At 40.2% G+C, this 567,668-nt stretch overlaps 2 protein-coding genes and 1 non-coding gene across 5 annotated transcripts; 1 reads left to right on the top strand and 2 right to left on the bottom strand.

Annotated features, from left to right (window-relative positions):
• The first annotated feature begins 12,889 nt into the window (after positions 1–12,889).
• Positions 12,890–54,113, top strand: LOC124554901 (PHD finger protein 23B-like). Of its 3 annotated transcripts, XR_006968486.1 has the most exons (7): positions 12,890–13,043; positions 14,678–14,718; positions 21,362–21,457; positions 37,362–37,662; positions 43,542–43,592; positions 46,642–46,856; positions 53,360–53,491. XR_006968486.1 is itself a non-coding variant. In XM_047128590.1 (6 exons), exons 1-6 carry the CDS (start codon positions 13,022–13,024, stop codon positions 53,584–53,586), a joined length of 738 nt encoding a protein of 245 aa, XP_046984546.1. In that variant the 5' UTR covers positions 12,890–13,021; the 3' UTR covers positions 53,587–54,113. The 3 variants fall into 3 exon arrangements, 2 of the variants coding, with proteins under 2 accessions (XP_046984546.1, XP_046984547.1); XM_047128590.1 differs by lacking the exon at positions 46,642–46,856 and having other exon boundaries at positions 53,360–54,113; XM_047128591.1 differs by lacking the exons at positions 43,542–43,592; positions 46,642–46,856 and having other exon boundaries at positions 53,360–54,113.
• Positions 54,114–104,047: 49,934 nt separating this feature from the next.
• LOC124554920 (tyrosine-protein phosphatase 69D) lies at positions 104,048–511,370 on the bottom strand. The gene is made up of 26 exons (XM_047128610.1): positions 511,081–511,370; positions 479,304–479,454; positions 476,116–476,252; positions 463,008–463,143; positions 435,996–436,147; positions 435,807–435,916; positions 377,471–377,654; positions 369,373–369,599; positions 362,035–362,110; positions 329,475–329,596; positions 315,101–315,441; positions 284,748–284,882; positions 274,083–274,360; positions 259,157–259,403; positions 231,623–231,767; positions 223,833–224,037; positions 219,682–219,873; positions 189,566–189,761; positions 185,799–185,934; positions 180,903–181,052; positions 180,653–180,823; positions 168,663–168,779; positions 156,685–156,822; positions 126,466–126,626; positions 126,171–126,306; positions 104,048–105,703 (listed from the first exon to the last, which is right to left on the bottom strand). Exons 1-26 carry the CDS (start codon positions 511,169–511,171, stop codon positions 105,629–105,631), a joined length of 4,209 nt encoding a protein of 1,402 aa, XP_046984566.1. The 5' UTR covers positions 511,172–511,370; the 3' UTR covers positions 104,048–105,628.
• Trnat-ugu lies at positions 426,336–426,410 on the bottom strand. The gene has a single exon. It is a non-coding gene; the product is annotated as a tRNA-Thr (tRNA).
• Positions 511,371–567,668: the final 56,298 nt, after the last annotated feature.

Here is a 567,668-nt window from a genome sequence, read left to right as displayed (position 1 = left end):
AATGTTTGACACTGTTCATTTGTTAAAATGTATTAGGAACAACTGGTTGAACCAGAGGGACAGTGACAGAACATTTAAATTTCCCCACTTTGACTCATCATCCAGTGATCTGCTAATGGCAAAATTTTCAGATATTGAGAACCTATACAAAATGGAACTCAACCAGCTTTTGAAATTAGCTCCTCGGTTGACTCACAAATCAGTGTATCCCAGTAGCTTAGAAAGACAAAATGTCAATCTTGTCTGCAATATTTTTAATGACACAACACTTGCAGGCTTAAAAGCTGAATATGGTGAAAATTCAGGAACTGTACACTTTGTTGAAATCATTCTCCGTTGGTGGAATAATATTAATGTTAAGAACTGTACAAAGGGAATTCGCAAACAAAATGAATTGTGTCTGCCTTTCACTAGTGCTTCTGATGACAGGCTTGAATTTCTCGACAAATTTTTGGCTTGGTTAGAGAGATGGAGGGCTTTGGACACTACCAGTTGTCTGACCACAGACACACATCAGGCATTGTATCAGAGTACTTCTGTTATTTCAGAAGTTGTAGAATATTCTTTCATTGGTGTAGGTGTGCAGTATCTTCTGACGGGAAAACTACAAACTGATAATTTGGAATCACAGTTTAGTAGGTATCGTCAATTATCGGGTGGAAACTACAATGTTTCTGTAACCCAGGTATTTGAATTTGAAAAGAAGTTGCGTATAATGACTGTTTTGGAAATAAAGTCTGCAAAATATGGCCCAGTAAAATTTTCTCCAGAAATAATGAATGACGTAAGCATCTCAGATGTAATGTCTATGTATGTTGACGAGAATCTGTTTGTAAGTGTTTCGAGCAACATAGTCGATGAAAACGTGGATGTACACAAATCTGTGCTTCTGTATGTTTGTGGTTATTCAGCACACAAAACAACACAATTGCTCAGTTGTACAACATGCACTGACTTTGTTTTAGGCACACACACCACAGATAAATATTTTGATAACCTTGTCCAAAGTGGATTGACTGTGCCATCAGATATTGTTGGGGAACTTGGCACTTTTGTATATACAGTTGGTTAGTTGGTTGTTTTGGGGAAGGAGACCAGACAGCGAGGTCATCGGTCTCATCGGATTAGGGAAGGACGGGGAAGGAAGTCGGCCGTGCCCTTTGAAAGTAACCATCCCGGCATTTGCCTGGAGCGATTTAGGAAAATCACGGAAAACCTAAATCAGGATGGCCGGACGCGGGATTGAACCGTCGTCCTCCCGAATGCGAGTCCAGTGTCTAACCACTGCGCCACCTCGCTCGGTATATATACAGTTATGCAGCTTTTAATATCTCAAGAGAATGAAACAAAATTCCTCACTTGTCAAAATCAAAAGCAATTACTACTCAATCTGGTTGGCCAAGGAGTTGAATCACATGTTTCTCTGCAAATATTTGTAACAGATTCACGTCTCTGTGGAAGGCCACTTACTGATATCTACAAAAAGCTGGTTTTCATTATGTGTAACATATTATTAAATAATTATACCAAACTCCAAAATGATCATTTAATATGTTCCAAGAAGGAGGGAGTTAATAGAAAATTAAAAACATTACATAACTTTTGACACAAAATTATGAAACTTTTTTCATACCCATAACCTCAGTCCTTAAATGCTCTGATTAGTACTGGCAAGGAGGAGGTGGCCACTATGAAATAAACTTTAATGCACTGATAAATTTCAGTCATGCTTCTTATGAAAATCCTACAGCAGGGTCCCCAGTTCATTCTGCCTCAGAAAAATGTGTGAAAGTATTTAAATAGATTGTGTATGACCTGTGATTTAAAAAAAATCTAACATACTAATGAACAATACACAAAAAACGTTCGTTAAAAATTATTATTATTATGTCACCCTCATATATAAAGGTGTGAAAGATATGTTGCAGCTGTCAGAAACTTTTATATTAGTTTGTCATTTATATAGTAAGGAACATGATAATACATTTCAAATAACAGACTGAAATAATTGCAAGTCTGCAAATAATGTTAATAGGTACCTCACAAAATTGTTTGCTGAACTTATATCTCCAAATCTTGGGTAAGAAACGTCATAATATACTGCTGTGAAGCACATGTGAGTTATTGCAAAGTTCATCGTTGCAAGGAAACGAGAATAAAATGCGTAATTCCAACATAAAGTCGGCGTAATACTGCGAGAAATTTGCTTTTCTAGGTTACTGTGTTATTTATACGGACCAAATCTACAAAAAAAGAAAGTGATTGCGTATTTATATCTGACACGTCGTCTGCATTCGACGAAATCTAAACTTCAGTCTCGGCCTAGCTGGTCACGCTAGGCTGCCTATTGACGTCACAGGCTACGGCGTTGTCAGCTTGACGACTCCAGCCTCTAATACAGGCGGCCGCGGATATAGGCCATGCCTAGTATAATCCCACTTACTGACGGAATCAACAGGAACTACACCAATACGTGACCCCACACCCGACCCAAGCAGCTGCTCCAACTCCAAATTAACCCTGCTGACAGAAGAGTTCATATGGGGTCATCATGGCGTCACAGGATAGACACAAACTTCACACTGGTATGTCTCGATATTGATGTAATCTTTACCAGGTCACATACCATATTGTCTCCAGGATCTCTGTTAACACTATTGCCCAGCGCACCAACAATAACCATGGTGTCATTCTTGGTAAAGCCCTTACAGAATGAACCTAAATCCTCTGTCACCTGACGCAGACCAGCACTAGGTTTAACAAAATTGGTGGACTGATACTGTGATCCTTATTCATCCTTCAGAAGTTGGCCTACAGCTCTAGTATGAGAACTACCTAACAACAAAACTTTCTTTCTGTGTGCTGACTTCCCTACATTCTTACTAAATTTTCTATTGAAAGTTAGTTGTACCCTCTCTACACCTACCTCTGTCTGAGGCTCATCACTTTCTAACTGAAGCAACAAATCAAACTTATGTTTTACATTCACCACAAAACTGTCTGACAAAGTTCTAAGACTGTTCCTTCTGTTACCTGTTGCCACTTCCTGCCTCTCTTTACCCTTCCTTCAGCTCAGTGGTGGCTGCTGTATCGGAGCACAAGAACTCGTGAATGCCCTAAATTTTGACACATTGCCGATGTGTTGTTTCTTTTTCTTTGAATGCTGTTCAACATAACGTAGATGTGACAATCTGAAATACACAGGACTAAATATACTGAAACTTGGCATCAGGGTCGCAAGCACATCTTAGGCTGTGCACGTTTGAAGGGGCTTTTGCACATGCGCAACTGGCATGATGTAATAGCCTTACGGGCGAAATACATATGGAATTGATCAACAATTTGCACTGATAACAGCGCGCACAGCTAGCCCTTGCGCTCACCTACAAGTTAACGTCAATGCCACCAGATGGCAGCACACAACAGCAGACTGTTGTCCACATGGCATAAGTCTTGCCAGCCCTCAGATTTGTCAATTCACTTGCTGTATAGTAAAATTAGCACATGTGAACTTGGCTATTGAAAGTTTTTCCAAGTGAAACATAGATCGCTACTTCTGAGTTCTCAATGTGAGAAAATTGAGTCCAAATTTGTATTTCCATTGCACGTAAGGGAAAAATTTGCGATATCATAGCAACTTCTACTTTCGTTTCATATGACTTTAAATGCAGTATATGTTTTTGTTCTACTGACAGAAGGTGCAGTATGTGTGCAGCTGAAGCACCTCATAATGGCGCGCTTATTATAGGGTGTTTCATAGTCTAACTAGTCCTTGCATATTACTTCCAGAAGTCAACAACAATCTTGTCCACGAACAGCCAGCACCTTAAAAGTGTAGTCGTATGGCAACAATGCAAAGGGGGCCCATATTATCTGTGAAATACAATGTCACAAGCTTCATCACAACATGCACAGTGTTGCAGCGAGCAGTACGAAAGTGTATTGTTGATGTATCACTGGAGGCAAACTTTACGTAAAGATATGTTAGACCCTTTCAAATGGCGGTGACGGTTTTTTTTTTTGTGTGGCAACGTAGCTGATGGGAAGAAAGCATGTGGTTGCTCTCTCCATGTGGCAGTAGCAGCATGTGTGGGGCAGATGACAGTGGGCATGGAAGGGGACGTTAACTCCACCTTCAGTAATGGCTGTCAGTGTGGCATGTGATGGCTTAGTGGCACACAGTGTCTACATATTCATAAGATCACGCAAGTTCTTTAAAAAATTCCTAAATTAAAAAACACCGATAAGGTTGAAAATTACGTTGTGAAAGAAAACTGCGGAATTTACTCATGTTGAGTATGGAAACACTTTTCATGACACAGACAATCTGTTCATCAGGTCCTACAACATCTAATTATCGTGTTTGTGTAATTGTGGAAGGGATCAACCCTCCACTGTCGTTAGTAGTGTGTTATGTGTATGTAGTATGTGTAAAGGGTGTGAAAGGCGCCATTTTTACCACTGTTAAAAGGAAATAATGCGTCACTCCAATTAGAGCTCAAGGAAACGCTATTAGATGAATGACTTAAGTGTGAGATGTCTGCATATATTCGGCTTTCACTTGGCATTTCGAATACTTGTCCCCAGAAATTATGCAAGGTACAAGATTACAACAAGAAGATATGGAACTACCAGTTAAGGATGAGTTACAAAAAACGACTGCAAATATACTTTTGGAATCTAAAGCAGAAGCAAACAGCAATACTGCGTCCATTAAAGGACTAATGTGCTTAGCAGATGAACGATATAAAACACATTTCACAAGTTTTGCAGTAGGGGGGGGGGGGGTGGATAACCTCTACACGCTTTCTCCACAGATTAAAAAATATGAAATGCTAAAAATAAAGTACACAGAATAAAATATATAAAATGGTTTCAGGCTACAAGCAGGCAAGCATTTGATCAAGATACAACAAATATATTTAAAATTAGCGGTGCTTCACTAAAGCTTCAGGACTACTTTACTGGGTTCATACAGATTCTAATCACATGACTGTAGCTCATAAGGATGTCTAGACAGCAGGTGGATAGTTTCTAGGCAAATCTAATAGAGTAGGGCTAGCAAAGTGTTCCCCTGACAGGGTTTTATCCAATAAAAATGGACTATCACAAAACAATCTGATGGTTGTATTACTGCAGTGGTGGGAGAAGTGAAACGTATGACTTGATATGGCCTTCAAAAGATAGAGTGAATTTTTCTTTAGTTTTGCCTTTCTTAATTGCAGAATTTTGCAATAGCACCCAGTTAGTTGGCTGATATGGAGGCAGTATTGCTACTTTACATTTCCTCTGCACTTGCCTAGGTGTAGGCTTCACATTTTTATGTTGAACTTGACTCCAGATTGCTTTAAGCCAGTGTGCTAAAGGCCTTATTTCTTTTGGCCTGCATATGGCAGTAACTTGTCTATTTCAAAGGGGGAATTCATGGGACGCTGATAAACTAGATGAAATGAGATATGCCCTGTTGACTTGTGGATTCTGCCACAAAAAGTTGATTGTACGAAAAGAATGTATCCATCCCAATCATAAAGTGCAAGTCTGCCACGATGACAAACTTGTATGCTGCCATGGATTTGAGCAATAATACAAGTCTGGAGTGACATTGGTATCACCAATTGGCTTCCCAACCGAGTTTTGAGGTACGTTGTATCAGAATGGTCAGTGTCTTGAAAGGAGGGTATAAGATGAACATCAACAAAAGCAAAACGAGGATAATGGAATGTATTCGAATTAAGTCAGGTGATGCTGAGGGAATTAGATTAGGATATGAGACACTTAAAATAGTAAAGGAGTTTTGCTATTTGGGGAGCAAAATAACTGATGATGGTCGAAGTAGAGAGGATATAAAATGTAGACTGGCAATGGCAAGGAAAGCGTTTCTGAAGAAGAAAAATTTGTTAACATCGAGTATAGATTTAAATGTCAGGAAGTCGTTTCTGAAAGTATTTGTATGGCGTGTAGCCATGTATTGAAGTGACACGTGGACGATACATAGCTTAGACAAGAAGAGAACAGAAGCTTTCGAAATGTGGTGCTACAGAAGAATGCTGAAGATTAGATGGGTAGATCACATAACTAATGAAGAGGTATTGAATAAAATTGGGGAGAAGTATTTAGTATTGGAGGGCAGCGTGGAGGGTAAAAATCGTAGAGGGAGACCAAGAAATGAAAACACTAAGCAGATTCAGAAGGATGTAGGCTGCAGTAGGTACTGGGAGTTGAAGAAGCTTGCACAGGATAGAGCTGCATCAAACCAGTCTCAGGACTGAAGACCACAACAACAACAACATATCGTCTCCAAGCACAAAACCAGGCATTGTGGCATACTGTTGTCAGTCAACGTGTTCTTCCTGGACATCTTTTGATTCTTCATCTGCTTGCACTACTCGAACCTTTCTATCGAGGGCGTCTGCATTTTAGTGCAGTTTTTCAGGTTTATGACGTACTTCACTATCATTCTTCATTAGTTTTAAAGCCTAACGCATCAGCTGGCTATTGGGGTCCTTTAAATTTAACGGTCACAAAAACGCCAATTACCATGATAAATTTCCTCTCATATAGGTAGCATTTAAGGTAGTTAACGTCAGACATTAACGCCAACAACCCCCTTTCTGTGCTACTGTAATTGAATTTAACTTTGTTGATGTGGTGAGAAGCGCAACTAATACATTTTCCTTTACCATTGTGCTCTTGGCTCAAAATAACACCGACAGCTAAGGCCAAAGGGTAGCTCAAAAGTATAACAGTTTCACATTCTTTAAGATAATTCTCATTTGCTCTTCAGTCTGAGTTGCAAACTGAACAATAGATCAGAATTATGTTAAACAACAATATAGCTTCTGATTCTCATGAGGCATATATGTTGGCTACAGTGAGTTTCACATTCTGCAAACCATTCAAAAGTTACTCCTTTCTTTGATAACTTTTTAAGGGCTTAGACGCAGTCACATTATCCTTCACCAAAACGACAATAACAATTAATTAGCCCCAAAAACGTTTCTAATTTCTTTACATTGTATTCCATTCCATTCACTTATAGCAAATGCAGCAACAGTAGAGTAATGATTCAAATGAGTGAACAGTCTCTGTGTTAATTACGTAACTGGTTTACTAATTCCATTTTTTACGTATTTCATGCAGGCAGACTGGAACAATAAGAAATAATTTTTAAAAGAGTAAGCTGCCATTTGACTGTGTATTATTACATTTATCTTTTGTACTATCCAGATTTCGGCTTTTATGTCATTATCATTGTCTTCGAGAGTTACTTCTTAAACACATGTGTTAGCCTTGTTTACCTGCTTTGGACGAAATGGCTCTGAGCACTATGCGACTTAACTTCTGAGGTCATCAGTCGCCTCCTGCTTTGGACAGTCTTAACAAATATAACTTATTAATGGTCTAACAACCTTCAGCAAAGTTCTTGAAAATGGCATAAAAGGCGAAATCTGGATAGCACAAAAGATAAATATAATAATACACAGTCAAATGGCGGTTTACTCTTTTAAAAAGTATTACATGCCCTAGGCCCAACGCCATCGAAAACTTTTTAATAAGGAAATAATTGCAGCTCAGAGACATGAACCTAGCGAACAGTGGACCTAATATCGCTAAAAGATGAGTAGATTTAAAATACCTACTTGTTTGACCATTGAAAGCATTAAGTATGGAACCTGGTTGTCATGTAAAATGGAGGTGGAAAACAAGCTTGTCATGAACTACAAGTTAATGTGGGGTAACCCTAAAAACAGCTAAAAAAGATAAACAGGAAATGCGTTTCGCATAACGAATTACGGGAGTGAGGGTTGGGGGGACAGATAAAACATGAAAGTAATAAGAAAGAGGTATCATGTAATTAAAACTCACCCTAGCAGAAGGATGAGCCAGTGTAATGGTAGATACACATATACAAGTATCAAACTGAATAAGGAAGAACTGCAGTGGCCTTGCCAACTGTAAACATAGGATCCAGCTATTCATTAGAAAATGCAAGGCTGTATATGGAAGAGACAGAACCTATGCAATTTGATAAAATTGAAGTTCAATCCACTTCTCCTACTGAAATTAGGAAAATAACAAATTCACTCAAAAGTAAAAGCTCACATGTAATTGATGGCATTTCCCTCAGAGTACTAAAATCTTGTTCCCAACAGATAAGTATGATTCTCAGCCACATATGTAGTACCTCATTGGAATAGGGCGTTTTTCCAGATAGACTGAAATATTCCATTGTTAAACCATTGCATAAAAAAGGGTGTAGGTCTGATGCTAAAAACTAGTGCCCAAACTAACTTCTCTCAGTTTCATCCAAAGTTCTTAACGAAATAATGTATTCAAAAGTAGCTTCACATATTTGTAAAAATGAAGTACTAACAAAATGTCAGTTTTGTGTTCAGAAAGGCTTCTCATTATAAAATGCTATATATGCTTTAACTGATCAAATATTAAATGCTCTCAATAGCCGAACATCACCCATTGGGACTTTTTGTGATCTCTCAGAGACTTTTGACCATGTGACTCAGGAAATTCTGCTAGATAAACTTAAGTATTGTGGTACGAGCAGGACAGAGCACAAATGATTTAATTCATATCCAACTGGAAGAATGCAGTAGGTTACAATTAATAGTACAGATAGTCTGCAAAAATCTGCAGAGTCTTCTAACTGGGGAGGTATCAAGAACAGTGTCCCACAGGTTTCAGTCCCTTATTGTTCTTAACATATGTTTGTGACTTGTCACTCTATATTCATGAAGATGCAAAGCTAGTTCTTTTTAGTCAACATAAAAGTTTTCTCGGTATGGTACCACATCATAATGTATAAAACTACTGCTGCTGGAGAAAAACCAACGTTTCGGCTACGGTTGCAGCAGCCTTCTTAGACCCAGCAGAAGGCCACTGCAACTATGGCTGAAACGTTGGTTTTTCTCCAGCAGCAGTAGTTTTATACATTATGATGGGGTACCATACCTAGAAAACTTTTATGTAGACTAAACAGAACTAGCTTTTCATCTTTATGAATATGGAGTGAAACGTTGGTTTTTCTCCAGCAGCGGTAGTTTTATACATTATGATGCGGTACCATACCCAGAAAACTTTTATGTCGACTAAAACTGGCCACAGAAGCCTACACAATTATACTAGTGCTTTTTGCTGATGATGCAAGTATAGTAATCATACCCACAAACAAGAATTAGCTGAGGAAATTGTAAATAATGTCTTTCAGGAAACTATTAATTGGTTCTCTGCAAATGCACCCTCATTAAATTTCGAGGAAACACAGTATATACAGTTTGTACAGTAAATGTCATAACATTGTTGATAGGGACTTTGAACAGCTAAGGCAGAATATTCAAAATTTCTGGGTGTGTGAAGTGATGAGAAATTTAACTGGAAAAAACACACTGATGATCTGTTGAAAAATTTGAGTTCAGCTACTTGTGCTATTAGAGTTATTGCAAATTTTAGTGATAAACATATCAATAAATTAGCCTACTATGCCTATTTTCATTCACTGCCTTCATATGGCATTAAATTTCGGAATAATTCATCAATAAGAGAAAAAGCATTCATTGCACAAAAGCGTGTAATCAGAATAAAAGCTGGAGCCCACCCAAGATCATCTTGCAGAGATTTATTTAAGGAACTCGGGATATCCACAGTACCTTCACAATACATATATTCACTTATGAAGTATGTTATGAATAACCCATCCCAATTCAAAAATAACAGGGTTAAATCTGACATTGGCACAGAAAGGGGTGAATTAAGTTCCCACAGAAGTCTTTGGTCTTTGACCAAATAGCATTAAAGGTCTGATAGTTAGGCAACTAGCACTTAAAAATAAACTAAAAGAATTTCTAACTGACTACTGCTTCTACTCAATAGGTGAATTTTTGGATATAAAGTAGGCCTAGTAATTGTAAAAAAGGAAAAAATTATAATTATGTCATATAAGGAAACTTTATGTTAAACTGACATGTTGTAGTCATGATCTATGGAACAAATATTAATGCAATGAAAGGCTGGGTCCACACCTTGGGGCCAACATCGGTGCCAACAGTTTTTCTCCAATGTGTGGATCAATGAAATAGCATTGGAACCAACACTGAGCTCACTCTGTCTCTTGTCGGTATTTTGACCAAACATCAAAGACACAACCAATAACAACATTTTACGTATATAGACTGAAGCAGCGAGTGAGAATCTGTACCCAGGCCAGGAATCGAATCTGGGTCTCCTGCTTACTAGGCAGGTGCATTAACCACTAAACTACCTTGGCACAGCAGTTCAGACAACTGCATGGATCACTCTAGCACACATTGAGAGAGGTGGCACAGTGGTTAGCACACTGGACTCGCCTTCAGGAGGACGACGGTTCAAAACCTGTGTCCAGCCATCCTGTTTTAGGTTTTCCAAAATCGTTTCAGGCAAATGCCAGGATGATTACTTTGAAAGGGCAGGGCAGACTTCCTTCCCCATCCTTCCCTAACTCGATGGAACTGATGACCTTGCTGTTTGGTCCACTCCCCCAAATCAACCAATCAACTTTGGCATGCCTCCCTCCTCGATCCAAATTCTCACTGCCACCCCAGTCTACTTTAAATTCCCCCTTACACACGAACAGAACTACCGAGACTTTCCCTGCTCTGGAATAGCACCTCAACATCGAAAGTAAATGGGGGATCCAGCCTGAAATCCAGGTGCAGGTACTTATGCAAATGAAATGAAATAATTTCACAGACTTTACTAATCACTTACAAATATGATTTTATGTATAAAGTCTCAAGCAGTGAGTGAAAATTTGCCACTTGGCAAAGCGGTTCACATAACTGCACAAATTATTCTGGCATGCCTCCCTCCTCTATCCAAATTCTCGCCTGCACCTGGGTTTTCAGAATGGATTTCACATTTACATTCTATGCTGAGGTGCTGTTCTAGAACGTGGAGAGCCTTGGCGATTCTGTTTGCCTATAAGGGGGAATTCAAATTAGACTGGAGTGGCTGTGAGAATATGATTCGAGGAGAGAGGCATACCAGGGTAATCCATGCAGTTGCGTGTATCGCTGTGTCAAGGTGGCTTAGTAGCTAACACACCTGCCTAATAAGCAGGACACCTGGGTACAAAAGTTTCTTGCCTTGCTACAAATCTTCACTCGCCACGTCAGTCAATATACATAAAATCATATCTGTATGAGACCAGTAAAGTCTTCGAAATTGTGTCATTTCACCAATATTAAAAGTTAATTCACAGCCCCGTGAAGATCATTGGGAGTGCGAATCTCGTCACAAACAAAATGTAAACAGTGTTATTGTGAGTAAAGCAGCTAACCAAAAACTGATATTATAATAGATCTACAGAGTTTTTAAAAACTTTCTTTGCATCTTCTGTAATCTGTTCATTTCACATATTGTCGGGAACAGAAAATGATCTCTCAGTTTTGCACATACAGGATAAAGGTAAAATAGTATATACTGAAACAATTTGAGATTGAGATACATCTTGGGAAAAATGAAAATACGTCAAATGAACAGTTAGTACTTAAATCATTTGTGTGTGCCTGTCAACTGAAACTTTTGTCTAAATTCCTAAGAATGTTATCGACTCAGATTCATTTTATAACTTGATTTTTATGTATTATACTGATGCCGCTAATTTTTTTAGTGTCTAGTATTAAATCGTGTCAACACAGCCTTTGAAACGTTACGTTTCAGCCCATTTCGTTGGAATCATGCTTCAGGGTAATTGAAGGTGTTTATAACATCATCAAAAATTTCTCGAGAGTTTTCTTTTTCAGTGAGTAACGAAACATGATTGGTTGAGTACTGACATCGAGAGGTGAGTAATTTATGTGCAAGACAGATCGAATTTCTTCTTAAATTGAGCCTGAGGGACTTCTTGTGAAATTGTACTCCACTGAGATGTGCTCTACATGGTGTAAGATGTTGAGATTCTTGTTTTCCTGTTTATCAGATAAGATTTGAGTCACTTCAAAGCATTACCGTATATCTGGTGCCATATCAATCTATTTTTTAAAGCAGTATCAAGTGATTCACTGAATCTAATTTTTTATTGAGGTGGCAGGAGATACCTGTTACTTTATTGCTTTTTTTCAGTGATTCATTGAATTCGTTAACTGTGTTCATGGTGTTTTTCCCTGTATGGAATCCATATTGAAATAATGTATAAGTTGGTGAAGTACCAATACATCTGTGTTGCGAGTAAATTATAATAATATTGTAATATAACTGTAGTGCAATAATCTTTGTACGAGCTTGTCTGTCTTCGTACAGTCTTATATCGTTTATAACTTTCACTACTCTGTACGATTGCTTGAGAATATTCACTCACTACGGTACCTTCTCAGGTTCGTGAAAAGGAGGGAAAAGGTGTTTTAACACACTTTAAGAAAATACATTATGTTTCGTATCACATGCAGTGGAAGACTTATTCATTCAGGCAACACTTCGAAAGTAATTACCAATCTCAAACGTGGCGGTCAGCTAGCAATTGTATATTTTTTCGTTTCGTATATCCCGCGTCCGGCCATCCTGATTTATGTTAAATCGCTCCAGGCAAATGCCGGGATGGCTCCTTCCCCATCCTTCCATAATCCGATGAGACCGATGACCTCGCTGTTTGGTCTCTTCCCCCAAACAATCCAATTCAATCCGTTTCGTATATTGTAATGACCATGTAATTTAAAGTTTTTATCTTGCATTATAGTTAATTTGGCAATAACATTCATTTTAATTGGTATATACTAATATCTCAAAATATATATTTCTACCAGAAATTATGTCGAGTATTTCAGCAACTATATTGCATCTGTGTACGTGAATAATTGAATGACAGCGCACGAAAATGTTGTCTTTGACTTTATGAAAAGCAGCGAAGAAATGCAGTTGTATAGTGCCATTCGTAGAGGAAATTGGTGGGCAGTGAAACTTACGGGCTTTAAGTGTTATTTTTGTAGAATTATGCAGTTAGTTGAATATTTTATGTGGAATTGGTAGAGCAAGAATGACTGATATGATTTTAACTGGTATGTATTTTTTATTTATTTACTTTTTTTTACCACGTTTGTTTGTCAATATTTGGTAGTGTATATTTTTAAGTATGGTATACTACGTACAGTGAGAGCTCTTTATATTTTGCTATACACGTATTTTCATAACTTATTTGACTCTAGAGAATCAGTTTGGCGCTCGTAAATCCACTTACGTCTATTTTTTTGCGTGGTATCAAGACCACTTGGAGGAGTATTTGGAAAAGCGTAACAAATGCTTGAGCATTATTTATATGACATTGAATTAATAGCGTGGTTTTAATCATTCACTCTTTCATGCTGAATGCTTTACTTTCTCCCGAAATACATTTTACTCATCGTTGAATGCGTAATTACTTGGACCGCTTGATTGCCAATCTTAAAACCGAGTAGTTGGAATTGTGTTCGAGGAACATACCACATTATAGTAGCCTGTATGTGAACACGCCATCGTTTCTGAGATAAGATATAACATCTCTTATGACGAATTTTTTTTGTGAAGAAAGTATGGGTTGTGGTATTTCTCTTTGTGTGTTACTGATAATCATGTCGCTCCCATGTACCCATCTGCAACTATCCCAATGTGCAGTAATTTTAGTTCTTTGTTGTTCCCCCCAACCCCAATTCCTTCAATATTTCCCGGCGTGCTTCCATATTTCCCTGTACTTATTGTGTTCATGCTTGTGAATTTTCACCTGAATTTGAGCTGTGGTTTGTGTTGACTCTAACCTCGCCAGATGATTTATTCTTCAATGGTAATTATAAGCATACATCTCTTTTTGATCACAGCACAACTACTATGTTTTTTTTTGAAATAATGAAAAGTGTGAACTTATTGTATCATTATCCTCAGCTCTCATATGATAACAGGTTTAATAAATTTGATCCTCAACTGACTGCTGTTTTGACAGTATCTAGAGAAATCATTGTACTTATTATGATGATCAAATATCTTTCACCATTGTCAACACTGTTTCAAACCTATAAAGTTAAACAGCTGTTAATTATGACAGTCGTGTTTCATGATTTAAATATAATGCTTTGTAATATGTGCCTCCCTGGCAATGTGATTTACTTAAAAAGCTGAACAGAACAAAATTTAGAAGAGTGAATATTTTGAAAGGTGTATGTATAGTCTGTGCTAAGTCATGGATCATAATACTCAGTGCTAATTAGCCAGTCTGTCTTTCTATATTTTGCAATTTTTTTGAATGCGGATTTCCTTTTGTACACGATATTGTCTTTAGCAGGGTAGTTTTTTGAAGTTTATTTCTGTCACTTCATTCCATTATGAGTCTCTCTAAGGCTTACACATACATTCTATGAAAATCCCGTCCTCTTCCTACTATACTAAATGCCACACGGTTATGTCCTAAAATGTAGTAAAAACACACTTATTGTATTAGAGATTTTTCAATGTTACTTTGGAAATTTGGGCAGCTATTGCCTGAAGTTTTGTGCTTCCAGTCAAGTCATTGGCTTCCGTAAGTCTTCCTAAACAATGTGATGAACCAGAAAGTTAATTTGATTAGACAGCCCAAAAGAAAGATTATTTTCAATCTCTGTGAAACACTTAAATTTAGTAGTGTATTATTTCTAAGAAACTTTACTGAGTCTTTGATCTGTTACAGGTCCTGATGCTCGAAAGACATCTTTTAAAGATGATGATGAGGTTTGTAGATCATTAGAAGTAATTTTTATATTATGTTTATTATTGAAAGCAGAATATAAATGAGTGTGTGAAATTTCTAACACTAAATTTTGTCTCTTAATCAGTCTTAACAAAAAAAAAAGTGTTCTTGATATTTGAAAGTGTTAAGTTTTTGTATTTTTGCTTTAGTAGTATGTAGTAAGCAGTATCATTGCTCTTGCAAATTCAGATTTTTGACTGATTGTATTGTAACTCGGAATACTCATAAATTTCTTTTTTCACAGAGGTTATGTAAGAACTACAAATGCCACTTCTAACATTGCATTACTCTTGTCTACTTCTTGCTTTGCTCATGTTAAAAATTTATAGGCCTACTTATTTTATAATGGAAGTTTGCTTTTAGCAGTTCCCTTGTTCAGTTATTTGGAAATCTGAAGTTGAACACAGGGTTAAAGACATAAAAACATTGTAGGAGGCGTGTTGTCAAGATGGGCATATGACCATTATGGGATTGAAGGAGGTTTTACTGAGTCTTAGAGAACATTCCTCTAGGATCATTTCAGGTTTAACTTAGTTTATGTAACTTTTGAGATAAATTACACAAAGTCATTGTTTTCCTGGGTTAGTTGCTAGTATTGCATTGATGCAGTGCTCTTCTCCCTTCCATGTGGAATAGTGTAACAGTTTAGGAAAAACACACACACACACACACACACACACACACACACACACACACACACACATTTGTACAGCTCCATAGGTTCCAGAGAATGAACTTCAGGATACAAATCTGTTCTTTTCTCGCAGAGCATTTAAAAATGAAGTGTTAACCACAGCCACAACATTGTGTGTGTTAAACTGGACACAATTCACCTTCCATTGATTTATGTTTTAAGCCTCATTCAGAGGAGAGTGCCATTTGTGACATGTACAACTCCAAGGCATATTCCTGGACTCCAGTCTGTTCACCCAGATATGAGAAATACAGCATCCTAATGAATGTGTTCATTGACAGGTGTTAACTTAAAAACTTCTACAACCTAGCTTTAGACTACCTTGAGAATTCAAAGAAATACACTGTGGAGGACTGAGTGCAATGTGTGGAATACGAAAGCAGGTGATGCAATGATCGTGAAATGTATATTTCTGAGACACATTGTAGTGCAAATTGCCTTGTTAGGAAAAAGATATGCAATACATTATTGTGTTTAGTGTTCTTTTATCATCAATAAATTGTGTAGATATTGTAGTTGAGTGTAGGCCTACATAAAAAGATCTCTGACAGTTGCGTTGGGCTGGGTGCGTCAGCTTCACATACCTATCTTAATCCAGTCATCTAACGTAATTGTGTAAATGTCTCTGTGGCAACGCCTCAGATTGTCGGAGCTCCGTAGGCAATTACTGTTTTTGCCTGCAGCTGTTTGCGCTTCGCAGTTGAAAGCTGACAACAGTGCTACCAGCTGTCTGGGATCTTATTACACTGATTCAACTATAGAGAGTAAAGTTTCTTAGTTGTAGAATTAGAACTGTAAGGTAGTAATAACTATTTGTGCAGATGTATTAAACCCTACAAGTGTGAGTCGTCTGAAGAATGCACTATCAACTTCTAGGGGCACAGGATTGTTTTCTGAGGCTCTTGTCCACTTCAGCCGTGATATTCAGAATACTCTCATCTCTCTTACTTCCCTCTTTTATATTGTCCTCACTTCTGATTGAACATGTAGAACATTTTGTTTTTAGTGTCGGTAGTACTTTATTTCAGTAGATAAATTATAAAGTTTTTAGAAAAAGTGTGATTGCATGACCTATTACAGCACAATGAAGCAACAGGTCTGGTAAGACTGCCAATAAATTAAATGAAAAAATACAATTTTTTTACATGCAAATAAAATACACGTGTGTTGTGTGATGTACCCAAGGCAGTACAATGTTTGACACAGGATTCGTGTTTAGGAATGAGTTTTAATTCCTGTCCAGCCACTCAGATCGAGGATTTTTTTAACGATTTCTTTGACTCACAAGGGGAGGCCGCCAATTGTGAAATTCAGATTCGATTCATACTGCGCATAATAAAAGCTCATGGCCAGAGGTGTAATGTGGCAAAGCACCAAGATGCACTTCTCAGCCGTTGTCGAGAAAATCGACAGTTAAAAGAAACCGTTGCGGTGAAATACTGTCTAAGATTAATAATTTTCTACAGCGTCATAGCGCAGCGGTAAGCGCTCGGGTTTGTAATCCGAAGGTCACCGGATCGAATGTCGCGCCATGCGACTTTTTATATATATATATATATATATATATATATATATATATATATATATATATATATATATATATATATATATATATATATATATATATATAAAAAAGTCGCATGGCGCGAGATTCGATCCGGCGACCTTCGGATTACAAACCCGAGCGCTTACCGCTGCGCTATGACGCTGTAGAAAATTATTAATCGTAGACAGTATTTCACCGCAACGGTTTCTTTTAACTGTCGATTTTCTCGACAACGGCTGAGAAGTGCATATATATATATATATATATATATATTTTTTTTCGATCCGGCGACCTTCGGATTACAAACCCGAGCGCTTACCACTGCATATATATATTTTAATGAATTGCTTATGCATGTTGGTGAAGGCTGATCGCTCTCCAATTGCACCGCCTCCATTTTTCCGTTTTTTTAACAGGGTGTACCAAAGCTCCCGTCCGCACTGATTTTCGACGATGTTGTAAGTTGCGCTAGGGACCGCATCTACCTTCTTTCGAAGTTAGCAGGCAACTACGCTGTTATGCGGTGGCTCGTTTCGGCCCATTCAACATCTGTCCTTCAAGTGTAACGAGCGAGTAACGGAGTTTATATTTCATACCTGCCACAGCAAATTTGTGTTCGTGGGATCTGTATTCTAATTCGAACATTTGCCTTACGCTATACGTATTCGTTTTGGAATATCGCTTCTACGTCTTCCGTTAACTATACGTGGTTAACATTATGAAGACAATTAATAACATTTGTGAAATACAACTTTGCGGAAAACATAATGATGTTCGAAGTCGCCAGTTTTTCCACGACAAACGACTTTCAACAGCTTATTATATGCATAATTGTTGCAACTGATTGCCGGGAATTATATATATACACACACATTTGAATTACAAAAAACAAATACAAAAAAAATAAAAGGTCGCATGGCGCGGGATTCGATCCGGTGACCTTCGGATTACGAACCCGAGCGCTTACCGCTGCGCCACGACGCTGTAGAAAATTATTAATCGTAGAGAGTATTTCACCGCAACGGTTTCTTTCAACTGTCGATTTTCTCGACAACGGCTGAGAAGTGCATCTTGGTGCTTTGCCACATGACACCTCTGGCCATGAGCTTTCATTATGCGCAGTATGAATCGAATCTGAATTTCACAATTGGCGGCCTCCCCTTGTCAATTCATGTGCAGGACTCAGCTTATTTCCTTTCTCATGCTTGGCATTTTGAGATTGCACTTGGTTTCTAATAAATTCCTTGTTGATGGGACATTAAACATGTCTTTTGAGTAAATTGTTAAAATAGCATTAATAATTTTGAATCAGATTAAATAGAAACCAGTTAATTCAGTAATGTGTTCCAGCACAAAACAGTAGTAGTATCATCAAAACTGATTGTTTTATGGAATTTGAAGTGTTTAATAATATAAAGCGAAATAGTGAGTGGGATATTTGCCCTAAATAAAATGGTAGTTGAACCTATGTGGGGCAAAAATAGTTGGAAGTGATCATATTCTGTTTTTAAAGTAATTACAAAACTTTCAACTCAATTCCAGATTACTAACGATGGTGACACTCATTTTAGTTCCTGTTGTAACTGTTGTGTCTGTCGGCAAAGCTAACAGCAATTTAGGCTGAATTTTTCTTCATCCTTTCATCTCTTGAAACATTCAATCCCAACATTAGTTTTTTAGGCTGCTGTTTCTGTTTGCTGTAGCCATGCATGCTTGCAGGCAGTATAGTGTTGGTTTCCTTGTTTTCCCCCAAACCAGTGATTCAGCTGCCACTGAAGTGTTGGCGTTCTAGAAGTATTCTCTTGTAACAAACCAAGGAACTATATAAACAAAATGCTGTATCCTTTGCCAAAATATATGAAGATTTTTTAACAGTTACATTAAAACTCTGGTTTGTGTGTGGTCTGTAACAAATGCTTTCAATACAGCGTAAGATGAGACATGAACAGGCATTTGAAAGTATGGCCATACAAGCTTTGACAGAGGAACAAGAGATATGTCATTGTGATAATAGAAAGCTCTCACAAGGAAACCTCCCCATCGCACCCCCCTCAGATTTAGTTATAAGTTGGCACAGTGGATAGGCATTGAAAAAATGAATCCAGATCAATCAAGAAAACAGGAAGAAGTTGTGTGGAACTATGAAAAAATAAGCGAAATATACAAACTGAGTAGTCAATGCGCAACATAGGCAACATCAAAGACGATATGAGCTCTAGAACGCCGTGGTTAGCGTGAGCGGCTGCGGAACGAGAGGTCCTTGGTTCAAGTCGTCCATCGACTGAAAAGTTTAATTTTTTATTTTCAGACAATTATTATCTGTCCGTCCGTACGATGCGAGGTAACTGCGCTGTAGTATGGGGACGCCACACCTAAACAAACATCGAAACACACGACGTCAGTCGACTACAGTGCACGGAAGAGAGAGTATTCCTGCTAACGAGGCTCCCTGGCTGGCAGTTGACTGTTCACTACTTTGGATGAGAGTGCATTAAATACGTGAGATGTATTCCGAGGGCAATATGAATCCAGCAAATATAGCTCGCGACATCAATAACAATCGCACAGTTTTGCGGTGCGGTCGCAAAACACAAGCGCTAAACTTATTACAGTGAACAGAGACGTCAGTGAACGAACGGACAGATCATAACTTTGCGAAAATAAAGTAAGTAAAATATTCACTTGATGGAAGACTTGAACCAAGGACCTGTAGTTTCACAGCGGCTCACGCTAACCACGGGACCACAGCGCTCCTAAACTCACCCTCTCCTTGATGTTGCCTATCTTGCACATGGACTACTCAGTTTGTATATGTTGCTTCCTTTTTTCATAGTTCCACATAACTACTTCTTGTTTTCTCGATTGATCTGTGTTCAGTTTTTCAAGGCCTATCCACTGTGCCAACTTATAACTAAATCTGAGGGGGTTGTGATGGGGAGCTTCCCTTGTCAGTAAAAAGTAAGACAGCTAGGCATCACACAACTTTAAACCAAATAGATTAGCGTCTGATAAGTACATGTGCCTTATTGTGCTGTTTTGCAACTCTTTCCAAAATGCTTAATGTATAATCCTTTGTAACACATTTCAGATACTTGTAGAACATTTCTCTTGCAGTGAAAAGGAACATAAGGGTTCAGCGTGTCTGTACTCTCATCCATTAATCGTGTTTTTCTTTTGACTGAGCACCATCCACAAGGGATTAGTTGATAAGAAGACAATATTGTTTGACCAGCAAAAGCATTTGACTTAATGTTCTTAATTTTTTCCGCAGAAGTATGGGAAATGTTTTGTAAGGCATGCTAATTGAAACTGGGAATAATTGTGAAAATGGAACACAATCCACAAAAGTTTGAAAATGTTGGAAAGTCACTACTACGTTTGTGCCACGAAAACGATCAGGCTCAATTTAACCTGTTCATGCCACGTTTAAATGCAGCACTGGTACACTAGGTATCAGATTTAAATTGGTGTGGAATGGGCAAAAGTGCAGACACGTTTAAAATTGGATGTTGAATACTGTGCATTGAAATTTCATGTGTGTGCTTACAATTTTTGTAAATTTGGACTGGTTTTCTACTGTGGTAGGTTTCAAAACCTGGTAACTGTAGAGGGACAACAATTTTTGCTTTGACTACTTCTTATTGCTCTGCTGTGGCAAACAGCCCATTTTCAGACTCATCGAAAGATGTCATTGAAAATGTTGGCTGAGTAAGCAAGGACACTGTGCCCTGACTGTGTTCCACCCACCATGTCTTGATGATTCACTTGAAACAGGAGTACATAAATCCAAAATGACACATTCAATGACAGGTTGACAAAAAAAAAGTTCCAGTTTGTGAGGCCTGACTTGACTTGTACATAAGAGTATAAAATACGCAAGTCTCCATCCTGGATAATAACTAAATGAAGAAATTATCGTTTAACCTTTAAATACCATTTAACTGATGTTGAACTCTGAGCATTTGCAGAATCAATTTTTTCTCTCTAATAGTAAAAGACAGAGGTGGTGATGAAGTTCCAGAAGCCAACATGTAGAGTACACTTTAATAGGTCATTCTTTTTCTCTCAGATCCTTAATTTCTCCTCGCATCCAAAATAATTCTGTGCCATTCATATTATTAATATGTAACACATAATAAAGGATTTTTTAAAAGTGTGGACAGTTGCACTGAATATGATAAAAAATGAAATGTGTAAATGTAGGAAGAGTTGCAGTGTCGTCTTATTTCACATCATTTTCTGTGTCCTCCACCCTTACGTCTTCCAACCCTCACAGTAGTTTGATAGTGGCTACTCTTGTAAACCTGTAAATGTTGTTCATTTATTTGTGTGTAGTATGGTAACACTTTAACCAAGACACCATAATATGGACCCTTTGTTGCAGTCGTTGCCTGTAGCACCAAAACGTGCAAGAACTTCAGAGGATTTTTATTTGTTCTGCAAATTTATTTTGGAGTATGAAAACTATGAAGATTTCAGGGTAAGTTTTGCACTGATCCTTGTGAATCTTTTTCTCCCTTGCTATTTTCTGGTGACCTAACTGAAAACTTATCATTGCTAAAGCTTAAAGCCATATTGACTATTAATTGACCATTACTGTTACAGAAATATGAAAAGGGTTTTCATAGACTGCTATAAGTCACAAGATTTGGTGACACTCACATTATTTAATGAAGGAAAATGTTCTGTAGTATGTCTCATCTTCAGTCTAAAATAGCATTACAAAAACATTTAACGAAAGTATACACCAGTATTAAAGTTGATTAGTTGGTAATATCTGTGTGTACTTTGTTAAATCTCTTTGTATTGTCATTGTAGCCCAAAGATGAGCATATTGAATGGAAATGTCCATTGAGCTCATTCGAAGTACTGTTGCTTACAGAGAATATCATGTATTTTTTAGTTTTCAACACTTTTCCTTTTGTGGATGCTACTTGACAGCTTTAAATTTTGTTACTGGTTAGTGAAGTCTATAAAAAGCCTATGGTCGTATAACTGTTTTGAGCCAATGTGTCAATGTAAAGTGCTCAACTGAAACAGAAATTTGTTACAGGCTTTACACATAAATTGAAATAGCGCTTCATTGTTACAGTTCAGTGGAACTGGTTTTTTTTTTTTTTTTTAAATAAAAAGACAAAAAGAAGAGAGATTTTCATTTCTGATGAGACATCTTCACATTAATGCTATTTTATTGTCACTAAAATTTCAACTTTCGTCATCACAAAACAGATAAATAAATTTTAAAAATCCAAATGTACATATTGCAGGTACTTGTTGATTCTAGAAAAGAATAAACTTCCCTCAGAATTAGATTTTCTTTCTTCAGGGTCCTAATTGCACCATTAAAAGCTCAGTTTTTAAATTGGCAACAGTTCATCAGAAAGGATAATTTGCTATCAAAAGATGCCCTCCAGATGTCACCATTTGGGTTGGAGTATGCTACTGGCATTATATACATGTGAATGCCAACAACACAGAATTAGCTCAGAGACAACATTGCAATTGACTTGACGACCATTGATGACAATATGTTGCAGTGTGTCTGATTAAAGTCTGGCTAATGACGGATTGTTGCATAGTAGAGTAACTTCATGTTTATGTTATGTAATATTAATTTATTTAACAAGTTTCTTGTGGTGGCTATTTTCGCAGCAGATGTATACAAATTAAGTTGTTTAAAAGAAAAATGATTTTTTGCCTGCTGCACATAAAGTCCTTTATTTAATTTTTGCACTCGGATGTGTTTTGCTGTACTCGCAAGACATCTTCATTGGGTTTTAGTTTAGCATCTAATTCATTGGTTATAAGCCAAACAGCTTTTTCTCATGTGGCAAACTCATTGGAAGCTTGCAGTGTCCTTTGTGGCCACTCTGTTTACAAAATGTGTGACTGTAACTACCATTTTTTGTGTGTAGTTAACCACTTTTTGACTAAAGAGGCCAACATCAGATAATTCACATAAATGGAAGTGTTTTCTGATGAGAAATTAGAATACATAATGTTTTGTTGTGCTCTTGAAAACTTGTTCTATTCCTTTTGTTTTTGCCACAGTCATTGTTTGCCCATTATACTATTTCATGTTGTGTTGTAAAACTGCTGAAGATTTTATGACAATCCACATTTATAAGTAAATTTTGGTATGGTGTGTAAGGATGCATACATTCTTGTGAAAATGACTATTTTCCTGGTTTACTGATGTCACCTTATTCATAATGTAGATATTTTCAGTGTTTTTTGTTTATGTAATATATTAATAGGTTTTCATAGAAAATCATTAGGCTGTTGTTCACTAATGACTTATGTCTTCCTTCATAATTGCAAATAACATTTTGCTGTAAGTTTCATTGAATTATAGTCACATCCAGTCAGTATAATAAATCCAAGAAATTAGTTACTGAAATATACAAAAGTTTAAATAAGTGTTAGTATGCATGCCTGTGACAGACTTGAAGCTAAAATACTGCATCAAGGGTGAGCACATTATCATGTGAAGTCAAGCATTATTATTCTGGCTGCATCAGTATCAAAATAAAGTTTTAGGAAATGAAAAATTTTCATTTGCATAATAGCAAAACTTGGTTTCAAAATAGTCCATGATACTCATTCCAATCTATGCCCCAGTATGCTGACACTCTGATGAGGTAGACCACTTCTATATATGAAGATAGTAACTGTTCTCGAAAGAACAGGTACCATTGATGACCGTGCAGCTTCTCTAGAATAAATGGATAGAGCGTCTGCCATGTAAGCAGGAAATCCCAGGTTCGAGTTCCGGTCGTGGCACACATTTTCAGCTGTCACCATCGAGGTGTATCAACTCCAACTGTCGGCAGCTGAGGGTTTCAATTATCATTTAGACCACTTCTGATAGCAAATGCCACTCCAAGGTAATACTGTTGATTTTAATGTGAAAGTAAGGCAAGTACTTTCTATATGCACTCAGTGGTTTGCAGACTATGGCTGCACACCTTGATGGCATTGTAATAAACAATGACTGCTACGATGATGATTGTCCTGTTGCCTCTGGTATGCTTTCTTTTCTTCCAAACTTAGAACTAATTTAATGTGGACTCAATACTATGATGCAGCTTGGCTTTTTTCTAGTCAAGAAAAGTAAAAATTTAGCGTTACAGTGCATATAAACCTCAAACCTGTAGGTTTGTAGAGAAGCATTTACCAGTCAAGTCATGGTGTTATAAGAAGTTAGATTGCCTAAACATAATAGTACTTTGGCATTTGGAGCTTCCTGTAACTTGTTGGTAATATGTATGTAAATAACGAGTATGAGGTTGACAGTCTCACTTTCAAATGAAGAAAAGGCAGTAGTAGCTTCCAGTATTGCAATGAATGTACCAACTGAAGATAAAATGAACTACTGCTTTGATTCATCTGCTTGATTGGTTACCACAGTGTAAGATTATGGTAATGTGACAATAGATTAGATAGCAAAGCATCCCCATTTCTGCTGTGTCTAGGCACTTGTTAAGAAAGATGGTCCCTCATAACCTCACTTTCACCTTCTGGGTGTGCCAAAGTGCGTAGCAGACCTCTGTCGCAGCCTCTGCAGTTTTGGTGCCAACATGCAAAAATAAACAACTACTCATGACAGGCGAGACTCAATACAGAAATAAAATGTCAGGGATGCTGCAGTAACCTCACTTGACACCAGCAATAGACTGAGACCAAAAGGCACTTGTGTAAAAGGGGTTGAAGTGTGTAATTGGTTAATCTGTTGCTGACCTCTGGTTGGGCTGAAGCTTTTACTGCATAGAAAGGACAGATCAAGGCTTTATCAAGCAGTTCATCTCAAACAAAAGATGATGGAATGACAGTTACTAAAGATCTCCAAACAGTAAAGTATGCATCACCTGTATCTATTACTAATACAAAATAACTGTCGGTTGGCAGGAAAGAAGATGCAAGGAATGTTTATTTGAAGTACACATTTAAAAAGAGTTTGTAACAATAGGTTATGCTTTATAGTCTTGGCCATTAGAGCACACTTCTTCTGGTAGGTTCTTATTTCCTGTCGAAATTGAGTACTTTCCTTGACTGTAACGTGAACATTTTGAGCACAAACAAAACTATTTCTATTAATAAATTTTCAAATATCTTGAAGTAGATGTGACTGAAATCACTCTGCTTGTTTAATACAAATTTAAAATTTAAAGATAAAAAATGGCACATACTTACACCGATCGCACAGTTTGTGTGTCAACAGTAAGATACATACAGCAAAATGCTGTGGTCCTAAGAAATACAGGAGCAGTAAATAATACAATATTGAATCCATGGATAAAATAAGAGATTGGAAATGCTTACATGTGGTTCATATTGCCTGTACAAAAATGATATAGTGAAGCCAAGCATAAAGTGAAGACATGATACCAGAACTGGAGCTGATCAGCTAATGACATGCATATCTTAAAGTAGGTCTCAGGGTGGAGGTGAAAGTACAATAAAATAAAATAAAACAAAACCGTACACAACTATCATTGTCATAAGGTGTAAAAAAAAAAGTAAGTAGACTGTCAGCAGCGTAATTAGTAATATAAAAACTGAATGATAAATAAAATAAGTTAATATCAACACGTGGTGCTATGGGCGGGAAACTTGGCAACTAATATCCAAACAGCTGTAGTCAGGTCAGTAGTATGCTAGTAGGGAACCTGTGAACAAAAACAAAAGTGTAGTACATCGTGGGCCTGGAACTTATCACCTGGATTAAGTGGAGAGAGAATTTTCAATAAGTAGTGAATATTAAGTATCAGAAAGTGACTTTAGAGGAAAAGGAGTGTGGGCACAGGTATAGTGAAACAACTAGTACTGGAATAAATGCAGATCACAAAAATGTTTTGTGAAAGCACTGTATATATCTTTTTTTTAAAAAAAAATACCGGTTGTATGATACTGCAAGTTTTAGAACAAGTCGCTTATTTGGTGTAGAAGTAAATAGCAGGGCAGCAGGAAATATGCCCTGTAAACAGTGCTGAGGATGGAGAAGCACTAAACGTGATTTAAAGTTTTATTCCAGGTCACCAGTGTATGTTTCTGAAGCATCAAGCTCATATCTTGCACAAAAGTAGCCATTTCTGTCTTTTTGTCTTTAAAAATAGTAATGTCAACTTATATTTTATAGTAAATAGTATCGTGTGAATGATGATACATTCTCAGATTGTCAGTAGACTTACTGCAATTGATTTAAAAATATGAATTAATGTAACAAGTTATATTCAGTGCTATTTCTACTTCACTTTATATAGGATTACAGCTTCGTCATCATCAAATGGATATATTTTAATTAGTAGACCATTTGTATACAAGACATTTTCTGTGCACCTGTGACACTCTTTGTGGCCGTTGATTGTATTTCCAGCCATTCACTGACGGGGAGAAAAGTCCCAACACCAAAAAATAATTAATGTAACATAATGAAATTGTGGGAATACATTTGTCTAGGTAACATGTTTAAGTAATTAACATTGCAAGTTCAGAGGTTAATGTAAGCCTGAGAAAAGCTATTGCAAATGTGAAATGCTGGTACACGAATAACTGATGTAACTGCCAGAAAGTTGAATGTAAGCATGCAGACATGTGTACATTGTGTTGCAAAAGTGTCAGATGAAGCTTGATGTCTGTTGCACTTGGTTGGTCAATACAGGGACAGTTAATTCTGGTTGTTGTTGACACTGAAGTTTCACCTGGGGTGTCTCATACATGCTCAGATGGAGACAGGTCTGGTTCTTGAGCAGGCCAAGCCAACTTGTTGACACACTTTATAGCAAGTAGGGTTGCAACAGCTGTATATGGGAAAGTGTTATCCTGTTGGAAAACACATCCTGGAATGCTGTTAAAGAGCAGCAGCACGACGATTCGAATTGCCAGACTGACAAACAGACTTGCAGTCAGGGTGTGTGGGATAACCAGAAGATTGCTCCTACTGTCATAAGAAATTGTACCCCAGACTATAACTCCAAGTGAAGATCCAGTGTGTCTAGCCTTCAGACAAGGTGGTTGCAGGAGCTCACATGGCCTTCTCCAACCGGAGCTCACATGGCCTTCTCCAACCACATAGGGCTATCACTGGCACTGAGACAGAATCAGCTTTCATCAGAGATCACAACAGACGTCCAGTGATCTCTTGCTTGACACCACTGAAGTCACAAATGTCGGCTGTTTGGTGGCAGGGGAATGCATGCTTACAGGGTGTGTGACTCTGAGCTGTTCTTGATTTATAGCAGTTCATTATGTCACTGTGGTGACTCGAATTGCTGCTGCAAACTCGGTACGATGTGCCAAAGCAATATGCCGTCATCCTTCTCAGTGGCGCCACATGGCTGTCTGGAGCCCGGTCTTCTTGTTGTTGTACCTTCCCGTGACCACCGCTGCCAGCAATTAGTTATAGTGGCTACAGTCCTCCCAAGTCTTTCTCCAATATCCCAGAAAGAACATCCAGCTTTTCATAGCCCTATTACATGACCTCATTCAAACTTGGTGAGCTGTTGATTGTGGGGTCTTTGTTGTCTTACAGGTATTCTTGACAAACATCAATTCACTACATCTAGTCTCGAAGTTAACAGATGATCACAACCATTACAGTATGTATTTAAAGGAAACCTGATTTTATTTCTCATAGGGGCGCCACTACTGCCACTCTTACGCGACTGTAGCAAAATGTGAATAGACGTCATGTTTCAGATGTAGAAACATACCTGCCAACTGTTGTTTATCTAACACTATTCCTTATTGGTGTTGGGATATTTTTCCTCCCTGACACTGTATTTACATCATGTACACTTGCCACACACGACTTACACAAGACTCTTTATAAAACTGCAGTTTTGTAAAAAGTGTGTATGTGTGTTGTAAATACAGCTGGGAAAGATGTGTGTTGTAAATACAGCTGGGAAAGCACTCTGTAACCACTGAAAGAGTGACACAGGTTAGCCGGAAGTAGTTGTGCTTACAAACCATCTAGACCTAATTAATAGAAATAAATCCATGCGATGACAGTGGTATAATCCCCCAAAACACATTGTGAGTTGAATGGTAAATGTGAATATTTACAGTAATTTGTATTTCCAAGTGATATTTATCTAATAAGTTCCCTCCTCCTTTAGGGGAAGATAATGATCGGGAAACTTGGTAAAACAATGGCAGAAACAACATTGCTGTTGTGTTGGTATTTCAGAATTTCATAAACATTTCTCATTTACTGTCCTTTACAAGAAGATGAAGATACGGTAGGAAAATTTGAATTAGGAATATGAAATGAGAGAGGAAAATGACTAATTACTTTCTGTAAAGAAAATTCATTAGCAGTGGGTAACACATTATTTGAACACCACAAAATGAGACGTTACACAGGGATATCAAATTTGAATAGGGAAAGATACCAGTTGGACTACATCCTGATACAAAAAATTTGAAAATTGCCGAAGCTTATCCAGGAGTGGATACAAATTCAGACCTCAACCTAGCAGTGGGAGAAATGCAAGTGAAATTGAAAAAAGTCTGGAGAGGTAAAGCAAAAGAAAGACTAAACATAGAAAGACTCGGAGGTAGGAAAGGCATCAGATTTGGAAAACAGGTTTATGGGAAAGAGGTAGCGTTGATGAAAGTATTAGTGACAAATGGATCAAAATGAGGAAAGACTCTTGGACTCTGCCAAAGAAGTACTAGGGATTAGAGCAGGGCTTCACAACATACGTGCTCACGGAGGAAGCTGTTAGCAGCAAGGCGCAAGCACGGAGCAGCGCGAGCACGTGACCCCCACTACCGGACCAGAGCGGAGAGTGGGGAAAGTCACGTGGTGCACACAACAGCTGCCACCAGACAATGTAAATCCGCGGCTACCTGCAGGGATATCACTCACGAATAAAGGAGAATGTACACGTGCCACATAATTTTATTAGCTTAGTGTATGCCTCTACATTTGTATTAATTTGTGAACTGTTACACAATAAAAGGTGTCACTGAAGTGTGGGATTCTCTGTTATCTTGTACTTTTTGCCCTTTAAATTGCGTCTATGTTCGGAGTAATTGTTCTTGTGCATCGTAGGCGCAGCGTGCAGTTAAAATTTCGATCAGACAATGCATTTCTCAGGCGTGTCTTGTTAAATTTCACTGCAGAGAACAGTTATTCACAAACATACATGGAACCGAACATTGATATTATTGTAGCCGCCAGTTTGTGCAAATGAGGAAATCTATCCTGAGGGAAGTGTCTGTAAAATTCCAAAATTTTTTTCTTGTTCTGAAATTTGTCTCTGTATTCTGTCACACTGCAGGTCAATAATTTTTAGTTGCAGCTCAGGACGAATCTCTTCAATATTCACTGAATATGGAGAGGAGAACAGATCAGAATCACTGTCTAGTGCTGTCAGATCTTGAAAGCGTTGATCAAATTCTTCCTTAAGGGCAACTAAACTATGTGAATAACGTTCACAGTCTTTGTGAACATCTTGCATGGATGATAATTTAGGAAAATGAGCTAGATTTCCTGTTTCCAGCTGACTCACCCAAAGTGTCAATTTCATTTTAAAAGCTCGTATTCGATCTATGAAATGAGTAATTAGCAGATCTTGAGCTTGTAGTGAAATGTTCAAAGCATTCATATGGCTAGTTAAATCTGCTAAGAAAGCGAGATCACATTTCCATGAAGGCTCTTTCAATTCGGGAACACACATGTTATTTATTTCCATGAACATATTTATCTCATCTAATAGGCAAAAATTCGATTTAATAATTCGCCACGACTAAGCCAGCGGACCTCGCTGTAATAAGGCAGGCTACCATACTGGCTTTCTACATCCTCAAGAAAGCTTTTAAATTGTCTGTGTTGTAGCCCATGCTTCCTTATATAATTGGTTGTACGAACAACACCACTCATCACATTTTTTAGAGTGATACTCATTGCACATAAGTTTTCCTGGGTGGATCACATAGTGAACGCCCCTTATTTCATTCGGCACGGTCTGTTTTTGCATTTTCTCCTTCAACAGCGCAACGAAACCTAATTTTTTCCCTGTCATCGCTGGTGCACCGTCTGTAGACACTGAAACTAAAGAATTCCACGATAATCCTATATTTTCAATACTTTCTTCAACACTACTTAAAATATCACCTCCGGTTGTAGTGTTCTTCATGGCTACTACATCGAGGAGCTCCTTCCTCACCTGAAGATCTCTATTAACACCTCTAATAAATATGGAAAGCTGCGCTGTTCCAGTGATATCAACACTTTCGTCCAGAGCTAGAGAATATGCCATAAAATCTTTATATATATTTGCAAGCTGGCTCTGGACGTCGTCTGCCATGTCCTGTATGAGACGCATAATGGTCATGTCAGATAATGGCGCAATCCGAAACTGTTCAACTTGAGATGGACACAAATGTTCCGCTGCAACTACCAAACATCTTTTATTAAATCGCCATCAGTGAAGGGGTGCAGGGATTTTGCTAAAAACAAAGCAATTTTGTAGCTCGCTCTGAGAGCTGCCTCAGTTGATTTTTCTTCGTCATCCAGATCTTCTTCGGATAGCTTCCTTTTAAGTTTAATAACTTCCTGTGCATTATCTGGTCCATCACATTTTCCACTTCCGTAGTCTTTCGCGTGGTACGACATATAATGTCGCTGCAAATTAAATTTCCTAAAAGAATTCAGCGTTTTGTGACATACTAAACACTTTGCAACACCATCTTTTTCTGTAAACAGATACAATTCCTCCCAATGGGGGTTGAACTGCGAAAGCATAGTTGGGGTTACACAACGGCGACTTGACATGATTCTTAACCAGCGCAGTGACTGTTAGAGCTGATCGTAGTACTTTTAACGTTACACAGTCGGCGCGAATTCGATAGGCACGCTGCGGTCCCATTCATACGTGCGCGCGCATTTCCCCTCCCTCCCTACTCCGCGACCTTGCACCTGCTCGTGAGCACGTGCCTGAGCAGACGCGAGTACTCGCGCTCGAAACCGGCCAGTTGTTAAGCCCTGGATTAGAGTATCCCAAGGTTCCAGGAAAGAATGGCTAACAGAAAACATGTTGAAAAAGATGGAAGTACGGAGAAAGTGGAAAAATGTAGAAACTGAAGAAAGCAAAAAGAGGTACAGGAAAATGAATAATGAATTAAAAAGAGAAACAGAAGCAAGGGTAAATGGATGAAACAGAAATGCATTGAAATAGAGAAAATGGAGAAAGGGAGAAAGAATGAAATGCTGTATAGACTGGCTAGTGAGATAGTTTTTGAACGTAAAAGAAAGAGGGATAACATGGAAATAGAAAGAGCGGGTAGTACTCTAGCAGAACATCAGGAGGTATTAAACAGATGGCAAGAATATATTGAATGTATAAGGGGGATGAAAGACAAAACAAAACTAATATTGAAGAGGAGCAATATGTGCTGGAAGATGGAAAGGGATTCACCATCTTGGAAGCAGAAGTAGAACATGCGCTGAAGGAGATGAAGAATAGGAAGGCATGTGGAATTATTTGCCAGCAGAATTGTTGAAGAGTCTGGGAAACAAGGCAAAAAGAGAAATAGTCTACCTCTGTAACAAGATATATGACAAAGGGGAATGGCTCGAGGACTTCGTTACAACAGTTATGATACCAATAGAGAAAATGAGAAACGCAAAAAAATGTGGAGTATAGGACCATCAGTCTAATTTCTCATGCAGCTAAAGTGGTGCTGAGAGTGTTGAATAGAAGACTATATAGCAAACTGGATAGGCAGGGGAGCAGTTTGGATTTAGAAGAGGAAAAGGAGCAAGAGATACTATTGTCCTGTTAACAATATAGGGGAAGGATATATGGAAAAAGGTAGAGAATTCTTTGCTGTTTTTATAGATGTAGAAAAGGCTTTTGACAGAGTTCAGTGGGACAAGCTGATTGATATTTTGAAGAGGAAAGGAGTAGATTGGAAAGAGAGATGACTGATACAGAATCTATATTTGCACCATAAAGTAAGGATAAGGATTGGAAATGAAATGTCAGAAAACAGCAGCATTGGACGAGGTGTTAGACAAGGTTATTTCCTTTCCCCACTGTTGTTTAACGCAAACCTTGAAGAGATTATTGCGAAACGCTTAGATGGGTAAATAGGAGTATGTATCGGTGTAAAGAGGATAGAATGGACGAGATTTGCTGATGACATGGTATTAGTGGCAGAAAGTGAGCGGACAGTGAATAACATGCTGAGATACGAATGAAGCTTGTGTGGAATATGAGATGCAAATAAACACAGCAAAAACAGAGTATGATCATCAGTACAAGATGCACACAGTCCAGTATTAAAATAGGACAAGTTACTATTAGCCAAGTAAGTGCATTGGAAGCACAACTACTGAAGACTTGATGTCACCAGGAGGTGAAAACTCGAGTTGCCGTAGCATAGGAGGCATTCAACAGAAAGAGGAGACTTATGCAGCAAATTAGATAAATGTCTAAGGAAATGGCAAATGTTTTGTCTGGAGTGTGGCACTATATGGGGCAGCAACATGGACGCTGAGATGAGAGGATGAAAAAAGGTTAGAACCGTTTGAGATGTGGATGTGGAGGAGAATGGAGAGGATAAGCTGGATGGAAAGAGGGAGTAATGAAAGAATATTGGAAAGGATTGGTGAGAGATGTCAGCTGAAGGTTCTAAGAGAGAGAAAAAAGAACTGGTTGGGACATTCATTGAGAAGGGAATCCTTGCTAGCAGATGCTTTGGAAGGACTGGTTTGTGGAAGAAGACAGAGAGGAAGGAGGAGTTAAAAGATGATAGACAACATAAAGGGAAGAGGAAATCGTGCGAACCTGAAGAGGTTGGCAGAAGACCGGACAGCCTGGAGAACTACCATGTGAAAACCTGCCTTTTGCCAAAACACTAATGATGGTGGTGATGTCCCTTACAATTGTATTAAATGAAAATAGCTTCATCAATTTATGTTCTTTTTTATATGTACCTGTATTCATTCATCATGGAACGTTTTCAGTGTGTCACAAAAACAAAGACAAATAGTAAAATAAAGCATAAGAAGTTGTGAAATACACTATTATAAGCTTACATAAGTGAGTGCAGTGAAAAAAACTTAACTGCATGTGTTAAAGACAATGAGTCCATTCTCCCCACCGGCATAAACGTAAAAACTTCCTTCCGAAGAAACTTTGACATTCAGTTCTGTTCCATTGAAGTCCTCTGTGAATTTGTGCCATTTGAAATGCATTGTGGAATGTTTCGACTTTCTGTTCCATCGAATGTGAGTCAACCATTAAATGTATACTGCACTTGTAATCTGATATTTCCCATCAAATTTTACATGCCGTGCTGTTTGTTTGAGATCACCAATTCCATAAACACTGGCTGTGAACCTACCACCACGATGTATTAGGCTAATATTACATAAAATGTTATCACTTTAACCACACCAGGCCCATACAGTATTTAAAAAGTATTAAGAAATACAACTTGACAAATATCAAACATTACTTAAGAAATAAAAATTTTAAATTTCATTCTCTTTATGATAGTAGGATAATTAAAATGGGAATAATTTACTTTTCTGATAGCTACTTCAAACTAGTCTTTAAAGCTGTAATGGACTAGTACAAGTTATAAAAATGAATTTCAGTACTGAAGTTTGGAGTTGTTGATTATTTGCACACAATATCATTTTCAGTAGAGTTTCCTACTTATGAAGCATAGTTACATTGAAAATATTATTATTTTTGAAGTATGGACTTTTGTTTTATTGTGGTGGAGTGAGACAATAAAACAAAACTTTTGACTACATTAAAATGTATGTATATCTTACAGTGCAGAAATTAAAACGTATATATTACTAATCAAGTAATAATATATCTAAAAACAAAGATGATGTGACTTACCAAACTAAAGTGCTGGCAGGTCGATAGACACACAAACATACACACAAAATTCAAGCTTTCGCAACAAACGGTTGCTTCATCAGGAAAGAGGAAAGGAGAGGGAAAGCCGAAAGGATGTGGGTTTTAAGGGAGAGGGTAAGGAGTCATTCCAATCCTGGGAGCGGAAAGACTTACCTTAGGGGGAAAAAAAGGACAGGTATACACTCGTGTGAGCGCGCGCGCGCACACACACACACACACACACACACACACACACACACACACACACACACACACACCCATCCATCCGCATATATATCCATCCCTCTGTGTGTATGCGGATGGATAAGTGTGTGTGTGTGTGTGTGTGTGTGTGTGTGTGTGTGTGTGTGTGTGTGTGTGTGTGTGTGTGTGTGAAGTCACATCATCTTTATTTTTAGATATATTTTTCCCACATGGAATGTTTCCCTCTATTATATTCTAATCAAGTAATAATGTATTTATAAAAACACAAGCACAGAAAATCAATCACAATATACCTTTTAAAAAACTTGGCTTCTGAAACTGTTGTTCAAGAAATTGCAAGCAGATACCTAGATTTGCATCCACAATTACAAACAAATTATAGTGTCCCCATGTGTAGTTTATACAATGTAAGCAATGTTGAGCCCTGCTGAAAGTAATTTATCAAATAAAAAAACTATTAATATTTATAATTACCTAGGATACAAGGGGAACACCAAAATAAACATAATTTTATACAGTGCTACTCATTCTACAAGTATTTACTTAAAGATTTGCTTATGTAATAAAAAATAGTGTTCCAGAAGAAAAGATCTCGGAATATATTTAAAAATTCTATTGCTTCCTTGGTAACCTTGTAGATTATCAGAGAGAGAATGAAACCTATTTAAGACTGCATATCGAATGTCTTTCTGAATCACTGACGGCTTTAATAAATTTTTTCATCTGGTGCTGTAGCTATGAACAACACTTTTCTTCTGAGAGGGCTACCTTTGTGCTGTAGGTGCTTCTTTCCTAAGTGATGAGTTACTTCCATAAAATTATAAGACACTGAGTGAGTGGAAGTAAATTATATGGTGGTGTATTTGTTTCTCAAACTAGGAGCTGCACGAAGCTCCAAAGCTGCTAAAAGTTGTTTGAGAAGCTCAGTAAGCTGTTTTTCTTTCATTCAAGTTTCAATGTATAATGCTAAATTCTGGAGCATTTTACCCTGTTCACTGACTCCAGTTAATGTGCTACATTTTCAGCTTTATTCTGTTTGTTTTTTAAATAAGTGAATGTACAATGTGTTCTTAAGTACAGGACATTATATTGCTAGAGAAACTTGGAAGCCTCGTTGTGCTATCTGTCAGACGGGGGAAAGCAAATTATTATTTGTGGGGACTTCAATGTCGACTCACTGAAAGAGTGTAATAGGAAGAATGACCTGGAAGTCTTGCTTGGTTCTTTCAATTTGACATCTGTCATTAATTTCCCTACTCTGGTGGTAAAGGACAGCAGCACATTGATAGATAACACTTTTATAGACCAAGATAGGTTTAAAGACATTAAATTCTTGTCCTGTTGAGAATGGGCTTTCTGATCATGATGCTCAGCTAGTTACAGTATATGACATAGCTCCATTCAGTAATTCAAAACTACCCTCCAAAGCTGTGCATTCAATTAATGACTCAACAATTAAAAATTTCAGAGAAAATCTTCGGCAGTTAGACTGGGATGAGGTGTACAAGGAACCCAATGCTAATTTAAAATATAACTTATTTCATGATACACTTGTAAGAGAATTTGAAAACTGTTTCCCCAAGAAAGTAGTTAAATGTAATTATAAAAAACTTTCCAAAAAACCTTGGTTTACTAAAGGAATAAAAATATCTTGTAACCACAAAAGGGAACTGTATCTAACAACAAGAAAGAGTAATGACCCAGAAACAGCCAAATATTATAAAAACTACTGTGCTACATTAAGAAAGGTTATTAAGAAGTCCAGAAGCATGTGCATCATGTCTGAGATTAATAATACCTCTGATAACAAAATCAAAACAATTTGGAATATTATTACAAGGGAGACAGGGCAACCAAGAGTACAGGATGACGGCATTACCATCAAAGTGAATGGAAACTTGACAAACAACAAGCCGGAAGTTAAAAACATTTTGAATAATCATTTTTAAAATGTTGTCGAGAAAATAGGATCTAAATGTTCATTAGAAGAAGTGAGGCAGTTAATGGAAGAGGCCTTACCGTCACCATTTGATACAATTGAAATTCCACCCACCTCTCCTTCTGAAATTAGGAAGATAATAAACTCTCTCAAGAATAAAAGCTCACATGGAATTTATGGCATTTCCAGCAGGATAATAAAAGCTTGTTCCCAAGAGATAAGTGGGATTCTTAGCCACATACGTAATAGCTCTCTGAAGCGGGGTATTTTCCCAGATAGACTGAAGTATGCCATTGTTAAACCACTGCATAAAAAAGGGGATATGTCTGATGTCAACAATTGCCGCCCAATCTCTCTTCTGACTGCCTTATCCAAAATTCTTGAAAAAGTAATGTATTGTAGAGTAGCTTCACACCTTTGTAAAAATAAAGTTTTAACAAAATGTAGGTTTGGTTTCCAGAAAGGTTTTTCAATGGAAAATGCTATATATACTTTCATTAATGAAATATTAAATGCTCTGAGTAACCGGAAGTCACCCATTGGGATTTTTGTGATCTCTCAAAGGCTTTTGATTGTGTAAATTGTGGAATACTTCTAGATAAGCTCAAGTACTGTGGTATGAATGGGACTGTGCTCAAATGGTTTAAATCATACCCAACTGGAAGAGTGCAGAAAGTTGAAATAAGCAGTTCACATAATATGCAAAAAAACTGGTGATTTCTCAAACTGGGGAACAATCAAGAATGGGGTGCCGCAAGGTTCAGTCGTGGGTCCTCTGCTGTTCTTAATTTATATTAATGACTTGCCATTCTATATTCAGGAAGATGCAAAGCTGGTACATTTTGCCGGTGATACAAGTATAACTATCACACCCGACAGACAAGAATTAACTGGTGAAATTGTAAACGATGTTTTTCAGAAAATCATTAAGTGGTTCTCTGCAAATGGGCTCTCATTAAACTTTGACAAAACACAGTATATACAGTTCCACACAGTAAATGGAATGACCCTATTAATAAATATAGACATAATCGAATTAATGATCTTATCTGCAGTGTTCAGCCTTATTAAAAGAAATTGACAAGATCCCTCAGCACAGAATAAAAATTGGAGGTATCCAAATCAATGGGGATTATCTTGACTCATGGATATTATATCACTGTTTCATGTAGTTCTTTACTTAAAAAACTATTTTATGTAATTGTATCACCATATTTTTTTAATTTTTATTTCAGTATAGATGAATGAATCAGCTGATTGGTGTTATAGCTGTTGTATGTAGCTGTAGAAAAAACTTTATTGTTACTATTGATGAGTATTGGAAATGTGTTTTAAAATCATTGCAGGAAGAATCAGACCAACAGATAATAAAAAACTACACTTCATCACCACTTGGATCTGGAATTGATCAACGTAGTGGAAGGCAGAAAGTCTCTGCAACTCGGGCCAGTAGTTCTAGACATGGTGTTTCAGCGTATAGTTCAGATAAGATTAATGACTATTCAGTTACTGACTCGAGATCAAATACATCTCGGTCACCAAGTGATGAATCTGGAGCCAGCTCTGAGGATAGCCATGGACGTGAAAGGTTTCCTTCAAGATCAAGTAAATCCTCTTTGTCCACCAGTGACTCAGGTGATGAGGAGGGTAAGCTATTTCTTCTCATTTTCACCTCTTGGTCCCACTATGCCATGTTTTGATTTTTTAATTTCTAAGATGATTTTTAGGTTTCCAACCATAGGTATCAGTGCTAAATAATTAGTTGTTCACACTCTTTCTACAGTAGTGTACTTTTTAGACCTGATGTATGGGCATTAAGTTACAGTTACTAGATTTAATGCCTTATAGAATGCTTTGCTGCTATAGCCTGTTGACAGTTGTCATGCCTTCTTATGTACTGTAACAGCAGAATGACTGTAGCCCCCCCCCCCTTCCCCACCACAAAAAAAAGGATAAACATTGACTGGCTAAATCTGTTCTGAAATTGTCAGTTGTTTGGCATGAGGTGTTTAATTTTTGGAGAAGTGAAAAATTCTGTCACTGATAATTCTGGAAATAACTTGTTAGTTTCAGGACGTCAGGGTTGTTTTAGAAAATCTCTCTCTCTCTCTCTCTCTCTCTCTCTCTCTCTCTCTCTCTCTCTCTCTCTCTGTGTGTGTGTGTGTGTGTGTGTGTGTGTGTGTGTGTGTGTGTGTGTGTGTGTGTGTGTGAGAGGGAGACCCACCAATGGGGGGGGGGGGAGGAGAGGGGGGGGTGTTTGTGGATCAGTTGCTGTAAATGCAGACTCTTAGCTACATGAGGCCTCGTAGGATGGGAAGCAGCTATCTCAGTGAAAAGTGCTAAGGTTCTGGATTGGAGTTGTAATTAAATCCTGTTGTGTCACACATTAACTGCTGCTGAAAAAGTAATGCAGATAGCGTAATTTCTGTGAGAAAAAGTTGTAAAAAATTCACACCCAAAACCAGAAGATGACATTCTCTGTCAGATACTGTGTTATTTCCCAAAAACAGCCATTTTTGCATTGCAGTGTGCCCAGTGAGCTGTTACAATGCTCCCTTGTGTATTTGGCCTTACATTAATTGAAATACCCCAGTAAATTCATTGCCATTTGTGACCAGCATTTTTCATTCTTTGCAGGAGGCTAGAGTTCGTGCTTTCAGCTTACCTGTGAATGTATATATATTGATCAAAAGCTTTGAATTAGTTGCACTCCTGCACATTTTTAAATTAGAACAGAAGCAAGTACCATTAATGTTATGTTAAAGGTCATAAACCAACACGCGTCACACAGTCATTGTCTAAAGTCATCGTCTTTCTATATGTGGTTGTGGCTAGCAACATTTTGAAAATACTGGACACTTACATCTGTGAAGTATTAATTTTTGTTACTAGTTTCAGCCCATGCAGTATGCCTGTAATGTTTACTTACATCTGTGAAGTATTAATTTTTGTAACTAGTTTCAGCCCATGCAGTATGCCTGTAATGTTTAGACTGTTGTTCTGAGTCTACATCTGACTGCCTGGCCGCATGGTTTCAGAAGTGTTGTCTCTGAACTGCATCAAAAATAAACTACTTTCACAAAGATTGCCAGCTTTCCTAAAAACTTGTGAACCAAAACCAAAAGAGTTCATTGTGGCGTAGTTTCATGAAAGTAATTCTGACTCTTTGATGAATTGTGTGGTTGATAAATAGTAAACTGGCCTGGAAGTGTCCCTAAGAAAGTTTTGGTGCAAAATAGGAATAATCGAATTTGAAATGTGTTATCTAGGGGAATATATAAGTAAAACATATTGTGAGGTGTACCAGACACCAGAAGGGCACAGAAAAATGAGAAAAAATTGAATACCTTTATGTTCAGGCCATTAATTGGGTTCAATTTTTCCTTTCAATTTATATTCCTGTTACTGGGTTTCGGTGCACTTTGTTGTAAAAATAAAGACTTTCACACAGTTTTGTTCTCTCTTCTGTTTCCTGTTCATTGTGTTAGGAATTTTTTACAGCTTTGTAATGTGAGTTTATATCTGGAAGTTGGAGGGACAATTTAAAGTGGCTGGAGCTGTACAAAAGTAATAAGAGAGTGTTGACACATTGTAGGAAATGAAAATCACTATAAATACATTCCCTTTTACATTTTTCTAAGCTACATAAAACATTATGAAGTGAAAAAGAGCGGCCATGAAAACCTATAATAGGGGCTGTTGGTAAGCAGTAGATCATGCACCACGCTTAAATTCCAGGCCTGTAAATGCAGACACCACTGGGATCCCCCTTAAATGTTATATGATAATTTGGAAAGCTGAATGGGCAGCATGTCAGTCATATTGATAATGCTCACTACTGGAAATGCTGCATGCAGGAATGGCCCAAAACAAGCTGTGGGTCATATACAGCGTATTCCATTTATCTGATGACTACATGTGCGTTGCAGTAAATGCTGCGCAGTGAGTGCTCCATTGGCAGGCAATCAGATGCCGTGTCACCCATCTACTGTTACAGTACAACGTGACTACATTTAAAATATAAGCAAATTAATTTTGTACTCACCCATGTCACGCAAGGAGATGCTATAACTGCCATTATTTTCCATGCATTTCTGACATCTACTCAAGAAATTATTAATCACATGATGTAATTCTCTCTGAGATATTAAATTAATTGACTCTCAGATATTATCCTTGAGATATTATATCGTGGGAGGATTTGTTGTGTAGACTTTGTCCTACAGCGCACACTACAAATAAAAATTGCATGGAGTTAAATCAGGACTTCTGGTGGGCCAGATATTGTTACTAATCACTCTTTCTGCAAACACGTCATGAATTGTGTGCAAAGAAACATTAGTTGTATGAGCCCTTGTTTAATCTTGTTGAAAAAATGTGAAGCTTCGTTCTTTCACTCAGTTCATTAAAAAAAAGCCAGAAATTTTTTTGCACGTATCTTTCACCTACAACTCTGTCATTAAAAAAAAAAAAGGGCCTATTATTGTGTCACCACTAACTGCGCACCACACCCCCTAGTTCCTGGACATGAAGGGGTTCCTCATGAAGCACAACAGGTCTGTCTTCTCTCTAATATCTACAGTTTTGGGAATTAACATACCCATTTAAATGGAACCAAGCCTCATCTGAAAACAGAATGAGATAAAGATCCATTTGACTGTCATACACTTGTTTTAAAACCCATTCGCAGAACTTAACCCTGTGCGCAGGATCACCATGTGGAAGTTCTTGTACTACTGATACATTATAGGGTCTTAGCCCGAGCAGCTTAGCAACTCTTTGTACAAAGGTGCAAGATATTTGTGTTGCTGCGAAAGACGTCTAAGAGACTTTTTATGGAAATTTTCCGGGCAGTATCCAGTGTCATTGAGACAGGCTTCTGTGAACACTGCTTGTCATCTTTTACACCTATTATCTTGAACACTTCCCATTTCACAAAATTTATTCACTAATTTGCAAACTGCGTCATGACTCTGAACTCAAACACCGGGAAAGTTCTGCGCAAACAATCTCCGAATAGTACAAATGGACTCTGTATGCACATATGAGTCATAAACACACACTCATTTTGGAATTGAATAATTCACTGTTGCCATTGTTGCATTCGCAAACTCCACTGTTACACTTGTGCTGCCTGTTTTACTGCTCGAATGACATTGGCTGATAAGGCGTGTATATCTGTACGGCCTTCAGGCTAAATCCCACAAGAAAGAGGGGGGCGGCATTGTGCAGTTCCACGGATCCTATTCGACTGGCAGGCGTGGCTTCCGTGGAGTGCCTGCGATATCCCAGGCAGGCAGTCATCAGATGAATGGAAAACCCTGTACGTGAGGTATTATTCCCAGCATACATTGTATTAGCCTGGGGTGTCTAATTTTCTGACATACAGTAGTAGTTAGTTCCATAGCCTTTGTCATTTGGACCTTTGCTACATTTCTTATCTACCATTTTTCACCATTTGATTAAGTCTGACCTGCTGTCATTGATTTCATATACTAAAACGCATAGTGTTCATGCCCTCTTTCCAGCAATTATCAATTTGTTATTGAATTGTCTTCTCAGGATTCTTGTTCAGAAGTGCAACAGTTTTGTACAATGGAGATTCCTTCAACGATCCAGTGCTTTCTAATGACTGTCCCTTTTCCTGGATGTTTATTATTTCGGGGTGTAAAAAAAAGTGTAGTGTTTACCTTTCCTGCTTGTTGAAGGGACAGAAACCAGTAGTGTCATATCTGGAGAAGCTCCAAAAGCAAATGATTGTAGTCTTTGGCATCTGAAGTCACTGTTCATAACTGTAGCTTGTAGAAGGAACTGTGCAGTGATTAAGCATTTGCTGGAGAATACTGGATGCTAGACATAGTCTTGGCTAATATATATGAGGGTTGGAACTTTAATAGTGGCAACTATTTATTTGCAGCTTGTACAAAGTAGATACGTGTTTCAAAGTTTTCTGGCCTTCAAAGTAGTCACCAGCATTGTGTGAAACTTGTTGCCAGCGATGTGGAAGTCGTAGGATACTCTTAGCAGTGCTAGTTGCGTTGACAGTTTGAACGATGGGGTCTATTGCCCGACAAATTTGTAGCAGTTCTGAAGCGAATGCTGTGAAGTGTTTCCTTCAGTTTAGAAATCAAGTTGAACTCACGAGGGCTTAAGTCAGGGGAGTGCAATAGGTGGTATAGCACTTAGCAGCCACAACAGTCAAACAAATCAGTAACAGCTTGCACTGTACGTGCTTGAATGTTGTCTTGCCAAATGATGGTCAGGTCCTGCAGAGAGTATCGTCACTTCTCTCTCTAAGCTGGTTGTAGGTAGTGTTCCAAAACTGAACAGCATAGAGACAGAAGTGATGACACTTTCTGCAGGACCTGACCATCATTTTGCAGGACAATGCTCAAGCACGTACAGTGCAAGCTGTTACTGATTTGTTTGACTGTTGTGGCTGCTAAGTGCTATACCACCTATTGCACTCCCCTGACTTAAGCCCTCGTGAGTTCAACTTGATTTCTAAACTGAAGGAAACACTTCACAGCATTCGCTTCAGAACTGCTACAAATTTGTCGGGCAATAGACCCCATCGTTCAAACTGTCAACGCAACTAGCACTGCTAAGAGTATCCTACGACTTCCACATCGCTGGCAACAAGTTTCACACAATGCTGGTGATTACTTTGAAGGTCAGTAAAACTTTGGAACACACATCTATTTTTTACAAACTGTAAATAAATAGTTGCCACTATTAAAGCTCCAACCCTCGTACAAACAGTGGAGTATGAAAATCTTGAATATGCAAAAACATATATAATATTAATTTCTCAAACGTTCCATCATCAGGAATGCTCTGCCTTCAGCTGTGTATCAGTTTGTCTTAAAACACACGTGCCCTACATTGGCCCATTAATATGATGATATAAAACTGTGGCTTGTCACTGAAGACCTTTAAAAGAATGTAATACTTAACCAGTGTTCTACAACCATAGGGGCATTAAATGTTATCTTGTTTAAGGTTCAGGGACTCTGTACCTGTAGTACAGTACATATTTCTCGGACATCCAACATGTTTTTTTTATAATTGTTTAGTGATAACTTTCAGTGTGATTACAGAAAGTTCCAGTGGTACCTCGTAATGGCATTTGCAGCAATGTGGTGTAAGGAATTAAACCAGTTGTTTTAGTGATACTGCAGTTAGACTGAGACCATCACCTACCAGCAATGGAGTGGGAGCACATGGGACAAATTAAATCTCAAACTGTGTCAACACTCCCAGAGTTTGTTGTGGTGGCACATTACTGAAAGTGTGACATGCTTTGTCTTCCAGTCTCCCACTGTAGGGTTAGTAAGTGCTGGTCTTTGTTTCGCCATTTGACCTGTTGGCAGTCCAAATCCTGAAATTTTTATCTAAGAAGCAAATTATGTAAGCTAATGCTTCATAATTGTTAAACATACACTGAGGAATTCATTATTGCTGTTTCATATTCTTGATAATAAAAAAATGTGGGATTTATTTTTTGCTTGGCTGTCCAATTTCAGCCAGCTCTGCCTCAGCCCAAGACCGGATGCGGAAAGGAATTCATTTGTCGGGTAAGGAGTAGCATAACTTCTTACCAGCAACTCTCTCTCTCTCTCTCTCTCTCTCTCTCTCTCTCTCTCTCTCTCTCTCTCTGTCTCTCTCTTTTAGGAGTTCATTGGTTTCTCTTCAAATGGTGTTTGTTTCATTGATTCCTGTGCTCTATGCACATTTTATAGTTCAGTTAAATGCAAAGGAGAGTTATGCATTAGTGTGTTCACTGCTTTTTATAATATTTCTGTGTTGCTGTAAGTGTTCTCTCTCAGGCACAGAAAATGCTAAAATTTGTGTTACATGGCATTGTGTATTTTGAGATTTCATTTTCCTCTTCTTTGAAGTTTCATTTATTTTACTTTCTATGAAAAATGGTTTATTAATAACCAAGATGCTTATTTTCTGCAATTTTCTTGCTGTTTTAAAAAAGATCTCAATTTAAAAAAAAATAGTTTCCAGTGAAAAATCCATTGAAACTTAAGATTAACATTCACTCTTTATCCTCTGTGGGCTGTATGATGATAAGTAACCTACATAGGTGCCCTTGCTTAATCTCCATGCTGCTGTCATGTATTTGCATATCTGAGTCCCACTTTTATTGGCCATTACCCTTTCTGGACTTCTATGATCACCCTCACCCCATATCTGAGTTTATATGCTCTTCCTTCTAGGGTTCCCATGCTCTCCTGGGCCCATCCACACTCTTCTCATGCAGCATTCACTATTGGTCCAGTGCCCTACCTCCCTCTTTGCTCCTCCTTTAGGTTCCTCCATAAAAAGCCCAACTAAAAGGGTTGCTTTACACCCACTTCTGGTCACAGTGGTCTTAGCCCCATTCAAGGGCTTCTTTGGACACTCCAACAACCATATCCTTTGACTATTTGGACCACACCACTTACTCCACTGTACTTTACTAAATTGTTACAGCATACTAAGTCATTGAGAACAGTTAGATTATAGCTGTGACAGTGGTTGAACGGTGCACCATACACTGTGATCCAAAAACAAAAGTAAATTGCTTCTAGGGCCTCATATTTCCACAGAACACTCGTTTGAAATCCTGTTGGATCTACTTTTATGCGAGACTTACAGTGGAAGTTAAATTACTGTGTATCTAAACTATTATACTCTTGAATCTTTCTCACCAGAAAATTTTCATTTAATATTGTCAGTGTGATAGTACATGAAATTAAGTAGATTTGATTGCTTCGTATTTAACACTCCATTTTACAGATATCACGACAGCAGAGGTGGTGGTAGCTTTGGGCTTGCATGAGACAGTACTTTGGTATGATTTGCAGAAGGGAATTGCTACAGGAATCAGTGGAATGTATTTTTTAGTGAGATTCTTATATTAATTACAAATAGAAAATTACAGCTTTGAGTAATATGCTACTTTTGTTCTTTAAAATGAAAAGAGCTAATAATTGCTTCTTCAGCAAATAATAAAAATAATTGTTTGTATTACAAAGAAACTATTTGTTGTGGCAAATTAATGCACAGGTGTTTTCTACTTGAACCATATCCTTACCCTGTGACAAGGTTCATCATAATCAGTGTACTCAGTGGCAGTAGACGAGCAGTTTACAGAGCAATGTTCTTCCATTCCACCACAAACTACTGTTAGGTCTACTCTGAAGGAGAATACTGATTCAGATTTCTGTACTTGGCAAATATTTTGGTTAATGGTGGTAGCAGTCTTCTAAGTTGAACCCATTTGAGTCCCATAATTCAGCATTCATTCAGTCCAGTGCTAAAAACATTTCAGTGTTTGTGTTTTTCTCTGAGGGTGTGCAGGAGCTCTGCTGATCTTGACTTTTGGTGGAGTGTAGGAACATATGTCGTAAACCGACTGTTCATTCACTGTCACGGAGTTAATTTATCTTTAATGAAACTAGTCACAGGGAAGGAGGGTCGAGTGTGGTCACATTTTCTTTTACATTCAGTCTTAAATAGTTTGACACAAATTTCTATGCTTGTGATAAATAATTTGAGGTCTATGACTGCATTGTTATGAATAGTGCTGATATAGTGACAACATACTTGCACTCTGCTGCTTCGCATTTGTACACAATAACTATTAATTTGTGATTGTGGGTTGGGTGTTTTAGATATTTTCATGTGCATGGATCATATTCCCCATGTATATGATGTAGAGTGCCTTTTTATTTATGTATTGTTTTAATATGTACATTTGGAAATGTTGGTTAAATTTGTTTTTAAATTTTGTATCTCAACATGGTTTCCCTAAATTGGTGAAGGCAAATGCCAGAATAGTTTCTTTGAAAAGAATGCAACCAGCCTCCTTACACATCTGGCACTTCATATATCATGGTCTTATTAATGGATGCAACTGTAATTCTTTTCTGTATCAATATTTTCACTTGTTCAGATGTTTTAAAACAAGAGTGGGGATTGGGAGGGGGTGTTACAGCTGTTGTAAAACAAGGCGTTGTTAAAAATATCCTTAAAGAGCCCAATTCCTTTCACATGTGATTGTCAGTGCATACCTATAATATTGTATTGTGCCTTTTGATGCATAGTGGGCTTTTTACATCAAGCTTTCATTTATTTCCTGTATCAGTATAATTGTTGACATAATTTTATCGAATTCCATTTTTAGTGATAGTGGTAAATTTGTGAAGATAGTTTTATTTATTAAGTGAATCATAATGTGCCAAAGGAACAAGGTTTCATGGTAGTTGAAAACTGCATGTTTCTTACGTATATAGGTGGTGCAGTGTTTGCACTGACTAGTGGAACGTGACAACTGCTTACTCAGATGTTTAGAAAAACTTGTGCAAATTATAAATCATGTTATTTTCTAACATGTACTTGTGAATGCCTTTGTTCGTGAAGAATTTGCCACATTTCAAGAAAGATAAAGTCTAGTTCATGTCATGAGCATTTTTGATGAAATTGCTAGATGATATGAGACAGTTCATATTGGCGTGATCCCATGTAAAACTAAGTCTGAGACTTTTTTAAAACTTTATTTTTAGTTACATTTATGTCATAGTTTAACTAGTCACGAGTTTGTTCTATATTGTATGTCTGCTGTTATTACAGTAACCAGTCCTAAGATTGGTTTGCTGCAGCTCTCCGCCCTATACCCGGGCTGCTGAAACATGTCACATGAGAGCTTGCGTGTAGGTGGCTACACTGTGATTGTGAGGTCACAGAAACTGCTACCACACACGCCCACAGCTGATAGCTCTGAAGTATGTTTTACACATGTAGGCTACAATCACCGTGCATATAAGTCACGGAATAATAAAGTATATGTAAGTATAAAAAAGAACATGTTTCTGACAATGGGGGAAACAGCTACAGAGTAAAATGTTTGATAGTGTAATATGAAACCATGAAATAACCAACAACCAAGAAGTTGATCCGAATTGTTACTGTAATAGCTGTGTATAAAAGTCATACAATAATGTAAACCTAAGCGTAACAAAGAACATGCTATCCGCAATCGTAGAATGAAATAAAGAATGAGGTGCATAGCCTATTCTGTTGCAGAGAGAGAGAGAGAGAGAGAGAGAGAGAGAGAGAGAGAGAGAGAGAGAGAGAGAATTGCTTCTGGATACATTTGCACTCAATGATTTATGATGTCAGTAGCACAATTCCATCCAGGTCTCCATTACTGTCACCTGAATTGGCACCAAAACCATTGCCATAATAATAATAATAATCATCATCTGTTCATTGTCATTTATAATAGTGCTTCATTTATAATACTGCTTCTGTAATAAGTGTACCAACGTGGTCTACTTTTTCCTCCATTAGGTGGTATCTGCAATAGCAAGACCTTCACTTGACAGCTTTTCCACTTCTGTTACAGTCTTATTTATTATTATTTCAAATGTAAACCTTGAAAACATTCCAACTAATTCAGTTGGGTTAAAATAGCAGTGATGAGGCGGTAGCCTAATTACCATATGATCCTGTTCCTTTCAACTTCATCTACAACATATGTAGACATCACAGGCTTATTTTGTTTTACTATTACAAACATTGTCAGGACACTAAACTGTAGCAACAAATTTTTAAATCACCGCAGAAATTGTGGGTGGTCCATATGCTAATGATTGTCACAGGTTTTTCTTGATCGAAAAATTAAGTCCATCATGCACAAAACCATTTGAAGAACCTGTATAGGGACAGTTAAGCTGGCTCCTCTTACCATTGTCTCACGAGTGCTACTATTTGCAGTATCATCTATCCAGCATTCATCAGCTGCCCAGTATTGACCCAGGTTGTATCTGACCATGTAACTGAATGTATATCCTTTACTACAATTTTATGTAAGAAAATACTATGATCCACAACAGCATGAAAGCTTCTTTGAGCAACAGTTTTCATCGGTCTATCTTTTTAAAGCAGAAGCCCATGCTCTTTGACACAATTTTAAGTCATATTTTCCATCCCTAGAAAAGTTTACACATTCTTCTAAAGGACTTAGCAACTTAGCTAATGTGGGATATACTTTGCAGCTTCAATATCTGTAAATGTGCTGAGGACCTGCATCAGTTTGGAACAAATAAAGATCTGTAGCTAGATAATACTTTGTTGTTTTTCTTTCCAGAAATACTTAAAAATACACTTTTTTCACAGGGGCTTTTTTCCATGCGGTTTACTTCAGAATCCTGCAGGTTTTGAAGCAGCACCCTTTTCCTTGTAACAGTTCTTTGACTAAATCCTAGATTTTTTGAGGTATGCTCTAAAACTTTATCAGCAGAAATTGATGGATGCCCATGAACAGAAATAAATTATTTTTCTTTGTCATAAAACTCATGTGTTCTTTATAATTCCAAAGCCCAACTATCAACTGTACAGAGGCAGGCAGTTTCATAGAAACATACAGTGTTTACATAGAAGGTGACAACATGGTAGCCATAACCTGCTTCTGTTGCTCTGCTCACAACTGTATAGAGGCAGGCAGTCACATAGAAATGTACAGTGTTCACATAGAAGCTGGCAATGTGGTAGCCAGAACTGCCTTCTGTTGCTGTGCTGTAATTAGTGCAGAAGATGCATTGCCTCACATTCCTCATTTATCAGTCATACCGCCAACTGTAAGGTGCTTGTGAAGTGACCTTTAAGTGATATGTTTCAGCAGCCCATTTTTAGTCTTGACCTCCTCCCCCCCTCGCCCCCCCCTCGCCCCCCCCCCCCCCCCCCGCACCCCCTTGCCCCCCCACCCTCGCCCCCTCCCCCCACTGCTCCCCACATGTGAGCGCGCGCGCGCGCGCACACACACACACACACACACACACACACACACACACACACACACTCACTCTCACTCTCTCTCTCTCTCTCTCTCTCTCTCTCTCTCTCTCTGACTTAACAATTAATCTGTCCTATCAACCTATTCATTTTTTCAGTCATCTTGGGCCATAACTCTCACCAGTGATCAGTACCTCTTCACTGGTTATCTGATCTACCCATCTAATGTTTGGCATTCTTTTGTAGCACCTTGTTTCTAAAGCTTCTATTCTCTTCCAGTATGTACTGTTTATCATTCCTGTCTCACTTCCGTGTAAGGTTAACACTGCAAACGCTTACTTTCAGAAAATTCTTCCTAACCCTACAACACACCATCAATGACACTCATATCAAGTGAAATGGGCTCAGTGTGTTTAGGTTGTTTAAGATTTTTCCAAATGCTTTTTAAATCCATTTGGAGACACAATACATTTTAATATGTGCAATGTACTATTCAAATAGCACATTATTTTGAGGGTGTATAAAATGATTGAAAGGGTCTAGAAGCAACCTCTAAGTGATCTGTTGAAGGATCTGACGATACTGTGTATCAGGGAAAACATGCTTCAAATGATCATTCCTGTCATATCCCTGAATACTGATGACTCATCCTGTGACCCCTGCATACAGAACCACACTAGTCATAATGTTTTGTTATTATATGCATTCTGTTGTCTGTACCACGAGCGTGGCTAATGAGTGTGAACCTATTTGATTTTTGTTGTGTAGTGTAATAAGCAACTTAAAGACCTTATGAGACACTGTCTTCCGTTATTTAGCCTTACTTAAGCACTTTTGGGAGTGTTCTGTAAACAGTTTTTCTAGTATTTAATGAATACCTTATTGCGTTGTATACATATTTGTTAGCCTATAGATTATTTTTTCCCATTAACTGTTATAATGTATCAGCTGGTTAGGATTTGAAAGCTGTTTGTCATGCAACTTAAAAAAGAAATAGATGTTTGTACTTGACTGACAGAATGCTGAAATGAAGTAAATACCGTATTTACTCGAATCTAAGCCGCACATGAAAAACGAGACTCGAAATCAAGGGGGGGAAAAAAAATCTCGTATCTACGCCGCACCTGAAATTTGAGACTCGAAATTCAAGGGGAGAGAAAAGTTTTAGACCGCACCTCCAAATCGAAACAAAGTTGGTCCATTGTAACATGAGACACAACTTAGGTCGAACAATAGTTTGGTTTAAGTCGTAAGCTTAGCAGTTGAGCTTTACCAGGTAGCCATTGCTCTGTGTCAGGCGCTTTGTCCATATTTGTACGGGTACCCTTCCTTCTTCATGTGGTTTGAATCTATTGCTTATTTTGCTTTGATCTGATAAGTGCCATTCTCTTTGTTATGCGTGTTTACGTCACTCTAGGCTGAAAATGCTTTATTGTACTGTGTCATGCATTGTTTGTCGCATTCTGATAATGAGTGTTTACGACCTGCTGCCACCCGCGGCGAGGCTTGCTTTTGTGTGCGCTACCGCCGCTTACAATAAAAAAGGAGAGGAATTGTCTCAATAGACAAACAATGGCAAGAGACTGCTATTTGCTGTTACACTGCTGCTTTTTTTGATAATGATCAACAAGAACCAAATAATAGACTGCGTATGATAGATGATGCTCTGAACGAGAGTTTAGCGAAAATTTTTTCCATTTGAAAATCTTTGCTGATGCCTCTTTAGTACATTACATTCTGCACAGAAATTAGTCATCTTAGATTTAAAAATCAAGTCAGTTGCCATGCTTCACTTCTGACTGTATCACTCCTCTGCACAAGAATAATACGAATATAAACATGATATGATATGTATATTCTTTCGCGTTTGCTGTTCTCTCTCTCTAGTTTCATAGTTTATTAGGCGGACAGGATTTAAATGAGATAGCAGCAAACACGAAAGAATACATGGCGTAATGTTTATATTCGTATTATTCTTATGGTGAAGAGAATACTGCATGTGATTCACGATTCATAAAAGTTCGTATTAGCAACCATCTCGTGTCACAGGTAGGAAAAAATTCAGAACATAGAGTTGGCCATATTGACATACATCCCAAACAGTCGTGCCAGTCAGATTTTCGTAGCAGATTTTTAGTGATGACTTCAAATGCAGTGTGTGTTGTTGTCTTCAGTCTGTAGACTGGTTTGATGCAGCTCTCCATGCTTCTCTATCCTGTGCAATGCAGAGTAGCAACACTAATAAAGTAAGAATGAAAATAACTTAGAAATTAAATGGCGAAATTTAAAACAAAATTTTATTAGGTTTGTAATAAATCTTATACGAAATGTTTAAAATATCAGTCATGATTCTGAATCACTATAACTCGATTCTTTGTTGTTCATTTCTTCATACAGAGCATCGTCCTCCGTACCATCTAGTGCATTGGATATCGAACATTTTTTAAATGCTTGTTGCTGTGTCTGATTTGGAACACACTTCCATGCGTCATAAATCCATTGGCACACTTCAGACAAACTTGCGCTTTTTACACGTCCTGTTGGTGTCGGTTGTCTGTCGCTTTTCGAAAGCCAGTCTGTGTACATGCATTTAAGCTTGTCCTTAAATGGTTTATTCAGACTGACTTCAAGTGGTTGCAGAATTCTCTAATTTTCATTTTACCGCAGGTGTTGTATGGCCTGCATACGCATCTACTACTAACAGACTGCGTTAACCAAGCATTGTGCCAGGACGATGATTCCACACACACACCTAATCCATTCCAGCACCATGTCCTCCGAAAACCACCTAGTTTTGTTCGTTCATACAATTAGATTTTGGAAACACTTCAGATTTTGCTAAAGTCTTTCACTTGAATGGGGGTAATTTATGTCCATCTGCTATGCAAGCAAGCATGACGGACATCCGCTGTTTTTCACCCCCTGATGTAAGAACACTTATGTCTTTCTTTCCTTTGGCATCATCCGTATAATTTGACAGCATGTCAGAATTACAGGAGTTTGGTCAGCATTTCCTGTCTGACCAAGAAGGTATTGCATTTCTGTGTGCCGCCTAATTATGAAGTGCTGAAATTCCGAAAGCTTTTCTTAATAATTTTTCAGCAGCTTCTGTACATCTGAAGTTCGCCTCTGAAGTGAAAGACCCCAGTGCTTCATAAACAGATCAATCCAGCTGCGGCTAGCCTTAAAATTTTCAATTTTTTGCTCTCTAGCAATTTCATGTGCCTTAATTTTTAAAATTTCGGCTTTCACAAGCAGGAATTTCTGACGCTGTTCCTTAACAAATTCATTTAAAATCACTTCTAGTGCATGATTTCGGCCACACTTTGGCCCACTAAATGCTTTCCTGCTACTTCAACATTCAATTAGTTTGTCTCTCTGCAGTCGCCATCGCCTGACGTTGTTCTCATCAATCCCATATCGCAGACCTGCAGCACAATCAGAACTTTGTTCCACAAAAGAAATAACTCCCCTCTTGAATTTGGCACTATAATGGAAGTGCTTGATTATGGTTCACGTCACAAAATTCCACAAAGCAATTGGTGCCGCTACGTGAAATCTTAATGAGCCCCAGAGTATCAACTCGTGCATAAATCCTGAAGTCTCGTGCATTGATGATATTTTTGTGCATAGAAATTTATTTTTGTTTCAATGAATATTTGAAAGACTGCTACATTCGAAGCTGAACAATATGGAATTTCTATTTACTTCGTTGGATAATGTATGAGTATGAAAATGCAGTGATCGAAACTCATGAGAAAAAAGCTCCCCACCGCCCCCACCCCACCCCCCACTCTTCTCTCTCTCTCTCTCTCTCTCTCTCTCTCTCTCTCTCTCTCTCTCTCTCTTTTGACGCAGAGGTTTTGGTGCCAGTATTTATCTTCGTGCCTGCAAAGTATGCCTATGTAGTGCTACATATATTTGATGCCAAAAGTTAGTTGTGGCAGCACCTACCAACATTTTTCAGAACTTCCACTTACTTTGCACTCAATTCTAAGCTGCAGACGGTTTTTTGGATTACAAAAACTGGAAAAAAAGTACAGCTTAGATTCGAGTAAATACGGTAGTACTATCTCCAAAGGCAAATCAAAATGCAGAAATGAAGATTTGATTTAGATTAAACAGAACACCTAATGTTTGTAGCAGTGATGTTGAAAAATTAGCAACTGTAGGCACACTGAAATAAATTAAATTTTGATGAAACCATTTTGGGGTATCAACCAAGTAACAGCATTGTTTGTCCGATAGACTGATAACCTCAAAAGACTCAATAATTGAAATTTTCCAAGAAAGCCTTCATTCTCTTAAAACTAAATTCTTTTTTATTTGAATTGCAGAGCTGTAAGATTTGTTATGAAGCTTTGCTAGTTTTATTAATTGTTGTCTTTGTCTGTAAAATTAATTGGTTATCAATATTTTGCTCTACTGGTGATTGCCCAAGCTCAGAAGTTAGTGATTACTATACTGCCACACTTTTCATTAAAGCTTTCTGCTAGCTTCTGTGTTGGTTGCATAGTATTAAGTGTTAATAAAGAAAATACTGCTTTTGTTTCAGACAAAAGCTCCTATGGGCTGATAACATGCTTCTGTAGGAGACCTTATGCAGGCAGACCTATGATCGAGTGTTCAAAGTGCCTTACATGGATGCATCTATCTTGTGTGAAGATTAAGAAGTCAAATATTCCAGAAGAATTTTTCTGTACAAAGTGTAAGAAGAATAAGAAGAACAAGAATAGTGGTGACTCGGAGCAATCACGTACAACTTTATCAAGATATAAGTGAAAAAAAAAAAAAAAAAATAAAGAACAGGGTTATAATAAAGACTTGGAAAGCCTCGAGTTACAATTGCTCGACAGGGACTTCTTGTTTTGCAGCTGTGTGTGTGTGTGTGTGTGTGTGTGTGTGTGTGTGTGTGTGTGTGTGTGTGTGTGTGTGTGTGTGTTAGTGTTTATATGGATTGAGGTACAAATTACTTGTAGTAGTTACAAGAATTAAATGGTTTCCACAAATTTGAGGTCCCTTTCCAAGCTGGCTTGGAAACTTGTCAGCTTGGTGATTTTGTAAGCAGATGGTAAAAGTGCTGATCATAAAAGTTATTTTACGTCTAGGCCATTACCAATTAGGTCTTTCAAGTGACTGGAATGACAAGAATCATGAACACTTAATGTAGCAATAAAAGGAAACAAAAACCTTTATTTGAAATCTGGCTGTGTAACAATGTTGTCATTGTTCTTGTTATTGTTGCAGTTGTTGTTTTTGTACTATTATAAGGATCACCTTTTAGTAAAGAGATTAACATATTTATACCAGCCCTGTTGCTATCTGAATAAAAATCATGTCCTGGGATTTTAAAAAACTGCGAGACTATTTATAACAGCTGCTTACTGAAGTGATGCACCAGTTACTTTGTTTTCTGGAAGAACTGAAGTGCAAACTTTTTCTATGCTAGTAGTAGGCTATAGTAATTATAAACTTTTTTAACATTGGACCAGATCGTTTGCTCAGTGTATTGCATATGTATATGTATTTTCGGTACTGTTGTTGTATCAGGAAAGTAATGACCTGTCAGTTGCAAATGGTATTATTATTTGTTTTACAGGGTGTTAAAAGCTGTGAAAATGACATGCATTAATTTACATATGTGTATACCTGAAAATAATGGGAAAGATCAATGTGAGGAGATTGAAAAAGATACTTGAAATGGGGTCTGATAGATTTAACAGGAAATGAAGTACTGCAGTCATTATATTTGTTATTACATTACTAAAAAGTGTGCTGAAATGTTAGTAAAACCTCACAGTGGTATTTTGGCCAGTTCAGAGAGATTGGGAGCGAAACTGTCTAGTGTGTGTATAGCAAAATTAATAAGTTAGGCTCAAAATTAATAAATTATGCTGCACCTTATGTCAAAGAGAGGTTGAAATGTGCTAGGCAGGCAGGTATGTACTTTTGACAGTAATTCATTTGACATGATGTGTAAAGATGATTCACTCTACAGTTGATTGTCATATATTTGCAGCTGTAGTTACACAGAGAAACTGCAGAAGTAAAAATAGAGAACTAAATTGTCGGGAACAACTTTTTTTCTGTATGAAAAATCAAAATAATTAGTGGAGAAGGAAAAATATAAATTCTAGAAATAATCAGGTTATGACCATAGTTATATGTCTCAAAAGTATAGTTCAGTAGATTAAACTACAAAACAGGAAATATTCAGCACAACCCAGAATAATTGCAGTTCTTCAGTTAAATGGAAAACTGGCAAGTAAATATACCAAAAACTGCTGTCAACATTGGTAAAAAGTTAAAGGTGTCATCGCAGGTTTCACTCTGGTAGTTTTCTCTAAACTAAGCCATTCAAGCAATGATCTCTACCTAAACTGCAGTTTTCTGAACATTCCTGCCAAAGGTACTCATGATTTATTTCTTGCCTAACTGCAGCATGGGGGCCATGTAGTGTCAATAGAATGAAAAAAAAAAAAAAAAAAATTCTGATTCTAAACCCGTGTGGCTGTTGCAGTTTTCTGCTAGAGACAATGGCCAATCTCTGCACGATTTCAAAACTATTGTGTGCTCTAGACATTGAGTGTCTGATCAGAAAATTAGTTCTGTTGTATTTCACTTATACTTCACTCAGATGTTGTGGTCCTGAAAAAACAATGCTGTAGAAAATGCTAAATTTCCTACTATATTTGCCAGATATTTAAGTATGTGTAATTCATAGCATTGAGTGTCATAAATAGTGTAGACTCCTGTTGAATGCTGTTGAGTGTTTGCTTAGACATGCCACTGCAGATCATAAAAACTATGAATTATGCAAGTACTCTTTAAGTATAAACTGATATTAAAATGTGGAGCAACACCTACCTTGGAATTTAAATTGTATCTGATGTGATGCATTGCCTACCAGCATTTTTGTTTTCACTCTGTGTTGCTTTTAAACTTTTGCGTGCACTAGTTGTCACTTGCCCCATCCCACTACAGCCGCCTAATGCCCGAGTGCGAAGTACTGTACAGTGGAGTGACAACCAGAGAGCCCTACTAGTCATGGTATGTTGAAGATAAGGGAAGAGGAGAGGGCAGGTGGACCCAGCTGCCCAGTGTGGTTTTTTTAAAATCTTGTTCAAGAACATGTTGTTCTACATGAAAAATAGTACGTAATTTCAACCTCTTGCACATATACGCCCAATATTATTTTAACAGTATTCTTGGCTTGATATACTGTAGCTATATACACACCTCAAAATCAGAATGTATAAAGCTAAACAACTGAAGAATTATTATGAATTGAATGATATTTGTTTCACAATTTAATCATGACAATCGTATTTAAGAATAGTGCCTCTTCTGAAAATGTACTTCACTTTAACAGAACCAGGCTTAAAATCCAAAGAAAATAATGCGCAACAGTGATAGTCTATCCTGCTTCTTTAATGACACACTAATTCATTTCATTCATTTACTACTACATTTGTGAATGGCAACATAAAAATATTTGAAGCAAAGAGATCTCGGGCACCAGCTAAAGGTGAGAAACAATGCACTTCTACATGGAGAACAAGCATGTTACCAACGTCAGAACAGTATTTTACAAACCTCTGCACTGTACAGTACTTCGCGCTCGGCCATTAGGCAGTTGCAGTGGGGCAGTGCATGTGAAAGTTCAAAAGCTACACTTTTAGAAGGTCATAATTGCGTACTATAAGAATTATGGTCCGAATTTTTGGCATAGGAGCAATTCCTGGAGCTGACACCTTGCAAGTGTGCTTCTTTTCTCCCTAAAATATGAAGTAAAGTTGGGAATGTTTCCTTGTTAGTGATACATGTGGTCTATTTTGACAACAGGTATACATCTGCAAGGTGACAAATAATGGATTCCAGGAATAGTGTTGCAAATGCTTGTCAGTTTCAGACAGGATATGTACTACTACAGCAAAGATACAAAGCACACACAATATTTCTGGATCACTAAACTTTGCTACTATTTACAGTTACAAAACTGTGAGATTGTAAAATTTATACCTTATATGAAGGTTGGGGGGAGTGTCTTGTCAACTACTGTGATGTGATAGTTCCCTGCTTCTGATACTGTTACAGCCAGTTACATAAGAGTTAAAACTGGATATAAGTAAATAATCCTTGATTACAAACAAATTGAATGAAACTTTTCCCTAATTGCAAAATGATGGATGATCAGCAAACAATCTGCAGGCACTTTCTAGGTGAGGCAACTCTCACACCTTCGCACATTCACCCCTCTCTCACTTCTGCAGATTTCAGTCTCTTGGTCTTCTTGAGTCTACCGAGTGAGGTGGCGCAGTGGTTAGACACTGGACTCGCATTCGGGAGGATGACGGTTCAATCCCGTGTCCAGGTTTTCCGTGATTTCCCTAAATCGCTCCAGGCGAATGCCGGGATGGTTCCTTTCAAAGGCCACAGCCGACTTCCTTCCCCGTCCTTCCCTAATCCGATGAGACCGATGACCTCGCTGTCTGGTCTCCTTCCCCAAACAACCCAACCCAACCCTCTTCTTGAGTCTCAGATATAGTCGAGTCCATTGGCAATTGTCTTTCGTGTCTTTCCACTCTGGGCAATATTCCCAGCTTGACACACTAACCCCATCAGTCAATCCATCCAGCCAATCTGCAGGCAGGTGGAAGTTCTTCACTCTATAATACCAGTGTTGTCCGTCCAAGTTGTTTAGGTATCATGGCATCCAGGCATCCCTCAAAGACTAATTTGTTACTGAACCACTTTAGTCATAGATAATCAAATCTCCACACTGCAATTTCCCTAAAGTGATGATACTCCAGCAAGGTATTCAGGGATCTCTTTGCAGGTAGGAAGAGACAGTACTAATCAACCACAGATGTCCGCTGGTAGTAAATGCCCACTAGTTTAAGTGTTACTGTAAATTGAGGACTATTTTAAGGACATTGTCTGCCATCACACTTTTGATGGCATGCTAAACACTGAACAAAAATACTTAGTAAACAGCATAATTAAAATTAATCAGAACAGCAAATTGGAAGACTTGAGAGGCTGTTGACTTAGATATATTTATTGGTTCCACTGAATTGGAAGAAGGATGTGTAATATTGACATTGGGGGATTACTTCTGCAGGGAACTGTGAAAAAATGAAAAGAAACCACTGTGGGAAATTATCTGGGTGAAGGGAAGAGGTGTGAAATGGGAAGATGTCCAAACAAAACAAATGTGACGATTAAGCAAGCACTCTGTACTGACAGATGGTATGAGTTGGGAAATGTGTATATTTGAGTGATGAAATCTTGAGGAAAAGACTTGGTTTCATCAGATTTTTTTAAAGAGTGTTAGTGCTAAGTAGACAAATAATAAAATACTGCCATTAAATGCCGGTTATTTTTATCTAATATGAAGTGTATATCAAAATGTTTTATTAGATCTGGTGTTCTATTAAATTTCCAGTTTGAGTAAATTTTGTAGTACATAACAATTTTCATACTGACTATGAAGAGAAGAAAGCTGTCATTAGCAACCTACATCCTGCTTGTTGATGTAATTTGATTTTTATAAGAGACTTAATGATGGAAACTATTTATAGGAGATGGAAAACTGCTAAAAGTATTAGTTCAAAACAAAGGCAATAAAAGCTTAAAGAATGGAGTACAATCTTTGTAGTTTATAAAGGGGTGCACTATGATGCAAGGGCTGGTTTACCTATTAATTCATAATTTGCATAAATTCAACAGCACACTAAACATTTTAGTAGTGAAGAAAAGATTATTTATTGCAGTAGTTCTGCAAATTTTATTTTATTTGTGTGTGTGTGTGTGTGTGTGTGTGTGTGTGTGTGTGTGTGTGTGTGTGTGTGTGTGTGTGTACTATTTCCCAGCATTTTAGTGTACTCACTCATATAAATATGTATATACAAAGTGATCTCAGTTGGTTTTAAAATTCTGATCATGCTGTTTTAAATTTCATTTTATGGCTGTAAAAATAAAATTCTTAACTTCAGATGATAATTACTATTAATACAATTAGATGTGTTTTAAAATGTATTTTATTATAATTTTCCATGAATGTTATTTTATATTAATCATGAATGTCACATTGTATTCATTCTGCACTCCAGAGTGGATGATGACTGTTATCTCTGACAGTGTACATAGTTTCCACTATAAAATGCAGACTATTTTGCTGTAAAATTTTGTTAAGTTTCTTTTCCTGAACCTGGTTACTTAAACAGTAATACAGATATACAAAAACTATATGAGCATGTTTCTGGACCAGTGACAAATGTAGGTGCCATATTTGTCTTTGAATTAACTGAAAACAATTACAGTGGGACATTTGTATGAAGTTATTCCTGACTTTCATATTAAATGCATGGTCTCTCTGGTTCAATGCATTAATTGGTTCACTGGGTTGGAAGACTGTTGCAGATTATTTTGTAGACTTCTACAGTGTATTTGTAAAGTCTCTCACAAGGATTTCCATTGGATAAATTCAACTCAGCACTGCACCCTGTGTGGTGAGTAGCATTCTGTAGTTGTTATCAGCATAAAAGAAATCCTTATCTGCCAAGACAAGTGATGCAAACAGAACAGTTCTGTGACATACAAATGCATTTCAGGTGCACATGTACATTCATGATCTCTTGAGGGGAAAAACACACACACACACACACACACACACACACACACACACACACACACCTAGCAACAACATGTAGTATCTTGTTTTGTCCTGACGCCTCTGGCTATGTCTTCTGTTGTGGAGGGTTACTTGGGACGTAACAGGAGTAATTCTGATCCATGATCTCGAACACTACAGCAGCTCGTGAATATTGGTAAAAGTGATCAAACTGATGGACACTTCATAGCACATGAAGTTAGCTAGAGCTGAAATTTGAACTACTTGCGATGTTAAGTAGGAGCCAATCACATTAGGGTGTGTGTAGCACACAGGTATTGAAGAATTAGCAATTATTTGACACTCAGGATAAGAATGCTCCCTCAAGTACACAGGTATTGAAGGATTAACAATTATTTGACACTCAGGATAAGACTGCTGCCTCTGAAATCTAAAGAAAACTGCCATGCCACTTGTAGGACAACAGACATAAGAAAATCCAGTTGACATGAGGTAGAGTCAAGGGTGGAACAACAGTGACGAATACTGTGATGTTACGTTAGTATTGACAGATTTGCTCATATCACAATTTTTCTTGTTATTGCATTAATTTCATATTTTATGGAGGTTAAGTAAATTAAGAGAACAAAAAGTTAATGTTTTATTAAAACTTTTTTACCCTTAAGAGACAGCCTGTGGCTTTTCATCACTTAATGTTTTGCCCAGAGGCCTTGGATTTCAATTACATAGTGCATTCTGCAAATAAGGGAGTGTATGAGATGGATACTTTTTTCTCGCCTCCAAAGGTCATCACGGATTATTGATGCATGGTCAGGCCAGTTTTCTCTTGTGGTCATTTCGTCTGCCAATACACTTTTCTGCAAACGATTGCTGACAGTTGTGCAGGTTTCATTTGTGTCTTGCAGCCAGGCTCACCTGGTACACGTCCGCCCAGCTGGATCATAAGACTGTACAGTACAGATAAGAAAAGAGCTCAGTATACTTGGTTTAAACTCACGAGTGAGTTTTAGGGCCTCATTTACAAAATTTGCCGTCTGTGTCCACGGGGTCAAATCGCGAGTCTCTGCTGCTGCCCATTTAACAGAAAACTCGCCATTTGAGTATGTCATTGGGTAAAAGTGGATTTGTCCCATGTAGAAAGGAGAGCAAATACACAAGTTTCCAAGTGTAACTGAGAACTTGCAGCATTGTCTGCTACATATGCTACCATTGGGAATGATGAGTGTTATATGCCAATACGACGACTGATCGGTCAGCAGTGTGTGTGTGTGTGTGTGTGTGTGTGTCTATATATATATATATATATATATATATATATATATATATATATATATATATATATAAGGTGGTCAGAAACAGTCTGAAAAGCTTGCAAGAGTGTTGCAGGGTAGGTTGTGCTGAGAAATAATTGTTAAGAAAAAATTCGATACATTGCTGTTCTGTGTATAAAAATCACTGTTTAGTGTGTCTAACAATTACCTTGACACACACACACACACACACTCTAACAATTACCTTGACACACACACACACACACACACACACACCACACTCTCCCCCCCCCCCCCCCTTTGAACTGTTAAGTGTGTTTATGATGACAATTCAAGCAAACCTGATAGGAGTATGAAGTGCATTGTCTACATTCTGATTATTACACTAAATTTACAATAATCCTCAAAGTTCCAGAAATGAACCATAAGCAATACAAATCACTGTTAGTCCATAAATGCAAGTTGCCATGACCAAAATAGTGCACTTTATGGCTGCAGGGACATAGCAGTAACATTGCTCCGTGCCTAGCTTTCATTTAACAGAGTACATGTTATGTTTTCTCATGGTGGAAGTGAACGAACTAGAGTACAACCAGTTTGTTTGCACTGGCTGAAATTTGTATGTTTTTTGACTGACGTGCGGAGTATAGCATGGAACTTACTCAACACATCTCTCTTCCTCTAATGAAACACATTTGCAATTGTATGCACTGCATCACTGAATTTTCATCTTGCATCCTACAGTCTCATGAAACGCAGCTTCACTACAGGCCATCTGATCACAACAGTCGGTCATTTCACCTTGTCAGTGCTACTTTACAACAGCAAGATTGTGCACTCAGTTTCCGTACGACTAGCCTTACATTCCCACATGCTTCAGTGCAAGCATCGCCAGCCTGTCAGGTTAGTTGTACACCTGTGGCCTTTGTTGACTTTGCTTCTACGTGTGTATGAAAATCCTCTAACATATCCTCCTTTAGTATTGTTTCATTAAATAAGCAGGGGCTGCTTGGCAACAGTTTCAATGACTACTTGAATTCATTTGATACTTCCTTTAATGCCAGTTTATACATTCTTTACCCCCCCCCCCTTTTATGGTGTCTACACTGGTGTTTTTTAATGATCAGGATAGTATATATCAGAGCATTAACAAATACATAACTTCATTCTAGACAGATTCCTCACATTAATTATACTTCTTAATTTCCAAATAAACAAAATCAAGCATACATTGATGGGATTACAGACAGTGAATTGTTGTAGGGTGGAATCCCTGATAACTGCAATGTAAGAAGCTGTTGATACGTACTGGTACAAGGAATCGTATAGCATTTTCACCCAGCCAGATACAAGGTGACCTGCAGCACATGCAATAAGCTGGAAAATTTAATTTGTAGGTGGAGGGCACAGCACAGTGGGTGGGTGAGCTGACAGGCTTGCAGTCGGGCCAGCTGTACTAACCTGCTGTTTATGGTGTGGCAGGCTGCATTCGGCTCATGAGCCCAGTGGGATATTCCGTGGCCTGTATGGGACAGCACTTGACATAGAATGGACAAACTGTGCTTGGCTACTACTGGGGCCTCAGCCTTTGCAGCACCTCTTCCTTTTCTGTGCTGCATATCAATACTTCTGCTATGCTTTTTCCGCCACATTGGGGAACTTGTCTGGGATATTTCTGGGAATGTGTTATGAAGTTTTAATAGCCCGACTTCAGAACAGCCCATCATCTGTCTTTTCTTTCCTTCTTTATTCTCAATCACACCATTCACCCAGTTCAGCGTTTGAGGTTCCTCTATGCTTCTTCTTCCTCCCTGTGCGCTCCTTGAATACTGGTCTAAGAATTTGACACGTAATGTGTAATTCTCAGCCCTGGGTTGATAGGTAGGGCTCGCATGTACCCTCTGGTGTAGGCGAAACCCAGGAAGGGGTGATTGCCTTGACCTGTGAACTTCCCAAATTGCTAACTGGTTTCTCTGTCAGAAGTTCGGGAGGTGTGAACAGTCGGTTAAGGCAGGTGCGCCACACTTCGAGTTCCCCCCCCCCCCCCCCCCCCCCCCAATCAGTTCAAAGGAGTGCACCATTAGAGACACTGTCAATCATGGGGAATTTTCTCGCAATGAGCCACTCACCTTCATCTGAGTCTCCATCTACTAAACGTAAATGGAATAGGCTACAGATTCAAAGACTCTCCCAGTCGCACCTTGGTTCCTTATGGTATCGTGTGCTGAAGACGGTCAGTCCTTTTCTACAGTTAATCCGTTTCTTATTCAGAAAGGTGTTGATGCAATTGTTGGCCCTCTGAAATCTTGCTGTCATCTACATAATGGGATTTTGCTTTTGGAAACCAATAGTGGTTTTCAAGTCCAACAACTGCTTAGAGCTTCCTCTACGGCTATCCTGTTCGTGTTGAGACCCTTCGAACACTGAATTCTTCGCGTTTTGTTGTTTACATCCGGCTGCTTGATGGTCTGACTGAGGGAGAAATCCAAACTTACCTCTCCGATCAGGACATAACTGCAGTACATTGTGTAATGAAAAAAGTTGATGCTGCCTTAGTTCCTATGCATACTCTTTCTCTCACTTTTGATCGAGTAGTGCTTCCATTGAAAATCAAAGCAGGCTATGAAGTCACCACAGTCCAGCTATACATTCCAAACCTGATACGTTGCTACCAGTGTCAACATTATAACCACACACAGATGACCTGTAAAAACACTGCTAAATGTGTTACTTGTGGCAGGAATGCTCGCGAGGGTGATTGCCTGCCTCCTTCACCCTGCTGTATTAATTGTAATGGAGACCATACTGCCTCATCCAGAAAACGTCCCGTGTATCTTGATGAGTGGGCTGTCCAGGAGATCTGGGTGAAGGGAAAAGTACCTTACGCTGTTGCTCGCGCAAGTTTTTGGCTAGTCGAAAGCCCAGTGTTTTACCATGTGGCACTTAACAGCACCATACTTGCGGTGCTTCATTCCATGAAGGTCATGGCCATGCAGACTTGCGACCTCAAATTCAGCACTGCAGTTATCAAATCGACCAGTATCACAGTAGCATACTCATCTCTTCCTCTTCCAGCTGTGCACCAAACCACCAAATCTTCACCCCAGACAGTGAAATCCCATGCTTCACAACCAGCAGGCCGGAAAGGACAAAAGGAACACTCCTGCGAAGACTTCTTACATCCCTCTTGCCAAGAAACTTCTGAGTCTTCATCTGCCAATCACAAAGGCTCGTAAAAATCAAAGAAAGACAAACGGTCTTCTCCTTCTGACTCGGAGATCCTCTTCAATGGTGTCTCCACATGATACACTCACCTGGTCAACTTCCTTTTCGCCATTGCACACTGCCAACTGTTTTTCTGCCCTGGAATCTGCAGGCCAGCCCAGAGATAATGCCTATGACTCTGTAGATCACATGGAACAGGATCCTACAGCCTCTGCACCCTGTAGCAGTGAGTCTTCGAAGGTTGGCACTCTGCATTTGCCGCAGTGACAAACTTTCATTTTTTTCCCCACCTCCACTTTCCATGTCATGACTCTCCTCCAATGAGATGTTCACAGCCTTAGATCTGACAAGAAGGAATTACAACTGCTCTTGGAATTGCAGCATCTACATGTTTTCTGCCTCTAGGAAACAAAATTGTGTCGTCACGACCACTTTGACCCCTCTCATTTCTTTCTGGTTTGCTTTGATCTTCCCCCAGAGGACGACATTCCATTTCATGGGAGAGTTGTGCTGCTAATTTGGGATGACATCTGTAGTCAAACCCTCTCACTGAAGACCCAGTTACAAGCTGTTGCAGTCCACTTTTTCCTTCTTTGCTTCACCTTTTCTCCTTGTAATGTCTACATCCCTCCAGCATTTGGTGTAACCAGGGCAGACTTCCTCCAGCTTATTGGGCAACTCCCCCACTCCTTTTTGTTGCTCAGTGACTTTAATGCACACCACCCCCTGTGGGGCTCCTCCAGAACCTGTCCGAGAAGTGCCCTCTTGGCTGACCTTCTCATTCAACTTAATCTCATCTGCGTTAAAACTGGAGCACCCACATTCGTTTCGGACTCCAAGCACACCTATTCCCATTTGGACCTCTCGTTCTGCATTGCTCAGGTTGCCAGTCGTCTTGAGTGGTCTGTGGTCTGTTCTCTCTGACACACACTCGAGGGATCACTTCCCGTGTGCTATCCATTTGCTGTCTCCTACCGCACCTACATGTAAACCCAATTACAGGCTTTATTCCCCCCTGGCGACCATCGCTGAACAACATTTCCGCAGTTGTGATGCCCAGGTATGCTGCAGAACAACCCATTCCTTGCATTTCTTTTTTACCATGCCATGTCCCAGTCCCTTGGTGGGCTGAGGTGTGCTGCAATGCAATTTTTGCATGGAGATGTGCTGTCTGCAGTTTTTAACCATCATCCTACAATGGCGAACTGTATTTGTTATAAACAGATGCGTGCACAGTGTAGTCACATTCTTCAAGTTAGCTGGATTTAATTTGCTAGTTCTTTCAACTGTTCCACTCCCTCTTCCATCATGTGGGCCAACCTCTGGTGGCATTCGGGGACCAAGGCCCATTCCCTGATTTCCGGCCTGACCATAGCAGATGATTTCATTGTGGACACCATTGCTCTCTCCAACACCTTAGGCCGCTATTTTGTGGAGATTTCGAGCTCCACCCACTATTACCTAGACTCTCTCCATCACCAACGTGTGAATCATGAATGCTACAACCACTTTTACTGTGAGGGAGATAGAGCATGCTATCACTTCATCCTGATCTTCTGCCCCAGGGCTGAACAATGTTCACATTCAGATGTTGCAGCACCTTTCTCTTGTGGGCAAGCACTTTCACCTTCATATGTACAATCAGATCTGGGCAGAGGGCACGTTTACCAGATGCTGGCATGAAGCCACTGTCATACCCATACCTAAGCCCGCTAAGAACAAACACCTTTCTTTTAGTTACTGCCCCGTTTCTCTCACCAGCTGTGTTTGCAAGGTGATGGAGCATACGATTCATGCCTGGCTGGTATGGTGGCTCGAGTCTCGCAATTTACCAATCACTGCACAGAGGATTTCGAGCACGTCATTCTGTAGTTGACCATCTCGTCACTATGTCATAAACGGTTTTCTGCAGAAATACCAGACTGTGGCCATGTTTTTTGATTTGTCTGGAGGACTGGTATACTTCGTACTCTCTACACATGGGGCTTCCGAGGCCACCTATCTGTGTTTCCTTCAGAAATTTGTAAAAGGTAGAGTTTTCAAGAGATGTGTGGGTCATGCCTTGTCGGACATCTTTATCCAGGAAAACAGGATGCCTCAGGGCTCTGTCGTCAGTGTTATCCTCTTTGCTATAGCCATTATGGGGGGCTGTAACAGAAAATGTAAACATTTATTTAAAAAATAATTATGGCTGTATTTATTAATGTACAAATCTAAAATTTTGCATGTGTAAAACAAAGGAGATGTGTTTTAAGGGAAAAATATAATAAAATATGCAGGATTAGTATTTTGCCAGAAATTAAAATTTTTAATTTGTCTTTTTTTATAAAAAGCCATAGCTCAAATTCTAAGCATGCAATTAATCTGAAAATTTTGTTGTAGTGTCCTGAGAAGGTTATAAGACCACTGAACTAAAGTTACTAATTCATGGTACAAATTGTATCATTGACAGAGATTTTAATTTTGCACATCCAAAATTAACTTTTTTGCCCCTACCCCCCCTCTACATACAATCATCTAAAAATCAGAATGTAATTGCAGGATCTCATATTTTTTAGTTTCAGCGAAACAGCAACACATTGCGAACAGTTCCTGAAAATTTCATAGCATTAGCGTGTTATACTTTTTGAGGAAAGGCTTCTAATAGTGTTAAAAATGTAAAACAGAGAAAAGAGGTTCAAAGATTTTCTTCTTATACTTCTACATGTAATAAGCTTACCTTAATTTTAAAATCCTCCATACTGATACTCATCATCTTCCAGGTTTCTCTTCTCTCTTCTTCGAATCTGCCTAGCCTGTATTTACAGGTAAGACATGATCTGTTAGCTTTGTTGACCTTGCTCTCATCGATGGTGTAAAATGCTTTTGTTGTTAACACACCAGGCTGTATACCATCTCTCTTCAGCAGTTCAATTCGCCCATTATTTCCACTATTGTCACATAAAACTGCATCATAGACACCTATTTTGCGTACTTCAAGTCCACAGAATGTCCTTTTCGAGCATCTAATCCAAATTAAATTATTGAGGTTTTCATTTGTTTTTGTGTCTTTCTGTGAAGAAACTTCCTCAATAAATCAGGGTTTGCAAGAAAGCTGAATGTGGGCTTAATTGCATTCCTAAGATTCTGGTAATGAGTGTTTATGTGAATACATCTCATTTCTGTTGTTAAACTTACACCAATTGTCTTTCGGACACAGATTGCGCATTGGGGTTTGATCAGTGGATAGTTTGTGGAAAAATATTGCCCACACAGCACACCTCATCGCCTCTAAATTGTGTGTGTTTTTCCTGATAGCTCTCCCATAAAATAACTGAAGAGAACCAGTTTCTTTCAGGGTCAGCCTCCCTCTTCCTCCTAGTGGTTTTCCATCCTCATCTTTCTTCTCTTTCAGCAAGCATCGAAACTTACCACCAAGCCTCTTATGGATGTGGCTAACACATTCCAACTTTTCTGTTGTTTTATTGTATGGATTTTTATCTGTTGTAGCTTTGAACAAAGATGAGTCCCCGTCACGAAGGTATTTAGTATATCAAACACCATATTGGTCCTAAGATCTGGAGAACAGGACCGATGACCATGGCAGTCTGGTCCCTTTAATCCCCCAAACCAACCAACCAACCAACCTGGAGAACACCTCACAACTGCAGCAGCCTCCATGCTCCCACTTGAGCCACTATAATTTTTAGAGCATGCTACTGCACATTTGAGGCAGTATTTAGACATGATTTCTACTTCTAAAACTTTACCTGAGTCAATACCAATAACGGATGCAACTCCATACAGAGAAGTGTGGCCCGTTTTCATCCAGGTCCCACCTATCCACCAATTCCTCCACTGCTTTCTTCATAGAAACTTTGGCAGTATCACATACAGCATCAGACATTTCTTTATTTATTTTATCAGACCTTGCATAAGGTGGAGGCATGTTAAGAAAACCACACAATAAATTACCTCCTTCCCTGCCCTGGCCAAGGCCTATCAGAGCATATGCTAACCTAAAATTGCTTTTATAGGCACCGGTGTCAGTTTTTTCGGAAGAGGAAAATGAAAATTTGTAGTCACATGAATTACAAATTAATTTAAAATCACAAGCTATTCCCACTCTTCTTTCTTCAACAACAATCATGCATTCCATATTTTTACAGCCAACACATGAACATGAAAACTTTATAGCCTGGCCGAGAAGCTCTAAATCAATAAGTCTGAGTCCAGTGGAATCCATATCATCATCATCATCATCCACGCACCTGTACAATTCTCCTGTTCCAAGTTTTGATGCTGTAGCTGAAAGCTTATGTTCTTCATTTCGAGCTGTTTCCTCTTTTTTGTTGGTAAACCGGTTTCCCTAAAATATCCGTTTCCTAAACACAGTTTTTACCACCACCCATTATGCGTAAATCTTGATTTCCACGTAAAGGTTTGCGAATTCAACCTTCCACCGACCATTGTGTGTTAGTATTGTCAAAATGTAAATAAACTACATGCAAGAAAGTTTTCAGGCGAAGATACAGATTTCAGCAAGAGATATAGATGTCAGTCAAAGATATCGAAAGAAAATAGCTTTCACACTTATAAAACTTCCGCTGAAGCAAGCAGTTTCCCAAATGTCGGAAAAAGGTGGGAGTGGCCACCAGTGCCGAGTTAAAGACATTTCTGAAGCTGCTATCCAAATAAAATTCACACACAACATAGATTGAACTGTGTAGATGAAGAAAATAATATTTTTGGACCAAAACCCGTTACATCCTCCCTTAACCCTGTTATGGCCTGTCTCCTTCCATGCATTTCTGGCTGCCCTTTTTGTTGAGGATTTTGTTATTTATTGCAGTTCTCCACAGACTTGTCTCCTTGAGCGGCGTCTTCAGCGATGTGTCGATTATCTTTACTTATGGAGCATCGACAATGACTTTCATTTTTCCACTGACAAAACCAGTGTATGAATTTCTGGTGCCACAGTGGGTTTCCTACAACATCTTTACATCTTCAGTCTGTTGCTCTTCCGTTCACTGAAACTACGAAATTCCTGGGGCTTGTGCTTGATTGGAAACTTTCTTGGCCCTCTCACATGTCTTGCCTGCCTGCCTGCCTGCTGTACCCAGTCACTCAGTGTCCTAAGTGGTACTTTCTGGGGAGCAGATCAGACTACCCTCCTCCATTTGTACTGATCTCTTGTCTGTTTGAAGCTAAACTATGGGTGTTTTGTTTATATATCTGCATGTCCATCCAGCTTACGCCATCTGAAAACAATCCACCATCGTGGAGTCCTTTTGGCCACTGGCGCCTTTTACAGTAGCCTGGTTGAAAGTATCCATACAGAAACTGCCAAACTACCACTGTTAAACTGGCGTGAAGTTCTATTCAGCAGATACACATGCTGTTTGTCTGCCATGTCCGGCCACCCATCCTATTCCTCCTCCTTCAATGACTTCTTTGACTGCCAGTATGGGGTGCATCCCATTTCTGTTACCCCTTGGAGTTCACTTTCTGCTATTACTCCAGCAGCTTAACTTCACTCTACGTGTCACTTTCACAACGGTTGTGAACCCGTCACCTCCTTGGCTGCATGTAGCAACCTGTGTTCACTTTGGACTTCACTCACTTCCAAAGGCATCTACTCCAGATTTGATCCAATGCTGTAAGTTTCTTGACCTTTGCTCAGAACTTCCTGATAGTACCTTTGAGTACACTTATGGCTCTCAGACTGACCATGATGTCAGGTGTGCCTTCATCATTGGCACCGACAATTTTCAGTATCAGCTTCCGGAACATTGCTCAGTGTTTACAGGAGAGCTATTCACCCTCAATCAGGCCACGTAGTACATCCAGTAACACAGGCTTTTCAATTGTGTCATCTGCTCCGATCTTCTCTGTGCCATTCAGAACCTCTGTGTGCTGTACACAGCCCATCCTTTAGTGCTGTAGGTCTAAGAAAGGTCCCACTTGCTCACTCTTGAGGGAGCCACTGTGATGTTTATATGGGTCCCTGGTCACATCAGTCTGATCGGAAATGAGGCTATTGCCAAGGCTGCAGTCCTCCTACCTCAGCCCACTAGTTTTTCCATTCCTTCTGACTATCTCCGTGTTGCCTTCTGTCAGCAGGTGACGTCGCTTTGGCATCACCACTGGTCTTCCCTTCATGGGAGCAATCTCTGGGGAATTAAACCTCCCCCAATGGCTTGGCCGACCTGCTCTTGCTGCGAGGAGAGTATTTTAGCAAAGTTACATATTGGGCACTGTGGTATCAGTCATCGCCATTTGCTAAGTTGCCCCCACCACTTTGTGCTCATTGTCATCACCCTTTGATGGGTCACCATTTCTTGATCAAATGCCCTTTTCTTAACCACTTATGTTCTAATGTATGTTTGCCATCTGAGTTATCAGCTGTTTTAGCAAACAACACGTGGGCTGTTGACCGCATTTTACTTTCTATTCGTCGTAGGAATATGACAAAGGACATTTAATCTTTAGTTCGGAACCTCCATTGTCTCTACAGTGTATTTTGTGGATCTTCCTCGATGAGGAAATCCTTGTTCTTAGCGCTTTTTCCCTCCATCGATTGGGCTTAACATATAGTCGTTTTTAACTCCTTTTCGTATTAGTGTTCTAATGTTCTGACATGGGCTTGTATGACCTTAGTTGTTTTTGCGCCCTAAAACAAAACAAACAATAGACAGGACAGATTGAAACCTGCACGGTGCATGACTAGCTGTAAGATGCTTTGGAGAGTGATCCTCGTACAGATTCATCCTACAGGATATGTTTACAAACTGGAATACTATGGCTATATTGGGCGGCACCCAGTTTCCCTCTGATTGGTAGTCAGTTTTCCATACCAGTCAACCTGTAAAATGAAGTATTATGTTTCAGTTGCATCATCTTTGAAAAAATAATTAGGCTGTGATGTGTTCACCAGTTCATCCTAATTGAATGTTGTTATGCATTAAAGTCCAGTTCTAACATGCCTACAGGAGTCTCGTACATCTAGATATCATCTTATGTGTTGTCAGACAGTGCACTTCAGACTGGTACACTATTCCGCAGCCTCTGTCACCATTATTCTTATCGTCCCCAAGACTGCGCTGAGAGCTGATCATGACAGTGTTGGAGGAATCTGCGATGCATTGGTCAGGAAAAGGTGCTGCTTTCTCACCTGGCCCTGGGTTGTGAAGGTGATGGTGACTGGAAACATGCAGCTAACTTTTAGTGAAATATCTATGTTTATAATAGTCCTTTATTCATTTGATACAGACATGTTATTCCAGTAGGTGGGAGGCTGTTGCCTCTCAATGACGTAGTTGACTACAAACGGATCACGTGCTGATGTCGGCAATTGGTATTCCACGAGACAGCACATTGGGAGCAACAGGCACAAGTGTCAGTGAAGCCATCGAGGGCTAATGCAACTGTGTGATATTGTTGATGCGTGACAGAGACAGCTCCTGGCAGCCTTTCTGCCTCGTGGCTGCAGCATAGCACACCAAGAACAGTGTTTAAACTTTAGTTCGCAGCTTGGCTGAAGATGAAGCTGTATGCCCACTCTGGGTGGTTATCAGGAATGATGAGGACCAACAGATATACTGGGAAGCTCCTAGCCCATGCCCAAACATGGGACCTACAAGGGAGGTGGTCACTTGGCAGGTGATCGAGCAGTGCAAAGGCACCAAGTTGTCTGCATTTGATCCCCAGCTCAGGCGGATGCTTGCAGCTACTCGAGATGAAGTACTTGGAAGGTGACTGCATGCTTCATCTGGCACTGCAGTGTTCTACACCTCTAAGTTAATAGCTGATGAAAACAGTTCTGTTTGGCATCACATACTAACCCTGATATGGTTGTTCCCAGAGAATGTTGGTTAGCCTCTGAGAGTGAGAGTCTGATGTGGTGGGTATTTATGAGAACTTGGCCAGTACTTCTCCAACAGCAGCATTCCCAGCCCAGGAGAGAGAACAGGCTTTAGTGACCAGTTAAACAGCTCCTGCAAGAGCGTAGCCGGAGGTGTAATATTGTCCAGCTTTACCCTTCAGAGGTGCTGGCTAGCTTCTTCTGCTGCTAGCATTTTCCACTTCATCAGCTTTCTGAACAAGTGCTCTTTCTTTCTAAATATGCCTTCTTGTGAAATCTTGTCTTTACTTCAGGCTGATGCTCACTTCCCTCTGGATGACTGTTTTGCTGAGCATTGAAGGAGCAGTTTATTGGACCCAACAGAGTCATGGTGTGACAGTCCTCCTCCACTGGAAGAAATCCATTCTCTGGATTGTGACTTGTTTACATTTATGGACAACAAATATGTGACACAGAAATACAAGAGCTTCTTCTTCATCTACTTCTACATAATTACTTTGCAATTCACCCTTCAGTGCCTGGCAGGAGGTTCATCAAGCCACCTTCATACTATTTCCATTTCGCCAAGAATTCAGTCACTTTGTGAGTTGTCATTGTTCACGTTTGTGACCCTGACATTTGTGCAAACTATTTACCAAAAATACAACACACTAAAATTCAAAGATAACCACTATGAGCACTCGGATATAACAAGGAGAAATGCCTGTAGTTTTTACAGCAAACAACCAACCATCTCCATTCCAGAAGCTAATATGCCTTGAGCCCATGTCAGCTACATGTTACCAGCACTGACTGCATCCAAGGCAGCTTATTGCCTGACAAATTACACTGCTGGCACCTCACTGGTCATAAATGTCGTTCCCTTGAAATTGAGTCAAATCCACAGTCCTATTGGTTTCAAAAATCGTGCCTACAGATTCCTATGCTCACTAGATCTCACTACCGTTGCAGTACCCAAGAGTAGAAGAGGCCACAAAAATAGAAAGTTCACTCACCACTCTCATATCGTCCAACTGCAACACAGAGTTGGTGATGACATCACAGTTGAAGCATTCTCTTGACAGATGGCAGCAGTTGACATTGACAACCAGAATGTTGGCATCAGACACTTCTGACACCACAATGTTGGGGCCAAGAGCTGATCATGACACTGACAGAGTAGTCAGCCATTCATAGGTGAGGAAAAGGTGCCACTTTCTCGCCTGATAGTGGATCATGGAGGTGGTACTGACTGGAATCACTTGGCTAATCCTTAGCAAAACATCCCTGTTTACAATAATTCTTTATCATTTGATACAGACTTGAGATTGTACCAGGTGGGTGGCTGTTGTCTCTTAATGACATAGTAGACTGCAGATGTGCTGTGTGCTGATGTCAACAGTTGTTGACTCTGGAGATAGCACATGTTGACAGTGACAGGCAATCGCACCAGTGATGCCACTGAAGGTTGACGCTACCAAGTGCCAATGTTCATGTGTGACAAGCGCAGTGCCTGGCAGCTGGCGTGTCTCGTGGTTGCAGCTTACCCCACCAGGACAGTGTTTAAACCCTGATACCAATCATAGCTGAAGTTGAAACTGTATGCCTGCACTGGGCACTGATAAGCATTGATTAAGGCCATCAGGAACCAGTGTACAGGGCCAGGGAGACCAGGCAGCCACTAGCCCAGGCTTGAACATGTGACCTACCAAGGAGTTGGTCACCAGCATGAGAGAGGCACACCCAGCAGATGCCTGCAGCTACTTTAGGCAAAGTCCTTGGAAGAGGACTGGATGCTTTATACGGCACTGCAGTGGTCATCTCAGAGTTAATAGATGATGAAGGTGGTGTTGGGCATCATGTACGCACCCTGGTACTGTCGGGTACAGAGAATGTCATTGATCACCTGATAACATCTGAGAATGAAGGTCTGGCATTGGAGGTATTTATGAGAACCTGGTGGCCAGTATTCCTACAACAGCAGCATCCACACTCCAAAAGGGACAGCAAGCTGTAGCAGTTGGATGTTGCCGCTGGCTGACGACGACTTCATTTGTTCTGATTTTCTTGTTTTGTTAGCTCCTGTAGAAGCTAAAATATTGCCCAGCTTCACCCTTCAGAGGTGCTGACTAGCTTCTCCCACTGCTAGCTTCTTCCACTTAATCAGCTTCCTGAGTAAGTGCACTTTTATTCTGAATACATCTTCTTGTGTAACAGCGTCTTTACATAAGGCTATCACTCACTTCCCTCTGTATTACATCGTTTTGCTTTGTGCTGCAGTTCGTCACACCCAGTGGAACAAGATGACTGATTCGTCAGAAATAGAACTTACCTGCACAATTTACCAAAAGATAAGTTCTTACTAATTATCACCTTATTGCAGTTTAAGTGTGTTGTTGTGCTTTTTAGTTTACTGTAAAAGTAGCGCCATGTGTGACAAATGTGGATGTATTGTAGTTTAGTTAGTATGGGAGAAACGTGCCAGAACTGTGGTCTGGTATTCCAGTGATTGCAGCAGGGAAGCCCATAAAGTGTTGGGTGAGTCTCTTCCATGAAATTGTCAATTATGTAGTTGAGACAAGAAAACCGTGGAACAGGGAAGAAAGATTTGTGTCCTTCAGGCAGAATTAGAAATTGCATATTTTGAATTAGGAAAGTGGAAGGGGGGAAGAGACGGTGGAAGCTGACAAAAGTTGACAAGTAACAGGCAAAAGGAGCAAACCTCAGAAATCATGTTTCAAATTCCAGTTAGCAATCAGTTTGACTTGTTAGCTGAAATAAGAAAAGTGCCTCAACCAGTTCTTGAGCAAAGTAGGATACAGCAGACCCATAGGACTGACTTTAAGGCTAGGCTGATAGAAAAAATCTCATAGAAAGAAGAGATTCCTGCTGCTAGGTAACAGTCACAGAAGAGGTGTAGGCCAATTGCTACAGGAAACATTAGGTATAGGATACCAGGTCGCAAGCACTGTAAAGCATAGTGTCAACATTAGCCAAGTGACAGAGCACAGTGGGGTTTTGTGCAGAGATTTTGATGGAAAGAATTGGGTACATATAGTAGGAAAAGCACAAAACAGCCTAGCTAGCAACTTAGAATATAGCATTGAAATCAACCTGGAGGAAATAGCAGCAGCAATAGCTCACTCATGCAGAGTTTGTGGAGATTTTAGAGTGCTATGACCAGCCCTGAGTTAACATGGCCATCAGCCACATTAACAAAGAGCTGAGAAGACTGCTTTTGACTGAAACAATGTCTCATGTCAGTGCTGTGCCAGTTGCTGCAGTTGGGAGATAGGGTACACAAAACCATGGCCTGCACCTGAATAAGAGGGGCAAGAAAACATTGGCTGAGTATCTTTCAAAAAAATGTAGGCATACAAGACAAAATACTTGTTATTACTGGGAGCCAAAGGGAACACATTCTTTCAGGTTAGAGTCGTGTTACAGATAGAAAATATTGAAAGACATTAGATCAAAACAGGACTGTAATATTTATGTAACAGTTTCCAGAAAAATAAAATTAACTTGTTTTATCAGAACATTAGGGCACTGAAAAACAAGATAGATAAGTTTCTTGTATCCCTAGAAGATGTGGAAAATTCTGAAGTGATAGATGTCATGTGCCTCTCTGAACATCATGTAAATGCAGGGACGGAGAAGTTAAATATCAGGTATTATTCACTAGCATCGTTTTCATATAGAGTTAACATGGAAAAAAGGGGGGAGGGGTTGCAACGTATGTAAAAGTTGGATGCACAATCAAAAATATTGAAACAAATAGTTTTTGTGTACATGAGAACCTAGAAGCATGTGCTTCTGTGATGTTACTGCAGATTACGTCTGTGCTAACTGTAATAGTCCACAGAGACCCTCTATAAAATTTTCAGCTCTTTATGAGACATCTAGATGCATTATTGAGCTATTTGTCAGACAAGAAGAAACAGTAGTTTGTGGAGATATCAATGTAGATTTCTTAAAATATATGGGCAGAAAGAGAACTAGAATCATCATTCGGTTGTTTCAATCTCATTTCAATATTCAGTTTTCCAACCTCTGTGCAGCAAGATAATATGACACTGGCTGATATTTTTACAGACAGTGCTCGGGCTAAAACAATGTATGACCAATTGTTAATGAGCTATCTAATCGTGATTCTCAATTAATGGAACTAAACAATATGGCACCTTACAGTCCTGAGGCAGCTTTTTACAAAGCGGTGAGCTTATTAATAAACAGGATACAATATTTTAAGGGTAAGTTGAATGAGGTGGTATGGAATGAGGTTATATACTGTAGAAAGAGATGCTAATGTCAAATTCAATTTATTCCATAGTAAAGTTATGTCAAAATTTGAAAATTGCTTTCCTAAGACATTATCCAGAAAATCCATTAAGAAGACAAGTAACCTGTGGATAACTAAGGGAACTGAAATCTCATGTAAGAGAAAGATGGAAATCTATATAAAGGCTAGAACGAGTCAAGATCCGGCACTAATTACATACTACAAAAAGTACTGTAATATTTATAGGAAAGTCATTAAAATGTCAATTAGTATGTACATCCTGACATAAATTAGTAATGTGGACAATAAGAGTAAAACTATATGGGACAATGCCAAATAGGAGACAGGACAGTCAGATGGGTGAAGGGAGTGAAGGAATGTGTGACGAGAAGAGGAGAGAACTGGACGAAGGCGGAAGAGGGGGAATGGTGGAAAGACAGAACACGATGGAGAGGCTTGTGTTCCCGACAGACCCAGCCAGTGGCTGGAAACTGTCCAAGATGAAGAAGAAGACAGTCAGTCAGTGCACAAGATACTGTAACTATTAAACTAAATGACAATGTTATGATTGACAAGTCACAAATACTTTTAACGATCACTATCTAAAGGTTAAATGGTTCAGTTGAAGAAGCAAGAGAATATATTTTTAAAAATGTCATTCCACCATACTTTTAGCAATTAGAAGTAGCGCCAACATCCTTCACTGAAATTAATAAATTCTAAAAGGCAAAAGTTCATATGGTGTTGATGGACTTACAAACAGAATTCTGAAAAGTTGTTCCAACTTAATAAGTAATGTCCTTAGTGATATATGTACAGCACCACTGGCACAAAGAATTTTTCCAGGCAGGTTAAAATATGCAATGTTAGACCTCTTCATAAGAAAAGTGACTAGAAAGACTTAAATAATTATCACAAAACTTCCTTATTGACACTTTTTCCAAAATATTTGAAAAACTAATGTACTCAAGAGTAGCCTCACACTTAAGTAGAAACAATATATTAGTATATCACAGTTTGGGTTCCAGAAGTGTTGCTCAACTGATAATGCTATTTATACATTCTCACATGCTGAATAGTTCAAACATTGTTGGAAGGACAGAAAATTTTAGCGACGGACGAGAAATTGCAAAGGGAGTCCCACAAGGGTTCCATTGTAGATCCACTCCTGTTACTTCTACACTGATCAGCCAGAACATTATGACCACCTACCTAATAGGTATCTTTGGCACAGATAAAAGCAGCATGGAAACAATGAGGGCTTGGTAGGTTGCTGGCGGGAGTTGGCACCACATCTGCACACACACACAAGTCAGCTAATTTCCATAAATTCCAGGGAAAGGGCAATGAGCTCTGATGCCACATTCAATCTCGTTGCAGATGTGTTCAATAAGATTCAGGTCTGGCGAGATGGGTGGCCAGCACATCAATTGAGACTTCGTCACACTCCTGGCCTTGTGAATGGTGCACTGTATTCTTGAAAAATGCAACTGCAATCAGGAAACATGATCGTCATGAAAGGGTGTACGTGGTCTGCAGCCAGTGTACAATACTACTTGGTTGTCATGGTGACTTGCATGATCTCCACTGAATGTTCCCCAGAGCACAACGGAGCCACCACCAGGTTGTCTCTGTCCCACAGTACAGGTGTCAAGGAGCTATTCCCCAGGAAGACAACAGATTTGTGCCCTCCCATCAATATGATGTAGAAGATATCAGGATTCATCAGACCTTGCAACACACTGCCAATGTCCAGTGCTGATGGTCATGTGCCCATTTGAATCGTAGTTGCCAACATCGTGGTGTTAAGATTGGCACATGCATGGGTCATCGGCTGCAGAGGCCCATCATTAGGCGTGTTTGGTGCACTGTGTGTTCACACAGACTTGTACTCTGTCCAGCATTAAAGTCTGATGTTAGTTTTGCCACAGTTCGCTGCCTGTCCTGTTTTACTAGTCTGCCTAGTCTACAATGTCTGACATCTGTAATGAGAGGTGGCCACCCAAACCCATGACGTCTGGATGTGGTTTCGTAACGTGTTGAAGACATTCACCCCAGCACTCCTCAAACACCCAACAAGTCATGCAGTTTCCGAAATGCTCGTGCTGAGCCTCTGGGCCATCACAATCTCTCCTCATTCAAAATCAGATTGATTGCACACCTTCCCCTTACTACACACGGCCAGCACTCTCATCGATACTACATGTGCCGTGTGTATGTCTGACTACCAGTCATTCCTCGCTAGGTGATGCTGCTGTCACCTGGACAGATTTGCATCAATAGTAGGTCGGTGATCATAATGTTCTGGCTGATCAGTGTAGGTATGAATTACCTTCCACTAAACATTCAACAAGCAGAATTGGTACTTTTGCAGACAATAATAGTGTTAAAATAATTCCTATTAGAGAGAAAAGGACAGAAGAGATTGTAAATGGTGTTTTCCAAGGAATCACTAAGTGGTTCTCAGAAAAATGGACTCTTCTCGAATTTAGAAAAACACACTATATTCAGTTCTGTACAACAAGTTGTCATACCAACTATTGACATTGCACGTGGGGAGGAGTCAGTAAATGGAGCAGAATGCTCCAAATTTTTGGGTGTACATACTGATGAAACCTTCAACTGTAAGTTTCTCGAACAATAAAGTTCAGCTGCTTTTGCTCTTTGTATAATTGCTGATCTTCAAAACAAACTAATTAACTTCCTGACATATTTAGCATATTTCCTGTCAATGATAACTTAAGGAATAATTTTCTGCAGTAACTCGTTACTTAGAAAGAGAGTATTGATTGCACAAAAGCAAAGAGTAAGAATAATGTGTGGTGGTCACGCATGGACATTGTGTAAGTACTTGTTCATGGAGCTAGGTATTTTAACTGCACCTCACAATACATAGATTCACTAATGAAATTCATTATGAATAATCCATCACAATTCAAGAACAACAGTGAAGTCTATACCTATAACAACACAGTGAAAAAATGACCTTTATTACCCATTATTAAAGCTGTCAGTAGCACAGAAAGGAGTTCAATATGTAGCAACAAAAATTTTTGACAATTTTTCCAGTGTCATAAAATTATTCACAAGTAGCAAAGCAAGTTTTAAATCTAATCTAAAATCATTTCTTATGGACAAATCCCTGATTCCATGGATGAATTTCTCTTTAAAAACTGGCGGCCTAGATATAATTAAAAAAATGTAAGGTAGTTGCATGAATATGACTAAAAATGTGTTCATTAATCAGGTATACATGTCCTGTAAAGTGACTCATTCCTCATTTTGATAAAAGAATCATTCAAATGATTTGTAGAACTTGCAACTAACTAACTAGCTCATGAACAGTGTTAGTGCTAGGATTTTCAGGCCCTGGGTAAGCGTTCTTATGCCATCTCCCAAATTTCTTATTTTAGACTTTAGAGTTTTGGATAAAGTCAGAAAATTTTAATGCAAAAAAATTATACACCACCTTTTTTCAAGAAACTTTTTAATGCTTGCAGTTTACATAAATTTGATAGTTTACAAATTTATATTTTCTTGCTAGCATTTTTAGATGCAAATTCTTATTTTTTTATGGTGGTATAATCTAAGAGTGGGCTAATTCTCACACTATTGCCATCTCAGCCAATCCAGCAAGCCACTTTTGCCCCATTGTATTTCTCACACAATTCTTAACTCTTGCAATAATACTGAATGACCAATTTGCCTGGGCGCCAGTAACAGGCAAAGTGTAGAAAATTTGTAATGCTAGCATTATATTTGGAAATGTGTTATTACAATTGCGCTACATCCATACAATGTATATTGTTACCGGATGAATAAAGAGATAGAACTGAACTGAACTGAACTTAACTCAACTTATTAAGAGATTGAGGAGGTGCACAGGGGGGGGGGGGGGGGGGGGGGGAGTGGCTCAGTCACAAAATTAGCAGCATTAAATATCTTTAACTGCAAAATTTCTTCTTTCAAATCCTGCTTATTAATGACTACATTTTACAAAGATGCCATGCGTTCTTCACACTCTGGTAGTATAGAATGTTGTCTGGGCTTACATAGTTCCATAGGAAACCGGATGTGTCCATCATGTTGTGTATGGTGTCATACTTTACAATTAATTTCCTACAATTGTATCTAGAATAACATTAAAAATGTTTACTTTAAAACTGTCCTCTGGGCTCAGGTTTAAATCTTCTTCTGGTGTTTCATCTCTAAAGTGTTTTCTTTTGCCAATTGGTTTCTGGGCGCTGCGAATCATTACATTCGAGTCAGGTGTTATCCCAATATTGCCTGCTACCTTGAAACTTTCTGTGTAAGTAGTACCCCAATTATTTCTCAGTTAATTGAATTCGTCCACTAGGGTCTTAATATTGACACTATCTACATCTATTTTGGCTTCCATTGCGTGGAGTATTGTGTATCTTTATTGCAGCTAATACTTTGTACCACATTGAAAACATAGAGAGACACTGAAATGATTTCAACTGCTTCCGAAAGCCTTTTAGTGCAGTACATGCTTCCACACTCAAATTTAAAAGCAAATTAAACCACTCTTTGTAATTCTAGCAAATGCTTAGCAAATAAACACACATCATCTATCCACACAGACCACCTCATTCTGATAGCCCATGAAGGGACAATCTCAGGTTTTCTTTTAAAACTTTTCATGTTTGGAGACTGGAATGAAAAGATTGTGTTTCCAAATAATTTAAAAAAAGTGACTACATCCATCCAACTATCTACAGCATGGACACCACAAAGATTTAATAAATGAGCACTGAAAGGAGAAAAATTGCCAATGAATTTTCTTTTAATACCGTTATATGCACTTGAGCTCCCCAATAGGTGCCAGTCTTACAGCTCCCATTGCCATAACCATGCCCACAACAGTCTGAAAGTTGTAAACCATAACTTTTCAGCTCATCACAAATCACTTTAGTGATTGACAGACAACTCTTCTAGTCAGTCAACAAAGTTGAGAAAATATTCTCTAATTCTTTATTGATTTTTCATCAAGGACAATGTGGCACAGTATAAAAACATGTTGCTTTGTTTAGGTTTCATTGGGAGCCCCCAACCATAACAGAAAATTATTTATTACATTTTACTTCTGCTAAATAGTTTGGTGAGCAAAGTCTCCAGGTATTTCAATTAGTTCATTCTTGACATCATGCAACAGATAATGGACTGTGCATTTTCCTCCTTGTTGTGACACTTTGACTTTCCTTAAATGTTATTTCATAACTGGATCAAACTTCACCAAAAGCTCTACGATGCCCAAAAAATTTCCACTTCTATGATCTCCAGCTAAGTCAGCTACAGAATTCATCTCTCAAAGCTGACCTTTTTTCCATAAGGAAAAGAACCACTTTCATAATGCAATGCAGTACTTTGGTCCAATACCACCCTTCTCTAACAGTGTTCAGTCTACAAGTATTTCTGTGGCTGAACTACTAGTTAGCGAATTTTCTAATTTGTGCATTTCACATACGATGTTTTGTGGCCAGTACTGGTTTCATATTAACTTCTTTTATGTTTTAGCTTCTTCCAGACTCTTGGAAATTCCTGACCATAGCTTAGAACCAAATTGGATTTTCAGGCACCTGTACATCACCAAAACAATCAGCAAACAAAGCAGAACAATGCATGTGTTTTTTCTCTCAAACCAGACCAGCCCCCTTTTGAAAGTTTCCCTTTTTTTTTTTTTTTTTTTTTTTTTTTTGAAAGATGTGCTCAAACACATTCAAGGGGGCAGATTTTTTTGGACTTTGCTTAGGTCCTTGCCTAAAAGCTGCTTCTACCTCTCAGCAGCTGAAGTGCTTTTTTTCACACCACAGACTGATACTGAAATGTAAAAAGCGTATCATTCATTGTTGATCTACCTGTTAAAACAGTTTTAGTTTCAAGAATGGTTTTGTCACTGTCACTTGCTCTAATACTATCACTTTCACTTTTTTGTGTGCACTCCTCCTCAATGCAAATTCCACTTTTACTGTTGCTTCTCTCGTGATTGAGGTGGTCTTATTGCTGCACGATTATGCTACAGATGTTCCTAAACGGTATCTTTTGTCCATATTAATATCTGTAAAATTTTGAAAAAGGCACTAATTTTTGCATCACAAGGTTGCTCTTAAGTACCTACAACACAACAACTTAAATTAGTTATAAGGGGAGCTGTCAAACTAACAATTCCCTGTCACCAAGAATCCTGATCCTGCTCACTATCAATTAAGAAAGTCTCAATATCATCTCAAAGCCCATCTGGCTCCACCACACTGCTGAATTAGTGATTGACACAAAGGGTAATGACGTCTGTCTGTTTCTGTAGCATTGTTTTTTTCATTCTTACACTTTCATTTCTGATAACAAGATGCAGCAGAGTAATCATTTTTTCCACTTGGGTCATTTGTTTCCATTATAATAAAACTCTTAAAACTGTGTGATGAGACAATACAAAATCGTAACCTTCTACACAGCCACAAAATAATGAAGAGTGTGCCAAGCTATTCAGCTCAACTGAGTTTTGAGAACTGCTTAAGAGTAATGACAAGCTACAATACAAAACAAAATACAACAAAACAAATTTTTACATGTCCACACTCGCATGAATTTGGTGCTGTAATCTTGGCTTGTCAAAACTCACTTTCAGTTACTGGGCCTCTACAGCACCTCGTAGTAGAGGCCGGACGGCAGCAGCTTGGCCATTTGGCTGTCTTCTCAAGTAAACAAAAATGAAGGAGTTAACCATTTTAAAATGACTGGAACATAAACATTTTTGTCTAGAATGGAATCCTAATGCTCTCAAAGGCAAAAATCATGCTGAAATGATGAAAAGTAGAAAGTATCAAATATAGACTGAGGTGACAAAAGTCATGGCATAGCGATATGCACATATACAGACGGCAGTAGTATCACGTATACAAGGTTAGGGCAGTGCATTGGCAGAGCGGTTATTTGTACTCAGGTGATTCATGTGAAAAGATTTCCAACATGATTGTGGCTGCACGATGGGAGTTAACGGACTTTGAACGCAGACTTTGGAGCTAGAGCAATATGACTTTCCATTTTGGAAATCATTAGGGAATTCAATATTCTGAGAGTCACAGTGTCAAGTGTGTGTTGAGAGTACCAAATTTCAGGCATTATATATCACCATGGACAACACAATGGCCGACAGCTTTCACTTAATGACCGAGAGCAGCAGCATTTGCATAGAGTTGTCAGTGCTAACAGACAAGCAACACTATGAGATAACTGCAGGAATCAATGTGGGACATACAATGAATGTATACATTAAGACAGTGTGGCTAAATTTGGAGTTAATGGACTATGGCAGCAGATGACCAACGAGGGTGCCTTTGCTAACAGCATGGCATCACCTGCAGAGCCTCTCCTGAGTTAGTGACCACATCGGTTGGACCGTTAGTGACCACATCGGTTGGACCCTAGACGACTGGAAAACTGTGGTCTGGTCAGATGACTCCTGATTTCAGTTGGTAAGAGCTGATGGTAGGGTTCAAGTGTGCTGCAGACCCCATGAAGCCATAAACCCAAGTTGTCAACAAGGCACTGTGCAAACTGATGGTGGCTCCATAATAACGTGGGCTGTGTTTACTTGGAATGGACTGGGTCCTCTAGTCCACCTGAACCGATCATTGACTGGAGACCATTTGCAGCCATTCATCGACTTCATGTTCCCAAACAATGATGGAATATTTATGGATGACAATGTACCATGTCACTGGGCCACAATTGGTTTGAAGAACATTGTGGACAATTTGAACAAATGATTTGGCCACCCAGATTGCCCAACGCGAGTCCCATTGAACATTTATAGGACATAATCGAGAGGTCAGTTTGCGCACAAAATCCTACGTTTTAGGAGGTATTCCATGACTTTTGTCACCTCAGTGTAAAACTTATGGCTGTCAGTTAATTAAACTTTTTATGTATTTGATGTTTTATCTCAGGGATAAATTAAAAGCTATTCAACAAAAATTCATTTTAAGACACTTCATTCTTTTATTAATGAATATGCTTTAAATGCTTATGTTATTGCCATATGGTACTAGTCAACAAAAATTTTAAACTTGTCAAAATAAATGCCACAGCCCAATCAGTATGCAAAATCAAAACTTAGCAAGGGACGTGAATTTTAAAATTCATACATTTGTACTCATATGTGTTTTGTTAGATACATGTTTAATATGGCTATAAAAATACACTTATTTCATAATTAAAATGTTGTCCTCACTTTGATTGTAAAAAATTTCTTATATTTCCTGCTGTGCTCAGGCTTTTTGCTTTGTTTCCTTTTAGCTGAGAACTCAGGACAGCAGGGCCTCGGCTCTTGCTTATAAACCTCCACCCCCCCCCCCCCCCTCCAAAAAAAAAAAAAAAAAAAAAAAAAAAAAAAAAAACCCCGACCACCGGCCATGCTCATGAACGACAGAACTCACAAAATGAGGTGCTTCAGGTATCTGACCTTTAATTGTGTACTCCATTGGCTATTGTAGAACTAATAGTGGAACTAATAGCGTGTTTTCAGATGTAACTTACCACGTTTGGCTGTCAGTCTAGTTTGTACCACATGCAGGACAATGTCTATCACTATAAGCTATTTTTATAACAAGATTATCCAGTATGATCTACTTCTGTTAAGGTGGTCCTACAAGGAAGTGATGCAACTTAGTCTCTCTTGAATGTGTTCCGATAGACCTTCAGGTTGAAGCTGAATGTAAGAATGCAATGCACAATTTTCTCATTCGGATAATGGACAGTTACTTCAGCTGTAATAGTTTCGTATGACATTTAATTGCAAACATTTACACTTATTTATTTATTTACATAGTTTATGCCCACATTGGAGCACTAAAATAAAACATAATACAACAGAGTCTATAATTATTAAGTTAAGGTCTTAGCAGTCAGCAATTTGTTCGTATCCCAAAACTTTTTATTGTTATATAAAATTTGGCAGGAACTACCTTGAGTTTTCAGGGCACCCATAATTATTCTTACTATATTTTCCAGATATCGGAAGTGCCACATCAGTGAGCTAATTTCAGAAGATGCTAAAAGAAGCACATTATTTACAGACTATTGCTTTATATTGTGTGAAGCACATGGGCGTTGTTACCTGTGGAAAAGCGTGTGTAGAGTTTTCTAAAAATTTTTGGGCACTAGGAGTAATCATATGGAATCAAATAACACTACATAACCACCCCCATAACACTGGGAACTATTATTAAGTACTGTACCGTCTGATGAGGAATAGCTAGGCAACATGAAGCCGGTAATGGGAAAATAAAAATTATAACATCACTAAGAGTCAACTGCTTGCTGTCATTTCTGTAAACCTTTAATAAGCAATATAACTTTTGACCAAAAATGCTGCTGCCCAGTGCCAATAAATATGACTGCTGTAAGAAGTCTACTGCAGATAATTTTTATAAGCTGGCAGTAATGTAGGCTGTGGCAGTTACAGAGAAACTTCTCTATCACCTAAACAGTTATTTGCTGCCTGTGCTAGTGTTTAGTAGTAAGAGAAATGCAATAACTTCCATCCACTGTTTGAGGACACTCACCCCATAAATTTTTATTATGATTCATTTTGTGTGTATGCCAAATGCAAGTGTGTTTAAGAAACAATCTCTCCCCGACATGCCAAAGATAGAGTTCTGCCTAAAAATATTTTTTCAACATATTTCATAGCAACAACCCATCTTTAAACACCTCACACCCCAGTGACCTCGAAGGAAAAGGTCCTATTTTCCAGGCATTGGGTGCCAATCGCCACCTAGTTGTTTTCACATTGCAGACACACTTGTTGTCTATAATCTGTAAGTAAACTCATGAGTGAGCAGCACTTTTGGTGGGGAAAGTGGGCTTTCCCAGAATAGCCCCATAGTGACACCAGAAATCCATTGCCCAGAACCTGGCTAGCAGTGTAGTAAAGTATGTAGGTGTTTATGTTGATTTTGTTTATGTGATTTCATTTAGCAGCATCAGCTATTTTAGTTTGTATATTTAGTGATATTCTTAGTTATTCATAAGTGATGAAGAAGTATATTACATAGCAAGAAAATTATGTTCTGCATTAAATAGTTGACACATAAAGAACTGGTGGCGAATATTACCAGTCCCAATCCAAGCGCTGCAATTTACACAAAATAGGACACACAAGAAAGGAATGTGAAAATAAACCACATGGTTCACTGAAATCACCTAGAAAGAGCACTAAGAATTTACGGAGGAAACCCATCTTTACAAAGGACTTTACAAAATCGACAATTCGATTAACAATGGAGAGCTTTTACATAAAGCAAAACATAGTGCTGACATTACATAAATTACTTAGGTCCTATTGCTGTAAGACAAGACTTAAAATTTCCTTAGCAGAAAAATATTTTGCACGGGTCACTACGTGAAATGGGGTTTATATGGAAGAGATCTGTAAGTTAAAGAAGGATCCTGGTAAAGAGAACCAATATAATTGACTCGAAATGCAAATACCCAATGCAAGTAAGGAAATCAAGGCAGAAAGGTCTTTTATATCAACAATACCTGGGTGTACAACAATGTTAATTGAAGAAAATGTTGGGTTGACTGTATCATGGGCAATGCTACTGGAAGCAAAAGGACAATTGTGGTGAACATTGGCTCTAATGTGTTTTTGACTAATGCACAGTTAAGTTATAAACCGGCTTGTACAATAGTGGACTATCACAGCCAAATGGATTACAAAAATTTTCAAATTGGATTTCTACAAATGTAATTTTGAATCTGCCATCCAACAATGTTGCTGTTATGGACAATACTTCGTACCACAACCCTTGAATAAAAGGGAAATTATATACATCATCAGTGACTTTTCCAATTGTGATTTGGTGATCATTGATAGGCATTTCTCTTAGTTTTGCCATGATTTCATTAGCTGATGTGCTGGAGCTCCAGGGTGCTCATCATCTTCAACACCTTGGCGGCTTTCTTCAAAATGCTTATACCACTCGCACACCTTTGTTTTACTCATAGTGGACTCACCAAAAGCAGTAAGCATCTTGTGATGTTGCTGGGTAGGCAGTGTGGGTACTTGCCTGCTATATCTTGAGTTTACTGACAGACTACAGTTTCTGCTGCTGCACACCACTTAACTATTGTATGATATTTATCCATTGAGAATATCTATTGTAAGTAAGGTGAATACTGTGCAGTGAACGTTTGATAGAACTGTGAGATCTATAATGGATTCATCAAGAACTCTAGTCAACTGAATGTGAAGCAGTGAAGAGTGAGGAACATTAAAGTTTATAATTCACCATCACAATCAAAATTTATGTGAAGAATGAAATAAGTTCCATATTTATTGAGACTAGCGTATGACAATTACATATTTTATCACAAGAAAAGTAACTGCTTGATTAGGTTGTGTGAAATGTCAAAGCAGTAAGACGTAATGCACTTTTGGCCTCAAAAAACACAGCCTGCTCACAGTCTTATCACAATGACTACCACAAGGCCAATGGCAGAGAGAGCTAAGGTTCAGGCCTGATGCTTGTGTGACTGCTGGTGGCCATATACTCCACTATGTTTAGTACAGTATATATTTATATTTCTTCATTTAGTTGACACCAGTGTACAGGAAATTAGGTGCAATATCTTGTTCAATGTTTTGAACTTCACATTTTGCAACCTAACATACCGTCAGAAGATAAACTGTACTACACAGAATGGAGTGTCTGACCACTGGCAGGCACACCGTGTCAGGCATGAACCTTTGCTGCATCCAGCAGTGGTCTTGCGACAGTCACTTTTCACACTACCACAAAAATATGATGTGTGAAGAAACCCAATTAACAGATTATCCAATGTTGTGGACCAGTCAGTCGAATATTGTACTTATGTTTACAGAAACATGAACTCAAAACTGTGTAGGTTGATGCAATTATGAGGGAATGAATAATTCTGCACTTCCAGCCATGTGTACCTCCAGATCTACTCCCAAAGAAATAATACTAATTACTCTATTATTACTTCCATAATTTGCTAATTTGCACATAAGTGTACAAGTACAAAAAATAGATGAAAATGAGATTATACCACCACCTTTTTGGGAATATCAAAAATATATGTTACAAAAGGGTATGCAGTTATTTTAAATACTTTATAGTATGATTTTGAGCATTTTGGGTTAACATGTATAAGTAATACATAAAACTTTCAGGCGGAAGGCTATGGCAGACTTACACCTTATATCCATCCATTTTGTAATATGAAAGGAAGGTACATGTCTACATCTTCCCTTCTGCCAAATTCCAGGCAGCCATAGGGACATACAGTATTATTGATAGTGCATTACTAGTGGATCATAGAGATAAGGTACTTAGTGTGGTTCAAGACTCTGTCTGTGAAGTCATCGCACACATTTGCTTTTATTTTAATAAATGCTCTGTCTTATTCTTCATTATTTCAAGTGCATCAGGACTGATTATAACCAGGAATGAAAGGTCTCAGAATTTCTATATGCAGGAAGGTGATGTCACTGCTCAATGAGGAGAAACAAGCATGATCAGTCCACGAGATAAGGTTCAATGGAACATTTTTCTTTTGTCTATGTGGGGATTAGTATGTTATTGAAGCAATACTCTAACTCAGTCCCCATCAATTTCAATTGTCTTAATGTGTTTAGACACTTCTTTCTCCTCACTAGTTTCAAGTCTAGCTCCCTCATTTCCAATTACAAATGAGGAAAGTCAATGACCATGGGGAAGAATTCTTATGGAAAACTATGAACTGGATAAGTTACAAAAGAAAAACTGGGGAATCTTGTCTACAAGGAATCTTTGGAAGTGATCCAGGGCTTTAAAAGGCTGGGCATTTGGTTGTGATGCACTAAAGCCACACTACATTTTTCACGCTGTTTCTGCAATCACTAATTCTGGATGTTTTCCATTCATATTATACTACCCCAGTGTAGACAAATGCTGTCAGGAAAACTCTCCCACATGACACAATGGACAACTCAAAAGATCATGAGGCTTACTGAGCTCACTATTGTGAAATTAGCCTGCACAAAAAACTTAAAGCATCATTAAGTTTTGGTTTTTGGGTTGCTGTTCATAATATTATTAGATTTCTCAGAACCAACCAGTGCAAAAATAATGAATGAATACTTTCTTCCATGAAATAAAATAGAATGTCTATTAAGAAGACTTCATACCACAAAAATCATCCACTTGTTCCCACTAAACCTCCCAAAGTTTAAAATTGGACATTTGTTATCTTTAGGATAGGATCTATTGGTATCAAAAAGTATAGGTTTTGAGTATTGATCAAGCACATTGTAAACAACCATAGAGGAATCTCCTTACCCTGCGACAGTAGCAAAGGCCTCTTTAAATCCTTTGGACTCGCATTCACGAGAACAATTGTTCAAACCCGCAAACAGCCATCCTGATTTAGGTTCTCCACGATTTCCCTATATCGCTTAAAGCAAATGCCAGGATGATTCCTTTGAAAGGACATGACTGATTTCCTTCTCCATCCTTCCCTAATCTAAGCTTGTGCTCTGTTTCTAATTACCTTGTTGTTGATGGGGCATTAAACACTAATTTTGTCCTCTTTAAATCTCTCTTGATTTGGTTAGAAAAATAAACAGACCGCTTACCTGGAGAATAGAGGGCAAGATTTTGAAAAATAAATTTGTGCACAGAAAAAATCCTAAACCTTAAAACCAGCCTTCAAATTTGCAAAACTAAACAGACAGTAATATTTGCTACTTTCCTTGCATATAGATTGTTCAATGAAATTTCAGGTGAAACTGCTCCATGTTTGTGACTCGTTGCCATGGTATTTCAGTGCTGTCTTCAAATGTATACTGTGAAACTACACTGTGCTCCCCTATTTAGGACCCGGCCAATACGCGCATGATGTACCCAGTTGTCATGCAAATGTAATGCTTGAGTGCACGTGCTTCTGTTGCCAAGTCAGTGTGCTGCACAGAGCGCCCTCTGTCAATAAAATTTGTTTTATCGATATCAGATCAATCATCTTCACACAGTAAAATCACAGAATGATGCTGGTGGCTTCCCTGAGCCTGATGATTCTCTATAACAGGATTCCATGCAGTACCTAACTGGGAACTGGTGTCCCGATTGATAAGGCGTCAGACAGTCATATTTTCAGTGATTCATTGATGGAGTAGTTCCAAACGTTTGACATATGGGTCACAATTATTGTATCATTGCGTTTAGTTGAATGACCTCTAGAACCACTGTGTTTAGTGCTAGCAGGCTTGGAGGAGGTGGATATGCTACTGGTGTTCCACGATGTGCTGCTGAATAGTGTGTATCATTTGCCCTACATAAAATTTGCCACATTTACACAGAATCCCATAAACACCTGCTTTGCAGGGTTATAAGTTGCCTTTGACAGATCCCAGAACTGCAGTGATTTTTGATGGGCAACAAAAGATCACTCTAACTTTAAGTTTTCTTAATACTCTGTCTATTTTTGTGGAAACATTTGCAATTGAAGGACTCATTCTTTTCCTTGTTATGTCATTTGTACATCTGTAGTGCTCCCGGTACCGGCTGAGATAAATATATGTTGTTCACAAACACAGTTGGAGGTGATCCAATTCTGCTTGTAGGTTATTGCCACGTGAGATGATGTGGGCTCAGTGAATCGAGGTTATCAGAATGCCCAACGTTTGTGTCATATGGTGACAACTAGTATCCTGTAAGTACAGCTCAAGTGACTGCAGAGTGAAAACTGTCTACACCGCACAAAGATGGCCAGAAGATTCTGCACCGAAATATTGTGGCAGCAAGTTACAGACATCTAGCACTTTGCCTGAAATTTCGTGGAACTAAAAAAAAAAAGTATCATTAATAGGAAAGGGAAGGGTAAACTGGCAGGGTTGTTAGCGAAACCCGTAAGGAGGGACATGAGTACTCATGGATGTACCTCTTTTTTAGACTAATATCACTGTCTAATGAGAAGTTCAGGCAGGCAGATGCTAAAGAGGTCCAAAACTCACAAGATTCTCACAACAGGAAAGTGAATAATAATGTTACCATATTTAATCAAAATATTGGTGGATTAAAGAAAAAAGTAGATTCTCACAAAAGTAAAGTAAAAAATAATGTTACCATTTTTCACCAAAATATTCTGGGATTGAAGAATAAAGTAGATGAGCTCCTGGTTTGTTTAGATGATATTGAATCTGATATTGTAATAGATATACTATGTCTGTCTGAGCATCACATTGTGTCTGATATGCAAAAGGTAAATATCAGTGCTTATAAACTAGCTGCACATATCAGTAGAGAGAATAAGGTGAGAGGAGGAGTTGCCATATATGTCAAAAGTTATCACTGTGTAAAAAGCTTAGATACAAAAACGTTACCGAGCGAGGTGGCGCAGTGGTTAGCACACTGGACTCGCATTCGGGAGGACGACGGTTCAATCCCGCGTCCGGCCATCCTGATTTAGGTTTTCCGTGATTTCCCTAAATCGCTCCAGGCAAATGCCGGGATGGTTCCTTTCAAAGGGCACGGCCGATTTCCTTCCCCATCCGCCCCTAATCCGACGAGACCACTGACCCCGCTGTCTGGTCTCCTCCCCCAAAAACCAACCAACCAACAAAAACGTTTTGTCTAGAGCAACATACAGAAGAATGTGCTTGTCAACTTCAACTGAAGGAGGGCTCTTTTATAATTGTAGCAGTATATAGGTCCCCTTCAGGAAACATTTATTTATTCCTGGAAAACTTGGATGCCTTGTTGTGCTATCTGTCAGATAGCGGAAAGCAAATTATTATTTGTGAGGACTTCAATGTTGATTCACTGAAAGAGTGTAATAGGAAGAATGACCTGGAAGTCTTGCTTGGTTCTTTCAATTTGACATCTGTCATTAATTTTCCTACTCGGGTAGTAAAGGACAGCAGCACATTGATAGATAACACTTTTATAGACCAAGATAAATTTAAAAACATAAATTCTTGTCCTGTTGAGAATAGTCTTGCTGATCATGGTGCTCAGCTAGTTACAGTATATGACATAGCTCCATTCAGTAATTCAAAACTACCCTCCAAAGTTATGCGTTCAATTAATGACTCAACAATTAGAAATTTCAGAGAAAATCTTCAGCAGTTAGACTGGGATGAGGTGTACAAGGAACCCAATGCTAATTTAAAATATAACTTATTTCATGATACACTTGTAAAAGAATTAGAAAAATGTTTCACCAAGAAAGTAGTTAAATCTAATTATAAGAAACCATGTAAAAAACTTTGGCTTACTAAAGGAATAAAAATATCTTGTAACCACAAAAGGGAACTGTATCTAACAACAAGAAAGAGTAATGACCCAGAAACAGCCAAATATTATAAAAACTACTGTGCTACATTAAGAAAGGTTATTAAGAAGTCCAGAAGCATGTGCATCATGTCTGAGATTAATACCTCTGATAACAAAATCAAAACAATTTGGAATATTATTACAAGGGAGACAGGGCAACCAAGAGTACAGGATGACGGCATTACCATCAAAGTGAATGGAAACTTGACAAACAACAAGCCGGAAGTTGAAAACATTTTGAATAATAATTTTTAAAATGTTGTCGAGAAAATAGGATCTAAATGTTCATTAGAAGAAGTGAGGCAGTTAATGGAAGAGGCCTTACCGTCACCATTTGATACAATTGAAATTCCACCCACCTCTCCTTCTGAAATTAGGAAGATAATAAACTCTCTCAAGAATAAAAGCTCACATGGAATTTATGGCATTTCCAGCAGGATAATAAAAGCTTGTTCCCAAGAGATAAGTGGGATTCTTAGCCACATACGTAATAGCTCTCTGAAGCGGGGTATTTTCCCAGATAGACTGAAGTATGCCATTGTTAAACCACTGCATAAAAAAGGGGATATGTCTGATGTCAACAATTGCCGCCCAATCTCTCTTCTGACTGCCTTATCCAAAATTCTTGAAAAAGTAATGTATTGCAGAGTAGCTTCACACCTTTGTAAAAATAAAGTTTTAACAAAATGTTGGTTTGGTTTCCAGAAAGGTTTTTCAATGGAAAATGCTATATATACTTTCATTAATGAAATATTAAATGCTCTGAGTAACCGGAAGTCAGCCGTTGGGATTTTTTGTGATCTCTCAAAGGCTTTTGATTGTGTAAATTGTGGAATACTTCTAGATAAGCTCAAGTACTGTGGTATGAATGGGACTGTGCTCAAATGGTTTAAATCATACCCAACTGGAAGAGTGCAGAAAGTTGAAATAAGCAGTTCACATAATATGCAAAAAAACTGGTGATTTCTCAAACTGGGGAACAATCAAGAATGGGGTGCCGCAAGGTTCGGTCTTGGGTCCTCTGCTGTTCTTAATTTATATTAATGACTTGCCATTCTATATTCAAGAAGATGCAAAGCTGGTACATTTTGCCGATGATACAAGTATAACTGTCACACCCGACAGACAAGAATTAACTGGTGAAATTGTAAATGATGTTTTTCAGAAAATCATTAAGTGGTTCTCTGCAAATGGGCTCTCATTAAACCTTGACAAAACACAGTACATACAGTTCCACACAGTAAATGGAATGACACCATTAATAAATATAGACTTTGATCAGAAATTGGTAGCTAAGGTAGAATATTCAAAATTTCTACGTGTATGGATTGATGGGGGGTTGAACTGGAAAAAAACACACTGAGGACCTGCTGAAACGTTTGAGTTCAGCTACTTATGCTATTAGGGTCATTGTAAATTTTGGCAATATACATCTCAGTAAATTAGCTTACCAAGCGTATTTTCATTCTCTGCTTTCATATGGCATCATATTCTGGGGTAACTCATCATTGAGTAAAAGAGTGATCATTGCACAAAAGCGTGTAATCAGAATAATTGCTGGAGCTCATCCAATATCATCCTGTAGAAACTTATTTAAAGAGCTAGAGATCTTCACTGTAGCCTCGCAATATTTATATTCACTTATAAAATTTGTTATTAACAATCCGAATGAGTTCAAAAGCAATAGCAGTGTATATGTCTACAACACTAGGAAAAAGGATGATCTTTACTACTCAAGGTTAACTCTAACTTTGGTTCACAAGGGGGTAAATTATGCTGCCACAAAAGTCTATGGTCACTTACCTAATAAAATCAAAAGTCCGACAGATAGTCATATAGCATTTAAAAGGAAATTAAAAGAATTTCTTAATGGCAACTCCTTCTACTCATTAGATGAATTTTTGGATATAGTAAGTGGGTAATTTCCCCAACTTCAACAAAAAAATATCAAGTGTTATGTAATATTTTGTGTTGTGTAATATCTTGTATAGACACCTTTTATTAACCTGACACATTCCACATCATTACGAAGTGTCGCATTCATGATCTATGGAACAAGTACTAATCTAATCTAATCTTCCAAAAACCATAAGATGTCATGATGTACCTAATAGATATTTGCCCATCCACTCATTACTAGCACACACTACAGTGATGATTCCCATATTATATCTATTAGGTACATTACGTACGTAGATTGTGGACTGTGGGTCTCACAGGAAGCATGCAAGGGGTAAGTCCCTGCAGTCGCACTATTCATCTGTGTCCTCGGTGGCTCAGATGGACAGAGCATCTGCCATGTAGGCAGGAGATCCTGGGTTCAAGTCCCAGTCGGGGCACACATTTTCAGCTGTCCCCATAGATGTATATCAACACCACCTGTCGGCAGCTGAGGGTTTCAATTAATTGTCACAAAATGAAAATTTAAAATTTTGCGAGAATTTTATGTACCATTCAATGTCAAGACAGTGATCAGATGAGAATGGCTTATACTCACTACTCTTCAATTTAGCTCTATAAAAAGCGATTAGGAAATGACAAGATGCCTCCAATACCAAATTCACCTCTGTTTCCTAGTGTTTGCTGTTGACACTGCAATACTCCTTTAATAAAGAGGTTCAGGCCAATCTTCTATGTGAACAAGTTCAAATATTTACCTAGTCAGGCTAAACTTCCAAACTAAGAAAAAAAGGACAAAATTACAAAAACTCGCCTGTAACAGATTTAATAAAAATGTCTATCACAAAAAACAAATCTATGACATTTAACAAATTTACACTCCTGGAAATTGAAATAAGAACACCGTGAATTCATTGTCCCAGGAAGGGGAAACTTTATTGACACATTCCTGGGGTCAGATACATCACATGATCACACTGACAGAACCACAGGCACATAGACACAGGCAACAGAGCATGCACAATGTCGGCACTAGTACAGTGTATATCCACCTCTCGCAGCAATGCAGGCTGCTATTCTCCCATGGAGACGATCGTAGAGATGCTGGATGTAGTCCTGTGGAACGGCTTGCCATGCCATTTCCACCTGGCGCCTCAGTTGGACCAGCGTTCGTGCTGGACGTGCAGACCGCGTGAGACGACGCTTCATCCAGTCCCAAACATGCTCAATGGGGGACAGATCCGGAGATCTTGCTGGCCAGGGTAGTTGACTTACACCTTCTAGAGCACGTTGGGTGGCACGGGATACATGCGGACGTGCATTGTCCTGTTGGAACAGCAGGTTCCCTTGCCGGTCTAGGAATGGTAGAACAATGAGTTCGATGACGGTTTGGATGTACCGTGCACTATTCAGTGTCCCCTCGACGATCACTAGTGGTGTACGGCCAGTGTAGGAGATCGCTCCCCACACCATGATGCCGGGTGTTGGCCCTGTGTGCCTCGGTCGTATGCAGTCCTGATTGTGGCGCTCACCTGCACGGCGCCAAACACGCATACGACCATCATTGGCACCAAGGCAGAAGCGACTCTCATCGCTGAAGACGACACGTCTCCATTCGTCCCTCCATTCACGCCTGTCGCGACACCACTGGAGGCGGGCTGCACGATGTTGGGGCGTGAGCGGAAGACGGCCTAACGGTGTGCGGGACCGTAGCCCAGCTTCATGGAGACGGTTGCGAATGGTCCTCGCTGATACCCCAGGAGCAACAGTGTCCCTAATTTGCTGGGAAGTGGCGGTGCGGTCCCCTACGGCACTGCGTAGGATCCTACGGTCTTGGCGTGCATCCGTGCGTCGCTGCGGTCCGGTCCCAGGTCGACGGGCACGTGCACCTTCCGCCGACCACTGGCGACAACATCGATGTACTGTGGAGACCTCACGCCCCACGTGTTGAGCAATTCGGCGGTACGTCCACCCGGCCTCCCGCATGCCCACTATACGCCCTCGCTCAAAGTCCGTCAACTGCACATACGGTTCACGTCCACGCTGTCGCGGCATGCTACCAGTGTTAAAGACTGCGATGGAGCTCCGTATGCCACGGCAAACTGGCTGACACTGACGGCGGCGGTGCACAAATGCTGCGCAGCTAGCGCCATTCGACGGCCAACACCGCGGTTCCTGGTGTGTCCGCTGTGCCGTGCGTGTGATCATTGCTTGTACAGCCCTCTCGCAGTGTCCGGAGCAAGTATGGTGGGTCTGACACACCGGTGTCAATGTGTTCTTTTTTCCATTTCCAGGAGTGTATTAAAACAGAATTACTTTATACGTATGAAACTATGGTACTTGATGGCAAATTAAAAACAGTGACGACCCAGAAAGCAACATTCTGGGGGGGAAAAAGAACAGAAACAAAACACAAAACAAACAAGCAAATTACACAAAAAAAAAATCACAAATACAACCAGAAAAGGGCAATTGCAAATAGAATATAATAGAATATTCCTCCCCCCCCCCCCTCCCCATGACCCATGGACCTTGCCACAGCGATGTAGCTTGTGGGTCTCAATGTCAGATGTAGATGTAAATGTAACCACATCAGAGAGGTGTCTGTGGAGACGCCATATTAGCATATAATTCCTGAAGAGAGGGTTGGGGTTGGGTTGTTTGGGGAAGGTGACCAGACAGCGAGGTCATCGGTCTCATCGGATTAGTGAAGGATGGGGAAGGAAGTCAGCCATGCCCTTTCAAAGGAACCATCCCGGCATTTGCCTGGAGCGATTTAGGGAAATCACGGAAAACCTAAATCAGGATGGCTGGACGCGGGATTGAACCGTCGTCCTCTCGAATGCGAGTCCAGTGTCTAACCACTGCGCCACCTCGCTTGGTCCCTGAAGAGAGGCAGCAGCCTTTTCAGTAAATATAGGGTGCAACAGTTTGAATGTTTGATTGGTCTGGCCTCGTTATGTTAGTACTAAGAAGGGCTGAAAGCAAGGGAAAGCCACAGCCATTATATTTCACAAGGACATGAAGCTGTATGATAAATAGTACAAACAAAAAAAGAATAGAAGAGTTGGAAATGTGATGCTACAGAAGAATGGTTAAGCTAGACAGTTTCATAGTGAAGAGGTACTGAATTAAATTGGAGAGAAAAGGGTGTTATGACACAACCAAACTGAAAGGAGGATCGGTTGATAGGATACATCTGGAGACATCGAAGAATAATCAATCAGTCAATGGAGAGGGAGAGGGAGGGAGAGGGAGAGGGAGAGAGAGAGAGAGAGAGAGAGAGAGAGAGAGTTTTAAGTACTTCAGCACTAAATAAATCTGTCTTCACTTCTGGTATATGTGAGCCATTGGCAGCTGTAGTATCAGATACAACATGTCAAAATTGCGTGTCATCAATTGGTAAATTTTTGAGGTATCAAAGACATCTAAATCACTATTTCGTTTGAACAAAAAATGCTTTAATAGGCATGGTCCTATTGGAGATAGTTTGTTGTTGCCATCCTACAACCTTTGAACTGACCTACCCAGCCAGTTATGTGGACACCTGCAGTTTAACATGGGTGCTACTCTGCATTTTTTGCATTAACAGAGTTCTAAGAAGCGATAAGTAACTGATAAAAATCCTAGGACTAACCAGTGATTGAATCTGAGACCTCTGGAGCTGGAATCTGGCACTTTATCAAGCACAATTATAATGTATACAGTAATTTCATATCCACTTTAAAGAACACAGATAAGCGCTGAGGAGAAAATGAAAAAGATGCACAAGACTACAACAATTTATTTAAAAAGGTACATATTTTGTCCTGAAGTATATCATGTTATTATGATGACTTAGTACATGATACCTTACTGCCTTAGCTGTACATAATTCTGTTGCTCCTGCAAGTTGTTAAAGGTCCTCTATTGTAATGGATCTGGGAGATGTGTTATTTTCTACCAGATTTGTCAATACCAAATTGTACATGTTTTCTTATATTTTTGTCAGAATTTTTTTATTGTAATTTGCCTTATTATATGCTAATTTACTTATATTTTTGAGAGTGACAGCATATTGATTACTATTAGTAAATGTGACGAAGAATATCAAAGAGACTGATTACAAGCGGAAGCTTGTGTGTTGTGTAAAATGTCTTTGATGCTGGAGTCATCTTTGACTGTAGTCAGTCGGCAGTGAACTCTTGGTGTGTGTTGATGGTAAAACAATGTGCAGGTCGCCGTCATAATAATTTGGAAGTGAACAGGAAAAAATGAATTATGTTACTACTTTTTTTATATAAACTTTAAGAAGAAACCACATTCGAAGAAATGGTATTTGAAGCACCAAAAATGAGGCAAACGCATTGAACCAGGTCATTTCTGCAGCCGGCGAAACTGCATTGTGGAATCATACTTCCACTAGACAACTGAAGCCAAGACAAATATCGCCTTGTAAACATTTCACGGAAAAGGTACTGTCACGAAATACGCCAAATTTAAGTAAATAAATAATAGTGAGCATATTTCACTATCCACTGTCCATTAGGTCACTCTGTCAGTCCTTTCTTCTCTCTTACTGTTAGACTCCAACAACAGCTTCCTTGATCCATCTAACATCCATTTGACCTTACTGCCGTCCCATCCACATGAATTTCATTTTCATAATTACTGCCTCCCATCATAACTGTTTTTCGTACTTATGGTAAACTTCCCTTTTTGTACACTTTGGAAACTTAGTTTTGAAAAAATCTTTATTTTACGAAACACACTCAAAGGCAGTTTTACTCTTTTTTTATATATACACTTCCGGGGAAAAATATGATACACTTAGAAAGACAGCATTGATTTTGATCTGATGACGGCATGTGCCACCTGGGGGATAGTAGATGTACTGATAATGGCTTCATTGTCATCTGCCAACAAATAGTGTAGTGGCATATACACTGAAGTGATAAAAGTCATGGAATAGCAATGTGCACATACGCAGATGGTGGAAGCATCACATACACAAGGTGTAAAACGACAATGAACTGGCGGAGCTGTCATTTGTACTCAGGGCATTCATGTGAAAAAATTCCCAATGTGATTATGGCTGCATGGCGTGAATTAACAGACTTTGAATGCGGAATGGCAGTTGGAGCTAGATGCTTGGGGCATTCCATTTCGGAAACAGATAAGGATTCAATATTACGTGATTCACAGTGTCAAGAGTGTGCCGAGAACACCAGATTTCAGGCATTACTCCTCACGACGGACATCGCAGTGGCCAACAGCCTTTACGTAATGACTGAGAGCAACGGCATTTGCATGGAGTTGTCAGTGCTAAAAGTCAATCAACACTGCATGAGATAGCAGAAGAAATCAATGTGGGGTGTATGACATACATATTCATTAGGACAGTATGGCAAAATCTGACATTAATGGGTTATAGCAGCAGACGACCAATACGAATGCTTTGCTAACAGCACATTGTCACCTGCAGCACCTCTCCTGGGCCCGTGACCATATCAGTTGGACCCCAGACGACTGGCAAACTCTGCCCTGGTCACATGAGTCCTGATTTCAGTTGATAATAACTGATGGTAGGGTTCAAGGGTGACACAGGCCCACAAAGCCGTGCACCCATGTTTTAACCAAGGCACCGTGCAGGCTTGTGGCAGATCCATAGTGACGGGGGGTGTGTTTACGTGGACCTGACTGGGTCCTCTGGTCCAATTGAACTGATAATTGACTGGTCATTGTTATGTTTGCCTACTTTGGGACCATTTTTAGCCACTCAAGGAATTCATGTTCCCAAGCAATGATGACATGTCACCGGGTTGCAACTGTTCCGAGATTAGTTTGAAAAACATTCTCGCTAATCATTTGGCCACCCAGATTGCCCAAATGAAACCCATCGAACATTTATGGGACATAATCAAGGGGTCGGTTTGTGCACGAAATCCTGCATGAGCAACACTTTCACAGTTAAGGATGGCTACAGAGAGAGCAGGGCAGGGGAGTTCCAACAACTTGCTGAGTCATTGCCACATCAAGTTGCTGCACTCTGCAGAGCAAAAGGAGGTCTAACACAATATTAGGAGGTATTACATGACATTTATCACCTCAGTGTACACTGCCAGAAACAAAAATTAGTAGAGCTGAAAAGATTATATCAATTTTGATATGATGATACTATATGCCACCTTGCGGATAGTAGCTGTACTAATAATGGTTTCAACATTGTCTGCCAACAGATAGCACCGTGGCATAGCTACAAGAGTGCCAGTTGTGTCCACCATTTAACAGAGAATGCTTTCAGCCAGAAGGCTTATTGTGGTGCAAATTTCTGAAGCAAGCAGGCAACCATGCCACGGAGACACACTTGTACTTCCTACAGCCAACTAAGCGAGTCTGAAAGGGTCAAATTGTGGCCTTCTGGGTGGTGGGATGGTTCTTTCAGAGAACTGCCACACAAGTTGGATGTGCTGCATCAGCTGTGTAACAATGCTGGTATAGTGATCACGTGATCATTCTCACACCCGCAGACTAGGTTCGGGATGTGCATGCAGCACAGACACCCAATCAGGACCGTCGTATTGTAAGGGCAGCACTGGCTGACCATACAGCTACCACAGCACAGGTAAGAGGGCTTTTGAGCCCAGACGTGTCAACACGAACTGTTGTGAACCAGTTATTAGCACTGGGACTATGGGCACGTACACCTCTAGCCCGTCTTCCACTCTCGCCACAGCATTGACGTGCATGTATCGACTGGTGCCATCAGAGGATCATTTGGAACATGAAATGGTGTACCTTGGTCTTAAGCGATAAAAGCAGAGTCTGCCTGCATGCAAGTGATGGTCATTTGTGCCTACAACACAGACCTGGTGAACACTGTCTCGTAGAGTGCATTTGTTGAAGACACACAACACACACTGGTCACACCCAGGCCTTATGGTCTGGGGTACAATAATCTACAACTCTCATTCACCTTTAGCATTTCTGAAGGGGATGCTAACCAGCAATTGGTACATGCAGAATGTTGTCAGACCCATTCTTTTGCTGTTCTTGCCTCTGAAACTCAATTTGCTCTGCAAGACATGCAATAACTTCCCTGGCTCCATTTGAGCACGTGTGGAATACGATGGGACAAGAAGTGACTCGTGCAACTCATCAATGGACAATCCTTACAAAACTACATGATCAGGCGAGCAGGCATGGCATAATGTATCCCAGGACAGTATTCACCATCTGTACGATTAACTGGATACCATAGTCAGTGTCTGTATTGCCGCCTGTGGAGGCTATACCACATACTAATATGGGTGTTTCAGCATGGGCCAATAACTGGTACCTCAGAATCGCTTGTGCTATTGGTCTGTAAATGTAATCATTTCATGTGCTCCATATACACTGTTGCATCAGTAAATCTGGAGCGAATTGGAAATCTCAAAAAGGGTGCACTTCTTGTTTCCTCTCCCGGCAGTGTATTTTTCTGTCCATCCAGTTGTCGCCTTCAATAGCTTTAACTACAAAAAAAAAAAATCATCAAATGGTTCTATGAATTCATTATTAATTTGTACTACTTAGTTTTTGAGATGTTGGTCAAACATTATTTTAATTGATTTTCATGCGTACTTTAAAATGTGAGCTATTAAGCGGTTCTATTCATTAATAAAGTGTCTCTGGGAACTCCTGGCTTGATTCTTCTTTCACTTCTAAATTAGTAATTAATGCTCACTGCTATTCTACACTATTGTTCAGAATCTGCGCTGTGCTAAAATCAGTTATGAATTGAACTATTTCTTCTGCCTGATTAACAAGTTGACTGCTGTGTGGTTGCTGGTGCCCACAGCAGGTGGCTCTGCTGCACCGCTGGTGGCCTCGTTGCAGTCATTGTGTTAAACTGTAATGCATTTTCTACAAACATGGAGATAAATAGAGCGAATATCTTGTACATTTCAGAGAAGAGGTCTGTAGTTTCTTCTGCGTCTTGTCTTTCTCCGTTTTTGAGTAGTAGAATATTCACAATATTGTTCCAGTTCTGGGGTATTCTCCTCCTCCAGAGATATTCTCTAAACAAATTTAAAAGTTTATATTGAAACACTAATTTCTCCAGGCATGTTTCATTCCTGTACACATCAAATGGATTTATAGCCTCACCTGGAATTATTTGTAGAATTCTGTCCTTTTAATTATTAACTTTGGGTGTTCCTGGTTCATCTCTTGAGCTGTACAAACATTACAAGAAATCCTGAAACTCTTGAACAATTTTCTCTGTATCAACAGTTACTGTGCAGTCTACCATCTACTGATGGTCTGAGGTGTCTACCCAATGTAAGTCTGTGTTTAGTCTCAGTCATAAACTAAATGTTTTAATTTGTTTCTTTTCTTGCATTTTCAATATATTCCTGCAAATACTCTTCCAAATATTTCTGAACAGTTCTGTTTAACTGAGCATATTCTGTCATGTTCCAATTACTGTCTGCCCTCATCTCCAAGATTTGTATTCAGCTGTGCAGAATATCCTGTTAGTATGTGATTACCGTAAGGTCTACAGTGATTTAGGACTTACCTTGTGTATAGCTCCATTTTTGTTTGATAAAACATGAGCAGTTTCATTTTCAGTTAAATTTGGTACATGAAAAGTCAGTCTCTCATTTTTTTAGTGTATGTGCTGGTGTCTTCTCATACTGGTACCATGATAAAAATTAATCACTGCAGAACTGTTTCTAGTTTTATTTACCTTTAAAATCACCTCTCAAAACTGAAAACAACTAAATGCAGTTGGTATGTATTCCCAACAAAAATTAAAACTTTAATATAGTACATGGGCAAAATGACCTATCAAAGACCATATGTGTGTTGTGTGTGGCTAATTTTTCATCAAAAATAAATAAATATATAAACAACAAATGAAATGGACTGAAAGAATACTGACTTGAGATAAAAGAAGCAAACCAAATGGAATGAAAGTAACTACAATGAATGGCTTTACAAAAGAAAAAATTTATTTTTATTGGAAAAAAAAAAAAAAATGAAAGAATGTGTCAAAGATGTGTGTTAATGCAAAAAATATTTGAAGTGTTTTATTCAGTTACAAGTATCACCAAATACTGTGCAACAAACAGTAGGCCCATTTTATAAAAAATTGTTTAAAACAAAGCACAAACACTGAGTTTCAGACTTTATGTAGCACATATATATGATTTTGAATTACACATTAAACGTCTTTTTTATGAACAGGAAAACTAAACATTCACAATACAGGATCCTTACATGATTCTTTTTTCCATTTGTAAAAGAAATAAGCAGACATTCATAACAGAATAATGAAAACAGCATTTTATGCACAGAAAATCATTCTGGTAATTAGCATGACACATGCTCACCATCAACAACAATCAAAGGAACATGCTGTTTACTATGTGCAATTTATGGATGAAGGTTAATGATTTCAATTTCCAATTCAGTTTGATACAAATAAATACATTTTCAGATTACAGTTCAATTAAGAAAATAGGAAATAATTCACAGTATGAAACTTATTCCTCAGAGGCAATAAAAATCACTTACAGTAAAATTTTATTTTTTTCTGTGACACCAGTACATTGCTTTGGGTGAGGTGAAAATCTGGAAATCTCTCCAATCTTGAATAATACAAAAAAATATTTTTTCAGTCAAAGTTTATGATTTCCTGATTTCAACATATTTTCTTATAAATACACATCTTCTGTGAACAGTGCTAAGGTCATTTGTAGCTTTTAACAAATTTGCATCCCACTCTTAGATTCAAAAATTATGTTAAGCATGTCAGTTACATTCACAATCATCATACTTCTTTCATTTCTTGACTTTTTTTTTTACACAATTTTACAAAAAGAAAGCAAATGTGGCATCTACTCATGATATGGTAGTGCATTATGTCACAGACAATGCAGAGCACCACAGATTGTCTTATTTAACAAAATATATAAAAACAGCAACAGCAGTACTGCGTGCACATTTCACAATTTCAAGATGGTTTTCCATCTTTATTGCTCAACCAACAGAAATACTGTGGCTCACTCTCTTATTTGCAAATAAAAAAGTTCTATAAACCTATGACTTTATCTAGATCTTTGGCAAATATCTTAACAAAAGTATAATGTGTCATTCTTTCCTTTTATATAATGACAGTGAATTACAAAGCATTGAATACGACAGGAAAGCAAAGTACCAGAATATGCAGATGAGCTCAGACTGTTGAGAATTGTACAGCTTTTTAAATTTTAGGTTTCTCAGAGGAATATTCATTCTTACACACCACATAATGTCTAGAAATATTAGAAGCCAATATAGAGAGCAATCAATTAATTATTGTAGATATATTGCAAGTAACATTAACACTGCAGATCATTTACAAAAAGGGCAGATACTCTTCTTTAATAATGTAATTTAATATTTCTAAGAGGGAAACACATTGTATGTTTCCTTCCCCTTTCATAAATGTTCTGTAGCCACAATCTCACTATTCCAGTGTTTTCTGTTGCTTCTTTCATAAGCATCCAAACTGCTACTATATCACATGATGCAGACATTGACATCACAAGCTTTTCATTGTACATATAACTTTTCATAAAGAAGCCAATGTCCAATATCTGTACAAAATCTTCAGACTGTTCAACTTCATTGCTTAAAAGTAGTTCTTGATATATGTTTCCTCACAAAATGTGCAGTATGTGCAGGGGGGGGGGGGGGGGGGGGGGAGGAAGGGAAATGAAATAATGGCATGGCCCTTTTCCTCATAAAACAAGTTTATAACTCTCTCCCTTTTTCTTTGAAAACACACACACACACACACACACACACACACACACACACACAGAGAGAGAGAGAGAGAGAGAGAGAGAGAGAGAGAGTCACATTGCCATCAAATGCTACTGTATACCTACACAGTAAAAATTACATTGTATGCTAAGACAGTTCAATATCCGCCACAGTATTTCAACCTCATTAATTGAAACAAATTTGGCGAAGTATTGTACATATATAGAAGTATAAAATACTGATACTTCCCGTTACAGTACCATTGTTACAGTACAAAATAAATATTTTTGCAAATAAAATTATTTTTAACTGAAGAACAGTCCTTGAAACAACATAATATGTTATTTATATATATATATAAAATTTCATAAATTCATATCAAAGTCACAAGCAGTAAAATGCTAGATATTTTACAAAAGTGTTACCTCCACACCAGCAGCTTTCTTTAAATCTACACCGAGGAATAAAAAAAAAAAGCAATGGTATAAAATGGCAGCAATGGATTTTCTACACTTTTTGCAGCAGGTACAATGAGCAAATCATGCTCTGTTGACCAGTTCATGTTTCATCACTCACTAAATTGTGCAAGTCAGCATAGTTTACTATGGCACGATGGAGAAATTCATACTGAGCCTGAAATCAATTAACAGATAATCAAACAAACAAACAAAATAACACATGGCTGGTTCAAATGGCTCTGAGCACTATGGGACTCAACTGCTGAGGTCATTAGTCCCCTAGAACTTAGAACTAGTTAAACCGAACTAACCTAAGGACATCACAAACATCCATGCCCGAGGCAGGATTCGAACCTGCGACCGTAGCGGTCTTGCGGTTCCAGACTGCAGCGCCTTTAACCGCACGGCCACTTCGGCCGGCCACAAAATAACAGTGCATAGATTATAAATAGATGTACAGTTATTTAAAGCTGTAATTCTAGACAATAAATTAACTTGCTTTCAACATAGCCAGTCCAAAATATTATGTTGATTTTCTGACAGAAACCTGAGTACAGGAAAGATTCATCACATCTTTTGAAGAGAATACTATTATGTTCTCCAGCAGACACAGTAAGCACACCATTGTCTTTTGAGTACAGTAATTTATTTACTTGCTTACTCGAGTGGCCTTCAGCTGGTGCAAGCCTTTATAGTTCACACCACTTGGGTGGCTTACGCGTCAGGTGTCTTAATTGTTTTGTGTAGGTGATTGTCATGAGCATAGTACAATGTAGGGTTACATTCTTGGCATTGTTAGTTATGATAATGATTATGATGATGATGACAATGATAGAAAAGTGAAAACCAGTGCTGGCACAGCTTACTCCTCTTGAATAGCACAAAAGGGTCACCAAGTGTAAGGTATCCACCTGATGACAGTTAATGAACAGTGTTAAAAGATCTCATTCTGTGAGCCACTGCAGAGAGGTTTGGAATTTATTTTAGGACATGGACAAGTCTGGTAATCATGAATTTTATGCCACAGCCATTTCTCCCTTTGCTGGCCAAATATTGGCCTATTTTCACAATCGGAGTTTGAAAAACACAGTGGATAAATTCACACTAGGCAAATAACATATTTTCCTGTGGTATCACACGAAACTGAGGCAGCTGAATTTCCATTTACCTACTCCTGTTAAAGATATAAAACTATCCCTAAAATTTTTAAAGGTAGACTGATAAGTTTCATTCCTCTCAGAAGTCTAGATTGCTTTTAAGCGACCACATCTGCATTCTTGTTCAATAAAGGTTTTGAAGAGAAAGCATTCATTCTGTTGTTACAAAACCACAGTAACATAGACTGAAACTGTCAAGTTGTTATGTGTCATAAATAATCTTTAATCAGTGACTATCTATCTGACATTTAAATAATATAAAAAATATGTACTATCTCTTATTTTCCAGGCCATACATGACTGTAATTGAATATGCTCAATTTGATAGGTCATTTATGTTTCTCCGTGGGTTTCTTCCCTAAAAATACCAATTCCACAGCTATACTTATATTTTTGTATTTCTTTGTTTGCAACCAGTTTCAGGATTGTCACCGCATTCTCATTAAAACAAGAAAATCTGTCATGCTGCAATCTGGCATCATCACTGCTCATAGTGATGCGAAATGTTTGCAAAATGTTGAAGTCATAATAGCACACTTAACATGTGATGTATCTGCAACAGGTATTTGGTAAATGATTGCTAGTGGTGTACAATTTGAACTGCAGTGATTTTATATGTTTTAAATGAAGGAATTTCTGAAGAAGATGATATTTGCTGATTGTGATATGTGTATGGAGATCTGTGTACAGATACAATTACAGTAAGCCGGCCGTGGTAGTCTAGCGGTTCTAGGTTCGAATCCTGCCTCGGGCATGGATGTGTGTGATGTCCTTAGGGTAGTTAGGTTTAAGTAGTTCTAAGTTCTAGGGGACTGATGACCACAGATGTTAAGTCCCATAGTGCTCAGAGCCAATTACAGTAATAGAACTGGACAAAACAGTTTAACCCTTGCAGTGCTATAGGCAAACTCTTTGCATTCTGTGCTGAGTCTGCTTTTGTTATAGCTGTACTGCTCACCAAATGCTTGCACCTGTGCTGACTGATGGTGTTCCGACCAAAATGAAATACCTATCATCCAATTTTTCAGAAACTATAAAGTAAAAATATTTAATTTTTGCACATGTTAGAGCCTGATATATTCACTTGATAAAAAATGAATTTCTTTTCATTATATGTCATACTCACTGGGCTGCATCAAATCAAGTGAAACATTGCACGAAATTTTTAAAAGTTGGCAACATAAAAATTGATTGCATAAACTTTGCATATGGTTGATTGTAGCTCACACATTCCAGTGAATGAAATTTACATAAGATATCAAAATTTCATTTAAAACTGAGAGAAGAAGGATATCTCATTTTGTTCTCGAGTCATAGGGTTTTATATCCAAAGGATGGTTGCAGGCGATACGCTCATTCACATCCCTGTGCATCAGGGATCATGTGGTCATAACAGTTGTCATATCTCACAAATAATTCAAGATATTGAAACAAGGTTTTCTGGAAATGATAGCACACAATGAGGCACATATTTTGTATGATAAAGACTCGAAACTTTTTTATTCACCCAGATATGGAAGCAACTCGTCTGCAGCAGTGAGAGGCTGGAGGCTCAGGACACATTCAGATATCCATTGCACTCTACGAAAATCCAAGCAATGTGCGTATACATATCCACAACACCTGGGAAATGGTATAGTTGGATGTGTATACATGCCCACAGCAGTGAAAGGGTTAAGGATGGAATACTGCATGGTTGGTCAGCCTAAAGCAAGACTGATCACCCTCTTTTACTACAAATGAGGGCATAGAGCATATGAATGTACTGAATATGATAAAGAGGTGTATGCCTGAAAGGAAGTTGTATACGCCCTCAACATAAGATACATAGCTCCTGAAGTGCAAATCACATATTCAGAACATCAAAAGGCTCTAACAAATCATTTATGAGCTTTGTGCAGGCAAGCATATATCAAGGATAGCAAAAATGGCCATAGCATTTTATGTGTAATTTTATACACTGACCACCTTTGACTTTCTTAATAGTTATAGGATTTGAAGCTCAGAGACAGGACATTAGTTTCCTAAAGTAGTACGATGCATTTCCCATAAAACCTCAAGAAAATCACCTTTGGAGATTATATTTCCAAGTGCCATCAAATAAAAAAACACTTTGCGCTTATTAATACAGTAACTGGCATATCAATGCAGAACATACAAGTCCCATAATCATAAAGTCATCAGTTTGCATTACAACAGTAGCAACTTTTTTTACTTTTATTAAAACTCTATGTTTATTGTCAAATGGAAATGTTTGTTAACAAATACTGAATCATAATTTTTTTTTAGTATAAATACTGTCTTCTTATTTTTAATTACTAGTCACATGGGAGCGCTGGTATTCATAATAAATTAAATTTTGTACAAAAATGTGTGACATTAAATAGAAAATAAAATACTTTATTATTTCTAGAGGCTGGACATTATGACATATATTCTTCGTGTAATAATAAGGCATTTTGCAAGTCTGCCAAATTTTAATTTATTTTAAACTACCACTGGGATTTGACTGTTATTAAAAATGTAATTCTTATTTTTAATCATTATTTCAATTTGTTAACAAACAGATAATTTTAATGGAAATATGAAACGTTGTAACTGTTTGCTTTACGTGAATTTTGTGCTCACCACATCAGTGGTAGGTGTACAATGAGTGCTCCCACTGACGGAGTTGTTCACTTAAATATGCATGTGCATTCACTAACAGCCACTTCTTGAAGCCTTCAGACCACATCATCAGATACAGTGTTTGACTATTGCATATTGTATGGTTTTTCTCCTTTCATATTCACTCTGAACTTGAACTTGTATGTTTACAATGAAATTGCTGTATTTTGGACTGTGCACTAAACTAGCTCTCTACTGTGTGTTACTGAATGCTTGGAATTACCATTTGTTCAACAGGTCACTGCAGTACTGTGTTCCAAGTTATACTGAACTTTTGCTACCTATGCCTTGCTTAGTATTCCACTGGCAGACATTCCAATGTAGGTAGATGAGCTGGCATTAATAGAACTGCAGAGCAGTTCGGAAACCTGCCATGGAGGATGCATGGGTCATGTCATATGGGCAGACCCACAGATGGAAGTGTTTACTTGAAGGTAGCAGTAAGCACAGCAGGCCAGTGGTCCAGCAGAGTTGAACCACCACAGACCTAGTTTTGCACTCATGCCGAAAATTGTTGTGTGCTGTCATTAGCTGCCCACACCAGGAGTGTGCTCAGTATATCATTGTGCATGTATCTATCTGGGGCAAGATGCTCCGCTTCCCATAGTCAGTTTGAATGGTGAGCTCATTCCAGTCACGGGGTTCTGTTCCTCAACTGTTACCAAGTCATCATCGTCATGTTAAGTACCCACACTGACTGTGTTTACTAGCAGTGTTGTCATATCTTCTACAAATACTAAGCCAAGTAAGATAGTAAAGTGGCAACAAGGCCATTATTGATGCTGAAATGGAAATGAGAACATTATTTGTTGTGCAGCTATGGATGCTGAGTTTCTGAAGCCGATGCAACAGAAGATGCAACTACAACAGCAGCAACAGAACAGTGGCTTGTCCACAGGTGTGTTAAAAAAAAAAACCACCAACAACACCACATTTTCAGGTGGCGGTGCCCCACAGCTCTTATTTATTTGAGAAATGTCATATTACTGTCTTGAGCTGCTGGTAAAATACTTTATTTATACAACCAAATTCAGTCTGATCATCATCGGGTTGCTATACACTGAATAAAATAATATGTAAGTACCATTACAGGCTTAAGCTGTTATGAATTTGTTAACTGATGTAAATGTCAACAACACCACACACATAACGGAATGTTATGTACCCACATAAAATAGAGAGAAAAAGTAAAAACAGGTTTGTCACACTTCCACATCTAGGAAAGGTATCTGATAAAAATTAATACATTTTTTGTAAAACTAACATCGCAGTGGCTTTTCATACCAACAACCCTATCAGAAATAATATAGGGCACACCATTGATAAGACATGCCAGTTAGACCAGTCTGGAATGAATAGAATTGAGAGTAGTGACTGTGATAACATTTACATAGGACAAACTCTATGTAAAATACACACCATTTACAAAGAACATAGTTGCAAAAGCGAGAACAATCAGTCCACATTCTCTCAACACAACAAAAACCATTCTGTTTCTAATATAGAAGACAATTTATAATTGCACATAATCAATAAAGGTAGCCATATGGATAGTCTAGAAGAACTTGAAATTTACACAGAGTTGCAAAAAAGCCATTGTGCTGTTTTCAATTAAAAAAAAAAAATGATCCGAAAAAATAGGAATTTCATCTAAAATGTTAGAGGCATACTGCAGACAATGTAATTCTTCCCATAGATATACTAATACACCTGGCCTTAATGGTACATTAGTACCACATTACACCACTATTTTTCCACATGGTAGCTCAGTGACCTGTTTCTAAGCATAAAATATCTGTTTTTATAGCCCCAGTATTGTTTTTTATTCTTTTTATATGCCCATAAACTTAGCTGCTGTATCTTGAACATTGCGCGGCTGTGTGTGGGATTCACCATCACGTGAGTGAAGTGCACACAGCGCACATCAGATTGTTCTTTTGTTTAATTACAGCTGCCTGGAGCATATTATTTCATGTGTATATGGAATAAGGCTAAGCAGGATCATTATATGCTGATATAACTATTTGTCCACGATAATGAGCATGTTACGTCTGTTATACTGTATGTATTTAGACATTTTGGCTTGGCATACATTATATGTATCTGTATGGCCTGTCCCATAAAAGTTACTGTATGATGGAAACAGTATAAATATGAATGTGACAACATAGTTCGTTTCACACTAATGCCAATGAGTACATGTAAGGCAGTACTTGGATGCATTTTGTTTTCTGTCACTGGAATTGTGATCGTAAAATGCACAAACTGATATGACTTTCCTAGGTTCTTATCATAGCAGATGACACACAGCTTAATAATCATAAGTTTCTAGTAACTATCAATGTATGCAGACCTCTACAACCATCTTTGACTCTACCATAAACAGCGATCAGCTGCCCAGTCGTATCTGTGTGGTATGAATCTGTTCACAGTGTTACTGCATATTACAGTTTTAACATGAACGAGTACAACCCCTAGCATAGTTTTATAGATTGACAATGTAATTTATATTACAATATGATAACAAGTAACTCTGTACAAATAAGAACCATTTACATCTTTATGATACGTGGTTTTCATAATGAGTCACATTACTGTGTTATGACACAATTTTATTTTTGGTGTGTCATTGATGGTTTTATCAGCTGATGTTATAATTTTCTATTTTGCTAACATGATGGTTGTAATACATTTATGTGTGTCCGTAACATCCCATTATGTGTGTGTTTTACTGTTAACGTATACATCAGTTAACAGCTTTGTGAAAGTTTAAGCTTTTAATGTTACTTCTGTATTATTTCATTTGGGATATAGGAACCTGAAGATAGTCAGACAAATGAAACTGGTTGTATAAATGAAGCCAGCAGCTCAAGGCGGTACGATGAAATTTTTCAAACAGCAGCAGCAGCAGCAGCAGCAGCAGCAGCATCACCTATACCTCAACTATTCACTTGCTTCAATGAAACAAGGTAGAGTTGGGACATTTGCCTGTGTTGTTCTGTTCTCTATTTCAGTGGAGTCTTATACTTGGCCCTAATTGTCAGAGTGATGTTTTACTGTCTTCCAATAGCAAATTGTACAAAGTAGTTAAAAACTATAGCCAGCCACTCTCTCTTGCTGGTAGTTTGAGTTTCTCCAAAGTTTTTGGTTTGCTGCCAGATTATTATGGTCACTCATATCATAGCAGTTAGGCTGGAATTCGATCAATGTGTTAAGCAAAGCAAGCAGCTGGGACTGCGACCTTTACAGTGTTTAGCACGAAAGTGTAATTTTTCTTGTAAACTGTGAGGTGCACCTTACACTGATTCTCTAATCCATGATGTCATTATAGACATGTCACCACAAAGGTTTTAGAATTACCTGTTCCAACATTGAATGAAATGCTCAAAATTGCTAAAGCTCACAAAGTTACAGCTACAGCACAAGCTTCCTTTGACAACAGTGTTAGTGTAGAACAGAACCAACCATTGCATTCCAAACCGTATGCGAGAGGCGCATGTGCGGGCCACATTTGAGCTGAGGTTTGGCCTGTCTCAGCTTTGTTCAGTCCTTCTCTGAAGTACCCGGTACAGTGCGACATTTCATGTAGTATTGCAGTGTGTCACTATTTGGTCAGCCCAATTCTCTTCAATTCAGCAAAATCATGGTGTAACTGCTGTTTACCCTTCACTATCTGTTGGTGGTACAAAGACTGTTCATGGGTCCAGTGGGTGTTTGCACAAAAAGAGGCTGTCTAGCAACGTATTGTCACAAGCATTTAAATATGAATGGAAATGAAGGCGAGAGGGATGGGAGTTCTTAATATCTATTATGCAGTTGCATAATCGATGGGTACAGCAAATTTGCTATGCAACGACATTACAATACCATGCAGAAAGAATTTAAAAATTTAACTGACACTGAAAGAGCAAAATATTACAATGATCAATAGATGGTATTCTTGTTATGTACATTATGAAGCATTTTGTGCTAAATTTGCAGGCATGGAGCACGAGGAGAAATTTTTGGTACCAAAAGCAAAATTTCTGAAGTTACACACATTATTCCATCATCAGTTGCAAGAGTTTTTGATAGAATTGAATGAAGAGTAAGTATGTTGATTAAGTCAAGGGGCATGTACGGAATGATTTTTTGATTTAAAATTTGCTTTTGTCAAATTTATAAAGGAAAAAGCAATGCAGGAATGAAAATTTGAACATCCAAAACAGATTGCAGGCCTTACATTTTAAGTGGACTTGACTGCACACTGCCCACAATAATAAATCACAAAGTGAGAATTAAATTATTTCTGATTTGATCGGGATGCACTTAAAAAGAAAATCGCATTGTAGTAGGGACAAATTCTGACAAATACAGTGCAGTCCCTTAAGCTCACTGGTGCTAAAGAAAATGCGAGTTTTTAAGACTTTATTGTAGCCATGAAATAATTGCGAGGAAAGTTTTCTAAACTTTTGAGTCAGTCTTAAATATGTTTCCAAGGTCATTTGCTGTTTCAGTTGAAAGCGCCTGTGCATGTGCAGATGTAAGTGACTGACCTGCATGATAATTCCCATTTTAAAGACAAATGCTTTTAGGTTAAAAGTGTCCAGGACGTCTACACTGTTTTCCCCAGGTAGAATTTCCACATCCACATGAACAGTTTGCAAAAGTGCTACAGTATTTCGATCAACATATGTTTGTGTCAGACCTTTTTTCGATAATGAAACTAAATAAGTCACAATTATGTGGCAATCTGAGTACAAAAGTCTGTGAAATTGTCTATGTATGTCTGTATCCCAACAGTTTGTACCAGATAAAAATTATATTATGCCTTCAGCATGCCAATTTTTTTTTTTCGTCTATGTTGTTGAGAAATACGAAACCAAGTGAAACCCATTGCAGCTGCATTGCTATCTAAATACAGCATATTCACAGTTTTCCCCCCTCTTCCTGCTCAGAGAGCACTGTGCAGCAGGCAGCAGGCTCAGCACTATGACACGCGAGCCAAAGCACGGTTTGTGAACCAAATTTCTGGTCCACCCAGGTGTAGAATATCTTTCCAGCAGTACACATTGTGTTCTTCAATCTACAGATGACACTCAGTCAATATCATCTGATTCACAGAGCACCTGGCCATCTGGTATGGCAGGGTACAATAGTTAGTACAGCAGTTAGCAATACATTCTCCTCATTGTTGGTAGACAAGCATAGAGAAATGTGCTTCATTCGCTGTAGTTCTGTCCCAAAGGGAACAACAGCTCAAAAAAATATTTTCTGCCCATCACCTCCTGAAAAGCCAACCCAAATAAGTTATTTCCAGAATGCATCACTAAGTGCAAACAATATCACTGCTCATTCTGTGACACCAGTTACTTTGCCTGTGGCATGCACGGACACTTGATGAGTTTTGCTGTGGCCAGAAATCAACAATGCTGGCCACTGCATTCTGTAAGGCCAATATCCTTGTTGCCATGTAGCCCACTGCTGTAACTTACATTGAGGCTAAACGTCATTGGCATAGAGGTTAATTTCCAGCTGGACTCAGGAGTGGCCATGTCCTTAATAAATCTGGAGACATATCGCCTCACTGGGTCCCAGTGCCATTTGCTGTATATAAGGAAGTTAAGGTAGAATTGGACAGGTTTCAAAATTCACAAGTCATCTCACTTGTATTTGCAAGTCAATGGGCGCCATCACTCATATTCATTAAGGAGCCAAACAGAGCTATTAGATCATGATGTGATTTCAGAGTCATGGTAAACGTTGAATTACATGTGGATCTGTATCCAATTCCTAGGCCACAGGAATTGCTAGTCAAGTTGGCCTGGGGCCATTTGTTTTCAAAAATAGATCTGACTGATGCCTATTTGCAGTGTCCAATCAATGAGGAAACAAAATGGATTCAAGTCATTAACACACCTTTCAGCATGTTTAGATACACCAGATTACCACTTGGAGTCACAAGTGCTCTCAGTATTTTTCAGCAGTATCTCCAACAGTTAATTCAGTACATCCCAAATTCTTACAACATTTCTAGGCATTATTTGACAGGATGCAAGCCAATACACTGCATTTTTTATTCACCAAGTTTTTTTTTAATCTATCATTCAGTATCTCAGTCGTAACTTGAGTTTGTAAAAGCAAGCTTCCAAGCTACCAGTCCCAAGGAACCTGAGATAGTTGCAGTCATTTCTCAGGAAAGCAAATTAGCATGCCAAGTTCATTCTGCAAGCAGGGATCAAATTTGTTTGGTTAGAAGAAAACAACAAAGCATTTTTGAAATGAAAGAAATGTCTTCAAACAGCTCCCTCTTTTGATACATTTTCTCCATGCAAATATCTTATTCTGGTGATGGACACTTCAGATTTTGGAATTAGTGCTGTCCTATTGCAAACACACACTGATTGCACAGAGCTGCCAACTGTGTTTGCCTCCAAAACATTGATCGCCACTCAATATAATTAATCAAAAATTGAGAAGGATGCATTGACAGTTATTTAAAACATCAAATTTCATGGTTCCTTTTTTTTTTAAAAAAAATACGGGACGAAATTTCATCTAATCAGAAATCAATCTCCTGAAATCACTGTTTGGTCCACATTCCAAGCTCCCGGGTAAAATGGCACTGCAACTGCTCAGCTTATTAGCAATTATACATACGAGATCCACTACAGGCTTTACACGCAGCAAGCCAATTCAAACACATTCTCTCACCTACGATGGGCACTAGATGCAGACTTTGAAAGGGAAAAAAGTGGTGTGTTTTGGATTAGATGTATACATTAACACATCCTTGACAAGTTTCTGATTACAACATGGGAAGTAGCAGTGGAATGTGTTATCAACTGTACAATGAGGCTGGCTGTAAAATATTCTAAAGAACACAGACTCAGCATTATAAACATATTTTTCTTTGCAGGAAAACTTCTATGTAAAAGACAGTGTCCTCTTACTAGCTACCAATGACCGCAAATGCCGGGCTGTGATTCCATCTAAGATCCATTGTCATATTCTTAAGCTACTCTACACTCCACATTGGGGAATGTGCTGGATAAAGTCATTAGCAAGGAGTCACCATTATTGAATTGGCATCAACCCTGCCATTGAACATACAGTTCAGAACTGCCACTTCTACTCTGTATTCCTCAGCTCCTGTGTGACAATAAAATTTCTGACCTCATCCTTAGTACCCATGGCAAAGAATTCACATTTTGCTGGACCATCCCACAGATCAATGTGGTTTCTCATTGTCAACGCCCGTCTAACTTCCTTAATGTCGCACACATGGCTACTACAATAATGCTGGCTATTACCTTTGCTGCAGAGAGGGTGCCCACCACTTTTGTCTCCAACAATGGCCCTAAGTTTACGGCACCCACATTTCAGTTAAGTGCAACATCACTGAACATCTGACCACAGCTCTGTTCCGCTCAGAGTGGAGCAGAGTGTGGCTGGTCAGAACATACACAAAATTATGGCAATAGTCATTTAGGAGGAAGCATTCACTAGGTTTCTTGCCACTTATTGGCCCGCCCTCATCAAGGAATGCAGCCTGGCTGAAATGCTACACAAGTTCAGCCCGCTTGCACTATTCGAATGCATATCTTCTCAACTATAGTACTGGTGCAACTGTATGGGTCCATTATTTCAGCTAGAAGCCAGGATGAACCAAGACATCATCATCAGCAGCAGCAGCAATATGGGGAGACAGATGTGATCATGTTGTCTTGCACCAAAACCAGTTCTGATAGTCCACCTGCATCTGCATACATACTTCACAAGCCACCATATGATGCACGGCAAAGGGTACCTTGTATCACAACTAGCAATTTCCTTTCCTGTTCTACTTGCAAATGGAGCAAGGGCAAAACAATTGTGTACATGCTTTCATACGAGCTCCAATTTTTCTTATCTTGTCTTCATGATACTTATACTAGTGCTCTAAATTTTCTCAACAGTGTTTCACAAAAAGAAAATGGTCTTCCCTCCAGGGATTTCCATTTGAGTTGATAAAGCATGTACGTAATATTCACATGTTGGTCAGACTTCCATTTGAGTTCATAAAGCATGTCCATAATATTCACATGTTGATCAAACTTACCAATAACATCTCTAGCAGCACACCTCCAAATTGCTACGCTGGAATCCTTTAATCACACCTAAAGGGTTTCACTAGTGTTCTATACGCAGCCTCCTTTATAGATAAGCTACACTTTCCTAAAACTCACCAACAAACCAAAGTCAATCATTCACCTTCCCTACTAATGTCCGTATGGGCTTGTTCCATTTCATATAGGTTTGTAACATTACACCTAGAAATTTAGCTGATGTGACTGTGTCCAATGGAACACTACTAATACTATATTCGAACATTGTAGGATTGTTTTACCTATTCATCTGCTTTCACTTATATCATTCACTTACTTTTTCTACATTTAAATCCCGTCCACATCACCCTGTATCCTTCTACAGTCACTCAATGATAATACTTCTCTGTATACTACACCATTATCAGCAAACAGTCACCCACTGCTGCTCATCCTATCCTTCAGATGCATTCCCTGAGGCATTTCTGTTGGTACCTTTGTCTCTGATGAACAGTTCCCATTCAGAACAGTGTACTGGGTTGTTTTAGTAAAGGAGTCTTCAAGCCACTCACGTATCTGAGAATCTATTCTAAGGGTGTCAAGCAAGAAAGGATAAGGCAAGTTTTCCTTGAGTGTTGCCTTTTAAATCTGTGCTGATTTGCAGACAGAACCTTTTCTGTTGCAATGAAATTTATTATATTCAAACCTAGGGTGGTTTCGCAGGTCCCTTCTCATACAGGGGAGTCACCTGCACTTTTTTACAGTTGCTTGGCACTTTGCGTTTCATGAACAATTCATGTCAAATGCAAGTTACTGCTAATGTGCCAATGCCAAAGAGCACTCTCTGTGAAACCAAACTGAGATTCCATCCAAGCCTGGTGACTGACTTGATTTCAACTCCTTCAGTTGCTTCTCAACACCAGGGATGCCTTTTTCTATGACCTACGTACAGGCATGTGTGTGATAGTCAAACATCAACAACAGAACTATTCTTATCTAAGCTTCAAATTATGCTAGAAGACCTTTATTGGGAAAAAAATAAAAAAGTTGTAATAGCTGCTGGTTTTAATATTGATATCACATGTGATAGTAGTCACACTTCAAGATTCACTGACTTAGTAAACAAACATGGTTTCAAATTGAATTTCTTTGAATCTACCAGAGACAATGGGCAATCATCAACATGCATTGACAATGTTCTAACTAATTATGTATATGAAGATGTGTATAAATATTGGCTGGATCTAGGTATTTCAGATCATTGTGCATTGTTCATTGAGCTGCCACAGACAGACAGGAACATTTCACATATGAGAACCCATATGAGCAGGAACTTTAGCAAAGAAAACTTGCTAACATGTAGTGAGAAGCTAAAACATGGCCTTTTGATTATTGTAACTCAAGTGACAAAAACTTTGAGAAATTCTTAAATAGTTTTCTTGGAGACTTTAATGAAACATTTCCACCTAGACTCTGCAGCAGTAAAATAACAAATACAGTAAAGTGGATTACCCAGGGCATAAAAATTTCCAGTGTACGGTAAAGGCAACTGCACAGAGAACTAAAATATAATGAAGATATTGATTTCATTAAATATGTTAGACCCTATAAAACCATATTTAAAAGAGTTGTCAAGGCAGCAAAACAACTGGCAACTAACAGGCTAATTTAAAATCATAAAAATAAGACAAAGGCTGTGTGGTCAGTCATTAAATCTGAGTTAGATGTTAAAGCCTGTAACCAAGAAATTCCAAAAATTGACACTGAAGGAAACACTATTGTAAATCCAACTCAAATACCAGAGTACTTTAATGAATTCTTTATAAATGTAGCAAAGTCTGATGTATATGTAACAGATTATCACAACAAAGTAAATCACTTTGGCCTAGGCAAAAACTGTGAAAACTTTACAAAATTCTCAAAAGTTTCTGTGGAGGATGTAGAAAATACTATTCTAACATTAAGAAACAAAAAATCTGCAGGTTGGGATGGAAGACCCACCAAAGTTATTAAAGTGGTACACAACAGAGTTGAAAAGCCACTAGCTCAGATAATAAATCAATGTTTTGAAAAGGGCTGTACCCCAGAGGTACTGAAATATGCTGAAGTCAAACCACTCTTCAAGAAGGGATCAAGAGATATCATGGAAAATTATCGTCCTATCTCGATTCTCCCAGTTCTATCCTGTTGCACAAATACAAAACTTCATTGCAAAATATTCTGTTATTCTAAACAATCAATTTGGTTTTCAGAAAGGGAAAAATGCCATTGTTTCATTGAGAAATTAAGTACATCGTTAGACAAGAGAAACAGGGTGGCAGGAATTTTCTGCGACCTCACAAAGGCGTCTGATTCCGTAAACCATGCACTGCTTGTTTACAAACTTGAAAAGTATGGCATTAGCGGCAGTGCCCTACAATGGCTTAAATCCTACTTATCCAACAGAAAGCAAAGAGTCAGCATTTCTTCAAATGGCACATATTATTTTTCTAACTGGAAAAAAAAAAAAAATAATCTCAGGGTGTTCCACAAGGCTCCATATTAGGCCCAGTCCTAGTTCTCTTTTATGTTAATGACTTAGCATTAAGTATCAGCTCCCCATCAGTTCTGTTCGCAGATGATATTCCTGTCTTAGTTGAAGATCAGGACTCGGAAAAAATTCCCAAATCTGTGATCAATACCCTCAGTACGTTAGAAACTTGGTTTCAGCTAAATGGGTTGAATCTAAACATATCTAAGACTCACGCGATGCAGTTCAAAACCAAACAGTCAAAATGTGAGCAGATTAAGATTGTAAACAACCAAGGTATAGAAGAAGTTGACTCAGTCAAATTCTTAGGCGTAAATGTAGGTAAAAATTTGAGCTGGCAGAGGCACACATTGAATACCTGGCAAACAAACTAAGCAGCTTTGCATTTGCAATGCAAATACTATCAACTGCAACTGACGTGGACACATGACAAGTAGCATATACAAGCTACTTCGAATCCATTATTAGGTATGGTATTGTTTCTTGGGGTAACTCAGCAAACATAGTGCGGATACTAAAAATACAGAAAAAATCATACAAAATACGTGCACTGCAAATCAAAAAGAACCATGACGACCATTATTTAGAAAACTTAAAATATTAACTCTGCCATCCTTAAATATATATGAGATTATTATATTTTTGTACAACAGACATGAATTATTTGAGGGAAACCATTTTGTCCATTCACATGATACCAGAAACAAAGAAAATTTTATGCTCCCCACCCACTACCTCAGACTGTACGCCCAGGGACCTCAACACATGGGAATGAAAATTTGTAATAAAAGAAAAGGGAACAAGTTGATGCAGATGAATTTAGATTCACTTAAAAGAAAGCTATATGAGGTACTGACAATGAAGTTTTATTACTCAGTGGATGAATTCATGCGGGACAACTGGAAATTTGAGATGGGTACAATGTGTTACATGTTCCAAGAAATATCCTTGTTATTTATTATAGTGCTATTATTTATTAATTTACAACTCATTGTAACTTTTTAATTAGTTTTTGACATGTCTCCTGTACACAAACCAAATGGATTGCAAATGTACATCATGAGATGAATAAAACGCAATTCACAATTCACTACATTACATCTGTATGATCCTCCTTTGTGAAGCATTTCTTAAATCAAAAATTTAAAAATTTAAAAATTCAGCTTTCCTTATGCTGTCTTCTATTGTCTCATCAGACTGGTAAATAAGTGACTCAACAGAGTCCTTTGAGCCACTTAGTGATTTTATGCAGGGCCAGCAACCTACCTTCCTTGTAGTGATGTATGTGGGTCGACAATGACAGGAAATAATGGAGATGGAACTACTGCCACCTTAGGATGCTGTATACAACAGTAATTTGCATTCCCCACCAAGTCACAGTACCAATATGTAGCCTAAGATACTGCAGTTAGCAAGTAATAACAGTTTCTTGTGACTATGCTGACCACACATGCAGAGGGTACTGTGGATATAGACAGGAACACAACTGCTATGCAGGGGTCTCTCCAACTGTCTTTATTTTTTATATACAATACCATTGTTTTGGTGAACATATATTTTCAGGACTCATTGAAGTGTGAAACTGCAATGCAAATAATAAAAACCACAATATCGCTATATGAACAATACATCTGAAAACATTTCTGCTTGTTCCAACAGTTGCAAAACAGCTGTAAACAGACTTGTTCCTCCAATTTGAAAATGGTTGAATACATTACTAGTCCAATTAGTGCCTTCAATTCAATGACATCAACATTTTGTAGACAGGATAAGTGATCATTAGTGTACTGTGATCTAAACTTAGATATTTCCAGATTTGTCCACAGAATGATTTTGTATAGAATAGCTTGTACAGGGAACAGGTTCAATATCTCCAGAAGTGCAGGTCTCAGACTTTCTGCCATCTGTCACAGTCCAGGCAGCTGCAAGACGATACTGTGTTGGCTTGTTATGCTGTTTTCTCCATGGAGAACATCTATGCTTATCAAAGAAGTGAGTTTCTCCATCGTCACCAACTGTCACATCTGCAGCACTTTCAAGTTTCCTGCTCCAAATTATTGTCGTGCTCAATAAATATCTTGAAATCAGTATCATCATCACTGTCATCACAGTCTTATTCTGGGAACTCACTGAGTCATTCTTCAACACCCACATCTGTCACATGTAAAACATGTTACATAGAAGAAAACGGTCTATTGACACGCAGTCAACATGGGTTTAGAAAACATCATTCTTGTGAAACACAATTAGTTTTTTATTCACATGAAGTGCTGAGTGCTACTGACAAGGGATTTCAGATTGATTCCGTATTTCTGGATACCCGGAAGGCTTTTGACACTGTTCCACACAAGCGGCTCGTAGTGAAATTGCGTGCTTATGGAATATTGTTTCAGTTATGTGACTGGATTTGTGATTTCCTGTCAGAGGGATCATAGTTTACTGTAACTGATGGAAAGTCATCGAGTAAAACAGAAGTGATTTCTGGCGTTCCACAAGGTAGTGTTATAGTCCCTTTGCTGTTCCTTATCTATGTAAACAATTTGGGAGACAATCTGGCAGCCGTCTTCTGTTGTTTGCAGATGACACTGTCATTTATCGACTAATGAAGTCATCATAAAATCAAAACAATCTGCAAAACGATTTAGAAGAAATACTGAAATGGTGCGAAAAGTAGCAGCTGAACTTAAATATCAAAAAGTGAGAGGTCAGCCACTTGAGTGCTAAAAAGAACACGTTAAACTTTGGTTACACTATAAATCAGTCTAATCTAAAAGCCGTAAATTCAACTAAATACCTAGGAATCATAATTATGAACAATTTAAACTGGAAGGAACACACAGAAAATGTTGTGGGGAAGGCTAACCAAAGACTGCGTTTCATTGCCAGGACACTTAGAAAATGTAACAGACACACTAAGGAGACTGCCTACACAATGCTTGTCCATCCTCTTTTAGAATACTGTTGAGCGGTGTGGAATCCTTACCAGATAGGACTGACTGAGTACATTGAAAAAGTTCAAAGAAAGGCAGCACATTTTGTATTATCGCAAAATATGGGAGTGTCACACAACTGATACAGGATTTGGGATGGACACCATTAAAAGAAACGCGTTTTTAGTTGTGATGGAATCTTCTCACAAAATTCCAATCACCAACTTTCTCCTCCGAATGCGAAAATATTTTGTTGACACCAACTTACATAGGGAGGAACAATCACAAAGATAAAATAAGGGAAATCAGAGCTCATATGGAAAGATATAGGTGTTCATTCTTCCCGCGCGCTATACGAGATTGGAACAACAGAGAATTGTGAAGGTGGTTCGATGAACCCTCTGCCAGGCACTTAAATGTGATTTGCAGAATATCCATGTAGATGTAGATGTAGATGTAGAAGGTTCAGCTTTCCTTACCATGGAGAAACAGTAACATTAAAAAAATAAATAAATAAATAAATTGAAAAAAAAACAAAAAAAACGCAAACACAATGGTACATCTGCGAGACCTCTCAAAGCTAAAAATAAGAAACAAAGCACAATAATGCAAGAGTTCTGTCACTTGTAAAGTGCCATCCAATAGGAAAGTGAACAGAAGAGTCCACTTCAGTGGGGTGTGTGAAATATCACAGGACAAAAAATTGTAGTAGTCTGAGAGGCAGTCAGTAGGATTTAAGGGATAGCTATGTGTACACACAGTCATGTGCAGCCAGTTGTCTGTTATCTCTTGAAACCTTTGGACTGTGCCATTTGATACAATGTGTGACTATTGCTTGTTGAGACCTTGCTGTACTCTGGTTCCTAGCCAGCCGTTCACTATGTGAACTTAGTCATTACTGATCACTCATAAATACTATTTCTTCCACTGTGCCACTACATGCTGAGTGACACTGAACTTTTTGTTACCCACACTGAGTACGACAGTACAGTGGTGACAAGGCCATTACTTATAACTAACTCCAACTAACTCCATCCAAACAGGCCCCGAAAGACCCTAACGGTACTGACCAACCGCCGTGTCATCCTCAGCCTATGGGCGTTACTGGATACAGATATGGAGGGGCGTGTAGTCAGCACACTGCTCTCCCACCTGTTGTCAGTTTTCGTGGCCGGAGCCGCTACTTCTTATCAAGGAGCTCCTCAATTTGTCTCACAAGGGCTGAGTGCAGCCCGCTTGCCAACAGTGCTTGGCACACTGAACGGTCACCCATCCAAGAGCTAGCCAAGCCCGACAACGATTAACTTCGGTGATCTGACAGGAATCGGTGTTACCACTGCAGCAAGGCCATTGGCCAATTACTGACACACACACACACACACACACACACACACACACACAACGAACTGCAGACCACATTTTTCACATGACCACAGAGTGAAGTCTAACGACACTGACTAGACCTGAGACAAAACAGTGCTTTATGAATGATGATACTTACTTCCTGGGACCATCCTATTCACAGATAAAATGATTTTTTTATGTGATGGCTTTTTGGATACACCCAACATTCACACTCAGGCAACAGATGTAACTCATGTTGCAGAAAAATGGAACTATGCAGTCAATCTCTTTAACGCTCTTGCAGTAAAAGTTGCAAGAATTGTTGGAAGATACTAATTTGGCTACAAGGTGTCAACCTGGTGTAGTGCTTAAAGGCATTTCACTTACATCTGGGAAGCAATTTGAATCCTTTTGTATCTGTACTGTGCAATCCAGACTTATATTTCTTAATGTTTCCCTTAATAATATCTGGTGAAATCTGGGATTCTTGCTCTTAATAATTCTCTCCCTTCTTCATGCCCAACTGAGCTAGTGATCAGTCTCTAATTACCTTGGTGTTGATAATACATTGAACTTAGGCCTTTAATGATGGGTGTGAGGGTGCGCGAGACTGCAAGGCTCCAAAGTCACCATATGATAGTTTTTTTACATGAATACATTGAAAGTACGGTATATGGCACAGCAGACGGCTATTTATTTCAATGAAGAATACAAAAAGCATGTGCAATAGTTTGTAAAGCTCTGAAAAACCTACCAAAGGGCTACGTAGAATGAGTTCAAACAGTTCTCAAATATGTTTACATTTTCCAGGAGAGGTCTTTCTTGATAATTATGTTTATATGCATACTATGCATACTTTCATGTACTGTTATCCACAGTGACAGATGTTCTTGATTTTACAGTTCTTTTATGTAAATTACTGTGAAAAGGAGACAGTCCTTCACACATTGTGAAGCATAATTTTCATCATGAAAGGGATCCTTCATATATCCACCGACAGGAAAAAGTAACCCACAGCAGGCTACTTCCGTAAAGTATATCAATAACAAATTGTAACTAATGCTAATTTATTCATATCATAAATTATGGGAATTATTTCTAGATTACTTTATATATACAGGAGAAAAAAATCTGCTTTGAAAAACACCGCTAATCTACACCTTACACGTCTCAGCTGCTGTTTTTATTTACTATTGCATAATAAGCATTTACGCAACTTTACTGCCACGTAATGACAGTGAGCAATAAGCTAGCTTGGTGTTTGGTCCTCACATTGATGTGTTTTGGTGTTGATTACTTTTTTTTATCTTTGGACAACATAAAGTAATGAAATCTATTTGCACATTTCACAAGTGAAATTTCCACTAACATGGCATGTCCACTCTGTGTATCCCAGTACTGCTCTTTGGCCTGCTTCTTTTATTTTTCCTGTCTTTCAATAGTCTCCATTTTGATTTTCCTCTGATGATTTTTCCAACTGTAATCGATCTTTGCGATATGTATTAATTGCTGTTACTTATAAACAGTCTTGACTTTGACAGCAGATATTTATTTCAGTGCATTTTTACTTTTAAATTATTTTATGTTCTTTTATCACTCTTGATTCTGGCTCTGGAATGACTTTGCATTTTTTTATACATCCAGATCATTTTTTGCATCTGCTACTCTATCTGCTGTGCTACAACTGCTCCTGTTTCAGCAGTTAGCAAAAAGGAATTTCTCTTCACTAATGCACCACTATCATATTTCATAAATTCACAGATAAAAACATCTAAGTTCATCATTTTTAGAGAAGACACTAAAGTTATAGTGGAAAAGGAATACACCATTATGCTAATGAATTGGAAAGGGAATTCTAGTGGTAACTTGCTCTAAGATTTTACACTGTATGACAAACATCATGCTTACAAGATTAAACATATGTATCAAACTTTTTCTTTTTACTCACAAATGTCTGCAGCATTCCATGTCGCTGTGATCTAAGCTTTCGTGTTGTTGTGAAGATATCCACCCTCTTTTCAGTCCTCAGTTGCTGTACCAATATACTCAGTGCCACAAACATAGAACTTCTATCAGATCCACAACTAGTTCAGAGAGAAAAATGATGTTACTTAATGCAGTCAATATACTGTTGACAACTGCACTGCTAAACTTACAATGAAGGAGTGCAAATCAACAGACATGGCATTTAATTACAAACATAACATGCTTGTAATCAAGTCAACAAACATAGCTTAACATACCTACAATGCACAACTATGGGAGCACTGCCCCCTTGAGATTCTTGATGGTTTTGAGTTTGGTCAACCAATTCTATGAGACCACGTGTCACTTCCGGTACTTCTCCCTCAACTGTCGGCCACCCATTATATTGGAACTGTGTCACTACAACCGTTTCATCAGTCTGGAAAGAAGGAATATTGAAAATTTTAGTGCTGTATAAATCTCGGCAATATGAAGATTATTGCCACCTAATGGTAACTCTTACAGGCAGCAATGTATTATGAAACTTGACAAGACCAAAGCATTACATAATATAAAAGTCAATTCAAAACATTTTCATGAAAGTCACATAATTTTAAAATTTTATGTAAATTCAAACTGATATGAGATAATAAAACTGGCACTAAATGGTGGTTACAGAGCTTTCAATGATAGATGGAGATTTAATCTATGACATTCTCAATTTTGGATGTTGCACATCATCATTGTAACGCGAACTGACAGTCAGCAAAATAGCTTACAGTTAATGATTTTATACCCTTACTAGCTAAGTACCTGGTGTTACCTGGGTATGTATTTATTCCAATCTTCTATCAGTCCATCTCCTCCTTCCCCTGATCCCCCCCCCCCCCCCCCCACTCCCTGTTCAGCTCCTTCACCCCCACCTTCTCTATCCATCTCCTCCAACCCTCTGTCTCTCTGTCCATCTCTAACTGCCTCTCTCTCTCTCTCTCTCTCTATCCATCTGCTGTCCATCTCCCCCCCCCCCCCTCCCTCCACTTAATTCCATCTCCTCCTCTCCCTCTCTCTGTCCATGTCCATCTCCCCCTCTCCCTGTTCATCTTCTCCCCTCCTCCCACCCCTCAGGACAGTGGAGTATAAGGGTATATTACCTCCAATACGTCCATGCCTAATAATATGACACAGTGCTCCCACAGACCTTTAGATTGATGCATGTTTGATTTACTGAAGTAAGTATAAAAATTTAATTTTTATTTCAAATTCTCTGAGCCTGCTTTATAACTACCTTGTTTTATTTTGTCATATTACTATTCTCTCTCACAAACCAATTAACTATTTATTTAGTTACTGAGGCATGCCTCAGTTCTATGGCTACCGATTTGCATCAGCAATAGTTGGCTGTGGAACTAGAGGTTGCAAGGGCATGATTTTAAGGAGTGTGGCATGTGATAATGAGAGTAAGGAAGGAGTGTGGCATGTGATAATGAGAGTAAGGAAGCACAGTGAGAAGCGAATGAGTCAGTACACAACACATGACTCGCCACAGTGGAGCCAGGTTGTGGACTCCTGGGAGGGCAGAAGTGACCCAGCTGATTGAAGAGGAGAAAACAAGTCACTGTGGCTGGCGTCTAGAAAGGTTTGGCAGTGCAGAGCAAGAATTACTATACCTAGATTCATGGTACCATCATCAAGTATCGTTCCTGGAGAATTTGTCAGCTATTTATTTTAGAAAACACACATTTTTGTATGCCAAAAGGCTCAGGTTGCAGGGAATCTTGGGTTGGTTTGACTAGAAATGTAGCAATCTAGGTTATGCTCCTCAGCTGTGTCTTAGAGGGCAAATGTACAGCTTTGAGACTAAAATTAACAAGTGTTGTACATCTGGGCTACTACTGTTTTGTACCAAGTAGCCCTTTCCTATATACTTGAACTTATTGTGTGCTCAAAAAATCTAAAACACAATGGCTAATAGCCATTAAAACTGTATGTTGTGTGGCTGCAGTGGTAGTCCAGTGATGGTTATTTCTGATATTTTAGAAGTTAAATGTTTGGGACCAACATAGCCAGGTGTGCTATTTTAGCAAAGGAAATTTTGAATATGAGCTATTAGCTGATATGTGAGTGGCTAGAGCCGCCTAGTTGAAATATTCTCTACTGTTATTATTCTTATTGCCACCTTTAACATGTTCTGGCAGTGCTACCATATGCGCTGATTTAGAGTAATTTGTAGCAGTAAAATGATTTATGCCTAGCCTTCAATTACACCTCTATGTTTAAATTGTTATTGTTGATTACTTTTAAAACCATCCACCCATTATACTGAATGATATGAGGGCTTATTCACTGACAAGTCATAACCTTATGTCTGATTAAGTATCCAGATAATGCCCATATCATTTAATGTGACTGGTTGGACTTATGTGTAACGGGATGTGTTGTCAACTCTGAAGGCTCCGGTTAATATAAGTATTGTTTTCATGTGCTGTGTCAATTGAAGCCTATGTTTGAGGATGTCCTGTTAGACAATTAGCTTTTTAGTGCTTTAAATTTAAACTTTCAAGCACCTATCACTGCGCAGGAAAATTGTTAACCTGCTTACTTTAATGGTTACTAGAGCAGTGAAGTTGTTTTAGAAATTTGTTCTTGGGTATTACATGTGGCCAAGGGTCAGATTAAAAAAAAATTTGGTGTATTCCTGAAGTTAAAATGGCTAGTGCCAATTTTAATTGGTAAATTCATTCAAGACTTTGAAGATGGTTAAGCACAGAGTTAAACTTAAAATTTAATCTGCTTGGGTAAGCTACTAGTGTAGTTTGAAAATTTAAGAGCCAATTCAAAGTGATAAATTCATCTGAGAATTTAAAGTAGCTAAGTGCCAAATTAAACTTAAAATTTAATCTGTTTGTGTAAGCAGCATGTGTAGTTTGACAACAGAAATGGCTAGTGCCGATTCAAATTGATTCAATAGTGGCTGAGCACCGACTTCAACTTCAAGTTTTTTTTGCACAATCTTCGGACCAATAGTAAATTTAACTTATTTTATAGTTTATGCAGTTGGCAATTTAAATGGCTACTGCCAGTTCAACTAGGGAAGTCCGATTAAGTGTATTAAGGTGGCTACATGCTGATTAAAATTTTACTATTTTGAGTGTTGTGTATGGCTTATGTAGTTATTCGCATAGAGCAGCTAGTGTGAATTGGAAGTGAGAATCATGAATGATCCTTTTAGGTAAGCCTACTGTGAACTGTGGGGAATATTAAGGTCTTACTGTCTTGTAATTATTCAGTAACGGAAGGCCAGTTAAATCTGAATTACTTGTCAACTTGTGTCATTTGTTTTAAAGGCAGCTTGGACCAGCTGAAACTTAAGAACTCTGATTAGTCGGGTCCAGTTGAATTAAACTGAAAACTGGCATGTGTTGTTATGTACTGTGGCCAATGCCAATTGTATGTTGTTTTTATTAATAACTGTGAGCATTGCTCAACTGCTGAAGTACGATTTTGTCAGCAAAGGAAATTTCATTTTTTGTGCTTAGTACCTTTCACTCCAGAACTCTTGTATCTTTGCTACCCCTGTTCCAAAGGATATCCCCATTCCTTGTTTCCATGGCAGGACAAAGGTGGGTGGGGGGGGGGGGTGGGGGGGGGAGATTCAGTTAACACTTATTGTCTGCATGTAATTATACAGACTGGCATTAATTTCAACTACTTCTTGGCTTTAAGATTGTCCAAAGCACTCTAAACCTCCTCTTATTACCTTTGTGGCAGTACCATAATCTAATCTCCTCAAACTCATTCTGGTACGTCCTAATATTACTACTTAAGAGGGAATGAATCATGCCAGGATTCCCTTTATAGTTAGTTCATACTCAATGGACTTTGTGTTTTCTGTCTGCTCCAATATAATAACTTTGCAGAATTTTCCTACACATGATGGGTGAAAATCATCATCCTGGACATACACAACTATGGTCACCTGTCCCATGTGGAGAGCAGATAACAGCCCAGACATTTACTTTTTAGATTGCCACACATTAAGACACATCTCTCAGCCTCCAGACACCTACTCCAGAATACAGTTGTGATCTTTAAAGATTCCATTCTATGGGGAGGATATTTTAGAAGCCTGATAAGAGGTCGTATGAGAGAACATTCGCTGGAGAAGATTGTCAGAGCAAGAGAACATTCTCTGACAAAAGTTGTCATTTTATATGAATAATAAATTGGAAGCATATTCTCTGATGAGGGAGTTCTTTCTCACTGCCTCCCCTCCTCCTCCTCCTCCTCCAAAAGGTTCTCTGCGTGTATTATCTGCTGTGTCAAGCACAGAACACACACATAATCTTACATTTCATTAAACTTGTTCAATTAAGCAAACCATTCAATGTACAGACATGGAACTGGCATCAGAGTGTTCTGGAAGAATTGCCCTATGTTGCGATTTTAGTTTCATGTGTAGCAACATATTATCAAGATGATCGAAGACAATTTAAGCTGGTTGGTTGGATGCTTAAAGGGACCAAAGCACTAGGTCTCAGCCCCTTCATCCTCGAACAGACAGGTCTATACGACTGTAGATCAAAGATAGCCTACCACACAAAACCCAGGGGAAGAAATCCCCAAGGTCTACCAATGTCAGCAGAGTTGAAGTAAGGGACAAAAAGAAGGAAGGGAGGCAGAGGAAGAAATGCATGAAAGGTGCCCCATGTACGAAGCAGCCGTAAGTCCCTGAAACCAGAGCGCAATGAAGGAACATACATCCTGCAGCTATCGCCACTTACCAGAGGTACTCTACACCAAAAATTCCTTATAAAGACTAGCAACACACACAGGGCTCGAGACGTACAGAGACACAAAAGGTGAACAAGTCTAAAAGACCACACGGGATGGGGTAAGAAGAGTACAAGAGCAGGTAAGGTGAGGACCAGGCTGGACCACGAAGCCCAGACAGCTGAAGTCCAGACTGGGCAGAGGAGGCAACAGAGTTTTCTGCCAACCACTCAACGGGCCAATAAGGTTAAGCGACCCTCCCTTAAAGAGACTGTAGATCAACCCAGGGGAAGAAATCCCCAAGGTCTACCAATGTCAGCAGAGTTGATGTAAGGGACAAAAAGAAGGTAGGGAGGCAGAGTCCAGTTCACAAATAGAACGTAAAACTAACTCAGCTGCTAGGGCATCCTCTCTTAACACCAGGAGTAGTGAGTGAGGGAGAGTAAGTCTGCTGCAGGGCTGGTAGGTTGGGAAAGTCCAGCAAAACGTGGACCACCGTCAAATCGGCACCACAATGACAATGAGGCAGGTCTTTGCTACAGAGGAGATGATCACAAGTCAGCCAAGTATGGCCGATACGGAGCTGGCAAAGGATGGTAGAGTCTTTGCAAGAGGTCTGCATGGAATACCTTCACAGATTCTTAATCTCCTTTATCACACTTGGTCTGTCTGGTGTAATCAGAGTTAGCCATTTATATTTCAGGTACCTAAAACTTGACGGCATAATAGCGATCTGAGGTCTGTTTCCAAAATACTGATCTCAACAGTTGGTTTACTGGTAGCCTGTTTCTCCAAGCTATCTGCGAGTTCATTCCCTGGGGCCCCGACATGGTCCGGGGTCCAGACGGAGGTCACTGAATGTCCACACTGTTCACGGGCATATATGGAATCCTGGATAGCAATAACCGAGGGATGGTGAGGGTAGCCCTGGTCAAGAACTTGCAAACAGCTCAAGGAGTCTCTGCAGATCAGAAAGGATCCACCAGTGTAGTAACAGATATGCCCATGAGCAAGAGAGACGGCTACCAACTCTGCAGTGTAAACACTATTGCCATCCAGCAAGGTGAGCAGTTCAGTATGTCCCACATAAATGTACACAAAGCCTAGACAACTTCTAAATCCTGGTATGCACCAAGGATAGAGAAAAATTGGTGGCAGAGGGCCTCAGGATGAATCAAGTCTTTCGCACATTGTCGTAGGTCAAGACAAAGCTGTTGCTGAGGGATGCACCATGGAGTTGTATGGGAGTGGATCCAGAGGGGAGGTGGAAGAGGAAATAACTGAAGTTTAGAGAGGATAGACTGGATGTAGATTGTGATCGTAAGCCCTAATAAGGGCTGCTGTTGCAGGAGATAGATTATTATGTCTGGAAGGAGGAGACGGTAGAGTTCGGATGCTTAGGGTAGCTGCGAATGTGGGTAGCATAGTTGACAGGCTGCTGTTAGTGGCTGATCCATAATGGAGGGCTGCAGGCTCCATGAGTAAGCTATTCACAGGGCTAGTTCAAAAGGCTCCAGTCGCAAGCTGGACCCCGCAGTGGTGTATCAGATCCAGTATCCGCAATGCTGAGGGCGATGTCGAACCATATGCCTCACTTCCATAATTGATGTGGGTTTGTATCGGGGCTTTGTAAAGCTTATAACGATACAGCCTTCCCCAAGACTCTAATGAAGAGACTGATACCGCCTTTTTTTGTGTGCATCCGGGTGGCTGTCAGACGAGTCAGTGCTTCCTAGGGGCTTGTATGTGTGTCTTTATATATATCATTCTGTCCAATTTGCTAAAACACTTGATATTCATTGTGAAAGCATACAGAATGTTCTGGAAGTATGTATATTATCATGATTGTCAGGGGATTGTTATCATTAACAAAATTATGTACAGGTGCTGAGTTAGATGTTTAATCAAGAAATTGAATTGTTAAATACCTAGCAGCAAATATTAAGAGGTTGTGGAAATGTTGGCATAAGTGGCTGGTGCCTCTAATTACCTTAATTGCAGTTGATTGGTGGGTTCACACAGAGAACATCATTATCTTGAGAAACAACTTAAAAGTTGAAACTTCCTGGCAGATTAAAACTGTGTGCCCGACCGAGACTCGAACTCGGAACCTTTGCCTTTCGCGGGCAAGTGCTCTGCCAACTGAGCTACCGAAGCACGACTCACGCCCGGTACTCACAGCTTTACTTCTGCCAGTACCTCGTCTCCTACCTTCCAAACTTTACAGAAGCTCTCCTGCGAACCTTGCCATGTCTCCGCAATATCCTTTCTTTCAGGAGTGCTAGTTCTGCAAGGTTCGCAGGAGAGCTTCTGTAAAGTTTGGAAGGTAGGAGACGAGGTACTGGCAGAAGTAAAGCTGTGAGTACCGGGCGTGAGTCGTGCTTCGGTAGCTCAGTTGGCAGAGCACTTGCCCGCGAAAGGCAAAGGTTCCGAGTTCGAGTCTCGGTCGGGCACACAGTTTTAATCTGCCAGGAAGTTTCATATCAGCGCACACTCCGCTGCAGAGTGAAAATCTCATTCTGGAAACTTAAAAGTTATTACAAGCAATGTATTTTCATTTGTTATCTATTTTTATGTCTTCCTCTGAAATTAATATCCTTTGTAATTACATTTCTAATTAACTCTCCAATTGTTTACATCACACAACTTTTCAATTTTCAGAATTTGAGGCCTTATTTGTAAATTTACGTATGTAGTCAGATAAAGCATGAGATTTGTACTGTCATTGAATGTTAGTATCCAAATCCAAACTGTAAATAATTACGTAACTAAAATAATACAGCTGCACTTAATCAGGCAGAAAAGTGTGCTAAGAAGCAGTCAGCACCTCCGTTTAAGCTGACAAGGATGGGGAATCCATGTCAAATGAGGATCAAAGACCAATCCTAAAAAGCAATACGTCTCCACCACATTGAGTAGTAGGTCACCTACGCAAAGTCCTAGTTGTGGGTGAATGATACTGTGGGGTCGTGCCCACTTGTCACTTATAGGGTGCCTAAGGGATGCTGCATTCTCGGAATGCTATACAACAATTCAAGCAAATAACACTAGTAGTTTTATTTCAATAAAGCAGACTGACAATACTTAACTTTGAATTTACAATGGTGTCCCAAGCAATGGGCGACATGCAAACAATCAGAGTCCTTTGCTGTATACAAGGTCCATGTAAGCAATTAGTATGGATTACACGTCACTGCTATCGTAGTGCTGTCCTAATACTGTCCTGTGTGAATATTGTCTGGCCAAGGCTAGCAGGAGCGGCACTTCTATTCTCTTCGGCTAGAAGGTGATCCTGTCATGGTGCGGTCCTTGTCAGTGGGCTAATGGCTGATGCCTCACTGCCTTCTTTGCTCTTGCAATCTTCTTCTTTGTGCTGGCACCCGTCGATACGCCGGAACAGATACGATGTCGACAAAAGTGCAGAACGCGAGTCTTCGCAGCAGAAAATTGAAAGCCATGAGTGAGGGCCATGCTCATATGGCACCTAGCAGTCAACGTTCAGTGACACGCACACACGCACACGCGCACACACACACACACACACACACACACACACACACACACACACACACACACACACACACACTAGAGGAGGAATAGCAGAGGCAAAAGTCATCAGCATACAAGGAGGATGGTACTGAGGACCCCATAGCTGCTGCTAGACCATTGATGGCTACTAGAAAGAGAGGGTCACTCAGTACAGAGCCCTGTGATACCCCATTCTCTTGGATATGGGGGGTACCATAGGAAGCATGAACTCAAACCCAGAATGTATGGTGTAACAGGAAGTTCTGGATGAAAATAGAGAGTGGACCCCAGAGACCCCACTCCTGCAAGGTACTAAGGATGTGGTGTCATAAGCCTTTTGGACGTCAAAGAAGATTCCAGGGAAATCAGATTATCAGTAGTGCAACGGGCTTGGCAAAAACCACCCCAGGAAGGAGCCACAAGACCCTGACACTCAACGACCCAACACAGCTACTGGCTCACCGTGCATTCAAGTAACTTACAGAAAACATTGGTGACACTTACTGGCTGATAACTGTCCATCTTTAGAGGGTGCTTACCTGGTGTCAGTATTGTGACGACGACGCTTTTCACTATTGCAATGGGAACTCGCCCTCGCTCCAGATGCAGTTAAAGATGGCAAGGATATAATACTGACAATCCACCTGTAGGTCCTTGATCGTTTGGTTGCTGATGTGGTCTGGCCCTGGGGCTGTATCAGAGCAATGGGCAAGGACACTGACAAATTCCCACTAACAGAATGGAGCATTATATGGCTCCGGTTCGCGTGTAGTAAAAGGTAATGGCTTTCGCTCCAACCGCTCCTTTAGGACATGAAAAGCAGGTTGATAATTCTCAGACACTGATGCTTGAGCATAGTGCAGAGCAAAAGGTTCGACAACGGCGTCTGGGTCAGTGTAGACACTGCCATTCACGGTAATACTAGGTACACTTGCAGGTGTCTGGTATCACTTGAGACTTCCGATCTTAGCCCAAACCTGTAAAAGGGAGGTATGTGATCTGATGGTTGAAATGTACCGTTCCCAGCAATCTCACTTCCATCTTTTTATTAGGTGGGAGACCCGGGCATGGAGCCACTTAAAGGCAATGAGGTGCTCCATCGGCAGGGGGAGGGGGTTGCCACTTACAGTGTTGGAATGCCTGCCTACAATCTTCAATGGCCTCTGAGATTTCCAAGGACCACCAAGGTACTGTCTTCCATCACATTAGGCCTGAGGAACAGGGGATCACTAGATCACCTGCTGAAAGAATGGCTGTTGTTATATGCCTCATCGATATCTCCCTGCGGCGGGAAGCCAAGGTAGATAGCAGAGGCAAAAGCATCCCAGTAAGAACTGCTGAGAGCTCATCTGAGCAGGGATCCATGGGAGTGACACTGAGGGAGGGACAGGAAGATCGGAAAGCGGTCACTACCACACAGGTTATTGTGGACCCTCCAGTCAATGGATGGGAGAAGACATGGGGTTCAAATGGAAAGGTCTATGGCCGAGAACGTTCCGTGCACTACTCTGAAGTGTGTGGGGGTACCAGTACTCAAAAGTCAAGTTGAGCCACTAATTTTGAGTTCTTTACCTCAGCCGGCGACCATGGTGCCACTCTACAAAGAGTTATGTGCGTTGAAATCACTGGAGATTAGAAAAGGTGGGGGGAGCTGAGAAACCAACGCAAACAGTATGTTCTGAGACACTTCACCATCAGGAGAGAGGTAAACCCTGCAGGTGGTAACATCCTGAAATGCCATTACCTGAACAGCCAAAGCCTCCATTGGGTATGAACAGGCATTAGTTCACTATATAGAGTGTCTGGAACATATGTGCTACTCCACCTGACACCCTGTCATACACACCACAATTCTTATAATACCCCCGCTTCCACTAAGGGCTGGGGTCTGCATTGCTGGAAACCAAGCCATCTGATCAGCAATGTGGGAAGGTAGGTGATCTGCTTAAAAGATGTCATAGCTCACCCATGTGGTAGAAAAATCCACTACAATTTCACTGTAGAATAATCTTGTTGATGTACAGTGAGACCAGGAAGGGTCCAAGAGATCAGGTTATGTCTTAGGGTCACTTTCTGCCACTGGTTGAGGGGTTATGGCATCAATATACATGTGTTCTGGGATCCGCTGTGTGGTGTGAACCGGGATCTCAGGTGCTGCTGGACTCTCCGCCTTGGCCACAGGAATGGAACAGGTGGGATCTTGTGGTGTAGAGGCCACCGGAATGTTTTTCTTCTTGTTTTTGCTCTCCTTAGAGAATTTCAATAATTGCGAGGGCTCATCTGCATCAGTTTCAGGTAAACATGATGATCACAAAGCTCTGCAACCAACAGCCCGTGGCTTCTTCAGCCACTGGCTGGTGTCCAGTTGTCGGCTGGCAGAAACCTTGAAAGAAAGTGTCCTGAGGGACCTCCTTCCTGGCAAGAGAAGCCAGAGGAAAGTGGGTTGCCTCCGGCTGGGAGTTGCGGACCAATGTCCCTGGTGGGCAGGGTGCCTTTGATCCCGTGATGGCTGGGAGGTCCCCTCTTGCTGCTTTAATCACACATACTTTGGGATCAGACATGGTTGAAAAGCCCTGAGGGCCTATTGTAGGAGGCGTAATGGCCGGGAGTACAATCACAGAAGGGGGTGATGTCGTCGTAGTATAGCATATGACATTATTTTACATTCTGGGTGAAACCATTTGTACTTCTTCGTGGTGTCTAACCGAGTTTGTCCACAGTCTTGTATTCTTGAATTTTCTTTTCTCTCTGGAAAATGGTGCTATCTGGAGAGCAAGTAGAATGGTGCTTTCCATAGTCGACACAGATGCCGGGAGTATTGCTCTGCTTGCCGCTTAGTCCTACATTCCTCCTACAGCGTAGCCACAGAATTGGACATCTTAGGGTCGTATCTCTCTGCATTGAAAGAGGACTGATCTTTCATACAGACTGTTGGGGCTGTATGGCCACCAGTGGGAAATAACTTCATGCCACCATGGTGCCACCCACTCTGAACAGAGGCTTTCAGTGCGGGCACCAACAGTGCAATCCCTGTGTCGTCAGAGGCTACCACTGTGCAGGTAATTGACGACCTCGCTCACAACGGGATGGCTACCATGCTGGGTTTTGGATGTATCACTGTATTAAAGGGAAGGGTGTGCAGACAGAAAGGCACGAAGGGGGAGCACACACTGCACTGGGCAACATTCCCTACATAATCCGCACTTCTGGAGAATTTTGAAAATTGGGAGCAGGTCAAACCCAACAGTGGGGACCATGTGTTTATTTGATGAAAAGTTGTAAAATATGTCAGAAGTGGAAATTCGAGGCCCAATCATAAACCAGGTCCAAACAGGGTCAACACCAAGAACACCATCTGATGGAGAGGCAGAGGGAGAAACGGATTGTGAAAGCATAAGTACACAGCAAAGGCTGGGGCCCATTGGTAGCCAAGCACCCACTCCCAAAAGAGTTGTGAGCCCGTGGGTGGACAGACAGTTTACAAAAATGCATTTTCTGACGATGTGACTGAATATTCGACTCGTTGCAAGTTTTTTTTTTTGGTTATATGAACACATTATGTGAACAAAATCTTAAGAATATGTCAGATTTTCATCTACTCCAAACTGGAACTCACTCAGACTTTTCTCACATTAAATAATTTTTTGGTAATCCATCAATGACTGTGGGACAGCAGCCAGACATAAGTACTTGAATAATAGTAATTCAATCCAACAGCTGTATTATAATCCAACATTGTTTATTCAAAACATATCTACCAGTTTCAATGTCAAAAAGTGTTATCTTCAGGCGCCAAGTGTAATCTGTCATTAACATATGAACCACAATGACAAAGACCATCACAGTCTTTAAATGGAAACTGTACAACTTATTAACCAGCATGTGCAACCAACAAAGTTGAGTGCAGCAGGGCTAAAATCAACTGGATTTTGTATCTTCATAGCAGTGGGCTTGTTACTGCTACAAGGATATGGAATCCAGTTGTTGTTGGCCCTGTTGCACTAGACTTCATTGGTTGCACATGCTGGTGTAACAAGCTTAATATTGTACTGTTTCGATTTGAAGACTCCTTTGGTCTTTGTCACTGTGGTTCATACACTGATGACAGATTATGCTTGGGACATGAAGATGACGCTTTTTAGTGTCGAAACTGGTAGCATCTTTTGAATAAATGACGTTGGATTACGATACAGCTGTTAGTTTCAATATCATTATTCATGTATTAAAAGGTTTTAGTTAAATATGATGCATAATGGTCCACTCGCGTGTCAAGTACTTAAGTGGTCACCCGTGTGGTTTTGTTACAGAAACTGATCGCTAGGTTTGTAATAAACCAGTTATTAATTTTTCTAGTCCACCTACTTTTGAACATAACAAAATAAGAGATTTATGCTGTGAGACAACATGATAATGAACATTTGAAAATGTCAGTGAGCAAGCGAGGTGGCACAGTGGGTAGCACACTGGATTCACATTCAGGAGGACGAAAGTTCAATCCTGTGACTGGCCATCCTGATTCAGGTTTCCTGTGATTTCCCTAAATCGCCTCAGGCAAATGCCGGGATGGTTCCTTTGAAAGGGCGTGGCCGACTTCCTTCCCCATTTTTCCCAAATCCTCCCCCAAATCAATCGAACCCAACCCAAAATGTCAGTGATAACATTGTCTGGTTTATACCCAAGTCTTCTCTTCCTATCTGAAAACCTACATCTGCCAAATAGCAGAAAAATGGTTTCATGTTTGCTTTGTTTGAAAGGTTACTGTCCCTACTTTCCTGATATTCAGAAAGGACGTTCACTAGGCAAATGGTTTTATTTGAGGTTGAATAACAGGTACACTGTTTTTGTTCTACTGACCAGTACAACAAAAACAGTGTACTTGTTACACCCCCTTAAGTATGGAATTGTTCAACCAAAAAGTAATGGAAGAATTCGTAAGTATTCTCTGGGTTACATACACCTTTTTTTTGCTTTGCACGCAACATAAGCTCAAAGTATGCTACAGAGCTCATTTCAAAAAATGGAGAATGTTCTTTGTATTGAGCAAATTCCTCCAGCCTTTTACTCAAGATGAAAAGATTCTCAGGTGAAGTATATTCTCTGACTTGTTTTATTCATGTGAGCCTGAGAATGTTCTCCAAACTTCTAAGAATGAAGTACATTCTCTGTTTTATCCCTACAGCCCAAGCTCTGTCTGATTCTCAACTGGTATGTACACTCACCTTATTACAAGGTGCCCAGATTACAGAAGACCTACATTTGTGAAAATCTAACATTGTGTGAACATTTTAGCATCCAGTAAGATAAATTTCACATCAACATGATGCTCTGTAAAGAAATACATACAATAAACTGAATTTCGCTTTTAAAGATTTCGTCATCTTCATCTCCATGTCAGCCAGACATTCCCCAGAGTCTTGTGTTGGCATGTTGACACTACAACATGACAAGCCAAAAACTGCTGTACAACAGAAAGGAATTTGATCATTTTTATAAATAAGCCACAAAAAAAAAAAAAAAAAAAAAAAAAAAAAAAAAAAAAAAAAAATGGCTCTGAGCACTACGGGACTCAACTGCTGTGGTCATAAGTCCCCTAGAACTTAGAACTACTTAAACCTAACTAACCTAAGGACAGCACACAACACCCAGCCATCACGAGGCAGAGAAAATCCCTGACCCCGCCGGGAATCGAACCCGGGAACCCGGGCGTGGGAAGCGAGAACGCTACCGCACGACCACGAGATGCGGGCAATAAGCCACAAAATCAGCATTAGACCTTTCAGTTGTCCACCCGGCAAAAGCTTCTGAGTGATAGAGCTACACATTTATTAAGTTTTACTAAGTTTCACAGTCACCCCAAAAACACCACCAGTTGCAAATTTTATTAGTGTTTTGAAACATATTGTGGCTCCATTCTTGATGAGCAGACTTTGCTGAATGAGGAACTAGCTTCAGGCATGCCACAAGGATCATGACCTGGTGGGTAATGGTGGGAGTTTCATGAAGCTATTATGGGTGATATATATAGGGAAGTTACAACTCAATTTAAAGTGTAATTACCACATAAAATTCGCTGTGGGAAATGCATATGTCAGACTATTATTCACCAGAAGAACATTAAGGACATTCAACTCCACTACGTGGGGATAACTACCTTGCAAGACCATTGTTTGATCAAATGAGTATCAACAATCATTTGTCAATCTTCTTACCTGGTAGGATTAAGAAAGGGAACAGAAAAAGTTCTAAGAAGAGCTGCAGATTTCATCTCAGATTTGTTTAATTGGTATGAGAGTGCCATGGAGGTTTTCTTCCAGCTTCGGTGAAGATACTACAAGAGATATGTAGTGCCTCACAGAGTGGCTTAGTGTTAAAATTTTGAGAGCACATATTCCAAGTAGTAGACAAAGAACACATTTACTTCCTTCACTTTGTAGGGAAGCAGCCTACTCACGCTGTAGTAAATTCACATCAGTTTCCATTGAGTGTCAGCCAGTCTGCTGTAACTAGCTCTGACGTCATAAATGTTGCGCAATACCTTAAAAATCAAGCAAATGAACTAAAACTTTTCTAGCATGTCAGAAATAATACTAAATTAATATGTGTTAAATATCAGTTCGATAACTTCAGCCATTTCCGAGATTTGGACGTTTTTCTGGAAAAATCATTGGCGCAACAGAACAGAGCTAGAGACTTCAAAATTTATATTTAAATTCATCTTTCATAATGATTTAATAAAAACAGTACTTTGGATTTCACATATTAAGATTTTAGTGGAAATTCATGATTTTCTGGTTTTCGTCTCAAAACTGAAGGAAGCAAGATAGATTAAGTAGGCTAGTAAATAAGGCTAGGTTGTTTAGATTTAAATAGGTTGGAGGTCCGCTATGATTATGAAGATGTGTAAAGTTTCTTTTTAATACCTATAAAATTATAGCGATAGCGGATCTCAACAGGACCAGTTCAGAGCTCATCTAGTGCGTGCAGGGCAATTAAATTAATTCTCTCGCCTAAATTATTTAACTTAGCCACGTCAAAATTTTATTATCAATACTTACCTGCGTGCTGAATGCACGTGTAAATTAAGAGATTCTTCGGCCATCAGCCAAAGAAGCTATAAATTATTATGTAACTTGAAGTGGTGCGTTACTAGCCCAGCGGCTAGTCGAGAGAGCCGGAAAGATCAGGCGTTCCCTTCGCCGTCCGCACCGCGGCTTTATATATAAGAACACTGCGCGAGGAAGCAAGGCCCCAGTTCTCTCCAGACGCTGAATGACACGCCATCTGTGTCGGTAGTCGCGTCGCATCAGTGTATCTGCTACAAACAGCCTCGGGTGCCGTATTAAGTTACTAGAGATATGCGGAACCATGAAAACATTTCATGTGAAGTGTTAATTCTGGAATGATTTTCATTATCTAGCTTCAGTTTGCGTATTGTCGTATTTTCACGTGCCGTCGCGGGACAGACATTCTACCAAATATTTAGCGTGGCGTTGATGAAATACTCTCATCAAATTATGGCGAGCATTCTTTTTAACATTTGATTCGGACATTTATAGTTGCATCAGCGCATTAGACTCTGAACTGTTCTGTTAGTTAGATTGTAGGGATACTTGTGGTTTTTATTAGTGAATTTCAGAATATACTCAACTATTTTGGAAAACCGTTTTTGATTAGAAATCCCGGACAATCTCCTAATTCCTCAGAGCTATAAGCTGCAGCTATAAGAACATTCTCAGGTAAAGTGGGCACTAGGATATCTATTTACTGGCTCCAAGTTTTATTAAATCACTTTCTGGGGGTCACGGAGTAAATAGAGAGCCAGTGTTGAGAACGGCAAAAGACAGCAATAACAACATTCTAAAAGCTAGAAACTGATTCAACGCGCAAGCGTTTATATGCAGAAAATTATATTTTTACAAACTTATACATCCACCGCCCCACATATGGTGCATCGGCCGGGAAATCAACTAAGTGAAAGTGATTTTTAACTTTTCGGATTCGCGAGTGAAATGCGACACGCAACTGAGTATAGAACAGTGAAAGTGTTACGTGTGCATGTGGACGACGCAATTGGATTAACAACGCATCTGGATTGACGGAGCTGGCACTGAGTCTAGCGGTGCTGCCGGCATCGCGAGAAGCCAGTCTCGCCGCACCGCAGTCGTCCGCTGGAGCAGCCGACGCAGAGCCTGCAATTGCGGGCCACGCTAACACAAAACAGCCGTCGGAGAGCCGTGTGCAGTTCAACATGCCACGTCGCATCAGGAATCCTGGTACGCCGCGCCGGCAACGCCATACGTCGTGCAGAAGGAACTAAGTTAAGTGAAAAGCTGTTAAAAATTTTACTAACCTGCACTAAAAGACTGTCGGAGATGGAACCGCCAAAAGAAACTGAGTTTAAACTTAAATTAGAACCTATGTCTGTTGAGGGAACTGTAAATCCAGACAACGGTTCAAGTGTATATATACATGAAAGTAGTAATGTTAAAGTGAAAAATGAAGTATTGTCTCCTGACAGTAGTGTGCGAAGGGGCAATGATTCAATAATAGAGACCCCTGTAGTAAAGCGGAAAGTAGAAATGATAAATTTATTGGATGATAGTTTCTCTGATGAATTAAAAGTGAAACAGTCATCAGAGATGGTAGAGTTTAAGAAGGAGAAGTTAGAGATGACTAATCAATCAGAAGTTTCATTTAATTTTGATGGTTCTGGTATTGGAGCTAGTTTTTCGTCACCTGAGTGTGATAAAAAGTCAGCTCGTGAGCAACCCAAAGATGCTGGGGCTGTTGATCTAAATGTTATATTACAAGCAATAGCTGCCAGTAATGCACAAATGACAGCTGAATTAAAGTCTGAAATGGTGGCCAGTCAAACAAATTTTAATATGCGGTTTGAGGCAATGAACAATAAATTAGAATCCAATAATGCTGAAATGTCAGCCAGTAATGCTAGAATGAACGCTGAATTAAAGTCTGAAATTTTGGCCAGCCAAACAAATTTTAATAAACGATTGGAGGTAATGGACGATACCTTCAAGGCTGGTTGCAATAAGTTGAAAGAGGATCTAGACAGTTTGAATTGTAAAATTGATTGCAATCATGAGGATATTAAGAAAAAGGTTGCTCAACAATTTTCTGAAATGTATAAGACAATAAAATCCGAAGTTGCTGAGGTTCGCAAAGACTTCCAAATGGAAGACGCGAAGCTGGAGCACAAGTTAACAGAAAAGATCGAGGCGGAATCTGAACTGTGCTCAGATAGATTTAAAGATGTTAATATAAAAGTAAACATATGTCAAGCAGAAGTAGAAGCAATCAAAACTGACACTACTCATATTGTGCAAAGAATAGATAATGTTGAAATGAAAGTAGAAAATATCAGTACTAACATTGCTAACATTGAGAGTAAAGTAGCTTCAGTAACTTCTGGTAATGGTAGTATACAACAAGTTGTAGCTGCAAACGCCGCTTTTATCGGGTGTCGGCAGTTCTTGCGGTTCGATCCAGATAAAAATATCCACCCGCTAGATTTCTGGAACGATTTTGAAGATGTGATTCCACCAACTTGGTCTGAGCGAGAGAAAATCTCATTTATTAGAAGCCATTTAGCAGGTGACGCCATGCGTTGGTCAGCTGATGTTATGTTGAAATGTAAAACATTAGCGGAATTTAAAACAGCTTTTATTAATGAATATTGGTCTAGCAATAAGCAAAATGAAGTGTTGAGAGAATTTTGGAGTGGAAAACGCTTCAATGCAGGCAAGGAATCTATTAAAGAGTTTGCTAGGTCATGGATTTCACGTTTGTCACATTTGGCGGAAAAGCTAAAACCAGAAATGATTATACTAGGTCTGGAAGCCAAACTGCCATGGTACTGGCAAACTAGAATTATATCAGCCCCTAGAGACAATCTGGATCGTTTCATTGAATATTTGGAACGTGTAGAACGTGTTGCTGCCAATGAGGAGCAAGCACGTAATAACCGTAATGCCAATAATAATAATAGTAATTTTAGGAACGAGCAAAATGGCAATGTAAACATCAGAACAGTAGGTGTTCGTCATCCTAAGAGAGATAGGAATTGGGGAAATAATTATCAGAACCAACAATGGCGTCCAAGGGATAATAATTTTGTTCCAAACAGAAATATGCATGTAAACAACAGTACGGAAAGTAAGGCTATGCCAGCTAACTATAATGAAAATAAAGGAAACAGTAGTAGACCTAGGCAGGAAAACTAGTTCCCGTCTATGAGGACACTGGCGCTCACCAGGCGGTTACTTTTCCTAAGCCAGTAGTTAAGGGAATTGGTAAGACAGATCAGAATACTCAAACTGAACAGATGGATGAAATGTCGGTAGCACCTAAGGATACTACAGAAATATTAGATCACTCACAGTATTTGATAGATACCGTGTTAGAGACGCTTTCTAAGTGGGAAGAGAAAGAGAAGGCGCAGCAGTGTAACAGTAGGGATGAGCTGCAAAATACTGAATTGTCAGGTGAAGAAGCAGAAGAAATTCATGCTTATATTTACGATGAGGATGATGTGCTCTTATCTAAAGTGCCTGTGCAGGATGTTGATAATGTACTAATAGATTTAGAACAGGAGATAAGTGGGAATGTAGAGGGTAGGCAGTTTGGGGTCGATGAACCTAGTAGCTGTGACCAGTTGTCACTTGAGAAGGAAACCGACGATAATGGTGAAAGTGGTTTAGCTGTAACTAATGTTATGCCCGGTCTGGAGGCGCAGAATCGCTCAGACTACAGTAATTTGGGTCATGTTCAGCAAACTAAATGTAATGAAGTCGTGCGGTGTTTCGATTTAAAATTAATAGACCGACTGGAAAAGGCAGCTGAAAATGTAATTCAGGAAACCCCTACACACTGTGACCTAAATGTAATGAAGACAGATGTTGATCACTTTAGTTGGAGACAAATCCAAGAGGAACTATTAGATGAATTTGAGGAACCACCTGTACAACCTAGAATAAGCCACCCTATAATAATAGTGAATATGTTGGGTATCAATGTACGTTGTCTCTTAGACAGTGGAAGTGAGGTGAGTGCAATATCTCAGTCCTTCTTTGATGCATTACCTGGTAAGGACAAGCTTACAGTAATGAGGGTATCAGGACTAAGAATAATTGGTGCTACTGGCAAGGTTTCAAAAACGGTAAAGCAAGAAGCTTTACTACCCTTTAACATAAGTGGTAATTTAATTGATCATCCATGTTTAATTGTAAATAATCTCAGTATTGAGGTTTTAATTGGCATAGATTTCTTGTCAAAATATCAGAGTGTTGTTGACTTTGAAAGAAGCCAGTTAAAAATGGTCTTGCCAATAACCGGAGTAATTATAGTACCTTTTAGTGATAAACATGTAGTAACTGATCATGAAACTTGGGAGCTGCCTATACGAGTTCTGAAAAATAGGAGGTATTGGGACGAAGGTGTTAATCTTAATAACAATAAGCTGAATACAGAAGAAGAAGAAGAAGAAGAAGAAGCAATTATTTTAGACAAAATAGAAACTAAATTGCAGGAAATCGATAGGATTTCAGCCAATCAAAAGGAAGAACTGAGACAGGTTCTAAAAAGGCATCATAAAGTATTTTCAGATCGACCTGGCAGATTCATAGGTAGCCAATGAATGCTGTAGGGAGGAGGTTGTTCTGTAACCTCTACACAGTGTGGCAGCTGTGCAGTCCCAGCTGTGTGAGATCTTCTTTCCCTTTCAGGTCTCACTCACTCTTCACCTTTTCTATCCACCAAACATTTCTAACTCTTCTTTACAGCATTAAACTAATGAATGCTGTAGGGAGGAGGTTGTTCTGTAACCTCTACACAGTGTGGCAGCTGTGCAGTCCCAGCTGTGTGAGATCTTCTTTCCCATTTCAGGTCTCACTCATTCTTCATCTTTCCTATCTACAAAATTTCGACATCTTCTTACAACACACAAAAATTTCTAACTCTTCTTTACAGCATTTAAACCAATGAATGCTGTAGGGAGGAGGTTGTTCTGTAACCTCTACACAGTGTGGCAGCTGTGCAGTCCCAGCTGTGTGAGATCTTCTTTCCTTTTCAGGTCTCACTCACTCTTCATCTTTCTATCCACCTAAAATTTCTAACTCTTCTTTACAGCATTAAGCTAATGAATGCTGTAGGGAGGAGGTTGTTCTGTAACCTCTACACAGTGTGGCAGCTGTGCAGTCCCAGCTGTGTGAGATCTTCTTTCCCATTTCAGATCTCACTCACTCTTCATCTTTTCTATCCACCTAAAATTTCTAACTCTTCTTTACAGCATTAAACCAATGAATGCTGTAGGGAGGAGGTTGTTCTTTAACCTCTACACAGTGTGGCAGCTGTGCAGTCCCAGCTGTGTGAGATCTTCTTTCCCTTTCAGGTCTCACTCATTCTTCCTCTTTCCTGTCTTCAAAAATTTCGACCTTTTCTTTCCAAATACTAAAATTTTCCGTTATGACTATCAAGCCTTGAGTTATGTAACCATTCTATCTACCGATTAGTGAAAAAAAAAAATACCTAATGTGACAAACCTAATAGTGACAAACAATAGAGAAGTATGAAGTAATTAAGATAAAATATATTGGAGTAACAAGTATGTGTAGAAACCTGGTAATATAGTAAGTACAAAGTGTTGTTTTATTGGAAATGGTCCACCAACAGTAATTTAAAAAGATATATGAATTCAGGTACAAGCAGGATCTGAAATGGTAGTGAAACCTAGTGTATGCTGTAGAGCTAACTAATTAATAATAAAAGAGATTGCTTAGTGTTATGAAAAATATGCAGATAAGTTGTAAGGATAAACTCACCTGGTATAGCAAGGAAAGGCAGTGTAATGGAATTGAGCAGTGTTTGTGGTTGAGACGTGAAGGACACGTCCCTGAAGTATTTATAAGGTTGGAGCTGGCCATTATTTTAGTGTAGTGTGTGACAGGATACACCTACACGTATTGAGGTTATGAGTTGGAGGCGTGAATGCGACCATAGGTACCCTTATGTTAGATGAGACAGAGCAGCTCATGGTGTCCTATAGGTTTAAGGAATTTAGCATTACGCTCGTCCATAATTACTTGATGCACTTTAGTGGTAGGTCCGAGAGAGACTACCTGAGGTTTCAGCGTCCGATTGAGTGGAAATGGATTGCCACGTGAGCAAACTGATCAGCTGCAATACACTAAAGATATGAAATAAATATGCTATCCTATGCTTTAAATTTAAATGGAGTGAGTATTACTTAAGTTCATACACTAGCAAATGAATAAATAACATACTGACAGACGTGAAACATAATTTTAGCTCAGCATGAATACACTTCAAAGTAAGTAAGTACCTAATTGCAGATGTGGAACTGACAACAGCAGAGGACCAATAAGTGGATTTTGTAGTCAACTAAACGTAGTGTGTTTTGAACACTTACAACTGTACTATTACCAAAAGTTACTCACATGTACATGGAAGCTGAGAAAACAACCACTAATCATACTCATACTATCTCTAAGAATAAGGTAATCAAAGATGAGTCAGTTAAGTGCTTAAAATACAAATGTATCAGGAAGGTACCGAGCTTGGTTCAGTGTTCCGGCCCAGAAATAATAAATTCAGATTAAATATGATTTATGATTGTATGCCTTAGGAGCATAAATTTTCTCTAGTACATGACTAAAGGCGTTTTGAGCCACTTGTTTAACGATTTTATGACAGTTAAGTAACCGCGAGAGTAATACTGAAAAAGCTCTGTTAACTTTGTTCCAGCAAAATATTGGAAGAGAAAATGTATATATCCCCATTTCATTGTGACCCTCCCTTAGATATTAAGTGAACAGAGTCTGAGGCACTCTTTTTGTTTGTTCTACAGGACAAACCAGATAATGGCAGCCTGGTAGCTGCGTGAAAGCGTGGAGTGACTTGGACACAACTCACAGTGACCCCTCCCCTTTCCCCTATGTAATTTAGAGAGAACGTGAAGGACGCACACCATAGCAACTTCCCCTCCTCTACCCTTGTGAATGGAAGTGTAGGACGCCAGCCAAAGCGGCTACAACCACGTGTGTAAAAATTATTTGTGAACTTTTCTTTCAGGTTTAGAAAAGACTGCTAAGAGATAATCATCTGTTTATGTGTCATGTTATTTTCTTTGAATTTGTGTATGTAAAGATGTATTTAATGTATTTAATGGATCTAAGATTTTCATAATTTTTCAATTTGTATGTGTGTGTTTGTCTAAGGCAATATGTATGCCAAAATATTTCATGACTTTGCTTAAAATTTTGAGTAATGACATTGTTTAAGAGGCAGTGAACATGCCCACAATTTAAATAATTAATGTAGGTAATCAGTTTTCTTTAATGTTTCTACATGTTTATATTTAAATTTTGATTTTCATAGGGAGTTAAACTGTACTCTTGCTTCCCTTTTTGTAATTAAATTTTTTTTTCATTCATTAACATTCATAAACAAAAAATTTAAGTAGAGGGTGATGTAGGGAAGCAGCCTACTCACGCTGTAGTAAATTCACATCAGTTTCCATTGAGTGTCAGCCAGTCTGCTGTAACTAGCTCTGACGTCATAAATGTTGCGCAATACCTTAAAAATCAAGCAAATGAACTAAAACTTTTCTAGCATGTCAGAAATAATACTAAATTAATATGTGTTAAATATCAGTTCGATAACTTCAGCCATTTCCGAGATTTGGACGTTTTTCTGGAAAAATCATTGGCGCAACAGAACAGAGCTAGAGACTTCAAAATTTATATTTAAATTCATCTTTCATAATGATTTAATAAAAACAGTACTTTGGATTTCACATATTAAGATTTTAGTGGAAATTCATGATTTTCTGGTTTTCGTCTCAAAACTGAAGGAAGCAAGATAGATTAAGTAGGCTAGTAAATAAGGCTAGGTTGTTTAGATTTAAATAGGTTGGAGGTCCGCTATGATTATGAAGATGTGTAAAGTTTCTTTTTAATACCTATAAAATTATAGCGATAGCGGATCTCAACAGGGCCAGTTCAGAGCTCATCTAGTGCGTGCAGGGCAATTAAATTAATTCTCTCGCCTAAAGTATTTAACTTAGCCACGTCAAAATTTTATTATCAATACTTACCTGCGTGCTGAATGCACGTTTAAATTAAGAGATTCTTCGGCCATCAGCCAAAGAAGCTATAAATTATTATGTAACTTGAAGTGGTGCGTTACTAGCCCAGCGGCTAGTCGAGAGAGCCGGAAAGATCAGGCGTTCCCTTCGCCGTCCGCACCGCGGCTTTATATATAAGAACACTGCGCGAGGAAGCAAGGCCCCAGTTCTCTCCAGACGCTGAATGACACGCCATCTGTGTCGGTAGTCGCGTCGCATCAGTGTATCTGCTACAAACAGCCTCGGGTGCCGTATTAAGTTACTAGAGATATGCGGAACCATGAAAACATTTCATGTGAAGTGTTAATTCTGGAATGATTTTCATTATCTAGCTTCAGTTTGCGTATTGTCGTATTTTCACGTGCCGTCGCGGGACAGACATTCTACCAAATATTTAGCGTGGCGTTTGATGAAATACTCTCATCAAATTATGGCGAGCATTCTTTTTAACATTTGATTCGGACATTTATAGTTGCATCAGCGCATTAGACTCTGAACTGTTCTGTTAGTTAGATTGTAGGGATACGTGTGGTTTTTATTAGTGAATTTCAGAATATACTCAACTATTTTGGAAAACCGTTTTTGATTAGAAATCCCGGACAATCTCCTAATTCCTCAGAGCTATAAGCTGCAGCTATAAGAACATTCTCAGGTAAAGTGGGCACTAGGATATCTATTTACTGGCTCCAAGTTTTATTAAATCACTTTCTGGGGGTCACGGAGTAAATAGAGAGCCAGTGTTGAGAACGGCAAAAGACAGCAATAACAACATTCTAAAAGCTAGAAACTGATTCAACGCGCAAGCGTTTATATGCAGAAAATTATATTTTTACAAACTTATACAGGGTAATTATCAAGTTCAAATTCAAAGAGAGAGAGAGAGAGAGAGAGAGAGAGAGAGAGAGAGAGAGTGTGTGTGTGTGTGTGTGTGTGTGTGTGTGTGTGTGTGTGTGTGTGTGTGTGTCCCTAGTTGCTGAAAATGGCTGTGAACCATGCAAAAAATCCATTTTGTGTGTTAGAATTTGCCTGTTGCCAATCAGTAGTGAGTGTGCAAAGAGCTTCCCATTGCAAGTTTTACAAGACACAGCAATCGGTATACAGCTTAGAGCAGTGGTAAAGAAAATCAAGGATTATAGTTGCGTGTGTGATGCAAAATGTTTGGGCCGAGCATGCATGTCAGAATGGACAGCAGATTATTTGAGGGACATGATGTTGCAGAGTCCCACAACTTCTGCCTATTGATCTTATGCAAACTTGAACATCCCTCAGCCAACAGTGTGAATAATCCTTCATAGCGATTTAGGGTGAATCCATACAAATTAGATTCCTTGCAAGCCATGCAACAAAATGACAAATTGCATAATATGCATGCCTACACTGGCATGCAGAACCATCTCAAAAATGACAACTTCACAAGTAAATTAATTTTCACTGACAAAGACACTTTTCTTCTTTCCGGAAAGATGAATCAACACAACACACATATATAGGGGACACAGAATCCACATACAACTGTCAAACACATCTGGGATTCTTAGAAAGTTGATGTGCCCTGTGCCACGACCAACAAGACAGTCTATGGACCCTCCTTCACCGAGAGAACTGTCAATAATATCACCTATCTCAATATGCTGAAATTGTAGATTACGCTGTAACATGAAACTGACAGCAGGGATTTCATCTTTCGTGTTACTCATTATGTGCTGACAGTGGCTATTTGCAAATGTACTGGTTGTATTACATTTACATTACATTTATCATTTTCCATGGATCCCTCAGAGAGGAGTCTCTGAGGTGTGGAAAGTGTGTCACTGCTTACTATGAAGGCAATGGTTTGATAATGGACATCATCTCCGATGGTTTGATAATGGACATCATCTCCAAATCTAGTCACCACAAATGAAATATTTTTCTCACTGCAACTTCAACAGAATTACAAATAATAGTTGCATCATTTATGTCACTTATGACACACAGAGTGTGAAACCAGGCCACTTTCAGAGTAACGACAATTCTACTGTCAAAATGTTACCATAAATTGTGGACGTGTTCATATCACAGTTTCTGAATTTACTGCCCTCCTGGAAATTTCTTGCACTCAAATTATTCTCCAGACTGAGAGCTGGCCAAAACCTGAAGTAGAAAGCTCCCAGATATTCAGTGATTCATGGAACATACACTGTTCAAAAGAATTAGGGAAACATGACTTTGGGTGTCTGCCACACTCCACTGAGCAATAACTGACGCCTGCGTATGTTTACAAATCTTACTTTTACCTTTCAGAAATTGAGTACACAACAAAACATCATTACATCCTCAATCATTTACATAAAAAGCCTTAAATGTTTGACAGGTGTCAAACACAAAGAGGAAACAATCATTCTTCCCATCATCCTCCTTGCTTTTCATTGGACACTGAGAGCTTCAATAGCTCGTAAGCCCTCCGTGAGCATTTCTCACTACCTGACAGCTGCACGGCATGCTCTAAGGAGGTCACCCATTGGTATCCATTCCCATTCTTCAATGAGAGCCCCTAAAAATTCTTGGAGGGCCTGTGGTAGAACAGGACAACCATGAACACATTTGTCAAACATGTCTCATACATGTACGATTGGGTTTAGGTTCAGAATCACCGCCAGCCGCTCTATTATTTCAATGTCCAGATTTCACAAGACATTCCTGTTGACACCTGCCACTTAGGCTTAGGCATCAGAAGGAATTAAGGGCCACCATCATACGCAGCAGTCACCACATGGTCCAATAAGGTCTGTTCAATGCACAGCTCAGCAGTAAGGCGACCATGGACGTCAACAAGATCTGTATGGCTGTCAACATTGAGGCCTCACAGCAACATCACAGAACCTTGGAAATGTGTCGATTTCCTGGCCAACATTTGGCAGGTATCACACATTACAGGTTTCGGTACATGAGCATGGCTATCATCTTGTGTCAGAGGTTATCTGAACTCATCTGTGAACATGTTTTGCCACTGAAAAAATTGGCAGTTGACATGGGAACTGCAGAACTGGAGGTGAGCTGCAAGATGTTGTCAAGAGAGATACTTGAACAGAACATCTGGGTCATGTGATCCTCTCTCATAAACTGTTCATTACAGTTTGACCGGACACAGCAGCTCCTGTGGTCCTTCTGAGATCGTCTCACAGTACACTCGCAGTGTCCGTATGACACCACAATGCCGAGATGACTAGATACCGGTCTTCACGTGTAGTAGTAATGTGTTGGTGACCTTGTCCAACTTGCCTTTAGTGCTGACCTGTCTCCCTGCAGCATGTCCACAACCTATGGATGACACCTGGAGAAGCATTGGCATCTGGAGCAACACAACAAAACCCATCCTTTTCAAATAAAGAAGAGTTCCTTTGCAAATTGCACTGCATTATGATGTGGCATTGCAAGTGTTTAATGGAAGACAATATCCATAAATCATGATGACATCTGTGTACCTCACTAGAAAACCCAGGGACACTGGTACACTTCCTTCTGAGGGGTCACCTGACACTATGAGCATAACACAGCCAACAGATGACGAATGATTTTAATTAGCACAGTTTTAGAAAGCATTGCCTGTGTGAAACTTGGCTTGTCCATTTCTCACATGACATGTTGCAAACTACAGGTGAAGGGCAACCGGCAGATTCCATAATTCTAGATCTACAGAAAGCATTTGACATGGTACCTAGCTACAGACTCTTAAGAAAAACTCAAGCATAAGGAAAAAGTTCCAGATATGTGAGTGGCTCAAAGACTTCAGAAGTTATAGAATCCAGTACACTGTCATTCACAGTGAATGTTCATCAGAGACCAGGGTATCGTCAGGAGTGTCCCATGGAAGTGTGATATTATTTTCCATATACGTAAATGATCTGGCAGACAGGATGGGCAGCAATCTGAAGCTGTTTGCTGATGATGCTGTGGTGTATGGAATGGTGTCATCGTTGAGTGACTGTAGAAGGATGCAAGATGACTTCGACAAAATTTGTAGTTGGTGTTATGAATGACACCTAGCTCAAAAAAAAAAAAAAAAAAAGGAGAGAGAGTGGGAAAACAAACCCATAATGCTCAAATACAAATTATTTGCGTACTGCTTGACACAGTCGAGCGTATTAAATATCTTGGCGTAACGTTGCGAAGTGATATGAAGTGGATCGAGCACAAAATTGTGATAGGGAAGGCGAATTGTCGACTTTGCTTTATTGGGAGGATTTTTAGCAAGGTGTGGTTCAACTGTAAGGGACGCTGGATACAAGACATTTGTCTGACCCATTCTTTCGTACTGCTTCAGTCTTTGTGAGCCACACCAGGTCGGACTGGAGTAAGACATTGAAGAAATTCAGAGGCGGGCTGCTAGATTGTTACCGGTAGGTTTAAATGACATGCAATTATTATGGAGATGTTTCGGGAACTCAAATGGGAATACCTGGAGGGAAAGTGATGCTCTTTTTGAGGAACACTACTGAGAAAATTCAGAAAACCTGCATCTGAAGCTGACTGCAGGAAAATTCTACTGCTGCCAATGTACAATTCACATTAAGACAGTGTACTGGATTCTATAACTTCTGAAGTCTTTGAGCCACTCACATATCTGGAACTTTTTCCTTATGCTTGAGTCTTTCTTAACAGTCTGTAGCTAGGTACCACGTCAAATGCTTTCTATAGATCTAGAATTATGGAATCTGCCGGTTGCCCTTCACCTGTAGTTTGCAACATGTAATGTGAGACAGGAGAAATTAGAGCTTGTACAGAGGCATGTAGACAGTCATTTTTTCCTCATTCTCTTTGTGAATGGAAGAGGAAAGGAAATGATTAGTGGTGGTACAGGCCATCCTCCGTCATGCACCGTACAGTGCCTTGCGGCGTACTGATGTAGATGTAGATCTTTCTTGTAGTTTAAAATTAACGGCGCTGACACTGAATTTTATAAATTTCCTTTTTCATAGCAGTAGATTGTTCTTACCACATGCTGGAAGTATTGGCTGATGAGAGGAAGAACATTTATAATTGATGTTTATTCATGATTCTCATTATTTTTAGAGAAATGCTCCTCACACACTGAATAACAGCTCTAGAATCAACAACATCTCTGGCCACACTTCTTTCTTCTATTTTGGGTGACTGTGAAGTGTGGTTCGCTTGGCTTTTTTTAATCTGTTGCAACAACTTATAATTATGGAAGGCAGCATCCTGGTGTGTCAGCCTGTCTTTGATTCTGAGCTGTCACTGTTAAGATATTGGGGACCCTCTGCCACCCTGGTGACTAATTTATTTATGAATGATTTTGAAGATAAAGCACAATCATCTGCATACACTGCCCACAGCTTGTTTGTAAGAACATTGGCCGAGAAAAGACAGAGTTCTTCCCTTGAGTTCCTGTCCATCATACACGAAGCTCCAAGCCAGTATACACACTGCTACGTTTTGGAAACAACTCTTCATCTGAGTCCAAGCCAGTTCTCCACTACATCCTTTCTCCTAGATGTACTAGCCAAGAAATGTATGCAAGAGAGCATCTATCAAATTTGGAAAGTAGGATACAGAGGTACTGGCAGAAAGGAAGTTGTGAGGATGTGTTGTGAATCATGGTTGATTAGCTCTCTCAATGACAGATTGCCTGTGATACACAAGGTTCTAGAATCGAGTCCTGATATAGTATACAGTTTAAATCACTCCATACTAATTTATATTTGTAGACATCCAGCTACCACCATCCATTGCATACAATAACTTTCCTTTAGTTCACAGAGCTCGTGTAATGTCTGACATTGATAGTTGTATTCCATTACAGTTCTCCACTACATCCTTTCTCCTAGATGTACTAGCCAAGAAATGTATGCAAGAGAGCATCTATCAAATTTGGAAAGTAGGATACAGAGGTACTGGCAGAAAGGAAGTTGTGAGGATGTGTTGTGAATCATGGTTGATTAGCTCTCTCAATGACAGATTGCCTGTGATACACAAGGTTCTAGAATCGAGTCCTGATATAGTATACAGTTTAAATCACTCCATACTAATTTATACTTGTAGACATCCAGCTACCACCATCCATTGCATACAATAACTTTCCTTTAGTTCACAGAGCTCGTGTAATGTCTGACATTGATAGTTGTATTCCATTACAAAAGATTGTGGCCACATCAATCACAAAAGCAATGCAAACCACACCTTGAGATCACTCATGAGGGAAGGAAGAGGCAGAGATAGTGTTAGATACAGAGCCTTTATTCCATATGTTTTTCCTTAAAAATAGTGACAATCATTTTAAAAATCTAGTGAATGTGATCTTCTTCTAACCAGACAAGGCAGACCTCTTGTAATAAGCATTAACAACAATCTACCGCTACGAAAGGTGGGAATTTAAAAAAAAAAAAATGGTAGATGTTATGTAGCATGAACAAATCTGTGGTGGCTGAGCAATGTATCTGTAATGGTCCTCTATTAATAATAACAATGTTCATATAATGGTCACAATCCCATCTTTCTGTGAGCTTGCATTAAAGAAATAGTGGGTATGCAGATGACAGACAACATAATCAACCAATATAAGGGTTTAAACTCAGCCAATAGAGTAATTCAACTGATATCTACTATATGGTTTCATAGCATTTTTGTCTAGAATCTGAACCACCTAACAGTTGGAATGACCAGCCAAGCATCACAATCATTATGAGTTTCTGTCTTTAGTGAGTGTTTATATGTTTTATACACTGTTAGGTGCATGTTATCTGTAATTCCTTTTTTAAATCACAGTGGTGTGTTTATTCCTAAACAGGCACAGTACCACATTCAGAAAATATCTATGACCCTCCTAGACAATGGTCATACAATTTGTAGCCAAGATATTGGAAAATAAAGCAAGAATGTTCTGGGCACATTCATGAAAGTTGCTACCATATTAAAAATAGAGTTTTTAAAACTTACTTCATTATTTTAACAGTCTAAGATGTTTTAGCAAACATTCACATATTATTTCCTATTTGATATAGAGCTAAATAATTTACAAGAACTGAAAATTTTAACATACCTTAATGTTGCTAACACTTAGTTCCCGGCGTGTGTAATATGGGCAGCTTTCATTATCTAAATATTTCACACGAACATGATCATAAACAGCTTCATCATCTGGCCAGTATCTCAAGCATTTCTTTGGTCCATCTCCAAGCTAGAATGGACAATATGTATCAGTATTTCAGTCAAAAGATCTATGGTAACGAGAGGTGAGAGTGGAGACAGGAGAAGGATGCCTACTGGAGGTCATCATAGGCTCTTTGATCACAAATTCTCTCCGTTGGGGGTAGGGAAAGCAGCAGAATTCATAAATACCCTTTGAAGTTACGCTAAAATCAGAAAGTCGTCATACAAGGTTCCGACCCACTAATTTTACACCTTACATATTGCCATAAACAGTATTTACATCACTGGGTACGTTTTCTTGATTAACAAATATGATACAAATTTGGAACTGATGAGTGTAAATAAATTCCTGGATCTGTTACTGTCATTTGAAGAGAAAAATGCAAATTCCAGAAGAGAACTATCTGAAATATGAAACAAGTAAATTCTATAAATTCTCTCATTTGATTCAAGTTTAATTATAAATAAGTTAATCTTTTCATGACACACATGCATTTCTGAACCAGTAACCTATTTTACAAATACACGTAATAATGTCACATAGAAGAAGGTGTAAGTAGATGAATGATGAACACTAACTTCACTTAACGAAGGTTTTATTTAGCACTAGCACATACAAGGGCGCGGAGCGAACTGCCTCCGGCCAGAACACATACGATATATATACAGATACAGAACATTGCAGTATGATGATTGTTGCCATTTGTGGATACTTCTAGAATGCACTTGAACTAAATAAAGAAATTAAAATTTTACAGTTCAGGTGAGTTTTGAATTCATGACCCCCCATGCAACAGTCTAGTATCATAACTACTACAGTATGCTTCTTCTGCGACAATATAGTAATCAAGTTTACCCTCAAACAGAAATATAGCCAAGAGAGAGAGAGGGGGTGGGGGGGGGGGGGGGGGGCAGGCAATATTACATACCTTAATTATTCATGATTTTATATACCCAAGTCACACAGATACCTTTGGAATAATGCATTTTTTATCAACTAACAGCTGTAGTTCATAGTTGGCATGTAGAAACCTTTTTGAGGCTACAGTACAGTAATTTTGCATACAATTAGTCACCGCACCTTTGACAATAATGATGATGGCTATCAGGCACTGAACAACTTGATTGTAAGAAACCTTACTGAATATGAATGAATGTCGTTTGTAAATTGTACAAGTCAGTCTGGTGAAATTTTACCACAATTTGACCTGTCTCCTGGACCTGAATCAAATGATTTAGATGTGTGTATAATGAGACAAATAAACCACAATTCACAATATCTAGGGCTGGAGGCTTGCCTCAATCCTGCAAATGGCTCACTAACATACACGGATGTCCAGGCAGGTACCTAAAATATTGGCATCTCTGTTATCACAATACATAATTATTTAGTTTCATGCCTACTGAATGAAACACCAATCTGTTAAAAATGATATTGGATGAGTGAGCCTAAACACAACTGTCTTTTAAATAATGAAAATTATTTATGATTTAAATGTACCGAAACAACGTGTAACAACAGGCACGGTTGTGTGTATAACAATGCATGGTTCTGTTTGCAACCTTGGTGTTAAATAAAATTATTTTAGTCTTATCATTGAATACTACTTCATGATACTTGCAGCTTGATGACCACTAACACAGAAAATGAGAAACAGTCAGCCACTCAACATTAAGTCTGCTCCTAAACAACACAGGGAGGAGTCCTGATTTTTCACAAAATTTTAAGGCTTGTGCTGTATTGACACTTGTCAAATGTCATCTGTCAGTGCAAGACACGCAAAGTTGAGTGAGCCTTTGTATTTATTGTTGTAGATAAAAAAGGAAATGTGCAATGATGAACAGACTGAAATTCAGGAAGTTATGCTGCTCTCTTACAATGAATACTGACAGATATTTTGTTTCATGAAACACTGGGATGTTCAGAAATAGTTGCAATTATGAATGGTCATTTTCGAAATTTTTGCAGAGTCCCACAAAGCTTATGCACCCTTTCTTCCCTTGATGAAGAAGTGAACAATTTCTTAAAAATTAGTAAATTATTCTGACAGAGAATTTGCCTGTATCTCAACTGGGAATTTTGGACAGTAAACAACAAAGTTCTGTCTCAATCTCAAGAAGGGCTGACTAACCATTGTTTGGTGTCAATACAGCAAACGGAGCATTCCAATCATGGTCATATTCACTGTTGATGCAAAGTATAAGCAAGTGACTCACACATTTTCTCTAGATCTTTTGACTCAAAAGTGTGTAACAAATATTTTTGGGCTCAACCTAGTGTGCACTAACAATTTCACATTGCATATAACTTTAAGGCATGCCAGAACAGTGAAATTCTGTAGGAGATGCCGAGGCCTACTGCAGTAAAACATTCAATTACAGAAGAACTTCATCACCTACAAAGTTTGGGAAACATCAAAACTGTGACAACAAGTAACTGGGATATACCAATACTAGCAATAAATAAATCAAGTAGATCACTAAAATTGTATGGAGATTTCAAATCAACACGTAATGTTCAGTCAATTACAGATTTATATCTGATGTTAGATTGGAAAATATGATGTAAAAATTAGCTGGCTGAAAAATTTCTTGAAAATTGATTTGGCAGTTGCCACTGGATGAGGAATCACAAAATATAACAGCAATCAACATGCCCATTGGATCATACAAATATGCTTTTTGTTTTGTGTTGCAAGTGTGCCAGCAACTTTTTAGTGTTATCTTGAGTAACTTACAATATCACTCTCGTCATGTGCAAATTATATTGACAATAACAGAGACAGGTCACAGCAAACCAGGCATCTGATGAATCTGCATGCAGTATTTTCTTGCCTATGAGTAGTAGGCCTAAAATGTAATCTTGATAAATGTGGGTTTTTCAAAGAGAAAGTAGAGTACCTCAGACATGCTTAGCACAAAAGCTATCACACCCATAGAACTGCTATTGACACATTGCTGTGCCCAAGTAACTAGCAATTATTTGTTCAGCTTGTACATGGAACAGGATCCAGCATCTGATAAGTAAGAAGTTACAATAAGTTACTTGCTTCCAGCTGTATTTGGAGGTACAGCAAACAATCACAAACTTCCTAGTGACATCACAAACCATCACAGTCTTTTCACAGGTGGCCAACTGCACATGCATAGTATGGCAAGAAAACTGTCCTGCAGACATGCAGGTTCAATTCTTCTTCCTGATGCAGCATCAGTTACAACTATTAAATGGAATAATCATGTCCATTGATGATTGAGTCATCATTCCAGCAGTTTTGAGACCACAGATTCTCACCTCGATCCACTGTAGTGCCTAGAAAATGACAAGAATGTAAACCCCTCTGGTGGCAAAAGCAAAGATGAATTCCCACATATAAATGTTTATTAAGGTCCAAATGGCATCTTGTGATTGACTGCCCCACACATCTTGTGCGTTTAGTTGCAATTCGGCAACACTTCTTCGAGGTCCTAGGTTCCTGCTTCATCGTGTCCTACACATGTTCAGTTGGCAAGAGATCTGTTGATCTTGCTGGCAAGGACAGTTGTTCTACACCGTGAAGAAAATTTGTGTTGCAGCGGCCATATGGTGGATGTGCATTGTGATTCTAATAAAGGACATAACCTTCCCGTCAAAGAAATGGGAGTAGCAAGGGGATAACAGCCCATGCAATGTAGTGGGCACTGGTTATTTTACCCTGCAGAGACAGCAAATGTGACAGTGAGTTGTAATAATGACCACCGCCCCACGAAACTTGGGATGGGACTTTTGTTGTGTAGGCAAATGCACTTTGGAATAAGTAGCTCACCTGGTCTACGTCATACATGCGTATGCCCATCACTCACATGTGAACAGAGCCTACGCTCTTCACTTAAGACAACAAAGTGCCATTCTACTCTCTAGTAAACTCCTTCACAACGCCAGAGTAGCCACGCTTGGTGGTATCATGGTGATAGTGGTAGTGGCAGCCTGGCCAGAGGCACATGTGATCTTAATACTGCAGCAAGGAAATGGCTACCAATGATCCTAGGTGACACAGCAGATGCAACATGTGCCCAGATTTTTTCCTGGACGATGTTCAGTCGGCCACTGCTGCTCGTCAAATGAGTCAATCTTGACATGTCTGTTCTATTTGGACATGCAGCCTGGGATACAGGTGTGGGAATGTTCCAAAGACCACTGTTGAAAGCAGGGACACACCACCTCCTACATTGGACTCAACATATGCAGCAATCCATCAATATGTCCATTCAGCTTCCCGTAGACCCACAATGTGATCCTCTTCAAATGGCGATGACACATTGCTGTGCCCAAGTAACTAGCAATTATTTGTTCAGATTGTATATGGAACAGGATCCAGCATCTGATAAGTAAGAAGTTACAATAAGTTACTTGCTTCCAGCTGTATTTGGAGGTACAGCAAACAATCCAAACTTCCTAGTGACATCACAAACCATCACAGTCTTTTCACAGGTGGCCAAGTGCAGGAGTATGTACTCATTGGTGGGGCGTGGTTGTACCCTAGAATTAATGTTGCAAACACTGTTCATCTCGAAACTCGGCACAGTTACTGACTGCAGGGTCAAACAGAGGGTGCATAGACAGGCTTCCTGAACACCACCTGATCACCGATGTTCATAACAATTTAATCACTGAAGTATGCACATATTACACCCTGGTGCTACTGAACACTGCTATTGAGGGTGTAGCATTTTGTCCCCCTCCCCAGCAGTATAGGAGCCTCGATTCACCGCAGCACCAAGTGTGTTCAACAGCAGCAGCCTCCATGGGCACCTTCAGTGTCTTGACCCACAACCACAAATCCATGGGAGTGAATCCATATAGATTTCACCAGGCACTTCTTCAGTTTTATGTGGCTGGAGGTGGCAGTGGTGGACACAGTGCAAAATTTCCCTTATATTGTTAAAATGTCATCCACCACCACCACCCACCAGAGATACAATGTTGCTTCTATTTAAGGCTTTCTCCCTGACCATCACTTTGGATAATGGACAGAAATTTACATCAAAGTAGTTTGAGGATTTCTGCCATAGGAAAGGTATTCCACACCTGACATCAGCACCCCACAGCAATGGATAAGTGGAAAGAATAATTAGAATGCTCAAACAGCCACTGTTGAAAACTGTGGAGGAAGCATCCACAGAAGCGGCTCCATCTCTCTTTCTCAGCACTTAAGTGACAACATCAATTAACAGAAGGAGCAGCTGCACTCCAAGTTTAAACGCAGCCAAAACCTCTCAGACAAACAGAAGCTAAACGATGTCAAAGTTAGCGTAAGGAGGGCTATGCGTGAAGCATTCATTGAATTCGAAAGTAAAATTCTATGTACCGACTTGACAGAAAATCCTAGGAAGTTCTGGTCTTACGTTAAATCAGTAAGTGGCTCGAAACAGCATATCCAGACACTACGGGATGATGATGGCATTGAAACAGAGGATGACACGCGTAAAGCTGAAATACTAAACACCTTTTTCCAAAGCTGTTTCACAGAGGAAGACCGCACTGCAGTTCCTTCTCTAAATCCACGCACAAACGAAAAAATGGCTGACATCGAAATAAGTGCCCAAGGAATAGAAAAGCAACCGGAATCACTCAATAGAGGAAAGTCCACTGGACCTGACGGGATACCAATTCGATTCTACACAGAGTACGCGAAAGAACTTGCCCCCCTTCTAACAGCCGTGTACTGCAAGTCTCTAGAGGAACGGAGGGTTCCAAATGATTGGAAAAGAGCACAGATAGTCCCAGTCTTCAAGAAGGGTCGTCGAGCAGATGCGCAAAACTATAGACCTATATCTCTTACGTCGATCTCTTGTAGAATTTTAGAACATGTTTTTTGCTCGCGTATCATGTCATTTCTGGAAACCCAGAATCTACTATGTAGGAATCAACATGGATTCCGGAAACAGCGATCGTGTGAGACCCAACTCGCCTTATTTGTTCATGAGACCCAGAAAATATTAGATACAGGCTCCCAGGTAGATGCTACTTTTCTTGACTTCCGGAAGGCGTTCGATACAGTTCCGCACTGTCGCCTGATAAACAAAGTAAGAGCCTACGGAATATCAGACCAGCTGTGTGGCTGGATTGAAGAGTTTTTAGCAAACAGAACACAGCATGTTGTTATCAATGGAGAGACGTCTACAGACGTTAAAGTAACCTCTGGCGTGCCACAGGGGAGTGTTATGGGACCATTGCTTTTCACAATATATATAAATGACTTAGTAGATAGTGTCGGAAGTTCCATGCGGCTTTTCGCGGATGATGCTGTAGTATACAGAGAAGTTGCAGCATTAGAAAATTGTAGCGAAATACAGGAAGATCTGCAGCGGATAGGCACTTGGTGCAGGGAGTGGCAACTGACCCTTAACATAGACAAATGTAATGTATTGCGAATACATAGAAAGAAGGATCCTTTATTGTATGATTATATGATAGCGGAACAAACACTGGTAGCAGTTACTTCTGTAAAATATCTGGGAGTATGCGTACGGAACGATTTGAAGTGGAATGATCATATAAAACTAATTGTTGGTAAGGCGGGTACCAGGTTGAGATTCATTGGGAGAGTGCTTAGAAAATGTAGTCCATCAACAAAGGAGGTGGCTTACAAAACACTCGTTCGACCTATACTTGAGTATTGCTCATCAGTGTGAGATCCGTACCAGGTCGGGTTGACGGAGGAGATAGAGAAGATCCAAAGAAGAGCGGCGCGTTTCGTCACTGGGTTATTTGGTAACCGTGATAGCGTTACGGAGATGTTTAATAAACTCAAGTGGCAGACTCTGCAAGAGAGGCGCTCTGCATCGCGGTGTAGCTTGCTCGCCAGGTTTCGAGAGGGTGCGTTTCTGGATGAGGTATCGAATATATTGCTTCCCCCTACTTATACTTCCCGAGGAGATCACGAATGTAAAATTAGAGAGATTAGAGCGCGCACGGAGGCTTTCAGACAGTCGTTCTTCCCGCGAACCATACGCGACTGGAACAGGAAAGGGAGGTAATGACAGTGGCACGTAAAGTGCCCTCCGCCACACACCGTTGGGTGGCTTGCGGAGTATCAATGTAGATGTAGATGTAAATCTACACGGCCACCAGCAGACGGTTCTACCCTACTTCGTGAGACGAGGCACCGTAATCTTCAGACTACCACATATCCAGTTTGGCGCCCTTGTGTGGGTGTGCAGTTCCAACCAGAACACACTTTGGATGCCTGCCATGGTAATACCTTTACAGGGGCTCCCATGCATGAGACTGACAGCATGGATGGCCTGCAGAGAAAACATCAAAACCAGTTGCAGTCATAGTCACACATGCCACCACAGTCCTCACTCCCACTTAAGGAGAACCTAGAGACCATGCCACAACAGCTAGACATGGTATTCCATCCACAACACCAGCCTCTACCTGGTCCTGTTGCGAAGGTCACATCGGAGCCTCCCAGCCAGACTGTCCAGCAGCCATGCTCGGTCCAGAATGAGACACACAAGATGACGAAGTGAGTGCACGGGTACCTCACCTTCAAACACCACATATGGGAGCATGTTCCATCCAGAGGACATCCAGATGGATGGCCCCACTTCACCTCCAAGCAGTACAGGCGGTGACATTCTCTGCCCCGTGGACATTGGGATGAACAGCCCCACACGCATCACCACCACCTCCAGCATGACAGGCATCGCCAGCTCAGTCTTAGTTGACTTGCAGTAAAACATACACCCTTCTCAGTGCCCACGACAGCAAAGGGGAAAGGGAATTAGAATTTGGTAGTGCTGTCAATACACATCGGGCAGTTAATTAACGCAGCTGAAGGTGGTCTCTTGTCAGCAGCTGATGCATCTCCACATAAAAACGAGGTGATGCTATGATAGGCTATGCTCTAGAACGTAAGAGTGGCCAACTGCTACCACAGCAGTTCTAGTTCTATGCCATTTACCATTGTGATCCGCCAGACGGACTCAACAATGACACATGCAGCTATAATACTCGGTCTGATCCCACAGTCTTTATTTGGTTTTTTAGAGCACATGTTGTCGATAACTCTTGACAATAACCTGGTTTCCAAAGTGTGTAGAGTAGTGTTATACTGACGGATAAACTTTGTGTTCCATCCTGTAATTTAATGTATCTTGTGTTTGTGCAATGAAGTGAGGCTGTGAACTGAAATAAAATCGTCTATACTCTGCAAACAATCTTGTGCTTTGTTGGGAAGGATACTTTGTGTACTACTGTCACTTCTGTTCCAGTCACGAATAGTGTGTGGCATGAACAACTGTTAATAAACCTATGTGTACAGATTAAATGTCTCTAATTTTACCTTTATGATCATTTTGTAAGATATAGGCAAGAGAAGGAAATATATGGGTTGAATTTTTTAGGAATGTACACTCCCTCAATTTTTACAGTACACCACATCATGATGCACAACATCTCTCTTGTAGTCTGCCACTGGAATCGGATGAGCCTCTCTACGGACACACATGAAATATGATGTCTTCATAAATTTTACTGAACATACATACTTCTCTGTTAATTTTTGCAGTTTTATATGGGAAAGCACTGTTCCTATACGTGCATCATGATAGCTACACTCAAACTCTATGAGAACATCCTCAGAAAGACCAGGTCTGTTTATTGCCAACAAGTCTAATAAATGTCCTACAAAATTCTTTTAGGTAACTTTCAGAGAAAACAGTTTTGCAGGAATTTCATCTCATAACTCATGAATTTGTATTTTTAATACTATATTGTAGGGTGGTTTAAAGCTTCTCCAAATATTATGACATAACTTGGAAATTGTACATACTAATGAACTGTTTCCTCTGAAGTTCTGTTACTTTAAGAGAAGTCTAGATGAGAACAGAATGAGCCAAGTAAAACTTTTAAATTAAGGTTTTTGCGTACTCCTGCAAGCACACAAATAGGTCATCTCCCATTCTATGGATGTGGGAGCAGCAAGCGTAAGCAATGTGAGTACACTTCACAAGGACAGAACCAAATACCTGACAGCATTAAGCAGGACTCAACTCAGAAGTTTTCAAGTACAAAACAAATGATTTAAAGTATGGACCAAAGTTTACAGATCTTGAAAGCCACATTGATCAAAAAATATCTCCAACAATATCATGAAAAGATTATTATTCACCACTTAGAGGAGGCACTGAGTTGCAGACAGGCACAATGAAAAGACTATTAAACATTAGTGTTTTTGGTCAAAAGGCCTTCATCAAAAATGGAAAGCACGCACACATTCAAACAAGCATAACACATATGTACACGACCATTACAGAGGCCAGAGAGACTGTGTGTGTGTGTGTGTGTGTGTGTGTGTGTGTGTGTGAGTGGGTGGGTGGGTGGGGGGGGGGGTGGATGCACACGAGTGCGTGTGCACGTGTGCGCGCTTTCAGTTTGTGAAGAAGGACTTTTAGCTGAAAGCTTAAATGTTTAGTACTCTTTTTCATTGTGCCTGCCTGCGACCCAACACTCCTATGTGGTGAGTAGCTACCTATTCTCCTCATAATGTTGTTGTTATTCCATCCTGGACCTTTCAATTTTTAAAAATATCTTCAGCAACATAGGAAATTAATAAAAGCATTAATTCTTGAGGTGACAAGCTAGAACATAATGTTGTAAAGCTGAAAAAAGACTGCAACAACAAGGTTCAAGTGATAGGGACTTAACATAATGAGAACATGAGCGAGTTTGACAACAATTATATTCACATGCACATAGTAAGTGCACATTAAATCCTACCTATAACACAGGTTACTGCAGATGGAGATGCAATGTGTGACAGAGTATCAAGATCTGGAAGCCAAAAATACTGAAGGGAAGTCAGAAGTTAAGTGAAATATAGAGCATCATGTCAGTGAATTGGATTTTGGGTTACATATTGCTGCTCTTCAAGATAAATTTTCTCCCCCCAAAAGAACACTGACTCAATTATTCAAAAATTGTACTACTACAATTCTCATACCTGGTCAATTATCTGACACTTATGGATTGTGATACTTTGTGCACTTCACATTGTTACATTACACAATTTCAGAAAAATCATTTTAATCAATTCAGTTGCAGATAGGGACATATTTGCACTGAATTTACAGGGAGATGGAGTTCACTATTACGCAATGAATCATTCACTCCGTAGCTGTGTACACTGTTATGAAACTAGCTAGCAAATAAAAACAGTCCGTTAGACTGGCTCTCTCACCTGCACCCTCATTTTCTTCTGAACTGTTACTGTAAACAAGAATCTGATGGCCTTCTTGTATACTTAGACAGTTCCTCTGTCATCATCATCATCATCATCATCATCGTCATCAGGATTTCCTTCCAGCGAGCAGAGTAGGAACTTGGTGAACAATATGCCTCCATTGATTTCTGTCCTGGTATAGTTTTCCCCTCTCCACTACATTCCATGTTACTCCTCTCCTCTTGAGATCTTCCTTAACCTAGTCTGTCCATCACTTTCTAGGCCACTCAGCTGGTCTTCTTCCTGGTACCTCCATCTCTAAATACTGGTGTGGAGTTCGAGTCGGGTGCATTCGCTTCGCATGACCAAACCACTTCAATCTCAAAGCACTCATCCTCTCCTCTGTAGTCAGTGTCACCTGCAGGTCTCTCCTTACATAATCATTCCTGACTCTGTCTCTCCTAGTTTTTTGTAGAGCTGACCTAAGGAACTTCATTTCACATGCTTGTATTTGACTCTCTTCTCTCTTATTTATGGCAGAGGCGTTTAGAATATACATCATGATTGGCAAGAGGTAAGTTTTGTACATGGTCTGTTTGGCTCTTAAAGGGACTTCCTTCTCCCAGTTTAGATTTCGTACTTGGTGGAAGAAGCACATCAAATGGTACCATGATAATGTTACAGCCACTCTTCATCCCAGACATCAATCCATGTGGTGTTCTGGAGTTTCCAAGATATTTATTCATAATGGTATCAACAACTCACTTTTAACATGATATACTATCACACAGAACTATGAAGAGTTTTATAGTTTGGCTGTTTCTGAAATATACCCCCTACCCCTTTTTGGGGGAGGTAAGTATTTCCTCTTGCAGCATGAGTAAATTGCATCCCTTACCAGTGACAGGAGGGAGAGAACTGCATACAATATCTGTCAGTTCTCTATTTTACTTGTCAGAGTGTTTCTCATGCCATGTGTTGTGGGGAACATATTGCAGACCTCACATTACGTACGGTTACCAACCCACGACCTCACATTACGTATGGTTACCAACCCACAATTATAAAAGGAGGCTGCGCAAAAAGAGGACACTTTTTTTAAAAAAGGCCTGAAAATTTACTTTAGAATGAATAAATTGCTTATATTTTTACACATGGGGATAATAAACATGTTTTAAGCTCGATATGGGGGCTCGGTGACTCGGTGATAAAGTGCCAGACTACAAATCCAAAGTTCTTGGTCTCAATTCCTGGTCAATCCTAAAATTTTTATCTGTTACTTAGCTCTTCCTTCACCTTTAGCAAAGTTTGTCCATATGAAAAATGCTGAGTCACACTGTGGTTTGGAATCCATGTTAAACTGTTGGTCCTCCTATAGTTGTCTGGGTAAGTCAGTTTATTGGTAGGAGGAAGGCAACAGAATACCACACTGATACGGATTTCATCTGACACCTTTCAGTCTTGTTTATATTCCTCTCAATGACTCGGCACCTCAACTATTTAGAGAGTTGTTATTTTCACTCCTTAAATTATTTATATTCCACCAAGAACTTTTCACACTGTATGAATAGTCCTTTTCTTTGATTAAATTAGTTTTGAGGCTCCAATTTTACCTATCAGATGTGATACAAATAATAAAAGAAATAGAAATTATACTCACATCAGAAAGCATGACCAGTGTACTGACGTTCTGTTCCAGGATCATTCGCCAGAAATCAGGTATAGTTACTTCCAATGGATCTTGTGTTATGATGAAACACTCAGAGTTGTCGTAGCCCTAGAACAAGGGGTGAAAAATTGAAATTTCCATAACTGAAAATCATCATATAAATTTCTATTTACACTAAAGTGCAACAGTTTTTTCCCTTTATTTCCCGTTATACAAAAGTTACTGCAATTAATCAAATCAAATGAAATTCTAAAAAGGGAATGTGAGTAACCATAATTTTCACATAAAAGAATAGAGGAACACTCTTTCAGGCTAGATAATGGCCTATAGAGAGTGTTTACAAATCTGGAAACAGTAATAACTGTGAAATATTCAGATACTGATGAAGATTATTTCTTAGCAAAACCCTTTGTTGTCACTCCTGAGTAGCAGCAAATAAAACTGTAGGATAGATATGAAGCTGGTAATTATCTTCACATTCTCACTTTTCTATATTAGTGCCATCTCATTGTACTTGTCTGCCTGTGTAATTTTCTAATGTTGTTCATCATGGGTCTCAATGTTAATAGAACATTAAAAAGTACTCTTCCTTACTTCTTATGTGCATTCTATTTCCTTCCTTTTTAGTGCATTCAAAATGTGTAGCCTTACAGAAGTTCATCATGTACAATTCAAGTACAAAATTAAACCTTTGTTCTGAAGTAGAATTTTATAGTAATTTACACATTCTGTACTATACAGTGTGATTCTGTGATTTACAAAATTTCAGGGATGATGGAAAAGTGTAAAAGTATCAATCTGAGGTAAGGGACACTGGTCTGGAAATGAGATCTAGTCAAAAGTTCTAAGTAAAAATTGTTCTGATACTTATGACTGTGGAATGTATGTACTGGAACCGTTATTGCTAAGATTGTAGGGTAGACGACTTCCAGAGGTGATTGCATGGACCAAAACACGAAACAAAATGCCTAGTTAACTTGAGCTCTAAAATGCATGCTTTAAGAGTTATGAGCCCATGCTTATCTTCAATATCGTGAAACACGTTCCTGTATTTTTGGAGGAAGTATTATTGACCAAAACAAGAAAAAATATCCATAAACATAGGCTCTAAAATGCATACCTTAAGAGCTATGGGCACTTGTTATTTAGAAGGCTTGTTTCACTGTAGTGAAGATGAACAAGTATTCATAATTTATAAGGTATGCGTTTTAGAGCCCAAACTTACTAGACAGTTGTTGTCTTGTTTCAGTCCAGACTACCACCTGTGAAAGTTGCCTACCCTACAATCTTAGCAACAACAGTGCCTTTAAATGCATTCCACTTCCATAGGTATCATAACTTTTAACTATTGACCTGGTCATTTCCAGACCAGGATCCCCTGCCTCAAAGTGACATCCTTACACTTCTCTATCATCCCTGTATATTTGTAACATTATCACGGAATCACCCTGTATAAGGGAAATATAATGCTTCTGCTTCTGGTGCTTCCCACAGCATATGTAGGAAGCATGGCAGGATTTTATTAGACAATATGGTCAAATAAACTCAATATGATGAACATAAATATCAGACCAGATACAATATCTAATTTATTGTTACATTAAGGTTACCACATAGTTCTGAAAACTACTGCCAACAGCTATGTCCATAATAAAAATGTTACAATGTAAAAGAGATATGTCCTGGGAAAGAAGGTTATAAAAATGTAGACTGAGAATCTACTTCTGCCATTTCACAGTGAAGAAAGTTTAAGGATATAATTTAAGGAATTTGTAGATATTGTTGACATAGTTCCTCAGTTTTCACAAGTAAAGGTAAAAGATGTATTTATGTAACCTCAAATTAAATAGACTTTATAAAGATCACTGTAATTTTTTAGGCTAATCCCCACATTAAAAGATTCCTACAAAAAACTGTCATCACAAGTTTACTGGAAACATCCAAGGAAAAAGCACTGCTTCCAGTTACATGGAAATATAAAATCACATGATCAAATTTGGGATTCAACATGTATCTGAAACACCTCTCCAGAGAGGTGCAGGGATATATCGCACATGAGCTGGGAGGATCTTGCTATTACATGGGTAATGATAATGGGTGTTTACAATGTTGACTAAATACTTCAAGTATTACTCACAGTAGAAAAAGGTACTATAAAAAGTGAAATAAATCCCGTAACTTCCCCAAAAAAAGTGTTCATTCTTTCTTCTCTCCCATCCCCCAATTTGAATTCATCTGCAGATCATAATCCATACAATGTAAATTGTTTCGTGGGTTAATAAAGAAATCAAATCAAATCAATCTTTGAAATTAATTCTTTTGAATGTTGGACCAAATTTCATCTTCAAACGCTTCCTTGCATTTAGCACGTTTTCACAAAAGAACATATCTTGGAACAGGCAGAAATGAAAGAAATAGAAATTAATCTCTAACTTGGAGCTAGAGCTCCTTTTTCACCAAGAGGAGATAACAATTAAAATTCATGCTAAGTTATAGAACAGGAGACTAAAAAAGGCGCAAGAAAGAAATTTGAAATAACTTCTTCAGTTAGTGCATTTATTATTTTATTTTTCATATTCTCTACCTGTCTCTTTCTCCTACTTAAAACACCACAATGTAAGACCTTCAAGACTTATTTCTTCATTTGTGTGTTTGTCAGATTTGCTTCAGCCATTCCAAGTAATAATATCAATCCATGTAACATATAATGTCAGATTACTTTTGAATTATACAGAATGGTAGGAAATTTCAAACTGATTTGAAGACAGTAGTCTACCTGCTACAAGAATTTGATTTCTCTTTACTTATTTACTTAAAAAATAAGGCACACATGCAACATTTTTAATATTGCAACACATTATCCGATTTTCAGTGCCCTAAATCATAGCTGACCCTACTAGTTCTCTCATTACTTTTCCTGTAGCTATATCAGAACACATACATTGTCCACAACTGACTAATCATTGCAGAAGCCTATCTAATAGCACTTCAAGGTCCTGTACTTCACCATTTGTTAAGTATGAAATCTATTTATGTAGTCTACCTCTTCTTCATACTTTAACAATTGATAATGGAGTGTCACTTTCCCCTCTCAGTATTATGGAATGGAGGTGCAGTGGAAACAATTAGCACCATCCATAAGAAACCTTGCCTTGGGTTCAGCTCCAACAAATCACTATGTCAACAACATTTTTGTTATCTATACCACTGGATACGAAAACCAGCAAGTCACTTGGCAATGGCCATGTAGTACTTGTCCAAAAGCCCCTGGGAATTTAACCAATTGGTAGCTGGAAGCCTGAAAAGGTGTTACTGATTCATATCGCCACAAGACCATGCACTAATATACATTGGTGTCAAAAATTAAAGCAACAAATTGAAATTTTCCAAGGTTGCTTTTATTTTGCCACAAAACAGTATAAACAGGTGACAGTAATGTAGAAACAATGTAAAGAATACAGAACATAGACAAATGCAAAATGGTAGATAAAAAAGTTCTTCATTTTTTCCAACTTAACAGATTTGCACACAGATTCCGACGACTGGTGACTGTGCTCAGTATGAGCTGTGACCACCTCTGGCAGTAATACAGGCCTGACAATGATGCGGCAAGCTGTGAATTATTTAATCAGTCTCATATTGAGGCAATAATGCTCATTCTTCTTGCAGAGCTGCTCAAAGTCTAGAAGAGTTGTTGGTGGATGCTGACATGATGCAAACAATCTCCCTAGTGTAATTCAGACATGCTCTATGGGATTCAAATTGGGAGAGTGAGTATGCAATGCCATGCATGCAATATCTTCCATTTCCAAGAAAACATCAGCCACCTGTGCTCTATGAAGTCGAGCATTATCGTCCATCAATATGAAGTCGGGCACACAGCATAATAGCAGTCTGTTGCTTTAATTTTGGATGCCAGTGTATGATGTTTGAATATTATCTTGATGAACGAACTTTGTCTAGTATATATTTTCAAAAACATTTTGGGAAAACAGTGATCAATTTCGCAACTGTACTCAGGAGAACTGGAGGCTCCAGCAGGATGATACAGGTTCCCCACATTTATTTAACTTGGTGCTGGAATGGGTTGCCGGATATGCAGATAAGCAACAGAAGAATGGTGTAGAATTGAATGGTCACTGTAAGTAGCAAACTTACATGGGTGACAACATTGTAATAATCCAAGTTAATGACAACCTGAAACATGACAGAAGGCATTTGAATTCCATCAGATGAAATTCTAGACCTCATGAAACAATCTACAACAGGCTGATGCCAGCTACAGAGGTATATAGTAATGCACATGTTATAAAACTCTTCTTGATAATGAGAATGCTGTGTGTTTTCCCCCAATTGCACGGAATGCTCTATTGCTACAGTGACCATGATGAACAACTGCTGCAAGAGGTACAACGTAATTATGGTTCCTATACTACTTTTAACCAAATTTAGTATATTTTCAAAACAAACAAAAATTCAGGACAAATAAGTAAAAATCTGGACACAACACAATTACCATCATCATAGTTTCAATAATAATTTATTTTCACAAAATCAAAGAAAAAAATGATGAGAGGTTAACAGCAGTAGTATATATACAATTTGGATGTAAATATAAACATAAATTTCACATACTTTGCATTGAAGAAGATGGTAAAGATTCGCTGCTACTTGAGTAGTATTTCTAGTGCTGCATATTCGCTCTAGAAGTCTATTTTTGTTAAGTATCAAATCAGAGAAGCCAATACAAGAGAAGTTAACAAATGTCATTTTTATCTTTGTTAGAGCTTTTACTGTTTCTAACTTGAGTCTGTGAGTGTGTTTTTTCCATCTGTCCACAAAGCTTTAATTATTAAAAACAATCTTTTGATAGATACCTTAGAACCTGGAATAGCTAGTGAAAGTTCAACGAAGCTTTTAATATGTTTTCGACACACAGTAGTTCACTGTGAAAATGAGAGAAAATTTCCTGCCATTTTTCACTGACACTACAATCAGGTTATGATCCAGTCTAGCAGTTTACCTTCACAGTGTTTTCTTACAGAATACTGATCAAAGTAGTCCTCCATTGTCCACAGCAAATCACACTAACCCAGCTGATGCTTTTATTCTGGGCACTTCACTCTACTGGCTAAAGAGGTTCAAGAAATGGTTCACACAATTCATGAATATCTCCAATGCAGGTGCACAGAATGGTGTGATACCATTAAACTGACCTAGTGTCACTAGCCCATTTTATGGGGTCTAATTTGTTCAGCAAATCATTCATTTTGTTTGCAACTTCAAATATAGTTACATCTTCTCTTTCAGTGCACCGAATACTGTTGGAGAATATACTTAACTGGCTTGAAAGTGAGCAAATTTTCAAAAACATTCTTCAGGGTGATATGGTAGGGTCCTGAAATTGTAGTATCTGTTTTTGGATAAATCAGCAGCTATTTTGGGCAAAATTAGTATCTATTGGTGGACGCTTTTTTCTGAAATGGTCTTTGCTTTTCATATTCTTTTGGCTCCATTTAAGCTTTCAACAACTGATTGTTTCTGTTGGGAAGCAGCATTTTTGGCTCAGCCTGGTCAAAACATGCTGACCAGTTTTGTTTTCCAGTCACTGTAAGTGCAGACATTATTCATGTGACAGCCAGCTGCGACCATAATCAAATGAGAATTTTTACTACATGAGGCATGAGGAGTAGTGCAGGGCACAAATCCCATCACCCTCTCGCAGGGCAGTTGGCCTACACAAATGTTCTATGTTTCTGTGAAGGCAGAACTGACACATGATCATAGTCATTGATGATTTCTTCTGGGATTGTGCAAGTCATGCTTGAAATGAGAAAAGAAAACAATGAGTGATGCAAAACTCAAGGTGAAATAGAACACACAAAGTACTTGGTAATGGCTAATGAGCAATTGCTTGTTGATGCTGGCAAAGCCATAAATCAGGTAGTTCATGTCCAACCTCTACTAGTATCTTTCGTAACCATAGTTAAAACCATCCCTCCCTCCCCCAACTTAAAACTGTTACTTTTCCAACACACTAACAGACAGATCAGAATAACAAAATGATAGGCAGCTAATTGTTTACACGACAGCTACCATAGCAACAAGCAACCAAAGAATAAGCTGGGTTGTGGCATCTGTTTTTTCTTCATTGTCATATCATTCTGTGGATAACAATTGCAGCTGCTAATGTAACTTTTGTGATTAGTTTTCATATGTGCTTTGTTTCTTTTTGCTATTTTTTTTATAATACACAAAAGAATGTCTCCAGCTAACCGTGGAGGCAAGTAATAAAGTGGTAAGGCCATTCAATGAAAACTCGTCGCTGCAAATTCACAGAGAACACTGGAAGGCCTTTAGTACTGAAACACACAGCTGCTGCTGCCTTTGGCAAATTTGGCTTGTGGGGTAACAACAAACTGCCAACAATGTTCTTTTCTGTGTCTAGTTGTCAATCAAGTTGTTATTTTGATCCAGGTATAGGTCCAAATTCTGAGTACAGGGCACATATGTTACAAACCATTCAATGGCCCCTAACTGACATGGTGCCAGAGCATAACATCGGACCGCACTGATACGTCGTTGCATTCAGGCATAGGTATGATCTTTATTTTGCATTCTTAAGAATATTTATTTCCAAATTAGAGTTCGCCAGATGTTCTGCAATACCAATGGCCAAAAATTGGTTACCTTTTCATATTGATGTGCAGAGAATAAAAGGTATTTCAGACTATCTCTGATAAAATACTTCATCTGGATACAATTCTACATCCACTTAGATACTCCACAAGCCACCATACAATGCATAGTGGAGCAAGCCCTGTACCACTACTAGTCTCTTTTTGCCTCCGTATGAGCCCTAATTTCTTGTATCTTATCTTCGTGGTCCTTACGCACAATATACATTGGCGGCAGTAAAATTGTTTGGCAGTCGGCTTCAAATGCTCGTTCTCTAAATCTTCTCAATAGTGTTTCTCAAAAAGAACATTGCCTTCCTTTCAGGAATTCCAATTTGAGTTCCCGAAGCACCTCCGCAACACTTACACATTGTTCGAACCCAATGGTAACAAATCTAGCAGCCCGAATTGCTTCGTGTCTTCCTTTAATCCTAGGTGGTACGGATCCCAAACCCTGGAGCAGTACTCAAAAATAGGTTGCACCAATGTCCTATATGTGATCCCCTTTACAGTTAAATCACTCTTACCTTAAATTCACCCAATAAACCAAAGTCAACCGTTCACCTTCCCTACCACAGTTCTCACACGCTCATTCCATTTCATATGGCTTTGCAATGTTACGCTCAGATATTTAAACGACTTGACTATGTCAAGCATGACACTAATAATACTGTGTCCAAACGTTACTGGTTTGTTCTTTCTACTCATCCACATTACCTTAGATTTTTCTACATTTAGAGCTAGCTGCCACTCATCACGCCAACTAGAAATTTTGTCTAAGTTATCTCGTATCTACCTGCAGTAACAACTTCGACACCTTGCCATGCGCCACGGCATCATCAGCAAACAACTGCAGATTGCTGCTCACCCTGTTCACCACATCATTTATGTATATACAGAGCAGGAGCAGTCCTATCGCACTTCCATGGGGCACTCTTCACAATATCCTCGTCTCTGACGGACACTTGCTGTCGAGGACAACGTACTGGATTCTATTACTTAAGAAGTCTTCGAGTCACTCACATACCTCTGAACTTATTCCATATAGTTGCACCTTCATTAACAGCCTGCAATGGGGCACCGTGTCAAATGCTTTGCTGAAATCTATAAATATGGAATCTGCTATGAATTCCCCATGAAACAGTATTTATTACATAAATTCACGTTTTCATATTTTGAGGCACAATACACATCTATATTCAAATTCACTGCAAATGCAAATTTTTCTGGTCACTAGTGATAGTACACTTCTTAAGGGACAGGAAGCAGGATTTTAAAGCTTGGAAAACAGCAATGACTCTTTCAACAACTGGTAGAAAGATAACCATCTAGTTTTACTAAGACCTAAAATTTCTTGTATTCTACTTCAGGTAAACTCACAGAATAATTTTAGTTTTTTTTAACATGTGGTGCATAAATATGGAAATGTTGGTAAAGTTTACCAATGATGAGCTGTATGTCAATGGGTAAGCTGTCTGCATCAATTTGGTCAGCACTGTGCACAATATAAGCAGAACATTCTACACCTACCACATTATTTTCATTATTTTCTTACTACTTAAAATAAAGACTGTTTTTAATTTTCCTTTTCTTTCCTCCTCAATTGGTATTTGTGCTGTTACCGACAATGTTTACAAACTTTTTCTCAAGATAGAACTTTTCCACGCGTCTAAGGCAAATGAAGTCAAATGCTCGGAACTATTATTAACTGAAATAAACTGTACTTATTTCAGTTCCTTTGTTATTTGTTCCATAACAAAGGGTGCCATAATGTCTGTGAGCAGAACAACTTCTAATTGAATAGTACTTTAATTATGTCTGTGATGCAGTCCATGACTCAGATTGTGCCTCACTGTGTGGCAGGCAAATATAGCTTCTTGTACCTAAAGTTGCTTATTCATGCCCCACACTGCCTTCACCAATTATGAGTTATCGGTTTTCGGTCTTAGAGAATTAATCTGGTGCAAAGCTTCACGTTTGTTTGATTTCCTCAGAGTTCTTATCTTAAGAAATACAGCAATCACACCTCTTTTCATGTACTTTTATTTATGTCAATATGACTTTTGCACTTTTGTCCATCTTCCATTGATGCAATACATATTTAAATCTTCAGTTAGGAGATCATTAAAAACACTGACTGCAATTTGGATGCTGCAGCTGCCTTTCAATTCTGCTCCAATGCAAACAAACACCAGTCAGCAACATGGCCAATACAGCACTGTTTTTGGGCAACATTCAAAGCAAAAGTATTTGTGGCACGATTATGCACGCAAAAACTGCAGCAACAACATGTAGAATAGAAACGCTGCTGCAGCATCTAAATTGCAGGCTTTTTACGCTTTGCTAATTGAATATTTAAATATGTATTACATCAACTGGAAAGGGACAAAAGTGCGAAACACTAATAAAAATACATAAAAATGTGACTGGTTGCTGTATTTCTTAAAATAATATAATCCACAGGCACGATTGCTCAACAACCAGTAGAAAAGATAAATTAATGTTCATGCGAGTTACTACGTTGGTGTGTCCTCGGCATCCGATGATAAATTTTATGCTACAAACTGTATACTCAACATGCTCACTGTACTCTTTCATAAACAGTAATTCTTGCAGAATATTACTTTTTAGTTTGCACACGTGTTTTCCCATGATTAATAGACGCAACATTACGGTAAAGATTACCAAAGTTATGTTAACAGAATCTTCCGTCAGTTCTTGGTAGAACAACATTATAACAAATGAAAAGCACCAGTTTGCTTTTTGTTCTAAAATATTACTTTTATTGTGTTAACTGGTTTTTGGCTTACATGACCATCTTCAGACTGATGGCCTTGTAAGCCAAAAGCTGGTTAACACAATAAAAGTAATATTGTAGAACAAAAGCAAACTGGTGCTTTTCATTCATTACCAAAGTCACTACTGTAGGTACTAGAAACCTTAAACTACATTACAGTAATACAACACACTGAAGTTAGAAGATGTACAATTGTTTATAAGAGCACAGTACCACCGAGTTTCTGACAGAATTACAAAATTATATCAAAAATTCAAGAATAATATAATAATTCCAATCCCAAAGAAAGCAGGTGTTGACAGATGTGAAAATTACCGAACTATCAGTTTAGTAAGTCACAGCTGCAAAATACTAACGCGAATTATTCACAGACGAATGGAAAAACTGGTAGAAGCCGACCTCGGCGAAGATCAGTTTGGATTCCGCCGAAATGCTGGAACACGTGAGGCAATACTGACCCTACGACTTATCTTAGAAAATAGATTAAGGAAAGGCAAACCTACATTTCTAGCATTTGTAGACTTAGAGAAAGTTTTTGACAATGTTGACTGGAAATTCTAAAGGTGGCAGGGGTAAAATACAGGGAGTGAAAGGCTATTTACAATTTGTACAGAAACCAGATGGTAGTTATAAGAGTTGAGGGGCATGAAAGGGAAGCAGTGGTTGGGAAAGGAGTGAGACAGGGTTGTAGCCTATCCCCGATGTTATTCAATCTGTATATTGAGCAAGCGGTAAAGGAAACAAAAGAAAAATTCAGAGTAGGAATTAAAGTCCATGGAGAAGAAATAAAAACTTTGAGGTTCGTCGATGACATTGTAATTCTGTCAGAGACAGCAAAGGACTTGGAAGAGCAGTTGAATGGAATGGACAGTGTCTTGAAAGGAGGATATAAGATGAACATCAACAAAAGCAAAACAAGGATAATGGAATGTAGACGAATTAAGTCGGGTGATGCTGAGGGAATTAGATTAGGAAATGAGACACTTAAAGTAGTAAAGGAAGTTTGCCATTTGGGGAGCAAAATAACTGATGATGGTCGAAGCAGAGAGGATTTAAAATGTAGACTGGCAATGGCAAGGAAAGCGTTTCTGAAGAAGAGAAATTTGTTAACATCGAGTATAGATTTAAGTGTCAGGAAGTCGTTTCTGAAAGTATTTGTATGGAGTGTAGCCATGTATGGAAGTGAAACATGGACAATAAATAGTTTGGACAAGAAAAGAATAGAAGCTTTCAAAATGTGGTGCTACAGAAGAATGCTGAAGATTAGATGGGTAGATCACGTAACTAATGAGGAGGTGTTGAATAGAATTGGGGAGAATAGGAGTTTGTGGCACAACTTGACTAGAAGAAGGGATCGGTTGGTAGGATATGTTCTGAGGCATCGAGGGATCACAAATTTAGCATTGGAGGGCAGCGTGGAGGGTAAAAATTGTAGAGGGAGACCAAGAGATGAATACACTAAGCAGATTCAGAAGGGTGTAGGTTGCAGTAAGTACTGTGAGATGATGAAGCTTGCACAGGATAGAGTAGCATGGACAGCTGCATCAAACCAGTCTCAGGGCTGAAGACAACAACAACATCAAAATTGACAACCGATGTAGTTACGTTAGAACCACACAAGTTTCCCATCAAGTCTAGTCATTTTCCTATGCTGGTCAATATCAGTACAATTTCTATTCCATAATCACATACTTCAATACATGTCACTTCAGCATTCAGGGATTCTTCCTTGGTGAAACAACTTCACAAACCGGAACTCAGTATTTATACTTTCTTTTTTCATCGCTGTGCAATAGGGGCGGGGGGATCACTCTGATCAAAACTCTGACTTTGAATATGATCAAAATTTCTTAAGGTTTTTCTTCAGTTTTGTAGAAAGAATTTTACTTTTAGCTCCACTGAATATTTCTCTCTGGTCCCTAGGTTGGCTAATTTTGCTTTTCTTTGTATGCAAGGCATTTACACCCTTCACATTTGTTATGAGGTTCTCTCTGCTTTCATAGTAACTTTATGAGATGGATATTAACGTGGCAGATCCCTCAGAATTTTGCTTGCAACATACGTACTTCAAGTGTACTGTGTAATACTCCTGAATTTTATTCACTAATACTTCACATTTTCAGCTCGATACACAATTCGGGATGGAAGAATATATGGAAAACAATAAAAAGGCAAATGAAACCCAGACACTATATATCTCGAAGGTGTACGCAGAATGCTTTGAGCTGAAGGTGTGATGGGTGTATCGGATAAATAATATCACAATAAAGACACGAATTTTGATATGGTAAATAAATAATACGAAAGAAATTATTTTTTTTTTTTTTTTTTTGAGAATTACTTGTTTCTTGTCTTGCAGAGTCTAAGAAACTGATTACATCTACTCTTAACACTTTGAACATATGGAATAATAAGTGCGTGTGTTCCAATGAAACTTACAAGATATACGCAATGGCAAATTACAACAAAAGAAGCTACAGTAATTACAAAATAAACATAAGACTTACCTCAATAAAAGAGGCATTTATGTAGGTAGTATGTTCTCGACCTGGTATAGGTGTCAGGATCACACGATTTCTGTCATATGGAATCACCATCTCATTACGATTCTTTGCTCTATTTTCACTCCCACCACCAACAGAAAATGATTTACGGTCCTCTAGAACTCTGTTTATTTTCTGTGGGAGAATTTATACAACATAAGAAATAAGTTCATATTTTCTAGAGCTTCTATACAATAAATGTATAACAACTTACTTCAAAATCTTCTTCCATTCTACACCTATCTTTCCCATTTTCTTTCTGGCGTAATTTTTCTATTGCACTTCTGAGTTCAGAGACTTCCAGCTCTGTATCACCAAACTGTGCCACTTCCATCAGCGCCCGGTAAATGAAAATATATTGTTTCTAGAAATGATTTAGGTAATTAGTCTGTAAGTTAAGACTGATTGTAAAATTAAAACTTATGTCTATGAAGAAATGAGAAATGAACATTTTTGGATAAATCAAAAAGTCTATTTGTGGAAGTTTAGTCACACTTCCACAAACTGAACAACTACTTAAAAAATTCTTGTATATTCACAATGAACATAAGCACTTTTGTGAAATTAAACATAAATATGATGATGCCCTTCAGAGAATATGGCACACCATATACAGCAGACAGAAACTGTCAGTACCTTCCTTCAAATACAAAAAACAGACATGGAAGAAGTGTGATTCCCTTACCTAAAAATGAATTGGAAAGTTAATCTACATGATATCTGAACAGACATAATCATCAAAAATATTGTTAACGACAGTTTCCTGAATGAATCAGTGTTATATGAGTCCAGAATTTGCAGATCAAATTTTCTGTGCAAATTATAATTCAGTATATTTCTATCTTTAATGTAATATTCCAGTTTCCATACCTATTATTTCCCTTTCTCAATGCGGTTATCAGACATAGTATACTTAATTGTTCCTTACATCAAAATGTTCATTACTAGTAGAAAGCATTATCTCAAAAACTAGAATCAGGCTGACAGAACATGAATACCCCCCTAAGAACAAACATGTGGGTGCACCTATTATGGTAGCATGTAATAACATGTTTATCAAGAATAATTTCCAGTGACAGTAACTGATCTGGACATCTTTCTTTTCCTAACTAATTATTATACCAGAGCCATGTAAACTGTAAGATTATACAAACTTGTAATGAATATGCTATACCTTAGAAGTCCAGGCATAATACCTTTGTTATGTTAGAAATTTTGATAATTTACTGTTGACAACTTGTGTGTGTGTGTGTGTGTGTGTGTGTGTGTGTGTGTAGGTGTGGGGTGGGGGGAGATTGGTTGGGGACTCAGGGGAGGACAGTGCATGCGCAGTGCGACCACCAGCGCGCGCGCGGGCGTACATGCGAGCGCGTGCGCACGCACCCGCGCGTACATGCACGCGCGCGCGGACATACACAGTGCCAAAGTACCACATTTTCTTTACTGGATTCATATATTTCATAAGACATTATATCAAAAATACGTACAGGGAAACAGAAATAAACACTTATTAAAACAATGCTCTTCTTATGTACAGTGAGAGTTTGATATATTCCTGGCCTTTTTCTCATGTATGTATCAGATCTAAAACTTAATACTAACTTCGACAATTTCTCTTGCACATACAAATGCATGCATGCGTACACATATCAACAGCACAATTCTTCACTGCTCACAGGGTATATGCAGACGCTTTTACGTGGCGGTCTTAAATAGGGTGTGTTTTGATGTATGGTTGCTTAAGATACCAGTGGAGATTGGGCCTGAACTACCACGTTAGTGACACTGCCAACCTCAGCTAACAGCTGTGCTCTAGCCGTTACCAAATGATTTATGTGCTCTGCTTTGCACTGAATGGATGTAGACTGCCAGCCCAGTGAGAGGGAGGTATGGCTTGCCCCCCCCCCCCCCCCCCCTTCCCCACCCCACTCTGCTCTTCTCCACTCGATAGCCAGAACTCTTCGTTTGTTTTATGTTCTTGGCTGACTGCCAGAAAAGTGCCAACTACAACATGAGTGCCAGTACAAGAAATAATAGAGCCTGTATAAATTATTCGAACACGTAATCTGCATTTTGTGAAGCAAATTTAATCAAATTACAAACATCTGAAACTAAAAGCATTGTACACACCAAAAGCAGCAACTCCATACAGCTTCAAAATAATTAGTAGGTGCGGTATTAGAAATCCATTTGTTGATTGTCCTTGTTGGCAAATAAATCTGTCACTCTTGAATTGAAATCTTCAATTTTACACACAACTGACTTTTCACTGGACAATATCCCTAAGGCACTCAGTCATTCTTCTTTCATGGTGTTTTGTAGAGATGTTTTAATTCCCTTGAGCATTGAAAAGCACTGCTAGCTTCTGATGTAGATATAGACATTGTGATTAGCAGCTTCAAAACTTTCAGAAACTGCTCTCAACTCAAGCTTAACATAGAAGACTTCAAGCTCACCCTTCAAAATTTTTTTCCAGAAATGTATGTGTGTCTGTAATTTCAATGTATCTGTCTGGAAAATTTGTGATGTACTTGTCAAACTGATTTACATAAAATAAGCTGGCTGCAATGCGATGTTCAGTGAACTGAAAACGTAATTTAGTTTCAGAAAGGATGGCATCGCACACTTCCAAAGCATCTCTTTTTATGCTCATCATAAATCCATGGCTTCTTGACTTGCTTTGTTTCGTCATTTTCAAAACTAATCTCATTAAGGATGCAGTCAATATCATCTCCGATGTTTTGCATTACTGCTTCAAAGTTCTGGATGTCTTGTTTTGCTCTGGACAGTTCGGTTATCTTCTTCTGAAACTGATTAGGAAGCAAGTCCACATGACGCATTATCTTATAGAAAAATGATAGCCACAAAATGAATTCATTATCTCGCAGTCTTTGTTTGTATGAACCAGCTTTTTCAATAGTGGGAGATAGTTTTCTGCTCTCACTTGTTTCAATGACTGCTAAGCAACATTTTTTATTTCTGTGGCGAGTTAGAAAAGAAAGAAGCAAAAATGATGTGGGCTTTGCAATTAACAGAGGCTGCCGTAGACATAAGAAGGTTGAACTGACGTGCATAACAATGGATGTATTTTACATTTGAGTATTTGTCATTAATTAATTGCTGAACCCCATTCAACTTCCCAGTCACAACGTTTGCGCCGTCATAACTCTGAGCTATTAGTTTGCCACTCTCAGTTATAGCATGAGCATTCTGTCTTTCCGGTTTAACAAAGTTCCAAAATCTTTCAACGTATTTCCCCTAAACGACATAACACAAAACAATAACCAACTGAAATTCGCAAGATATCTGTGGTTCCATTCACGATTTTTGCAACATAATAGGCATGTTTTATTTCTTTACGAACTTCATCATGGTAGACTTCCAACATGCATTGCAGTAGTTCGTTCTGAACAGTCTTGGAAATGCCTTTGAACACTGAAGCTTGACTGAGATGAACTTTAAGATCTTTATACCGTTCTGCACTGAACTGAATTAGCTCATGAAAAACCCCCTTATTTTGAGAGGCATCAGATTCATCGTGTCCTCTGTGAGCAAGTTCCAAAGCACCACAGAACTGAATACATTTTACAATTAAATTCAATATATATCTATTCTTTTCTACATGTTTCTTGTGGCTGTCAATTGTCTGTCTATATTGTGAATCTAATTTCTGCTGAATGATGGTTTTGTCTAGAAATTAAAGACTAAGCACATTATTCATGTATCACTTTGACATTTCATTTACTTTCTTTTTAGACCATATATGCCCAATATCAGTTATTCCGGTCTTACACCAGAGAACATCTCCACAAAATAACACAGACGGAAAACAAAAAATAGCATTACTTTCTTCACAGACACAAATCCAATTGTTCTTTTGGTAAATTTCTGGATTGAACTTATGGCATCAATTTTTTGTTTGCTGAGGCAGATTCAAATTCAAGAGTGGCCTATCTAATGTTTTTGTCTGAATTTCTTCACAGACAGTCCTGTCACTAAATAGTGTTTTTAATAGCTACCTTATTTTGTTATGTTTGCTATTTTCACAGTCAACTGAATTTTCACATACAGGTAACACTGTGCACACAGCTATATAGGTCAATTACCTGACCTCACAATAACTGCAACATGTTTGTAGAGAACTGTATTACACAAACATAACAAGTATAAACAGAAATACTACAGTGATGTTTGGCAAACAGATGCTCAATAGGTGGTGAATATGTTAGTTTTTTGTTCTGTACCAACAGCCCTGCTGCTGTGAAACATACCAATATTGAAATAATGCCTCTTGCTTTCAAAATCTAAGGGCATAATTATATTCAAGTTATATACAGCTATTTATAATGATATTTAAGTGTAATATTCCTGTATTTGATTTAATTAAGCATAACTTGCATTTACAAATGCATTAGCATTAACTTGCAGAAAGATTGCAAGACTGGATTACAAGAGGTTTGTGCCCCAATGTATTCTAGCATAATCGCTATATGGCATATTGTGCTTCTACAGGTTCTGCACTTTACTGCTCTCTGGCGGAAGGAATGTAAAGCTCTGAGTCACACCAGCTGTGGCTCCATCCTCACCATAAGGAACATGTAGAAACTGACGGCCCAGCCTTTCACACAGTGCTTAGGAGGACAGACGGTGCCAATCTGCAGTTGGCTCCAAGTTTCCGAAAACTACGACAAGAGCATGTGTGGCAAAACGCCCCTCTTCAAATCAGAAAATACATACTCCAAAACAATGTTTCATGTGCAATTCACATAGATTATCCTTTCTTTCTTTTTATACAAGTGGTGTCACAGCACAGTGACACTACCCCCGAAGCCTCCCCTGTTGGATTCACCGACAACAAAAATACAATTTTTAGTTGAAGGTTACAAGATATGAGAACAACTGAAAACTTATTTTCACTCCTATTCATTTAATTTAGGATGCCCTTTACATGATCAGACTTAATGCATAGCTACATCTCAGTTCAGTACACGGACAACCATATCCCATAACACTTTACTTCCTTCTTACATTCTTTATATATAACAGATATTCACACAAAAGTAGTCAGTACATTCATTTAAGAAAAATATATAGAATCATGATTTCTTACCAGTGACTGCACCAAGAAATTACGCTGATGCCTCAAGTCACAAACAGTATTAAATATTGCAACTTGTCCTTCCTCTTGCAACTGTAACAACAGGGAATCTAGAGCTACGAGAGTACCTGTACGACCAACACCGGCACTGCAAATTAAACATGAGAAATGCATTTTAGCTGCTTGCACTGCTTGGTGTTCAAATACTGTGGCAAAAATAGTATCTTCTGCTAAGAGGGCATAAAAAGAAAACTTATGAAAACGTTAGTGCCAAAGTATTAAATGTGAGGGGTAGTCCTAACATTTTTATTTTCATCTTTGAAAAATAAAGCTACATAATTAATTACTTGCACATGACAGCAGTCTTGGTACACACTGAAGTCCCTGAGTCACAGTACCTCAGCACACCACTAAGAGGAGCCAAACAAAATAGCACAGCCCACTTCCACTTTATTACAAGGCTGTGCTATTTTGTTTTAGCTTCCCTAGTGGCATGCTGCAGTACTGTGGCATGGGGATGTCAATATGTACCATCACTGCAGACATGAACAAACCAACAAAAATTGACCACGTAACTTTATTTTTCAATGTGATTATTAAAACTTGATGACTACCTCTCACAGTAACAACAGAATTTTATTTCAACTTTGTACTTGTTGCACATAACAACGTAGTATTTGTGGAGATTCTCTTTCTCAGTTATTTATGATAAATATTACATAGTGAGCATAAAAATAGGTAATGTGGTGACAGTTAATTTTTAACAAGAGTATTCAGTTTTCGCAGATGAAGGTTATATGTAATCAAGACCAGGCTTATACCACATTATGTTGTTGTTTTTACAATAAACATCTATTACATATTCAGAAATGATTGTTCCACAAGGCAATTTTTATTTTATTTGAAAAATCCAGTAATGTTAGAGGAGTGCGATATCAATGTAACTGTAAATGTTGGTATTCATTCCTATGCTAGTAACACAAAATCAAATCTAAAACCAGCACACTGTGATGTTTATTGTATGTATTTATACAAGTTATGCTTGAACTATGTACAATTTGACACGTTCCATATCCTTGCGATTCACTCTTCCAGGATCTACGGAACATGAAATAAATAAATAAGTATCACAGTTATGTTGTGAAGGTCTCCAAGATCTGCAGATGTGTATTATGTCTGGCTTCACACTGACAGCAATTTCTCAAAATCAAAATGACTGCTATTTAAAATAGATACTATCAATAACTTGTGAAGTACATTGCAGCTAGTGCACCTGGTTCTCTAGTACCTATATTTTCTATTGATGTCACAGAAGCAGGAAAAATAAATAATAATTAACATATTCCATTTGAAAATACTTCTACTACTTACACAATAATTTGTTATGAACATATCCATCACTATATGAGGCATTAATAGGAACTTAAAATTAGTGGATATAAATTTGCTTCAAATTTTTCTTTATAAACACACCATGACTAGTTTGAAATTTGTAAAAATCCATATTTTGGCAGCTTCTGCACATTTGTATACTGAAGACCGTGGGCTTTTTGTGGTAAAAATAAAGGGTCTAATATCTAGGCAACAATGAAGTCGATGGAGACAGACTACTAGTTTGGATACAAGAAAGATGGGGAAGAAAATTACTTACACCCATTTCAAAGGAAATGTCCTGACATTCATCTTCACAGTACAAGAAAACCAATGACAACCCCAATCTGAAAGACCAATTGGGGATAGGAGCCACACTTGCCCAAATGAGAGTCCAGTGTCTGATGGCTTTGTGGTATTACTTTCATTGGAGTAATGCTGCATCCTACATACAGTCTCTTGACTTAAATACATATGTGTATTTCTTAGAGAATAACTTTATCAGTTTGAAGTGTATATATGCTCACTATGTTTAATGTAACTCTTGCCCATTTACTGCATATTCCAGCAGGTTATATCATGAACAGTAACAGTCCTATCTCACTTACTTGGGGCGCATCCAAAGTTACTTTTAAATCTGACAATTCCTGCTTGTTAATAACAACATGTTGAGTTCTATATGCTAAGAAGTCATCAATATTATCACAAAACAGGTCTTGTTTTTTTAAAGATCATATTTTGATCACTAAGTGGGGGTTTGCAATATCTTCTGGAAGGCAAGGCACACAAAATTTACCAAGGTATCATTGTCTATTACTTTCTGCATCACATGGATGAACAGAGCAAGTTGATTTTCACAGAAATGTTCCTTATGGTATCTATGTTGATTTCTACCAAGGAAATGTTCATTCTCAATAAAAAAAATTGGTAGTACGGGGGTAAAAAATGTCCTCTAAGTCTATAACAAATTGATGTCAGTGATATAGATTTTAGGTTATGTAAATTTGTCCAACAATTGATCTTCAAAATGGTGATGGTATACAAATTTTTTATGATCACTCTGAACACTTTATTGTCCTGGTGAAATAGGATACTGCTGCTACAAGGGGATCAAGTCTTTTGAATAATCTACATAGTCTTGAACTGGTATCCTGTCAGTTACACTTTATCAGTTTTAGTTGATTTTCAATATCACAATCACCTATTTCTACATCTACCAGTATGGTATCCATGTGATGATTCAAAGTACAAAATGTAGTTTGATCATCTTGACTGAAAGGGTTTCAGAAGACAGATTTTTATTCTCCAGTCCCTGCTTTCTTATTACATTTTGGTGTCGGTGTGATTAATGAAGGGAGGCACAGATGCCAGCTTAGATATACTTCCAGCAATGGGCAACATCTCATACCTTTTGGTAAGGGGTACAAGGACAGCCAAGTTACCTTATATCCACATTCCCGTTCTGCTGCTGTAAATGCCATTTTTTGTGATACTAGGTTTACTGGAGTAAAATAATGCCTGCACTTTATTAGAGAACGAAAAGAAAATCTTTTTTCGTTGCAAAGCATTGCCATGTCAGTTACAACTAGAGACAGAAGGGAGCTCAACAATGTACATAGTTTCTAGTGAAAATGTGTAAATGCCCTATGACGAGCTATGAACATGAAGCAGCAGCAAAAAGGTGACTGTGTTATTGTGATTAAATGTATCTAGCAAAATATAAAACAAGAGCCATTTGTAACAAAATTTTTGAGCAGCAACTAAAGTGCAAAGAATTGCTGATTATATATGATTGTAAAAAGGAGCTGGTGTAAAGAAAATTACTCTGTTCTTTGTTAGAGTTTCTCTAAACATGTGTGAGCTTTCTCTGCCCCCTCCCCCTCCCCTCCCTTCATCGTACCCCTAACCCACACCCTGCTTAATCCATGTCACTTTCACATTTTTCCCACCTACTACACCAGCACTCTTAAAAGAAGAGTTTTTTTCCCTGATCTGTACTGTTCAGCTCCTCATTTGTGGGCCTATCTATTGCTCAATGTTTCCTCTGTAAAATAAATGGCTGTAATTTCTGATAACACTTTGTATTTCACTTCATTTTATCTTATGTGATCATTATTATCTTTAAGTGTATTCAATGAGTTAAATTCAGATTCCTAAACTTACAAATCACAAAAAATTAGTTTACAAGATGTATTTTTGAAAAGATTTAAAATTATTTATCATAAAAACATCGACATGAAAAGGATAAGAAATAATTTTTACATGTAATGAACAAGTACACTGAAAAAAAAAAAAAAAAAAAAGAATCTTGATATCTATAAGGTCATTGAATGAAAGAGAAAATGAGAAACAAAAGAAATGTATAAGATAAAAGAAAATTTAAAATTGAGTAGCCATGTGTTTCCTACCTGCAATGGACTAAAATAGGGCCCTTCTCCAATGAATATGCTTCATTTAATCGCTTGATAAATTTCAGAATTCCTGATGGATGTTCTGGTGCCATGAAATCCTTCCATACAAGATAATGGTATTGAACTATGCTTCTTTCTTCTCTGTCCTTCCCACTACATGTTCGGTACATTCTCAGCTCACGAATAATGTAATCTAAACAAATAAGAAATACATAAGTCTTCCACTTCCCCCTGACAGACTCCAACATATCAGTAGTTGTTGACAGATGACTTAAAATACTGGGGCAAGAACAGCAGCTTTTTTTACAAGCAACTACCACTTGTACCCTGTATTCTCTGAATAAAGTATAGCAACATGAATATCTACTTCTGATATCCCACACTGCTTCTAAGTGCTTTTAGTTTACCATGGTAAGATGTGGAAAAAAATTTAATACAATTCATTAAGAAATATATAATTCCCACAAAAATGGAAATAACACCAGAAATTTCCTCAATTTAGTCCAACTATAGATTTAGCCTACTGTTCACTGAGACCATTTTGAAAGGTTGGCACATAGCTATTTGTAAGTGATATTAAAGTGTACCAGTTGAATCTGAAATTGAGTGTTTAAAGAACATTCCAACCCAGTGTCCATCTCTATAATGGGTAAGCGACTTGGAGGTAGTGGCTTACTGCACTTGCAGTCACTTAGAACGCAGATAAATACTTACTGAAAACTTAGAAAGAACTGGTTGAAAACATGTAAAGTGTTCAGTGGTATTGTCATCGCAGCAATTTTTATGGCATGCCTGTCTTGGACACACTAGTTTTCAAAGCCCCATAAATGTTAATTACATGGGCTAAAGCACAAATTTCAGAGTAAACATCTAAAGTTATACCTGAATATTCCTCTTAGTAACTGATAGATGATACAGAAGTTATTAGCAGAGTACAATGTTTTCAATGTACTATATGTAAACAATGACTAAGAGAAATAATCATGCCTCTCTCCTCAGAATTATGAGAACAATACGCCACAACAATAACTATGTCAGTTACAGAGAAGATGGCAAAACCAAGAGATCTCTTAGTACGAAATAACTTTTCCGATATACAGTATATGTAGCACATGAAACCAGCAAGGTCCTCTTATGCACAACTGGATCTGAAGATGGCCATAAGAGATTGACAAAACCAGTCATCTGAAAAACTATTTGTGATAGTGTTGGAAAATTAATTTTTGAAACTACTTTGGCAATCATGATTGTCAATAGATGATCTATCAAAATAATACTGTACTTTACACTAACTTATGTTGCTGGTGATAGCATCAAAGGTAGGGTTTGGGAGGGTATGGCACTAACTGGTGTAAGATTGGATACTTGTGAACTCTAAAGTTATCTACCAAAAGCATACAACAAATGACAATAAAATGGAAACTGCTAGAAACAAACAAGGATTGTGAAATGACGTAGAACAGGAAGGATCTATTGAATAATGTACGAAGACAGATTTTCTTCATATGGAGTTACAAAATGGTAGTTATGTGTGGACACACAGTATAAACATATGCAGTAACTACTCAAAAATTTACTTTGAATAAGCAAAGTTTTACTAGTTGAGATCAGTATCTATGGATCATGTGTTAAGGAAGGTGAGGCAGTAATAACTTAACTACAATGTAACAAAATAATTTGAACAGTGGACACAAAAATGTCAAATGTTGTGGAAGAGACACTGACATTTCATTGTTCAAAATACGATTTTTATTAAGGCCAGTGGTGGATGGTGCTCATTTTCAGTGGTGGGGTCCACATAAAAAGTTATTAACTTTTATAATGGCCTTGCTCCAAATTGTTTGTTATATAACCTTCATTTATGTCATACTGCTTAAATAAAACACTAGAATAATAGTGAAAATGATAATTATAAAATTATGAATACAGGCCTAATCCAAGAAATACTGTACCTAATAATAAAGTATATACAGAAGTGACTTTTTTGTGCGTAATATTGTAGTGGTTGATTTGAGCCTAAGCTCTTCATTTCTAACTTCTTTTTCATATTTATTAAACTAAAGTGCAATTTTAGCAAACAATCTAGTTCAATAATTTTAAAATCACTATAAGAATACCTGAGATGCAATGACAGAGCTCCAGAATATGGATCACTACTGAGAGATGGCACCACTTGCTGTTTGCACATTTTCTGTTGATGAATAGCAATAGGACAGTACAGTATGAGGAAGGAGGAGGAGGGGGATGCAGAACTCCCTGACATGACTTGAGTTATATGTCAGCAGTACACACAATTCATACAGCCACTGCCTACACAGCTATCTCATTTCAACAATGGCGTTTTTGCTGGTACACCGCTACAGTACTGTAAGATCTCTAAGGTTGGTCACCTGGTCTTGAAGCAAATACTATGCTGTTTAGCTGTAGGCTTCCTATTTTTGCCGATTTCTGCCAACTGAGGACTGGAGTGAAACTGTTTAAGTTAAACTGCTTCAAAATATTTGACACAATAACAAGTGAAACAGGAAACAAGTCTAACAAATAACAATCACTTCATCTCATCTCACTTTAATTTCCTACATAAAAACATTAAATGAGAGATCTGGATATTATTTTGAAAAATATGCAGTAAATTTTTGGTGCCAAATATAACAGAAATATTAATATACAAGAGTTAGTTAATGAAACAGTTGCTTTCAGATTCCAGTAGAAAGAGTCGATGAAGAGCACTGACACAGATTCCCATTTGGATATTATGAATTTTTTGTTTTCGACATATGGATTCAGAGATATGTATATAAACATTGAAATAGCTTTGAGGATATTTATGACAATTTCAAAGCAGTTTTAGCAAATTAAAGATGATAAAAAACTACTTATGTTTGAGTATATGCGAAGCAAACTGTCTAATTCAGCTACCTTGTCAATGGAATATGACACAGCTGCTAAATTTGACTTCAATAGCATAATCAATGAGTTTCCTGTGCCCAAAGCAAGGAAATGGGAAGGAAAATTATAACACCAACACAACTCTTGGAAAAGAATGTGTTCTCAACACTGAATTATAGACTTTTTCCTTTTACTTCCTATTAACGATTTATAAACAATTAATAATTTAACACGAGCTAATAAAATATGTTCTTTATTATACATCATCTACAAATCAATGTACAGTAGCTGTCACAAACAATAAGACATAGATTTTGTTTCACTTTTAATTCATTTAAGGAGTTTGTACAATTTACTAAGATGATACATTTAATTTGTTGTGTGCAATATTTTTCATCTATATAGCTCATTTAAGTAATATTTTTTCAATAAAGCTTCATTTTGTTAAACCTACCTTACAAATTACAAAATGTCCTATATCTGCATGGAAAAAATTGCAGAAAGATAGTTTTTCTGGGGAAGGGGAAGCTTTGGCAATTCTGTCAGGGGGTGCAGGATCACCTTTGTATGGCTCTGGCTACGGGCTCTCACAGCCTGCACATTAACGTTGTGTAGACAAGCAGACAAGTGGGCGAGGAGGGGCCAGTGACAGTAAGGTTATCTGGGCTGTGGGGAAATGGGAGTACACACGAGCTGTCCCTGCAGTATGCTACAGTGAGAGGCAAAGTGCAGAAAGAAAAACTGCTTGGTCACCTCACTTTGACTGCAGTTTTATGAGCCAGGGGTGTGGAGGGAGTATAGGTTATCTGACACTGACCTGTGGCACTGGATGAATTGGGCGGGGAAAGGTAAACAGGTTTTGAACTGTGGAAGGACATGCTGAGGGTAGGGGGGTGAGGCCTGGCTTGGCTACTGGCAGCTCAGAGTAACATAGTGTCTTCTGCAATGGAAACTGGGCCTGATTACCTCTGGCCTCTGTCACTTGTACTACATCAAGGTCATGCCATGCTCAATCTGTCTGATATAATATTGAAAAACATACAGCAAACAAGGCTGGGCCCCTTTGACCCTTAAGAACAAACCTCCCCTGATTAAGGCTCTAACAAGGGGAAGGCCTCAGACACGGCCAACCGATTTGGCTCAAATTTGGCAGGTTGCTTGTGTACAACCTAAAATGAAGGACTCTTAAGATATTTTGGGTCAACATCCCCGCAATTTTGAGAAAATCACCCCTAAAGGTTATGACGAGCAATTGACTCAAAATTGTAGGGATCGATAGATAATTGTAAATAGAGCATTTTTCATCATCAGGTATGGGGTCTGCAAACGCAAACTTTTCCAGAAATCTAGGAAAGAAACTTTTACAACTGCCGCTTCTGTACTCACATGGTAAACGCTTTCCGCCGATAGCGCCGATAGTGCAACGGCCAAGGTAACTGGCTGAGAATCAGAGAAACCGGGTTCGAATCTCGAAGAAACCTAGCGGATGTTATTCTTTTTGTTCGTATTTTTCCATATCTCAATTGATAGGGATAGGAGGGTTAATAAGGTAAGTAAATCAATAAGGAATGATAATAATAATGTAGGCAAACTAATTTCCCAAATGCCGTGAGTTAGTAAAGTATCAAATTTTTAAGCCTTGTCACATAAAAACAACTCTGATTAAGAGTGCTGCAAATTCCTCACGAGGGATCACAGATAGCCAACCATGCGATGCTTGTTTACAGTGAGGCACAAGACAGAATGCACGCAGGGAGAGTTATGTTGTCCCAGTTGCCTCTTTGTCATATCGTAGTTGTGAACCTGGAAGAGTGAAGGTGTCCAGCACGAGCCATATAAAAGTCACTCAGAAAGAGTTGTTTTCCGTGATTAGGCTGCCGCGAACCTCGTGGATACATGTAGTGATTCTTCCATCGTTAATGAACCGAATGAAATACATTTTATGAAGGAATACAGTGTTCTTCTGTAAGTAACATACCACGAGTACTTTATGTAGTTTGTAGTAATTAGCTCGTCTGTTTATGCTGTAGTAACTAGTTATTGTTTTGGGTGCATAATCTGAATAATGGAGGATGTACACCCTTCGACTAGCACTGTAATATATAGTTAGGAGCCTGTCACAGACGATGGCAAGCGGGAAGTTACTGATGCTGTGTTTTGGTTTGTAAAAGTTTTGCAAGACAGATGCATTATCAAAGCACTACCGGAAGCAGGCAGTTCTGTTTCCTGGCATTCCAGATTGATAGGAGCGGTTATCATCGAGCGATTTTTGGAGCTGACAAACATAATGACTTTTGTTGATACTGAAATACTTTACCATGAAGACAAAGCAGAAGATGATTCAGTGGAAGGTATCCCGACTAATGAATCACAAAATGGTCATAACACTTTGGAACTCTACACGTCACTGGGAATATGTGCTTCATCTGTTCCCAATGAGTATTACGAACAGGTTACTAAACGATTGAACTATGGCGCTATACCCCTTGAAGCAAAAGTAAAGATGGTAGCGCTAGCCAGGAATCATCCAAATTGGAACTTACAAACACTGCAAAAGAATGGAGCAGCAACAGCCCTGAAAAGGAAGGAGGACTTGAAATTGTGTGAAGCTGATATCGTTAATGGTGGGACAAGATACAACAAATACCAGACGATAAATAAGTGGACATACGACCGATTTGTCGAATCTCGTTGTCATAACGAGAATGTAACAATGAGAATACTTCAGGAATGGACTGCAGGTGCAGCGCTTCAATATACAGCCAACAAGGATTTTACGTTTGCTGCATCATTATCTTGGGCAAGAAATTTCATATCGGAGTATAAAATTCATCAACGACACGTCACTAAACATGTCTCTCATAAGGAGGTACAAAATATAGAAGATATACAGAAAGTGGCGGCTCTTTTCAGCATGTAAATGGCGTCACTTATGACCGGTTTTAATCATGATTACGTGATCAACACCGATCAAACAGGATGCGAGTATCAGGTGAACATTCAACGCACGTTATCGCATAAGGAAGAAAAATGAACCCTTGTCGCAGTTGGTAGTAAAAACAAACTAACACATTTGTACACGGTGCAATATGCCAACACAGCCTCTGGAAAACTGTGCCTAAGGTTTTCCTGTGTTTACAAGAAACGAATGTTACATTTGGTCCTCGGGTTAAAATAGAGGTCAATCGTTTAACCGACTCATTGAAAAATGTTTACATTACCTGCTCCAAATCCAGGGAACTGACAAATGCGATTTACAGAACATTTCTTGAGAATGTTTTAAAACCATACGTTTCTGATAACAAGTTTTGTCTAATATTGGATTCCTGGAGTGGAAAAATTAATACAACAATATATCACACAATGTTTATAGATGGCGAGGATCAGCCAACGTACACAGTAAAAGTAATACCGCCAAACTGCACATTCGTGTGCCAGTCGTGTGATATTTATTTCTATCGCCAGGTTATAAACTATTTCCAGGCTTCAGAATTGCAGTGTGCTTCTGGAAATCCAGCGGGAATTGCACAACCGCATGGATGCAATAACTATTCACAGCATAATTCATAACCAACTTTCAGCACCGATTTTTCAGGCAATGATATCATATGCGTGGTAAGCATCAAAATTAATTCCCGAAAAAGACATTTTAAAATGTAAACCAAGTTTGTTTTCCGCCGACTCTTTGGAAGGAACAGTGTAGCTGTCGAAAGATTGCATTCATTAGATGTTCTTGGTGCCGTGAGTATATCTGTTTCGAATGTTTATATGACAAGTACCATCCATCTAGTTGTTCGAAGAAAAGTGAGGACACGTAACAGTGACTGGAAGAGCCATTGTAAAGTGTCCTGGAGTAACATTTTAGTTGTTTACTATCCCAAGAGGTTTAAGAAATTTATTTGCCTACCTTATTATCATCATTCCATATTGATTTACTTACCTTATTAACCCTCCTAACCCTACGAATTGACATACGGAAAAATACAAATGAAAAGAATAACATCCGACAGGTTTCTTCGAGATTCGAGCCCGGGTTCTCCGATTCCCAGCCAGTTACCTTGGCCGTTGCACTACCGGTGCTGTCGGTGAAAAGTGTTTACCATGTGGGTACAGAAGCGGCAGTTGTAAACGTTTCTTACCTCAATTTCTGGATAAGTATGCGTTTTCAGACCCAATACCTGATGATGAAAAATGCTCTATTTACAATTATCTATCAATCCCGCCAATTTTGAGCTGATTGCTCGTCATAACCTTTAGGGGTGATTTTCTCAAAAATGCAGGGGTGTTGACCCAAAATATCTTAGATTCCTGTGTTTTAGATTGTACACAAGCGACCTGCCAAATCTGAGCCGAATCGGTTGGCCGTGTCTGAGGCCTTCCCCTTGTAAGAGATGCAAATTGGTCTTACAGTACAAATTTGTAGATGAGTAGATGATCCCACAAACCACTGTTTAGTATATGGGGCAGTACATCTAGAAACAACTTATCTGTTACTTACCTTCCTCGAAGCCAGGAAGAGGGTGTGGGGGCACACAGTTTCCCATGATCAATGTTATCTGACTGTATTGCTGGGATCACTGGATTAAATGTATGTGATAAATAATTAAATGTTTATCACAAGCATGTAGGATGAAACATACTCAAAATTTAAAATGAAAATATTCTTGCAGTGTTCTCAAATAAAATAACACATACATACTTGACACATACTCACTGACAAAATAAGACCAGCATTAAAGAAGCAAATATAATGACATGGGTCGGTACGCAAGCCAGCCTGGATGTGGGTTTTAGGTGGTTGTGGTTCCCCCACAACCCGTTAGATGTATATTGGGTTGGTACCCAAGTCCTGTCTCAGTTACATGAATCACAAACATTTAGAAAAACTTTGGCACACTACCACATTAATAACACTACATGCAAATAGGTGGGGTACACACATTACGTCTTGGTAGTAATGTGGTGGCAACATGAGGAGTATCCAGCCTCACTGTAAGCTAACCATGCCAAATCCACAAATAACCAAGCCGACCCTGTGTGGATGAAGAGCAAACTCAGAAGGAAAAGACAAAGTTGTCTGATCATGTTATCTGATGTTTTTCTGAACACGTCAAATACTGGTAACAAGCTGTTCCTGGTGTACTACTAAAAAGTGTTGCCTACTACAAAAATTGCTTCGTCTTATTGCATTTATGTTTTTGTTTTTGAATGTAATCAAACATGTAACATTTAGTAACTCAAAACAATGCTCTTTTGGATTAGCACTTTCTTCCACTGATCCTTTATATATGACAGTATCACACGAATCCCAGTTCCCAACATCAATTCTAATCACATGAGTGTCTCAGTCTACAGCTCATAAATTTAAATCACACATACCACAGCATTTTTCAGGAATTTCAGCACAGGTTTTTTCTTAAGCTTTCTTCCCCTACAGATCCTGAGGCAAGTTGCCTATAAACCCCTCCCGTTAGCACTAAGACATCAAAAGGTACATAAAAAGGAATGCAAATTTTGCTAGTTTTTGAACAAATCCTTTAAAGCCACCATTGTTTCCTTTCCTTTTTGTGTGCCTGTTGACAACTGAATGTTTCTACTACCGTATCTGGTGAGTGACTTCCTTTACTCCTAAATTATTTACATTGTGTCGTAACTTCTCTTGCTATATTTATCCAGTTACCATGTTTGACTACCTTTGACACTTACCTCCACCCAAATCATTTCACATTCAAAATCTGCACTAACCCCAATAGATGTGTGTGCTTTAGGACAATAAATATGCAATTTACATTGTGATCCAGGCGATCTTTGTGATAAAACACTTTACTGCAGCATTTGGTCTTCAGACACTATGCCTGCTAGATGGCAGCAGCAATGGTGATGGTGTAAATAAATGTTCTATAACATTTTATTTATTATAGAATTTTAGTTATCAGAATTACCATCTGGCCATTGCTACCATTTATCCCAGTCAATGAAGACCAAAACAGGTCGATTATGGCAAAAGATATGTTTCATCACAAATTTTTGCACAGTGTGGAGTGTCATGAACAACATACTAAAAACCCTGATTGGCTGTGTGTGAGCATTGAGGTGAGGGTGGATTTAAAGATTACTTTTTAATTTTTTTCTCAAATAACTCAAAAACTGTGGCATCTACCAAAAAAACCATATTGAATTTTCTACAAAAAAGGTTTTATTCATTTTTTTCTAGGACTAATAGTTTTCATGTTCAGGGGATGGAAAAATCTTAGATTAGTAAAAAATATTGTGCTAACAACATAAAATTAATGTTTATCTCTGAATGAAGTGTGTTAAAAACAAATATTAAATGTGTGTACCACATCTAAGTGCTGTAGAGGCATATTAATGGATAAATTGCGTTCTGGGATGTAATAGAGTGGATTGGGGAGATCTGTGGGGTAGAAGTGTGGGAAAAGGTAGGTTGCTGGAGTGTGATCATGCACTTCCCTTCTTCATAAGTCTGCAAACTTTAGAGGGAGCAGTTCATTCCCCATTCTATCTATCCCACTACATCACACACAATGTGCAGATATGCCCAAGGAGTGTGTATTTTGCACAAAGTGTGTTAAAACTACATGGAATGCAAATATTAGTTACCATAACACTAAAGCAGGTAATGCATACGGGCAGGATCTACGTAAATCTCTACACACTTTCTACACTGCTAAAGGAGAAATTGATTCCTATAATCCTGAGAGGCAGCTGTAGTTTTCTTCCAGGAAAGTACAGTCTGTAAACTAAAAATTGAGCAGTGCTCATGGTGGGGAAACTGCATTTCCCAGAACAACACAACAGCTGCCATACAGGGTGACTATGAATCAATTTCTTCTCTATCAGTGAAGAACAGTGTGCACAGATTTATTATGTAGATTCTGGCCATATGCATTACCTGCATTAATGTATCTGTGCAAAATGCACCCTCCACGGGTATGACTGCTCACTGAATCCCCTGTCATTCATAAGGCACACTGTAGAAGGCTCATAGAACTTCATGAAACATCCTGTAGCTGCTTCCTGTGATGTAGTGGGGTAGACAATGTGAGGAATCACCTGCTCATTTTTCACTTTGTAGACCTACAACCTGTAACACAATTTATCCCATGGGGCTCTAACATTTTCATCACCAGTACTTGGCCAGCAAAGGGAGGAGACATGTTGGTAGAGAGTTCCTGATCACCAGACTTCGCTTTAATATCCTGCTTTCAATAATAAACCTCTCCGCTGTGTCTCATGAAGTGAGAGCTTGTGACTGTCGATGGTGATCCGTCTGTTAGATGGGGTGTTAAGCTTGGTGGCCCCCTTGGTGCTTTTCCTGAGGAGTAGGCTATGTGCTGGTACCAGGTTTCACCCTCTTCCTTCTCTCATTATCACCATCATACAACATAAACATTAAACTACACACACACACACACACAGTATTACAAAAAAAGTTGTCCATGGGACATGTTGCAAACAAACAAACATTAAACATTTGTTTTTAACCCACTTCACTTAAAGATAATCATTAGCCAACGAGTTGCAAATAACTGTTAGGTACATTGACCTAGGTTTCGATGCCTACTATGAATATTTTCATCAGAATGAAATTTTGAGAAACCCTATAAAATAAAACACAGAAATTAAGTATGAAAAAAAAAACACATTAACCAATACGATAATTGTTGTGACGTACAAGGGTTACTTACATTGCAAGAAAGCAATGGTCAGAATTTAGAGCAACTACGCTCAAGTCAAAAATAAAAATAAAACACTTTCCAGCCTTGTTAAGTATGCCTAGCTAGAAACATCAGACTGATCCGTCCAGTGGCTTACATTGCTGCCACGAAAACAACCCAAGCAGCGTCGCCTATTGGGCGCAGACAGTAACATGTGCCCATTTGAACAGGACACGGGGGACGGGGATAGGGGGATTTCACGGGTTTTCCCCAGATATCCCAGTTTTAAAAAAATACTCTTTTTACTGGTGAAAATACAATTTTTCCATGTTAAGTGACAATCATAGCCCATGTTACGTAATCTCGCCAGCTGATGACAGCAGATAATTCACAGCATACTACACATGATGTAGTCAGCCAATAGCAGGATCACTGTTAAGTAGTGCGAACACACAAAGAGGAAACGTTAATGGTTTATATTAATATACATAGTGTAGCTACAAGAGAAGCTTTCACATATAGTGTTGGACTGTAAGATTACTAAGCTACAAGAGAAGTTAAGCTTTCATATGTAATATTGGTATTTTTTTGCGTGTGTTACACTTTAAGACACATCACACAAGTGTGCTAGTAAACTTTAAAGTAATGACAAATTTATGGTCTTCTGGGCTTGACATTCTTCTAAGTAACTGGTCCTCAAAGTGTTAAGTTTTGAACAAGAGTCACACGCTCTGTGATTTAATAATAAACTCATCCCACATTTTCACACACAGCATAATTCATCTTGCATAAAAGGAAATTTACTTTGAAAATCATGCTTTTCAAAGTGCCATTCACAATATTTTCCCAAGACCTGTCAGAAATAGGTTCGTTTTAGCAGTTGCCAGAGAACGCCAGAAAACAGGCATTATTGCGCGTGCGCTACTACAATGATGTAGGAAGCCCGTATGTTTGTATGTATAAAGATTAAGAGATCTTACATTATGTCATAAAAGAAACAGGAGATCCGAGGGTACTCCAAGAGCATTGGAATTTCGTAAACCATACTAAAATGCATAATTGGGCTTAAAGTGCACATTGGCTCGTCCAGGTTCACAATGAAGTAATCCCCACCTGATATCAAGTTTTTTTTATGTGGTTTTCAGGATGTAAATTTTCTTGAATTACCAGTACTGTATTATATCATGTATGGTTGTTTATTATGGCATAATGCCATACATGCCAGAAGATGAAAATGTGCACTTGAAAGTAAGTGAAGAACTGGAACTAGCCAATACTGTGAAATCAAAGACTTCATTTCAAATAAATTGACTGCCTCAGCGGAAATGATTAATAAAAGCCAAATTTCTCTAGCAAACCGACAAAAATAACTTCACTGTTCTGCAAGGCGATTAATGCTTGACTGCCAAAACCGTGCAAATAAAATAAAATCAGAAAACTGAAACTAGTAATATAGTTTTGCCTTCCATAATTATGTGAATGTATTTTAATTCGCTTGATAGCGCCTGGCCACAGAAATCTGTTTTGTTTTCATTTGACATAGGAGATGTAAGCAAAGAGGAAACAGCAAAATCAAACCTAAAGACAGATCATGTGGAGACTAGTCCCCTCGCCACTACAACTCAGACTGCTCGGCACATGCGTGAATCTGGCAGCTCAGGCGCACCAGAAAAATTTTTCCTGTTAGCATCTGGCTTAGCCAGAAGCAGGAGAACGAAATGCTCACATGCAACTGAACTGCGCATACACATGAGCCCGATGGCGTCTGTTCGAACGAACTGAATGTAAACAGTTCTGATGTCATACTAACAGAAAGCAGTTTATTGTTACGAAGTATTTCACAGTCTTCGTCCTAAGGCCTTTGACACATTTTGCTGTTGGCAGACGCTTGTGTGTGCATGTTGTTTTGTTGTTGTAAATTGCCCATTTTCTTTGCAACTCAAGTTTTATTTTCATTTTTTCTCTTGTTTATGGTTTAATGCTGCAGTTTATTCTGCAGCAGTTGGATACAGTGATATTCTTTATTAGAGTATCAGTTCTTACCACTGAAAAATACAAAAAATTAACTGAAAACTAAAACAATAAAAAATTCCCGGAATTCCGAAAAATTCCCGGGTTTTTCATGGTTTTTTCCCCCAGATGAAAAACATTTCTAGGCTTTTCCCGGTTGTCCTCGGGTGCATACACCATGTTTAAACATTGTAACAGAAATAATTAAAAAAACAACAGTTAACTATAAAAACAAATTACAAGGAGAACTTAATGTATTTTTGAAAATACACAGTAGTCAAGTAGATGAAATATAAGATCCATCTATTTCACTTTACAGAAATTACTATTACGTAATGGGCAGAATAACACACAAAATTTATACAAACAGCTGTACAATCAAAAAAATATCAACATGAAGGTAACGATAGTAGTACACATCTACGAGATTCGAAGAAATTATGTTTCAGAACTAGAGGCAGAAAAATAGAGTAAAAAATAGAGGAATCAAACTTCCACGAGTAGTGTATTAAAACCATTGAAAAAATTGTTGTTACGAATTATAACTGTTCATTGAGGGCGAGGCCATCATTCTTAGGAATATGTTTGAAAAACTCCAGCTCTAGAGTATGTCGAGTCTATGACCATTCTTTTTTCTATGTAAAATGGAAATTTCTTTAATGCTTTTTGGTTTGTGACCAGAAATTAAGAGATGATCAGCAAAAGTGGAATTATGTACATTAGTGCCTCTTTTTTCCAATAAATGTTCTTTATACCTGACACTAAAAGATCTTCCAGTTTGTCCTATATAACAACAGGGACAGTTATTTTATACACTCCTGAATTGTGTACAGGAGCAACTGTGGACTTGAGATTGTGAATAAGCTTTTTTTTGCATATTATCGTTAGTGAAAAAAGTAACTTTGCATTCATATTTTTTAATGAGAAGATGATGAATTTTATAGGAAATAGGTCCTAATTAACTGTCGGTTTTTTAATTATTTCTGTTATAATGTTTCAAATGGGCACGTCACTGTCCGCACCCAATAAATGATGTAACTTGTATAGTTTTCGTGGCAACAATGTAAGCCACTGGGCCAATCAGTCTAACGGTGTTCCTAGCTGGGCATACATGACAAGGCTGGAAAGTGTTTTATTTTTATTTTTGACTTTAACACAGCTGCTCTAAATTCTGACCATTGCTTTCTCACAACGTAATTTTACGTAAGTAGCCTTTGTACGTCACAACAATTGACATCTTGTTTAATGTGTTTTTTTGTCATACTTAATTTCTATGTATTATTTTATAGGATTTTTCAAAATTTCATTCCAATGAAGACACCCTTGGTAGGTGTCAAAAACCTAGGTCAATGCACCTAACAGTTATTTGCAACCAGTTGGCTATATAGTTCCTATGCTTGAAAATTATAAATGGTTGCTGAGAAACAGCCATGTTTAAAACTGTACAATATTTTTAAAAATCTGCAATTTTTCCATCCCCTGAATGCGAAAACTTTGTCCTACAGAAGAAAATGAATAGGACCCTTTTTTTAAGGAAACTTAATGTAGTTCAATTTTGTACTGGGACACATTTTCAGTAGAAGCCACAGTTTTTGAGTTATTCGAGAAAAGCATACAAAAGTAACCTTTAAATCCACCCCCACACTCACATCCCATTGGTTAGGATTTGTAGCATGTTATTCATCACACTCCCTCCAGGCACTGTGCAAAAATTTGCCCCTACATGATTTCCCCCTCTAATTTTCCTTTGTTGTCTGGACTAATTATCAATTAAGACTAATTATGGACCTTAGCACTGTACTGCGCCATCCAAAGGAATGAAGTATGGTCTTTAAACTACAGAAGCAGGCATATCTTTATTTGCATCTAGGTACACCCAGTGCACTCAACAGCTATCGATATAGTCTCCTTCTATATCCCAGTGAAGACCACCGGTAAACTTCCTGAGAGTACAACGGCCCTCCTTTCTGACCTAGCTATTTCCCAGAGGGAGTATGTTACCTGACTAATATTGAAGTTCCCAATAGCCTGCATGTCTATGTCCTGCCAAGATATCTAAAGATCGTCTTCGGCCCCAACAAATGAAGTGTCTCATGCTGGTTCTGATGTACTCTCAGCATGAACACTACCTTGTATCTATCCCCTAAGGTGTGAGGAGATTGTCATATGATCTGTGCCCACATAAGGCTTCTAGTCAGAGAAACACAATCATGCCACTATGCACATCCACTATTGAGTGAGGATGAGCCAGCCAGGTCAGACACACTGGGAGGTGTTTTGAAATTAAGGATTCTAGGTAACAGCTGAGGCCACCATCATGCAACAGTCATTGCAGCAGCTGCTACACCGCCACAACCAAGCGGAGCAGCCTGTAGCCTATCAAATGCGACTAAGCAGATATCTGTTTCTCCCCAGCCACTGCGTGCAACAAATACTGATCTTGTCCGACTTTTACTATTTAGAAACAAATAATAACACAAAAGAAAGCAATACTATCAGAATGAATCTTTCACTCTGCCACAACCTAGAGGCTCATTTAAAGAATGAATTTTTCACTCTGCTACAAAGCCAATTTCCCCAATGACTTTCCTTCTGGGACTGCTAATTCCTCAAGGTATGCAGGAGAACTTGCGTGAAATATGAAACTATGAGGGAGGTACCAGTGAAAGTTAACATGTGAGGGTAGCTTGTGACTCATACATAACTCAATCAGTAAGAAGCATTGCCTGTGAAAGGCAGGTTCCAGCTTCAAGTCTAAGTCCATCACACAGTTTTATTCTGCCAGTAACTTTAAAGTACTATTAACCCATATGATTGAAGATGACGTAAAAACTACATTGAGGCAGGTATACCATCAGATCAAAATACACAGCTAGTTCTGCGAATGGTGCAAAACTACGGTTTTAAAACTTTTGCTTAAGATGATTGGAAACAAGAGAAGAAAAAGCCCTGGCATCTTTTGGATCATGAATTGCACTAACTAAACAATTCTACCTATGCAAAAACACAAGATACTGGGTAACCAGTGAGCACACCTGCAGTACACACAAGCAGACAATGCCTCATTGACAGCATAAAAAGTGTTTTGGAGCTGAAATTTGAGCTACTCGCCTTATTATGCAAGAGCTAATCACATTATACAAAGTACACTATTGCTCATACTGGTAAAGAGCACTTTTAATTCTGTGTGCTATTGGAGGAATTACACACCTTCTTGAGTATCAATGTGAAGGACACATTGGTTAAAAATACCCAAGAAAACCAGAGCTAGCTGGTTTCTATGATTATAAAGGTGGGAAAAATGTTGTCTATGGTGAGGTACAGTCAATTGATTGTTGGAGCAAACAGCATACTGGCTTGGCACTTCAGTCAGTCTGTCAACACACTATAATTCAGTAGCATGATTGGAGTGTTTCATTCTGAATTGTACTTTTTGCAGTTTTTGTGTTACTGTGTTATGTTCTTTGGTGCAAGAAATACAAAACTAACAAATTCAAAAGATCACAATAGTTATTCAGAAATTCTGGACCTTCAAACAGTATGCCACTAAATGTATTATCCAAGGGTCTTGAAATTCCAGCACCAATTGAGTGTGGAAGGGTATCTATGAGGTGGGCAATAATTCAGGCAATTCATGCCACTTCCTTTTCGACAACACATCTTCAGTTCTTGGTGGGGGGTGAGGCTAGTTTTCCCATATCACCTCTTTTGTGAATGTGGTTGATGTATGCAGAATAGAAAGACAGGAGATTACGATTTAACATCCCATTAATGATGAAATTCTCGGGATATAGCATGGGCATGGATTGGAAAGCTTGGGAAACAATTCTGACAGAGTTATTTTTTGAAAGTACCTAAGCTAGAATTAAATCTAAATTATGTAGGCAGGCCACTGTGGCAGAATGAGGCTTGCAGAGAAGAGAGGAATCATTATCCTGCTGTTGACATAGATAATATCTTCAAGATATGGCAGCTGACTAGTGTGATCATTTCATTACTTGCACAACATATGGAGTGTTCAAAAAGTCTCTCTGCAGTGCTGTACGATTGTTAGCCACGTGTGCTGTATGCCGCAGTGAAGATACCAAAATGTAACTCAGTGAAATATAAGTTATTAATCGATTGAATATTCATTTTTACTTATAAATTTTCACATAATGAAATGTTGGGAGAGTCCACTTGAAGGGAAGTAACCCAGGCAGGCGAACAATCATACGGCACTGCGGAGAGACTTTTTGAACATCCAGTATAAGACGCACAGATATATTTGGGGTTGAAATGGACATCTGATATGGACAATTATTTGCCAAAGACAACACTGATTCGTTGGAAAACACTATTTTACCAGTTATGATTGACATCATTCCATGCAAATGGTAATTAGTTGGGGTGATGTTAATTCACAGAGTATTTGCTGTCAACACAACATACATTTATTGTGTGGGGGTGAGGGGAGGGGGGCGGAGGGGGAGTACAGCAACTTAACCTGGAGTCAAACATGAGAGACACTGTGCATCTCTGGATGTTGAGTATTTGGTTATAACCACCAAAGGGAAAGTCACTCCTCTCTTTTACCTGTTTAATTACTATGTGGTGCATCTACAGATAATGGATAATTATGCCATTTGCAGAAAATGCTTTTGTGTCTTCTTGTGGCAGGCGTAGAATGTTGACGCAATCCTTTTTGTATATTTGAATAACAGTACCTGTGCAAGATACATCTAGTGTAAACATAAAAAACTGCCATGTTGCATTTCATTTGCATCAGTGTTGTGTAGGGTTCTTCAATCTCACTGCAATTTTTCACGGTTAACTTTTTTACTCTTAATTGGATATGAAACATTATGGAGCATTCACCATAATGATATACAAGTTATATACATTATGCTATCACTAATGCCACACAAGACACACTTACAAAATAATTTATTCTAAAGTTGTTACACTGTCAGGATGACACCAGTCAATTCTTTACCATTATTAGAGACACTACTCTCTACTGAAGAGATTTTCCGAAGTTCTAAAAGATATCAGCAAACATTCCATTCCATTCCTCCTGCAACATGGGGAACAGTTCATGACAAATTTTGGGAGGTCTAGTCTGGTTCTCAAATAATACTGTACAGCTCAGTTTCATCAAATCACTGAGTCATGGCTTTCATTGCATAGAAGTTTACTCAAACCGAAAATTGAAACAGTCAGTTCCAAAGTGTTGCTACAGCTTGAGCAGCTGGAAATCCTCCAGTACTATCAGATTAAATGTAGCATTTATATTTTCCAATACATACACTCCTGGAAATTGAAATAAGAACACTGTGAATTCATTGTCCCAGGAAGGGGAAACTTTATTGACACATTCCTGGGGTCAGATACATCACATGATCACACTGACAGAACCACAGGCACATAGACACAGGCAACAGAGCATGCACAATGTCGGCACTAGTACAGTGTATATCCACCTTTCGCAGCAATGCAGGCTGCTATTCTCCCAAGGAGACGATCGTAGAGATGCTGGATGTAGTCCTGTGGAACGGCTTACCATGCCATTTCCACCTGGCGCCTCAGTTGGGCCAGCGTTCGTGCTGGACGTGCAGACCGCGTGAGACGACGCTTCATCCAGTCCCAAACATCCTCAATGGGGGACAGATCCGGAGATCTTGCTGGCCAGGGTAGTTGACTTACACCTTCTAGAGCACGTTGGGTGGCACGGGATACATGCGGACGTGGATTGTCCTGTTGGAACAGCAAGTTCCCTTGCCGGTCTAGGAATGGTAGAACGATGGGTTCGATGATGGTTTGGATGTACCGTGCACTATTCAGTGTCCCCTCGACGATCACCAGTGGTGTACGGCCAGTGTAGGAGATCGCTCCCCACACCATGATGCCGGGTGTTGGCCCTGTGTGCCTCGGTCGTATGCAGTCCTGATTGTGGCGCTCACCTGCACGGCGCCAAACACGCATACGACCATCATTGGCACCAAGGCAGAAGCGACTCTCATCGCTGAAGACGACACGTCTCCATTCGTCCCTCCATTCACGCCTGTCGCGGCACCACTGGAGGCGGGCTGCACGATGTTGGGGCGTGAGCGGAAGACGGCCTAACGGTGTGCGGGACCGTAGCCCAGCTTCATGGAGACGGTTGCGAATGGTCCTCGCCGATACCCCAGGAGCAACAGTGTCCCTAATTTGCTGGGAAGTGGCGGTGCGGTCCCCTACGGCACTGCGTAGGATCCTACGGTCTTGGCGTGCATCCGTGCGTCGCTGCGGTCCGGTCCCAGGTCGACGGGCACGTGCACCTTCCGCCGACCACTGGCGACAACATCGATGTACTGTGGAGACCTCACGCCCCACGTGTTGAGCAATTCAGCGGTACGTCCACCCGGCCTCCCGCATGCCCACTATACGCCCTCGCTCAAAGTCCGTCAACTGCACATACGGTTCACGTCCACGCTGTCGCCGCATGCTACCAGTGTTAAAGACTGCGATGGAGCTCCGTATGCCACGGCAAACTGGCTGACACTGATGGCGGCGGTGCACAAATGCTGCGCAGCTAGCGCCATTCGACGGCCAACACCGCGGTTCCTGGTGTGTCCGCTGTGCCGTGCGTGTGATCATTGCTTGTACAGCCCTCTCGCAGTGTCCGGAGCAAGTATGGTGGGTCTGACACACCGGTGTCAATGTGTTCTTTTTTCCATTTCCAGGAGTGTATAAAACATTCTCAGACTTCTTGCCATGTCAATTCAGGGTAAAACCTTGAGGTTTCGACGATTTCCACCGTCGCCTTAGTAAGGAGCAACTGCAGTCGATAGAAAGCTCAATATTTAACACTGAATTGACATGGAAAGAAGTCCAAGAATGTTTTATACAACAATGTCATTATGAAAGACTTTTCAGAATTTCAATATACTTCTCAGGCTAGTGGTGCTGCACTAAAGATAATACCAAAAACTTGCTTACTTTAACTGATACCTCTATCTATGTCAGCTACGAAAATTACCCAATGTCTGTTCCTGCAAATCATATTCATTACAGAGAGAAAATAAAAGATGGAAAAGAACAGCAAAACAAAATTACAGAATCAAATGTCACCTTCACCGACTGTGGATTATGGATATTATTTGAAGACCAATACATTTTAACATATTTCTTACATCACACATTCACAACATGACCTTTGCCAGTCACTATGTATGGTGCTCATTTTGCCACAGAGAAGCAGTGAAATAAATCTCTATCAATAAATTTTTGTTTTGCAGAACTCGTTTGTTGCCAATCATGGTACATGCAGGGCCCTTTAGGAATGAGACAATTTAAATATGTCTCGTGTAAACATCTTAATTTTTAATATCTTATTCCATGAAGCATATTTCATAATCAGAGGAAAAAAAACTAATTTTCTTCTGCTATAGACTGCATCAAAGTGTTTTGTTTAAACTAAAACAATGGAAAGACCAGGTTAGAACAACAACAATACGGAAAGGATAGATTGCAACTCGCAACACAGAGTAAGCATTAGAGTTGGAGACAGGCACAATGCTAAGAACACTTATTCTTTTCATTGTACTCATTTGTTTTTTTTCTTTCAAATGATCAAAATCTGTTATTTTCCTACTGACTTATCACCTATTGTCAAAGGCAATATTAGTACGAGAACTTTACAAATTAGTTAGAAATTCAGTAACACGTTAATATTTAACACAAAATCAGCTGTGTTAACTCTACTTTTTTAGTACTAGTTCCTCCTATTCCAATTTTAAGAAGAAGTGTTTATTCACTTTTCATTGTTTTTCATTGCCTGCAGGGGATTAAATAAGATTTCCAATATTTTCATTTCTCTTACTACAATTCTCATCATGAAAGATACAGTACAGTATGTCCAGCTAGTCCAGGAAAAAGTTTCCTGAACCTTTTCTTCTCACAAAACCAAAAAAGCAATCAGTACTGTGAAGTACTGTTCTTGCACCAAGAAAAGTTGCAGCAGCTTGCAGGCATGTCAGCACACTTTCCCCTCGGCACTCCTAGCTCCTCTGACAGCTGACAACTTATTGGATGACCACAGGATACAGCAACCGTGCTCTCCTTACGGTGGAGGCCTTGAGAAATTCAATCACAGTCCCAATCAAAGTTTTGATCACCTCTCATCATGCAACTGACATGAAGGACATGCCACCCAAAAACCTACCCTCATCCCCGAAAGTAATATTTTGCTACTCATGTCACTTCTGTTTACAACCTGCACCCACAAGGATATTTCCTTGTGGATGACCGAGGTATAAGTAGTAAAAAACAGCCTTGATAGAATTGAATCCCCATGAATAAAACAGTTTCAAACCTCTGATTAATTAACAAATGAGTTAATGTGTTAAACATATAGCATTAAGTATGTAAGTGAGAAAAAGTTTTGAGAAGATTCGTAATTATTCTTAAAGCTTGCTGGAAGTTGCTAAGTGCTCCGAGTCTCAAATACTGAATGAATATAATCTGGGTATTTGTGTATGGTGAGTTACGCTGCCTGAAATCTCACACACACACACACACACACACACACACACACACACACACACACACACAGATTATGTACGTAATACTTTTCTCGTGTTGAACCTCTCATCACATTGTACAGTCTATTAAACAAGACTGTAGTACAATTTATTAGTGGAAAAATGTATTTGATAACAAATTAAAATATATGCATACATCATATATAAACAAAAGAAAAATGCAATTACGGTTGGTAATACATCCACTCACACGCAGCATCATTAATTGCTTGGCAGCTCCGAGGCAAGCTTGAAACCTGGTTTTCTGCATATTCACATGGAAGACACATGGAAGTTCATTGAATTTTTGTTGACAGCTGTTTCAAAGAGAAGATCTTTTTTCCTTACAACTTCTTTTTTATGTAAGGCCATACATTTTCAGTAGGATTAGTGTCAGGTGACTGCAAGGCCCAATCCGGTACCTGCACACCTTTCCCCTTTTTCCAATCACTGCAAAGCCTGTTGCGGTGCTTCGGATCATTCTCCTCCTACAGTATACAGTCTTCATTTCTGTCAATTAAGCACCAAATATTTTTGATAAATGTAATGTTTCTGTCTCTTCTTGTGAATCTCAGTCAAGAAATCCAAGCAAGCTCATTTTTATCGACAGTGCATAAAGGACAAAAGTTCCCTCTGTTGGCTTGCGAAAGAACTAAGGCAGTATCTTTTACCATCTGTTTGTAATGTCCACCACGCTCTTACATAACAGATTGTACATCTTAATGAGTAGATTATGATGACAGTTTAGATTTTTAAAGGGTCAGGTCTCGTGCCCTGAGATAATTGTTTAGTAATATACACTCCTGGAAATTGAAATAAGAACACCGTGAATTCATTGTCCCAGGAAGGGGAAACTTTATTGACACATTCCTGGGGTCAGATACATCATATGATCACACTGACAGAACCACAGGCACATAGACACAGGCAACAGAGCTTCCACAATGTCGGCACTAGTACAGTGTATATCCACCTTTCGCAGCAATGTAGGGTGCTATTCTCCCATGGAGACGATCGTAGAGATGCTGGCTGTAGTCCTGTGGAACGGCTTGCCATGCAATTTCCACCTGGCGCCTCAGTTGGACCAGCGTTCGTGCTGGACGTGCAGACCGCGTGAGACGACGCTTCATCCAGTCCCAAACATCCTCAATGGGGGACAGATCCGGAGATCTTGCTGGCCAGGGTAGTTGACTTACACCTTCTAGAGCACGTTGGGTGGCACGGGATACATGCGGACGTGCATTGTCCTGTTGGAACAGCAAGTTCCCTTGCCGGTCTAGGAATGGTAGAACGATGGGTTCGATGACGGTTTGGATGTACCGTGCACTATTCAGTGTCCCCTCGACGATCACCAGTGGTGTACGGCCAGTGTAGGAGATCGCTCCCCACACCATGATGCCGGGTGTTGGCCCTGTGTGCCTCGGTCGTATGCAGTCCTGATTGTGGCACTCACCTGCACGGCGCCAAACACGCATACGACCATCATTGGCACCAAGGCAGAATCGACTGTCATCGCTGAAGACGACACGTCTCCATTCGTCCCTCCATTCATGCCTGTCGCGACACCACTGGAGGCGGGCTGCACGATGTTGGGGCGTGAGCGGAAGACGGCCTAACGGTGTGCGGGACCGTAGCCCAGCTTCATGGAGACGGTTGCGAATGGTCCTCGCCGATACCCCAGGAGCAACAGTGTCCCTAATTTGTTGGGAAGTGGCGGTGCGGTCCCCTACGGCACTGCGTAGGATCCTACGGTCTTGGCGTGCATCCGTGCGTCGCTGCGGTCCGGTCCCAGGTCGACGGGCACGTGCACCTTCCGCCGACCACTGGCGACAACATCGATGTACTGTGGAGACCTCACGCCCCACGTGTTGAGCAATTCAGCGGTACGTCCACCCGGCCTCCCGCATGCCCACTATACGCCCTCGCTCAAAGTCCGTCAACTGCACATACGGTTCACGTCCACGCTGTCGCCGCATGCTACCAGTGTTAAAGACTGCGATGGAGCTCCATATGCCACGGCAAACTGGCTGACACTGACGGCGGCGGTGCACAAATGCTGCGCAGCTAGCGCCATTCGACGGCCAACACCGCGGTTCCTGGTGTGTCCGCTGTGCCGTGCGTGAGATCATTGCTTGTACAGCCCTCTCGCAGTGTCCGGAGCAAGTATGGTGGGTCTGACACACCGGTGTCAATGTGTTCTTTTTTCCATTTCCAGGAGTGTAGATGACTTTTTACACACACACACACACACACACACACACACACACACACACATGTGGGTGCTATTTTATTGATCAATAGCATTCAGATACCTATTAGTGGACATTACCATGGGGTGTATCAAACTTTTGCCTTTATGATGGCTTGAACTCTGCTGCAGATGCTTTCAATGAGGTATCTGAATGTCTGCAAGGAATGGCAGCCCAATATTCCTCAAGAACTGAAATCAGCGAGGGTAGTGTTGTTTGAGATTGGAATCCAGAGTGAAGTTGCTATTCTAACTAATCACGTGCCCAGTCATCTGCCACCTGCCCCTTCTACCTGCACCCAGCTAGCACACAGATAGGTCCCGCCACTAGATGCTTCCCACCAATGCCCTCCCTGCCTCCCGCCTCTCTCCATCCCCTCATCCCCTTCCACCCCACACCCCCACCTCAACCCAGTACACTGGCCATGGGCCAGTAAAGTGCTGGCAGTTGACTGAACAATGTAGGAGACAGGTAAGGGAGTGTGTGTGTGTGTGTGTGTGTGTGTGTGTGTTTTATCTATTTTTCAAAGTAGGTCTTTTGGCCAAAAAAGTCTCCTCTACATGGTGAGTAACCGCCAACCTTTTCATTACATTATTGTTATTCGATCCTGGATTTTCCATTGTTTGAGATAATCAACCATCACCTCTGAACTGTACCTCTAATGTACACAGTATGCAAAGCTGTAGAATGTGTTTTTAACCTTCTGCATTTAGTGTTTTCTCAAATGCAATAACACCACAAGAAACACTTCCACATATAACACCACCTGCTCTGTACTTCACTGTTGGTGCTATGGATGACAGCAGGTAACTTTCTCCAGGTATTTGCCAAACCCAAACCCTTCCATTGGATTGCTACAGTATATAGCATGAGTCATCACTCCAACTAACTCATTTCCAGTCATCCACTGTCCAGTGAAGTCACTCTTCATACCACCACAAGTCTCAGCATTAACTACAGAAATGTGTAGCTTATGAGGAGCTGCCTGGTGATTGTTCTTCACTCTTCTTAACTCCCTATGCACAATCATGGTGGTATCTGGGCTGCCGGTAGCACTTTGGAACTCTTGACTGATTTCTCCTGCTGATTTCATGTGATTTTTTACAACTACACATTGCAATAGTAGATGGTCCTTGTCTGCCACTACATGAGGTCTACCTGGACCTGGCTTAGCTGGGCCTGTTCCTTCACATATCACTTCACCATCACATCACCTGTTGTCGACTTGGGCAGCTTTAGAAAAGTTTTTACTTTTACACTGGTGGGTCTGCCACTCATGACATACAGTGGTCAATTCCACATTACATTGGAGTGCCCACAGTGCGGGTTTAAGGACAAGTTGCCTGCGGCGAAAACCTGAGACCTGCACCAAATGTGCCACAACTGTGAGATTTCTGTACAGGATATGTTACAATTAGTAACAACCACTTGGGGTGACAAGATGAGAGGGATGCCAGGGGCACCCAACTCCGAAATTTGCGTACAGTACATATCAGTATTAACAGTGAAAACTGAAACGGGCGTAAGTGTACGAGGGAGAAAAGAGGGAGTGGAGGTAGAGGAGGGTGCCAAATGAAAAGTCGCTCATGTGGAAAAATGTTCTTAACTGGGTGACCGGATACTTTTGATCAGATAGTGTTTATGTCCATGCACTGCCCCCTCCTCACTCAAGTTACAGGAATTTCCTATCCCATCAAAGATAGACTTGCATATGAAACAGCTATATAATGCACAGGGTGTATAGTGGACAAGGAAAAAATAAATTCCTGGATTTTTCCCAGATTTCACAGATAAAATACACTTTCTTCCAGATGAAAATCCCCTTTTCCCTCTTAAGTACCAAGTGAGGTGGCACAGTAGCTAGCACACTGGACTCACATTCTGGAGGACGACGGTTCAATCCCGCATCCGGCCATCCTGATTTAGGTTTTCTGTGATTTCTCTAAATCGTTCCAGGCAAATGCCAGGATGATTCCTTTGAAAGGGCATGGCCGACTTCCTTCTCCGTCCTTACCTAATCTGATGGACCAATGACCTCGCTGTCTGGTCTCCTCTCCAAACAATCCAATCCAATCCAATCCCTGTTAAGCGACAGTATACTTTCCCTCAGAACTGTAAAACTTATCAATCCTTTACAGGGTTAAGGTTTTATGCACTGGCTTGAACCTCTCGGCACATTAGTTAACGACTGCGAGCAGAAAAAAAGAAAGGATATTTCATGTGCAGCAACAAGTATGCTGCATATTTTCATATTACAAAAGTATACATTCGAATTCCACCAAATACAGTACGTTAAGTTTCCAAAACTTTGAAATTGAGATTGTGATGTGTTTTTGTAAGCCAATCATAGCTCATATCACGTGATCCTGCCAGCTAGTGAAAGCAGATACTCAGAACATAAAACACATGATGTGGTCAGTCAACAGCATCGCTGTTAAGTAGTACGAACACACAAGTAGGAAAAGTTAATGGTATAAATTAATATGCAAGTGTGGCTACAAAAAAAGCTACACTTTCATGTATAATACTGGTCTCAAAGATCAATAAGTCACCAGAAAAGCTAAGTGTTCACTTATAAATTGGTCTTCTCTTATGTGTGTTACACTTTACGATACATCACACAAATAGGCAAGTAAAATTTTTAATAATGAAATAAATGTCTGGTCTTCTGGGCTCAAAATTCTTCTAAGTGGCTGATCCTCAAAGTGTTAAGTTTTAAATGAAAGTCAGACACTCTGATTTAAGAAATTCATCGCACATCCTCATACACAACATAATTAATCTTGCGTAAAAGGAAATTTATATTGAAAGTGACGCTTTTCAAACCACCATTCACAATATTTTCCCCTCAAGCTATTAGAAACAGGTTCATTTCAGCAGTTGCCATTGACCACCAAACAACAGTTGTTACTGCATGTGCGCAGCTATGACGACGTAGGAAGCCTATATGTTTGTACGTTTAAAGCATTAAGAGATCTAACATTACGTCATAAAAGAAACAGAACATCAGATGATACTCCAAGAACATCAGAATTTTGTAAACCATCTTAAAATATATAATTTGGCTTAAAGTGCACATTTGTATGTCAAGATTCACAATGAAGTAGGCCCCAACCTATTAAGAGTTTCAGTGTGGTTTTCGGGATATAATTTTTCTTGGAGTACCAGTATTGCATTATCTCGTGTTTGGTTCTTTATTGCAGCATAATGCCATACATTCAAGACGATGAAAATGTGTGCTTGAAATCTAGGAAACAGTTGAAACTAACCAATAGTGTAGAATGAAACAATTTGTTTCAAATAAATTGACTGCCTCAGCAGAAAAGATTAATAACAGCTAAATTTCTTTAGCAAACAGACGAAAATAACTTCATTGTTCTGCAAAGCGATTAATGTTTGACTGTCAAAAACCTAGAAATAAAATAAAATAAAATAAAAATACTGAAACTAATAACGCATTCTAGCCTTCCATAATTATGCGAATATATTTTAATACAATTGATGGCTCCCGGCCACATAAATCCATTTTGTTTTCATTTGACGTGAGAGCTGTAAACAAAGAGGAAACAGCAAAATCACTAAATGTAAACAACACATGCCAGAAAAGTTTTATGGGTACCATCTGGCTTATTGCTACAGCCAACAGACACACTTCAAGTAGCCAGAAGCAGGAGAATGTACTGTTCATACACGACTCAACTGCGCAGGCGCAAGAGCCCACTGACAACTGTTCTAACGAAGCTAATGTAAACAGTTGTGACGTCATACTCATCCAAGCAGTTTGTTGCTATGAAGTACTGCATAGTCTTTCGTCCTAATGCCTTCAACGCATTTTGCTGTTGGGAGACGCTTGCGTGTGCAGTGTGTTTTGTTGTAAATGGAGCATTTCCTTTGCAACTTAAGTTTTACTATATTTTTTTCTCTTGCTTATGTTCTACTGCTGCAGTCAAATTCTGCAACAGCGGGATACAGTAATATTCTTTGTTAGACATCAGTTCTTAGCAGTCAAAATTACAAAAATTTAACTGAAAAATGAAACACTGAAAAATTCCCAGAATTCTAAAAAATTCCTGTGCTTTTCCCGGTTTTCTCCCGGACGAAAAAAATTCCTGGGTTTCTCCCAGTTGTCCCGGGTCGTATACACCCTGATATACTACCCATACTGCAATAATTGTGGAGGTTTCTTTTTACGTTCAACAACTAATCGGCACTCTAGACATGTTAATGGCTACCACTAAACAGTGGCTAACCAAAACATTAATTACTTGACCGCTGCACAGGCTACACACTGTATCACCAATTACTTCAAAAGCTGCATCAAAACCCATGCCATCTGGATACCTCCAACACCAACACCCCCATCACCCCATTTGAACTGAGTAGGTAGGAATGATCCCTGTAGCACTATCCTCCATTTCTGCATCCCCACTACTCTCTTGTTCAGACACTGCACTTCTCTCCCTCCTCTCATCTCTTTCTCTTGTATCTCTCTACTCTGTTAGGTGACTTATCAGAATTGACCTGAACTCATATTTTGCCAATATGATTGAGAGATATTTCTCTTATTTCTCAACAGTTCTACATGCCCTGACCCCAGATTGCCCTGAACCCCCCCCCCCCCCCCCTCCTCCGCACACAATATTTTCTGATTTGTTAGGTGTGTGTATGTAACACAAATTCATCTGTAGGTAAATTGATGTTTTTTCTGATTGTCTTTTGTATCATGGATATCTATTACACTAATATAACCAGGGTTCCCACAAGTTTCCCCAAATGAAATTCCCTGATATTTCCCTGATTTCCAGACAAGTTTTAGCATTTTTCCCTGACAAATTTTGAGATCTCAAGCTGACAAAAAAATGTAAGGACTTCTGTATTTCTAAATGTGTGACTAAACATCTTAAGTACTAACATCAACATCTTGTGTAATAAGCTGTTTTTCGATGGAGAAAGCAAGCCAAATGGTAAATATGTTTCATTAAGACCACTGATGTTATTTTATTTCAATAAAGTGAAACACATTTGGTGACAAAAATACACATTTCACTGGAGTCGCAAGACATTTAAAATACCTTCACTGCTTTCAGAAATAACCTCAGAAAAAAGTAGGCCTCTTGAAAGAAATGTATATGATGAGGAACAATTGTGTAAACCAACAGTATAGGTGACCACCAACAAAATGTTGGTTCTACTATGTTTGTTATTGTCAGTTATTATTAACTGTGTTATGTCTATTATTCTACAGGTGTCGTGTGATTTTTCTTTTAAGAAATACATGAGTACAGAGCATATAAACTGCCAGTAACTGCCACAATATTCTTCTTCTTATCATCTGTACTTTCTAAAACCACTTTTGAAGTGCCAAGATGTACTAGAATAAATAAAATGTCTATAAAACGCCACACTGTACAATGTACTTCCTGCTAGACAGTCGCAATTCCTGAAATCCATTGCCTGTGGCCTCTGGTCTGCCAAGGAGCACTACAGTCCTGGGTCCATGGATAAATCGTGAAAATCTACTGCATTACGCCACACACACAGACAGACCCAGCCTGTGGGTAGATTGGTGAGACTAGATCTGACTGGCAGCAGCCGCACATTATTGGGAAACTATGGACTTCAGATCGGCAGGCCCAACCCATTAGAGATACCCACAGAAATGGCCTGTGCTTTTGGCCCGCCATGGAAGTCCACTCATGTGGCCAGCTATTCACATGTCACAGACATCATGTTGATGAAATCAGACCGGAGTGATCATCCACACAACAGATAACTTGCACAAATACTCTGAGAATCAATACTGATGAGGATAGGTAGCAACTCACCATAAAGATGATCACTGAGCCGAGACAGGCACGTAGAAAAGACAATCACACTCTCATAACTAAATTTTTGGCCATAGCCTTTGTCAGAAAACGAGAGTGCACACACATTCACACAATCACTCAAACTCAACTCGTGCACACATGACCATTGTCTCCGGCAGCTGCATCAACAATCTCTGAGAATCAGATCCAAACAAACCACTCCTCATGCCTCCCTGCCTCTCATCCGCAGCTGCTAGGCTAGAAGCAAGTAGTGGCAACACTAACTGCAAGCTGAGGGGATGGGTGGAAAGGGGAAAAGCAGTAAGAATCAGAGAGCAGGGAAGCACCGCACATACTCCGCTGCACCCAGCCAGTGATGAAGCATGACATCTCAGTAAACAAACAATTTTATCTACTGAGACAAAAATGAGATTTTTCCCAATTTTTTTTTCAAATTCCCCTGAGGCGTTTGAAATTCCCTGATATTTCCCTGATTTCCAGAACTTATGGCAACCCTGATAACATTTGATTGAAGTTGACTAAATCCGTTTTGAGAGAATGTAATGAACTTGAGCTGAAATTTTTCTTTGTTTAACTTTCAGGCTATGTTTCAGTTATTTTTGTACTGACAACTCACACTTCTGAAAAAATATTATCTATGGAGGAATAATGAAATTGAAGCAATGCATGATAAAACAATGATAAGATTTATTTACAAAATAAAACACACTACATTCACCATGAAATAACATGAAATTATTTTTACATTAATGACACTCCTTTGGTAACGGGGATTCCCTTGGAAATATTGGAAAAAAAGTAACTACTGCACTGTCAAATCCAAGAAGTGGACAACACACTGCAACTGCATATGGAGACAGTAAAACAAATCTGATATACTCAAAATACCAATGCTAAGTAAGAGTTTAAACTTACCAGAGTATCTCTTCTCATGAACATGTGCTACACTGATGTCACCAAAGATCTTCTCTCCATCCATTGAATCAGGCCAATATTTTGCACACTTTGTTTTACTATACTCTTCCAAATTTGTAAGCATCAAAATCAGTTCTAAATGTTGTTCCCATATCATCCGCCAAAAATCGCATACGGTGTTGTCCATTGGCCCTGAGATGTACACAAAATATAAGGATATTACTGTCTAATTTTGGTAACACTATTTAGCTACACATAAAGCACAGTGAAAAATTGATAACATCAGAGGTTCATGTGCATTTTAGAAAACTGTGAGAAAGAAAATTGCTTGCAATGCACAGTACTTCAGTTACTTTCTAAAATCTATACAAGTAAACATCTTACAAATCAATCTCTCTCATATTTCACATACTTTTCTTCATCAATATGCATCACATCTTTTTCCAGTCTCCACTGAAATAAATATTACACTAATAGCCAAAGTGGAAAATGGAAATGCTGTTTAGTAGCTTACATACACTGATCAGCAGAACATTATGATCACCTACCTAATAGCCAGTATGACGACCTTTGACACAATAACAACAATGACAAGTTGTGGCACGGAAGCAGTGAGGCCTCAGTAGGTCGCTGGATCGAGTTGGCACCATATCTGCACATGCAAATCACCTAATTCCCCTAAATTCTGGGGAGGGCACAATGAGCTCTGATGCCATGTTCAATCACATCCCAGATGTGTTTGATCGTATTCACATCTGGCGAGTTAGAGGGCCAACAGGTCAACTGGAATTCACTACTGTGCTCCCCTGAACAACTTCATCACGCTCCTGGCATTGTAACATGGTGCATTATCTTAATGTGAAATGCCACTGCCATAGGTCAACATGATCATCTTGAAAGGGTGTATGTGGTCTGCAACCAGTGTACAACATTCCTTGGCTATCATGGTGCCTTGCACCTGCTCCATTGGAACCATGGATGTCCATGTGAATGTTCCCCAGATCACAACGGAGCTGCTGCCAGTTTGTCTCCGTCCCACAGTACAGGTGTCAAGGAGCTGCTCCCTTGGAAGACGGATTCGTGCGCTCCCATTGGCATGCTGAAGAAGGCATCGGGATTCATCAGAACATGCAACACTCTGGCACTGCATCACTGTCCAGTGCCAATGATCACATGCCCATTTCAACCATAACTGCCACTGACATTGTGGTGTTAACGCTGGCACACACATGGGTCGTCACCTGCCGAGGCCCATCATTAGGAGTGTTCAGTGCACTGTGTGTTCAGACACACTTGTTCTCTGTCCAACAGTCTGACATTAGTTCCGCCACAGTTCACCACCTGTCCTGTTTTGCCAGTCTGCCCAGCCTATGACGTCCGACATCTGTAATGAGGGGTGGCTGTCCAACCCCACGACGTCTGGACGTGGTTTCACCTTGATTTCACCATGTGTTGAAGATGTTCACCACAGCATTTCTTGAACACCTGACAAGTCATGCCGTTTCTAAAGTGCTCATGCTGAGCCTCCAGGCCATCACATCTGCCCACTGTCAAACTACACTATTGGCCATCAAAACTGCTACACCAAGAAGAAATGCAGATGATAAACAAGTGTTCATTGGACAAATATATTATACTAGAATTGACATGTGATTACATTTTCATGCAATTTGGGTGCATAGATCCTGAGAAATCAGTACCCAGAACAACCACCTCTGGCCGTAATAATGGCCTTGATACGCCTGGGCATTGAGTCAAACAGAGCTTGGATGGCGTGTACAGGTACAGCTGCCCATGCAGCTTCAACACGATACCACAGTTCATCAAGAGTAGTGATTGGCGTATTGTAATGAGCCAGTTGCTCAGCCACCATTGACCAGACATTTTCAGTTGGTGATAGATCTGGAGAATGTGCTGGCCAGGGCAGCAGTCGAACATTTTCTGTATCCAGATAGGCCCGTACAGGACCTGCAACATGCGGTCGTGCATTATCCTGCTGAAATGTAGGGTTTCGCAGGGATCGAATGAAGGGTAGAGCCACGGGTCGTAACACATCTGAAATGTAACGTCCACCGTTCAAAGTGCCGTCAATGCAAACAAGAGGTGACCAAGACGTGTAACAAATGGCACCCCATATCATCACGCCGGGTGATACGCCAGTATGGCGAGGACAAATACAAACTACCAATGTGCGTTCACTGCGATGTTGCCAAACACAGATGCGACCATCATGATGCTGTAAACAGAACCTGGATTCATCCGAAAAAATGACGTTTTGCCATTCGTGCACCAAGGTTCGTCATTTAGTACACCGTCGCAAGTACTCCTGTCTGTGATGCAGTGTCAAGGGGAACCGCAGCCATGGTCTCTGAGCTGATAGTACATGCTGCTGCAAATGTCGTCAAACTGTTCGTGTAGATGGTTGTTGTCTTGCAAACGTCCCCATCTGTTGACTCAGGGATCGAGACGTGGCTGCACGATCCGTTACAGCCATGCAGATAAGATGACTGTCATCTTGACTGCTAGTGATACAAGGCCGTTGGGTTCCAACACGGCATTCCGTATTACCCCCCTGAACCCACCGATTCCATATTCTGCTAACAGTCATTGGATCTCGACCAACGCGAGCAGCAATGTCACGATGAACCGATGCAATAAACCGCAATCGCGATGAGGGGGGGACGAAGAAGAAGAAATCAAATGGCCAGAAATTTGTTGTTCCAAGGGAGGTATACCAACTTGAAGGTGGAGACAATAGATCTTTGACAGCATTGATTGCAAGCAGACATGAGAACACACGAAGCAGGTTTGAATGTTCTTTCTGCACTAGTTTTTAGTGGCATTGTGGCAGCAAACCATCAAAATGGGTTTTCAGCCACAATGTGTGGGTGCAGATTATTGGCAACTGCCTTGTGGGACCACTCATTCTTCTACTATGCCTCACACACGAGGTATATCTGCACTTCCTGGAGGTGAACCTGCCTCCCCTGCTGGAACATGTGCCTTTCATAGTACATAGGTAATGTTCTACTACATGATAGAGCTCCATGTAATTTTCACATTTCCGTGCTTAGACATCTCAACAACATCTACCCCAACCACACACTGCAGCCGAATTGGTGCCCATGTTTTGCTGCCCCCATGTTAGTACAACAGTAGTATGAACAGAACATTCCCACTTGCCTGATGTGTTCTTGTGCTTGTTTTTAATCACTTAACTATACACTGTCAAAGATCTTTTGTCTCCACCTTCAAATGGTGTACCTCCCTTGCAATGGATTTCCGACCATATGTCCACATGACCTTTTCCGCTGCTTACTCTTTCAGGGATTCCCGCAGTTTGTCTCCATTTAGCAAAAACACCCTGCAGACAACATTCAACTTGCAGTTTTCGAAATTACACATGACACACTGATGACAAACTTGTGGGACTACTTCCTAAAATCACATATTAATGATAAGTTTTTATTTGTAACTGACATACTAAGTGTGAGCACTAACGTAATAATTTTTAAATGTCTTATATCATGAACAACAAAGAAGTATATCATAAATATGTTAATGCAAAGTTTTGGTGGAATGTAAATAATTTTAAGGGTAAAGATAACATGTCACAGAATACTAGAAGCACTCAGTCACTAAAAGATACATAAACAAGACAGAGAACTTTGCTAGCTTATGGATTACCCCTATTTAGAACTACAGAATACACATACACATACGTACATACATAAACTCACACCTGTACAATTTTGCCAGTAGTTTAGCTGTGTGTGTGTGTGTGTGTGTGTGTGTGTGGGCGTGTGTGAGAGAGAGAGAGAGAGAGAGAGAGAGAGAGAGAGAGAGAGAGCGCACATGCATGCTCTACAAGTCATAAAAGGATTAGTCCACAGGCCAACAAAGTTCTCAGCCTTGCGCCTTTTGAAAACTCAACACTTCCACTACCTGGCGAGTTGTTATCCTTACTCCTTGAATTATTTGAAAAAGTAGTAGGGCAGCTTAAAAGAATTTTTTTTTTTTTGGGGGGGGGGGGGGGGAGGGGGGACAGAGTACAAAAGTTTCATAGTAGTAGTAGTTACAGAATGTCGTTAACATTCGTTAATGGACTCTATACAGTTTACATTCATTAGACAAGACTGATTTGAACTTACCCTGAGCACAGATGAATTTCTTTCTTTCTTTGTAGCCTACAACGAAATTTGCATTGATATAATCTGAACCTACTATACTATCAATCTGAGAAAGGCGAACTCTTGTCTGATCATAAGCTTTTATATCTGGATACCGATTCTTGTACATGTTCTCCCTAGCTTCTGAATTTCTTGTTGTTCTGTCAGCAAATCTATCTGGAAGAAGCTGAAATATAAAAACCAATATTTAAACTATCACTTAAATCTGTAAAGTTTCAAATTAGATCTATAACAATTTTTCCATTAAACAAGTAGGAATTTGAGGAAGCGCGCGCGCGCGCGCGCGCGCGCCCACACACACACACACACACACACACACACACACACACACACACACACAATTGTCATATAACGGTTAAAAGAAATTGCAGAGGGGGAAAGAAATGCAAAAGTTTAAACTCAAACAGGCATGTAGTCTCCTGGGGGATTTTTACACGAATTATTAGCAAAGTAACAAGGACTGAATTTTATTACATGATCAGGGATCATCAAATGGGATGCTCCATGCTTCAAAATGAGGTCTTCTACAGAGAACTTTGCAATTTCTGGAGCTTCGGCAATTGGCACAGATTTAGTGATAGCACAGCAGGTGAGGTTGTCAGTGCAAGATTGGTACTAGATGCTCCGGAGGTAACTGCAGCATGGACTTCCATCATTGAGACTCCTTACAGCGATTTACATAATGTCTTTCATTTGACTGATGAAGTCATCCATTTGTAAGGTGTATGACTATCCAGACTTGGCATGTAGCAGTTCCATGGAAATGTCTTGATCACTTACATAGCATCTAACAGATCGGTAGAGACCTGACCAGTGATACCTCCGACTAGATTTGTCACAATCCCAGGTGGCCAGATGTAGAAGTATCATGAAAATACTTCAGAATTGCCAGCCGCAGATGAGCTGGGGTGACAAGCAACCACTTCTGACTTCTACAGTTTTTAGCAACACTGGATCAACCCTCTGTTAAGAAACAATGTCATTTAATGCAGAAATGACAGATTTCATCCACACTGCTGTGTTCTGCTAAAGAATTCCTTGAAAGGCAGTCAGTGTCTTTGTGTTTGTGTCTGTTCCTGCATACTATCTTCATGATGTAATCCTGAAGTCTCAGTGCCCAATCTGCCATTCAACCTGAAGGGTTCATTCACATTAGTCAGCCAGCACAGACAATGAGATCCATCACCAACAGTGAAGAGTTTGCCAAATAATACGGGTGCATCATGCTGAGGGCCCAAACAACTGCAAGGCACACTTTCTCAGTTATAAAGTTGTTCATCTCAAACTCAGAGAATACTCTGGGAGTATAAGCTATCACCTTTCTAGTACCTTCATGAATTTGTACTAGAACTGTCCCTATCCTGAAGGGATAGTGTCAGTTCTGTCTTGGCATTCTCATCATTATTTTATTTTTATTTATCGTATGGTAATACAGACACATAAGAAAGAAACAGACAAATCACTAATATAACAAACATTAATAATTGCAAACAAACATCACTAATATAACAAAGTTTAAGGATTACAAACAAACATCAAGTCACACTGAGGGGCGGTATTTTACCCCATTTATACAGGGAGTAAGCACATCTGCCATGACGAGTTCGAATCCTATTTAGAGTGGACCCCATTTTGCGTGGTAGGTCAAAACCAGGTGGGTTTTGTGTGATGCAAGGCATGTTATGATTTTGCCATGCGTTCCATTTTTCAGACCATGCGTTTGTGATACTGAAACCTTCTTGTACACAGGTCCTTGCTGTTCTTGTTGGCGGGTTCCTAGATTGAAGCCTATTAGCGTTTGCAGCCTCAATGTCTTGGTGGATTGGTAGGTTTTGATTTACCATTGGGAGCCATTGCATTGAAGCGGGTTTAATTACTCCAGAAATCATCCTTAGAGTGTTATGCAACTGGACATCCACCTTTTTTACATTTGGGTTGTTTAGCCAAATCGTAGTACCACAGAACTTTTGAATAATGTTGTTTCTTGTCTTTAATTTTTCGGTGGTCTTTGTTAGGTGCTCTTTAAAAGATAGTGTTCTGTCCAGCGTCGTGCCCAAGTACTTCGGAGTTTTATTGTGCCTGAGAATGGTGTTTTCAAATCAAATGTCGAGTTCCTTTCCAGCGAGTTTAATGTTGAGATGGAAGCAACTAACCTCTGTTTTGGAAGCATTTGGTTGAAGTCTCCACTTACAGAAATATCCACCCATTATCTTCAGGTCTTTCATTAGGATGTCCTCAGATGCTTCGATTGTGCTACATCTTGTAGCGAGGGCCCAATCGTCAGCATACCCGAGCTTTCTTGATTGTGTTTCTGGTAGGTCTGCAATATAGAGGATAAACAGCAGTGGTGCGAGCACTGATCCTTGTGGTAAGCCATTCTTTAGTTTTTTGATGGAGCTGTTGTCAGTGCCCATACTTATTTGGAACACCCTATTATTGAGCATGCTGTCTATTAAGCGTGCTATAGATCTGCAAGGAGTTACTCCGAGAATTTTGTACATGATGCCTTCTCTCTCTATTCTCATCATACAATGCTAGAACTGGAGAAGATGTCAGTGCCTTTATATGAACAGGGAAAGATCTTATACTTTGTTCCAGGAAAATTTGGCATATCCCTGCAGAAGGTCTTGAAAGCGATGTGCCTTGGTATAAAAGTCCTTTACGAATCGCCGATAGTATGAGCACATTCTGAGAAAAAGATGATAGTGTGCATACCCGTACTTGAGAAACACTATCATATTGGAACTTAAACTTCCTGACAGATTAAAACTGTGTGCTGGACCGAGACTTGAACTCGGGACGTTTGCCTTTCATGGGAATATTGGAGTTTTGAGCCCAGTGCCCGTACTTGCAGAACAATAACAGTGAATTAAGGATGAGTCCGCCTTAATCCAAATGCAGAAATTATCATTTTGTTTTATCACCTGAACATGTTTCACTAAAGTTGGGGCATCCTCAGATTTTTTTAAAATTTCCCTGAAGTACATACATACAGGTTATATTTACGTTAAGAAATATGATACATCTGATTTTGTTGTCATTTAAATTGTATGTGCACTTAACCTTTTATTTTACATTGTGTGTGTCCTGAATGGATTAAAAAGAAGCCAATGTAGATGATTTTCTAACAACCCCTATGTTTGCAGATGACATGGTGTATTAATTTAGGCATGTGGTCAATTTTGGTCGGCAGCCACAGAATGTACTGCTTGTATTCTGGTTAATTTCCATGTACGTGACACCTTTTTTTTGCCTAATTGGGGCCATGGTGGCGTACGTTTTGAAGGACCCGGTATCTCCACCAGGGTCATGCCGAAACCACAATCAAATTCATATATGAAGGCAGGGTTGTCAATGAAGCACAACACTCTGGAGTGAAAGCACATTTATTACTGACACCAAAGTAGAGCCATAACAGAAATAACTTCCTGGACAGAGTGTTCGGCTATTTATACAAACATCGAATATTCCTTAATGCTGGTATGTACACAGACATTGACTATTCCAGAATATATAAACATAAGATACTTGAAGAACCTCCCAGAAATGATAAATACTAAGTAACAAATAATAGCTGCTGGTTGGTTCTGAACTGGCAACCCGCAGCATACTAGACAGCAATTCTAACCACTGCACTACACTACACTGCATGCACCATATCTTGTGGCAACATGTCTTAATGAGACTTATGTGGACTTGCTATACACTACCAGTCATTTCTAGAGTGGGCAGAGGCTTCTTGCATTGGTTTCCAAGCAAAAGTGAGCTGTTACTGTGACAAGGAAAAGCGAGCTATTATTGTGAATGCCAGCAGCGAAAATGGGTTTGTACCAGTTGTGCTGTTACTATTTAAGTCTATGCTTGTCATAAAGTGAATCTATTACTTGCTTTTTCTGTTTGCAATGCTGAAATAATTAAATGGCTTTCACAAAAATGTGTGTTGTTTCATGAAGTTACATAAAATCAGAATTATGCAGTATTATTTAACTCAACAAGGAAAGGTTCAAAAGATTTGAAACTAATCATATCCTCACCATAAATGAGCACTCAGTTCTTAGATTATCTCCTTACTTAAACCTTATTGAAACATAGTCTATCTGATTTGCACTACAGTAAAACAAAATGTACAAAAGAAGAATGTTCCCAGCCTCCTCATTACAGCTACATTCATAAATCTGAAGTGGACAAACTATTGACATGATCACAGAAAACTTCATTGTCAATGTACAGACCAACAACACTACGGGCAGTGAGAGTCGTAACATAAGCAGCAGTTGTATCTTTTAGGTTACCAACAGCAGCATCACTTAGTGAGTAATCTTTGTCTCATATTGCAGGTGTATGCCATTTGATGCTCCAATATTTTTAAGGCGGGTAGCAGCAGGGCATGCATCCTACCTCCCATAAGCATCCTCCCCCACCCCTCCCCCACTGCTACTTTCTTCCCCTTATGTGCAACTCGCAGCTTATGCTACACCTTGCGAACTATACCTTCACTATGACAGTTCTGTTAATTCGTTAATCAGATGACTGTTTATCCCATTATCCTAATCCTCAGACCACATTCCATGTGATCACTTCTTTTTTTTGAACATCAACATTTGTGCTTGTGACACCATTGATGACATTAAGAAAAACTTGGCACTGGCCCTGAAGGATATTCCAGAAGAGACTGAGAACTGCATGGTAAAATGGAAACTCATCCGGGCTAACAGTGTGAATAAAGGAGAGCGTATTTTGAAGGAGACCAGGACTAAACATCTGTCAGTTGAATATAAGTATTATTACAATAACAATGTCGAGTTTTCCTCCAAACACATCTCTTAAGTAGATACTATTCTCCAAATTATTCTTCTATTTGATGAAATGGTAATATTTTCACCTATAAGCTTTTAAACTGTGCAGAAAAATATTTTTGTTTTATTTCAAAATCTTTCAGAGTTCTCACATCAAAAATTTGGAGGTATTTCTTTTCAGCACATCCTCTTCATACAGTGTGAAGCATACTCCAGACCAGTTTTCTTCATTGCAATAAAATGACAGCTACAGCATATGAATATCCTACACTACCATCTCACAAATGTCTACACTACCATCTCACAAATGTACTATGTTCCAAATGTACAATTTACAAAGTATATCACAGGGTCTACAGCCTACACATTAGAATCAATGGGTAGAAGGAAGAGAGGTGGGCAGAGGGCGGTGTTTTAGGCTGAAAACAGTTAACGTTTCATATACAGGGTGTTACAAAAAGGTACGGCCAAACTTTCAGGAAACATTACTCACACACGAAGAAAGAAAATATGTTATGTGGACATGTGTTCGGAAACGCTTACTTTCCATGTTAGAGCTCATTTTATCACTTCTCTTCAAATCACATTAATCATGGATTGGAAACACACAGCAACAGAACGTACCAGCATGACTTCAAACACTTTGTTACAGGAAATATTGTCTGCCCCCGGTAGCTGAGTGGTTAGCGTGACAAACTGTCAATCCTAAGGGCCCGGGTTCGATTCCCGGCTGGGTCGGAGATTTTCTCCGCTCAGGGACAGGGGTGTTGTGTTGCCCTAACCATCATTATTTCATCCCCATAGACGCGCAGGTCGCCGAAGTGGTGTCAAATCGAAAGACCTGCAAATGGTCTACCCGACGGGAGGCCCTAGCCACATGACATTTCATTTCATTTCATTTCACAGGAAATGTTCAAAATGTCCTCCGTTATTGAGGATACATGCATGTACCCTCCATCGCATGGAATCCCTGATGCGCTGATGCAGCCCTGGAGAATGGCGTATTGTATCACAGCCGTCCACAATATGAGCACGAAGAGTCTCTACATTTGGTACCGGGGCTGCGTGGACAAGAGCTTTCAAATGCCCCCATAAATGAAAGTCAAGAGGGTTGAGGTCAGGAGAGTGTGGAGGCCATGGAATTGGTCTACCTCTACCAATCCATCGGTCAACCAATCTGTTGTTGAGAAGCGTATGAACACTTCGACTGAAATGTGCAGGAGCTCCATCGTGCATGAACCACATGTTGTGTCGTACTTGTAAAGGCACATGTTCTAGCAGTACAGGTAGAGTATCCCATATGAAATCATGATAACGTGCACCATTGAGTGTAGGTGGAAGAGCATGGGGCCCAATCAAGACATCACCAACAATTCCTACCCAAACGTTCACAGAAAATCTGTGTTGATGACGTGATTGCACAACTGCGTGCAGATTCTCGTCAGCCCACACATGTTGATTGTGACAATTCACAATTTGATCACGTTGGAATGAAGCCTCATCCGTAAAGAGAACATTTGCACTGATATGAGGATTGACACATTGTTGGATGGACCATTTGCAGAAGTGTACCCGTGGAGGCCAATCAGCTGCTGATAGTGCCTGCACACACTGTACATGGTACGGAAACAACTGGTTCTCCCGTAGCACTCTCCATACAGAGACGTGGTCAACGTTACCTTGTACAGCAGCAACTTCTCTGACGCTGACATTAGGGTTATCATCAACTGCACGAAGAATTGCCTCGTCCATTGCAGGTGTCCTCGTCGTTCTAGGTCTTCCCCAGTCGCAAGTCATAGGCTGGAATGTTCCGTGCTCCCTAAGACGCCGATCAATTGCCAATTGCCAATTGCCACGGCTATCGCCCCGTGCTAATCCATACATCAAATGGGCATCTGCCAACTCCGCATTTGTAAACATTGCACTGACTACAAAACCACGTTCGTGATGAACACTAACCTGTTGATGCAACGTACTGTTGTGCTTGATGCTAGTACTGTAGAGCAATGAGTCGCATGTCAACACAAGCACCGAAGTCAACATTACCTTCCTTCAATTGGGCCAACTGGCGGTGAATCGAGGGAGTACAGTACATACTGACGAAACTAAAATGAGCTCTAACATGGAAATTGTTTTTGGACACATGTCCACATAACATCTTTTCTTTATTTGTGTGTGAGGAATGTTTCCTGAAAGTTTGGCCATACCTTTTTGTAACACCCTGTATAATTAACACATCATGAATTATCTTTGACAAATTGGTTGGTCTGTTTATAAGTGATACTGGTTCTATGAGATATAGCACATTTATTTCAAGCAAAATATCAGTGTTATCTTGAGATAATTAAATAAAACAAACAATTCTGCACTCTGGACATCCACAGCGGTGGTAATACATCTTGCAAAAATAACAATGCATACAGCTGTGTGACAATCTTTAATGTGAGATGGTCAGTTTCATGGCCTATGGCCACATCCTCAAGTGTACATGGTGTACACTTTTTTAAAAAATTGTCTTATCTTCACAACTTTCCCCCTCCTAATCATGCATTTCTTATCCTCTTTCATTTCACCCAGTCTTCCCCCTCCCCCCCCAAGGAGAACTATTGGAACCAAATGATAATCTTCTGGTAAACATTTCCTGTTTAATATTTTTTTCACAATTAAATAGTGGATTAAAGTATTCTGTCTATAAAGCAAGAAAAAGCTTACAATGTTGCAAACAGTAAAAAAAGTTTTCCTTTTTTGCAATGAAATTAGACAGTAAATTTGCTGAAAAATTAAAGATGGCACATATTACCAAAAACAAAAATCATTCTTATAGTCAGCATAAAGCTTTCATAGAAACACCAGCTTCTTTATATATCACTGAAGCACTTCCAACAAATGTCTAATCCAGTATTAAAGACTATTTTTTAGAAAGATGTTTACTTTTTTAAAATAAGCTAATAATACCTCAAATTCATGCTGGAAGCCATAGTCTGAATCCTTATGGCGATCTATGAAGGCCTGCATGAGATCAGATTTAGCAATGGGTGCCATGTCCGGTGGACTGGCAGAAACAAGAATGTGACGACCACGAAGGCTGCGACAAAGGTGTCTGCAATGTAAGAGAAATAAGTAAAAACAGTGAGGCAATGCAATAACATATTCATCTTACATACACTCAACCACTCCCTTAGCTCTCTCTCATTCACTTTCTTCCTCCAATTTTGCCTGAGCACTTTTATTCCAAGCACTTGAACTAGACCTGCTGCTCCAGGTATGTTTCGCTCTCCCATTTTTCCCCACAATCATCCCCTACAATATTTTCATAAGGTCTCACTACTTATTCTTGCTCTTTTGAGAAAGTAGAGAATTTAATGTGTTTTATTTAACATAGTGTGTTGGAAAGCTGGTTCCAAAATCAGTTTTTTTTTAATTTTAAATTTTGTGTGTTGTGTTTGTTTTGGGGGTTTATGGGCATTCAACAGCGAGGTTATCAGCACCCTTACAAATATTAAATGAAAAGATTGTAGAGAAAATGGCTAAAATGTTGTCACACACTGAGGTGTAAACCTATAAAATGACACTCACTCACTCACTCCCTCCCACCTCACTTGTGTTGACCCACACAATCACTATCTTACACACTGTAAGACATCGGAAAAACGGTGACTGGTGCTGTACCTGAGATTAAAACATAAGTAAAACAACAGAGAAGCTAAAGTAAAACAACAGAGAAGCTAAAATAACAACACAGACAAATGTGATTGGCTGACCACTTACAAAGAGGTTGAGCCAGTCTGTAATTACCTTAAAGGTAATACAACTGAAAGTAACAGGAGAAACGGCACACAGTGATCTGTACACCACAAGCACCACACATAGGAGAGTCCTCTCGCTGGAGCAAGAAGCCATGCATCATAGGGCTGCAGTCTATGTGAAGATGGGTAAGGAGTATCTCATCCCACCTTTGTAGATGGATGTAGGTAACCCATGACCGCATTGCAGACTTTACTAGATGCCGCATATTGTCTGCCACTTTCAGCAGCTCCTATGCCCATCAACACATGACTATTTACCTCAACAACAAGGTGACAGCAAACAGAGGGATGGCTACTACATCCATTCTTTCATTCCCTGCAATACCCATGTACCCTGGCACCCAGCAGAGAGACATCTCATTCCCCAGGCTTTGTAAGTGGAGAAGGGTGTCCAGGATACAAGCATTGCAGAGGATTATGGGCACTCAGGGAGTCAGAACAGACGAGGAATTTCAGAGGCATGACACATTTCATCTGCTCCAGAACCCTCAAGATTGGAGATAATTCGGCATCAAAGACAGTGAAGCCTGGAGACAACCAAATCTTAATAACACAATCAGGGATACAACAGTGAAGCCAATGGAATCCCCCTGCTTAGACCCATCTGTGAATATTGCTACATAGTTGTGATGCTCATTTGAAATGTAAGAAAATATATTAAAAAAATAATCAGGAGTGCAATCTCTCCTGAATTGTACTACATCTAAAATTACTCTGGGCCTCTACAGTAACCAGGAATGCAGTCAGTTAAAACACAGGATTTAAACCTGTATGTGCCCCATACCAAGGGACTCTAGCACAAACTTCACACAGATACCAAATGGTCTCATTGCTCGGGGATGATTGGTAAAGAGGCATTCCACAGTTGGATGAACAATGGCATAGTATTCTGGGGAAGTGAGAACAGGGAGGAACATACATGCCTTATGCACCATGCGGAGGTGCTGCCAGATGGTAAATGGTGGTCCACCGACCTCACTATAGAGACTGAGTATGAGGCTGGTCCTGTACCCACGCGTGGCCAGGCTGATCCCATCACGGTGTGTAGTGCCAATGACTCTCAGGTAAGGAAGCCTCGCTGACCTGTACACTGTTCACCCATAGTCCAACTACAAACGCACGAAGGCTTTATAAAACTGGAGCAGACTTGCCCTGTCAATTTCTCAAGAATTGTTGCTAAGGCACTTCAAGATATTCAGTGTCTTCTGGGCCCTTGCCTTCAAGTTGTTTAGGTGTAAAATCACAACAGTTTTGAGTCAAACATGAGGCTCAGAAACCTCACAGGATCTTTAAAAGAGAATGGTATTTCACACATGCAATTCAGGGAAGTGAACCTTAGAACACTAAAGAGAAGTAAATGTAAAACTGCTACAAAACCATAATAAGGTTTACTACTTTACATTTTATTCAAGGGAAGTCATATTTATAGCTTATGCATTAGTTAATTACAATTACAAGATCTCCAATGGCATGTTACATTTCAAATAAAGTACAAAATGTCTTGTTTTATACCATACTGCAGTCGTAAATTTTATGAAGGTTCAGTAATCTAGGGTTAAAAATCCAATGAGAATTATTAAAATGAACACACATTTCTCTGCACAAAATGTAAAACCTCGTCACTGTAAGTTGCAACTGACAATTCACTGCTGTGGCATTGGAGGAAGAGCAGATGACTAGCAATAGTAGTAGTAGTAGTAGTAGTAGTAGTAACAGTAACATAGCTTTATTCATCCGTAGATCTCTTTTTACAAGCATATAGGACTTGTCAAAGTATCTACAAATTTAGATCAATTTAAAATAAGCTAATTCGTATACACATATATTTACAGACTTCTAGTTAGAGACAATCATTAGATTTACTTCTGGTATACAATACTTTTTTTACAAATAATTTATTAAATAATGTAATGCTGCACTTTTCACTCATATCTCACTATCAGTCACTCCACACACTATACACACATTGTTTCATAACACCTCACTACCTACACACACACACACACACACACACACACACACACACACACACACACACACACTGGTGATCTCTGGGCCATTTTCTGTACTGCAACTTCCCATTCCTATCCTGAAAAACTGAGTCAGCATCCCTCCATGATGAGTGAGATGTTGAGCTCAGAAAGAAGAAGAGGTGTTAGTATTGTGCTATGCATAGCTTGGGGGTAAGTATTTCTGGAAAGGAAAAAGCAAAGTGAAGGTGTTATGTGGAATGTTGGATATTTTACAATCATTATTCTAATTATTTATTTGTATAACATTTTTTATCAAACCCCTACTCTGTTTTAGCTATGTAATCCTTCAATGTATGTCATGTATTGCATAACAGGTACTTTTTAGTTGCCTTTTTAAATAAGTGTAATTTTGCAATTTCTTTAATCTCTTTTGGTAATTTGTTGTACAGTTTTATTTCTTGGTAGAAAATGCTATTTTCAGTTTTATGTTTTTCTTGGTAAATGTAAGTTGAGTCTATCTCTTGTTGAATGGTCATAGACAGAGCTATTTGTGTAATAATTACCCATGTTATTTTTGACGTGTACAACTGACTGGTATATGTATTCACATGGAGCAGTTAAAATCCCCGGTGTTTTGAACAGATGTTTACAATGAGCTCGACTAGTAATTTTGGTTATTATTCTTATGGCTCTTTTCTGGAGTTTGACAAATGTGTTCATATTTTGTGTGTTTGTTCCCCATAAAAGAATGCCATAGCTAAGAACTGAGTGTACATATGAATAATATGTAACTAAAAGACACTGCATGTTACACACTGATGATGTGATTCCAAGGGCATAACATGCTGATGATATTCTGTTTGCAAGTACCTTTGTGTGTTCACACCACTTCAACTGAGAATCAATATTCATTCTTAGAAACTTTGTATTTGTTACAGTGTCTATAGATGTGCCATCTACATTTAATTTAACATTGTCATTTTTCCTCTTCAAACCGAAATTCATGGCATTAGTTTTCTTTATGTTCAATGTCACTTTATTGCTTATTGAGCAATCATAAACTTCCTTGAGAGTTTCATTTGCTTTCTCAGCAAGGAGTTTTCTTGTTTTCTCAGTGATTGTAATATTGCTGACATCAGCGAAAAGAATTTTTTCACCATGAGTAACACTACTGGGAAAGTCATTGGTCTCAAGTAATCAAGTTTAAAAAGTTTTGCAAGAAGAAAACAGTGCTATGAAGAGTAAAATCAAGGATTCAGAAGCAAAAATACCTCATAATGAGCAAAATGCAATGAAAAACCGTAACAATGTTTCGTATGAAAACTCGCGGTCTGTTAGGCCTCAAACAACCGCAATAAAAGGAAATCAAGTTCTTGTTATAAGCGACAGTTATGGCAGAAACTGTGGGAGTATACTACAAGAAAAACTAGGCAAAAAAGTCAGTGTGCAAAGTATTATAAAACCTGTGGCGTCAATTAAGGAAGTTGTAAAAAACACAGACAAATTAACTGATAACTTCTCCGTCAACAATACTTTAATCATTATTGGTGGCACAAATGACACGGATAAACCTCTGGAAGAATTGTAGAGAAACATGAAAGATTCTTTGGCATACATACTTAAACTCAAGCAAAAAACAAATGTAATAACTCATCCAATACTGCTTAGACATTATGCACAAGGTCTAAATGGAAAAATAAAAGCTGCAAACCGCATTATGTTAGAAAAAAATCAACACTGCCACAGGCGTGTGTAGGAAGAGATTATTTGTGAATTTCAAAATAGAACGCCTGAGAAGAAATGAATATACAACTCATGGTTTACATCTAAACAAACAAGGAAAGATTCGCACTTGTAATAGGCTTGCTTCTTTCATATAAATGACGAAAACTGGAAAACCTAGTACCGATACAGGAAAAAAGCACATGCAAATGGACAATCAGATAGAAAGTGCCAGTCTCAAAGTGAAAGTGCCACCCACAAAAAAACAGACCGTTATGGACCATTTTATAACAAAAAATGAGCCCAATTAAAGTCATAACAACACAGTTACTAGGTCGAATTTCAAGCCATCAAATGCAGCAACAAGGCAGTCGTTAATGGACAGATGGGTGAAAAAGCACGGAAAAAAAGTGAAAATTGGGAATATTTTGACAGAATAAAGGCAGGAACCCACAAATGGTGAACCAGCAAGCCACATGGCAAACATCATGAATACCATCCCTGGAAAAAATAAGGATTTTTTACCACTAAGTACACTAGCCCAAATAGTGAGGTAAGTGGTCAAGCAGGAAATTATTCCCTCCCTGTCCCTAATTTTAAATTACTCCATCAATTGTTTAGTCGCTCCCGAATAAACTAAACAAAATAGAAATAATATTGAATGATCTAAATGATATTTCTGTACTATGCTTTACAGAACACTGGCTCAAACAAGGTATGTTAGAGCAAACATACCTTCCTCAGTTCAAACTTGGATGCATGTTTTCCTGGAAAATTTCGAGTCATAGGGGTACTTGTATGTATGTTAAAGAAAATATTGAATTCAATAGTGCAACTAAATACCATAAACTTTCCTGTGAAAAAGATATAGAACTCCCTATTGCTGAACTACCAAGGCAAATACAGTTATTATTCATGTATACAGGTCACCAGATGGAGACAAAAAAGTGTTTTACAATCACATGGAGGAACTCTTGGAAGAAATTCACTCTTCCAAGAAAAATATAATTATATGTGGTGACTTTAATATTGATTTCTCGAAATCCAATAAATTCAGAGTTGACATTATAAATTTACTACAATCGTTCAACATCAGTCCAATGGTAACCGAACCAACTCAAGAAACACCTACCTCTGCATATATTATTGATCAGATCTTGATAAATATGTGCGAATATGCCTATAACACACAAGTTGTAGACATAGGTTTTAGTGATCACTAAGATCAAATTCTTGCAATAAATGTTTCAGGACACCAAATTCCCAGTCAAATACAACACACTGTAAGGAATTTCAGTATAAAAAATGTGGAATATTTTTGTTCTCTCCGAGAGGGTGAAAGTTGGAAAGATGTATATGACTGTAATGAGGCCAATGAGAAATATGATAAGTTTATGGCTACATTCAAACATTTTTTTTGAAATGGCTTTTCCCAAGAAAAAAACTATGTCGAACTCTACTCAGAAAACAAACAAGTGGATTACAAAAGGGATAAGGATATCATGTGAAAATAAAAGGGGACTGTATGAGTACTACAAGCATAATACCAGTCCTGACTTTATTGCATATTTCAAAAGATACAAAAGAATACTAACACAAGTTGTTTCAAAAGCAAAAAAACTAGAAAATGACGAAATATTGTGTGCAAAAACAGACATAATGTCTTATGGGACAACCGCAATCAGTGATTTTATAATGTTACTTAAAATCCGTCTTGATTGCAAATGTTTTTTTTTTTTATTATTCATACGACCGGTTTCGGTTCATTCAGAACCATCTTCAGATCTGTAAAAATAATTATACTAATTTACTATCTCACGAAAGCAAATCTTTTTCATCCTATCTTATCAACATCAAATGTACCAGAACGTACCTGATATTTAAGTTACAGGAGTAACCCGTCCAATTCAGCAACTTTCACATGCTACGTCACATAAAATTGGTTGGCAGAGTGCACGTCATTTATATTAATTATAACACTATTACCGACAGGTGGCGTCTGGTACATTTGTTACATTCCATTTGCACATACTTTATTCAGCAGATCTTTTTTATATTAAAAATATTTAATTAAAATATGTAGATGTCAAAGCTAAGATCTGTACTTGTCAGGATTAAAAAACAGTAAAATTATCATTTTTATACGATCTAACAGGCATAGGGCGATTTATATATCTATGGTGCTGGTGTGAACTTGTTTTCTTCTACGGTCTGCTTCCGTGGTTCCCGCTACTTTGGTGTTGTGCCGCGGTCCGCTCAGTCGTCTGCTGTCCATCGCCGCGGGCAAGAGGGCCGCACAGGAGGGCCCCGTCAACGATGCCAGGCGTTGCACGCGTCTTCCGGCTTCTCCACCGCGCACCATCTCTCATCCCTCAGCCTGGATCTCCATACGCAACAGTTGTCATCTTAGTAGGTCGTCATAAATGCTAAAATAGGCGTTATGATTGAATTCGCTTTGTTCGTTGAGGATTAAATCCGGATCTTTATTTTTGTGGGTGTATATTTCGATCTCTTCTAAAATGTTAAGGAACCGTCCCTTGTGAGCTCTATGCAGGATGTCTAAGTTGTTTTCAATATTCGTGACTGAGTGCTTTGTCGCAGCCATATGCGCCCCAAAAGCTGTTTTGTTTTGAGAGTAGGTGTGCTCCCTGAATCTGGTTTCAAAGTTCCTACCAGTCTGCCCTATATATTGCTTACAGCAGTCATTACATTTGATTTTATATACACCTGAATCCTGAAATTTATTCCTACTATTACACATTCTATGCCGGAGCTTCAATTTTAACGTGTTATTTGTTCGGAACCCTATTTTAACGTCGGATTTACGAAAGCATCTTTCAATTTTGTCTGCAATTCTTCCATTGTAAGTGAGAGCTACATATTTTTTCTTGTTGTTCCTCTTAACTGCTACTTGCCTTCCTTCTGTTTGTTCCATTTGCCTCTTCTTTATCTTCCTATAAATATTCATCACCTGCTTACACGTATATCCGTTCGCTACGGCCACTTGTTTTAAAATACTTAACTCCTTTTCTACTTGGTGTTGGCTTAGTGGCAATCTTAGTAGCCTGTATACCATCGAAGTAAAATATGCCCATTTGTATCGCGGTGGGTGACAAGAGCGCTCGTTGATAACTAGATCTGTACACATAGGTTTTCTGAATATGCTAAATTCGTGCTTCCCATTTTTCTTTGTTAGTGTTAAATCTAAGTAATCTATACGGTTGTTTTCTTCAAATTCCATGGTGAATCTAATTTTCGGGTGTTGAGAGCTCATTTTTTGTGCTAAGTTTTCGATATCATTTTTATCTCCTTTGTATAATAAAATGGAGTCGTCCACATATCTCCTGTAATATACAATTTTCTCAGCGATATTAGGATTTTCATCAAAGAATTTGTTTTCTAAGTGATTTACAAAAATGTCAGCCAGCGTCCCAGCTAAACTGTTCCCCATTGCCAGCCCGTCTTTCTGTTGATAAATTTTACCACTGAAAGTAAAGTAATTGAACGACAAGACATGTTCCAACATTTCCACTAGTTCAATCACTTCCCCCAGTGCCAATCCCCTCACTCATGGTAAATTGGCACTGGGGGAAGTGATTGAACTAGTGGAAATGTTGGAACATGTCTTGTCGTTCAATTACTTTACTTTCAATGGTAAAATTTATCAACAGAAAGACGGGCTGGCAATGGGGAACAGTTTAGCTGGGACGCTGGCTGACATTTTTGTAAATCACTTAGAAAACAAATTCTTTGATGAAAATCCTAATATCGCTGAGAAAATTGTATATTACAGGAGATATGTGGACGACTCCATTTTATTATACAAAGGAGATAAAAATGATATCGAAAACTTAGCACAAAAAATGAGCTCTCAACACCCGAAAATTAGATTCACCATGGAATTTGAAGAAAACAACCGTATAGATTACTTAGATTTAACACTAATAAAGAAAAATGGGAAGCACGAATTTAGCATATTCAGAAAACCTATGTGTACAGATCTAGTTATCAACGAGCGCTCTTGTCACCCACCGCGATACAAATGGGCATATTTTACTTCGATGGTATACAGGCTACTAAGATTGCCACTAAGCCAACACCAAGTAGAAAAGGAGTTAAGTATTTTAAAACAAGTGGCCGTAGCGAACGGATATACGTGTAAGCAGGTGATGAATATTTATAGGAAGATAAAGAAGAGGCAAATGGAACAAACAGAAGGAAGGCAAGTAGCAGTTAAGAGGAACAACAAGAAAAAATATGTAGCTCTCACTTACAATGGAAGAATTGCAGACAAAATTGAAAGATGCTTTCGTAAATCCGACGTTAAAATAGGGTTCCGAACAAATAACACGTTAAAATTGAAGCTCCGGCATAGAATGTGTAATAGTAGGAATAAATTTCAGGATTCATGTGTATATAAAATCAAATGTAATGACTGCTGTAAGCAATATATAGGGCAGACTGGTAGGAACTTTGAAACCAGATTCAGGGAGCACACCTACTCTCAAAACAAAACAGCTTTTGGGGCGCATATGGCTGCGACAAAGCACTCAGTCACGAATATTGAAAACAACTTAGACATCCTGCATAGAGCTCACAAGGGACGGTTCCTTAACATTTTAGAAGAGATCGAAATATACACCCACAAAAATAAAGATCCGGATTTAATCCTCAACGAACAAAGCGAATTCAATCATAACGCCTATTTTAGCATTTATGACGACCTACTAAGATGACAACTGTTGCGTATGGAGATCCAGGCTGAGGGATGAGAGATGGTGCGCGGTGGAGAAGCCGGAAGACGCGTGCAACGCCTGGCATCGTTGACGGGGCCCTCCTGTGCGGCCCTCTTGCCCGCGGCGATGGACAGCAGACGACTGAGCGGACCGCGGCACAACACCAAAGTAGCGGGAACCACGGAAGCAGACCGTAGAAGAAAACAAGTTCACACCAGCACCATAGATATATAAATCGCCCTATGCCTGTTAGATCGTATAAAAATGATAATTTTACTGTTTTTTAATCCTGACAAGTACAGATTTTAGCTTTGACATCTACATATTTTAATTAAATATTTTTAATATAAAAAAGATCTACTGAATAAAGTATGTGCAAATGGAATGTAACAAATGTACCAGACGCCACCTGTCGGTAATAGTGTTATAACTGATATAAATGACGTGCACTCTGCCAACCAATTTTATGTGACGTAGCATGTGAAAGTTGCTGAATTGGACGGGTTACTCCTGTAACTTAAATATCAGGTACGTTCTGGTACATTTGATGTTGATAAGATAGGATGAAAAAGATTTGCTTTCATGAAATAGTAAATTAGTATAATTATTTTTACAGATCTGAAGATGGTTCTGAATGAACCGAAACCGGTCATATGAATAACAAAAAAAAAAAAAAAAATTTGCAATTAAGACGGATTTTAAGTAACATTATAAAATATTGTGTGATTCCGAGAATGAAACTAAAGCAACCTGCAAATTATAAGGAAAGAAATGGGTAACAGGCCAGTTAATCACAGTAATATAAAGCTGATTATGAATAAAAATAAACCAACTAACTCCAAACATGTTGCTAGTGCTTCCAGCAATTATTTCTCAAATGTAGCACTGCAGTTAATAAATACACACCATGACAAACAGCCAACCAGTCACTCAGATCAAAAAATTCATTCAAACACATTATTCCTGTATCCAGCAACACCTGAGGAACTGTCAAGGATCCTAAAAGAATTACCTAATAAATCTTCAGTGGGTGGTGATGAGATACCAGATGGTATTATCAAAGCTAGTGCAACATTTATTGTGGAACCACTAACATAGTAAATTCACCTTTTGAGAGTGGTGTATTTCCAAATAATCTAAAAACTGCAGAAGTAACACCTTTGCATAAGAAGGGTGCAAAAAGTGATATTGCTAATTATACACCAGTTTCACTTTTGTCAGGCTTCAGCAAAATTACGGAAAAAATGTTCCTTAGAAAATTAACAGTTTTCTTAAATAAAGAGAGGCTGATAAGTGACTCTCAATATGGGTTCAGAGCTGGAAAGTCAACTCAGTTAGCAATTTTTGCCCTATTAGATGAAGTATTAAAATCAGTGGATGATAAACAACATGTATCTGAGATATTTCCGAATCTAAGTAAAGTCTTTGATGTAACTGATCATGGCATTCTCTTGCGTAAATTAAGTAATTCTGGAATTAGAGTACAATTTGAAAAGTGGATCCAGTCGTACCTCAGTAATCGTCAGCAGATTACAGAAATAAAACACAAAGATAGTGAAACACAAAGATAGTGAAACACAAAGATAGTGAAACACAAAGATAGTGAAACACAAAGATAGTGAAACACAAAGACAGTGAAACACAAAGACAGTGAAACACAAAAAAAATCTAATTTTTACAGTGATGAGCAGAAAATCAAGTATGGAGTCCCACAAGGGTCAGTTCTAGGACCTGTCCTATCTCTGCTGTATGTAAATGACTTGGCTAGTAAAATACATGATGGAACCAGTGTGCTGTTTGCACAGGACACTAATATTCTAATTAAATTATAGAATGAGGAAAATCTGCAGGAGGCTGCAGTATCAGTCATGCGTACCTTAACACACTGGTTCAAGACCAACAGACTCATAATAAATTCTGAAAAAACTTGGGCAGTTAACTTTGATACCACACAAAACCTCCATCCTGCAAACCCTGTTTTCACTATCGAAGGAAAAAATGTGTTGAAGGTCAGACATACAAAATTTCTAGGTGTACATGTTCAGGCAGATCGGAAGTAGGAGGTACACCTAAACGATTTAAATTAGAGACTGAATTCACTAGGATATGCTGTTAGGATCCTCACTAAAAATACAAGCTGCTCATCAGTGTTGACAACGTATCATTGCAGTATACAGTCGCTACTTATATGCGGAATAATTTTTGGGGGGAATTCCACAAATACTACAAAAACATTTAAAATACAGAAAAAGATTATCAGGGTGATAAATAAAGCTAAATGTAAGGATTCCTGTAGACCCCTTTTTAAAACTCTGAAAATATTGCCACTGCCTTGTTTGTATATATACAAAACACTAATTTTTCACAAAAGGGAGCAACTTAAAAAAGGAAAATCTCTTCAAACACAACTATGATATACAGACACATAAAAATAGATAGAAGATGAACCTACACAGAAACACAGTAAACACAAACTTATGCAAAAGATGAGTGTATAATTCTGGAGCTATGTTATATAACCATATGCCTTCTTACCTAAAATGCATTTAAAATAAAGTTAAAACAGTTCTTGCTTGACCACTGCTTCTATTCTTTGTCTGAGTTTATGGAACATCATAATAAGTAAACCTCATTTACCAAAATTCACTTATTGTCAATTCATAATGTAGTTTACATTGTGCTTATCATGTCATCTCACTTAATAACTGTTATTATCACATGTGGAAGCAATGTAGTACACCAACCTACGTTATTATGCATTTTTATTATGTCAACAATGTAGTCAAAATGACTACTGTATTGTAAACTAACTAGGTTTACCACTGCCCTATATCACATGTACAAACAATGTATGAAAGTGATTCTTGGACCAATAAATAAATAAATAAATAAATAAATGTATATCAGGAACAGTATTGGTCCTAATATGCTACCCTGCGGAACCCATATATTAATGTATTTTGGTACTGATAAGTGTTTTACTAAATTTTTAGATCTATTTGAAGTATGTCTTATCTCTATTCTTTTCACCCTATCTTTTAGGTATGATCAAAACCAGTCATTAGCTACCCCTCTTATTCCTAATGCTTCTAATTTATTTAATAGAATCTTGTGGTCGACTGTATCGAACACCTTAGAAAGATCCAAAAATGTGCCTGTGACACACTCATCTTTATCACGAGCATCAAGTACAACTTATGTGAATTCTACTATGGCTGAATCCGTATTTTTGCCACTTCGAAAACCAAACTGTGATTCGCTTAAAAGATTGTATTTATTCAGGTAATTCATTAAGCTGTCTTTCATTATTGTTTCTATTACTTTTGAGAATGGCGACAGCAGGGAAATGGGCCAGTAATTTTCTGTCTTCTTCATTACATTTCTTAAGCAAAGGTACAACTCTTGCCTGTTTTAACTGCTCTGGAAATGTCCCTGATGTGAAGGATTCATTTAATATATTTGTTAAGGGGCCTTGTATAATCCCTACGCATCGTTTTAGTACACACATTGGTACTTCATCTAAGCCTGTTGACTTTTATTTTTTAGTTTTTGAACAGTTTTATTGACTTCATTCTCTGTGGTTGGAAGTGACAGTATTGTATTTAGTGCAACATTACTTACAGGAGTTATATTTGTTTGGGGGAATTTTTGCTGTAATTTCTCTGCAATACTTGAAAAATGCTCGTTTACATAATTTTCTAAGTGCTATGGATCATTTATTACCTTATCCCCCTCCCTTAGCAGTATCTTATTGTTATTGTTATTATTATTATTATTATTATTATTTGACTCTCCCCATTTCCTTTTTTATAACATCCCAGACTGCTTTGCTTTTATTCTCTGCTTTACATATTATTTTGTCATTAAATGACTTTTTTACAGCAATCAGCACCGTCCTATAGATCTTTTCGTATCTATGACAGAAATTTAAGAATACTGGATCATTGTGAATCTTTTTCATGGAACTGAGGTGTTAGTGTTTGGGAGTACTTCTTAATACCTGCTGTTATCCATCTGTTTTTGTGAGATGTTGATACAGACATGCATACTGCAAAAACATCCACAAAAAAAGGTCACTGGACAGGACTCCTTGCAGGGGACATTTACTGTTAATAGCTATGGCGAAGAGGGTGACAATTAAAACACTGCCCCAGAGGACACTATCATTCTGCATGAAACTATCTAACATTAGATCACCGACTCTGTATCTAAAAAAGTGTCCTGAGAAGAAGGACCGAATGAAAATGGGGAGGTGGTCACGAAAGCCACACTGGTGTAGCTGACCAAGAATATTGTGCCTCCAATTAGTGTCATATGCCTTACTCTGACGCCAAAAAATATCCCTAGATAATGCTTGTTATGTTGGAAAGTTTGCTGGATTTCCACTTCTAGCAGGGTCAGGTTGTTGATAGCTGATTGGCATGTCCTGAATCTACGCTGAGAGTGGATAAGGAGCTGCCTGGTTTCTAGAATACAGACCAGATGATAGTTAACCACATGCTCTAGATCTTTTCTACACAGCTTGTTAAGGCAACACATTGATAACTATTGTGACATGTTTGGTCCTTTCCTTGTTTGAGGAGAGGTATCAAAATTGCCTGTTTCTACTAGTTAGAAAATTTTCCTGTCAGCTGTATTGAATTAACACATCATAAGAGGAGTTTGTTTGACACCATTTGCAAGTGCTGCAGCATGCTGTACTGGATCTGGTCATGACTGGGTCTGTATCACAAGTATAAGACAGTGCCAAATCCAGCTCCCACATGGAGAACAGGCAGTTGTAAGACTCCAAATATGGGAGTCCAACTTTACCTTCTTCATGGGGCATGGTAACAAAGACACACTATCCTGGCTGGTAGTGGAGATAGTCACTACCCGTGTGATGTTTCCACGTGTGGTTTGGTGACACTCCTGTTTCAACACCACTGCTAAATATAAATGAATGCCCTTATTTCTTGGACAACCAAAGCCTACATCCCAAGGCATATTAGTGTATAGTATACAGAAAATAAAAGTGCAGAAAAATGTACTGAAACTTAGAAACTCAATGCTGTGGTTGGCTGAACCATAATGCATGTAATGGGTTTGTTTATAAATAAGTCTTCTGCTACCAGTCACGTTTTTTTTAATTTACTTTTCTCACGGCGTGTTTTGGGAAATGATTCCCATTTTCAAGTTGTTTTTTGTTTTTTGTATTGAGTCATTTCTATTAACGTTATCAATGTGTGAGAGTCTGCTACATTTCATTGACTTTTACTGCAATACATAAGGTAAGAAACATGTGATTTTGTTTAGTTGGTTATCAATTCTTTGGATGAAGCAAGTGGCAAAATTTAGAAGAATTTGTAGTTACAGTTTTCTAATGATTCGTTTGTGCAGAATCTCACACACACTAAACATCACACACATCTTCTTGTACATTTTAGACATCGAAAATATCTTATATAAACCAAAACAGTTACAAAGATCTTCTTACAAGTAGTCCACAGAGATAACATTATAGATCTTCCATAGATTATGATACGCTTTTGTACACAAGTTATTTATCTTAACAATTTGCCTCGTAAATTACTTAATCGATTTTACAATTGTGCTCATTTCTCTGTTTTACTATTCTTATTTAAGTATACTACTGAAACATCTGCAGAAATTCACTGATTCACTTTCAAGTTTTTCGTTTAATATATTATCTTCATATTTTCTGAAATGTGAATATATTTCCAGTTGTTCTAGCAAATCCATTTTATGTCACAAATCAACAACATCAATAGGAATGGCTTAATACACACAAAAACACACTTGAAAATGGGAATAATTTCCTGAAATGAGTCGTGCGAAAAGTAAATAAAGGAAAATCGTGACTGGTAGCAGAAGATTTATCTATAAATAAATCTATTGTTTTCACAGTTGCAGGCTTTCAAAAACCATTTACAGGGTTATTACAAATGATTGAAGCGATTTCACAGCTCTACAATAACTATTATTTGAGATATTTTCACAATGCTTTGCACACACATACAAAAACCCAAAAAGTTTTTTTAGGCATTCACAGATGTTCGATATGTACCCCTTTAGCGATTCGGCAGACATCAAGTCGATAATCAAGTTCCTCCCACACTCAGCGCAGCATGTCCCCATCAATGAATTCGAAAGCATCGTTGATGCGAGCTCGCAGTTCTGGCACGTTTCTTGGTAGAGGAGGTTTAAACACTGAATCTTCCACATAACCCCACAGAAAGAAATTGCATGGGGTTAAGTCGGGAGAGTGTGGAGGCCATGACATGAATTGCTGATCATGATCTCCACCACGACCGATCCATCGGTTTTCCAATCTCCTGTTTAAGAAATGCCGAACATCATGATGGAAGTGCGGTGGAGCACCATCCTGTTGAAGGATGAAGTCAGTGCTGTCAGTCTCCAGTTGTGGCATGAGCCAATTTTCCAGCATGTCCAGATACACGTGTCCTGTAACGTTTTTTTCACAGAAGAAAAAGGGGCCGTAAACTTTAAACCGTGAGATTGCACAAAACACGTTAACTTTTGGTGAATTGCAAATTTGCTGCACGAATGCGTGAGGATTCTCTACCGCCCAGATTCGTACATTGTGTCTGTTCACTTCACCATTAAGAAAAAATGTTGCTTCATCACTGAAAACAAGTTTCGCACTGAACGCATCCTCTTCCATGAGCTGTTGCAACCACGCCGAAAATTCAAAGTGTTTGACTTTGTCATCGGGTGTCAGGGCTTGTAGCAATTGTAAACGGTAAGGCTTCTGCTTTAGCCTTTTCCGTAAGATTTTCCAAACCGTCGGCTGTGGTACGTTTAGTTTCCTGCTTGCTTTATTTGTCGACTTCTGCGGGCTACGCGTGAAACTTGCCCGAATGCGTTCAACCGTTTCTTCGCTCACTGCAGGCCGACCCGTTGATTTCCCCTTACGGACGCATCCAGAAGCTTTAAACTGCGCATACCATCGCTGAATGGAGTTAGCAGTTGGTGGATCTTTGTTGAAATTCGTCCTGAAGTGTCGTTGCACTGTTATGACTGACTGATGTGAGTGCATTTCAAGCACGACATACGCTTTCTCGGCTCCTGTCGCCATTTTGTCTCACTGCGCTCTCGAGCGCTCTGGCGGCAGAAACCTGAAGTGTGGCTTCAGCAGAACAAAACTTTATGAGTTTTTCTACGTATCTGTAGTGTGTCGTGACCATATGTCAATGAATGGAGCTACAGTGGATTTATGAAATCGCTTCAATCATTTGTAATAGCCCTGTCTAATGTATCAAATCAGACATAATACATGTACATTTCAAATTATCTCAGACATAAAAGCATGAGGTGGGCAGTATCAAACGTTGTGCTTAACCACAAACATAGAGAGAAAAGGACTTATCATTTCAGGAATTAAACTGCAAGACCACGTGCATACTTTTTCTTTACTTAAAAATAATAATGTTGTTTGTCAATTTTATCTACATGTACTAGTGAACAAGAGTGAAAGTGACTTAGATTACATTAGATTAGTTTTTCGTTCCATAGATCCGTGTTGAGGAGATCCTCGTGGATGTGGAACATTCTTTTATTTTTTTTTTTAAAGCTGAAATAACAATACTAATAGTATGAATATAGACAATACATCATTTGTTTCTATTAAAAAATTCATCAATGGAGTAGAAGGAGTTGGCCACTAGTAAGTCTTTCAGGCTCCTTTTAAACTGATCTTTATTTGTAACTAAATTTTTTATGTTTGCTGGCAAATTATTGAAGATGAGTGTTCCTGAGTACTGGACCCCATTTTGGACTAAAGTAAGTGCTTTTAAGTCCTTGTGCAGATCATTTTTATTCCTGGTATTGTATGTATGAACTGATCTGTTTGTTGGAAAACGAGATATATTATTTAGGACAAATTTCAGTAAGGAGTAAATATACTGAGAGGCAGTAGTTAGTATACCCAGTTCTTTGAAGAGGTTTCTGCAAGACGTCCGTGAATTTACTCCACAAATAATACGTATTACACGCTTTTGGACTCTGAAAACTTTTGTTTGACTTGAAGAGTTACCCCAAAATATTATACCAGATGACATTATGGAATGAAAGTAGGCAAAGTACGCAAGCTTTTTCACTTTTATGTTGCCTATGTCTGCTAACACTCGAATTGCAAATACAGATTTGTTAAGGCGTTTCTGCAATTCTGTGGTGTGCTCCTCCCAACTGAATTTATTATCAAGTTGTAGTCCCAGGAATTTAAGACTGTCAACCTCTTCTATCTGCTCTTCTTCATACTTTATGCATATCCTGGGTGGAAACCTTTTACAGGTTCTGAATTGCATATAGTGAGTCTTTTCGAAGTTTAATGTCAGTGAGTTGGCTTTAAACCATTTATTAATATCCATGAAAATATCATTAGCAGATCTTTCTAGAACTACACTCGACATACTATTTATTGCAATACTTGTGTCATCTGCAAACAAAACGAACTCTGCTTCTGGCAGTGTAACTGATGAGAGATCATTAATGTACACAAAAAAAAAGCAATGGCCATAAGATGGATCCTTGTGGGACTCCACATGTAATTTCTTCCCATTCTGATGATGAGTGATGACTTAATTCACTAGTCCCTTGCACTGACACCCTTTGTTTCCTGTTAGCTAAGCATGACTTTTGCAGCACTACCCGTGACACCATAGAATTCCGATTTATTTAAAAGGATGTTGTGGTTTACACAATCGAATGCCTTCCATCCAAGCATGAAGCCCAGAATCTTACAATGTATGGAAGCATCATTCTGGTAATCACAAATCAAAATAAAGTGCTGTTTTTGGGCCAGAAAAGCAGTCTATGAAATAATCAGATCTGTGGTACCAGTTAGAAACCTTCTTTGAAGGAAAACGAATGACTTCAAATGGTTCAGAGGGCACCTGTGATTACAGTTAAGTCATATGGTTCTAAGTCTTTCACTAACACACAATACCCAGCACAAGACTGTTTTCTGGAAAGACACAGGGAGTTCCTTCTAGGCACTCTTTGTCTTTTCACTGGCACTTCTGTGCTGAAGACAAAGGGTGGGAGCAAGACATACAGAAGAAAAAGTCAACTGCTATTTCACACAGTCTTAAGAGTTGATTTGTGGTAAAATTAATTTCTTTCACTGAGTTAAGTAAGTTTACAATTGTATTTACAATAAAAATGGCTCCTGCAAGTGTTGTCAGTCCTGTGACTTCATTCAATTTACAATGAAGCCAGAGCATATTTGACACTTCAGTCAATGCAAGTACATCTTTGAATGTTCTTGGGCAACACCTTCTCAATGTTGATTTTGGTGCCCACACATTTGATGGGCACAACACTTTTCACATGACAAGAAGCATTTTTTTTGTATCACCCCATATGCGTGAGTGCATTAATAATAATGTAGGATAGCTGTAATTACGACAGAAGATCACTATACCATTTACACAGACAATCTTGTGTGTTTTGTGCCTGACTTGCTGTGCCACAGTAAAAGTAAAGACATACTACACATTTCAAGCTGGAATAGGTCACCAACATATCCCTTATGAAATAATCTTCACAGGTTTCCAGTTGTTCATAAATATCATACAAGTTACTATGACATTGCTCACAGATTTGTTATGTGGTGGACTAGATTGACGAATTGATTCAGAACAGTTGGATGGCAATATTTTAACAGCTGACATACCTAAAGGCCCGAATATTCAAGCCGGTCGACAATGAGAAACTGAAGTTCCAACTGTTATCATAAGATTTAATGGATGTCATCCCCTTATGCCTTCCATGGGAATAGCATGTTTAATAATGAAATTACTGTCAGAGAAGATCTCAAATACAGAAGGCTAAAAATGTTGAACATCACCATCTCACTATTTGGATTGCAAAATACATTTTCTGAAGATTGTAGAATAAAAGTGAATACTACAGAAGGAAAAAAAAGTCGGTATCAAATACCTCTGAATTGAAAGACATTACATAAAACCTCAGGAGCCAACATGACTTGCACTTCGGTTTGTGTTCACAGTATATTTATAACATACCTGTGCCATTATACTTTAATGTATTATGGTATTAATTATCCTATGACTATTGGTTTTTATGTATATCCACATCATTAGTACTGACCATTACTACCTTAATCTACATCTATTTACATTCTCCACAAGCCATGGCGGAGGGTACCATGTATGACTACTAATCATTTCCCTTCCTGTTCCACTCAAAAACAGAGCAAGGACTGTCCACATGTGTCTGTACGAGTGCTAATTTCTGTTATCTTCGTCGTCCTTACAGGAAATGTATGTTACCGACAGTAGAATCGTTCTGCAAATGCCGATTCTCTAAATTTACTCAACAGTGTTCCTCGAAAAGAATCTCGTCTTCCCCAAGGGATTCCCATTTGAGTTCCCAAACCATCTCCATAATACTTGTGCGTTGTTTGAACCTATCAATACCAAATCTAGCAGCCCATCTCTCACCTGGTTCGATGTATTCCTATAATCTGACCTGGGATGAACCCCAGACACTTGAGCAGTACTCAAGAACAGACTGCACTAGCATCTATCTGCTGTCTGCTTTTACAGATGAACCATACTTTCCTAGAATTCTCCTAAAAAACTGAAGTTAACCATTCACTTTCCCTACCACGATCCTCACATGCCTGTTCCACTTCATATTGCTTTGCAACATTACTCCCAGATATTTAAATGATGCGACTGGGTCTAGCAGCACACTACTAACGCTGTATCTGAACAATATGGGTTTGTTTTTCCGACTCATCTGCATTAACCCTAATTTTTCTACATTTTGAGCTAGCTGCCATTCAACACACCAACTAGAAATTTTGTTTAAGTCACCTTGCATCTTCCTACAGTCACTCAATGACGACACCACCCCATAGATCACAGCATCATTAGCACACAGCTACAGATTGCTGCTCACTCCGTTAACCACATCATTTATGTATATAGAAAATAAAAGTGGCTCCGTCACACTTCCCTGAGGCACTCCTTATGATGTCCTTGTCTCTGATGAACACTCGCTATTGTGTATGTTTGTTAACAGTCCACAGTCAGGCATTGTGTCAAATGCGTTTCAGAAATATAGAAATATGGAATCCAAATGTTACCTTTCACCCACCATACATAGGATATTATGTGAGAAAAGGGCAAGCGGGGTTTTGTATGACTGATATTTTGAAAAACTGTGCTGATTCATGGACAGATGCTTTTCAACTCAAGTTAATTTATTACATTCAAACTGAGAATATGTTCAAGAATTCTGCAGCAAAATGATGTTATGGATATCCATCTGTAATTCTGAAGGTCTCTTCTTTTACCCTTCTTATATGTATGAGTCACCTGTGCTTTTTTTTTTTACAGTTGCTTGGGACTTTGTGTGGTGCGAGAGTTCCAAGATAAAAGCAAGCTAAGTAAGGGGCAAATGCCTTAGAGCATTCTTTGTAAAATCAGACTGGGATTCCATCTGGAGTTGGCAACTCATTTGTTTTGAACTCTTTCAGTTGTTTCTCTATGCCAAGGATGCCTATTACTATGTCATTCATACAGGAGTCTGTGAAATGGTCAAACAAAGGTACATTTGTATGAGTCTCCTGCAGGAATGATTTCTTAAATGTGAAATTTAAAACTCTTGCTTTACATTTATTATCTTTTAATGCCACACCAGACTAGTCAAATAGTAACTGGATAGAAGCCTTAGACTGACTTAGCAATTTTATGCAGGACCAGGATTTTCTCAGATTTTTGGCCAGATCTTTTTACAGATGTACAAATCTCTACAAACCTTTTACTGTTATCATTTGCACATTTTCTTTCGAACCAAGAATGCAACAGCCTTTGCTTCTGTTGTTGATAATTCTTCCGGGTTATATGGCCGTGGTCCATGGAATTCTTCCATGGCCATATAACCCGGAAGAATTATTAACAACAGTACCATCCGGTCGTGAAAGTCTTCATTGTATAGCCTTCGCTTCCTCCGGATTTTCAAAATGTCGTTGTTAAATCATGGTGGATCTTTTCTGTCCTTAACCCACTTACTAGGCACATACTTCTCCAAAGCATGATTTACAATCCATTTAAACTTTGCCTGTAATTCCTCTATGTCCATCACACAGGAACTAAATGATATCTATTCATTGAATAAGTGAGATGTTAACAACCTATTACCTGCAGTTTCTAGCAAAAACATTCTCCTAGCATTCTTGTCTGATGTATTAACTTTAGTAACCATAGCCACTACGATGATGTCCCAACCACTAACTCTTGTCTCTTTACTGATGCCATCGATAAGGTCAGGCTTGTTGGTAACTACAAGTTCTAAAATATTTCCACTGAGTGTAGATGATTGAACTAGGTGCTCAAGACAGTTTTCGGAAAACATGATCAGAAGTACTTCGAAAAAGTGCCTGTCTGTACCCCATGCAAAGACTCCACAGACATCCCAGTCTATACTCAGTAGTTTAAAGTCGCCCATAAGTAGTATTGTATTATGTGGGTCTTTATGTGCTACAGACTGTAGAATTTCTTTGAGTGACTCTACAACTGTCATAGTAGAATCGGATGGCTGGTAAAAGCATCCAACAATTATCCTGATTTCACCTAGTCCTGTTATATGCAACTAGATAACTTCACTATCACACTCAATTTCAATCTCAATAGAGGCAATACTTTCATTAAATGCAATGAATACTCCCCTCCTATGGTATCCAATATGTTTTCCAATATACATTCCATGACTCACTCTGTATCTCAGAACCTTCTACTTCAGATTTCACCCAGCTCTCAGTCCCATGGAATAATTTTGAGCACGAGAACTTTCCTGGAGGGCAGTAAATTTGAGAACTTTATTACGAATACTTTGACAATTTATTAATAAAATTTTTACAGTCGAAGTGTCATTATATTCTACTTTCGTGTAGTGCAGCCCTGGCCTATTCCCAATTCCCCATCTGATAACACTGGTCCATCAATCTGCAACTAATACCGGCACAAAGTTGACAAAGCTTTAGTTGAGACCCTCCACCCAACTCCAAACCAAATTTGGGAAAATGCTGCAAATTTTGATTTCCACATGCACCCCATGAGTGAGGTCAGCAGCCTTCACCACTTCTGCCAGCCTCATGTATGAAATGAGGATGGCCACAGAACCCATGTAAAATGGGCACTGCTGAAGCCGATGTGAATGACAGCTTGCATAGAACTGCACTCTGCATGCTCGATAGCCACAGGTAAGGCTTCCTCCACATCTTGTATTACACAGCCTGGACAAACATTGCTTTGGTCATCCAGTATAGTGGATGCTGGTCATCATCTGACTTCTGGAAGACCAGTCCACATACTGGCGGCACAGCAGATCACTTTGCTTGTTGTGGAATATCCCTCTGGGCTGTTTATGCCAATGTGCAGCTGTTGATAGTTCATTTTGATACATTTAATGAGAATTCTAGCTAAGGAGCTTCCTCGTAATTCTTCTGTCTGAGAAATGGCTTACACCAGGCATCTCCTTGGATTCCGTTTTTCTCATGTGACTATAAACTTCTAAGGTCTGATTGTGTAACTCATTGTGGGAGTGGGGTGGGTGCATGTTTCACTCCTATTTAAAACCGATGATATCAGATACATCGGATGCTAATGGTGATAGAGAAGCTGAGTTCTCATTTCCCGAATTAAATGTATCTAATCAGGAATTTTTGATTGGAGTAATCTATAAACAACCTAAAATCAGCATGATATCATTCCAATCAGACTTTTTCATGCTCATGTCACAGTACGAGCATGTAATCATTACTGGAGATATAAACTTCCAGCTACTCTTGCCCTACAAAGAATTAAAGAAGACTACTACTTTCTCACAATATGAGTATTATCTACACTGGAATGCTACAGAACAATAATGTGATGAATATAGTGGAGCGTACTGCATGTGCAGCTCACGTGCATGCACCCAAAGGCACCGTGTTTCAGAGAACAGCTGAAAATACACACAGAAGCTAATTCAATATGCATGGTTGTAAACTCTATAAACAGACCATCAAACTGTCACAGAAACTGAATGAAATACTGTGAAAAAATATTAATATGAAATAACATTTCTATAAGAGCAGCAGATACTAGCTGAAGAAGTAACAGCCAAAAATGTCATCCAATACACTCAGCTTTTATCACTTGTAATTAATTACCAGCCTTTACTCAAATATAACTATACCAGAAGCTGTAACAGTAATCCAAAAGAACTTATGAGTATTAAGAAAATTGCATACACAGAGATTGTGGAATTCATGGAACTTCTCCAACTAACTCTACAGTTACAACTATTTTATATTTAACAGAAACATTTATAAGCAGCCAGATGGCCTTGCAGTGGGATGATGTACATCTGGTACTATAGCTAACGTGCACATAGATCATTTGGAACAAAAATTATTTAACAGCCATGAACCCTGCATAAAGAAAACTGAATTTTAGGGGACATATGTAGATGACACACTACCGCTAGTAAAAGCAGATTCTGAAGACCCAGCAGACATTCTAAATTGTTTCAATAGTCTACATGAGAAAACTACATTTAAAGTGGAACATGAATATAACAAAAGCATCAACCATCTGGAACTAAATATCACAAGACAACACCGTATGCACAATCAAAATTTATAGGAAAAAATACAATGAGTGACACCACAATCCCTGCAACCTCATGTTACCCAAACATCCACTAACAGGCAGCATACAGGTCAATGCTACATAGGGCAACTAAAATACCTTTGAACAATGAGAACATGCAACATAGTGAAACAGATAGCAGTTGCCAATGATTATACTGCTTGCATGGTCAACACCATACTGGAGAAAAAAACAAAAAAAAAACAAAAAAAAACAAAAACACAACAACAACAACAACTGTATACCTAGCACCCCTTACATTTGCAATATATCACAGAAAATTGCAAATACTTTCAAAAACTACAAAATAAAAAATTTGGTTTTCTACTTGTACATCTAATAAACTACAACAAAAAATAAAACAAAGCTAAGTGTAATTGTGACCCACACTCAAGCTCTGGAATATACAAAGTAACATGTGGGGAATGCTGCATGTTCTGCCTAGGACAAACAGGAAGAGATTTCAACACCAGGTATACACACATTAAAGCCTATACACACAACATCAACAGCAGCCCCACACATACACAATACAGGGCACAAATTTGGAGAGCTAAAGTATAATGTCAAAGTATTCCACTAACCAAATAACGGACATAAAATGGATCATTATAATAACTGGAGATATATCTGCATTACAAAAAAATATGAAGATAAAATATTCACACTCTGACTGCTACAGACATACTCTCTGCACTCAGGGTTGCTTTGTTTTAGCTGTACTGCTCACCTACTACTGCTAACTATGCTGACAGACTGCATTCTGGCCGCTGGGAAATACTTATCATCCGATTTTAAGAAAAACACTCAGAGAGTAAAATTATGCATATTACAGTGTTACATTTTCACTCAATAAAGGACTGAATTTCTTTTCGTTATTCATCACAGTTATTGGGCTGCATCAAATTAAATAAAACACTGCGTGAGTATCAAAGAGCTTGCAGAGGTAAAAACGTGTTGCCTAGACTCTGTGTATGGTTGATTTCAGCTCATACACTGCAATCCATAAAATGTAGATACGATATCAAAATTTTATTTAAAACTGAGAGCAGAGTGATGTATCTCATTTTGTTCTCAAGATATTGTTTTTTACAACTGGTGGACAATTGGGAGCTGCGAGCCCTATTCTGTCCCCGTATGTTGGGTAATCATATGGTCATAACAATCTTCATATTTCTTCAATAGTCCAGGATATCAAAACGATGTTTTTTTTGCAAATGATAGCATGCAAAGAGGTATGTTGTATGATAAATGCTTGAAATTATTTTATTCACTAAGATATGGAATTAGCTCATCCACAGCAGTGAGACAGTTGGCAGAATGGGACACACAAACACGTCAATAGCACTTAAGGGGAGTTGGAACGCCCTATCCCGACAATGTTAAATTTAGCGACTTTGGCTTCCCTGTATTTAAGGAACCATTGTAGCCATTGACATGAATCTTTTACAGGCCATTAAACTGTATGCTCTAAGTCTACTGTACTACAATAATTACATTTCAACCACTACTTTGGGAAATACAATTTTTTAACTACACGGTTAAAATTTTGTGTACTGTACTTCTTTTATACATTATCCTAAATAATTTTAATTATATGTAACATTATGTTGTTATTTTAGTTCAGTAGACTCAGGATATGTATGTTATTACTCCCTGAAAATACGAATACTCTACTCGAAGTGGTTTCCGAGATTTAGGGAAAAATACAACAGAAAATGTAAATTTTCTGGAATGGCTTCTAAAGTTTCAAAAGACTAACTCATTTAATATATACTTAATTTTTTATTTTTAGCCACTCAGAAGCACCCTGCACCGTACTGTATATCATCCTCTTGATCTTCTTCCAAGTTTTTTCTTCTTTTCTTCTTTCTGGACTCCTTAGTGGCCAACTGTGCTGCATACTTTGCTTTATCAATGCAAACCTTGTCCATCCGTTCAAGTTCTCTGATGCAGTTTGCTCCAGGATTAATTCCCATATGCACTTTCACCCTACCAATGTTGCCATCATTAAAGCAACAAGAGCATCACTGACCCCCCACTTTAGTGTCTTCATTCCAACAAAAACATTTTTTGGTAAGTGAGTCCATATATGATTATTGAACAACTCATTGGGATTTTGAGTCTGACCATGCAGACACTTCTTCAGTAATTCAGGATTTGCCAGGTCTCTGTAAATAGAAATAATTCAAAAGCCAAGATCGCTTAAATACTGTTTACTGGATAACCGGTTTTGAAGACACTAAAGGTGCTATCATCGGATCTGAATATAGGTTAACATTTATAAACCATTTGGATATAACAATACATGAGGCAGAACAGCTGATATAAAATCATTATAAAAACAAATCAAAAAACAACTGCTCTCATGGTCATTCTTTTCCATAAAATATTTAAAACCGAGGTCACAAGATAAAACTATTTGGTACATGAGCACTGCTCAACTAACAACGGTCGGCATCACACTGATGCTGGCGGAAATAAAATTGTGAGGACGGGTCATGAGTCGTGCTTGGGTAGCTCAGTTGGCAGAGCACTCATCCATCATTTCTGATAGCAGGAACCACCACAGCTATGCTCAAAGGGGTAATGGCATAATGAGCCTGATCTGGTTGACTGCTGTCTTTCAATTACACATCACCTTCTCAAAATCATTCATTCCATGCAAAAACACACGCATGTGACACACCTTTTTCGTTACACACAACAGACATTCAGGCACAAATTTAATTTCCCGACACACCTTCGGCAGTCAAAAAAAGCACTACACCTCTCTGTTCTTCCATCCTGGCCTCTGTAGTGAAGTTTGATGCACACCTCAAGCATGTCTAACAGACAAATGGCACAGCAGTGAACGTGCCTACCTGTGTTACTAACATCTGTGCCATGCTCATTATAAAGCCTGCCTCATTTTCATTTGACTGCTCTTATATTTCGCGCTCTCCACCAAACCAGTTAACTTATTTCCCAAATTGGTTCTTTTTATACTGCAGTCATATGCTACTTAATGCAGTCACTACTCACATATGAAAAAAATGAAATGCGGAAATTACAAAAATCGGTGTTAATTACAATGACTTTTTTTCAAATAACAGACATCCATTCCTATACATTATTATTATTATTATTATTATTATTGTTGTTGTTAATTTACTGCTACTGTACTACACATACTGTAAAGTTAACTTGCCAAGGAGGTCTTGTTAGATGTAGGAGATGGCCTGAGTCTCACGTATGAACATAACGAAACCCAAATTCCAATGATTTCAACACTATCTCTAAGGCACGCAAGTAATTTTTCACCTCATTATTAGCTGTAATACTTCAGAGACCAATACCGAATTCCATTAACAAGTGATTAAATGATAGAAGGAATGACAAAAACTGACTGGAATCACCACCAATTAAATTTGAGGAATGGGGCATCTTCTCACAGTGTAATGGCAATGCACAAGCATAACATATATTTATACACAATTATTCAAAATAACTCAACATGGAAAATGTAAAGATGTTAATTTCTTTGCTGGCATATGGCTCACAAAGTTGCCTGAACTGTACTTACCTAAATGAATTTGCAAGTGTCATTTCCACACCCTGTGCCTCAGCAACATGCTTTGTATATCGTTGCAGCAAACAGAGTGACAATAGAAGCACCAGCATGATCACAGTTAAAGCACAAAGTAATTGCAGCACCAGTGACAGGACATGTTGAGAGGGCTCAGCCCGAAGGGCAGCCGGGCCAGGACCTGGGCTCAAGGTTGTCAGGTACGAACTGTATGCTGGCAACAATGATCGTCCTTCTCCATACACTGAAAAAATCAGACATTTTATCTAATAACTTCACACTATGAAACCAACATTCTTTGAAACGGGAAACTGCTAATCAGAATGGGTATTAACATTTGTAAAGAACTGATTGGTCTAGGCAAACATTTACACATTTTTTTGAATGAGAGGGGGTTTGTGAGATAGGCTGGTTGATTCACTTTTAAGGCTACATCAACTGAAAGTATCATTTCTTCCTACATCTATTACCAAATTAATTTCATCCATATTTTGCAGCTTTGAACATGATTGTATTCAATACCCTGGCAGCATGAATTCATACTTCCAGTCTATTATAACAGCATCTCCATACAATATATTTCTCCAGTACTGTACTGTTTGTTATTTCACGAAATACTTGCTTATGTAAATTAATGCCTTCACCAAAATATGCAAGTTACAAATCTTATTGGGGCAATGAAGGCCATTCATTATCTATTTCTACTAATTACTGAAATTCAGTGGGTTTTCAGTTGTCCAAAAGTTTTGTTTTGTTTGTAGTGGGCATAAAGGAAGATTGGGACCAAGCTGCAAAGAGTTGTCTTCTCTTTGCTTAAAAACAAGTCTTCATATCAGTGTCAGTTGTAGAGGCTTAATTTAAAAACCTGTATAAATATTTTTTTCTCATGTATTTAAAATTAGCTGTCATTTGACAGCAAGCAGATCGGACTGCTCCAAGGAAAACTGCAGCAGTGGGAGCCTGCCTTGTTGGCTCTCACTGTGTTATGACTTCCACTGCACAAAGTTTTGTGCCTGCCAGTTCAAAAGTAAAAAATATTTCTAGCTGTGCAAATCATATTTATTTCAGGAAAGAATATAGCTCCAGCCTCAATTACAACTAAGAAAACATTTCCGACATGATCTGAAACATTAACAGAGACCTACAGCATAACAAACACAATGTGATAGAAAACTCTGGAAATAACTGTTGCCAGACAAGGCAGTTAAAAATATAAGTATGTCAACGAGTTGAATAGTTTTCAAGACATGACATGGCAACTTTGAAATTGTTTCCTGGGTGACAAAATTTTATCCATTTCAAAACAATTAACATAACCCTAGCTCAAATTAAAATTAATATCAGGTATTTGACTTCCTTAGATAAACAATAGATATACCAGATATGAATATGATTTTCTGGGAGATAGAGACTTTAAAGCAATTTTCCACTGACCTGGAGAGAAGATCGAAGAGGTGGTTGCCTGCAGATAGTACAGGGTGGTTATGACGAAACTTTCATCAATGAGCCAGTGTAGATGGGAAACAACTCACTGTATGAGTATCCAACTTTATAGGAATGACGTTCAGATTGTGCGCTGCAGGACTTACACTATGTGATCACAAGTATCCAGACAAAAATAAAAAAAAATATAATGAATTAATACGTTTTTCATATTAGGTGCATTGTGCTGCCACCTACTGCCAGGTACTCCATATCAGCGACCTCAGTAGTCATTAGACACTGTGAGAGAGCAGAATGGGGCACTCTGTAGAACTCACAGACTTCGAACATGGGCAGGTGATTGGGTGTCACTTGTGGCGTATGTTTGTACGTCCACTGTTTCCGATTTGATAGTGAAGTGGAAATGTGAAAGGACACATACAACACAAAAGCGTACAGCTTGACCTCATCTGTTGACTGACAAAGACCGCCGACAGTTGAAGAGGGTCGTAATGTATAATAGGCAGACATCTATCCAGACCATTGCACAAGAATTCCAAACTGCATCAGGATCCACTTCAAGTACTATGACAGGTAGGCGGGAAGTGAGAAAACTTGGATTTCAAGAGCGAGTGGCCTCATAGCCCACACATCAAGCTGGTAAATGCCAAATGACGCCTCGCTTGGTGTAAGGAGTGTAAACGTTGGATGATTGAACAGTGGAAACACATTGTGTGGAGTAATGAATCACAGTACACAATTTGGTGATCCAATGGCAGGGTGTGGGTATGGCGAATGCCCGGTGAATGTCATCTGCCAGCATATGTAGTGCCAACAGTAAAATACGGAGGCAGTGATGTTATGGTGTGGTGTGGTCATGGTTTTCATGGAGGGGGCTTGCACCCCTTGTTGTTTTGCATGGCACTATCACAGCACAGGCCTACATTGATATTTTAAGCACCTTCTTGCTTCCCACTGTTGAAGAGCAATCGGGAATGGGAATTGCATCTTTCAACATGATCGAGCACCTATCATAAGGCATGACAATAACATCCCTGTAATTGACTGGCCTGCACAGAGTCCTAACCTGAATCCTACAGAACACCTTTGGGATGTTTTGGAACGCTGACTTCGTGCCAGGCCTCACAGACCAACATCAATACCTCTCCTCAATGCAACACTCCATGAAGAATGGGCTACCATTCCCCAAGAAACCTTCCAGCACCTGAATGAATGTATGCCTGTGATAGTGGAAGCTGTCATTAAGGCTAAGGTTGGGCCTACACCATATTCAATTCCAGCATTACCAATGGAGGGTGCCACGAACCTGTAAGTCATTTTCAGCCAGGTGTCCAGATACGTTTGATCACATAATGTATGTTGTTAGAAGTGTTAGTGTTGTGACTTGTCATTAGGGTTTGGCACTGGTCCGGCAATGTAGGGTTGAAACACATGCATAAATGTGCATTACAGTTGCAGACAGTCAACACAGGACTAAACAAGGTGAGCACGGCTTTACTCATAGCGCTGTTTTACCAAAACGGAAGTAAAAGAGCTGCTGCTCTTTATGAATATTGATGCATTAAAGGAAGACAGGGAGGTCTTTTTCCATACCAGGTTTGAAGAAGATGAATTGGAAATTTGAATTAATTGGTGATTTGGGAACTGCTCATAGGAGAGACAACAACCAATTGTGCCACAAATTGTTGAAGAAATTACTGTTGCCATGGCTGACAAGGCTGGACGCAATGTGTGATCTCTTAGCAGTGCATGAGCTGAATATACCATGGTCCACCATTCAAAAAGTTCTGCAAACAACTGTGAAATGGTATCCGTATAAACTTCACATTACTCATCAACTTTTGTGAATATTAGAGTAGACTTTGCTCTTCCATTCCTGGCAAGGCTTGATATTGACAACATGTGGCACTGGAACATTTTGTGGAGTGATGAAGCACACTTTACATTCACTGAGGCAGTGAACACTCACAATTGTCACGTTTGGGGATTACCACCACCAACAAACATTTATGAACTTCCCCTGCATAGTGAACAACCATTTTTTCTTTCAGTAACTGTGACCCCAAGTACCAAGGACATGCAGTATGAATGGCACACAATACTGTTATCTGATTTACCAACAGAGAGAGGTACTTTAGACTCAACTGTTTGGATGCATGGTGGAGCTCCACCTCACATTGCTCATTAGGTCACTTGGTTACTCCATAAGACATTAAGAGAAAAGCTAATCATTGACTGACTGCTCCAAACTGCGTGGTCACCAAGATCACCAGATTTGAATCTGTGATATTTTTGGCTGTGGGGTTACCTGAAGAACAGGATTTATCAACGAGACACTAACATAGGTTGGAGGTTGGAGTTGAGTGTAGTAAGGGAGGTAGCCAATGCCCTACCTGCGATGTTTTGGGCAATAGTAGAACAATCTCTTGTGAGGCGCAGATGGTTGTCACAATGAGCAACACTTGTAACCTGAAGTGTAAATATGATATGCAATTAGTGTATGTTGACCTCTCATGTAGTAATTAAAATGTGTTTCTTTCAATGGTGTATTCATTATTTCTTTTCCACATGTCCTTCCAAATGTTTCCAAGAAGTTGTCCTAGGGTCACTTGTTTTTTGTGACGCACGCGCACGCACACACACACACACACACACACACACACACACACACACACACACACACACACACACACACATCAGGTAATCAAGCTACAAATAATAAAGGTTAAATTATAGTATTCCATCAAGATCAGGATCATTAGAGCTGCAGCACAAGCTCAGTTTGGACAAGCATAAAGCTGGAGAACGTACCGTGATCCTATTAACTGAACTATCCCAGTATTTGCCTTGAGTGGATTAGGGGATCCATCGAAACATACATTCAAATGGCTGGCAGGAATTTAAACCTTGCTACAACCAAATATCACACAAAATCTTAACTGCTGTAGAAATTCACTTTACAACTGCAGCACAGGTGTTACCATGTAAGATTCCACAACAAATACATAATGCTTCTTAAAAACTACATAAATGGCAATAAGAAGGTAAAAGGTATTCATATCGACTATGCTCCTATGGCATTTGGGAAACAGAGACAAATGAGAAATAGTTCCTAACTTTCAACATTTATTGTTTGCTCTATTTGCTAATCTGTAAAATGAAATTTTTTGCTAAAGAAATATAATTGCTATTTCATTATTACCAACTAGATCACGGGATAGTTTTTTTCCCCATTACATTATATTTGACACATATTATATTAATTCTGTGTGAGTTTATCAAATCTCCCTCTTAGGGCATCATCATCATCATCATCATCATCATCATCAGGTTGTCTGTCTTGCGGCAGGTTTTGACTGCATAGCCCTCCATGCTTCTCTGTCTTTTGCATTCCTCTCCATTCTTTGGTACCCTCCTTGTGGCCTGCTGATGACATCCAGCACCTGAAACCTCCTCCTGCCCCTCCCTCTCTTTCACGGAATGAAACTTTCAAATGGCCTCTACTAGAAGACAATCTCTTCTTAGATTGTGGCCTATCCAGTTTAGTTTCCTGTTCTTCACTGTCAGCAGGATCCTCTGTTTTTCTCCAACTATCCTCAGTACTTCTTCATTCCTGACTTTATCAGTCCAGCTGATCTTCTCCATTCTATCCCATATCCACATTTCACAAGCTTCAATTCTCTTCACATCCTTCTTTCTGAAAGTCCACGTTTCTGCTCCATACGAGGAAACACTCAATATGAAGCACTTAACCAGTTGCTTCCTTAATTACTTAAATAACTAGTTAGGAGTCTTCTCTGCTTTCGAAATGCCTCTTTCACCAGAGCCATACTCGCTTTAATATCTTGTTGGCAATCCACGTCTTCTTTAATCCAACTTCCTAAATACTTGAATGCTCTTACTGTTCTATGATTTCCAACTCCAACTTAATTTTCACTTTTCTTTTCTTTAGTCATTTAGCATTTGAGTCAGCATCTCTTTACTTTCTGCGAGGATCGCCATGTCATCCACAAATCTTATACATTCAATTTTCCACCCACCTATCCTGACGCCTCTTGTCCCATTCAAACAGTTTTCCAGCACTTCCTCCAGATGGATGTTAAATAAGATCGGCAAGAGACAACAACCCTGTCTAACACCTCTCCCAATCTTGCTGCCTTCAAAGATCCCATTGCCTATTCGTATGTGAACTTTCTGATTCAGGTACAGATTTGCGATTAATCTTGTCTCCTTCCACTTTATTCCCTTCTTTTTCAAGATATCTAACAGCTTATCCCACTGCGCTCTATCAAAGGCCTTTTCAAGGTCTATGAAGACAGCATACACTTCTTTACCCTTTTCTATGTATCTTTCACCAATGGTTCTTTGAAGTCCAATGGCATCTCGTGTTCCCTTTCCCCTTGTGAAACCACATTGTTCTTCACCAAGTGTTTCTTCCAGCATTCCATATAGCCTCCTATTCAGAATTCAAAGAACTACTTTTGCTGCCTGTGATATTAGGCTGATTGTCCTGTGGTCTTCACTCTTTTTGGGATCGGGACTATTATACTTCCGAGAAAGTCTTCTGGCCATTCTCCTTTGTCACACATGCACTCGCAAAGAGAGGTCAACCCATTTTTGCCTGTTTCTTTTAAACTCATTAAGATTTCTGCCAGAATGTCATCTACACCACACGCTTTGTTGTTTGTAAGTTCTGCCAATGCCTTATTTACCTCTGAACCTAGGATAAAATATGCTTTTTCATCTTCATTTACTGATCCTTCCTTCTCAATTTGCAGATCGGAAGGTCTTTGATCCACTTCATAGAGAGTTTCAATATATTCTTTCCATCTATTCTGAACAGTGCGTGAGTCACTTATAAGAGTTCCATCTCTCCCTTCTATCTCTATATTCGTTTTGTTCTTCCTTCCCTGAAATACTATTTCCTCGGCTACTTGATACATCTTTTCGTACTTGCCCTCTTTCTCCAGTGTCTCAATTTCTGAGCAGATTTCTCTCGTCCATTTTTCCCTTGACTGATCAGTTACTCTTCTCAGCTCATTGTTCAGTCTTCTGTATTGCCTTTTTTCTTAATCAGTTTGCGCGTTTTCCATTTCTCCTTTCTGCCATCTTCAATATCACATCATTGATAACCCACGGTTTCCTTCTCCGCTTGCACTTCAGCTGGTTTCCTTCTCCGCTTGCACTTCAGCAGACCAACAACATCTTTACTGGTTGCTTTCAGGGTGTCTCTGAACTGGTTCCACTGTTCATTTATGCCCTCTGTCTTTTCTCTAATTTTCCACTTGTCTCTGAACTCTTCAAGCTTTTTGGTTATTTCTTTTTCCTTTAGAGCATCCAAGTTAAATTTCTCTCTCACTTTACCTACCAACGTTCTTTTCAATCTAACCTGCACATCTACTACAACCAAGTTGTGGTCAGAGTAAATATCTTCTCCTGGATAAGCTTTGGCATTTCTCATCCATGTCCGGAATTTACTCTGTATTAGTATGAAATCGATCTGGTATCAGCTATTGTCTATATTCGATGTCCAAGTGAAATATTGGAAAACCCGTTATCTGCTCTTTTAAGCAGTGGCATTAGGTACCCTAACTTGAATTAATATCAGAGTTGTAAAGGATTTACATTGTGACACGAAGTAGGCAACAGCTTACCAGTTGCTGACACAAGGGCAATCACAAAGCAGGTATCACAGATACACAACCTACTAAATCCTGAGCTTTCAGATCTGAATAATAATTCCTTCATAAAGACACAAAGATTACAAAGGGTAGTAATGTTTTGAGGGGAGGGGGGAGGTGGGATGGAGGTGTTATCAGGAGAGAAAAATGGTCTTCAAATACCCGGTCAGGAGAGAGAAAAGCATGAAGTGAGATCCGGCAAGCAACAATGAGCACAGAGGAATCTCATTAGCGTGTTTTTGAAGGGACCACAGATTTTGAATGTCACAAGCAGGAGGTTGGATGGTTTGTTTGGGGGGGGGGGGGGGGCAGAAGGGACCGTACTAATATGGTAATAATTCGAGTTTTTCATTGGTGAAAATGCAGAATTAAGGGTACCATATTTCAAGATTTGGGGTAATATGCAATACCCTAATGCCACACTTCCAGAGATTCTATCTCAATAAATTATAGTTCAAAATGTGTCTTACTGAGAACAGATTTAGAATATTACACTCAGAAACTCCAAAAATTACACTTTAGTACAAAAGAAACAACAATATGTTAACTATGGCAACAAGCGATAAATCCAATACGTTGGGTCTGTACACTTCTGCCATCAGTCCACTGGAATACAGGAAAGTCACGTGACGCCAGAGTGTACCCTCTAGCCTCCAAAAAATGAACCTGGCATGTGATATTTTATATTTATTCAAGAAGTGGGCTGAGTTTACACTAATGTCACAAAGTATGTTTGCCTCATCAGGAAAGAGGGAAGGAGAGGGAAAGACAAAAGGATGTAGGTTTTAAGGGAGAGGGTAAGGAGTCATTCCAATCCCGGGAGCGGAAAGACTTACCTTAGGAGGAAAAAAGGACGGGTATACACTCGCGCACACACACACACACACACACACACACACACACACACACACACACACATATCCATCCACACATATACAGACATAAGCAGACATCCCCATAAGGTAAGTCTTTCCACTCCCGGGATTGGAATGACTCCTTACCCTCTCCCTTAAAACCCACATCCTTTCGTCTTTCCCTCTCCTTCCCTCTTTCCTGATGAGGCAACAGTTTGTTGCGAAAGCTTGAATTTTGTGTGTATGTTTGTGTGTCTATCGACGTGCCAGCGCTTTTGTTTGGTAAGTCACATCATATATATATATATATATATATATATATATATATATATATATATATATATATATATTTTATAGGGAAACATTCCACGTGGGAAAAATATATCTAAAAACAAAGATGATGTGACTTACCATACGAAAGCGCTGGCAGGTCGATAGAAACGCAAACACACACACACACAACACACACACACACACACACACACACACACACACACACAAAATTATAGCTTTTGCAACCAATGGTTGCTTCGTCAGGAAAGAGGGAAGGAGAGGGAAAGACGAAAGCCTAAATGTAACCCACATTAGGGAAAGACGAAAGGATGTGGGTTACATTTAGGCTTTAGGCTTTAGGCTTTCGTCTTTCCCTCTCCTTCCCTCTTTCCTGACGAAGCAACCATTGGTTGCGAAAGCTAGAATTTTGTGTGTATGTGTGTGTTTGTTTGTGTTTCTATCGACCTGCCAGCGCTTTCGTATGGTAAGTCACATCATCTTTGTTTTTAAAAAAATACACACACACAGTGTGTGTGTGTGTGTGTGTGTGTGTGTGTGACTTACCAAACGAAAGTGCTGGCAGATCCATAGACGCACAAACACAAACATACACACAAAATTCAAGCTTTCGCAACCAACAGTTGCTTTGTCAGGAAAGAGGGAAGGAGAGGGAAAGACGAAAGGATGTGGGTTTTAAGGGAGAGGGTAAGGAGTCATTCCAATCCCGCGAGCGGAAAGACTTACCTTAGGGGGAAGGAAGGACAGGTATACACTCGCGCGCACACACACACACACACACACACACACACACACACACACACACACACACACACACACACACATATCCATCCGCACATACACAGACACAAGCAGACATTTGTACAGGCAAAGAGTATTTGCCCGCTCCCCTACCTTCTACCTTCTTCCTAAAATTCACAAACCCAATCATCCCGGCCGCCCCATTGTAGCTGGTTACCAAGCCCCCACAGAACGTATCTCTGCCTACGTAGATCAACACCTTCAACCCATTACATGCAGTCTCCCATCCTTCATCAAAGACACCAACCACTTTCTCGAACGCCTGGAATCCTTACCCAATCTATTACCCCTGGAAACCATCCTTGTAACCATTGATGCCACTTCCTTATACACAAATATTCCGCACGTCCAGGGCCTCACTGCGATGGAGCACTTCCTTTCACACCGATCACCTGCCACCCTACCTGAAACCTCTTTCCTCATTACCTTAGCCAGCTTCAACCTGACCCACAATTTCTTCACTTTTGAAGGCCAGACATACCAACAATTAAAGGGAACAGCCATGGGTACCAGGATGGCCCCCTTGTACGCCAACCTATTCATGGGTCACTTAGAGGAAGCCTTCTTGGTTACCCAGGCCTGCCAACCCAAAGTTTGGTACAGATTTATTGATAACATTTTCATGATCTGGACTCACAGTGAAGAAGAACTCCAGAATTTCCTCTCCAACCTCAACTCCTTTGGTTCCATCAGATTCACCTGGTCCTACTCCAAATCCCATGCCACTTTCCTTGACGTTGACCTCCATCTGTCCAATGGCCAGCTTCACAAGTCCGTCCACATCAAACCCACCAACAAGCAACAGTACCTCCATTATGACAGCTGCCACCCATTCCACATCAAACGGTCCCCTCCCTACAGCCTAGGTCTTCGTGGCAAACGAATCTGCTCCAGTCCGGAATCCCTGAACCATTACACCAACAACCTCAAAACAGCTTTCACATCCCGCAACTACCCTCCCGACCTGGTACAGAAGCAAATAACCAGAGCCACTTCCTCATCCCCTCAAACCCAGAACCTCACACAGAAGAACCACAAAAGTGCCCCACTTGTGACAGGATACTTTCCGGGACTGGATCAGACTCTGAATGTGGCTCTCCAGCAGGGATACGACTTCCTCAAATCCTGCCCTGAAATGAGATCCATCCTTCATGAAATCCTCCCCACTCCACCAAGAGTGTCTTTCCGCCGTCCACCTAACCTTCGTAACCTCTTAGTTCATCCCTATGAAATCCCCAAACCACCTTCCTTACCCTCTGGCTCCTACCCTTGTAACTGCCCCCAGTGTAAAACCTGTCCAATGCACCCTCCCACCACCACCACCTACTCCAGTCCTGTAACCTGGAAGGTGTACACGATCAAAGGCAGAGCCACGTGTGAAAGCACCCACGTGATTTACCAACTGACCTGCCTACACTGTGAAGCTTTCTATGTGGGAATGACCAGCAACAAACCGTTCATTCGCATGAATGGACACAGGCAGACAGTGTTTGTTGGTAATGAGGAGCACCCTGTGGCTAAACATGCCTTGGTGCACGGCCAGCACATCTTGGCACAGTGTTACACCGTCCGGGTTATCTGGATACTTCCCACTAACACCAACCTGTCAGAACTCCGGAGATGGGAACTTGCCCTCCAGTATATCCTCTCTTCTCGTTATCCGCCAGGCCTCAACCTCCGCTAATTTCAAGTTGCCACTGCTCATACCTCACCTGTCTTTCAACAACACCTTTGCCTCTGTACTTCCGCCTCAACTGACATCTCTGCCCAAACTCTTTGCCTTTACAAATGTCTGCTTGTGTCTGTGTATGTGCAGATGGATATGTGTGTGTGTGCGCGAGTGTCCTTTTTTCCCCCCTAAGGTAAGTCTTTCCGCTCCCGGGATTGGAATGACTCCTTACCCTCTCCCTTAAAACCCACATAAGCTTGAATTTTGTGTGTATGTATGTGTTTGTTTGTGTATCTATCGACCTGCCAGCGCTTTCGTATGGTAAGTCACGTCATCTTTGTTTTTAAATATATTTTTCCCGCGTCGAATGTTTCCCTCTATTATATTCATATATATATAGGTATAGTGATTTCCCAGAGAGAGGAACGAGTGTCAGTTGACTGAAGGATGTGACCATTTTAAGATACTGCACTCCTTTGTATCATTTCTTATAGAGGTTTGGCAAGGCCTTTTTTGAGAATAGTTTTATAAATATTTTAAAGCTATTGTCAGTCACTATATTGGTCACTGAAATACAATTAGATACAGTACATAGTCCTGTCATTACACAGGTTTGAAAAACATATGAATAACTGAGTGTTCATTTTTTGTCCTAATTTTAATACTGTATTGTCCACCTTAGGTAATACGTTCACGACTACTCCATCCACCTGAAAACTCAATGCACAATGTTTAACTGTACCCATTGCTTCAACAGCCTTTGCTATTGCAGGAACAGGGAATGTCCTGGTTCATATTCATCTTCACTTTCTTCTTGTTTCTCTGTCATCTGTTCCAGCAAGACTTCACCAGTTATCATGGAATGCAAGACAGCAACACCTTTGTCACATTCGACATATGCATCGAAGCTAAGATAGTGTTTTTTTCTTGCCCCATTATTTGCTATCATTGTTCAGCTCCAATTCCTCCACTTCCTGACATGATGTCTTCTAGGAGTATCTGATGAAGCATTTTAAGATTGTGCTTTCTTGCGTGGAATTCCAGGCACTTTTAACTAAATGTATAGAGTCCAAGATCATTACATTTCTCACTTTTGTATGAAGACAGGTCAGCCTCTTCTTTACAGGAATCTTCCTGTATTTTTGTTTCAGGCTTTCTATAATTCCTTGGTTTGGTGGCTTGTACAGCTGGGAGGAAATATACTACATTTATAATAAGTAGATATGATGTATCCTGGGGATGTGCTGCACACTGTTCAATAAACAAGATGATTTTCCTATTTCTAAAACCCAACCTTGCATCCCAAGCATGCATGAATTGTTGGAATGCAGTTGCTGTTACTCTTGCTTTCACATTAGACGCATATTTATATGGAAATGTCTGCACAACTTTAAAGCATCTTGGACTCTTTGCCTTTCCAGTTATTAATGGCATCAACTTATCTCTTCCACTTTCATTACAATGTAATAAATAAGACAGTTAACCCCTCTTTACTAAATTTTCTGTCACAGCATTTCTCTCATCTGAACACGAGTTCTGTCATGCAGAAGGTACAAAATAAGCCTGTTTAATCTGTATTAAAAGCATCATTGGGACTATGCCTTTCTATGATTGAACAAAAAGTATTCTTCCATGACTGAACAACTGAACATTTCAATGTTTACACTTCCAGCCTAAGCTCGAACATATTTATACATTAATCTTTGTCAGTTCTTGAAGCTTTCGATCGAACCATTGGGTGCCTTGAAATCTGTTGGTCCCACCTTTTGTGCCTAATATTTTGCTTTAGCGCGAACCACAGTACCATGTATTGAAATATCTGAAACACAAGCTTATTTTATCCACTTCAATACTATATTTTCCAGTTCTGGAAACTGATCATTGTGCACTTGTTTTTGTTTGGAGAACCTCCTGCCAAACATACTGCTTAAATTATTTATTTATTTTTTGCTCACTATTGTATTTAAAGCTGATGGAAGAATGTTCATTTTTCATGCAATATCAATATGCTTAACTTTGTGGTTCTTAGACAAAACATATTTTGGCAGCAGTAGAATCATTCTGTAGTCAGCTTCAAATGGGGGTTCTCTAAATTTTCTCCATAGTGTACCTCCAAAAAGAATGTCGCCTTCCCTCTAGGGATTTCTGTTTGACTTCCTGAAGCATCTCCATAATGCTTACAAGTTGCTTGAACCTACCGGTAACAAATCTAGCACCCGCCTCTGAATTGCTTTGACGTCTTCCTTTAATCAGACCTGGTATGGATCCCAAACACTTGAGCAGTACTCAAGAATAAGTTGCACTAGAATCTTATATGAAATCACCTTTACAGGTGAACCATACTTTCCTAAAATTCTCCCAATAAACCAAAGTCAACCATTCGCCTTCCCTACCACAATCCTCACATGCTTGTTCCATTTCGTACCGCAATGCAATGTCACGCCCAGACATTTAAATGAGGTGACTGTCGAGATTGCTACGCACCCTGTCCACTAAATCATTTATGTATATATAGAATAAAAACAGTCGTATCATACTTCCCTGGGGCACTCCTGACAATACCCTTGTCTCTGATGAAGACTCGTTGTCGTGGACAACAAGAGCTCTTCGAGATATTGACAGATCTGTGAACCTATTCCATATGCTTGTATCTACGTTAACAGCTTGTAATGAGACACTGTTTCTAATGCCTTCTGGAAATTTAGAAATGTGGAATCTGCCTGTTGCCCTTCACCCATAGTTCGCAGTATTTCATGTGAGAAAAGGGCAAGCTGAGTTTTGTAATTTCTAAAACCATGCTAATTGTGGACATAAGCTTTTAACGTCTCAAGAGAATTTATTATATTAGAACTGAGAATATGTCCAAGAATTTTGCAGCAAATTGATGTTAAGGATATTGTTTTGTAAATTTGTGGGTCCATTCTTTTTGCTCTTCTTATATACAGCAGTCATCTGCACTTTTTTCCAGACACTTGGGACTCTGCGCTGGGTGAGAGATTTATGATAAATGCAACCTAGGTACGGGGCCAATGCAATCAAATGCTAAACATGAAAAAAGAACAACAACAACTGAGTTATACGGAAATAAATATTCGGTTTATTGTCTGGCCACTACAACTTCACCCTCACCTCAGATCGGTACTTCTCTGTAGACTTCTGAAGTTTTTGGAATTGATGCCAACCTAGGTGAACCCTTTCCATGCATAATTTCTACCACAGCAAACAATTTGTATGAAACACAAAGTTACTGGTAATGAACAGCACTGTCTCCCCGCATATCTCCTCACCCTGCAGCTGCAAATCTTCTACTCCCAACATTTCCCGGCACTTTCAGCGGCTAAATTTGCAGTGGCCAAATAGTACTGATACTGACAAATTTGAAAGCACTAAGCTAGGAAGGAGAACATATAAACAACTCATTTTAAGATGTGTTTAATGCAGCTAGTACCAGGACTTCTACAAATGGAAGTGCTATGCAGGAAAATGTAGAAATGAGTGACTTATTAGCCGGCCAGTGTGGCCGAACAGTTCTAGGCACTTCAGTCTGGAACCACGCGAGCACTACGGTCGTAGGTTCGAATCCTGCCTAGGGCATGGATGTGTGTAATGTTCTTAGCTTAGTCAGGTTTAAGTAGTTCTAAGTTCTAGGAGACCGATGACCTCAGATGTCATGTCCCAAAGTGCTCAGAGCTATTTGGGTAACCATATTAATGAGATTCCACAGTATAATTACTAAAATTCAAATTCCGAACAAGTGTCAGCAAGATGGAGACATCGTTTGTGTTACATAATTGATAGACATAGAAATTTATCTGTCCTCTGTCCTACAGTTCTATGCAAATGATTCCCCTCTCACTGATTTTTATGTATTTTCCCTCCACTTTCAAGTTATGCAGAAAGGGTATTCTTCCAAATCCTTCTTAATTAATTTGTATCTGTATCTTTAAAGCTATTCATTATGCTTTTTTAATAAGAAATAGTCAGACCAAAGTAATAATTCTAAGAGATAAGTTTCATTTTAGAACGCAATAATTCTGAAGTGCATGATTTAGTTATTTTTTCTATAGACTGAAGTAGTTCATGGGCTGTAAATACAACTACAGAAAAGAATAATGGTATAAAATTTTAAGAACATATCAGTTCTCTCACAACATGATTAACTGAAAGTATCTTGGAAAGCTCACCTACAACTTCAATGAATCCTGTGTAGTTGCTACCTTCATCAAGCTGACCATCATAAACAGGTGGAGGTTGTGGCAAGTCAGGTACAACCGATGGTGAACGTTTCACACGAAGTACAGTATCCACTGTAGAGGGTATGTCTCCTGCTGGTGAAGACACTGTGGGTAGCATGGTTGAAGCTGTAGGGGTTATACGCAGACCCACACATTGAAGGCACGCTGAGTAATTTGTCTGCTGAGCGTGTCCATCCCCCAAGAAAACTTCTGCACTGAGCATGTCACTGAAATTGAGACAATTTATATCCTGGTTAAAATGACAAAAATAATCACAAACATGAGTAAAAAGCTGGAGGTCTGAGGTTGACAAATAAAAAAGTATAACTGAACTCACATTTATACCAAAAGCAATCACTTCAACCATTCAGGTATCATGTCCTGAGGGAGACACAACAGAAACTGACCTTATTAAAGAAAGGTTTAGGATAGTGATGGCATCACAACAGTAGCTATCCTCTGATGTTCTCATCCAATGGAAAACTATGTACACTAATGATATTATTCTAAGCACAACAATGTGCTAGTCATACTATAAAACATCTGAATTGAAGGAGTAGGCTTTTTGGTGTCCAAATGTGTGGGCAGACACAGTCATGGGAAAGTACAATGCCTCAAAGCATTACAGGGAATTTCAACTGTACCTCCAGCAGTAATCTACATAAACTGCAACGAGGATCGAAAATCTTGTCACAGATTGGCATAAAGGTTTAACAGTTATGGCAACTGTTTTTGGGATGATAAATTTTATATAAAACCATCAGGCACATGACGCAGTCTCATATACAGTATGGTCATAATTGAACTTTCGCTGCTTGAGCTGGTGTAGACAGGAAAACTATTTACCATTTGAGTACCCAATTTTACAGGATGATGTTCAGACAGCGGACAGTGGGATCTGCGTTGTTAGTAGTGTTAGTGTCATGACTTGACATTAGGCACCGGTACTGGTACAGCAACATAGGGTCGAAACACAAGCATTAGTCTGCATAACTGTTTACTCATAAAGCTGTTTCATCGAAACAGCAGCAATTGTGCGGCTGCTCTTCGTGAGTACTGGCACACTAAAAGAATACAGAGAGGTTTCTTTCAGCACTGCAGTTGAAGAATATGTATCAGAAGTTTGAATTAACAGGTGATTTGGGAATGGCTCCTGGGGGAGGCTGATGGCCAATTACACCACAAACTGTTGAAGAAGTAGTTGTTGCCATGGCTGAGAATGCTGGGCACAATCCGTGATGCTTCATGCAGTGCACAAGCTGTGTCACAACAGCTGAACATTCCACAGTCCACCATTGTAAAAGTGCTGCGAACAACTGTGGAATGATACCTCTATGCGATTCCAGGCTGTTGAGGATGCAAATGGTCATCACATTGATCAATATTTGTAACCTGGAATGTAAACTTGTTACACAATTAACAAATGGTTCCCTGTCATGTGCAAATTAAAATGTTTCTTTCAATAGTTCATTTGTTATTTCTTCATCGAATGTTCTTAGAAATGTTTCCACAAAGTTTCATCATCTGACGACCGCTCCTTTAAACGGAGGCCCTCTCAAGTTGTGAAAGTTTAATTATAGCTACCCCATACAGCAATTGTACATGAAGGGGACAACAGTTTAGTTTTATTAACAGCCTATCAGTAACTTAAATATGGTATAGCCAAACTCTGACAAGCACATTTTACTATAACATTTTTTTTCTGAAAATCAGCTAAGATATAGTGCATGGCAAATACTGCTCAAAAATGTATTTCAGGCTGTCGATTCCAGTTTTCCACGATTTCTAATTTTGAGGCACTTCTGGGTAACAACTATATCCTCATTCTTTTGTGGTACAGTAAACAATAACTCTAGAACACAAGCTGGAACTTGTCTGTACATCTCACACACTGCCATTCTCTACACGCACGCTGTAGAACAGCATTTATCTTTCTTATAACAATAACAAATAAAATTAAATCGGGTGATGCTGAGGGGATTAGATTAGGCAATGAGACACTTAAAGTAGTAAAGGAGTTTTGCTATTTGGGGAGTAAAATAACTGATGATGGTCGAAGTAGAGAGGATATAAAATGTAGACTGGCAATGGCAAGGAAATCGTTTCTGAAGAAGAGAAATTTGTTAACATCGAGTATAGATTTAAGTGTCAGGAAGTCGTTTCTGAAAGTATTTGTATGGAGTGTAGCCATGTATGGAAGTGAAACATGGACGATAACCAGTTTGGACAAGAAGAGAATAGAAGCTTTCGAAATGTGGTGCTACAGAAGAATGCTGAAGATAAGGTGGGTAGATCACATAACTAATGAGGAGGTATTGAATAGGATTGGGGAGAAGAGAAGTTTGTGGCACAACTTGACTAGAAGAAGGGATCGGTTGGTAGGACATGTTTTGAGAGATCAAGGGATCACAAATTTAGCATTGGAGGGCAGCATGGAGGGTAAAAATCGTAGAGGGAGACCAAGAGATCAATACAGTAAGCAGATTCAGGATGTAGGTTGCAGTAGGTACTGGGAGATGAAGAAGCTTGCACAGGATAGAGTAGCATGGAGAGCTGCATCAAACCAGTCTCACGACTGAAGACCACAACAACAACAACAACAACAACAACAACAAACAATAATAAGTTGTTATCAGAGTGCAACACCAAGAAATGTAAAACACTACTACTCTCATTACAAATCCTAGAAACACCAAAGGTGTGTACCCACCTTTTGTAAATATTGTAATTTAGTCAGGTACTTCAGTAATGGGGGGCCTGGATGGAATAGTATATGAAATAAATGAAAGCCAACCCCTCACCTATAGCGGATTGATACATGGCGCACAGTAACACCTAACACACAACACCATTTACACAAGCTTTCGAGCATTGTTCTTTTCCCAGCAATAGTACACACATTCATACAAACAACCACACAGAAAGTCAAATGCACACTCCTGTGGCTACCATAGCCATGGATGTGTGTGTGTCCAGATGTCCATGTTATTGTTGTGGTGAGAGAGAGAGAGAGAGAGTACTATGGCTGTAAAAAGAACAGCACTGGAAAGCTACTGTGAATACTGTTTTCTGTTGTCTTGTTACTGTGCTCCACGCATTGATCCACTGTGAGTGAATGGTTGCCTTTCACTTCTTTTATATACTGGTCATATGCTTTACATTTTAAAATTTTGAAGAAAATATTTATTGTTTTCAATGAAGTCTTCTATTAGACTCTTCAATTATCATATAAGTATTCAATATTTTAAGGTTCTGGATCCTACTTAGATATCAGCAGCTTTTTTTAAAAAATGTATGTTGTTAATAAAAGTCAACAATTAACAAAGTTTGTGTTTTAAATTTTTTTTTTTTTTTTTGTGGGCAGAATGTCAACACATTGTTGCCCATGGCTACTTTACCATGGTATTATGTCAGTGGGACCTTACTCAATGTCAATGGCCACTGTAATCAAGAAATATCTGAACATGCCCGGCTCAGTCTGCTCTTCAAATATTCTGGATGTGGCATTTCAACATGTTCAAAGCCTTGAACACTCACATCCACAGCCATTGCAGGTGTAATAACCAAGTCGCATGTTGTCAAACAGGAGGCCTACAGACCTAACTATAGTTTTAATAAACAATGGTTTTTCTCATCTACAATGCCACACAATAAGTACAGTTAAAATTAACAAAAACATTTTTCTCAGCAGACAACCTAAAGTCAATGGTTGTAGTCCACTACCCTAGCCTTTCGATCATCAACTGTAAACAATAAGTTATCATATAAGGCAGAGAAACAAACTACAGCAAAATTGCCCAAAGAGGAAAATACAGGTATTCAAAAAAATTTTTAGTGTGGCTTTATTACTATTTGTTGCGAAAGCGAAGGCACTACACTTAAAACTGAGCTTTGCACAGAAAATCACTAATACTATACATTTAAAAATATATGAAATGGAGTGAGTACATTAAAGCGGGTAGGCAGCTGTCAAAAATCCACTGGTGTACAAGTCTCTTAATATTATGTCTCTAGGTGGCAGTGCAAGCACTTTGTACATAAAAAAATTTCATAGTGCACTTCTTGGGTAAAGATTTCTTGGTTGTAAAGCTGCACCAATATGATAACTGACCCCATATTTCTGATGGCTTCAGTCATCACGGACAAAAACCTAAATGCGTGGATGTGTTGTTTTCACTCTACATAAGTACAGCAGGGAAGCTTTTAGAATGCTGCAGAGTTGGGGTTCATAAAATTCGATATCTACAGACATCGTGGGTTGGAGAACAGTGCCACATCCATGGCTGGATTAATCAAACTAGTGTGGTGGCAACATGAGCACTGATCCCCACAGCATGGTGTTCACATCTACTGCCACTATTTACACCTAATCTAACCAACCTCTGTGTCCATTACTCATTTCCATGTTCAGCCAGAATTGGGCAACTTTGATAGCATTTGGTGCTGCAGACATGAAGTCCTTCATGCTACAGCTGGTTGGGCATGAGTTACATTTGAAGAGATGCAGTTCACCGCATTCGCACAGTGTTGTGTTAGCATTTGGCAGTTGAATGTTCCATTTAAGGAGATTGTCCCTCGATCTTGTGACTTCGGTATGTAGTCTGTTCAAGGACTTCCAGATGACCCACTTCTCTGTGTGTCCAGGTGGCAGGGATTCTTGTGGTGTCATCCAGTTTGACAGGTGTTGGCAACTTTCTTTCCACTTGGTGAGTCGGGTAGCCACAGCTGATCCTTCTAAGGGCTGTAAAGTTGTTAGGAAACTCTTCCTGGACTTCAGTCTTGGCTTGATAGGTTGATGTCCAAAGAGTGGATGTGAGGTCCCTGTATTTCATTTATGCCTCTCGATGTTAGCGGCAACCTCTCTTCTGATATCACATGGCGCAATCCCAGTGAGACATTGAACTTTGTCCATGGGGGTTGGCCTTAGGCAGCCTGTAGCAATCCTACAGCTGTCATTTAAGGCTACATCAACCTGCTTTGCATGTACTGAATTGTACCACACTGGGCTAGCATACTCTCCTGCAGAATAGCATACGGCAAGAGCTATTGTTCTTAACGTTTGTGGATGTGTACCCCAGTTAAATCCCGCCAGTTGCCAAAGAAGGCAGTTTCTGGAGGATACTTTCTGCTTCAGCTTCAGACAATGTTCCTTGTAGGTCAGTGTACAGTCGAGAGTGACACCCAAATACCTGGGGTCTCTGCCGCTCCTTTGGTTGGGATCCTACAGCCATAATTCACTGCTGTGCAGCATCTCAATGGCCCGATACGACTAGCACCTGAGAGTACAGACTTATTACCCCCCCCCTCAGCGGGACTCATCAGCAGGAGCAGCATTTTCCTGAAGATGGCGACCAGTTGGATCGCCGAAATATTGAGTCAAGTTGATTTTAGGATCCGGCAACAAACCCGAAGAGACTTTCAAGACTTATTACTCCGGCAAAGCCTACGTAATCACACAGACTTATTGTTTGCTTACTATGCAGGAGTATGCAGCTGTGTCGTATAAGCACTATGGACTGTCAGCACAGCGATGGTTGCTGTGCCTACCCTTGATGTGCCAGAAGAAAGATGCAAGCTGACAGTAGTACATCCAACACCGACACTGGATGAGGGAGTGGTAGTGCATCATATTTTCAGATGAGGCCCAATTCTGTGTACAGCATCACAATGAATGTACCCATGTGTGGAGACCCCAGGGGAATGATCACAGATGGATTGTATTCTTTATGATATTACATTTCTAACATCTGGCGTGACTGTGTGTGGTACCATTGATCACACATGATCACTTCTGGTTCACACAACCAGTAATACTTGCAGCGGGAGACTCATTTCTGATGTGTTAAACCTGGTGGTTGTGTCACATCTTCGAGGTCTCTGTAACATTAACTTCCAACAACACATGATGCCCTTGCTGTGTGGACCAAAATCACCACAGAGGATGTTCGCATGTTGCCCTGGCCAGTATGCTCTCCAGACCTCTCACCCTTTGAAAATATTTGGTCACAGGCTGAGAGAGACTGGCATACCACAATTCATCAGCCATAACCATTGATGAACTCTGCCACAAGAGTTGAAACAACAAGGAATAAAGTACCCACATCTGTCAACCAAGATGATTTTGACTTCATGCCCAGTCTGGTAAGAGACTTATTGCTGCCTTAGATGGTAGCACTGTATACTAAGGTTGGCATCCTTCGAATCCCCATATTCCTTATAAATTTAATTATGTATTTCTTTCAACTATACTGCGCACGCACAATACCGAGCATTTCATTACTTTTTCTATCTTTTCTGGTGTTACAATTATAATGGCCAGAAATATACAAACAGTAGATAAGCAGAATTTACATCACCAAGCGCAATAGTTCGGATGAACTACAGGATTGGCTACCAAGAAACTATTTTTGAACATCTCAGAATCTGCAATCTCCTGCCTGATGTCTACCAGCAGCATGTTATAGACTGTTGTGCAGGAATATTCACTATCCAGTCACATTATTGTAACCATCTGTCAAAAGCCTGAGTAACCACTCTTTGCAGCAGAGACTGCTGCGAGAGATGCAGGAAGACAGTCAATGATGTTCTGGAATGTACCACAGGGGATGTGGAGCCATGCCAACTCTAGTGCCACTGTCAGCTGCTGTGCTACGTTCTTGGTTGAAGATCCATGGCACAAACAGCCAGATCTAGGTGAGCCCACAGATTCTTCATTGGGTTTACACCTGAGGAGTTCGGTGGTCAGTGGAGTCTCATCCTGGTGCTCTTCAAATTACAGCTGTACATTGCAAGCTGTGTGACGTGTTGCATTGTCCTGCCGGTAGACATCATTGTTCTGAGGATAAACGAACTGCATCCAGGGTTGGACGTGATCCTCAAGGATATATGCGTGTGTGTGCGCTGATCCACTGTGCCTTCCATAATGACGAGATCACTCGTGGTATGTCACAAAAACATTTCCCAGTCCATAATGTTCCCTCCTCTGGCCTGGACCCTTCCAACGATTTTTGCAGGGTATTTTCTTTCAGTCTGATGGAGCACAAAACATGATTCATCTGAAAAGGCTACCTGTCGCCACTCAGTGGATGTCCAGTTGTGGTATTGGCATGCAGATTCCAGCCTTTGTCACTGATGAACAGCAGACAGAACGTGTGCACGTATTAGGCGCCTGATGCAGAAACCTGTAGGCACCAACATTTGCTGAACATTCACTGAGGAGACACTGTTTGTAGACCCTTGGTTCATCTGGGTGGTCAGTTGCTCAACAGCTGCCCGTCTGTTCGCCCGTACACATCTCTGCACCCATCGTTCGCCCATGTCATCTATGGCCCACGGTGCACCAAAGTTGCCTCAGCACCAGTTTTGGATTCACTATTTTCCCATGGATGGTATACTTTAACCACAGCAGCAAGTGAACAGTTTACAAACTTAACCGTTTCAGAAATGTGTCCACCCTTGGTCTAAAAGCAAAAGATCATACACTTCTGGACGTCAGATAAACTGGTCCTTTTCCATGTTACGACGACAATAGTACTGTTTCCCACGTTCCTCTGACATGCTTTATATACCTCCACTGCTGTTGGCACCTGCCATCTGTGAGTGGTTACTGCACACCAATGTCTAGCATGGGTGGTGGTTACATTAATGTGATTGGACAGTGAAGATCTTCTGTCTGAACTGAGACATACGGTCTATAATGAAGTAATTTGTTACTTCTAATACTCTGATTTTGAATTACACAGTTCATCCTATATACACTCTTGCTATTAACTACAAACATCATTTGGGAGTAAATGATTCGGCAGTTTCCGGGTCCCTCAGGAAGCTTGTGCAAGACATTCATTTATCAACTTGAAAATTCTTACTGCACACATTGACGAAATAAATACTTTTTGAGATATGCAACATATGCTAGCTATCCTTTCTGCAAGTCTACACAGCGAGAGAGATTTGTATATGTGAAGCAAGCAGAACCGAGTTCCTTCATTGACTTACCCATGCACTGGCACCCTCTCACAGTTTATTATCCATTTGTATGCCTAATAACTTCATATGAAACCTCAAAATAGTTCCCACTGATCATATTAGTAGTATCTGTAAACATTTCTCAATGTGTAGAAGCAAATCTTTGTAAACAAAATGGTTTGTGAATCATATTTGTTGTTGATTTGTCTGAATGTGGGAACTAACCATACAGTGCAGTTTAAAATATGAATAAATAATGTTACAAAAACATTATTCTTGAAGTACACTGACAGAAAAATAATCGCAACACCAAAAAATAATTAATGTAGAATAACAAAATTTCGGGAATACATTTGTCTAGCTAACATATGGAAGTGCTTAGCATTGCAAGATAACAGGTCAATGTAAGCGTGACATAAGCCATTGCAAATGTGAAACACTGGTACACTAATAACCAATGTAACTGCCAGAATATTGGATGCAAGTATGCAAATGCGCATGCATTGTATTGTACAGGTGCTGGGTATCAGTTTGTGGGATGGAATTACATACCTGTTACATACACTAGAGTTGTCATCCAATATGTGCTTGATTTGAGAAAGATCTCACGACTGCACAGGCCAAGTCAATGCGTCGATACTCAGTAGATTATGTTGGGTTACAACAGTGGTATGAGGCAAGCATTTTCCTGTTGGAAAACACCCCTGGAATGCTGCTCATGAATGGCAGTACAAGAAGTGGAATCACCAGATTGATGTACAAATTGGCCATCAGGGTGTATGTGATAACCACAAAATTGCTTCTGCTATCAAACAAAAATGGTATCCCAGACCATAACTCCGAGATGTAAGTCCAGTGTGTCTAGGCCAGATAGAGAGACTGGCTGCAGGTTCTCAATTGGCAACCTTCTGAGCAACACATGCCCATTACTGTCTCTGATGCAGAACCAGCTTTTATCAGAAAATACAACGGACCTCCACCCTGCCCTCCAGTGAGCTCTCGTTTGACAACACTGAAGTCATAAATGTTGGTGGTCTGGGGTCAGTGGAATGTGTGCTACTGGGCATCTGGCTTGGAGCTTTCCTCGAAATAACTGATTTATAACAGTTTATTGTGTCACTGCAGTTCCAACTGCTGCATGAATTGTTGTTGCAGATGCATCATGATGAGCCACAGCCATACGCCGAACACGATGGACTTTCTTCTCATTACTGTCCTGTGGCCATCCGCAGCCCAGTCTTCTTGCGACCGTACATTCTCGTGACCATCACTGCCAGCAGCCTTTGCAGTGGCTACATTCCTGCCCAGTCATTCTGCAATATCACAGAAGGAGCATCCAGTTTCTTGCAGCCCTATTATACATCCTCCTTCAAACTCTGTGAGGTTGTGATAATTGTGTTCTTGTCACCTTTAAGGCATTCTTAGCTAATATCAACTCCCCACGTCCAATCACAATGGTATCTAATGCTCATGACCGTTACAGCATGTATTTAAAGCAAACCTGATTTGTACCCTCATTGCGGGGCTTCTGGCACCATTCTTATGTGGGTTGTGCAAAATTTTAATTGAAATCATCTTTCAGGTGTAGGAACATGCCTACCAACTTTCGTGTATGTCGCACAATTCCTTCTTGGTGTTGAAATTTTTTGTTGTTGACAGCTTACAAAATGTGTTATAAATATAACATAATCATGCAAATACACTTCTCAGCTATGCCACCAGATAACACTGTGCAAGTCCACAATATTTCATTGAAACAACTGTTTTACATCTTCAGGTGGTGGTTGTTGCCATGTTCACTGCTGCAAGACACGACTGCAACTGTGAACACAGCAACAAGCACTGCCTGAAGACGTTAAACATTAGTTTTGATGAAATGACTGGCACAATGTTATCCGGCGACAAACTCGAGAAGAGTATTTGCGACAGATTTGCTGGGGAAAGCCTGGAATAATACAGTCATCATCTTCAACATGTATATTAAGCTTTGTCATCACATTTACTCTAGCAGTTGGACATTTTTCTGAAATAAAGATGGCTAAAGCTTAATGTCTAATCAATGCCAAAGTCATTTGACTTAAAACTGGACAAGGATGGTGATTGAAATAATTCATGGCCTCATTTACACCCCCCCAGTAGTCTCCCTCATAGATTTAGAAAAACCATAAAAATCCTAAATCAGGAGGGTTGGGTGAGGTTCATCTGCAAAACAATAATCCAGTGAGTTATTAACTGTGGCACACTATTGCATCATGTTTGTCTGAGACACTTCATTTCAATGTTCTTCACTTCATGTTCTCAGGCTGTAATATGTGGTGACACTCATTTCTCGTTACCAGTTTTGTCTGACATCAATTTCAGCACACCATCAAAATGTCAGATATTATGTCCAAAACAACAAGACAGTTTTTACAAAAGATGCTAGCACCACACACTCATCAGTGGCCTGCATTCACAGAAACTTGTTTATACAACAAATCTAGCAAGTACACATTTTAAATATACTGTGCAGCATACTACAGGTAATACACGAACATGACAGGAAATGTCTACAGTAAAAATGATCACTAGGAGCACTGCCTCAGGAAAAATCTCTCCTCACTAATGTACACTTTTCACGACTATTATGTTCACTCCTCAATTAATTACCTCTCAAACATTTCAGCAATGTAAGCACCACCTTTCTTGCTCAAATGAACTTCTTCATAAGTTGATATTGGAAATTTATCTGGAGATGGCAGCTGGCTGATGCTTTGCTGTGGCTCCAACTTAACAAGAAAAACCCTGAAACAAAAGCAAAAATAGTATTACATATAGAGTTACTTACAGCTAGAATAAAAAAAGCTTTTCTGTTGGCTACACCATTACTTTTCCAAATTTTCATAATCCTGGCTGCAAATGAGTACACCCACTGAAGTTTCTACTGTATTCTGCATAATACCATAGAAAATGAAATGGTACAATCAAATAATATAATCACTTAAATGTTCTCTCAATATCAAGTACAAAAGTAACTGAAATGTTACCAACCAAGAATGGGGAAGGTTATAGGTACAAGTACTGGACCCACACCAATCGACGAGCTGTCTCAGGTGGCGCCTGATGATAACAAGTCTACATCTACATCTACATCTACATCCACACTCCGCAAGCCACCTGAAGGTGTGTGGCGGAGGGTACCTTATCGGTTCTCCCTTCTATTCCAGTCTCGTATTGTTCGTGGAAAGAAGGAGTGTCGGTATGACTCTGTGTGGGCTCTAATCTCTCTGATTTTATCCTCATGGTCTCTTCATGAGATATACATAGGAGGGAGCAATATACTGCTTGACTCCTCGGTGAAGCTATGTTCTCTAAACTTCAACAAAAGCCCGTACCGAGCTACTGATCGGCTCTCCTGCAGAGTCTTCCACAGGAGTTTATCTATCATCTCCGTAACGCTTTCGCGATTACTAAATGATCCTGTAACGATGCGCGCTGCTCTCCCTTGGATCTTCTCTATCTCTTCTATCAACCCTATCTGGTACGGATCCCACACTGCTGAGCAGTATTCAAGCAGTGGGCGAACAAGCATCTGTAACCTACTTCCTTTGTTTTTGGATTGCATTTCCTTAGGATTCTTCCAATGAATCTCAGTCTGGCATCTGCTTTACTGATGATCAACTTAATATGATCATTCCATTTTAAATCACTCCTAATGCGTACTCCCAGATAATTTATGGAATTAACTGCTTCCAGTTGCTGACCTGCTATATTGTAGCTAAATGATAAGGGATCTTTCATTCTATGTATTTGCAGCACATTACACTTTTCTACATTGAGATTTAATTGCCATTATCTGCAGCATGCGTCAATTTTCTGCAGATCCTTCTGCATTTCACTACAATTTTCCATTGTTACAACCTCTCGATATACCACAGCATCATCCGCAAAAAGCCTCAGTGAACTTCCGATGTCATCCACAAGGTCATTTATGTATACTGTGAATAGCAACAGTCCTACGACACTCCCCTGTGGCACACCTGAAATCACTCTTACTTCGAAAGACTTCTCTCCATTGAGAATGACGTGCTGCCTTCTGTTATCTAGGAACTCCTCAATCCAATCACACAATTGGTCTGATAGTCCATATGCTCTTACTTTGTTCATTAAACGACTGTGGGGAACTGTATCTAACGCCTTGCGGAAGTCAAGAAACACAGCATCTACCTGGGAACCCGTGTCTATGGCCCTCTGAGTCTCGTGGACGAACAGCACGAGCTGGGTTTCACACGATCGGCTTTTTCGAAACCCATGCTGATTCCTACAGAGTAGATTTCTAGTCTCCAGAAAAGTCATTATACTCGAACATAATACGTGTTCCAAAATTCTACAACTGTTAGACGTTGGAGATAGAGGTCTATAGTTCTGCACACCTGTTTGACGTCCCTTCTTGAAAACGGGGATGACGTGTGCCCTTTTCCAATCCGTTGGAACGCTACACTCTTCTAGAGACCTATGGTACACCGCTGCAAGAAGGGGGGCAAGTTCCTTCGCATACTCTGTGTAAAATCAAACTGGTATCCCATCAGGTCCAGTGGCCTTTCCTCTTTTGAGTGATTTTAATTGTTTCTCTATCCCTCTGTCGTCTATTTCGATATCTACCATTTTTTCATCTGTGCGACAATCTAGAGAAGGAACTACAGTGCAGTCTTCCTCTGTGAAACAGCTCTGGAAAAAGACATTTAGTATTTCGGCCTTTAGTCTGTCATCCTCTTTTTCAGTACCATTTTGGTCACAGAGTGTCTGGACATTTTGTTTTGATCCACCTACCGCTTTGACATAAGACCAAAATTTCTTAGGATTTTCTGCCAAGTCAGTACATAGAACTTTACTTTCGAATTCACTGAACGCCTCTCGCATAGCCCTCCTCACACTACATTTCGCTTCGCGTAATTTTTGTTTGTCTGCAATGCTTTGGCTATGTTTATGTTTGCTGTGAAGTTCCCTTTGCTTCCGCAGCAGTTTTCTAACTCGGTTGTTGTACCACGGTGGCTCTTTTCCATCTCTTACGATCTTGCTTGGCACATACTCATCTAATACATATTGTACGATGGTTTTGAACTTTGTCCAGTGATCCTCAACACTATCTGTACTTGAGACAAAACTTTTGTGTTGAGCCGTCAGGTACTCTGAACTCTGCTTTTTGTCACTTTTGCTAAACAGAAAAATCTTCCTACCTTTTTTAATATTTCTATTTACGGCTGAAATCATCGATGCAGTAACCGCTTTATGATCACTGATTCCCTGTTCTGCGTTAACTGTTTCAAATAGTTCGGGTCTGTTTCTCACCAGAAGGTCTAATATGTTATTGCCACGAGTCGGTTCTCTGTTTAACTGCTCAAGATAGTTTTCAGATAAAGCACTTTAAAAAATTTCACTGGATTCTTTGTCCCTGCCACCCGTTATGAACGTTTGAGTCTCTCAGTCTATATCCGGCAAATTAAAATCTCCACCCAAAACTATAACATGGTGGGGAAATCTACTCGAAATACACTCCTGGAAATGGAAAAAAGAACACATTGACACCGGTGTGTCAGACCCACCATACTTGCTCCGGACACTGCGAGAGGGCTGTACAAGTAATGATCACACGCACGGCACAGAGGACACACCAGGAACCGCGGTGTTGGCCGTCGAATGGCGCTAGCTGCGCAGCATTTGTGCACCGCCGCCGTCAGTGTCAGCCAGTTTGCCGTGGCATACGGAGCTCCATCGCAGTCTTTAACACTGGTAGCATGCCGCGACAGCGTGGACGTGAACCGTATGTGCAATTGACGGACTTTGAGCGAGGGCGTATAGTGGGCATGCGGGAGGCCGGGTGGACGTACCGCCGAATTGCTCAACACGTGGGGCGTGAGGTCTCCACAGTACATCGATGTTGTCGCCAGTGGTCGGCGGAAGGTGCACGTGCCCGTCGACCTGGGACCGGACTGCAGCGACGCACGGTTGCACGCCAAGACCGTAGGATCCTACGCAGTGCCGTAGGGGACCGCACCGCCACTTCCCAGCAAATTAGGGACACTGTTGCTCCTGGGGTATCGGCGAGGACCATTCGCAACCGTCTCCATGAAGCTGGGCTACGGTCCCGCTCACGCCCCAACATCGTGCAGCCCGCCTCCAGTGGTGTCGCGACAGGCGTGAATGGAGGGACGAATGGAGACGTGTCGTCTTCAGCGATGAGAGTCGCTTCTGCCTTGGTGCCAATGATGGTCGTATGCGTGTTTGGCGCCGTGCAGGTGAACGCCACAATCAGGACTGCATACGACCGAGGCACACAGGGCCAACAGCCGGCATCATGGTGTGGGGAGCGATCTCCTACACTGGCCGTACACCACTGGTGATCGTCGAGGGGACACTGAATAGTGCACGGTACATCCAAACCGTCATCGAACCCATCGTTCTACCATTCCTAGACCGGCAAGGGAACTTGCTGTTCCAACAGGACAATGCACGTCCGCATGTATCCAGTGCCACCCAACGTGCTCTAGAAGGTGTAAGTCAACTACCCTGGCCAGCAAGATCTCCGGATCTGTCCCCCATTGAGCATGTTTGGGACTGGATGAAGCGTCGTCTCACGCGGTCTGCACGTCCAGCACGAACGTTGGTCCAACTGAGGCGCCAGGTGGAAATGGCATGGCAAGCCGTTCCACAGGACTACATCCAGCATCTCTACGATCGTCTCCATGGGAGAATAGCAGCCTGCATTGCTGCGAAAGGTGGATATACACTGTACTAGTGCCGACATTGTGCATGCTCTGTTGCCTGTGTCTATGTGCCTGTGGTTCTGTCAGTGTGATCATGTGATGTATCTGACCCCAGGAATGTGTCAATAAAGTTTCCCCTTCCTGGGACAATGAATTCACGGTGTTCTTATTTCAATTTCCAGGAGTGTATTTTCCAAATTATCCTTCAGGTGCTCAGCCACAACAGCTGCTGAGCCAGGGGGCCTATAGAGACATCCAATTACCATGTCTGAGCCTGCTTTTAACCGTGACCTTCACCCAAATTATTTCAGATCTCCGTCCATTTCCTTCGCTACTATTGCATTTCTTATCTCTATAAAGACGCCTCCCCCTTCACTGTCCAGCCTGTCTCTGCAGTGTAAATTCCAATCTGGGTTTAGAATTTCATTACTGTTTACATCAGGTTTCAGCCAACTTTCTGTCCCTAGTACTATGTGGGCATTGTGACCGTTTATTAATGAGAGCAGTTCTGGGACATTTCTATAGACACTCCTGCAGTTTATTATTAGTAGATTAATATTGTTATTCCCTGTTGCATTTTGCCTACTCCTACCTTGCCGCATCTCAGGAGGCGTCTTGTCGGGCCTAGGGAGGGAATTCTCTAACCTAAAAAACCCACATGTGCACTCCAAACGTACTCCGCTACCCTTGTAGCCACTTCCTGCATGTAGTGCACGCCTGACCTATTCAGGGGGACCCTACATTTCTCCACCCGACAGCGGAGGTCAAGACATTTGCACCCCAGATCTCCGCAGAATCGTCTGAGCCTCTGGTTTAAGCCTTCCACTTGGCTCCAAACCAGAGGACCGCGATCAGTTCTGGGAACGATACTACAAATAGTTAGCTCAGATTCAACCCCGTGAGCGAGGCTTTCCGCCTTCACCAACTCCGCCAACCGCCTGTATGAACTGAGGATGACCTCTGAACCCAGACGGCAGGAGTCATTGGTGCCGACATGAGCAACAATCTGCAGTCGGGTGCACTCAGTGCTCTCTATTGCCACCAGCAGGGCCTCCTCCACGTCTTGGATGAGACCCCCCGGCAAGCAGACAGAGTGAACACTGGCCTTCTTCCCAGACCTTTCCGCTATTTCCCTAAGGGGCTGCATCACCTGCCTAACGTTGGAGCTCCCAATCACTAATAAACCCCTCCCCCCGTGTGCCTGCTCGGACCTTGCTGAAGGAGCGGCCACATATCTACTCACAGGCAGAGCGGGCGATGCCACACGGCCAGCCTCCACATTGACTCTCCGCCTCCTGCGCCGCAAACGCCGCTGAACCCGCCACTCCCCTTGGAGAGAGGGTGGCCCAATGGCACACGGTATCCGCAAAGATGTCTCAACAGCAGGGACAGTGGGTGAAGCATGTAACACCTGGGGTGTACCATGCAAAAAGCACCAGACTCCCCACTGCCACTACACTCTGAGGCAGCAGCCTGAAGATGGGTGACCGCGGCTATCAACACGTTCAGCTGTTTGCGAACGGTGCCCAGCTCCTCCTGTGTCCGTACACAGCAGTCACACATCCTATCCATCCTAAGAAATCAATTTACTGTAGAGAGTTAATCAACTTTTAACTAGACTGCTAATTCACTAAAGGCGGCTGATAGTTGACTAAACTGTGGTTACTAGACACTTCTTGTAGAAAACAATGAAAATAGCACTACCTGTCTTTGGACTGTATTCAGAACAAACACTAGCACTACTGGCACTGTCACTGACTAAAGGGACTCTCTCTGACTGTATTCAAAACAAACACGAAATCTATGGAACACTATTACTAGCATTCGACAGTTAAAGCTTCCTAAAAGTAAAAACACACGAAAGAAGAAGTGACAAGTAAGAAAAATACAGTTAACATTTAAATTAACATAGCTCGCTGCACAGCAGACCTGACACAGACGGCAGTTACGACGACACACATGCTGTTGAAATATTATTAATGAATGACACTGATACCAGGCAGAATACCCAACATCTCAAGATCTCAACTAAAATATTAATGACTGGTTAGAACTGTATGCCACAATGGGACTTGAATGTGAACACTTGTTTGTCATGTCAGTCACCTGACTGTGCCTGCCGGGTGCATCTCATTTACCAACTTGAAGCCTAAACCTGACATGTATGGATGAAAAGAGATTTTGGAAATATTTGTGGTATGTTTGGTATCCTGGTCTTGCACATAGTTTTAGCCACTCAAACTCATTCTATATTATAAAGACTGCATAACAATTTTTTTAAAAAAATTATTACAGTAAAATAAAGAGGTTCTGGAAGAGAGTCTACCCTAGTCATATAACATTGATGAGGAGAGCACTGCAAAGCTTGAAACAGGAGACAGACAGTCGGATGTTGAGGTGTGCCTGGGTAACTGAATTGTAAGTTCATTGGCACTGATCTAATGGTTTTTCAAGACTATTAACACATCGGACACTCTGCTACTAGTAAGGGAATTCATAATAATTAAAGGATTTACTTTTTTTTACTTTTTAGGTCAAGGTTGCTACAAATACATAACTATAAATGAAATTGTCACTGATTAACCTCCATCACATTTGTAGGAAGAAACATTTTTTCAGTTGCAGTCAAAGCATAACACATCTCAAATGTGCAGTAAATTCAACAACAAAATATAATATTTGAAGTATTAGTAATATAAGGTGTAAAATCATTTTTCAAAACTGCAATTCATTGTTATTTCTATCAACATGACAAAGTGGGGACACAACCTAAAAAAAAAATTAAAATAAGTGACTATTTGTGGCAGGTTAAATAAAGCTATACACCTGACTGAGACTTGTCCTCGGACCTCTACCCGTGACTTGCAGCACTCTTACAATTGATTAGATTAGATTAGATTTACTTTCATTCCAATTGATCCGTAGTGAGGAGGTCCTCCAGGATGTGCAACATGTCAGAAAAACAACAATACGTGACAAATATTTACAACTAAAACAAATACGCTAATGTACCATTCCACAGGTCCCAAGTAGAATGACCGTCATTTTTTAATGAACACTATATGAAAGTCATTTTACAAATATTAATGCACTGAATTTAAAATAAAAAAGTTTTTTATTTATTTATAAGGTAATAAACATGTAATACAACTACTATAATACTTATTTACAATGAACACATTACTGCACTGAAATGGTGCAGAAGTTAGATACCAAAAAATCCTTTAGGCTTCTCTTAAACTGAATTTCATTGGTTGTTAAGCTTTTTATGGCTGCTGGCAAGTTATTGAAAATGTGTGTTCCTGAATAATGCACACCTTTTTGTACAAGACTAAGTGAATTTAAATCCTTGTGAAGATTATTCTTATTTCTAGTATTGATTCCATGAATTGAGCTGTTGGTTTGAAAAAGTTATATATTTTTAATGACAAATTTAATTAAGGAATAAATATATTGGGAAGCAGTAGTTAGTATCCCTAGTTCCCTAAACAGGCTTCTGCAGGATGTTCTTGAGCTCACACCACATATAACTCTTACTGCACGTTTTTGTGCCCGGAAAACTTTAGCTTGGCTTGATGAATAATCCCAAAAAATAATCCCATATGACATTATGGAATGAAAGTACGCATAGTATGCAAGATTTTTCATTTTTATATCCCCTATGTCTGACAAAATTCGCATTGCAAACAGAGATTTGTTAAGATGCTTCAGCAGTTCTGTGGTGTGCTCCTCCCAGTTGAATTTATTATGAAGCTGTAATCCCAAGAATTTAACACTGTCCACTTCTTGTATCTTCTTATCATCTTATGTTAGACATATACTCGTGGTACACCCCTTACAAGTTCTGAACTGCATGTAGTGTGTTTTTTCAAAGATTAGTGACAAAGAATTGGCTAGGAACCAGTGATTAATGCCCACAAATATTTTATTAGCTGATCTTTCTAAGACTATGCTTGATTTGCTATTTATTGCAATGTTTGTATCATCTGCAAACAAAACGAACTTGGCATCTGGTAATGTTACTGATGAAACGTCATTGATATACACAAGAAAAAGTAAGGGCCCCAAAATGGAACCTTGTGGGACCCCACATGTAATTAGTTCCCAGTTGGATGATTCCAGATAGCTTGATACATGTCTCTTTCCTAATAACACTCTTTGTTTCCTGCCAGAGATATACGATTTGAACCATTTTGCAGCATTTCCTGTTACACCATAATACTGTAATTTACTTAAAAGGATATTGTGATTTACACAGTCAAATGCCTTTGACAGATCACAAAATATACCAGTTGCCAGCAATTTTTTGTCTAATGAATTAAGCACATTTTCACTGTAAGTGTAGATAGCCTTCTCAATATCAGAACACTTTAGAAATCCAAACTGTGACTTTGACAGTATGTTATTTGAGATAAGATGGTTATAAAGCCGATTGTACATTACTTTTTCGAAAATTTTTGAGAAATCTGGCAACAGTGAAATTGGACGGAAATTTTATGCTATTTCTTTATCTCCCTTCTTAAACAGTGGCTTAACTTCAGCATATTTCAGCCATTCAGGAAATATTCCACTGATAAATGTCTGGTTACACAGATAGCTTAATATGTTACTTAGCTCAGAATCACGTTCTTTAATTAACTTTGTTGATATTTCATCACACCCACTAGATGTTTTTGATTTTAAAGATTTTGTGATGGACATTATTTCTGTTGGGGTAGTAAGGGTCAAATTCATATTATGGAAGTTGCTTGAAATGTCTGGTCTGAGATATTCCATAGCAGCATCTACCAAACCTGACAACCCCATCTTTTCGGTATAAGTTATAAAATGTTTATTAAAAAGTTCTGCAACACTATACACATCTGTCACCAATGTATCATTTACTCTTAATGCTATTTGTTCCTCTTTATGTCTGGTTCTACCGGTCTCCTCCTTCACTATATCCCATATTGTCTTTATTTTGTTATCTGATATGACCATCTTTTCCTTGTAATATATTTGCTTTGACATCCGTATTACAGTCTTTAATATTTTGCAGTATTTCTTGTAATGTGCTATAGCATCAACTTTGGAACTGTTTCGGATTGACAGATACAGTTTTCTTTTTGTTTTACAAGATACCCCTATGCCTCGAGTAATCCATGGCTTTTTTGTAGACTTTGCTCTAACCTTGGTAAGTTTTTGGGGAAAACAGTGTTCGAATAAGGTAAGCACTTTATTAGCAAAAGTGTTATATTTTTCATTCATGCCATGAGCACTGTAAACATGTGAATGTCTCTGAGGAGTGTCCTAAAATAATCAATTTTTGGCTTATTGATTACCCTCTTGAGCTCAGATTTAACAGATTTTATATCCTGTTCAGTATTAACATTTAACAGAAGGAACTGCATGTCATGGTCTGAGAGGCCATTGACTATTGGTTTTGTAATGTAATTTTGTTCATTGGACTTTTCTATAAAGATATTATCAATGGCTGTTTGTGAGCAAGTGGCTACCCTAGTGGGGAACTTTACAGTGGGAATTAAGTTGAGTGATAGTGTTACTAACTCAAATAAGTTCTTATTGGGAGAGTCTTTAAGAAAATCTACATTGAAATCACCAGCAACTACTATTTCTTTGTTTTTGGTTGTTAAATGGGCCAGTACAGCTTCAAGGTGGTTTACAAACAGATTAAAGTTACCTGCAGGTGCTCGATATACACTTAATATTATGAAGGATTTTTTGTGAAATTCTAATTCTGTTGCACATGCTTCCATACGCTGTTCTAGGCAAAATTTATGAATGTCTATGTTCTTAAATTTATGACAGTTCCTAATGAATGTGGCAACTCCTCCTTTCTCCATTTCTGATCTACAAAAGTGAGATGCTAACCTAAACCCTGTAACACTTAAAAGTTCTATACCAGTGGTCATATGATGTTCAGAGAGGCAGATTATGTCAACTGGGTTTGAAGACTCTAATTCATCTATGCAGATAGTTAATTCATTCATTAATTTTATTTCTCAGTCCTCAAATATTTTGATGCAATAAAGATAGCTGACATTTCACATTGACTGAGTTAAAATGTGGTAGAGTTATAATATCTGCTGACTGTTGAAAATTCTTAACCAATAGCTGTTTATGCTGATGTAATAAGCTGGCATTATGGTTTTTGATTTCTTTCTCAAACTTAAGGTTTGTCTCAGTTCTAACCTCTCTTAAAATTTGCTTTCTTTCTGTCTTCCCTACCCTAAAAAAGGGTCTTTTCTGAACCATATAACCACTGGTATTTTACCACTCATGATAGTGCCTCCCCCCTTTAACTTTCCTGCTATTTCCCCAGCCAATTTACCCTTCCCCTTCCTGTTGAGGTGAAGGCCATGCCTAGTATAATCCCACCTACTGAGAGAATGAACAGGAACTACACCAATGTGTGACCCTGCACCTGACATAAGCAGCCGTTCCAGCTCCAAATTAACTCTCTTGACAGTAGAGTTCAAATGAGGTCGGTCATGGCGCCCAAGAACAGATACAAACTCAACACTAGTATGCTTCGATGCTGATGCAATCTTCGCCAGGTCATTGAGCCACTGAGATGTGCCTTATGGACCCACACACAGCTTTAACTTGCCACTAACAAAAGGAGAAGCTAGTGGAAGCATCTGAAGTTAGATAATTACTAATGACATCTTCACACTTCCTTCTTAGCAAATGTACTGAGTCTCCATTGACAGTGGCTCTTCCCATTTTCTTTTGGTTTCAGAGTAATTTTGATAAGTTTGTGGTACTTTATAACATTACTTGCAATTTTCTTTGTAGCTTTTTATTTACTACACCAAAACTTGTTATCAATCAGTTAAAACTGTTTCCACAACCCAGAATTTTAAGGGTAATTAGTGATTTTTTTAAAAAAAAGGTGGATAAATGGGTAAAATGTTCGCAAGAACACTAATTTCATTTCCATTCAGTTAAAGCCATTTCATTGAAATAAATATTTTAGTTTACCAGTGCAGCTGTTTATTATTTTCTCAGCTGATGCTAGCAGTTACCATTTCTACTACGTGTAACATTTTTTATACATTAATGGCCTTGTATGTTTCTTACTTTTCTTTCAAAAGATTGATTGGTTTTACAAAGGGTACTCTACGACAATGGCCCCTTACCTAGCTTGTATCTATCATGAATCTCTCACCCAGCACAAAGCCCCATAAGACTAGAAAAAAGCACAGGTGACGCTTGCATATAAGAAGCGCAAAAGAATTGACCCACAAAATTGAAGACATGTATCTCTAACATCGGTTTGCTGCAGAATACTTGAACATCAGTTCAAATATTATAAATTTTCTTGAGACCAAAATGCTTATGTCTGCAAATCAGCAGCGTTTTCGAAAGCACTGATTGTACAAAACTCAGCTTGTCCTTTTCTCACACAATATACTGCCAATTATGGATGAAGGGCAAAAAGCACATTACATATTTCTAAATTTCCAGAAACCATTTGACACGGTCTCCCAATGCAGGCTGTTAATGGAAGTACAAGCATATGGGACAGGTTCACAGGTGTGCGTGTGGCTCGAAGACTTCTTAAGTAATACAACCCAGTATGTTGTCCAGTATGTATGCATTAAAGACAATGGCATTGTCAGGAACGCCCCAGGGAAGTGTGATAGGACCAGCATTTGTTGTGGTGTATGGCTACATGTTGAAGTTGTGTGACTATAGGAGGATAGAAGATGACTTAGACAAAATTTCTAAATGGTATGATGAATGGCAGCTAGCTCTAAGTGTAGAAAAATGTACGTTCATGAGGATGAGTAGGCAAAATAAACATGTAATGTTTGGATACAGCATTAGTAGTGTCCTGCTTGACACAGTCACATCATTTAAATATCTGGGCATAGCACTGAAAAGCAAAATGAAATGGAACAAGCACATGAGGACTATGGTAGGGAAGACAATTTGGGGGGGGGGGGGGGGGGGGGGGGGGGTTATTTGGGGAAGGAGACCATACAGGAAGGTCATCGGTCTCATCAGATTAAGGAAGGACAGGGAAGGAAATCGGCCGTGCCCTTTCAAAGGAACCATCCCGGCATTTGCCTGGAGTGATTTAGGGAAATTACGGAAAACCTAAATCAGGATGGCCGGACACGGGATTGAACTGTCGTCCTACTGAATACGAGTCCAGTGTGCTAGCCACTGCGCAACCCGCTTGGTCAAAGACACTTGGTTCACTCGATTAAATGGGAGAATTTTAGGAAAGTGTGATTCACTTGTAAAGGAGACCGAATATAGGAAACTAGTGTGATCTAGTCTTGAGTACTGCTCATGTTCGGGACCTGCACCAGGTTGGATTGAATGAAGATATCGAAGCAATTCGGCGGCGGGCTGCTAGATTTGTTTCCAGTAGGTTCAAACAACAAGCAAGTGCCATGGAGATGCTTTGTGGACTCAAATGGGAAGCCCTGGAGGGAAGGTGAAATTCTTTTCAAGGAACACTATTGGGAAAATTTAGAGAACTTGCAACTGAAGTTGACTGCAAAATGATTCTTTGATACATTGTTTGTAAGTACCATGAAGGTAAGATACAAGAAATTAGGGCTCATATGGAGGCATATACACAGTAATTTTTCCCTCACTCTATTTGTAAGTGGAAAAGGTTAGGAAAAGGAAAGGAAACGACTTGTAGAGGTACAGGATACCCTCTGTCAGGTATCGTATGGTGGCTTGGGACTATCTATGTAGATATAGGTGTAGATCAGTATTTGTTTTAACGGAACCATCATCTGTAGCCCATGATAAGCTACAATTCTCTGAAAGCGATAAAACAAGGATACAAAGAGGTTATTTCTTTGTTGCTTCAACATATGGTTCTACTCTTTACGAGAGCTTCTAGAAATTGATTCCTTGCACTAATCTCTTACTCCTTTTCCACCATTCTTAATATTATAGTGGGAATGTTCAAAGTCTTTATCTTCTTTTTCATAAGCATTTAAAAGTGTATGTCCAATCTCTTGCTCTGCAAAGGACATCTGATTCTGAACTAGAGTACCATTTGATATTTTTGAAAACCTGTCCATTTCCATCCAAATTACTTTGTCTTATGAACAATGTACACGTTTAGCACTAAAATTAGTCTATTTAATATTTCTCTTAAGTATCACAATAGCAGTGAGGATTCTACAAGTTCTGCTCAACAAAGGATACAATATCACAAATGTCCACTCATGAGTTACAGTGAAATGGTTTGCAGAATTAATGAAATGAAGCAAAGTGAAACTAGCTGCCATAGATTCCATGATGCCTGAAAAACTAAGCTCAGGCCTAGCGCCCTATTTTACAGCGCTGTGCTGACCAAGTTTGATGCCTGCCATCACAGAATGGAGACGGTGTCTGCACATTTCAGACAGAGACACAGAGTATATGTGACTCAGGGTCAGCCACAAGGATTGAAGACCTCTCACTCAAAATTCTCGAAGATTGCTCCTCTCAGAACCTGCTATGAGAATATACTTATTGTCCTCTCGCAGCTTAGCACAAGAACGTGTTTTGTACTTCGCATCTCAGTTTCACTTAGCCTCTCCTAAGAAAAATGTGTAGCTTGCTTTGTCCAGTTAAAACTGCACAACTACTGGTCCACCGATCAGCAAGAGAACTGCACAGTTGCTGTTCCCTTCCGCATGAAGTTTAGTGAGTGGCCAGTTAGCTTTTACCATACATGAATGGAAAGGTTTGTTGTTCACTGAACTGTGTGGTGCCAGTTTGTCACGACAATAACTATTTTGTGAACACAGAAATGTGACCACCAGTGACATATTACCACATGGCCATTGCATGGGTAGGTGTGGCTGCAGTCACGTCGGCACCATGGTGATATTCTGACGAATAGCTCAGGGAGGATAGTTTCGTAAAGAATAAGGACCTCATTTCCTACTCCTCCATTACCTTGTGGCCAAGAAAGCATCTCCCCAAAGAGGGGACAACTCTCAATTAACCACTGCTCCGATGTCGATAAGTCATGCTGGCTGTATTAAAAAAACAGCTCCTAAATTTGTGACTTGTTCCAGGCCAGATAAAATGACGTGTGTCTCACCATAGCATCTAATGTCAACACACACACACACACACACACACACACACACACACACACCAGTGATGGGTCACTGGATTACTAAATGGTCAACTCCTCCAGCCTTTGCACACGTAACGTGCCTTTTGTGAACAGATGACAAAAGGTGGCCCCGATTGTTTATGGCTGGGTTGGAAAGAAAGCATGCAAGCAATTCCACGCAGTCGGTATATGCCCATTCTAAAAGCTAAGAAGAAGGTGAGAAACTATTTACTTCATGGGCTATAATAAAACTGCTCTACCATGGTTTCATAGTGAGATGTATCCAAACTACACACAAATTGGGATGCTGTAAGGTGTTATTTATAAATCTCCTGCTACACACAAATTGGGATACTGTAAGATGTTATTTATAAATCTCCTGCAATAGTTTCTATCATTTAAGGATGGTAGAAATAAGTGAGTCATGAAACAAGTCTGCCAGACAATTATCATTCATGCTTCAAGATATACTGGTTTATGTATGCAACGAGTTACTATCTGACGTTGAAATGTACAGAAATTTGTTTAATGGCATATAATCTGCAACAATCATCATCATCAATAAAGCTGAATTATTTTTATGCTACTTCATGGCAAGCTCACAAAGCTCCAGTAAGATAAGGAATGTCTTAACATGGCAAGATGTACGAACAATTTTAACACCACTGCATATAAGAAGGGATACCCAAACCGACCTCCAAAAACTTCTCATCAGACACGATATTCAGGGTCTTGGTTCTTCCCTTCTGTGAAAAATTAGATTGGGGAGGTGATACAGCTTGAATGATGAAATGTGTTGAACTCTGACTTAATGATAAGATAGTGATACACATGCTGAAATCATTTCATATACTATGTGAAACAAAACTCTGAAGATTAAAACCAGCCATGAAGAGAGTACTATACAAAGAGCACCTGATAAATAACTGATTCTAACATGAGCTCGTACACATATGAGATGCTTTAATATGCGACACATTTTTAGATTGTACTTACAGTAATTATTTGTGATCTGTTCATTCATTACATCATTACTAACTGTCTCAGGTTTTTGGTAAAATAATATTGTGACACAAGTGTGATAAATAAGTGCGATTATTACTGAGAAAATCATTTTTCATCCTCATCAATCACATCTGCAAAATCTCTCTCTCTCTCTCTCTCTCTCTCTCACACACACACACACACACACACACACACACACACACACACACACACATGCGTCTAGGTGTGCGTGTGTGTGTGTGTGTGTGTGGGGGGGGGGGGATGTGGATGTGTGTGTGTGTGTGTGTGTGTGTGTGTGTGTGTGTGTGTGTGTGTGTGTGTACACTACCGTACTCACTAAAATCATTAAATCAGTCTGTTTCTACAACACAGGGTATAAAAGAACGAGTAAAAAAAGGTTTAAGCATTTATTAAAATGCTATGACAGAAGTATATGGTTGACTGACTAACATGCAAATAAATGATGAACCAGCCGTCTTCAAACACATGGTGATACCTGCTCAGATCACAGCAGACAGACAGCTTCATTTGAACACAATATTTCACCAAGTTTCTTACTTCTTGCCCTCACCATAAGGGAAGACACAAAGCTGCATCCAGATGTTTGTTTGATAACCAAAGAAAGCCTGCATTATCATGCATTCAAGTCTCCTCCTAACAAGTTGATGGAAACAGTGTGACAAAATGCACATGCACTAGCCTCTTGTCAATATCAGCTACAATATACAGCCAGAAGCCAGTTTAATTAAATGCTATCTGTACGCCATAAGAAAAAACAGACACTGCTTGGAATGCACTTTTCAAAAATGTGTAAACAGCACATGCTACAAATTGTTGGGTTCCCATTGTGAAGCAAGCAGCCATACATCATTATTACATTCAATACTAAATTGAGGTGCTCATATGAAGTAATCTAGAAGGTAACAAAAACTGTACAGCTCTTACTACATGGAGCAACTTAGACAAACTTATGTTTTATGGAACTGATCGCTTTACAAACAATGGGTCTGAATCCTATTTAACAAAAAGAATGCAAAAAGTTGTGCTGAATAGTTCAAACATTGTTTGCAGGAGAAAAAAAAATTTAGTGAGTGTGGAGAAATAATGAAGGGATTTCATAGGGTTTAATTTTTGGTCCACTTCTATTCCTGATATATGTGAATGACCTCCCACCTAACATTCATCAAGATGATTTTTTGAGGGTTGTACCAGTGTTGCAATAAATGCGATTGAAGAGAAAGCAACAGAACGAACTGTCAATGATGTTTCTCAAAGTGTTATTAAGTGGTTCTCTGAAAATGAACCCTTCCCGAATTTTGAGAAAACACTATATTCAGTTCTGTACAACAAAGAGAGTAATATCAACAACTGATATAGCACACAAACCAGGCATCGGTAAACAGGGTAGAATGCTCCAAATTTTTGGGTGTACACACTGACGAGAATTTGAATTGGAAAAAGCATATTACTGAGCTGCTAAAACAATTAAGTTCAACTACTTTTGCTCTTCGTACAATTGCTAGTCCTGGGAAGAAACAAATCAATCTCCTAACATATTTTACATATTTCAACTCAATAATGTCCTATGGAATAATTTTCTGGGGTAACTCATCACTTAGAAAGGAAGTATTGACTGCAAAAAAGTCCTGTTCATCCACAGTCAACACGTAGGTACCTCTTTGAGGAATTAGGCATTTTAACTGCTCTATACACATACAAACACTGTGAACATTAATAAAACAAACTGCAGGGACAGATTCCTGACTAGAAACAGAGGAAAACAGGTCCTATGAACATGTGCCAGGAAAAGCATTGTTGTCGTGATAGATGGTGCTGATGAATGTTCTTCTGACCACATGCCGTGTGTTCCTCACACGTTGCCAGCTATGTGGTTGATGCAGCATACTGTAAGTGGCAGAATGGTCCAGTATTCACATCGGGGACAAGTTGAGATGGTGTTCGTGTGTGACCAAGCAGATGAAAACTGTCAAGAGGCAGAACAGAGTCCTCCAAATCCGATGTATGCACAGTCGAGCACCTCCCTGCACGTCCGTCCGTCTGAAAGGACCCATGATCACACAAACACTCAAAAAGGGCTTGAAATGTTGTGTGATGTGGTTGACATCTATGAGGGTACTTGTTTCAGTATAGCTGTGCTGCCTCTTGACCGTTTCCATCTGCTTGGTCACACACAAACACCATTCTGCTGCTTACAGTAGGCTGCATCAATCACACAGCCTCCAACATAAAAGAAACACATGGCACATGGTCAGAGGAATTTTCATTCATCAGTGGCACCTATCATGGTAATGATGCATTTCTGGACAAATGTCATACGAACTCTTTTTGCTCCATTTGCAGTCAGGAACTCACCCCTGCAGTTCGTCGGTTTTATTAATGTTCATCCTGTGTATTCACTAATGTAATTTGCTACAAATATTCCATCACAATTTGGAAAGAATAATGATGTCCATATCTACAACACTAATGGAAAAAATTTTCTTTATTGCCCTTTATTAAAGCTGCCAGTGGCTCAGAAAGGAGTTCCAAATGCAGCAACAAAATTTGTTGATCTTTTGGCCCAATAACATAAGATGTGTGACAGGTAGCAAAGCAAGTTTTAAATCTAACCTATAATCATTTCTTCTGGACAATCCCTCCTATTCTATGGACAAATTATTATTTAAAAATTACTAGCCTGTATTTTAAAAAAAAAAAATCTTAAGTGTAGCTACATGGGTAGGGATGAAATATAACATGCGGCTGAAATATAACATGCAGCTGAAATATAATACACACATTAACATTAAAACTAATCAAGTATATGCATAAACTGACTTTCTTTTTCATAAAACAACCATTCAAATGATCTACGGAACACACCATTCGCCAACCAACTAACAACTTACCTAATTAACTAACAAATACAAGATCACAGAGCACTTGAGGCAAACATTCCAGGCACTTCACTGTGTACGAAGTAAGACTGACATAAGCATGACAACACTGAAAACTGAGCAACTGTTAGATTTTCTGAAACAATGAAGCACTGTCCAATGTTTTAGTCATAGCGCAAGGTTAGTATACAGGGCAGAATGGCATTAATTATTGAAATTAACTGAACTTTTGTAATTGTCAATGTCACTGAAATTCTCCAGCAGCTGTGTGTAACTTAAGGTGTTATTTCATGTTATTTTGAAGGCTACCAGTTTCAGCTGAAACTGGTAGCCTTCAAAATAAAATAATGTCTTTAAGTTAAACAGCTGTTGGAGAATTTCTTTGACATTGACAATTACTTAATCAGCTGATGTTCACTGTCCATGATGGACCAGCAGAGAGAACTTTTGTGATGTCACATTGTGGGCTAGGTGTGAGATGTTACTTAGGGGTCAGTGTTGGTGTTGGTAGATCAGGAAGATGGAGCATTCTCATCATCTTTGTTCCAAACAGCAGCTGCATAGAGATTCATATTATGACTGTCACATCAGTTGGGTAGCTATTGCCGATTGCATGGCACCTGCTGTAAAAATTAGGACCAATGTTGTATGACCAATGTTTTTTAGCACCATCAGATCCCACTTACATTAGCTAAGCTGTGAATGAAAGTGTTGCTTGTCAGAGCTTCCTCTCAAATTTCATTGTATCTTAGCACACAGCTAGAAGATGACTGACACACAGTTGTATTTAGAGGCCAGAGTAGAGAGTGTCTTGGCTTTAGTGACAATCTTTTGAAGGAGTAATGATTATCAGGAAAAAGTCAACTACCAGAGTTGATCTGACACAAGAGGAACTTAAACTGAGTATTTTGAGATAAGAAACCAATTGTCAGAAATGAATATTTCAGGCAGTAGGGTGTCTGAACTGAACAATGTGTCTGAAGCACATGCTTGTAAATCACTTATGTTTCAGTACAGCTGCCTGCTACAGTGATATTGTTAGTGTTGCCTTGAAAAACAATATAAAATTGTCTTTGCTACATTCAAGTTGGAGTTTACTGCTGTTATCATTTCATTACTTGTTGCTAGCATTATTTGTTGCAAAAACTTGCAGACATGTATTTCACAACAAGTGTCATCCTAATTACCAGATTTTTATCTTTGTTGAAAGAAACTTATGAGAGACTGGGTTGTTCAGCCCACAAAGAGCTGAGCAATGTTCTCAGCACATAATTGTTTGCACAGTTGAATTTGAAGTGATCGCATTGGATCATAGGGAAGAAGACCTATCAATATGCACACCATCAATTTGCCCATAAAATGCATACTTCAAAGAATACTTTCTGGAGCATACTTGTGGAGCAGCAATTACACGCCATCATAAAAAAATGTGCAAAGGTGTGCTGAAAAGTAATGTCTCAGAATTTTTTTTGTGAAAACTCCTGAAGCTTTTTAAATAAAATAATGTTATTAACATTTTACATCTTTATTCTCCACGTCTACACATTTGCAGCCCTCTGCCACTAAAAGGCTCCGAACTGTATCATGTAACATGGTGGTGTGTAATGTAACTATGTCGATGTGTGAGAGACCCTCATAAAACTGAAACCACAAATTCAAAGAGTTCAACCACACGTGGAGCACCCTCTCCTTCAGCATGACAATGCCAGACCACACACGAGTGCTGCGACATTTGCAACAATCCAACGTCTCAGGTTCACTATCATCTATTGTCCACCATATGGTCTCAGTTTGAACCATCCAATTTTCATCTGTTTCCAAAACTTAAAGAACGACTTTAGGACTACACTTTGATGGTGATGAAGTGGTGCAAGCAGAGGTGAGGTTGTGTCTCTGTAAACAAGGTCAAACATCCTAAGGTAATGGTATCAACAAACTGCTCTCTCATTGGGAGAAATGAGTTTGTTGCCGGGGTGACTTACATTGAGAAATAAATACGTACACATGAAGAATAAAGATGCAGAATGATAATAATTTTCGCTTAATTTAAAAAGTTTTAAGAGAGTTATCCTATAAATAATTCATTGGCATTACTTTTCACCAAGGCCTAATGTGTAAACAATGGAGCTTTGACTCAGAGTTCAGTTCAAGATTGATGATGTCACTCAGAACAGTTGCTTTGAATTTTTCTTTCTATGAAGTGTAATTTATTTCAGTAACAAACTAAACAGTTGGGTTAAGTGAGCCTACTGATACCAGATGTTTGCGTCATCCCATGACAAAATGATGATGTGTCGTGTGATCTCGTACAAGTGCAAACAGGAAGAGAACAGCACACGAGCAATTTTTTTTCTTTTTCTTCTGTATTATTTTTTTGCAATATAAGTCCTCAATGTGTCTGATTTACAGACTCTTCATAAATTAAATAAAATTAATGCTGGTGATGTTAAGTCACAAAACTGAAAAAACTTCAATGCCTATAATATTTTATTTTGTAGATGTCTTGGTAAATTTCCATTTCATTCTGGCATTTCAACTGCTGCTCCTATACTATCCACAGGTAATTGCAAAGAATGGTCACTCAAGCCTCAATCAATTTTAAAATCGTTTTGATGCTGACACAGATTTATAAAATGAAGTTTAATTTAATATTGGTTCGCACAGCTATTGCTGCAACAGTGGATTTTTGCAACACCTGAATACATTTCCTTGATGAAATTTATCATAGGTTTAGAGTTTTGTACACTATACAGACACTATGTTCTGTGCTTTCAGATACAAAATAAGGACATTTAACTAATTTTTCACCTGCAGTGCAAGAGTCATACGTCCAATTGTACCCTTGGCAATGAAGGTGGCATTTGTCCACTTCTGAAGCATGTCAGGTGAATACACTGCCATCTTCATTGCACCTTGTTATAGGAACTATATTTCTGTTATGTTCACACCAGTGTGTTCCTGTTTTCTGGTGGTAATGTAGTGTGCTTTTTATATAGTAAATACTTTATAATGGTTTAAAGAAAATAACTGTCAAATAGAAAAGAGGTCTAAATAAATGCAGCCTGAATACAAAAATAAATCCAGTCTGAATCTCAATAGGAAAAGCTGTCTTTATTTAATACATTTATGGCTATGAAGAAGAAGTATTCTTACGCTTTGTCACGGATAATAAAACAATATTTACACTCAAGTCAGTTGGTACTGTGGCTGTGTTTAAGTCAGATGATTCTTTAAGTGTCTTATAATATTCTGATTTAGAACTTGCAACGTAAGAGTGTGGAATAGTTTTTTCTAATTTATACGAAAGGCCCTCAACGAAGTCAGCGATGTTTGCAAGAACACTTTATCAATTGTGCTCCGTCAACTGAAATCCACTGATTAAGTTCAATGATGTAATCTTCATCACAGTTTTCAATTTTTGCTTGTAAGAAACTTATTGCATCCCCAGGGGACATCACCTTCTGTGCCAGACAGGAAGGCTCGAGTGCTTTGAGGGAGCCAGGGCTATGCCACTGGTAGTGTAACTACAAGCACAATCACCCGTGGCAGATTGGCTCCAGTGCAGGAGTCAGATGAAGTGTGGCCTACACCATAGGGTAGTGGTGAAGGGGAGGAGACCCAGTTGTCAGGGAGCTAACCTCAAACCTCAAAATTAAAGCATAGCCCTTCAGATTGGGGGTTGAGTGCATTGTTGATACCCTTGCCTTGTAAAAAGCCTACCACCGTGTACAGTTTAATACGGAATGACAGACTGTCTTAATGAAGACATACTGCACCGAGGAACAGGAATATGGATACATCGATGCTTAAATTTTAAACACGGAATATGCGTACACTACTGCAGATACAAACTATAAACAGCATCGCTGAAAGGACACTGAGATATGGAATGGGAATTATTGTATTCCAGGAACTCAGGTGGACAGGAAATGGTGACATACACGAGTAGAAATTCTCGCTGTAGCACTCGGGAAAAGATGAAAAAACAAAGGAATACCAAAGTTAAAGGCAGTAAGTACCTGTTTCTCAAGGGGAAAAATCTACAAAGGGACAGGAAAAAATGTAGCAAACCAACAGACTATATACTGGTATCGAAGAGACGGGCACACGACACGGAAATTGTGTGCACTTTCTGAGGAGATAATTCCGATTCTGACTGTTACCTAGTAGGAGCAAAAATGAGGCAGAAACTTGCTATGACTACTAAAGGAAATGGTACCCAAGTAAAGAAATGGAATAAAGAAGAACTGTAATATAGGTCTACTGTCGAAGTAGCACCATCTTTTCCTCGTACGATTGTCGGACAATGGTGCAAGGTCGGTATGTTTATTTCTGGATTTGGCACGATTAATTTAAGGGGTGACCAGATAACCTTTCTGTCACCAGCCCGTTACCACCGGGATGGAATGTGTGTATGCCAACTGTCTGTTTTGTGTGTTATTCAAGTTAAAGAGAGCAGAAATGTTATAAATATTTGCAAATAGTGTAACATATGTGGGACTTCGAAACTGGCTGGGAATTCATCTGGTGGGATGTGGAAAGCTGCCTACAAACCACATCCAGGCTGGTTGGCACACCACCCTCCTGTTAATCCTCTGGACAGATTCGATCCAGAGCTGGCACATCTCCCCATCCCAGAAGTGGCTAAGAAAGGCTAGAGCACTAGCGAAGGAATAAAAGCAGAAAAATTTACGAGAAAATTAAAGAAGGAACTTGAAAACATACTCCAAAAGTAACAGCAAGTGAGGACAAAGGGAGAAATTTGCTGACAGATAAACTAGATGTAATGCATACAGGGAGAGAATACCTCGAGGGAATTTTGGAGGACAACCCTACTGAGAGTGAGCAGCTACTCTACAGAACAGAGGATCCAACGATAGAAGAGCACACATTACAGAAAGTACAAGAGGTAGTACAATGCTTAAAAAATTACCAAGTACCAGGAACTGACAGAAAAACTGCCGAACTGTTAAAAATGTGGGAACTGGTCTCCACAAGCAAATCCACAAACTTAAGAAAATAAGTCTCATTATTCAAATTATTGACAAATTACACCACGGATTGTAACCTATAAAATTCTCTTTAGTCTTACCTACAATAGGTTAGCTTTATATGCAGAAGAGATTCTGGGTTAATATCAATGTAGATTTCGGTCTAAAAGTTAAACAACAGCTCAGATATTTGTGCCAAGCCAAATACACGAAAAGGCATACGCGCATAATACTGTATTTATCTTCATAACTTCTATGTAGACTTCAAGCGGGCCTCCGATAGTCCCGACAGGGTAGAAATGCTAAGCAATTTGTTACTGCTTAATATGCCGTCTAAGTATGTTTCACTCACTTGGGCAACACTGGCTAGCTCCAAAGCTGCAGTGAGACAGGATTTAGCATTAGTAAAGGAGTGAGACAATGAAGTGCCCTCTTCAGAATGCTGGTCAGTCAGTCGTCTGGAAGCTTCAAGTGTGTGGTCACACAAGCAACAAAGTCAATGCCGATGGTGCAGCAATTATTAGTAGAAGAAGAGTTTCATTAGAGAGAACAATATGTGAATGAAAGAAGGACACAACCTAAGGGGCTTGTTATCAAGTGAAGACTACAGGAATTTCACCAGGAAGGAAAATAATAACTTAAACTATCAGCAGCAGGCCTCAATTCTGGACATGTACATAACTTTGACTTTCTAGGAGCTAATATTAACAAAGTATTTCTTTCTCCACTTGGAATCTGCACGATGACAGCAACCTGTGAAGGAGACTGCACATCGGTTAGTGGCCTGGCAGCTCATGTAGTCATTGTGAGGACAGTTGCAGGTAACCAATAAAAGGGGAAAATTACAGGTTGCTTTAATTGCTCAAACTGAAATTTTTTGCCTTGCTCACATAGGTTAGTTTTAATTACTGTGAACAAATCTGCAGCAGATTGTTGACCACCATTTCCTGGATACACAGAACACCTTCAGATTGTGCTTAGTGAGTTTAAATTCAGGGCTACAAAATGCACCATCTACGGTAGTTTAGTTACCGATCACTTAAAATCGGTTACCAATGGAGCATCTCACGTTTCCGTCGTACTTCGTGGCAGCTGCTTCCAAAATTGCTCCGTATTACATGTAAGTAACAGCACTTGTTAAGTGATCTGCAATGTTTGTTTGTCACCACTAACCGAGCTGTAGCCCACAGCAGATGTGAAAACACTGCAGTGAAAAGTGACAAATATCAACTAGCAAGTGATTTTAATCTCACTATAAGCAGCAACATGTGCTTCCACACACCTAAGAAATTATTGGCTTCCAGGTTGCTAAACAGACAGCTGAAACTACAAGTATAGAGGGTCACGTACCAGCACGATTGGATTGACTGTGACCGACGGATGTGACATGTCAACAACGGTGAGTACTGACGAGTGGAAGCTCGAGATACTTGAATGTACGGTTCTCGGCCACATCTATGGGGAAGTTTCTGGATATCTAGAACAAATGCCAAGTCAGATCACCTCACACAGGGAGGTGACGTTGTAAGATCGATAAAAAGTAGGAGAATAGTCCGGCCCGGGCATGTCCTTAGGATGCATACTGGAAGGATGACTAAAAAGGTTTTTGAATGAAGGCCAACTGGAAGAAGACACCAGTGGATAAACAAAGTGAAAGAAGATATTAAATACCTCAAAGTCACAGGGTGGAGAACCAAACTGGAGAGAGAGAGAGAGAGAGAGAGAGAGAGAGAGAGAGAGAGAGAGAGAGAGAGCAGAATAGAGAAAGCTCGTTTAAGAGGCCAAGACCCACACACAATTTTAATGCCGTGAGGAGGAGGAGAAGGAGAAGGTGGAGATGGAGAAGTTAGGAGTAGGAGTAGAAAAAGAAAGAAAACTCATTACATTTTCTTTTGGAGAGCATTACAGTTCCGTATTATACATGTGCATGTTGAGTTTTAACAGTGTAACATATTTTGACATCTTCTAATAATTTCCGGGTATGCAGCCGGATCCCGTCGACATTCTGCCACGATATTTCGGCCCAGAGACGTCCGGCCATCATCAGATGAGTACACAACTAGTTGTGTACTCACCTGATGATGGCCGGACGTCTCTGGGCCGAAATATCGTGGCAGAATGTCGACGGGATCCGGCTGCATACCCGGAAATTATTAGAAGAAGAAATACGCCGGGAAAATTTCAGAAGTCATATTTTGACATTTTCACAGTTTTCTTCAATTGGGGCTATGTTAATTAGCAAACTTACATTCACAGGAATGGTGGAGACTCATAAACTAGCATGCAAAACTTAAGGACAAAAGTAACTTTTGCATGATGTGTCAATGCCAAGTAACATAGCACAATGAAACTTGGAACACATATGGAAAGTACTGCTAAAGTATAGCACAGAAGGTAACTGACACTTTTATTCAAAGTCAGTAATTACACTGAAGTCTTCGAGATTTATGATGACCACCTGCACATTACATAAGGTGGGACATGGTTCTTAATAGTGTATGTGATCATCAGTGACAGAATGCACGATTTGCAACATGTTCCCATGCTGGTAAGGAGTTTGGTAAGGAGTTTTCGTAGTAGGGTGTTCCAATCATCCACCAGTGCAGTTGACAACTGCTGAATGCTCATTGCTGCACATGGTCGTGCTGCACGGAATTTAAGTCACAGTAACTGGTAAGCTAGTCCATTCGCCAAATATCCTCTCATTCCAAGAGCTGCTCCGTCTATGCCGCTTGATGCAGCCATGCATTGTCATCCGACAATGAAAGAAGCACATGAGGAAGGAGTACAGTGTCACAATAACATTGACCGGTGAGTGTAGCATGTTCAAAGATTTGAAGGTCAGAACACACAAGCAACATTACGCCTCTCCATACCGTAATACTTGGACCACCAAATCAATTGTGTTTGACAAAGTTACTGGGTCCATTACATATTCTCATACGGCGAGTAGTGGGAACACGTGATGCATCCAGGAACATTATCGAACATAATCATTTTGGTGGTCCACGCATAATGTGTGGAGAGGCATAATGTTGTGTGGGTGTACTGACCTCCAAATCTTTGAACATGATACAATCATCTGTCAATGCTACTGTGACACTGTACTCCTTCCCCGTGTGCATCTTTTCAGGGGACCATCTGGCCATGATTTAATTTTTATCGATGACAATATGTGACTGCACTGAAATGCACAGGTGCAGGCATCCTCGGAACTAGATATCTGCCAAATAGGCTGGCCTGCCCAATTTAAATCCCATTGAGCACGTGTGTGACGCGTTGGAGACCTGTACTGCAGAATGCTCACATGCACGAACGATCATGAAGCAGTTGTCAACTGCACCAGAGGAGGAAAGAAATACCCTGCCACAAGAATTTCTTCCTTACCAACCTTGTGGGCTGCACAGGAGCATGTTGTTGAGCATGCATTACCACCTGTGGTGATCACACATCCTGTTAAGAACCATGTCCCACTTTCTGTATTGTCCAAGAGACCATCATAAGAAATCAGGGACAAGTAGTGTAATTATTTTTATGTTCATCTCTCAGTGCACTTATTTCAGTTACTTTCTGTACTATATTGTTTCAGTTCTTGTATGTATGGTCCAAGTTTCATTGAGCTATGATGCATGGTAGTGACACATCATGCGGAAGTTACTTTTGTTCTCAGGTTTTGCACACTAGTGTACTAAGTAGCTACCGTTAGTGCCAACTAAAATGCGTGTTTTTGGGCCGGGTTAATTAAAGGAATATACTTTACTTCAGGATATTCACTTTTAAATTAGAATAAAGTTCATGAACATTACTTAAATTAACTTTTTAGTTCATATTATCCCTGCCTCCTGCTCCTCCTTTGTGCACTCCACACCTTTATACCTGGTAAAACTCTAGACTGTTCATCACTTTGACAAAAATTTGTAACTAAGTTACTTCAAGTTTTGGCTTTGTTCCTATTTTCAGGCTGGGTTCTTCTAAGAAACACTTTTATTTAAATAAAATACTGTACTTACTGCACTGAGTAATCAGAGATTTGGAATGTATTTCAAATTTCTTGCCATGACCAGTAGAGCGAAGTAGGGATACTTTGCTAGTGAAGGTGTTTCTTCTTTATACACTCCTGGAAATTGAAATAAGAACACCGTGAATTCATTGTCCCAGGAAGGGGAAACTTTATTGACACATTCCTGGGGTCAGATACATCACATGATCACACTGACAGAACCACAGGCACATAGACACAGGCAACAGAGCATGCACAATGTCGGCACTAGTACGGTGTATATCCACCTTTCGCAGCAATGCAGGCTGCTATTCTCCCATGGAGACGATCGTAGAGATGCTGGATGTAGTCCTGTGGAACGGCTTGCCATGCCATTTCCACCTGGCGCCTCAGTTGGACCAGCGTTCGTGCTGGACGTGCAGACCGCGTGAGACGACGCTTCATCCAGTCCCAAACATGCTCAATGGGGGACAGATCCGGAGATCTTGCTGGCCAGGGTAGTTGACTTACACCTTCTAGAGCACGTTGGGTGGCACGGGATACATGCGGACGTGCATTGTCCTGTTGGAACAGCAAGTTCCCTTGCCGGTCTAGGAATGGTAGAACGATGGGTTCGATGACGGTTTGGATGTACCGTGCACTATTCAGTGTCCCCTCAACGATCACCAGTGGTGTACGGCCAGTGTAGGAGATCGCTCCCCACACCATGATGCCGGGTGTTGGCCCTGTGTGCCTCGGTCGTATGCAGTCCTGATTGTGGCGCTCACCTGCACGGCGCCAAATACGCATACGACCATCATTGGCACCAAGGCAGAAGCGACTCTCATCGCTGAAGACGACACGTCTCCATTCGTCCCTCCATTCACGCCTGTCGCGACACCACTGGAGGCGGGCTGCACGATGTTGGGGCGTGAGCGGAAGACGGCCTAACGGTGTGCGGGACCGTAGCCCAGCTTCATGGAGACGGTTGCGAATGGTCCTCGCCGATACCCCAGGAGCAACAGTGTCCCTAATTTGCTGGGAAGTGGCGGTGCGGTCCCCTACGGCACTGCGTAGGATCCTACGGTCTTGGCGTGCATCCGTGCGTCGCTGCGGTCCGGTCCCAGGTCGACGGGCACGTGCACCTTCCGCCGACCACTGGCGACAACATCGATGTACTGTGGAGACCTCACGCCCCACGTGTTGAGCAATTCGGCGGTACGTCCACCCGGCCTCCCGCATGCCCACTATACGCCCTCGCTCAAAGTCCGTCAACTGCACATACGGTTCACGTCCACGCTGTCGCTGCATGCTACCAGTGTTAAAGACTGCAATGGAGCTCCGTATGCCACGGCAAACTGGCTGACACTGACGGCGGCGGTGCACAAATGCTGCGCAGCTAGCGCCATTCGACGGCCAACACCGCGGTTCCTGGTGTGTCCGCTGTGCCGTGCGTGTGATCATTGCTTGTACAGCCCTCTCGCAGTGTCCGGAGCAAGTATGGTGGGTCTGACACACCGGTGTCAATGTGTTCTTTTTTCCATTTCCAGGAGTGTAGTTTGATGCACATTGTTCCTTTTGTTATCACCCAGTAAATCCACATTAGCAACTTTTTCTTCAACAGTATTTTCAAGTACAATATCGTTTTCTGGCACTTCAATGACTAAACCACTTTTTCCTTTTCTTTTTATATTTAGCCCTAATTTGGAAGTTTCACTTTTGCATACCCTTCTGTACAGTTATTGACATTAATAACAACATTGAAAGTATTTTAAAAATTGAAAAAAAAAGATGTTTACTGATGTTTGAACAAATACAGATTGTGTGAGAATCTCATAAAAAATACCTAAAATATGTAATGTGTGGGGAAAACTCACAAAGGAACAAAAGTTCCTCCTTTATTTTATTTTTCCTGTGATAGCCTATACTTTGAGCATTAATTTGGAAAAACAGATTCTTGGTATTGTACCTTTCCAGTTAGGTGATATTTAGTGTAATGCTGAACTACGTTTCTTAATAAATAAAACACAAAAATATAAGAATACCTTTTTTGTTAATTGCATTGGTAGGCTTATTTGATGGCTTTCGGTAAATCTGCTTACAATCCTTACACTTCAGAGTACATAACCAACAAATTTCACACAGATTGGATGATAAATGAAACAAGTTTTAATTTATTTTCAGAAAACTAGTAAGAGTAATTTTGTGCAATCACAGCGTTAAATAGGTAGAAACTTCCAACTCTCGAATGCTATTTAAAATTGGAGATTTCAAAAAATTTGGTATGGTGACTTATTTATGTATGGAGAACAAATAAGTCAAGTTTCATCCCAATATGAAAGGGTGGGTGAGAAAAAAGCTTTTTTTTTTTTTCTGGGCTGACGTGGAAAAGCCCATACTAAAATATAACATAAACTCAAATATATCTTTTTAACTAGTGGTAGAGGCAAAAGTAAAGGTGAACGTTACATTAATCAAAACATAGAACTCAAATAATTTTCAACTACATTAGCACTGCAGCTACATAGTGAAAAAGGCACGTGCCAAACAGGAAAATTCTGAGGATGTGCAGCTCATTTAAAAGAGTGTCACTAAGAAAGTCAAGTGTGACCACCTATCACTTAGACTACTGTTTGATTTTGTGGGATCCTTAGCATGCCCGTATAGATAAATCCCAAAAACATACGCATGTTTTCTCATTCAGTGTAGGAATATTAACAGATAAAGGATTCTGGTGAGAATACAACTAACATGCAATGTTTCACATGGAAAACTGCTCTTAAAATAATGAATCACTTCAGTGAATTACCAATGAATTTGTGTCTTCCTTTAAAATCTGTATTTTAATGGTTGAAATGTGGAACAGTGTGAAAAATAATGAGAGGGCTTGTAGTCACAGTCTCTCCAGAATGCCCATTCTAAGACAACTGTTGCTCTCAATTATCTTGCCTGCTCTTCACATGCAGAAGAAAGGAAAAAATGTGTGTGTATGAAATCCTCTATCTAGTCTGAATGACTATTTAATGAATAGCTGCAGTCATCTTGTACAATTATACTCACACACATATATCCTTTAGATGAATTTCACAAACAATTAAGAAGAACTGGGAAGCTTTCTTACTCATACCTTTCCTACTCCGAACCATTCACAATGCATGCATGTTGTATAACTTGAACATAACCATGTATCTCCATACTTGTGATGTCACTACCACTACCACAATTTAGAGAAAAAGTGTATGTTGCATATATTAATTCACATCTAATAATGAAATAGCTGATGCTACTGAAACAACTCACCTATAGCAACATATGGGTCCATTTCTTTCTGATATTCGGGACATTGATAGTTTGAACAACCAACGACCTTGTTCTTGCACTTTGTCCCAAACAAAATGTGCCAATTTATCTCGGTCAGGTACTGTAGGAGGTGTATGGCAATGAGCTACAGCCATTTCCCCCACAGTGCGAATGCGTGTGACAGCCGATACACGCACAGTAAAGTTTGTATTTGGGGGAACATTGTTATCAAAACGAGTAGTAAACACTTTCCCATCAACAGTACGAACACGCCGTTTCCAATCAAGTGTTTCAATAACACCATTTTCATTCTTAAACATTGCTGTGCCTTCAATGGAAACCTAAAGAACAAAAATGTCATTGTCACATATCATGAAACAGATTAATATGTCGATCCCCCAAATCACAATCAACAACTTCACAGCTACAATCAACAACAAAGATCACTCCACAGGAGTTAAATAGTTTAAGGATAAAAATAAGGTCATAATCACACTCCATTTTTTTCTCAATAGTTTGCTTCTTTTGAAAACCACATGCTTACTGATACTGTGACAGCTCAAACCATTAATACTACCTTCAATGGCAGCACTTGTTGCTCAACATGACACATCCAGTATGTGTAATTTCCATTTCATGTTAAATGCTGTAAAAAAATTATAATTTGAGAGTAGTTATAATTGGAACAAAGAACAAACCTTCTGAAGTCCATCTACGCAAAGATTTGTATACCACCTGACATCTCAACACAGTGCTACCTCAACAGAAAGTTAACAAGATTTCTTGCATTACCATCTAACTATACATTTTATTCACATGTAAATTTTGCCTCCATAGCAGAGTGGTCAGCTCAGTTGACTGCCATGCGGAGGCCCCACAGTCTGTTCCTGGTACTGCTAGGAATATTTACTTGGTGGGAGGGCTGAAGCAAAGTGCACTCAGCCTCATGAGGTCAACTGAGGAGCTACTGGACCCAGTAGTAGTGGCTCCAGGTGCTGAAAACTGACAGTGGCCAGGTGAGTTGTGTGCTGACCCCACACCACTCCACACCGCATCCAATGATGCCACTGGCAGAGGATGTCATGATGCTCAGTAAGTACCGATGGGCCTACCAGGGCCTGTGGATGGAGTTACTACTCACATGTAAGAGATTTCAATAAATATGAATTAGTATATACACTAAATCCAAAGCATATCCATTAAAAAATAGTATTAATTCCAATAAAGGCTAATGCCTTGTTCACTTTGAGTACTTTTACCTGTTTTTTAATACTGGGTGTGCTTATTTCCTTGCCAACCATTAATGACTATGTGTGGCAGTTAAGCACTAGTACAGTAGAAAGAATGCATTTTTAAATGCAGAATTTAATATTTCAGATTTCTGCCTATTGTCTTTAGTTTTAACAGCACACTGGTCTACTAGAGACTATAAGGAATGTTTCAATCAAATGATTGATGTAAGGTATGAGCACAGCTTCCTACAATTTTCTGATAAATCTTTTGTCAGAATCTGACTGGGACATTGTTGCAGGCTTCATGCATAGATCACCTTCTGGACATACAAGTTTCCAGCAAGTTTTCTGTATTTAAACTAACAACCCAATGTAGGAAGAGAGTAACAATTTCTGTTTTTGTAATGCAATATTCTTAAAATGGAACCATTAAACTAAGTTGAGCCCTATGCAATCTTTTATTACCTTCCTGGTATGTATGTATTTAAAGCAAAATTTTTTACTGTGTTTGGACTTTAACGTCACATCTTCAACCTGTAACCTGTTACGTACACTTTAGTGACTATCTTTTCTCTCAAACACAAATACTCTCCTTGCTTTCTTGATTAACTTCTTGCCTTTGCTGACCATTGTCTGTAATAGCAACATGGTTGATTGCTTATCCTCGTCTCTATGATAACTCTCTCAAAAATTTTGGGTCTATTTGTAGCCAACAGGTCCAAAATCTCTCTTGCATGTGTGTTGGACTAGTTGGTCAAAACAGTTTGATAACAACATTTTTAGTATTACTTCACCAAACTATGTTTGCATCAATGGTACATGTGCAGTTTTCCCTAGTCGATACTAGGTAAATTAAAGCCACCTCCTACTAAAGTTGTATGCAAATAACAAAGTGGATCATGGGGCAGTACACATGGTAAGCTGCAGTGTATCAAGTGATGCTCCAGCCAATAGCATGCTTTTAACATGTCTGTAGTATGCATATACAATTTTCAGCATTGATTTTCATGTTAGTTAACGTATGCTGAAGGTGTTTAGCCACTGTAGGGTTCACTATGGATGGCATAAAGCAAGCACGACAGGCATTACTTTAAGAAGAGACAGTGATAGTTTCCCAAGTGTGTAAATGTTTGCAGTGAGAATCAGAAGTAGAAATTCTGGTCCAGTGTGACACTTACCCCACGTTGCCTGTTAGCAAAGTAAGCAATGGATGAAGGTGGTAGCTTGGGACAGAGAGAGAGTGCACATTGGTGACAACACAAAGCGTTCTCCATCTCTCTCCATACAGAACTAATCATGGAGCCACCATCTTAGTTGCACACCACTACGCCACCATAAGATCAGGATATTTCTACGCTGCTGAATAGGGTGTACCTCTAAAAGTATGTCAGTATGACAACCAGTGGAAACATCCACTTATTAATTTAACTCTGTCACCACTGGTAACTATGCTGCATTAAAATTTGCAGCTGTACTAATTTTGGACCTTTTTAGATCTAATGCTTCTGCTGCCTGTTGCTATGACTTTCAATTTTCTCGGAGGTGTAATCAATCTTTTTGATACATTTTACATGTCACTGAAACTTTACCTACTGTCTAACTTTTATTTCAACATAAGCTCAGATCCTCTGATTATTATGTGAGGCTGATTGCTTTTTTGGAAAGGCACGAGTTCTGGAAATCCACGGCAAATTCTTTGGCAGTTAAAAACTGCTATTTCAATATTCTCATTTGACATATTTTTATCGAATCAGTTCCATAACCAGTGTCTCCTTCACCAGATTTTTGATACAGGTTTTGGAATTTTGCCTAACCAAAGACACATGTGAACTATCCAGAGCAATTCTATTAGTATCAGTTCTTCATTGCACGCAAGGAATCAGCAGTCAAGCTCAATGTAGAGCTGATGAGGCCTCCAGTTCAGACCTTCCACTCAGTGAGAGGTTAGACAACAGTCAATCCTCCGAATATTGCTGTAAACTGATAGTTCATGTCAAACTTAATTAGTGAGGCTTGTTGTCTTCACCATTTCCATCAGTCTCAGGAAAGAACTAAGAATTGTCTAAGGTCTCAAGATTTCAGTCATTGCTGATAGAATGAAAAAATGACGTTTTGCCATTCGTGCACCCAGGTTCGTCGATGAGTACACCATCGCAGGCGCTCCTGTCTGTGATGCATCATCAAGCGTAACCGCAGCCAGAGTCTCCGAACTGGTAGTCCATGCTGCTGCAAACGTCGTCAAACTGTTCGTGCAGATGGTTGTTGTCTTGCAAACGTCCCCACCTGTTGACTCAGGGATCGAGATGTGGCTACACGATCCGTTACAGCCATGTGGATAAGATGCCTGTCATCTTGACTGCTAGTGATACAAGGCCGTTGGGATCCAGCACGGCGTTCCGTATTACCCTCCTGAACCCACCGATTCCATAATCTGCTAACAGTTATTGGATCTCGGCCAATGCGAGCAGCAATGTCGCGATACGATAAACCGCAATCGCGATAGGTTACAATCCGACCTTTATCAAAGTCGGAAACGTGATGGTACGCTTTTCTCCTCCTTACACGAGGCATCACAACAACGTTTCACCAGGCAATGCCAGTCAACTGCTGTTTGTGTATGAGAAATCGATCGGAAACTTTCCTCATGTCAGCACGTTGTAAGTGTCGCCACTGGCGCCAATCTTTTGTGAATGCTGTGAAAAACTAATCATTTGCATATTACAGAATCTTCTTCCTGTCGGTTAAATTTCACGTCTGTAGCATGTCATCTTCGTGGTGTAGCAATTTTAATGACCAGTAGTCTATCATTAAGCACAACCAAAATGATTTTGCTGTTTAATTCAACACAGAAACATGCAACCAACTAAAGAATATGCAATGCATAAATTAAGCACTGAGGCTCTCCGAGTGAACTGCCGGTAATTAGTGCCTGCTGCTTGAGAGCTTATGAACAGTGACCATCACAAAAACTCTGGAGCTCCATGTGCCACTGATGTACATGGTGGGCGTCAAATACGATACTGTGTAACATCAAACCATTGTGCTGCTGACAAAGAGATTTTAAAAAAAGTGGGATAGAGAGATTAGTGCCTAACATAACAGCTCTGATAACCTTACTGCATATGGGGCTTTGAAGTTGATGGATTATGTCTGCATCCATTCTCACCATAGTGTATCAACAGAAATAATTTTTAATCAGCTCAACAGAACTGAAGTTGGATTACTGCTCACTGGTGACAGGAACTTTTCTATGATGAGAGACATTTTCTGCCTCATAGAACAAACAGTTGTAGCACCACTGCTGGAAAAAACACAAGAGGGTATATGCAGCATTTTGTTGGGGGAATCTTTTCATGACATTCTCTAGGAACATTAATCCCTGTGGAAAACATTCTGTAATAATTTGGTTATTAATCTAGCTTCAGAGTGCTGTCTGGACAATAAAATGTCTTATCACATGGCTAGCAGTGACTTCAAAAAGATTTTCCTGGACCCAAATTCCTTGCATCTTAATGCGAAGCTCACTTTAGATGTGAGAAGGCAGTAATTTTTTAAATCATCATCATACATAAGTGGAAAATATATCACTTAATATGTAATACATGGAGAAGACATGTGTTTCATCTTTCTGTTTCTTGTTGGTATTTACACCAAGATATCGACACATTTCTTCTCTCTTCACTAGCTGGTCATTTATTCTGATTGTGGGGTTCTTTGCTCTCGAAATGTTCCATTTCACAAACTATAAACTGTTCTGTGAACTACTATCAGTAATTTCCTTTGTGCATCAATTATTTAGTGGTTTTCTGAACTTGTCTTCTGTTCTAATTTTGCCCCAGTGTTGACAACATCTATTATTACCAGATCAAAAGCATAGGCAATCTATCCTCTAGTGCTTCTTCTATTTTGAGTCTGTTTCAGCTGTGACTCTATGACACCATACCAAAGCTCTCAGCTACATGTAAGGACCTGTACAGAGCCCTTGGTGCCTCTTAGGAGAACATGTGTTGCTTGTCTGAGTGCCTCTGCTCATTCCCTGGTGAGGGCAGTAGCCTCCATGATGCGATCAAGCAGTTCATCTCACATATTCACGTATCATATTTATATCTCAGACTTCAACTCCATATACAAAAATCTAATGGTGCAGGGGCTGTCAATCATGGCGGGGAGTTAATTGTGTTGCAAGTACCAATCCAGCGATTACGGTAAGTGTGGTTGAGCCGTTCCCTCATACGTCTGGTAAAACGTGGATGGGCTTCATCATGCTGGCAGTGCACTACAGTCCACATGGCCAAAGAAACGTTTTCAAGGTGTTGAACAAACAAACTTTTCAAATAATGCAAGTTTTTCTGTCCCATCATACGCGCTTCTAAAATGACTGGATCTATCAACACGAAACGTGTTCTTTCTTGGAAACGATTTGGAGTAGGACATATGTCCATATGAGGTGTTTTTGCTTCAAAGTATCATTCCTATAATATCCTTGAATACTGACCACTCCTCCTGGGACACCCTGTATCTACGACCTATTTGTCATCTGAGGTTTTGGCAATATGTGGTGCATGATTCAAAACATATTCAGTGAATATCCTTGTTCTGAAACTGTACTGCATGGGGCTCATGCCAACCACGTTTGTGTCCTGAGGTCGCTGCATAGGAGCTTTTCACATGTTTTGGCTTGAGAATTTAAAATAAATCATCTAGTGTCTTTGCCCCTCCCCCATTTTTTTTAGTATAAAGTTACAAACTGATCTTTAATGTATGCCTTGACTCCTGTTTTTCAACTCTTATTTTCTGTCATAGTTCTTTATATTGTTCTTTGACTGGACAGAACAGATTAAACTTTCTTCCTTGTTTTCTTTCTCCCTTCAATCTCTGGTGGTAGCATCTGATCATAAATGGACTTGTAACTCATTCCTAATCTTAGAGTACATCACACTTTGGGGCTTCCTTCTCTAGAAATTGGCGTGCTTTCTGGTGTGGCTGTAACTCTTTTTGTTTCATGTTTCACACTGGACCAATATCTTTTTTAATTTCTGCATACTGTTTACTTTCCAACAAAGGCTTTTGTTTCTTACAAAGGTAACAAGTAATTTTTTAGCTTGCTGAATTCAGCTGTTTTCTGTATTTCTTCTTGGACAGTATTCCATGTGTCATTCTCCAGTTTTCCTGTGTTGTAAATTAGGAGATTACTTACAGGTTTAGAATCCATATTCTGTTCCTCTCATTCCTCTCATTGCCCCCTTCGAAGAACACCTGGTCTTTGTATCACTAGCTACATTATTTGTTCCTTTTCGCACATTGCTTACTGTTTTTGCAATCCTCCTCTAGATTGCCTGATTCTCCAGAAGGGATGAAACTGGTCCGTATTCCTTACAAAACCTTGCAAAATGACTGTACTCCTGGCAGTTGTGCCATTTGGTGACTGCAAGATAATCCATCATAGTGATTGACTGAAACTGAATGTACATTCTTTTCCGTATAACTATCTATGGTCTCACTTTTTCATTTACTTCAAGCACAATCTACCGCCAGTCTTTCTCTCTGGACAGTTTTAAATGTGGCTTTTGTTTCTTCTAAGAATTGGTTCTTATCTGTAGTTCCCTCAAAGTTCTGTTTGTATATTGGCTACATGAGTTCACTTTCTGGCATAGTTAATGGAATATCATTTACACTAACTGATTGAAACTATATGAACACCGTATGTAATGCAGAATTGACCACTATAGTCTGTCCAAAATTACTTTAGGATTGACACTTCAGGAGGAGCACGTGGAGATATGGAACAGAGTTGCTACATCCCACATGGAACACACTGTAATCTTACATTTCATTCAACTCGCTCAAACAGGCAAACTATTCACTTTATAAATATGGAACTTTCATCAATGTGTTCTGAAAGAGTTACACTATGTTTTGATTTTAGTTTTATCTGTGGCAACAATTGATTAAGATGATACCAGGACAGTTTACAAAAGTACGTTCCCTCATGATGTTTCTGAATTTTCAAAATGCGGGGAATTCTTGTTGTTGTTGAAGTTAGATGAATACATTAAGTGAATGAAATCTTAAGAATGCATCAGACTTTCATATGTTCAAAACAAGAACACTGTCAGAGATCTCTAATGCAAAATAATTGGAGTTAAATATGACAGACAATGGTCCACTCGTGCATCAACTACTAATCAGGCGCCCATACAGTTTTGACACGGGAAACAGATCGCTATAGGTTTGCAATGAAATTGTGATTAATTTTTGAGACCCACCTACTTAATTCTAATGCAACCAAAAATAAGATTAAATGTGTTTATCACGGTGGGAAAATGTATCTTAAATAGGCCAACCTCTATTGTTTAGAAAGAACAAAAACAATACAAATAACAAGGCCCCTGTATTTCAGCAGTTATACTGTAAACAGTAATATTTATTTTGTGTGATGTGTACTGAATGCCTGAGATGAACTTCCTTTGAAATTAGTAGCTATTAAGGCCTTATTATTAAAATTTCAGATGATATAATTTTGTTATGTAGGCACTTACAGATGTAAGCTGCGCACACCAAACAGGTAGCTGTATCCACCTGTGCTCCATTCTATTGAGGATAATGGAGAAACTCCACCCATGTCGCTTTCATCTCTATGACATATTCTTGAAGTGTCACTGTCAAGTGTCACTGTCACTGTTGTGGTTTAGTGAAATTATCATCTCCTCTAATGACTTTTCCAAAAGAGCTTCATTTTGCCATGCCCTTTCCATAATGTTGTGCGTATGTTTGATGGCTCTCTTCCAGTCTTCAGCATCTCTTGTGAGTGCTTCAACTGCAGCAAGGGTAAATTTATTATTCTTCCTGGCAACTTAACCTTTAATCTGGGTCCATGTTAACTCCATTGGGTTGAAACGGCAGTGGTATGGTGATAGCCTAACAACTGTATGCCAATGTTTTTTTGCCAGTTCATCAATTTCGTATATAGGGAATTGTGTCTTATGGAGAGGTATTTGTTCCATAATCTCCACCTTTTTGAGGTCATCACTTACATCAATGTTATGATGCTGAAGCCAATCAATCATTTCCTCCTTTCAGTTTGCCATGGTAGGTGCCTTGTCAACAACAACTGAATGGTATGGAGCATTATCTAGTACAATTGCTGACTGTTTTTCAAGATTTGGTGCTAGCAAATCTTCAAACCACTTTGTAAATGTAACATGGTTCATTTCTTTGTGATAATCTCCCGCTTTCTTTGATTTAGAAAGCATGAGACTGATTGTGAGAAAACCATGGAAGGTGCCTTCCTTCTGCTGTGTCGTCTGTGCAGCCCTGCTTGACAATGTGACTACAATTGACACGTTTTGTCAAGCCACACCACTTCATCGATATTTATACTATGGATGTCCCTTAAAAATCAGCATCCCCATGCAGCTATATCCTCCCTCTCCATCACCAGTTTACGGCCACAGAAATATCCATAGTGAAATCCAAGGTTGTGTAAAACTTTGGACAAGGATGCACGACTGCTTTGAGAAAGTCCTGATTCTTCAAGTGTGACTAGTAACTTCCTGGACATCAGATGTTCCTTCCTGTGATAGTTATCATGAACATGGCAATGAATCGCATCCTCTGCAAATGAATCGACAGTGGTAATCCGCTTATACATATGACATTTTTTCCAAGGGGTTATAAGTTTTGATGGTTCTTCAGTTTCCTTTTCTTTGTCAAGCATTTCCCTCCCAATCTTCACAACAGTGTTTTTGTTCATATTCAAAGCTGCAGCAGTTCTGTCGATCACTTTGGTAATGGAGAGCAGAGGGCCATTATTAAGGTTTTAATTCTCAAAGTAGGCACGTATCGTGAAAATCATTTCTATTGATTGCCCTCGTATGCCAATTCCCTAGTCAAGAGAATGACAACGAACATTCCCACTTATAACTTTCAACGAACTTCCCGCTGACATCACTGAGTACCAACCAACAAATAACGGTAACAATGAACAATGATAACAACAAATAACAGTGAAGACTCCTACAACCATAAAAATGAACACACAAAAAGTCACAGGGCACAACAATCACACAGGACAGCAAGTTGGCTGCAACTGAAGCCCACTGCAGGCAGGAAGTGTTGTGTGGGGTACAGGTTTGGCAACTTCAGGGATTTGCTGTAGCTGAAGGTAGCGTGGTATTGGCGGAAAATGGCCTGGTCCTGCCACATGGGTTTCCCCCCTACCGCTTATGGCATTGCTGTCAATGCTACAGTAATTTTGGACAGATTATAGATGTGATAAGAGGTGGACCCGATAATGTAAAATGAGGTGGGGAATATTGTGTTGTCATTAGAGAAGCGGTAATAGAAGAGTGGGTCAGTCAGGAGAGCTTAATGACACTGAACATGAACTTGTCATTGGATATCACCTGAATAACAAAACCACCATTGATGTTTCAGCCTTCCTAAGGCTGTCCAAGTCAACTGTTGGTGATACGATTCTGATGTGGAAACATGCTAGAATATTCCCAGCTAATCCAAGGCCAGGCAGACATCGCATGCTGATTGGCAGGGACTGTCCAGCAATGCACAGGGTTGTTGCAAAAGAATCACATGAAATCAGCAGAAGAAATCACTTGAGTTCCGAAGTGCCACTAGTGGTTCAGCTAGCACAATGGCTGTGTGTACAGAGTTAGAAAGAATAGAGTACAAGGGTCGAGCAGCTCCTCATAGGCCACACACTTCTGTAGTCAGTGCTAAGTGATGACTGAGGCGATGTAAAGAGCAACAGCACTGGGCAGTGGATGACTGGAAATGTGTGACGAATCACTCTATTCCCTGTAGCAATCTGATGGAAAGGTTTGAGTTTGGGATTTGGGTTTGGGTTTGGTAAATGCCTGGAGAATGCTACCTGCCATCATGTGTAGTGCCAACAGAGAAGTAAAGAGGAGGTGTTACAGTATAGGGGTGTTTTGCATGATTAGGGTGTGGTTCTCTTGTTGCATTTAACAAAACACTAAAAGTAGAAGGATATTAACACATTTTATAGCATTGTGTCCTGCATATACACTGAAGCGCCAAAGAAACTGGTATAGGCATGCGTATTCAAATACAGAAATATGCAAACAGGCAAAATACAGTGCTGCGGTAGGCAAGGCCTATACAAGATAAGTGTCTGCTGCAGTTGTTAAATCAGTTACTGCTGCTACATTGGCAGGTTATCAAGATATAAGTGAGTTTGAACATTTGACGCACGAGCGATGGGACACATCATCTCTGAGATAGCCATGAAGTGGAGATATTCCTATCCAACCATTTCATGATTGTACCGTGGATATCAGGAAACTGGTAAAACATCAAGTCTCTGACATCGCTGCAGCCAGAAAAAGATCCTCCAAGGATGGCACCAACGATGACCGAAGAGAATTGTTCAGTGTGACAGAAGTGCAACCCTTCCACAAATTGCTGTAGATGTCAATACTGGGTCACAACAAGTGTCAGAGTGCGAACCATTCAACGAAACCTCATCAATATGGGATTTCGTATCCACAGGCATGACACGAAGCTTTATGCCTCGCTTGGGCCCATCAACACCGACCTTGGACGGTTGATGACTGGAAACATGTTGCCTGGTCAGACGAATCTTGTTTTAAATTGTATCGAGCGGACGGACGTGTATGGATGTTGAGACAATCTAATGAATCCATGGACCTTGCATGTCAGCAGGGGACTGTTCAAGCTGGTAGAGGCTCTGTAATGTTGTGGGGCATGTGCAGTTGGAATGATATGGGACCCGGGATACGTCTAGGTACAATTCTGACAGAAGACACGTGCGTAAGCATTCTTTCTGATCACCTGCATCCATTCATGTCCATTGTGCATTCCTACGGACTTGGGCAATTCCACAAGGACAATGCGACACCCCACACATCCAGAATTGCTACAGAGTGGCTCCAGAAGCACTCTTCTGAGTTTAAACACTTTCACTGGCCACCAAACTCCCCAGACATGAACATTATTGAGCATATCTGGGATGCCGTGCAACATGCTGTTCAGAAGAGATCTCCACCCCCTTTGTACTCTTACGGATTTATGGACAGCCATGCAGGATTCATGGTGTCATTTCCCTCCAGCACTACTTCAGACATTAGTGGACTCCATGCCATGGCATGTTGTGGCACTTCTGTGTGCTAATTGGGGCCCTACACAATATTAGGTAGAAGGACCAGTTTCTTTGGCTCTTCAGTGTAGTAGAGCAACAGTTTGGAGACAAGGACTGATTTTATGAGCATGACAACGCAACCTGCCATAAAGCAGCATCTGTGAGGCAATGGTTTGTGGATCAATGTTATTATCTTATCTGGTTCAAAAATGGCTTTGAGCACTATGGGACTTAACTTCTGAGGTCATCAGTCCTCTAGAACTCAGAACTACTTAAACCTAACTAACCTAAGGACATCACACACATCCATGCCCGAGGCAGGATTCGAACCTGCGACCATAGCAGTCGCGTGGTTCCAGACTGAAGTGCCTAGAACCACTTGGCCACTCCAGCCGGCTATCTTATCTGGTTTCAGCTCTTGAGGAAGAATGGGCTGCCATTCCTCCTCCAGATATTCTGATAACTCATTGAAACTATTCCCCGCAGGGTTCAAGTGCCATAAAGGTACTACCAATAGCAGCCTCAGTTTCTCATATAAAAGCATCTCTCACTAGCAGGCTATCATTCTATTATTTCAAAAGTATTAATTACAAGCAGAATAATAAACAACAGCTAAACAAAAAGGCAGACAAATCACTTTAGAGATCTTTGGATTGTGCCTGAAGCAGTTTGATAGCAATTACCCAAAAAAGCAGTACACTACTCTCTCTCTCTCTCTCTCTCTCTCTCTCTCTCTCTCTCTCTCTCTCTCCCCCCCCCCCCCCTATTTTTTTTTTTTTTGGAAAGTGTAAAAATGTAAAATAAAAAAAATGCAGTAAATGTAGCAGACAAAAAGAAATACAAATGTTTCAAAAATGAGGCAGACAGGAAGTGCCAAATGGCTAAGTAAGGATGACTAGAGGACAAATGTAAGAATGTAGAAGCATATATCACTAGGCGTAAGGTAGGTACTGCCTGCAGGAAAATTAAAGAGATCTTTGGAGAAAGGAGAACCATTTGCATGAATACAAAGAGCTCAGATTGAAATCCAGTCCTTAGCATGGAAGGGAAGATAAAAAGATGGAAGGAGTATACTGAGAGTCTATACAAGAGCGATATACTCGAGGACAATATTATGAAAATGGAAGAGGACGTAGCTGAAGATGAAATGGGAGATATGATACTGCGTGAACAATTTTACAGAGCACTGAAAGACCTAAGTCAAAACAAAGCCCCTGGAGTAGACAATATTCCATTAGAACTACTGGTAGCCTTGGGACAGCCAGCCGTGACAAAATTCTTCCAGCTGGTGGCAAGATGTGTGAGACAGGCAAAATAGCTTCAGACTTCAAAAAGAATATAATAATTCCAACCTCAAAGAAAGCAGGTGTTGACAGGTGTGAAAATTACCAAACCATCAATTTCATAAGTTATGGTTGCAAAATACTAACACGAATTCTTTTACAAACAAATGGAAAAACTGGTAGAAGCTGACCTCAGGGAAGATCAGTTTAGATTCCGCAGAAATGTTGGAACACGTGAGGCAATACTGACACCGACTTACCTTAGAAGATAGGTTAAGGACAGCAAACCTACGTTTCTAGCATTTGTTGACTTAGAGAAAGCCTTTGACAATGTTGACAGGAAGATGGCAGGTTAAAATACAGGGAGCGAAATGCTATTTACAATTTGTACAGAAAGCAGATGGCTGTCAGAGTCGAGGGGCATGAAAGGGAAGCAGTGGTTGCAAAGGGAGTGAGACAGGGTTGTAGCCTATCCCAGATGTAATTCAGCCGGTATATTGAGCAGGCAGTAAAGGAAACAAAAGAACAATTTGGAGTAGGAATCAAAATCCATGGAGAAGAAACAAAAACTGAGTTTGCCGATGACACTGTAATTCTGTCAGAGTCAGCAAAGGACCTGGAAGAGCAGCTGAATGGAATGGACAGTGTCTTGAAAGGAGGATATAAGATGAACATCAACAAAAGCAAAACTAGGATAATGGAATGTATTAGTATTAAATTAAGTGATGCTGAGGGAATTAGATTATGAAATGAGAAACTTAAAAGTAGTAAATGAGTTTTGCTAATTGGGGAGCAAAATAACTGACGATGGGCAGAATAGAGTGAATATAAAATGTAGACTGGCTATGGCGAGGAAAGTGCTTCTGAAGAAGAGAAATTTGTTAAAAATCGGGTATAGATTTAACTGTCAGGAAGTCTTTCCAGAAAGTATTTGTATGGAATGTAGCCATGTGTGGAAGTGAGTGGCGATCAGACATGGTCAACTGGAACCTAGACAAACAGGTGTGCCTGCCCCAACATTCCAAAGCAGCACAACATTGGGCCCCTGTCATATCCAAATGCCCCACAAATCTGGATATTGCAAGATTTGATCAGCTGGCCAATGTCGCCTATTTTCGAACTCTCACAGGTGCAGATATGGTTTGTGTAACTGCTTCTGTAAGCCACCGTACGGTACACTGTGTTTGAACGACATTACTGAGGCACTTGTTGAAGCTACTCTTCATCACTCAGAGTTAGTGGTAATAATAATATGACAGTGGTCTATTGCTAAGCATATCCTAGTGTTACATATGCACAACATTTCCTCTAGGGAACTTACTAGCAATTACTGAGATGACAGGCTAGAAGTTTAATTTCATGTAACTTATTTGTTGTCTCAGACAAATTTTGATTTTGCATATACTGGACAACTTATTATTTAAATAATATTTCCCATTTATGAAGCCAATACAGAGTGCATATGAACATACACCTAAAACACTGAACACCTCCCCCCCTCCCCCCCACCACCACCAACAACAAGAAGGCAAACACACACACACACACACACACACACACACACACACACACACACACACACACACACTTGCTCCTTAGAAATCTGCATAAGCTACATTCAGTGTTTTAAGAATGACATATGTATTACATTCAACTAAAATATTGATTAAGCAAACCTCTTTTAATTTAGATTTACTGAAAATATTTTCTTAAATACTTACATTATAGTAGCTTATTTTCCCATTTGGATTTTGTGGTGAAGCCCAGCTGACTGATATAACACTTCCACCCTGTATACCACTGTTTTGACATGTCACTGTCACGTTCGCTGGTGGACCAGAAACTGCATGAAGAGAAAACAATTACACTTATAGGATAAACAGTATAGTGATACTAACTGTTGGTCCATGAAAATGTAACAATGTCCATTAACAAAATATATTTGGTTGGGTGCAGCCAATTAATGAACACTGTTTAAATTCTCAATTAACATAATTTTTAAATTATGAAAGACAGCAGCACTGCTGTAATATTCTTAGCAACTGTTGTTTCATGTCACAACAATTACTTTCACACCAAGTTGATCTATTTTACATTGCTGTGCCTTGTCGACACCAAATAACTCCAGACTATTACTAAATAGCTGTACCCCCCCCCCCCCCCCCCCAATACACACACACAAAATATTAAGAAATGAGACTTGGCTGAAAGCCAAAGAAGAATGGAGGCAAATTTCTGCAACAAGTAGAATGTAAATAGATGAGACATATTAGGATTCCAATTGAAGTGGAGTGTTTACAGTTGTTGCTGTTGTTGTAGTCTTCAGCCCAGAGACTGGTTTGATGCAGCTCTCCATGCTACTCTATCCTGTGCAAGCTTCTTCATCTCTAAGTAACTACTCCAACCTACATCCTTCTGAATCTGCTTAGTGTATTCATTCTTGGCCTTCCTCTACAATTTTTACCCTCCATGTTGCCCTCTAATTCTAAACTGGTGATCCCTTGATGCCTCAGAACATATCATACCAACCGATCCCTTCTTCTAGTCAAGTTGTGCCACAAATTCCTTTACTCCCCAATTATATTCAGTACCTCCTCATTAGTTACATGATCTACCCATCTAATCTTCAGCATTCTTCTGTAGCACCACATTTCGAAAGCTTCTATTCTCTCCTTGTCCAAACTATTTATCGTCCATGTTTCACTTCCATACATGGCTACACTTCATACAAATACTTTCAGAAAAGACTTCCTGACACTTAAATCTATACTCGATGTTAACAAATTTCTCTTCTTCAGAAATGCTTTCCTTGCCATTGCCAGTCTACATTTTATATCCTCTCTACTTTGACCATCATCAGTTATTTTGCTTATCAAACAGCAAAACTCATCTACTACAGTAAGTGTCTCATTTGCTAATGTAATTCCCTCAGCATCACCTGATTTAATTCGACTACATTCCATTATCCTTGTTTTGCTTTGTTAATGCTTATCTTATATCCTCCATTCCTTTCAACTGCTCTTCCAGGTCCTTTGCTGTCTGTGACAGAATTGCCGTGTCATCAGCAAACCTCAAAGTTTTAATTTCTTCTCCATGGATTTTAATTCCTACTCCAAATTTTTCTTTTGTTTCCTTTACTGCTTGCTCAATATACTGGCTGAATAACATCTGGTACAGGCTACAACCCTGTCTCACTCCCTTCCCAACCACTGCTTCCCTTTCATGCCCCTCGACTTCTGTAATTGTCATCTGGTTTCTGTACAAATTGTAAATAGCCTTTCACTCCCTGTATTTGACACCAGCCACCTTCAGAATCTGAAAGACCGTATTCCAGTCAACATTGTCAAAATCTTTCTCTAAGTCTACAAATGCTAGAAATGTGGGTTTGCCTTTTCTTAATCTATCTCCTAAGATAAGATGTAGGGTCAGTATTGCCTCACGTGTTCCAACATTTCCATGGAATCCAAACTGATCTTCCCCGAGGTTGGCATCTACCAGTTTTCCTTTCATCTGTAAAGAATTGTATTAGTATTTTGCAGCTGTGGCTTACCAAACTGACAGTTCAGTAATTTTCACACCTGTCAACACCAGCTTTCTTTGGGATTGGAATTATTGTATTCTTCTTGAAGTCTGAGGGTATTTCGTCTGTCTGATACATCTTGCTCACCAGATGGTAGAGTTTTGCCAGGGCTGGCTCTCCTAAGGCTAATGGAATGTTGTCTACTCCCGGGGCCACGTTTCGACTTAGGTCTTTCATTTCTCTGTCACACAGTATCGTAGCTCCCATTTCATTTTCATCATTTCATCCTTTTCCATTTCCATAATATTGCCCTCAAAGCACATCGTCCTTGTATAGACCCTTCTATATACTCCTTCCACCTTTCTGCTTTCCCTTCTTTGCTTAGAACTGGTTTTCCATCTGAGCTCTTGATATTCATACAAGTGGATCTCTTTTCTCCAAAGGTCTCTTTAATTTTCCTGTGGGCAATATATATCTTACCCCTAATGATATGCGCCTCTAGCCATCCCTGCTTAGCCATTTTGCACTTCCTGTCGATCTTATTTTTGAGACGTTTGTATTCCTTTCTGCCTGCTTCATTTACTGCATTTTTATATTTTCTCCTTTCATCAATTAAATTCAATATCTCTTCTGTTACCCAAGGATTTCTACAAGTCCTCATCTTTTTACCTACTTGATCCTACAAAATGAATTCAGCAGAAAACTAGTATTATACGTTAGCACTATTAAGTCACTTTATCTGCTATACATCATCTTGGAAAATTATGCATATCTTATCAGCTGTGATGGTTGACAGTGTTGGAATGTAACACTGAACACATTGTCAGACAACTGCCGTCAACAACTAGTCTGATAGAACAAATACACTCCTGGAAATGGAAAAAAGAACACATTGGCACCGGTGTGTCAGACCCACCATTCTTGCTCCGGGCACTGCGAGAGGGCTGTACAAGCAATGATCACACGCACGGCACAGCGGACACACCAGGAACCACGGTGTTGGCCGTCGAATGGCGCTAGCTGCGCAGCATTTGTGCACCGCCGCCGTCAGTGTCAGCCAGTTTGCCGTGGCATATGGAGCTCCATCGCAGTCTTTAACACTGGTAGCATGCCGCGACAGCGTGGACGTGAACCGTATGTGCAGTTGACGGACTTTGAGCGAGGGTGTATAGTGGGCACGCGGGAGGCCGGGTGGACGTACCGCCGAATTGCTCAACACGTGGGGCATGAGGTCTCCACAGTACATCGATGTTGTCGCCAGTGGTCGGCGGAAGGTGCACGTGCCCGTCGACCTGGGACCGGACCGCAGCGACGCACGGATGCACGCCAAGACCGTAGGATCCTACGCAGTGCCGTAGGGGACCGCACCGCCACTTCCCAGCAAATTAGGGACACTGTTGCTCCTGGGGTATCGGCAAGGACCATTCGCAACCGTCTCCATGAAGCTGGGATACGGTCCCGCATACCGTTAGGCCGTCTTCCGCTCACGCCCCAACATCGTGCAGCCCGCCTCCAGTGGTGTCGTGACAGGCGTGAATGGAGGGACGAGTGGAGACGTGTCGTCTTCAGTGATGAAAGTCGCTTCTGCCTTGGTGCCAATGATGGTCGTATGCGTGTTTGGCGCCGTGCAGGTGAGCGCCACAATCAGGACTGCATACGACCGAGGCACACAGGGCCAACACCCGGCATCATGGTGTGGGGAGCGATCTCCTACACTGGCCGTACACCACTGGTGATCGTCGAGGGGACACTGAATAGTGCACGGTACATCCAAACCGTCATCGAACCCATCGTTCTACCATTCCTAGACCGGCAAGGGAACTTGCTGTTCCAACAGGACAATGCACGTCCGCATGTATCCCGTGCCACCCAACGTGCTCTAGAAGGTGTAAGTCAACTACCCTGGCCAGTAAGATCTCCGGATCTGTCCCCCATTGAGCATGTTTGGGACTGGATGAAGCGTCGTCTCACGCGGTCTGCACGTCCAGCACGAACGCTGGTCCAACTGAGGCGCCAGGTGGAAATGGCATGGCAAGCCGTTCCACAGGACTACATCCAGCATCTCTACGATCGTCTCCATGGGAGAGTAGCAGCCTGTATTGCTGCGAAAGGTGGATATACACTGTACTAGTGCCGACATTGTGCATGCTCTGTTGCCTGTCTATGTGCCTGTGGTTCTGTCAGTGTGATCATGTGATGTATCTGACCCCAGGAATGTGTCAATAAAGTTTCCCCTTCCTGGGACAATGAATTCACGGTGTTCTTATTTCAATTTCCAGGAGTGTATTTAAATAATATTTTGCACTTTCTACCTTACAAACTTCCATTTTTTCAAGTGTGTCATCAATATAGGCAATTAGCAACCATCATGCTGTAACAGGGACGATTGTCATCAAAGGCAAAAATGCTATAAAACGGTAGGGGAGTACTTGTGTTTGGTCAAATAGGTATCAAGTTAGTAATAAATTACTTAAATAATGAGTTGAGAACTTTTAGTTCAAATCCAACAAATGTAAAACCAATGGAAAATCCAGGATGTAATGCTAATACTGTGAAAAGGGTGGATTGCTACTCACCAAATAGCGGAGATGTTGAGTCACAGACATGCACAGCGAAAAGACTATTAAACAAGTAAGCTTTTGGCCAGAAGGCTTCCTCCTGAATTAGGCAACATACACACATATTCATGCAAATGCAGGTCACACACACATGACCACTGTCTCTGGCTGCCGAGGCCAGACTGTGAGCAACTCAGCAACTCTGGGTGGTGGGGGTAAGGAGGAGGCCGGGGCAGAGATAGCACGGTATATCTGGGTGACAGTGAAGTGCTGCTTGTGAGAGCAAACAGAGACAAGATGGAGAAAGGGTAGGGCAGCTAGGAGCAGTTGGGAGGTTACACAAGTAGCAGAGGGGAGGGAGAGGGGGGAGTGGGGGGGGGGGGGGAGAAGTAAAAAGACTGTGGATGCACTGGCGGAATATAGGGCTGTGTTGTGCTGGAATGGGAACAGAGACGAAGATAGGTGGGTGAAGGACAATGACTAACGAAAATTGTGGCCAGGATGATGATGATGATGATAGCTTTGTGGGGTACTCAACTGCGCGGTCATCAGCACCTGTACAAATTCCCAATCTTTGCTCAGTCCAATCTCGTCACTTTCATGAATGATGATGAAATTATAAGGACAACACAAACACCCAGTCATCTTGAGGCAGGTGAAAATCTCTGACCCCACCAGGAATTGAACCTGGGACCCCGTGTTCGGGAAGCGATAATGCGACCACGAGCTGCGGACTTGAGGCCAGGAGGGTTAAGGGAACGTAGGATATATTGCACCATGAATTCCCACCTGTGCAATTCAGAAAAGCTGGAGTTGGTAGGAAAGATCCACACAGGCTGTGAAGCAGTCATTAAAATGAAGAATGTAGTGTTGCGCAGTGTGCTCAGCAACTGGGTGGTCTAGCTGTTTCTTGGCCACAGTTTGTCGGTGGCCATTCATGTGGACAGACAGCTTGTTGACTGTCATGGCCACGTAGAATGTAGAATACTGGTTGCAGCTTCGCTTGCAAATCATATGACTGGTCTCAGAGGTAGCCCTGCCATTGATAGGAGAGATGATGTCTGTGAGCGGAGTGGAGTAGTAGTAGGTGGTGGTGGTGGTGGTGGTGGTGGTGGTGGTGGTGGGAGGATGTATGGGACGGATCGTGCAGCTATGTCTATTAGAGGGATATATGCCATGAGCAAGGGGCTGGGATCACGAGTTGTGTAGGGATGAGTGAGTATATCTGTACGTTCGGTGGGCAGCAGAATACCGCTATGGGAGAGGTGGGAAGGATAGTGGAAAGGACATTCCTCGTTCAAGGGCAAGATGAGAGGTAGTGGAAACCATGGCGGAGAATATGATTCAGTTGTTCCAGTCCTGGACGGTACTGACAAGGGAACCTCCCCATCACACCCCCCTCAGATTTAGTTATAAGTTGGCACAGTGGATAGGCCTTGATAAACTGAACACAGATCAATTGAGAAAACAGGAAGAAGTTGTGTGGAACTGTGACTGAGTAGTCCATGGGCCACATAGGCAACATCATGCACAATGTGAGCTCAGGAGCGCCGTGGTAGCGTGAGCAGCTGCAGAAAGAGAGGTCCTTGGTTCAAGTCTTCCCTGGAGTGAAAATTTTACTTTATTTATTTTTGCATAGTTATTATCTGTCCGTTCGTTCATTGACATCTCTGTTCACTGTAATAAGTTTAGTGTCTGTGTTTTGCGAGCGCATCGCAAAACTGCGATTAGTAGACGAAAGGACGTGCCTCTCCAATGGGAACCGAAAACATTTGATCGCAAGGTCATAGGTCAACCGATTCCTCCACAGGAAAACACATCTGATATATTCTATACGACACTGGTGACGGCATGTGCACCACATGACAGGAATATGTTGTCGACCCACCTAACTTGTACACTTGGCGATTCTTCTACCTTGCCCGATTTAGGTTTTCTTGTGGATGTGATAATCACTCCCAAAAAAGTGATGAAAACATAAGAGTTTGTCACATAAACTGAAAAGAGAGAGACTCTGGGGAGAGAGGTTCTGGGATGGTTGAAACGTTTAACAGAGAGGGAAAGGGACCAAACTACGAGGTCATCAGTCCCTTGTTCCTAATAAAACAATGCCACAAGTGTGAGAATAAAATAGATGAGACATATAACACAAAACGGAAAGAAAGGAACAACCACAAGAATGAAGGAAAGGCAACAAACACAGAAAGGAACAACAGAGGACAAGAGAACAACAGAGAGATGCAAGAAACAGTTACAAGAGAGTAAAACAAGTAAGCAGATTACAGTGGCTGGCCGACCACGAAAATAAAAAGGAAAAGCCAGCAACCCTGCAACATATGAAAACCTCTACCCCAAAAGCACTAGGGTGGAGGACACAGTGGGACAAAGGACATGCACTAAAACTCAGATAGAATGATAAAAACCACCCTCACGGATGAAACGCAAAACCAAATCAGCCAATGAGGTGTTGTCTGCTAAAATCAATGATAAAAAGTCTGGCAACCGAAGAAGAAGTCACAGGGCAGCCAAAGAAGGACATAGCATAAGAATATGGGCCACTGTCAACCGGGTGCTGTACCTACACTGAGGTGGATCTTCACGGCGCAGGAGGTAGCTGTGGGTCGCCCATGCATAGCCAATGCGGAGCCTGCAGAGAATCACAGAGTCCCCTCAAGACGCCCTCATCGAGGACTTCCACAAATTCATGGTCCCCTTAATGGCTCGAAGTTTGTTGTGCATACTGAGATTTTGCCATTCCATCTCCCAAAGCTGAAAAACCTTGTGGCGAAATAACGAATGCAAGTCAGTTGTGGGGATGCCCATCTCCGGAAGTGGTTTCCTTGTAGCCTGTTTGGCCAGCCTGTCAGCAATTTCATTTCCTGGCATTCCAACGTGACCAGGGGTGTAGATGAACACCACTGAACTACTGGACCGTTCCAGGGCATAGATGAACTCCTGGATGAACGCTACCAAAGGATGACCAGGGTAGCACTGGTCGATAGTTTTCAGGCTGCTCAAGGAGTCAGTACATAAAAGAAAAGACTCTCCAGGGCGTGAACGGAAATACTGAAGTGCACGAGAAATGGCCACCAGCTCTGCAGTGAATACATTGCTGCCATCGGGTTAGGAATGCTGTTCAATATGGCTGCAGTGAATGTAGGCAAAGCCAATGCGACCATCAGCCATCGAGCTATCGGTGTAAACCACTTCAGAGCCCTGGAACATGTCAAGAATCAAGAGGAAGTGACACCAGAGAGCCTCAGGGTTAATAGAGTCCTTAGAGCCATGTGCAAGGTCCAGGCGAAGCTGCGGCCGAGGCGTACACCATGGAGGCACACATGAATGGACTGCAAGTAGAGGCAGTAAAGGGAAGGACTCCAGTTTGGAGAGAAGGGACCGCACGCGAACCGCAATCGTTAGCCCTGACCTGCGCCGCCAATGCGGGAGATAGACTACCGCGGGTGGGAAAAGGAGACAGTAATTCAGATGCTCAGGGGAATTACCAATGTGTGCTGCGTAATTGGTGAGTAGCTGTGCACGACTGATCTGCAATGGAGGGACCCCAGCCTCCACTAGTATGCTGGTCACTGGACTCGACCTAAAAGCTCCTGTTGCTAGTCGAACCCCGCAGTGGTGAACAGGATCGAGTAAATGCAATGCTGAGGGCACTGCCAAACCATAAACCATGCTCCCATAGTCAATTTGGAATTGGACAAGGTATCTGTAGAGCCGCAGCAGTGTAGAGCGATCTGCACCCCAATTGGTGTTGCTCAGGCAATGGAGGGCATTGAGGTGCTGCCAACACTTCTTCTTAAGCTGACAAAGATGAGGGAGCCAAGTCAATCGAGCATCAAAAACCAGTCCTAGAAATCGATATGTCTCCACTACAGTAGGTGGATCGTCATTAAGGTAAAGTGCTGATTGCGGATGAATGGTACGAAGCCAACAGAACTGCATGACACACGACTTTGCAGCTGAAAACTGGACGCCATGGGCTAGAGCCCATGACTGCAACTTGTGGATGGCTCCTTGTAGGTGCCGCTCAGCAAAACCAGTACTGGAGCAACAGTACAAAATACAGAAGTCGTCTGCATACAGAGAAGGTGAGATGGAGGGCCCGACAGCTGCAGCTAATGTCCACTACAAATAGAGAGACACTTAAAACAAGGCCCTGCGGGACTCCATTCTCCTGGATATGGGAGGAACTAAGGGAGGAACCAACTTGGACATGAAAAGTATGGAGTGACAGGAAGTTTCAGATAAAAATCGGGAGCAGGCCCCAGAGACGCCACTCGTACAATGTGGCAAGGATATGATGTCACCAGGTCATGTCGTATGCTTTACGGAAGTCAAAAAAGACGGCAACCAGGTGTTGCCATCTGGAAAAGGCTCTTCGGATGGCAGAGTCAATGGACACAAGATTATCAGTGACAGAGCGACCCTGGCGGAAGCTGCCCTGACATGGAGCCAGCAGGCCACATGACTCCAGGACCCAATCCAACAGCCGACATACCATATGTTTCAGCAGCTTACAAAGAAAGTTGGTGAGGCTGATGGGCCAGTACTTATCCACATCAAGTGGGTTTTGACCATGTTTGAGCACCAGAATGATTGTGCTCTCCCGCCATTGCAATGGGAAGATGCCATAGCAACAGATCCAGTTGAAGATGACGAGGAGATGTCGTTTGTAGTCAGATGAGAGATGTTTAATCATCTGGCTGTGGATGCAATCAGGCCCAGGATCTGTGCAATGGCAATGTGCATGGGCACTGAGGAGCTCCCACTCTGTAAATGGGGCATTATAGGATTCACTGTAGCATGTAGTGAATGAGAGGATGTTCCCTTCCAGCTGCCGTTTGAGTGTGCGAAAGGCTGGGGGGTAATTCTCCAACACAGATGCTCGAGCAAAGTGATGGCAATCGCGTTTGTGTCAGTAGATAACATGCCATTTATGCTAACACCGGGGACACCTGCTGGGGCCTGGTACCTAATGACGTTTGATCTTTGCCCAGACTTGGAAGGTGACGTATGGCACACAATGGTCGAGACATATCTCTCCCAACACTCCTGCTTCTGTCGTTTGATAAGTTGGCGAACACGGGCACCGAGCCATTTAAAGGCTATGAGGTGCTCCAGGGAAGGGTGCCGCTTATGACGCTGTAGAGCTCACCATCACTCATTAAGTGCTTCAGCGACTTCCGGCGACCACCAAGGGACTGTCTTACGCCTCGGGCACCCTAAAGAGCGAGGGATTGCCTTTTCTGCCACAGAAACAATTGTTGTAGTCATCTGCTAAACCATCACATCAATGTTACCGTGTGGGGTAGATTCAACAGTGACAGCAGAGGTGAAAGTTTCCCAGTCCACCTTGATTAAAGCCCATCTGGGCAGGCGTCTATGGGCCTGACACTGGGGCAGTGACAGGAAGACGGGGAAGTGGTCACTACCACACAGATCATCATCTGCTCTCCAGTGGATAGATGGGAGAAGTCCTGGGCTGCAAACTGATAAATCAATGGCCGAGTAATTACCATGAGACACACGGAAATGTGTGGTGGCCACAGTGTTTAAGAGACAGAGGTCGAACTCAGACAGTAAAGTTTTGACATCTCTGCCTCGGTCAGTAAGTAAAGTGCCACCCCACAAGGGGTTACGGGCATTAAAACCTCCCAAAAGTAGGAAAGGTTTAGTGAGTTGATCAATCAGTGCAGCTAATACATTCAGGAGTACTGCACCATCTGGAGGAAGATATTCATTGCAGACAGTTATTTCCTGCGTCGTCCTTATTCTGACAGTCACAGCTTCAAGAGGGGTTTGAAGGGGACAGGTTTATTACAGACCAAGTTTAGGACATAAACGCAAACTCCACCTGACACAAAAAACTGCCGCAATTCCACTGGACAATGACATCGTGAGACTCGGAAGGCATGGAACATTCAATGAGGTAGTTTGTGCCTCAGAGTCACCTGCTGCCACCGACTTATTGCCTGAGCAGTCTATATCCATTGTGTCTGAGGGTCTGGCAAGATCTAGGTTCACAGCGGACACCAAAATCTCCACCCCATCCTCAGATGCAGAGCTTGTAGTTAGCAGTGGTGTGGGTGGCACTGAAATTTCCTTTGTCTTAGGGGTTTTCTTTTTGGATTTCTCTCACTGATCTTTGGGTTTCCCTGGCTGGGAGGACTTCACTGGCTCAGTCTCCGGGACAGAGGATGAGTGTGAAGCCCTACGACCAGCTGCTTTTTGGGCTCTTCAGCCACTGGCGGGTGTCTTTCTCACTAGCGGAAATCTAGGAAGGGAGTGACTCAAGGGAATCCTTCCTAGCGAGAGAAGCCGAAGAAGACTTACACTTCTCTGGCTTAGAAGTGGGGACGGACATCCCCAATGGTTGGGGGCGTGTTGCTCCTGACGTAGGTGGTGCAGGAGTAACAGGGAGGGAAATGCGCCCCACCATCAAGGGGGCAGGTGTAGTCTTCCGACTGTGAGAGGTGACTTGGGTTGGTGGAGCTGATGGTGCCAGAACTGCTGTAGGAGTGGCGTAAGACAATGTCATACGCACAGGATGCAGGGGTTCAAATTCTCTCTTAGCCTCAGTGTAGGTCAGTCGGTCCAGCGTCTTGTACTCCATGATTTTCCTTTCTTTCTAGAGAATCCTGCAGCGAGCAAGGCAAATGGTGCTCTCCGTAGTTGACACAGATGGGAGGTGGGGGAGATGGAGTATTGGTATGTGATGGGCGTCCACAATCTCGACATGTGATGCTGGAAGATATATGGCCAAACCTCCAGCACTTTAAGCATTGCAATGAGGGAGGGATTTAGGGCTTTACAACACAGTGGTAGACCATCACCTTGATCTTCTTGGGCAACGTATCACCCTCAAAGGCCAATATGAAGGCAACAGTGGCAACCTGATCATCCCTCAGACCCCGGTGGACACACCGGATGAAATGTACACCTTGCTCCTCTAAATTGGCGCGCAGCTCATTGTCGGACTGCAAAAGAAGGTCCCTGCGAAATATGATACCCTGGACCATATTTAAGCTCTTATGGGGTGTGATGGTTACAGAAACATCCCCCAGCTTGTCACAAGCGAGTAACGCCCGTGACAGGACAGAGGATGCTGTTTTGACCAAGACTGACCCAGATCTAATTTTGGACAAGCCCTCCACCTCCCCAAACTTGTCCTCTAAATACTCAACAAAAAACTGAGGCTTCATCATCATGAAAGAGTCCCCATCAGCTCTTGAACATACAAGGTACCGGGGCGAAGAAGATCCGCTGCCATTCTTAGCCTGGCGTTCCTCCCATGGTGTGGCCAGGGAGGGGAACGATTTGGGGGTCGTACATCTGTGCGCTGAATTGAGCTCATCATGCTTAGAGACTGCTGGTGATTCACCACCAGCAAGAGATGATGGACTACGTTTCATCACGTGTCATCCGCCCTGATGCCACCCACTCCAACCAGGGGTCCTCCTCATGGGCTCCACCCAGCTGCAGCAAGGGCCACCTGGCAGGATGGCACATCTGGGTGCAGGATCTACCACAAAAACTGAAGTTCTAGTCATGTGTAAAGTAAATGAAATGACCAAAAACCATCAACCAAATCACCTGTTGAAACTGGAGACAGCAAACAGTAAGTCAAAATATTAAATTTGGACTTCAAAAACATATTCCTGCATGAGGAGTTCAATATTTGATTGTCACACACATTCAAAAATCAGAAACTGAAATAAGCAACAAAAGTACTGACAACCATTGATCAGTGCAAACAGTTCAAGGACACAATTGAATTCCTATCATAATGTAAACTATGTACACTGTGGAATCAGCCTCTTAGTTTACTTATTTTATTAAGAATCTACTACATATTAGAAACATGTAAAGAGAAGAGTGCAACCAACTCTGGCACATATTCTAAGCTCAAAGATTATGAAGCTCCTGGAGGTAAAAGAGTCTATATCAAATAATCATCATAGGCTCAGGAAAAAACATCCGTGTGAAACACAGCTTGCTTTGTTCACATAATGACATCTTGCAAACAGTAAATGCTAGTTAAATGGTAGATTCTGTTATCTTAGATTTATGAAAGAAGTGATATGAAATGAGATGAACACACAGAATCAGTTTCAGGAAAGCTGAGTCAAAAACTTGGACTTGTTGGAAGCATTCTGAGAAAGTACAGTATACCTGCAAAAGAAGTTGTATACAAGATAATAGTCCAACCAATTCCAGAATACTGCTCCAGCAATTGGTGCCCTTATCAAATAGGCATGACAGTAGACACGGTATGAAGTTGAATAGGCACTGGTAGGCTTTAACAAGTCAGTTTAACCCACACAAAAGTGTAAGAGAGATGCTCAGCAACTTAAATGAAAATCTTCAGAAGGAAAGTGATAATGGTCTCATGATACCCTGTGGGGTAAATTTCAGTAACTTCTATTTGAGGAAGACTGTGTTAGAATTTGTAATGTATCATTCCCAGCCAAGCTGTGACGCAGTACCAAAGATGGTTATGCACACCAGAGTTGGTATCTCATCCATAATCTATTGGAAATTAACTCAAGGAAAATCCTGCAGGAAGTAGCACTTGCAGGAGTAGTGATATTAGCAGGAGCAGAAAATGACAACTGGTAGTGCAAGCACTTTGTTCCAAAGGCTGGTTGGTTGATAGGTCTGAATAGAGTTCCTTGGAGCTAACAAAATTGTGGAGCCGGCTGGCAGCACTCACAGGTGTAGGGACAAGTTGTGGGGCCCCTGGGAAGGGCAGAGCGTGTTTCAGATTTTCCAAAGTGCTAAACATTTCTGAAGTCACAAGTTAGTGATCCTTCTTGATCAATAAAGTTATTTTTTCAAATACATGAAGCCTCCAAGGATTAACAAGTGAATTCCCATGTGCAGGCACAAAACCCTGATAAGCCATTTTCTGGTTTTGTAAGCAAGTACTGGAGTTTAGTGAGCATGCAATGCTCACAGGAAGAGCCCTTGTATCAATGTGGAGCCAGTAACGAGGATATGGTATTTAATAAGAGAGACATTTGGTGAGGTTTAACTCAAATTAATAAATTACCTTTGTTACTGCGAAAACCTGAAGTGTGGGATATTTTATGACTCTTTAGTTACTGACTTTGAGCTGTTCTCTAAATGTGACTAAGCAGAGATTTTCGGCATAAGTTGTTTGGAATCAGTTGGAGGTGGCATACTGGACTGTTAGTGGTGTGTGTTTTCCAGTCCAGTGGCCTAATCTCGGAAGCTTTCTGCAGTTATATAGCTGGAGGGTATTAATTATTAGTTGTGAAGCACTACATCTACATCTACATTTATACTCCGCAAGCCACCCAACGGTGTGTGGCGGAGGGCACTTTACGTGCCACTGTCATTACCTCCCTTTCCTGTTCCAGTTGCGTATGGTTCGGGGGAAGAACGACTGTCTGAAAGCCCCCGTGCGCGCTCTAATCTCTCTAATTTTACATTCGTGATCTCCTCGGGAGGTATAAGTAGGGGGAAGCAATATATCTGATACCTCATCCAGAAACGCACCGTCTCGAAACCTAGCGATCAAGCTACACCGTGATGCAGAGCGCCTCTCTTGCAGAGTCTGCCACTTGAGTTTGTTAAACATCTCCGTAACGCTATCACGGTTACCAAATAACCCTGTGACGAAACGCGCCGCTCTTCTTTGGATCTTCTCTATCTCCTCCGTCAACCCGATCTGGTACGGATCCCACACTGATGAGCAATACTCAAGTATAGGTCGAACGAGTGTTTTGTAAGCCACCTCCTGTGTTGATGGACTACATTTTCTAAGGACTCTCCCAATGAATCTCAACCTGGTACCCGCCTTACCAACAATTAATTTTATATGATCATTCCACTTCAAATCGTTCCACACGCATACTCCCAGATATTTTACAGAAGTAACTGCTACCAGTGTTTGTTCCGCTATCATATAATCATACAATAAAGGATCCTTCTTTCAATGTATTCGCAATACATTACATTTGTCTATGTTAAGGGTCAGTTGCCACTCCCTGCACCAAGTGCCTATCCGCTGCAGATCTTCCTGCATTTTGCTACAATTTTCTAATGCTGCAACTTCTCTGTATACTACAGCATCATCCGCAAAAAGCCGCATGGAACTTCCGACACTATCTACTAGGTCATTTATATATATTGCGAAAAGCAATGGTCCCATAACACTCCCCTGTGGCACGCCAGAGGTTACTTTAACGTCTGTAGACGTCTCTCCATTGAGAACAACATGCTGTGTTCTGTTTGCTAAAAACTCTTCAATCCAGCCACACAGCTGGTCTGATATTCCGTAGGCTCTTACTTTGTTTATCAGGCGACAGTGCGGAACTGTATCGAATGCCTTCCGAAAGTCAAGAAAAATAGCATCTGCCTGGGAGCTTGTATCTAATATTTTCTGGGTCTCATGAACAAATAAAGCGAGTTGGGTCTCACACGATCGCTGTTTCTGGAATCCATGTTGATTCCTACATAATAGATTCTGGGTTTCCAAAAACGACATGATACTCGAGCAAAAACATGTTCTAAAATTCTACAACAGGTCGACGTCAGAGATATAGGTCTATAGTTTTGCGCATCTGCTCGCCGACCCTTCTTGAAGACTGGGGGACTACCTGTGCTCTTTTCCACAGGTAGTGGAAACTGGGAAGTTTAAATCCCTTTCACAGAATCAATGCAAGGCTGGCTACCCCTTAAGATTATTTTGTACATGTAGTAGTGCATTATATCCATCCATGTTTATCAATAAACCTTGCCCCAGTTAATCTTTGAAGCAATAAGTCTCACAATATGGCTCGTGCATCAAGCCCACGTGGTGTCCAGTCGCAAGAGGGCACTGCAATACGCTGTGACCTCTCCACGGACGAGATAAAGAAATTTTTCAAATTTTGCAGCCTTCATTGTATATCTTGGGTAGGGATCATAGGGATAAAGTAACACTGGTTGGTTGGTTTAAAAGGGGGAGAAGGGGAGGGGGGGAGGGACCAAACTGCTAGGTCGTCAGTCCCTCATTCCAATTAAAGTAATTCCACAAGGGTTGGATTAAAATAATCAAGACATACAAAACACAGCTGGAAGAAAGGAGAAAGAATGACACAAGGGCAACAAACACTAAAATGGACAAAATCGGACACGAAAACCACAGAGAGACGCAAGAAACATGTAGAAGAGATGAAAGCAAGAGAGCAGATTGCCATGACTGGTGGACCATCAGAATAAAAAGGAGAAGCCAGCCACTCTGCAACACATTAAAACCTCTACCCTAGAAGCACTAGGGTGGAGGACACAGAAAGACAAAGGACATGCGCAAAAAATTAGATCAAATGATAAAACCCACCCTCACAAATAAAACATAAAACTAAAGCTGCTGTCGAGGCATTGTCGTCCAACACCGAAGGTAGGGTGCTGGGAAAGCTAAAAGTCTGCCGCAGAGTGGCTAAAAGTGGGCAGTCCAGCTAGAGGTGGGCGACCGTCATTTGTGAGCCACAGCAACACCGAGGTGGGTGCTCGCAACAGAGGAGGTAACCATCCATCAGCCACGTATGGCCAATGCAGAGCCGTCAGAGGACAACTGCTTCCCTGCGAGAGGACCACATGGAAGACCTCCACACATTTGTAGTCTCCTTATTGACACACAGTTTGTTGTGTGTACTGTTATGCCATTCCATCTGAAAAACCCTGTGGCGTAAGACAGAACGCAGGACAGTTTTGGAGATGTTAATCTCCAGAAGCGGGACGGTTCCGGGGCATAAATGGACTCCTGGATGGACGCTACCAAAGGATGGCGAGGGTAGTGTAAGTAAATAGCTTGTAAGCTGCTCAATGAGTCAGTACACAGGATAAATGACTCACCAGGGCATGAGCAGATGTGCTCAAGAGCACGAGATATGGCCGCCAGCTCAGCAGAGAAAATACCGCAGCCATCTGGCAAGGAGTCCTGTTCAATATGTCCTCCATGAACATACGCAACGCCTACGTGACCATCAGCCAGCGAGCCGTCGGTGTAAACCACTTCATGGCCCCAGTACACGACGAGAATCGAGAGGAAGTGATAGTGGAGAGCCACAGGGTTAACGGAGTCCTCAGGGCCATGCAAAAGGTCCAGTAGAATCTGTGACCTAGGTGTACACCATGGAGGTGTACATGAATGGACCTCGAGGAGAAGTGGTAATGGGAAGGACTCCAGTTCAGACAGAAGGGACCGGACACGAACCGCAGTCATAAGCCCTGACCTGGGCAGCCGATGCGGGAGATGAACCGCCGTGGTTTGGAAAAGGATATGGTAATTCGGATGTGCTGGAGAACTACGAATGTGTGCAATGTAACTGGCGAGCAGTTGTGCACGCCTAATCTTCAATGGAGGGACTCTGGCCTCCAACAGGACACTGGTCACCGGACTCGTTCTACAAGCTCCCGTAACTACACGAACACCACAGTGGTGCTCTGGGTCGAGGAAATGCAACACTGAGGGTGCTGCCGAACCATAAACCACACTCCCATAGTCAAGGTGAGATCAAGAAACGGCTATTTAGAGCTGCAGCAGCGTAGAGCGATCTGCAGCCCAGTTGGTGTTGCTCAGGCAGCACAGGGTATTGAATTGCTGTCAGCACTCCCGCTTAAGCTGACAAAGGTGAGGTAGCCAAGTCAACTGGGCATCGAAAACCAGTCCTAAGCTGGTGAATGCGGGCACGGAGCCGCTTAAAGGCTATTAGGTGCTCTAGGGAAGGGTGCTGTTTATGTCGCTGTAGAGTTCGCTGACGCTCTTTAATTGCCTCAGTGACTTCCAGCGACCATAAAGGGACTGTCTTTCACCAGGGGCACCCTAGAGAACAAGGGATCGTGTTTTACACCACAGAAACGATCATTCTACTGACCTGGTCAATGACAATATCGATGGCACCATGTGGGGGAGATTCAACTGTGACAGCAGAGGTGAAGACTTCCCAGTCTGCCTTGTTTAATGCCCATCTGGGTAGGCGACCGTGGGCTTAATGACAGCAGAGTGACAGGAAGATGGGGAAGTGGTCACTACCACACAGGTCATCATGTGCTCTCCAGTGGATAGATGGGAGAAGTCCAGGATTGCAAACCAAGGGATCAATGACCGAATATTTGCCATGTGCTACAGTGAAATGTGTGGGGGCACCTGTATTTATGAGGCAGAGGTTGAATTAGGAAAGAAAATTTTCGACCTCCCTACCTCGGCCAGTAATCATGGTGCCACCCCACAAGGGGTTATGTGCGTTAAAATCTTCCAAAAGTAGGAAAGGTTTAGGGAGTTGATCAATTAGTGCAGCCAATACATTCAGGGGTACTGCACCATCTGGAGGAAGGTATACAATGCAGACAGTTATTTCCTGTGTCGTCCTTGTCCTGACAGCCACAGCTTCAAGAGGGGTTTGAAGGGGCACAGGTTCACTACTTACTGAGTTCAGGACATAGATGCAAACTGCACCTGACACACTATTATAGTCGCTACGGTTCCTGTAATATCTTTTACAGCTGCAGAGGCCAGGGGTCCACATTGCTGGAAACCAGGTCTTGTGGAGGGCAATGCAGAAAGAATGCCTAAAGCTTAACAGTTGCCGCAGCTCAGCCAGGTGGTGGAAAAACCGCCGCAATTCCACTGGAGGACTACATGATCATGAGAAACACTCAATGAGGCAGTCTATGCCTCAGGGTCACCTGCTGCCACCAGATGAGTACCTATGTGATCGACATCCATTGTGTCTAGGGACCAGCGAGATCTAGGTCTTCTGCGGATGCCAGGGTCTCCACCTCATCCTCAGACACAGAGCCTGTAGGTAGTGGTGGTGTGGGTGCCACCACAGTGCCTTGGTTCTTGGGGGTCTTTTCCTTTTTAGGTTTTTCTCACTGCTTCTTAGGTTTGTCTGGCTGGGATGGCTTCACTGATTCAGCCTCAGGCACTGAGGAGGACAACGACCAGCTACATATGGTTGCTTCAGCCACTGGCGGGTGTCAGCTTTGCCACTGGTAGGAACCTGGGAAGGGAGTGACCCAAGGGATCCCTTCCTGGCAAGATTAGCTGAAGAAGACTTATGCTTCTCCGGCTGAGAAGAGGGGACTGGTGTCCCCGATGGTTGAAGGGAGTGTTGCTCCTGAAGTAGGTTGTGCAGGAGCAACAGAGATGGAAGTGCCCCTCACCATCAATGGAGCAAGGGTCTTGTATTCCATTATTTCTCTCTATTTCTGGAGAACCCTGCAGTCTGGTGACCCGTCCACAATCCCGACAGGTGATGCTGAAGTACAGCAGGAGGACATATGGCCAAATTCCAGCACTTATAGCACCGCATCGGGTGAGGGATATATGGCTTTATGTCACAGAGGTAGACCATCACCTTGACCTTCACGGGTAACGTGTCACCCTCAAAGGCCAAGAGGAAGACACCAGTGGCAACCTGATTATCCCTCGGACCCCAGTGTACACATCGGATGAAATGGACACCTCGCCGCTATAAACTGGCACGCGGCTCATCAGACTGCAAAAGAAAGTCCCTGTGAAATATGATACCCTGGACCATATTTAAGCTCTTATGGGGTATGATGGAAACAGGAACATCCCCCAGCTTGTCACAGGTGAGTAGTGCCCATGACTGGGCAGAGGATGCTGTTTTGATCAAGACTGACCCTGACCGCAATTTGGACAAGCCCTCCACCTCCCAAACTTGTCCTCTAAATACTCCACAAAAAACTAAGGGTTTCATTGACAAGAAAGATTCCCCATCAACTCTCGTACATACGAGGTACCAGGACGAATAAGCTTCGCTGCCATCCTTAGCCTGGCGTTCCTCCCATGGTGTGGCCGGGAAGGGGGGGATGATTTGGGGTCGTATTTCTTAGCATTGAAGTTAGACCTTGACTGCTTAGAGATTGCTGGTGTTTGACCACCATCTAGAGGTGGCATACTGCACTTCATGGCGAGTCATCTGCCCTGATGCCACCCACTCCAACCAGGGGCCCACCCCATGGGCGCCACCCAGTCACAGCAAAGGCCACCTGGCAGGATGGCCACTGCCAGGAGTCCCGATGCCCCAGGGTGATGGGCATTTACTCCTTGGCATACGTGAGGAGTTAACGGCGCAGGCATCAGCAGAGTGATCCCTGTGTGGTCAGGGGGCTACAACCAACAGGGTACATGGTGGCCCCACCCCAACGGACTGACTACCGTGCTGGATATCAGGTGCAAACGATCTAAGAAGTCCATTATCATTGACAGCACAGAAAGCAATACTGCACAGAGGATGGAGGAAAATGCACCCAGAAGGGTGACCTCACCCAACAGCTGGAGAATGAATGGAAGTGCAGATCCACGTCGATTAAGGATGCAAGAGGTTTCAGTGCATGATGGACACTATGCACCACGTAAGGTGCCTTTCCCCAATTGGCTCGCTCTTCGGGAAAATTTTTAAAAATGGCGGTCAAACCCTACAGGGGACCATCACATAAAGGCCGAAACGTGTGAGACTCCTCTTATGACGGGTAGGAATACCTCAGACCTATTCTAACCCCTGGACCTGCAGGGGGGAAAGTAATAGTGATTGGGATGCACACGGAGGAGGAGGAGGAGGAGGAGGAGGAACAGTAATTTCTCTGTTACAAAATACATGAATACAATAGCACAAAAAATTGTTAATACTGGTACAAGATATCCTCTGCCAGGCACTGAACTGTGGCTTATGAAGTATATACAACCATTTAGATTATAAACAGTGTTCCAGTGGAAGACATGAGGAACATGACAATGAGGCATCTCAACAAATGAGTAATTTGTAACTGAATGGTTACCTACATAGCAATGCACAAACTACATGATGTCAGTAACTGATAACAGACTCAGAAAATTTCAGCTGTCACCGCTATCTCATTTGGAGAAAGCTAAAGCAAAGGATTCTGCCATGGTTAGAGATAGAAATCACACTAGTATTCATATGAAATGATTTAGGAAAATCTGGGAAAACACACAAAAAAGGCTAGAGGTTAATTTGAACTGAGGGCAACAGAGGAGCATAGGGCAACAGCAGTATGAATGCAGCAGGCACACATTCATCACTTACACACTACACAGTGCAATATAGTTGTCATAACTTCAGAGAGAACATTTGTACTACTCAAATGAGACTTTTGTTGTCAGTTGTACGGAGGTAAGTGAAACACCTCGACTTCTACCCTGCATACGTGACTTTTAGTGATAAATTATTTTAGGGTTAGGGGAATATGAGGAGAGGGAAGGGCCTGTCAGCATTGGGGCAACAAAGAACTTCACATATGCACTGAATATCTAAGGTCTATACATCTACGTGTCCACTCTATTCTTGAATCATTGTGCTTCCACGGGTACTATTAGGCTAGGGATGGTTTGTGTGGATGGACATCATCTTCAGATAATTATTTCTTCTTTCCTTCCTTATGTATGTTACCTGGCATCACGTTAAGTGGTGTCATCCTAATATCTCTGGAAAGTCAGGGGTTCCTCACAGTACTTCCTCAAATTACTCACTCCAAAGAAGCACACATGCGACCTATGTGTTGGTCTCTTTCAATGTGGATAAAATATCATCTCCCTTGTTGTCTCCAGGTAAGTATGGGTAAGAAGTGACAGTCTTAAACCATCTTGCACTCAGGTGTTAAATTTGTGTGCTCTTCAATGTCGGAAACACACTGCCATGCTGTGCAAGTCATGACACACCATTGGTCTTCTACCACACACAACCTTTTTGTGATGGTGTCTATGAACCATACACGTGGATTTGGACCAGCTGCAAGAGCTTCTAGCAGTTTGTTTGTCACAATGTGTATTTTTCTTGCAACAGCCACATAAATATATGAAAGAACCTCAGTCCCAAAACTAATACAATAATATGTGGAAACATGAATATTAATACAGGTGTTGAGGGTGAAATTAGTAATAACTTCCTAAAAATTCAACACTTTTGAAATATCAGAAACGTTAAACACTGCTGCTATGGTATAGCAAAGCTCAGCATCAATCTTAGACCATGTACTGACAAATACTGACATGGCAAACTGTATACTGTAAAACCTCCAAAACTGCACAGGTCTAGAAATGGATCTTCTCGGCAGGCAAATTCTAGGGCACTGGCAAAACAAATCTGGGATGAAGTGTGAGTGGAAAACAACTTAGCATCTAAGTTCTCTAAATTCTGCAAACAGTAAATTAATTTTTGAGGAGGTATTTGCAAAAGTAGCCACTTCAACAGCAGAAGCTGCGGAAAATGGGTGGATACCTTTAAGTAACAAAGTCCTCCCAGACAAATTTCTCAGTTGTTTACAATAGTGCTAAACTAATCCATTGTTCCTAAATTGCTACTACAGATGAAGAATGATATACAGGAGGCTACTGTTTACTGGGGAGAGAAAGACTGAATGACAAAATAACATATAATGCAGAAAATAAGAGCAAAGTAGTACGACAAGTCACAAACAATGAAACTGGAAAAGGTCTACTGAACAGACATACAAATTGAAGTTGAGAGCAGAGTAATTTCAAATCCTCTGCAGTTGACAAAGTTTGTAAATGACTATTTCTGTGGGATTACAGAGAAGGTAGAACAAAATCTTTGTAAGACATGTCTAGTACCCATGGTGAATTAAACTGCAAGCACAATAATATTGTTCCCTCTGACAAAACCTGACGTCAAACAATGGAAAATCCAGGACAGAATAACAACAATATTATGAAAAGGATAGATTTCTACTCACCATGTAGTGGAGACGTTGATTCGCAGACAGGCACCCCACACCTCCCAAAGTCCCATGGTCCAGTGAATTACATTCTCTGCCAGGGTTTTGAATACCTCTCATCATGCCCTGAAATGAGGAATTCCCTACTCACCGTCCTTCCCACTCCTCCCACAGAGTATTCCACCACCCACTGAACCTACACAATATCCTCGTCCATTCCTACACAACCACTGATCCCAATTCATTGCCTCGTGTCTCATATCTCTGTAATAGGCCCAGCTGCAAGAGCTGTCCAATACAGCCTCCCACCACTACCTACTCCAGTCTGGTCAGAAGCATCACCAATCCCATCAAAGGCAGGGCTATCTGTGGAACCAGTCATGTGCTCTAAAAGCTAAGCTGAAATCCTTGTGCTGCGCCCTATGTGGACATGACAACCAACGAGCACGAATGGTCGCCGACAAATTGTGGCCAAGAAACAGCTGGACCACTCACTTCCTGAGTATGCTGCCCAACACCGCATTCTTCATTTCAATGACTGCTTCACAGCCTGTGCCATCTGGATCCTTCCAACCAACACCAGGTTTTCTTAATTATGCAGGTGGAAACTCTCCCTGCAATGTATTCTATGTTCCTGTAACCCACCTGGCCTCATCCCCCCCCCCCCCCCCCCCAGCACTACACAGCCTTCTGTTCCACCAACGAACCTGTAGTCTTCTTACTTCTCTCCTTCCCCCACTGTCTGTCTAACCTCCCAACTGCACCTAGCTGCTCTAACCTCTCTCCACCTCATCCCTGTATGCTCCCACAAGCAGCGTTTTATCTTCTTCCACCCATACCCTGCTATTCCCCCCCCCCCCCCACCCGCCCCCTCCTGTCAGCCTCTCCTGTACTCCCACCACCCAAACTGCTTATCTCACCAGGCACTGTTGCAGTCTGGCCTCAGCAACCAGAGACAGTCGTGTGTGTGTGTGTGTGTGTGTGTGTGTGTGTGTGTGTGTGTGTGTGTGTGTGTGTGTGTGCGCGTGTGTGAGTTGCGTTTGCTAGAGAGAGAGAGAGAGTGAGAGAGAGAGAGAGAGAGAGAGAGAGAGAGACTGATTAATTCAAAAGTAGGCCCTTTCACAGAAAGTTTATATGTTTAGCAGTCTTTTGTTGTGCCTGCCTGTGACTCAACATCTCCACTATGTGGTGAGTAGCAGTCTATTCTTTTCATAAAACCAGGAAAACAATACAGAAATTAAAAATTAGAAGTCAGCAAGCTTAGATGAGATTTCAGTCTCTGTCCAGAAGGTGTGCATATACAGCATACCAACACCATTAACAAACATAATAAATGCATTCCATAAATATGATTTTTTCCTGAGAACCTAAAACACTTGACTTGCAGCGTTGCTAAAGAAAAGTAATGCAGAGAGTGTGAAAAACTACAGGCCACTTTCACAACTGTTGTCGTTCTTAAAAATAATTGAATTAATCATGAAAGATAGACTAAAAAGTTACAAGAATATGTCCAATATTTTTAACGAAGTACAGTCTGGTTTCCAAAGTGCAAGAAGTACAATACTTGCCATAAGAGAGCTCACAAAACTGATAGTTGAAGCTCCTGACAAGGATGACAGGCATATCCCTAGACTTGCCCACGGCTTTTGATGTTGTTGACCATGAAATACTATTAAAGAAACTAGGAGGATTAAGTGTATGAGGAATAGCAAGTAAGTGGGTGCAAAAGGTACAGATGCTGTTTGCTGAGGGTAAATTCTTGGTAAAACAACTGTCCAAGATGAAACACATACAAAAGTGTGCCTCAGGGTAGTGGATTGGGTCCAATTCTGTTCTTAATATACATAATGATTTTCTTGGCAGTATAAAATATAAAGAAAATGTATTTGCTGATGATAACCACATTGTCACTGATAACAAACCAGAACCCCTATGAGAGAAAGCAAATAAAACCATCAGGGATGTTAATGATTGGTCAGTATGTAATAAATTAACATTGAACATAAAGAAAACAAACTGTATGCACATCAGCATACAGTGAATAAACAACTTGGTCATATCAAGTATAAATGATAAATTATATATAAAAACAAAGATGAGGTGACTTACCGAACAAAAGCGCTGGCAGGTCGATAGACACACAAACAAACACAAACATACACACAAAATTCAAGCTTTCGCAACAAACTGTTGCCTCATCAGGAAAGAGGGAAGGAGAGGGGAAGACGAAAGGAAGTGGGTTTTAAAGGAGAGGGTAAGGAGTCATTCCAATTCCGGGAGCGGAAAGACTTACCTTAGGGGGAAAAAAGGACAGGTATACACTCGCACACACGCACATATCCATCCACACATACAGACACAAGCAGACATATTTAAAGACAAATGTCTTGTCTTTAAATATGTCTGCTTGTGTCTGTATGTGTGGATGGATATGTGCGTGTGTGCGAGTGTATACCTGTCCTTTTTTCCCCCTAAGGTAAGTCTTTCCGCTCCCGGGATTGGAATGACTCCTTACCCTCTCCTTTAAAACCCACTTCCTTTCGTCTTCCCCTCTCCTTCCCTCTTTCCTGATGAGGCAACAGTTTGTTGCGAAAGCTTGAATTTTGTATGTATGTTTGTGTTTGTTTGTGTGTCTATCGACCTGCCAGCGCTTTTGTTCGGTAAGTCACCTCATCTTTGTTTTTATATATAATTTTTCCCACGTGGAATGTTTCCTTCCATTATATTTATATAAATGATAAATTTATAGATTGTGTAACAAAAAAAGTTTTTAGGGATGCACGTTGATTGTTAATTGACACGTAATGTGCACGCCAAGATACTGGCAAAAAGAATGCCATCAGCATGTTACGCTCCTACAGTTGTAACAGGCTATGTTTTGTGGTGACATACTACTCCTACGTATACTAAATTCTTGGCTAGGGGATTATTTTCTGGAGATCAAAGGTGTAAAACATGGACACAGTTGTCAAACTGCAGAAAAGGGCCATAAGAACAATAGCCGTTGGGCTCGTTGTAAAGAACTATTTTTTTAAAAAACCTGCTCATCCTTACTGCACCAAGTGGATACATCTATTAATCTGTTGTGCATATCAGGGTAAACATGACTAGGTACTTCACTAATAGTTCTATACACAATTATGGAACAACAGCCACTTTTGACTTACATTTACTGAGGTGAAAACAAACAAAAAACTAAGAACAGCATTTTCTACATGGGAATAAAATTGTAGAATAAAGTGCCCAAGATGATGAATAATATTCCTAAAATACATCTATTTGAAAAGGTGGCTAATACATACTTCAAAATTAAAGTATACTACACAAAAATTACTTAGAGGACTCCAAGTAGTGGTTAGTAACAAAAGGAGAAAATTACAATATCCTGTTACATTACAGGACAATGTAATGCTTTTACAAGCACATGTTCCAAGATCTATAGTACATGATAGTAGTGTTTAGCCATTCTCCTGAATTCAACATTTAAGTTATCGGGGAAGATACTGATTCAGTTTTCCAGACAGACAGAAGGAAGAACCTGGAGACATCTACGTTCACGGCCCTGGAGTCACCAGTGGGCATTAATATTGTGTCACATGCAAAACTATGTTTTTATAATAAGATATTTAGTGCCAATTGTGTATGATCAATAGGACATTGTACAACAGAGACCACGAGAAGCTCGTAGTTACAGAACCTGAGGAAGAGCCACCCCAAAATGATAATTAAAACATTTTTCTCAGTAATGTACTACAAAATTTAAATTATCAGGATGCATTTCAAATATTTGTCACATAAATAAAGGCAGTCAATGTTTTTGGAACTTCTGATATCAAGTGATGTTTCTCAAACAAGTAGTAGATAGTCTTAACTCTGCATCTTGAAGTGCTGGTTAGCTGTATGTGGTAGGGGCTTGGGAGCATGACCTCCTGCAAGCCCAAATGGGAGAGCATGAGGGAGTCCTATTTCACATTCCACTGCTTACACCAAATGGGAATGAACAGTTGCTGAAACTTGTTATTGAACCTCTGTCTCTGAATATCCCTATTATGCTTTGAGTGTCATTAATTGACATTTAGTATTCGTATTATTTTGATAATGTTTTAGAGTTGGCTCTGGCAATTCTATCCACTGTAGGAATCAGTTTGTAAGTGTATTGCTAGTGCGCACTAGAGTGCGGTGATAAAAGTGCCACAACCTAAGTGAGAGTTTCACAAATGAGCAGAGGAAATATACGCACAAAAAATGTCCCATTACCATTATTAGCAAGTTTCTTTTTGTGAGTGTCAAGTGCCTGAGTTACAGTGAATACTATTTCACTGCAAATAACTGGGACATACCATGAGCCTCAAAGCAACACAATATGAATTGAGTGTGCAATTTGTTACACAACAATCTGGAACATGAGCTTGAAAACAAACTGTTGAATGGCCCAAATTTTAATGGAATTACCACAGACCATTTTGCAGTGCAGAAGGGGTGATGGGCTGATTTCATCTATAAACAAAAGAATGATGGTGAGCAAAACAGGGATTAATATGCAATAACAAGCAATTCCATTGTTGTAACTGCCTATTTAGCCTACAATATGACGTGCTTAAAAATGGTGGTAACATGTTTTCCCACTGACATCATATTTTCTGTCACTTTACACAACAAACTTTACTAAAAATGACTTCTCTTGGAGAAATCTTTAATATGATGACCCACTTATACTACATATTTTTGTAATACACAATTATGAATACAACAGCCAATAAATACAGTACGCTAGCTTTGCAAGCAGTTAAATCAACATGGTGGCTGCTCGAATGGGTTATTTCAGCAAACCACAACACAAGACCCATGACATCATGGAAACATCACTGTTTTGTCTCACAAATTCAAACACTGCAGAATGAACACATACAAAATATTAAAAGCCTCAATTTTAGAACTGAAAACATGAAAAACATGTTAAATATGCAGCAAAGCCAATATACACTGCATTAAAGATATCTCCGAAACGCGTCTTATAGTATGATTTGTTGTGATACAAGTGTCGGGAAATATGACGACGTCAGATACATATGCTACCTATAGATCTTATCTTGGAGTTTGTTTTTGGTGTTGAAACAGAAAGGAGATAAAGTATGTAAGCTTTTGGTTTGAGTGTGATCAACATGTATACAGCCAGACAGGAGTTTGAGTCCTACTATTGCAAAATGTACACTATCTGATCACTTTTCTATACCTGACCATGTCAACTGTTGGCAATGTGACTGTGAAGTGAAAATGACAAGGAACAACACAGCAGACCAGGCAAATCTCGTGTACTGATAGATAGGTACTGTCCAGCATTGCATATAACGATTGTAAAAAAAATAGCATTAAATCAACAGAAGGAATTACTTGTGAATTCCAAGTGCTACTACAAGTCAGGTAGCACAATGACCATGCATAGGGAGTTTAAAAGAATGGGATACAATGGTTAAGCAGCCCCTTGTAGGCCACAAATTTCTGTAGTCAATGCTAAGCAACGGTTGAGGTAGTGTACAAAGTGACACTGCTGGATAGTGGATGACTAAAAATGAGTCATTTGGAGTGATACATCATGTTAAACCATATGGTATCCAGATGGAAAGGTTTGGATTTGGACATTGTGTGTAGTGCCAACAGTGTGGTACAGAGGAGGTGATGTTAGCATATGTGGGTGTTCTTCATGTTTAGGGTGTGGTCCCCTTATTGCACTTACGAAGGACGACTGATTATATTGGCATGACGATGTATCCTGACATAAAGCAGTGTCAGTGAGGCAATGGATGGTATCATTACTGAAATGGACTAGCCTGCTCAGAGTCCTGACCCAAACCAAATGGAATACCTTTGGTACGAGTTAGAACGATTACTTCATTCTAGGCCCCAGCGTCTAGCATAGTTACTTTCTCTGGTTTCTTGAGGAAGAATGGACTATGACTCCTTCACAAACATTCAGAAACATCTTTGAATGTGTCGCCAGCAGAGTTCAAATCATCATATAGGCAAAGAGTGGGCACTAATAGGTGTCCAGATCCCTTTGAACAGATAGTGTAAGCCCAATACCAAAATTATTGTATTACTACGCTCAGTTCCTTCATGGCTGGTGTGTGTTAAAAGTGATTATTGGTATAATCTATGTAAGTTCATATTTCTCTAATATTTCTGTCACAGTCATTACGAGAAATGTACTTGGGAGGTTCCTTCTTCTGGACTGTTACATTGCGTACATCACATTTCTTGTAGTATCTGGCACTGAAGATTACTGAGCTATCCGAACAGTTCATCTCTGAATCTCCCTCCCCCCTTCCCATTAATCAGATTAAGCAAGTTAATAAGTTGGGGGGGGGGGGGGGTGTTTAAATGATCTTATTTTCATCTCTTAGAGGAACATTATTCTAAATGTAAAAATTTGCTCAGGATTGAGGATTAACCATGAATTTGCAGTGCTAAAAAGTCCACAGAGATTTAAAGACAGTTTTTTCTTCAATTGCTTGATGCACTTTTGCTCATCCATTCTGATAGTTACCATGTCGCTTTCAGAACACATCCATAGTTCAGTGTTGTGCCTGGCGGTCTAGCGATAAAGCATGTGATGGAAACTGAAAGGTTGCAGGATCAAATCCTGGTTGGAGCAAGGATTTTTCAGTCTGCCTTTAACCTAGCATTCATCTTCCAACAATATGGAGATCTGCCAGAAACGACATGTGGTTCAAATTCCACATTAGGTCCCCTTTTCCCAGTTGGGTAACTGGGGCAGATTAGGAACAAGCAAGTCATCGAAGTGCTGTACAATTGCAAGACTTGCACAAGGCCATTAAGCCACACAAAATTATTATGGCAGTTCAGTGTTTCTTCATTGCTACACGTCAATAATACCCACTGTACTACATGTATTCTTCTCTCTAACAGATAAATTAACACATTTTATTTTAGTTAAGGGTATATTTCTGGCTCAAACATCACTGGTTACTTAATGTATGTGTGCATATTATACTGCTTCATTGGGTGTGAGGGACAAAAGCCATATATTATTCAAGGTGTATCAGTATGCTACTAGTACATATAATGAACAAAATATACTGATCATTTGTGACATGGTTATCATGTGTAGTTCATTGTGAACTATGTTAAAAACTCTTTAACTTTACTTTTATTGTATGATAAGATTATTTGCTAGCTTCATGAACAATTTTTCACAAGACTAATTGTGTGTTCAATCACTAAAGGGGAACAGATTGCATATCTCTATTAAGTACACTATGTAAACAGCACATCTACTCTACGTGTTATGAAATTTGGCACTGCAATTCTTACATTTCTGTTAACTTATTGTCCTTCACAAATGGATGACATAGCTCAGTCAATGCAGTTAGTAATATTTCATAACTTAAATGTAACTTTCGAAATCAGGCACCCATAACACATCCATAGACAGTTACATGGGTTCAAGATGTGCAGATGTGTATGGACCTAAACAGTTTATGTAAATGTACAAGAATGAGATGTTTTGTGTACAAATGCATAACTAAATCTTCATTACTATGGAAATCAAGGAGTATAAATATTTTTTTTGTTTCTATATGAATAGTTGACAACAACATGAAGAATGACAGAATGCTTGAATCATTCGTTAGTCGACAGTTGTGGCCCAAAGGTGAATCATTACATGTGTGATTAAATGTACAAAAATCACTTTCTTTCCAATTAAATCTGTCACTGAACTGTGATTTCTTCCTAATCATGTCACTATCATTTTCAGAATCAGATGAACTATCAATTACATTTCTTGTTTACCGTAGCATCACATCTTCTGACGTAGAAAGCTTAAGATAGTTGCTTTCAGAATTGATGGAGGAGCTTATCACTTACAATGTCATCGAATAAATCAGCCTCACTGTTGCTCTTCATACAACAACTTCCTCAGTAGAACATCTGATAAGAAAAACAGTGTGGTGCAAATCCTGATGAACAGTGATACTTATGTACATTGAATGCAGCAAAACAAAACAACAATAAAGTACCCAAGCACAACTGAGCAGCCAAAACTGTGAAAAGATAGTGATTTATGGAGGCAGAAAATCTGATGTACGCTTAAACCTGTCAACAACACGCAGGTACCCGAGTGGTGGTATGGGTATGTTTGGTATTAATGTTCAGTGGATGGCAAGGAGACTCAAGTTAACTTTTCGGTAACACTAGAGGAAAACCCAGAGGCCACACTCTCATCAATAGCACCTTGGGGGAGCAAAGGAGCATGACACGTTAACTCGACAACAGCAGTCAAATGGTTAACAAGACCAGCTTCACTCAATAGCTCCCAAGTCCTAAAAAACCAGTGGTATTCTCAGTGACATACAATAACCAAGAGACAGAGGGAGTAGATACTCCTTAGTTCCTGTGGTTCCACCTTCACTGTGAACTATATAGGGAATAATATGTACTCCAGACTGTTGAGAGATTAAGCTTAACTGCTTGCTCATTAAAAACACTTTCTCACATTGGGGCGGAATCAGATACAAAAGCAGCCTACTGCTCTTATTTCCACTGTGTATAATTTCATGTCTAAAGGAAAAGTAGGTTCACTCTCTCTATTCAGTTGATGATATTTTAAATGCGAGTTAATCAGATAAATTAACAAGACAATAAGCATGTTTCTGAACTGTTACCGTAAGTGCTGTGTGTATAAGCTCATTAGCTTTTAAGGATTACACTGGTTTGCATATGTCATTACTGTATATATGATAAGTCAGGAAACATGGAAGCAGTTTTGGTTTCACTGTCTAAATCCTTCATCTACATTTACATGGATACTCTGCAAATTACACTTAAGTGCCTGGCAGAGAGTTCACTGAACCACCTTCACAATAATTCTTTGTTATTCCACTCTCAAACAGCATGCGAAAAAATGAGCACCTACATCCTTGTGTGTGAGCTCTGATTGGCCTTATTGTATTATGACAATCATTTCTCCCTCTTTAGATCAGCATTAACAAAATATTTTCACATTCAGAGGAGAAAGTTGGTAATGAAACTTTGTGAGAAGATCCTGCCAAAACAAGAAATGCCTTTGTTTTAACGATGTCCATGCCAAATCCTGCATCATGTCCATGATACTCTCCCCTTTTTCTCCATAATACAAAACATGCTGCTCTTCTTCGAACTTTCTTGATATATTCCATTAATGTTATCTGTTAAGGACGGGCATAGTGTAGGCAGTCTAGTAGATCTGCTGCGTCCTCTACACCAATAAAATGTGGTCTTTGGTTCATTTCCCCATAACATTTTGTGTGTGTTCCTTCCAATTTAAGTTGTTCATAACTGTAATTCCTACGTATTTAGTTGAATTTATGGCCTTTAGATTTGATTGATTTATCACGTAATTGAAGTTTAATGGATTCCTTTCGCACTTATGTGGATGACCTCACACTTTTCATTATTTAGGGTTAATTGTCAATTTTCACAGAAGACAGATATCTTATCTAAACCATTTTGAGATTGGTTTTTATCTTCTGATGCCTTCATTAGGCGATAAACGATAGCATCATCCTTATGGGTCTCGTGACCCCTGTAATGATAAAATGCAAAGAGATGTAACCATTGTCCTAGTCGAAAGAAGGACTCACATGTTCTGTTGAGGTTGACCATAATACTTTTCCTAAATTAAAAGCCATTTTCAAACATAAAACAAAACGAATTTAAGTCCATTTACTCAATAACAAAATACTGCCCAACTGCTTCAATTTTTATCTAGATATTTAAACCATACACAACTTGCTCCACTCCTTGAGAAAAAGAAAATTTACAACGCTTCAAACTAGCAACAACAACATGATGAAAGTTCTTAAACTCATGTTATCTTTAAGACGTCAAAGTTCTTGATGCCAGCTCCTTGTGACACAAACAAGTAATTCAATTAAAGAAAATCTATCTGTACATAACAATGAGGTATATGAAAATAATTGTCTCTCACGAATTCCCTCATTGCTTTAGCCCATGAGTTCATATTTAAGCCCACAATCTTCCATCAACCCATGCTTATTGAATGTCACATCTATTCTTAGATTTGGTAAAGTTTATGTGAAACTGAATCCATATGTAAACTAGACACCATCAGCTGACTGTATGGACATTTAGTGGCAATGGGCTATTGTATTCAGTGATGTATCTATGAGATAACAAATCTAATGAAAGATTTCTATGGTTTAAAAATCCTACACCATAGTAGGTAATATGAGGAAAGTATGCTTAGCAGTAAATACTGTAAAATTTTATTTACTTGCAACTGTAAACTATTTTCACTTGGTTTTTATTCCAGGTGTGATTATTAAGTCTCAAACAAGAGCATTAATGACTTTGCAATCACAGTTATATGCTACTCAAGCATCTACATAAAGTGCAAGCAAAATGTTTTGAACATTTTCTTCAGTCTGCTGTTACCTCCATCCAGTGTCTGTCCATAGACTTCATTGGACCAGTTTCCACACTGCTTTGTATATTCACTACATGCGGACATCTGCAACAATTCATGCAAATATTTATGGCGGCAACAAGGAAAAGTAATAACGAAATAGTAAAGGACACATTTATTATTGGGGAATCTTAAGACCATCATTTAGTAACATGATGGAATGGTTGTATGGTGCAGCTCAAAACTACGACCATTCCATTTTTTTTTTTTTCCTCAATGAACTGTTACTACAAAAAAAACTCTCAACTTACCGATACCATTACTCTTTTTATATTTTGCCCAGTCTGTCTGCATAATATATCACCATTAATATGCAAGTGTCACTACAACCACTGTCTCCTAAAATTTTTATCTTGTAGTGCCTTTTTCCAAACTAAAGGAGTACTTACAAGAGTCTCTGGCATTCTCATCCTACCCCTAAATTTGGTGATATATTTCACCAAGTCCTGCTGTTTACTGCTCCATTAATTTTGCCGTCCTAAGTTCTTTCCATTAATGTAATTTCAGCTTCATTTTATTTTACCAAACAAGGTAGTCCAACAGCTTGTAAGCCATGTGATGATCATTGCCTCAGTGACACAAAAAACTTTAGCAGCAATGACTGTACTAAGCTAGCTTAAGGAGAGTGATTAAAAACGAAAAAAACTCTGTATAACACCTAATAATGCAAGTGGACATAGGAGCAGCAGTAAATTTTGTTGGTTGGTTGGTTGGTTGGTTGACTGATTGATTTGGGGGAGGAGACCAAACTGTGAGGTTATCGGTCGCATTGGATTAGGGAATGATGGTGAAGGAAGTCACCCATGTCCTTTCAAAGGGATCATCCCAGCGTTTGTCTGAAGCCATTTAGGGAAATCCTGGAAAACCTAAATCAGGATGGCCAGATGCGGGTTTGAACCACTGTCTTCCCGAATGCGAGTCCAATGTGCTAACCACTATGTCACATCATTCAGTGGCAGTGACTTTAGTAAATACACAAATTTATGCGACTTGGGTTCCCCTCTCCTCACACAGATTTTACGAAAGATGGTTAGCTACAATAAACAGCAGATTCTGATCTTAGGTCAGTTCTCCTCTCCTGTCTTTTACTAATCTGTTATTCGCCCTCTCACCTTCCTTGTTGTGGATCATTCCCATACTGCAGACATGTTAGACTTTGATGCGTTTAACACTTTTGGTTTCTCCATTACCAAGAGGTAAATTTAGTATCAAATCACATTCTGTATTGGTAATTGGAGTCCCTCTGCATTGAGCTTTTGTCATTGTTTTCCTGTGGGCTCGGTTGTGCTACCAGTTTTCAGTTCCACTTTACGATTAAAGAATCCATCCACCCTCGTTTTTTTGGGGCATGGCATGTCTGTCGCACTGCGTGACTCCGCCAAAGCCGAATTAGACCATCTAATGCTACTCTATGTCATTCAGCCTATTTCTTCCAGTGAATGGGCTACACCACTGGTCGTCGTTAAGAAGTCGGTGGGTAAGCTTCGCCTCTGTGGCGACTTCAGTGTCATGATTAATGCATAATCAATGATAGATACATCCCCTTTGTCCCACCCTGACGAGTTGCTTGCAAAATTATAAGGTAGCCATTGCTTTGTCAGAAGTGTACCTTCAGCTCCCATTGGATGAGGCCATTAGGCATCTTCTCATTGCCAATATACCTTTCGGCCTGTACCAATATTGCTTGCCTTTTGGCATTGCTAGCGCACCCAAAAATTTTCAGCATTTTTTAGAACAGCTGACAGACTCTGTACTGGGCTGTATCAATTACCTCGACGATATCATTGTTTCCGGTTCTTCCACTGAAGACCAACAACCCTTGTTTTCTGTTTTGCATTCTGCAAGTCTAAAGTGCAATCCTATCAAATCTCAATTTTTTTCAGCCGTCAATTAAGTACCTAGGTTTTGAGGTTTCTTGCACAGGGGTCATGCTGTTGCATCACCATGCTGATGCAATTACGGCTTTCCCATGGTCGGTCTCTGTTAAGGAACTGCAAGCATTTCTATGTAAAGTTGCATTCTATCTTAAGTTTTTATCAGACGCATCCACTATTGCTCAGCCCCTGCGTGCACTTTTGTGTGAAACTGTGCCTTTTTTCTGGTCCCCAGTTCATGATAGAGCATTCGCTTTGCTTAAATCTGAACTTAAATCTGCCCCACATCTGGCCACTTTTCAGCCAAGTCAGTATCTAGTGTTGACTACAGATGCCTCTAAGCATGGTGTTGGTGCACAAATATGCCAACAGGTCTGAATGACCCGCTGCTTACGCTTCTAAGAGTAACTTCCACCCAGCAGCGGTATTCTCAGGCTGAAAAGGAGGCTTCAGCGACCGTGTTCATCCTCAAGAAATCTCATCTTCTTGTATGGCTCTAAGTTCCATTTAATCACAGATCACAAGCCATTGGTTGCTCTTTTTAGCCCTTCAGCTTCCATGCTGGACAAGGCAGCGCATCATTTGCAGCAGGGGGCTCTCTTGGTCTCCCATTATCATTATTAGATCCATTACCGGCCGACAGCATAACACGTCAAAGCCTAATTTCCCCTTCCAATCACACCGGACTCTGCATTAGATCGGGATGAATTGTTTTGTTTCTATTTTGATATTCAGAACCAGAATGCGATCGATGGTTGTCCCTTCACTAGTGCCACGATAGCATCAGCTGTCATCACGGACCATGTACTTAGTTGGGTTCTCTCTCTTGTGCTGCACGGTTGGCTGGAAAAACCTGCCGGGCTGTGCTTTGGCTCTCTCACGTAATTATTTTTCCCTCCAGCACTATCTTTCTGTGATTCATGGGGTTCTTTTGCTAGCTACAGAGGACGCTGCTCCCAGAGTTTGTGATTCTTGCTTCCTTACACCATAATGTACTACGGCTTACGCATGTCGGTCATTGGGGAACCTCTTGGACCAAAGCTTTGGCCCGCCAGTATCTGTATTGGCTGGGTACTACGTTCAGCAAAGGTGGGCCCTCAGGTGTCTTTTTTCCCCCTGGTCAATGCCAGGCACCCACGGGAGGATCTGCATGTTGATTTTGCTGGGTCCTTCAATCAATCAGTACTGATTCATTGTAGTGGACGACTCTTCCAAGTTTCCCTACACGGCGCATTATCCGTCGAAGTCCCGGCAGCTACTATATCCGCATGTCTAAGATTTTTGCAATTGAGGGACTTCCGTATACTGTGGTTACTGGTAATGGTCCCCAATTTGTTCCTTGAAAATTTGCATCTTTTTGTCAGGGTAGTGGTGTTAGTCATCTCACAGCTCCCCCATTTCATCCTGTCTAATGTCGAGGCTGAAAACACGGTTCAGATGTTTAAAACTCAGACACAGAAGTATGTATCTGGCAGGTCCCCTGAAGCTGCTTTAGACTGTTTTTTGAGTTTGTACAGTTTCACTCCGGTGGGAGACAAGAGCCTGGTAGAGCTGCAACATGTACACCAACCACAGACCCTCCTCCACCTGCTGCATCCGACCCCATGTCCACTGGCATCACTGACTCCACAATGTTTCCAGCTGGGTGCACCTGTTTGGGCTCGTGGTTTCGGCTCCTGGCCAGACGGGATTCCTGCCATCATCAAGCGTCATCGGGCTCTGGTGAACCGTCGAAGAAACAGTATTATTTAAGTGATTGGAAATGTGTGCTCAGCATATTATGTTACATGTATTACTGTTGTCCAGTCAGTGTGTTTAATGTTACCCACAACCTGTTCTTTTTGTATTTTACGTACTGCTCTATAAAGTACTATGATCCATAAATTGTATTTGTTCTTGCTATAGCAAACACTGTTTCTGTCCTCTTGCGCACCAGCATGTGGGGCTGTTCAGATTCTGTACGGCATTGAGTATAGCCCTCATAAACCCAAAGATACCGTACTTTGAAGAAGATCACGGAATTGTTGTTGCAAAATCATTGATTGATAAACAGCACTCACAATATACTGCAATCTTGCTGCTGTCAAAATCTGACATGCTGTTTTACACTTCCTTTCTTATACAGGGCACTCTATTGTCTTCTCATGAACCAACATTCAAATGTGATTTATAAATGAGAAAACCACTGTGTAATGTTACACGTAACTACTTTTGTTATTGTGCTGAAATGATAATCACTTGCATAGCCAAGAATTAATTTCAAATTATTGTTTGTTTCGTGCCACCTTCATGGCATCGTAATTTTGATGGCCAGCTGTGCATTTAATGATCATTTCCTTGAGGCAGCTCAGGAAACCCTTGAAGCAGCTCAGGACACTTGCATGAAAAGTTCACGGGATAAAGCAATAAAATACTTGCAAGAAGCAATCTCGCTTAAAGAATGGCAAAATCACAATTACTCCCTGTTCTGTCAAATATTTTAAGAATGTAATTACCTCCCTCAAAGCAAAAACTCTTGTGTACTTGATAACATCTCAAGTAAGGCACTAAAATCCTGTACTTCATACGCATGCCGTGTGTTCAGTCACATATGCAATACATCACTATCACATGAGATATTTTCAGATAGACTGAAATATGCTATGGGCAGACCTCCTTACATAAAAGCAGTAAGGCAGTTATTAATAATTACTGACTAGTCTTATTACTTACCTGCTTCTTGAAGGCACTGGAAAAGATCGTGTATGCACAAACCATAACACATCTTATTAAAAATATGATACTTAGTTTCAATCTGCATTACAAAGGCGTTTCACCACAGGTCATGTTATTTTATAATTCATTAATCAGCTCAAATGAAATTTAAAAGACAAAATTTTTCCAGCTGGTAGTTTCACTGACTTGTCAAAAGCATTTGATTGTGCAATTCACACTGTTACATAGAAACTCAAATATTATGGCATTTAACTAAGAAGATGCAGAACATAGCATTCAGAGGCACAGAGTGTGTACACAGCAAAACAGACTCTTCAGAATGGAGAATAATCACTACAGATATACTATAGGGATCAATGCTGAGGCCACTCTTGATCTCGTTATACCGGGTGGTTATAATTAAACTTTCCCTGCTTAACACATTATAACACGGAAACTAATTACCGTACATGTACCACACTTTGCAGCATTAATGTCACGAACATGGGGGAAGAGAAATAATGCAGAATCAATTCAACTGAAACATTTTTAATGTGCTGCTATGGTACATCATACCATTAAATACCAGTACCGTTACTGCTACAAAAGGCGCTCAATATGGTGCCCATCAGTGTCCAGGAGAGTCTGAAAGTGCTGGATTGCATTCTGCACAGCAGAACAAAGCATGTCCTTGGGTATGCTGGCTACCTCTCTTGATATGCTGTGCTTCAGATCACTACATGTGTGAATGTTTCCCCTGATAAAACCTGCCATTCAGGTAGCCCTAAAACCTGAAATCACAAGGAGTGAGATCAAGTGATCACGTTGGCCAAGCATTTGGAAATGATTGGCTGATAATTCAATCATTTCCAAATGTGTTTCAGAGGAGCTGGCGAACTTTACGAGTGATGTGCAGTGTGGCCCCACCATCTTGCTTGAAAACGGCTGACTTCAAAGTGTCTCTCACCTGTAGGGCGGGTATGCAGCCACGAAGCCAACCCATACGGTGACACATTCACCATACAGAGGACCTTCATGCACAGTAAATTAAGATCCGCACACTCAGCAATTCTGTGTGTTCACTTCACCCATCGGAGAAAAATGAGCTTTGACTGTCCATAGGATGGTCCAGAGCCAGCCCTCGTCAAATTTAATCCTTGCGAGAAAGTGGAAAGTGAAGCCATCACACCCGTTGTGCATTATGAAGTGCAAGCTGCTGCACGATATGGATCTTGTACGGATACCATTTGAGAATGGTACGAAGCACCTTCCATACAGTGGACCACGGGATGTTTAACTGTCATGACAAAGCAGGCGCACTGCCTAACGATCAGGAATTGTGCAGCATTGTCTGTCATAACAACAGCGATTTCATCAACCACCTGTGGTGCAACTGATCGTCAGCCTCTTCCCCAAGCAACATCCAGTTCTCCCGTCAATTTGAACTACTACATCGTGCTCAGCACAGCAGGTAGAGAAAGAGTACCCTTCCATAATCCTTTCAGCTGGTGATATTCTCGAAGTGCAGCTGCAGCATTACTGTTGGTTTGATAATAGAGCTTCACCAATAACACCGAGCTCGTTTTGTCCAAGCTCACGTTGACACATCCAGAAGTGCACTGTGACTGGTCAGGTGTTTGAGACTATGTACCACGATAACTGATCGCGGCACATGGTGATCATAGATGGAACTGGACGGTGGCATAGTGACCCAATGAAATCTTGCACTCCATACTCTGTAAATTAATGCTACCAAGTTTTGAACTCATACGGTAACTAGTTTCCATGTTTAACATGTTAAATAGGGAAAGTTTAATTATAACCACCTGGTATATAAATGACCTGTGATTGCAGATTTGGTTCTATCATTGACTTGGGAGATGAACAGCAGGTAAACTGTGACTATCTTTTGATTTTGATTTTCTAGTGGCTTCTCTAATATGAACTTTTTTGTCTTTCAGATTTCAGATGCTGTTTAGCCATTAGCAATGAGAGTGACTTTCCTGGAACAAGTCTACAATGAAATTACTGAAAGACTGGTTAATATAAATAACACAAAAGAAATTGTGGACAAGGACAAATTAATGATATATGGATTCCACCAATGGCAAAAACAATGGTGATGAAACTTAAATACGGGATGGCAATGGACAGTTCTTACACCAACCAATCAAACTGGGTAAAATCCAACCACTTTGGAAATGACCAATGAGGGAAATGCACTGTGATGCAAAAATATACCTACAGATTGAGGGGTGGACCAGTAGAACAATTAGTACAAGGAGATCCTCAAAAAATGCAAGGAAAACACATTAGTGAAACACCAAAAGGAAGAAATGTTAGTGGATGACAACCAATACGTCCAAGAATCACCCATCAGGTGAATTCTAAAAAATGACAGACGGAAATCCTGAATAATTTTATTGCTGTTAAGAATAGCAGCAATACATTAGCAAAGGTAACAACAGCATGCCAATGTAAGAGGCTAAAGGGGTTAGAAATAGTGAAAAAATGTTGACCTAATACATCACTCGAGATCTAAAAAGGTTTACAGATTACTAAACCTAATACCGCTGTATACACACACACACACACACACACACACACACACACACACACACACACACACACACACACACTTGAATCAGCAATTTAAATGTCGTATTAGAAAGCAGTTGTGCTATTATTTGTACAAATACACTTTCATGCCACTCACTACACATCAATAATATCACATACCTTGAAGTGATACGTTGTATCTGAAAGAAGATCTACAAACAGATAAACATTCATTTGGTCAGCTGAGCTTATTGACTCTTGCCTGTAGGTTGTTGTTCCATTATTTTGTAGAACAAGATGATAGTAATGGATGTGATCTTTTAATTCAGCTGGAGGTAAAGACCACCCAATTGTAATTGAATTTATTGTGACACCTTTAACAGATACTTCAGGCACAAAGTCTGGATCTGAAATAATACAAAGATTATACAGTGACAATCAACTAAGCAGCTCATGGCATGGAATTCCTCTCCCTTTATATGTAATTAACCCATATGACTAAAAATGCTTGCCACGGACTGACATTACATCATAAAACTTATTTTTATTAGATGTCCCACAAATGAAACCTTTACATGTACACGAGAAATTTTAATACTGATATTTTCTTTCGAGACAATTTTCCTGTACAAGTGTTAGTAGTTTTCTTCACCTTGTAAAAACAACTCCCTCATTCGCATTTCATGTGATGGACGATTATCACAATATCAGCTATCAAGAGTTAAATGTAAATGTTTAGTCACCCTAACAGACACCTACATTAACGTAGCAGGAAAATTGTAACAACGAGAAGGATATGCAAGGCTAGACTAAAGTAATACCACAGGTTACGTGTGCAGCAATATAGGAATCATTAGAATTGAAGAACTATAATTAACTCTCACTTCGGAATTCAGTGTGCTGTGAATCCCCACATCCTGCAATCAGGGCCTGTGAACATCGTAAAATAGAATCCAAGAGGCCATAGATATGTAGAAATGCATAACCGTGTGATGAAATCCATTAACAAACTTTTCTGAAGCTTCCAACTGTGTCAACTGATTAAATTTCCAAAGGCTTTTGGCCAAATTCTCTTAGGCCATTGTTTAACAATTGATAAGACAATACATTTATGAAAAATTATAAAATCACAGATGCACATCAAACAGTATTTTTTGACATAGTCATCTTGATTCTCAGTGCACTCTGTGAGCCGAGGGATGTGCCTTCTGATACCTTCATCAAAAATGTCTCCTGTACCTCTTTGCCCCCTTGTTTGACAGCACTCTGGCTCTCATTGTCCATGGAAAACCTCTTACCACTCGCAAACAACTTTAGAGAGAGAAAAAAACGAAAATTTAAAAGTTCCAGATCAAGGCTGTGAGTGGTGTGGGTGATGTCCCACGATTGAATTAATCCAAGAGTTGGTATCACTGGCTCTGTGGGGATGCGCACTATCATGCAACAAGCACATGCCCTTCATTAATGTCTCCCTCCTTTGTCCTGCATTGTCCTCCATAGATTTTCTAGGATTTCATACCACTGTCCATCATTAATTGTTTCCTATGGGGCAAAAATCCAACGAGAAGACTTCCCGTATGCTCACAAAAGACAGGAGCAATGATTTTTCTAAAGGAAACAACGGTTTTGAATTTTTTATCCAGTGGTGGGGGGTATGTCGCCACTGCATCGATTATATTTTTGCCTCAGGGATGTAATGGGTCACTCATGTTACGTTGCCAGTCACAACAGGGTCGAGGATCCGTTCATCTTTCACTTCAAAGAGCTTGAGAAATTTCCAGGAAGATGCAATTCTGTTAACTTTGTATTTATCTTTGAATTGTTTTGGTGCCCACCTGGGAAACAGTTTTCAAAAACCAAATGGTCCTGTAATGATTTCATGCAGAAGCAATCTGGAGACTTCAGGAAACATTGTTTTCACTTTTGTCAAGTCAACTGACAGTCACCATGAATAATTTTTTGATCTTGTTCTGCACCTCATCAGCCATGATTGAAGCATGTCCACGCCTTTGTTCTGCCAGCTTTAAACTTACGTCAGTTGTACGCATTAGCAGAATTCTTGAAATTACCCTCATAAACAGATTTGATTTTGTTAAAAATCTGGAACATTACATTTCCATCCGCAAGACAAAACTGGATAATGCTCCTCATCTTAAAGTTTGTGGAATTTGGAACAGAGACACTCATTTCATCATGACACTAGAACAAGAGTTTTCAGTCGACAAATGAGTGTGCATTCTACTACCAACATCTTGCCCTTGAATGCAGTGCTGCCAGCTTTGGGAAAAAAATACCCTTCAATCATCAGAGACTCAGAAGTATTCTTACCTTCTGGACATGCCGTGATTAACCATGGACTGTGATGAAGAAGTTTCCAGGCAATCTCATTCCAGATTATTTTATGAGTAATGTATCAAGCTGGACCACACAGATGAGGAAAGCAATGGTACCTGTCAGTCATCAAAGAAGGTTTATGCGATCCTCATCATATGTTAGGCCATTGTCCTGTTGAGTTATCTTTACATGAGCAGTCTCTTGGGCACTAAATCCTTCCTGATGCAGTGATTCACATTCCGACTACACTCAATATATAGGAGTCAAGACCACACTGTATCCAATAATGTTCCAAACTATCACACTTTGTGTGGATATCATTCACTTCTCAACAACACTTGCTGCCACTTTCAGTCCCACAGTAGCATTAATGCTTATGAAGCCACCACTGCAGTACAAGTTGATGCAAGAATTGTTTCAAAACATTATACTTTGCTACTCAGCATGCCAAACACTGCATTCATGTGCACATTGCAGTCATGGGCATATGTAGTTTATAGATAATCAAAGTTGCAATGGCACAGGTCTTCTATCCAGCTCACAGTAAGTAACATTAGACCACTGATGGAGAGAAGCCCATGAGCAATACACTGTTCGCAGTGAATCAACAACTGTGGACAAAGCTCTACAGTCAATTGTTGCCATATGGACAAGATGGCAAACATCCCATGCCGTGGTCACACTGCATAGACATCTATCATAATAGTATGATGTGTACAAGCTGAAAAATGATAATATGGGGTTGGGTTGGGTTGTTTAGGGAGGAGACCAGACAGCGAGGTCATCGGTCTCATCGGACCAGGGAAGGACGGGGATGGAAGTCGGCCGTGCCCTTTCAAAGGAACCATCCCGGCATTTGCCTGGAGTGATTTAGGGAAATCATGGAAAACCTAAATCAGGATGGCCAGACGCGGGATTGAACAGTCGTCCTCCTGAATGCGAGTCCAGTGTGCTAGCCACTGTGCCACCTCGCTCGGTATCATAATATGCCAGACCCATCTACAAATAGATTTGATCTCAGAGATCGTAATAATAAACAGAGCTCTGTCACCAGTAGATGCTGAAGGATGCTGGTGCTCCATCTGGGTGTGGAGAGTCAAGGAGCCCAAATATGATGCTGCAGGAAACACCAGAGGAGGGGGGGGGGGTTGCTATCTCCCCCATAGGCTGATTTATTTGCACAACTACCAGAAGTTGACATCAATGGAATGGAGGGAGTAAGTACTCGAGGTACTGCCTATGACATGGCCACAGTTGAGGCAAGATTCAATACCACTGTGCCATGATTAATCAGAGATCTTAAGTTGCTCACTTTGGCGCTCAAAGGGGGAGGCGGGTGCGGTGGGAGGCAGGTCATCTCCAAAACTGACACAGAATGGTGGCTGCTCACATGGGGTGTTCCCATGAAGTGGCCAATCACACCAGTCTAAATTAAGTTGTTCGTACAACTGAAAGACACATGCCCAAGTCATCAGCATCTAGAGCTCCGTATTGAGGGTGGGAAATATAGCTTCATATCACAACAGCAGACCACAATTTTTAACTTCCTCAGGCATTAAATCCCCCTCACAAGTAAGGATGAATACCCAACTGTCGACCTTGTGGTCTGGTAGGCCTTGGCATACATGACAATGGAGTGGACCCTCCTCTTCTCCAGATTTGTGTGTGTGTGTGTGTGGGGGGGGGGGGGGGGTGCTCCTCTGCCTGCAGTAGTAAGTCCCAATTAAAAATTAAATCTCATACAATGTTCCAACTCTTATAGGGTGTTACAATGACAAGTATGTCAACAACTTTCTTCTAAGAGAGTAATGCTCAGGACTGGATAGGAGTTGGTGTGGGTAGGAGTTGGTGTTCCAATTAAGAGGGAGGTGGTTTCTCCAAATACATTTTTGATATTATAGACAAATAATATTGGATTAGTTGTTAGAAAGGACCCTCCATCAGTTCAATTCCAAACCAGGGATTGGGGGGGAGTAAGTGTCTATAAGTTGTTTGGTTTTCTTTTCCTCCTATGGTGTGGCCAAGGAGGAAAGTTCTTGAGGTCATAATGATCTGCACTGAAACATTCAGATCTGTCCAGAGAGACTTTCAGGGCGTCACAACCAATGACTGATAACTCTTTTAGATAATCAAAGGACAATGGCTTAAAAAGACAAAACTGGTTGTGAAACAACTGAAAGATTAATTAACAATAGCTTCAGTGAGAAAAAATACCTCATTCAATCCAGGTGCTACCACCACATGAACTGACTACTATGCTGGGTATTGGGCAACTTTATGGCCTATACTTCTGTAAAAAGCTTGCAAAAGTAAAGGTCAGACCCAGATGAAGGTATCACACACGAGTTAACCAAGATGAGTGTAGTAACAATACACAAACAAATGAAGTGGAACAACCATAATCGATATCCTATAAACAACCCAGGTTGTGATAAGGAGTGTACATGGACTGCAAACAACAGTGCAACTTGGTATTTTTCACATCAGCAAATCATTGCAAAAGATGAAAGAAGCAATAAATGACAGATAGAGCCCTAACACTTTGGATACGTAATCTGGCACTGAGCCAACAAGCAACATTAAACTAAGACTGGAACACAACACAAGTTTCCATATCAGGTTAGACTCCCTGGGGACGTTTGAGTGTTCACAAAGGATGGCAATATAAACAGTTACATGGGTCTTTGATTTCATGGAGATTGTCACAGTAGTCAGCTGGTTAGGTGTGCACATTAAAAGTACAATTATATGCTTATGATGAGATGTGTCATGATTTATCTCAACACCTTAGCAAAGGCTGGAGGAATGTAATTTAACTAGTAATCTCATACTGGCCAATGTTATAACATGCCATACTGTTTCGTACCTATTCTTACTCATACATTTTAAATATGCAAAATGAATTCAAGTTAAATTTAACTAGTACCTGAAAACATTATAGTTGTCCACCATGAATTAGCTGTTGAGGGTGTCAGATCGATGGAAAACTCACTCTTGTGAAGCTGTTACTATATGGTTGCTGTAAATGGTGAGTGTGAGATCCTACACCATCAATCCCTGCACCAGCTAATTACCTTGTCAACCAAATGTTAAATCTTATCTTTGTATAAAAGCCATTTTCTTGTGTTGTCTGTCATTCTCAAGGAGAGGATGATCCACATGTGCATGAACTCTTTGCATTCGAAACTCAATTACAGTACATTGCTTCCACACACCTTCACAGTTACACTACACACCGTCACATTACACGCTACAATTCAGAGCCCTCTAGCAGAAGAGGGCTGCAAATATGTACACAAGAAGAATAAAGATATAGAATATCAACAACGCCTGTTTTATCTAAAAAGCTTTAAGAGTTTTCACATAAAAAATTCAGAAGCGTTATTTCAGCAGGCCCTCATACAGTAGTATAAAGGTATGGAAATCTGTAGGAAAATTAACATTGTTGGTTGGAATAGATGCACACAGTGTATATGCAATATGAGATCCAGGATAATGACAAATGTGGTCAAATGGTGTCGCATATAATGTCAATAGACATCAATGATTCAGGTGGTAGAAGGTGGAACTCAGTATAAAGGCAGTCAGCTCTATGCACTGTTAGTGTATGTGTATATGACTTCCCTACAGATAGGAAACAGGCACCATTAGTGACAGTGCATATTGTGTACATAAACCATGACTGCGACATAGCCACACTGAAAACAGTTGTTGCACAACGAAAAAGCAAAAATTGGTGCGTAGAAGGAAATAGGACTCTCTAATTGTCAAATCGCCAAGAAGCTAAACTGTTCAAGTACAGTGAATTATAATTTTGTTAGATTCAGTGCACGATATGGACAGGACGGAAAATATGAACAAAGTAGAAAATTATTTAAGGCATCAAAATGGTTACTTTTGCACAGAGCAAGGGCCACAGACTGTTATTCTTCTCAACTTGTTGCTGATTTGCACGTGTGGCAAATTTTGTCAAATGAAAACAACTTGCATTCAAGAAACAACTGTAGAAACCTGCTCTAACACTCGAACACAGACAGACTTGACTGGAGTTTGTTGAAAAACTTATGTCACGGAATTGAGAATGGGATAAAGTGATCTTCAGTGATGACACGTAGTTTAATTTAGATGGTCCAGATGGATTTCAGTAAGACTGGAATGAGCAGAGAATAGAGCGAAAGGTAAGAATGATCAGAAATTTTGGTGATGAAAGTGTTATGATTTGCCAGCATTTTGCACTAGCGATAAAACATGCACTGCTTTGGTGAACACTAAAACAAACTCTAATACTGTATGTACACCTGAGATGCTACAGACAGACTGGATCAAAATGTATGAGGACCTAGGGAATGAAAGTCTAATGTTTCATCAAGATAATGCATTTGTGCAGGTTTCTGCACAAAGAAAAATGGTTTGACGATAAAGATATTGATATTTTGCCCTGGCCTCCAGGTAGCCTGGATATTAATCCCATGGATAACCCTTGGGGAATACTTGCAAAGCATGTTATCACAATGAAGGCAATTTGAGGTCTTATGCGAGCTGAAAAGAGTGAAACGAGAAGAGTACATGATAATTTCATTGCAAAAACTACAAACACTAAAAAAATCAATGCTGAGAATTTTTGATGTAATTAGGAAGAATGGAGTTGGACAAAGCACTAACAATGCAATAACACAGCAGGACATGAGTACCTTTATACCCTTTTCCATCCAGGAAATGCAAATGCCGTATTTTGTTACTCATGTTATGAAAGAAACTATGCAATTCCATCATGACTGTTTATGTCTTATATGTATCTACTACTTCCACTTTCCATAATAAATTCAATACAGGTATGCTTCAGACACTACTTTCCTAGGAATCCTGCCTTCATACTGATTCCACTACTGTACGTGATGAACCAATACTTTTTTCCTTTCCTTAAAAAACTATGCAGTCTTACACTCTCTTATATCACACTAACATCTGCATTAAACATTATAATCAGAGTCATACAGCTAGAGTAACAAATTTCATTTCTCCTCATTCCCTGTCTTTGCAGACTGTCAGTAAACCAATCACAAAATAGATATTTAAAATTTAAACAGGAAACAAACAGTATTTACTTATATTTAAGCATGAAGTTGACAAAAACTTCTTTATACTGCCAGGTATGTTGAGGCACAGACTGTTCAATGACTCTTGTTTACTTACTATTATGTCATGCCCTTAACTTTAAAAGTCAGCGATGGAAAAAATCAGATAATTCTGACACATTTGATCCTGCAAGAGTTCTGTTCAGATGCTGGCTCCCCAACAGATTAAACAGGTATGTTGTATTAATGGAATTTTTTCATTTAACCCTTCACTACCAATTTTTTTCAGAGTGAAAGGTGTTAATGTATGATTATTTTGATGTCATCATCAAAAGTTACAGTCTGAAAAAACTATTTCCTGCCATTTCATTTTCCAGTGTGGTGAGGGATAGGAAATGTGTGTCCCACTGTTGTTTTGTCATGGATCCTATATGTCCCTGTGGTTGTGAAATCCTGTACTTTCATTTACGATATATATTTTCAGAAAGGCTCTTGGATCATATTTTTGATTACAAATATTTGTTATTTCAGTCGATTATTCCCAATGACAAGCTCATTATAATTACATGCAAATTCGGTCTTTCAAGTGACAGTCACAAGGATTCTCTTATGTGTGATACAATGTGAAACAGTTTTTGCACAAAGAAATTTGACACATGGTGCAAAGCAATACTGTGCACCAAATTCCCACTGGTTCTCTGATAACCTATTGTTGGACACATGTCACAATGGTGGTGAAAAGTGTTAAGCTTGCTTATAACCATGGGAAAGGACTAGGTCTGTGCAATGGAGACAACAATTTCGACACACAGGACACACAAATCCTCATGATGAAATTTTAGAACTAATTTCCAGAAGATAAAACTTACCTTTTTCTAATGTACTGACTGGTGTTGGATAAGTGTAAAAATTACTTGTTCCAATGGAGTTTTTTGCATAAAGGCGTAGAAAATATGCTGTATTGGGTTCAAGATCTTTTATCACATAGCTTGTGTTACCGCCTCCAATTTTCTCCTGATTGAACATCCACTGGACAGTTCCATTCTTCATGTGCTATACCACAAGAAATAAGTAATGAGTGTTTTTTTTCCTACCAGCAACAACACCACCCAAAAAGGAAGGCATTTGTTTTTTTCTTATAATACAAAAATACTTCATATCTTCTACTACCAAACAACAAACTACAACTGACAATAAAACAAGCAATATGTATTCATCAGATAATATAATACCTCAAGGTCTCTTTCAGTCAGCTGCCTCTGAAAAACAACAAAAGAAGTGTAGAAAGAGGGGGGGGGGGGGGGGGGAATCACTCACAGAAATGGCAACAAAATGAATTAACAGATGTACAACAACAGCTCCATGTCCATGTGTAGGGAAGCCAGTAATGAACATCAATGAACTGTCTATGATTAATACAATATTTATAGAAAGAGCAACCATATCATGTGAAGCATTTTGGTAACAGCTGGATGTTGCAACTTTTTCCTGGAGACTGAACAGTCGGTCTTTTCATATAATTCATAGGAACAATTTGTTTATTTTAATACTGGCTGCATAGTATCATTTGCCCAGGCTGTAAACAATAGCTCAATGTTACTAAAATATGCCGATCACAAGATGTTAGTTGTGTTCCGATACTGGCAGCAAAAATAATTTCTACCTGAAAAATATACAGCCTAATCTCTCTGTACGCAAACTTTAGTTTAGGTTATCCAGGAAACACTATTCACTGAAAACTGGCATGTCACTGTCAACAGATCTGTTGTTGTGGTCCTCAATCCAAAGACTTGTTTGATGCAGCTCTTCATGCTAGTATATCCTGTGCAAGTCTCTGCATCCCTATGTAACTACTGCAACATACCTTCTTGCTGTGCTCATCCCTTTGTTTACTACTAAAATTTTTACACCCTTACTTCCTTCCATTATTAAAATGACAACTCATTGATGCCTCAGGATGTGTCCTACAAACCAATCCTTTTGTTTTAGTCAAGTTGTGCAATAAATTGTCATCCCCCCACCCCCTCCCTCAAAAATTTAGATTCAGTACCACTTCATTTACTATTTGTGCTACCTGTCTACTGTTAATTATTCAAAAGGTTTTATTTTCTTGTCTGCACTGCTTGTCATCCACAACGCACCTCCAGACAAATGCCTTTAGAAAACACACTTAAATTGATATTAGATGTTAACAAATACCTCTTTTTTTTTTTTACGAATATTTCTTATGAGGTTGCCACTCTGTGTCTTGAATCCTCTCTACTTGGGACATCTTCAGTTGTTTTTGTGGCCCAAATAGCAAAATTCATCTTCTACTTTTAGTTCCTCATTTCCTAATCTAATTCTCTCAGAATCATCTGATTTAATGTGACTGCACTCCACTACCATTGTTTTCTTTTGTTCATATTCATCTTATAGTTTCTTTTCAGGACTATACATTCCATTCAAATGTTTTTCCAAATCCTTTGCAGACTCTGATTAAATTACAATGACATCAACAAATCTCAAAGTATTTATTTCCTTTCCATGAACTTTAATGCCCTTTCCAAATTTCTTCTTGGTTTGATTTACTGCTTGTTAATGCACAGATTGAGGAACATTGGGAATATGCAACAACTCTGTCTCACTCCTTTCTAACTCTGGCTTCCCTGTCATGCTTTTGATTCTTCTACCTGTAGTTTGCTTTTTGTGTAAGTTATAAATAACATTTCACTCTCTGTACTTCATCCCTACTATCTTTACAATTTCCAAGTTTGTAGTCCAGTCAATATTGTTAAAAGCTTTCTCTAATTCTCTAAACGCTATAAATAAAGATCTGTCTTTCTTCAACCTACCTTCTAAGATCAGCCACTGGGTCAGTACTGCTTTGAGTGTTCCTACATTTCTCCGGAACCCAAACTCATCTTCCCCAAAGTCAGCTTGTACCAATTTTTCCATTCCTCTGTAAATTATTCAAGTCAACAATTTGCAACCATGTCTTATTACACTGGTGGTTCAGTATCAGCACCTGTTATCAGATTCTTCCTCAGGTCTGAGGGTATCTCACCTGTCTCATATCTGGCACACCAGGTAGAATAATTATGTCATGGCTGGCTCTCCCAAGAATCTCAATGATTCTGAGGAAATGTTATCTATTCCAGAAGGCTTGTTTCAATTTAGATCCTTCCGTGTTCTGTAAACTCCACCCATCTCCTATATATTGATAACGAAAATCACCTCAGCTGTATTTTTTACACATTTACTGTATTACAACCAGTTTCATTTCTTTGAACATCTTCAGGTTGCCTTATATTAAATCCTCACCGAGTTCTGCTGGAGGAGGATTTAGTGTAAGGCAACATGAAGGTGCTCAAAGAAACAAAACCAATTGTAATACAATAAATGTGTAAAAATACAAAATGAGGTAGTTTTTATTCATCGTTACTATTAATTCAGCTGTGGGCTCAGCATGATCAAGATTATCTCCTACCATCTCATCTTAATCTACCTCCTCTTCTCTTTCCATTCCATTGTCATCAAGTTTGTCTTCCTTGTATAGACCCTCTTTACAATCCTCCCATCTTTCAACTTTCCATTCTTACCTTAGTACTGGCTTGCCATCTTAGCTCTTGATATGTATACCGTTGCTTCTCTTTTCTCCAAAGGTCTCTTTAAATTTTCCTATATCATTTGTTAAATATCTGCATTCCATTTTGCCCACTTTATTTGCTGTATATTTATATGTTCTTCTTTCATCAATTAAATACAATATCTCCTTTGATACCCAAGAATTTCGACTAGACCTTGGCTTTATACCTATTTAATTGTCTGCTGCCTCCACTATTTCATCTATCAAAGCTATCGATTCATATTGTACAGTATTCTTTTCTCCTGTTGTAGCCAGTTGTTGACTAATGCTCCCTCTGAAACTCTCAACAACCTGTGGCTCTTTCAACTTATCCAGATCTCATCTCCTTAATTTCCTACCTTTTTGTAATTTCTGAAGTTTTATTCTACAATTCATAACCAACACATTGTGGTCAGAATCCACATCTGCCCCTGGAAAGGCCTACAGTTTAAAATCTATATCTTTGAGGCACACTAACATCCCCACTTCAGCAAGGTCCACACTATGCAATTAACATTCACCAACTAAAAGGACTCCTCTTGCTCTGTTCCTTGTATCCACAGAGGGACATGTTGAAAAGTAATGCCTCCGAATTATGAAAGACCACTTTGTTAATGCCCTCACTGTAGAATGTCTGACTTTGACTTTGTTGACAGAACCACAATCTCAGCTCTGCTTGCATAGCTTCATCACTATCAAAATGGTGTTCTCGAAGGTGTTCTTTAAATTCTGAAAATAGATGAAAATTGGATAGGGCCAAGTCGGACCTGAATGGAGGACGAGAAATGACAGTGAACCCAAAATGTCAAACTGTTGCTGATGTTGCAGTGCTTGTGTGTGGTCTGGCATTGTCATGCTAAAGGACAGGTGCTTCATGTGCAGAGGAGCTCTTCAAATTTGAAACCTGATTACAGCATGCCGTTTCTCGTGCACCAACATAGTTACGTTACACACTGCCGTATTGCAAGCTACAATTCGGAGCCCCTCTAGTAGCAGGGGGCTGCAAATATGTAGACATAATAAACAAAGATGCAGAATGTTAATAACATTTGTTTTATTTAAAAAGCCTTATGAGTTTTCCCATAAATTGGGGGGGCATTATTTTTCAACACACCCTCGTAGTATGAAGGCTGCTCTTCCACATATCATGTGACATGGGTAAACCTTTCCCACTGAAGCATTTGAGTGCACTGGCTAGCACTTCAGAAAATGCCCAGCAGCTATTTACTTCACTATGAAAAGTTCCCTTCTCCTTTATACCCCTTATCAAGCAATAATACCCTTGAGAAACTCAACTATATCTATTACTAGGGCTTTGATCACCTCTCATTGTGCACTATGATAAGGGATATTCTGCACAAAATGCTACACTCATTCCACTTATCACCCAACCTACATAGTATCCGATTCCATCACTATGCAAGTCCTGCTCCCAATCCTGCCCATCAAGTGTCATTACTCTACGGATACACGAGGTGTAAGACCTGTTATATGCAGCCATCCGTCATCATCTACAGCAGTATAGTGACAGGTATTTCCTACCCATTTGAAAGTAGAACCATACCGGAAAGCAGTCAGCTTATGTATCAGATGAGCTGCATTTACTGTGAAGTGTATTTTATGAGTCTGACAACTGTTTAACTGTATGAATACCCACCACTAAAGTGCAACTAACTGTGATTCAGCCGTACTGTAGCTCAACATGCTCCACTCCATAGTACCAGTGACTTCAACAGCTAATTTGAAATCCATGGCATTACGCCATGGAAAAAATTTTCCTGCGCTTGCATGGGGCCTGTGGTAATAACCGGGTACATGTTGACAGCTGCGAACCCCCTTCATCCCTTCATGCTTGACGTCGTCCCCGACGGCGATGGCATCTTTCAGCAGTATAATTATCTATGTCTCGGAGCCAGAACCATGCTACAGAGGTTTGAGAAGCATTATATTGAACTCAGGTTGATGTCTCAGCAATTTTTCAATTTTTTGTTTCAGAGCAGTTGTATAGATGTAGATGTAATTCTTTCTTATTAAAAATACTGTAGGGTTTGGTAGTTCAGTAGGTAAGGGACTACTTTATGTTGTAACGTCTAATATTCAATCCCCAGATGGTCCTAGGATTTCTTCTGTTGCTTATAACTTCTTTCACATCTGGCAGAGATTTGTTCATGTGGAAAATGTCAAAAGTGCACCATGGTTTGGAGGTCATGTTAAGCTGTAGGTCCCCCTATACATGGCTGAGTAGGTCCATTTATAGTCTGAGAAAGCTAAGAAAATAACACCTTCTGGAGAATCATTCCTAGTAAAGCAATTTGGTGTTCAAACCAACCATTGAGCTGAGGACAGATACTCTGCTATTAAAATACCATAGCCATTTGTTTAATTAGATGGACATTCACCCATTGTTCAGATTGCCACATTACCAGGTGCACAATTATGAAATATGGATTTATGTCTAAAAAAACCACTTAAATTCAGAAGAATGACAAATAGTGCTTTATTCAAAGTATGCTCCGCAGTTTATTATACATTTTTCCTATCTTTTAGGCGATTTGTTAATGCTAAACCAGTAAAAATTTTCCCTTTTTGCTGCAAACCATTTATCGTGCCATTTTTTCACGTCTTCGTATAAAACAATGCGCTGCTCAGAAAATGCGTGTCCCATTGATGCAAACGAGTGGTATTTGGAAGAAACCAAATCTGGTTAGCAAGCTGCATGGGGTAGAACTTCCCAGCCAAGTGCTTCCAACATGTCGTGAACTGGTTTTGCTGTATGTGAAGGAGCATCGTCATGAAGAAAAATGACTGTCGCCTTTTTTAAAGTAGTGAATGGTTCAAATCAGTCAATTGTTGTATTAACCATTTACCCAGGTTTTAACAGCTTGTAATAGACAACGCCCCTTTGGTTCCAGCAAACACACAGCATTGTCTTTCTGCCAAAGCAATTTGGTCTTGCGGTCGATGTGGATGGTGTGTCTGGGTCTACCCATGATTTTTTGCATTTGGAATACTCAAAATAAATCCACTTCATCCCCTGTAACTATACGATACAAAAATTATTTCCTTTGTTACCAAACGAGCAAAATGTCTTGTGTTTTTACGCTTTTCCATTTACCTGTCATTCAACTCATGTGGTATCCATCTACTGGTCTTTGGAATCTTTCCCATCTCTTGTAGCCAATTGGAAACAGCTTGTTGACCAACTCCCAATTGCTCAGAGAGTTGTTTTTGAGTTTGCGAATCATCTTCGTGCAATAATGCTTCCAATCCCACGTCTTACTTTTTTTTAGCAGTTTTCCACATTCCTTGTTTGTAACATTGAAGACACCATTTTTGAAATGCCAAAACCATCATTCATGTGTATCTTGTGATAGAGCATGTTCACCATAAGCTTCTTGAAGTAATTTCTATGATTCATCAGCATTTTCTCCAAGTGAAAATAAAAAAAATTAATGCTGTCTGTGAATGTTCTTTGTTCAGTGTGAACTTTGACGCATATTGAACAACAACAACAACAACAACAACAACACAACACAACAATAGTGTATACTTTTCCAATTTATCACTCATGCATGTCTGACATTTGTTGATGACACAACAAAATGCGCAATGTCAAATCTTCATACAACAAACTGTGAAATCTGTTGTCTGAAATCCGCATTTCATATTTTTACACCTTGTACCATCAAATTAAGGTTGAAAACATTATATTTGCAAGGCAAGACCATACACAAATACAAGAGCATTCACAAATACTAAGAGTAGGTTATATCAACACAGGACTTTGCATAAGGCACAAGTATTACATGTCTGCGCACAGGTTTCACTCCTCAAATAATCTGGTTTAAGGTGCAATAGGATACGCTGGCAATAAGAGCCTGAAGTCAAGTATTCAAATCACTCAAATTTCACAGCCAAGGAAAACAACTTAAATTGCTCTAATGGCCCATGGATCAGCTTATAATTATCTGCACAACACAGCAACTAGAGTTATCACAGTTCTAGACGTTACTGATTGAAAAAGTGTATCTTGAAAACTGTGTGTGAAGTCAGCATGAACTGAAAATGGGAATTAGACTTAAATGTCCAGTTGAATATTATCGGGGATCCTTCTGCATTTCAAGGAAACAGCATTGAACCATAACTGACAAATTTTGCTTATTTTGACTGAGGATATAAAGTCTGTTCAGTACTGAAGCATTAAACACATTCTGTAGTATCACCAATCACACGGCTTAGTGTTTAAGTAACTAACAAACTGCATCACACTTGACTCCAATAATACAGACTATTTTAAATTGCAATGTTAACAAATTCAGTGTTACACTGTTGCAAGTGAATACGCATCAACAGCTCCAAGTTTATGTACATCTCCATTATGGCAATTATGTACATCTCCATTGTGGCAACTAAGACAACCTGGTAAGTTTTCTATTTCAAGGATGCTGAGATCATTATACCACAACCATACCCAGTGAACATACATAAAAGCTATTCTAATGCAATGATCTGTGTTAAGGATAATTCTTTCCATCTAAATGGACACCAACGCACAGATGTGAGATCATTACTTACACTCACAAAAGCTAATAAATCTACCCACCATAAACTACACAGTTTCTTCATTACATATTGTTTTCGACCTGCCTTCCTTCATTCATTCGATAACATACTTCCTGACCAAAATGTGCGAGTTACATTATTTGTATGTTGCACAGAACATCCCTCACTATGCTGCGCAACATGTCACTTGATTTACATATAAAATATATTTTCTCTGTGAAAAATAAGGATGTATGCTGTTCATTTAGAAATAGACTTTTATCTCAATCTAAGTGAGCAAAAACACAACCACCTGATGGAAATTTGATGACGATCTCATTTATCATGTGTACGTGCATGATCTACTCGACAGAAATCACTTGTCGAGTGGACAACGAGATTTACTGTCAGATACAACATTTCTTTCTGCAAGACACTCAAGGCTGGACATGGTAAATCACCACTTCTAGTACTATATTTATGAACGTTACCGGTTTTTATTTTTGTTTTGAACTTCTGATTAATCACCGAAAACTAGATAAGGGGATAAAAGTACAGTTGTTGTTGTTGTTGTTGTTGTGGTCTTCAGTCCCGAGACTGGTTTGATGCAGCTCTCCATGCTACTCTATCCTGTGCAAGCTTCTTCATCTCCCAGTACCTACTGCAACCTACATCCTTCTGAATCTGCTTAGTGTACTGATCTCTTGGTCTCCCTCTACGATTTTTACCCTCCACGCTACCCTCCAATGCTAAATTTGTGATCCCTTGATGCCTCAGAACATGTCCTATCAGCCGGTCCCTTCTTCTTGTCAAGTTGTGCCGCAAACTTCTCTTCTACCCAATCCTACTCAATACCTCCTCATTAGTTACGTGATCTACCCACCTTATCTTCAGCATTCTTCTGTAGCACCACATTTCGAAAGCTTCTATTCTCTTCTTGTCCAAACTATTTATCGTCCATGTTTCACTTCCATACATGGCTACACTCCATACAAATACTTTCAGAAACGACTTCCTGACACTTAAATATATACTTGATGTTAACAAATTTCTCTTCTTCAGAAACGATTTCCTTGCCATTGCCAGTCTACATTTTATATCCTCTCTACTTCGACCATCATCAGTTATTTTACTCCCTAAATAGCAAAACTCCTTTACTACTTTAAGTGTCTCATTTCCTAATCTAATCCCCTCAGCATCACCCGATTTAATTTGACTACATTCCATTATTCTCGTTTTGCTTTTGTTGATGTTGATCTTATATCCTCCTTTCAAGACACTGTCCATTCCGTTCAACTGCTCTTCCAAGTCCTTTGCTGTCTCTGACAGAATTACAATGTCATCGGCGAACCTCAAAGATTTTACTTCTTCTCCAAGAATTTTAATACCTACTCCGAATTTTTCTTTTGTTTCCTTTACTGCTTGCTCAATATACAGATTGAATAACATCAGGGAGAGGCTACAACCCTGTCTCACTCCTTTCCCAACCACTACTTCCCTTTCATGCCCCTCGACTCTTATACCTGCCATCTGGTTTCTGTACAAATTGTAAATAGCCTTTCGCTCCTTGTATTTTACCCCTGCCACCTTCAGAATTTGAAAGAGAGAATTCCAGTTAACGTTGTCAAAAGCTTTCTCTAAGTCTACAAATGCTAGAAACGTAGGTTTGCCTTTTCTTAATCTTTCTTCTAAGATAAGTCGTAAGGTTAGTATTGCCTCACGTGTTCCAACATTTCTATGGAATCCAATCTGAAATTCCCCAAGGTCCGCTTCTACAAGTTTTTCTATTCGTCTGTAAAGAATTCGCGTTAGTATTTTGCAGCTGTGACTTATTAAACTGATAGTTCGGTAATTTTCACATCTGTCAACACCTGCTTTCTTTGGGATTGGAATTATTATATTCTTCTTGAAGTCTGTGGGTATTTCGCCTGTCTCATACATCTTGCTCACCAGATGGTAGAGTTTTGTCATGACTGGCTCTCCCAAGGCCATCAGTAGTTCTAATGGAATGTTGTCTACTCCCGGGGTCTTGTTTTGACTCAGGTCTTTCAGTGCTCTGTCAAACTCTTCACGCAGTATCTTATCTCCCATTTCATCTTCATCTACATCCTCTTCCATTTCCATAATATTGTCCTCAAGTGCATCGCCCTTGTATAAACCCTCTATATACTCCTTCCACCTTTCTGCCTTCCCTTCTTTGCTTAGAACTGGGTTGCCATCTGAGCTCTTGATATTCATACAAGTGGTTCTCTTCTCTCCAAAGGTCTCTCTAATTTTCCTGTAGGTAGTATCTATCTTACCCCTAGTGAGACAAGCCTCTACATCCTTACATTTGTCCTCTAGCCATCCCTGCTTAGCCATTTTGCACTTCCTGTCGATCTTATTTTTGAGACGTTTGTATTCCTTTTTGCCTGCTTCATTTACTGCATTTTTATATTTTCTCCTTTCATCAATTAAATTCAATATTTCTTCTGTTACCCAAGGATTTCTATTAGCCCTCGTCTTTTTACCTACTTGATCCTCTGCTGCCTTCACTACTTCATCCCTCAGAGCTACCCATTCTTCTTCTACTGTATTTCTTTCCCCCATTCCTGTCAACTGTTCCCTTATGCTCTCCCTGAAACTCTCTACAACCTCTGGTTCTTTCAGTTTATCCAGGTCCCATCTCCTTAAATTCCCACCTTTTTGCAGTTTCTTCAGTTTCAATCTGCAGTTCATAACCAATAGATTGTGGTCAGAATCCACATCTGCCCCTGGAAATGTCTTACAATTTAAAACCTGGTTCCTAAATCTCTGTCTTACCATTATATAATCTATCTGATACCTTTTAGTATCTCCAGGATTCTTCCAGGTATACAACCTTCTTTTATGATTCTTGAACCAAGTGTTAGCTATGATTAAGTTATGCTCTGTGCAAAATTCTACAAGGCGGCTTCCTCTTTCATTTCTTCCCCCAATCCATATTCACCTACTATGTTTCCTTCTCTCCCTTTTCCCACTGACTAATTCCAGTCACCCATGACTAGCAAATTTTCGTCTCCCTTCACTACCTGAATAATTTCTTTTATCTCGTCATACATTTCAACAATTTCTTCATCATCTGCAGAGCTAGTTGGCATATAAACTTGTACTACTGTAGTAGGCATGGGCTTTGTGTCTATCTTGGCCACAATAATGCATTCACTATGCTGTTTGTAGTAGCTAACCCGCACTCCTATTTTTTTTATTCATTATTAAACCTACTCCTGCATTACCCCTATTTGATTTTGTATTTATAACCCTGTAATCACCTGACCCAAAGTCTTGTTCCTCCTGCCACCGAACTTCACTAATTCCCACTATATCTAACTTTAACCTATCCATTTCCCTTTTTAAATTTTCTAACCTACCTGCCCGATTAAGGGATCTGACATTCCACGCTCCGATCCGTAGAACGCCAGTTTTCTTTCTCCTGATAACGACGTCCCCTTGAGTAGTCCCCGCCCGGAGATCCGAATGTGGGACTATTTAACTCCGGAATATTTTACCCAAGAGGACCCCATCATCATTTAATCATACAGTAAAGCTGCATGTACAGTGACAGTGTACAGTGTACAGTGACAGAAGCAAAAACCAAACTAATTTGTCAATTGTTTAACTAAATATTTATTTTTGTTACTTGCATTTTGGGTAATTAGCCAACTGTCTGACATTTCTGACAAAGATGTTGATGTGCATAATGCTAAAAATAAGCAAAGAATTTACAAACATCAGTGAAATTACTTGGCAATACTAAATATTCAAAATAATGCATTAATTATAATTACTTGTAGAGGGTGGGTATGTGGTGTGTCGTTGGAGTGAGGAGAGAGGTGGACTCAGGGGAGAGGTTCTAGGATGGGCCTACTGATTTTAGGAGGGATCTCAGGTTATGTAGGACTTCTGGTATGCAATCATTATGGAAGAGCTCGTATGTGAAGGTGTCAAACAGTTGGCGGGGGGTCTTCTACCAGGTTGTCACTGCAACTCACCATGGCAGTGGTGGATCCTTTATCTGCACGGGGATGATTACGTCAGGATCTGTTCTAGAGTTGCGTTTGGCTGTCCTTTCTTCTGCTGAAAGGTTTGTGTTCTGAGGAAAGGGCCTGGGGAAGGTTCGCAAGCAAGGACTCCACCAATGTCGTGACGAGTCATCAAAATCCCTCAAGCCCTTACTGCGATTGACACTCCCTCACCCAACGTGCGTGCGTGCGTGTGTGTGTGTGTGTGTGTGTGTGTGTGTGTGTGTGTGTGTGTGTAAAAAACTGCACAGCTATGAGCACTCGCATAGAACCCTCCTATGTCAACCCATTTACGGGCCATCTAGATGAAACCCACTGAGCCTCATAGAACTTCCCATCCCTAGTGTGGTTCAGTTTCATTGATGATATCTTCAGAATATGGACTTGGGGCCAAGACACCCTATCCTCACTCCTTCACAACTTCAACACCTTCTCTTCCATATGCTTCACCTGGTCTTCCTCAACAACTTCTCTCCCATCCACTTCACCTGGTCCTCCTCAACCCAATGTGCCACCTTCCTGGATATTGACCTCCATCTCACTGATGGCGCCATATATACCTCTGTCCACATTAAGCACAATACCACAAATAATGCCTGTATTTCAACTGCTGCCATCCCTTCTACAACAAAAAAGCCCCCCCCCCCCCCCTCCTATACAGCTCGACCACTGGTGGACAACGTATCTGCAGTGACAAGAACTCCCTTGCTCAGTATAATGAAGGTCTCACGAAGGCCTTCACAGAAGGGAACACAGGTACTAACTCCCCCCCCCCCTCCTCATCGGCCCCTAAAAAAAAAAAGGACAAACGTAGTCCATAAACAGATTTACCATGCCGTACCTCCACACAGCACCAATCCTCTCACCACACCCAAGAGTCAACTAAAAAGGAGCATCCCCCCTCATCACCCTGGACTGGAACAATTGAACCACATCCTGCTTAGGGCTTTGATTATCTATAAAATCAGGGACATCATACCTAAGATCCTTCCCACTACTCCTAAAATCAGCCAACCACAGCACAGGATATGTGATACCACACAAACATCAGTCATTGCATATGATAGATGAAACAAAATAAACCGTACTGCACAAGTAATCTACATCTACATTTATACTCCGCAAGCCACCCAACGATGTGTGGCGGAGGGCACTTTACGTCCCACTGTCATTACCTCCCTTTTCTGTTCCAGTCGTGTATGGTTTGCGGGAAGAACGACTGTCTGAAAGCCTCTGTGCGCGCTCGAATCTCTCTAATTTTACATTCGTGATCTCCTCGGGAGGTATAAGTAGGGGGAAGCAATATATTCGATACCTCATCCAGAAACACACCCTCTCGAAATGTGGCGAGCAAGCTACACCGCGAGGCAGAGCGCCTCTCTTGCAGAGTCTGCCACTTGAGTTTGCTAAACATCTCTGTAACGCTATCACAGCTATCAAATAACCCTGTGACGAAACGCGCCGCTCTTCTTCGGATCTTCTCTATCTCCTCCGTCAAGCCGATCTGATACGGATCCCACACTGGTGAGCAATACTCAAGTATATGTGACCGAAAGTTTCTTACAGAACCGACCAATAGCTTCTGACAGAACCATATTCACTGGTTTTGCAAACTCACAGACAAACTGTCACAACTGAACCCAACCTAGATCTCGGGCCATAGAATAGATCAGGCTATCACAACAAACTGCTTTCATAAAATAGTACAAATAATATTGAATAAATATTGAAATAAACATTTTCAGTGATTTGTTTTACCAGCAGAAACAAGTTTGGATGACATCACATGTCCTATGCTAAACTATCCACTAACATTAATGTGACCACCCGTCAAAAGCCTGAATAACCATCTTTTGCAGCACAAGACAAGCAGAAAGAGAGTCAATGACATTCTAGATGGTACCAACAGGGATGTGGAGCCACCTCAATTCCAGTGCTGTGGCCAGCTGCAGCAGGTTTCTCAGTTGAGGATTAATGGCGCAAACAGTCTGATTGAAATGGTCCCACAAATTCTTTATTGAATTTAAATCATGCAACTTGGGTGGACAGGAGAGTATGGTAAACTCATCCTCGTGTTCCTTAAATCCTGCACATACACTGTGAGCAGTGTGACGTGTTCCACTGTCCTGCTGGCAGCTGTCATCATGCTGAGGAAAAGCAACTGGCTGTAGGGGTGGACAAGGATAGATGCATACTTGTGTTGATCCACTGTGCCTTTCAAAATGATGAGATAAGGCCACGAAGACATTCAACACATTATAATGCTCCCTCTTGGTTCCAGAGTGTTTGCTTTCAGACATTTCATGCTGTACACACCAATAGCAATCTGTCCAATAGAGCATAAAATGTAATTAATCTGATAAGGCCACCAGCTGCCACTCAGTTACGTCCAGTTGCAGTACTGCAGTACTGACATGCAAATCGCAGCCTTCTGTGCCGATGAACAGCAGTTGGCATGGGTACATGAACCAGTTTCCTGCTGCAGAGGCCCAGACAAAGCAACGTTCACTGAAATGTCATTGAGGAGACACTGTTGGTAGATCCTTGCTTCATCCAGGCTGTCAGTTGCTCAACAGTTGCACGTCTACCTGCCTGTACACATCTCCGCAGCCACCGTTCATCAGCTGTTTATGGACTATGGTACACCACAGTTGCTTTTGTGCCTCTTTTGGATAATGCTATTTTGCTATGCATGGTATACTTTAACGATAGCAGCACATTAACAGTTTACAAACTTAGCCAGTTCAGAAATGCTTCCACCCCTGGACCAAAAGTCAATGATCATGCCCTTTTGGACATCAGATAAATCACTCTATTTCTACATTATGGGAATGACTACACTGTTTTCCGCATTCTTCCAACATGCTTTGTACACCCTCTACAGGTGGTGCTGCCACCTGTTGTCTGAGAGTCATTAGTGCATGTTGATGATGAACATAGGCAGTGGTGACATTAATGTGACTGGACCATGAATAATTTGCTGATGAAAGCAGACAGACATGTTCATGTTGATTCACGTGTTTGAAAAGCTGAAGTGCCATATTAGGTGATTTTCGTATTTATATTTGCATACTACGAATTATGGGGACTGTAATTAGACAGTAGGAAAATACAAACCAGCGGAAATGAATGAAAGGGGAAATGAATGAAAGGGGAAATGAATGAAAGGGGAAATGAATGAAAGGGGAAATGAATGAAAGGGGAAATGAATGAAAGGGGAAATGAATGAAAGGGGAAATGAATGAAAGGGGAAATGAATGAAAGGGGAAATGAATGAAAGGGGAAATGAATGAAAGGGGAAATGAATGAAAGGGGAATTTCATACAGAGAGTAATTTAATCGTTACTAACACTTGGTTCAGGAATCATGTAAGAAGGTTCACATGTGGAAGAGACCTAGAGGCACTAGAAGATTTCAGATTGATTATATAATGGTAAGGCAGAGATAAAATACAGGGAGAAAAATGTTACACACACCTTGTACATAAATAAGACTACAGGTACAAGAATGAAAGTAAACCAGCAGTTGAGAAGGTTGTGACAGGGTTATAGCCTATACCTGACATTCAATCTTCACATTGATCAAGTAGTAAAGAAAATGAAGGAGAAATTTGGAAAAGGACTTAACATTCAAGGAAAAGAAATAAAGACTTTAAGGTTTCCTCATGTATTTTAATTCCATCAGAGAAAGCACAGAACTTGGAAGAGCAGTTGAATTGAATGGATAATGTCTTGAAAAGAAGTGGGTAGCAACAAAAGCAAAACAAAGATAATGGAATGCAGTCAAATTAAATCAGGCACTGCAGTGGTTATTAGTAGACCGCGGATTTTAGGTAAAAACCTATTTTGTTCCTGAGTTCCTATTTGCATAAAAATTTGTACTTATGCATTTCATGACTATTTACACTTAAAAGCGTTAATTCTATAGGACCTAAAAAAGCCTATCTCGACGTTAGTGCCTATTTTTGCCTATTTCGGCTTTAATATCCTAAAAAGTGCCTATTTCAACATATAACACAGTGGCTCCAAATTTTTCCACACTATACGACAGATGGAAAAAAATATTGTCTACCCAGCGTGCAGCTAGGTGGCTAGTTGATATGCGCTCATGCTTCGTATTTGCCTAACACTTCGGTCTTTTTTATATCGCTATCCCTGTTAATACCAAATACTCTTTATAGGTGTTTTATTATTCATATGTAAAAAACAGATCACGGATCTTTAGGCTACAACCTATTTTTTTACTAAGCTCCAATTTGCATGTAAGTTGGTACTTATGCGTATCATGACTAACTAAACTGAATACCGTTAGTTCTATAGGACCTAACATTGCGTATTTCGACGTTGATGCCTAATTTTGCCTATTTCGGCATCAAAATCCTAAAAAGTACCTATTTCGTTAATCTGACATAGAGTTCTTGTGTTTTCGAAAATTAGAAAAAGGAAGTAAACTTAGGGCTTTACATCTCGTCGAAGGTGAAGGTCATTAGAGACTGTTTACAATTCCTTTGCTTGCCTTACTATCAACAGCACTCGGCACGGTTGAATGGTCATCCATCCAAGTACGCGCCGAGCGCGACAGTGCTAGCTTCGGTGAGCGAATGGGAACCGGTCAAAGATTTGAGTTACACATTAGAATCGAACGTGGGAGTACTAAATGTTATATTTGAAAATATTTCGTTCATAGAATTCTGGCCAGCTGTGTATTTTCGCCAAGAAACGGTTTCATAGGCCTTAAGCTGAGCACAGATTAAAAAATCACAATGTCAATCGTAGTCGCCCTCTATAGCTACATTACTGGCCATCGCGAATTTTCTCGCTGCTGTCTACAGGCAGTTCTATCAAACTACTCTGTTTCGTGAAAGATTTTACGTGAATTTTGCGGTTCAAAAAATAATGTGCCAGTAGTGAGATGTTTTCATCTGAAGCACCGGTAGACTCCATTCGTTTGTTCAGAAGGGGCGGCCATCTGTCAGGTGCCATATGTCCAGCAACGAGTACGGTACTTCCTCTACTGCTCCCATGCACCGCAGTAAAAGGAAAGAAAACAGGTCATCGTTCACTTTTTCCCAGCGACCGACGTGTTAAGTGTTACTGACGTTCTAAGTGCAAAACAAATTCTAGTTTCTGTGTGGTCTAGTTATTAGATTAGGAAATCAGGCACTAGAAGTAGATGAATTTTGATATTTAGGCAGCAAAATAAATGATGTTGGCTGAAGCAGAGGGGATGTAACATGAAGACTGGCCACAACAAGGAAGTCACTTCTGAAAAAGAACAATCTGTTAACATGTAATGAAATTTAAGTATCAGGGCGTCTTTTCTGAAGAAATTTTGCTGTAATGTAGCCTTATATGGAAGTGAAGCATGTCAGACATGAAAATAAAACCTTTTGAAATGCAGTGCTATAGAAGAGTGCTGAAGATTATGTGCGTAAATTGCATAACTAATGAGGTGATACTGAATCAAATTGGTGAGAAAATGAATTTATGACACAACTTGACTAAAAGTAGGGATCGGTTTCCAGGACACAACCTAGGGCATCATGGAATTATCATTTTGATAATGGAAGGAAATGTGTGTGTGTGTGTGTGTGTGTGTGTGTGTGTGTAAGGGGGGGGGGGGGGGGGGGCTGGAGAGGGAAACAAAGAGATGATAACAGTAGGCAGGTTCAAATTGGGGTTTAGAGTCATAACGACGCATCTACAAAATTGGGCATTTTGACATATCTACTTTACCACTGCCCTAATGTTAAAGCTGTGAATTGTTGAATGAATGTTAATGCACTCTAAGAACAATGAGATATCACAATTGTCAGCAATGTGAATTTGGTGGTAGCAGTGATAGTGTTTCTACTATTGCAAAATCTGTCTTCATCTAAAAACACAGGTTATGTAGATGTCATTATGACTCTGAACCCCCCAAAATGAATATATATTGTAGTGACTGGAAACATCTCCAAATAAAACAAGTACCACTATGACAATTAAAAGATTCCTTTATTATTGTGAGAAACAGAATTTCTGGTAATGAAATAAGAAAGTTAATTAAAACATGTAGGGACAGGTACATCAAGCAGAAGGGAAGGAAATACTGTGACACATTGAAATGGAGCTTCAAACTAGGTTAGCAACTCTTATTGCCACATATCCATGCAGGTCTGTGTTCACAACCTTGTTTTAACCATGGGATATAATAAGGGACAATGCTGATGTGGCACAGAGTCTGTCTGGAGTACCTGGAATAGCAGGTCTTTGACAGGATGTCATGCTAAAGAGATGCAAATTCCTTCATAATTTAATGGCAAAGCAACATCCCATGCCAGCAGGAAATGTATATATTTGTCACAGAACAACGCAGACCTTCCACTTCCTGTTGCATAATTCCTGATTTTATATATATAACTGATCAAATTTTGTATAGAACACAATAACACAATTACAAAAAATTATTTCACATCCAGACCTTATTTCCTCAAAATTAATTGTTCAAGATGTACAATGAAGTGCCAACGAAACTGGTAGGCATGTGTATTCAAATGCAGAAATATGTAAACAGGCAGAATACGGCACCATGGTTGACAATGCCTATATAAGACAACAAGTGTCTCGTGCAGTTGTTAGATCGGTTCCTGCCGTTACAATGGCAGGTTATCAAGAGTTAAGTGAGTTTGAATGTGAAAGATTTAAGTTAGTTTGAAGTCGGCACACGGGCAATGGGACACAGCATCTCTGAGGTAGCAATGAAGTGTGGATTTTCCCGTCCAACCATTTCACGAGTGTACTGTGAATATCAGGAATCTGGAAAAATATCAAATCTCTGACATCGCTGTGGCCAGAAAAAGATCCTGCAAGGACAGGACCAACGATGACTGAGGAGAGTCATTCAATGTGACATAAGTGCAATCCTTCCACAAATTGCTGCAAATTTCAATGCTGAGCCATCAACAAGTGTCAGAGTGCGAAACATTCAATGAAATGTCAACAATATGGGCTTTTGGAGCTGAAGGCCCACTCGGGTAACCTTGATGACTGCACAACACAAATCTTTACACCACGCCTGGGCCAGTCAACACCTACAGCGGACTGCTGATGGGGGGGGTGGTGGTTAGTGTTTAATGTCCCGTCGACAACGAGGTCATTAGAGACGGAGCACAAGCTCGGGTTAGGGAAGGAGTGGGAAGGAAATCGGCCATGCCCTTGCAAAGGAACCATCCCGGCATTTGCCTGAAACGATTTAGGGAAATCACGGAAAACATAAATCAGGATGGCCGGAGACGGGATTGAACCGTCATCCTCCCGAATGCGAGTCCAGTGTGCTAACCACTGTGCCACCTCGCTCGGTAGCGGACTGCTGATGATTGGAAACATGTTGCCTGGTCAGACAAGTCTCATTTCAAATTGTATCGAGCAGATGGGCATGTACGGATATGGAGACAACCTTATGAATCCATGAATCCTGCATGTCAGCAGGGGACTGTTCAAGCTGGTGGAAGCTCTGCAATGGTGTGGAGCCCCCCGATATGTCTAGATATGACTGTCAGGCGACATGTACATAAGCATCCTGTCTGATCACCTGCATCCATTCATGTCCATTGTGCATTCGACGGACTTCGGCAATTCCAGCAAGACAATGCGACACCCCACACATCCAGAATTACTACAGAGTGGCTCTAGGAACACACTTCTGAGTTTAAACATTTCTGCTGGCCACCAAACACCCCAGACATTAACATTATTGTGCACATCTGGGATGCAGCTCAACAGGCTGTTAAGAAGAGACTGCCACCCCCTCGTACTCTTATGAATTTATGGACAGCCATGCAGGATTCATGCTGTCAGATCCTTCCAGCACTACTTCAGACATTAGTCGAGCCCATTCCATGTCATGTTGCAGCACTTCTGCATGCTTCTGGGGGCCCTATACGATATTAGACAGGTGTACCAGTTTCTTTGGCTCTTCAGTGTAGTTTCTCATTCACTAACAATAATATTCTAGTTAACTTACCAGGAAACTATTTTCATCAATAAATATTCATAACCTAAAATTCTTAAAAACACGTCAAGATGATATTTTGGGTGAGCTAGTAGATGATTCTGGGTCAGTTAGGTATAGCTCATAAAACGACCCCCATTCTCCTCCTCCTCCTTTCTGTAAACGTTTTACTTTTCAAAAACATCATATTTCAGAAATTATTCATAATTAGAGTTTTTGTTCTCCAGAATGTTTCATTCATAAGTGGAAATTGCTTCTAAAATTCAGTCTCATAGTTTTGTAGCTCTAATTATTCTAAATAAAAAAAATGCCCACCTTCACTAGCGGAACTCGCTGGCTTACTAAATATTCGATCAAAAAATTTAAATATTTTAGCCATTTTCGGTGGAACGCAAATGTAAAATGTGTTTTTGCAACATAGTTTCTGCAATTTTGTCAATTCTCCTGTTATCCACCTCATAGTACACAGATTTGCTCCTTCGCTCTTTGTCATTTCATATTAAGTGATTTTGCTCTCTTTCACGCTAATATCAAAATACAAAAACCAACTTTTGAGGTTTATACTTACACACATCTATAAATAGTTTGGCACGAGAGTGATTCAGTGAGTCAGTGCCTGACAGCCCAATTGCAAACATTTATGTATTTTTATCAATTACCAAAATCTGAAATACTTTGAGTCTGGAGCTTCCGTGCATTTATTCACTGACTGTGTTGCTGTTACAGTCAGGTCAGTCTACAGTGGTTAATATCTCCATTTCACCAGCAGTTGAAAATGCGGTCAGCATAGAGTTAAAATTACAGTCAGGCTGCAGGTGTTAAGCACAATAGTCACATCATGTATTTAAGGCTCTGTGTATCTAGTAGAAGTTTCTATGTGTATCATATTCGTACAATTATGATCTAATCTGCCACTGATTAAACGTGATACTTTGTGTTGAGTGTAGCCTTCCTACCTGGTAATTCTTGACAGCTAAAAAGCTGTTTATCATAAAATTAAAGTTGTGTTTTAATATACATGAAGAAAATGGAAACTGTATGTTCGCAGAGGTTGGTTTCTTTAAGATTTGGTTTAATGTGAATGCATTTTTTTCCAATAATGTAAATAAATGTGATCTGCAATGTCCACAAATATAACACAACTGACAGACATTTTCATTTTTGAGATAACACCAAAAAGTGAAATAAGACAACAATAACGAACAAACAGTGTAGTACATGCAGGACTGGGTACCTGTAGATTTGGTCACCACACTCACAGATATGCTTCGCAGGCCACGTATGGCCCATGCCTTTCCATCAACAGAAGAGTCACTGAGATGTTTAGTATCAAGTCTCCTGCAGTTGCCACAGCATCTGCAGATGCAAACTGTGCTGCTATAGGGTGCGTAGGTTGCGGTAAAGAGAGCTGCAGTTGCAGGCAACCATTTGCATCTGCTCGGTCACATGTCTATGTGACACCGTGCCAGTATTCCTCCACTGATGGTACTTAGGTCACTTCTCTGCTCCTCGACAGCCAGTCTGAATGGCATTTTACCTACGTTTGTGATATCCAGTTGCCACCTGACGATAGCCTAATGAGCCAAAAGCTGGTTTGTGACCAAATAAATTTAATTTTGCTGAACATTAGGAAAACATTTCCTATTTAAGATTATAATAAATTAGATTCTGGGTTCTTGAACCATGCTGAAGTACAATTAGTAACGAACAGCAAAAAAGATATATTGGTCAATTTTAGATCAAAAATTATAGTGAACTCTATTAAGTTTTTCCACTGTTAAAAAAGTAATCATGGCAGAGAAATGGTAGTAACTTGATTCCTCATTAAATAAGAATTCGATCCCATTTTAAATATATTCATAGTGTGGCACAATGACAAACTCATTAGTGACTGTTGCAGGGGTATCACAGTGTGAGTGCAACAACTGAAGTGTATCTACCTTCCCATGACAGTACAGAACAGTATCTGCACAATTTACGATGTCTGTTCAAAAAATTCTGTAAAATTCATAATTTTGTGCCAATGGTGCAAAATGCACTTGGCATCCCTGCACGTCTGTGTGGTTCCTCTTTGTCGAAATGTCTTGGCTCAAACTCATCTAGGGGTTGAACCGCACGTGTCGCATTACACGCCCTAAATTAGACGCTTGTGACCCTTTGGTTAAATTGTCTAGCTGAGGGCAAGCTTACAAAATACACAGTTAATATAACATATAATAATCATAGTAATAATATCGGGAACTAAATTAATGACCCATAAATGATGTAGGCCACACAGCTGCGATTTGGTTAGAATAATGTTTATTCAGAAAGAAAACTAATAGAAAAAGTGGTCACACTTAGAATTACTATTACACTCGAGCGCATATCCATTTGACACAGTTCGATCATTCACAATCTCATCGCAAAACAAGTCCAATACTCCACCTCGCCATTGGTGGGGAGACTTGCATGTCTCAGCAATACAGATGGCCCTACTGTAGGTGCAACCACAACGGAGGGGTATCTGTTGAGAGGCCAGACAAACGTGTGGTTCCTGAAGAGGGGCAACAGTCTGGATGATTGACTGATCTGGCCTTGTAACACTAACCAAAACGGCCTTGCTGTGCTGGTACTGCAAACAGCTGAAAGCAAGGGGAAACTACAGCCATAATTTTTCCCGAGGGCATGCAGCTTTACTGTATGGTTAATTGATGATGGCGTCCTCTTGGGTAAAACATTCCGGAGGTAAAACAGTCCCCCATTCAGATCTCCGGGTGGGGACTACTCAAGAGGACGTCGTTATCAGGAGAAAGAAAACTGGCATTCTACGGATCGGAGTGTGGAATGTCAGATCCCTTCATCGGGCAGGTAGGTTAGAAAATTTAAAAAAGGAAATGGATAGGTTAAACTTAGATACAGTGGGAATTAGTGAAGTTTGGTGGCAGGAGGAACAAGACTTTTGGTCAGGTGAATACAGGGTTATAAATGCAAAATCAAATAGGGGTAATGCAGGAGTAGGTTTAATAATGAATAAAAAAAATAGGAGTGCGGGTAAGCTACTACAAACAGCATAGTGAATGCATTATTGTGGCCAAGAGAAGGGAGAACGGAAAGAGGTACTCAAGGTACCCTCCGCCACACGCCGTCAGGTGGCTTGCGGAGTATGGATGTAGATGTAGATAGACACGAAACTCATGCCTACTACAGTAGTACAAGCTTATATGCCAACTAGCTCTACAGATGATGAAGAATTTGATTAAACGTATGATGAGATAAAAGAGATTATTCAGGTAGTGAAGGGAGATGAAAATTTAATAGTCATGGGTGACTGGAATTCGATAGTAGGAAAAGGAAGAGAAGGAAACATAGTAGGTGAATATGGATTGGGGGTAAGAAATGAAAGAGGAAGCCGTCTGCCAGAATTTTGCACAGAGCATAACTTAATCATAGCTACAACGTGGTTGGTTGGTTGGTTTGTGGGATTAAAGGGACCAGACTGCAACGGTCATCGGTCCCTAAAACGTGGTTCAAGAATCATAAAAGAAGGTTGTATACGTGGAAGAAGCCTGGAGATACTGACAGGTTTCAGATAGATTATTTAATGGTAAGACAGAGATTTAGGAACCAGGTTTTAAATTGTAAGACATTTCCAGGGGCAGATGTGGACTCTGACCACAATCTATTGGTTATGAACTGTAGATTAAAACTGAAGAAACTGCAAAAAGGTGGGAATTTAAGGAGATGGGACCAGGATACACTGACTAAACCAGAGGCTGTACAGAGTTTCAGGGAAAGCGTAAGGTAACAATTGACAGGAATGGGGGAAAGAAATGCAGTAGAAGAAAATGGGTAGCTCTGAGGGATGAAATAGTGAAGGCAGCAGAGGATCAAGTAGGTAAAAAGACGAGGGCTAATAGAAATCCTTGGGTAAGAGAAGAAATATTGAATTTAATTGATGAAAGGAGAAAATATAAAAATGCAGTAAATGAAGCATGCAAAAAGGAATACAAACTTCTCAAAAATGAGATTGACAGGAAGTGCAAAATGGCTAAGCAGGGATGGCTAGAGGACAAATGTAAGGGTGTAGACGTTTATTTCACTAGGGGTAAGATAGATACTGCCGACAGGAAAATTAAAGAGACCTTTGGAGAAAAGAGAACCACTTGCATGAATATCAAGAGCTCAGATGGCAACCCAGTTCTAAGCAAAGAAGGGAAGGCAGAAAGATGGAAGGAGTATATGGAGGGTTTATACAAGGGCGATGTACTTGAGGACAATATTATGGAAATGGAAGAGGATGCAGATGAAGATGAAATGGGAGACATGATACTGCATGAAGAGCTTGAGAGAGCACTAAGAAACCTGAGTCGAAACAAGGCCTCGGGAGTAGACCACATTCCATTAGATCTACTGACGGCCTTGGGAGAGCCAGTCCTGACAAAACTCTACCATCTGGTGAGCAAGATGTATGAGACAGGCGAAATACCATCAGATTTCAAGAAGAATATAATAATTCCAATCCCAAAGAAAGCGGGTGTTGACAGATGTGAAAATTACCGAACTATCAGTTTAATAAGTCACAGCTGCAAAATACTAATGCGAATTATTTACAGACGAATGGAAAAACTGGTAGAAGCTGACCTCGGGGAGGACCAGTTTGGATTCTGTAGAAATGTTGGAACACGTGAGGCAATACTGACCTTACCACTTATCTTAGAAGAAAGATTAAGAAAAGGGAAATCTACATTTCTAGCGTTTGTTGACTTAGAGAAAGCTTTTGACAATGTTGACTGGAATACTCTCTTTCAAATTCAAAAGGTGGCAGGGGTAAAATACAGAGAGTGAAAGGCTATTTACAATTTGTACAGAAACCAGATGGCAGGTATAAGAGTTGAGGGGCATGAAAGGGAAGCAGTGGTTGGGAAGGGAGTGAGAGAGCATTGTAGCCTCTCCCCGATGTTATTCGGTCTGTATATTGAGCAAGCAATAAAGGAAACAAAAGAAAAATTCGGAATAGGTATTAAAATCCATGAAGAAATAAAAACTTTGAGGTTCGCCAATGACATTGCAATCCTGTCAGAAACAGCAAAGGACTTGGAAGAGCAGTTGAACGGAATGGACAGTGTTTTGCAAGGAGGATATAAGATGAACATCAACAAAAGCAAAATGAGGATAATGGACTGTAGTCGAATTAAGTCAGGTGATGTTGAGGGAATTAGATTAGGAAATGAGACACTTAAAGTAGTAAAGGAGTTTTGTAATAACTGATGATGGTCGAAGTAGAGAGGATATAAAATGTAGACTGGCAATGGCAAGGAAATCGTTTCTGAAGAAGAGAAATTTGTTAACATCAAGTATATATTTAAGTGTCAGGAAGTCGTTTCTGAAAGTATTTGTATGGAGTGTAGCCATGTATGGAATTGAAACATGGACGATAAATAGTTTGGACAAGAAGAGAATAGAAGCTTTCAAAATGTGGTGCTACAGAAGAATGCTGAAGATAAGGTGGGTAGATCACGTAACTAATGAGGAGGTATTGAGTAGGATTGGGGAGAAGAGAAGTTTGCGGCACAACTTGACAAGAAGAAGGGACTGGCTGATAGGACATGTTCTGAGGCATCAAGGGATCACAAATTTAGCATTGGAGGGTAGCGTGGAGGGTAAAAATCGTAGAGGGAGACCAAGAGATCAGTACACTAAGCAGATTCAGAAGGATGTAGGTTGCAGTAGGTACTGGGAGATGAAGAAGCTTGCACAGGATAGAGTAGCATGGAGAGCTGCATCAAACCAGTCTCAGGACTGAAGACCACAACAACAACAACTCCACCTTGATATTTACACAAAAAGTTCACACCAGGTTCGTGGCGGCTCACCACTCAGTGACTAAGTCCCACAATACCACACAACGCAAAATTTTCTAAGTCATTTCACTTCCTAGCTGCCTAAAGGCCAACTGTCTGCTTTTGCATCTCAATCCGAACTGTACCCTTTGGTGTTCCTAGCCGAACTGTCCGTTTTCGCGTCACCATCCGAACTGTCCTCTTTGCTGACTTGACCAGAACTGCACTCTGCCCATCTCCGACCGTGTTTCCCGCATGCCGAACATCTTCGCTCAGCTGACTAGCGCAGTTCCCTTTCCTGAAGCCGTCCATCTGATTGGCTACAGCTTATTCTACATTACTTTACATTTTAACATATTTAAATAATCAAAGCTTGACCATTTTCATGTTCTAAATAAAGTAACAATAATATTCATTATATAATAAATATTAAATTTTTTTTACATAAAACCAATACAATTTCCTTCTTAACTTTGAATGTCACGGCCAGTAGCCTTACACCGATGTGCTTTCTGACAAATAAATAAATAAAGAACAAAACTAACTATTATGCACTAAACTTTACAACAAATATTCTATTACCTAATGATTCAACAAGGCGCCACGCTGTCATCGTCCAATGTGTTTTGTAAGGATGAAATGATGATCTGATGCTTCACTGAAAATACTTATAATTTAAATTTACTGTATCTTTTAAACAAATAAAGTCACAGAGTTGATATTTACAATGTTTGTCATTTTAATGATTCGCTTCTATATGAAATGTCAATCATTACGATCGACCAAAGCGTTCAGATTTTAGCATTCAAGTCTTTGTTACAAAACTCATGAATTTCCCTTTAACAGTAAATCCTAAACCATTGTAGATATGATCACTATTCAAGTTTTAATGGGATCACCATGAAAATTTATGGAGGATGGCAGATTAAAATTATTGTGGTTTGATTCCCTGCATTTCTACAGAATTAAATAGTTATCATAAATGTTTCCCTTTATGGCCGATCTTAGGTCCGCCATATTTAACGCTGCTACACATCTCTGGCCAAAAAAGCCTTCTACTGGGTTTCCCTATGACATAGGGTCTCGTTTGTCTTACTCGCACACTACAGTGCTTAGGCCTCAATAGACAACAGACGCCTGTGAGTTTCCCCATCTTGTGGTGAATCTGTGCCCTTTGTGGCACGCGGTTCTGGATGACAGGGTTCGTTTCACTATTCCAGAAGGCTAACTCTTTTGGCCATATACTTAAATGAGAGCGAAATGCTCGTTAAATCACATTGTTCAGTGCTGTATTGAGTCGAATGGTGTGGTACACAGTTTACAAATTCTGAGATGGCAGAGTTAGAGGAGCAACGTATCTGCATTAAATCTTGTGTGAAACTCAAGAAAACCTTTATATAGACACATAAATGATAAAGGAAGCCTACAGTTATGATTCTGAGACAAGGTTCAATCTTCGCAAGGGTTAGGATAGGTTCTCCAAGGCCAAAAAAAGGCAGTCAGGTCAGATCGAATGTCAAAGCCATGCTGCCAGTTTTCTCTGACTTTGAAGGATTACTTTATCATGAATCCTCCACGACACAGGGACAAACTGTTAATTGATGGTACTATAAGGACATTTTGTGATGTCTGCGAGAAAATGTGAGAAGGAAATGGCCTGAAATGTGCAAGACAATTCATGGCTCTTGCATCACGATAACATACGTGCATATTCATTGCTGTTGGTGAGTGACTATTGAGAAAAAAAAAAAAAGTTCTGGCTCATACCCCGTACTGTCCAGACCTGATCTCTATGGATTATTTTTATTTCCCAAGTTGAAAAACCCACTGAAAGGATGAATAATTGCAACGATACACAAGATAAAACAAAATTCGCACACAGCGCTTCACGTGATCCAGCAAGAGGCATAACAAGACACCGTCCAGAAGTGGAAATGGCATTGGGAGTTTTGTATCAATTGCAGAGGAGAGAATTTCGAAGGAGACCATGCACAATAACTAAAAGGTAAGCGTAGAAAAATTTTGTGGCCAAAGTCCCGGAATTTTTTGAACAGGCCTTGTATGTGTTCACAGCACTGATATACACATGATCATTATCTTTTCACGAAACAGTAAGAGAAGCACTGAAGAACATCATAATTCCATGTATTACAGAGGTCATGGTGAATTTGACCAGAAATTATCAGAAAGTAAAGATGAAGTGGGGCAACAAGAAAAAATCACCAGCATTGCCAGAGCACTAATTCTGAGAATGATTTCTTTAAGGGCATCTACATCTGTAATCCGCATTCCATTTTACAATGTGTGGCAGGGAGTACTTCAGGCACCACTATCTGATCCCCCATCACTGAGCCATTCACAAATGGCACATGGAAAGAACGATTACCAGTAAACCTATGTATTAGCTCCTATTTCTCAGTTTTTTTTTATGGTCATTTTGCAAGATGCATGTGGGAGGAAATAATATGTTGCCGACTCATCTCGCAATGTACTCCCTTGAAATTTGAACAACATACCTCTCCATGACACACAATGACTCTCTTGTAGCATCTGCCACTGGAATTTGTTGAGCATCTCTGTAACACTATAGCACTGGCTAGAAGATCCCATGACGAAATGCGCCACTCTTCATTGGATCTTGGCTACTTCTATTAATCCAACCTCATATGGGCCACAGACAGATAGGCAGTATTCAAGAATAACTTAAACAAGTGTTTTGCAAGCCTCTTCTTTCCTGTATGAATTACACCATATCAACTGCTATAACTCTGTATACAGGGTGTTACAAAAAGGTACGGCCAAACTTTCAGGAAACATTCCTCACACATAAATAAAGAAAATATGTTATGGTTATAATAGAGGGAAACATTCCTGATGAGGCAACAGTTTGTTGCGAAAGCTTGAATTTTGTGTGTATGTTTGTGGTTGTGTGTCTGTCGACCTGCCAGCACTTTCATTTGGTAAGTCAAATCATCTTTGTTTTAAGAAAATATGTTATGTGGACATGTGTCCGGAAACACTTAATTTCCATGTTAGAGCTCATTTTAGTTTCATTCTTCCAACTACCCTCAATGGAGCACGTTATCATGATTTCATACGGGATACTCTACCTGTGCAGCTAGAACATGTGCCTTTACAAGTACGACACAACATGTGGTTCATGTACGATGGACCTCCTGCACATTTCAGTCAAAGTGTTCGTACGCTTCTCAACAACAGATTCGGTGACCGATGGATTGGTAGAGGCGGACCAATTCCATGGCCTCCACGCCCTCCTGACCTCAGCCCTCGTGACTTTCATTTATGTGGGCATTTGAAAGCTCTTGTCTACGCAACCCCGGTACCAAATGTAGAGACTCGTCGTGCTCGTATTGTGGACGGCTGTGATACAATACGCCATTCTCCAGGGCTGCATCAGGGACTCCATGTGATGAGGGTGGATGCATGTATCCTCGCTAATGAAGGACATTTTGAACATTTCCTGTAACAAAGTAATGCTGGTACGTTCTGTTGCTGTGTGTTTCCATTCCATGATTAATGTGATTTGAAGAGGAGTAATAAAATGAGCTCTAACATGAAAAGTAAGCGTTTCCGGACACATGTCCACATAACATATTTTCTTTCTTTGCGTGTGAGGAATGTTTCCTGAAAGTTTGGCCGTACCTTTTTGTAACACCCTGCATAATATTTAGAAATGTGCAGCAGCAGCACCATGCCGTCAGTGTTCTACACTTAGAAAATTCTGCCAATAGCACCTGTGCAGGCTGACCACCAGAGGCCACCTGCGGTGGGCCACACGACTTGTGCAAACAGCACAGCATCTGCCGTGCCAACTACCAGAACCCTCTTCTTTATAAGCACAGGTCAGCAGGCACTCATACTATTTTCATACTTATTGTCAGCAACTGCTTGCATTAGTACCTGGATTGCTTGTATGTTTGTGTGCATGTTCTCAATGGTTGCTCACTTTTATGTGAAAGAAGAAGAAACTTAGGTTCATTGTGGCTGTGCTGAGCTCCATGTGCTCAGTTGTTCTGTCCATGGAGGCAGTGCTTCAATCTCTCCTCGAGCAACAGCAGGCTCTTAAGGGGCTCCGGAAAGGCTCAAAATCATGAAAAGTTCAATTTTTACTTTTTTGCGTTTTCTGAATCTGATATATATAATTTATTCAATTCCGAAGACTACAACTATTTTTAAATTTTTTTTGATATGTGTTCTACATGGGCGTGACCCACTGTGGCGCTGTTAAACTGCTGTCAAATGGTGTTATTATTAACGTCCGTGTTCATCAGGTACATTTTAGTGATGTGAGATAAAGTATGTGTTGTGGCTAACCTGTGATGGTTCAGTATATATCGCTGGTGTGATTGTCGATTGTTTCATGTTTATTTACTCTGTCGTTATCTCGAAAATATTCGTAATTAATTCTATTTCTTGAGTCTCTGTTTTGTTGAAGTATAATAATGAGTAAAAGTAAAGTTATTAGAAATCCTCTGAAGGCTTTTAAGAAAAGGAGAAATGTTGGAAAGCCAAAGGTATGTGTTATTACTGTAAACAATAAAGACGACAACCAAGTGAGTGAACCTAACCTCTCAAGTACACCTGCCCATAGCAGTCAAAGTGGGAAAGAAAATACTTCACAGAAGAAGCTTGGTTCAATGAGTGAAAACTATGAATGTTTTATGGGCAAATTGGATGTGAATGAAATATTTGATATGTCGGTTCTCAAAGGAATTTTTTCAAACTGTGTAAGATGTATTCATTGTAGTGAAGTTGGTCTGGAACTCTCCATAATAAAGCACGTAGGACTTGCTAGTGAAATACAACTGAAATGTGATAAGTGTTCATACATGACCACCTTTTGGAACAGTGTTGCAGTAGCTGCAACTGATGAAAATGGTAGCAAAACCTACGAACACAACATTAGATTTGTTTATTCCTTGCGTTCAGTTGGTAAGGGTGCTACTGCAGGTGCAATTTTCTGTGGCATCATGAATCTTCCAAATCCCCCAACCAAGTTTACGACCTATAATAAATTAATAGGGTCTAAAGTAGAAGATGTCTGTATAGAATCTATGAAGAACGCTGTGGAAGAGGCAGTAATGGAAAATAATGGTAACAGAGATTTGACTGCAGCGTTCGATGGTACCTGGCATAAACGGGGACACACATCTCTTCATGGTGTAGTATCTGCCACCAGTATGTATACAGGGAAAGTTTTAGATGTAGCAGTAATATCAAAGTATTGTAGATGTCCACAAAAATATAAAGGTACACATGAAAATAATTGCAAATCTAAGTATAGTGGCAGTTGTGGAGGAATGGAAGTGGCTGGTGTTGCCAGTATATTCCAGCGTTCTGAGGCGTGTGATAAAGTGCGATATGTTAATTACCTTGGTGACGGTGATTCTAAAAGTTTCAAACATGTTCAAGGACTGAAGCCCTATGGTGATGATGTCGTAGTGCAGAAATTTGAGTGTATTGGACACGTACAGAAGCGAATGGGAACAAGACTTCGGCGACTGAAAGCTTCGTACAAAAAACAAAAACTCAGTGATGGTAAAGGGTTGGATGGGAAGGGAAGGTTAACTGACAGTGTAATTGACAAAATACAGAACTATTATGGAATGGCTATTAGGCAAAATACACAAAGTGTCGACGAAATGAAGAAGGCTGTTTGGGCTCTTTTTTTTCATACTTCTTCAACCGATGAAAATTCCCAACATAGCTTGTGTCCAAAAGAAGAAGACAGTTGGTGTCAATATAACAAAGGATTGCTAACTGGTGAAGTGTACACTCATAAGCATAGTCTGCCTCATGCAATAATGGAGGTGATAAAACCTATTTTCAGAGACTTAGCAGCACCTGAACTGTTGAAAAAGTGTATTCACGGAAAAACTCAAAACCCCAATGAAAGTGTAAATAGTGTTATATGGTCGAGAATCCCCAAGACTGTATTTGTTGGAATAGAAACACTTCACTTTGGTGTGTATGATGCTGTTGCAACTTTCAGTGATGGCAACATTGTAAGGTGCAAGGTATTTAGAAATATGGGAATGAAGATAGGTTCTAACATGGTACGAGCGATGCTTGCTTTAGACAAGGAACGCCTTCGGGCTGCAGACAGGGCTGTAAAGAGTCTAGAAATACAAGCAAGAGCAAACAGGAGGAGGAACAAGAGGAAGCTGGACGAGGAGTTTGCAGAGGATGAAGATAATCCATCCTATGGACCTGGAATGCACTAAAAAGTTAATCCAATCTTTGTCACTCGATTCCCAAAACTTTTATTTTCTCATACTAATTACATGTTTTCTAAGGATCTTCCAAACATATTTGTTTCAAACTTTCAGTAAATGTTACACAGTACGTTATGCATAATTTAACACAGCCTTTTTCCAAAAAACTGTATATTTTTGAATATATAAATAAAAAATTGCAAAAAATGTTGTAAATTTTCATTACAATTGAAAAAAAAAATCATCTTTAATAACTGAACTAAAATTTTGTAAAATCCCTGTGTTAAGTTGTAGCCCATATTCCAATAAATAATCTGTAAAAAGTTCAACTTCCTACCTCAAATACTTTGTGAGGAAAGATGTAATTTATAAGCATTATTTTAACATTGCAAGTATAGGGTGTTCAGGAGCCCCTTAAGGCTGCTATTACGCACTTGTCAGCCACACTGACTATGCAGGCTTCCATGCCATCAGCACACCCATCACCCTTTCCCCTTTATGTTGATGCAGCCAAAGACTGGATGGCTTACGAAAAATGGCTTGGGAAACACCTCCTCGCTTTTGGCGTCACTAATACAAATGTGTAAGGCTTTGAAAATTTCTTGGATTTCTCCTCGGATCTACCAGTTGTTGGATAAGTTAGGCTTGCTCCAGCAACTTTCATCACATTCAATGAAATGTTTAAGTTGTTGTCAAATTATTACCATATCACCATTGATATATGCATGCCATTGCAGGCATGTAGAGTTTTATCATTGTCATAAACAGCCTTAGCAGTTCTACCGGGTTTGGGTAGCTGAACTCCACGGCCTCAGCCGCAAGTGTCAGTTTGTTACCAACGCTTACCATGATTCCTATGCTGATTCTACGGTCAGAGGTACCAACATTCAGCTGGCTCCTGAAAAGGGGGCAGGTCAATGCACACTACAGTGTGAGAATCCATCTTTGGCTGAAGTGTTAACTACTGCTCAATCTTTCAAAGTATCTTGTGCTGCTGGTGATTAAATTGTGTCTTGATGTGACATCAGTGGGATGGGTCCTGTTCCTGGCTGTCAGACGTCAGTCAGTACATGGTGGGGGAGGGGTGGGGGCCGGGAGAGGGCAACGTGACAGCTGTACAAATGTGGCCTCCGTGTTGCACTGGACAGCAAAGTGCCAAACAACAACCACAACAGCAGCAGAGATCTGTGTTCTGATTTTGCCCAAACTGTTACATGCAACATCACAGAACAACATGTCTCATGTGCTGGGCAACTTGCAACAGCTATTGGAAAAAATGACATATAGCATCTGTGTGTTGTTCCCAGCCCCTAGTCTGTGTGTCTCCAGTGCCTACAAATCATAACAAACTGTTTACTGAACTGTGAGTAATGAACAACGTGCTCGGACTTCAAGTGGACACACAGGTGCTGCTGTGACTTTAATGAACTCACCAACTTACATGAATTTAGGATCTCTGGCGTTGTCTATGGTTACTCAATGTTTGGTGGGTTACAAAAAGCAGCATAATCGAATTTTAGGGCAATTTACAGCCCTCTCTACATACAAAACTGTGACCTGTTCCTTGACTTTTTTTGGTAGTGGATGATGCTGGTACCACTAATTTCTCTGGTCTGGATGCTTTCAATGCTTTTGGTTGTTTCATTTTGGATATGGTGCTCCTCCTATCCGACCAGGCCCTTACCAACAATTAGGTTCTCTGAATTCTGACTTCTCGTTGTTTTCCTCAGATGAGTAAGATTGCGCCACTAATTTTGCACCTTACATTAACTTGAAACCTACAGCATGGCCACATTTTTTCACATGCATCCTATTCCATTGGCTTTGCTTGATCAAGAGGAATCAGAACCAATTGGTCAGTTTTACCTCTGTGACGACTTTAAAGTTTTAGATAATGCTCAATCTATCATTGACACCTATCCTTTGCCCTGTCCAGATGAGTTTATGGCTAAACTCGCTGGGAGTCAGTTTTCCTCCAAAACTGATTTATCTGAAGCTTATTTACAGGTTCTGTTGGATGCGGATTCTAAACAGCTGCTAGTGAGTAACATGCCATTTGGGTTGCACCAATATCAACACCTCCCCTTCAGTGAGTCTAGTGCCCTGGCAGTTTTTCAATTTTTTTTAAGAACTGATGATGTCCATTCTGGAGCGCACCAACTACCTTGATGACATCGTGATGGCTGCATCCACGGATGAGCATTTACATAACTTTCACACCTTATTCACAGTCTTACGTATTGAAGGGTTGAAATACAGCTTGGCTCACACTTTTTTTCCGCCATCCATTGTGTATTTGGGGTCTGAGGCTTCTCGGGATGGTGTTAAGCCTTTATATCATCGTGTTGCCCCAGTCACAGCTTTGTCTCACCCTACAAATGTCAAATAACTCCAAGTACTTTCAGGTAAAAATTGCTTATCATTAGAAATATACTCCAGGTGCAACCACACTGGCTCATTCCCTCCACTAGTTGCCCCTAAAGTTCCTTTCAGTGGGCGCCAGCCTGAGAGGGAGTGTTTATGCTTTTGAAATCTAAATTACATTCTGCTCCTTGTTTGGCTACTTTCCATACTTGCTACCACCTGGTTTTGGCTACGGACCCCTCTCTGTATGGATTGGAGCCATTCTCGCACACTGATATGAGTATGGTTCCAAAGGCCTGATAGCTTCTGTGTCAAAAATGCTAAACTCCGTTCAGTACCACTACTCCCAAATTGAAAAGGAAGTGCCTGCTATCACCTACATCATCAAAAAGACTCACATGTTCTTGTATGTGCCTAAGTTCCACCTCATTATTGACCACAAGCCCTTGGTTTCACTGTTTAATTCTCCTGCTTTGTTGCCCGACAAAGCAGCACATTGCCTCCAGCGATGGGCTATGTCTCTGTATCAATAGAACTATGAAATATATTTTTAGCCTACTGTGTAACATGGCAACGCCAGTGCACTGTCTCATATTTCAATGGGGCCTGATACTACTTTCGGTCAGGATGAACTCCTTTGTTTTTCAATTAGTATGTTGAGGTGAACAACCAGTGTAAGGGGTTTCTATTAAGGGGTCCTGGATCACAGCTGATGTTGCTGTCAATGTGGTTTTGCGTCGAGTTATCCACCTTGTTCAGCAGGGTTGGCAGGACAAATCTTAAGGCAGGGCTCCTGGTCCTCTGAGTAAATACTTTGTCCTCGTCACCACCTTTTGGTATTTTATGGTGGTGCTCTCTCAGCTATGGATGAGATGTTGCCTAGGGTTGTCATCCCAGCCACCCTATGGTGGAATGTGCTCCAGCTCCAACTCCTACATTGGTTCTTGCATATCAGCTTACTGGCCTGTCAGTACACGATTTGGCCTGGTGCTGATGGTAACATGGTACACTTTGTTGCGGCCTGTTCTTAGTGTGCTAACCAACAGGCATCGACGCTCCCTCCACGGCTTTCACTGCAGCGTCTGTGTCCATTTTGCGGGACCCACCTTAAATTCTTCCTGGTTGCTGGTTGTCAATGCTTTCTCTAAATTTTCATATGTTATCTGCTGTCCTTCACCATCAGTCATGGCTATGATTCAGGTTCTCTCCAAAATTTTTTCTGTCTAAGGATTGCCTTATACGCTTGTGATGGAAAACAGTCCACAGTGGGTGTCTCAGGTCTTCCACAATTTTTGCACCCTTCAAAGTATTTACCACATAACTGCTCCTCCTTTTCGCCCTCAACCTAATGGTAAGATGGAATGTCCCAGCCACATAGTCCAGGTTTGAATGATGAAGTACGCCACAGATTCGTCCACGGGTGATACCTTAACATGCTGCTCGAGTTCCTACAAGTTTACGCTCGTGGAGAGAACAGAGTCTGGGAGAGTTACTCCATGGCCACCGGCCACGTACCATTCTGCATATACTGATGCTAATGCTGCCCCACCAACATAGATCCTCATTGCAGTTTGTTCCTGGCTCTGTGGTCTGGGCTAAGGGGTTCAGCCACCAACCAAAGTTGATTCTTATCAAGGTCTACAGCTGCTGAGGCCACTGCCTCTATATGGTGCACACCAGTGTTGAGCTGATGGTGCATCACTGCAACCAGCTGCATCCTCTCACCATGGCAAGGGCCCTGGGTCTGCCGCCAGTGCCTCTGCCCTCAGCATGTCCTCGCCTTGTGAGGCATCTCTGCTGCAAGGACAGAACTGTCCTCCTTGTGGGTGTTGCCACCTCTTGCCTTTCCTCTGAGGTCCACCTCCGCTGTGCCTGCTGTCAAGCCTTCCTGCGATGCTTCACTGCCATCGGCAATTCCGCCACTACCTGAGCCCTTTAAGACTGGCACCCAACACTTCACCATTGGCTCAGGTGTACCACATTGAGGAACCGGACATCAAGGTGCTACCAGTGCCCTTATCATTGGTCCAAGCTTAGGGTACTTCGCAGAGGAAGAGGCCACTACGTGTGTCTACAGCCGCACCACTTCAGCCCCTTGTCTCCGGTTCCAGCCCAGAATCTCCTTCCACTGCCGCCATTGCCTATGGAATCCGCCGCGATTGTTATGTATGTTTCAACAGTTGCCCTGATGCTCACATGGAGTAGGACACATGACTTGTGCACACAGAATGGCATCCGCTGCACTATCTACTGGTGCTCTCCTCTTTATAAGCACTGTGCACAGCAGGCCCCTGTCTTATATTGTGCTCATATTTATTGTCAGTAACTGCTTGCATCAGTACCTGGCTTGTTTCTATGTTGTTAACGGATGTTCACTTGAACATGGAAGAGGAAAAAACTTCTGTTTATTGTGGCCGTACTGTTGTTGATACATTAACGTTTTACCTATGAATCTAATCTTGCATCTGCTTCTGCTACTATTTGTTTTAAGTGGTGATTCCACTTTAGGTCACTTTGGATCATTGTTCCTATGCATTTTATGGTAGTTACTGTTCCACAGATCTGTCACCAATAGTGTGATTGTACAATAGTTAATTTCTTGTCCTATGTATGCACAGTATGTTACATATATTTACTTGAGGGTCAGCTGCCAGTTCCTGCAACCCTCATCAATCCCCTGCAGGTCTTCCTGCACTTCTCTGAAGCCTTCTAGCATTGCTCTCATCTTACAGACAACCACATCATCTGCAAACAGCCTCATGGAGCTTCTGATGTGATCCAAAAGATCGTTTATATAAACTGTAAACAGTAATGGTCCTATCAAACTTCCTTTGGGTCTTCTTTAAATTACCGTTATACCTGTTGATTTTATTCCACTAGAGTTACATGTTGAGTTCTGTGTGAAATGAAGTCTTGAATATAGTCACAAATCTGGTCTGATACTTGGTAAGCTCATATTTTTTCATTAAACAACAGCGAGGAACTGTATCAAATGCCTTCCTAAACTCAAGGAACATGGCATCATTCTAAGCACCAATGTTAATGGTGCTCTGGATGTGATGGACAAATACAGAGAGTTGACCTTCTAAGATCTCTGCAGAATCCATGCTGAGTTTTATAGAGGAGATTTTTGTTCTCCGAAAAGTTGTAATATGGGAGCACAAAACATGTTCCATAATTCTACATCAGCGATATAGGCTTATAATTATGTGACTCTGTCCTACAAGGTGTTCTGAAAATGGGAATTGCAGTTAGTAGGTATCCTTTGTTATTCTAGTGACTCACAATAAAATGCTGCTAGAAAGAAAGCAAGTTCTTTTGCATAATCTCTGTAAAATATTACAGGTATCTTATCCGGTACAGATACCTTTCCACTGCTAAACAACTGTAGCTGGTCTTCTATGCCCTGCCACTTATCTCAATATCTGCCATTTTGGCACTCATGGGATGACTGAAAGGAGGGACTGTACTGTGATCTTTGGCAACGAAACAGTTTTGGAAGAACAAATACAGTATTTCAGCCATCTCTCTGTCATCCTTCATTTTAGTGGCAGCTTGGTCATTGAGTGACCAAATACAAAGAAAATTTCGATCCTCTTCCCAATTTTACATCTTCGTGTTATTAGTCAAATCATATGACAAAATTTTACTTTCAAAGCCATTTAACACTTCTGTCATTGTTCTCATTACGCTTATGTTTGATTTGTTCAGATTTTGTCAGTTACATTTTGGCTTCTCTTAAATCCGAGTTGAAAGCTCTATTGCTTATTTAGTAACTTTCTGAAACAGCTATTAAACTATGGTGGGTCTTTTCCAACCCTTAAGACTTTCCTCAGAACATATTTGCCTACAGCATACTGAACTGTGCTTTTGAGATTTACCCATTTGTGCTCCACATCTTCGTTCTCAGACCTGAATATCTGATGCTGACTATCCAGATTCTCTGCAGTCTATATCCCATCACTCTTGCTATGCGAAAATACACTGCCTGAGACAAGAAGTGAAGCACCCACAATGAGAGGAGGAAATAACATGACACTTCATGGGTAGAGGGGCTATGTGATGTCATTTCAGTGATCACAAAGTCGAGTTAATACCCCACTTATCAGTATATCTTTGCTCCCAATGTGGTCTGGATGCATGCACTGATTAAGTTGAGAAGGATTCTTAAAGCCGTTGTGTCCCCTCCTGAGGCAAGATGACCTAAAACTGCTGCAACTGGTCCTTGATATCCTGGATGCAGACACTGGGGAACAGTTAATGTCCAAGCTGGTCCCACACATTCTGTCAGTAATAGATCTGGGGATCTTGCTGGACACAAGAGTAGCTCAACATCACACAGACATACACGCCATTTGTGGGCGAACATTGTTTTGTTGAAAAAAGGCCCCACGATACTGTCGCACAAGACATAAATCACGAGGACACAGGATGCCATCAGAGTCACCTCAATAACAACCAGCCACAGCCTGAAGTCGTACCCAATGGTCCCATGACACCACAAGTAAAACAGCTGTGCCTCCCCAAAACAATGGAAAAAAGGGATCTTTACACCATACACATCAATGTTGGTTATCCGGGGTATCTTACAACTGCGATTCATCACTGAATACAGTATGATGCCATTAATCAGCAGTCCATGGTTACAGGTCATGGCACCACTCCAAATGCAGATGTTTGTGTTTTTGTGTTAATGGCAGCCTATACATGGGATAGTAATTTCCTCCTCCAGCTGCTGCTAATCTTTGGTCAATGGTGTGGGATAACAGAGAATGTTGGAGGAAGTCCATTAATTATTCTTGGATGGCAGGCAGAGATGTGAAGGGTTATGATGTGCTTGGGGCACAATACAGTTATTCTCTCTTGTGGTGGTCAGACATGGTCTACTGGAACCTTGACAATAAGTATGCCTGCCTTCACATTCCCACATACAGGGTGTATACGTGGACAAGGAAAAAAAATTCCAGGATTTTTCCCGGATTTCCCGGTTAAAAATACACTTTCTCCCGGGCGAAAATACACTTTTTCCGTGTTAAGTGACAGTATACTCCTACTCGGCACTGCAGAACTCATCAATCCTTTGAATAATTATGGTTTTATATACCAGAGTAGAATTTCCTGGCACTTTATAAAACGAAACTCAGGGGGGAAAACACGTTTTGAAAGACCTTTGATGTGCAGCAACATGTACACTGCATATTTCCGTATTACGAAGGTATAAATTCGAATTCCACCAAACACTGCATGTCACGTTCCGAAGCATTGAAATCGAGATTGCGATGTGCTTTTGTAAGCCAGTCATAGCTCATGTCACGTGATCTCCCCAGCTTATGACAGCATAGGACACGTGATGTAGTCTGCCAATTGGAAGATCACTCTTAAGTAGCGCGAACACACAAATAAGAGAAGTTAGTGGTTTAAATTAGTATACATAGCATTCACATATAATATTGGTCTCTAAGATTAATAAGCTGGAAGAGAAGCTAAGCTTCCGCATATAATGTTGTCCTTTTTTGCGCTTGTCACATGTTAAGATACATCACACAAATGCCAATAAAAACTTTAATAACGATGTTAATATCTGATTGTCTGGGTTCGAAATTGTTCTAAATGGTCGTCCTCAAAGAGTTGATTTTTAAATGAGAGTCAAACGCTTTGTGATTTAAGACATTCATCGTACATTCTCGCACATAGCTTATCTTACGTAAAAGGAAATCTGCTTTGAATGTAACGCTTTTCAAACCACCATTCGCAATATTTTCCCGCGACCTGTTAGAAATAGGTTCGTTTTAGCAGTTGCAAGAGAGCGCCAGATAACAAGCGTCACCACGCTTGCGCAGCTACGTTGACGCAGGAAGCCCATATGTTCGTACGTGTAAAACATTAAAAGATTTTACATTATGTCATAAAAGAAACAAGAGATCAGAGGATACTTCAAGAGCGTCAGAATTTCATGAACCATACTAAAATGCATTATTTGGCTTAAAATGCACATTCATATGTAAATTTTCTTGGAGTACCAGCACTGTATTATCTAACATTTGGTTCTTTATTATGGCATAATGCCATACGTGCACTTGAAATGCAGCGAACAGTTGAAACTAGCCAATAGTGTGAAATTAAACATTTCGTTTCAAATAAATTGACTGCCTCAACAGAAAAGATTAATAAAAGCCAAATCTCTTTTGCAAACCGGCAAAAATAACTTCATTGTTCTGTAAGGCGATTAATGTTTGACTGTAAGAAAGGTGGAAATAAAATCTAAAACTAATAACATATTTTAGCCTTCCGTAATTATGCGAACGTATTTTAATTCATTTGATAGCTCCCGGCCACAAAAATCCGTTTTGTTATCATTTAACGTGAGAGTAATAAACGAAGAGGAAACAACAAAATCACTGAACGTAAACACAGGTCACGTGGAGACGACCCACCTCCACACCACAACCCAGACTGCTCTGTGCATCAGCCCAAGATTTACTAATTTCCGAACCGGGGCAATATTAAGTAGTGGCGCTACACGACTCAACTGCGCATGCGCATGAGCCGCCCGCAACTGCTGAAACGAATCTAATTTGAACAGTTGTCACGCCACGCTCATCGGAGGCAATTTGTTGTTACAATACATTGCATAGTCTTCCTAAAGCCTTTGACACACTTTGCTGTTGGCAGACGCTTGTATGGGCATTGTTTTGTTGTATACGGTGGATTTCGTTTACAACTTAAGTTTTATTTTCGTTTTTTTTTTTCTCTCGTTTTTGTTTTATTGTTGTAGTATTATTCTGCAGTAGCGGGATACAGTAATATCCTTTGCTAGAGTATTGGTTCTTACCAGTCAAAATCACAAAAATTTAACTGAAAACTAAAACAATGAAAAATTCCCGGAATTCTAAACAATTCCCGGGTTTTTCCCGGATCTTCCAGTTGTCCCGGGTCGTATAGACCCTGCACATAGTTCAAAATTGGGCCACACCCAAAAGCCCCACAAATCTGGATACTGCATTAACCAATGAGTCAGCAAATGCCCCTTTCAGACTTTACCGGGTGATGCTAATGCTCTCACATGAGTAGACAGCTTTCCCGCGCTCTTCAAAGTGACTGCTTAACATCTGACGCTGTTGCTCCTTATATACCCTCCCACAACGTCTCGTAACAACATCAAACATGAACAACACTAATGCACTTTGGTGGCCACTCTACCACTTAGAGAAAATTGCAATTCTAATCATTTACATACCGGTAACAGTATGTGTATGTGACATCTCACCATGTCTGGGAAGGCAGCAACATTTACCTATCTTAACTAACCTACACCTCGGACTACACTTTATATCAGTCTCTCATCACAACCACTATTTCGGAAGGGAGGGTGGAGGGGACAATATCACAGTCTAGCCAAATGTTTATATACTGCATCTTCTTCCTGTTTTATAATCAACTATTTAATAAGATCAAAAGCTAACTGCAAGATAAAATCTATAGGTAGCTTATTTATCCCGCAACATCACATTTCCCGATAGTTTACCGCAACACTTTCTGGAGAGATCTTTAATGCGGGGTATGTTAGCTACATGCTTAATGTTTTTGGTATTTTCATTTCTAAAATTCAAATATTTAGTGATTCACACCCTCAAACCGCGGCATTTATGAGTTCACATGACAAAACAGTAATGTTTCCATGATGTCAAGAATTTTGTGCAGTGACTGGCAGATATGAGCAGGACAAACAACCGCCATGGTAATTTGCACACCATATTCATCGTGTTTAACTTGCATGTTACAAAAATATGCATTTTAAGTGATAAAGTACACACAACCAATCAGCTAGATTGCGTATCGCTTTGTTAAAATTGCGTGTGTACCCTTGCCTGGATTTATAGAGTTTTTGTTCTTAATTGATGTTTACATTCGGTCTGGCACACCAAGTTCCTTTACTTTCATCCTAACCACATTTTCCAAAATTTTACCTGATAAATTGCACATTGAACATATACCTTGAACTCGTGGTATGCTTCTGTTATTCACAAGAACATAAAACTCACTAAACCCATGCATAATACACACGCAAAAACAAAGTTGATAATAACACACATTACCTTCGGTCAGCAACCAAAGACTGAAGTAACAGGACATATTTTGCTCAAGGGACATATTTCGTGCCCTTTTTCCTCTAATCACTTGTGAAACTCTCACTAGGTGGTGATACTTATGTTACCGTGCTGTAGCGCACTATGGCGAGACATTTGCAAACTTACTCCAATGGCAGATAGAATAGGCAATGGCAGAAATAAAAAACACTGTCCAAAACAATACTAGTAAATATCTATTAATGTTGCAATTAAGAAGAACATAGATATACAGAGACAGGTATTCGATAATGAAATTTCAGCAACTCTGTTCATTCTCTTTTGATAAAAGGACTGGAACATGAAAACTGTGTGCAGGTTGGTAGGACACCCTCAGGCTGAAACGCCAGAGCTTTCAGGATGCCCATAAGAGCTGAACTCCAAGGCAGACATGCCCCCAAACCTCTGCTAGAAAGAGCTAAGCAGCATTTCAAGGAACAGCCTTCAGACCAGCTACTACCTGTTTAAAACAATTTGCTTGATATCACATATCAACAGCTCCAAAAATGTTGACTGCCATTAATTAAATTCATGTGGGAAATATGCAAAATGCATTCTGATAATTTAACTCCTATAATTCGTTAATGAGAAATTTTTTCAGTATATATTTTGGGGCGGCTCCACCTCAGAGCCTATAATTATGAGTCACGCCTGGTTTAGCACCTTCTATCTAGGCCAGGGCTTCACAACATACATGCTCGCGGAGCAAGCTGTGAGTAGAAAGGCGCGAGCACGGAACAGTGCGAGCACGCTACCCCCACTACCGGACCAGAGCGGAGAGTTGGGAGAGTCACGTGGGGCACACAAAAGCTGCCGCCAGTCAATGTAAATCCGTGGCCACCTGCAGGGATATCACTCACGAATTACTACTGCGACAAATGAAACAAATAAAGGAGAATGTACACGTGCCACATAATTTTATTAGCTTAGTGTATGCCTCTACATTTGTATTAATTTGTGAACTGTTACACAATAAAAGGTGTCACTGAAGTGTGGGACTCTCGGTTATCTTGTACTTTTTGCCCTTTACAATTGCGTCTATGTTCGGAGTAATTGTTCTTGTGCATTGTAGGCGCAGCGTGCAGTTTAAATTTCGATCAGACAATGCGTTTCTCAGGCGCGTATTGCTACATTTCATTGCAGAGAACAGTTGTTCATAAACATACGTGGAACCGAACATTGATATTATGTAGCCGCCAGTTTGTGCAAATGAGGAAATCTATCCTGAGGGAAGTGTCTGTAGAATCCAAAATGTTTTTCTTGTTCTGAAATTTGTCTCTGTATTCTCTGTCACACCGCAGGTCAATAATTTCTAGTTGCAGCTCAGGACGAATCTCTTCAATATTCGCTGAATATGGAGAGGAGAACAGATCAAAATCACTGTCAAGTGTTGTCAGATCTTGAAAGCGTTGATCAAATTCTTCCTTAAGGGCAACTAAACTATGTGAATAACGTTCACAATCTTTGTGAACATCATGATAGTTTAGGAAAATGAGCTAGATTTCCTGTATTCAGCTGACTCACCCAAAGTGTCAATTTCATTTTAAAAGCTCGTATTCGATCTATGAAATGAGTAGTTAGCAGATCATTAGCTTGTAGTGAAATGTTCAAAGCATTCAGATGGCTAGTTAAATCTGCTAAGAACGCGAGATCACATTTCCATGAAGGCTCTTTCAATTCAGGAACACACGTTATTTATTTCCATGAACATATTTATCTCATCTACTAGGCAAATCAGGTTTAGTTGCGCAGCCGGTGGTCTAGGATCGGTCAGAGAGTTAGCCGCCCTCTGTGATAAAAAAAAACCGAGTTCATAGATCAACAACGAACTTAAAACGGTGTCTTACGACGTCCGCCCCGATCAGATGCAACGAATGAAAAAAAAAAAGGGTGGTAGCGTGTTTGATTCATAATCAAAACGTCTTCGGTCCCGGGTTCGATCCCCGCCACTGCCTAAATTTTCATAAATAATCAGCATTGGCGGCCGAAGACTTCCGGCATAAGAAGTCAGCCTCATTCTGCCAACGGCCTTCTCAAAGAGGGCGGAGGAGCGGATAGAAGTTCAGGGCACTCTCTTGTCCTAGGGGTGGGAAATTGCCCCTAAAGGCGGAAGAATCAGCAATGATCAACGACATGAGGATGCAGAAGGCAATGGAAACCACTGCATTAAAGACACGTAACGTGTATCCACAGGACATGTGGCCTGTAACTGAAGAAGTGTCATGATGATCTCTCCATTGGCAAAAGATTCCGGAATAGTCCCCCATTCGGATCCCCGGGAGGCGACTGCCAAGGGGGAGGTTACCATGAGAAAAAGATTGAATAATCTACGAAAGGATAACGTTTTACGAGTCGGGGCGTGGAATGTCAGAAGCTTGAACGTGGTAGGGAAACTAGAAAATCTGAAAAGGGAAATGCAAAGGCTCAATGTAGATATAGTAGGGGTCAGTGAAGTGAAGTGAAGTGGAAGGAAGACAAGGATTTCTGGTCAGATGAGTATCGGGTAATATCAACAGCAGCAGAAAATGGTTTAACAGGTGTAGGATTCGTTATGAATAGGAAGGTAGGGCAGAGGGTGTGTTACTGTGAACAGTTCAGTGACCGGGTTGTTCTAATCAGAATCGACAGCAGACCAACACCGACAACGATAGTTCAGGTATACATGCCGACTTCGCAAGCTGAAGATGAACAGATAGAGAAAGTGTATGAGGATACTGAAAGGGTAATGCAGTATGTAAAGGGGGACGAAAATCTAATAGTCATGGGCGACTGGAATGCAGTTGTAGGGGAAGGAGTAGAAGAAAAGGTTACAGGAGAATACGGGCTTGCGACAAGGAATGAAAGAGGAGAAAGACTAATTGAGTTCTGTAACAAGTTTCAGCTAGTAATAGCAAATACCCTGTTCAAGAATCACAAGAGGAGGAGGTATACTTGGAAAAGGCCGGGAGATACGGGAAGATTTCAATTAGATTACATCATGGTCAGACACAGATTCCGAAATCAGATACTGGATTGTAAGGCGTACCCAGGAGTAGATATAGACTCAGATCACAATATAGTAGTGATGAAGAGTAGGCTGAAGTTCAAGGCATTAGTCAGGAAGAATCAATACGCAAAGAAGTGGGATACGGAAGTACTAAGGAATGACGAGATACGTTTGAAGTTCTCTTACGCTACAGATACAGCAATAAGGAATAGCGCAGTAGGCAGTACGGTTGTAGAGGAATGCACATCTCTAAAAAGGGCCATCACAGAAGTTGGGAAGGAAAACACAGGTACAAAGAAGGTAGCTGCGAAGAAACCATGGGTAACAGAAGAAATACTTCAGTTGATTGATGAAAGGAGGAAGTACAAACATGTTCCGGGAAAATCAGGAATACAGAAATACAAGTCGCTGAGGAATGAAATAAATAGGAAGTGCAGGGAAGCTAAGACGAAATGGCTGCAGGAAAAATGTGAAGACATCGAAAAAGATATGATTGTCGGAAGGACAGATTCAGCATACAGGAAAGTCAAAACAACCTTTGGTGACATTAAAAGCAACGGTGGTAACATTAAGAGTGCAACGGGAATTCCACTGTTAAATGCAGAGGAGAGAGCAGATAGGTGGAAAGAATACACTGAAAGCCTCTATGAGGGTGAAGATTTGTCTGATGTGATAGAAGAAGAAACAGGAGTCGATTTAGAAGAGATAGGGGATCCAGTATTAGAATCGGAATTTAAAAGAGCTTTGGAGGACTTACGGTCAAATAAGGCAGAAGGGATAGATAACATTCCATCAGAATTCCTAAAATCATTGGGGGAAGTGGCAACAATACGACTATTCACGTTGGTGTGCAGAACATATGAGTCTGGCGATATACCATCTGACTTTCGGAAAAGTATCATCCACACAATTCCGAAGACGGCAAGAGCTGACAAGTGCGAGAATTATCGCACAATCAGCTTAACAGCTCATGCATCGAAGCTGCTTACAAGAATAATAATATACAGAAGAATGGAAAAGAAAATTGAGAATGCGCTAGGTGACGATCAGTTTGGCTTTAGGAAAAGTAAAGGGACGAGAGAGGCAATTCTGACGTTACGGCTAATAATGGAGGCAAGGCTAAAGAAAAATCAGGACACTTTCATAGGATTTGTCGACCTGGAAAAAGCGTTAGACAATATAAAATGGTGCAAGCTGTTCGAGATTCTGAAAAAAGTAGGGGTAAGCTATAGGGAGAGACGGGTCATATAAAATATGTACAACAACCAAGAGGGAATAATAAGAGCGGACGATCAAGAACGAAGTGCTTGTATTAAGAAGGGTGTAAGACAAGGCTGTAGCCTTTCGCCCCTACTCCTCAATCTGTACATCGAGGAAGCAATGATGGAAATAAAAGAAAGGTTCAGGAGTGGAATTAAAATACAAGGTGAAAGGTTATCAATGATACGATTCGCTGATGACATTGGTATCCTGAGTGAAAGTGAAGAAGAATTAAATGATCTGCTGAACGGAATGAACAGTCTAATGAGTACACAGTATGGTTTGAGAGTAAATCGGAGAAAGACGAAGGTAATGAGAAGTAGTAGAAATGAGAACAGCGAGAAACTTAACATCAGGATTGATGGTCACGAAGTCAATGAAGTTAAGGAATTCTGCTACCTAGGCAGTAAAATAACCAATGACGGATGGAGCAAGGACGACATCAAAAGCAGACTCGCTATGGCAAAAAAGGCATTTCTGGCCAAGAGAAGTCTACTAATATCAAATACCGGCCTTAATCTGAGGAAGAAATTTCTGAGGATGTACGTCTGGAGTACAGCATTGTATGGTAGTGAAACATGGACTGTGGGAAAACCGGAACAGAAGAGAATCGAAGCATTTGAGATGTGGTGCTATAGACGAATGTTGAAAATTAGGTGGACTGATAAGGTAAGGAATGAGGAGGTTCTACGCAGAATCGGAGAGGGAAGGAATATGTGGAAAACACTGATAAGGAGAAGGGACAGGATGATAGGACATCTGCTAAGACATGAGGGAATGACTTCCATGGTACTAGAGGGAGCTGTAGAGGGCAAAAACTGTAGAGGAAGACAGAGATTGGAATACGTCAAGCAAATAATTGAGGACGTAGGTTGCAAGTGCTACTCTGAGATGAAGAGGTTAGCACAGGAAAGGAATTCGTGGTGGGCCGCATCAAACCAGTCAGTAGGGAGGGGGGGGGGGGGGGGGGGGACCAGCGGACCTCGCTGTAATAAGGCAGGCTACCATACTGGCTTTCTACATCCTCAAGAAAGCTTTTAAATTGACTGTGTTGTAGCCCATGTTTTCTTATATAATTGGTTGTACAAACAACAACAATCATCACATTTTTTAGAGTGATACTCTTTGCCCATAAGTTTTCCTGGGGGTTCACACAGTGAAAGCCCCCCTTATTTCATTCGGCAAGGTCAGTTTTTGCATTTTCTCCTTCAGCAGCGCAACTAAACCTGATTTTTTCCCTGTCATCGCTGGTGCATCGTCTGTAGACACTGAAACTAAAGAATTCCACGACAATCCTATATTTTCAACACTACATAAAATATCACCTCCGGTTGTAGTGTTCTTCATGGCTACTACATCGAGGAGCTGCTGCCTCACCTGAAGATCTCTATTAACACCTCTAATAAATATGGCAAGCTGCGCTGTTCCAGTGATATCAACACTTTCGTCCAGAGCTAGAGAATACGTCATAAAATCTTTACAAATATTTGCAAGCTGGCTCTGGAAGTCGTCTGCCATGTCCTGTATGCGACGCATAATGGTCATGTTAGATAATGGCACAATCCGAAACTGTTCAACTTGGGATGGACACAAATGTTCCGCTGCAACTACCAAACATTCTTTTATTAAATCGCCATCAGTGAAGGGCCGCAGGGATTTTGCTAAAAGGAAAGCAATTTTGTAACTCACTCTGAGAGCTGCCTCAGTTGATTTTTCTTCGTCGTCCAGATCTTCTTCGAATAGCTTCCTTTTAAGTTTCATAACTTCCTGTGCACGATCTGGTCCATCACATTTTCCATTTCCGTAGTCTTTCGCGTGGTACGACATATAATGTCGCTGCAAATTAAATTTCCTAAAAGAATTCAGCGTTTAGTGACATACTAAACATTTTGCAACACCAACTTTTTCTGTAAACAGATACAATTCCTCCCAATGGGGGTTGAACTGCGAAAGCATGGTTGGGGTTACACAACGGCGACTTGACACGATTCTTAACCAGCGAAGTGACTGTTAGAGCTGATCGTAGTACTTTTAACGTTACACAGTCGGCGCGAATTCAATAGGCACGTTGTGGCCCTATTCAAACGTGCGCATGCATTTCCCTTCCCACTCCGGGACCTTGCACCTGCTCGCGAGCACGTGCCTGAGCAGATGCGAGTACTCCCGCTCAAAACCGGCTAGTTGTTACGCACTGATCTAGGCCCTCAGTGTTCAGTCTTGTGTCAAACCAGTAAGCCAAGTATTACTCCTTTGGTGGGCACATTTTTTATAGTGACTCAGCAAAGTTAATTTTTAGAAAATTAGAATTTTGATCAGCTGACTATATTTATTTTTTGATAATTTTATTTTTGTGATTTAGGAACAAACACTACAAGGGTGCGTATGTTTCCCATGGCCTTTTTTGTTCTGTTAAAGTATGGTGGTTAAGTGGGTTCCCATTTTTCTCTTGTTTGCTATCACACATGATTTAAAAAAAAAATTATGTATTATTTTACTTACCATAATGCCAAAACAAGCTTGGAAACTTTGTTTACCACACTGTAAAAATGAAGTGCTGTGTTCCAACGCCATATATAACAATAGTAGCAATCTCACGACAAACAGAAACAGATTTTTGTAGCAGTTTTCATACATCTGGTACAACATTATACACATCTAGAGATGGTAAGACATATTCCATAAATGAAATGATAATTAAATAGACACCCTAGCCGCAAGCAGGCGTTGATACACTTCATTGGGGACATGTTGAAAATGTGTGCCCCGACCGGGACTCGAACCCGGGATCTCCTGCTTACATGGCAGACGCTCTATCCATCTGAGCCACCGCAGGCGCAGAGGATAGTGCGTCTGCAGGGACTTATCCCTTGCACGCTCCCCGTGAGAACCACATTCCCAACATGTCCACAACACTACATTTGTAGTGCGCCTAATAGATGTTTGCCCATCATACACATTACTCGTGGCAGATTAATCTACCAAGTCCCGTACGAGTTCGGGCATAGCGTGTGCGTTCGCACAAGAAGGTCAAAGGCCGGGAACCCATATTTTTAACTATATATATGACGGTAGTATCTGTTCCCGAAAGAACAGTTACCGTGGATGACCATGCAGCTTTGCTAGAGAATGATGGGCAAACATCTATTAGGCACACTACAAATGTAGTGTTGTGGACATGTTGGGAATGTGGGTCTCACGGGGAGCGTGCAAGGGATAAGTCCCTGCAGACGCACTATCCTCTGTGCCCGCGGTGGCTCAGATGGATAGACCGTCTACCATGTAAGCAGGAGATCCCGGGTTCGAGTCCCAGTCGGGGCACACATTTTCAACATGTCCCCAATGAAGTGTATCAACGCCTGCTTGCAGCTAGGGTGTCTATTTAATTATCATTTCATTTCTAGCAAAGCTGCATGGTCATCCACGGTAACTGTTCTTTCGGGAACAGATACTACCGTCATATATATATTCCATAAACGTTTGTACAACCATTAACTTGGTGGTTAGTATCCTTCTCAAAGCCCACAAAAATAATATTTATTTTGGGGTAAGTATAGTTTCCCTGCCTCTTAGACTGTGGTGGTAAAGCAAACTTCCCAGGGTGTTTCTACAGCATTATTTGGTGGGATGTATACTTTCCATGGACCTAAAAGCTACATGTTTCATGACAAACAGAAAATACAGCTGGTTCATCAGACTACCACAAGATGCCAGTCGTGTACAGATGTGGTACGATATATTCCCATAAATGCGGTAGAGAAATACAGTTACTGTCTGCTATATCTTCCAAAGCCCATGAAAAGGTAAAATTCTGCTTTTAAAATTACATCTTACATGGGGACAACCACAGTAGAGTGGCTTGCATGCCTTACAGTAGGTGCAACCATACAGGAAAGGTATCTGTGGGGACACCAGACAGTTCCTGAAGAGGAACAGCAGCCTTCCCACGAGCTGCAGACCCAACAGTCTGGATGTTTGGCTGAGCTCATCTGACATCATAACATCTACATCTACATCCATACTCCATAAGCCACCTGACGGTGTGTGGCGGAGCATACCTTGAGTACCTCTATCGGTTCTCCCTTCTATTCCAGTCTCGTATTGTTCGCGGAAAGAAGGATTGTTGGTATGCCTCTGTGTGGGCTCTAATCTCTCTGATTTTATCCTCATGGTCTCTTCGCGAGATATACGTAGGAGGGAACAATATACTGCTTGACTCCTCGGTGAAAGTATGTTCTCGAAACTTCAACAAAAGCCTGTACCGAGCTACTGAGCGTCTCTCCTGCAGAGTCATCCACTGGAGTTTATCTATCATCTCCGTAACACTTTCGCGGTTACTAAATGATCCTGTAACGAAGCGTACTGCTCTCCGTTGGATCTTCTCTATCTCTTCTATCAACCCTATCTGGTACGTATCCCACACTGCTGAGCAGTATTCAAGCAGTGGGCGAACAAGCGTACTGTAACCTACTTCCTTTGTTTTCAGATTGCATTTCCTTAGGATTCTTCCAATGAATCTCAGTCTGGCATATGCTTTACCGACGATCAATTTTATATGATCATTCCATTTTAAATCACTCCTAATGCGTACTCCCAGATAATTTATGGAATTAACTGCTTCCAGTTGCTGACCTGCTATATTGTAGCTAAATGATAAGGGATCTTTCTTTCTATGTATTCGCAGCACATTACACATGTCTACATTGAGATTCAATTGCCATTCCCTGCACCATGCGTCAATTCGCTGCAGATCCTCCTGCATTTCAGTACAATTTTCCGTTGTTACAACCTCTCGACATACCACAGCATCATCCGCAAAAAGCCTCAGTGAACTTCCGATGTTATCCACAAGCTCATTTATATATATTGCGAATAGCAACGGTCCTACGACACTCCCCTGCAGCACACCTGAAATCACTCTTACATCAGAAAACTTCTCTCCATTGAGCATGACATGCTGCATTCTGTTATCTAGGAACTCTTCAATCCAACCACACAATTGGTCTGATAGTCCATATGCTCTTGCTTTGCTCCTTAAAAGACTGTGGGAACTGTATCTAACGCCTTGCGGAAGTCGAGAAACACGGCATCTACCTGGGAGCCCGTGTCTATGGCCCTCCGAGTCTCGTGGACAAATAGCGCGAGCTGGGTTTCACACGATCGTCTTTTTCGAAACCCATGCAGATTCCTACAGGGTAGATTTCTAGTCTCCAGAAAAGTCATTATACTCTAACATAATACATTAACCAATGTGGTCTTGCAGTGTTCATACTGTGAATGGCTGAAAACGAGGGCAATCCACAGTGGTTATTTTTTCCAAGAATATTCAGCTATACTGTATGGTTTCATGACAGCATCCCTTTGGGTAAGATAGTCTGCATCTCTGGTTGGGGTCTGCTCAGGATGATGCCGTAATCAGAAAATAGCTAATCTGGCATTCTATGGAGTGAAGCACGAGATGTTAGATTCCTTAATCGGGTAGGAAGGTTAGAGAATTTGTAACAAGGAATGGATAGGGTGGACTTAGATATGGTAGCAAGTGTAGAAGAGCCACAGAAAGAAAGACTAAGCCTTCTGGTCAGGTGAATACTGTTATAAATGCTAAGTCAAATAGGAGTAGATCTAATAATGAATAAGAGAATAGGAATGTGGGTGAATGATTATAAACAACATGCTAAATGTGTTATCGTAGCCAAGGCAGACATAAATACAATACTACAAATTTACAGGGTTACAATTACTGAATTATATGAAAAAATTTAAAAAATGCTAATTAGTTACAAACTACGGCGTGCACACACTTTATTCAACACATAAACATCACTACAAATATTCAGATTTAGGTTATAACATGTTCAATATGCCTGCCATCATTGGCAATGATATGACACAGACGAATAGGGAAATTCTGCAAGACCTGCTGAAGTGTCTGAACATCAATGCTGTCAATGACGTCCTGAATGGCTGTTTTCAGCTCAGCAATGATTTTGAGGTTATTGTTGTACACCTTGTCTTTAATATAGTCCAACAAAAAGGAGTCATGTGTGTTCAGATCTGGAGAATATGGCGACCAATCAAGGCTCATGCCAGTGGACTCTGGGTACCCCGGAGCCGGAATGCAGTCCCCAAAGTGGTCCTGCACGACATCAAACACTGTCCTGCTTCAATGGAGTCGAGTTCCACCTTGCGTGAACCACATCCTGCTGAAATCAAGGTCACATTGGATAATAGCAATGAAATCACCTTCCAGGGTGTATACGCGGACACGAATAAAAAAAATTCCCGGATCTCCCAGTTAAAAACACATTTTCTCCCGGATGAAAATGTGCTTTTTCTGTGTTAAGTGACAGTATACTTTCCGTCGGAACTGAAAACTTATCAATGCTTTGAATGGAATTGGTTTTATAAAGCAGCGTAGAATTTCTCGGCACTTAAGAAAACGAAACTTATTGGGGAAAAACATGTTTTGGAAAGATCTTTCATGTGCAGCAACATGTACACTGCATATTTTCGTATTACGAAAGTATAAATTCGAATTCCACCAACAGGAAAAGTTAATGGTTTAAGTTAATATACATAGTGTTGCTACAAGATAAGCAAAGCTTTTGCATATAATATTTGTCTCGAAGATTAATAAGCTACAAGAGAAGCAAAACTTTCACAGATCAACAGATCTGTTTATCACATGTTACACCTTACGATACTTCACACAAATATGCCTTAAAATTTTTAATATCGACATAAATCTCTGATCTTCTGGGCTCGAAATTATTCTAAATGGCTCATCACCGAAGAGTTGATTTTTAAATGAGAGCAAACGCTCTGTGATTTAAGATATTCATCGTACATTCTCACACATATTTCATGTTGCGTAAAAGGAAATTTACTTTGTAAATAATGCTTTTCGAACCACAATTTGAAATATTTTCCCGCGACCTGTTAGAAATAGATTAATTTCAGCAGTTGCCAGAGAGCGCAGCTATGGTGACGTAGGAAGCCCGTATGTTCGTATGTGTAAAACATTAAAAGATCTTACTTACATTATGTCATAAAAGAAACAAGACATCAGAGAATACTCCAAGAGTATCAGAATATCGTGAACCATACTAACATGCACGGTTTGCCTTTAAGCGCACATTCGTATGTCCAGATTCCCAATCCAGGCCTCGACCTGACATTAAGCTTTTCGGTCTGGTTTTCAGGACGTAAATTTTCTTAGAGTACCAGTACTGTATTATCTCATGTTTGGTTCTTTATTATGGCATAATGACATACGTGCTAGAAGATGAAAATGTGCACTTGAAATGCAGCAAACAGTAGAAACTAGCCAATAATGTGCAATTAAACACTTTGTTTCAAATAAATTTACTGTCTCTGCAGGAAAGCTTGATAAAAGCCAAATTTCCTTAGCAAGCCGACAAAAATAACTTTTTTGTTCTGCAAGGTGATTAATGCTTGACTGTCAGAAAGGTGTTAATAAAATCTGACACTAGTAACATATTTTAGTCTTCCGTAATTATGTGAATGTATCTTAATTTGCTTGATAGCTCCCAGCCACAGAAACCCATATTGTTTTCATTTGATGTGAGAGCAGTAAACAAAGAGGAAACAGAAAAATCACTAAATGTAAACACGAGTCACCTGTAGACTACCCCCCCCCCCCCCCCCCCACCGCCCCACTGTAACTCAGACTGCTCTGCGCATCAGAACGTAAAAAAATACCTTTTCAAAAATAAGTTCATTTTGTAGCGCACATCTTTCTGAAGAGTCTGATACATAAAACATATATCTTCGAGGAAACGTAAGAGATGTTATTTGGTCTTAAGTGTGCCGACGTGCAGTGCCACGCCTCTTCAAACAATATTCTTATACCGCACGTCACTATTTCACTCTGTAGAACTCAAACGTGTATATTTTGCAATGGATGCCATCAAACTATTTCAGGACAGTGGAAATTAAAATGTCCTGTAGTGCCTCTCCTGCTCCCAGTCTGCTGGTTTGACATCCTGCCCCTCTTAAAAATAAAATAAATTGTAACACACACCAAATATGCGAGACTGTTTTGGCAATAATTATCATTTGGCCTACTACAATCAAAAAGCTCTTTGATAGGTAATAGTTTCACATTTCATTCATACACTCCAGTTTCTCATGCACAAGACCGAAAAGTAGTAGAACAAAATTTTTGTATAAATTTGGAATCGTCATATTCTTCCACAATTTGTGTGATGTCCCAGTTTCTTCTCCTTCCTCGTTCTAGCAAACAATCTTGTCATCGCTAATTCTGTAACTAATTCTACCACTGTCAAAACTCAATCTCCGGTTAACTTTACTAACCCCACCACAATCACCGGTTCAGGTATCCAGCGATTATTCTCCGGTTAGGTGTTATTACGTGTTCGTACAATGCGTTTTCCGCACTACTCCCAGAATGGAGATTAAGCGGCTCCTAGCCGAGGACTACAATTGACCCTTCTAGTGTAGCGATCTGGCAAAAAATTTTCAATCAGAATTTCACTTTCTTGGAAATGCCAAGAAGATAATAGATCATCTTTCTTACCTGTTATTCCTGTTAGTCATTTATTTCCACTGTGGTAGTCTGAATCTATGGATTTCGCTAGTAATTATAACTACGCTGAACATTTGCAGACGAAATTAACCACATAAACAAGCAGCAGTTGGCATTCACCACTTCGGCTTTATTCTGCTCAGCTCGTATAGCCCTGTCACGTTTTGTCTGCAGGAAAGTTCATTTCTAGATGCAACGAGGATTCCCCTGGCAGATACATCATGTACACTATGAACGCATTCAAAAATCAACTTATAATTCATTCAGAAATCAACTTAGAATGTGTTCAAAAATGTCCAAAACCCAGCAGGGGTGCGTTTCAAAATCATGTGAATAATCAACAGACCGACGTGCGCTGGATGCTAGATGCTTTGTGAAACAAGGTTTCCCCCCCCCCATCAAGAATATAAATTTTTCTCCTCCCTCCAAAAATGCAGACCGGTGCAGATACCCTGACTTGCTCCCCTCCCTCTCCCCTTCCCACACTAGATCCGTGCCTGCAGCACACACGTGAATCTGGCAGCTTGGGAGAGCCAGTAAAATTTTTCCGGGTACCATGCGGCTGATTGCTGCTACTGCTGCTTACACAGCCAACAGCCACATTTCTGTAGCCAGAAGCAGGAGAAGGTATTACTCAAATGTGACTGAACTGCATGTGCGCATGAGTCCGCTTGTAACTGCTTAAATGAATCTAATGTAAACAGGTGTGACGTTACGCTCATCGGAGGCAATTTGTTGTTATGAATCATTGCATAGTCTTCCCAAAGCCTTTGACACATTTTGCTGTTGGCAGACGTTTGTACATGCACTGTGTTATTTTATACAGTGCATTTACTTTGCAATTTACATTTTATTTTTGTTTTTTCTCTCGTTCACATTTTAATGCTGCAGTATATTCTGCATTAGCGGGATACAGTAATGTCCTTTGTTAGAGTATCGGTTCTTACCAGTCAAAATTACAAAAATGTAACTGAAAACTAACACAATGGAAAATTCCCAGATTTTACCAAGTTTTCTCTCGAATGAAAAAATTCCCGGGTTTTTCCCGGATCTCCCAGTTGTCTTGGGTTGTATACACCCTATCTTCCAAAACCTTCACGTACCATTTGGCAGTCACTGTGCCATCAAGGAATATCACACTGATTATTCCATTGAACATTGAACATCATGCCGTCACCTGTTGAGGGTGAAGAGACTTTTTGATCGCGAAATGTGGATTCTCAGTCCCCCAAATCCGCCAATTTTGCTTATTGACAAACCTATCCAAAATGAAAGTGAGCTTCATTGCTAAAACAAACCATGCATGTGCATACTGATTCCCATCATGCCCTCAGGCCAACTGTTCAGTTCTAATGCAACCTGTTCAGAAATTATGATTATTTTATTTCATATAGTTCAATAATTGTCACCCTGCATATGCCTACTAGCTACAAAGGTGGCAGTGGGAGTAAATAATGTATGATGCAATACAAGAAATTATTTAGATCCCCTAGGAATACAGAAGTTTAATTGTAATGAGTGACTGGAATTTGACAGAAGGAAAAGGAAGAGAAGGAAAAATAATAGGACATGGGCTGGGAGAAAGGAAAGAAAGGAGAAGTCATATGGCAGAATTTTGCACAGAACAAAATTTAAAGATTGTGAAAACTTGATTGAAACTCATGAAAGATGACTATACGTGAAAGAAATACGGAGACATCTGGCAGTGCCAAATAAATTATGTAATGGTATTACACAGATTTTGAAAGCAGATTTTAAACTGCAAAACAGTTCCAGAGGCAGATTAGCCTCCGATCATATTTTAGTTACTATGAACTGCAGATTAAAACTGAAGAAATTGTAGAAAGGTAGGAAATTAAGGGGATAGAACCTGGATTAACTGAAAGAACCAGACTGTTGAAATTTTCAAAGGCAGCATTAGGCGACATTTGACTGAAACAGAGAAAAGTAGTACAATAAAAGATGAATAGGAGATGAAATAGTGAAAACAGCACAGGACTAAATATGAAAAACCCAAAATCCAGTAGAAATCCTTGGATAACACATGAGATATTGAATTTAATAGTCAAAGGAAGAAAACATTTTTAAAAAATATCAAATGAAACAGACAGAAGGGAATACAGGAGTCAAAAAATGATATTGGCAGAAAGTGCAAATTGGCTAAGAAGGTAAGGTCAGAGCCCAAATACATAACTACTAAAGCATGCACAACTAAAGGAAAAATAGATGCTGTCTATAGGAAAGTTACAGTAGGCTCTGGAAAAAAAGAAAAGCAGCTGTATGAATATCAAGAGCTCAGCTGGCGAGCATGTACCAAGCAAAGAACAGAAGGTTGAAAGGTGGACTGCATATATAAAAGTACTGTACAAGAAAATGAATTATAGAAAGGGAAGAGGTGGTGGATGAAGATGAGTGGGGAAATTAATTTTGTGAGAAGAATTTGACAGACTCAAGTTGAACCAAGGCCCCCAGAGTAGACGACACTCCCTCAAAAATATTGAGAGCCTTGGGAGAGCCTGCCATGACAAAACTACTCCGCCTGGGTGCAAGATATATGAGGGGCAAAATATCCTCAACATTCAAGAAAAATGTAATAATTCCAATTCCAAAGAAGGTTTGTGCTGACAGGAGCAAATATTACAGAACAATCAGATTCATGTGTCATGGCTGTAAAATACTGACACGAAATTTTTCAGAATAATGAAAAAGCTTGTTGAAGCTGACCTGGAGAAGTAAGGGCCAAAGGAAACAAAAGATAAATTTCGCATTTTCATTGTGTGCAAATCATTACTGCTATTGCAAATTATCTGTTTTGATTGTTTTTAAGAAGTGAAATTCAACAAATTACTTCCGGTTAGGAAGAAAACAAGACAAATAGTTTGCCTTCCAAATTATTGATGAGTCTATTTTATAAAAACAGTTAACATTGTTTTCTAAACTACACACAGTTCATTTAGTGGTAATATAGTCCCTGGGCACTGTGAATATTTACAAAATGTCAGTTTTAATCCAGGTTAGCTGGGCATGTATTTCAAAGGTTGCAACACAGCTTATAAAAACCATATGTTTGTAAAGATAATTAAGTCTTAGTAATACCTTTCATATGCTACTACTGTTATATTTTCAAGTGACTCACTCCATTGTGGGCCTAAAAAGGGTACGGTGGTGAGTACGATGACAGAAAATAACTTCACTCAAAAATTTAAATCTTATCTTCAAACATGGATGCTTTTTACAACACAAAATACTCACTGCACATAATACTGAACAATACCCAAGTATTAATCATGAACAAATGACCAATACAAAGAGCCAACTGAAGGAACACAAGTTGCTATTTATTGTTCTATCAAAATCAAAATCTGTAAGGACAGAGCATAAGCTAAGGCAACAGAAGGAAGACTATCTGTTATTTAGTGGTCTACCAAAAACAAGATCAGTGAGTTACCTTGGAATGTGCTGCAACTGATGAAACACAGAAGGCCTGGCCCCATAAAATTACCACCATAAAAATATGAGTTGTAAACTAGCTTTAAGGAATGAATTACACCCAGCAGTAGTTGAAAAATTAAAAAGTAATAAACAAGTCATCAAATTTTGTCATATTAAGTCTTGTAAACTTTGGTTAACATGATAAGTTTCTACTGTGGCTTTGGTAACCCACCTGAATGAAATATTCCTCTACAGGCTCATTCCCATCATTAACTGTCCAGTTCAAAAAGATTCGACGTGCTCCTACCGCTTTAACAAAGTCAATGTTCACCTGTGGCTTCTCTGGAACCAAGTACTCATTTAAGTATTTATCATCATCATAACATAATAAATACACTTTTGTATCCTCCTCTTAACTTACCAAGTACAAACAAAGTAACATTGCCACTGACATCACCCTGCGGACCCAATGCCATACACTTGTATGTACCATTGTCTTTTCTTGTCACTGATTCAAACTCTAGTATTGTTTCCGTGCATGTATAGTTAATAGAGTTTACAGAAAACTGTTCCCTGTAACAAATAACAGCAAAACAGAAATAATATCACAGGAAATATTGACAAAGGCAATAAATGCTGCTATTGCCCACTATTACACTTGTATAAAAACTATGACAATAATATGTGAAGAATCTGTGCAAATGTTTGCAAATTAGTGTCCATATGGGTATAAATGCATAATATCACTGGATACTAACAAGGCCACAATTTTTTGCATCACTAACAACCTCGTTTTCCACATCACATTATAATAAGGAATCAACTTTCAAACCTAAAGTTGAAGCACAGGTTACTTCCACAAAATCAAAACCGAAATGAAAGCCAAGTGAGGCACATCATGTTTGCAAAGTATCACACATTAATGCACTCACATTTTTGTATTCACTAACCCTGTTGCAATTTCATGTCTACAGAAATAAAGAAAGTAACACACATTTGGCACTTACACAAGGTAAAGAAACGTGCTGTCACTAATACCTTGCAGTTATTAATTAAACGTTCTCTTCAACAACCTTTTTCTAAACTTTTTATATGGTTTTTTGACCCTAATTATTTTCAAGGTGAGGTATTTTTCTACTATATCCGCCAAAACTCATAAATAAAAATTTTCATTTCTTCCATAAGCAGATAAATTTTCTTTGCTTTAAATTGTGTGTGTGTGTGTGTGTGTGTGTGTGTGTGTGTGTGTGTGTGTGTGTGCGCGTGTGTGCGCGTGCGCGCGCGTGCGCGCTCATCGCGGGGAGGGGGAGGGGGAGGGGAGGGAGGAGCATGGATGGTTAAAAATTGAAACTGGTAAACAAAATTTCAAAACAAAATATACATACATACAATTTTTCAGAAGAAAGAGTAGTGACAAACATTGAATAGGACAGCATTATTCATGGAATGGACGAATCTTAGTTTTCTTTTTCTTTATTTCTTTAATTAAAATATCATTCATCATTGCATTTGTCAGTGTTGCACGAGTGCACAAATTTCTTCTGAACAATACCATTATCACAAGAGCGAACGGAAAATATTGTACTTATTAAAACTTGAGGGTGTAGTAGCAATAAATTCCGTACATCACAAAATTCAAAGAGTAATGACAAGATTTGATAGCAAAATCTTTAGTGACTGCTGAAGATCAGTGACAAATGTCATCAGATGCAAAAGATGAAATATCAATGTAGTATACCAGAAATTGACTAATCAGGACATATGAGGCATTAGATTCAGATCGCCAAATTTGAACACCAAACTGCCAGATGCTAGCAGATTTATGTTAGTGTCAGTTAATCATCTTCTATATATTCATTCTATCTCTCTCTCTCTCTCTCTCTCTCTCTCTCTCTCTCTCTCTCTCTCTCTCAGGAAATACAATCATGGGACTCATACCAAATAGGACTAACAGTAGATACTGAACATAAGTATTGGGACAACAGGGTTTCTATGCCAAGTATCGTTACCCAAGATGGCAGCGATGATGTCATCCAAGACGGTGGTGATAATGTCATCCAAGATGGCGGTGATGACGTCAGCTGATGACGCAAATACCGTTATCCAAGATGAAGGGAAGTTTGAATTTTGGCTGGAAAGTGTCCCATAAAAATGGTGGGAAGTTCAAATTCCAAGAGGATATTGCACCACAACCCGGTTATTTCTACTACGCAAAGAAAATAGAGGGAATATAGCTCACTTGCCCTACTTCCACTAACCTAAGTCACCCGACCACCACTTCGTCCTCCGAACCGCCGCCAAGTTTGAATTATGGCAGAAAATAAAGGTTAATTCGCGTATCTCTCCTAAGCTAAGAAAATTACATGAAAGAAAGCACACTTGTACTAACCTCAGTCACCCGACCGCCACATCCTCCTAAGGATTCGTGGGAGAAAAGGACTTGTCTTTATTAGTTAAACAATTCGATGCAGGCGTGTTCGTCACTGAGTCCAGAGCCCAACTGGCTTAATACACATCGCCACCAGCAGAGGGCGCACTCATGACTTTGGATGATGACCCAAGTAAAGTAATCCAAGATGGCGGCACCCAGTGTGTTCACCACAAGGTCCAGAGCCCAAATGACCTAGTTCATAATGTTGCTGCCAGAGGGCGCTACCGTGACGTCAGCTGATGATGCAAGAACCGTTATTCAAGATGTCGGCATACAATGTGTTCACCACGAGGCCTAGTACTCAGTACCACCGGCAGAGGGTGCTGTCATCCGTTTCGTGACATAATCGAAGATGGTGGGGGGAAATGGCTCTAGACACAAGTCTTAATTTTGCAAGCAGTTTCTCCACCACGAGATCTAGATTGCAACTGACCTAGTGCAAAGCACTGCCACCAGATGGTGCTGTCTCCCTCACGTGACGTAACCCAAGATGGTGGTCTGGAGGGGGAAATTGGCGCGAAAATGACTCAGCCTGTTCTGGGTTGCTATACAGAGTAAGCAATGACTGCACTCTACTTATTTTGAAACACTTTATTTAGGGATGCAGTATATTTATCACACTGACACAAAACACACGCTCTGACATGCTTGGGGCCATCTCACACAGCCCACAGACCTGTAAACTACTTCTAAATAATGCTCTCCAGACACGCAATCAACTCCTAATTTTCCGAAATAATTTCAGTACAGACCTGCAAACTACTCCTAAATGATGCAGCACGGTGATGAGTAGACATGCTTAGTACTCGTAAACTGTCCAAATAGCGCATGGCACAGCCTACAGGCCTGCTCGCAAAATAGTGCAATCAACGTGCGCAAGCACCACCAAGCCCCGACACCCTGCCAACTAGAGTGCAAAGTGATGTGGCCATCAGCTGTCAAACCACGCACCGGCCCCCGCCCGGATCCTGCAAGCATGAGACGGTGACATCTTATTCATTCTTGGCACCTGATAAATTCCTACCTAAATACGTGTTCACCTAACACCGTGGCTGACGTGAGGGCGTGGGAGCAAAGACGCTCCAAGGGGTGCGCACAGCCGCGAGGCGCCACCGAAAGGGGGTTGAAAGTCACCTGCCTCTATTTATATGTATACAGTCATGCTTATACTGACGTCACAGAATTCCAACACGTGCTCACACGAGACACCTCCGAGCAGCAAATGTCTTTACTGCCAATGACAGAATAGCACAGGGCGCATGGCTCCTTGTGCGACACGACACACCCGTTTAAGCATACTTAACTACCCAGCTTGGCTCTCACCTTGCCGCGAAACGTCTGCATGGTGACTCACCATCTAAAACGTTCACTCGTCCCAGGGCACCTTACGTGATACTCTTTGTGCTCTCAACACACACAAACGTCCTCAAGGCTATGTAGAGCCTCCTATATCCCAACACAAAGATTGTGTGCTAACTGAGCATTATCATTGGCTCTTATCAAATTTACCCGCCGAATTACTGATACCGCTGATATCGAAGCACTGTCTGGCATATTTTTTTTCCTTCTGCAGACGAGACTTTCAACGGTTATTTTACACAGATCACCACATGGCACTGACAATTAAATCATACAAACTACTATACATATCCTCAAGTACAGAAACACTCTGAAGATAGGAAAAACAGTCATCCTCTCTACTTATGCCATAACATAAACTGTAGTAACTTTACAATACAATATATATACATTGTACACAACATAAGCCACAGTAACTTTACAATCCAACATATACACATTTTACATAAACAGTGTAGATATCTTTTATATCTGTACAGCACCCGAAAAAATTGTGGTATGCCGACACACACGCAGGCTATATGTCACAATGCTTCCCAGTCCTAGGCAAGCACTGTCACCCTTTTCTTTCTTTTTACAGACTTGACATGCAGCACCACACAAAATCGTCCCTTTTACATCAGAGCACCCTCAGTGGACCGAAGCTGTTGTCAGAACTCTTCTGCAAATTCGAGATTGTTTCCCCTCGGCACAAACGCGTTACTGCTTCTGTTCCAAATGTGCTCGCTTTTCTACAGACACATTCAGACTCAGGGTTTACAAAAACACATGTATTTTTGTGTGGTTCAGCATAATATTATACCATTTTCATGGTACTTCTTGATATCAAGCACTAGGCAGCCTCCTACCGATCACAAACTCAACATAATTCCCAAGATATAGACAGGAAATTATTTCTCTACAAACTTCAAACTTTAGCGAGGCGCAGCTTGCTGTAAACCACTGACTAACTAGAAACAAATATAGGAAACTTATATTTCCACTCTCAAATGCCGAAGTAGGTCATGTAACACATTCCAAACCACCCCTATAATTTACAAGCCAGCTAAGGTCTTCCATATGAGTAGAGAAGAGGCAAACGTGTCTTCCACACACCACAATTGATCTTCTCTCAACTAAATAAAGGAACATAATGTGCAGAAGAAGTCAACCGAACAATTTAAATGGGAGCGAATAACAGTCCAGTGCAAACGCACCTCCATACACAATCTTCTCAAATTTCCACTTTATCACGAAAGCCGACCAACACATACTAAGTATTAGTTCGCTATTCGGTCGTCTAGATGAGGGCAGAGTTATCTCAGATACATTCCTACACTCCAACAGGCACCTGCATTTGGACGCCTCCTACCGTTAACAGGAAACATCAATCATTACCACCACAGGCCATGCATACACGGAATCATTCTGGAAAACCCGTCACATATATCTTTTATCATTATACTTACAATTAAATTTTACAATTGTGGCCTCAATTGAACGGGATTCGACAATGAGCGAAGTATTGAAAATACACCCTGCGAAGGCTGTGGCTCTGGAAATAGAAATATCTATGCTACTTGACCTACTCTTCCCTTTGCTATCACAGTAGCCAAATCCACACCTTCCTTACGACTGGACATACTCATTTCTGTTCCACAAACACATACTTTATAAACCTGTGCTCAAATGCGAACATATCACGCACCCACCACTACTAAGTAGAATACTTCGTCAATAACTGATTGCCTACAATACGAAATAAGACTGACCAAAAATCAACGACAGGTGGGTACGTCTCACGTTTTTCTTGCCAGTAAGACCACTGTGTCTTAGAAAGAGAGACGTAATCAGGCAGATGTTAAAGAAAAAACTCGATCGCAACAACTACTGCATGTTAATGTCACAAGCGAATTGAGGTACGACATTACCTCTGAATGAGGTCTTTTTTTCCAGACAAATACCACGACGGTTATCTAGGAATGTGTATTATCAGCCCACGATGCAACCTCGTGATAAAATTACTGCATTTTGCAAGTGATTCCGCTAAGGAACGTGGTACTTAAGCGGTATTTGTCACTCCCTCACGCCACCCAAGCTAGATAATTCTATAGTACTTCTAGCGCATTCTGTGTCTATACAGTATAAGAGGGTCTGCGCTATATCCACTGAGTTATAGGCGATGACTGATTGAGAAGGAATATAAACAGTAGTAGTAGTAGTAGTAGTAGTAGTAGTAGTAGTAGATGTGCCGATTGAGATCATAAGAAGAAAACTGTACACTGGGTTCTCAGATCTCTAGTGTTACGCTATCTGCTAGAAAATCAGGTCTTTCCATTCAAGCACATACCTGTATCAGAACACACCCACAAGTGAATCATATTTCTGGCACTCCCGTATCTTGAAATAAGTCACCTTTCCCGAACCTAGCTGCTACAGTAAAATTATAACTGTGGTTTTAGTCACCACCTAAGCATCTTGCAACTGCTCCCATTTCTACAGCTATCCACATATGATCATTCCAATTTTGTCGGAATTGAGCAGAAGTCAGAGAAAGACATACCCACCACCTTCTGCAATCAGTGTAGAAACAGAACGACCTGAGTTAATGCAACAGGACAGTGTTTTGACCATTTGGAAGAAATGCGCGCAATGTTGTTCGTCCCTAAACTACATACGAGGGCTATCCACAAAGTACATTACGTTTTGGAATTAAAAATAATTAAAGTATTGGAAATTTTTTTTATTATATACAGATGAAAGCCACACTTAAATACTACTTTTCTACACAGTTGCCATTTAAATTAAGGCACTTATCGTAGCGATGAACGAGCTTGGAAATTCCTTCGTCGTAAAATTCGGCTTTCATCTGTATATAATTAAAAAAATTTCCAATACTTTATTTATTTTTAATTCCAAAACGTAATGTACTTTGTGGATAGCCCTCGTACAAGTACTACAGATCTACGTCCATTCAAATCAATCAGCCCAACATGCTATCATCGTTATTCTATAACCCCCTGAACACAGAAAAATTCTGAACTATAAAAGCTCATCCAATTGAGAAGTCACATAGACTCCGATGCTGGTGCAATGACGCGAAGCTGCGGTGTGGTCCAGCACGGAGAAAGAGACTTCGCTTCCCCAGAATAGCAAGGTGTGCAGCGCTCCAAGCATTCCTACCGGTATAACCAGTCCCTCACCGAATTGACACCTCAAACTGCTGCTGCTACTACCGCGTCTGTGGCACGATACTATTAAATATACAGGCACTGCAGAGGCCACTTTAAAGTTTGATCACCTATACTCTAGGCAAATGATCTTATCCCACAGACAATACTAAATCACATTAGATGCTTCCTCAGGTCCTGCTTCAAACACTGTTTTCCTAACACCCTTTTGCACAATATCAAACATTTCGTTTTCCTGCCACGACTTCCAGGCTTGTGCCAAGTTCTAAACTGACATTAAGAAGTTCTGACTGATGGCCTTTCACAGGAAACTGCACTTTGCATGGTGTAAATCATATTCTTAGGACGGATAGCATAAAACGCCACACATTGATGGATTTTAAATACAAGACAATTACAACATAAGCAAACTGGAAGAGTTTTGCCATGTTGGCGAAGGTTACCAAACTACAGTCCAAATGTGATTCACCAGCTCTACATTTAGACTTGTCTCTCACACTGACTGAATAGCTGATAGCTCTGCATTCCCTTTCAACTAATTCCTCATACCCGCACTCATGTACGCAATCAGTGTTTCGGTGTTTTCCGCCCCAGAAGTTGTCACCCATAAACAAAACTCATCACGCAGTTCGCCGCTGTACCTCCGAGGATGCCTTCCGCAGTCGTAGATGAAATGTCAGGGGAGAGTTTTATACTTCGACCATGGCCTATCAGCCCAGAAGTTTTACCTGAAGACAATATGGGCCATGAAAGCCTACACTGTATGATCAGCTGCTGCTATGCATTTGTTTCCTTGTAGGATGTATCCCCGGCTACTAACGATCATTTTATATAGGTCTAATGTAGGCATGGTACAGTGTCTGAATGGTGTTTGGACGTGAACAGTGGACACTATATGTCCCCGGAAAGCTATATTGTGCTCGTATCACGCAGAGCAAGTGTTTCACGGTTTGATAACATAGTTTTTCGTACAGAAAGCGGGAAGGAGGATGTATGTCAGGCGCTTGAAATATATTTCTCACAAAGGAATATTAACAAGGCTACATTTCATACGTCTGATAGGTCGGAAACGCACGTGATCTAACATTATAGGCCGTTTTAAGTGCAGAATGTTGTAGCCTTAGGAGTGCGAGTGTTTATGTTCTCTCATGCCAGTACCTTTCAGGTACCAATCCTAGACTGTAGAACAGTACTTTAGAGTTCATAGCTTGGTTGACGTACGTAAAAATGCATCGAACTCCATCCGTCTGGAGCTCCATCGCATATAAAAAAAATCATTCGTGACTTGTGCTTCTTAACTGTCTGCTATTACATCACAGCACACTGACATCTGTTACTATATATCGATAAGAGGTGCTAAGCTCCTCGACACGGACGCATCTTGAGATGGGGGAGGTCTCTGAAAGCTCCATTCATTCACGAGAGGTGGAGTGTAGCAGTCTTCTTCAGGACGCTTGCAGATTAATTCGCTAACGCTGTTGCGTGGCGGGTTGGTCAATGACAATGTGATGAGGGTCTTTCACTCTCTAATTTTACCCTAAGACAGCGAGAATGCTCTGTGACTCCCATATGCAGAGAGATAGATTGTAAATTAAGCACTATGCTAGAGGTGATAGAAATATGTGGAGCACTGTCTAGTATAGTTTTATGATTTACATGTTCGAGAATTAACACTGAATGGATGCACTGCACAGTCATCTATCCATGATCGCACTGATACCTGAAAAGTGGAGAAGGGGTGGTTTAGCTATAATACTGAAATTGGGGGAATATGCTGTCACATCACTGGCCAGTGTTGAAGTTACTGTAAAACTGTTCGTGCTATCAACTGTGATGCTTATTATTACAGTACATCAATGTTGCCTTTTCCATCCCACCCGTGCACTGGTTACCACATAATGATTGACTGACAATGCTTGTTTGAGTTGGGGGATGAGTTTTGTTTATGGGTGACAACTTCTGGGGTGCATAGCACCGAAACACTGATCGGGTACATGAGTGTGATATGAGGAATCAGTCGAAAGGGAACGCAGAGCTATCAGCTTTTCCGTCAGTGTGAGAGACGAGTGTAAATAGAGACCTCGTGAATCACATTCGGACTGTAGTTTGGAAACCTACATCAACACGGCAAAACTCTTCTAGTTTGCTTATGTTTTCACTGTCTTGCATTTAAAATCAACCTATGAGTGGCGTTTTATGCTATCTGCCCTAAGAATATGATTTACTTTTTGGAAAGTGTAGTTTCCTGTGAAAGGCGGTCAATCAGAACTTCTTAATGTCACTTTAGAACTTAGCACAGGCCTGGAAGTCGAGGCAGGAAAACAAAATGTTTTGCACTGTGCAAAAGCATGTTAGAAAAACAGTCTTTGAAGCAAGACCTGAGGAAGCGTCTAATGTGATTTAGTACTGTCTGTGGGATAAGATCTTTCGCTTAGAGTATAGGTGATCAAACTTTAAAGTGGCCTCTGCAGTGCCTGTATATTTAATAGTATCGTGCCACAGACACGGTAGTAGCAGCAGCAGTTTGAGGTGTCAATTCGGTGAGGGACTGGTTATACCGTTAGGAATGCTTGGAGCGCTGCACACCTCGCTATTCTGGGGAAGTATTGCGAAATCTCTTTCTCCGCGCTGGACCGCACCGCAGCTTTGTGTCATTGCACCAGCATTGGTGCCTATGTGACTTCTAAATTAGACGAGCTTTTATAGTTCAGAACTTTTCTCTGTTTGGGAGGGGGGGGGGGGGGAGGGGGTTATAGAATAACGATGATACCATGTTGGGCTGACTGATTTGAATGGACGTGGATCTTTAGTACTTGTATGTAATTTGAGGATGTACAACATTGTGCGCATTTCTTCCAAATGGTCAAAACACTGTCCTGTTGCATTAACTCAGGTTGTTCTGTTTCTACACTGAACGCAGAAGGTAGTGGGTGTGTCTTTCTCTGACTTCTGCTCAGTTCTGACTTAAATTGGAACGATCACATGCGGAAAGCTGTAGAAATGGGAGCAGCTGCAAGATGCGTAGGGAGTGACTGAATCCACATTGCAATTTTACTGTAGCAGCTAGGTTCAGGAAAGGTGACTCGTTTCAAGATACAGGAGTGCCAGAAATATGATTCACTTGTGGGTATGATATGATAAAGGTATGTGCTTGAATGGAGAGACCTGATTCCACATGATTGACATCATTTCTAGCGGATTGCGTAACACTAGAGATCTGAGAAGCTAGTGTACATTTGTCTTCTTACAACCTCAATTGGCACATCATCTTCTACTACTACTACTGCTGTTGTTTGTGTTTTCTACAACTACTACTACTACTACTACTACTACTACTGTTTGTGTTCCTACTCAATCAGTCGTTGCCTATAACTGAGTGGATATATCGCAGAACCTCTGATAGGGTATCAAGACAGAATGCGCCAGAAGTACTATAGAATTATCTAGCTTGGGTGGTGTGAGGGAGTCACAAATACCGCTTACATACCACATTCCTTAGTCGAATCACTTTCAAAAGGCGATAATTTTATCATGATGCTTGTGTGCACTTTTTTTTAAATGGTTTTAGTGCGCAAAACTGCTACAGTCATTAGCGCTAGGTCTGAGACTTAGGCAAAGGTAAAAAAACAAAAACTGGAAACCAGCAGCAATGGGAGTGAAACTCAAAAAGTGGGGAAACTAAAAACAGAAGGAAAGCTTAAAAAAACACTATAGAAGGTGGGTTGTTTGCCCCCAAAAAGAGCTTCAAATGACTGACGTCATCTCACTGGCACTAATAAACTCGAGAACGCGGTCGGCTGAGCGCGTGTCATCTGCTAAAATGCAAGATATACCAGGCGACAGCTGTAGACGGGCGCATAACAGAGCAAAATAGGGGCACTCAAGTAAAAGGTGTCTCACCCTCCACAGTTGAGAGCAGCTGGGACAGAGTGGGGGAGGAACGGCACTTAAAAGATGTCGATGGCTAATAAGACAGTGCCCTATCCAGAGGGTAGTTAAAATTACCTCCTCCCGACGATGAGTTCGGGAGGAAGAGGTCCAAGCACAGGGGAGAGCTTTCACTTCCCGCAATTTATTATTGGGAAGTGTCAACCAATGTGCGTGTCATAAAAGAGCAACACGATGACATAAAACACTCCGTAGATAGGTGAAGGGAATCATGCAAATAGCAGGCTGAAGAAGAGAGACTGCAGCCTTGGTCGCTATATCGGCCGCCTCATTTCCAGAGATACCAACATGTCCTGTGATCCAGAGGAACGCCACAGAGATGCCCCTCAAGTGGAGTAAGTGGAGGCAATCCTGAATCCGGTGGACCAGAGGGTGGACAGGGTAGAGAGCTTGGAGACTAAGGAGAAAGCTGAGCGAATCTGAGCGAATAACATACTGTATCCGCTGATGGTGACGGATGTATTGGACAGCCTGGAGAACAGCGTCAAGCTCCGCAGTAAAAACCTAACACTGGTCGGGAAGCCGAAATCGATTTGGGGTGTCGCCAACAATATAGGCACTCCCAACACCAAACGATGTTTTTGAGCCATCAGTGTAAATAAATGTGGCATCCTTAACTTGTGCGCATAGAGCAGTAAATGCCCGACAATAAACACGAGAAGGGGTACACTCCTTGGGAAACTGACAAAGGTCACAGAGCAGGCAGGTCCAGGGCCGGAGCCAAGGCAGTGCTGTACGCCAAGTTGTCAAGAAAGTCTTAGGAAAGTGGAAGGAAAGAGAATGTAGCAGTTTGCGGAAGCAGACTCCCAGTGGTAGGAGGGAGGAAGGGCGGCCTGCGTACCCTAAATCCAAGGAGGCGTCGAAAAAAATGTCATGGGCTGGATTAGCAGGCATGGAAGACAGATGGCTAGCATAACGACTCAGAAGGACAGCTCGCCGATTGGACAGCGGAGGTTCAGCAGTCTCAGCATAAAGGCTTTCCACAGGGCTGGTGTAAAAAGCTCCAGACACTAAACGTAATCCACGGTGGTGGACAGAGTCGAGACGCCGAAGAATAGATGGCCGAGCAGAGGAGTAAACTATGCTTCCATAGTCCAATTTCAAGCGCACTAAGGTGCGATAGAGGCAGAGAAGGACCACTCGGTCCGCTCCCCAGGAGGTACCATTCAGGACACGGAAGGTGTTGAGGGATCACAGACAGCGAGCCGAAAGATATGAAACGTGGGAGGACCAGCACAGTTTTCTGTCAAACATAAGACCCAAGAATTTAGCAACATCCGCGAACGGAAGGTTGACAGGGCCTAGATGTAAGGAAGGCAGAAGAAACTCCGTATGATGCCAAAAATTAACACAAACGGTCTTACTGGGAGAAAAGCGGAAGCCGGTTTCGATGCTCCAAGAGTGGAGGCGATCAAGACATCCTTGAAGACGTCGTTCAAGAAAGCTGGTCCGTTGAGAGCTGTAGTAGATCGCAAAATCGTCCACAAAGAGGGAGCCAGAGACATCAGGAAGGATACAATTTATAATTGGATTTATGGCAATGGCAAACAGTACAACACTTAGCACGGAGCCCTGGGGTACCCCGTTTTTTTTGGGAGAAAGTACGGGAGAAAGCAGTGTTCACCCGCACTGTAAATGTGCGCTCTGCCATAAGTTCATGAAGAAAAAGGGGCAGCCGACCTCGAAAGCCCCAAGAGAACAGTGTGCGGAGGATGCCTGTCCTCCAACAGGTATCGTATTCTCTCTCCAGATAAAAAAATATTGCTACTGTTTGGCGTTCCCTAAGAAAATTGTTCAAGATATAAGTGGAGAGAGCAACAAGATGGTCAACTGCAGAACGATGCTTTCGGAAACCGCATTGGGCTGGAGTTAAAAGACTTCGGGACTCCAGCCACCAGGCTAAACAGAATTCACTATACGCTCCAAAACCTTACATACACTACTTGTGAGAGAAATGGGACGATAGCTAGAGGGGAGATGTTTGTCCTTTCCAGGTTTCGGAACAGGAACGACGAGAGCTTCCCGCCATCTCCTGGGAAAAGTACTGTCGGTCCAAATTCGATTATAAAGGCCGGTCCAAATTCGATTATAAAGGCAAAGGAGGTAACACAGACTATGGTATGATAAATGCAGCAACATTTGGATGTGGATAACATCCGGTCCTGGGGCGGAAGAGCGAGAAGAAGAGAGTGCGTGTTGGAGTTCCCGCATGGAGAAACAGTATTACAACTTTCGCGATTTTGAGAGGAGAAAGCAAGAGGTTGCACTTCCGCTGCACGTTTCTTCAGGAGAAAAGCTAGCGGGTAATTTGAAGAGCTCGAAATCTCAGCAAAGTGTTGACCCAATGAGTTAGAAATTGCGACAGGGTCCACTAAGGTATCATGCACGACAGTGAGCACAGAGACCGGGGCGAAACTAGGGGCGCCAGATAACCGTCGAATCCGACTCCAATCTTCCGAGGAGGGAGTGAAGGTGTTAAATGAGCTAATAAGAAGTCCCAGCTTGCCTTCTTGCTATCGCAGATGATGCGACGGCATCGCGCACGTAACTGCTTATAGCGGGTACAGTTGGCCAAAGTAGGATGATGGCAGAAAACGCAAAGAGCATGTCGCCACTCGCGTATTGCATCACGGCATGCCTCGTTCCACCAAGGAACTGGAGGGCGCCGGGGCAAATCGGAGATGCGAGGTATTGAACGTTCCGCAGCTGTAAGAATAATTTCTGTAATATGAGTGACCTCATAGTCGACGCTAGGAAAGTGATGGTCACCGAATGTCAATAGAGACGAAAAAAGTGTCCAATCGGCTTGGGCAAACTTCCAGCGTCTCGGGCGCATATATGGCAGTTGTGTCTGCAATCTGAGGACACATAGAAAGTGGTCACTCGATTCTGCATCAGCAAGTGCGAACCATTCGAAGTGCCGAGCTAGAGGAACAGTACCGACCGAAAGGTCCAAATGAGAGAAATTTGTCGTGGAGGCAGACAAAAATGTAGGGTCCCCAGTGATGAGGCAAACAAGATCCGCTTGGTGGAAGACGTCTATCAATAGTGAGCCGCGCGGACAAGGACGTGGAGATCCCCAAAGCGGGTGGTGGGCATTGAAGTCCCCAACCAGCAAATAGGGAGGCGGAAGCTGACCAAGAAGATGAAGGAGATCAGCTCTTGCCATTGGTGTGGACGATGGAATGTATACAGTACAAAGAGAGAAGGTGTATCCACAAAGAGAAAGACGAACAGCGACAGCTTGGAAGGGACTGTTTAAGGGGATTGGGTGATAATGGAGAGTATCATGGAGAAGAATCATGAGTCCTCAATGTGCTGGAGTGCCTTCAGAGGGGAGATCAAATTGGACTGACTGAAAATGGGGGAAAATAAAGCGATCATGGGGACGCAGCTTTGTTTACTGAAGACAGAAGATGACCGGCGAGTAGGATCATAAGAGGATCGACAATTCATCCCGATTGGCTCGAATGCCGTGGATATTCCAATGGATAATGGACATAGGGTGGACAGAAAAGGGAAGAATGTGACCAAGGTTGCCCTCAACTCAATGACTGCTCAGAGCCGGCGACCGACAGCGTGGAACAGCATTCAGCCGAAGGCAGAAAATCCTGATCCATAGGTTGTTCGGGAGCAGCTCCTGCCACCAGCAATTGGCCGGTTGATCGGCTGCCAGCAGTGCACCTTGGTGACACAGAAGATGGCCGAGGGCGGTTACCGCCAGGTGGTGCTGTAGATGAGACACGCCATGGCGGAGAAGGAGAGGAACTGGGTTTCTTATTAGCCTTCTTGGAAACAGGACGTTGAGATGAAGGAGGAATCGATGGTTGTGAAGTCGGGGTATGTAAAAAATCTTCACGAGTAGGCTCTTTTTTGGAAGTCTGGGTGTCTGATTTTGGGGCTCGGGATTTAGCAGAACCCGATGAAGGGTGAGCCATAGAGTGAGCACGGGAGAGTGGGGAGGTTGAACGGGCGATCTTTGCGCTGGCCGATCTGACGACCGTGGCACTAAAGGTGAGATCACAAGTCTGCATGTCTGCCTCCTTTGTTGACCGAGGAGAGGCAAGGACAGTGCTGTATTTACCTGCGGGAGGCACAGTGGGCTTTCGACTGGCGAATAACTTTTGAGCAGCAAAGGTCGACACGTTTTCCTTCACTCTGATTTCCTGAATGAGCCATTCGTCTTTAAAAATGGGGCAATCTCTAGAGGAAGCAGTGTGGTCACCCATACAGTTGATGCAACAAGGGGATGGAGGTGGACAAGCGCCCTCACGGGCATCCTTGCCACATCTAACACATTTGGCCGGATTGGAACATGACTGGCTGGTATGATTGAACCGTTGACACCGACAGCAACGCGTAGGGTTTGGGATGTAAGGGCAAACGGAAATTATCTCACAGCCCGCTTTTATGTTTGATGGAAGTTGAACTCTGTCAAATGTCAAGAAGACAGTACGGGTTGGAACGATGTTCTTGTCAACCCTTTTCATGACTCGACGAACAGCTGTTACGCCCTGATCAGACAGGTAGTGCTGAATTTCCTCGTCAGACAATCCGTCGACGGAGTGTGTATAAACGACCCCACATGATGAATTTAAAGTGTGGTGCGCCTCCACCCAGACAGGGAAGGTGTGTAGCAGTGAAGTACACAGAAATTTTTGTGCCTGGAGGGCACTGACTGTTTCTAACAACAAGGTGCCATTTCGTAATCGGGAACAAGACTTTACAGGACCTGCAATTGCGTCAACACCTTTCTGAATAATGAAAGGGTTGACTGTGGAGAAGTCTTGACCTTCGTCCGACCGAGGAACTGTGGCAACGATGGAAGAATTGTCTGTGGCTGAGACTCATTTAACTTTTGCTTGTGAGCCGACATAGTAGATGATGAGGAAACCATTGCGGAAGTATCCCCCATGATTACCGGCGTCTCCGATGGTGCGCTCTTTCCTTGTGAGGGCCCTCTCTGAGGGCACTCCCGCCTTAGGTGATTGTCCACACCTAAGGTCACAACTCCCAAGAAACGGACGGAGGGACCAATCGGCACTTTCGGAAGGTATCAGCTCGGGTAATCAAGTCTACCTGGGGCGGGGAATTAAGCGTTATCCCATCACCAACTACGCGTGGGAAGGTGTGGGTTGGCCTTCAGACACGCACAGGGAGGAAAAAAGAGAAAGGGAGGAACAGAGAAAAGGAAAGGAAAGAAGAGAGGTCTGAAACGCCGCAGCGGAGAAAAAGGTAAAGAGAAGAGGTAAGGAAAAGAGAACGACAAAGACTTGCCAGCAGAGAAAGCGAAGAAGAGAGACTGTGTTACAGTTTCAAGTGTCCGTCTCCGGACGTAGGCACTAAACATACTCCCAGAGGGGGAGAAAGGGAAGGGAAGAGGTGGAGGTGAGGGGGGCAGGGGTGGGGGTGGGGAAAGATGGGGGATGGGGAAGGATGTGGAAAAGGATTGTATGCAGCCCGGAAAGGATGGAGGGCCACACTAGCACAGGGTCCCGTGCTCGCTAAGCACGTATCCACAAAAGAGTTGTGGACCCCCTGGGGGGTTGTGTGCACTTGTAGAATCAAGATCGCTTGTGACAGTAACATGCAGTAGTTGTTTCGATCGGTTTTTTTTTCTTTAACATCTGCCCAATTAAGTCTCTCTTCCTAAAAGACAGTGGTGTATATATTGCATTGTAAAGTTACTACGGTTTATGTTATGGCATGAGTAGAGAGGATGACCGTGTGTCCTATCATAAGAGTGTTTCTGTACTTGAGGATATGTACGGTAGTTTGTATAATTTAATTGTCAGTGCAATACAGCGATCTGTGTAAAATAACCGCTGAAAGTCTCATCTTCAGAAGGAAAAAGAAAAGGCGGACAGTGCTTCGATATAGGCGGTATCAGTAATTCGGTGCATAAATTCGATAAGAGCCAATGATAATGCTAATTCATTCACATCCCTTGTGCTGGGATATAGGAGCCTCTACATAGCATTGAGGATGTTTGCATGTTGAGAGCAGGAAGGGTATCACGTTAGATGCGCTGGGCCGAGTGAATTGGATGTTGTTTTCATAAACAGGTTCTATTAGGGCAAGAATTTCCGTGCATAGAACTGAGACATCATGAAAGCGAGTGTTAACTGGGACAGTATACAATTCCCGAGAGCCCGACTTTGCTCTCTTTTTTTTTTTCTCACTCTCTCATTGTTAAAAATAACAATGAGAACATTTTAGATGGCGAGACATCATGCAGATGTTTCGCGGAGAGGTGAGAGCCATGCTGGGTAGTTAAGTACGCTTAAACGGGTGTGTCATGTCTCACTAGGACCAATGCGCCCTGTGCTATTCTGTCAGCGGCGGTAAAGACATCTGCTGCTCAGAGTTGTCTCGTGTGAGCGATGTTGGAATTCTGTGATGTCAGTATAAGCATGACTGTATACATGTAAATAGAGGCGACTTTCAACCCCCTTTTGGTGGCGGCTTGCAGCTGTGCATGCCCCTTTGAGCGTCTGCGCTCCTGCGCTTTCACGTCACCCATGGTGTCTAGGTGAATACGTATTTAGATAGGAATTTCTCAGGTGCCAAGAATGAATAAGATGTCACCGTCTCATGCTTGCAGGTTCCGGGCGGGGGCCTGTGCGTGGTTTGACAGCTGATGGCCACATCACTTTGCACTCTAGTTGGCAGGGTGTTGGGGCTTGGTGGTGCTTGCGCACGTTGATTGCACTATTTTGCGAGCAGGCCTGTAGGCTGTGCCATGCGCTATTTGGACAGTTTACGAGTACTGAGCATGTCTACACATCACCGTGCTGCATCATTTAGGAGTAGTTTGCAGGTCTGTACTGAAATTATTTCGGAAAATTAGGAGTTGATTGCGTGTCTGGAGAGCGTTATTTAGTAGTAGTTTACAGGTGTGTGGGCTGTGTGAGATGGCCCCAAGCATGTCAGAGCGTGTATTTTGTGTCAGTGTGATAAATATACTGCATCCCTAAATAAAGTGTTTCAAAATAAATAGAGTGCAGTCATTCCTTACTCTGTATAGCAACCCAGAGCAGGCCGAGTCATTTTCGCGCCATTTTCCCCCTCCAGACCACCATCTTGAGTTATGTCACATGAGGGAAGACAGCACCATCTGGTGGTAGTGCTTTGCACTAGGTCAGTTGCAATCTAGATCTCATGGTGGAGAAACTGCCTGCAAAATTAAGACTTGGGTTCCGAGTTGTTTTCCCACCATTTCCCCCGACCATCTTCGGTTATTTCACGAAACGGACAACAGCACCCTCTGCCGGAGGTACTGAGTACTAGGCCTTGTGGTGAACACATTGTATGCCGCCACCTTGAATAACGGTACTTGCGTCATCAGCTGACATCACAGTAGCGCCCTCTGGCGGCGACAATATGAACTAAGTCAGTTGGGCTCTGGACCTCGTGGTGAACACACTGGGTGCTGCCATCTTGGATTACGGTACTTGTGCCATCATCTGAAGTCATGAGAGCGCCCTCTGCTGGTGGCGATGTGTGCTACGCCAGTTGGGCTCTGGACTCAGTGGCGAACACACCTGCATCGAATTGTTTAACTAATAAAGACAAGTCCTTTTCTCCCACGAATCCATAGGAGGAGGTGGCGGTCAGGCAACTGAGGTTAGTACAAGTGTGCTTTCTTCTACGATTTTCTTAGCTTAGTAGAGATACGTGAATTGATCTTTGTTTACCACCAAAATTCAAACTTGGAGCCAGTTCGTAGGAGGAGGTGGCAGTCGGATGACAAGTTAGTGGAGGTAGGTCAAGTGATCTATCTTCTCATGTTTTTGTTCACTTAGTACAGATAACCAGGGTATGGTGCATTATCCTCTTGGAATTTGAACTTGGTGCCAGTTCGTAGGAGGAGGTGGTGGTCGGGTGACAAGTTAGTGGAGGTAGGCCAAGTGACCTATCTACCCTCGATTTTCTTTGCTTAGTAGAGATAACCGGGGTGTGGTGCATTATCCTCTTGGAATTTGAACTTCCCGCCTTTTTTTCTGGACAAGGGGGGTGTGGCACTTTCCTGCCAAAGTTCAAACTTCCCACCATCTTGGATAACCGTACTTGCGTCATTAGCTGACGTCATGGCTGCCATCTTGGATGACATCATCGCCACCATCTTCGATAACGGTACTTGGCAATGAAACCCTGTAGTCCCAGTACTAACATACACAGAGAAGGGCAGCATGAAGATCACAGGTTTGTTCGCCCCATGTCACAGAGATGCTGAAGAAACTGAACTAGCGCGCTCTAGAAGGTAAGACGTGAAGTACCTGAGAAAGCCTACTTATGAAGTTTCAAGAATCAGCTGTAATGAATATTATAGGAATGTATTGCAACTCCCTACATATTGTTCACACTTGGATTGTGTTACAGCACACACACAGGCATTTAAACAATCATTCATACCAGTATCAACAGCAATTGAAATATTTATACCAAATAAATTAACACATGGGCAGAGCTGATCCCCATTGGTACACAAAACAGGTCAGAACACTGTTGCAGAAACAATAAAGAAAGCATGCCAAATTTAAATGAATGCAAAATCTCAAAGATTGGCAATCTTATACTGAAGCTCAAAATTTAGCACAGACATCAATGCAAGATGCATATAATAGTTTCCACAATTAAACTTTGTCTCGAAACCTGGCAGAAATCCAAGGAGATTCTGGCCGTATGTAAAGGGTTCTAGGGGCAAGACACAGTCAATACCTTCTCTGCATGATAGCAATGGAAACGCTATCGACAACAGTGCTGCGAAAGCAGAGTTACTAAACACAGCATTTCGAAATTCCTTCACCAAAGAAGATGAAGTAAATATTCCAGAATTCGAATCAAGAACAGCTGCCAACATGAATAACAGTAGATATCGTCAGAGTAGTGAAGCAACTTAAGTCACTTAAGAAAAGCAAGTCTTCTGGTGCAGACTGTATACCAATTAGGTTTCTTTCAGAGCATGCTGATGCAATCGCTCCATACTTAACAATAACATACAACCATTCACTCGACAAAAGATCAGTACCCAAAGACTGGAAAGTTGCACAGGTTACATCAATATTCGAGAAAGGCAGTAGGAATAAGCTGCTAAATTACAGGCCCGTATCATTAATTTTAGAACATATATTGTGTTATAACATTATGAATTAACTCAAAAAGAACTGTCTATGACACACAGTCAAGTGCTACTGACAAGGGATTTCAAATTGATTCCGTATTTCTAGATTCCCTAAAGACTTATGACACTGTACCACACACGCAGCTTGTAGTGAAATTGCTCGCTTATGGAATATCGTATCAGTTATGAGATTGGATTCTTGCTTTCCTGTCAGAGAGCTCATAGTTCGTAGCAACTGATGGAACGTCACCGAGTACACAGAAGTGATTTCTGGCATTCCCCAAGATAGTGCTATAGGCCATCTGCTGTTCCTCATCTATATAAATGATTTAGGAGACAATCTGAGCAGCCGTCTAAGGTTGTTTGCAGATGATGCTGTTCTTTATCATCTAGTAAAGTCATCAGAAGATCAAGACAAATTGCAAAACAAATTAGAAAAGCTATCTGCATTGCACAAAAATTGCCAATTGACTGTAAATAATGAAGAAGGTGAGGTCATCCACATCAGTGCTAAAAGGAATCAGTTAAACATCAGCTACATGATAAATCAGCCAAATCTAAATGCCGTAAATTCAACTAAATACCTAGGAATTACAATTACAAACAATTTAAATTGGAAAGAATGCATAGAAAATGTTGTGAGGAAGACAAACCACAGACTGACTTTTAATGGCTGAATACTTAGAAAATATAACAGATGTACTAAAGAGACTGCCTACACTCTACTTGTCTATTCTCTTTTGGAGTACTGCTGTGTGGTCTGGGATCCTTACCTGATAGGATTAACATAGTATATCAAGAAAGTTCAAAGAAAAGCAGCACATTTTGTATTATCGCGAAATAGGGGAGAGAGTGTCACTGACATGATGCAGGATTTTGGGTGGAAACCATTAAAACGGAAGCATTTTTCATTGCGGCAGAATCTTGTCATGAAATTTCAATCACCAACTTTCTCCTCCAAATATGGAAATATTTTGTTGACATTGACCTATGTGGGGAGAAACAATCATCATAATAAAATAAGGGAAATCAGAGCTGGCACAGAAAGATATAGGTGTTCATTTTTTTGTGCACTGCTTGAGATTGGAATAATAGAGAATTATTGTGTATGTGGTTCGATGAACCCTCTGCCAGACACTTAAGTGTGATTTGAAGAGTATACATATAGATGTAGATTCTTCCAGTGCTCCATATGTGAATGGAATGGGAAGAAAGCCCAGTAACTGGAACAATAGGAGATACCCTCTGCCATGCACTTCAAAGTGGTTTATGAATATAAATATAGACGTTACTGGTAGGCTTATTATGTTATGTATCGAGTGGCAGTTGTGGACTGTTGCCTTCTGAAAGTAAACATTTGCCAGCCATTCAGACACACCATAATTTTACAATTCGTATCAAATCATGAAACACAAACTCTTAATGTAGTATGAACATCTAGATCTGTGTACATACTTTGCAAAGAATATATGGAGTGTTCAAAAAGTCTCTCTGCAGTGCTGTATGATTGTTAACCGCGTGTGCCGTATGCTGCAGTGGATATACCAAAAATGAAACTCAGTGAAATATAAGTTATTAATTTATTGAATATTCATTTCTACTTACAGATTTTCACATTAAATGTTGAAAATGTCCCCCCTGTTGTTGAATACACAATTCAATTCTTCTAATCATGTTTCCAAACACAAGCTGTAACATTTCTTCTGTAACAGAAGCAGTGAAAGTGGATATTGCAGTTTTCAATTAATCGATGGATTTTGAACGGTTTTTATAGACAGTTAATTTCACTGCACCCCAGAAGAAAAAGGCAGGTGGTGTTAGGTCAGGCAATCATGGAGGCCAAAGTCCCTGTGAAATTATGGGATCACAAAAAACATCAGCAAGCAGTGGCATTGAAATGTGAGCTGTATGTGCGCTTGCACCATCTTGCAGACAATAATCATTCATTATTTCATGTAACACAAGTTCTCCTATGAATGGGTACAGAATATCACTGCAGTATTGTTGTGCATTTATTGTTTCATTGAAAAATATGGGACCCACAATTCGACATCTAGAAATTGCAATCCAAACTCCTGTTTTCACAGAATGAAGTGGTCCCTCACGAATACACAATGGATTTACAGTACTCCACATTCGAGAATTTTTCGAGTTCATGTACCCGGATAAACGAAACTACTACTCATCAGTGGAAAAATGTTTCATTAAGAATATCCCTTCCATTTTGTTGAATGAAATTTCTGAACCATTGACAATAATGCAGTCCCTTGCCATGATCAGTATTTTTCAGTTCTTGCACGGCTGTCACATTTTATGGGAAAAGTTTTAATTTTTTCCTTACAGCTGTGTGGGCCGTTCCGACACTAACATCAATTTCCTGGGTCAGTTTCCTTACTGACTTGTTTGGATTCGTGGACATTTTATCGAAAATATTGAGTAGTTTATCCTCAGACAAAACGATAGGACGACCACTTCTTGGTGCATCTGTCACTGAACCCGTAATTTGAAATTTGTTAATCAAATCTCGCACAGTATCGCGATGTGGGAGTGTTGTTTCCGGGAAAACTGGATTAAATGTTTGATGAACTGAAACTGTGTATTTACCTCCAGCTTTGAACACTTGTTCAACTAAAAACGCATGTTCTTTGATAGTTAGCATTTTAACAGTGACAAAAACAAAACAAACTAACAAAGGAACTAAACTTAAATATTCACGTCAACATGTAATGACACACACCAACGATGCTACTGATGCAGGCAGAGATAAACGAAACAGTGGAATGTTGAGAGAGTCCACTTGAAGGGAAGTAACCCAGGCAGGCAAACAATCATATAGCACGCGCAGCTAACAATCATATGGCACTGCGGAGAAACTTTTTGAACACCACATACAACAGTGCATGGTGGAGGGACCTTGTAGCACTGTTAGTCATTCCCTTTCCTCTTCCACTTGCAAATGGGGCAAGGGAAAAATGACCAGCCATATGCCTCCATATGAGTTCGAGTCTCAGTCTGGCACACAGTTTTAATCTGCCAGGAAGTTTCATTTCCGTAATACTTGTGTGCTGAAATTGATCCTCTTATTTTGTCTCTGTGATCCTTGTGGGATATTTATGTTGGTGGCAGTATAACTGTTCTGCAGTCAGTTGCAAATGCCGGCTCTCTAAATAGTGTTTCTTGAAAGAATGTCATGTTCCCTCCAGGGATTCCCATTTGAGTTTACAGAGCATTTCCGTACTGATATTTTCATTCTGCAGCAAAGTGTGTGCTGATATGAAACTTCCTGGCAGATTGAAAGCGTGTACCAGACCGAGACTTGAACTCAGGACTTTTGCCTTTCGCGGCAAATGCTCTACCATCTGATCAACCCAAGCACGACTCACACCCCATCCTCACAGCTTTACTTCTGCCAGTATCTCGTCTCCTACCTTCCAAACTTCACAGAAGCTCTCCTGCGAACCTTGCAGAACTAGCACTCCTGGAAGAAAGGATATTGCGGAGACATATGTATCCTTTCTTCCAGGAGTGCTAGTTCTGCAAGGTTTGCAGGAGAGCTTCTGTGAAGTTTGGAAGGTAGGAGATGAGATACTGGCAGAAGTAAAGCTGTGAGGACAAGGTGTGAGTTGTGCTTGGGTAGCTCAGATGGTAGAGCACTTGCCTGCGAAAGGCAAAGTTCCCGAGTTTGAGTCTCAGTCTGGCACACAGTTTTAATCTGCCAGGAAGTTTCATTTCTGTAATACTTGTGTGCTGAAATCGATCCTACCAGTACCAAACCTATTCTCATATCTCTGAATGCCTTTCATGACTTCCTTTAATCCAACCTGATGGGAAGCCCAAACATGGAGCAGTACTCAAGAATGGGTTATGGATTGGACTGTTTTGGGGGGGAGGGGACTAGACAGTGAAGTCATCGGTCTCATCAAATTAAGGAAGGGCGGGGAAGGAAGTCGGCCGTGCCCTTTCAAAGGAACCATCCCGGCATTTGCCTGGAGCGATTTAGGGAAATCACGGAAAACCTAAATCAGGATGGCCGGACATGGGATTGAACCGTCATCCTCCCGAATGCGAGTCCAGTGTAGAATGGGTTATGCAAAGATTTTATACACATTCTCCTTTATAGATGAGCTTCACTTTCCTAAAATTCTCCCAATATATCAATCACCTTCCCTGTTACTGTCCTTTGTGCTTGTTCCATCTCATATAGCTTTGAAACATTTCTCCTAGATATTTAATCGATGTGACCATGCGAAGCATCACACCACTAATTTTATATTAAAACATTAGAGAATTGTTTTTCCTACTCATCTGTAACAACTAACACTGTTCTCCATTCATCACACGAAATAGAATTTCTGTCTAAGTCATGCTGCAGCCTCCTAAAGTTATGCAATGATGATGCTGTACTGAACAGGTAAGTGTCATCAGGAAATAGTTGCCCACCACAACCCATCTGTCATATTGTTTATAGAGAACAACAACAGTCCTGCTACACTTCCCTAGGGTACTTGCCATCCAGGGCAACATACTGGGTTGTATTAATTAAGAAGTCTTCGAACCATTCACATATCTGAGAACCTATACCATATGCTCAGACCTTCGTTAACATCCTGCAGTGTCAAATGCTTTCCGGAAATCTACAGATATGAACTACCAGCTGACAGAAGCTTTTCTGTCTAAAGGAAGTTCACGAGGATTGGAACTTTAATAGTGGTAACTATTTATTTACAGCTTTTACAAAATAGATACATGTTCAAAGTTTTACTGACCTTCAAAGTAGTCACCAGCATTGTGTAGAACCCGTTGCCAGCAATGTGGAAGTCTTAGGATACTCTTAGCAGTGCCAGTTGTGTTGACAGAACGAGCAGTGCTGTCTGTGGCCCAAAAAATTTGTAGCAGTTCTGAAGCGAATGCCGAGAAGTGTTTCCCTCAGTTTAGAAATCGAGCTGAACTCACGAGGGCTTAAGTCAGGGGAGTGCAGTAGGCGGTATGGCACTTAGCAGCCCCATCAGTCAAACAAATCAGTAACAGCTTGCACTGTACGTGCATGAGCATTGTCCTGCAAAACAATGGTCAGGTCCTGCAGAAAGTGTCATCACTTCCGTCTCTAAGCAGGTTATAGGTTGTGTTCCAAAACTGAACAGCATAGAGACAGAAGTGATGACACTTTCTGCAGGACCTGAAAATCATTTTGCAAGACAATGTTCAAGCATGTCCAGTGCAAGCTGTTACTGATTTGCTTGACTGTTGGGGCTGCTAAGTGCTATACCACCTATTGCACTCCCCTGACTTAAGCCCTCGTGAGTTCAACTCGATTTCTAAACTGAAGGAAACACTTTATGGTATTCGCTTCAGAACTGCTACAAATTCGTCGAGCAATAGACTGCACCACTCCAACTGTCAACACAACTAACACTGCTAAGAGTATCCTACGACTTCCACATCGCTGGCAACAGGATATACACTATGCTGGTGACTACTTTGAAGGTCAGTAAAACTTTGAAACACGTATCTATTTTGTACGAGCTGTAAATAAATAGTTGCCACTATTAAAGTTCCAACCCTTGTATTATTTTCTAATTTGGAATATTCTCAAGAATTATGCAGTAAACTGACAGCAAGGATACTTACTTGCCTGTAATTCTGCAGGTCCATTCACATTTGCCCTTCATATGCACTAGATTCACCTGCACTTTTTTCTAGTTGCTTGGAACTTTGTGCTGGGTGTAAGACTTGTGATAAATGCAAACTAAGTAAGGAGCCAATGGTGAAGAGTACTCTGTAAAACCAAATTGGGATTCTGTCCAGACCTGGTGACTTACTTGTTTTTGACTCCTTCAGCTGCTTCTCAACTTCAGGGATACCTTTTTCTATGCCTTCCCCTCCATAATGGAGTCTGTGCAATGGTCAAACGATGGAACGTCTGTACGATTCTCCTGTGACGATGATTATTTAAATGTGAAATTTAAAATGCCAGCTTTTTTCCTGCTGTCTTCTACTGCCACACCGGACTGGTCAACAAGTGACCGAACAGAAGCCTTTGTTCGATCCACTTAGTGAATTTATGTAGCATCAGAATTTTCTCAGCAAGATCTTTTGTCATAACTTTTGCTGCTGTTGTTGATTCAACATTAACTTTGACAGTGGTTGCTGGGACTTCCAACATCGCGAATCTACATGTACTGTTTCTCATGGCCGAATGAGTCATTATGCAAAGCAGCTCAAATGATATCTATATAATTTGAGAGGAAGCCTGTGAATTAAGTTCACTGGAAGCACAGCTTATGGAGGGAAGGGGCAGGGGGCAGCTACACTTTAAAACAGTTACATTAAGGAAATTTATATGTTAAAACGGACTGTCAGCACTCTTAGTCATTGTGCCTGCATACGTGTAACTGTACTATAACTTAATAGAGTCTTAAATATTATGGCATACAAGGAAAAATGAATAATCTATAGCAACCTGGAAGCAGTGATTTTTTTTAACTGAAAGAGGCACTACTGTCTTCACATCAAGATTCCAAGCCTACTAAACTGCATTAATATCACAAAATATAATACTAATATCGAGGTTACCACAACTACTTTGGAAAAATGAACAGAAGTTAAGAGCTCAAAATTAATATTTTTAGATAGGAAATCAAAGGCTAAACATGTGTAGTTCAAAGTGCAACACAACTAAAAATGTTCTCTGTAAAAGCTGAGGGTTCTAGAATTTCCTTACCACAAGTTTCATTCAATGGTTCATTCCACCGCAAAGAAAAGTCTTTCTAAAATGTGAAACACAAAGAAAATGTTACCAATAAGAGTGAGTGTTAACACCAGCAGCAGAGTAATATGGACATTCAAAGTTGCTGATGCGGATGTCGTTATAGTTAAGTATACACCATACACTACTATTTGAAATCTATATGACTAGAGTAATTTGAAGGGTATCTATTGCTGGAAATTCTTTCCCATTACCTAAAATCACTCACCTCTAATTCTGGTGCGCGTGACCAGTTTACCATCCAGTACTCCGGCCATATTCCACTGGCATCACCGGTGGATCCACCACAGTCTAAAGTTACTACCGATTGAAAAAAAAACTCTTCTAATTAGAATGATACCTGCTTGAAAACTTCTCTGGACTTACCTTTTTTTTTTTTTTTTAAATGACTGACACTCTGCATGTAATAAGAGATACAGGAATTTTATTTCCTCTTACATGATATTCATCATGGTGTTACACTGCTACATGTTTCCAGCCTCTGCTTTGCTCTCTCGACAGTATTATGTTAAGATCATTCTATCATCTCTCTTATTTGTACTCAATAGGTTTGTACATAGTTGCCCTATATCAGAAATATAACTTTCTACACACAAAACTGATAAACTTCTGTAAATGAAAGAGCAACAACTCACATTTCAGCATATGATGTTTCATCCATTCTGAACCATCTGAAATCGGTCATAGGATAGCCACAGAAAATGCACGATACATTCCCTGAACTAGTCACATTAATACGTCCTGATCCTCCAGGAAAAACTACAACGGGCACTGGAATCATAAAAGTGAAAGAATTAGTAAGGAACAATACCATCACCTACAAAATTGCAGCAAACTGTTGAGTATTCACAGTAAACATGACACAGAAATAACAAAAATGAATTTTTCCCCCAGTTCAGGTCTCAGTGATGTCTTTCATTTCTTTTCACTTTGCTGGTAGCTGAAAGACTCTGGTGTAAAACATGGTAAGTGACATTTTACTGTTTTTAAGTTATTAAATAGAAAGTTTTGTAATAAAAAAACCATGCACCATGAAGGAATTATCCAAATGGGACAGAAATTGGTAGATGTGATGTATATGTACAGAACAACAAGTAATTACAATTTCAGAAGAATTGGATGCTTGTGCGAGAGAAAGAGTTCACAAATTCAGCAAGTCAGAAAGTAACATATTGGTCCCTTATACAAGCAGTTATTCAGCTTGGCATTGATTGACAGAGCTGCTGGATATCCTCCTGATGGATATCATACCAAATGCTGTCCAATTGGCACATCAGATGACCAAAATCCCAAGCCAGTTGGAGGACCCTGCTTATAATACTCCAACTATTATCAATTAAGTTAGAGATCCAGCAACCTTGCTGGTCAACGTAGGATTTGCCAAGCATGAAGACAAGCAGTAGAAACTCTTGCTGTGTGCAGGCGGGCATCATCTTGGTGAAATGTGAGCCCAGGACGGCTTTCCATGAAGAGTAACAAAACGGGGCATAGAATATCATGGAGGTACCACTGTTTTGTAAGAGTGCCCTGGATGACAACCAAAGGGGTCCTGCTATAAAAAGAAATACCACCCCCACACTATCACTCCTGGGTGTTGAGATATATTGTAGGTGACAGTCAGGTTATCACAAACTGTCTGTCTGGGGGTGTCTCCAGACATGTCTTTGGTCTGTAATTTCATTGACTGGGTAGAATCGTTTTCAATGATGAGTCCCACTTTGAACTGATACATGACGGGCAGTGAAGACCAGTCTGGAGATGCCCCAGCCAGTGATGGGCCAGCAAGCTCACTGGATCTTATTCCAACGGAGAACGTTTAGAGCATTATGGGCACAGCCCTCCAACCAGCTCGGGATTTTTATGATCAAACACACCAACTGGACAAAATTTGGCATGATATCCTCAAGAGGACTTCAACAGCTCTATCAATCAATGCCACGATGAATAACTGCTTGCATATGGGTCACGAGTTGACCAATGTGTTATTGACTTGCTCAATTTGTGAACCACCTTCTCTTCAATAAACTGTCCAATTTTTCTGAAATTGTAATTATTTGTTCTTATGTACATGTACATCACATCTACTGCTCTCCATCTTACTCGGGTAATTCCTTCATGGTCTCTCTCTTTTTTTTTCCTATAAGTGTATAATTATACATTTACAATGTCCCATTAGTCTTTGTATTTTCTATTAAATATTTGTGAACATTACAGAACGCACTGGTAAGGTTACAAAATGAATTTTTTAACTAGAAAATGCTATATGCACTATCAGACGAAAGGTTTTAGGATTGCCCAATAGATTTAAAATACTGTACTGAGCTTTAGTGTGGGATTTCTGAGGAATGCAGAGGTGTCTGGAAGCTGATGCAAACTTTGCATCAAGAAATCACTATGGCCCATCCTCACAGTGGCAAAGGCTTTGCACATAATATATTTAAAAAAAGTTGGTATCCAATATGTTCTTTTAGTAGCCACAGTGGTGATGCCATGAAAGCAGCCCTTGGTAGTCTTTAAAACACACAACATCGTCTCACAACCATATCCTTTTTTCTTTGAGCAATGACAATACTATCTTGCTAATATTAAGATTTACATAATTTTGAAAATGTCAGAAACTGGCAATTTTTTCTCTGTGTGGCACCATGTATCAAACCATCGAGCTGTATAGAATATTTTTAGGTGAAATATTCTGCTGAATCTGCAATTTTTACACAGTGTTTCTCTTCACAAATTTGAGCTTCACTCATTTTCTAAGGATGACCTCGCAGTTTCACTTTTAATAACATGAAGTTTCAGTAGCCAACTATCCATAAATGTTCCATCATTTGCCTACTGCTGACTGCACGTGTAAAATATTCTCTCTCAAATCAACACAAAAAAAACAGTGGCCCATGCCCTGCTCACTTCTCATCCTATTGAAACATCGTGAGAAACTTGTTGTTGTTGTTGTTGTTGTTGTTCTCACCATCATTATTATATCATTACTACTACTACAAACTTGCCGCAGTGGAATGGCCAGCATTCTTTAACAATCCAGACAGAAATACCATACATCTGTGAAACCACATTCTGTAGGAATCTGTGGAAAGACAAGACTAAAACATGGTTTCTGAAGATGGACAGCAGCATTTTCACTAGTTATAGGACCAACAGTCTGGATAATTAACTGACATGGCCTTGACACATATGCTCGTTAGTTTGGTACTGCGGACATCTGAAAGAAAACTACAGCTGTTATGTTTTCTGAGGGAATGCAGTTCTTGTATGGTTTAAGATGGCATCCTCTTGGATAAAATACTTTGGAGGTAAAATTGTCCCTAAATTGGATCGCCAGGCGTGGGGACTGCTCAGGATGATGCGGTCAGAAAAAACAAACTGGCATTTTATAGATCTGAATGGAATGTTAGATTCCTTAATTTGGTAGGTATGTTAGAAAATTTATAAAAATAAATAGATGGGTTTAAGTTAGTTGTAATGTGAATAAGGGAAGTGTAGTGGCTGGATGACTAAGACTTCTGGTCAGGTGAGTAAAGAATTAAAATACAAATTCAAACATGTGTAATGCAGGTCTAATAAGAAAACAGGAATGTGGCTGACTCCTGTGAACAGACAGTGAATACATTATCATAGCCAAGATAAACACCAGGGAGGGATGGGAGGGATGGGAGGGGGGGGGGGGGGGGGATGACAGTGGAAGCTGTCTGGTAGAATTTTGTACTGAAAACAATTTAATCATTGCTAATACTTACTACCTGTACATGAACTACAGAAACTGCTGGAGAAAAGAGAAGCAGCAGCATGAATATCAAGAGCTGAGATGACAAGCCAGCACTAGGCAAAGATAGGATGGGTGGAAGGTGATAAGAATATACAGAAGGGCTATTAAAAAAGAAATGACCTTGAAGATGATGATATGGAAAGGGAAGAGGTGGTAGGTGACGATGAGATGGGAAATGATATACTGCAAAAATAATTTGACAGAGCACAGAAATATGTATGATCTACGTTGAAGTAAGGCCCATGAAACAAACAATATTCTCTCAGACTTACCGATACCCTTGGAAGAACATACAAGGCCCAAGTATTCCACATTATGTTTTGATTGAAGTCTGATACTATTTCATAATTCAATTTCCAAAAAAGGCAGGTGATGCCATGTGGGAATAACAAAACGTCAGTTTAATCAGCCGTGGTTGCAAAATGCTGACATGAATTGTTTACAGAAGACCAGGAAGAATCGACCTGGTGGAGATCATTAGATCAGTTTGGTGTCAGGTCAAATGACGAAACACTCGAGGTAGTGGTGATCTGATGTCTTACCTTAAAATATAGAAACGGCAAGCTTATATTAATAGCACTTGTAGATTTAGTGGTATCTTTTGACTATGTTGACTAGGATATGTGCTCCCAAACTTGGGAGGTAGCAGAGATAAAATATTGGGAGTGAAAGGTTATCTACATCCTGTACAGAAACAACACTGTATGTGTAAGAGTTGAAGAACATGAAACGAAAGCAATAGTTGAGAAATGAGTGAGGTACAGTTGTAGCCTTTCTGCAGTTTTATTCAATGTGTAAATTCAAGTTCAGGTAGAAGAAAAACTTTGAGGTTTGCTGATGATTTGTAATTTTATCAGAGATAGTAAAGCATTTTGAACAGTAGAACTTCGTAGATAGTGCCTTGAAAGGAGTTTATATGATGAACATCAACAAAAATAATGACAGTAATGGAATGTAATCAAATCACGCAACACAGAGAGAATTCGATTAGGAAATAAGGCACTATAAGTAGTACACGAGTTCTGTTGAGGATACAGGTAAATATCTGTTCTTGTTTGAAGCACAGTAGAAATAAAATGCGGACTGGGAACAGTAAGAAATGTGCATCTGAAGAAAAACATTGTTACTAACTAAAATAATGTTAAGTGGTAGGATGAACTTTCTTAAGGTATTTGCCTGAAGATCGGCCTTATAGAAAAATGAAAAATGGCCGATAAAATGGTAGAGATAAGAAGAAACTAGCAGCTTCTGATATGTAGAGCTACAACAGAATGCTTAAGATGAGCTGGATATATAGGATAACTAATGAAGAGGTATTGAATTAGACTGGAGAGAAAAAAAAGTATATGGCACAACTTACCCAAAAGAAGGAAATCAAGGAAATGTCAATTTGGTAATGTGGCGAGGGGAGGGGAGGGGAGGGGAGAGGGAGGGAGGGAGAGAGAGAGAGAGAGAGAGAGAGAGAGAGAGAGAGAGAGAGAGAGAGAGAGTGTGTGTGTGTGTGTGTGTGTGTGTGTGTGTGTGTAGGTGCACATGCGAGCATGTGTGCGTGTGGGGGGAGGGGTGTGGGGGGTGGGGGGGGGGGAAGGTTGAATTGGTAGAAGGCAGCCAAGGCTTGACCACAGTAAACACATTCAAATGGACATAGGTTGCACTGCAGTACCTATGCAGAGATGAAGAGGATTACACAAAATAGACAGACACAGAGAGCTACATTCAATGAGCCTTCGGACTTGAGATGACGATGACTACAATGACGATGACACTATGAATAAAATATTCTCGGGTTTCAATCCACGTCAAATGGTTAACTGTCCATGAGCTTACGGCAGAGATCTCCTCTGCCTTTGTCAAGTGGTTAACAGTCATCTGAATTCCAGTGCCGTGCTTATATAGCCGCATCGGCACCAGTGACATCACTGGGCTAATTCACACCCCATATATGGCAATGTTTTCGTGAAGTGACCACCGCACTAGCTTCAAGTCCCCAATCATAGGATCCCAAGCCTTACTCAGCTGCAAACCACTGTCTTTATTGAGGGTGTTGTCCGATATTTTGATCTCTACTGCTTCATGTATTATGATATCCCAGAAGCTTTTGGCCCATTTAATAATAGAAGGATCATCAAATGCAATTCAGTGTTGTTTTCCAGTGCATACTACCCTACAGCTGAATTTTTGGGACAGCGTAGGTGGAAATACCTTTCACATTCTATGTGATGCTGTTCAATAGTGTGGACAGTCATATCAACATAAAACTGCCCATAACCACACATTATTTTCTATGTGTTCTGAGCCCTACATCACCTTCACAGGCTTCATTATTTGCCAGACGTTTGCTGGGGGCCTGAAGACTGTATTGATCTTCTTTCTTCAGGAGCTGGCTAATCTCCCTTGTTATTGAGCCACAAAATAACAAAAATGCCATCTTCTTTGTGTCTCCTTCAGCAGTCTTCTGCTTTTGCAGCTTAAATGAAACAGCTTGCAAAATGTTTCTGTTGTTGTAAATGTCCCGTGAAAACTTTACATAAATGGCTCAGTTCCCTCAACAGGCTTTTTGCATCTGAGGTAATTTCAGCTTGATGTACCAAGGTCCTCAGAACAAACCATTTCTGTGCTGAGTGGTGGTAGAGGAGGCATGCAGATACCGATACATGTGAGTGGGCTTGCGGTCAACACTGTGACCGAGGTCCCCATTTGGTTTTTGGCAGAGAAGAATGTCCAGGAACTGTCATTCTCTACTTCCATTCTGAACTTAATGTGGCTATGGATGATGCTGATGTGTTCCAGGAACTCTGATCTTTTCATGTCAATGAGGCCACATGACAAAGGTATAGTTGGTGTAGCGATAAAAACAACGAAGCTTTGCAGGAGCCATGTCCTTGATGATGTCCTCAAAATGCTCACCATTAATAGGTTTGCTACAATTGGAGCCAATGGCCCACCCATCGCATTTGGCCAGTCTCCTGTCGATGCAAGCTGGATGTTGTGCGCACCTTATACAGAATATGGCAGATTTCATCAATCACATTAAACATCTATGTCTCTGTGAAGGGAATATTTTGGTTAGTTTTGATGTAGATCCCTAATTCACATGTGTGCCCATCACAGACTCTATAAAACTGCTGACCTACCTCTTTGACGACACCATTGAGGATTTTTTAAACATACACTGACATCATCACGTTTTTTAAGTGGTGGAGAGTATTTCAACCTGACGGACAGCTTTGTGATAGGGGACCATTAGCTCCACTTGTCATGAACATCTTTGTGGAGCATTTTGAGGACATTGCCTTGGACACAGCTCCTGCAAAGCCTAGTTATTATTATTATTTCTTTCTTGTCTCAGACGTTATGTCTGGTTAAAAATGGAAGGTGACGTGGACCTTGATCAAGCGTGACTTCCTTTTAACTGTACGGTATATGTTACATTGTATTTAGGAACTTTCGGGTAATTGAACAAGTGTCAATAATTACAGATTTCTGTAGTAGTATATATAAGTTTGGATGTAGCTGTATTGCATTGATGTACTGGTGGATATTGTGTGGTATGACTCCTGTAGTTGATAGTATAATTGGTATAATGTCAACTTTATCCTGATGCCACATGTCCTTGACTTCCTCAGCCAGTTGGATGTATTTTCCAATTTTTTCTCCTGTTTTCTTTTGTATATGTGTTGTATTGGGTATGGATATTTCGATTAGTTGTGTTAATTTCTTCTTTTTATTGGTGAGTATGATGTCAGGTTTGTTATGTGGTGTTGTTTTATCTGTTATAATGGTTATGTTCCAGTATAATTTGTATTCATTGTTCTCCAGTACATTTTGTGGTGCATACTTGTATGTGGGAACATGTTGTTTTATAAGTTTATGTTATAAGGCAAGCTGTTGATGTATTATTTTTGCTACATTGTCATGTCTTCTGGGGTATTCTGTATTTGCTAGTATTGTACATCCACTTGTGATGTGATCTACTGTTTCTATTTGTTGTTTGCAAAGTCTGCATTTATCTGTTGTGGTATTGGGATCTTTAATAATATGCTTGCTGTAATATCTGGTGTTTATTGTTTGATCCTGTATTGCAATCATGAATCCTTCCGTCTCACTGTATATATTGCCTTTTCTTAGCCATGTGTTGGATGCGTCTTGATCGATGTGTGGCTGTGTTAGATGATACGGGTGCTTTCCATGTAGTGTTTTCTTTTTCCAATTTACTTTCTTCGTATCTGTTGATGTTATGTGATCTAAAGGGTTGTAGATGTGGTTATGAAATTGCAGTGGTGTAGCCGATGTATTTATATGAGTGATTGCTTTGTGTATTTTGCTAGTTTCTGCTCGTTCTATAAAGAATTTTCTTAAATTTTCTACCTATCCATAATGTAGGTTTTTTATGTCGATAAACCCCCTTCCTCCTTCCTTTCTGCTTACTGTGAATCTTTCAGTTGCTGAATGTATGTGATGTATTTTATATTTGTGGCATTGTGATCGTGTAAGTGTATTGAGTGCTTCTAGGTATGTGTTACTCCATTTCACTACTCCAAATGAGTAGGTCAATATTGGTATAGCATAAGTATTTATAGCTTTTGTCTTGTTTCTTGCTGTCAATTCTGTTTTCAGTATTTTTGTTAATCTTCGTCTATATTTTTCTTTTAGTTCTTTTTTAATATTTGTATTATCTATTCCTATTTTTTGTCTGTATCCTAGATATTTATAGGCATCTGTTTTTCCATCGCTTCTATGCAGTCGCTGTGGTTATCCAATATGTAATCTTCTTGTTTAGTGTGTTTTCCCTTGACTATGCTATTTTTCTTACATTTGTCTGTTCCAAAAGCCATATTCATATCATTGCTGAATACTTCTGTTATCTTTAGTAATTGGCTGAGTTCTTGATTTGTTGCTGCCAGTAGTTTTAGATCATCCATGTATAGCAAATGTGTGATTTTGATTTTGTGTTGGTATGTTCCAGTAATATTATATCCATAATTTGTATTATTTGGCATGTTGGATGGTGGGTTCAGAGCAAGGCAGAACCAGAAAGGACTTAATGAGTCTCCTTGGTATGTTCCACGCTTAATCTGTATTGGCTGTGATGTGATATTATTTGAATTTGTTTGGATATTAAGTGTGGTTTTCCAAGTTTTCATTACTATGTTTAGGAACTGTATCAATTTAGGATCTACTTTGTATATTTCCAATATTTGTAGTAACCATGAGTGGGGTACACTATCAAAAGCTTTTTGGTAATCAATGTATGCATAGTGTAGCGACCTGTGTTTAGTTTTAGCTTGATATGTCATCTCTGCATCTATTATCAGTTGCTCTTTACATCCTCGTGCTCCATTGCAACAGCCTTTTTGTTCTTCATTTATAATTTTGTTCTGTGTTGTATGTGTCATTAATTTCTGTGTAATGACTGAAGTTAATATTTTGTATATTGTTGGTAGGCATGTTATGGGGCGATATTTAGCTGGGTCTGCTTGATCTTTAGGTTTCAGATAAGTTATTCCTTGTGTAAGTGTATCAGGGATTGTGTATGGTGGTTCTGCAATGTAATTGTTAAATAATTTAGTTAGATGTGAATGTGTTGAGGTGAATTTCTTTAGCCAGAATTTTGCTATTTTATCTTTTCCAGGGGCTTTCCAATTGTGAGTAGAATTAATTGCTTGGGTGACTTCATGTTGCAAAATTATCACTTCAGGCATTTGTGGTATCATCTCGTACGTATCTGTTTCTGCTTGTATCCACCGTGCATGCCTGTTATGTTGTACCGGGTTTGACCATATGTTGCTCCAGAAGTGTTCCATGTCTGTTATGTTTGGTGGATTGTTTATTTCAATGTGTGTGTTATCTATTGTCTGGTAAAATTTCTTTTGGTTTGTGTTGAATGATTGGTTTTGTTTCCTTCTATTTTCACTTTTTTTGTATCTTCTGAGTCGTTTGGCGAATGCTTGTAATTTCTGCTTCTTTTCGTCTAATTGCTCTGTCGCTTCTTGTTGTGAGATTTTACCTCACCTTTTTTGTTTTTTTCTGAGATTTCATTTCTTATAAATTGTGTTAGCTGTCCGATGTCTTTTCTCAGTTTTTCTATTTTGATCTGTAGCCTGTGTTGCCATGCTGGTTTTGTGGGTTTCTTCTGTGTGTTGGTTGGTTCTGATCTCTGCCTAGTGTGTATATTTAGTGTAGTGAGTGCTCCTATATATACCAGTAGTTGTAACTCTTCCATAATTGTGTTTTCATTTATTTTGTTGTGTATGATTGTGTTGATAGTTTTTATTGTTGTTTCGACTTGTGGGTTATTTGGCGGTCTATGCAAGAACGGTCTAAAGTCTGTATTTGTGTCTTTGTATTCTATATATGTCAACTGAAATTTTTCTTCTATATCTAACATGTGTGTCACTTCGTGTTCTATTTGTGCTTGTTCTGGTGGCTGTATTAAGATTTCGTTTTCCTCTGACTGTTTAATTGATGCGTGTTGTTCTTTGTTTGTTTGCTCTGGGATGTTTGAGTCCATTACTGTATTTTCTTCTTCTTCTGATTGCACATTATTTTGTTCCAGTATTTGTTGTACTTGTTGTTTGATGTTTTCTAATTCTGACTGGGGTATCCTGTTATTTTTTATTATTACACAGATCTGACCAGCTAGTCGTTGTTCTGTTAAAAATTTTAATTTTGGGTATCTGGTAATAAATGTTGTGTATACTTGTGATCTGTATCCAGTTGTGTTGGTTCCTAGGTTTGTTGCTTGGTAGTAACAGAACATGAGGTGTCGATTAACTTCATCTGACCATCTCATCCTCTGTCTTTGTTTTCCTTCTAGGGTGGTTGCAGGAAGCATATCCTGCAAAACACCTCTATTTGGATTTGAATCATTTTCCAGTTGGCTAGCAGTGTCGTTACCACTGTGGGCGGGCATAGGGTTCATGCGTCGTCCCCGATCATGACGGCGCTTGTCCGAGGCTTCTTTAGTTCTGTCCTGAAGAAACTAATCACACTAAAAGGGGGGTTAGCCCTATTAGTGGTTTGTTCTTTTCGTCGCCTTTTACGACTGGCAGAACATACCGGAGGCTTATTCTTTTCCCGGACCTCCACGGGAATTATTATTATTATTATTATTATTATTATTATTATTATTATTATTATTATTATTATTATTATTATTATTCTTTTCTTTCTCAGACGTTATGTCTGGTTGAAAATGGAAAGTGACGTGGACCTTGATCAAGCGTGACTTCCTTTTAACTGTACGGTATATGTTACATTGCATTTAGGAACTTTCGGGTAATTGAACATGTGTCAATAATTACAGATTTCTGTAGTTGTATATGTAAGTTTGGATGTAGCTGTATTGCATTGATGTACTGGTGGATATTGTGTGGTATGACTCCTGTAGTTGATAGTATAATTGGTATAATGTCAACTTTATCCTGATGCCACATGTCCTTGACTTCCTCAGCCAGTTGGATGTATTTTCCAATTTTTTCTCCTGTTTTCTTTTGTATATTTGTTGTATTGGGTATGGATATTTCGATTAGTTGTGTTAATTTCTTCTTTTTATTGGTGAGTATGATGTCAGGTTTGTTATGTGGTGTTGTTTTATCTGTTATAATGGTTCTGTTCCAGTATAATTTGTATTCATTGTTCTCCAGTACATTTTGTGGTGCATACTCGTATGTGGGAACATGTTGTTTTATAAGTTTATGTTGTAAGGCAAGCTGTTGATGTATTATTATTGCTACATTGTCATGTCTTCTGGGGTATTCTGTATTTGCTAGTATTGTACATCCACTTGTGACGTGATCTATTGTTTCTATTTGTTGTATGCAAAGTCTGCATTTACCTGTTGTGGTATTGGGATCTTTAATAATATGCTTGCTGCAATATCTGGTGTTTATTGTTTGATCCTGTATTGCAATCATGAATCCTTCCGTCTCACTGTATATATTGCCTTTTCTTAGCCGTGTGTTGGATGCGTCTTGATCGATGTGTGGCTGTGTTAGATGATACGGGTGCTTGCCATGTAGTGTTTTCTTTTTCCAATTTACTTTCTTTGTATCTGTTGATGTTATGTGATCTAAAGGGTTGTAGATGTGGTTATGAAATTGCAGTGGTGTAGCCGATGTATTTATATGAGTGATTGCCTTGTGTATTTTGCTAGTTTCTGCTCGTTCTATAAAGAATTTTCTTAAATTGTCTACCTGTCCATAATGTAGGTTTTTTATGTCGATAAATCCCCTTCCTCCTTCCTTTCTGGTTAATGAGAATCTTTCAGTTGCTGAATGTATGTGATGTATTCTATATTTGTGGCATTGTGATCGTGTAAGTGTATTGAGTGCTTCTAGGTATGTGTTACTCCATTTCACTACTACAAATGAGTAAGTCAATATTGGTATTCCTCCACGGGAATTATTATTATTATTATTATTATTATTATTATTTTCGCTATGTCAACAATAACTTCATCATATGGTCTCATGGACACGAAAAGCTCAAAGAGTTCCTGGAACACGACAACATCTACAACCACATAAAGTTCATGACGTAAGAAGAGAAGGAGGGTTCCTTGCCATTCCTGGACATTCGTATCTGCCAAAAACCCAATGGGTGTCTCGGTCACAGAATTTACCGTAAGCCCATCCACACGCATCGGTATCTGCACGCCACCAACAATCACCAGCCAGCACCAAACAGTCTGTTCCGAGGACCTTGGGTCATCAAGCTGAAACCATCTCAGATGCCGAAAACCTGCCAAGGGAACTGAGCCACTTACGAAAACTTTACAACAACAGATAAACTTCACAAGTAGTTTCATCTAAACTGCAAAAGCAGGAGAAGACACAAGGAAGGCTGGATTTTTATTGTTTTGTGTTCAATAGTTGGGAAGATTAACCCGCTCCTGAAGAAACATAAAATTGACACAGTCTTCAGCAAAGATCCGGCAATTAATGAAACATGTGAAGGTTGATGTAGTGCTCAGAACACTTGGAATATACAAAATACCATCTCAGATGCAGAAAAGCTGTTGAGGGAACTGAGCCACTTGTGTAAAGTTTTCAAGGAAAACAGTTACAACAACAGACAAATTTTGTGAGCTGTTTCATTTAAGACCTCTGAAGGAGACAAAAAGAAGACTGCGTTTTTACTGTTCTGTGGCTCAATAACAGGGATAATTAGACAGCCCCTGAAGAAACATCTTCAGGCCTCCAGTAAAGATCTGGCAACTATTGAAGCCTGTGAATGTTGATGTAGGCCTCAGAACACGTAGAATATACAAAACAATGTGTGGGTGTTGGTAGTTTTATGTTGGTCAGACTGTCCACATTATTGAACTGTATCGCACAGAACATGAAAGGTGTTACCACCTATGCTACCCGGAAACCTCAGCTTTAGCTGAGCATGCACTGGAAAACAGACACTGAATGGCATTTTACAATACTACTATTATTAAATGGACCAACAGCTTCTGAGGTAGTGTAGTACATGAAGCAACATAAATTAAAACATCAGACAACAGCCTCAATAAACACGGTGGACTGCAGCTGAGTGTGGCCTTGCATCCTGTGATTGGGGAGCTGAAGCAGGCACAGCGGTCCTGCCACCAAAACATCGCCTTATATGGAGTGGGACTAGGCCCCAGTGACATCACTGGCGGCAATGCAGCTATACAAGCACAGCAATGGCATTCAGATGACAGTCAACTAATTTCTGCCAAAAGCTTGTGGGCAGTTAACCACTTGACACAGCTTGGAACCCAAGAGTATTTTGTTAATGTATATCGCCGTGAAGCATGTATTCGTACAAAACAACAACAACAACTACTACTAGTAGTACTACTACTACTACTACTACTACTACTACGTCAGGTTAATCATTACAATCATGTTTTAAATAGTAACAACATATGATAAGTTATTGTGTCATGGCATCATTGATGAAAGAGAAGTAATTAATTAGTCATCACTTACTTGTAACATTTAAATATATAGCTTGAGACACCTCATCCTCTCCTGCTGATGCAAAACATGTGTAGTTGCCGGCATCACTCATATTGACGCAAATTACTGTCAGTCTGGACTCATCTTCAACTCTATCAACAATATGTCTGAAAAACAAAATGTATTTACAAACAACTTTAACTAATTTCAGAGCCATAAAAAAATTGTGTGTGTAATTCAAAATTTATTCTTCTTCTATTCTTACTTCTCCTACAAATCATTGGTTATCAGCCCCCTTCTCTCCCTGATGAACGGAGAGAAAAGGCAAAAAATAAACACACCAGAAAAAAAATTTCATCCCCAGAAGATGGTGCGCTGACAATATGTAACCCTTACTTTTGCCTTTCTTCAGGTATGTCATATCTAGCTGAGCCCACTCATTGATCCCAGAATGAATTTTTCACTCTGCAGTGGAGTGTGCACTAATATGAAACCTGCTGGCAGATTAAAACTGTACACCGGACTAGGACTCAAACCCGGGACCTTTGCTTTTTGCAGACAAGTGCTCTCTTGGTACAGCACTTGCCTTTGAAAGACAAAGGTCCTGGGTACAAGTCCCAGTCCAGTGCACAGTTTTAATCTGCCAGCAAGTTTCCCATTCACTGATGATTAGATTCTGTAAGGCTACCAAATTGAGGGGATGTTGATTGCTCTGTTTACCCTACAGTACCACTATGCCCCAGATATTTTCTATGGGATTAAGATTGGACAATTTAAAAAGACAGTCAACATCCAACAGGGTGCCTGTGTATTCATCAAACCAATAATGTATGTGTGTAGCCCTGTGGACGTGGTTGTCATCTTGAAAGACTAGAGAGCACAAAACGTACTGACCACGAAGATTTATAAGAAAGGGCAACACTTAGTCACTAAGTGCTGAAATAAACGTCCTAGTTCATCTTCATGGTAATCTCAATGAGTAGGTCCACATCATGATAAGCAAAACACACCCAAACCATCACCAAACCACCTCCAACGAACTACACCTTCAAAACACTCCAGATTAGATAGCTCTTTGTTTAATTAATGCACAGGACACCTCACATCATTTCAAAAGAGAAAACTACAGCTCCTTGGACCACACTGTATATCTCCAGTCAACTACTGTCAAGTTTCTAGGTTGTTTAGCCCACTGAGGATGTGCATTTTTATGTTCCAATGCAAGCAATGGCCTTTCCCAAGTTACTCCAAATTCAATTGTCCATTGCACTCAATTCACTTCAAAATTTTAGTTCAGAAATTGGTTAGCATGGACACTCACTCACTGACAGCAGCATTTCCTGTTGGAATTGTCACTGACCTTCGGTCCCTGTCGTTTACAGAATTTTTTTTATTCTTTTATTTTTTTAATTTTTATTTATTTATTTATTTATTTATTTTTTACAACCACATTCTTACACAGTGTTACCTGATGTGAATAGTAGACCATTCCTTGTATGCACTTTGGACAATCTGTGTTAATTCACCACAAATAAGGCAACTCTATTCATGGTGTAGTCCTGGGAATGGGCAAATATGACAGCTCCTTTCTGCCATTCTGTCATGCATCCACGTTGACCCAGCTTACTGTACCTCCCTACATACACTCAATATTCCCTGCTCGTCCAATTTGGTATGGGTCCCACACACTTGAACAATGCTCGTTCTAGGATGGGTCACACAAGTGATTTGTAAACAATCTTTTTTCTAGATGGATAGCATTTCCATAGCATTCTACAAAAAACTTAAGTCTGCTACCTGCTTTACCCACGACTGAGCCTATGCGATTGTTCCACTTCATGTCCCTACTAAGTGTTACACCCAAGTATTTGTACGAGTTTACAAAATTCCAAATGTGAGTCACCAATATTATATTCATAGGATGGGTCAACATGGATGCATGACAGAATGGCAGAAAGGAGCCATCATATTTGCCAATTTCCAAGGACTATACCATGAATAAAGTTGCCTTATTTGTGGTGAATCAACACAGATTGTCCAAAAATTTTGCATTTTTGAACACTGAAAGCGAGTTGCCGATCATTTCACCACATCAAACTCTTACCAAAGTCAAACTGAATATCTGTACAGCTTTGTTAAGGCTGTGCTTCATCGTAGATAACCGCATCATCTGTAAAAAGTTTGAGATTACTGTTAATATTGTCTGCAAGATCATTACTATACAACATGCACAGCAAGGGTCTCAACACCCTTCCCTGGGGTACACTCAAAGTTACTTCTACGTTTGTCTATGACACTCCATCCAGGGCAACATGCTGCATCCTCCCAACCAATAAATTCTCAATCCAGTCACATATTGTCTGATACCTCATATGATAAGTATCAGTCAATAATTTTCTATCTATATTTCCAATTAATACAGACTTTGTACTTCATTTGTACAGGACAGCTCTAACCTTCATATAAGCTCTGTTTCCTCATTTCCTGACTTTCCTTTTCTCAATATATTCCTTTTCTGCCTTACGTTTTTTATTTATTCTGTTACCCATCAGTCTCTTGGTTATATTTGTTTCTCCTCTATCATCTCATTGGTGCATCCAATAGTACCTATCTATATTTCATTCCAAGTAATATGCTGATCATTATCAGCTACGATTTTATTCAATTTCTCCATAAAAGACTCAATTTTTTTGTGATTCTTCTTTGAAACACTTCTTTTTTGTGATTCTTTTTATTTGTATCAGCCTGACATTACGCTTCATGAAACAGGGATTAAAATAATGCAACATTTTAGTGGCTCTTAACATAACAGACGAACTTAATCTTTTATGTTATTGGCACAATAATGGACATGACTAACATTATCACTGTAACTCGAGCTATTATTTGTGATCCATTCACACCACAACAGAGTATGTATTGTACACTCACACAAATCAAGAGAAGGCACAGAATAAGTGTGTTCTGAAGTTCATTTCAACTAAACTAGATGTTTTAAGCTTAGTTTCAGTCTAATAAGTTAATTAATGTATGGCACATAAAACAACTATGAAAAACTTATGAATGAAAACATAAGCACTTGACAATAACAGTTTTCTTTTTTCATAAGTTTGAAATTGTTCTACCAAGCATGGACTGGAGAAATCATCAAACTATAAAAATAGTTTTTCACATATACCTTTATGTTACTTTATTTCAGGACACAATTTATGACTTACCTATCATCTGAAATGCTGATGTTAACATCTTCAAATTCCCACCATACACTGCTGTTTGAGGGATGCACCTTGCATAAGAACGTTGCATTGTCACAAGCACTAACCCGTTTGGAAGTTAATTGTATATCAGTAATTTCAACCTTCTTTAAATCTGCAACACACACAAACAAATTTCTTGTAACATAATTTATCAGTCATATTTGTAAAAACTGATCAGTTGTATGGAATACATATCATCACAGTATTACCATGTCCACACAACAAACCCTGCGTAAATAAGTATATTGCACTGAATATAATGACAAAGGCTTCAAGACCTCAAAACTTCACACAACAGGACCGTATACAGTGAACAAACAAAGGTACGCCACGCATCATTTCTATATTGTTAATGTTGACTCAGTACACAATTAAAGAAGAATCATACAAGGAAAGAGATGAAAGGCATACCTTAAGACACTGATAGTCAACCTTTTTTACCTACTGTCCACATTTGTATGTGTTTTAGTAGTAAAATTTTTTAACCACCTACCAGCTGCACAGTAATGGTAATTTAGAAAGTAAGGAAATGACTTTAATTTATAAAATTTATAAAGCAATTACAGCAAGCTAAAGCATATAATAATAATTACTTAACAAATACTTCATATCAAAATTTCATGGAAACTTAGTGAAAATGTCTTAAATCCCAACCACCTGCCACCCATCATGAAAGCTTGAATGACCACTAGTGGGCAGTAGGGACCAGGCTGACTACTACAGCCTTAAGAAGTATCAAGCATTCAGGTACTAGGAACCAAAACATATTGGGTGCAATTCTACACTAGAAAGCAGATACAGGCACCATACAAGGAGTAACATGATGTTTAACTGTCTCTAGAATGCAACATGGAAGTAATGATAGTTAAATATTCTGAAGAGAATTGAAGCTGAAATAATCTCAAAACCGATACTGGCAGGTTAGATTGTATGGAAAACAGAAATTAGTATGGATAAAGAAAAGGAAAAACCAAGGGAAAAGGGAAAAGGAAAAACCAAGGGAAAAGGGAAAAGGAAAAACCAAGGGAAAAGGGAAAAGCAAAAACCAAGGGAAAAGGGAAAAGCAAAAACCAAGGGAAAAGGGAAAAGCAAAAACCAAGGGAAAAGGGAAAAGCAAAAACCAAGGGAAAAGGGAAAAGCAAAAACCAAGGGAAAAGGGAAAAGGAAAAACCAAGGGAAAAGGGAAAAGTAAAAACCAAGGGAAAAGTAAAAACCAAGGGAAAAGTAAAAACCAAGGGAAAAGTAAAAACCAAGGGAAAAGTAAAAACCAAGGGAAAAGTAAAAACCAAGGGAAAAGTAAAAACCAAGGGAAAAGTAAAAACCAAGGGAAAAGTAAAAACCAAGGGAAAAGTAAAAACCAAGGGAAAAGTAAAAACCAAGGGAAAAGTAAAAACCAAGGGAAAAGTAAAAACCAAGGGAAAAGTAAAAACCAAGGGAAAAGTAAAAACCAAGGGAAAAGTAAAAACCAAGGGAAAAGTAAAAACCAAGGGAAAAGTAAAAACTAAGGAAAAGGAAAAACTAAGGAAAAGGAAAAACTAAGGAAAAGGAAAAACTAAGGAAAAGGAAAAACTAAAGAAAGAAAGACTAGAAAGGAAAATGGCACTGAATTTTAGGCATTACATAGAAGATAACTTGTTAGAACTGTACTTTTGTATCACATTTTTGTTGCTAACTACAGAAATTTGCCAAAATACTAAGATAAACCCAGCTGAGACAGCCCCAGACTTACAATTGACAGCACAAAAAGTGACGGCATAAAATCGCAGCCAGAGTCGAAGTATAGTAAAGCACTGATAGGAATAAAATGCAACATGGTATTTTTCAGGATTATGCTGAGACCATGCAGAAGTGGAATTATTACTTGAAATATTACGCATAACTTCTGTCTGAATTCTATAAATATTCCAGAAGATGATGATAAAATACGCTGCAGTGGCTTATGTGAAGCCTTAACTGGCAAAGTTTTGCTGCTAATTACTACAGGTGAGTAGTCACCTTAGTAGGCTTTCTACAAAAATAGGCAGTAGTTTGATTCCATGTTTAGAGGCACTTTTTCCTATTTTATGTTTTCCTCCCTTGTTGTATGACACACATACTACATAGAAAACATCCCTCTTTTCCGATGGTAAGCAGTTAGTTTTCCATAATAGATGTCATAGGTTTTAGGCTTCAGGTCAATGAAGATCATCTGTAGTGGCAACATCTGCTGTTAGTCCACCCATACAAGAAGAGATTGCTCTGACTTCTGCAGATGACGATGATGTAATAATAATAATAATAATAATAATAATAACAACTTAATTCTTTTAATAGTGTTCAAGTCAATAGGCCTTAGTTTTGGAAAAAAAAAAACACATAAATGTAATGCATATTGTTTCATATTAACATTAGAAAAAAGTCTCTTTCTAAACTTTGTCTTGGTAATATGACAAGTGAAAAACTCAACACACACAAATCTTCTGCACTGTGAATAAAAGTACATTTTGGCTCATACAATAGTCACCAAAAACAAAACATGGATTACAGTCATGAAGACAAGTCAGTAAATAATTAGTTAATGGTAAGAGACTGCCTGAATGATAATATAAAACAACACATACTAAGATTACCTGTAACTGCATATTATAGTAGCCAAACAGGAAGAGCCTTACTAACAAGACACAAGGAACATATCCCTATTAAAGTTGGAGATGTCACGCGTGGTTCGACATTCGCTGAACACTTAGTGCAAACGGCTCACGCACCCAAAACTCCGGATAATACTCAGCTATTGCATTGCGAAGTGAAGGGTGCGAGGTTGTATATTTTGGAAGAAATGCAAATTTTTAAACACTTATTATATTAAAAAATTAACCTCCTTAACGACCAGCTGCAGCTGGGAAACAAAAACTTTTTTGAAGGTTTCCAATCGTTATTCCATCTGCCATAATTTTAGGGAGTAATCATTATACCCTTGCCAACATGGTTTTAGCACTCCCATTTGCTGAATAGATGGGATTATCTAGTATTTCAAACCCGTAGTTATCCTCATGCGGTCAAGTTCGATGATTAGGCCAAATATGCTAAGTTGGCTTAAAATAGTTAACGCATTGCTCCCTTCACTTTTGACGTCCAACAAATTATTACAAATGTTAAGACAGTTGATATATCTTTGTTCCTTACAGGATAACATATACATCAATTCGTTAGCCGCACCTGGTTATGCATAAAATTTAAAGTTGAGGAGTACATGTTGGTACCAGTGTTAACAAGTACGCACGACACACTATCGCGCACGCGCTCTCGAGGCTACAGCCAGTTCCAGTACATCTGTTGCTGCCGTACTGCGGTCGCGAAGTGGGGCCGAGGCTGTTTCCCAGCTAAGTTATTGAAATATGACGATGTATTACCATATTATAGTTTTTCGTTTTTGACATTGTCCATATGGACAAATTGTAGTTCCTTTTATTTTGAAGAAGGTTAGGTTATCCCATCTGAAACCTAGGTAAATCTAGGTGAACATTGCAACTGAGGCTGTTGTTAATTTAAAATTAATATTAATACAGTTGGTGACAGGGCCGCGAAATGTTAAAAATATTAAAATTCCTATCTTTTGACTAATTTGGTGATTTTATGTAGGAGCAGAATTTTCTTGGGTTCTTAGTAAAATCTTTCGCTAACGTATTGTGGTGAAAGTTACTATGTGCTCTGCATATCATCTTTTTATACACTGAAGAGCCAAAGAAACTGGTACACCTGCCTAATATTGTTTAGGGCACCCGCGAGCACGCAGAAGTGCCGCAACACAACGTGGTATGGACGTGACTAATGCTTGAAGTAGTGCTGGAGCAAATTTATATTGTGAATCACGCAAGGGTTGTCCATAAATACATAACAGTAAGAGGAGGCAGAGATCTCTTCTAAACAGCATGTTGAAAGGCATCCCCGATATGCTCAGTAATGTTCATGTCTGGGGAGTTTGGTGGCCAACAGAAAAGTGTTCCTGGAGCCACTCTGTAACAATTCTGGACGTGTGGGGTGCTGCATCGTCTTGCTGGAATTGCCGAAGTATGTCGAAATGCACAATGGCTTCATGTGATCAGACAGGATGCTTACATACGTGTCACCTTTCAGTCATATCTAGACGTATCGGGAGTCCCATACCACTCCAACTGCACACACCCGCACCTTTACAGAGCCACCACCAGCTTGAACAGTCCCCTGCTGACGTACAGGGTCCATGGATTCATGAGGTTGTTTTCACACCCGTACACGTCCATCCGCTTGATACAATTTGACACGAGACTCCATCAACCAGGCAACATGTTTGTCATCAACAGTCCAAGGTCGGTGTTGACGGGCCCAGGCGAGGCATAAAACTGTTTCAGGCAGTCTCAAGGATACACATGTGGGCCTTTGGCTTCAAAAGCCCATATCGATGATGTTTCGTTGAATAATTCGCATGCTGACACTTGTTGATGGCCCAGCACTGAAATCTGTAGCAATTTGTGGAAGGGTTGCAGTCCTGTCATGTTGAACGATTCTTTTCAGTCATCGTTGGTCCCATTCTTGCAGGATTTTTTCCGGCCGTAGCGATGTCGGGGATTTGATGTTTTACCAGATTCCTGATATTTGCAGTACACTCCTGAAATGGTCGTATGGGAAAATCCCTACTTTATCTCTACCTCAGAGATGCTGTGTCCCATCGCTCGTACACCGACTTGTGCAAACTCTCTTAAATCTTGATAACCTGCCATTGTAGCAGCAATAACCAATCTAACAACTGCACTAGACACTTGTCATCTTATATAGGTGTTGCCGTTTTTCTTCTTCTTTGCAGTATGAATAGTTTTTCTTCACCCCTCATCCCACTCCATGTAAACTAAAATTGATTATGATTCAGAGCACCGTGTGTACCCCGCGCTGTATTTTGGCTGTTTACATATCTCTGTATTTGAATATGCATGCCTACTGTACCAGTTTCTTCGGCACTTCCCGCATCTCTCTCTCTCTCTCTCTCTCCCTCTCTCTAAAAAAAAAAAAAAAAAAAAAAATTGAAAATGCAACAATCTCTGTTTCCTCAGAATTTTCCAGCATAAAAGCTCTCCAACCATTCTTGATGGATTGATTTATTAACTTAAGTAAGCATTGTTGCTATGATGATACCACAATCACTATTCTCTCTGTCTAAATTAACACTGTTCGTAAGGTCAGGACTATTAGTATGTACCAAGTCTGAAGTATTTCTATTACACGTCAGTTGTCAAACTAGCTGCTGAAGACAGTTTTTGGACAATGTGCTCAGCATAACTTTACACGACAGTCTGTCCATACAATCTGCAATGAATCCATATACATCCCAGTTTAACTTGGTATGTTTAAGTTGCCTCCAACTAATACTGCACGATTGGTACTACTATACTCCTGAGCGGGTGGCTGATAAAAACATTTGATGATTAACTTGAATACACTTAGGCTGGTTACTCAAATCCAGATAACTTCTTAGTCAGACACTATTTCGACCTTGACAGACAATATTTCTGTCAGTTGTGATGAACACTCCCCCTCCTATGGCATCTAAGCTGTCTTTATAGTATACTTTCCACTCCTCATTAAATATTTCAGAGCTTTCTACTTTCTTTTCTTGGTTCTGAGTACAATTTGAATGTGACAAAGGCTGGTGAATTCAGGGACTTTGTACATAACCTGAATTCACACTCTGCTTATCGACTAGTGAATGTTCATCAGAGGACCTCAAACTATTGCCCAGGCAAGTACCCTGTTAGCTGAGTAGCTGTCTCCTCTGTGCAGTGCACCCCTGACCTATCAACGCAAATCCTACAATGCCTCATCCCAAACGCAGGACAGAAATCTGCGACCAGGTCTATAACAAAATCAACAGAGCCTCTGGTTGGGATTGTTCACTCATGTCTAACCACCAGACTCCAATCAATTCTTCAAACTGTAAGATCTGATTGCACCCTATGAGTGAGGCCAGCAGTCTTCACCACTTCTGCCAGCTGCACATATGAAGTAAGGATGGCCTCAGAAACCAAGGGACAGGCCTTACTGGTGCTGACACAAGTCAAAACTTGAAGATGACTGCACCCTGCACCCACAGCCTCTTCCACATCTTGGATGAGCCCCTTGCTGGACAGAAGTACTGAGTGCACACTGAACTTCTTTCCAGCCCTAGATGCTATTTCTTTAAGGGGTTCCAGAATATGTCTAACATTGGTGGTCTCGATAATCAGTAGAACACCTCCTTCAATTTGCCTGCTCAGACCCTTCTGAAGGATTGGCCACTTGTCCAATCACAGGATGAATTGGTGCGGCCAGATGGCCAGCCCCACATTCTCTCCCCACCTCGAATAACGTCAAAACATTAAACCTGCCTCGCACTCTGCAGTGAGTGCAGTTCCCCTGCATTGGGCACACTTGACGGTGCCTCAGCAGCAGAATTTCTGGGCAAATCGAGTGACAACTGACGTTTCCCATGCAGACACCATATCCTGAGTTCACATATGGCATGCCCACTCCCTACACGTTCTACTGCTAGAATTCATATGGGAAAGAAATTATGTCTTTTAGACAAGGATTTTCACTATCCAACATAAATGCAAGTAACTATAGAACACCAAGCTTGTCACTGACACTAGTCTCCTGCACACTGGCAGACAAGCAAATGCAAATAGGTTGGAAGATTAAATAAATAAAGTGGCACTGGTAACTAATGTAGTGGACAACTACACAGCAACGTTAACTCACTCTACACAAAAGATCAAAAAATAAGTGAATTCTTACAACAAAATAAACAGCACTACTAAAAGCAGAGAAATAAATATCTACTACTGTTCATTCCTAGTCAGAAGCATGTAGGAACACCACTAAACAAAAAATGTATAAAATCTATGTAAAAATTGTAAGCTGTTGCTGACGTCCTCTCTGCTCTAGTACTGGAGCTCTACTGAGGCTGCATGGTGGCCATTTCAATCTCCAGACGAACCACTAAGTCATTTTCCAGTGGCAATGTTTCTAGTAGTTTGAGGCTGTTTGTGTCCCAGTAGACAAAGGATGGTTCACAGGCTAAATGGCCAACTTGATGCTGCCTAGCACACTCATATTACGATTAATGTTCAGATTCCATAAGTGTGACCACTATATTCTCAGTAGTAATCTATTCTAGTAGGATCACTCTCCAATACACAAGTCAGCTATGATGCAGGAATGGTTTACAGAACTGAATGAGATCTCTTCTTGACAGGCCTGTTTCTCCACAAGACCTCTGCCCCAATGAAATCGTATGGGCTGGCATGAAATGGACCATTTGAGGAAACTGGCCACACCCCAAGCAAGGAACATATGACCTTTGCAATGTCAACCCTAGCAACCCATTTAAATCTTAAGGCCTGAGATGAAATAGAACATTCGAGAAAATTGGCCTAACCCCACTCAAAGAACCTGTGTGACTTTTGGAACTTCGCTCTAGTTACCTGAGATGAGGTGGTAGAAAATCAAAGGTTCATTTGATCAGATAAAAGATAAGTTCAATATGGTTCAGAACCCACATTAAACTGTAGGTCTCCCTACAACTGCCTGGGTAAGTCACTTCAAAGGTCAGAGGAAGGCAAGGGCATACAACCTCTAATAGGAGAGTGACAAGCAAAGCACTGTGGTATCCAAACTAATCTTCAGGTTAATGGCAGCTTTAGCTTCTTTAACAATAACTTAGAACAAGTGTGTTGCATCGTCTCCTGGGAACACAAGAAGAATTCCCTCGACAAGGAACTTCAAATCTTTGACAGAAGTCCTGAAGCCATTCATTTTCCACAGAGTTATGGGATGGATTTTAGTGGCGAGGTTTGTCTTAATGCTCCCATCTTTGTGATGAAACCAAGATACCAAAGAATAGTGTCTTAGGTCTTGCTTGTTCCACTGTAGATATGTTGAACTGTGTTTCAGGTCCAGAGATTTCTCTTCTCATGTTTTCAGATTTATTTACTCAGTTCATATTTTCCTTTCCTGCATTAATCTACTTTTATTAGAGAAGGGGATATAATTTGAGGTGGAAACACACTATTGGGATTTGATGGAGGCTCCAAGCCAGATGCATTATACTTACAGTTTATTTTTGTTTCACTCATGGTGGTATCTGAAATTCACCTCTGGTAATTGTGTGTGTTACTTTGCAAGAACATTTACAAGTACAGTAGGTATTTGTGGTATTATCTCTCTATACACGTGTAGAAACATGCAGGTTTGCAAGGTTTTTCTTGAGGTCTGAAGCAAATTGAGTAGCTAAGTTTGTCAGCTGTACTGTTTTAGCATAAGGTGCCCATTTAGTGACCTTCACTTTGAGCTCTTTCTCCTTGGCAGATACAGTATTTCTCTAAATTGGATGGTCATCAGAGAAATCGAAACAAAATGAAGGGGATATGTACTATGTCCTTAGCTAACCCACACTTTCCAGCTGATCCAAATATTCCTTTGCATCCACATGCAATCACTAACTATCCAAGCATTAAAAATTATAGCAATACAGGGCATTTGGGATACAAAGCATACCCTGTGATTGAAAATCATGCTCTGATGTCTTAAGGTTGATGTGTCAAACATAAGAAAGGTAAGTCACAGCTATTTCTCAACATTCCATTTGTCTTTAAATAACATTGCATAGGTCTGATATTACTTCTCCTTTCCATTTCGCATTCAGTTCTAATTTTGGGGCGTGTGTATTACATTAACAGATCCAAAATCAAAAGTGTTGTATTGTTCTACAGTAATGGTATACCCCCAGCATGTTATTTTTTAAGTAGCACATCTCACCTTTTCAAGGACAATGAAGGAAAATACAATCTTGTGCTGACTAAGGCAGAAGCCTCTATACTTGAGTAACTACTACACTTGAGCTGCAGCACATGACTCTGAAGTTGGCTGCTTGAAGTTGAGGGTCCTTTCTTTTAGAGCCTTGTACCTTTTTCACAATCCAGGCGGTTAAGTGAAGATCACTTGAGTACCATACATACACAGTTTACAACTGTAGAGGGTTGATGCTGAGGACTAGCCCAGCCTACACCAAGCAATCAGAAATTTGTATACATATAACATTTAGATGACGGCAAGGAAACAATATGTTAATGGGGATATAGCTTTAAGCCTGTGAGCAGTTACAAGGCTAAAATTGGTGATGATCCACATTTATTTCTTGTATCCTTTCCTCACTTAGAAATCTTCATATTTTATTATTTAATGACAAGACAGGATTTCGGCCAAAAGACGCAGGATTTCATCCAACAGACAGAAATATACACAAACATAGATGAAGAAATCATTAATGGCAAGAGAATGAACTCAGGAAGATACAAAAAATTAATTATTTGTTTATTTTATCTGATCACCAGTCTTCTGACTGGTTCAATATGGCCTGAAAGGAATTCCTCTTGTGCTAACCTCTTCAACTCAGTGTCCCACTTGTACCCTTCAGTCTTAATTATTTGTTGGTTGTACTTCAACATCTGCCTTCCCCTATAGTTTTTACTCTCTATAGTGACCTCTAGTATCAAATAAGTTACTCCCCAATGTCTTAACACATGTCCTATCATCCTCTTCCTCCTCCTTGTCACTGTTTTCTATATGTTCCTTTTTTCCTTGATTCTGTGGAGAACTACTTCATTCCATATTTTATCAGTCCACCTAACACTCCACATCCTTCTATACCACCAGGACTCAAACTAATCAATTCTACATATTTCCAGTTTTCCTGCGGTGCATTATTCACTACCATACATTGTTGTGCTCCAAACATACATTCTCAGAAATTTCTTTGTCAGGTTAAGGTAGATGTCTGATAGCAGACTTCTCTTGCCCCACAACACCCTTTTAGCTTGTACTAACATGCTTTTTATGTCATCATTGCTTCATTTGTCTTAGGTCATTTTGCTTCCAAGGTAGTAGAATTCTTTTCTATGTGTACTTCGTGGTCCTGAATTTTGATGTTAAGTTTATCACTACTCTCATTTCTGTTAATCCTCATTACTTTCACCACTTTTCTTCAGTTTATTCTCAATTCATATTCTGGATCCTTTAAACTGTTCATGCCATTCAATACACCTTGTAATTTTTCACTTTCACTGAGGACAGGTTGCCATCAGTAAATCTTATAATCGATATTCCTACTTTAATCTCATCTTGTACTTTCTTTTATTTCCATCATTGCTTCTTTGATGCAGAGAATGAACAATAGACATGAAAGACTACACCCCTGTCTTATACCCTTTTTAATTCAAGCACTTTGTCATCTGTATCGCATTTTTAATGTTCCCTCTTGATTCTTGTACATATTGTACATTATCCCCTATAGGTTACTCTTATTATTCTCAGAATTTAGAACATCTTGAACCATTTGACATGATAATGACTAAATATAATCACAGAAAATTAGGAGGTAGGGACAGTAAAATTGTATGAACCTGTGATACAAGGTGCAATAATGATGTAATCCTGTAGGATACAGCCATATGCAGATGATATTGCAACTGTGTTAAGAAACGTAAACACCTTTAGAGACACACATGAAATAGTGGAAGCACAAGGAGCAAAAATTGCACTTTCTTCAAAGGAACAAAAGACAAAATACATAGTAATATCCAACTCTAAGGTTAGAAGAATACAACGTGACCTGAAGGCCTCTAACAAATATTTGAAATCAGTCATCTGCTTCCTTTATCTAGCTGTTCTTTTAACCAGCAATAATAAGAGACAATGTATTAAAGAAAAGACACAAGGGAGTACCCATCCACAACCTATCTGCCCTAGTGTTATTGAAAGAGGCAGTTATAGTTAACTTCACCACACTGAGGCCTTTTCTCAAGTTGGAAGCTGTATTTATAATGTGCAATTGTTTAAAAAAAAAAGATGTTTTGTAGAACAATGTATCCCGGATTTTCCATTCTGCATTTTAACTTTACTATAAAGGGGTTGTTACAACAATGTGATGCTCAAGTCTCATGAAACATTCACTGACAAATGGACATAGAAAGATGTGTACTGCAAGTTGCAGAGATGCTTAAAACCATCTGTCCAAGATTTTTTAACTGCAGCATTTGGATCTGTCCTGACTGAGAACCCAGCAGCTTGGAAAGTAGCCCAGCATCACAACCAGGTCACAGTTTATCAGCCAGTGCCCTTCTAATACAGCAGCATCAGTTGAGCAGCCACTTCCGCAATCAAAGCTCCCACAAGTCAGTGCATAGGGTTGTCAGATATCCGAGGCAGCCTGACTGATCTACTGCCAGTTACACCAGTCTCTGACATTGGCCCCACTACCGAAGTTTCGATATGACCCAGAAACATGGCTCTTCTGCAGTCATTAGCACCAGGAATCAGGATTGAAGCCCCTAGGTCCAGCCTATCATCATTTGCCACAGCCAGGACATCCAATGACCCACAATCTATACCAGTCATTGGTGCCTCAATGACATTTTCTTCACCGTGCCACAACCCAACAACAGCTGCCTGAGTGACTGATGCCAGCTTCTGTCTCACTGCTGCACCTCCATCCTGCCTCCTGCAGTGGTGCCATGCAATGGTAGCAGGGCCACCTGCTACCCTTGACTGTGAACCCTGCATCAGCGCATCTATACCGGCATCCTTGGGTTCAAGGATCATCTCCTACCATCCGTAGTGTGTCTGTTTCAGATATGCTGAACTATGTCTGACTGAGGCTGTCAGAGTGTTATATCAGCTGATTAGCTGCATTCAACACCAACTCCTCCACCCACCTCCAGCTTGCCCACACCTTCCAACAATGCATTGTTACAGTTCATTTACCACAGCAGTGGACAAGCACAGTATGTCAGAAAAACACTTCAACCGAATGTTTTGCTGTAGCATACTTCGTAATTCATGATCACCCTCCATGTAGACATACCTTGCATCATGTGACACTATTATGGTTTTTGTAAGTGATGGCTGCTGAATAGGTTACTATTTTCTGCAGATGCACGACTGTTTCATGCACAATATAATAAATGTATACCGCTGCTGGAAGACACACGGGTGATGAATTAAATTGATTATCAAATGTTAGAATAAAGGTATCCATTGAATGAAAGAAAAATTATTTTGTAACAGTGGTACAAATGATGATCTATTATAAAACTTTCTGAGAGTTCTTTTTAGAATCAGGTATGAGGTTTTCTATACTGCCAGCTATAATGTCATTCCTCAAAGCCAGAAAAGGCCATGCAAATCTAAAGAGTAAATAGTCAGCAGCTGGTTTCAAAGATAAATTTGTCGTTGATAAATTATGGTTCTCTATGATTTGTATACATCACAAAAGCAAATAGCTGTGATAGTTCCTTCAAGAAGAATGCAGTTAATTTCTTGCCACATCCTGATCCATTCTAAGAATATGCTCCCTCTTTAATGAGGGTGGTGATAAAACAAAAATCAGTGATTCTAAACAATGGCTTGTAAATCTAGAAGTGATACTATGATCCAAATTGATAGATTTTCCCCTCTGGGGAAGATCCAATTAATTTTATAAATAGCAGAACATAAAGAACACACAACTTCCGATAATACGTTCAGCTGTATTTCAGCATTATTGTAAAATAAACTTCCCAGGCCTAAGCAGACTGCAGTGTTGACGGGAAACTTGTTTCCTGCAACTACAATTTGCATTTTGAATGGCTTCACTTTATTCAAGACAGGGATACATGAAACCATGCTGGTACTTGAGCAGGAATGAAAAGTATTGGTTCCTGTTGAAACAGAATGAATGAGTAACAACTACAGCTAATAAAAATATGTATAACAGTGTCTCAAATCATGGACAATGGTGAATCCAGCTACCAATCTGAGAAAGGGCTCTTTTACAGATCAGTGTAGTGAAGTTAACTGATAACTATGTTCAGATAACAACAGGAAAAATTGATCATGGTTGTGAGTAGATATAATGCTGGTAAAAAATACTGCTATTGTCAAAGAAATGTCCTTAGGAAATACTCTGTGATACTCTTCCCCCAGTGCAACAAGCCTGGACAACAAACCCTCACTGGTAAAAATTCTCCTACTGGTCTCTTGTATCTCTGTGAAAATGAGTTCTATTTTAAAAATCACCTGAACATAAACTTCATTGAAACATCATCACAATTCAAATGAGTGCTACATTTCTCTAGACATTCTGGTCCTGAATCACCGAAGTATCATTTTAGAAATGCTGTTCTGATCCACCGAACCTGAGTTTAACACCTTAGCTGAAACAAGATGTATGTAATAACTGTCTTAGTAACATGATTAATTTTGGTGCCAATATGAGCTACTATAGTCTGGATGCTGTATCTCGGTTAAAATGTCACAGAAATTTTTGAGCACTTTACGAATGGTTTCAGTTGCAGTAAAGGTGGCCCTAAACTGCCATTTTGAAGTTTTGGGGCCCTATCCAAGATGAACATTTTTTGCATCATCAAGTGTACTTGTTGAACAACAGGGCCGATATGCAACTTCAAATGCACAGAAATGTCTAATGATGCAAGACAATAGAAGGCACAGATTACTAAGGCCTCATGAGCCATGGCACTTTGTAAACAAAATGTTTATCAAAGGTTCACAGGAGTTTGCCTGCATAACAAACATTCGTTAAAGAGTGCCTCATGCATGTCAGTGAAGAGATGGGGCTGTTATTGGGAAGCCAATAAAATAAGGATTGGGCCATGAACATTCATAGGAATTTTATTCCCCCTCAGATAAATCATACCTCAGTTAACATTCATCTAAAGTAGAAGAGGTAGTGAGAACAATCACAGACAAGTTGTTGGAAGAGATCAGTTTGGTGGAGTCCTGGTATAAGGAGATATAATTTTGTACACACAAACAGAGGTTCACGCATCTTTTGATGGCAACTGGAGCAATACTATTAATGCCCAGAGGTAGTGAGTCTATAGCAAACAGATGTGAGAGTTTTTAGAAAGGCATCTGGTGTAGACTTACTTACTTACTTACTTACTTACTTACTTTCATTCATTCATTCATTCATTCACTCTCTCTCTCTCTCTCTCTGTGTGTGTGTGTGCAGAATAATGCTGGTCCACAACAAGCTGCTCTGTTGAATTTATTTCTTACAGATGAAGATACCCACCTACCTGCACTGGCCAGGAAGGTTTTCGGTTATAAATCATAGAGTGCCTGCCTGGGAAGCATTGGGGAAATGAATTATAAAAAAAGTCACAACGAAGGTCTTGTCCAGTCCTATAAATTAATTTTCCTGAGATTCAGATTTGACTTCCAATAAAGTTCTTGAAAACTGTCGGTCTGATACATTTGACACTCCGCAATCACATCAAATAGTGTTGCCAAAGCGTGCAGAGATTACAACGCTCACCCATTGCTGGTTGAGCCCTTTATCAGTGGAGTTTGCATATAAGAAGTCAAAGACTGAAATAAACTGAAAGTGTTTTTAGTGTCTGTACATGTTAGGGATCTAATCTCTAGTAAGTTTTCCTTCATTCTCTGCACAAGTTCCCATTATTGCACTATCAATCACTGCATATATTTAGTTCTGTGTAATCTGTTCATTATGCGAGCCTTTCCCTTACATCACTTCCATTTTAAGTAGCTAACTAGTGTAATCTAACTGGCACAAATAACATGCAGTGGAGTTCATTTATTACTTAATATTTTTAAGCATAAATGTGTCAAAATGACTTTGATTTTACAAGATAACATTGCCTGGTCAAAAAAAAAAAAATAATTCCAGTAACCTGAGTACCTGATTTAGAGTTCATCTGTTTTGCCCTTACTATAATGAAAATATTTTGAACTAATCTATGCTGTCTGTTATATGCAGTTAGTGACTCTAGGAAGAGAGATTTCTTGCACCTTCAGTCATCTATACACTGATTAAAATTACTTTGTGACTGACAGATTGCAGCAGCGTGGGCAGTGTTGCTGGTGTGCAGTCAGTCACATTAGTCAAGGCTCAGCAGGTACCTTCTGAACAGGCAACATGGCAAGCACGTGGTGCCCGAGAAAAAACTATGATTGGCTGGTGGTTTGTTCTTACCATCAGTTTGCTGGAACGTTATCACAAAGTTATTTTATTCAGGGCATATGAGAACGTAATTACAAAAACTAGTTTAAAATCTTGGTCAGATATTCTGATTGGCAGTTAGGTTCAGCAGTTCAAGCATTTGAGGTTAACACAGCAAGCAAATTTTCTGCTCATAGTACAGTAATGGAAGGTTGTATCAATTTTTCAGCTATTGACAGAGTCATACAGCACTACTGTTCCCAGAGAGAAAGATTTCTGTAAAAATCATTATGAGTGTATCAGCAGAAAACTGTTTCTTATAAATAATTAGAAAACCCATTTGAAATTGTACTGATTCCCAAATCAAGACAACTGAAACAACTGCCCTCTGTTCATAATTAGCATGAAATCAAATGGGAATCCCTGGAGTGAAGACAACATTCTTTCCGTGAGGCACCATTGAGAAAACTTAGAGCTGGTTTCTGAGGCTGACTGCGAAATGATTCCACTGCCAATACCACACATTTTGCTTAAGGACCATGAAGATAAGAGAAATCAGGGTTCTTACAGAGGCATACAGATGGTCATTTTTCCCTCGGTCCATCTGCATGTGGAACAGTAAAGTAGTGGTACAAGGCACCCCCTGCCATGCACCTTACGGTGACTTGCAGAGAGTATGTAGATGTAGATCACGATGCATTGCACATTAAGTAACCACTTAAGTTGAAAATTATTCATGAGATAAAAAAAAGTAAATCTATACTCCACAAGCCACCTTACAGCATGTGACAGAGGGGACATAGCATAGCAACATCGTTTTTCTCACTTTTTTGTTACAGTCACAAATGGCGTTGGTAAATGTCTGTATGGCCTAAAAAATGGCTCTGAGCACTATTGGACTTAACTTCTGATGTCATCAGTCTCCTAGAACTTACAACTACTTAAACCTAACTAACCTAAGGACATCACACACATCCATGCCCGAGGCAGGATTCGAACCTGCAACCGTAGTGGTCACGCGGCTCCAGACTGTAGTGCCTAGAACCGCTAGGCCACCCCAGCCGGCTGTATGGCCTCAAATTTCTCTAACTGTAGGCACTTTGCGAGTCATATGATTAGCAAAGTAATATATTATTTCATTCTTTGGCTAAAGGGGACTATTTGGTATGAGTCATCAGCTTTGACCAGTGACATAAGAAACATGCTGTAAACAACATGTTGACTTTAACAGGATATCAGTGATAATTTTTTCAAATGGGTTAAGCTACATCCCAGTCTGTCATGACAACCCGTTTTTTTAACATTCACTGGACTTACAACTTACAACTAAACTATCACTTTCCAACCCAACCAACCTAGACCTTGGGCACAGCTAGAGATCAATTTGCAACCACAACAATGTTGGTTTGCTTTCATATTCATTGCTTTCACCAACTAATGGACCCTACTCTTCTAGAATCATACACAATCAAAATTCTAACAGTAAATCACACTATGAAGCCCAATCCCCCTCTTGCAGCATCAGCTATTCAAATAGGATAAGGATTTTACAGATGATTTTGCACTTGCTAAATGAATTCACCTCCCCCCTTGCAGTTGGTGGGGAGGCTTGCGTGCCTCAACGATACAGATAGGCGTACCGTAGGTGCAACCACAACGGAGGGGTATCTGATGAGAGGCCAGACAAACGTGTGGTTCCTGAAGAGGGGCAGCAGCCTTTTCAGTAGTTGCAGGGGCGACAGTCTGGATGATTGACTGATCTGGCCTTATAACACTAACCAAAACGGCCTTGCTGTTGTGGTACTGCGAACGGCTGAAAGCAAGGGGAAACTACAGCCATAATTTTTCCCGAGGGCATGCAGCTTTACAGTATGGTTAAATGATGATGGCGTCCTCTTGGTTAAAATATTCCGGAGGTAAATTAGTCCCCCATTCGGATCTCCGGGTGGGGACTACTCAAGAGGACATCATTATCAGGAGAAAGAAAACTGGCATTCTACGGATCGGAGTGTGGAATGTCAGATCCCTTAATCGAGCAGGTAGGTTAGAAAATTTAAAAAGGGAAATGGATACGTTAAAGTTGGATATAGTAGGAATTAGTGACGTTCGGTGGCAGGAGGAACAAGATTTTTGGTCAGGTGAATACAGGGTTATAAATACAAAATCAAATAGGGGTAACGCAGGAGTAGGTTTAATAATGAATAAAAAATAGGAGTGCAGGTAAGCTACTACAAACAACATAGTGAACGTATTATAGAGGCCAAGATAGACACGAAGCCCATGCCTACTACAGTAGTACAAGTTTATATGCCAACTAGCTCTGCAGATGACGAAGAAATTGAAGAAATGTATGATGAGGCAAAAGAAATTATTCAGGTAGTGAAGGGAGATGAAAATTTAATAGTTACGGGTGACTGGAATTCGACAGTAGGAAAAAGGAGAGAAGGAAACATAGTAGGTGAATATGGATTGGGGCTAAAAAATGAAAGAGGAAGCCGTCTGGTAGAATTTTGCACGGAGCATAACTTAATCATAGCTAACACTTGGTTCAAGAATCATGAAAGAAGGTTGTATACATGGAAGAATCCTGGAGATACTGAAAGGTATCAGATAGATTATATAATGGTAAGACATAGATTTAGGAACCAGGTTTTAAATTGTAGGACATTTCCAGGGGCAGATGTGGACTCTGACCACAATCTATTGGTTATGAACTGTAGATTAAAACTGAAGAAATTGCAAAAAGGTGGGAATTTAAGGAGATGGGACCTGGATAAACTGACTAAACCAGAGGTTGTACAGAGTTTCAGGGACAGCATAAGGTAACAATTGACAGGAATGGGACAAAGAAATACAGTAGAAGACGAATGGGTAGCTCTGAGGGATGAAGTAGTGAAGGCAGCAGAGGATCGAGTAGGTAAAAAGACGAGGGCTAGTAGAAATCCTTGGGTAACAGAAGAAATATTGAATTTAATTGATGAAAGGAGAAAATATAAAAATGCAGTAAATGAAGCAGGCAAAAAGGAATACAAACGTCTCAAAAATGAGATTGACAGGAAGTGCAAAATGGCTAAGCAGGCATGGCTAGAGGACAAATGTAAGGATGTAGAGGCTTATCTCACGAGGGGTAAGATAGATACAGCCTACAGGAAAATTAAAGAGACCTTTGGAGAAAAGAGAGCCACTTGTATGAATATCAAGAGCTTAGATGGAAACCCAGTTCTAAGCAAAGAAGTGAAAGTAGGGATGTGGAAAAAAGGAGTATATGGAGGGTCTATACAAGGGCGATGTACTTGAGGACAATATTATGGAAATGGAAGAGGATGCAGATGAAGATGAAATGGGAGACACGATACTGCGTGAAGAGCTTGAGAGAGCACTGAGAAACCTGAGTCGAAACAAGGCCTCGGGTGTAGACAACATTCCATTAGAACTACTGACGGCCTTGGGAGAGCCAGTCCTGACAAAACTCTACCATCTGGTGAGCAAGATGTACTAGACAGGCAAAATACCCTCAGACTTCAAGAAGAATATAATAATTCCAATCCCAAAGAAAGCAGGTGTTGACAGATGTGAAAATTACCGAACTATCAGTTTAATAAGTCACAGCTGCAAAATATTAACGCGAATTATTTACAGACGAATGAAAAACTGGTAGAAGCCGACCTCGGGGAAGATCAGTTTGGATTCCGTAGAAATGTTGGGAACATGTGAGGCAATACTGACCTTACGACTGATCTTAGAAGAAAGATTAAGGAAAGGCAAACCTACATTTCTAGCATTTGTAGACTTAGAGAAAGCTTTTGCCAATGTTGACTGGAATACTCTCTTTCAAATTCTAAAGGTGGCAGGGGTAAAATACGGGGAGCGAAAGGCTATTTACAATTTGAACAGAAATCAGACTGCAGTTATAAGAGTTGAGGGGCATGAAAGGGAAGCAGTGGTTGGGAAGGGAGTGAGATAGGGTTGTAGTCTCTCCCCGATGTTATTCAATCTGTATATTGAGCAAGCAATAAAGGAAACAAAAGAAAAATTTGGAGTAGGTATTAAAATCCAGGGAGAAGAAATAAAAACTTTGAGGTTCGCCGATGACATTGTAATTCTGTCAGAGACAGCAAAGGACTTGGAAGAGCAGTTGAATGGAATGGACAGTGTCTTGAAAGGAGGATATAAGATGAACATCAACAAAAGCAAAACGAGGATAATGGAATGTAGTTGAATTAAATCAGGTGATGCTGAGGGAATTAGATTAGGAAATGAGACACTTAAAGTAGTAAAGGAGTTTTGCTATTTGGGGAGCAAAATAACTGATGATGGTCGAAGTAGAGAGGATATAAAATGTAGACTGGCAATGGCAAGGAAAGCATTTCTTAAGAAGAGAAATTTGTTAACATCGGGTATAGATTTAAGTGTCAGGAAGTCGTTTCTGAAAGTATTTGTATGGAGTGTAGCCATGTATGGAAGTGAAACATGGACAATAAATAGTTTGGACAAGAAAAGAAAAGAAGCTTTCGAAATGTGATGCTACAGAAGAATGTTGAAGATTAGGTGGGTAGATCACATAACTAATGAGGAGGTATTGAATAGGATTGGGGAGAAGAGAAGTTTGTCGCACAACTTGATTAGAAGAAGGGATCGGTTGTTAGGACATGTCCTGAGGCATCAAGGGATCACAAATTTAGCATTGGAGGGCAGCGTGGAGAGTAAAAATCGTAGAGGGAGACTAAGAGATGAATACACTAAGGAGATTCAGAAGGATGTAGGTTGCAGTAGGTACTGGGAGATGAAGGAGCTTGCACAGGATAGATTAGCATGGAAAACTGCATCAAACCAGTCTCAGGACTGACAACAACAACAACAAATGAATTCAGGAGTAAATAGGCTGCTGCTCTTTGAATCTTCTACAGCCCCTTATTAATCCTACCAGTTAAGGTTCCCAGACTGCTGAACCATATTCAAGAATCAGTTGAACGAGGCTTTTGTAAGCTATCTCCAACAAAGGTGCCTCGTACTGCCTTAGGGTCCTGCCAATGAATCTCAGGCAGGCTCTCTGCCTTTTCTGTAACTGTTTTCATATTATTATTCTGCTTTAAAGCAAAGTGGACACATACACCTACATAGTTCACAGTTGTGATTTCTAGTGAATGAGCACCAATCACACAACAGAACAATACTGGGTGTCTCTGCCTCTTTATGCATAATACTTAACATTTGTTAATTTTGAGGGTCAACATCCAGGCCCTCACCAAGTGTAAATACTCTGTAAGGAACTTGATAATATTGTGGGAAGAATAAAGAAAGCAGATAAAGGCAAAATGGGAGTTTTGAAATGTCAAGAAAAATTTGTTGAAGTACTGAAAGGCCTCAGTTGAAACAAGGTACCCAAAGCAGATGACATTCCTTGATAATTATGATCCTCATTGGGAGAACCAACAACAACAACACTATTACATCTGGTAAGCAGGATGCAGAAAACAGGGAAAATACCCTCATCCTTCAAGAAGAATCTAATACCACAAGTATCAAAGAAGATGGGTTCTGAAGACGAATACTATTGGATCATCAGTTTAACAGACCACTGTTCTAAAATACTAACAAATTATCTAGAGGACAGAACAACTGGTAGAAGCCGACCTGGAAGATCAGTCGGACTTCCTGAAAACTTAGGAGCGCATGAAGCAATACTGACCCTATGATTTTACTTAGTTGGTATTTGAAAATACTGACTAAATAAAGCAGACTACGTAATTCTGAAGTTATCAGAAATGAAATACCAGGAGTCACAGATTATCTACAAACTGTAAAGAAACTAGAATGCGGTTATGAAGGTCAAAGACATGAAAGGGAAGCAGTAAATGACAAGGGAGTGAGACAGAGTCGCAGGGTATTTCCCATGTTATTTAAGATTTTGAAAAGGAATTAAAGTTCTGGGAGATAAAATAAAAACTTTAAGGTTTGCCAATGAGATCGTAATTCTGTCAGAGATGGCAAAGGACTTCAAAGAATTGAACAGAATAGATATAATCTCAAAAAAGAAATCATAATATGAACATATATTAAAGGAAAACAATGGTCATGGAGTGTAGCCAAATTAAATCAGGTGTTGCTGAGGGAAAGATTAGGAAATAAGGTGCTAAATGGTAAACAAGTTTTGGTATTTGGTAGGAAAATAGCAGATGATCATCGGAGTAGAGTGTACATAAGACGTTAACTGACAACAGCACAAAAAGATTTCCTAAAAGAAGAAAGAAATGTACTAACACTAAACATAAAAGTGTTAGGAATGGAGCACAGCCTTATACAGAAGAGAATAGAAACTTTTGAAGTGAGATGCAACAAAAGAATGATTAAGATTATGGGTGGATTTAATAATGGGCTATTGAATCAGATTGGGGAGAAAAGAGCTTTATGAAAAAACTTGACTAAATGAAGGACACATTTGTAGGACAGGCACACCCTGACATATCAAGGTGTAGTTGATTTCAAATGGTTCAAATGGCTCTGAGCACTATGGGATTTAACTTCTGAGGTCATCAGTCCCCTAGAACTTAGAACTAGTTAAACCTAACTAACCTAAGGACATCACACGCATCCATGCCCGAGGCAGGATTTGAACCTGCGACCGTAGCGGTTGCGTGGTTCCAGACTGTAGCGCCTAGAACCACTCAGCCACTCCGGCCAGCTAGTTGATTTCATAATGGAAGAAAGTGAGTGGAGTAAAAGTAGTGGAGAGATACCATGAATTGAGAACGGCAAGTAGTTTCATATGAATGTAGGTTGCAGTACTTATGGAGATATGAAAATACTCGCGTAAAACTAGCGTAGACATCTGTGTCAATCATTCCCAGGACTGGTGACAACAACAACAACAGAACAACACAGGAAGTGAGTATGTATCACACCGGGTCAAGTTGAATTTGCTCTTTCTTCTCCTCCTCAACTGTAGTTGTTTAGCAAGTTTATTTGTTTGGAAAATCCTAATAAACAAAAATCATAGCTTACTGCATAATCAGTCCTAAACATGTAATACTGAGGAAGAACTTGTAAAGGTTCTTTGACTTACATTGATATCTTTTACTCATAGAAAAATTTGCACCTTAATATCTTATCAATGTCAAGTTCATTAGCGAGCTTCAGGCAGGATATCATTCTTAACGTTGTTTACGAAATCACCCTCAACTGATTTAAGGGAACCACGTGAAACCCAAAACAGGAAATTTGGATAGAAATACGAGCCTTGTACCTCTCAGATATGAGCCTACTGCCATTACAATGGTACCACTTTGTTTGGAGTGTTTGGTGTATACCTGATGTGTCAGTACTAACTGAGGTAGTGAGGGATACTAAAGATTCACCACAGGTTAATAACATTATGAAGCTGTCAAGGTTGAAAATATAATTGCAAAGGACATTCAAATAATAGGCAGGATTGGTAACAAATAGAAATTAAGTAAAATACAAATGACTGCAAGGAGAATTACTAAATACGGGGTTATCACAAAAGTAAGGTCTCTTATTTTTTTTATAAGGACATAGCCCTGTTTATTTGGTTGGTTGCTTTGGGGAAGGAGACCAGACATCGAGGTCATCAGTCTCATCGGATTAGGGAAGGATGGGGAAGGAAGTCGGCTGTGCCCTTTGAAAGGAACCATCCTGGCATTTGCCTGGAGCGATTTAGGGAAATCACAGAAAACCTAAATCAAGATGGCCGGACGCGGGGTTGAACCGTCGTCCTCCCGAATGCGAGTCCAGTGTCTAACCACTGCGCCATCTCACTCGGTCCTGTTTATTTCTACAATGGTTTACATCAGTTTACAGCTTGAACATCTAGCTATTTTTCGACATAATCACCATTTCTGTCAATGCATTTTTGTAGACGCTGTGGCAGTTTTTGTGTGCCCATGTCACACCGGCTCGCCGCAATGCTGTTCAGAAAGTTATGAATCTCTTCTTTTTCCCCCATCATCGGAGCTGAATTGCTTTCCGGCAAAATGTTCCGTGATAGTCACTGGGCACCAAGTCAGGACTGTAGGGTGGGTGGGTGGTTATGTTCCACTGAAACTGTTGCAGGAGAGCAATGGTTTGCCGAGCGATGTGTGGGCGAGTATTGTCATGGAGAATGTGTACACCCTTGCTCAACATTCCTCTTCTCCAGTTCTGAATTGCCCGTTTGAGATTTTTCAGAGTCTCACAGTAGGCTACTTGTCAGTGTTAATTGTGGTCCCAGCGATTCAGCACCGACGAGAGAGAGAGAGAGAGAGAGAGAGAGAGAGAGAGAGAGAGAGAGAGAGAGAGCGACCACATAACTCATTTTCTTGAAGGTTCAAAAGATCAATTAACAAAATAAAAGGCCTTCCCATCAATGCCAGTTCATGTAGAATTGTGGAACAATGTTGAGCCTCAATATGATGACTGCTTGAAGTTAATCAACTCCGCCATTTAGAATCAGGATTGGTTATAATGCTAACTCCACATAATTAACACCATTCCACATAATCGTGCAACAACTGAGATGTACCCTTCCAAAATATTCGATCATACACACATGAAGCTTCTTGTGAGTGGAGAATCCACAGTCTGGTCTTCAATGATAACCAAACACCACATAAAGACAATGATGCAGTCCTTGGATACGAAATAGCCACTCTGACACTGTTCACAATACACCAGTACACAACTAACTTTTAGGATAATATCATTATCTCTCTAGGATCACGTGTAGACAATTTAGAAGTTCACAGAAAAATCTGTGATATTTAAGTATATTTACAGAAAATCCAGAGCTTAATGTAACAATTGGGAGCTTAGGGCAGACTGATATATAACTGCAATGTGTTTTGTCACAAAAATGGCAGAAATTAGCAACTCAATTAAATCCAAATATAGCAACCACACAATCATTCACGCAACTATAACAAACACACAGCATGTATTTGGCATAAAAATATATTATAAATAAGCCACAGCCACAATGCCACAACAGGACACAAGCAAGAAATTAGGTGTTTTTGGCAGGGACAAACTTGAGAGAGAACCCTGTCTGAAATACAAAACAGATCTAAAAATTAAACCGAAGTCCATTAACGTAACCTAACATGATATACATTTTCTAAAAAAATACCACAAAATATGTATCATCACTTCAGTTAACCTTTACAGAAAAAAATTAACTACACCAGTCATGAATACAGTATACACAAAGAAGCCACATAGTATGCCAACATGAACAAATATCTGGTATCATTAACTCCAGCCTATTTACATAGCTAAAATGAGATCAATGATACCAACAAACCAGAACAATACATTCATAATAAAATTAAAAAACTGAAGGAAAATACATCTTATAACAACATACATATCAAATACACTCATGTTCAGAAAAAAAAACAGAACACCTTGAACAACTGGAGATAGGATATTCATATTCACAGAGTTCAGTCACCTCAGTTCAGCATGTGTGCTATTGCCTAGCAGGCCACCATGTGCCATGATAACTTCTTCCATGCATGATGGCATTGACACGTACAAGGCACGAGTGGTGTCCTGTGGTATAGCCATCCATGCTGCATTCACCTGTTTGCAAATTTTATCTGTGGTGGTTGGCATTGGGTCACAGCACTCCACCCGTCATTTCACCATATCCCACACATTTTCAATTGGTGACAAGTCTGGTGATCTGGCAGGTCAGGGCAAAATGCTGACATCCTGTGACACCAAGAAGGGATGTGTTCATGCAGCAACATGTGGTCACGCATTGTCTTATTGAAAAACAGCATCTAGGATGATGCGCAGAAAGAGTATGGCTACGGGTTGCAGGGCATCATTCACGTAGCTCACAATGGTCACAATGCCCTGGACATGCACCAACTATGATTTGTAGTTGTACCCAATAGCACCCCATACCGTAAGACCTTGAGTTGGCGCTGTATGTCTTGAGCGAATGCAGTCACAGTGATGCCACCCTTCACCCCATCTGTGGCAAAGCAAAACGTGGCTAGCATTTTCAAATGCACACACAACCTGGATTCATTCAAAAACACTATCTGATGACATTTCCTGTCCCCAGTGATGTCGTTCCAACTCCTTTGCTGTCTGGCACATTTCTGCAAGTTCATCATCAAAGGTAGGCTGAGAAGTGGACAACACACATGTAGCCCATGCCGTAATAAGCACCAAAGGACTGTCACCCCTGATAGTGTACGATGTGTTACACTGTTGTTGCATCAGAGCCAAGGACGACTCCGATATGTCCTGCAGTGCCATTCTGATCAAGTGTCAATCTTCTCGGAGGGGTAGGATGGGTGGGGTGATCTGACCCACCTCGTTGTGTTCTAAGCCTTCCATGGAGCATTCTGCACACACCCACAGCACTGCCGAACCACTTAGTAACACACGAGCAACGATTTCCCAGATGGAAGCACCACATTCTCTCATGCCAACAATATGCCCTCTTTCACACTCACTAAGTTGATGGTACAGTTAGCATATGCATCTGTCAGGCGTCCTGCACATCTGCTCAAGTCACACTGATCCATTACTTTCGGTCTATAGCGACAATGAGAGCCTCAGGCAAATTTTCTTACTACGTGGTGAGGCATCACGATATTGATATTGACCTTAAACCTGCAGGCTCACATGGTTCAAATGCTAATCATTTCTGCAGAACACACTAAGGTACATGTCCTGTGAATATGAACTTCTTATATCTAGTTGTTCAAGGTGATCTATTTTTTTCTGTACGTGAGTGTAACTTCCTCATAGTTAAAGAAACAAAAAATACAGCTCCATTCAACGCACAAACTAACTATAACTAAAATTAACATAATCCAATAAAATAACTATTCCCCTACTTTTTCCGTGAACATCGCCCTGCTTATTGCCTCCTACATCCCCCCCCCCCCCCTTCCACCCCAACTAAAAGTAAAACCACTCCCACAAACAAACATCCATTTTCCTCACAACAAATACCATACAAACTCTTTTGAAGCTAAAAACTGAAGGAAAATCCTTTTGAAATAAACAATAAGAGGAAATACTAAAAAACATTAATCTTCCTATACTTCCCCTTTGCAACCAATCAATAACTGAACAATCACCAACCTCTCTCGTGGGCACAAAATTAAAAGAACGGATACCAAAAATAATAAATAAAATAAACAGCACTAATCTCCAATTAAAAATAATTTGAGATTGAAAGACTGAAATGTGTGTGTGTGTGTGTGTGTGTGTGTGTGTGTGTGTGTGTAGGGGGGAAGGGAGGAGGAAGGGGGGGGGGGGGGGCAGTGTTACCGGAAGGGAAGCAGACAAGCAGACATTCCAACTATTTTCATAGCCTCTCCATATTCTGAACTTTAACATGTTACACCAACATGCCATACTTCTAAAGGAAAGTTATGGCACTCACAGCATGTCACACATCTTCTCCTCTAACATACAGCTGTTAAACTTCATTGTTGGATCCACCACCCAGCACCAAATGTAATGGCCTTTTGCAAATAACCCATCGATTCACTTTCCTCACATTGCAATTTACCAAAAAAGAGAGCGCTACCTCAAGCAACACAAAGCACTACCAAAACTGCACTGCGGCTCAAGTATAACACTGACGAAGTGCATGCACCACAGTACAGCAATTTCACGATTATTGTATTTTGTATGAAGTATGTGCTGTTCATAACATCTCCATACAATCACTGTAATATTGTCACACAATCACAGAACATGCCATTACATTATATGAATAATAGCTAAATAATCGAACAATACCAAAGTACTACAGTCTCTCTGTTAGCACAAACGTGATTTCAGGATGAGGAATGAGGAGCAAGGGGGGGGGGGGGGGGGGCGGCACTGTCACACACTAGCCCCCCCCCCCCCAAAAAAATGTAGTGCCCCGAGATGATATATGAGAAAGCATGTTTTGTCAATGCATTTCACACAGGAAAGTTCTTAGTTCACTGGCCAATAAACAACACACTTGCCTGAAAGCACCATTTCAATAAGTTTTCTAGTCAGCATATTCAGACAAAGGTCATTTCTGTCATCACCATTCTGCATAAAGGATGTCTTTAGCACAAAGTTAGTGCACAATGCTGCAACCAAAATTTTTGATCACTTACTCAGAGATATAAAATGTCTGACAGCCAGTAAAAAAAAAAAAAAGTTTCAATGGTCCAAGGAACATGAAACTAACCAACTTTGAACGCCATGACTAACACTCTTGGTTAAAGTTACACACTGTCCCTCCCGCCCTTATATTTTTCGATATGGCTTCATCGTAAACATTAGACTGAGCTACCGTTCAATTTTATACCCACAACCTTTATTTGACTTTCACATTTGTTGGCTTCACCAACTCTCAACCAAACTGTCACCTTTCAACGTAAGCTGGACATCATGCTGCTCTACAGATCACCCTGTCACCACAACCAAGGTTCCGGCAGGGTCCAGCACCACACCTTCCCTATTCTTGTCCAGTCTGAGATTATTCTATCTGCGGCCATTACATAAAACATGCTAAGTTACTGTCTTATCAGAAATAGTGTTCAAAAATGACCCACCATACGAATCCCTCACTTACAACTCTTTCTGATAGACAGTATGGAGATACAGAGAAATGTTTGATACAAGTTGTCAGCTTTCACCAGTGACATACACTGGACTGGCATTCATGAGGAAGACGGTTCCAACACACATTCGGCCAGGATGATTTAGGTTTTCCATTACTTCCATAAACCGCTTCAGGCAAATGCCATGATGGTTGCTTTGAAAGGGCGCAGCTGACTTCCTTTCCCGTCCTTCACTAATCCGATGGGACTGATGACCTCACTGTATAGTCCCATCCCCCAAAATCAACCAACCAATCAGTGACACAGGGAACATGCGACAAACACCCGTAAACAATACTGCAACAGTACTGCGAAGTTATTGGCAATTCTTTCAAACAGGCTAAGCTACAGATCAATATGTCACCACAACTAGGTTTCTTTAGTATCACATTCATTAGCTTTGTCAATTCACAACCAAACGGTCATCTTCCAACCTAACCTCGACCTCAGGCATTGACCACAACCAGTTTGTTTGCTATATATTCACTGGCTTTGCCAACCAACAGCAAACCTGTGAATTAATGCTGTAAAATGTATGGGAATTTATAATTTGGGGGCAAATGCCCAGGATAAATGGCCACAATTTATAAACATATAGACATTTATGCATTTTAAGATTAACTGATAAGCGGCAATTATAAAAAAATTTAAACTGATATTTTGTAATGGAAAAGATATTTGCAACATTGTTTCTGTAGTCATTGGGTAATCAAGTTGAAACAAGGAACTTGAGAGTTAGGGAAGAGTTAGTACGGAACATAAATTGGACAGAAAACAAAATTCAAGTTTAAAAGTAATTCTTGGAAATAAAGTGTAGTTTACATTAAGTAGACAGGCTGTAGGTTGTATTTTTACTTACACTATACTTCTTTCTTCGGGCCTTTGTCCCACTTCAATGCAGGGTCAGCCGTGTTATTACAGATTCGGCAGTGTTAGTTGCAGTGGCTGGTCGGATGCCCTTCCCTCCGCCACCCCAAACCCCCAGGGGCATATGTAGTGTACCCCAGCTGTCTGGGTCTAGTGTAAGCAATGAAACAGTGTGAATATTTTCAAATGTCTGCAAGTGGTGTAGCTGAGGCGGAATGTGTGGCCAAGCCCAGTATTCATCTAGTTGGATGTGGAAAACTGCCTAAAAACCACATCCAGGCTGGCTGGCATACCGGCCCTTGTCGTTAATCTGCCAGGTGGATTCGATTCGGGGCCGGCGCACCTACCCGAGTCAAGGAAGCAGCAAATTTGGGCTCTCGGCTACCCTGGTGAGTTTTTACTTACACTATACTACTGCAAAAATATTAGAGTAAAAAAAGTTTATCCATAATGATTTTAATTAGGGATGAGTCATGTGCCAAATTCCATTTCCACGAATCAAAGAATTGCCGATTCTCTGGGAATCTAACGATTTCAGCATCAATTCTTTGTTATTAAATCTTTTTTCATGTTAGTGTTCTCATTTTCTCTTCACAGCAGTGCAGTCATATGAAAGTAGATAAACAAAAGGGTACAATAGAAAACTATAGACAGTGTCAAACGTCACCACATCTGACAACAAAGGATTTTTTCCACTGAAAACAGTTTAACATTTAAGAATACATTTATTATCAAGAAATGCATACCAGTCAAATGCCCATTTATAAACGTCCTGCCCACTGGTCATTTGCCCAGCCCACATCATACTGTGAATACATCCATGAAAATTTGACTTGACAGCAGCCATTAACATTTAATTACTGGCCAAAGCAGACTACTCGTGTCAAACATTCCTCTTGGCCCTAGTATGGTACCAAACATAATACTGATGTAATTTCAATGCTTCTCAGTAGCTGGATGACAGATTTTAAGGACAGGAACTTCTCATTGCCAATTTTCTCAACAAACAAGTAAAATATTTAATTAGCAACCAGTTCAAGCTATAGAGAAGAGGGACAATTTTGCACAATATGCCAACATAAGATCTCTCTCTTAACTTATATCAACTAAACACCCTCGATTCCCATGTTCCGACACTAACTGCAATAGGCATTTTCCTCTGTCTTTACAGATCTAATAAAAGAGAAGTCACTTGTGATGCAGTACGCAGTGGTTGGGAAGGGAGTGAGACAGGGTTATAGCCTCTCCCCAATGTTGTTCAATCTGCATACTGAGGAAGCAGTAAAGGAAACAAAAGAAAAATTCGGAGTAGGTATTAAAATCCAGGGAGAAGAAATAAAAACTTTGAGGTTCGTCGATGACATTGTAATTCTGTCAGAGACAGCAAAGGACTTGGAAGAGCAGTTGAACGGAATGGACAGTGTCTTGATGGGAGGATATAAGATGAACATCAACAAAAGCAAAACGAGGATAATGGAATGTAGTCGAATTAAGTCGGGCGATGCTGAGGGAATTAGATTAGGAAATGAGACACTTAAAGTAGTAAAGGAGTTTTGCTATTTGGGGAGCAAAATAACTGATGATGGTTGAAGCAGAGAGGATATAAAATGTAGACTGGTAATAGCAAGGAAAGCGTTTCTAAAGAAGAAAATTTGTTAACATAGAGTATAGATTTAAATGACAGGAAGTCGTTTCTGAAAGTATTTGTATGGAGTGTAGCCATGTATGGAAGTGAAACATGGATGATAAATAGTTTCGACAAGAGGAAAATAGAAGCCTTTGAAATGTGGTGCTACAGAAGAATGCTGAAGATTAGATGGGTAGATCACGTAACTAATGAGGACGTATTGAATAGGATTGGGGAGAAGAGGAGTTTGTGGCACAACTTGACAAGAAGAAGGGATCGGTTGGTAGGACATGTTCTGAGGCATCAAGGGATCACCAATTTAGTATTGGAGGGCAGCGTGGAGGGTAAAAATCGTACAGGGAGACCAAGAGATGAATACACTAAACAGATTCAGAAGGATGTAGGCTGCAGTACGTATTGGGAGATTAAGAAGCTTGCACAGGATAGAGTAGCATGGAGAGCTGCATCAAACCAGTCTCAGGACTGAAGACAACAACAACAACAACTAACACTGCCACAATGTTTACAACTAGTCTCGTGACAACAACAGGCCTGCAGGTAGCACCTACTATTCCATCCATATGGAGCACTGTTAAGCATTAAAATAAATTAATAATAGTGCCCCTTTGAATTGACAACAATAGAAATCTTGTTAGTGTTGACAGACTGGTCTGTAGAGTAGCTCGATAGTTGTAGAGTAGCTCGATAGTTGTAAGTGACAATGTTGTTGTGAATGTCAACGAATGCTAATACACAATGCAGTGTTAACAGTTCAATCAGTAGCGTCGACCAACGTCGATATTCAACGCAATATTCTTAATAAATAACTAAACCACCACGTTTAATAACACAACAAATATCCAACGAGTATTTTGGTGCACATATTAAACACCAAACAAGAAAAATATGACAGCAGGCCACTAGGTACTCTTCTCCCTCTTTGAAGGAAGGAAACCTTACTTTGCAGGTTTCTCACAGCTCTACGTTTTACACGTCTCTCAACAACACATTACACGAATTATGCTGAGGTGCTAAGATGATATATGCCTATCCTGTAACATGAACTTAAAGGACACGGTATTTATTCTATACAAACATGACCCAAACTACCATGATGCAACCTCAAAACACTGTATCAACAATTTAGTTTCAGTTACTAAGGGCTAAACTTCTTGTTCTGAGAAAGTTGAGAAGGACTTTTAAAAGTGTACACATAGCTAATTAGGCAATTATAATTAAGACAGACGTTATTACGACCATCATCGGTATCCTGAGTGCAGTTTACATTCACACATAATGTCATAAGGGCACTTCACATAAAACGAGTACAGTTAAGAAACAAGTTAGTACATCACGTCGGTATTCGTATCTCGATGTAAATGTTCCTAAACTATTCCTATTAACAGCAAGAGACGTATATTATTTTACACAAATTTTTGGTTAATTCCTGTAGCTTTTAACATATTTCTCTAGTTAGAGCTGGAGATCCTGTTTCCATCTAAAGCAGTATCAATTGAAACATAAATAAAATACGCGATTCAGACGAATCGACCAGTCAAAAGCCTTCAACTGTGCGAATAATAAAGAATAAATATACTCTGAAGCAATTTAATTTTCACTCACCTTCGGCACATGCAGGCAGCACAGTCACTGTGAATATGTAAACAAGTATTCCAAACAAATTCTGCAAAACAGGGGTTGGGTTCTCAGTCATGGCGTCACACCGGCAGTCTCAAATGAATCTTCCGCTGTTATTTCCAAGCGCAAGTCATTTTAAGCAACATTCCATTTCATTTTCTTCTCAACAAATCCCTAATCAGCACCCATCAGTAAATATTTCAGTTACTAGACCACTGTCACTCAGAAAACGTTAATTTAATACACCACTGACAACTTCATGACAATCACACAACCTCAAAGATAATTGTTTACTGTTACGTATTGTGATCTTTGAAGCAAGCTACCCAAATCAATGAGCCAAAAATACTCTTCACTTCTACCCAAAGCGTTTCGTGAGATAGCGGAAAGATAGGGAAAAACTGTATAAAATATTTTATAATTTCATCGACCAATAAGGATAATCATAGAATAATGACCGTCAATAAATCTGCCAGAAATATAACTAGCAGTGGAAATCTATACCAGATCATGCACATATAGTACTTTACAATCCGATCCTAACACGATGAGACAAATCGATGTTGGAAACGCAACTGTAAATCGTTTCGTCCACGCACAAACGTTTGATAGAGAAGATCCTCTTCTAGAACTATGCATAGGAAACACTTAAGCTTAAGGAGTGATTGCGAGGCTCTACAAGGAAATTTGTGCTGGAATGGAGAAAGTACGCACTGCTTCTAAGTAGAAGGCACTGGCGAAGTCCTGGCCCGAAGTGAAAGGAAGGCAGGTAGAGTACAAAAAAAAAAAACATTAACTTGTTAAAAACAAATAGCATAGCGCTTTAAAGTCACACAGAATTAGGTTGTGATATAATAGTATGTATAGTAATTTTTCAGGCATGGTATCGCGGTGTATATGTTGTAAGAATAATTCTAGGAAGAAGAGCCGGATTTTCAGACACCACAGCGAGTTACCATTAAAGGGTGCGCGTACAGATTAATGACAGAGAGATGGAACGGTTTCAGTTTATGTATGTGAATGTTACCCACTCCCACCATACATTCTGGTGGCAGTCAAGGTATCCTCTTCTAGTTTTGTACCTTAACATTGCGCCCAGCTTATTGTTACTTCGTGCAGTATCCTCTGTATTCCTAGTTCAATTTTGTTGTTAGTTTATACTTGATGTTCATAATGTTGAAGTCTGTTCATAGCCTCCACTCTTCTTTAATCAGGTGTCAGTCATGATCCAGCCTTTCATGAGACTGCGCCCCATTGTTAATATGGTTACCTACAGTTATAATATCAATGGATTAATATTCTCGGGTCCAAATAGTTAGAGATCTGGAGCAGCATTTTCGTGTGGTCTAAATCCCCAGAGTATTCAGTCGCCAAGAGATGTTTCGAGCTCAAAATCTTGCTGGATTGACATTCTGACAGGAACCATAGAACTTCAGTGTGCCTGAATATTAAGTGTGCTTTGAGACTTTATTGTATGTATCTTACAGGCAGGGGCGCCGACTTATAAAAAATATTAAGGGGGGGGGTTCATATTGGGGGTCTTGCCTCAGGAAATTTTATAAATTTTGGATGAAAAATAATGAGTTTTAAAGTTCTTTTTAGCATTTTAGAATCATATGATCAACATTAGAACCCCGAAAACTGGACTCTCGATAACTCGACACTCCGGGAAGCTCGACACGCCTGACACATTTATTGCCTTTGAAAAAATAAACAAAACATAAAAACGCACAGTATTTTCGTGAAAAGCTAATTTAATTTACAGTAATATCATGCTTATAGACTATTACAGAGCAGTGAATATATAGCTCTGAAAAGACTGAAATTATATTTAAATAAATCCTAAACTATCATTAAAAGAATAAAACATAAAATATTGCTGTCGCATAGTAATAGCACTTTGATTAATGAGTGAAATAGCTAATTTAAGTTTACTTTGAATAAGGCTCAGGGTTAATTAAATAAAAACAATATCTCAAAGTTAATGCTTTAATACAGTAAATGAAGTTCATAAAGTACACCTAATACTTTGAGTCAAAAAGTATGTAAATAGCGGGTTTTAATTGGGTCTTACACCCAAAAAATATTTAAGTATCTGAAAATAACTAATACAGTACTATAGTAATATAATAATACAGCACTAAACAAGTACCAATATTTTGATACTGAAAATTTAACATTATGTATGTATTTAATTCTTTATTTTAAAAATATTTTTAATATAGATCTAAATGCCATTATTAGGGCTAGAGTGTCTTTAGGAAGGTGCAACTAACGACCATCTGACTGGATTACTGAATACAAAGTCGCTGGTGCTGGTCTGATATCCAGTTCATCTAAAACATCTTGGTGGGCATGAAGAACAGCCAAGTTGTTCAATCGCTTCTGTCCCATCGTTGATCGGAGATATGGCTTCAGATGTCTAAGGGCGCAAAATGAGCCCTTCTGCTGTTGCTGTCGTGATTGGAACTACTTGGAGAAGCTTAATGCACTTCACTACTTCACATAACATTTATCCAACTGCAAGCTCTTGTGTAATGTACTTTCTTACATCACCGATGTTTTTTAAGACCAGTTGTTTTTTATTACCCATATCAGCTAACATATTCAAGTGTAAGCGCAGTCTCTCAATGTCTATGTTATTTTTGAAAAACTCAGTTGATTTTTCCAAATTTGTTTCACCTCTGTAAACTAAAAGCAAGTGCTCCTGTTCAGCTCCAAAGACCTGTGTGAGTCCAGTTAAAGTAAACCGAGCACTAATGAAAGATTGCGCCGTTTCACTAACTTCAATGTAAAAAACTTTGTAAGATTCATTATGGGGTTTTGAAAGAGTGCAGTGAGCTGGCTTCGTTGCTTTCATACTTCTTTGGTATACTTTGATTCCAAGGAAGTGAAGGATCATCAACTTGTGAAGGTTTTTCTTTCAAACACAAGTCCCAAAAGTGTTTAAAACTGTCACACCTTCTATTCAATATACAAATCAAGCCCATATATATTGTTTACAGATCAACAACACTTAGATGAAGGCATTGAATTTTATCATTGACGTCCTCTACTGGGTTCACTGCACGGGAATAAAGATGTAAAAAGAAATAAATCTTGAATTGTAGCATTGACTCAAGGTAGCCTGCACATTTGCAACCTGCCTCTGTTTTGTCCTCTGCAGAAAATGTTTCGAAAAACTCTAGAAGTTCTTCAAAGTTTCACAATATTCTCAAGATACTAGAAGCTTGCATAGTCCATCAAGTCGGGCAAAGGGGTCATAGACCAGCTTGGTCGTTGGCGTTCTCACAACGTATGCTTCTGAAAAGTGCCACCCTTTTGTTGGATTCCCTTATGGTGTGTTTTAAGTCCTTGGCGAAAGCCATAGTATCTCTCATAGACATAAGATGGCGGATACTGTCTACAAATTCCATGTCTAAACTGTGTGTAGCGCAGTGCATATAATGTGCTTTTAGCTGTATATCTAAAACTAACTTCTTTGGTCCTTTGAACTTACCCCTCATATTGCAGGCATCATCATAGCACTGTCCTCTTCAGTTATCCATTGACAAATCAAGTCGAGCAAAAAGTCTTTTAAAACATTAAACAGAGTTTGTGATTAAGTGTTGGGGTCTCATTTAAGCCAATAAGTTCTTTGTTGATGATTAAGGAATCATCAACCACATGAATACAAAATGACACTTGTTTGTGAATCGAAGAATCACTTGTTTCATCAACCATATTAGAAATATGTTCAATCTTCTTGATTGAAGCCAATACCTTTCTCAACACAGACTTTCCTAGTAGATCAATGATCTCGTTTTGAATTTTGTGGGATGACCAGTTATACCCCAAACGCCCTAACCAATTTTAAAATCAGGTATGTCATTCTTTTGGAGCTCCAACAATTTTAAAAATTTGAGTTTACATCTTTGTGCCCTCTAATTGCTAGTCCTTGTCGGCATAGAAATTGCACAGTAGTAAAAATTGTCTCAAGAGCTAAACGGCCTTTCTTGATATCACTATCTAACTGTTCATTCGATTGGGAGTCCACACTTCGGTTAGTGGTAGAATTTAGTGACAGAACACCTTCTTTATGCATAAACGCATTTTCATGAAGATGAAGTTTTTCCAAAGCCTTTTTCCAGTTAGAAAACCCTGTGGAAGTAGATGCACCTTCCTTCTATGAAGAAAATTGTAATATATTTTTAGCATCTGCCTCTTTGCAGGTTTTGCATAAAACTTTTTTGGTAGATGCTTCATATTCTAGCCACATATATTTGGTCATCCAAGACTTCTGAAATGATCTTCCCTTACTGGATTTTCCAGGTTTCGGCCGTGAACAGTTCTCGCTTAAAGACGACGAAGCAATTAACGACACAATAATTGTTGGAGGTTGACTTGCAGTATCATCAACTTCCAAGGACGTCTTTTTGGTAACAAATTTATCCATTGCAAACTTAATTCACAATACACTAAGAGACTAAAGTAAATGAACCAAATGTGTTCATATAAAATAGTCCACTAGACACTAAAGTCGGAACACTAAACATGTCTGCCGCATGCGCTGAATGAAACTATCCACACTGTATGACTGCGACAGCAGTGTGGGCTTTATATAGCCACTGCATCGTAATGTGTCGAAGCGTCAAGGTGCTGCGAGGCGGAGGGTTCCAGGCATTTCTGCACCAGTCCTTTTGATGTCGTCACGGCCGCAGTGCTGGCCTACCGGCCCCAGACTTTATCCAAAGGTTTGCGCACCGGGACAAATTCTATGTGTGCCATCAGCACTGTAACACTATCAAGATTCACACCACCCGTTTTCAGTTAACCAGCTTACTACCATAATAATTACTTGTTTTAATTCATTGCTGAATATATTTTAAAAGGTAACTATTGTCAAACAAGGAAGATAAAAAATTCCAACATAATATTGTGATTTTACAAAGCATGAGATAACTACTAATTTTCTTAAATTATTGGGGAGGCTCCACTCCCCAAACGAATTTTTTAGGAGGCTCGGCCCCTCAGGCCCCTTGGAGTTGTCGCCTGTGATTGCAGGTAGTTGACAATCATTTGTACACTATTCTCGAGAGCCATTATCTGTCTCTTTAAAAACGCATCTCTTTTGTAAAAATAGACCACATGTTGTACCAGAAGTGCAGATTATGTACCTAATAAATTGACATTTAATAGCTTGTTGAGAGAAATACAGTGTCACATTTCCAGCACAAGCATTTGTAACAATGTTGCTTCCCCATTAAGCGACTGCAGCTGCATGTAATGCCAGTTTATGTAACAACAGTGGTCATTTGTGGCATAAATACCACTTCCTCTGTTGTTGTTCCACTATTTGACACAATTGCAGGTCGGAGAGTGCGACTAATTTGTTGGCTGGTATATTGAATACTTCAGAACCTGTTTTTCAGGTAGAGTACTTCAGGAGTTAAGTTTTCTGCATGTGGTAGAGTATGTAGCTGCTGTGTCTCGGTCAGACGTGGTATATGTATAGAAATAGTCTTCAGATGGCGCCACACTCCAGCCAATATCATTGTGTTGTCACACATAATACTGTCAGTCACCTCCTAGGTGGCATACATATGAGGAACTATTTTATGCTTCTGCTGCAAGACATTCAAACAGTCTAGTCTTCCACCAGGAGTTACATCTGCACAATGAAACCTAGAAAAAAGATTGGTACACTCCGTTTATGACTCAGCAGTAGAGGTCATACTGCTATGAGAGCTCTTAACCTATATTGAACTTTACATTGATCAAATTCTCATTTTATCTAAAATAAAAGGGAAATTCTGATACTTTAAATAATGAATATTTGTTTTCATATTTTTAAGACACACTTTCTTTCCTACTTTCATAAAGTCACCTTGAAACTTAATTTGAAATTAAGTGAAATCGTGAACTACCTGTACAAATATCTGTTTGGGGGAATCAAGGAAACGTTTGGATATTCAATAAGCAACGAATTTGCATTCATTTTTAAATAGTTTATCATTTTCTATTTGTGCTTACATTTTACCAACGAAACCTTTTATTTCAAAACTGAAAGCCAACTGCCTTGCCACATTGATAACCCTGGTTCCCATCTGATGACTAAACTTGGGCACATTTAGTACTTGGATGGTTGACCTCAGAGGAAAACTGGGTGTTGTTGGTTTTAAGGACATGCAAATTACTGAAGTGACGTCCTATAAACAGACTTGCACCAGGCCGTGGTCTTCCTTTAATTCGACCAAGTGTGGATCCCAAACGCTCGAACAGTACTCAAGAACAGTTCACACTAGCGTAATATATGTGGTTACCTTTACAGATAAACCAAATTTTCTCAAACTTCTCCCAATAAACTATATTTAAACAACGTGACTGTGCCAAGCAGGACACTACTAAAGCTATATCCAAACATTATAGATTTTCTTTTCCTACACTTCCTCATTAACTCACATTTTTCTTCATTTACGGGCAGCTGCCGTTCATCACGCCAACCAAAAATTTTGTCTAAGTCGTCTTGTATCCTCTTTCAGGCACTCAGCTTTGGCGGCTTCCCTCACACCACAGCATCATCAGAAAACAACAGTATATTGCTGCTCTTCCTCTCCACAAGGTCATTTACCTAAGTAGGAAACAGTAGCGATCCTATCACACTTTCCTGAGCCACTCCTAACGATACCCTTGTCTCTGATGAACACTCGCTGGACTCTATTGCTTTAGAAGTCTTCAAGCCCCTCACATATCTGGGAAAATGTTCCATAAGTACTCGTAGATTCATTAAAAGTCTGCAATGGGGCACCATGTCAAACACTTTTCGGAAATCTGGAAATATGGATTCTACTTGTTGCTCTTCATCCATAGGGCTCAGTATATAACGTGAGAACAGGGCACGAGTGGAGCATTCTGACTCCATGCTGAATCATAGAAATAAACTTCTCAGTCTCAAGGAAATTTATTGAATTCAAACCGAGACTATGTTTAAGAATTCTGCAGCAAACCGATGTTAAGGATACTGCTCCATAATCTAGTGCGTCCATTCTTTTACCCTTCTTATATACAGAAGTCACCTGCCGTTTTATCCAGTCACTTGGGTCACACTGTTGTGCAACATGCTAGCACAAGTGAGACCTATACAAAACGACAATGACATCGCCAGAATAATACATAATCCCGATGACTGGAACGCAATAAATAGTGTAACCGATATTGTATCGAAACTCTGCATGAAAAATACAAGCACCAAAACCCATATGGAAGGAGGTGTAGACAAACACAAACAACACACCAAACCACATGGGAGGACACAAACACGACCACAGATTACAAAACCGAGGAAGGAACGCTAAGTGAACATGACTGAGAAGGGATCAACATGTAAGGGACCAAAACTAACAATGAATGACAGTGCATGCCACAACAGAGTCAAAACAACACAACAATCATAAAACAAATAAACACCCGTACCACAAACTAAGAATGTAGTAATAAGGTAATGTCGCTTGGGAGGAGAAGGCTCGAAGAACTTTTATTCTGAAGCTCCTCCTCCTCAATGACATACTTCATAGTTTTTAATGTATACTGCACACAAACAGTAATGTATTGCTGGTCTTATTGTGTGCAGACAGAAGTATATTCTCTCTATTCAAAGTTACAATCAGTGAATTTTATATATCAGTAATGTATTAAGTTATTTAAGGAATAAAGCATTCATGTAGCAATGAATTATATTCTGTTTCTACTAACAAATTAAAAACATAAGTGTATTTCTCACGTAAAGCTGAAATTCATGTATTCCGTGTATGAAGTGCTCAATCAGTATTTAATCTGTATAATCTGTGTAAACATACATTAGCACAAACCATTTCAGATGAGAATAGCTCGAGGTTGTAACAAGACGTACTCATTTGAAATAGGTAGAAATAGGCCATTATCAACCAACATGCTACTTAGACTATATTACACATCCAAATACAGCATATCACTTCCCTCTACATACTGAAAATTATTTTCACCCCATTCATTGTATTACATTTTTTTTTCTTTTTCTTTGACATTTGCATTATATAAATTATATTATCATCAACTAGATAGTAATAAATTATATGGAATCATTTTAACAATTGTTAAGTATTCAATTCGCTGTAATCCCAGAGAAATCTTCATACATTATGTTCCTTATAGTATTTAAAAAAATATTAACAACTGTATAACAATAAGATTGTAACAATGGGAAGTTTTTCCACTAGATTCAGAAGCATTCGATCCACATTGCATTTCAAGGCGGTGGTTTACTCTGTACTGTTAATGAAATAAATAATCTCTTACGTGCTCTTATTGACAGTGAAGATTTGCACCCAGGAGACATGACCCAAGGTTGACTTGGAGTACTCGCTGTCTTGCATGGGTTAGCCCTCAGCCCCCATTTAGAGGACAGAAAACGACAGTATCGATGTTTGCTACAGGAATGGCATGAGCAGCAGTGGTGATCCTCCCTCTTGAAGACGGATGACAGACAGTGTCCTGGTCATGTAGATCAAACCTCCAGCAGGCCTGCAGGGTGATGACATGTTCTGCACCCCATTGAAAGTGTTGTTAATAAAACTTCTCTATTTAAACTAGACTGAACTGCATGTGACTGCTTTAGTCTTTAATAAAACTTGCATCTGACTGTGTATTTAACTGAACTGAACTTTATCTGACTGCATGAAAATTGAGTGGTAAAAATAAATGAAAGTCACCAACCTGCATCTGACTGCGTCTGTGGACTTAGCTCGTGCACTCCTTCCTGTTTAGCCGATAATAAAACATATATTCAACTCAGCCGTAGTGCAATGGCATAAAATTGTCATTCTAGATAACTTTACTCATTTTGGCCCTGTTTGTTACTTAATAAAAATTCTGTCCTGATCTGAATAATTAGCCAACTGTGCAGTGGCATATAGATTATTTTACTCTGATAAATGAAATTATTAGCTTTACTCATGGGAACTTTACTTTAATGTACCGTTTAGTTCAATGCAAGCACAGGATGTGGAGAACGACATAAGGTGTGAGATGAAACTCTAATTTTATCTAAAAAATATTTATTGTTCAAACTTTTAAGGCACATGTGAAAAACTAAAAAAAACTTCTATACGAGAAAGTTTCACAAAACGTTTATTGCATCAACAATGGGTTTTCTATCTAGCTTTTAGACATTATTTAACCTAAGAAAACCTACTTTATTAATTATTCTTTCTAGTTTCCCCAGGTATGTGCTGAGTTTCGCTCAATATATAGCTTATTATGTGCGTAGCGCCAATTCTTACTTTGATGCTGTCACGACCCAGCTGCCTCCTGCAGGCATCTAGCTCCGACTCCAAACACGTCTGCTGTCTCTGCGCATCTCCTCACCACTAAAACTTTTACCGCGTGTACCTAGCTCTGTTAGCTGTCAAAGATCTTACTACTCGAAGATGTACTACTCGTCCAACCTTGCGGTTGGGAACTATCGACATTTTTCACTGGCTCTATCCTGATAGAATCTCAGCACATACCTTTCACCATTAGCGTTGACTTCGAAGTTGGACACTGCAGTTGGGAGTGGCAGAATCCTTCCAGCAGGACTTGTGGCTCCGTAGATGATCGAAGACACGTAGGCATGCTGAAGGTTGACTCCCACAGCGTCTCTTCTGACTGGATAGCTGTAACTGAGGCAAGAGCTGACACTATGCACTTGACAGTCAGCAATCAACACTAAGTCATGAGACATTTGTTAAGAAGTGTGGGGTATTTGTGTTGGTCCTTTCTGTGCACTCTGCGGCGGTGGGGATGGCAATGATATCATGTGTCCTGGTTTCCTTCGTTGTCAGCTCTCCTAGTAGTTTCAACTTCACCTTTGAGAGGTTTTTTTCTGCTGGTTTGGCACCTGAATACTTATTTTTGTGTTGTACCTACAGCTTCCTTGCTTTGCCACTAGTATGATGGTGTCTCTCGGATACATGATGACAATGTGCGCTCAGTAGTTCCCTGGTGGTGCACTAGCTTTGGCGTTAGGTTCAACTAGCTCCGCATTTCCCCTCAGCTGGTAGACTGTTGGTCATTGACACAGACAGATCGACTTCCAGGAGCTGCTGGGGTAGATCATGGACGAATTTTTAGTGTCCACTGGAGATGTGATCCTGGGGCATAAAATACCTCTCCCTTCCTTCAGAAAATTCGTCTCTAATTTTTCAATTTGGAGTACCTGTAATAACCTCACCATATGTACTTTGTGTCAGTAGTTACACATTGTACAGTTCCAATTATTCTTTCATTGTCGTTCAACTAATACATGTTTTTCGATGGTTGTTGCATAGAATAGTTACCATAAGTCTTTGCAGAAGTCATTTCTTGCACGCTAACACAATTATTCATATAATTATAAGTTCATTTACTAGTTTACACGTAATTCTCATACTCAGTCTGAGTTTTATTTAGAAACCAGTCAAAGTGTATTTGATGCACAGGTAAATCAGAACGGTGTACTGACTTTCGTTAAAAACAGAAGAAGATTACACAAATCGCAATCAGAATCACTATTGCACAGGTAGATTTCACACTTATAGTTTTGATACTATGATGTTGCCCATTGTGGTATTGCTGTATGTGCTGGAATATCTGTTCGCCTGTAATTCTCCCTTTTTGCGTTGCTACTAGTTCGTCTAGTGAGAGTAGAGTGTCTGGACTCACGGTATTATTTAGGAAGGTTAAGTTTTGGGTAGGCATCAACTCTAGCGGCTTCTCGGGCCATTACAAAATGTTTTCTTTCCACTCTGTTAGTACCTGTTAGTTTCCTGTGTAACAGTTTACTATAAAGACTTATGGTGAAAAAACTGAGGAGACTCAGTGGATGCCTGCTCGCTGCAAATGTGGATATGACGTTAACACTTCTCTTTGACATTCACTTGCTTCGGCTTTTCCCAGGTATAACTGGATCTCGCATGCCTGCTCCCCAGTCTGTGTCATCTTTCCTGGACAGATCGTAACATTTTCCCTTTGGCATCTCCGTATGTCTTCCAACGAGATTAGGGCGTAGTGATCTTTGCTCTGAAATTATTAATACATCTTTGGTTCATACCTGTACCCATTTCCCTCCAGATTCCCCCATGACTGGTTAGGGGCGTATGGTAAAGTATTTATACCGCGCATTGACGCCTGCTACTGGGAATCGAATTAACACATGCAACTTTGCACCACTGCAACTCAATTCAACCATGTACACATGGTGGAATAGGTCAAATTTCCTTCTGTTGGTTCTAATATGTGCTTTAATCCTGCTGTAAATCCCTTTTGCTCTTTGTGTAGGCCAGTTAGGAATTGCTGTGTTGCCAACAACATAGAACTTCGCTATCCATAGGTGGCGTTATGCACTGCTTCTTGCAGCGTGGATACTCCCACCCTTGCATCATTCGAACTATGTGTTAGTGCTCGTAGTAACCTGGCAATGGCCACTCTCACATGCAATGCATTCAGTCGATTTTGCACTCTCTGCAAGTCACTGTTTAAGGCCCGCACAATATCTCATCTCTTCTGTGATTAGATTAGGTTTACTTTCATTCCAATTGATCCATAGTGAGGAGGTCCTCCAGGATGTGGAACATGTCAGAAAAACAATAATACATGAAAAATATTAAGAACTGAAACAAATAATCTAATGTACCTTCCACAGGTCCCAAGTGGAATGATCGTCTTTTTTTTTAATGAACACTATATAAAGGAATCATTTTACAAACACTCACTTACTAAGAATGCATTAATGCACTGAATTTAAATTTTTTAAAGACGTTTTTATTTATTTATAAGGTAATAAACGTACAATAGAACTACTACGATACTTATTTACGATGAACACATTACTGCACTGAAATGGTGCAGAAGTTAGATTGTATTTATATATAAATTGGTTCTACTGAGAAATTCGTCAATGGAGTAGAAGGAGTTGGCCACCAATAAATCCTTTAGGCTTCTCTTAAACTGAATTTCGTTGGTTGTTAAGCTTTTTATGGCTGCTAGCAAGTTATTTAAAATGTAAGTTCCTGAATAATGCACACCTTTTTGTACAAGAGTAAGTGACTTTGAATCCTTGCGAAGATTATAACTGCTAGTCCAGCAGTTGATACTCGCACTATCCTGGTACTGTTTAGCACATGCTGTTCTGACTGAGTAGAATACCATTCCACTCTGGATATAGTAGCCTCCACTACTTCTTGTGTTTGCTCCATCATGTAATTCAAATTCCGGATGTCTTCGCTGTTGGCTGTGCCAGACACTTTTTTTAGTAGTTTCCCACCAGCGTCTAACCAACCCCTCTTCTTATGTTCCAGGGTTCGTGGTACCAGGTCCATTACCTGCGTAAGTTGTTACCTTAGTTTTTCAGGCAGAAGCTGTAAATCTCGGTATTCCCCTTGTCCTTCAGTTAAAATTCCCTCTTTCTGTGCTTCTTGATGCAACTGCCCAAACACATCTTGCAACCTATGCACTTCATTCCCAACCTTCCATGCATTGAAAGTAAGTGGAAGCACCCATCGATGTTTTGTCAGCAGAACGTCACGTTGCCTGGAAAACAGTACTGCAGATTGGAGAGGTTGGGTATGTAACACAGTTGTTACTCTCCTTCTGCAAGGTGCAGCAACACTATGACCACAACAATCTTCCTGTACCTCCATTTCGGCTTGCGGCCTGAGAGAAAGACACCGTTATCACTATCTCAGGCTCCCTTCAGAAGACGAGATTACCCAGACAGAACTATGTAACCCCATACACAAAAACAACATTGTATTGATCCATCGACAGTGAAAAATGAAGAAACATTTAAAAGTATATTATGGTAAGATTAAAATAAAACTGAATGACTTCTTACTAACCTATACAAGAACAAACAAAGTGAAGAAGAGGCAAACAGCCATATCAAGTCTTATCTATCTATGCAGCCTAAGGGCATACGGCATTTTAGACGTACTTTGGTCACATGTCGTCTGTTTCTTTATATTTCCATAGGGCTTCGCATTCTGTACTGCAGATGCCTCTCTATCTGTGGCAATCTGTGGCAATACATCGACAGCTGCCGTAAAAGACTTACTGTGTTACAGGTGAATAATCAAAGTCTTCGTTGGCATCTGTATTTTGGCATTGACAGGTGATGTCATTTCCACTAATTGGTAGGTCCATGGTATTGGGTCAGGAATTTCTTCGTTTTGCCCTTTGGTGTATACGGATTCGTTACTAATGCCCATAGGCCAACCATCTATTGCAGCATATCCGCTACACATTCTCCTATCAGCTCTTGTGGTTCTAAGGCTTTCGTATTTGCGCTTTTTACTTGTTGCCAAATGTCTCGTGATTTCTTAGCAAACCTTTTTACTTATTCACGTCGGGTCTAAGCTTCATCTTGATCACTTCAAAAGGTGAAGGCATTTTTCTTCCATATATTACCTCGTACTGTGAAAGCCTGGTAGGCGCATGGACTTCAGAACTCTATGCAATGGTTACAAAATTTAAATATGCACTAATAAGCCAGAACATTATGAGTACATATAACAGTGACGACACATCGTGGCATGGAAGCAATGAGGTCTCTGTAGGTCGCTGGAGGGAGCTGACACCACATCTGCACACACAAGTCACCTAATTCCCGTAAATTCCAGGGAGGGGGCAATGAGCTCTGACGCCACATTCAATCACATCCCAGACGATTTCCATCAGGTTCAGATCTGGTGAGTTAGGGGGCCAGCATATCAATTGAAACTTGCCACTGTGTTCCTAGAACAACTCCGTCACACTCCTGGCCTTGTGAGATGGCGCATTATTTTGCTGAAAAATGCCACTGGCATCAGTAAACATGCCCTTCATAAAGATGTGTACGTGGTCTGCAACCAGTGTACAATAACACCTTGGCTGTCATGGTGCCTTGTACGAGCTCCACTGGACCTATGGATGCCCACGTGTATGTTCCCTAGAGCATAATGGGGCCGCTGCCAGCTTGTCTCGTCTCGCGGTACAGGTGTCAAGGAGCTATTCCCCCGGAAGACGACGGATTCGCACCCTCCCATCAGCATGTTGTAGAAAGTAGCGAGATTCATCAGACCACGCTATGTTCTGCCACTGCACCCCATTTCAGCCGTTGTTGCCAATGTCATTGTGTTAACATTGGAACATGCACGGGTCGTTGGCTGCGGAGTCCCATCATTAGGAGCGTTACGTGCACTGTGTGTCCAGACACACTTGAATTCTGCCTAACAGTAAAGTCTAACGTTAGTTCCACCACAGTTCATTGCCTGCCATTTTTTACCAGTCTATCCAGCCTACGACGTCCGACATCTGCAATGAGGGGTGGCCACCTAACCCCACGATGTCTGGATGTTGTTTCACTTTGCTTTTGCAATGCATTGAAGATACTCACCACAGCCGCCTCGAAAACCCATAGGTCGTGCAATTTCCGAAATGCTCTTGCAAAGCCTCCAACCATCACAATCTATTTTCGGTCAAACTCAGATAGATCGCACATTGTCCCCATTCTACACACACACAGCATTCTCTCCGATACTACATGCACCATGCGTGTTTCTGACTAGCAGTCATTCCTTGCCAAAGGTCCTGACATATTGCTCGTAATCCTGTTTTCTAGTACTCCACCAAAAGTTTTCAGCAATTCGTCCATGAGTTGGTCTTTGCCCACCATGCCCTGACAACATATGGTCCTGTGATTGTCTCAAGACTTCGTTCTGGAAAGCTGCAGGTGCTACCAATTGTAGCCCACACTTTGTTGTTCTCTACAAAAAGCCGTCATGCTTCATGGACCAAGGTTGCAACTTGAATTCTTGACAGTCAGTATGAGCAGCTAGAGTCTTTCGCCGTTCAGCAGTGCTCGTGCCCAGTGTTTGCAGAAATGCAATTTTTCTACTCAAACTGTTGCGTTAGTATGCTTTCTTTCTGGCTTGTGTATTATCTTATAATCAAATTCAGTCAGACAGAATGCCCACCTTGTTAATCTATTGCAAGGGTCCGTCTGTCCTAATAACCATATGAGAGCAGCATGATCTGTCACTACTTTAAGCTTTTGTCCATAGAAATAACAGCGGATGTGTGTAACACCATAGATTACTGCTGACATCTCCTTCTCAGGCATGGAATAATTTTACTCTGCTTTGTTCACCTGTCAGGATGTGTTCGCCACAGGGTGCTCTTTACCATCTATATTACGTCCTAAGACACATCCAAGATGATGATGTTGATGTCTGGTTTGTGGGGCGCTCAACTGCGCGCTCATCAGCACCCACACAAAGTCTCAATCTTTACACAGTCCAATCTAGTCACCTTCACGAGTTATGATGAAATGATGAGAACAACACAAACACCCAGTCCCTGGGCAGAGAAAATCTCCAACCCGGCCGAGAATCGAACCCAGGACCTATGTCAGTGTTCACCATTCAAATTTTGCTCACTTTCGTAGCAAATGGTTCAAGGGTCTGGCAGTAACAGCAAAGTCCTTTACAAATCGACGATAATAATTACAGAGACTACTGAAACTTGCTACTATTTAACTGTCTATGGTGGCGAAAAATACTGAACTGCTGAGACCGAGCATGAATCTGCTCTCACACTTTCCTTGCTAATTACATGCCCAAGATAATTTACTTCCATTGCAGCAAAATGAAGTTTATTGGTGCTTAGCATTAGTCGCACTGTTCTCAGTCTTTCGAATACCTCCTCAAACTGTCGCACATGCTCCTCCATGTCATTTGAAAACACTATCACTATGGTGTCATCAAGACAAATCATACATTGTTTTGGTTTCAATCCCCTGAGTAGACCATTCAATAATCTCTTAAATGTGGCGGGTGCATTCTTCAGTCTGAGTGGGATTCGACACTATTGAAAATGACCCACAAACAGGAAAGAAACTGCCGGTGGTCGAACCTCTGGTGCTGCTACCAGTTGATGATATCTGCTCTTTAAATCCACTGGGAAAATTCAACTAAATAGATAGGGATTACAAATACAAGTACCCTAAATTGGAACGATCACATAGATAATGTTGTGGGTAGGGCCAACCAAAGATTGCGAATCATTGGCAGAACTCTTAGAAGGTGCCACAGGTCTACTAAAGAGACTGCTTAGACCACGCTTGTACGCCCTATTCTGGAGTATTGCTGTGCGGTGTGGGATCCGCATCAGACGGGACTGACGGATGACATCGAAAAAGTACAAAGCGGGGCAGCTTGTTTTGTATTATCGCGAAGTAGGTGAGATAGTGCCACAGACATGATACGTCAATTGGAGTGGCAATCATTAAAACAAAGGCGTTTTTTGTTGCGACTGGATCTTCTCATGAAATTTCAATCACCAATCTTCTCCCCCGATTGCGGAAACATTCTGTTGGCACCCACCTGCATAGGGAGAAATTATCATCACGATAAAATAAGAGACATCAGGGCTCGCACAGAAAAATTTAAGTGCTCGTTTTTCCCGCGCGCCGTTCGAGAGTGGAACGGTAGAGAGACAGCTTGAAGGTGGTTCATTGAACTCTCTGCCAGGCACTTTATTGTGAACAGCAGAGTAATCACGTAGATGTAGACGTAGATGTAGATGTGGAGAAATAGTTTTACTGACACAAGTTGTCGAGTGTGTCTGTTAAGTTTGGTATCGGATATGCATTGGTGATTGTTGGTGCGTTGAGGTATCAGTTTGCCACAGCAAAATATGTATTTTTAGTGCCATCTGGAGGCTTTTTTTGGCACCAAAATTACGGCTGCTCTCCAGTGATCATCATTATACTCAGTAATACCTTCACCTAGCTGCTGGTCGACAAATTCTTCCATTATCAGTTGCTTACACTTTGGTGCTCGATATGGGTTCTTCCACACTGGAACATTCTTCCCTGTTGGTATTCTGCGTAGCGTGAGAGGCGTTGCTGGTGACACACCACTCGGATTAAACAAATCTATGAGCTGCAGTAACAAAGTTTCCATTGCTTCCCTATCACCTCCGTGTAAATGTTTCACTTTCTCATGTAATGCAGATGCATTGACGGTTTGCTTGCGGCATAGGTCCTCCCTTGTTCAATACATGTCGTCATCCTGTAAAACACCCGAATAGCGATTAGTAAACCCTTTGGTAGACTCACTTCGTCCTTGCCAAAATTATCCAGACTGACTGGAGCCATAAAGTCTCCATTCACGTAACTGATGCGTAGTGTACTTTCGCATAGGAAACAGTGTGACTTATCCAATTCTTCGTTAATTTCCAATGGCTCTGCAGCGTGTGATAAAATCCTTAGGTAGGTCCATATCTATGCTAACCCACATGAACTTTCGTGTACCTTGCGATATCATATCCTGCGAATTGATCTTTAGTGCCTATGTCCGCAGTTTATGGGTACCACCTTTGTGTGATTGATGAACCTTGCAATATTGTAACACTTGCAGCTGTTGCCCCTAGCAAGAACAATGTCCCACCGAGTTCAATTGCACGCTGCAAAAGGTCAATTTTTGCGTCATATTTAGTAAGAAAGTCGAGTACGATGATTGCACAATAACTATTATCACGATATGGCAATACTTCTACGTGCCCTCGAAAACACTTATTTCTAACGTTAAAACTGAGCATCGTTGTCTCAAATGACTTGACGTCATTGTCACCTACTTCATTTAACCTGCACTTTGGCGACCTCAGTCCCTTTCTGCCCAAGAGACCCAAACTGACTACTGACACATGAGACCCAGTGCCCACCAGAAATTTATGTTCCCTACCATTTACTCTGCCTAATAAGTAGCATTCTGTCTCTGTAAATGTTCCTGCAGCCTTGTGTTCTACTGGGAATGCAGACCACAGATGATGCACCCCCGTTCACGTTTAACGATCGCTTATTAGGATGTTGCTTGTCCCCTGTTTTCTTTCGACAGTCACGCGCTTTATGGACCACCTCTCCACATTCATAACATTCAGGTTCACAACATTGTTTCCTGATGTGGCCCCTACGCTCACATCTAAGATACTTCAATTCAGATGAAACAAAACACCGTAATCACTCTGTATTCTTGCAGCAGTGTCAATCTCCTCCAACTGTGTTGCAGTCCTAATGGCAGCAGACAAGTCACTTGGGTATTCCATTGTGACCCTCCTTGACAAATCATCAGATACACTGCTTAGAAAGACATTCAGAGCCATATTCTCTGTCTCACACAGGATGACTGTATTGGCCTCTGCATTCTGCGTCAGTTCATACTTTTGTGAGTTCAGTTTCTAACCCTGTCAGAGAAGATACCACTGGTTCGCCGTGCTTCTGTGATAGTCCATTGAGTTTATCCCTCAAGAACCTCGCGCTGTTCTGCTTCAGACAGCGCTGCGCTAGATCATTAGCCAGTTCATCAAATGTTTGGGTCTCGTGGTACATAATGTATCTTTCCCAGTTCCCCACTAACCTTAATCTCGCCATATTCAAGGACGTTTCTTCCGGCCACTTTCCAAATTTGACGATAGCATTTGCATCACTAATAAAAACAGATACATCCTAGGTTGTTTTCCGCGAAGATTGTGCTATTAGGTTAGCTATTGTGCGATCGATGGAATGGGCGTTTATACTGAACACGACTTTATTTTCCCCTGAATCTAGGAGTCCTTGCCCCCAACGGCTTCCTGTTGTTCTATTCTCCTACACAATGCTTCACTGTGTTGCTCATGTTGTGCTGAAGTTTCTAACAGCGCGTCTATTTGCCCCTTCAAAGCTTCCGCCATTTCATTCAGAATCGCTGCTGTGTGCCTAGCATTTCTGTAAACTTTATCTGCGTTATATCAGAAAAGAAGAAGTCGCGAACACACTAGTCAAAACAGAACTAAACTACACTTAATCTTTGCGTTGTATAGTAGCCCAACGATATTCCGTGCACTGGCTTGTCCCGTGACCAATCCTTCTACGTGTACTCCCGGTCCGTGATACAGTTTGAACACATGGCAAGTCATGCCCCAGTAAATTACAATACAGACACCTCACTGGCTGCAAGTAAGCTTCTCTAGTGTTCCCACGTAACTGAGACGAGTCTGCGGGTTCTTGCGGTCTAACAAACGACACATTTAATGTACTGTGAAGGTGCCTACAGCTTAATAAGGCCACATTGTTACGGGCTGAGATTCACAGTTGTTGACCTCGCGTCAGAACTGCACAGAAGGTCGGCTGCTGTTGTCCTAGCCATGTGAGTGTGTCAACAGGTACAGACGTCTCTACTCCTGGCAACCACCTGCTGACCCCAGATGTAGGGGCCTGGTCCCAGACCCTTACACTCGTTAGGGGAGAGCTGGGCAGGATGCACTGGTGAAGACCAAGCTATGTTGAACAACACCAGGACAAAATGATTGACAATAACACTTTTATTTAGCAATGAAACAGGATTGTCTCCCGAGGTGTCGTGCCACAGCCACGCCAGCAGAGTGGAGGTCTCGTCAGCAGGGGGAGGTCGACATGTGCTCGACTTGCATTTCCTCCAGCACAGCGAGGCGTCAGTTGGCGGTGGTTACAGCAATGGGTGGCCGTTGACCCACGGATATCGGAGACCTCCAAAGTGCTGTCGTCGATCGTGAAGGTTTGCACTCAGGAGACATGCCCTGAGATACACAAGGAGTACTCACTGTCACGCCCTCAGCCCCCAGTTAGATGACAGGAGCCCACAGGAACTAGATGAGCAGCTGCAGTGACACTCTCTCTCGAATGCGGATGACAGACAGTGTGTTGGTCATGCAGAGCAAACCTCCAGCAAGCGTCCAGTCTCCACGCCCCGTCAGCGCTGCCTCAGAAGTTGGCAGCAGGAGAGTCCTTCCAGCATGACCTGTAGCTCCGTATGCGATCGAAGACGGTAGGCGTACTCAGGGTCGACTCTTATAGCTTCCCCTCTCACTGGATAGCTGTAACTTAGACGAGGGCTGAGACTATGCACTTGGCAGTCAGCAATCAACACTTAACAGTGGGACATTTGTTAAGAAGTGTGGGGTATTTATGTTGGCGCCTTCCATGCACTCTGCGGCGGTGGAGATGCCAGTCACATCATAGGTCCTGATTTTCCCTCGTTGCCTGCTCTCCTAGTAGCTTCAAACTTTCGCAGTTTCACCTTTCAGAGACATTTTTCTGCTAGTCCTTCCTTGTGTCAGTCTACTTTGCCACTAGTATGATGGTGCCTCTCGGTTTTCATGATGACATTATGCTTTGATTACAGACTTTGGGGCTCAGTCATTCTCTGGTGCTGCAATAGCTTCCGTGTTTTCTGCACCTCGCTCAGCATATCCCCCTAGCTGGCTGTCCGATAGTCACTAACACAGGCGGTTCGGCTTTCGGGAGTTGCAGGTAGAATGTGGACGAAGTTTTCGTGTCCGGCAGGGATATTATTCTCGGGTGTAACAGTGCTCTTCGTAAAACCCCATTACGATTCCATCTGGACTTGGCGTCTGATTTGTTTTCAATTCTTTCTCTACGCCAAGGATGCTTATTACTATGTCGTCCATACAGGAGTCTGTTCGATAGTCAAACGACACTACGCTTGTACGATTCTCCTGGATGAACGATTTCTTAAAGGTGAAACTTAAAACACTGGTTTTTGTTGCACGCTATCTTCAACTGCCACACCAGTCTTGTCAATGAGTTACTGGGTGGAAGCCTTAGACCCGCTTAGCGATTTTACACAAGACCCGAATTTTCTCGGGTTCTCAGCCAGCTCTTTTGCTAAGGTACGACGGTGGTAGTAGTTGTAATCTTCGTGCATAGATCTTTCCACAAACACGTGGATCTCTACTAGACTTTGCCTGTCGTCATTTGCGCCTTCTCTTTTGAACCGAGAGTGCAATAGCCTTCGTTTCCTGAGCAATTTCCAAATTTCGTTTTTAAACCACGTTAGGTCTTTTCGTCCTTCATCCATTTACTAGGCACATACTTCACCAGAGCAAGATTTATAATCTGTGTAAACTTTGCCAGTAGTTCCTCTACGTCTATCGTAATGAAACTAGCTGATGTCAGTTCATTGTGTAAGTGAGCTGCTAACAACTACTTACCTGCTCTTTCTAACAGAAACACTCTCGTAGCCTTCTTGACTGATTTACTAAGTTTTGTAACCATAGTCGCTATGATGTCATTATGATCACTAATTCCCGTCTCTATACTGACGGCGTCGATAAGGTTCGGCCTGTTTGCAGCTAGAAGGTCTGAGATATTTCTACAGCCTGTGGGCTGTCGAACTAGCTGCTCAAGACAGTATTCAGAAAAAATGATCAAAAGTACTGCGCAAGATTGTCTGTCTGTACCCCTCGCGATGAATCCGTAAGCGGCCCTGTCTATACTCGGTAGGTTAATGTCGCCTCCAACTAGTAACCCATGATTTAGGTATCTACGAGCTACTAACAGTAGACTTTCTTTGAATGGCTCTAGAGCTGTCACAGCGGAATCAGATGGGCAGTAAAAACTTACTTCCAATAATTAAGTTGACTTCACCTAGCTCTGTTATACGCGACCAGATAACTTCACTGTCACGCTCAAACTCGACCTCAACATAGGAAATATTTTTGTCAACTGCAGTGAACACTCCCACTACTACGGCGTCTAATCTGTTTTTCTGATATACGTTCAATAACTCGCCAAATATCTCGGAGCTTTCTGCTTCAGGTTTCAGCCAGCTCTCCGTTCCAAGAATGATTTTAACGTGAGAACTTTCCCGGAGGGCAGTGGATTCGGGAACTTTGTTACGAATACTTCGACAATTTACTGATGAAGTTTGGCAGTAGAAGTCTTCATATATAGGTTTCTGTATGTTTATACACTCCTGGAAATGGAAAAAAGAACACATTGACACCGGTGTGTCAGACCCACCATACTTGCTCTGGACACTGCGAGAGGGCTGTACAAGCAATGATCACACGCACGGCACAGCGGACACACCAGGAACCGCGGTGTTGGCCGTCGAATGGCGCTAGCTGCGCAGCATTTGTGCACCGCCGCCGTCAGTGTCAGCCAGTTTGCCGTGGCATACGGAGCTCCATCGCAGTCTTTAACACAGGTAGCATGCCGCGACAGCGTGGACGTGAACCGTATGTGCAGTTGACGGACTTTGAGCGAGGGCGTATAGTGGGCATGCGGAAGGCCGGGTGGACGTACCGCCGAATTGCTCAACACGTGGGGCGTGAGGTCTCCACAGTACATCGGTGTTGTCGCCAGTGGTCGGCGGAAGGTGCACGTGCCCGTCGACCTGGGACCGGACCACAGCGACGCACGGATGCACGCCAAGACCGTAGGATCCTACGCAGTGCCGTAGGGGACCGCACCGCCACTTCCCAGCAAATTAGGGACACTGTTGCTCCTGGGGTATCGGCGAGGACCATTCGCAACCGTCTCCATGAAGCTGGGCTACGGTCCCGCACACCGTTAGGCCGTCTTCCGCTCACGCCCCAACATCGTGCAGCCCGCCTCCAGTGGTGTCGCGACAGGCGTGAATGGAGGGACGAATGGAGACGTGTCGTCTTCAGCGATGAGAGTCGCTTCTGCCTTGGTGCCAATGATGGTCGTATGCGTGTTTGGCGCCGTGCAGGTGAGCGCCACAATCAGGACTGCATACGACCGAGGCACACAGGGCCAACACCCGGCATCATGGTGTGGGGAGCGATCTCCTACACTGGCCGTACACCACTTGTGATCGTCCAGGGGACACTGAATGGTGCACGGCACATCCAAACCGTCATCGAACCCATCGTTCTACCATTCCTAGACCGGCAAGGGAACTTGCTGTTCCAACAGGACAATGCACGTCCGCATGTATCCCGTGCCACCCATCGTGCTCTAGAAGGTGTAAATCAACTACCCTGGCCAGCAAGATCTCCGGATCTGTCCCCCATTGAGCATGTTTGGGACTGGATGAAGCGTCGTCTCACGCGGTCTGCACGTCCAGCACGAACGCTGGTCCAACTGAGGCGCCAGGTGGAAATGGCATGGCAAGCCGTTCCACAGGACTACATCCAGCATCTCTACGATCGTCTCCATGGGAGAATAGCAGCCTGCATTGCTGCGAAAAGTGGATATACACTGTACTAGTGCCGACATTGTGCATGCTCTGTTGCCTGTGTCTATGTGCCTGTGGTTCTGTCAGTGTGATCATGTGATGTATCTGACCCCAGGAATGTGTCAATAAAGTTTCCCCTTCCTGGGACAATGAATTCACGGTGTTCTTATTTCAATTTCCAGGAGTGTATATTACAATTAATGCGCAAAGCAAATAAAGATATTTAATGCTTTTATTTTCTAAAGCTGCTATTTATCACAGAGTGATATATAGTTGCCGAATTATGTCGAGGAATAGCTCTCATTCATTCTCTCCTCGCATTTTAATTACAAGGGAAATATACGTTTCCGGCCCTTTCTTGAATAGTGGATTGGCTCTACAAACAGGCATACCATGAAACTTCCTGGCAGATTAAAACTCTTTCAGGAGTGCGTGTTCTGCATGGTTCGCAGGAGAGCTTCTGTAAAGCTTGGAAGCTAGGAGACGAGATACTGGCAGAAGTAAAGCTGTGAGGAGCGGGCGTGGGTCGTGCTTCGGTAGCTCTGATGGTAGAGCACTTGCCCGCGAAAGGCAAAGGTCCCGAGTTCGAGTCTCGGTCGCGCACACAGTTTTAATCTGCCAGGAAGTTTCATATCAGCGCACACTCCGCTGCAGAGTGAAAATCTCATTCTGGAGGCATACCATATTTAAATGTTAAAGCAGTATTAACAATAACAATTAAAATTTCTTCTCCACATGTCAGTTCCCAGTCTTCAATCAACTACAGGCAAGCAACAACAGAGAGTGTATATATCGCTCTCTTATGACCCCTAGAGCTTACTTTACGGTCTATTCCAAAGACAATGTAGCGGCCTTCTTCCTAGGCGGTAGTGATCTGCCACGACAGAGACTACTGAAACCCAAAACCCAGAGTTATTTGATGCATCCACTAAACAGGCAGTAGTAGCACATTAATAGACTGAACACAATATTTAAACGGCCTTACGCAGACACTCAGTCAATTCCAGTTCTCGACCAGTTCCAGTTTGCCTACAGTTCTCTACAGTTATTGCCCAGCAGCTGCCTACAATTTATCTACAGTTGCCGATCAGTTCCAGTCGTCAGATTAATGGAAGGATTTTCAAAGAATTTGCCTATTGAGAACCTGAACTTATAAATTCTTTAACTGCAGTCCAAACTGAACTTCACATTACTTAGTCATCATCTACCGCGTTTGGTTACATTGGGTTCAGTTGTAAAAGGATATTTCGTGTTGTAAAATGATGTTTGTCGTAAAATTATATTTCTGTTTGATGATACATCTACTTATAGCCTAAGAATAATGATATGCACCTCAGTGTACTGAACATTCAGATGTTTTCTGACAAGTTATTTATTATCTTTTAAATGAAAGTATGATTAAGATTTTTTGACTTATTCGACATCCAAGGGGATCATTTCACTTGAGATCTGTGGAAGGTAAATTAATATATTTGTTTTTCTTTGCAAATATTTATTGAGCATTCTTGTTTTTCTGACATGTTCTACATCCTGGAGGATTTCCTCACTATAGGGCTATCGGAAAGTAAAGTACATCTAATTTCATCTAGTCAGTATCTTTACAAATAAAGCTGAGTATTTTTTGATGTACATATTTTTAATAATGCGTTGTTTTGCTTCTCATGTGTTGCTGCAGTTATATTTGGTTTAGATGTATTGTCCTGTGGAGGCCATTTTCCTATAGCCACAGCATTCCACAGCTGAGTATTCGCGTCCTGCTATCTTTACGTTGGGCACCTAAGTTGCTGGTGAATACAACATAAACTGACAATGAAGAAAAAGGAAAAACATAGGGAATTTTACATTAACTGGTGACAAGGTAAAGTCCTACATCCCATAAATGGCATAAATTGGCGACAAAGAAAATCCACCATAATTGGCGATGAAATTTCAAGAGCATTCACGAAAGGATTTCCATCAGTGCAACACAACTGGCAAAGAAAAATTTTGGGCGAGTGTTATGTGGCAACACTCATACTGTGTGGCCTTCACACTGATGTACGATTGTTTAAAACTGTCTATAGACTGCTAATCCCGTTTCCTTTTCAGGAAGATTTCAGAGAATTTTCTATACTGTTCTGAGTTGCATTTTTCAGACATAGCTCAACCGGAACTGTTGCAGCCGATGATACTACTTTTACAGAAACTTTCTTCATCCAAGGGCCGCCTGTTGCGCGGTTGGCTACACCACAAGATAAGGAGAAACATGGCCAAGATACCCCCAAAATGCTGCCTCCCACCATTTCCATATTCGACGGGAAACTTGAAGCCTGGCCAAATTATATCTCCTGACGGGAACAACATTCATCACACATCGAGTATCATATGATGTTTAGCACAACGCTTTTCTTATTGTTAATGCTGGTCCTGGCGCGTTAAAGTTACCGTAATTCAAAAATTATCTCCAGATGTCGACCCAGTAACTCTGTCCTATCCAGAAATTAAAAATAGGTTGGAATTATATTCTGAGGTCCAGATAGATGTTGCAGCCGCCAGGCATAAATTTATTCGATCTTTTAACAACCTGAATTGAGGTTATAAAGAATGAATAGCGCAATCATAAAGCTTAACTACAGAGTAAGAAAATACGAGTAAATCGTCATACGCAGAGTCTGTCATACAAGATTTGCTAACCATGCACTCGCCTGACAGGAAAGGTCTGCTTAGCTTAACTAATCCATCTTCGAAAAACTGCCTGTCGTTAATTTGGGCGTGTGAACAGACGCAGGTATTAGCAGACATGATACAATGCACCGAAGCTCACACTGTAATGACAAATCAGCGTCCGGTGTGGCATCGTAGTTAAGGTGGCCACAGTAGAAATCCACAGTACATGAAGAGACAATGATGGAATCTACATTCTTTAATGCTAGATTAAAATCTTTTGCACACTCAGTAATTAATCACAAGCAAAAAAATTGTTCTTTTCGAAACGAACTGTGCCATGATATTGTAAACAACCAGGACATAAATCGGATGTGTAAAATACTAAACGTATCAGGCAACGGAATAAGACAATCAGGTGTTCCAAAGGGAATCAGAATAAACATTCAAAGGATATTCAGAATGAACATGTAAAATCAATAAACTTTCACGATCAAAACGCAAGGTGAAAGCGGCCTTTTCTGTGAATGACAAGGCTTTATGTCTAACACTTCATGTTAACAAGTGCCATTAAAACTTCAAATTGACACAGGCTCGTCAGTTTCTACTGTAAATTTACAGCCGTACAAGAAATTAGACCCGAGAAAATGAAATGGATATCTGAGTTCACTGTTTAGCTACAGCAGTCAGCGGATACCAGCCAAAGGTGAATTTTTTACATATGCTGCATACAAGTAATTTACGGAACAGGCTATAGTCATAGTTGTCATTTCTCAGAAAGCAACAAATTTGTACTATCCTCTCTTGTGGACACTGTTTCTCCTGCAGGAAATGCTAGCCCCCTCATTACTCGAGTGGCATGGCAATGGTGGGCCTCGGTGTCGTGTACATGGGAGACAGAGATCAGGAACAACTCAGCATCTTGCACCTATCCAATTAACCAACACGTTAGAGATGTTGTCTTCCACCGAAACCGAAACTGAGCCAGTGAGACTAGTTTCATCTGTCGAGAAACCTGCTGTGTCCTGTGTGAAGGGTTAGAGCAAGCAAGGGACTGGGGTCTATTAATCATTGGCAGTTCGAACGTATAGCGAACAATGATACCCCTTAACAGAAATGGCAACAAGCGGTGAGAAGGAACAACTGCTAAATTCAATGTGTGTGACTGGAAGCCTCATTCAGCAAGCTGAAGAGGCAATTCGGGCTGTCATTGAGGGAACATCGTGCAACCAACTACAGATTATGGCACATGTTGGAACAAACGATGCCTGTCGTCTGGACTCTGAGATCATATTGCGATCATTCCAGCGACTAGCAGAGTGGTTGGGAATACCAGCCTTGCTCAGAGTTTCAACGAAGCACACAGTCTGCAGCATTTTCCTCAGCACAGATCGTGGCCCCCTGGTTCTGAGTCGAGTCGAAGGCTTTAACCAGAGACTCTTAAGGTTCTGTGACAACTTAGGCTGTGACTTCCCAGACTTGTACCAAAGTGTTAAGAGTTGTAGGGTCCCCCTAAATGGGTCAGGTAAGCACTACATGTCAGAGCCAGCTACCAGCTATCCAAGTAGCTGACTGTGTCTGGGGTTAACACTAGGTTTTTTTTTCTTAGATTAGATTTCCTAGCTTGTAGATGTACACCTGAAGATGTGACTTTAAATCATGAAACCGGTCGTGTTCCTGGAGAGGTTCGTTTACAGCTGAAAGCGGTTCATTTCAGAAAGTAGAAAGGTGTGTAAGATGTTTCCCGAAATTTATAAAAACCTTATGGAAGAGTGCTATCATTTGATTGTAGTTGACTATTATTTGTTTCTGGAAAAACCGATACCTGTTCTGTGCAACATCACACACAGATCTGATAAGTAACCACCATTGTTTCAGAGTGATGAGTTTATTTCCAAGTATGAATATTGTGATAAGCATTTTCAGTTGGTCGAAAAAAGTCAGTTTGATGGACCACCTCCTATCAAATTTCACTGTGAAGGCTGTAAAGGGGAAGAAATAAAATAAATCATATATACACGTTCTTTTTATGTCATATAAAAATGCGTGGTCATTATAGCTTAACCATCTCGTAATGAGCCACTCTATTTTTAGTGCAAGTTTCTTCATAAACCATCCTGAACTTTGTAAATCATTCAAGTACGATTTTGTCTCTCAAACACGTTTTTAGGATTGACGTGATATCTACATTCCGAGTGAGGCCAGTTTCAACCCTATTCAGCTCGTATCTTGTTTGCTGAAACACCATGCTTTCCATCCACTTTCTCCCCAAATTTCGAAAGTTTAGGAAACTATTGATTGGAATGGTAAAAAGATCTTGGTGATGGACCACAATCCAGAACTTGTCATTGTTGGTGAACATCAAGGAAGTAACAGGTTTGTGTCAGAAGTATTCCTGATGAATGATGTAATCTTCATATTTAATTAGGGTGTTTATGTTGAGTGACACCATTATTCTTGCATGTTATTAAGCCCAGCAATTTAAGTAATTGATGGTTCTGCGGTATTGCACGTTTCCTGTCTTGTAGACGTACACCTGAAGATGTGACTTGAAATCACGAAACCGGTCATGATCCCCCAAGGACTGTTCAGGCATTAGATCATGTTGAGCTGAAGTCTGAGAACCAAGATGGGCATTTCATATAGATTCAGCGTGAAGAAATAGTAATACAGCTTCATTAGAAGCAAGACGATCAGAAAGTATAGAACTAGCACATCACTTTATAACGGAAACACCTCAGTGTATAATCTGTCTATTTGTAGGTAGGAATCCATAGATTGTGTGAATCAGTTTGTCACTGATATATGAATTCGTTGTAGTATTGCACTCACTGTAAATTGTACTAACCAGCAATATATCCACTGATTGAGCTGACTCATAAAATTTATTCTGAACCTTCTGCAAAATTTTCTCCTTTGAGAAACCTAGTAGCAATCCTGTTGAATTTTCCTACATACAGAACACAGAGCAAATGCGCTGCAGCTTAGAATATGTGGGTGGAGGTGACTGGCTGCATTCGAGTACAGTTTTATACTATGCCGCCCGACCAGAAAAGTAGTGCATTTACGCTAAGTGTTGGCAGCTGTATTACATTTACAGGCAATTTTAGAGCACGGAACGAGAAATGATGTCGTTCCTAAATAAAGTAAATTGGTTCCTCCATCAATGGGCCTGGTGCAGGGTGGGTCCTTTTAGCTGAAACGTGTAGGAAGAGGTTGAGTGCTAGTGGCTTAGTTTAGTGGTGATGAGCTTCGTTTGCAACAATTTTCTTAGGTTGGTGGCGGGAGCGCAAGTGAGCTTTGTTTACTGACTGATTTCAAACATGGCGTTGGTTCCTAGGAGGTTGGTACAAATGCCCTTTCTTTACTGCCAGAATTCAAACTCGGCGCTGATTCCTAGGAACAGGTGGCTGTCTGGTCCTCGAAAAGTAGTTGAAATTAGGTACTTGAACACCTTTGCATATGTATATGAAATTGTAAATTGAGTTCTTTAATATGATTAAAATCGAAATGTAATTAAGTACTTAGGTATTTACAGAAGACTATGTCCGTCGCGTGTATGGAGGGTGAGTGACGTAAGCAGGGCGGCGAAGCAGCGATTGTACAGTTATTACACGCGTGCAAGAGCGAGTCAATTAGCGAGCGTTCTTGTGTGGACCAAACGTGCTGTTATATAGTCATGGCGGATTCCACTATCGAGCAAACTTTGCCGCCAAAAGTATAGCACTGCGTTCTCGATCGCACAAGGACACGTGGTGGACGGTGAGCGGTTGGCATCGACAGGTTTGAACGTGCCCAGGAAAACAACTTTGGCGACCGTTGTGTGATTCAGCTCCGAGGCAAACAATTTTGGCGGGAAACGTTCGGAGGCGACGAATACACGTGGTGAGCGGACAAGATGCTGATGTGACGTCAAACTCGGCAAGTTCCAGCGTGTCCAGCGAAAACATGTTTACAATGTGGGAGTGATCACTGGGCTCGCCCCCAGCGCAAGTGACTCCGCGCGCTGGGCAGGGGTGGCGAGGATTTGAACTAATTCAGTTGGAGCGCGGGCGTCGTGGTGACTGCACTACGATGTCAAAGATGTGTGTGCTGACTGGGTTGGAGAACAAGTGATGACCGTACTGCTTGAAATAAAGTCTTCAGTCCCTCTCCCCCTGCAAAATCGAAGGACGTGACTTACGTTACTATACGTGCAGTTTATTATTTCATGCGATTATGATAGGCTACCAGTGAAAAAAGATAAGTGATGGAGGAAGCTCGTATGTGTGATCAATTATGGTGTTGGGATTTGAACTTGTGATAGATTTTTGTTATGGATGAAAGGAAAAGGGCTTTCTCGCCGAGAAAATCGGACATCTTGAATAAATAATAAATGATAATAATAAATAGAAGTACACTTTTCGAGACATAATCGTGTTGGAATTTGAATTTGGAGCAATTTTCCAGTGGAGGTAGGCCTATCATAATAAATAATAATAATAATAATAATAATAATAATATAATAATAAATGATAATGAATGATAATAAATGAGAAGGAATGATAATGACTGTTAATAAATGATAATGTATAATAATAAACAAAAGTAAGGTTTTGCAGCCATTATCGTGTTGGAATTTGAATTTGGATGGAAGTTTCTAGTGGAGGCAGGTCAGTAATAATAAATAATAATAAATGATAATAAATAATAATAAATGATCATGAATGTTAATAAATGATAATCAATAATAATAAAGACAAGTACGGTTTTTGCATGCCTTATCCTGTTGGAATTCAAACTTCCCGCCATTTTTTCTTCTGGTGGCTTAGGTTAGTGGACATAGCACAATTGGGCTATTTTCCTGCCAAAATTCAAAATTCCCGCCATTTTTCTTGAGGTTAGGTTAGTGAACATAGCACAATTTGCCTATTTTCCCGCCAAAAGCCGCCATCTTGGATGACGTCATGCGATATTGACAAGTCTACATGCCGCCATCTTGGATGACGTCATCGCCACCATATTGAATAAATTTGGCAACAATGCAGTGTGGCCTGGCACATACTTAGTCCCACTACTGTAGCCGGAACTGCCGTCTGCTTCACATCTCCTGTGCAGCAAGCTATGTAAATGTAAGTATTAACTGGGTTTTTCTTACCTGTCACTTCTTTTTCCGTTTTTTTTTTCTTTTAGGAAGCTTAATTTTCGAGTACTAGTAATAGAGTTCCATAGATATCGTGTTTGTTTTGAATACAGTCCAGAGACAGTTAGTGCTTATTTCATTGTTTCCAACAAGAAGTGTCTAGTAACCACAGTTTAGTCAGCTATCAGCCGCCTTTAGTGAATTAGCAGTCTAGTTAAAAGTTGATTACTTAACTCTCTACAGTAAATTGTTGATTTCTTAGAAGGGATAGGATGTGTGACTGCTGTGTACGGACGCAGGAGGAGCTGGCCACTGTTCACAAACAGCTGAACGTGTTGATGGCCACTGTCGGCAGTCTTCAGGCTGCTGCCTCAGAGTGAAGCGGCAGTGGGGAGTCTGGCGCGTCGCATGGTACACCTCAGGTGTTACATGCTTCACCCACGGTCCCTGCTGTCGAGACATTTTCGCGGGTACCGGGCGCGGTTGGGCCACCCTCTCCCCAGGGGGAGTGGCGGGTTCAGCAGCGTTCGCGTCGCGCTAGGCGGAGGGTCAATGACGAGGTCAGGGAAGGAGGCCAGTGTTCACTCTGTCTGCTTGCCGGGGGTCTCATCCGAGATGTGGAGGAGGCCCTGCCGGTGGCGATAGAGAGCACTGGGTGCACCTGACTGCAAATTGTTGCTCATGTCGGCACCAAAGACTCCTGCCGTCTGGGCTCAGAGGTCATCCTCAGTTCATACAGGCGGTTGGCGGAGTTGGTGAAGGCGGAAAACCTCGCTCGCGGAGTGGAATCTGAGCTAACTATTTGTAGTGTTGTTCCAAGAACCGATCGCGGTCCTCTATTTTGGAACCGAGTGGAAGGCTTAAACCAGAGGCTCAGACGATTCTGCGAAGACCTGGGGTGCAAATTTCTCGACCTCCGCTATCGGGTGGAGAAATGTAGGGTCCCCCTGAATAGGTGAGGCGTGCACTACATGCAGGAAGTGGCTATAAGGGTAGCGGAGTACGTGTGGAGTGCAGATGCGGGTTTTTTAGGTTAGAAAATTCCCTCCCTAGGCCCGACAAGGCGCCTCCTGAGACGCGACAAGGTAGCAGTAGGCAGAATGCAACAGGGAACTACAATATTAATGTGGTAATAGTAAACTGCAGGAGTGTCTATAGAAAGGTCCCAGATCTGCTCTCATTAATAAACAGTCACAATGCCCACATCGTACTAGGAACGGAAAGTTGGCTGAAACCGGAGGTAAGCAGTAATGAAATTCTAAACTCAGATTGGAATGTATACCGTAGAGATTGGCTGGACAGTGAAGAGGGAGGCGTGTTTATAGCGATAAAAAGTGCAACAGTATCGAAGGAAATTGACGGAGATCCGAAATGTGAAATAATTTGGGTGAAGGTCACGGTTAAAGCAGGCTCAAACATGGTAATTGGATGTCTCTATAGGCCCCTGGCTCAGCAGCTGTTGTGGCAGAACACCTGAAGGAAAATTTGGAAAATATTTCGAGTAGATTTCCCGACATTGTTATAGTTTTGGGTGGAGATTTTAATTTACCAGATATAGACTGGGAGACTCAAACGTTTATAACGGGTGGCAGGGACAAAGAATCCAGTGCAATTTTTTTAAGTGCATTATCTGAAAACTACCTAGAACAGCAAAACAGAGAACCAACTCCTGGCGATAATATATTAGACCTTCAGGTGACAAACAGACCCGAACTATTTGAAACAGTTAACGCAGAACAGGGAATCAGAGATCATAAAGCGGTTACAGCATCGGTGATTTCAGCCGTAAATAGAAATATTAAAACAGGTAGGAAGATTTTTCTGTTTATCAAAAGTGACAAAAAGCGGATTTAAGAGTACTTGACGGCTCAACACAAAAGTTTTGTCTCAAGTACAGATAGTGCTGAAGATCGGTGGACAAAGTTCAAAACCATCGTAGAATATGCATTAGATGAGTATGCGCCAAGCAAGATCGTAAGAGATGGAAAAGACCCATCGTGGTACAACAACCGAGTTAGAAAACTGCTACGGAAGCAAAGGTAACTTCACAGCAAACATAAACATAGTCGCCGGCCGGAGTGGCCGAGCGGTTCTAGGCGCTACAGTCTGGAACCGCGCGACCGCTACGGTCGCAGGTTCGAATCCTGCCTCGGGCATGGATGTGTGTGCTGTCCTTAGGTTAGTTAGGTTTAAGTAGTTCTAAGTTCTAGGGGACTGATGACCTAAGAAGTTAAGTCCCATAGTGCTCAGAGCCATTTGAGCCATTTGAACCATAAACATAGTCAAAGCCTTGCAGACAAACAAAAATTACACGAAGCGAAATGCAGTGTGAAGAGGGCTATGCGAGAGGCGTTCAACGAATTCGAAAGTAAAGTTCTAAGTTCTATGTACTAACTTGGCGGGTAATCCTAAGATATTTTGGTCTTATGTTAAAGCGGTAGATGGATCAAAACAAAAAGTCCAGACACTCTGTGGCCAAAATGGTACTGAAACAGAGGACGACAGACTAAAGACCGAAATACTAATTGTCTTTTTCCAAAGTTGTTTCACAGAGTCGGTGGTAGCGGCTCGGGGTTGTGATGGATCGCGGTCCTGGATGGACGTATGTGTGTGCTTTGACCGCTGACGAGCGCGTTGACCGCGCTAACTCACGCTTGCGGAAGCCGAGTAGGGGCTGTGCGAGGTCTGAAATCAGACGGATGGGTGACTTCACGATCCTGTGGGCATGGTGAGGAGTGGGGGGTACCTGCGCACGTCTGCTGAGTTATTTTGCGAGCGGATCTGCAGGCTCTGCTATGCGTTATTACGATAGTTTACGAGTACTGAGCGCATCTACACATCTGTGTGAGGTATTATTTAGTAGCAGTTTGCTATAGTATGTACTGAAATGATGATTGGGTGCGTGGGCTGTGCAACATGGCCCAGGGCACATCTGGGTGGGTGTTTTGTGATAGCGTAATAGATACACTGTATGGTTAAATAAGTTGTTCGAAAATATAAATAGAGTGTTCTCAATGATTACACGCGCCTGCAGCACGGATCAGAGTGATTGGTTTTTCGTCACCATCTCGGTTGCATGCGATTAGTAAATGTCTCGGGTTCTTCGGGCGACGTTCGTCTGATGATTTTTCTGTCGTTTCGCCAGTACGAGTGGCTGGCATTGTCAAGTTCCACCCTCCATTGCTGGTGGTGGACTGGAGCCCGCCAACGTCCGAGGACTTCTCCACGGTAATTTCTGGTTCGGTTCTCTTTCTACAGGAAGCCAGGATCCGTGACATCTCGGTGACTTTCTAAGACACTTGAACAGTCTCCATACCAACATAAAATTTGCTATGGAAGAAGAAAAGGACAAAAAATACCATTTCTAGATGCGCTGGTCACAAGGGACTGTGAAACCCTGGGACTCAGCGTGTATCGAAAACTGACACACACGGACCGATAGCTTCACAAACTATCAAATCACCACCCGAGCCAGAAAAGAGTCATGATTAATATGCTCGTAATGCGGGCAAGACGAATATGTGAGCCACAGCAATTCAGATGCGAAATACACTTGAATGTGTTCTGAGGAGCAAAGGGTACTCCACAGTGATATTAGAAGTATAACAGAGCCAAACACTCGACGAAGTGACAAATCAGAAAAAGAAATGTCGGTTACGGCCTTTCTGGCATACATTCCCAGAGTAACGGACAGAATCGGCCGTATATTGCGCAAACACGGCGTAAAGACTATTTTATTTACAAACCGGGCCGGGTACATATAGTCTGCAGCCGCGAGCTCGGCTCCAGTCTACCACCAGCAATGGAGGGTGGAACTTGACAATGCCAGCCACTCGTACTGGCGAAACGACAGAAAAATCATCAGACGAACGTCGGCCGAAGAACCCAAGACAGAAGCCAACAGGCAGTTTATCAACAAGTGGCTACGAAAGCCTTAGCAATTTTGTATTTGCTATTTTACCGGATTGCTGATATTCATGGTACACTCATGAAATGGTCATACAGAAAATCCCCACGTCATCGCTACCTAGAAGATGCTGTGTCCCTTCGCTATTGCGTCGACTACAACGCCACGTTCAAACTCACCTAAATCTTGATAAATGGCCATTGTAGCAGCAGTAACCGGTCTAACAACTGCGCCAGACATTTGTTGTGTTATATAGGCGTTGCCGACCGCAACGCCGTATTCTGCTTGTTTACATATCTCTGTTTTTGAATACGCTGGTTATACCACTTTCTTTGGCGCTTCAGCGTATTTCATCACATTGTGCCGCTTTTTAACAGTCTACCATCACCCAATTTATTGTTCTCATATGACAATTTCTGGACCTGGTTTCATCATAACAGGGGAAATAATGGTAACAAGGCACAGAATCAGTTGCAGTGTGGAATTTTGCTTAAATCCTATCTTAAATTGAAACTAAAGATAATCATTTTCACTTCTGCTGCAGCCTTTCTGATTTATCTCACCTCAGGACAATTAGCATTCTGGAGCACAACGCAAACTAACATCCCATCTTTATTTAGAAGTGATTTATGGTTTAAGAAATTGCAAAATGCAAGGGCACTGGTGGTGGTGGGGGCTCTCCCAGTGTGAAATTTGTTTATTTGAAGATACAACTCTTCCTAACCTGTTCTACTGCAACCACTCAGTAACTGTTTAAACAGTACAAACGGGGTGGAGTAACTGTTTACAGCACAAGTGAGTTTTTGAATTTACTGCCAGTTTAAAAAGGACACTGAGATTTTATACTTAGGAGAAATGGTCTAGTTCCACTGTGACATCCGGGGGAAACCCACTGCCCATCTTGAACTCCGTACTTACAACAAATGACACGACAACTGTCCCAGCTTGGATTCTATGCTAAGCACAAGTGTCATGGGAACCATGCAGATTGTCTCCATATGCCCATGTCCAACATCTTCTGACGCCATAGAGGCTGTCCTCAGGTCCCCATCTTGGATTTTATATTTAGGATAATAGGGTTAGGTCCACCATCTTGGATTTTTGAATTTCCTGCCATTTTACACTTAGCACAATTGGGCTATTTTGAATTTCCCGCCATTTGGTACATAGGACAATTGACATATGATATCAGAGAATGGGAAGGAGGAGTGGAGAGTCCTCTAAAGCATCCTGTTAGAGATGTCATTGTTTATAACCAAGATGGTGTGTGTGTGTGTGTGTGTGTGTGTGTGTGTGTGTGTGTGTGTGTGTGTGTGCATACTAGGATTTTCCACCACCGTTTACAAGTCTTCTATAACCCTATAGTGTCAGACTTCCCTCACATCGCATATTAACAATGCAAGAAGAAGTTACTTATAGTGTAACTTAGACTTAGTACATAGCAAGCATTTCTTTGTTTAAATAATGCACTGTGGGAATGATTAATCACTAAAAATCTCGTATTTACATGTGTCTTTGGTTGATGATCTTAAAAAGTGGAAGAAAATAGGTCAAAAAATGTAACGAATTACCCTATAATGATAAACAGCAATCGGAGGTGGACAAACTTTGGAGTGCTAACAGAAAATGCCACTGGTTTTAACACACTATGACATCTCACATCAATCATCCAGAGACACGTTCCTTACAGTGAAACATAGACTTGGTGCAAGAAAGAGTTCAATTGTGTAAATAATGTGCTGCAGATTAGAGATATCCATTTATTTATTTTTTTGTAATTTCAGGTAATACTGTAGGGCACACATATATGTACAACTATGCATGTAATTCTTTAGCTATGTCAGGCAGTGACAATGCACTATACATAGTGCCTACGTAAACATAACTCTCATCAAAATTGTTTGCAAAAACGTCCTCTGAAATGTTCTGGTGGTAAAGCTTTGTAAGGTCATACGATACATTTCATAAAATATCCATACACATTCTTGCACCACACTGGATGGGTGAACCAGCATACATAAAGTTTTTGGATATTGATTCCTGAAACTGAGTGCATCCCTTGGCATTCACATTGTTATATATTTTCACTGTTCTCAGGTAGTCATCAACACATTTTGTGTGTTCCTGTAGTAACACAGTAGGTCTTGAGTACTGAACATTTGAGATATATCTGAAACTTCTGACATTACACGCCAGTCAAGTGTGACAGCATTACATTCATACCACTATATTAGGGATTTACAAACATTATCACTACGTTTAACCCATTATGTAAGAACAAACCTACAATCAAACGATTACTAACACTTATATTTAGACTGTACATTATAGAGAACGTCACTTTAATAGGTGATGTATGCCATGGTAGTGGTGCCACTGATGGTGATAATGGGAATCCAGTGTCAGGGAACAGCTGATGTATATCAGATATCCTTTTGCTGTGCTGCTGCTACAACTGCTGCTGCTACTACTACTGCTGCTGCTGCTTAAGTGTATTTGCAGCTGCATTTCCTGATACAATGATTCAAGTATGTCCTGCTGCTGTAGTGCAGATGACTGAAACTGGAACAGCTGTGTGTCCTGATCCAACATATCGGCTAGTGCTGCTCGCACTCAAGTGCACCAAACAGCGTTGCACTGTTGGAAAAAATAAAAAAGCTATGTGTACATGCAAAAAAGAGACAACATAGATTATTGATAAATGAATACTAATGAGAGAGATGGATGGACTTATACTTACATTCAAATGTGACAATCTTCTTATTCATTTTATTCGGTCTGGAGGTGGTGACTGGTATTCGCTGGAACTTCAGGATAATCCTCTCGCTATGATGTACAGACCACTAATAACAAGACTCACACAACCAGACTAAAGTGGTAAGGGCGAGGGGAGGATACATGAGGGGAACTTGATTTCCCATCATTTGTAAGTCATCCCATTAGCATAAAGAATGAAGTATAAGGGGGAGGGGAACTTGATTTTCCCACCATTTTCAAGTCATCCAACTAATCTCGATCAATGAGAGGAGGATGAGCTTGAAAGTGCACTCATATGCGTACAGTGGGTAGGTGGCTTTCATTTTCCCACTATTTTTTCGTTGTACAATTGGTCTACATGTGTGGGAAGCGGAATGGGGTGGAGGTTTATCTTGACATGTATAGGTATCAGATTATATAATGGCCTTGAATTTACCACAGACAATTTTCTGTGGCATGGGCAAGCTGTCAGGTTACATCATGGCCTTGTGATAAGATTGTTATCTGGTCCTGTATCGGATCAGATCCACTACTGCAGCCTTCAGCCTAATTTTTGTTGCACAGGTGTAAGAGGACTTTTTATGCCTCCAATCTTAGATGGTGTAGCGTGACCTACTGTACCCAGTCTGTTACAGAAGCTATGTCATTCACAGAAATTAATGGAAATGGTAGTTCTTATATGCAGATACAGTAGTTTAATAGTGTTTAGCTGTAAGACGAAAAGTCCAGTCTGCTTTTCTCACTGTGTTCTCAATGCTGACAGAACAGAGGATCTACATAACAAGTGGATGGCAATTCGTAAAAGTGGTTTGCCATAACGTGCATTACATTCCTATGTGTTGCTTTTAGGGAACCATTGTCCAATATGGTACATCTTATGCATCAGCTATTATTTATTCCCAAATATCGTCCTGTTTGAATTACATACCTTTATTGATGGCGTTGGATGGGAGATGGATTTTAGGAATTCTCTCCACAATATCAGTCCTCTTCACAATGTCCTATTATTCTCCTTAATGACGCATATATTTTAGCCCTTGCCTTGCGAAAAGTTGCAAGGTTCTTTCCACATGGCCCATCCCTCAATATACACTCCAAGACAAAAAAAGACACACCAAGAAGGAATTATCCAAATGTGATGAAAATCGGTAGATGCGATGTATGTGTACAAACAAATGATTACAATTTCAGCAAAGCTGGATATTTATTTCAAAAGAAAGAGCTTCGCAAATTGAAAAAGTCACGAATGTGTTACCCACCATCAATCCTGGTTGTTGGGCTGTATGGTGGGCGACGGTCAGGTTGGTACCTCAACACTGTACAGGGCGTCTCCAGACATATCTCTGCTGGTCATCGGGGCTCATTTCGAAGTGGGGCTCGTCACTGAGCACAGTTCTACACCAGACACTGACTTCCAGTCTGGAGACGCCTCACTGTCACCCAGCATATGGCCTGACAACCAGCAGTGATGGTCTGTGGCGAGATTTCTTTTCATAGCAGGACCTCTCTGGTTGTAATTTGTGGTGCCCTTACTGCACAGTGGTATGTGAATGATATTCTGCACCCTTTTTAGTTGGCCTTCATGGCAAGCCATCTTGGTCTTATATTTCAGGAAGATAATGATTTCCAGCACATGGGGAGAGTTTGTGTTGTGTTGCTTGTCTTCGTGCTAGCTACACTCTGTCTTGGCCAGCGAGGTTGCTGGATCTCTCCTGAAGTGAGAATGTTTGAAACGTTATGAGGAGGGCCCTCCAACCTTCTCGGGATTTAGGCAATCTAATGTGCCAAATGGACAGAATTTGGCAACATATCCCACAGGAGGACATCCAAAATCTCTGTCAATCAATGCCAAGCTGAATAACTGCCTACATAAGAGCCAGAGGAGGATCAGCGTATTATTTACTTGCTCAATTTGTGAAGCTCTTTCTCTTCAATAAATGGTCCGATTTTTCTGAAATTGCAGTAATTTGCTTGTTTGTACATGTGCGTCACATCTCTGATTTCCATCCCATTTGCGTATTATTCCTTCGTAATGTGTTTCTTCTTTTTTTATTTTTTTTTCCTTAGAGTGTATGTACAGCTCGTCTTTCCCTGATTATGTAGAGACAATCTACCAAGGACCACGTTCCAGGATGGGTTGACTATTTTGGTATTGAGGGATGAGCAGGATAGTGAATTATATTTGTAATGTTTTCCACCAAGACTGTGGTGGTGTTGTGACACTGAGAGAGAAAAAACAGTCGGCTGCTCTGCTGATCATCCACTTCCTTAGCATTGCAGTGTTGGTTCACTAAAACTCCACTCTTCTTAGTAATATTTATTTTATGAAATACTTGGTTGGATGTGAAATGATACATGCACTGAAATTAAATGAGTGGATCGATGGAGATGAAATTGATGAAAGTATGATGACGTGAAACGATACCAGTGCGAACTTTGCAGATATGCTGGTCCTGTATTGCAATAAACCTATGCTGACAGTTGAAAATCTGAGCAAAACTGGCACTCGAACCTCGATTTCCTTCATGTAAGGAGCACTTGCCATAACCATTAGGCTATCTGAGCACGTGTCTGTGCTTGCCTCAAACTTTCATTGATGTTTCCATGTATGATTTTCGAACATTACTGCGAGATGTCCTCCCATGGGGAATGAAGGGGACAGAGTAAGTGGGGGACAGTGCACAACGGAGATGTACAAAATAAGTTAAACGTAGTGAAATGACTGGATCGATGGAGATGAAATTAATGAAGATGCAGTGACATGATACGATAGCAGTATGTACCGTCAGGTATGCTGTGCACTCAATGAAATGGATAAAAGAACCCGTGGGAGTACTAGTTGGAAATCATATGTGGAAACAACAGTGGCAGTGAAAGTTTTAGTGAAATGGGCAGTTAAGCACAGATTCTCTAATAGTTCTTACGACATACAAAAATTACAAAGAGAAGTTCCTAATTTCCTAATAATAACACTAACTCAAGAAATGGTTAAAGTTTCTGAAATTATTTGAAAGGAATTTTTATTATTATTATCAGTCATTTAGTCTGTCACCAAACCACAGTAATGTAGTTGATTTACAAATGTAGCACAAATAGGAGATAAGACCTTATCAATGTTCAAACTACTTACAAGAGGAATTATTATGGCAGGTCAAGTAACTTGTATTGAATGTTTCACTACATGTAAAAGTGAATCATATACATACTATTATTTTTTCGAAATAGCTACTAACTCTGTAAACAAGGGTCGGAACTTTCTACCAATCATTCAGTTGCTCGACGATAAGAATCTGCTACTTGGTATGGAGCTATTCGAGAACTGTTGAGTAAACTTCTCATCGCTGGAAAATGGTTTTCCTTCGAGGAGTTCTTTCAACTTGCCGAAAAGATAGAAATCACGTGGTGCAAGATCTGGACTTCTCGATCAACATCATCCACGTATATGAGGCCTTAGGCCGGTAACGCACTAACGCAGCCAGGCTGCGGCAGCCAATAAAACAATGACAGTTGATTGCAGGCAGCGGCAGCCAACAGAACACGGGCAGCCAGTAGCAAGTTGCGGGTCCCGCAAAGAGCGCATGTGGCTGACTCAGTCTGCACCTCGAGCCAAAACTCGCGATGGCTTTCGACACCGAGAAATTTATTCAAGAAATTGAAAGACGAAGAGCAGTCTGGGACGTATCTTGTGAGGAGTACAGTGACAGTGACGTGAAGAGAAGAAGATGGGAGGAAATCACAAATATAATGTGTGAGGAGAATATGACGGAAAATGAAAAGAACGAATTCGGTAAGTCATTTATTATTTATTACATAATAAAAATGATTATAGGTACAATAATCAAGAAGAGTAAATCAAAAGAATGAATTCGGTAAGTCATTTATTATTTATTACATGTTAAAAATGGTTATAGGTACAATAATCAAGAAGAGGGTATTATTGTACACTTAACAATAATACACAATAATTCACACGAAAGCAGTAATAGTCACACCCACAATTCAATGAACACATATAATTAGTACCCCAATGCAACTCTGTTTTGCCATTCCAGCGGATTTCCATTTGTAAAATAATCCGCAAATAAATCTCTGTATGCTGATGAACGGCACCGTGCTCTTGTAGGACCTGGGGAAATTTCCAGTTCTGGAGGGACGCACAGTGTGTCTTCAAATTTGTAGCCATCTCTTTCTAGCACATAATTATGTAAAACACAGCACACTTTTATTATGGCAATTCCAAATTCATCCAGATCATCCATAGGGCGATGAACAATTCTCCACTTATTTGCCAGAATGCAAAACGTGCATTCTACAAATCGCATAGCCCGAGACAATCGGTAGTTGAAGATTCTTTTTTTGTCTGTTAAACTCCTTCCTCCATAAGGACGTATTAAATTTTCAGACATACCAAACGCCTCATCTCCGACAATGACCCATGGCATCGGTGTTCCATTGTTTGATATTGAACTTTCCTCTGGTATTTTTAAATTTTTATTTAGAAGTTTTTCATACAGAATTGATTTCTTAAAAACAGATGTGTGTCTACATTTTCCATATGCTCTAACATCAATGTAAGTGAATTTATAATTTGCATCACATAAAGCAAGTAAAACGATCGAAAAATAATTTTTGTAATTATAATAAAGTGAACCTGAATGACGGGGTTTTATTACTCTGATATGTTTCCCGTCGATGGCACCGATGCAGTTGGGAAAGTTTGCATATCTATTAAATCCTTTTGCTATTTCAATCCATCTTTCCTCATTTAATTTTGTCCCAAATCGCCAAGCAAGTTTCATATATGACTTCTCGGACAGTAGTACATCCGACCCGAAAATTGTGACTCAGTGCTGCGCTGCCACAGTACATCCTGTAGCCAGATATCTGAAACGAAATATATGTTCATATGAAAAATGAAACCCACGTACTTCTGCCAGGAATTTTATTACATTATTATAATAGGTTAGTCATATTAACATCCCTAATTTCATGCCGGCCGCGGTGGTCTAGCGGTTCTAGGCGCTCAGTCCGGAGCCGCGCGACTGCTACAGTCGCAGGTTCGAATCCTGCCTCGGGCATGGATGTGTGTGATGTCCTTAGGTTAGTTAGGTTTAAGTAGTTCTAAGTTCTAGGGGACTGATGACCATAGATGTTAAGTCCCGTAGTGCTCAGAGCCATTTGAACCTAATTTCATCCCATCGGCGCCGCTAACAGAGACTTTGTTTGCAGGCAAATCTCTACAGCAGAAGTGGAAGAATATTAGGACAAATTTCAGCAGGGAATTAAAACGCAGAGCAGGTGCCAAAAGTGGATCCAGCAACTTTGCGTAAAAGCCCTTACGTGTATTTCGAGCAACTACAGTTTCTTAAGGAAATTGTTGTAGACAATACAACTCAAGGTAGCCTGGATGCAACTGACGTTGCTGAAAGTAACTATGTGGGATGTAGCGTACAAAGTCCTTCACTTCTTCCCAGAAAGAAGCAGAAAAGTAATGGCGAGAGATTGACTGATGTACTACAACAGAGTATGGCACTGAGGGAGGAGCGTGAAAGGAACCAAGAATCTGATTCAGATAGACTATTTCTGCTTTCGTTACTAGAAGACATGAAAAAGATTCCGGAACAACACAAACTTACTACCAAAATGGAAATTACTGACGTTATAAAAGGAGCACAAATGCTTCCACTGTGGACTCACCACCCAGGCTATTCTGATTATGCGTCAGAAACATCAGTGGCTGGAGCATATAGCCGTAGGTATGAACCAGAAGCCTCGAGTAGACAGCAGTTTCAGCATGGATGCGTACTACAGCCAAATGATTGTCGAGCAGACTTCAGCAGAGGGCAGAAGGAAAGTCACCGTGATTATTCTACGCCTATTACATACAGACAGGACACTGCCGCCGAATACGACGAGCTGTCATCGCCCACTGATTACTGTGTCAACTCACAATTCTGAAATACTTGATCTGTTCCAGTCATCAGTGCTACAACTACTTTAATATTCTTTCCAAATGTTGTTATAATTTAGCATATAAAATTAAAATAATAAAGTCACATCATCATACTTGTTGTATTATTTTCAAACTATTACTTCTGTTTTCTGACTTCGTCCGTTTTCAGTTCCTTCAAATTGGTAACATTATAATCGAAGGGCCAGGGGAGAAACCGATGATAATTCAATAATTTTTCACACAAATCTGGCGTTTTACTGCTTTGAAGTTTTTTAATTGTACATTTTCTAATACGAGAGACCATTATTAGTCAGCGACATAAATCTTTGTTAGACCACTATTAGTCAGCGATATAAATCTTTGGTGTTGATAGTTGAAGCAGAATTTGGAAAGGGCAAGTACTATTTTTTTTCTCTAAAAACAAATAAGTAAATTGTGACTTATCGTTTTAACCCCTGGCCAATTATTTTCAAATATTATTAAAAATGAACTATCATATTTGTTTTTGAACTCACCTCAAAGTAATCAACAATTTTGATGGTGTTAGGACAGCAACCAGCCACAAATTTACTTTCAGTTCCTTTATTCAAATGGTATCGTTACCGGTTTCGAATCGTTGTGGTTCATCCTCAGACGGTTTACACGCTTTCTTTATGACATGTGGTGTGTTTTTTACAGATTAATTGTCGCGAAACGTCGGTTTGGAGTGTTTGTTTTCATAACATTCGTCCAACACATGTGAATACATTCCCACGGTATTCTTATTGTTGCACACGTTAATTGTTCTCACTGAACACTTTAGATTTGTCACTGAGAAGATTTCTACCACGCACATGTGTGAATTTGTGTGCAATTCAGGCGTTTTGCTCACAATAACCGTATCGTCCCACGTACTTCAACTTGAGAATGCGTTTTCAGTTTCCCCGCCATTTCGATCGCAAACTGTGATGCTTCTGTTATCCGGACCGCAGCATAACTGTAGCTGCAGGAAATCGGTAACGCATACTCTCTTGTAACCATGCGCCACTCTTGTTGCGAGGTTGTCTTAGCGTGGGATGCCATGTGTGAATTACCTTTTGAAGCCCCTACATTGTTTACTAAGGAATCATGCTTTTATTTTGACATTTACTTACAGATATCACGACAACAAGGAGGGAAGTTTCAGTTCATCACGATTCTTTAGTTTATCTACTGCTGCGTTTTAGTTCCGAGAGGAAGCAAGATCTCAAGAGGTATTTTTCAGTTTATGTTCCTATTTTCAACATCCATGAGGACACATCAAATGGGTGGCAGCAGCACTGTTAACGCTAATGAAAGAAAAGTATTAAAGTCAAAGAGCATACAGCGAAGAAAGTGATCGATAGCGAGAGCAACGACTGGCTGTGAAAGAAGAGAGGGGAGGGGAGAAATCGTTACTATAACTGGTCACGAAAAGCAGAAAATCTAGCTTTGTGTTCTGGTCTTGTTCAAATTAATCACATTGAGTGTTCAAAATATCTGAACCATTTGCACTGATATCATTTCATATCAGTGCATATTCACTGATTTTATTCCCAGTAGCGCTGTACCTACATACGCCATGGCAAACATCTGGCACTAGTGTTCGGAAATCATAGGTGAAAATGTTACTGACAATAAAAGTTCGAGTCACTCCTGGATGCATGCTCAAATAACCTAACGGTTAGTCCCCTTTTGAGCGCAGCGGCGAGTGTGTCGGCGTAGCAGGAAGTTCTTCCTGGGCCAGCAGACAATAGATAATATCGTTATCTATTGTGAACAGAAGAAGCTTGCACAGGATAGAGTAACATGGAGAGCTGCATCAAACCAGTCTCAGGACTATAGACCACAACAACAACAACATTGTGAACAGAACTGTTTCGTAGCACGAATGGAGCAGAGAGTGAGAAAAACCTACGCTGATGTTTGCTCTTCCCTTTGTTGCAATGCGACCAAAAATTACAGATGTAGATCATTGGCTGAGAAAATAAAGCTGAGAGATAATGAAATGTTGTACATACAGTACGATTTCACGGCTTTCGCGCTGTATGTGGAGCTTAAAGATTTAATTGTGTACAAAACTTACTGAAGGAACCAGAGGGGAAGCAAAATTCATATTATTATGTGGTGGAGTTTTAAAGTGGTGGTTACATATGTAGAATTAGTACTGCGTTCCGTACGAATTAACTTCCCAGTAGAAACAGAATCGTACAAAACTGAATAATTCCTTCATAGAAAAATAATTCACATACTAAATAATAGTAGATAAATGATAGATATTTTAACGTAGATAACGAAGTAGAGTGTATTTTTTTTTTTTAAGAAATGTACGTGACACATCCCATCGTACGTCATGGTATAAGGGTTCAGGGTCCTTATTACACTACTGGCCATTAAAATTGCTACACCAAGAAGAAATGCAGATGATAAACGGGTGTTCATTGGACAAATATATTATACTAGAACTGACATGTGATTACATTTTCACACAATTTGGGTGCATAGATCCTGAGAAATCAGTACCCAGAACAACCACCTCTGGCCGTAATAACGGCCTTGATACGCCTGGGCATTGAATCAAACAGACCTTGGATGGCGTGTACAGGTACAGCTGCCCATGCAGCTTCAAAACGATACCACAGTTCATCAAGAGCAGTGACTGGCGTATTGTGACGAGGCAGTTGCTCGGCCACCATTGACCAGACATTTTCAATTGGTGAGAGATCTGGAGAATGTGCTGTCCAGGGCAGCAGTCGAACATTTTCTGTATCCAGATAGGTGTGTACAGGACCTGCAACATGCGGCCGTGCATTATCCTGCTGAAATGTAGGGTTTCGCAGGGATCGAATGAAGGGTAGAGCCACGGGTCGTAACACATCTGAAATGTAACGTCCACCGTTCAAAGTGCCGTCAATGCGAACAAGAGGTGACCGAGACGTGTAACCAATGGCACCCCATATCATCACGCCGAGCGATACGCCGGTATGGCGATGACGAATACACGCTTCCAATGTGTGTTCACCGCCAAACACGGATGCGTCCATCATGACACTGTAAACAGAACCTGGATTCATCCGAAAAAATGACGTTTTGCCATTCGTGGACCCAGGTTCGTCGTTGATGCAGCGTCAAGGGTAACCGCAGCCATGGTCTCCGAGCTGATAGTCCATGCTGCTGCAAACGTCGTCGAACTGTTCGTGCAGATGGTTGTTGTTTTGCAAACGTCCCCATCTGTTGACTCAGGGATCGAGACGTGGCTGCACGATCCGTTACAGCCATGCGGATAAGATGCCTGTCATCTCGACTGCTAGTGATACTAGGCCGTTGGGATCCAGCACGGCGTTCCGTATTACCCCCCTGAACCCACCGATTCCATATTCTGCAAACACTCATTGGTTCTCGACCAACGCGAGCAGCAATGTCGCGATATGATAAACCGCAGTCGCGATAGGCTACAATCCGACGTTTATCAAAGTCGGAAACGTGATGGTACGCATTTCTCCTCCTTACACGAGGCATCACAACAACCTTTCACCCGGCAACGCCGGCCAACTGCTGTTTGTGTATGAGAAATCGGTTGGAAACTTCCCTCATGTCAGCACCTTGTAAGTGTCGCCACCGGCGCCAACCTTGTGTGAACGCTCTGAAAAAACTAATCATTTGCATATTACAGAATCTTCTTCTTGTCGGTTAAATTTCGCGTCTGTAGCACGTCATCCTCGTGGTGTAGCAATTTTAATGGCCAGTAGTGTATTTACAAAGGGCAGCCAGTACCTGCGCTGTCTGTGGTTCCACTGGAACCTTTGAAAGCGACAACACAGTAAATAAAGCATCCAGTAGATTGACCCAGGGAGGACAACAATTACGCTAACACAGAGGAACCTACACTAATACTGTTATACAAGGGTACAAGACGATAAGCCATCAAGTACACTGGGCATAATAAGAATAGTGCTCAGATTAATCAGTTTATCGCGGAAGTATTAGTAAAGGAGGAAAGAATGCAGGGTATCGAAATTAAGCATGGAATGTAGGAGACAAGCTCGCAGTGTATAGAAAAGATGCAACAGGAAACACAGCCCCTGCTGGGAAACGTTCAATAGGAAGTTAACGTTATACCTAAGGTAAAGGAGACGGAAGCTGAAAGAGCGTTACGTTCACAAAGGGCAAGATAGAAAGTGTTAGCACACAAGAGAAACTGGTACGCAAGCGCAAGGGGAAATGCACTACAAAAGTAGAAAAGAGCAGTCGATACAAGTACCTCAAAGGCCAAAGACAGCAGGAAGGAAACAAATAGACGAGGAGTTAAACGAGCTTAGGTCAAGGAATTAGAATAAAAACAAAGTGTAACGAGTCAGAGAGGAAAGACATGCAGAGACCCGCATACGACACGCAAGATAATGAAGCTACGGCTCTTCAAACGTAACAGCAAATAGAAAGAACGATAATTACGCTGATGCAAGCACCCGAAATGAGCAGAAGATAACAGGGTTTTGACGAGTGCCGGATAAGCCGCATAGTAAGAGTTGGCAAATGTTCTGGCCCCACGCGTTATGGGGCTCCGCGCCTGGATATAAAAATTTGCCGGCCGGGGTGGCCGAGCGGTTCTAGGCGCTACAGTCTGGAACCGCGCGACCGCAACGGTCGCAGGTTCGAATCCTGCCTCGGGCATGGATGTGTGTGATGTCCTTAGGTTAGTTAGGTTTAAGTAGTTCTAACTTCTAGGGGACTGATGACGTCAGATGTTAAGTCCCATAGTGCTCAGAGCCAACACAGTATATATACGGCCTGGATATAAACAAAATCTGTCAAGTTAGAGATGAATGGTATTCTACCTACCATCCAGTGAAACACATTATGTATCGTAAGCTGACAGTACCGCAAAACTTACGGGAGAATTCCCTAATGTTGCCCAAGCTAGTCGTAATAATTCGATCAATTAGAATAACGTCCTATTGATTATCAATAAGAAACTGATTAATACATACCGGTAACGTATTTATTCTTGTAAGTCTACCGTTACAGTAGTTCATTTCTTCTATAGAGTATTTACTTTTCTTAGAGGGCTTTTGATACGAGCGTGGGTTTCCAAACTTTTTCTCTGACGGAATGCTTTGAGAGTCGTGGTACTTTGATGGAACACCTTGTTTTCTTTGAAGGTTCATGAAATGTTTAAGAAAGAGAACAACTTGTATTATCCGGTGATTACTTCAGTTTCAAATCGTAATAAATAACACAGGACTCACAATAAAATTTAAAAAAATAGTTAGTGTAGTTAAAATGCAAAACGAAAGCAATGCTATTCATAGTTTTTCACGGAGTACTTATTCACTTCATGCGGAAAACCAGCGTTCAGGGGACCTCATTTTGCGAAACCCTGGTTTAGAATGAAGGTTGCCTTGTTGTTGGAGTGCTGTATAATGTGTTTTGGTTTCGCGGTTCCTGTGTTTCATTTGTGTTGTTGTTTCTTTGCCGGTCGTTGTGGGCTAACAGGATACAATACTACTGTTTAGCAACTGTAGAATATTAAGAAGGAGAAATATAATTTTATTGAGTGTGAAATTTGCCGATGAGGAAACGAGAAGCACTGAAGAATAAGGGAAGCTTATTTGTTTTTTAATATAGCCTACGAACTTAAGTACAAAAACACCAAGAAGGTTCTATGTCCAGCGTATATAAAAATGCAGGTATTAATTACCGATGTTTGACTGATAGTAAAATGTTACCGTTACAATTCATTGACATCCGAATACAGTAAAGATTTATTTGCGACATTTTTTTATGTGGAAATTTATGCAATCTATAGATAGTGATATTCGACTGCTAGTGACAACAGTTAAGAGCGGAAAAATAGGTCCAAATCGAGCGCTGTCAGAATGTTGAGGCAATGGTAATAATATTTAATTAAAGGTGGAGGTGGTAAATATGGACCAGGCTTTGAATATTGGTGTGAGTGTCATATGTGCTTGATGCTCTGTGTAAAAGGTTGACCCTTTAATTGCGTTTGGTATTTCTGGGTGTGTGTAAAATTAATTTTAGTGTTGAAAGTGCGAGAAAGATGAGTTGATTAGTGTTTAAGTAGAGGCAACGTTTCTAATTCGAAAAGAGGGGATGAGAATGGTAAATTGATTGATGGACATGGTTGGTGGGGTGATATATGAGCATCAAGATAGGGTTGAGGACGTTTGTGTACGTTGATGGTGGGACGGGTGTGAGGTTAGGTGCGGTGGGAGGAGTAAATTAGATCTTTTTTTTTTGATGTTGTAAAGTAGGAATAATATTGAGAAAGTTTTAGATGGCTGGTCACGCGACGAGGCGAGAGCAGGGATGTGTAGTTATGTTTAGTTAAAGGGCCGTGTAATGTCGTGTCAGGAGCAATGCGCAGTGTGTCATAGGAGGTAAAGACATGTGCTGCTGTTATGATCTGTCTAGCGTATGGAGTCTGCGCTTTGGAATTATGCTACGTTGATATAAACTCACGCTTGCGGAAGCCGAGCAGGGGCTGTGCGAGGTCTGAAATCAGACGGATGGGTGACTTCGCGATCCTGTGGGCAGGGTACGGAGTGGGGGGTACCTGCGCACGTCTGCTAAGTTATTTTGCGAGTGGATCTGCAGGCTCTGCTATGCGTTATTACGATAGTTTACGAGTACTGAGCGCATCTACACATCTGTGTGAGGTATTATTTAGTAGCAGTTTGCTATAGTGTGTACTGAAATTATGATTGCAGTGCAGATCAGAGTGATTGGTTGTCCGTCACCGAGGTTGCATGCGAGTAGTAAATGTTTTCCCAACCGCGTTAATCGTGTGTGTCAACGAGCTATGGGCTATTCTGACAATAACCGTGAAGGCAGGTCCAGAGCTGGGACGCCGGCGGTATACATGAGAAGAACAACGCAGCTTTCACATGTGTCAGAGGAGAAGCGTCCTGGGACCTCTGCTGTTCCTGATCTATATAAATGACCTGGGTGACAATCTGAGCAGTTCTCTTAGGTTGTTCGCAGATGATGCTGAAATTTACCGTCTAGTAAGGTCATCCGAAGACGAGTATCGGTTGCAAAGCGATTTAGAAAAGATTGCTGTATGGTGTGGCAGGTGGCAGTTGACGCTAAATAACGAAAAGTGTGAGATGATCCACATGAGTTCCAAAAGAAATCCGTTGGAATTCGATTACTCGATAAATAGTACAATTCTCGAGGCTGTCAATTCAACTAAGTACCTGGGTGTTAAAATTACGAACAACTTCAGTTGGAAAGACCACATAGTTAATATTGTGGGGAAGGCGAGCCAAAGGCTGCGTTTCATTGGCAGGACACTTAGAAGATGTAACAAGTCCACTAAAGAAACAGCTTACGCTACACTCGTTCGTCCTCTGTTAGAATATTGCTGCGCGGTGTGGGATTCTCACCAGGTGGGATTGACGGAGGACATCGAAAGGGTGCAAAAAAGGCAGCTCGTTTTATATTATCACGTAATAGGGGAGAGAATGTGGCAGATATGATACGCGAATTGGGATGGAAGTCATTAAAGCAAAGACGTTTCCCGTCGCGGCGAGATCTATTTACGAAATTTCAGTCACCAACTTTCTCTTCCGAATGCGAAAATATTTTATTGAGCCCAGCCTACATAGGTAGGAATGATCATTAAAATAAAATAAGAGAAATCATAGCTCGAACAGAAAGGTTTAGGTGTTCGTTTTTCCCGCGCGATGTTCGGGAGTGGAATGGTAGAGAGATAGTATGATAGTGGTTCGATGAATCCTCTGCCAAGCACTTAAATGTGAATTGCAGAGTAGTCATGTAGATGTAGATGTAGATGTAGAGTGCCCTTTCTGGTCGGCTGTCACGAGCGCTCGGAAGCTGGACTTGGCTGGAGGCCCTGGACCCCCTCCTCCGCAGACCGCACGCGCGCGGCCTGCCTTGGAGCGTAATCTAAGGCGCATAGGCGATATCAATTTCTCCGGTGTTAACGCGCGAATGCGACTGTGTTGAGGTCATGTTTGGGGGAGGCCGAGTAGAGACTTTTGGTCGGTTTGGCAGCTAGGGGTGTTAGGGCGCGTCTGTTGCACTATTTTGCAAGCGTGTCTGTGCACTGTCCGGTGCTTTATTTGGAGAGTTTAAGGGTACAGAGCTCGTCTGCTGATATTATGTACTGCATTATTTAAGAGCTGTTTGCTATTGTGTGGTGAAATTAGGAGTTGTTTACGTGTTTGTGGCCTGTGTCAGATGACCACAGTCGGATCAGTGCGGGTGTTTTGTGACAAATATACTCCACGACTAAATAAAAGGGCTCCAAATAAATAGAGTGCAGTCCTTCCTTACTTCCCCGAGCAGCACAGTGCAGTCTCATGGTGTTTGGGCAAAAACTGCAATCTGGTCAGACTGTGAGTGAGTCAACAAATAAGTGGACAAATTTGTCTGTAGAGGAGTTACAGGTCTGGATTAGAATGAATATCTTGATGGGTGTGGTTGTGTTGCCACGTGTAGTGCACTACTGGAGTTCAGAACCTGCCTTATGTCAGCCTTACATATCGAAACCTATGAGATGCAAAAGTTTAAAAAAGATATGTCCCAAATAAATAAATTACACTCCTTCCTCCTTCCATCAGCCTATGGACTGAAATTATTTCCGAAAATTAGGAGTTGTTTGGCTATTTGGACGTAAATGTTTTACATTATTTACGAGCAGTTGGCATGACTGTAGGCTGTGCTATGAGTTATTTTTAACCGTTTACAATTAGCAAGCGTGTGTCTAGAGCATTATAAATGAGTTATGTAGGAGTGTTTTGTAGGTCTGTATGGTGTGGAACATGTCGGTGTGATACATATACTCCATTCCTAAATAAAGTAAATTGGTTCCTCCATCCATGGGCCTAGTGTGGGGTGAGTCCTTTTACCCGAAACATGTAGGAAGAAGTTGAGTGCTGGTGGCTTAGTTTAGTGGTGATGAGCTTCGTTTGCAACAATTTTCTTAGGTTGGTGGCGGAAGCACAAGTGTTTACTGGCAGATTTCAAATTTCGTGCTGGTTGCTAGGAGGAAGTGGCGGTTGGGTGGCTGAGGTTAGTACAAGTGCCCTTTCTTTCCAACAATCTTGTTAGGTTGGTAGAGAAAGCGGAAGTGACCTTTCTTTACTGCCGGAATTCAAACTTGGCTCTGGTTCCTAAGAAGAGGTGGCTGTCTGGTCCTCGAAAAGCAGTTGAAATTAGATAGTTGAACACCTTTGCAACGTATATGAAATTGTAAATTGAATTATTTAACATGATTAAAACTGAAATGGAATTAAGTACTTAAATAATTGATAGGTTAGATGAGCAATGTGGGAGTTAGCATATGTACAGAAGACTTTGTCCGTCGCTTGTATGGAGGGTGTGTGGCGTAAGCGGGGAGGCAGCGCAGTGATTATCAAGTTATAACGTGCGCGCGAGAGAGAGTCAATTAGCGAGCGTTCTAGTGCCGACCAAACGTGCTGTTATACAGTCATGGCGGATTCCACTGTCGAGCAAACTTTGCCGCCAAAAGTGTAGCACTGCGTTCTCGCTCACACAAGGACATGTGGTGGACAGTGAGCCGTCGGCATCGACAGGTTTGAACATGCCCAGGAAAACAACTTTGGCGCCAAGAGTGTGGCAGGGAACGGCCGACCGTTGTGTAATTCAGCTCCGAGGCAAACAATTTTGGCGGGGAACGTGCGGAGGCGACGAATACATGTGGTGAACGGACAAGGGACCGCTGTGACGTCAAACTCGGCAAGTTCCAGCGTGTCCAGCGAAAACATGTTTACGACGTGGGAGCGATCGCTGGGCTCGCCCCCAGCGTACCGGCAGTCCAGCGCGAGAGGCCGCCTCACGTGACAGGCGTCGGCAGTGGCTCAGCTCGCTGGCCGGCGGGGCCAGGGGGTGGCGAGGATCTGAACTAATTCAGTTCGAGCTCGGACGTCGTGGTGACTGCACTGCGATATCAAAAATGTGTGCTGGTTGTTCAAATGGCTCTAAGCACTGTGGGACTTAACATCTGAGGTCATCAGTCCCCTAGAACTTAGAACTACTTAAACCTAGCTAACCTAAGCACATCACACACGTCCATGCCCGAGGCAGCATTCGAACCTGTGACTGTAGCGGTCGCACGGTTCCCGACTGAAGCGCCTAGAACGGCTCGGCCACATCGGCCGCCAAGTCTACATGCCACCATCTTGGATGACGTCATGGCAGCCTTCTTGAATAAATTTGGCAACAATGCAGCGTGGCCTGGCACATACGTAGTCCCACTACTGACGACACCTCCACTCTTAACCGTTGGAATCAAGCAATCAGAATTGTAGGCTTCTTTTGGCGTTCTCCAGATGTAAACCCTGCCCGATATTGGAAATAACGAAAACGTTGGCTCGTCGGACCATATGACCTGTTTCCACTGAGCAGCCATCCAGGATTTATGCTCCTGAGACCAGGTTTTACGCTCCTTTACATTGGTTGTCGTTAGTAATAATTTCGGTACCGCACCTCGCCCATGAATATTCGCTTTAAGGAGTTCTTGGTGGACAGTATCGGCAGGTACGGAGTCTGGAGGTAGGCCTATAATAATAAATAATAATAACAATAAATGATAATGAATGATAATAAATGACAATGAATGATAATGAATGTTAATAAATGATAATGAATAATAATAAACAAAAGTAAGGTTTTGCAGCCATTATCGTGTTGGAAGTTGAATTTGGAGGGACTTTTCTAGTGGAGTCAGGTCAATAATAATAAATAATAATAAATGATAATAAATTATTTCGGTAATTTAAAAGGAGTTTGCAGGTCTGTATGATGTAATGATGTATACTGCTTTATTTGGATAGTTTACAATTATTGAACGTGTCTGCAGAGTGTTTTACATGCATTATTTCATTGATCTTCAAGTAGTTTGCAAGCCTGAAGGCGAGTGTTTCGTATCAGTGTAACAAATCAACTACTTAAAATCCGTCTTTAAATGAATTGTTCCAAAATAAATAAAGTAGTCCCCTTCCTACCTAGTAGTCCAGAACAGGCTGAGACCTTGTCCCAGCTTATCCCCCCCCCCCCCCCCCAGACCGCCATGGAACGACGGCGACCTATGGTTGCAGTACTGTTACTGTGTACCAGGTCAGTTGGACTCCAGACCTCATGGTGAACGCAGTGGATGGAGCTACTGTCTCAAATGGTTTAAATAAAGACTGCCTGCATACAAAGACTTACATCACTCCTATCCAGCAGCCCAGCACAGGCTGAGGTCTTTCCCACCAATTCCAAGGAAGAGGTGCCGGTTGGATGACTTAAGTTGGTGGAGGCAGCGCAATTGACCTATTTTCCCACCATTTTCTTATGTTAGTAGAGGTAGCCCAAGTGACCTTTTTCCACAAAATTAGAACTACCCATTTTCTGGGTTGGGGAGGGGGAGAGGGAAGGGGTGTTGGTGTTAGGATAGTGGAGGTGGCCCAATTGTCTGTCTTCCCACCAAAATTTGAACTTCCCGCCATTACGTCGTTGCTACGTTGTCACATCTATCACCAACATCTTGGATCCACCATCTTAAATAAATTTGGCTACAATGTAATGTGGGGCCATGCTCTCATTGTTCTGCTACTAATATGAAATCGAGGAAATCTGTCATAAAGAGTGGTCCTGACTTTGTTCCGGAAACACCGTTCATCAAGAAAGGACTGCAGGAAATGGGGAAGCAGCGACGAAAGTCCCATACATGTAGCTAACAATGTATATTGTGTCTCCACGTACTGTTGTATGCCTTTTCAACATCAAAAACGATGGATACTAAAATGAGTTTCCATAGGAACGCCTCCTGTATAGCCCCCTCCGGTAGGGTAAGTATATGAAGAGTAGAACGATATCTTCTAAATCCACACTGCAAACGCCTGAGGAGATTTAGAGATCCAGAGTCCATACTACATGCGAATTGATCATCCACTCTAGTGTGTTTCGTACACAGCTGGCAACAGTGACACTCCAATAGCTGCCTCGGAGTGTAGGGTCTCTTCCTGGTTTAAGAATGGGGACCGTTATGGATTGCCAGTATATTCCCTACCTCTCCATATCTTATTAAAGAGGGCAAGTTAAATTTTTTAGATTCTGGGTTAAAGTGCAATAGCATACCATAATTTATGAAGTCTGGCCCAGAGGTGGTCTCACGAGCTGCAGCTAATGCTGTGTCCAATTCTCGCATGGAGAATGGGAGGTTATAGGCCTCATCATTGCTGAAGGCAAAAACGAGACGTCTCCTCTCCTAAACTTCATGATAGGTGTGGAAACCTGGAATTGAACTCATGGACAATGTTACATCATGCAAGTACCATGACATGATGATAGTGATATCTACAGGCGTTACTTTCAGGACTCTATTGACCTCCACAAAAGCTAATGGACATGACATCCTTTTCCCAGATATCTTCCTTACAGATTCCCATACTGCAGTGGTGGAAGTTGACCGATTAATGGTCTTTAGAAACTTGTGCCATGATTGCTTCTTGCTCACCTTCACTGTCCATTGGGCTTTGGTTCTCGCTAACTGAAAGGCTTGAAGGTTATCTGTTGTTGGACGATGTATGAACGGGTGCAATGGAGTCCGCCTGAGAAATGGGGCAACAGGGCTATGGCCCCACGTTGCACTGTTGCCAAATTTATTCAAGATGAGGGATCCAAGATGGCGGCGATAGATGTGGTAACGTCGCAATGACATCATGTCGGGAAGTTCAAATTTTGTGGGAAAATAGGATAATTGGGTTACCACCACTAAACTAAACCCTCCCCTCCCCCCTCCCTACTCTTACCCTCCCCAAGGAAATGGAGGAAAAATTTTGGCGTGAAAAAATGGCAGGAAAGTAGTCACTTGGGCTACCTCCACTAACCTAAGTCATCCAACCACCACCAATCCTTCCTTGGAATTGGTGGTAAAAGGACTCAGTCTGTGCAGGGCTGCTGAATAGAATGGCCGTTTATTCAAACAGTTTGAGTTGTGATAGGCAGTAGCTCCATCCAGTGTGTTCACCATGAGGTCCAGCAGCACATTAAGTAGATGGTATAATATGGCACTGCACTCAAACAGGGTCCAAACGGGATGGTCCAGTGCCTTGGAGAATGAATATGCATCTCTTGATTTTTCAGTTTCTATCCATAATGTTCATATGT

This window comes from Schistocerca americana, chromosome X (genome assembly GCF_021461395.2).
Source record: "Schistocerca americana isolate TAMUIC-IGC-003095 chromosome X, iqSchAmer2.1, whole genome shotgun sequence".
In the NCBI taxonomy this organism is placed as follows: Eukaryota; Metazoa; Arthropoda; class Insecta; order Orthoptera; family Acrididae; genus Schistocerca; species Schistocerca americana.
Note: the sequence above shows the minus strand (reverse complement) of the source record. Positions and strands in the feature narration are given on the sequence as shown.

Coding starts and splice junctions, on each gene's coding strand:
- LOC124554901 (XM_047128590.1), top strand. CDS start 13,022: ATGACTGATATGATTTTAACTG. Junction 21,458..37,361: donor AAAACTATGAAGATTTCAGG/GTAAGTTTTGCA, acceptor AAATCATTGCAG/GAAGAATCAGACCAACAGAT. Junction 43,593..53,359: donor GAAAGGAATTCATTTGTCGG/GTAAGGAGTAGC, acceptor CTTTTGTTTCAG/ACAAAAGCTCCTATGGGCTG.
- LOC124554920 (XM_047128610.1), bottom strand. CDS start 511,171: ATGACTGAGAACCCAACCCCTGTTTTGCAGAATTTGTTTGGAATACTT. Junction 362,111..369,372: donor ATACAACGTATCACTTCAAG/GTATGTGATATT, acceptor GAATTGTTGCAG/ATGTCCGCATGTAGTGAATA. Junction 180,824..180,902: donor GAATGGAAGAAGATTTTGAA/GTAAGTTGTTAT, acceptor ATTCTCCCACAG/AAAATAAACAGAGTTCTAGA.